At 44.3% G+C, this 490096-nt stretch overlaps 1 protein-coding gene across 2 annotated transcripts; it reads right to left on the bottom strand.

Annotated features, from left to right (window-relative positions):
• Positions 1-3546: 3546 nt before the first annotated feature.
• On the bottom strand, positions 3547-383405 carry LOC147711182 (neutral ceramidase-like). Of its 2 annotated transcripts, XM_086921970.1 has the most exons (16): positions 383245-383380; positions 286039-286185; positions 275949-276023; positions 275794-275915; positions 249757-249906; positions 232108-232284; positions 212496-212623; positions 207787-207864; positions 204868-204988; positions 166664-166789; positions 164713-164799; positions 85254-85358; positions 78418-78499; positions 18348-18463; positions 8502-8596; positions 3547-3601 (listed from the first exon to the last, which is right to left on the bottom strand). In XM_086921970.1, exons 2-16 carry the CDS (start codon positions 286166-286168, stop codon positions 3553-3555), a joined length of 1641 nt encoding a protein of 546 aa, XP_086778096.1. In that variant the 5' UTR covers positions 286169-286185; positions 383245-383380; the 3' UTR covers positions 3547-3552. The 2 variants fall into 2 exon arrangements, with proteins under 2 accessions (XP_086778096.1, XP_086778095.1); XM_086921969.1 differs by having other exon boundaries at positions 275794-276023; positions 383245-383405.
• Between the last annotated feature and the right edge of the window lie 106691 nt (positions 383406-490096).

Genomic DNA, 490096 nt, shown 5'->3' with positions numbered 1-490096 from the left:
AATGGGAAGTGCTTTTGCCCCTTCGGTGGCAGGGCTCTACGTGAGCAATTTCGAAACCAACCATGTATTGACACAAACCAACCCTTACGTTTCCAGTATACTCTACTGGAAACGTTACATTGATGACGTCCTCCTAATATGGCATAACAACCAAGATCTAAAAATATTTGTGGAATGGCTGAACACTTGTGACCCATGGCTTCGCTTCACATATACGGCTGATAAAGAAAGCATTGACTTCCTAGACCTGACTATATACTCAAAAGAGCTGAAAATAGAAACCAAATCATTCAGGAAACCAACAGCCAAGAACAGTTTATTGTCCTACAAGAGTTATCATCCTCAACCGTTAAGAGACAATTTACCATATAGTCAATTTTTACGGTTGAAAAGGAACTGCAGCCAAAAAAAGGACTACCTGGCACAATCAAAAGAACTCAGCATTAGACTGCTTCAAAGGGAGTACAAGACATCGACCATAGCAAAATGCAGAAAAAGAGCAATGAATCAGCCTAGAGACAACCTCTTAACAACTTTTGAAAAAAGTGAAACTGTGGATCTCATGACATGCGTAACCACCTTTTGCCCAGCATCATACCAGGTGAATAAACTCATCCATAAAAACTGGCATATTGTCAATACCGGAAAATTCAAATGGCCAAAACCACGTATGGCAAACAAACGCACAAAGAATTTACGGGATATGTTGGTACACACGCGCCCAAGAAAAACAATCATGGCAAAACCCACAATAAATGCCCACATGGTCCCAGTAACAGGACACTATCCATGCGGTTCCTGTTTGGCCTGCAAATCTACTACTAGTACAAAAACCTTACAATTGTCCCCTACACTCAAATGGACTCAGAAACAACACAGTAACTGCAACTCATCCCATGTGATCTATATGGTCACTTGCCCATGCGATAAAAAATACATTGGGATGACTTGCAGGAAGGTAAAACTACGTATAGGGGAACACAAAAGTAATATTCGCCTCAAAAAGAATACAACCAAACTTTGCACCCACTTCATTGAACAAAATCACAGCATTGAAGACCTGAGATGGACAGTAATAGAAAAGATATCGGAAGCGACACCCAACGCAGAAAAAATATTATATGAGAAAGAACAACGTTGGGTGGACCGTCTTAAAACCAATGAGTTTGGTTTGAATGACGAGATCTCATGGCATCACTTTGCACGCTGAACCCATAAGCACAATAGGAGTTCTGCAAAACATGAACACTAATTGCAAGCCCAACACATAAAAGAGATACACTAAACTAAAGTGAGAAACAAATAGTATGTAAACCACCCCGTTCGGCATTTTTTCGCCGATTTTTCAAAAATCCTTTAAATAATAAATCTCTTACTTTAAGTTGTGGTAATTTTAGATAAGCCATGCTAATCACCCAAAAATCATTTATTGTCAAATTAAAGGGAGCTAACTGCATTTTTATATCTCTGAAAGTGCCCCGTTTGTTACACTACAACTGTCCGCTTTCTTTCTCCATGACTGAACATGGAAAAACGCCATCGAAAGCGTGCTCCTAGCGTCCAGGAGGCAGAGCCAGCACAAGACGCGGAATACGCTTCGATAGCGGGTGAGTGTTTACACCTCCACCGCCGTGCGTTAGTTATCGGCACAAAGCTTAATCATAACCCCGGTTTGATGTTTCTGCAGCCTGAACTCTCCTGCTGAAATGCGGTTGATCTCTTTTCAAGGTAAGACCTCTTCACGAGGTACAATGCCAACACATGTATAAGAGCGACTTTGCATTTCCACCGCCCCTTTCTATCGAAGCGCTCTAAGTAAACTAACGTGTTATAAAGCCAAAAGTTAGAAGTATGAATCAACATACCATAAAGCCATTTGTGTACTGCTGTGATATCGCCGTTTCCTCCCCTATTTTAACTCACCATAGTGTCACCATTGTTGTGTGTTTCTTATAATTGCACAAATGTTTGTAGAAATCATGCAATATGCATATTGACACAATGCATGTTATAATGACCGCTTTTCTAATATTAAATTGTCAAATGGCCACAAGTTACCCCCATTTTTTTCATTATGTCATTTTTCTCAAATCCCTAGGTATTTGAAAACCTTCAAGGGTAAGACTATTAAATAATAGAGACCCTTTATGTCAAAATTGTGACATTAATTTTTACTCACTGTGTGTTTTCCTGTTTATTTGTCCTGACGAAAGCTCTTAGACCCTCGGGCCGATAGAGCAGAAACATGTCGACGTTATTTTTTTGTCTAAATGACTTATGCTAAGGATTCCTAACTATCCCCAGAGCATACCAAGTAACTTTTAACAAGTGGTCAAGTGAACTGAATAAAACCTATAATCACCTGCACACTTTTTTATCTATCACTCAGCTTCAGTGGGGTAACTCCTGTTTCTCTGGATACTGCCACGAAAAAACCAGAGATCGCCTCGGTGAGGCTGGCAAGACACTGACTGAATAAGCCCAATGACTGTTGCCATAACGCTCGCGTGGGGCGGAGAATAAGATATACCGCTTCTCGAGATACGCAGCGTTTATGAGGGCTTTTTCAAATCTCTTGGAATAAGTGGTCACAAGTGCTCATGTAATGCACTCTGAATCCTCCGGGTCTAGCCAGCGGTATATAAAACCGTAAAAAAAAAAAAAAGTCAAGGGTGACTCTAGACTGTTAGTATATACAAGAAATGGGAAGGGGGCCAGGATACAACACTGGCACACCCCTTCCGTGGAGGCAATGGGCCTGGTCTTCTCACCTCCTGGTCCAAAGCGCACATCCACAGTGTTGGATTCATGTAAATCTACAAAAGTCATAAATCTACAACGTGGAAGTAGGTGGATATCCACAGGTGAAAGTTTGTGACTTTTTGTCAAACAGGATTTATTTGTTTTACTTAACCTTACCATCTTTCCAATGCCATTAATCCATACCCTGACCTATATGCTTTATTAACTATGTCAAAGTGCATGTTGCCCAGTAGCTGGTGATTTTAGAACTATATCTGTGGTTATTGTCCTCATAGTTCTTTTACCCCTTATTCAAGAAGATGATGGGAACACCATTGCTGGCTTTTTAAAATATCATCAAGTAGGGCACACATCCTAGAGCAGCTCCTTCTACGTGTTGTGACTATAACTACACTCCCTCTACCTCTACCATTAATAATTTAGTAATCTACCCTAGTAGGGAAAGTGCATTGCTCCTTAAGTGTGTATGGTAAGGAGCATACCAGTATAGGATGGGATGGTAAGAACATAGTATAGCGTTCTGCTGGTTTTTGGCTTGGTTGGAGTTGTAGAAACACCAACTACATGAGTAAATCCATCCATACATACATTCTTTATTCACCACCACTTTGAAACAAAATACCTGTTTTGTATTTGTTTTACAAAATTAGATTTATCCTTCTTCCACATCTCCCTCAAACTGCTCACCTTGTAAATATCATGCTAATGGGATTCTTTATTGACTAACTGATTTTGGTTAAGACGTTTCTAATGTCAGAAACATAACATCAAGGATTAAATGGGTTCTGCTTACATTACCTGTTGAACAGCTTGCCTGAGCCTTCTTCCAGCCATAGTTCTGTTGGGCATAAAAATACAATATTGGGATACAAATTTGACAAAATAGATTAAGAAAAAAGCCACTGGCCAAAGGCACTTGTACTGGACAGTTTTATATCTACTTTTTGTGACAAAATGTCACGTTACTGAATATATCATGCATTTTCGTTCAGTCAGTCCTGTTCATAAACACAATTGTAAATGTAGAGTGCTACTCCTGTGGTACTTTTAAACATATATTTACATGCATTGTGGGTATAAAATTTAAATATACAGGGAATATTCATGTTCAATTAGAAAAAAAGAAAGGACTGGGTCTATGCGCTTTTACTAATGGAGATTTGGATATTTCAGGGCAAATTCACAAAAGCAAGTAAGAGTACGAAAAGCGTACTCATGTAGTGCTACTTCCCGTACTAATAAATGCTCTTGTAAAGCAGTACAATTAATTTTTTCTAGGATGCAGTGAGACTAACTACATTTTTGTCAGCTTATAACAAGATAGAATGTCATTTTGGGAGAGTGGTTGAGAATAGAGAAAAATGACTTCTGTAAATGGGGATTAATCACAAGTCAATAGAAGGGAATTAGTGATTGTACAAACAACATCAATATAGGCTAAGTTTAGTCCCTATCTAGCAAGAACCAGTACTGAATTGCCTAATCTGCTATGTCGTAAATCTACATCGAGGGCACCCAGTCCTTAATTTGAGCCAGTCCTTGCCAGTGAAGGCCACCGGCACACATTTCTGGGTCCAGCACTTATATTTCTTTGTTAGGCATTTAGCAAGAGAGAGAAATCAAAACGAAATGGAAAGACGGAGGAAGAGAAAGACAGAAAAACCCAACACAAAGGGAGAAATCAGCAACCTGCACCAGTGAGATAGAGGCAGGGAGTGCCTGGCACTGTGTTAAAGAGGCCTGAGGTGGATTTGAGTCTTCTCAGCATTGGTTTTCAGCGTGTCAATATTTAATTTCACCAGGCACGGGCTTCTGAGGAGAGCTTTTGGCACCGGCACACATTCTTTTGCAAATTAAGCACTGGGGGCACCACTATGCTAAGGAGAACTTCAGAGAAGGAAAAGACCTGTTAACATTTCACACACATAGAATGCCTGAGTAGTCTTGTGTTTATTGTATTTCAAAGAGTCAAGACATGCAAAATACGTGAATGACAGTATCATGAACAAGATGAAGTGGCACTGATGGCTGTCCAGCAGGTAGGGGAGCATTCTCTAGGAAGGAGCCAGCTTTCATAAAAGGAACCACAGAAAGTAAGAAGGGTTGAGATGGGAAACAGCCTTTACAAGGTGTCTCGAACCACACTGCACCTTTACAACAGGGTCCGAACCACAAATGCTTCTTTACAATGCATTTCTTTACCACGTAAGCCGTTACAACAACTTGCCTTAGGGAAAGCGTTGTTGGACTCATGTTGGACTTTAAGTCCAACACTTTCCCTACTTTTGCACAGACTGGAGTTTGAATAGTAAATTATACTATGCTAAAGTCCTGCGCTTTGCCTAAGGCAAGTCATTGTAAGTCACAGAATAAGCATGGGGCATGTGTCTGAGAGGTCAAGAGTGGTGGACATATTGGGGAATTTATTCAAACCACTACAATGACCCTTCTCCATCTTAGGTATTGTGCAGGTGAGACAGGGTGATCTCAGAAAGAAAGACTCAAAATCAAAATCAATGGAGCAAAGTATAAACTTAGCCGGTGAAGTCTTCCTCTAAGGAGGTGACCTACCTTCAAGACCTAGAGCATGATGGATCGAGAGGGACCACCTGCCTGTTTTCCTTCTTAATTTGAAAATAGCTGTAACCCTTGAAATTCCAAGTGATACATTAAATAAGGAGAGTTCTAGTTGCTTTTTGACAATTACAATTTTGAAATCTAAATAGATTAATTTCAGTACTGGGTCTAGCAGGTAGGACAAGAAAGCCAGGCACAACCAGTGTGCATTTGATCTGCCAGTGGAAGACCACAGATGAACAAATCTCTCTTTGGTTTCTTTAGTGCACTCATGAGAATCCAACCCATTTTTGCTTACCTTTAGCTTTTTTAAAGGGGCCTTCCAGTAAATGATGTCTCAAAACACAAGCTGGCCCAAGATGACTTCATCAAACAAAGAACCACCCTGTAATGCCTATTGTCTTTATTTGTGTTGGGATGGGAAAGTTCCTGCTAGATGTACAGACATATGCCCTAGCCCAAGGTGTAGACTGCACGTGACACTGATATCCTGACATTACACTGGTATATAATAGGTACCTTTCTTATACACAGGGTTTCATGGAGTAAAGAGGGGTTAACTCAAGCTCAGCTCCTGTTCTTTTGCTCAGTAAACAGTGATGAAGAAAGCGTGGGAGTCCTCTCCCTCGATTTCCCCATCATATGAGGTATCACACAGGGTTGTCCTCTGTCACCACTCTTCTTTATGTTTGTGAATGCGCTACTAGCACAACTCATCTGCATTGATACACAGGTCTGCAGGTGGAAATGGAGTGACAGCCAAAAAGATTGTATATCCTTACATGCAGACGATGTCCTGCTTTACATGCCAAACCCCGCAGTGACTGGCCCTTTTAGTCTCCTCCTCCTGCATTGCTTTGGGGAGCATCGGGTCTCAGGGTGTACCCCCCTTAATCATTACTGGTGACACTGGCCCCCTCTCCAGACTGCTTCGATTGGCAAGACACCATACCTTTCCATCGCCTTAGCTTAGCCTTAGCTTCAAATACTTGGCATCTGGGTTGCACTACACCCTGAACATACTTGGTTCCTTAACTTAGAACCCCTGGTACGAAAAGCTAAGGCTGACCCTGCTAAATGGCAGTCCCTCACATTTAACATAATAAGTTGCATAGCCCTATTTAAAATGATGATATCACCTTGCTTTCTTTATTCCTTTCAGAACTTGCCACTCCTCAAAGCATGGACATTGTTTCAGGCCCTGGATAGAGTAGCGGCCTCCTTCCTGTGGCATGTCTTCAGGGCCCTTATGGCAAATGCACACTGCCTAAGTGGCCCTTACAATGGTGGTCGGGGAATTGCCAATCTCTACCTCTTTTTAGCTTCACATCTCCTAGCCTTCCACAACTGGTTTAATGGGGGATGGTCGGACCCCACCCACCGCTTTGAGCTATTCCTTCTGGGATTCCCTCAGACTTTATCCATGCTCTATGGCTCCCCGATCCCTAACTCCAGCTTGTCAGTGACAAAAATAGCCCTTTAGTCTTGGAGAGTGACTTTGCAACACACTTGTTGGGATACCAAACTCAAGCAACAAACCTTTGGTAGGGTACTTGGTTGAGGGATGTGGCATTACTACAGGGATTTGGGTGCTAGGACCTTATTGGGATTTCACAACTAAGGGACATCTGGTCAGGGACACAAGTGATAATTTCAAGAACTCCAAGTCACCTACACGCTAGCCCATACACAGTTCTATAAGTACCTTCAATTGTGACAATCTCTTAAATCTCACGTCCCACACACTGACTCTCTTCCCGAGTTTAGGCCATTGAGGCCAAGCTTCTGATGGGTGATTTGGACAAACGAGGCATGTTTCAAACCTATATTACCTTGGTTGTTAATACCCCAGACACTCTAGACCATCTCAGAATCCGATGGGAGGGTTGATTAGGACCCCTCGAAGATGGTGTGGTTGATTCAAACATGTTACCTCTATACAGCCTATCTCTCCCCAGCTCGGCTCCACAAGCGGGGACTCCTCTCTGAGCCTGTCTGTCCCCCTGTGGTGGTGCTCCTGACATGGTTTGGTTGTGCCCTGTGAGTCAAAACTTCTGCGCTGTGGTAGTGACGGAACTAACTGAGTTGCTTGGATGAAAGGTCCCCCTCACCCCTTTGATGATATTGTTGGGGGTCCTTGAGGACTCTGGAGGCACAAGGGCTGACCAATTTTTCTTGGGAAGTGCTCTAATGGTTGCCACACATGGAATCGCCACACGCTGGAAGTCCCCTTTCTACTTCCACTCCTTCACACTAGCGCCGAGGGGTGGACTGGTGTGCCCAGCAAGAAAAATTGGTCTATGTGGCCAAGGGGTGTCCCCTTAAGCATGGTATAATGGTTTGGCCAATAAGCTGGTGGTTTTGACTGAAGCCAGGAGTGCTGATGTTGCTGGTGTTTTGTATCACCCTACTATATCAAATGAATGCCAGTGGCCTGAGCAATTGCATAGTAATTATCTCAAACGTGCTCATTGTGTGTCCTGCGGTCTTATTTTCATCTGCAAAAAATTCAATCAAATCGGTTTATAAACAAAAAAACACTACACCATCTTGCTGGTATCTGCCGATCCATACCCGCACTTGTCTACGCTTCTAAAGTTGCTGTTGTGTCTCCCCTGCGTAACTGGTGTAGTGAGTCTGCAAAAGTGTAGACAGCACCACCATTTATGAAGAGGATAAAGGAAAATCTTCTTGATGAAAAGGTTTCCATATGAAAAAACTGAAATCGAACAGTTAATCCCTTCACAACGCCTAAGGCCGTTGTCCTGTGTGGACAATCACCACACAAAGAAAACCCACTATCACCTTAATTGGACGAATTTAGAAAAAAAGTCACAAATATATGCAGGTTATACATGTACAACGACATTTCTGTAGATGCCCACCTATGGACGTAGCAAACATTCATGCAGACATAAGGGTCTGAGGAGCCCATTGCCCTCAGAGCTGTGTTTTCTGGGGGGTATGGAGCATTTCCTTGAATGAATTAGTTTTGTGTATAAGGTCACATCCATTCACACACACATTAAAATTAAACCTGTACACGAAGATGAAGTACTGGAAGTATGTGTCTAAAATAATACCTTTAACTTGAAACAAGAGAAATACACTTTATTACATAAGTCATTAAAAATTGAACAATGTAATAGAAAAGCACATACGTGAGTTCTCCAGGGGCAGCCAGGATTGCCAAGGATCCAAGGGTAATAATTTGAACATCAATTATTGTGGGGTGCCAAGGGTAGGGCTTCATCATCTAGGGAAAGTCCATAACAGAGTGTTACCATTCACTTCGATACTGCTAAGTGTTTCTGACAAAGACTTGGCAGCTGCGGGCACTACCAAGGCTCTGCAAACGCATTTTTGAGAGCAGATTATAGAAAAAATATGCCTATGGGGTGAGCAGAATAAATCTTGGCAAAGAATAATACCAGCAGGTGCAAAAGTAGATTCCTTTAATGATTATCCAAATTAACCTCAGCTGGAAATTGGACAGTTCGTTGATTAATGAGAAAGCACAATGGGATAGTATCTATATTTAATGTACGGTTTTGCAAGACAATCGAGATTCAGATTGGCTGCATGCATCATCAGAGCAGCCCCATCTCTGCACCTGCAGCATTTCTGTGAGCTACTACCTGCATTAACAATGTTTCAGTTATACAAAGTAAATCTGGACTCTTCAATAGCTGACCCTCCAGCTGAGTTACCTGCGCACAATTCTAATGAGTTATTTTTTTATAAATATAATACTAAACAACATAATATTGCGGCATGTAATTGCTTCATCATGTCATCTGGAGTGAAAAATGACACAGAAGCTCGTGGATTAGTAGTCTTGGATTATACGAAATTGTGGAACTAATCCTCATCACAGTGCTTTGAGATCGTTGGTAAGAACATTTCTAAGGAATACATCAACCTTCACAATGCTGATGATTATATTCGAATATGGAATATGGAAATCATTGTTTTTGTTTGAATCTGTTTTATTAGGTTTTCATAAACAGGACAGACATACATTTCTTTTGATACTGGCCATTTGGTGGCTACATTAATATTGAGTATGCATCGGATCAGAGTTAATCAGAATAGATCCAAATTACTGACAGCGGCGTACATATATTACTGCTGTGTGTACTTGTGTCCCAGATATTAATCAGTGGTGCTCATGGAAGCTCCGCAGCGTCTGAGTGTGTGATACATATCGGCTCAAACTCTCACTGTGTAGTGGTCTGTGAACTGGGGAGGCCGGAAATAATATAACAGAGAGAACTTAAAACATAAAAGGTGGTTTTGTGATAAAAATCAGAGCGTTCAGTGGTCCCCCCATCTAGTGTGTCATCTGGAATGTCGCACATGAAGGTGAGTCTGGTACGTGTCTGAGGAGCGGTATTGGGTGGCGCACATTCATGTCCACCTCCTATTATCTCGAATCTGCGCTGTTCGCAGCCACTGCCCCCCTCTTCTGATGTGGACTCCTATGCAGTGGCATTAGTCGGAGGTGGTGTCTCTGTGTTGGTGTTGTGTATGTTTTTCAACTCAGCTAACACCGTGTCCCAGCTTGCGGCAAGTGGGGTTTGCGGATACCCAGGGTGCCCTCTCGATGTAGTGTGATACTCCCAGCCTTGGCCAAGTCAGCATGGAGCATCTCCACGCTAATATGTGAGGGGGATCAGGAGTTTTCCATGTCCTGGTGATCAATCTCTTGGCTACCGCAAATCCCACATCTAGGAACCTAGAAGTCACCTTGTGTCTCCGGCTTCCTACGGTAAAGATGTGGTATGTAGCGTTTCCATTCAAATGGGAGGAAACATTCTGTCCATTGGGTAAGATTGTTTGCTACTTCCATCCAGTACCCGTGCATGTTGGGGCACCACATAACATGTGCAGAAGTTCTGCGTCAGTGAGACAGCAACTGGGACAAGTGGCATCTACACGGTCAAAGTATTGATTAATTTTTGCTGGTGTGAATTATGCTCTTTGAGTACTGTAATACTGTATTCGGTGTAGACGCACATTCCTGGGGATGCGCACAGGGGTCTCCAGTACTGAGGCCCATTCGGGGTCGATGAATAGATTGTGCAGGTCTCCCTGCCAATGTAGGTACAAAAGGGGGCGCTTTTGGCCGCCATAAGTGTGGCAGGGTATGCTCAGACGTGAGTCCCTTGCTCAGTTTGCCACTGGATTCAAGTAAGCCGGGCTGAAGACGGCTGGAATGCCAGAAACCGGTCCTCGGATGCTTGTTTCCGGTCCAGGGAAGACATGGCTTGGCAGTTCGGGCTGGACTGTTCCCATGAGGCACAGGGTCAGACTGATTTGCATATAGCCATGTCTGAACTGGGGTGGCAGAGTGGGCTAAAGAACGGTGATGGATTAAACCCAGATCTTTTGACTGGGTGTGAGTGTTTGATTGATTCAGATGCTCCGTCCATCACCACCCCCTTTTGTACCGCTTTTGGCCGCCATAAGTGTGGCAGGGTATGCTCAGACGTGAGTCCCTTGCTCACTTTGCCACTGGATTCAAGTAAGGCGGGCTGAAGACGTCTGGAATGCTAGAAACCGGTCCTCTGATGCTTGTTTCCGGTCCAGGGAAGACATGGCTTGGCAGTTCGGGCTGGACTGTTCCCATGAGGCACAGGGTCAGACTGATTTGCATATAGCCATGTCTGAACTGGGGTGGCAGAGTGGGCTAAAGAACGGTGATGGATTAAACCCAGATCTTTTGACTGAGTGTGAGTGTTTGATTGATTCAGCTGCTCGGTCCATCACCACCCCCTGTTGTACCGCTTTTGGCCGCCATAAGTGTGGCAGGGTATGCTCACACGTGAGTCCCTTGCTCACTTTGCCACTGGAGTCAAGTAAGCCGGGCTGAAGACGGCTGGAATGCCAGAAACCGGTCCTCGGATGCTTGTTTCCAGTCCAGGGAAGACATGGCTTGGCAGTTCGGGCTGGACTGTTCCCATGAGGCACAGGGTCAGACTGATTTGCATATAGCCATGTCTGAACTGGGGTGGCAGAGTGGGCTAAAGAACGGTGATGGATTAAACCCAGATCTTTTGACTGGGTGTGAGTGTTTGATTGATTCAGATGCTCCGTCCATCACCACCCCTTTTTGTACCGCTCCCTCCAAGTGTAGCCAGAGTGGTGTCAATGTAACCGCAGTGTGTTGTTTCAGTGATGCATTGCACCATCGGGTTAAATGTCCGCTTCGTCCCATTATGTATAAGTACTGAATGGTAAGATGGGTTGTGGGCTCATTGGTTAAATTTCCCCATTTGGAAGCAAGGGCAGCCAGTAGCGAGCAATGTAGTAAGAAATTACCTGGATATAACCTATCTTCTTCCACTAGTGTGTCATTTGGGATAAGGACACCCTCCCGATATAGGTCTCACATGCCCTCTAGGCATTCCCGCTAGCGGTAAAGTGGTGTGTATGGCATCACATGTCAAGTAATATATAAACTCCTGCAGTAACACCTATACGCCATGCCAAGCAGGAATGATTCTGTGGTTTTGCTTTCGCACAAGGGGCAAATAGTCTGGGCAGGACAGTTAAAGAGCAGGGTGGTCGTGTAGTCGCTGTGCCGCAAAGCTGGTGATCAGCCAGCCATCTTGCCACCCATTGCAGCTGTGCAGATAAATAATACTGTTCCAGCTTTGGTGCCACAAGCCACTGGTCCTTGGGAAAGTAGAGCTTCTTTATCGACACTCGGTGTCAAGAGCTGCCCCATATAAAGTCTTTAACCGACTTCTAGAGTGTAAGAAAAAAGGAAGGAGGGATGTATAGTGATAGGTCTGTGAAGTAGTATAGAAACTGTGGCAGGATCACCATTTTGGTGAGGGCCACTCGGCCTGTCACCAACAGTGGAATTGTTCCCGCTCTACTCAGGTTACCATCCTCGCAGGTTTGTCTGTTGCCTGTATATTCTTATACCTAGGTAGTGGAAGAGATCGACTTGCCACTTCACGCACACCCCAAAAAGGACATATGCCGGGTCTTGGCACCTCTCATGGAGGGATATAAACTTGATGTGGCAGTGTTGACATTCAGCCCTGATAAGGAGGTGCAGTCTCCTTCAATAAGTGCTAGTCTCGGAGGAATTGAGTGAATGTCTCTGATGTATACCAGGAGATCATCTGCGTACAGTGATATAATGTGTGTGCCATCCCCTAGTGGGATGACCCTGCCCGTCCAGTGCGGACAGCCTCTGCTAGTGGTTCTATGGCTAGGGAGAAGAGGAGAGGGGACCAGGGGCATCTTTGTCGAGTCCCTCTTCTCACCGAGATTCAGTCAGATAAATATGGGCCTACCCTTACCCACACCGTTGGCTCAGTGTACAACAGTCGTACCATGCATATGAATACGTTGCCAAGGCCATAACGCGCTAGTGCAGCAAATATCAGGGAGTCAAAGGCTTTCTCGAGGTCTAGTATTAGACAGCCGGAGTGCGGCTAGCGGGGCACAGAGTATGTTGCGACTCTAAAAAAGCACCTCATATTTAGGGAGGTACTTCGTGAAGGCACAAACCTATTTTGATCAGTGGGGAGCAGGGTCGAGACACAGGCGCTAGTCGGTCGGCCAGCATCTTTGCCAATAACTTAAAGTCTACATTAATGAGGGCCAGCAGTCTGTAGGAACCCAGGTCTGTGGGATCCTTATCAGGTTTAATTAATGACACATGGCTTGCCTCACGCATGGACAGCGGGAGTTTCTGCTCGGTTAAATCCTTGGTATAAAGTGTATGCAGGCGTGGAATCAATAATATGGCATACGCCTTATAGTACTCAGCCGGGAATCTGTCTGGCCCAGGAGTTTTCCCTGTTGCCAGTGCCGCTATCGCATCACGAATTGCGTTGGGGAAGATTGATGTGTTTAATGTCTCTCTTTGCTCTGAGGTGACCTTGGTAAATGCACTGAGTCTAGGAAGGCGTTTAGCCAATGTTCGTCGCATTGCCCTGAAGACTTGTATAGTATTGCGAAGTGATGTGTCATAGCTGCGTATATTTCATGATGTGGGTATAGCAAATGCCCGCCTCATGTCGCAGAGCGCATATGGGCTGACAAGATTGTTCCGGGCGCAGGAGCAATGCAAGCATATGGACTGCTCTGTCTGCCATAGTGTGTGTGAGTGCGTAGTGTGCCGTGTAATTATGACATCTAAGTCACTCTAGTAGCTCCATATGTTCAGCACGCAGCTCTTCTAAGCCCTGCTGCCATGTTATTTTCATAGTTCAGCAGTTGACGCTCTACTTTTCTAAGCGCTTCGCTTATCTGCTTGCATATGATCCAGGTGAGCCCTAAGCAATGCCCCCTTAAAGGCATCCCATTCTAAAAGTGTATCATCCGTGGAACCTTTGTTTACCTCGAAATAGTCCAAGATCGCTGTCCCCAGTGAATAACGATATGCTTGGTCTTCCAGTGCTGCTGGTTGAAGGTGCCAGGTTGGGGCAGGTGGAGGGCCTGTTTCCCATTTAAGTTGTAACAATTGGGGGTTATGATCGGAATGTCTGCATCCCAGGCATTCAGTCCGCTTGATAAGCTGTAAGAGGGCGTGTGACCCTAATATACGATCAAACGTGACATGCAATCTGTGCACTGGGGAATAGAAGGAGTAAATGCATGTGTTTGGATTGAGAGTGCGGCAAATGTCAGTCAAAGACCAGTGGGCCAGCCACTTGGTGAGTGACTGTGCATTCTACGCAGCTGTGGTTCATGTCAGGGGTAGTAACAACCTATCCAACTCCACATCTAATACAAGTTGAAATCGCCCCCTATCAACCAGGGGGTTCCACTCCATCGGACTAAGACCTCGGTTAATTGAGGAGTGTCACCAAAATCTGGAGAATTGAGAAAGCTCTGATGAACAAATTGTAAATGAAAAACAAGTCGGCCCAAATCTCAAAGTGTGTACCCCAACCATTAGATTTGGATGTGCTGTGGTTAAACCTGTGAAATTGAAAGATTATATTTGAAACTAATTGAGATGCTGTGTAGAAACTGTTCGATTTTTAGATGTTATATTACTATGCATATGGGTTATGTGTTATCAGTTGCGTTTATGGTGCATGTTACTTAATTGAATTATTTTGTTCCTATAGTATCAATTTAGTATAGGATTTTTGTGTTGGTTATCTAAAGGGGTGAGGTGTGCTGTGATGTTCTTACCATAATGTCATTATTGTTCCTCTATGGACACAGTAGTTTAGTATTTGGAGAAGGGATTCTAGAATGCAGGGAGAGCTGGTGGAGGACATAGGAATACACTTTCTCTAAATCCACTTTTGTGAGGATATTCTCTACACAACTTTTAAAATCTCAGACAAATCACAATAAAATTAGAAAGCAATTTGCACCTGTTATGTATTGCCTATCTGTACATCAGGCCTAAAAATATTTAACCCCTTCACTGCGGCGGCTATTCCGCCGCAGTGCTAAGGGGGGAGGGCAGCCGAGCGGCGGGCGTATGCTGGTGACGGAACCGCTCCGTCACCAGCGTCGGTTGCGCTGTGCTTAAGACGGAGCGGTTCCGTCATGGCCCCACCCGCTCAATAGAACGCGCCGCGCAGGCGCGAAATCAGCGCCGCGCAGGCGCGGCGGCCTGGCCATGACGGAACCGCTCCGTCATCAGCACAGCGTGACCGCGGCTGATGACGGAGCGGTTCCGTCATCAGCAGGGGAGGGGTTAAATCATTACCACTTTCATTGAAAGTTGAGTGGTTTTGAATGGTTTATTGTACTGAAAGAGTGTGTTATTGTAATGCTATACTATACAAGATTTAACATCCAGTGCTATGAGCATCACAGAGCATGCCAAAAAGCCTCCCAGGATAACCCCACCATGCAATTAAAATGTGGTGTAAATCAGATAGGTGTACATTACTAAAAATGTTGTATTTCTAGCAAGTCGATATCTACCCAGAGCATGTGTAGCTAGTATTTGATGTAAGCCTCATTACAGCCTCAACGCACATATCACTACGCTTTCTTCCCATAACAATTGCCTGCAATGACCAAAGAGTTCTAAGAAAGAACTACAACATTACCCAGCTCACTGTATATGCATATAGTGGGAAACATGCTGCTGGAGAAGACAGGTTTAGAATCATCCATTTTGACCTACACAAGACTGAATACATTATTGCCTCAGCACTCATTTACTTCAGTCTGCTCCACAGGAAATTCTTTTGCTTCTGCAGTTCTAATTCCAACAACATGGTGCAAAGAAATACTTCACTTAGTATCAATACAAAAGTTAAGCACTTGGTTATTCATTAGAACATGAGTGGTGAGAAACAGTAAAACCATTCCGATGCTCCCCTTGCCATAGGAGAAGCCTCCCATGGTGAGGGGAGCATTCCTTTCTTCTTTTAAAAAAGAAGATCCTATTTCAGTTTGTCTTTTTTTAAGTAAAAAAGAATAGTATTTGCTGCCGGGCTGCATCCTCCCAATGCAGCCATGCAGCAAACAGTATAGTGCATTGACAGGAACCGCCCCATCGGTGGTTCCTACCGATGCCTTTATAAATGCCAGCCTATTTGGCGGACATTCATAAATTAGGTGGGTGGCCTCTCAACCATGGGGAAGGAGTAATTTACTCTGTCCCCACGGCAGAATAGTGGCTTGTCACCCAAATATAAATCAGGGCCTTCGTTTCTTGTAAGAGCTTCTAGGGACACAGACCAACAGGGATCATTTTGCTGGGCGGCTAAGTTCTCTGGTCAGCCACTCTTGGGGTTTAGTTTTCTTCAGGGCTCAACTTGTGAAAAAATAAGTGCCAGACTGCTGCAGCTTGCACTGCCCATTTCCCCTGCCAGAGCTACCAGTGGCAACACCAACACATTACTAATCATCACAACCTCAAAAATGTGACAAATCCAGAACCACAAAGGTATAAAGTAGGCCAGAGTGGCAGGTGTTAGTCATTTTTATTTTTTAAACAGCTGTTGTGCTTACTTCTACATTCAACTGACAGCGCCACCGTGGGGCAGAATGTCTGTCGTTAGTGCCAATGTTGACAATTAAGTGCTGGTGCCCACCACAGGAAACCACCCGCTCAAATTAAGCACTGGTTTATATCCCTCTGGATGGTGGTACCAGTTTTGCATTTTCATGTTGACAGAAGGCCTCTACTCGCTGCTTTTGGCTCTGCAAGCATCAGAGTCGGCACAAGCAAACATCGCAGCTGGTTTACTTTCCCACCGACAACCCAAATCGGACACCTGGAAACACTGCACAGTAAAAATACTATTGGGAAGTCCTGACAAAATTATTCTAGGCAAGTGTTTGACTATTAATGTCTGCAAACACAAACTGGCAAACATTCTCCAACTTACCACCAACCAGGTCCTCTTGATATCAGGATGGATGTTCAATATATGGTCAAAAGAGTCTCACTATTAGTTAAATCTAACTTCCACCTACAGACAGTTCGAAATGTTTAAATCTGTATAAACCATTTTTCAACTGCAACCACATCCTTTTTTTCACTCCAACACATAACATTTAGTTAACAATGAATTAAACAATGTTGATACACACATCCAAAATTGTCCAATATATCTTCAAAATTAATTAATCCAGCTCTTTAAAAATAATCAAGAATAAATAACTAGGTCTTTCATTGCCAATTTCCAACAATGCTCTTTGATCCATTGGAACATATTAGAAACAGGTTTATTTTCTTCAGCTCCATGGTGAACAAGGAAAACACATCTCAAAATCTGTCCCTGTGAAATCATGTTGCTCTCTCTTCTCTCAACACCCAAGATCTAGATTGCAATATACTGACTGAAACTGTAAAACTGTGCTCCACCGGACGAAGAATGAAATCTCAAAGACAATTGGTTTTCATATTTTTCCCATAATTTTACAAAATTATGAATGGTGCGACCGCTGAACTATGTAGTAGGGTTCCTGACACATTGGAGTCAACTCCTTTTTATCATTTAGAACATTTAGTCACACGCTACCTTATATCACTTTTTAGGGCATTTTTAGTTCCTCTTATCAGCATGTCTAACACATATAAAACATGTTACCTTAAGAAAATGATTTTTCTTTTAAATTAAATGGTGTTTACCTAGGCACATATTGTGGTCACATTTACTTTCAGATAGTGTTAACATTTTGTGTCTATGGTAGATGGTCAACACTGATGAGACTTTTGATAATGACGATAATGACATAGTGTGGTCAAGCTAGCACCGTAAGAACATACCTACATGTCACTTGTGAAGGGTGGCCATTAGCTTTAAACCATTTCAGATAACCTGAAAGTTTGGACTGCCACCACATTTTATATATGTTAAGTTCCTCAACTGGTATTTGAATGATCTTATTTAACATGAATGGTTTAGGTCATAATTTTATCAATGAGGCCAACATATCAATAGGGTCTGGCTTCCACCAATGGTATGTGTGTGGCAATTAATTAATCACCATATCTTCCGATTGGTTTATGATAGGCTTTACATTCTATTCATGTTATATCATCTAATTTCAGATATCTATGTTCCAATTGGCTTCACTCCAGTAACCTGTTAATTTCCTCGATTTGCCTTTGTTTGCATCAACAACTCCCCCTTCATCTTTGATATTGTCTATGTGTTCTTTGTTGATTGATAGACAGGAACAAGTGATGCTCATATTCATTGTAGCTTTTGCATAACAGCTCTTTGTGTTAGGCTTTGATTACATATTAATTTTAGGGAAACTTCCAAATAACATTCCAGTTACCAAGCTGGCCTCATTTACATAGCAATGGCAATACATGAAACAGAAATGTTACCTTTATGATTCCTAGATTTGGAAGATGTTTTTAAATATGGTGCAAAGTAATGTCAGAATACACAAGGTAAATTGACAAAAAAAATGCTTCTGAATGGTATGGCACTGTGCATATCCTTCTGTCAATGACTGTTTTGATTTTTTTGTACTTATAAATCACAAAATGTCATCAACCCTTACACTAAAATTATGTGTATATAAAGACGGAAGGTGCATACTTCACCAGTACTGAAAAGAATTGGCTTAGGTTTGTGGCAATCTATAGTTTCATTGGATGGGGCTCCAAGGAACTGGGCGATGATATCATCCCAAAAGGGATCACCTTCAATAGCTCCTGTTGGTAGAAAATATGTCAGTTTTAATTGCCTAGGTAATAGAACATATAATTCATTGTTTTATCATCCACATAACAAACAATATTGGCTACAAAATACATTTAGAATGAAAACATTTTGTTATGTTAGCTTGTGGAGAGGAATTCAACAATGAAACAATACAAAACAATGATGCCAAGACTGTGCATGAGTGATTCATTTAAACAAGTATTCAAGATGTGCTATAATTTTGAAGGAAGAAACCATGAGATACAACAATATGCAAGCATCTCTAAAAGGACAGTGTTATTTTTGAATGTCAGTTAAGTGGTGTAAATGAAAATAAATAATTGTTTTATATGTACCTGTTCGGGTGACTGCATAATGTCCTTCTATTTGACTAGTGGAGTGAGACTATTAACTAGAATCAATTATATGATGGTCATGGATTGGCTATCCAGGTACAGTTAAATTCCAAGACATAACCTGAATTCTTTTAGATTTGATAAGAGCCAAAATTATAACGGCAAGTCCCAAAGAGAATGTGAAAGATGATGAATGTAGAGAGAGATCCCCAACTAAGGTGCTGAGTCCAAGGTTGTACATGGAATCAAACATTCAGACTAACTTTAACCTCTTGTAATACAAGATCTCCATGTATCTCCACACCAAGTTCTTTCGAAGAGAATGACCTCCAACACCAGAGTCTGAAATTGTTCATTAGTTTTCACAATTTGTATGAAATTCAGAGCAGAAATTGTTACTAGCCATGTGGATGCTAATCTGGTACTGTTAGCCAATGGTACAAGTGAAATTAAGGACATATAACTACTTAAACTTCCAAGTCTTCCACAAAGTGGAAATGTTCATCTTGGAGGGGCTAAAAGTACATGCCTCACTTCAAAGTTGGGAATACTGAACAAACTACATTTACAGTTTATTTAGAGCTTAAAAATCGCTATTTGCAATACAGGTGTTCCTATGTAATGAAGATTATTCCAATTCATACTGTTGGATACAGTCTCTGTAATGTGAAATATGTTGTGCCTCTTCGTCCTCCAGGTGGTAACTTTGCAAGGAAGTACTCTGCAGGTTCATATGTTCCTAGTCCAATGGAGTGTAGAAGATATTTTGATTAACAAATAATGTTTGCTTAGTGTCATGGGTGTTTTTCATTAAGTTTGACAACACTGCATTTTTACAATGATGTTTTCTTGCTTTTGACCAAACTGAACCCAAGCAAGGTTCCGCCTCCATCTAGAATTTCAAACGTGACCATGTTTTGCCTCTCTCACTGACTTTGCATGCAGCAAAATGTGCATTAATGCTTTGTGATGTCATGCTGTTTTTGGTGAGCCTCAGTGGAAGCGATCTTAAAAAATGCAGCAGATCAACACCTTTCCCTGCCTGCAAATTAATGGGTCCATTCATTTTATGAGTTTGTAATTGCTATGCCTAAGTCTCATGCTGTATCTTTTAATCTTTTAATCTTGTAAGTTAATCATTTACATGTTTTGAGAAAGTTACCACAGACTTTTTCTAATACATTTTTTTAAAAGGTTATTTTGGCCTTCATTTTCCCTATACAGTAGGCCACCGGCACCTGCATTCTACCTAAGGATGGGTCAGAGATTCATCCACATTCCCTTGTTTTGTTTTCTTGTTACCCCTTTCTTCTGGTGTTTTGATGAAGCTAGTCCTGTCTAACTGCTAAGAGGACTAGAAAGCAATGGGAATTGCAGCGTTTGAGCTTCTATGTTCCATCTTCAAATCATCACTCTAAAGATTTAAGTCTACACTCCTGCATAGGAGTTTCTCTTCATACATCATCAGCGGTGCCTCTAAGTCAATAGTGGCTAGCTGTGGAACAAAACTACCAGCCTCATTTACAAGCCCATTGTGCCGCAGGTGCATTACTTTTTTAGACGCACCGACGGTGAAGTATGATTGCCCATATGTAAAGAGGCCATGTAACGTCACTCTGCTTGACTTTTCATGGCCTTGTAAATATGGGCTCCTTTCACGCATTACTCTGTGGGGACCCTTTAGACCCCACCACCACATCTAGGGGTCAGGGTATTCCTACCCTGCCCCTTTCTTTATTTTAAACTTTTTTTGTGGAACTCGGCTCAAGCTGAGTCTCAAGATGGTTGCCAATAAGTCTGATTGAAGTGTTGGCAGCCAATCAGATTACTGCATGGGGACTGTCAGATCCATGGAGGATCCGTGTCCCTAGATCTACAAATTTGGATTTTGGTTAATAATTCAAAAACTACTGGACAGATTTACATCAGATCACAAAATCCGTGATCTGCTGTATAAAATCTACCTTTCTGCTATTTTGTGTAATTATGTCCAGCAGATTGGGCTGTAGTCGTATCAGAATTAAAATGGGGAAAGCACGTTTTGAGACTCCTCTTTTTCTCTGCCCCCACTTCAAGGGCCACCCTGAAACTTGCCGGACACAAGCTGAAGTAGGAGTCAATATTTTTGGAAACGTTTGTGAAGAATTGTCAACTGGCACCAAGGAGATAGGCACCTGAAAATGTTTTTTTAATAGACATAAGGTACTAACTATACCTATCTACAGGGATGTTATAGTTAGAAAATAGAATTTAGGAAAGCCTTAGAAATTCACGGAAAAATTGAAAGGTTAGATAAACGCTATAGTTAGGCTCAGATTTTACACACACAAAACCATAGAAATTCAGTAGTCATAGTTACTTGAGCTAACTATAACGTATGGTTCTTCAATACACTCCATTTGACGTCACATATTACATCACTCATGACCTCCAAACGCGCATGCCGGAAAAAGAAGATATGGCTCCACAAACGCACTCCGGACAACCACGTAGCCTACAAGGACGCCACCCGCAGACATCACCACCTCATCAGATTAGCCAAGAGATCCTCCTTCAAAGACCCCCTGGACAACAACGCACACGACAGCAAAGAGCTCTTCAGCATCGTAAAGGAACTCTCCAACCCCAGCGCCAACGCCAACGACATACCGCCCTCACAAGAACTATGTGACTCACTAACCATCTTCTTCCACCGCAAGATCGCTGACATCCATGACAGCTTCAACACCATGACCATCCCGACTACGCCAGATCCCACCTCCCCTGTGAACACCACCAGTGCCAACCGCCTGACCTCCTGGTCCAACGTCAACGACGAGACACGCAAGGTCATGAACTCCCTCCACTCAGGATCTCCGTCAGACCCGTGCCCACACCACGTATTTAACAAAGCAGACGCTGCCATCGCACCCCAACTACGGAAGGTCATCAACATCTCCTTCGAAACAGCGACATTCCTGGAAAGCTGGAAACACGCAGAAATGACCGCCCTCCTCAAGAAGCACAAGACGGACCGCAAGGACCTCAAGAACTTCCGGACCATGTCCCTGCTCCCGTTCCCGGCGAAGGTCATTGAGAAAATCGTCAACATGCAAGTGACCCGCCACCTGGAAGACAATAACATCTTAGACCCGTCCCAGTCCGGATTCAGACGCAACCACAGCACCGAGACAGCCTTCATCGCCGCCACAGATGACATCAGGCGCCAACTAGACAACCGCATAACATCAGTCCTCATCCTCCTGGACCTGTCAGCCGCCTTCGACATGGTCTGCCATCGCACTCTAAAGACACACCTCCTAGAAGCCGGAATCCAAGATAAGGCCCTTGACTGGACCATGTCCTTCCTCTCCTGCAGAACCCAGAGCGTCCGCCTCCCGGCCTTTCGATCCGAGGCCACCAACATCATCTGTGGCATCCCCGAGGACTCATCCCTCAGCCCGACGCTGTTCAACGTCTACATGGCACCCCTCGCACAAGTGGCCCGCCAGCACGACCTCAACATTATCTCCTGCACCGACGACACCCAGCTCATCCTCTCCCTCACCAAGCCCCGCACACCGCCAAAACAAACCTCCATGAGGGAACGAAGGCCGTCGCCGACTGGATGAGGAACAGCCGTCTGAAGCTGAACTCGGACAAGACGAAGGTACTCATGCTCGGACCCACCCCCTCAGCCTGGGACGACTCCTGGTGGCCGACCACACTAGGAACAGCACCGACACCCACCGACCATGCATGTAACCTGGGATTCATCCTTAACTCCTCCCTCTCCATGTCTAAATGGGTCGGTGCCGTCTCCTCCTCCTGCTACAACACCCTCTGCATGCTCCGTAGGATCTACAAGTGGATCCCGACCAAAACAAGAAGAACGGTGACACAGGCCCTCGTCAGCAGCAGACTGGACTACGGCATCGCACTCTACGCATGAATCCCAGCCAAACACCTACAACGACTGCAACGCATCCAAAACGCCTCCACCCGACTGATCATCAACGTCCCCCGCCGCAGCCACATCACCCCCCACCTGAGAGACCTACACTGGCTCCCCATCGACAAGAGGATCACCTACAAGCTCCTCACCCACGCAGAAAAAGCACTCCACAACACCGGACCAGCCTACCTTAACAGCAGACTCAGCTTCTACACCCCCACCCGCCAGCTCCGCTCCGCCAGCCCCGCCCTCACCGCTGTCCCCCGCATCCAACAAACAACCTACGGTGGCAGATCCTTCTCCTACCTTGCCGAAAAGACCTGAAACACCCTCCCTACCCACCTACAGCAGACCCAGGACCTGCTCGCCTTCAGAAGACTCCTCAAGACCTGGCTCTTCGAACAGTAGCGGCACCCCCTCCCCTCAGCGCCTTGAGACCCTCATGGGTAAGTAGCGTGCTTTACAAGTACTCTGATTGATTGATTGATTGATGACATGGTCAGAGACTTCACTCATGACATCACTGATGGCATCGCCCAGCAAAGCAAACTTAACTTTACTTCTTAAAATATAATTTACATTTTTTCAAACTAACAAGAAGATACAGCTGAGAGCCGTACAGCACAGAGCCCTCTTATCACCTATGAGACAGTTCTAAGTGGAAGTCCTGTCTCTTCTGAACCACTACTCTGAACACTAAGGACAGCACCGAGACTGCCCTCATCGCAGCCACTGACGACATCAGATCCCTGCTCGACAACGGGGAAACAGCGGCCCTCATCCTCCTGGACCTCTCTGCAGCGTTCGACACTGTCTGCCACCGCACCCTAGTACAGCGCCTCAGCAACATCGGAATCCGAGAGAAGGCACTGGAGTGGATCATCTCGTTCCTCGCCGGAAGAACCCAGAGAGTCCGCCTCCCTGTTCAGATCTGAGGCCACGAAGGCATCTGCGGTGTACCACAAGGGTCATCACTCAGCCCAACCCTCTTCAACGTCTTAATGAGCCCTCTCGCAGCGATCGCACACAAACACAACCTCAACATCATCTCCTACGCCGACGACACCCAGCTGATCCTCTCCCTTACCAACGACCCCACCACCGTCAGAACCAGCCTACACGAAGGGATAAAAGGCGTCGCCGAATGGATGAAGAACAGCCGCCTGAAACTGAACTCAGACAAGACGGAAGTCCTCATCCTGGGATCATCGCCCTCCGCCTGGGACGACTCCAGGTGGCCCCCTGCCCTGGGCACCACCCCCAAACCAACGGACCATGCACGCAACCTGGGCTTCATCCTGGACTCCTCCCTCTCGATGACCAGACAAGTCAACGGCGTCTCGTCATCATGCTTCAACACCCTGCACATGCTCCGTAACATCTTCCGATGGATCCCCACCGAAACCAGGAAGACGGTCACCCAGGCACTCCTCACCAGCCGACTGGACTACGGAAACACCCTCTATGCCGGAACCACAGCCAAACTTCAGAAAAGACTCCAGCGCATCCAGAACGCCTCTGCACGACTCATCCTAGACATCCCCTGACACAGCCACATCTCCGGCCATCTGAGAGACCTGCACTGGCTCCCCGTCAGCAAGAGGATCACGTTCAGGCTCCTCACCCACGCACACAAGGCACTCCATGACCTGGGCCCCAAGTACCTCAACAACCGCCTGACCTTCTACGCTCCCACCCGTCAGCTACGATCAACCAGCCTCGCCCTCGCCGCCGTACCACGCATCCGCAAAGCCACCGCCGGGGGAAGATCCTTCTCCTACCTGGCAGCCAAGACATGAAACTCCCTCCTGATCCACCTCCGGCTGACCCAGGATCATCTCTCCTTCAGGAAGCTCCTCAAGACCTGGCTCTTCGAGCAGTAGCGGACCCCTCCCCCCAAGCGCCTTGAGACCCTCCCGGGTGAGTAGCGCGCTATACAAATGCCCCTGATTGATTGATTAAGGACCAAAGCCCATGCCCAATAGTATCAATGAAAGAGTATCCCTGGTTGGCACTGGAAACTCCAAAATGGAAGTAAAATAAAATAGCAATGAAAAATAAATGAATGGCAAAAGCCTATCATTTATTATTCACTGCCCCTTGAAGGACTGCCCAATAATGCCCTGCAAGACCTCTTGAAACTTTCTTTCTCAGAACTTGGCGAAGTCCCAAGAAAGAGCAGGGGCACCACCAAACATTTTCTCAATTTTGCCAGGGCTGAGGAGACAGCAGCAGCATTCAAGCAAAATTTTAAAAAAAATAGTGACCATTCTGGGTAATTGTATCCATCAACCCAGGAGCACCTACAAAATTTTTCAAAAACACTTCTAGCTGGAGCTCTACGCTCTTCAGCTGAAGTGCAAGGCCTTCTTGTGGTTGTACTGATGATTGGGTTTTGTGAGCTGAAAAAAAAGAAAAACTCAGACATGTTGATTTTACTTTAAAAAAAACATATCTCTCACTCTTTCTTATAAAAATTATCAGCCCACAAACTACAAAAATAAAATCTATTTTAAAAGCAAGACTCACAGGCGTGTTTACTTTTTTAAATTTAAAAGTTATTAAACATTTCAATGATAATCACTATTTTTAAACATTGGAATGTGTGTATTATTTACATATACATTTGATTGAAAATATTAGGGATTTTTGGAAAAAGATAAAAGATTTGCTTTATACATATTGATATGCTCACTCCTTGCACAGCATGGGTTTGCGTGCTGCAAGGGGTTGGATGCAGGGCCTGGCCCACAGAATTAGAGCGCCTTTCTTTGATATAGCTACGTCATAGCCTGCCATGAAACGGGAGCTACTCTTCTTCTTGACTGCTTTGCATCAATGTTTCTTCAGGGTCTTTTCTTGCTCACTACTGAAACCATTTGGTGCACATTTGATGTACTTTCAGATGGTCGGTACAAGGCCCAAAAAAAAACACACTTGAAGGAAGTGTTTATCGACTTGGAAATGTTTGTTTTTCTATTAATCTCCCCATTATTGCTCGACACATGACAACTGTAGCTTCATTGAGTCTGCGTTTGTGACAATTAACAAATATATATGTTCTGATGTGTTTGTCTCTTATTTTTTTAGGAGCCTTCACCAAAGTTTCTGATTTCGTGTGGTCTTCACCAAAGTTTATTACTTAGTGTGAATATGACACATGAGAAAGCTTGCAGGTATTTTCTGAGGGGTTTCACAATATCTTACTTCTTTCCTTCAGAAGAAAATTCAAACAGGAGACAATAGAGAGCTATAGGTAACTGGTGAGCTAAGATCTTTTTGCGAGATCCAGCATGGTCACTCCTGTTATTGAAAGCATGACTCGTGTTATCCCACATCATTGACAGAATATCATGATCATGAATATCATGAGAAAAATATTTAATAATTGTAAGGATGTTTAAACATATATATATATATATATATATATATATATATATATATATATATATATATATATATATATATATATATATTAAACATCAGATTTGCCCAAATTGAAGAAGTCACACAAGATGAGTATCACCATTTAATCCAAGGGTACAGGCCATCACATACTCCCAGCAGAAATACGAAGCCAAACGCGTTTCGAGCGGAACAACTGCCCTTGATCACTGGCAAAATGGAGAAAGCAGTAAGTGAACCACCTGCATACGTTATAGTGTCCCGCCCCAGTGGGCGTGTACGCTGTTGCATGTTAGTTATTGCAGTCCACTCTACATTCAAACCCCTGTGGGTCCCGCTTTATCCAATGTAATGTTCAATCTTACCCCAGTGGGCATGTCAGGAGTAATCAGGCAGACCCCATTGGCACCCTTGGATCGGACTCATCCTTCTTGCAGTGTCTCTTTGTTTCCGTCACTGCGGACCCGCTCAGTACGCGGTGGGGCTTCTTCGCAGCTCGGCAGGCCGCTACACAGTAAACATCAGATTTGCCCATATATATATATATATATATATATATATATATATATATATATATATATATATATATATATATATATATATATATATATATATATATATATATATATATATACTAAATATTCTAAAACATCAACAAGAAACAAACAATGTAAAAAATATTTTAATTTGAAATACTAGCAGTAAAATAAATCCAAAATGAACAAACATATATACTACCAACAAAAATATTTAACCTAAAAAATGAGAATAATAATATAAAATTTTATTTTAATTTGTGTACTGTACACTAAAATTAGAAACAAAAACTATTTATGAAACACATATTAAAATAGTTTGCTATCTCTGCAAATTTTAAATAATAATATAAATAAAATAAAGTGAAACACTATATATATTTATATATATATACAACATTTATTAACAAAAGAAATACAGTAAAAAATACATTTAAACAACAATATAATACATATTAAAAATCCACTGTAAGCACAGTAGGGAAAAAGTTTTACTTCAGATGGTTTACATTTACTATTCCTATTCCAGTCTAAGCAACAGTAGGGAAAGAGTTGGACGTACAAGGGGTTACATTTACTATTCCCACTTCAGTATAACAACAGTCTTGAAAGCATTGGACTTTGGAGGGGTTACATTTACTATTCCCACTTCAGTATAACAACAGTCTTGAAAGCATTGGACTTTGGAGGGGTTACATTTAATATTCCCACTCCGACTTGAGCAACATTAGCAAGACATTGGATCTTCAGAGGGTTTGGATTTGCTATTCACAATCCAGTGTAAGCAAGATTAGGAAAAGCGTGGGACTTTAGCGAAGTCATTTCATGATCAAAATGTCAATATCACTTACAAATCAAAGAATTAACCCCTTCCATGCTGGTGACGAACCCCAGCCGTCACGCTCTGCGGCGCTCGTGTGCTGATGACGGCTGGGGTTCGTCACGGCCCGCCCTGTTCTTTTGTTTACCGCACAGCGGCGGAAACGGCCCAGCATGGAAGGGGTTAATAACTCAAAAACTGCATAATAATTAACAAAAAAATACAATAGTAAAATTAAGCATGATCAATTATTAATTAGTCACTTACAAAAAACATTCTTTACAATAATATCATAACTTTAATATCTTCCCACCGTATATCGGGGAGGCACTGTATTTGTGTGGCAGGAAATGGGCCAAACTATGTGGTAGGGTTGAACAAATTATGTGGCAAGTAAAGCCAAATTATGCAGCAGATTTGTTGATTGTAATACTTCATTCTTTTGTACCTTTACAGTTGTTAACACTGTCTGGGCAATGGGTGAACTGCATTAGTACCAGTTTAATACCCAAATATAGCAAAAAGTTACAGAAAGGTGACCAGTCAAACTTTGCAAATGCCCTTCCACAGCACTGCAACATGTGCAGCTGCATTTGCTACTAACTTATGAACTGTTTGAGCTGTTATCAAAATAGTTTTTTTGTTAAAATCTGCAGATTATGCAGTCGATTATGCATTATGTGGCAAATGCAGCAAATCAATAATTATGCAAAAATCACTCTGGCCGCACAATCGCATAATTCTAGTGGCTCTGCCTATACCACTTAAAACAATATGATAAATATATTTAAGTACATATAAACAAAGAGACTTCAAAGTCATAAAAAAATAAAAAATAGGTAATGCCAATAATTAATATTCACTTATATCTATCAACATTAAATAATATTATTTTAAATAATTCTAATATAATTAACTTCCCACCCTATTCCCCTACAAACCCACCACCCCAGTACTAAAATATAATATGCTATTATTAATATTTAATTTCAAATATACATTAAAATTAGATAACATCTATTCTATAACAATTACAAGTTTTAAGCAATAAAATAGTCATTTAGAATAATGAAAATACCAATACATTTAAATTAATTATAATGTATTACCTTCCACCATATTCCCCACCAAACACAACTCGATACTAAAATATAACATACTATTAATAGTAATAACATCAAAATATACATTAAAAATAACACAAGAAACTAAAAAATATAATGTAACATTCATATAATTAACATAATAAATGAAATAATGAAATAAGCATAACAAAATTAATTTACAAATAATTATAATTTAATTACCTTCCCATACTATTCCCCTACAAATCCATCAACCTACTGCTAAACTTTAAATTGCTAATTACATTTATAAATAAATCACTAAGGGCCAGATGTAGGTGGCCATTTACCGGCCGTTACCGACCGGTAAATGGGTTTTTGGGATGTAGGGGTCCAATTTTACAGAATCTGTAAATTTACCGATACGGTGAAATACTGAATCAGTATTTTTACTGATTCTGTAACTTCTAGATGTAGGTGGGACTCTTCTGAGTCCTAAAGGCCTTTCAGAATTGGTATTTTACCACCCAATCCAATTGGGTAGTAAAATACCGAAGCCAGGTGTGCATGCACATGTGTGCATGCACACCTATGCCATGTGACAGACAGACATGCCCTTAGGGCATGTCTGTGTGCCACATGGCACACATGCCTGTATTTGGGGTGCTAGAGGGTGTCAAAGTGACACCCCCTGCACCCTTGCTGGAATCGGTATTTACCAAATCGGTAAATACTGATTGGGTAATGCCCATTGATTCCTATGGGCTTCAATGACCATAGGAATCAATGGGCATTACCCAATCGGTATTTACAGAATCGGTAAATACCGAATCTCAACGATTCGGTATTTACCGATTCTGTAATACCTACATCCCCCCCTCTATTTTACCACTTCTTAAATACCGAATCAGTAAAATTCGGTATTTAAGAAGTGGTAAAATAAAATTACCTACATCTAGGCCTAATGAAGTGTAGGCCTCCGTGAAAAGAAACCCACTTTGAGCATGAGGTTTCCCATTTTTTATTACCAATGTTTAGAGCCTTAGATTTCCATTTTATTGGTTTAAAAATGGATGTTCAGAGTTCTTCATCCAAACCACTTGGCTCAGGAGGTGGATTCATTAACTCACACTTTCAAATACCAATAATTATGATAACTTTCTTAACAATAATATTAATAAAAGGCATATTGTGCTCTATACTACAATTTTGATACCAGTTTATAAGCTCTGTAAATAAGAGGTGTTACTGTGACTCAATATAGTGGTACTTAATGTTTTGACCTCAAAAGAATAGAAAGCTTGATTGGTTGTGCTTGAATTCAAACTTGTAACCTGCAGGTCACAGAGGTGATAAAAGTGATTCCATAGCTCACTGTGACATTTTGCCATGTTTAGACTTTGTAATTCCTTACATTCGGGTCTTTCTGGGTATTGGGGTAAAGGCACCCACTTGTTACAGTGAGAGCTGCAGGGAGAACCCCAAGCCCAACACAGCCCTGCCAGATCCCCTGCTATCACCCATCCGAGGTACAGCAGGAGCTGGCATTGCCCGACCCAGCTGGAGAACCATTTCTTCCTGCTCCCGCCAGGTGGGTGCAATTCTCTGTTTCTCTGCCTGCGAGAGTGCAGGCAGGGAGAAACCTTTGTCCTCCCACCTGGCAGGAGCAGCTTTATGCTCCCACAGGGGGGGGGAGCACAAGAGACTTCCCTGTCCACATCTCCCAGGCAAGGAAAGGATGGTGTCCCAGAGGATGGGGCCATAGGACACAAAGATGGAGCCAATCCTGGGAATGGGGTCCCTTTGGTCATAGCATGGCTTAGGGATGTATGCCTCACAGCCCCTATCCAATAAAGTTTAAACAGCACTGAAAGATGGGGCAATGGAGTTTCAACGAGGAGGGCCGCACACCACTCTCACCCAATTAAACAAATAGGCCCCAGGGGATGGCACCCCCAGGGCCTTATGGAGGTTAGGGTAAGGGAGGTTGCATGTCCTCCCACACAATTTTAAAATTGGAGCCTGGATGCGGTACCCTGGGTACCACAAATGCTCAGGAAGGGGGTCACATGCTCCCTCCCCTGTTATTAACATATCTGCCCCAGGGTATGGGTCCATAGCGCCTCAAGGAGGCACCTGCTCCCTCCCCTGTCAAATAAACTGCGCTTCCTCCCAGGAAGTTCTACATTTTTCTGTGGATCCTTTGTTGTGAATAAAAAAAATCAATTTTAGACCCTGCCCCCTCCCCACCAAGTCTAGGGGGTTAGGGTTCCCCTGATTTTTTTTCAGGACAGGAAACTGAGTTCCACATTCTTAAATTGCCTGCCATCAAGTTTTTGTTGATGTGGTGCCAGCCACTCAGATCTGTGTTTGTGTCAGCTTTGCAAATCCGCCACAGCGTGAAATATCTATATATTTTTTATCTTAATCTCTCGAAAACTGCTGAACAGAATTACACCAAATCAAAGCATGCTTTCTGGCCCAAGGTCTTGCTTTCCGGCAAATTTCGTGTAATTGTGGTTAATCATTTTGGCTGTAGCTGTGTCTAATTTTTCTATGGAAAATTGAATGGGGAAACCCTGTTCTTGGATCCCATTTTTCTTTGCCCCACTTGATGGATCACCCCGAAGCTTTCCAGGAAAGAGCTGAGGTGAATGAGACTTATGTTTTTTTATTTCATGAAGATTCATCAAATGTCACAAAAATTTTAAGGAAGCCAAAACATGCTTTTTCAATGGAAACGTGTTCCAAACTAAAACCACCCAGTAACGACCACAACTGTGTGTGTGTGTATGTGTGTGTGTGTGTGTGTGTGTATATATATATATATATATATATATATAGACGCGATGGTGTCCGCGTGAAAAATATCAACCCCAATTCCTAACAATACCCAGCCGGGTTAAGGAAAACAGCACTCACGGGTACAGCAGTATATCAGCAAGGGGTTTTATTTAGAACAAACACGTTTCGGGAGTAAAATCCCTTCGTCAGTATTCACATCGGAAGACAATGTGCGGCACCATTATCTATGTTTGTTAAGGTAATGAAAACAAACAATGGACTTCGCTACCAACGCAACATTGCGCGCCATCTTTAAATAGTATGTTATACTAACTTTAACCATTTGGAACTGCTAATAAGTCAGTTACACCATCAATAACGCCGTGTATCGGCACACATTACATTCTCAAGTTTAAACCACACAGAATAATTTGTCGGACAAAAATAAATCCAAACACAGTGGCCATGAGAATGAATCGTTGTAAAACACAACGCAATAACCTTACAATGATCAAATTCTTGTATGAACATATCGGGAAAATCTTGCCGTGGACCGGCAATTGCAGCCTTACATTGGCTGCTGGAATGATGGAGTAAACAAAACATAAGCAATTCCTAAAAACAAAAGTGGATTGTTATCTGGGCACAGCTTCAATCAAAAACCCGTCTTTACCAAATTGTGACATATGCATGAAAATATCATACTGTACAGTTTCACATTCTTAATACTGATATCCCTGTATCAACCCAAATGAGATGCCAGTTCTTCTCACATATTCAAACCTTTTGGCGCCTTTGTCTCTAAGTCGATAACATATTGGGATTCTAATCTCCTGAGTGTTAGCAATCTGTTACCTCCTCTTGGACTCTCACCAACATGGTCCAAGCAAAAGTATATGCAAACAATGTGGGAAGCTAAACCGTTCCTGCTAGAGAGTTATGTGTATTTGGCGTGGCCGGGGGTGTACATGTGGCACCCTTGGGCATCCATTTTGTTGGATGTATTTGCCTCACACACCCGAATGGATGTCATGCTTCATCATAGGCGTTGCTCCTCGTCGGGGGAGGCGGTGCAATCCCCGGCGGGCTCACCTCCAGGAGGGGCTCTTTGTCGGAGATCTTTTTAATCCAACTGCCTCATGGTGAAGTGCGGGTATGAGGGAAGTAAAGGTTAGATAACCTGTAGAGTGATTAAAATGTAGTAAGGAGTACCAAAAGGAACTACTTTATTCTGGGGGTCTCCCGCTACGGTTAAAAACGTGAATCCAACTTGCTAGGTACCACCTAATTAGGTATTATGGTACTATATGAAGATGGATAGTGAACGGGTCAACATGTTTCTCGCCTAGGGATTTATCCGCGATTCATCAGGACCTTCAAAGTGTGAAAATAATAAATATGCAGTCATTCAGCAGCATGCTAGTGTCATGAGTGGAATGCAAGCGATATAGGTTTAATTTACCTCTGTAGTCATGTCCTATGCTAAGGGTCAAGGATACTGTACTCCATGAGTACTCAGCGGTAAAGAATCGCATGGGGAGAGCCTTGCGAGGTTACTCTATCAGCCTGCGTTCTAGCCTGGTGACCTACCCGTCACCGCCAAGCAAAAGTATCTCAGAAGATTCCTGTCACTATTGTGCTTAATAGCAAAATGACGGGCCACCGAATATGAGAAGTCTTTATTCACGATGGCCCGCATGTGCTCCAGCACCCTTAGTTTGACAGGATTAATGGTGCTTCCGATGTACCTTAGCATGCAAGGGCACACCAGACAGTAGACCGCATGGTCAGTGTGGCATGACATAAATTTGTTAATTTTCTTGCAGCCTGTAACCTCATATGTTAGTGTTCTTTTACTGGCTGAGCAGGCTTTGCATTTCCCGCAAGGAAAAAAGCCTTTAGCATCTTTCAGGGTACCTAGTTGTTTGTCCAGCGGTTGTAGGTAACTGTGAACTATCTGGTCACGTAATGATCTCGCCTTCCTGAATGTTATTAATGGCACCTTAGGAATATCAGGCCCTACGATTTGGTCAGATTTTAAAATGTGCCAATGTTTAGACATGATAGATCTTAATTTGAAAGAATCCGCAGAGTAAGATGTTATCATGCGAAATCTCCCGTCTGTAGTTGGGCCTGGCTTTTTAACAATAAGGCTGGTAGGGGGTAGTTTCCTGACTTTACTCAAAGTGTCCTGGAGGAGGTTTAGATTGTACCCTCTCATCAGGAATCTCTCAACACTGTCGGTGGCTGCTTTTTCAAAGTCCTCGGTTCGACTACAGTTACGCTAAAGTCATAAAAATTCCCCGTAGGGGATGTTGTTAATAAGTTTACGGGGATGACTGCTTGAAGCGTGCAATACGCTATTTCCGGCAGTCGGTTTGTGATAGAGTTGTGTACAGATGTGTCCATCTCTGACACTCACTTGTAGGTCTAGATAGCTGACCCTTTCACTGTTTACTTCACCAGTGAATCTTAAGTGATACTCATTATCATTTGCATTTGTATGTATTGATTAGCTTCATCAATGGACCCGTCCCACACCAGGAACAGATCGTTTATATATCTGCTCCATGCCACCACTTTGTTGTTCCATGTGGTATTCCTGGGGGCCCAGGCTACCTGCTCCTTCCACCAGCCAACGAATAAATTCGCATAGCTGGGGGCGAAGCAGGAGCCCATAGCCGCACCTGAAAGTTGACGGTAGATGGTCTCCTGAAAGAGAAACATTTTATTATGCAAGCAGAAGGCGATTAGTTCCAATAACATCTTATTGTGCATTGCATATTTAAGTTCTCTTTTGTTTAAGAAGTATTCCACCGCACGGAGGCCTTTTTTCGTGGTCTATACAAGTGTATAAACTTGTGATGTCCATAGTGATCAATGCATACGATGGTTGCCAATCCAGGAGTTCCACCTTCTCAATAAAGTTAGTAGTGTCTCTGATATAAGACCTCAAAGACAGTACAAAACTAAACAAATGATGATCTAAGAATTTTGAGAGATTCTCAGTCAGTCCTCCTATGGAAGAAATGATGGGTCTCCCTGGGGGATCGTCAATGTTCTTATGGACCTTGGGCAGGTGATAGAAACACGGTAAAATAGGGTTACAGGTCTTTAGAAAAAGGTATTCCTCAAGATCTAACATATGCTTATCGTGCCATTTTTTGAGTAAAGCATGTAGATCGTTAATGCTTTCTAAATAGTCCTGTTTCTTTATTGGAGCATAGCAAGAAATGTCCTGTAATTGGCGCATGGCTTCTGCAACATATTTGGGCCTTGACATGATGACGATGTTGCCTCCCTTATCGGAGGGTTTACATACAATGGTTTTGTCCTCCATAATATCTTTGATGGCCAGTTTTTGTTCCTTAGTGGTATTAAAATGTTTCTTCTGATGACTCTGTTCTGTCCTCATGGTCATCAGATCCCTGGTGACCGCATCAGAGAAAATATCAATTGAATCCACGGCAATCTGGGGGACAAATTTCAATGCTAGTTTGAATTCGCTCTTGAGTGCCTCTTGATCGATATTGATATTTACCAGTCTTTGTGTAAGAGTGTTACCCACAGCATTGGTTTCCATGTCTCCTTCTCGCCTCAGATTTTGCAGAATCTCACATGCTGTCAAGTCATTAACAGTTAAGAGGTCCGTATCCTTTTTCTGTCTAAGTTGTTTAACTTCTTTCACAGTAGGTTTAGTCTTATAAAACTTGTGTAATTTGACCTTCCGAATCAATTTGTACAAGTCAATTCGTGTCTGGGTGTACTCCATATTACTATTCGGACAAAATGTGAGTCCTAACTTCAGAACGGACTCTTCCACTGATGTTAATTTTCTTTGGGACAGATTCACAATAGTTAATTGGTCGGAGGCCCTCGCCATCTGCCTCTCCTCTGACTTCTGGTGACCCTTGAGGTTGTTCTTGTTTGGCCGCTGCCTCTTCCCTTTCCAGCCGCCACGTCTGGTTTGCCTCCCTCTTCTGGGGGTTTGTTCTTGCCATCTCTGAGCCAACTCTCTTGTATGACCTTGAACTCCTGCTGAAAAGGAGTTTTGGTAGTCGGTGCCGCGGGCATGGTTGCCGTGCCCGTTGTTTCATCTCTGGATATTTCACTGGCAGTGAGATCAGAATCCGAAGTTTCCACTCTTGTTTCCACTGCAGTCTTTGGCATTTGGCTTTTTCTTGCAACTTCCTTACGTGGCTGGTCATATTTCTTAGAGAACGTCAGGACCCTCCCCATTGCGTAGTCCCATTCGTCCCGGTCAAATTTTTCTTGTTTTCTTTGTTTAATCTTAGTTTCATATTTCTGTGGTCTTTTCTTCATGTTGGCCCTAAGTTGTTCTTGTTCCTCTTTATCAGTATTTTGTGAAATTAAATCTTCCAACTCTTCAATCTCTTTCACAACTTTGTCGCGATCACTCCACGCAAATTGGATTAAGATCTCCAACATTCCTTTACCTTAATTGGCTATGTGGGCGGGCCATCGTGAATAAAGACTTCTCATAACCGGTGGCCCGTCATTTTGCTATTAAGCACAATAGTGACAGGAATCTTCTGAGATACTTTTGCTTGGACCATGTTGGTGAGAGTCCAAGAGGAGGTAACAGATTGCTAACACTCAGGAGATTAGAATCCCGATATATTATCGACTTAGAGACAAAGGCGCCAAAAGGTTTGAATATGGGAGAAGAACTGGCATCTCATTTGGGTTGATACGGGGATATCAGTATTAAGAATGTGAAACTGTACAGTATGATATTTTCATGCATATGTCACAATTTAGTAAAGACGGGTTTTTGATTGAAGCTGTGCCCAGATAACAATCCACTTTTGTTTTTAGGAATTGCTTATGTTTTGTTTACTCCATCATTTCAGCAGCCAATGTAGGGCTGCAATTGCCGATCCACCTCAAGATTTTCCCGATATGTTCATACAAGAATGTGATCATTGTAAGGTTATTGCGTTGTGTTTTACAACGATTCATTCTCATGGCCACTGTGTTTGGATTTATTTTTGTCCGACAAATTATTCTGTGTGGTTTAAACTTGAGAATGTAATGTGTGCCGATACACGACGTTATTGATGGTGTAACTGACTTATTAGCAGTTCCAAATGGTTAAAGGTAGTATAACATACTATTTAAAGATGGCGCGCAATGTTGCGTTTGTGGCGAAGTCCATTGTTTGTTTTCATTACCTTAACAAACATAGATAATGGTGCCGCACATTGTCTTCCGATGTGAATACTGACGAAGGGATTTTACTCCCGAAACGCATTTGTTCTAAATAAAACCCCTTGCTGATATACTGCTGTACCCGTGAGTGCTCTTTTCCTTAACCCGGCTGGGTATTGTTAGGAATCGGAGCTGATATATATATATATATATATATATATATATATATATATATATATATATATATATATATATATATATATATATATATATATATATATATATATATATATATATATATATATATATATATATATATATTCACAGAAAAATATATAGTTAGGAATTTGCATTTACAAAACCTTGAAAATTCAATGAAAAAACCATTGGTTTTAGGCCATATATAGTTAGGGATTTGCATTTACAAAACCTTATTTTACTCGCATAAAACCATTGAAATTCCATATATAGTTATAAGCGCTAACTATATATCGCGCACCCGCAATCCACTGCTGATGATGTCACATATTACATCATTCATGACATGGTTAGTGACATCACTGATGACATCACTGATGACATCTCAAATGACATCACTGATGACATCACTGATGACAACATCCAGTGACTGTATGTTTCTGTAAAGTTAAAATATCTCTTACATATTGAAGAATGAGTGGATATATAAGTGTCTGGATGAAGGATTTAGTAGGTGCATGACTGACTGTATGAGTGAGTGATTAAATGTGTCTCACTGAGTGCATGGGTTAGTGACTAAACTGTCTTAATTTGTGCATCATTATGTCTGTTGTTCTGTAAACTGTTGCATGTGTTGATAAGTAGCTATATGAGTAACTATATGGGTTATTGATTGGTTGCCCAAGTATTTGTATGGGATACTGAGTGTGTGTGTGGGTGGCTGGGAGGTGTGTGACTCTGTGCATAGATGTGTGAGCAGTTGATTCACTAGATGTATGGTTTCAAAAGTGCATGTGGAAACAGCTGTATGGGCGGTTGACTGTGTGCATGAGTGTATTGGTGAGTGAATGGATATCTCAGTGCTACATGTCAAAGTAAGTACATATGTAAAACACAGTACATGTGAGAGTTGACATATATAAATAACTGTGCATAAGAGCCAGTGAATGTGTGAGTGGCTGTATGGATCATTGTGAACTTGTATCAGGGATTGTATAATAGAGTAAATATGTGTTAGTATATGTTTGAATAAGTAAAGTTTGTATAACTGTATAGTTGAGGAAATGGAGGTGTGATTGATTCTTTGCATGACTGACTAGGTGTGTGAGTAACTCCATGGATGAGTGACAGTCTGTGAGTGTCTGTTTACACTGATTGTATCAAAGGTTATATTAGAGTCTGAAGAGGTTCATCGTATTATCACATGAATGATATCATCAGTGATGTTATCAGTCATGTCAAATGAGATGTTTTCAGTGATGTCATCAGTGATGTCATTTGAGATGTCATCAGTGATGTCATCAGTGATGTCACTAACCATGTCATGAATGATGTAATATGTGACATCATCAGCAGTGGATTGTGGGTGCGCGATATATAGTTAGCGCTTATAACTATATATGGAATTTCAATGGTTTTATGCGAGTAAAATAAGGTTTTGTAAATGCAAATCCCTAACTATATATGGCCTAAAACCAATGGTTTTTTCATTGAATTTTCAAGGTTTTGTAAATGCAAATTCCTAACTATATATCCACTATAACCTATGTTTTTTTCTGTGAATTTCAATGGTTTTTTAATAGCAAATATGAAAAGCTTTAAAATGTCAAGTACGTGATAGATAAAAACATTTTCGTATTTATGCACGCTGATGTGCTTTGAACGCTGCACCCCCTCCCCTCTTTTGTCTTAGTAGTACTCTCTCTTTGCAGATACTGAAGGGTAGTTAACGCAGGCCTTTACCCCCGTTGTAATCCGTCGTGCCTGCTTGTCTCTCCATTTGATTGATTGTTGTCCAAGCATTTACTGTTTTAGAATTGGTTCTCTTTGGATCATTCTCTATTTACAAACAAGCACAAAGTCGCAATACTCTGTTTAGTCTTTGCAGATAGTGAAAAATCGTGTAAAAAAATAAAAGTAATCGAGCAAAATCAGTAGGCCACTAATTGGATCTCTTTTTGACCTCGCTAAAATAGAAATATTAGGAACAACCCTTCATGAGAAATACGAAAATAGTGAGATGAACTGAGCTCCACACCATGAGGGCTACAAGACAGCTCGGCTCCATCACCCATCCCGCACAAAATAACGACAAACCCTATGCAAATATTAAAAATATAGACAACACACCAGCAAAGAAACAGGGTAAAACATTTTATTAAAAAACTATTTACATAACGTTGGTTTATAAGATGATGTCAGTAGTGGACCGATGTGTGAATAGGTCGAAAGCAGCACAAGGCTCCAAGATCCGGATGGCAACCTCCTGGATGTTGGGTGCCATAGTTCAGAGTTCTGAGTTTGAGCCTTTTTCAATGCCTGTGCTTTGTTGAATCAAAATGGCGGCTTGACACAAAGCTGACTCAAGCGTTGCTACTGATGCTATGCAGACCAAAACTGGTTTTCAGTTTGTACATTTTTCTAGATTTTTCAATCCAAGTTTGGTTGACTTTGTAGAACGATGGCTTCAAATTTTCAACATACGGTGTGGTGGCGCTGACTGGGAGGGGGCGCTTCGCTCCTGCCCCCTCCCCAAGTAAGATTTTCATACGTGAAAGTACGTTAATGGTTTTGGTCCCTGAGTTGCTTCGATGTCACTGCCATTCTCAAATGGCATAAGTTCTGGATGTTGGGTGCCATAGTTAAGAGTTCTGAGCAGTGCTTGTAACACTGTCTGAAGCTTATTTCCACCTACTGCAGCTTCACTATTCTCAAAGTAAGTGAGTGTCATTTGTGGACCTGACTGCATTAGAAAACAATGTGATATGTTACCTTCCTAAACAGCTTGACGGAGGCCCCTTAGGGGCGGTGTGATGGCCATGGACTCGGAGAAGACGCTTGGCTCCGACACCCTCCCCAAGTCTTATAGCACTGGTGTAGCCTGAGATCGCCCCCGACATAGGCGGCCGGCTCCCGGGGTCCGGCAGAACTTTTTGCCTTTTGATGACTCTTCAATTCTGAACCTTGTCCCACAATCCGTTTGACCTGAAGACACGCTGTAGTGGGGCGCCCCTTTACCGTTTCAGTTGCCATTCCGCCCGCTTTTGCTACACTGTGCCTCTTCCGCAATTCAGCTGTTTACCGCCCGCTCTTGCGACTACAGCGTCTCGCTCATCATGTAGTTGAGTTGCTCCTGCTCTTGCGGTGCAGCGATAGGCGGCTGCCACAGGACTCTCAAAATGGCGGCCGGCTCTTCGGTTTTGGGCCTGGTCCACTAAAATGGCCCTGGGACACCTTTGAACTCGGACGCTTCCCTGATAGGGCTTGGGTCCCATTCTCGAAAAGCGTCCCCTCAGCCGTGAAGATTCTACAAAAGTCTTGGGGGCCTCCGACTCCCGCAGGCTTCTGGTGGGGAGCGGTTGCCATGATTGCTCTTGGAATGGCCACGACGGAGCTACGAGATGGTAGTGGTCTCATGCTGACGCCAGCTTTAGTCTGAAACATCCAGAAACACTGTAGACTACCAATTCGATCAGTTCCGGTAGCGCCCCAACATGACCCGGAAGAGAAGAACTTGCCCTCCCCTCTTTGACTGATGGTTCTTGTTGCCTGTCCCCTCTGTTGTCATTTAACAGAACTTTTTGGACTGCTGAAAGGGGTTGTGTTCCGAACGCTGGTTGGTGGAGACATTTTGACTATATTCTTGACCTACGTTGTCGCGTAATGCGTTATATGACACGCCGCGTTAGCGCACCCGGAAGTGATCCGAGGCGCGGCGCGCAGCGCGTAACGTAAGCATAACAGGTCATGTGACTTGTTAATAAAACTTTTCATTGGTTCATTTTACTTTTGTTAATTTAATGATGAAAAGCTTGATCATATGACCTAAAAATTACGCTTTTTATTGTTTTCGAACAATATTTTTTTTTCAAACATATGTTATAATATTCCAGGCTAATGTACTTTCCCGGAAAATTTACAACTGTCTTGCAAGTAAAATATATTTCTTTTTCGAGAAAAAGGGCGTTTCTTCCTTCCATGACGGAGCCGTTGAGTAAAAGAGATTCGGCCTGCTGTCTTAGTCGCCGATACGCCTGATTATCAGATTCTTATCGATCACTTTATGTTGCAGACATGAAAAACACAACTGCCCTTGACCATTTATCTTTACTGCGTTCCTACATATTATACCTTTTATCCGTCATGTAATTGGACTGCTTTATTTCACTTGCCTTTTACTGATTCGAAAACAGTGACTAAAAGTAAAAACTTTACCAATGTAAATACTACTACCGTGTTTTGTTTTAAAAACCTTTATTGTGAAAATGTCAGTATACAAATACGGGCCTATAACCACGTGGGCCGGCCACGGAGCAAACTGAAATCGTATATGATGAGGAGACATTTACACTGTAGAAGAACGTAACGAGCGGGCCATTAGGTTGCAAGAACAAAGGTGTCTAACAGTTGCGGAATCGGTGGACGTACATTTTGTAATTAAAATACGACAGGGCCACTTACAATAACATTTTCTAGATATACATTTGCGGGCAAGGAGTTACGAGTCCCATTTATACCGGCGCCATTTTGGGCGAGGCCGGGCAGGTCCAAGATATAGTCAAAATGTCTCCACCAACCATCGGCCAGACCAGAACCCCTTTCGGCCCTTTATGCTACAAGATGGTGTCTTCCATTCAGAAAATATTGTTGGCAGCATTTTGAAAGGAAACAGAAACAGCCGTTCTCCTAGTGAGTTTCACATTGTTACATTTAGGAAGAATGTTGAAGAGTAGTATGTGGAAAATCTGAAGCCATTTTTCTACAAACTCTCAATCAGACTTGGATGGAAAAAAAAAACATGAAGAATGTACAAACTGAAAACCAATTTTTGTCTGTATAGCATCAACAGTAACGCTTGAGTCAGCTTTGTGTCAAGCCGCCATTTTCATTCAATCAATAGCGTCCCCCTACACACATTCAGGGACCTGGTCGTGTCTTCAGATGAAACGGATTGTAGGAAAAGAAGCAGAAAGGAAAAGGAAAAAAGTTCCGCCGGACCTCGGGAGCCGGCCGCCTATGTCATGTGCGACCTTTGGCCACACCAGGGCAATAGTGAAGCTGCAGCAGGTGCAAATAAGCTTCAGACAGTCTTACAAGCACTGCTCAGAACTCTCAACTGAGGCACTCAACATCCAGGACTTGCCATTCGGATCTTGGCGCCTTGTGCTGGTTCCGACCTATTCACACATCGGTCCACTACTGACATCACCTCATAAGCCAACGGGGCACCCTACACTGACTTTCGGCGCAGCATTGTAGGATGGCCACACCAGTGCGGCAACTTGCTGGACACGACCTCGGTGCCATCCGGATCTCGGCGCGTTCGAGTCACTGTACCGCAAGAGTGACCGGAACTCAGCTGAACACGCCGTCTTTCGGCGCAGCATTGTAGGATGGCCACACCAGTGCAGCAATTTGCTGGACACCACCTTGGGCAATAGTGAAGCTGCAAAAGGTGCAAATAAGCTTCAGACAGTCTTCAACTTACTCTGATTCTTATAATAAACTTCAGATAGTCTTACAAGCACTGCTCAGAACTCTCAACTATGGCACTCAACATCCAGAACTTGCCATTCGGATCTTGGCGCCTTGTGCTGGTTCCGACCTATTCACACATCGGTCCACTACTGACATCACCTCATAAGCCAACGGGGCACCCCACGCCGACTTTCGGCGCAGCATTGTAGGATGGCCACACCAGTGCGGCAACTTGCTGGACACAACATCGGGGCCATCCAGATCTCGGCGCGTTCGACTCACTGTACCGCAAGAGTGACCGCAACTCAGCTGGACACGCCATCTTTCGGCGCAGCATTGTAGGATGGCCACACCAGTGCGGCAATTTGCTGGACACCACCTCGGTGCCATCCGGATCTCGGCGCGTTCGAGTCACTGTACCGCAACAGTGACCGCAACTCAGCTGGACACGCCGTCTTTCGGCGCAGCATTGTAGGATGGCCACACCAGTGCGGCAATTTGCTGGACACCACCTCGGTGCCATCCGGATCTCGGCGCGTTCGAGTCACTGTACCGCAACAGTGACCGCAACTCAGCTGGACACGCCGTCTTTCGGCGCAGCATTGTAGGATGGCCACACCAGTGCGGCAATTTGCTGGACACCACCTCGGTGCCATCCGGATCTCGGCGCGTTGTGCTGCCTTCGGCCTATTCGCACATCGGTCCGCTACTGACGCCGCCTCACGTGCCAACGGATTTTCTACGCTTTTTGTAGCCCTATGCCGCATAACAGGTCATGTGACTTGTTTATAAAACTTTTCATTGGTTCATTTTACTTTTGGTTTCCTAAAGATGGAAGTCTTGGTCATATGACCTAAAAATAACACTTTTCATTGGTTTAGAACATTTTTTTTTCCCAAACGATGAAAGCCCCACCTTGTTTCTGGATCATTCAGACTGAAGCTGGCGTCAGCATGAGAGCACCACCATCTCGTGGCTCCGTCGTGGTCATTCCGCGAGCAATCATGGCAGCCGCTCCCCACCGGAAGCCTGCGGGAGTCGGGGGCCCCCAAGACTGTTGTAGAATCTTCACGGCTGAGGGGACGCTTTTCGAGAATGGAGCCCAAGCCCTAACAGGCAAGCGTCCGAGTTCCAAGGTGTCCCAGGGCCATTTCAGTGGACCAGGCCCAAAACCGAGGAGCCGTCCGCCATTTTAAGAGCCATGTGGCAGCCGCCTATCGCTGCACTGCAAGAGTGGGAGCATCTCAACAACATGGTGAGCGAGACGCTGTAGCCGCAAGAGCGGGCGCAACTCAGCTAGTTGGCCGCCACCTGGGGAGGCCCGTTCACGCCGCCTCCCCCACGCCCCCCCCCCCCCCCCGGGCCGCCGCACGCCAATTTTCGGAGCAGCATTGTAGGATACCAAAACCAGTGCGGCAGTTTACTGGACATCACCTGGGTGCCTGTCGTACATGTTGTGTCAGCCATGGGACACTGGACACAGTCCCATCAACATCTCAACGCGTTCTGCTGCCTTGGGACTATTCGCACAACAGACCGCTACTGACGAGGCCTCCCCCCGCACCACCCGGGACGCCCCACGCTGTTTTTCTGTGCTGCATTGTAGGATCCCAAAACCAGTGCGGCACCCAGGCGACATCACCTGGGTGCCGTCCAGAACTCTGCACGTTGTGCTGCCTTGGGACTATTCGCACAAAAGACAGCTTCTAACCATTGTTGCTTTTTGAGTTGAAAAATGTTTAAATGTTTTTAGTTTTTGTTCCGTTCATTATAGTTAAAAGTTAATAAAGTTTTATAATCTTACTTTGTTGGAGTGTTATCTATTTTTTTTTAAACGGGTGAATAGGGCCTTGAATCGGGTTATTGTCATGTGTGGGCTTTGGAAGTGTGCTGCTGCAGGATCGGACATTTCAAACTCAAATGCACGTTCTTTTTCTTACCTTTCCGAAGCATGGAGCGCAATAGCAGGCAGAGAAAGGGTGATGCACGTGTTGAACACTACCTGACCTGGCAAGTTGCTGGCAGTGCCCCCCCGCCCGCTCCTGAAAGAGGGCACACACACACCGCCGCCCCGAGTACTTCACAAATCTTTAAAAGACCATGCGCTTGTTCATGAGGCTTAAATGGTTTATCACCTCTTCTAGAACCCCTGCATCGACCCTCTGACGTTTCCTGGAAAAATTACCATGTAACACAATACCAAGCCCTGTCAGCTGAAACCCCCAAGGAATCGTGGGGCATATTATCAAGGGGGTTTATCTCCGCTTTTTTGGCTTTAAAAGCCATGAAAGCGGAGATAAAATTATCTCCCTATTACCAAGCTGTCGCTAACACCAGTTAGTGACAGCTAAAAGGAGATAGCGACCATCTTGGGCCCCGCTTTGCATGTCAGTGATACTTATCACTAATGACATGCAAAGTGGCGTGCCAAGATGTTAGCGACTGGAAACAGTCCCTAACATCGCTATCTCCTATTACCAACTTTTGGAGATATTCGCGCTAAGCGCGAATATCTCCAAAATCTAACACCTGCCCTGAGCAGTTCTTAGCCATGTTATCCAATGGGAGGTGGATAACATGGCTAAGAGCATTTGCTCGATAATACATGAATATCGCTGACTTTTCTGCGATAATAGCAAGGTTTATCTGCGATAAAAATCGCCGATGTGCGGCGATAATTTTTGTCTCTAAACAAGTTAGAGACAAAAATTATCGCTAGTTGTTCGTAATATGCCCCCGGGTTTTTGCTTGCAGAAATCGGGAGGCGGGAGACTAGCACTGAAATCAGTAGTCACACGCCTGAATCGGGAGGGTTGGCATGTCTGAATTCTCTACAGCTGGGGCCATAAACTACATCCGCAGGGGTAGGTGATAGCCTGGGACCAGCCTGGCATCTAAAATGGCTGCCGTGCACGACAAAATTGTGGCATTGGAAAAAAGGCAAGATGGCGCAGCCGCTGGAAGAGATGTATCAACATATATCAGCCTCCTCAGCCACCCTCAGGAAACATAGGGGATTAGGATACGTCTCCCGCACCCCCTTATACCTAGTAATTTAATTAACGAAGCACAAAATGGCGAATTCCCGTTTCGCTACCAGTTTGCGGCCCGTGAAGCGCTTCTACCGTGAAAAATCATTTTTTTTTTTTTTTCCCCACGGGACCCTTTAATAACCCCAACAACATTCCTAGGGGGTCAAGAGGGTGATACCTTGCCCCCTTTCATTAAATTCCCCCTTCGTTTTTCACCTCTTCTTCTCTCTCGATCCTACCGAGAGACAAGATGGCGGCCGCTCCGGACTGTCACGCAGCAAAAAAAAAAAAGCTCACGCACAGCCGCTGGAAGAGATGTATCAACATATATCAGCCTCCTCAGCCACCCTCAGGAAACATAGGGGATTAGGATACGTCTCCCGCACCCCCTTATACCTAGTAATTTAATTAACGAAGCACAAAATGGCGAATTCCCGTTTCGCTACCAGTTTGCGGCCCAGTTCGCGGCCCGTGAAGCGCTTCTACCGTGAAAAATCATTTTTTTTTTCTTTTCCCCACGGGACCCTTTAATAACCCCAACAACATTCCTAGGGGGTCAAGAGGGGGATACCTTGCCCCCTTTCATTAAATTCCCCCTTCGTTTTTCACCTCTTCTTCTCTCTCGATCCTACCGAGAGACAAGATGGCGGCCACTCCGGACTGTTTAGAATGTTGACAGACACCGGAGAGCCAATCAGCTTTCTGCGCGCAAAGTTCCGAAACGCGAAAAGTAAGCGGACCGGATCGCTGCCCGGAGCGCTGTTACAGATATATATCTTGATTTAAACGTTAATTTCTCAAAATCCACTGAAGCACATATATTGAGACCTAGCAAAGGCACATCGGGCTAACAGTCCCTACAATTTTGCCAAGTTTCGTGCAAATCCATTCAGCCGTTCGAGCTAAAAGTGAGTCCAACCGCCCTATGGAAAAATGAATGGGAAAAACGCGTTTTGGGACCCCCCTTTTTTCTCAGCCCCCCCTTGACGAAACCCCACCAAATTTTCAGGGGCTGCTCAGAAACAAAATGTGCCATTTTCCTGAGATTTTCAGCCGATTCTGTCCACAAACGCCAAAGTTATTAGACATAGAATTTTCAAAAATGCCATAGGGAAAAAATCCTAACTATATATACCTACTGGCGAACGCCAGTAGGTAATATATATATATATATATATATATATATATATATATATATATATATATATATATATATATATATACACACACATATATACACACACACACACACACATATATATATATATATATATATATATATGTATGTATTACCTACTGGCGTTCGCCAGTAGGTATATATAGTTAGGATTTTTTCCCTATGGGATTTTTGAAAATTCTATGTCTAATAACTTTGGCGTTTGTGGACGGAATCGGCTGAAATTTTCAGGAAAATGGCACATTTTGTTTCTGAGCAGCCCCTGAAAATTTGGTGGGGTTTCGTCAAGGGGGGGCTGAGAAAAAAGGGGGGTCCCAAAACGCGTTTTTCCCATTCATTTTTCTATAGGGCGGTTGGACTCACTTTTAGCTCGAACGGCTGAATGGATTTGCACGAAACTTGGCAAAATTGTAGGGACTGTTAGCCCGATGTGCCTTTGCTAGGTCTCAATATATGTGCTCCAGTAGTTTTTGAGAAATTAACGTTCAAAACAAGATATATATCTGTAACAGCGCTCCGGGCAGCGATCCGGTCCGCTTACTTTTCGCGAAACGGAACTTTGCGCGCAGAAAGCTGATTGGCTCTCCGGTGTCTGTCAACATTCTAAACAGTCCGGAGCGGCCGCCATTTTATCTCTCGGTAGGATCGAGAGAGAAGAAGAGGTGAAAAACGAAGGGGGAATTTATTGAAAGGGGGCAAGGTATACCCCTCTTGACCCCCTAGGAATGTTGTTGGGGTTATTAAAGGGTCCCGTGGGGAAAATAAAAAAAAAATGATTTTTCACGGTAGAAGCGCTTCACGGGCCGCGAACTGGGCCGCAAACTGGTAGCGAAACGAGAATCCGCCATTTTGTGCTTCGTTTTAATTGTTTAGAGACAAAAATTATCGCCGCACATCGGCCACAATGCATGAATATCGCTGAAAAGTCAGCGATATTCATGCATTATCCAGCAAATGCTCTTAGCCATGTTATCCACCTTCCATTGGATAACATGGCTAAAAACTGCTCTGTGCGTGAGCTTTTTTTTTTTTTTTTTTGCTGCGTGACGTGTGTTAACGTTCGATTCGATGGAAATCAGGAAGTGTTGACCACCATTTTGTCACTGCGAGTAAATATTTTGTTATAAATGAATCCTTATTGATAAACATTGTCTGCGCCATCTTGCGTTTTTGTTCAATGCCACAATTTTGTCGTGCACGGCAGCCATTTTAGATGCCTTGACCAGGGCCACTCTCTGCACGCCGCCGATCCTCAGCATGGCTCCCCACCCTCGCAAGCATCTCCCCCACGCACTGGTCACCCCCGCTCTTTCTCTCATGCATGGGCCATATACTTCCCCCCATCTGCGCTGCTCTTCTCTGAGAATCACACCCTGTGCCCGCCCGACACCTCCCTTTCACCCTATTCACTACCGCACCCTCTGACACTCCTCTTCCTCTGTGTCCGATTGTCCAGGCCGGACCTAGGCTATCACCTAGCCCTGCGGATGTAGTTTATGGCCCCAGCTGTAGAGTATCCAGACATGCCAACCCTCCCGATTCAGGCGTGAGACTACTGATTTCAGTGCTAGTCTCCCGCCTTCCGATTCCTGCAAGCAAAAACCCGGGGGCATATTACCAACAACTAGCGATAATTTTTGTCTCTAACTTGTTTAGAGACAAAAATTATCGCCGCACATCGGCGAATTTTATCGCACATAAACTTTGCTATTAGCAAGGTTTATCGCAAATGCGATAAAAAACGGTCGCAATGCATGAATATCGTTGAAAAGTCAGCGATATTCATGCATTATCCAGCAAATGCTCTTAGCCATGTTATCCACTTCCCATTGGATAACATGGCTATATACTTCCCCCCATCTGCGCTGCTCTTCTCTGAGAATCACACCCTGTGCCCGCCCGACACCTCCCTTTCACCCTATTCACTACCGCACCCTCTGACACTCCTCTTCCTCTGTGTCCGATTGTCCAGGCCGGACCTAGGCTATCACCTAGCCCTGCGGATGTAGTTTATGGCCCCAGCTGTAGAGTATCCAGACATGCCAACCCTCCCGATTCAGGCGTGAGACTACTGATTTCAGTGCTAGTCTCCCGCCTCCCGATTCCTGCAAGCAAAAACCCGGGGGCATATTACCAACAACTAGCGATAATTTTTGTCTCTAACTTGTTTAGAGACAAAAATTATCCCCGCACATCGGCGAATTTCATCGCACATAAACCTTGCTATTAGCAAGGTTTATCGCAAATGCGATAAAAAACGGCCGCAATGCATGAATATCGTTGAAAAGTCAGCGATATTCATGCATTATCCAGCAAATGCTCTTAGCCATGTTATCCACTTCCCATTGGATAACATGGCTAAAACTGCTTAGGGCAGGTGTTAGGTTTTGGAGATATTCGCGCTTAGCGCGAATATCTCCAAAAGTTGGTAATAGGAGATAGCGATGGTTAGGGACTGTTTCCAGTCGCTAAAATCTTGGCACGCCCACTTTGCATGTCATTAGTGATAAATATCACTGATATGCAAAGCGGGGCCCAAGATGGTCGCTATCTCCTTTTAGCTGTCACTAACTGGTGTTAGCGACAGCTTGGTAATAGGGAGATAATTTTATCTCTTTTTTTTGGGGCTTTTAAAGCCCAAAAAGCGGAAATAAACCCCCTTGATGATATGCCCCATGATTTCTCGGGGGTTTCAGCTGACAGGGCTTGGTATTGTGTTACGTGCTAATTTTTCCAGGAAACGTCAGAGGGTCGATGCAGGGGTTCTAGAAGGGGTGATAAACCATTTAAGCCTCATGAACAAGCGCATGGTCTTTTAAAGATTTGTGAAGTACTCGGGGCGGCGGTGTGTGTGTGCCCTCTTTCAGGAGCGGGCGGGGGGGGCACTGCCAGCAACTTGCCAGGCCAGGCAGTGTTCAACACGTGCATCACCCTTTCTCTGCCTGCTATTGCGCTCCATGCTTCGGAAAGGTAAGAAAAAGAACGTGCATTTGAGTTTGAAATGTCCGATCTTGTAGCAGTACACTTGCAAAGCCCACACATGACAATAACCCGATTCAAGGCCCCATTCACCCGATTTTTTAAACATATATAGCACTCCAACAAAGTTAGATTTTAAAACTTTATTAACATTTAACTATAATGAACGGAACAAAAACTGTAAAAACATTTAAACATTTTTCACCCAAAAAAGCAACAATGGTCAGAAGCTGTCTTTTGTGCGAATAGGCCCAAGGCAGCACAACGTGCAGAGTTCTGAACGGCACCCAGGTGATGTCGCCTGGGTGCCGCACTGGTTTTGGGATCCTACAATGCTGCTCCGAAAATTGGCGTGGGGCGTCCCGGGTGGTGCGGGGGGAGGCCTCGTCAGTAGCGGTCTGTTGTGCGAATAGTCCCAAGGCAGCAGAACGCGCTGAGATGTTGATGGCACCCAGGTGATGTCCAGTAAACTGCCGCACTGGTTTTGGTATCCTACAATGCTGCTCTGAAAATTGGCGTGCGGCGGCCCGGGGGGGGGGGGCGTGGGGGAGGCGGCGTGAACGGGCCTCCCCAGGTGGCGGCCATCCAGCTGAGTTGCGCCCGCTCTTGCGGCTACAGCGTCTCGCTCACCATGTTGTTGAGTTGCACCCACTCTTGCAGTGCAGCGATAGGCGGCTGCCACATGACTCTTAAAATGGCGGACGGCTCTTCGGTTTTGGGCCTGGTCCACTGAAATGGCCCTGGGACACCTTGGAACTCGGACGCTTGCCTGCTAGGGCTTGGGCTCCATTCTCGAAAAGCGTCCCCTCAGCCGTGAAGATTCTACAAAAGTCTTGGGGGCCCCCGACTCCCGCAGGCTTCCGGTGGGGAGCGGCTGCCATGATTGCTCGTGGAATGACCACGACGGAGCCACGAGATGGTGGTGCTCTCATGCTGACGCCAGCTTCAGTCTGAATGATCCAGAAACAAGGTGGGGCTTTCATCGTTTGGGAAAAAAAAATGTTCTAAACCAATGAAAAGTGTTATTTTTAGGTCATATGACCAAGCCTTCCATCTTTAGGAAACCAAAAGTAAAATGATCCAATGAAAAGTTTTATAAACAAGTCACATGACCTGTTATGCGGCATAGGGCTACAAAAAGCGTAGAAAATCCGTTGGCACGTGAGGCGGCGTCAGTAGCGGACCGATGTGCGAATAGGCCAAAGGCAGCACAACGCGCCGAGATCCGGATGGCACCGAGTTAGTGTCCAGCAAGTTGCTGCACTGGTGTGGCTATCCTACAATGCTGCGCCGAAAGACGGCGTGTCCAGCTGAGTTGCGGTCACTCTTGCGGTACAGTGACTCGAACGCGCCGAGATCCGGATGGCACCGAGGTGGTGTCCAGCAAATTGCCGCACTGGTGTGGCCATCCTACAATGCTGCGCCGAAAGACGGCGTGTCCAGCTGAGTTGCGGTCACTCTTGCGGTACAGTGAGTCGAACGTGCCGAGATCCGGATGGCACCGAGGTTGTGTCCAGCAAGTTGCCGCACTGGTGTGGCCATCCTACAATGCTGCGCCGAAAGTCAAATGAATTCAAGTGAGAGGCCTAATTTCACTTGTGTGTGTTGTCGTCGCACTTATTATAAGAATCAGACTAAGTTGAAGACTGTCTGAAGCTTATTTGCACCTGCTGCAGCTTCACTATTGCCCTGGTGTGGCCAAAGGTCGCACATGACATAGGCGGCCGGCTCCCGAGGTCCGGCGGAACTTTTTTCCTTTTCCTTTCTGCTTCTTTTCCCACAATCCGTTTGACCTGAAGACACGACCAGGTCCCTGAATGTGTGCAGGGGGACGCTATTGATTGAATGAAAATGGCGGCTTGACACAAAGCTGACTCAAGCGTTGCTGTTGATGCTATACAGACAAAAATTGGTTTTCAGTTTGTACATTCTTCAGGATTTTTTTTTCTATCCAAGTCTGATTGAGAGTTTGTAGAAAAATGGCTTCAGATTTTCCACATACTACTCTTCAACATTCTTCCTAAATGAAACAATGTGAAACTCACTAGGAGAACGGCTGTTTCTGTTTCCTTTCAAAATGCTGCCAACAATATTTTCTGAATGGAAGACACCATCTTGTAGCATAAAGGGCCGAAAGGGGTTCTGGTCTGGCCGATGGTTGGTGGAGACATTTTGACTATATCTTGGACCTGCCCGGCCTCGCCCAAAATGGCGCCGGTATAAATGGGACTCGTAACTCCTTGCCCGCAAATGTATATCTAGAAAATGTTATTGTAAGTGGCCCTGTCGTATTTTAATTACAAAATGTACGTCCACCGATTCCGCAACTGTTAGACACCTTTGTTCTTGCAACCTAATGGCCCGCTCGTTACGTTCCTCTACAGTGTAAATGTCTCCTCATCATATACGATTTCAGTTTGCTCCGTGGCCGGCACACGTGATTATAGGCCCGTATTTGTATACTGACATTTTCACAATAAAGGTTTTTAAAACAAAACACGGTAGTAGTATTTACATTGGTAAAGTTTTTACTTTTAGTCACTGTTTTCGAATCAGTAAAAGGCAAGTGAAATAAAGCAGTCCAATTACATGACGGATAAAAGGTATAATATGTAGGAACGCAGTAAAGATAAATGGTCAAGGGCAGTTGTGTTTTTCATTTCTGCAACATAAAGTGATCGATAAGAATCTGATAATCAGGCGTATCGGCGACTAAGACAGCAGGCCGAATCTCTTTTACTCAACGGCTCCGTCATGGAAGGAAGAAACGCCCTTTTTCTCGAAAAAGGAATATATTTTACTTGCACGACAGTTGTAAATTTTCCGGGAAAGTACATTAGCCTGGAATATTATAACATATGTTTAAAAAAAAATAATGTTCGAAAACAATAAAAAGCGTAATTTTTAGGTCATATGACCAAGCTTTTCATCATTAAAATAACAAAAGTAAAATGAACCAATGAAAAGTTTTATTAACAAGTCACATGACCTGTTATGCTTACGTTACGCGCTGCGCGCCGCGCCTCGGATCACTTCCGGGTGCGCTAACGCGGCGTGTCATATAACGCATTACGCGACAACGTAGGTCAAGAATATAGTCAAAATGTCTCCACCAACCAGCGTTCGGAACACAACCCCTTTCAGCAGTCCAAAAAGTTCTGTTAAATGATAACAGAGGGGACAGGCAACAAGAACCATCAGTCAAAGAGGGGAGGGCAAGTTCTTCTCTTCCGGGTCATGTTGGGGCGCTACCGGAACTGATTGAATTGGTAGTCTACAGTGTTTCTGGATGTTTCAGACTAAAGCTGGCGTCAGCATGAGAGCACTACCATCTCGTAGCTCCGTCGTGGCCATTCCACGAGCAATCATGGCAGCCGCTCCCCACCAGAAGCCTGCGGGAGTCGGAGGCCCCCAAGACTTTTGTAGAATCTTCACGGCTGAGGGGACGCTTTCGAGAATGGGACCCAAGCCCTATCAGGGAAGCGTCCGAGTTCAAAGGTGTCCCAGGGCCATTTTAGTGGACCAGGCCCAAAACCGAAGAGCCGGCCGCCATTTTGAGAGTCCTGTGGCAGCCGCCTATCGCTGCACCGCAAGAGCGGGAGCAACTCAACTACATGATGAGCGAGACGCTGCAGTCGTAAGAGCGGGCGGTAAACAGCTGAATGGCGGAAGAGGCACAGTGTAGCAAAAGCGGGCGGAATGGCAACTGAAACGGTAAAGGGGCGCCCCACTACAGCGTGTCTTCAGGTCAAACGGATTGTGGGACAAGGTCCAGAATTGAAGAGTCATCAAAAGGCAAAAAGTTCCGCCGGACCCCGGGAGCCGGCCGCCTATGTCGGGGGCGATCTCAGGCTACACCAGTGCTATAAGACTTGGGGAGGGTGTCGGAGCCAAGCGTCTTCTCCGAGTCCATGGCCATCACACCGCCCCTCAGGGGCCTCTGTCAAGCTGTTTAGGAAGGTAACATATCACATTGTTTTCTAATGCAGTCAGGTCCACAAACGACACTCACTTACTTTGAGAATAGTGAAGCTGCAGTAGGTGGAAATAAGCTTCAGACAGTGTTAGAAGCACTGCTCAGAACTCTTAACTATGGCACCCAACATCCAGAACTTATGCCATTTGAGAATGGCAGTGACATTGAAGCAACTCAGGGACCAAAACCCTTAACGTACTTTCACGTATGAAAATCTTACTTGGGGAGGGGGCAGGAGCGAAGCGCCCCCTCCCAGTCCGCGCCACCACACCGTATGTTGAAAATCTGAAGCCATTGTTCTACAAAGTGAACCAACCTTGGATTGAAAAATCTAGAAAAATGTACAAACTGAAAACCAGTTTTGGTCTGCATAGCATCAGTAGCAACGCTTGCTATCAGAGTGCATGAGTTTCATGCTCGATCGATTGAGCTAGCCGGATCGGGCAATAAAAAGTATAAAATAGTTATGTAAATAGTTATTTAATAAAATGTTTTACCCTGTTTCTTTGCTGGTGTGTTGTCTATATTTTTAATATTTGCATAGGGTTTGTCGTTATTTTGGGCGGGGTGGGTGACGGAGTCGAGCTGTCTTGCAGCCCTCATGGTGTGGAGCTCAGTTCATCTCACTATTTTCGTATTTCTCATGAAGGGTTGTTCCTAATATTTCTATTTTAGCGAGGTCAAAAAGAGATCCAATTAGTGGCCTACTGATTTTGCTCGATTACTTTTATTTTTTTACACGATTTTTCACTATCTGCAAAGACTAAACAGAGTATTGCGACTTTGTGCTTGTTTGTAAATAGAGAATGATCCAAAGAGAACCAATTCTAAAACAGTAAATGCTTGGATAACAATCAATCAAATGGAGAGACAAGCAGGCACGACGGATTACAACGGGGGCAAAGGCCTGCGTTAACTACCGTTCACTATCTGCAAAGAGAGAGTACTACTAAGAGAAAAGAGGGGAGGGGAGGTGGTGCAGCGTTCAAAGCACATCAGCGTGCATAAATACGAAAATGTTTTTATCTATCACGTACTTGACATTATAAAGCTTTTCATATTTGCTATTAAAAAACCAATGAAATTCACAGAAAAAACCATAGGTTATAGTGGATATATAGTTAGGAATTTGCATTTACAAAACCTTGAAAATTCAATGAAAAAACCATTGGTTTTAGGCCATATATAGTTAGGGATTTGCATTTACAAAACCTTATTTTACTTGCATAAAACCATTGAAATTCCATATATAGTTAGATGCGCTAACTATATATCGCGCACCCGCAATCCACTGCTGATGATGTCACATATTACATCATTCATGACATGGTCAGTGACATCACTGATGACATCACTGATGACAACTCAAATGACATCACTGATGACATCTCAAATGACATCACTGATGACATCACTGATGACAACTCAAATGACATCACTGACAACATCACAGATGACATCATTCATGTGTTAATACGATGAACCTCTACAGACTCTGATATATCCTTAGATACACTCAGTGAAAACAGACACTCACAGACTGTCACTCATCCATGGAGTTACTCATACACCTAGACAGTCATGCAAAGAATCAAACACACCTCCAATTCCTCAACTATACAGTTATACACACCTTACTTATTGAAACATATTCTAATACATATTTACTCTCTTATACAATCCTTGATACATGTTCACAATGATCCATACAGCCACTCACACATTCACTGGCTGTTATGCACAGTTATTTATATATGTTAACTCTCACATGTACTGTGTTTTACATATGTACTTACTTTGACATGTAGCACTGAGATATCCATTCACTCACCAATACACTCATGCACACAGTCAACCGCCCATATAGCTGTTTCCACATGCACTCTTGAACTGATACACCTAGTGAATCAACTGCTTACACATCTATGCACAGAATCACACACCTCCCAGCCACCCACACACATACTCAGTCTCCCATACAAATACTTGAGCAACCAATGAATAACCCATATAGTTATTTATATAGCTACTGATCAACACATGCAGCAGTTTACAGAACAACAGATATAATGATACACAAATTAATACAGTTTAATCACTAACCTATGCACTCAGTGAGACACATTTAATCACTCACTCATACAGTCAGTCATGCACCTACTAAATCCTTCATCCAGACACTTATACATCCACTCATTCTTCAATATGTAAGACATATTTTAACTTTACAGAAACATACAGTCACTGGATGTTGTGATCAGTGATGTCATTTGAGTTGTCATCAGTGATGTCATCAGTGATGTCACTGACCATGTCATGAATGATGTAATATGTGACATCATCAGCAGTGGATTGAGGGTGCGCGATATATAGTTAGCGCATCTAACTATATATGGAATTTCAATGGTTTTATGCGAGTAAAATAAGGTTTTGTAAATGCAAATCCCTAACTATATATGGCCTAAAACCAATGGTTTTTTCATTGATATATATATATATATATATATATATATATATTCACTGAAAAAAACATAGGTTTTACACACGTTATAGTTAGGAAGTAGCATTTGAAAAACCTATGAAATTCACTGAAAAAACCATAGGTTTGACACCAGTTATAGTTAGCTGGAAATTTTACTGACATAAAACCAATGAAATTCCACGTTATAGTTAGTTGGACTCACTATAACTTGCGCGTGTAATGCACTGCTGATGACATTACATATTACATCACTCATGACATGGTCAGTGACATCACTTATGACACCATCCAGTGAATGTGTGTCTTTCTAAAAAATAAATATGTTTTATATATGTATATGTAAAGGTCGAGAGAAGAATAAATGTTTAAATTATTGTCTTAATGAATGTTTTTTCAAAAAGAAATGATTGGATAACTGGCTTATTAAGTGTACCTTAGTGAATACATATATTAGCGAGTAATGTTTAAATATTTAAATATATGTATCAGTGTTTCACTTTGTGAATAAGTGGCTGCATGGGTTGATGAGTACCTACATGTGTAGGTATTTGGGTTCTTAGATGTTTTTTTAGTATCAGTATGAGTGTTTGTATGGTTTTGTGGGGGTATTACTAATCACATAGATGCATGAATGACTAACTCTCTCTTTGTATGTTTTTAGAAGACACCATATGTGCAGGACTGTATGGGTGGTTGAGTGTGTATATGTGTATGTTAGTGAATGAATGCCTGCCTCACTAGTGTCTTTATCAGTAACGAGATATGTTTTAATTTAGTATATGTGAGTATTGATATATATAAGTCAGTATATGTGAGACTAAGAGATAGAAAGAGTTCCTGTTTAAATAAGTATGTGTTTCTATAAGTGATTGTTTAAGAGAGTAAGTATGTATAAGTTTCTTTAGAAGTAACGTGGTAGTGTGTGTATAGTTTTATATGGAAATAAATGGATGTTCAATAGTTTATTTGCATGTGTGAGTATGTGTGTGAGTAACTTTTGGATGATTGTCGGTGTGTAACAGGATGTATAGGTGTATCACTACATATGATGAGTGAGTATATGTATGAGTGACTATATAGAACTGTTGGTGAATGAGAGAATGAGTATATAGATGGTGGAATTACTGAATTGGTTGTTGTAACTGGTATGGGTATCTCCATTTTTTTGAAAATGTTAATTTCTATTTTCCAATATGTGTTTTAAGGGTTACATTACACTTAAAGGAGGTCTGTCATCAGTGATGTCATAAGTGATGTCACTGACCATGTCATGAGTGATGTAATATGTAATGTCATCAGCAGTTCATTACACGCGCAAGTTATAGTGAGTCCAACTAACTATAACGTGGAATTTCATTGGTTTTATGTCAGCAAAATTTCCAGCTAACTATAACTGGTGTCAAACCTATGGTTTTTTCAGTGAATTTCATAGGTTTTTCAAATGCTACTTCCTAACTATAACGTGTGTAAAACCTATGGTTTTTTCAGTGAATTTCATAGTTTTTTTGAATGCTAGTTCCTAAGTATGTAATCACGTTCGTAACTAGATAGTGTCACCGCCTACACGTCCTGAGAAGCGCATGTAAAGTCATGTGACTTGAAAACAAGACTTCCAATTGGTTCTTAGTAGTTTCTGTTCTGGAATTTACACGAAGCACTCCACCCACTTTCCTCACAATCTTTTCTACTCTCAAGAGACAACAACATCGAGCATCTTCCGGAAAACTTTGCTGAAATGGCTGCCCTTTCGCATGCATCTTCCGAATCTGAAGGAAATGAGCGACCACCGTTAAGAAGAAAAAAGGAATCTTTCATTTGGCAATTTTTTACTTATCCTGAAGATCAAAAGAAAGTGAATGCGCCAAAAGTAACCTGCACGATATGCAATTCGGAGCTCTCAAGGGGAAATCCAAATAGAAAATATTCCTTTTCTATACACACCATGCTGCGGCATGTTAAACAAAGGCACCCTGAGCATTATGCAAAAGCATCGACAAGAGCTCTGGCCACGCTATTACCATCAGAGGTGGCCAGCACATCTTCTGCTGGACGACCTGTATCTCCATCGAGTGCTGAGATGGACTTGAGACCATATCTTGCGAAGGTGCACATGAAATGCAACGAGTGTGGAGAAATTCTTTTGTACGGAGAGCAGAGCCTCGTTCTTATTCAACTCAAAATTGAAAGTCATAAATGCCCCAAGAAAAGATAAATTTCTTTACTTCATTTTCATAGTATTACAGACTGAAAAATGTAGTAGCAACTTTAAGAAATCGAACGCATCATACGACTTGTTTCCAAAAAAAAAAAAAAAAAAAAAGTTCTTTTTAGAACTAACTATTTCTACCAAAACATGCTCCAAGAGCATCTTATGACATGTTTTTTCGCCGCTTCATTGTAGTGCGCGACCGGGTGGGTGCACCCTCCTATCGCGTACAGGACCTGACACTTGCATGTGAAGTCATGTGACTTCTAAACAACACTTCTAATTGGTTCTTGGTAGTTTCTATTCTGGAATTTACACGCAGCACTCCACCCACTTCCATCACTTTCTTTTCTACTCTCAAGAGAGAACAACGTCGAACATCTTCCCGAAGACTTCGCTACAATGGCTACCGTTCCGCATTTATCTTCCGAATCTGAAGGAAATGAGCGACCACCTTTGACAAGAAAAACAGAGGCCACGCTATTACCATCAGAAGTAAACAGCACATCTTCCGGAGAACGACCTGTATCTCCATCGAGTGCTGAAATGGACTTCAGACCATATCTTGCGAACGTGCACATAAAATGCACGAACTGTGGAGAACTTCTTGTATACGGAGAGCAAAGCTTTACTCTAATTAAACACACAATTGAGAGTCATAAATGCTCCAAGAAAAGTTAAATTTCTTCACTTTATTTGGATAGTATGACATACTGAAAAATGTCGTAGCAACTTTAAAAAATCAAAAGCATCAAAACACTTGTTTCCAAAAAAAAAAAAAAAAAGTTATTTTCAGAACTAACTCTTTCCACCAAAACATGCTCCAAGAGCATATTATAAGATGTTTTTTCGCCGCTTTATTTTAGTGCGAGACCGGGTGCGCGCACCCATCTATCGCGTACAGGACCTGACACTTCCATGTGAAGTCATGTGACTTCTAAACGAAACTTCTAATTGGTTCTTGGTAGTTTCTATTCTGGAATTTACACACAGCACTCCACCCACTTCCATCACTTTCTTTTCTACTCTCAAGAGACAACAACGTCGAACATCTTCCCGAAGACTTCGGTACAATGGCTACCGTTCCGCATTCATCTTCCGAATCTGAAGGAGATGAGCGACCACCTTTGACAAGAAAAACGGAGGCCACGCTATTACCATCAGAAGTAATCAGCACATCTCCCGGTGGACGACCTGTATCTCCATTGAGTGCTGAAATGGACTTGAAACCATGTCTGGCGAAGGTGCAGATAAAATGCAACAACTGTGGAGAACTTCTTGTATACGGAGAGCAAAGCTTTACTCTAATTAAACACAAAATTGAGAGTCATAAATGCTCCAAGAAAAGTTAAATTTCTTCACTTTATTTGGATAGTATAACATACTGAAAAATGTCGTAGCAACTTTAAGAAATCAAAAGCATCATAACACTTGTTTCCCAAAAAAAAAAAAAAAAAAAAAAGTTCTTTTCAGAACTAACTCTTTGTACCAAAACAAGCTTCAAGAGCATATTAGCTGATATTTTCTCGCCGCTTTCTTATAGTGCCCGACCGGGTGCGCGCACCCACCTATCGCGTCGAGCCACGCATGTGCAGTCATGTGACTTTAAAACAAAACTTCCAATTGGTTCTTACTAGTTTCTATTCTGCAATTTACACGGAACACTCCACCCACTTCCCTAGAAAACCAGTTTATCGAAAAACTTTTAAAGCCTCCTCTTATGAAATATTCGACATCAATCACATAGCAGAGTACTAAATAGCACCATATACACTCCGTCCCTTAATTATAATAGACCTATTGCTATGAAAAAGCAACTTTTTTTTTCACGCGATAATGTGAAATGCTGAGCCTATTACATAATTTTATTTCACATATATGTTACTATTCTCCTTCGAGTACTAACACCGTAGAAAATACCACAAATAGCGGTGATATTTTTTACACCGAGAACGGGCGCTTTCTATCCCTTACAGCCCTTACAATTATAAAGTTTTATTTCCTAAGTCTCTAATCTCCAACTGTGCAACGTAGCTCCCCTGTGTGTCGTAATAAGGTCCATAAACAAAAACTTCAGGGCCAGCATTATAAACATACACAGAACCACAAAACGACAAGAGCCACCATACTGATATATATCCTTAATATAATAAACCTCTGAGAATAAATACATATTTCCGTGGCACCCCATAACACAAATGTGGCGTCCTCTGACTCTGCTCCATTGCCAAACACCGTAACTCCCCACCCCCCTCACTTTTCACTAAACTCCGCACTCCACCCCACCCGGAACCCCTATTACAAACCCCCAACCTACCCTCCCTGCCCAAACCCACCATGAACCTCAAACCGCCCCTAGAAAACTTATAAGACACAGGATTACTAAAACTCAAAGAATACGCAACAGGCAGATAATGTAAATAGTACATAAAGGCACATATTTTTTCCAAAATACTATTTAAAAACATGTTCTATTTTTTATAAATCTATCATGCCTCTGACCCTCTAGAACTGCTTTCAAAACGTGAACTATAAACCTCTACTTTTCATTTTCAAACCATAGACTTTCATCTGACCCTCTAGAACTGCTTTCAAAACATGAACTATAAACCTCTACTTTTCATTTTCAAACCATACACTTTCAATTACATTCTTTTTTTTTCCACAATTCATGTAATGTTACACACCTTTTCTAAAATACACCAGTCCCTATCATTTATAAGGATTTATTTTCAGTCTTCATCAGTGACACTTTCTTCACATATAATAGAAATCACTATAACTTTTTAAACGACAATGCTAACGCGGTAAAAATAACCCTTCATTTGCTTTCCTTTAAGAATGCACACTATGTACCCCACGCATGCGTTTCTTAATCTTTGTATTTGGCAGCGAATACCGACCTTGAATCGGAAGACATGAACAAGACCGCCATTGTCACATTTAAAACTGAACGTTGCATCTGCTCACACACATATCTTTCACTAAGCTAACATTCACAGAAAACATCATTGATCTAAAAAAAAATTGACCTTGCTTTACAACTCCCTCAAATCACTCCCTTATTTTTTAACGCATCCTCCAGTTCAAAAAAAGCTACTTTTTTAATAACCACTAAGCAATATATAAGTGACTAGACTCCTACAAAATGTATCAAGTCATTCTGCTTCTCTCCACTGCATAGCCGGCGACCTAATTCTGTGGAGTTGCTATACAACCAGCGGTGCTGCGCCGTTTCCTTTACCATCTTGGGAAATTCAAAATGGATGTCCCTCCTGCCTTCGCAAACGAGCCGGGCCACTTAGAACTATTTCGACAGAGAATGCTTCTGTACTACGGCACCTTACCACTCTCAACTTTGAATACTTCATATCGATTATCATTTCGATATTCGTATTTCACCTGTGTGCAGCCTGTATTTCATTGCCTGAGCTGTGATTTCACGTGGGCCCTGGATTTATGTCTCTGCAATTTGGTACCTCCTGAACCGAATTACAATCACCTCATGAATCCGTTACTTGATCATGAACAGCTTTGTTACAACGGAGGGTTTATGGCCTTTGCAGCGATACAAGGAGTTCTGGGTCATTGGAATATATTTGCAGCGGCGCAAGATTTCCTAACAGAGAGCTACATCGAAAACCCACTGAGCTGCCCAATGATGGTAAAAGACGCTCCAATAATGACAGATCATGAATGCTCCTTTGATCTTCTCAATTGGATGGCTGACATGTTTTCAGATGATAACAATGATTTCATGTTAGAGGCACTTGCTGCATACTTTGCCTACACAATGGACGGTTAACTCTTTCCTAACAGCGAGCTACATCGAAAACCCACCGACCTGCACTCTGATGGTAAAAGAGGCTCCGATTATAACAGATTATCAGTACTGCTTTACTCTTTTCCATTGGATAGCTGACATACTTTCAAATGATAAAACTGATTTCCTGTTACAAGCAGAAGCTACCTATTTTGCCTAAACAATGCTTCAATACCTCTCATACAAGCCATTGACGTCCTCATTTCCTTTTGGTTTTCTATATTCTTCACGTTCTTTTCCATATTTTCTTTTGAAGAACAGACCTATTTGCTTTACTAACAATGGACATTATGATTTCGTGTTGTTTGACAGCTGATTCATAAAGTAATGATGTATAACCACTTGCATTTTCATATATCGTTCCTAAACTGAAAGGCCAGAGACCTTCTTCCATTAATTAAAATATAATATACTTCCTTATAAGAGTGTACAATGTTTTTTTCCAACTATATTCATTTTTCTTCAACTATAGCGTTTGTATTCCATGTACTACTGACAATACCAATTACTGTGTTTTTTGCAATTTCTGTAATGATTTGCCTTTAAAACAGTACATTTCTAAATAAACATTTCAAATATTCACGGTTTCTCTTTTAATCCATAATCTCAACTGAAATGATTTCATTTTGAAAAACTATTCATGGGTTCCACATAACCTTAACTGTAGACACTGAAGACCTTATTTATGAAGACCTTCCGCCACCGGGGCCTCATTTTTTAAAATGGGAAAAAGTAATGCACCGGTGGGGCAAGGCCTTCATAAATAAAGTCCTGAATGTTTTCTTTTCTTGGACTCACTTACTGATACTAGAACCTCCAAGCCAATTACGGCCCATGAACTCTTTCTTAGTAGGTCGCGCACCGTAAAGACAGTTATACCACTGTTAACTTTTTTTTTTTACTGTTACTAAGCACTGACACAGTTCCGCTTCACTCAGAGTTAATCACTGCTCCCACGCTTCTACAGGCCAGACGCTATGTCGTATTTCTCTCCTTATCACCCTTTCATCTCCACAATAACAAACAGTTCTCCGCCTGCCACCAGAGAACAGACTCAGATGCAGAGGCACCAAAGAGTGAACCCATCACCAACTGCCATCTCCGGCTGTTTCCATGGTTACACCTCATTCTGCACCTTGCTGAAGGCACAGGTCAAAAGTTCATGTCTTAACGTTCTACAACAAACTAAGAAGACTATTTTCCCTCCAGAAACTCCTGCCAATACACAGCTCTGTTACATATCTTGTTTTTTCACACCCAATAGTACTTTTCGTTTAACATAAACATTAAAATGGAACGTACTGTTCAATCTCCACTTGTTACAATCAACCAATCATTTTTATTTTTTAAACCACACCCAGCCTCTTCCTTTTTCTTTATTTAGAATTTTAACTTCTAACTCCCATTCCACTTCCAGAACCGATCGGAGGACGACTACAAATCCCTTGAAAATGAAGGTCTGGCTAATAGGACACAGTTATATTCACTGGAGTGAAAAATATGCAGAAAGCAGACGAATTTGCAACCTCAGCTTACCAAATGTACACATAACATGGATTTCCAAAAGAGGATTGAAATGTCACCAATTGATTCCATTGGTGAAAACTTTTATGCATCTCCCAGAACCAGACCTTATAATTGTGCACTGTGGTGGGAACGATCTAGGCACAATCACTGGGGTAGGTCTGGAAATGCTTCTAAAAGACACCTTTCGACAATTGATGATACTTTTTCCTCGATCTGCCTTGGTATATTCCAATATATGCCAAAGACAGAAATGGAATTGGTCCAATCAACATTGTGCACAATTTGAGAAAGCAAGGAGACATGTAAATAAATCTGTTTCCGCGTTCCTCAGAGATTATAGCATGGGTGCTATTTACCACAACAACTTGCGATACCACATGCAAGACGTCTATAGGAGAGACGGTGTTCATTTCACGAATGAGGGAAACAGAATCTTCCTCTGCAACATCAGGCTCTGCATCGGTACTTACTTATAAATGCAGAAAACACTCAATTAACACAAGGGCTCTTTTCAGAGCCACCCTATATCTAAGCACTTAAACTTGTGATTTATCTCCATTTTCACACTCTTGTGAATAGGTGTGCGCGACCGGGTGCGCGCACCCCGTATTTTTTTTCGCGGGAAAATTATATCTTTTCGCGTTTAAGGGCATTACTGCACACCCCGAGAAAAGCTACGCAGCAAAACAATCTCTAACTTCTCCCCTTTCCATGTTTCAACGCTTTCAAATGAACAATATATTTACTCGCAATGACAAAATGGCGGACAAAACTTCCTGATTTCCTTCGAATCAAACGTTAACAGACGTCACGCAGCCAAAAAAAATTCCGCTCACGCGCAGCCGCTAGGGTGCGCGCACGCGTGCGCGCCTATAGATATATAATTGACTTTAACTTTAATTTTCTCAACAACTACTGAACGGATTTACACCATTTCAAAAAAAGCGTAATCTGCGAACAAGACTCTACAGTTTTGGCAAATTTCTTATAAATCCATTCAGCCGTTCGACCTGTAGCCGAGTCTAAAGGTCCTATGGAAAATACCATGGAGAAAACACGTTTTGGGACCCCCCTTATATCTCAGCCCCCACTTGACCAATCCCCCCCAAACTTTCAGGGAAGGAGCGCAGCGGACCGAGCCATCTTCTTTGAGAAATTTGCTAAGATTCTTCAACCAGGGCTAAAGTTATTCCAAATAGAATGTTGAGGATTTCCTATGGAAACTAGGTCCTAACTATAACTACCTACTGGCGACCGCCAGTAGGTAATATATATATATATATATATATATATATATATAGACACACACACACACACACACACACACACACAGAAGGATTACAAAGCCCAAATCTGCAAACACTGGCATTTATTTCCAAACAAACTGGCAGCACTCCTTTCCTCACGCCTTTCAGCTGTCCCATGCAGCCTTGTTCGCAGGTGAGTCACATCAAAAATGCATGTAGTTGGAAAGCCTTAAATCCATACTATCACATGACCTTAAATGCTGATCTGCAAGCATACAACTCCCACAATGCACTTGTGAAACAAATACAATATCTGAGCTGCAAAAGGTCAAGTAAATCATGCTTAATAGCGTTCTAAAACCATCACAGTCCCAGTGTAAAAGGTTACGTGCAAGTGCAACAAATTGGAAATAAAAACAGTCACATGTTTTCCTTGGAGGCTTTTTTCGTTTATATAATCCTTGCAAATTAGTTTGCTGCCAGAGACTTCTGGGAGTATGGTTCACTAGTAACTTGAAATGGACCACCCATCTGGAAGCGTTAAAAATCAGGGCAACAGCCTCTATAAAGGGCTTAAAAAGGTTTAATAGCTTCTACGGAGACTTGTCAGATGGGCCGGCTATAAAGGCCTATCTGGCAATGGTCCCCGCACAATTCCTATATGGATCAGAGGTTCTCCTCCTTAGCGGGAAAAAAGGTTGGGATAAAGAGGAGGGTATGATCCTAAAAAGCTTGTTCTCGTTGCCGAAATCAGCAATGGTACAAGCAGCAAGATTGGAGATAGGAGTCACTTCCTGGGCAATTACATCCAGGATGGCACTAATACGGTTCTGGCAGCGTCTGGAGACAGGGGAACCTCCCAGAAAAATATCACAGTGGTGTAGAGAGGAAATTGCCTCCAGCGAGTTATCGTGGGCTAAAGAAACAAGACTCTCACTAAAGGAAGCCTATGGGAAGCTAGGGATAGAACTAGATACCCAGTTAGGACATACCAATATAGGCAAAAAAGAACTACGGTCATTGGGAGCGGATGTGTCCTGCATATGCGATCAAGAGTATCTCCGACAAAAAATATCGGTGTCCCATATGATCCAAGTATGGATTTCAGAAGTCCACTCCTACCCTTACTTGGATAGGTTGCCGAATCAGCACTTAAGAAGAGAGGTTTTAAAACTGAGAATGGGCATAAACCCCTGTTATGTAAATACCAGGGTTAAAAATTACATGATAAATAGTAATGGCAATTGCACATGTACGCTAGGTACCTCCTGTGATATTATTCATATTTTATTAGACTGTAGGATGACCCTTGATATACGTAAGGAGATTTTAGGCCCGCTATTCAAAACTTATAGGATTATGAATAGAAAGCAAGCTGTAGATCTCCTGGTGGGGATGGTAAATCTGGATATAGCCTGCGCCTTGGGTAAATACATGAGACGAGTCAGGGGGTTTCTCCAGAGTATAGAGGTATAGGCGTATGGTAACGAGATTGCACTTCAATGTATGTATTATGTTTGGAAGACCTGGTCACATATGTTTTCTCATGTTCACCCTTGTAATTTTCACATCCTAGGAGGATACTGATTAATAACAAAGTTACTGGGGTTTCCTCCCGGAAAGGACTGATTTGCAATTTTACAAATTTTATATATTTTGTGTTTTTATAAAATTTTATAAATGTATTGTGTATACTTTTATGGTTGTAATAACCCGAATAAAGTTTTAATGACTGACTGACTGACAGAGACTTGATATGTAAAAGCCAAATTGTCACAGAAATGGCAAGAGGAGATGCTTCTCCTCCTGTCTCCCTTTTTCACCTCAATGTCGGTATTGCCAGGAAACTTCCATGGTTGTTGCACAAGAGGCGAGCTGGACATGCTCTCCAAATAGGTTCCAATACAAGTCTCCAATTTTGCTGGGAGCCCCCATCCCTGCAGGGCGGCTTTGTTGTTGCGGGCATGGAGAGCCCAACATTTAAACACACACAGAAGAAGAGTTACAAGGCTGCATGGGACAGCCGAAACGCGTCAGGAAAGGAGTGCTGGCAGTTTGTTTCGAAATAAATGCCAGTGTTTGCAGATTTGGGCTTTGTAATCCTTCTTCTGTGTGTGTTTAAATGTCTGGCTCTACATGCCCGCAACAACAAAGCTGCCCTGCAGGGATGGTGGCTCCCAGCAAAATTGGAGACTTGCATTGGAATATATATATATATATATATATATAGATATATATATATATATATATATATATATATATATATATATATATATATATATATATATATATATATATATATATATATACATCACGCAGTTTCCGTATCGTAGAACACAGAACTACAATCCAGGTAGTCAAAAAGATACGGACACGGACCACAAATATCGTGCTTCTTCTTTATTTTAGTGCTTAAGCGTCACGACGCATTTCGGTCCCGCCTTGGACCTTGATCACATGACACAGTGCAAGAATTCACATTGGTTTAAATACTATGCAGGAAGTAATGACATGAGCACAGTACATTTTGTAAACGTGACCATAGACATGGAAGAGTTCAATTTAAACACAACCACGATTCATTAAATAACCTGACTCAATATGTCATTTAAAAGGCACATAAAACCAATGTTATTTAAAAAGGTTTTTTCGTAATTCAGTGTAGTGTTGAAAATGATTAAAAATAGATTTTTGAACAAAGTGCAAGTGCAAGTGCAAAACAAGTTACCTCTCGTAAAAGCGCAATAGTGTCTACAAGAGTAATCCCAATTTTGAGCCCAAAATTGGTCAGATGTTGTGCGCATAGATATTTTGAATAACGGTATAAATACCCAAAATGTAACATCACTTAAGATGAACATACATAAATGGACAATTGGAGCCCCAATAAAATTAATTTGACAAATCAGCTAAATATGAGGATTAAGATCTATTGTGTTATAGAAAACCCAAGAAAAGACAGAATATACATAACCACACTCATTAGACAATTTTATGGTCTTAATGTCTATGTCATGACGATAATCTCATCATCTCTTTTGCACTCTTATTTTAACCGATCTGGTTTCTAATGGTATATGGTTGTCTGCATTTATTAGCCGCATGGATATTCATCGGAGGATCTCATGCTAATATGTATAGCACTATATGACTGATAAAATTCATATATACATCCTAAAATTCATATAAATATAAATATCAATGTAAATATAAATAAAACAGGATTTAAAATTGCATACGTATTATATAGACAACCATAAACATATCATAAATACCAATCCAGATTGCTATCACATAGGTGAAATAACTATTAGAGTGCAGTCATCTGATTGAATTGACATAGTGAGGTGTTTAGATCTGATCACAAAAGAAACATTTGTAATTTTATGTGCCAGTGAATCTAACATGAGGGGGATTAGAGGCATGTAGATAAATCCTCCGTCATATTTAAACCAGTTGGTTGTTTGGTGTTGAGGTCCAGGATATATCTAGTTTCTTGTTGACGTAGTTTTTCCTCACGGTTACCTCCCCTTCTACTGGCTGGTACCGAGTCAATCACATAGAAACTGAGCTCACAGCTGTTAGATTTATGCGCAGATTTGAAATGCCTGGCTACCGGGTATGTGTTGTCCTGGTAGGATAATGCCCTGAGATGTTGCAGCATGCGTTTATGTACCTGGAGTTTGGTATTTCCCACGTACATAAGTTTACAGGGACAGGACAACACATAAACTGCAAATTTAGTTTTGCAAGTTAATAACTGTTTAATCTTATGTTCTTTGTGATCAAATGGTGAGATGTATGTTTTGGTGTTCACACCCTGTTTGCAGGCCTTGCACACTTTGCAATTGTAGAAGCCACTGTGAGTTTTTAACCAGTCTGTGGATTCTATTACCTCAGGGCTAGTTTTTATGAGTTCATCCCTCATAGAGCGGCCTCTGCTATAGGTGATAGACGGTCTCTTCAGTAAGTTACGACCAATAACCGGATCACACAGTACCAGGGGCCAATGTTTCCTAATTATAGATTCGATCTTCTTGTGTTGTTGACTGTACTGTAGTATTATTCTGAAGGGTTTGTCCTTAATGGATGTTGTACCTACAGTATTAACAGTACAATTAGGTATTCCTCGGATGCCCTTGGTGTTGCTGCCTGTCAGAAGTAGGGATGAACGTTCTTTAACCATGGATTTTCTGATGGCAGTATTGATGAGTTTATCACTATAGCCACGTTCTCGAAATCTGTTTGCGCTCTCAGTTTGAGCTTTAAGTAGATCATCATCTCTACTATGTATTCGCCTCAACCTAAGCATTTCCCCTTGGGGAAGCTGGTAATTAGGTGGCGTACATGGGAGCTTGTAGCATGTAGTGTCGAGTTCCCTGCTGTGGTTTTTCGGTGGAGATTAGTTTCTACTCTGTTATGTTCAATGTAGACCTCTGTATCAAGAAATGTTACTGACTTTGCGCTTATGTTTGCGGTGAAATGTAGATTCAAATCATTTTTGTTAATACAATCTACAAATTCAGTTGCTTTTTGTGTATCACCATTCTAAACAATAAACAAATCATCAATAAACCTAAACCAGGCTATAATGTGGTTTGACATAATCTCACGGTGTTCCACCCGGAGAACCGGCTCCTCCCACCAGCCCATGTGTAGACACGCGTAGCTGGGGGAGAAGCTGGCTCCCATGGCGACACCCCTGAGTTGTTTGAACAATAGGTTATTGAACATGAAAATATTGTTGTTCAAGCAGAATTCTACCATTTCAATAAGCATCTTCTTATGTTTCTGCATGTTACCCATTGATTATTCCAAATAATAGTCAAGTGCCTTGAGACCGTCAGTATGTACAATACTTGTGTATAGGGAACTGACATCTAGTGCCATTAGTAAGTATCCTGGTTCCCATTTCAGATCTTTTAGTTTCCTTAAAAAGTCACTAGTGTCACCAATGTATGACGGTAAGGCTTTGACATGTCTCTGTAGAAAAAAATCCACATATTGGGATACATTTTCCAGACAACTCCTTCTCGCTGAGATTATAGGACGCCCTGGAGGACTGATGGGGTCCTTATGGAGTTTGGGTAAGAAGTATATGGTAGGCACCACAGGGAAAGAGTTTTTAAGGAATTTAAACTTCTGGTTGGTAATAATGCCATCGTATTACCAGTGTAGAAGTTTTTTGTCAAATGTCTCATACATCTTTTTTAAGTCTGTAGCATTACACCTCATATAGCAATTTTTGTCATGGAGTTGATTGAATGCCTCCTTAGTGTACATTTCCTTGGTTAGTAACACAATATTGCCCCCTTTATCCGAAGGTCTGACAACAATCTTATTGTTCTTTTTCAGCTTTGACATAAGAGAAAAATATTCCATCCTTCTTTGTTGTATCTTTTTTTCTTTTTATTAATTTCCACATTTAAAGTTTTTATCTGTTCAGTGACCTGATCGTGAAAAAGATCAATTGAGTCTTTTATCATAATGGGGTTAAAAGTCGATTTTGGTCGGAATGGTGTCAGAGGACCACTGATGTTGTTAGTCTCCGTAATTGTAGACTCATTCATTTCCTTAGGGTCAAATACACTCCTTTCCGCGCCAGATAAATCATCGTCCCATAATTCCTGGATCTCACGCTGGAGGCTACTCCCAATTTGAGTGTCAGTTTGGGAATTTGAGATGTCAGTACTGGCTGAAATAGAAATGTTCAGGTCACCTTTTTTATTTAGAATGTGGTATTTTTGTAGTTTTAATTTTCTCGTACCCTTAAATATATCAAGCCGTGTTTTAGCGTAGTTGAAGTCATTCGCAGGGCAGAATGTCAGTCCCAGACTTAGTATGTTTTTTTCTTTGTCACTGAGTGGAATTTTGGAAAGGTTTACAATTGTTTTGTTGTTGCTACCAGCCACTTCAGTGGCTACTTGGCCTTCAGTCTCCAGTTTCCTCTTTTCTTGTAATTTGTTTTTGTTGCATTTTGCTTTCCGTCTTTGCTTGCGTTTCCAGTTTTCGTTTGATCGTAGTTCACTTGCTTTATGCGGGGTCTTAGTGTTGATTTTCGGGCCTCGCATAAAAAAGCCAATTCTGCATCTAAAGTGCGAACTGGATCTGTTATTTCCACATTTTCCCTTGCTTCTGGGTCGCTTTCAGCCCCTGAACTCAAGCTGGGGAGTGAAATACTCGATGACCCTGCTTCGTTTCTCTCAGGTCTTGCAGTGGCTTGATTATCTTTCATTGCTGTTTTTTTGTTTTTTCTAAGCGCCTCATATTTGCGGGAAAAAAGTGAAGATTTGGCAAGTCTCGTAATCAGTTTTGTATCAGATGAGATCATGCAGACCCAGCCCCCTCTTCACTCTTTCAAGAGAGCTAAAAATCTCAGGGACATGGTGGTACACTCATACCTAGAACCAGTAACTCAACCTACTCTCACAAGCCTCTGAAATCTACCACCAATACTAGGACACCACAGATGTGGCAACTGTACAGCATGTGAAACCACCATTCAGTTAAAGATCTTTGACTATGGTGAGCGGTCCTACAAATTAAAACATCACACCAACTGCAACTCGAGTTGTGTAATCTACATCATCCAATGCCCCTGCAGACAAGTGTACGTGGGCCAAACACAACAGAAGATTAAGTCACGCATCTCTTCCCACTCCAGCAGGTTACGCTGTAATGTGGTTGGTGCCCCTTTAGTTGACCACTGGCAAAAGAAAGGACACGCTGTCTCTGATCTAAGATGGTTTGTAATCGAAAAGGTCACTTTGGGAAGAAGAGGAGGGAATTTACCATCGGTGCTTAACACTCGTGAATCCAAATGGATGTCCCTCTTAGATTCTATCAAACATGGTTTGAATGAACAAGATAGCAGTTTAGCTCAGTTGGCAGCCCTGGGTTAATTTTATTGACTATTTTTGATCTGTTTCAAACTTATATTATTGTTCCCACTTCGGAACAAATCTGGACTATTCAAAATGTGCATGTGTAGATCGCGTGTTAATGCATCTCCCTCTTCAACCTCATGCTTGAGAGTTGCAGGGCGTATACCATTAACTGCATCCAATGAGCGTACCCCCTGCTTTCCAGCATATGAACACATCTGTAATGTTACCCATGTGTGTTTATTAGCCCTGAGTTAATGTATTGCTCATTTTTTGACCTAATTCAAACTGACATTACTGTCCCACTTTGGTACAAGTCTGGCTTATTCCAAACATGTATGCATAGAGCGCTTGTTAATGCAACTCCCCTTTCAACCTCATGCTTGAGAGTTGCAGGGCGTATACCATTAACTGTATCCAATGAGCGTACCCTCTTTTTCAGCACATGAACACTTTGCTAATGACATTCTGCATATAGTACCTATGTGTGTTTACTAAGTATCAAGACCAATGCACCCGCTTTCAACCTCTTGCTAGAGAGTTGCGCGGTAAACCTTTAACTCTAGTAGTCATAATGGTATTTAAAAGATCCACCTTCAAACCCCATTTGCAGGAGTTGCGCGTTGAAAAACATACCAATTGACTCTTATCTTATTTAATTTTTCCAACTGCTCACCACGATGCGCACAAATGCACTCTGAGCCAGTGTGCATCACCAAAAATAATTGTTTGAGTCATGACTCGCCTTGTTCCTTAAACCTTCACCGAGGAGTACCTCTCCTGTTTCCATGCTCGGCGTGTAACACCATATAGCGAGGCCCCGCCCACCCGAACTCCGCGTAGCAGTCTCTTGCGGAGTTTCGGAGTTGACAGCAGTACTAACGGTATGTTACCGCAATGCGCCAAGGTTTTTTCGGCAATTAGGTCATCTAATCGGCCCCTCCAGCCCCTTACCAGGTCTCATATTTCTTTTCCAGACTCGTGATCGAGTACGTCGCCCCGGCTAACCAGCCCCCCGGGCGCCTCACCTAGAACCCATGCACCGGGTACCTGTAACGGACCGGTCTTTCGGAAAAGGAACACATGAGAGGTATCAGATGCAGCCTAAGCGCTGTTTGTTTTCCCTAGCAGTCAGTCCGTTTTTTAATATTTCTCAATAGATTGCGCGCCACAATGACAATTTATGTGTTTTCCTTTAAGACCTTTGATTCGATCTTATTCTTGATCTTACATACAACGCTGCCTGCAACTGACAACTAATACCCAAATCTGTGGGCCACTACCTTTATGTACAGGTATGCTTCCTCCTTTTTTTATAACATGCATGACGCCCCTGCAGCTGTCGATTAATATTCTATACTGATCTCCTACCTAAATTGTTTCATACATAGGTACGCTTTTAATAATTGCATGACGATGTCGATTAATATCCAATACTGATCTCCCACCTGAATTTTTTCATACATAGGTATGTTTTTTATAATTGCATGACGCTCACCCAAATTTTCCCGACTGGGTTTGATAACCTCCATAGCGACATGTGATGCATCCTCGGGGGTCTCTTCCCCTAATACCCCTACTACGCCATTTCGATTGGTAATTGGTTTCCATCAAGTTGTTCAGTTGCACATTTAAGGCTTTCTACCGTTTACTCTCGCAGTACGGTTCCATGCGCTCCCATTTTGGTTTTTAATTTTGTGACAGAAGTATAGGACCAAGTCCCAACTGACAGGTTTTCCTGCCTTTCTTTTACTCCTCTGTAGCTCTTGGTGAGATTTACTCTCCTGGCGAGTGACTCGTGACACACCACAGCCCATCGCTGCTCTACATCGCGAGCCAAATCGGCCACGATTCCATGGTAATTCCTTTAGCATTCCTACCTCCATCATAGTCCGAATGTAATGACTATGCTGTACCTTTTTCCAAATCATCTAATTTATAGGTCTACTATTTGTTTCAAACAGGACTGCCCCACAACCCCCCCCCACCTTCTTAGTCCTGATGAAGACCCCACTTAAGGACTGAACTGAGCCTACTCATAGGGGTCGAACCGTCGACGGTGTCTTCCACTCAACTTCCGGCACTTGTCCTTTACAGTCCAGCAGTGACTCAGTGTCCGTCGAAAGTTTTGCTGTGAAAATTATTCATTATCCTATGCCTTTAATAATTATTTGGCTTTTGATGTTGTAATTGTTTTTGATCCTGCCTATATTGTGTGTACTCATCACCCACAACTGTGTTCATTCATTCCTCACCAACCCTTCCCTCAAGCCTTCCCTCTCACCTTTCCTCCCTTTCCTATCGGGGCACAATAATTTTGTGACAATTGTATGAAACTCCTTTGAAGTTGTTAATCAATGTATTGTGAATAATTGACAATACACACTTCTAAAAGTGAAGAATTTTATTTTAGTTTTTCTTTCTAAAGTGGTTTTGAACTACTTTCTGTTGGTTGTGCAACATAACCTTCTCCCAGACGGGGACCCCCCTTTACATGTACCTCGTAATCAGTTTTATCACGGAAAAACTTATACGTTTTGCGTTCCTTAATTTTTTCTTCTTCTTTTTTTAGACTTGACTTCATTTCGGATCGTAATTTGGTTGCTTCGTCAGGCTGGTTCAGGGCTTCAATTTCCTCGTTGATTTTGTCAATTTCTTCTAGTAGTTTGGCACGATCTATTTCCGCATATTCTATCAAAATCTTCATTAGACGTTTGGACGTGTCGAGGTTGCATTTCGCCCAAGCTCGCATCATTAGAGGATTCGGGTCCTCATAGATTGGCGCCAAAAGTATTCTAAGCCCCCGTGGGACTCTGTCCACATCTAGGTAGGTTTTAAGAGATCTTGCCTCCCACCATTTACTTTGCTCACTGCGGCTCTTTTTCTCCAGTAATTTAAATTTCTCTTTTACATTCACGTTAATTGCCGATTCTGTGGTCGTCGGGTTTCCCCGTTTGTTGCGCACTGCTGGCTCTTGTTTGAACATCATTAGCGCTGCCTGTTCTCTCTCATTAACTGTGTCAGACGCCATAGCACTTTCCGTTAATTAATTAGACACTTATGAAGTACAAACGGAGGCGGTTAGTAATCTCCTTTACTTCATTAGTTGCACACCTCTCACCCCTTATTCCGCTCGACAGTTCATACCTGGGTTTCCTTTGGAAGTTCCCGATTCCTCCGAATCTGGTTCCCGCCAAGTCCGCCCACTGTATTCGCTGTTGTCCGCGGTTCACACGGGGGGCTGTTGCGTTGCTCCTTCCGGAGTACAGACAGGGTTCTACATATATATATATTATATATATATATATTTTACCCAATGGTAGGCACTGCTGTGTAGTTTTACGTTGTTAGGGTTTCCGTAAGAAGAGTGTTTTTTTTTTTTTTTGCTAATTCTATGGCCCCATCTTACAAATCCTCACAAACCTTTCTAAAAAAATCTGATCCGTCTGAGTTAATGGGGGGTCCCAAAATCAATTTTCCCATTACAGTTTCCCTATAAGAATTTTGGAAAGCAATACGAAAAAATGTCTGAACAGAATTACACCAAATATGACAGAAGCTGGATCTTTACTCAGTAGCTGGCTTTTTTGATTGAAAGTAAATTGTTCAAAGGTTTTTGAAATAGTAGGTTAAAACAATTAGTGATATCTGAACATGGGCTAGCAAGATAGATGGGCTGTAACTTGTTTCACTGCTAAATTTGTCATCATTTGATGTATCTTCACAAAAGTTTACAAAGAAAAGTTAATTAACCCCATCTCCTTCCTGGATAGTTTTGGGGTAATTGGTCAAGCGGTGTCTAATCAAAAGGTGGTCCAACATGTCCATCCCATGCAATTTCCGTAAGGAATTTGAAACAGTGATTCCGAAAAAACGGCTGAACAGAATTACACCAGAAAGCAAGATATTTACTCTGAAAGCTTGCTTTTTGTGATATAGTGTAAATCCGATGAGCTGTTTTGGAGAAATTAAGGTTCAAAATGTAGTGGTATCTGGGTGTGGCTGTGCAAATTGATTGACCAAGCACCACATCAGCAGAAATGTTACATCCATCTGGCCTCCTGACCCATTTAGGGTGGACCTGCAGGTACACCCCGTGGATTTTGTTTTTGCTTTTTGCCAGACGCCACTCCAGCGCGACCCAGCGCGGCCCCCGTGTGGTCCCACAAAAGTATCACTGAGCTGGAAAAAATTGGTTTGAGTTTCCGTGGTGTTGGCAAATGAAAGGGGCTAGGGCACAGGCGATGCGATAGACCAGGTTCTGCAACCAACATTCTGCCATTCAAAGCTGAAATATACTTAGGTATGGTGTAACTCGTAACCCCACAATGCTCTTATTAGGATCTCACATATTACATCACTTATGATGTGTAAAAACACATCGTTGATGACATCAATAACGGTATCTCAAATCTGTAGGGTGCAAGTTATGCTTAGGTTATGTATGTATAAATGATGAATTTCACTGTTTTTTGCTTTTAAATGATTTTTTTATTTTACATTTTGTTTATATTGATTTTCACATAAGGTACAACATAATAGGCAGTGCAAAATTCCCAAGTTCAAATTAAGAGAGCCCCAATTCAACATTGCATGCTTACTTAAGGGAAACAACCTTTACAACGCAACTTTTACAACGCACTACCATTACAACGAAACTTTTACAACGCAACATCCATTACAACGCATGCATTTACAACGCAACCATTACAACGCATGACACTACAACACACACCACTACAACGCATGCCATTACAGCGCAGTCATTACAACGCATACCATTACAACGCATAGCATTACAACACTTAGTACCCTTACACTATCCAACACTTACCCTACTGTTGCACCCCCTGGAGTTAGAATAGTAATTTTTACCCCTACACTGTCCAACACTTACCCTACTGTTGCACCCCCTGGAGTTGGAATAGTAATTTTAATCCCTACACTATCCAGCACTTACCCTACTTTTGCACCCCCTGGAGTTAGAATAGTAATGTTTACCCCTACACTATCCAATACTTACCTTACATGCAATGTAATGTTATGCGTTGTAATGGGATGCATTGTAAATGTAGTATGCATTGTAGTGGAATGCGTTATAAAGGTAGTTTCAAAGTATTCGTTGTAATGGTATGCATTGTAATGGTATGCGTTGTAATGGATGTTGCGGTGTAAAAAATGCGTTGTAAAGGTAGGCGTTGTAAAAGTATGCGTTGTAACGGCATACATCCTTACTTAATGATGAAGAGTCTTGTATATGGCAAAATACTTGTGTCAGAAGAATGTGTTATTGGGATTAACCCTTTACATGATCCAAGCCATCATGCTTGGGTCATAGCAGAAATACCATCTATATCACCCTTGGCTGCCACATCTGTTATACAATTTTACAAACATTACACAGAAGTCACACGCCCCATCTGAGCTGGAATCCCCCTATTCCTTACATTAGTCAAGCAGGAGCACCCATGTCATAATTACCTCCACAGCCCCTTCATCAGTGCTAGAGAGGCACATGTGGCTCTTCTCCACCACCCCTCATTCCAGTAAATCTCTCAGACATAAGGATATCAGCGGTAAGCTGGCCCCCAACCAACCAATGACTACTCGCCTCCTAGCCAACAGCTGCGCGGGCTGACCAAGTCAGTATGGGCTCTAGCGCCCCATAGGTCTTGTAATTTCACCCAAGAGGCAGGCCAGTGGGGTCAAGGGGACCACTATGCCAGTAGCCTCACCCCCAGTCCTAGGAACCACTTCCCTTCAGAACCCTTGGACTCTATTGCATGCCTAGGCCAGATGCAAAAAGGTGGCCTCCCAGCTCCCCACAGTGCATGCATCTTGCCACTCTTGAAGGGTCCGTTCTGTTCAGCTGACTATGGGTCAGCACAGAGGTGTGGTGTAGGAAATTAAAGTGTAGTAACTTAAATCTATGGTTACAAGACACCGTTTGCTTTTAAATGTTAGTTTTTATTATTGCAAAACCTCTCATAACCACTTTAACCTTTGTTTTTTAGTGAATTTCGAACGTTTCTTAACATTAATTAAAATCGTAGTAGTTTATCTATGTATAACTCCACTTTTAACATTTGTTTTTCAGTGAATAGCTATATATTGTTTCATTGAAGTAAAAAAAAGGTGAAAGTGATATTAAAGTTAAGTGAAAATGTCAAACAAATTCACCAGTTACAATTTACTGTGCTAACTTGAACTTGTGCCCTATAATGCCATGTTGTTATCAATTATTTTGTTTGAGATGTTACCAGTGATGTCATCAATTATATAATTGAACACGTCATGAGTGATGCAATCTGTCAGGTCATAAATAGAGCATAGTTGGATCATATCTTAGTTAAAAGTATATCAGACTTTACAACAGCATTGCGGGATCAAGGTATGTTTTGTAAAGCCTTGTGTGGTATGATAAAGCGTTGAAAAGGTCATCGCGTTGTAATGCCCTCAGGTAAAGGCATGATATTCGTTGAACGCATGTGGAAATAAGGAATGTCTAACGCTTGCTGATGCTTTAGTGGTGAAACTTACGTTTGGGTGATATGGGCAGCATAGGTAACTGTTCTCCACAATAGAGAATACACATATGTCAAAAAATAATGTTTTTGTCTGGAAGTCTGTTTTAAACTCTTTACCATTTAATGATCTGTTTTTTGAACATGTTGCTTAAATAGAGGGTGTCTTACACAATTCTCCACTTATGCTTCGTTGACAACTTTTATTGTCTTATAACAAAAGACCCTGTTTCATGAAATAGCCACAGTTTCATCAGTATGATTGTCATAACTCAAACCCTTCTCTAAAGTAGATAGCACAAGGTTAGCATTTTAATAGTATTTAACATGCTCTGCACGTGGTGCTGTACTTTTAACTTACCCTGTGTGAAATTGAAAGCTCCAACTCCATCAATGGTTCCAGCAGCAAAGCTGTAGCCCAGGGCAGGCTTGCATGTTGTACCCTGAATACAAATGGTAATAAAAGGCAATTCATTTGATTGTGTCCTAACTTGTATTTGCAAAGTGTCTTTTACTCTAACCTACTGGATCTCATGAAATAATTTCTATCTCGCATGGTAATTTATGGTGGAAAAAATTATATATAAAAACGATTTTACTAAACTAAATTCCAATTTATAGTCTTTTTATTGTTGTACAGAAGGGCAACACATTTCAAACAAGTGAAGCAATAGTTAGCCAGTTCTTGGTGTGTGCCATATGTATGGCCCATATGCATTCTGGGATTCAGAATCTCATTATATTTCAAAGCCCTTTTACTTTAGTCACATACAGTTCAAGCAACATAATGTTGTGCAAACATGAAAAATTCCGAACTACGCCTTTTGCTGGTCCACAGCTCTTCAGGGACGCTTTAGAATGTCATGGACTATATCTCTGATGCTGCTATATAATTTATGTCGCATTATTTTCTGAACGATGCCACATATCAAACCTTTTAGGAATCCTCTACCGAAAGATGTAAACATGACACATACACTTAGGGCCTCATTACGATGTTGGGCGGAAAGCCTCTGACCAGTGGTGAGAGGCTTTCCTCCTGACATTAGAAGGTTTACACTTCGACCGCCGTATTTGGATGACAGTGGTCGGAGTTAAACCTACAGGGGCATTCCGAGGCGGTTCCGACGGGCTCACCGAGTCCGTTGGTGCATCGGAAAGACAGCATAATCCCATAATGACCCGGATCCACCGTTGGGATTATGAAGTCGGTTTCCGACAACCATTCCATGTTAGCCTTTCCGATATGGAAAGGCTGTCAGAAAGTGACATTGGGGGCACCTAAAAGGCCCCCTTCCCCCCTGGACCTCCGCAGTGGGGCCTGGGGGGCACCTTTGGTGTCCCATAAACAGTCCTGCACTGTGTGGCATGCACCGCATGGTGCCTGTCGCATGGTGCAGGGATGTTCACAGACATCCGTTTTTCAATGGAAGCTTGTGCTGTGGGCCTTTTCCGCCCGCTTCCATGTTTGCAACTACCCTATGGGCAGTCACATCATAATCATGCGGTTGGAACAGTAGATCTTCAATTTAATTAGGCCCTCTGTGTTTTACTTACACTTTTTTCCGAGTGCTCAGGCCAATGAAAGCAACAGTCTTCCATAAATAGGACAAGCAAGTGACATACAAACAAAGAATACAGTGTGTTTAAAATCCTACGTTAAGGTGTGGAATTTCAGGGTACTGTAAACTTAGCAAAGGCCACTCTTAGTCCTTCAATGTCTTCCTTAATTCCTTCCTGCACTGTGAACCCAGATTGATAATCTTCCAAATGGGTTGGGTCCAAAGCTTTCTGTATCATTCTCAGATTCTGGTTGGGGCCAAATCTAGGCACTGACTTTGACAGTGAAGTGATTTGTTTGCACATATACAGGTATACAATAGTTGAGGCTTAACTTGCGGGGCAGAACATGTGAGAAGGTTAGATCTTATTAGAAACTACTGATCATTATAATAAAATCCAATATATCATTATGAAGTGTTAGATTACGGATAGTTCATCCAGTATTGTCTCTCCTCCTCTTATTTCTCATGTCAATGCTAGCCTTGCCATTCTTCAGGGGTATTTGCTTATTGTTTATGCAAACCATTATGTTTTGAGCAAATGTGGTGTTTTAGAAATAAAAGAGATGTATTAATGTAGAAAATCCATCTGCATCCTAATGATCCAGAGGTAAATTTGCTTTCTGGACCTAATATTGACCTCAATTTAGCGTTTAGCCTTGTGCATTTGAGACAATTGCTGTGTCTTGTGGTTTTCACTTGCGATCAGTTGCCTGTTCGATTAATTACATTTCTATGAATTTCCCAATTGCAATAAACTTTTCTTCAAATTACCCCTATTTTCGCTTGTTCACTTTTTGAGTTTTCTAGTTATAAAAACGATTGTACATGTTTTATATTAACCCTTGTCTTGGTCTTAGTTTTATTTTATATTGTCAGTTCCTGTAGCCCTAACACCCTTTGACTCACCAAGATGCCAAAAGGAAGGCCAGTGTGTACCTAAAATACCCATTTAGGCTCTGCTGTGTCTTTCTATAGCTGAAAATGATTGTTGTTGAAGCTCATTTAAAGTGAACTAAGGCTTTACATGTTCTTCCAATCCTGTCCCACGAGTGGCTTTCTCAAACTTAAAATGGCCTGTATCTGGAGATAAATCGTCTTTTTTTAATAAGAGCAATATTTCTGTTGGAATGACTATACATAGAGGCTCTATTCTTCGAAAAATATTCTCTGTAGAAATTAAGGTTTGTCTTTCTTTGTATTGCTGGCTCTAAAGCATTCTACAAAGCAATGTATTTCTTAGTCTAGGTTGTCTATTATATGACCGCTTCCTACCTTTTTTTTTTATCAGATCTGAAGTGTTCTGTAACAGACGATTCAAGGTAAGTAGAACATAAGCAAATAGTTTCTCTATGAGAAACTCTGCTGAAGCATGACTCTCAAGGCCATTGTTTAGTATTTAAACTATGCATGCCCTTCACTCCAGAAGTGAAGAAATACAGAAGGTGTGGTTCTATTTTTGCAAGGATTTTTAGTACTTGGGATTGGAAAGTAGAAAGGGAGGGAATTGTGGGGCATTGTGCTTCCTCTCTTACACTCTCTCTGGTCTGCAAACAAATTGTCCTGCTTGAAGAAGTGTAGTTCACCATCTCACATACTATTCCAGTGACTGCCCTGCAATGAATTGCCACCCAATGCCTTTGTTATGGGATGTAATACTCCAATAGAACCCCCACAACCATCATCGTACCCTTTGAACACCCACTTGCATGGGCCTTTTTTCCTGTCCCTGTCTGCCACCCCTCACCTTGGCTTCTTCACACCATTGAACGGTGGAAGGCTCGAAAGGGGAGGGAGACTTGCCCAGTCATGGAAATAGGACATGACCTGACAACAAAAAGAAGGTTGCCATTTGGTCCACCTTCATTGTGTTATCCACTTTCTTTCACTGAGCAAAGGAACTGTAGAGGGCGTGGCATAATAAATATGAGGAAATAATACATGGAAAGGGAATTGCAGTGGAGGTGTGTTTTCTAAATTGATTGCAGCTCGTGTGCTATTTAGAGGCATGTACACCAGACTTAGGGCTTCATTACGAGTCTGGCGGTCCACTGCAACTGCCAGGAATCAAATATCCCTGCAGTCGCGTGGCTTTAATGAGGTTGCAATATGCTTGGCTGTACTGCTGCGGCCCCCTACGAGCATATAACGAGTTTCCTCATCGCCACACTTCTCATGGAGGTGCGAATGCCATGAAAATTGTGGCGGTGAGGAAGCAAAGGGGACCCTACTTTGTGCCTCAAGCTATGTGGATGCACACAGGGGGCTCAACATGTGCCCCACGTGTGCATGCACACCAGTACCTACATGGCATTGACTGCAGCACTCCATGCTGTGCAGGTACTGCCTTTAACGTTCCCATTGCAGTACCTATTTCATAGGCACCATCCTGGGTACACCGAAGAACTGCCTGCCAGATAGGAGAAAATTCCTAATCTGGCAGGCGGTTTGTAAATGGGTTTGTCGGTGCGGGAGCTAGGTTGGTACCGCTTTTGCACTGCCAAACTCATACAAAGGCCCTTAGTGACAAGAATGTTCACCATCTTTTTGAAGCACAATGCTCTATGTCTGACTACCAGGAGAGGTGTTAGATCTACTTGTTGTTGGTAAACGTGGCAGAAGAGACAGGGAAAGATGCAGGAAAAAAGCCCATGAGGAGAGAGAAGAGACAGTGTAAGAGAGTGAGAGTGATGCTCTTCTCCTGTGGAAACACTGCTAAAAATATTTCATTCTTTCCCAAATGTGTCTGCCAATCATTCTCATTGAGTTCTGGGGTCATTGGCTAATACAATACTACCCTCATATCGATGCCCAATTTTAGAAATTTCTTCGAGAATCAATGGAATCGATTTACAAAAATAAATAATCAATGGAATCGATCTACAAAAATAAATCTACACCCGTGGGGTTATACCCCCGCAAGGGTGCAGATTTAAGACTTGAGGGAATTCATAATGATTTTCAGAAGTATACCTGGAAACCTGCAACGTTACACATTTCCTGGTGTACTCATGGATAGGTTTGTGAATTCCACTAAAGTAAAACCCTACATCTGTGTCTCGTGATCGAACCAAGGAAGCAGATTTGCAATTGTATACGTGAATCGGGCTCTTTCTGAATGGCATTTACAGATGCAATTGTATGCACACGTTCCTTTTGTATCAGAAAATCAGGAGCAGGTGTGCAAATGCACTTTATAACTTCTTTTATTTTTTGGGCTCCACTGGGATTTTTGTTTTTTAAATTTCAGCCCTACTTGCTTTGTAGTGTGTATCCTTTTCCCCTCACCATGGAAAACAATTTACTCCTTGCCTTGAGAGAAGTAAATTTCTGATTTTTTTCTAGATCGGAAGAGGCCGGGAACACGTTTTTAATCCTCTTATGGGTGCAAAATCAGCTTTTGCGAATAGCTATTAAGAGTTTTTACACACAAAAAAACCTATTTGCAGTAACTAGTTTATTTTCCTTGGAAATGATTTGGAGAAATGTGCTACCCAGAACATTAGTCTCAAATAAATCTTTTACTTCTAGATAAATCCTACAAAAAATAATGTATTTATATGTGAGCAGAATTAAAGTGTGGAAGCACGATCTGCATTTCGACTCGTTTCGAGTTCACAAAACACCATTCGACAGCACTTTCCAAATTCAACTTGTTGATGCAGAGAGCCAACCTTGCAATGCAAGTTCAACCTACACCCAAAGAGTTAATCAGATCCTGAAACTTTACAATACGTTTCTGTTATCAATAGCTAACAAATTTGGACTGGGTCTTGGAAATAGTAAGATATATATCTCTGAATGGCAACTATGTTATTTGATAGACTTTACGTTTATCTTGAGCATGCATACAAATATTTACAATGAAATAATAAGGGCAGTTGTAAACAGATTTAGCGATGCGAATGATACTTTGGGCCAAAGTCTAATCGCAAAAAACGGCCACAAATTGTGCACCAACTTTATGCAACCAGTCTTTCATTTTGCAGTGTAATCTATTTAATATAAGCACTAATAGGTTGCATTGCAAAATTGCAAGTTGATAGGAGTTGCAGAACAACCTGCATAATGAATAATAATTAGGCAGGTTTCTGATTAGCAACTAACACAGGCATAGTGGCAGGGGCGTCTCCTCCATTTGAGTAGAGGAGCGTCGCCCCATAAGCCCCAGAGCTGAACAATAAAACGGTAATAAAGTTTTTAAATTACCATTTTATTCTTCAGCAACCCGTCCTGAACGAAGTGTTAGGACGGGCCAGGGCCAGGGCCAGCACTGCTAAGTAGCAGCAGCAGGGAGCTCTGAGCTTTAAAATGTGCATATCTCTTTGGCCAGCCATCTTGGGCCGGCCGGCCAGCCAGACAGACATGCGCATTTTAAAAGTTCTGTAGCTAGCTGTCTTAGACAGCTGGTTTAGAGAAGGCCCAGGCCTCCAGTGCTCTTAGGAGCACTGGGAGAGCCTGCTCTATCCAATTCTGGCACTGCTTTCATGCTGTGAAAGCAGCGCCAGGATTGGATAGTACAGTTTCTTGCATCGGGAGCTTTCTGGAAGACACCCAAGGGAGTAGGATATCGCGCTGCATGAAGGTAAGCGTAGTTTTTTTTTTTCTGCCTACCCATCTCCCTACCCCCGCTTCACCACCCTGGGTGCAAGCCAACTGCCACTGGATAGTGGCCTACACGGAACAGCAGACCACCATCCTTAAATTTGCATTCCCAAGCGGAAAACCTTTTTTCAAAGCAGCATGTTTTTAAATAAACCAGTGCTGCATTTCAAAATAAAAATTTTAAAATCCTTTTTGGGAAACCACCCCATGGACCACTGCCTGCTCCCCCTCAGGGCTGCAGAAACTGCAAATGTGGTGGCAAATCATTGATACATACCAGTACAACTCACAATTAGAAGGGGACATCTTTTCACATCCCCTTCTGATTGAGATTCGGAAAAGATCTCAACTCATTTTATGAGTCGGAAAGGCTTTGCCGACTTGCAAAAGAGGTTTAATACGTTTTTAAAAAGTGCCTTTTTTGTAGTAGAAAAGCCAGTGATTTTGAGAACCATAAGGTGTGCGGTTCAAAAATGGCTTTGTTCATAATAGACAGTATGTACTAACACATATTCCCATAGACACAGAATGAGCAAAACCCTTTGATACATGAGGCCCCTGGCAGTTTCTCAGGATGAGATATGGGATTAGCAGATCACCGGAAATTATTTAATAATCAAATTATTATTTTCCCTTGAAGGGCTCGAGTCAGTGGTATGCAATCTTGAAATCCACATTTACTCCAGATATACCTTTTGGCTAAGGCTGAAACCAGGACGTTTAAAGAAACTAGAAAAAAGCCTTTTTATAAACAGAAAGTGAAAGAAAAATCTGACCCAATCCTGTATAATTTAGCTTCCCGTTTTGTATCATTGCTGTTTTTTGTACAGACAGAACTGAAAACGTTAAGCAACAAACTGAAATACAGAGGCTTAATATATCGGCTGCATACATATACCTGCAAGGCTGTTGATCTCTAAGGTTGAAAACTGTTCATAAGTCAAACTCAGATGGAACATGAAACAGCCAAATGCACACACAGGAACAGGAGGGTTCGATATCAAGTCTACAAGGAAACATAAGGTCTTACTGTATGTGTGGAATTCAGCTGTACAGTGACGTTGCTCATGTCCACCCACTGGTGAGCCGAATTGAGGGGCCCAGTTACCTCCTCCGAAGCCGCCGCAAATAGCTCCTAGAAAATACAATTTACAATAATTTGCAATGAAACCAAATTAGCAAGGTTGTCCTCACATTTGATTAATACACAGCGTTACAGATAATGATGCTCTTTTAAGGCACGCTTTAGCGTTAGGCCCACTTTGTCATGTTAAGATACTATGATGGCCCTCGTGAATGCCAAAGATGTCAGTGCCTGAAGAATTAGGATAAGATGGTGCTAGCATGGGTGGCATCGTATAAGGCTACTTAATACAGCATAAAATTACATGACCTGGTATAGTATAGCATGGCAAGACATCACATAATACATAACGCCCCACAGACACAGGTGACATGGCATAGCACCACATAAATAGTGTAGTTTAGCAAAGCATAACTAAAGTTTGTAACAATCGAAAAATGAAAACTGAGAACATCCATATAATACCAGTTTCAAGGATAGACATAATAAATTGAATTAAAATATATATATATATTAAATGAAAGACAATTTTAAGGCAACACAAACTGAAAATTACATTAAAATTAAAAAGCAGGGCAACTAAACTACTGGATTTTCTTGTTTTCATGAATTAGAAAGCACAGTAAATCTGCAACCGATGTAAGTTAAAAAATCGGAAACAGAAGTGAACCCATATCAAAACCCAATTAAGAAATAAAATTTAAAAATGTTTTCAGAAATTTCACATTTTACTACAATTACAAAAATTGCATAATTTCTCATTAATGATTTTCTAATTAAATCATTTTTATATGGTAACACATATACCACTTTCTCACTAGCTCTAATATATGTAACCTACTGGCGGTCGCCAGTAGGTAGTTATAGTTAGAACCTAGTTTCGTTAGGAAAAGCATTTTTTGATTTGCTAATAACTTTGGCGTCCTTTGACGAATCTTCCTGAAATTCTCCAAAAAAAATGTCGATCCAGGTCAGCTCCTATCCTGAAAGTTTGGGGTGGTTCGTCAAGCGGGGGCTGAGAAAAAATGGGGGGTCCCAAAACGCATTTTCTCTATTTTCATTTCTAGGCAATTTTGCGACGAGCTACAGCCCGAACTGTTGAACGGAATTACCCCAAATTTGGCAAAAAGGTAGAGCTTGGTTCAGAAAGCGACTTTTTTTCTAAATGGTGTAAATCCGTTCAGTAGCTTTTGAGAAATTCAAAAAAGTAAGAGTCAAAAAATGAATTTCCCATAGGAAACTTTGGGCAAGGCTACAGCCGAAACTACTGAACGGAATTACCCCAAATTTGGCAGAAAGGTAGTGCTTGGATCAGAAAGGGACCTTCTTTTAAATGGTGTAAATCAGTTCAGTAGTTGCTGAGAAATTTGAAAAATACAAGTTTCTATAGCTGGGCGGAGCCTAAGTTCCGAGCATGAGCTTCAATGTGATTCGCTGGGAACACTCCAACCCAGGAAGTTTTGGCATCCATCTTGTGACTCGGTAGAAGCGAGTCACCAGAAAACGGAGAAACAAAGATATAAAACAAGAGAAGGGGGCAGGGTAGAAACCCCCTAACTCTCGACCAAACAACATTATTTATTTTTAAAATCGGCGCATCTAGGTGGGCAAAGTTGTCGGGCATTTCTTAAAAAATAATAAGGGGGGCTCGCTGGGGCTGCGGGGGCCTGATGTGGCCAAGCAGCCCTGGGGCTTCACTCATGTTGGGAGGGGGGGTTGTGCGGTACTCCTCCTGGAGCCTTCCATGTGCTTATAACTTTGGCGTCGTTTGATGAATCTTTAGGAAATTTTCCAAAAAGTTTCTCTTTTTTGATCAGTTGCTATCTTGAATGTTTGGGGGTGAATGGTTCTGGGGGGCTCAGAAAAAAGGGGGTCTCAAAACGTGTTTTCTCAATGCAATTTCCATTGGAAACTTTAGACAAGGCTACAGGTCAAACTGCTGAACGGAATTACGCCAAATTTGCAGGGAGAAATATCTTGGTCCAGTAACCACGCTTTTGTTTAAGTGGTGTAAATAAGTTTAGTAGTTTTTGATTAATATGAAATTTTACAGATATCGATATTTCAGAATTCTGACATCTGATTGGCTGAGGCGTTACGAGCACGAGCGTGCAGCTCATTGGCTGCGAACTGTTGAAACTAGGAAGTCTAGGCATTTTGTGACTGAGTTGAAAGGTGAATGGCAGAAAAAAAAAATAATTGTATAAGAAGGTATAGTAGGAACAGTGTGGTCTTAGTTTAAGCAGTCTATATGGTGTAGAGGCAGGAAGTTTGAATGTTGGAGAGGCAGGGAGTTTGAATGTTGCATAGGCTGTGGAAGTTAAGTTCGCAGAACAATGGTGAGCGGTATTGTGGCAAGGTTGCGTAGGCTCTGGAAATCCCATCGGGAAAACAATTCCCCGTATTGTGGCAAGCAGTGTGTAGGGTGCACACGCAAGTAGTATGAATGTGCGTTATTGCGGCAATGTTTAGTAGGCTGTGTAACGGTGCACACACAGGTAGTGTGAATCTGCGGTATTGTAGCAATGTTCAGTAGGCTGTGTAAATCATATCGGGAAAATAACAATGCACTGTATTGCAGCTTTCCTTTAATATAATGCGCAGTAATGTTTACTTATAATGCAGTGTTCACTTTTATCACGGACAGTGTCACTTTCTTAGACGAAATTTAATTTCATGTGGGAGGATGTGTTCTGTCCCTGTGCGCGGAAGAAAAATAACGTTTAATTGGCTGAGGTGTTACAACAGCGAGCTCAATGTTCATTGGCTGCAAACCATTGAAAGTAGAAGTGTTGCCAGCTATTCCCTTCCCCTCCGCGAGGTAGCAAGGACATCTCATTGGCTCACATGTTCCACGCAGGACCTTCCAGAGCTTAATGTTCATTGGCTGCGAACCATTGAAAATAGAAGTGTTGCCAGGCATTTTCTCCTCGTCCGCGGAGTAGCAGGGATATGGGATTGGGTGATGTGTTCCAAGCAAGACCTTCGCAAGCTTAATGTTCAGTGGCTGTAAATCATTGAAAGTAGAAATGTTGGCAGCCATTCACTCCCCTTCCGCAGAGCATCAGGAACATCTCATTGGGTAATGTGTTTCAAGCAGGACCTTCCCAAGCTTAATGGTTATTGGCTGTAAACCATTGAAAGTAGAAGTGTTGCCAGCCATTCCCTCTTCCTCCGCGGAGTATCTGGGACATCTGATTGGGTAACGTGTTCCAAGTAGTAGCTTCCCAACTTTAATGTTCATTGGCTGTGAAGCATTAAAAGTAGAAGTGTTGGGAGCTATTACCTCACCATCTGCGGAACACCATGGACATTTTATTGGCTAAAGTGTTTCAAGTACAAGATTGCTCCTTATTAGTTGGGAACAGTTCACTGTTGTCAGCCATTTTGTGACGCAGTTCAAAGGAGTATGTGAAACGAAAGTAGGGGAGGGTAGGAACACTATTAACTCTGTACAGTGTTCACAAGGTGGTGGATAGGGACTGTGAAGGTAAAAATTGTATATTGTGAGGGCCATTTACATAATTTGCGTGGGCCTTACAAAGCAAGGTGGAAAAATAACAAAGTGTGTTGCAGACTTATTTTTATTAAGTCTGCATGTGGGATACTTCCCAGAAGCACTATTTACTTATAATGTAATTTACTTTTCTGACGGGGAGGTGTGGTTGCGCTGCAAATATTTTAGTCTAGGTTTGAAATAGTTTTTATTAAGCAATCAAATATATACTTTCTTAGGAAAGTGAAGCTGTATATATCAGAGGGGTGACAAATAAAAACGCAATTTATAAAATATCCCATAATCGTGGCCACACCCTTCCTTTTTTTGTAGGGGATAGTTTGTAAAAGTGTTGCTCATTATTCTTGTTAGTATAAAAGGGCATCACGTTAGTTTTAGTTAGAGTAGAAAAGAAGTGCTATAGCAGCACTCCCATACTACATCATCTCAGGTCTCAACAACAGTTACCAGTAAAAAACTGTTAAACACAAATGACGTGATATTACGTAGAAATGTACGCTTCATCAAAACATTACATGAAGCACTTTGTATAAAAAAATGTAAGCAACTACTATTTTAAGAAACATGAGCTTTGTAACAAACTGTGAGGTACTAAGTTCTCCACGGAAATAACTGTAGCATGTATTGTACATTTGTGGCACAGATAGATGTCCAACCCCTTTCAAGTACTATAAACACACAATATTAGAATATACAGGGTGAGTTTATTGTATTCTACAGGAGAAGAAGAATAACGGTCACTACAAAAAACCCAAACATTTTTACACTTGTATTCTGTATATCGCGGGAAAGTTCTGTCGTAGTGCTTAGAGGTTGCTTACTGCTTTGCTGATAGATCAGGTACTCCTTAAGAATATATAGGATAATACTATAATATACACTACTATACCCATATATTCAATAAGGAGTAGGAGAATATTTTCCAGCGGTGAATATTTTGAAAGCTTCTTTTTTTCGGGACTTCGAAGATTTTTGTCATCGCGTCGACGGGTCATAAACGTCTGTGAGTTCAGTATGCATGTGAATATTAAATTATACATACTCACACTACATGATCCCGGGCGGAAACAGAGTAAGAACCAGAAGCTGTTGGGGTTATATATACATTTTTAGTCTTCGCGTTTCGGGGTCACCAACACCTTTGAGATCTGATATACTTTGATTATTACAAATGTACATGTTCACAGCATATGATCTCAAAGGATGCAGAAAAGCAACAGTGTTTTCTCTATTTAGGGTGCTTCTGGATACAACCTACTGACAATACATATAAATGGAGAAAACAAGTAGTAATACTTATTTCTAAATACAAATCTTTAAATATTGAGAAATAGCTACGTATTATAAGGATCTACTATGCCATAATCAAACAAGTTACAACACCGTAATATCTTTTGTTGTCGCAAAGGAAGAATCCGCCGCTAGATAACGGAACCTGCATCACAGAGGGACACGCGTAAATAACTCGCACAAACAAAACAAATCAATCAACGGGTGTGGTTTATATACTTTTTGGTTATTCAGTAGTCTGCCCATTTAGATGTCACGTTTTACAGTTGAGACGTTTTCAATGTGTAACTTGTGGACGTGTAGGGAAAAGTTAGAGAATGTGAAGCCGTAAAGGTTTGATTTCGATCTTCACATGGCAAACAGTGTCATTTAGTTTCTCGTGACTAAAGACATGTATTATTTGCTGTAATTCTAAATAGAAACATATGGGGAGAGCCTCATCGACTCTCCACACCCAGACGCACTGCGTTATATGGATGCCAGATCCAGTCGTTTTTTCTCCATTTTACCATTGTTCAAATTAATCCGATTTAAATCCAAATTTTTATCAAACTTTAGTCAGTTCTTCTCCTCCACGTTATGCCATATTATGTTTTAGGAAAACTTCTCATATTTTCGTATGTCCATCCGGACCTTTTCGGAAATACGATCCCAAACCAAACAAGTGTTCAAAGCAGCATTTCTTTATTTTGAAAAACCCAATGCATTTCGGGCTTATTACGAGCCCTTCGTCAGGGGTGACTGTAAGGCAACAATTTCAAAAGAATACATTATTACTGGGTTTGTTGGGTGCGTAGTTAAATCAATAATTCATTATGCGCATGCAACATTATTAAAAAACACATATATATTAGGAATAACATTTTATAACAATTAAGTTGGACGTGATATGAAATCCCTATAACCCGTAGAAAATTATTTGTCACCACCCTTTTTTTTAAAATATAAACAGTGGCAGATAATATCGAATATTTATCAGACTTTCTTTCCTTTCCCGCCCGTTTACTTCATCCTATTAAATTGTGCAATCGTGCTGTGTTGACAAACCTTTAAAGCAAAGTGCATGTTCTTTAAATTTTTTCCAAAATATAAAATGCTTCAACGCTTTCTGTTTCATACTTGCATAAAATTCAAGTATATTTAACATGCCCACATTAAACATCAAGTATATTTAACATGCCCTAATCAAAGGAAAACCCCACTGCACGCGTACCTGCTCGCTACTTTATCTCCTAGCAGTCCTCCTCCTTGCGTTATAAATATGAGCTTGCAACGTTTTAGAGTTAATGGAATACATGTTTTATTCTAAATTTGACACAATGGATTATGGGGATTGAAGTTTTTTAGTTTACACAGGTGACTAGGTAACGAATTACCTTGTAATGGGTAGAGGGTGGAGCTCCGGTAGTTTAAATGCGCGCCACAAAGAAGGCTCCGGTTTACTGGAGATGAAAGCGGTTTTTGACTGCTAGGAGATAAAGTAGCGAGCAGGTACGCGTGCAGTGGGGTTTTCCTTTGATTAGGGAATGTTAAATATACTTGATGTTTAATGTGGGCATGTTAAATATACTTGAATTTTATGCAAGTATGAAACAGAAAGCGTTGAAGCATTTTATATTTTGGAAAAAATTTAAAGAACATGCACTTTGCTTTAAAGGTTTGTCAACACAGCACGATTGCACAATTTAATAGGATGAAGTAAACGGGCGGGAAAGGAAAGAAAGTCTGATAAATATTCGATATTATCTGCCACTGTTTATATTTTAAAAAAAAGGGTGGTGACAAATAATTTTCTACGGGTTATAGGGATTTCATATCACGTCCAACTTAATTGTCATAAAATGTTATTCCTAATATATATGTGTTTTTTAATAATGTTGCATGCGCATAATGAATTATTGATTTAACTACGCACCCAACAAACCCAGTAATAATGTATTCTTTTGAAATTGTTGCCTTACAGTTACCCCTGACGAAGGGCTCGTAATAAGCCCGAAATGCATTGGGTTTTTCAAAATAAAGAAATGCTGCTTTGAACACTTGTTTGGTTTGGGATCGTATTTCCGAAAAGGTCCGGATGGACATACGAAAATATGAGAAGTTTTCCTAAAACATAATATGGCATAACGTGGAGGAGAAGAACTGACTAAAGTTTGATAAAATTTGGATTTAAATCGGATTAATTTGAACAATGGTAAAATGGAGAAAAAACGACTGGATCTGGCATCCATATAACGCAATGCGTCTGGGTGTGGAGAGTCGATGAGGCTCTCCCCATATGTTTGTATTTACTTGGTGCATTCAGGGCATAGCACAGCTCATTCAGCACGCGACAAGTTAAGTTTGTGAAAGACTGATTGAGAAAAAATAGTGAAAAACATGGTGTGCATACCACCTCATTCATTTTGTAATTCTAAATAGAACACATAAAAAAAATGTTCAGAATAGAAGAAAAATAAAATACGTGCTAATATTTGTCATCATTTTTTTTTTAATTTGGTTTTATTTTTGCATCATCGAACAAGGGTACAGAGTGGATCATTTGCTGGCGTGGCGTCAACATTCAGCCACGGTCAGCCATGCGTGCAAAATTTCTGTATATAAACGTCTGTAATTTGGTATTTCCTCCATTATACAGTACAGATCAATCAGACAAGTCTTCAGGCTGGGATACAGGGAACGTGCTCCGTAAGGGAGAAAGGAGATTAACAGTGGGCATGTGCATTCCCGCCTTGGGGGCGTTGGATCGGGGTCTGTACAGTTCGCATAGCAGTGTTACCAGGTGACTGGGGGGACAGAACTGTGGGGGGGAGCATATAGGCGTTAGCAAGAGCATGGTAGAAGATAACAGGTGTCGAGCATCGGGAGGCAAGGGGTTCCCCAGTATGCACTCACAGTGAGGTAGGGCGGTCAGAGGGTGGAGGCATCCCGTGCATGTGAGTAGTGGGACGGCAGACATGGGGGCAGGGCATTAACGAGAGAGTGTGGAGCACCGGGATTCGGTACTGGGGGGAAGGGCCGCAGTCAAGGACTATGAGTTCACTCGGGTGGGGGAGGGGGGGCGTAGGTGGGTCTTCTGTGTGTAAGGACTGCCGGAAGCTATGAAGAAGCATGGCCCATTCCATAGAGATGGGATGTTTATGCGCACCCCTGGCCTCCTCCTCCCTGAGGGCATCCTCCTCCGCCTCCGCCCACTTACAGACCGCCCCGCCAATGCCGCTATGGGGGGACCTTCCGGAGATCGCCAATGCATGACTATGAATCTTTTTGCCAGCAGCAGCGCCAAGGACACAAAGCGTCTGTGTACCGGTTCTTGTTTAGGGACGTGAAAAATGCCTAGCGCGCTGGATTCCCAGGAGGCCAGGGTTGTGAGGCCTGTGAGATCTGTCAGTGTGTCGGGCACCGTTTGCCACAGGGAGTGGAGGTCGGGACAGCTCCAAAACATGTGGTGAAAATCTGCATCAGGGGAGCGACATCTGGGCATAGGAATTGTGTTGACGGATAAAACTTCTTCAGTCGCGCCGGAGTGAGGTATGCCCTGTGCAGTATATAGTATTGAATATTTTTGAATCGGGCATTCCTAGAGATGCGTTTCGGGGCCTCGAGCGCCTTGGTCCACTCTGAATCATGTAGTGCGCGCCCGATGTCTTCCTCCGATGTGGCCCGTAGGGTCGCCAGGGGAGCGTGCGAAAGTTCCCGGATCAATTTATACAGCCAGGTGACCAAATGGCGTCCCACTCCCATGTGCAGAATAGTGTGTATTACTGGATGCGTGTCAGGTTCGCCGGCCTGGAGATTATAGTAAGGACGGAAACCCTCGAGTAGCTGTCGGTGTCTGAGGAATTGACCTGGGGGGAGTTCGAACTCCGCGACCAGCCGGTCGATCGGTTTCAGCTGACCTTCCTCAAAAAGCGACTCCATGTCCGTGATGGCACAATGTGTCCATTCAGCAAGCATTGGAGCCGAGAAATAAGAGTCCCGTCTGGGGGAGCCTACCAGTGGTAGTAGCGGGGAGTACGGGGTTCTACCGGGGGACATCCGGTGGATCCGCATCATGCATTGACGCGCTATCGCGACTTGAAGGGGGTATGTATGCCGAGGTTTGGTGCCCGGGAGGAGAAGACAGGTGAGTTCCGGGGTTGTGACTCTGCCGGTCGGGGTAGAAGTCTCCTGGGTGTAATGGTCCGCCGTCCAATACGATAGCCATTGGAGCTGCGCCGCCAGGAAATAGGACTCAAAGGAGGGAGCTCCGAGCCCGCCTTGTGTTGTGGGGAGTTGGAGGGTTTTCAAGGTCACCCTGTGTCGGCCTGCGCCCCAAATAAGGGTACCAAGGAGAGAGTCGAGGTCCCGGAAAAAGGACCTGGGCGGCACCACCGGTAGATTAGTGAAGTGATAGAGGAGCCGGGGAAGCATCACCATTTTAGCCAGGGCTATCCGCCCTATCGGGGCTAGTGAGAGCTTGTTCCAGAAGGCAACAGTCGGGCGAAGGACAGCGAGCGCTTTACAGTGATTACCTTCGAAGATGTCTGCCAGAGAGTGGTACAGGTGGACACCGAGGTACCGGGGGGCCTCCGCGGACCACGAGAGTCTATGGGTCCCCAGCCCAACGTCACGTGGTGGTAAGCCCGGGTGGAAGGGATAGATCGTGGACTTGTCCCAGTTCACTTGGAGTCCCGAGGCATCTGCCAACTCAGCAAGCGCCACCCCTATGGGGGTAAGGTCAGTCTCGATGTCCCGGACGTATATGAGGAGGTCCGTTTACGAAAGACGGCGACCGGGAAACAACGGAGGAGGGATACCGCACTACTGCGCACCGCGATTGAAAAAAACGTACCCGTTTTTCATAAGTGCCTCAACAGATGGATCCCCTCCCGGTACTGCCTTATACACACCCGTATTAAGTGCAAAAATTCTGAAAACCTGACCCACCATCCTGGGCGGAACATAACAGCGAGATCTCTTTCTTGCACCCTACCTAACTGGATGTACCATCCTACTTACTAATATATATGGACACAAACATTGAGTGAAAGCCACTACGAGTCCCAGACTATTCTCAACTCACTCGCTCGGAGTTGAACTTAAAGCCCTGAAGAGTCGTGTTGACTCACCTGTACACGACGAAACACGTGTCGGCTTACTGTGACTGTTCTTCAAAGTCTGGATACAATATATCTTCATCTTGCTGTGACAAGAAAAACACTAAAGAATCTGCTTCTGTCCACTGTATTACATTTGTCATTGTACTAAGTTTTGATACCATACTGTAGTTGCGAGAGCTCAGCTGTATTATTGTTGTTAAGTCATTGACTTGTTTAGACGGTTAAGGGTGTTTTCCGTCTGATCTTCACGCACTACCTTTCGACTCACTTACACCACACACCGTAACGTAGAAATTGAGGCAGAGCGCCCCTAGTATCTGAATTTTCTAAAAACCCCTGAACCGCTGATTTAGTATATGAGGAGGTCATTTGTGTACATAGAGACGCAATGCGTAACGTCCGCAAGCGGGATGCCGCAATGTATTCCGTCCTGGCGCAGTCTAACCGCCAGCGGTTCGCCGGCCAGGGCAAATAGAAGAGGTGACAGGGGGCACCCCTGTCTCGTGCCTCGCCGAACCTCAAATGCAGATGAAATGTGTTTCCCAATCCGTACTCGCATTGTCAGATCGGTGTACAGAAGGCGTGTGCTCGCCATGAGTGTCGGGCCAACGTTGAGACGACGTAGGACCGAGAAAAGGTACAGCCAAGTGAGGGTGTTGAACGCCTTTTCCAGATCCAAAATGAGGCAGGCAGCGCGGGGGAAATTGTTCCGTACCTGGTCCTGGACATGGAAGACTCGGCGGAGGTTCTGCGAGGTGTTCCTTCCCGGAACGAATCCACATTGGTCAGGGTGGATCAGTGGGCATATGACCTGGGCATACCTGTCAGCTAGGATCTTCCCTAGGATCTTACAGTCTGCCGACAGGAGCGTGATAGGGCGATACGATCCCATGTGAAGTGGATCCCTGTGGGGTTTGGGAAAGGTAACAATCACGGATTCCCGCAGTGAACGGGGCAGCATTCCCAGGTGGAGGGTCGCCGTGAACATCTGAGCCAATCGGGGGACCACCAGGGGAGAAAACGTCAAGTAGTATTCTAGTGGGAAGCCGTTGAGCCCCGGGGCTTTGTTTCGAGACAGGGCACGTAGTGCTTGGATGATATCTGAGGGTGCTATTTTAGTATCGAGCATACGCTTGTCAGCATCCGATATCGTGGGCAATGCCAGTGGATCGAGGAAGCGGTCCACGGATGATGGAGAGTACCGGGTCGGGGCCCCGTATACCCCTGCGTAATAGTGTTGGAACGCCAGGAGGATCTCAACTTGAGATTGCACTAGCACTCCCTCCGGGTTGATAATATCCGTGATTGGTTTGATCTCGGTGTCCTGCCTCGCCATCCAGGCAAGCAGCGCTCCCGTTTTGTCCCTGTCTTTATGGACTCTGGAGGCATAGGCCCTGAAATTATATTTTCTGAGATCAGCACAGGCGGCCTGGTATACTGACTTCACCTCGGCTGTGAGCGCGGCATGCTCCTCCGAGTCATTGGTTTGTTTAGTGAGTGTAGCTAGGCGCTGTTCTGAGGCTAGGAGTGTCTGTTCTAATGTGCGGCGAACCCCTGCAGTCTGTTTGATGCATTTCCCCCGTACCACCACCTTAAATGCATCCCATTCCATCAGCGCCGATGATGCCGTGTTCGCGTTGTGTGAAAAGTAGTCTTGTATGCTGGTTTTGTGTGTGTCTCTGAATACCGGGTCTGATAAGCAGTCTTTAGGGAGACGCCAAGTGGGGACTGGTGGGTGCGGGGGGCGCCAGGTCAGGGGATGCCCGGCGTAACCCAAATTAAGGCGCCCCGCGCAAATGCTGAGTATGTCGTGGCACAAAAGGTCCCCCGCCATTTGGTTTGTAACCGACCTAATTCAGTAGCGTTAATATGTGTCTCTTGTAAAAGAGCAATACTAGCTGATGTACGCTTAATGTAGGAGTAGACGGAATAGCGTTTGCTGGGTGTGTGAAGGCCCCGTACATTTAGTGTGAGGACATTAACATCCGACCGTGGAACCGCCATTACTAAGGTGTTGTGTATGTGATCGGGGCCCCCTTGCAGTCCCCGAGGGCAATAAGGCCATGTGTTTCGCGTGTGCTCCTGCGCGCCATGCTTCCATAAGTGCAGGGGAGGAACTGACAGGGATAACAACAAGTAGAACCAAGGGTGGGAAACAGTCCCAATACCGGGGATATGTCACCGGGGGTGGCATATCCAAACTAGTGTCCCACTAGGGGAGAAATATAACAGGATTCTGCGGGGGTGGCAGCATGTGTTACCGCCAGGCTTGTGCGCGGATCGGGCTTTTGTAGGAGAGATGTCTATCGCGCGCGAGCGCATATAGTTAACTGGTTATGCAGTCTTGGCACACAAACATCACATAGCGCATTAAGCGACCAAGAAAAGAGGATACAGCAATTGTCTTTCTGCCCATCATGAAGAGGTGCCAGGTTGTCCAGCTAGGGTAGCGTCCATTGTGTGTGTTGCAATAAGGGGGGAAGAGATTGGGCCAAACCCCGACATTGTGCCATCACTGTCTCGGTCTTTCTCAGAGGTGAACAGGTGCGGTTGGCTTTCCAGGTCCGGTGCAAGGGGACATATGTGTAGCTCTGTCACCGCTCTTAAGGCGTCTCGCCTCTCCTGCATGATTGGCATGAGGTCGGGTGAGCCCGAGGGGGAGGATGCTTGGCTTTTGGAGGGGCCTGTATGGGTACGCCTCGTGACCCGTCTTCTGGATCGTCGCGAATCGTTGTTGTGCATCCGTTGGGGTCTGGTCTTAGGGATCAGCGGACAATGGAACTCAGTCCAATCCCGTGCCTCATCCGCCGTGGTGAAGAATATGGCCTTCCCTTTGTGCAGCCCTTTGAGGCGGGCTGGGAACAACGAGGAGTATTGGAGATCATTTGCGCGGAGGCGTCTTTTAACCTCCAGAAAGGTGGACCGCTGCTGCTGGACTTCTCGGGCATAGTCCGGGAACACCATGATCTGTTGGTCCTCTACTTGCAGGGGGCCAGCTGTTCGGGACGCGCGAAGCACCGAAGTGTAGGAACTTAGCTAGCATGGGACGTGGAGGGAGACCCGGCTTGGGTTTCCGGGTGGGGACCCTGTGGGGTCTTTCAATAGAGAAGAATGCTGAGCTTTCTGACTCGGGGGTGAACGATCTGGTCCATGATTCCATGTAGGTCAGAGGGTCCGAGTTTTCAATCCCCTCCGGCAGACCCAGGACGCGGATGTTGCATTGCCTCGAGCGTCCCTCCAAATCAACCGTGCGTTCCTCGAGGGCCGCCACGCGGCGCAGGACTTCCTTGATGTCCGCTTCCTGCGTTTTCACCGCGGGTCGTAGCGTGGCCACAATCTGTTCTCCCTCCTTCACTCTGTCCGCCAGTTTACGATGGTCATCGCGAATCAGGCTAATGTCTGTCGTCAAGACGCCCAATCGTTCCTCCATTGAAAGCCGGGATAGTTCAATAGCTGCCAACACCTGGTCCAGTTTCGCCGATAATGTGGGGTCAGTATGTGGTGTGTTGGCTTGTGTCCAGGTCCTCCTGTGCGGCATTTTCTCAATGGCCGTTTCAGGGACGGCAGTCACCTGCGAGCCCTTTGGTTTCCCCATTGGCCCGAAGAAGAGGGCACCGCGCCTCTGTGGAGTCCGGGAACAGTGGCCGTCAACTGCCAGTTCGTTGGGGCAGACGACAACCCGTGGGGGTTGGTTACTCAGTCCTTCTTGGTGCCGGGGTGGTTATGGGCTCGCCACGGGGCTCCCCAGGTCCGGAGCGCGCCGGGGGTCCGCAGCGCTGGTGGTTTCAGTGGTGCAGTAGGGGGCTGCGCGGGAATCCACGGGCGGGCACCATCAGGGGGCCCCCCCACTGTCAAGGTACTCCAGGAGAAGGGGGCTTCTCGCCGTCCGCAGCGTGGCAGTGTGTGGGTGGTTGGTTCTCGCCCCCCCTCGGTGCATGGAGCAGTCTATGTGCCGGTCGCTGGGGCCGAGGGCCAAGCGGTAGGGCCCTGGGGGTCCGGGGCAGCGGTAGGTTGTCCTCAGTGTGGCGTGCCACCGCCGCAGCTCCGGGGGAGCGCCGCCGCTCCTAGAAGGGGGTTCGCGCCGAGCTCGGTGTCCGGGTCTCCGTAGGCGCCATGTTGGAGTCAGGCGCCCCGACCCGTAGAGCCGCCCGTGGTGCCAGGTGCGTCTCGGCCCTTCCGCCCAGGGGATGATGTGGCGGGTGTCCTCCGGTGGGCCCCAGAGGGAGCGGGAGGCCGTTGGGGTGCTGGCGCTGGGATCCCCGGGGGGGGACAGACACTCACCGCCTGGAGGAGGCGCCGCGGTCTTCAGGAGGTTTCGGCGCTGCGTAGGCGGTGCGTCCGCAGGCACTTCTCAATCCGCGGCGGCCGGTGCAGGAGTCGGGTTAGACACCCGGCTGGGAAGGAGCGCTGGTGGAGAGGAGCTCCGGAATGGCGGCCGCCATCTTGCGCGCCAATGCGCGTTTGCGGGAGAGAGCCCGGTTCCGATCACACTTTCGCGGGCTGGTTGCACTACACGGCCAGGATCTTCGCAGCATCCAGCTGGCTGCACCTCTCAGGGCTTCTGATCGAGGAATGGGGGCTCAGCGGTGCAGGCATCTGTGGGACGGAGCCGCGGTCGCCATTTTGTGACTCGGTACACAGCTCCGGCAGGAGATGTTTCTACAGGTGCCGCACGCCAGCAACATTCGCGGCTCACCTGGAGGGTGCCTCTAGGAGTGAGTGCACTACGGGTGCCTATTCTGAAGGCTGAGGCTCCTGGCGATCTCTGGAACCGGGCAAGATGCTAGCCCGATCGCGGAGCCTCAGCAGAACACAGCCGCCATCGTGGCTTGCTAAGCCACGCCCCCATATTTGTCATCATTATGGTTTTAACACCTTGGGTGCTAAGGTGTTTTCCCGTCCGGTGCTGCATTCTTGAGATGCCCATTGTTCATGACAAAGCCAGGTCGTCATAAGCACAGCGCAGGTAAAATACATGACGAGCTGGCTTTGTCATCAGCACTGAAGGGGTTAAATAAATAAAATGCCAGGATTTGTAAGGCATACAGCTACCTCCGGAGAGGTTATCCGGCGCGTGGGGTTGTTGGGAACATTAAGCAAGGTATTGCCTATAGTGACATAGTGGTGGGCTAACGTGCCGTCGAGGATTGAACTGTGAGCGGTGTTGTTCGATGTCAGGTATCATAGTCGGTGCGTCACGGTTTTGTCGATACTTTGGATTTTAATGAGTGCTAATTAAGTTTTAAACATTGTTATAATATAACTTATATCAGACTACTGTTACAGTTAGTTTTTCACTACAAAAAGTATGCATGTCTTTTTAAAATGTACTTAAAAACAATATAGGTTTCAGGGACATTGTAGTTAGAAATTAGCATTAATAAAACCTTTGAAATTTACTGAATAAACCATAGGTTTTACAGACGTTATAGTTAGAAATTAGCATTTAAAAATCCATTGAAATTCACTGAAAAAAATATAGGTTTCAGGCATGTTATACATAGAAATTGGCATTTAAAAAACTTTTTTAAAAAAAATACCCAAAACACTGGGGGCCAAGATGGTGGCTGAGTGAGACTTCGAGAAACTCACCTCCACATCGCTCTGAACCAAGAGTGCCACCAGAGAGATGCGCCCTAGCCCTGAGCCCTGGAATCGCTGGAACTGCTGGTGTCACTGGCTGGAAGTAGATCGGGGGTTGATCATAGAACGAGGCGGCTCTGAGATTCCTCATCACCAATATCGTAGCCCAGGTCGTAGCCGGCGCTGGGAAGCGTTAGCCCGGCTCCTATTGACAGCGATCCCCGGCTGGGGTGTAACAGACAAGAGAAGACCGTGGTTGCATAGCAACCGCGATTCAGAACAGGACGCCAACAACGCGGAAGCGTGATGGCAGCCCAAGGGGGAGCGAGGAGCAAGTCGCGCTCCTCTGTTCCAGCTCCGATGTCTGCAGTACGGATAGAGGTGAAGGACGCGAAGGATGAAAAAGCAACCATTGAACAGCGAAATTTCGGCCTGAATGCGGGTAAGAAAAAGAACACCATTAACAAGAATGTTAAGCTCATATCAGTAAGCTCAGTTAGGGCTTCAGGTCCCATAAAAGACAAAAAACAAACAGCAATTACAAGCCTCTTTCCTAGTAAAGCAAAAAGAGATCCAAATAATGACTCAATGACTACGGGGAAACCTGAGCAAAAACAGTAGGGGACTCTTGATAACTCGCCGAAAAACAAAGAGGAAAGTAATGAAAGTATTGACAGCAATGAAGCCCGGAAATCATGGGGGTCAAGCATCGAGACCACTGTTCTTATTGCAAATACTAGGACTGAGAATACACCACAAAAGGAGGAAAACGAGCAAGGGGCTATTGACCAGCAGGATAATACTCAGGAACCCTTTAGACAATATTGAGTTGGGCTACATGTCCCCAGATCACACTGAAAACTTCTTCTCTCTAAATGAAGAGTCTGGGGACTCGGAAGGTATGCATTTACATAGTGGAAGCAGTGATGAGGGGTGGGACGATACCTCAGCAAGTAACGGTGGCCAACAAGGTGGCCAAAAAATGCCAAAGATATCTAAAAGGATCTCAGAGGGGAGAAAAACTAAACAGCAGATAGATACTGAGGATGAGCCTGAACTCGGATGGGACTATTCAGACACTCAACCACTTGCCCTGTTAGGGGGGCAGGGAGCAATACCCGCTGACAAGAGGTCCCAGGAAGACACAGATGGCTATAGAGCTCCAGCGCAGACGGCTGAACCGAAACTAGCGATGATTTTACAATCCCTAAATGCATTTCAGAGCAAAGTTAAATCTGAAAATCGACTCGCTCGAGTGGCAGCGAAAAAATCACAGGGGTCAGTGCACAAAATAGGGAAGACCTGCACGGATATAGATGGAAGGATGAGCACGGTGGAGAATCGGACAGAAATACTGGAAAATACAGTGGATTCTTTGAAAACCCAGGTGACCTCACAAGGAAACACAGTAAATGATATCATTTGGAAGCTGGAAGAGGCAGAAAATCACCAACACCGGAATAGGCTGCGGATTCTGGGTATTCCCGAGAATAGCGAAGGGAGAGATATATGTGCATTTACCATCAACCTCTGCAAAAACGCATTCCCCGAGCTCACACATTGGGATTGGGACAAAGAAATACAGCGCGTACACAGATTCCCATTTTCACCTCCTAAACATCCCCTTGGGGACCAATCTCTCCCTAGAGTCATCCTGATATTCTTTTGCAATTTCCTATTAAGACAAGCAATATACGATCTTGCAAGGCCGAACAAAAAGCCGAACTGGGGAAACTTTTTATTTTTTGCTAAACCGGATTTTGCACACGCCACAGTTGAGAGACAATGGAGATTACGGCAACTGATCACACCCTTCCAGAAAGCTGGGGCCACCGCTTTTCTCCAAAACCCTGCCAAACTGAAAGTTGTATCACAGGGCCAAACTATGTTTTTCACCTCAGAAATACAGGCGGAGCAGGCCCTGAAGGAAATCATCACTGGGAAAACAGGGACCACAGGGGGAAGCTGATTAAGCTGTTGCTTTTTTTGTTGATAAGGTGGACTAGACGGACTATTGTCGCAGTAATTTAAATTACAGGTCGGACCTTTTTTTGTTTCCTCCTTTGTTTTTTCTCATTATTGATCGCTTCTCAGTTTTTTCACCATAGTAAGGATTAAGAGGAAATATGCTAATTTTTTTTAGGGCCAGACAGGAATAATTCACGGATTTGAGGGAAGGGGGGATGTGAAGAGTGGGTGAGGTTGGTCAGACGCTATCACACAGGCTCAGGATTGAGCCTGGCGGCTTGAAAAATGGCGAGGGGTGGGTTGGAGGGTGGGGAAGACCAGGGTCCTTGCTGTCCGTTGGGTGTATCCAAAAAGTATACGACGGTATCAACATGGAGAGAGAAGTGTCAGAATTTTTTTTTATGGTTTAGAAATTACTACAGAAGTCAATTGTCGTTTAAACAGATACTAATATGACTAAGTTAAAAATAGTCTCAATTAATATATGTGGCCTCAACAATATAAAGAAAATACAGAAGGTAGCTGTGGGACTTCAGCTGACAGGGGCTAATATTATATGTCTACAGGAGACGCACATAGAGGGGTCACAACAATATGTGCTCAAAACACTTGGATATCGACTTATCACAGCCTCAACACAGGGGGTGCGAGCTAGGGGAGGAGCCATATTGGCAAGAGGGAGTGGGGCTACATTTCACTCGTTCATTAGCTGACAAATTCGAACAATTCGTAATCACTAAATATTGTTATAATAATGGGGAAAGCAAAGTGACGTTGTGCACTATTTATGGTAAGATCAGTGATGATCCAGATGTATTGATTAACGTCTCTAATGAATTAGTGCATTGGCCCCTGCCTCTTATTGTATGCGGGGATTTGAATATACATTTACCAGGAGATTGGTCTGTGGGCCCAGACTTCAAATATCAAGGCAGGAAACGGAAAGTTTTTCAGGCACTAAGAGACTTATGTGTGTTACATGGGCTGATCGATGGGTGGCAACTAAAACACTCGGGGGACCCCGGCTTCACGTATCACTCTCACCCACACTCCTGACATGTACGGTTAGATTACATGCTTATCTCTAATTCTTTCAAATCTACTTGTGTAATAGAAAAACTACCAAGAGTCCTATCAAATCATAATCCACTAGAACTAAGTTTAACATGTATAAACAAATCCACTACAACGACTTGGACATTTGAAAGAGCATTACTGAGGAACAAGAGTTATTGCCAACATATGAAAAATTGGATCCCGACCTTTTTGGCGGACAATTTAGGCTCTACCGCAATTGATGTGGTCTGGGATGCTCTAAAGGCAGGTATCAGAGGAGAAACAATGCAATTCTCCTTCAGGTCTAATAAAGAAGGGAAACAAAATATGGCAATATTAGAGCAAAACTTGCGCAGAGCAGAGGAAGATCTGATTAAAGTGGTACAGGAGGGAAGGGTAACAGATAATGAACAGAGTCGAGTGAAACTCGCAAAAAACTATATCACTGAGATATTAACGGAAAAAGCAACAATCTGTAGAGAGAAAATCTGTGAAGTGAGTGAACAAGTGGGACATCAGCTAGCGGTACGGACTCAAGAGGAAACATCAATTAATCTAGTGAAAGAAATCAAAGACCCAGAACTCGGTCTGAGATCTGAATCCTCTGAAATAAGTGCCTCATTTCAGAGGTTTTATCAAAAATTATATGATGAAATGGATAATGAGCATGTGGGTCCTGAGACATATCTCGATCCAAATATAACGGTTCAATTTGAAATTGAAGATCAGGACCTGCTAGATAGCCCCCTTCACTAGGAGGAAATTCTTCTCTCCATGAGCACCCTACCTAGTGGGAAAGCAGCAGGGATAGATGGGATTCCAACTGAGTTTTATGTTAAGTTTGCAACCCAACTTAAAGTTATTATGCTGGAATTATTTAACTACATCTTTCAGGGGGGGAACCCTCCTGCATCATGGTCATCCGCTAAAATAGTGGTCTTCCCAAAAAAAAATAAAGATCCTCAAGAAATGGGATCATATCGACCTATCACATTGATAAATGGAGATTCTAAGATATATTCAAAACTGTTAGCCGCACGACTAGCCCTAACTATATACAAAATCGTCTCAGATCGACAACATGGTTTCATTCCAGGGAGATCGACAATTGATCATGTACAAAGAGTCATCTCCCTCTTCGACTATACAGAGGCGACAGGGGACCCTATGGCGCTTATTCTGCTTGATGCGGAGAAGGCGTTCGATAGGGTCTCCTGGAAATTTCTATGGGCAGCCATGTCAAATTGTGGAATTAGTGAGAGATTTATAAAAGCGATCCAAAAACTGTATATTAATCCAGGTGCCAGCTTATTGATTAAAGGGGTTCTATCTGAAAGGTTCACCATCACCAGGGGGACAAGACAAGGGTGCCACTGCTCGCCTCTCTTATTTTCAATCTATATTGACACATTTGTACGAAGGCTAGAAAATAATGTATTAATATCACCTATTCGGGTGCGTAACCACGACACTAAAACTCTAGCTTATGCTGATGACATAGCTCTTGTCACTTGTGATCCCATCAGTGCCATAAGTCTGATAGAAGAGGAAGCCCAAAGATTCGGTGCTGTCTCCTGTTATAAGTTAAATTCCAGTAAAACACAGATTGTGCTTAATGATAAAATCAGGATAAAGCTCTGGGTTATTTAAGTGCTAAAATAGAGAACATAGTTAGCAATAACGTGGAGCCACTTATCAAGCGTACCAAAAGAAAGTTGGTTCGACTGAAAAATTTACATTTAACTATAGGTAGTAGATGCAACGTAGTCAAAATGCTTTTTTTCCTAGATTTTTATACTTTTTCCGGGCAATATGCTTAGAATTTTATCCCCAGTTATTTAAAGCGATATAATCTATGCTCTCAAGGTTCATTTTGGGGTATAAGAGACCTCTTAGGGCCCTCAGATAGATCACATTACCAAAAGAAAGAGGAGGATGGGCAATGCCCAATTTTAAATTATACTATTTGGGCCACTGTATTAAGATACAGTGTGAGACTGAGAATCTAATGGCGGTAATATACCCACTCCGCAAGATCTCATTCTAAGGGAGGGCTGTGAAGGTTGTCTGTGACATCATGTTAATGATATCTATTTAAAAAAAATTAAATTCAAGACTATGTCTAGTATATATAAGGTTTGGGGCAATGTCAAGAAACTACTAGGATTGGGGCGCTACTCTTACTACACCCCGTGAGCAAAAATACGGACCTACCAGAGATCTTTCACGACACCTGTATGGAGAGATGGATTGAGGCAGTAATGCGACAGCTCAGGTGCTTTTATACAGCAACCGCACTCAAGACTTTTGACGAGTTGCGCACCGAGTATGATATCACTCACAGGGACTTTTTTTAATTCTTACAGATAAGAGATTTCTTATTAAAGAAAGGGGGGATCAGATCAAATTCCAAATCAGCCAAGCAGTAGAATGTCTCTGTAAAGAATCTACCCCTAAAATTGGGGAAATATATGAGGTGTTGAACTCTCTACTTCCAGATGACATAGATAAACAGTCGGCAGCTTGGCAGGCTAAACTAGGGGTATCCCCCCAAATTCCCCCGTATGCGTATGAATTGTCACAGTCTTGTCCGATGTCGATAATACTGCAAGCACAATTCTACAAAACTTTTTTTTCATTATACTACACCCCGTATAAAATTGCAAAATGGTGGACTGGAAAAGGAACTACGTGCCCTTGCTGTGCACTGCCTGAGGCAGATATTATCCACATGTTTGCCTCATGTAGCTTACTATCAAATCAACTAGCTGAAATCTCTGGTTTTTTATCTAACATATTGCTAAACAGATTGAATATTACAACAGAAGAGGTTATGCTGGGTGTAGCTAGTATTATTCGGCCAAAACACTTACAAGGGTTGATTTTGTGGCAATGGCCGTATTTCGGCTATGTATAGCTTCATCATGGCTGGACCCGAACCCACCGTAATTTCTGCAATGGAGGGCTAGGTTGCTTGCGACATGTAGTCTTGAGGTGGCCCTTTATAAAAACAAAGGATATAATAAACGAAGAAGGGGTCGGAGAATTTGGGCACCTCTTTTAAACTGGATTCAAAATCACAGATCGAATTTATCACAGTTTCTCTGTTGTTTTTTTCATTTTGTTTTCTCTTTTTCTTTTTAGTTATCTCTGTTTTGACTTCTGGATATAACTGAAGATTGGTGTAGAACATTAAGAAATGCTTTTTGTTTCATTTTATATTGTATCATGACAAAACACATGGTAATATGTCTTATACCTGTGATTGTAACAGAATATGGGTCCTGGTCTTTAGGGGGGAGGGGGGTAATCTGTAATCTGGTGGAAAAGATCTGAATAAAGATATTTAACAAAAAAATAAAAAACTTTCAAAATTCACTGAAAAAGCCATAGGTTTCATGGACGGTATAGTTAGTTGGACATTTCACTCATACAAAACCATAGAAATTCCACCGTTCTAGTTAGTTCAGCTAACTATAACTCGGCCTCCGCAATGCACTGCTCATGATGTCACATATTACATCATTTATGGAATGGTCGGTGGCATCACTGATGACATCACAGATGACATCTCAAATGACAAGCTTCCAGGCCAAAGGCGAGACCTATTGGCTATGCCAATGCTTGTTTTAAGTACGATATCTGAAAAAATACTGAAAAGATTTACACCAAATCATGAAAAGCACACTTTCTAGACCAACATCCAGCTTTTTGCCAAATTTGGTATAATTTTGTTCACCAGTGCGGGCTGTAGTCATGTTCAAAAAATGAAAAATAACCATATACTTAAGATTGAGAAAAAGTGTTTTGGGACCCCCTTTTTTCTCGGTCCCTGCTTGACAGATCACCTCAAAACTTTCAACACAGCAGCTAAACCAAAAAGGGGAAGGTTTGGGAAAAATTTGGGGATATTCGTCAAGCGGGCCAAAGTTATTGGCAAAACAAAAAATGATTTTCCTATGGGAACTTTGGTCCTAACTATAACTGTGTAATGTTATATACATATATAAAGTTTTTAGCAACACACAAAACACTTTTCTTATGGAAAATCTGACCTAACTATAACTTCCCAGTTGTAACTGCACCACTAGGATATATATATATATATATCATATATATATATATATATATATATATATATATATATATATATATATATATATATATAGTATATATATATATATATATATATATATATATATATATTTTCTTTTCACGAGTCCCGGTGAATCTGGAGCGCTGTCAATGGGCGGTCCGAGCCAGGGCACTGGCAATAAATCTTTATTGAAATGCACAAGAAAGGCGTCCGAGCAGTCTGTTCGTAGCGAGCTGACGTTGGAGTGTATTATTGGGGATCCTCGGTGCCCTGGCTCGGACCGCCCATTGACAGCGCTCCAGATTCCCCGGGACTCGTGAAAAGAAAATATATATATATATATATATATATTCGTTATATGGGACCAAAGTTACTGGAAACACACAAAACGCTTTTCCTATGGAACAGCTGACCTAACTATAACTACCTAGTGGCCACCACCATTGAACCTGTGGTTTTGAGCACGACAATTTGGTCCCATTTAACAAATATATATATATATATATATATATATATATATATATATATATATATATATATACATATATATATATATATATACATATATATATATATATATATATATATATATATATATATATATATATATATATGTATATGTATATATATATATATATATATATATATATATATATATATATATATATATATATATATATATATATATATATATATATATATAAATATATAAATTCGCTGAAAAACCATAGGTTTCAGGCCTTATATAGTTAGGAATTAGCTTTTAAAACACCTTTGAAATTCACTCAAAAAACTATATGTTTTAGGGGTGTCATAGTTAGCTGGACATTTCACTAATACTAAACCATTGAAATTGCTCCTATATAGTTAGTTGTACTAACTATATTTCGCACACCCGCAATCCACTGCTGAAGATGTCACATATTACATCATTCATGACATGGTCAGTGACATCACTGATGACATCTCAAATGACATCAATGATGACATCACTGATGACATCATTCAGTGAATGTGGTTTGCTTCGTTATTTAAATATGCATTATATATATAGCAATTTGCATTGAAGTATGAGTGGATATATAAAAATAAATATTTGGATGGAGGACTTTAACAATGTATAGTGTCTAACTAAATATAGTGGATATTGACTAAACTGTGTGAATATCTGTATCACTTTGTCAGTTGTTGTGTAAACTGGTTCTCCAGTTGGTTACTAGCTATGTGAAAGTCTATATTAGTTATTGATTAGTTAATTGAGTATTTGTATGGGAGAGTGAATGTGTGTGTGGTTCGGTGGAGGGTGTGTGACTGCCCAAAGATGTGTGAATAGTTTATTCAGTAGATATATGAAGTTAAAACTACATGTTCTAACAGTTGTTTGGGTGAGTGAATAACTTTATGGGTGTGGTGATGAGCAAATATATTTCTCAAGGGTACATGTCCAACAAACTAGAAAAATAAAAGGCAGTTTATGTGTCAGTTGTTTTATATAAATAAGTATACATAAGACTCAATGATTGTGTGAGTGACTGTATGGATAACTGTATACTTGTAATAATGATTTTATAATATACTAAATATGACTTACTATCTAAATGAATAGATGAAGTGGTGTTTGTATAAGTGTGTAGCTAAGTATGTATGTAAGTAGGATCCATTGTTTGCATAAGTGAGTAGGATAACTTCATAAGTGAATAGGTTGTGTGCTGGTGTGTTAAGTCGATATAGGTGTATAAGTATTTTTGATAGTGTTCTATTGTTCATTGACAGCATGTATGAGTGAATCTACAGGTAAGTGATTAGATGTGTGTATACCTCTAGGAATCAATGAGTGGGTTTTTAGATACTTGTATTGCTGTGTCAATGGATTCAAATATGATACTCTGTATTTAACAAAGAGTGATGAAAGATTTTACTAGTGTATGAAAAGGTGTATGTGATTGTCACGTGGATGATGTCATCAGTGATGTCATCATTGATGTCACTGACCATGTCATGAATGATGTAATATGTGACAACATCAGCAGTGGATTGCGGGTGCGCGAAATATAGTTAGTGCAACTAACCATATAGGAGTTTCAATGGTTTTGTATGAATGAAATGTCCAGCTAACTATAACACCCCTAAAACTTATAGTTTTTTGAGTGAATTTCAAAGGTTTTTTAAAAGCTAATTCCTAACTATATAAGGCCTGAAACCTATGTTTTTTTCAGTGAATTTGCAAGGTTTTTGAAATGCTAATTCCTAACTATATAAGGCCTGAAACCTATGGTTTTTTCAGAGAATTTACAAGGTTTTTTAAATGCAAATTCCTAACTATATAAGACCTGAAACCTATGGTTTTTTCAGTGAATTTGCAAGGTTTTTAAAATGCAAATTCCTAACTATATAAGGCCTGAAACCTACGTTTTTTTAATTGAATTTGCGAGGTTTTTTTAAATGACAATTTTTAAATGTATTAATTTGTTTTTTTTTATACTGATTTACTACATTTTTGTAGGCAGGTGTTCAGAGGGCACGCCCCCTTTTTACACCTCTCTGCAACGCAGCCCCCGGGTGTGTTTGCAGAGGGGGAACTAATTCCCCTTGCATACAGGGGGTGCCTGGGGGCCAACTAGCCCACCTGGAACCTGCAGTATGTGCCAGGGGGCTGCATTGCAGAGAGGTGTAATGAGGCCACACCCTTTTTTACACCTCTCTGCAGCGCAACCCCTGGCGTGTTTGCAGAGTAGGAACTAATTCCCCTTGTATACTGGGGGTCCCTGGGGGCCAACAAGCCCATCAGGAGCCTCCAGTATGCGCCATGGGGCTAAATTGCTTTGCCCCGGGGGTGGCGGTCCCCGGGGAAGTGTGGGGGGATTATCACTATGCCCCCGCGATTTGGTCCCTCCGGGGGGTAATTTTTTAAAAACAGACCAGGTTTTCAAAAAAAAAATGTGGTCCTTTTTTGTCCTTGTGGGACCACCTGGGCAGGCCTAGGGTGTCAGGGTGTATCTACCCTGCCCCCTTTTTGTGTTCTTCACGTTTTTTTTTGCTTTCTTTTGCCTTTGTCTATCGAGCGCAAGATGGATGCCAACACTTCCTGGTTAGAAGTGTTGACAGCCAATTAGCATGCAGCTTTCTCGGGAAGGCATACTGATTGGCTGCCACTGTCTGTCAACACTCCAAACCAGAAAGTGTTGGCAGCCATCTTGTGCCTCAGTAGAACCAAGGCATAAGAAAGCAGTGAAACAAAGGTGCAAACCACGCAAAGGGAAGCACCCTGACCCCCTAGGCCTGCTCAGGGAGTCCCACAAGGACCCCCCAGGCCCAAAAAATATCTTTTTTCTTTTTTTTAATCGTGGGGTACGCGTACCGTACAGAGTACAGTAAGCTTACTGTAATCTTACTGTACTCTGTATGGTATGGGTACCCTGTGATTAAAAAAAAAAAATTGGGGGCCTGGGGGTCCTTGTGGGACCCCCTGAGCAGGCCTAGGGGGTCAGGGTGCTTCTACCCTGCCCCCTTTTTGAGTTCTACACGTTTGTTTTTCTGCTTTCCTGTGCCTCAGTCTACTGAGGCACAAGATGGCTGCCAACACTTTCTGGTTTGGAGTGTTGACAGACAGTTGACTGCCAATTAGCATTCAGCTCGTGCTCGGAAAGGTAAACTTACAGTAAGCTTACAAGTAAGCTGCTATAGATATATATATTTTTTCTCTTTTGATTTTCTCAGGAACTACTGGAGGGATTTTCACCAAATATAGAAAAGGCGCTTCTGCATACCAGTCCCTACCATTTTGCCAAGCTTGGTGTAATTCCGTTCAGCCGTTCGGGCTGTAGCCGTGTCTAATCGTCCTATGAAAATTAACATGGGGAAAACACGTTTTGGGACCCCGCTTTTTTCTCGGCCCCTGCTTTACGAATCCCCCCAAAACGTTTAGGGAAGCAGCAGAACTGAGCTGGCCAACATTTTGGAAAATTGCATGCAATTTTCTCAATCGACGCCAAAGTTATTCCCAATAGAATGTTGCAGATTTCCTATGGTAACTAGGTCCTAACTATATATACCTACTGGCGACCCCCAGTAGGTAATATATATATATTCATATATCACAGTGGCGCAGTAGTGACCTGCTTGGGCAGCTGACAGCCACCTTAAAACAGTGAATTTGGCCCCCGGGATGGGATTCTTGGGGAAAGAAAATGGCTCGGGGGCAGCCCCCCTTTTAATTAAGTAGTGGCCTTGGGGTATGGGGTCCCTCAGGGCCTTTTGAAGACTCGGGGGCACACAGCCCCCTCCCTTAAAATATACTTTGGGCCTGAGGGAATAAAGGTCTCCTGTGCATTAAATGTCTTGGGGAGGTGGGTCATGTGGCCCTCCTCCCTTTAACGTAATTAGTGTTCCTGTGGGATGGGGTCCCTGGGCCCTCTAAGGCTCTGTCTTGGAGGAGGGACATGTGACCCTCATTTAAAAAAATACTCAGACCTGGTTGATGGGGTCCCATGGCCTAATAAGCATTCAGGAGTAGGGCCACATGGCCACCCTCTCATTTAAAATGCATATGGACCTAGGGGATGGGGTCCCCAGGGCCTAAAGAAGCTCAAGGAGGGGGACTACATGTCACCCTCCCCTTTTTTTACTGGTATGGCTCCTGAGGATAGGATCCACAAGGCCTAAAAAAGCTCAGGGAGGAGGGTCATACAACCACTCTCCCCTTTTTTATTATATATGGCCCTGGGTATGGGGGCCTGATGGCCAACCCTATGATAAGCATGGGAAAGGCTGTACACGGTGTGGAGTTGGCAGCCTGCTGGGGGCTTGGCCATAGGGCCTGGCAGCAGGCCAAGCTCTTTGATCAGCCTCTGCTGAGCATAGTTAAAGGATGTACGTAGCGTGAGGTTTGCTGACTCACGGAGTTGCAAGCAGGGCCTGGCTGCAACACAAACCATGCTGCTAACCCCATACCATGCACAAGCAAAGACCATTTGCTATATGAGGTTGGCTGCCTTTGGGTGGATTCCTGTGGGAAGTTGGATGCAGGGCCTGGCTGCAAGCGAGGCCCTGCAGCAAATCCCACGCCATGTGCGATGAAAACCCATGCACAGTGTGAGGTTGACTGCCTGCAGAAGGGTTCGCTGCCTCCAGGTGGGCTGGCCACAGGGCCCGCAGTAATGTGAACGGCCTTTGGTCGTATGCAGCATGGAATTGGCTGCCTGTGGGGGGTTTGCTGGAGGGTCTGGCCCCAGGCCAGGCCCTGTGGCCAACCCGCGCAGTTCATGGCTCAAGGCTGCATGTGGCGGGGTTGGCTTTATGGACGGTATTTAAATATTACATTATGTTAGAAAACTTTAAAAATCCATTAAAAAACACAGGTTAAAGTAAAGTTATAGTTAGGTGTATAGTATCTGTTTGTTTTTAAAATAAAAACTCCGAAATTCACAGAAAAAGCGATGGTTAAAGTAGCATTATAGTTAGGTGAATTATTCTATGACAACATTAATGTTTTGAACTCAAAAAACACAGATGTTCACCAGCTTTAGTTAGCAGTGCTTACTATAATTTTCGCCCCTGCCATGCACTGCTTATGACCTCACATATTACATCACACATTTTATGTTCCATGACATCATTTATGTCATCACCGATAACATCTTAAAGGATGACATCAGCCAATGAGTGTGGTATTTTGTTTATAGTTTACATAGTGGTGGGTAACTACCATGGAACTTTTCTACATAATTTTGCACAGCCTGTGTTCAGCCAATAGGTGTAGGTTTTTATGAAACATATTAGCTCCTAAGACATCATAGGCATGTAGAGGTATTGAACATGCTATAAATTTTTGTATTGAAGAGTGACTCTGTGTGCAAATGACAGTTGACAAACTTGTGTCCAGTATGCTCCCAACAAGCTTTTTGGTTCTGCAGAAATGGTTTCCAACAGGGCAAAGTTTCTGCGTAGTAGATACTAAGTATTATTAGCAGCGTTGATTCATTAAAACCATGTCACCATGACAATTTCTACATAACATACTAATCGATATACATGTGCTTATTTTGCTTTAGAAGATTGGCTATCTTTAAACTTCTCAACGCAGTATGAAGGCTGCAGGTAATATGATCTTTAGCACCTTCAGACCTTGGTTATTTTGAGTGAATAGTATATTTTTGACAAGTGTTGCATAAAGTACAAACTATTCTTAATAGATACTTTTTACTACTCTGTGGTGTATTTTTATTGACAGTTTCACAGTCTAGCAACCATGTGGTATACAGTAAACTCTTTACATAGAGTAAACACTGTTTACAGTACCCAATTTTTTGCTCATATCAACTTAATTTCTTAATGTAGGTTCAGTGATTGTGAGGGGTTTGATACAGATTAAAGCTGTTTGTTGTAGGGCACTAATTTTGGAAGAGACATTGAGTATATTGAGGAACTTACCTTTCTTTGAACAGTTGTATATACATTGAATAGCCTGTGCCCATATATCTGTTGTTGATTGTTAATGTAAACTAGGGTACACATGAAGTGTATGGTATAGGGTCAATGTTGCACATTATACATTATTGCTACACCAAAGGGAGTTGTATCTGTGATGGTATTATTGATGCTTCATATTATTCTAAACTATTTTACACTTAATTTCAGGCTTCCAATGCCATACTAGTTTATAGTGTAATGAATAGAAAGGAAGCTTCACGATGTTACCAGTGATGTCATCACTTATGTAATTTGAGATGTCATAAATGATGTCATAGAAAATGTCATGAGGAATGTCATATGTGAGGTCATAAGCAGTGCATGGCGATGCACAAGTTTAGGCAGCTATGCGAACTGTAACTGGTGAATTTCTGAGTTTTTTGAATTGTTGTCACTAAATTATTCACCTAACTATAACATTACTTTAACCTTTGGGTTTTTCAGTAGACAGACAGACGGATAGATAGATAGATAGATAGATAGATAGATAGATAGATAGATAGATAGATAGATAGATAGATAGATAGATAGATAGATAGATAGATAGACAGACAGACAGACAGACAGACAGACAGACAGACAGACAGACAGACAGACAGACAGACAGACAGACAGACAGACAGACAGATAGATAGATAGATAGATAGATAGATAGATAGATAGATAGATAGATAGATAGATAGATAGATAGATAGATAGATAGATAGATCATCTATGTAAACATTTACGCAAAAGCCAACAAAAAGACCTCATTTTCAAGATAAATAGCATTTAAACCTTAAAAAATAAGCATGCATGAAGCACTAGTCAAACAAATATGTAATAGGAATTTGTTTCTATGAAATGGTAAATGGCATTCCTCTTTACAAAAAATCAATGAAATCACCTACAACTTAGCACATCATACCATCCACAAATCTAAAGGACCACTGCCAATAAATGTCTGCCATCAGACAAAAGGTGGATATTGAAAATAGTAAACTAAGCAAAGAAATAATTCTGGAGAATGTTGCTGTTCCAACTTACACAAACAGAGTTTAAGTATAGCATATGTTATCAATGAAGCCTGTATAAGACCTAATCATGTCATAAGACATCCCCTGTGTCCAGATATTTTCATGTGTCTTTTGACATCCTCTTTCATCACTCACAGTTTATTCAGACAAGTAAATTACACAGAGACATTTCTTTAGGGTTAAATCTGCTGAGTCTGAGTGATAACAATGCAAACACATGCGCCAGCACATAAATCTTATTTAGTGGCATGACAGGCTGAAGAGAAAATCACAGCCTCTCCTTGTACAGTTAAGAAATGCAGAAACGGGGTTAAAGACACACGAGGCCATGATCTGCAACCTTCAAATAGAACAAGCATTTGCAATGCAATAGGTCTCGAGGTTACGCAAGTATAAGCTATTGGCATTGTAAATGGCAATGCCTTTTATTTATGTTTTTAAAACAATAAAAGGCATTGTTATTTGCAATGTCAATAGCTCAAAACTCGCGTAACTGCGAGACCTATTGCATTGCAAATGCTTGTCCTTCCCTGCAGTGGACCGATCTCACACTTGCCTCGCAGCTGCAAATCATGTTACTCTCTTAGTCTTCGGTTACCAATGCTCATGCTGGACCACACAGTTAATTTCATCCAGGTCACTAAACTGACGTATCAAGGCTCTGAGATAATTCAGATGTGGAAAGAGAACAAACCCCTGAGAATATCTCTCTGCCAGCGTGAGGTGTAAATTGGGGGTCCAGATTTCAGATATTATTTTGCAGAAGGCGGTTCTTCGATTTCTACTCATTTTCTGTACTTCCTTGCTAATCCACCCCTCGTTCAAGTTCCCTTTTGATGACTGATTGGTTCACAGACTCCTTTATTAAAGTGTGGACAGTTCCAGGTGCAGTGAAGACACTCAGGCTCTGCCAAAATTACCGGATCTACACTCAGGCTCTGCCAAAATTACCGGATCTACCCTCACACAACTGGCGCTCACTGGAAACCTAGACAGTTATTTGGGGTTAATGTACATGATACTGTAACCATATTGAAAGAATAGAGAAGGTATTAAATTATAAAGCTGAATGACTTTTGGGTGTGCACCTGATAGAATGTTTTAGAAGCTGCCCGAATACCCTAGAGTTAGGAGGTGTGCGTGCAAAGGAAACAAACAGAACTGCAGATTTGTTCGTGACTAATGTTACAGCTCACTACATTTACTTTTTAAAGCGATAAAACCGAGATGCCGTGTCTCTTTCCTTGGTTTCTCTTCCTTTCAGCAGTGTGACTTGGGTTATTAAAGCCAAAAAGTAATCAACACGCAGGGGACTGGTTTCACTTTAAAACAAGTAACCGCATGGAGAGTTACCTGTCCACTCACGCGTGGCTTTTTAAAGACAATAGCATGTTGCACTATGGGAGCTGTGAGTTCAGTGTTTGCACGGGCTGTTGACTACATACCCTGGCTAGAGGTGTCGCACCTGACGATTTTAACTAGAATACTTTAAACTTTTTACTTTAAGGAACAGCAGTGGGGGTGGGGGTGCTGCACATTTTAAAGTGTGACGGTTCTTAAAAAATCAGCAAACATAGAAGTCTGTAGCTAACTTTTGAGACAGAATAATAGAAGCACACAGAATGCACCCCTGTTGAGCCCCAGGCCGAAAGCCATATTAAGAAGAGCACATGTCCTCAGCCTCGAGTAGCTCAGAGAAACTCCAAGACTTAACACGGGCCAGGACCCATTTCTAGTACTTTCTAGTACTTTACCATGTTAATTTATTTGAAAAGTTTTATATAGCGCTGGCTAGACCCGGAGGTGTCAGAGCGCTTTACATGAGGATCAGAGCGTTACAGGTTACATAGTTAAATCAATTGCAGGCTTCAAGTAAAAACATAGGAGAAAACAACAACAAAATGTAATCACCCCCCCCCCCCCACTCTGCAGGGCCCCTCTTGGTTCTCACCAACTTCACCTTCCATGTGGGTTAAAACCCGGGACTCTCACCCAGCAGCTTGGCCTGCCGATACTATTTCTGCATAGTAGTCACACCTTTAAATCAGAGACAAGCCTTTTCTACTATACATTCATAAAAATAATCTTCGTCATCATCCCTACAAATAAATATGCCTCGTTAGCCACAGCGCTCGGAAGCCACAAATTATGGCATACAGCACTATCTTCTCAGCAAGTTACATAAAACTTGTAACATTGTTTCTGGAGATGGGCTATGTCCCACGAGGGTAAGAGAGCTCTTCGGGCTGAACGACTGCTCCAGAGCTTTCAGTGTTACCATGGCAACACATGTTCGCATGAGTCCCTCTTACTTTCATCTGTATGAGCAGAAAAAAATGAGTACTACTAACTTAGATCTTAACTACAGCTATTATTTAACCACCATGAGGCTGTACCGTCTGTAGCACGCCACGTGGGGTTTGTTTAACATCGATAACATTGTTAGTATGACATTTACAGCACCTGCTTTTCTCAAACTCTGAAACACAAAACAGTTTTGGAGAACCCTTGTAATAGTGGCATGTACTTTCGTCAACAGTAACGCATCACAGTAACGCATGCACTGTCTCGTCCTACAGTGCTGTCTGGGAGCTCCGGTGACAGTCACAAGCCACTTGCTGCCACCTTGGGTAGAGTTTAGTTTAAGTTACCCCCCCCCCCCCGCAACCGAACCAGTGTGGAGAAGCACTCCAATAAATCAGAGCAGTCCCTTCATTTAGCTATTTCAATACTGTGACGTGGAAAACAGTTCCCATGCTTCCCAAAACACTAACATGTGCCACCACCCTCCTACAGCAAGGCCCCTACACTCTTTCATGCAGATAGTTTATTTATTTATTTATTTATATGTTAAAGGAACACTGCACTGGCGTGAAAGTGAGCTCTTTTGTCATATATAAAGTTAGAATAGTAATGCATTGAGAGAAAAACTGCCCTTGTACAGCAAATGCTAAACCCACAGTGCTCCCAGAGACCCCTCTCTCTCTACCCTTTGCCAGCGGGCTCCGGGAGGAGGTGGCGTGGGAGGTCACTGCCGAGGCTCGTCTGTGCTGGAATTCCAGAGGTGGGTGGGAGACGAGGGCGAAGTGCTCAGAACAGCTCATCTGGTTCATGGCTGTACTGAATAATTTTCTTATCTGCTTGTTAACTAAACAAGCAGATCAGAAAAGTCTTCACGGCAGCCACAAAGCAGGCTACCATGTCCGGAGGGGCAGTACAAAAAGCGGACAGGGTGGCACCCAAAAACCTCCTTTTCCAGTGGGAAGCCAGCGTTTACCATAAACGCTGACGCTACCAAAAGGAAAAAAGGGGCGGGGCTTAGAGTCCCTTTTACAAATCTTGTATTTACAAGTTCTCTCTGAGAGGCGGAGCAGGGCTCTGCTCTGCCATGCCCAGCCGACACCTAAAAACTGAATTCTCAAACCAAAGCTTCAGATAAAGAGTTATAAAAATGCTTAATTCAGAGAAACAGATGTTTGTGCATGTGAGGGAACAGGCAACACAGTTTAAAATGGAATTAAACTGTTCTGATGTAGGAGTGTGCAAAAGTAGTTGTGTAGATGGGGAGAGGGAGACGGCCAATGGCGTAAAAAGGTTGGCATGGGTCCTAATGTATGCACGAAAAATAGGGCCCCAAACCATGTTTGGAGATGTTTCCATGGATGGGCAAAGTGGGAAAATGCCCACAGCATCCACCCTTCAAGGGGTCCATTAGAAAAATTGAATTTTTGTCTCTATTTCATCTTTGTCCATCTTTCTACCTCAGGGGACCCTGATACCACCCCGCCAAGCTTTGGACCACTGCACCTAATGCACTGCTGATGATTCATGGCACACTCATGGTAGAGCTTCCATTCATGATTTTGAGCGATTTTTCAACTTGTTTTCATTTTGCAAGTTTTCTAAGGTATTTGCTAAATTATCACACAGTGACATTGATCCACATTCGGTCCATCACCTGTTTTGTTTGAAATCATCACACAGGGCATAGGTGCCATGAGTATGTTTTTATTAACATTCTCTAGATGAATGACCCTAGTTTTTAACCCGTTGTTAATGTACAGTGCCATGACATGGTTGACGCGGCATCATTGGCAACCTAGGGTCAGAATGAGGAGGACCAAGTCAACATCAATTTGCACTCTTTGGAGGCACACAGAAGCATGCAGAGGCAAGTGGCATAATGAATCTTGCGGGGGCCCCCTAGCAAAGTGCATAGAGGGGCCCCCCTCCGGACTCACTCAGGGCTCTGAGGCCAGGGTACTGTGCTGAGAGCTTGGGGCCCCCCACACTACGGGGACTGCAGGTGGGCTTTGTTACGCTACTGGCATAGCCAGGACAGCCTGCCAGGCTATAGCTCCCTCTTCATCAGGTGTCCTAGGTAGGCACCAGTAGAGGAGGACAATCGGTTGACTGCCTTTGCTGACTGCAGCTATGCAGGGTTTCAGAGAGAAGCTGTATGGCTGTCATTTGGTGACCCATTCTATTCAGGGTCATATCAGTGTCTAGGGAGACAAAGAGAGGGGCACCACGCTTTAGGCCCAAGCAAAATTTACAGTGAGTTTTGTCATTTTTACATTCACACTGGGCTGCATTTACAAGGTGGCGTTAAGCCACAAAAAGTGGCTTAACACCGCTTTGGAAATATGGAGAACGGCATACCCCACCAGAATGTCACTTTTAGCGATATCCTCGTAAATATACCCCTCTGTGTTTTGGAGGCAGTTTGGGTTTAGCCTGCTCTGTTTTTTCCAGATACCACACCAGAATTGATAAGAATTAGTGCCTCCTAGCTATTCCTATAACTTCAGGGAAACTGTTTTGTCATTGAGAGAGGCTAGCAGGTGGACAGTGAGCACATGTTCCTGAGCACTTTGTGACATTCCTGGAGCAGTCTGTGTTTTTTTTCTTTTTGCTACTAATTGAGCTCAGAATTAAGATGTCATACCAGATCGCTCAAATAAATCCCTCTCAATGGCAACACCTATTAACCAGTTTAAAAATGTGCACAGAGCAGTATCTCAAGATCTCAACCACACAATCTACCTTCCCTTGTGCGTGAGACATTGGGCCACCTTGCGTGATCCTGAGTTGCTTGGTATATCTGAGGTAACACAAGGCAGCAGTGCCCTGGGAAGGTGTTCCATTATTTTGAATGTGGGTTTTCACATGAATCCATCCATGGATTTAGGGACATTCCCAGCTTTACCAAGACAGGTAAACCTGGGAATGCATCAAAATACTATGCCTTTCCAGGGGAGGTGCAAGAAGGAAAAATATCTTTACTTCTCCTTGTTGTTTCCTCTTTCTAAGGGTGCTGCCTTTTGCAGTATACCTAGAAAAAGGAAAATGTCTCTGAGGATTGTTTTTGTGCAGGAAGTATCCCTTCTAGCAAAAAACAAACCTGCCTACAATGCAGGCATCCCTGCACTATGACGCAAGGAAGCATGCAGTGGCACAAAGCAGCACATTTTGCGCCAGAATACGGAGAGGACAGGAATGCGCCATATTATGTTAAAAATTGTGCAGTCTAGCCCTCTCCCTTTCACACAGCACTGCACATGTGTTGCGTGAAAGTATGATAAAGGAACACATAACCACCTACAAAGTAAGTAAACTGTAGTTGGCCAGTGCTCCTCGGCACAAAACAGAAATGATGTATTGGGAGCACCCACCAATACGATCCCAGGAAAAAGAGCAACGCAGGAATGAACCAATGGCAAGCAGGAGGTGAGATTACACTCCGTACAGTGAAAACAGCAAGTCTTCCAGACAGCGCATGCGCGCTGCCAGGCTCAACCTATAAGAGAGGAAAATGCATTAACTTATTTGACTCCAAAATGGCCAAAATCCAGTGGAACCGGAGATTTGCAATTGTAAAGGTTTCAAGTAAGTATAGTTCCTAAAAGCCCAAAAGCACCACTCAAGGCTATCTGGTCATGCGAAACTGGCTGAAAACCACAAGTTCAGGCCGACTGCAATGGAGCACCGGCTGGATACAGGGACCAGGTTAGTCAAGCTGTAAAATGTACCTTCTAAAGTCCGGCACAAAGAGTTACATATTTTTTTCTTTATTGGCATATAGTCACAAGTAAAGCAGTAAAGCACGTTGCATTATATCATAAGGTATGACATAGTAGGCCCCATTATCTAAAACACAATTCAGTTTGTGACACAGACTGTGTCAATTTCGTACACCCACCTCCATTCTGAATACAACAAAGAAATATTTCCCAGACTTGTAGCAGATATCAATCACAATGCCATAAAGTTAACAAAAACAGTTTACAACTTAAACTGTAACCCTTCCCCCGTGTGTCCGTTCAGTCCCTTGGAGCAACATGAGTTCCACCTGCGGGTAAGCTATCCATGTAGCCTACTCTATCTGTGGGTGTGCTATCTCTTCCAATGTGTGTCTAGAGTCGATCACTGCTCCCTGATCACTGTCCCTCCATTCAGCAGATTGGGAGATCTGATCCTTGTCACCCTCAAGGTCTACAATCATAGCATTCCACGTCATTCTATCATCCTCTGCCCTGACATCTTTTCTCTTAAATTTCATTCTGACGAGCTCCGCCATTGCCCACTCCCTCATATCCCGTAGCCAGTCAGTGTGAGTAGGAAGCTGAGGTTGCATCCATCGTATAACTATCCGACGCTTTCGCAGCACCAGTGCCAGATTTACAAATCGTCTGGACTGTACCTTTTTCTTCAGTTTGGGTAGTAGGCCTAAGAGCACTTGTTTGATCTCCCGTGATATAACCCATATCACCCCCTATCCCCCCAAGCATGTCAAAACACTGTCCCAGTAGGTTTGGAGTCTGGGGCATTGCCAAATCATGTGTAAGAAGTCCGCGTCCTCAGCAGCGCATCTGGGGCAAGCATCCGTACGGTGTGGGTAGATCGCGTGGAGTGTGTACGGGGTCAGATACACCTGATGTACGACATAATAGTGCAATAATTTAAATTGTGCATTAGCATTTACCTTGTGAACTCTGGCATGCAGCTTCCCCCATTCTGTCGCTGTCAGGGGAAAGGCAACACCGAGTCCCACTTGTGTTGTAGCCTCAATGGCTCCAGCTGGACATCCTCATGCAACTCTCGATTGAGGTGTGATATAAGGTGTCGCCCCTGTGCAATATATAACATAGTCACTAGTATATTAGTGGGGGGGGGGGCTCAGAAGGAAAGTGTGGCCACAACTCCCAGGCCACTTTTGAAAATTTGGCATATTGTACAAACTGTCCCGTTCCCAGGTCAAACCCAGCTTGCGTGTCTGTTTGTGTGATAAAACGGCTATCCCTATAAAGGTCTCCCAAAAGTAGATAACCCCCCTCTCTCCAGCATCTAGTCAACATAGAGTCGGCAATGGCAGCAAAGGGCCGAATTTCCCCTAGAGGCATGTCCGGTGCGTATGGGGCATGACGGACCACTCAACGAACAGCTCTCTCCCAGAGATTAGTTACATGTCGTATTATGTAGGGTAGTTTTCAGGAACCGCTCCTCCCATCATTAGCAGACCGGCAAGTGTATGCCCTCCGTACGTCCCCTCTAAAAGTGATTTTTCCCAATTAACAGCATCATCTAGCCAATGTACTGCGAACTGGAGCTGGGATACCATATAGTAGAGTTCTAACTGTGGAACCTCTAGCCCCCTTCCCCCAAGTCCTCTGCAATATCCATATGCCCACAAGTCTATGTTTTTTGCCCCACAATAGGGTGCTAAATAGGACCTCCAAGGTGTCAAACAAGAATCGCAGAATCACGAAAAAGGAGTGCTGCAACAAATAAGGGAAGCACGGTAGTGCAATCATTTTAGTGAGCGCAATGTGCCTCATTCGCCCAAAATCGGATGGAGCCCCTCTGACCCACCACCACTCAGTCAATGTTCAGTCTATGGAAGGAGTCAGTAGAGACCGCCAAATATATACCTCAGTATCTCGACCCCTCTTCCGTCCACGGGATATTCAGGGTGGTCCTCGAATCTGGGGGAGCCACCACCAACCTACCCATCGGTATTCATTTAGATTTGGCAGGATTGATCTGCAATCCAGAGACCTTGCCAAATTCGACCATTTCTGCCTCTAGGAGTGGAACTGAGTGCTCTGGCTGTGTCAGATAAACCAAGGTGTTGTCAGCATAGAGCAAGATCACATGATTAGTTGCTCCTAACCATATACCCCAGGAATCAATAACCGTCCTCATCCCTGCAGTCATGGGCTCCATAGAGAGGGCAAATAGTAACGGCACTAGAGGACATCCATGACAGGTCCCTTGCCTTAGTAGAATGGGTCTCGACACCGTTTTGCCCACCCGCACTCTGGCCTTAGGGGCGAGTAGAGTAATTGGGTCCACCGTAGATATTGTGCACCCACTCCCATCGTTTTCAAAACGTGCCACATATACGACCATTCCACCGAGTCGAACGCCTGCGCTATATCTAATGATGCAATGCCGGCATGCACCTCCAGAAGGGCAGGGGCATGCCACACATTAGCAAGGCGTCATAGATTATAAGTTGTGTTCCGTCCTGGAATAAACCCCGCCTGGTCATGGTGAATCAGGCGTCTCATCAAGGGACGGAGGCGTTCTGCGAGAATGCCACTCAGTATTTTAACATCAATGTTGTGTAATGATATTGTCCAGTAGGAGCCAGGGATGTCAGGATCTTTATCCGATGTCAGGATCATAATGGCAATTGCTTCACTCAGGGCAGGCAGGAGTACAGTTCTGTCCAATGCCTCATTGTAGACCTCTAATAGTTTGTCCACCAAAAGTGGTCCAAAGCACCTGTAAAACTCTGCAGGTAAGCCATCAGAGCCTGAGCTCTTGGCCATTTTAAATCAGCCAATAGCGCTTTGTATCTCTTCCTCAGTCACCGGAGCTTCCAGAGCTTCCTGCTCATCTCTAGTAAGATGGGGGAGCCCCAGCGCAGCCAGGTACCCTCCCACCATCCCAGGCGACCGGACAATTACTATATACTCGCTCCAAATGAGTGGCCAGCGCCTCTATAATCGCCTACTGTGAATATACCAAGCCCCCAGTCTCATCCCTGATTTGTAATATACGTGCAGCAGACGTTTCATGTTTGACCAATCGTGCCAGGAGCATCCCAGTTCAGTCTCCCTCCTGATAAAGCTGTCTATAAGTGGTGTATGTGTTTTTTTCCAACCTGCAGACGTCTATCAGAAGTGTTTCCTTAGACTCAGTCCACTCCGCCAATTTGTGTGGAGCTGTACTAATCTCTGCCTCCAGCTTCCCCAGTTTAACCTCGCACTGAGCGACATCTCTTTCCAACTGCGCTCGGACACCAAATGTAGTCTTTATGCAGATACCCCGGACCACCACTTTCATGGCCTCCCACTCGATAGCCCGGCTCGAGGCCGAACCCCAATTTTCCTGTAAATAGTGACCCATCTGTGAGGAAATTGTGTTGACAAAATGTGGGTCTGTGATTGCATCAGTATTAGAAGAAGGTGGTAGGTGGTGCACTGCGTAGGTGAACTAAGCTTCTTGGAAGTTTTATAAAGTTCTGGGTGCTCTCGAGGGTGGTGTTTTCCGTCAAAACACCCAAGAATCATAGAATAGGTGGTGTACGCAGAGACTGCAAATACATCCCCTAGTGAGGCACTCCATGGGTGATCAACAGCATGATTCACCAAGTCGTAATTCAACAAGTTGTGTTGGTTTATTCAATGTTGTTCATGAAATGTCTTTCAAAATGATATTAACAGCATATCAATCAAAGCATCATTTTTCCATTGGACGGGAATATGAACTTCTCCTAGGAGTGCCTCTAGGGGATGTATTTGCAGTCTCTGCGTACACCACCTATTCTATGCATCAGTATTAGGTCACCAAAGGGGTATATCAGGTCTCGTTCTACTAATCCCAACCTCCAGCAAAACTGGGGCGTGATCGGACAGGTATCTCTTCTGATATGTTATCCCTCCCACAGTACAACCTAAGTCTGGAGACAGGAACCAATAATCTAGACGCTGGAAGTGTGCGTAGCTGGTGTGTAACATGGGAAATGTCTAACAGTGGGGTGCCGCTCCCCCCACACATCATGTAGCTGTAGCCCCTGTATCATCCCCTGGAGCGACGTGGTCCATCGCTTCTTTAAATATTTCACAGAATCCCCCAAAACATGTATCTCCTGGAGGTATGCCACTGCCACCCTATATCTTTTCAAATATGTGCCTGCGTTTTTCAAGTGTAGCAATACCTTGCACATTCCACATTAGCCACTTACTAATGGTGGTTGCCCCAGCACTGTTCTGACGACTCTCCATCGTACCTCATGTAGTCTGTCACAAAGAAAGATGGTCCCAGCGCGAACTGATGGTGAACAAACAATTCAACCCCAACTTCCCCCCACCTCCTGGGCAATACCACATTCCCCCGTGCCATGTGTATCCTGGTGTAGGTATGTAGGTGTCACTCCAATTCCCTGTTTAACTGATCAATGAAGAACTTTATGAAAATACAAATCAAGAAGATGTCAATGTAACCCCTTCCCACCCGTCCCTAATGAGATAAGTGGACGGAGGTGTGAGAACATGCTTCCAACTCCAGCGACAGGCACCAGCCTCTAAGAAAAGTAAAGAGGGGGAGCCTGAGCCCCCGCCATCCTGTGTTAAACAGTGACAAACTCCACAAAATGAATGAGTCTCTATCCCTGTCCACAATATTTCAGTCTTACCAATTACATAGCACATATATGCCTTAGATTTTCAGGCAGTTCAGGTACCCTAGTAGTGTCCTCTTTCAGATATCTGTGTCTTCACTCGCATTGGCACTGAACTGGTGCCCCGGTGATAATGGATGTGAATCCGGTACAATAGCAGAGGCCTGTAGTGTGCCATCGGAACAAATCCGGATCCTAGCGGGCCTCCAAGTCCCAGCTGCATTCAGTGACCGACCTCTTCGATGACGCCCCCTAGACTGGCTACGGGATCTGGACTTTTTGAGCATCTTCGTGGAGGGGACCAGACAGGCCCCTGGAGAGCCCCTCGCATCCAGTCAGTCTGTCATCTCTCCTGCCTTCCGCTCGGCCTAGAGCTATGGGTACCGACGGATAGAGCGGGGCCTCAATTTCCCGAGCGGTTGCCGGGCGAGGTGAGGCTTTTCACCCACACAAAGCTGGGAAGAAGATCTCCTTTCTGTCTCCAGTGGACATTGAGGTTCCAAGTTCTGGGGAGATATATGACTTCCTTAAGTACATTGCACGTATTCTATTAATTTTCTTCTGTATTTGTACACCTAACACACTCTGTTGCAGTAGCCTATCATCTATAAGGTCCTGACGAAAGCTGGAGCAATACTCCATCAAGCTGAAACTAGTTGACCACCCTGCACAGCGCCATAATGTAGTCTCACTCATCTACTACTAGGCGTGTTTTTAATCTTGACACCTACACTAATCTCTATAGGCACTCCCCTTAGTCTAGGTAGTCAATTTTAGTAAGCACTCTTTCTAGAGCACTGCACTCATCTTGTAATTTTCTTTTTCTTTGAGCATGACTGTGGCTCAGCGCGCCGCTCTCCACTTTCACACCGCCACGTGAAGATAAGGGCGGTGCATGGAGCGATTGCCGATTCCCATATGATGAAATGCTGCCACAAGGGTGGTCTGATGGGAATTTCTCAGCCCAGTATGACTCAACACACTCTTCCACACATGCACCTGTGTAATTCTCGTTCACCATTCAGGGCAGCACACCACCTTGAACCTGGTCTTCTCTTTCTATGTATTTACTTTGCACATTTAGTCCACCATCACATAAGTCACAGTGCCACTAGGCGCTTGTAAAAAAAAAAAATAGATCATAAAAACATTATGAAAGGCAACTTACACTACTACGTTAAATCATTTTATCCAGATAGTTGACTAAATTAGGGCCTTGAACTTTACATGAGTATCCCACATCACCTGAATTACGAGATAACCTGGTGCCCAAATAACTACATGGTGCCTTAAACTGGTAACAGCAGTGCTTCCATGCTGCTCTCTCAAAGTATGTGATAAGTAACTCCAGCCATCGCTGGATCAACACCTCCATTTAAGGATTTCTTCCCGCCGGCCGTGGGGCCAACAATGTCCCCAACTGAATGTGGGGATCCTCACTTCTAAGTTCCAGTAAGGGAGGCCTCCATCAAGGACTCTCCCTGGAATGCCCCTCAGGAAGCCAAGTGCCCCCAAAGTAAAGAGGGAGCCACCCCAGGCATATATCACGGGGCTGTCTGCACTGTTCTCATGCAATCATCTTTGTGAGAGGTAGTCAAGCCCTCTGTCCATATGCCACTGTAGTGCTGTGCGGCCAAATCTTACCAGGAATGCCCCCTCCTTAAGACTTTGCTCAGAAGTTGCTCTTAAATGGCTGGAAAACTTTCTCAGCCACAGGAAGCAAGTTACGATACTAGGAAGCCATTGCTCAGATGAAAAAGCATTAAAAACAGGGGTACCACAGGGCTCCAGTCTAAGCACAATACTGTTTAACCTTTATATGACCCCTTTGATAGAGCTCATTACATCTTTCCACATCAGCACGATATCCTATGCTGATGATACTCAGCTCATCCTCGTTCTGGACAACAACACAACAAGGGCAGAGGAAAATCTGAGAGACTGTCTTGCCGCAACATTTGAATGGATGAGAAATCACCATCCCAAATGCAACTCGGGCAAGACGGAAATCCTCCCATTTGGACAACAAAATCTCTTTTCCCCCATATCATGGTGGCCTCGAGATGCAGAAGTCCCCCCAAACACCATCACAACGGCCCGTAACCTCGGGATTCGGTTCGACGAGGCTCTGTCTTTTAGACAACAAGCAGGCACTGTGGCGGGGTCCTGTTTTAACATAATCAAGGGCCTCAGAAGGTTCTTCGACCTCCTTCCCCTGACAGCCAGAAAGACGGTAGCGGTGGCCCTTATCACTTCTCGTTTGGACTACTGCAACAGTCTTTATGCAGGCTCCAGCAAAGCCGCACTGCACAAACTGCAGATGGTCCAAAATGCCACCGCCCGCCTTGTGCTAAGATGGCCCAGGAAGTCGTCTGCATCTGCAGCACTCAAGATCTTGCACTGGCTGCCCATCCACAAGAGGGTGCTATTCAAAATCCTACTAATCACTTAAAGGGCCTACCACCAGTTGGGCCCCACCTACCTGTCTAAAAGGTTTGTAAGATACGCACCCTCCCGCTCACTCAGATCCTCCAACCTGAACCTACTGGTGACCCCCAAATTTAGACTAGCCACGAAAGGAAGAAAATCCCTTGGAGTGCTAGGAGCCAGAGCCTGGAATAAACTCCCACTCCAACTGCGTCAGATCCCATCAGAAAACCTCTTTCGGAAGGCTCTAAAAACATGGATTTTTAAAATCACAGACACTGCCTGTCTAGCACTAGTCTAAAACCCCACCCCCAGAGATACTAGACATCTTTCCCACTGAGTCCCCACTGGCCCACTGGTCTTAGACCTCTTGGACACGAGTGACTAGCGCCAAGATGCTCCGTGGAGTGTAAGTCGCGCTTTATAAAAATAAAATTACATTACATTACATTACAGACGGGGAGGTGCGAGGTGCCGATGCTGCACTGGTGCGTGTCATCCTGATGCGGGAAGGGCGGGCTCCTCTTGGCGGTCCCTGGCGCTTGAGTGTCCTGCTCAGCCTTTCTCTGGAGACTTCGCTGGGTGGGGCTGGTGGCCTCTGTGATGCCGTGTCCTTTCTTAGCCACGGGGGATGTTGCTGGGCAACACCAGGAACTCCAGTCGGCCGTGCCGGTGGCCCAGCTACACATCAAACTCTCCTGCGGGGTTTCTGCTAACAAGGGACCACACTGAAAGTGTGTCAAACTTCCCCAACATCAGGCTCTGCAGGCAAAGGGGTTGGGGGCTCAGCCCAAATCTCTAAGCCAACGTTACCGCTCCCTGGGGGCTCAAGGAGCGCAACGTAGGAGGCTCTCCCAGCTAGGCCATAGCAGGTGGGTGCTCAGCCCCGAACTCTGCCTGGCCGAGTAATCAAGAGAGCACAGAAAGGCGTCCTAGCAAGAGGAGCCTGGGGTGGTTTCTTAAGCAGAAGAAGCACCCACCAGCTACCAGAGGTATGTACAATCTCTTCCCCAGCGCTGGGGAATTCAAAATAGCACAAGGAATTCCCAATAAAGTGAAAACACGAGGGAGGAAGAACACAGTGCTCACCATGCGCTGCTTGGCCACTTTATAAAAGAACAGTCCAGTCCTTTCTCCTGGCAGCACTTCTACTTTGGAGCAGTCTGTAGTACCAATCGTAGCTGGCTACATATCTACCCAGTCTTCGTGGGGTCACAGCCCCTGTACTTATAGTCAGAATGTCTTTGTTCTCGGGGGGCACTTCAATCACTATATAGAAGTGCACAATACCTCCATTCACAGCCCAGGCCCTGGCCGCAGACACACCACAAGGGAGCGGAGACAGCATTGTAGAAGGCAGGCACATCCTTATTCAGGTCCCTTTCCTCCCACCACTCTAAATGCAGACCAGGCCTTTTCAGGTGCAAGGGAACCTCCTCCTGCTATTGTAAATGCAGCCAAGGTCTATTCAGCTTAGCGCTAAATCACTCAGGAAAGGCAGAACACACCCCAACACACCTTGTGACTGTCAGGAGTGAATGCACATCCCCTCTCTCCTGTCAGTCAAAACCAGACAGTGAAAACACATCCAGACAGGGGACAAAGACACATAAGCACACAGAAATGCCCACTTCTAAAAGTAAAAAGAAGAATTGATGGACAGAATGCAGAACAATGTCATACATTCACCCCAGTACAGAGATCTGGGCCTAAGTCCATCGTTGTTTTGCTCACCATGCCATTCCAGTTTGGGCCCAGCCATATGCAAATCAGTCTTGACCCTGCGCTTAGTGGGAACAGTCCAGCCCGAACTGCCAGACTAGGTCCTCCCTTGCATATGGCTAGGTCCAAACTGGGTTGGCATAGTGGGCAAAAGAACAATGCATTTAACCCAGATCTCTTGACTGGTGGAGAATGTTTGAATCATTCAGCAGTCCGTCCATCATTTATTGCAGTTAAACTTTTCACCCTAAGTGGGATGGGTATGCCCAGACGTGGGTCCCTTGCTCACTGTGCCACTCTGTTCAACATAGCCTGGCTGATGAAGGGTAACATACCCTGAAACCAGTCCCAGGATGCTTATTTCTGGTCCAGGGAGGACCTGGCTTGGTAGTTCGGTCTGGACTGTTCCCATGAGGCACAAGGTCAAGACTGATTTGCATATGGCTGGGTCCAAACTGGGGTGGCGTAGTGGACAAAAGAACAATGGATTTAACTGAGATCTTTTGACTGGGGAGAATGTTGAATCATTCAGCATTACGTCCATCATTTGTTGCAGTTACACTTCTACAAGTGGCATTTCTTAAATAATAATGACAAATCCGCTTTCACCAATAAGCAGGATTTATCACTACTATTCCAAACATGGTCATGCTACCCCTCTCATATCGGAAATTACCACTGAAGTACATATCAGGGAATCAATAATGCAAACCTATGAGAGGGCAGCCTCACATATGAGAGGGCAGCCCCAAATAGGCTGTTTGTCACTGCCAGGGCATGCCACACAGTTAAGGCACATTTACTACCTTTTACCTATAGAGCAACCTGCCCATAGGAATTGCTAGGTCCTACCTTAGGGGTGAGTTATATGTAGTAAAAGGGGAGTTTCAGATGTGGCAACCACTTTACATGCCACGTCACTGCAGCAGCAAACTGCATGCACAGGCCCTTCAGCGGCAGAGGCCTGAGACAGGTTTGAAAGGCTACTTTGGTGGATGGTGCAAGCAGCGCTGCAAGCCCAATAGTAGCATTTAATTTACAAGCCCTAGGTATATGGGTTACCACTGTACAAGGGACTTACAAGTAAGTTAAATATACCGAACTGGTGTCGACTAATCTTACCAAGTTTACAAGAGAGAGCACATGCACTTTAGCACTGATCAGCAGTGGTAAAATGCCCAGAGTCATAAAACCAACAAAAACAGGTCAGACAAAATACAGGATGGAGTTAAAAAGTTCTGAGATGACCCTGCAAAAAGGGTCAAGTCCAACATGTTCCTTGTGCCAAACCAACCTTTTTCATTACATGTGTCTTTGCATTTGCCATTCAATTGCATCCTGGTAATTATACAAATGGTTAAATAGCAGAATTGTAGTACTTTATTCTAGGCCTATGATTGCATCTTGGCAAAGTTCCCAGTTTGTTTCCTGAAAGCATAATTATTGTAGGAGCAGAAGATGTGTTCTAAAACATCAGAATTTGAGAACACTCTCAAAAGTCCTTCAATCCGGCCTTTCCAAATTCCTCTAGATAAATATGATACTCAATATGTGTGTGGTGGGCCTATCACACTGGACATGCAATGGTGGGCTTTGCAACTCTACCTGATGTATTAAACAAGAATAACAATAGTTTGAAAAACCCTTGTGGGACAGCTGCAATATTTGGCGTCAGAATCACCTTGTACCCAAGAATTCTATCAATCTCAGATATTTCTGAAAACTAGACACTAAGTGGAATACAAGTTGATGAGGGGGGCATGTATAAGACTACTTTTTCTTAGCCAGAATGTCCTGCAAATACTAGACAATGGTGAAAAAATATTATGTGAAGGAAAACTCCTGAATGCTATACCTTCATGAGCAAATATCCTACCATCCTCCAACCCTACACTTCCCCAAACCCCAAACATCCTAACAAAATTGCATGATACATGTAAGATCCACGACTGCAACAAAAATAAGAGACCCTGAGATGCTGATATATAACTTCCCTGGTGATATTGTGCATTTATACTGCTTAAAACTTTGCGGCTATAAAGTCTGATTCTACTACGTGAGCATGGAAAAGGTCTTCTGCAGCCATGCTCAGCTACAGCTTCCAGCTGCCCTGCTTAACAATTTCAACCTCCAGCAATTTCCAAGAATGAAAATAAAGGTATTTACCAGGATAAAGTACCAACTCTTCCCAGTTTGAGTTCCATTGCAGACCAGCCACCAAGGGTGCCAAGGGGCTGGTCCACCATAACTTTGATGTTTGTTAACAATCTGCTTTAATTTTAAGTTCAAGAAAGTTTTATTTGACATTGAAATGGTAAAAGCAAGGTGTCAATACAAAGTACAGTGAAATATGAAACATCGAGAATTATGATCAATAAGCTAAACATAAAGTTGTAAATAGTGACTTTTAAACTGACTTTTAAACTGTGACCAATTCTGTACTATCTGCTGACTTACTTGCTGCCTTTAGCCCACTGCAGCCGACTAAACGCTGCGTGGGTTCGACTAGGTCCCTCGGCGCCCGCCATATTAGGGGGGAAATTCAGCGAGCGGTCTAGTGCTCGGCCCCTCGCGCATTAATTACTATAAAAAGCCACAAATCCACTCACGCCACTGACTGAGAGTGTGTGAGTCTTGTCCTGAGACGGAAGCCGGGACTGCTGTGTCAATTGCATTTTCGCCGCTATTTTAACTACCTGCACGTATTTTGTTATAATTTGCACTTGAAGCTGACTTTTAAACTGTGACCAATTCTGTACTATCTGCTGACTTACTTGCTGCCTTTAGCCCACTGCAGCCGACTAAACGCTGCGTGGGTTCGACTAGGTCCCTCGGCGCCCGCCATCTTAGGGGGGAAATTCAGCGAGCGGTCTAGTGCTCGGCCCCTCGCGCATTAATTACTATAAAAAGCCACAAATCCACTCACGCCACTGACTGAGAGTGTGTGAGTCTTGTCCTGAGGCGGAAGCCGGGACTGCTGTGTCAATTGCATTTTCGCCGCTATTTTAACTACCTGCACGTATTTTGTTATAATTTTCACTTGAAGCTGACTTTTAAACTGTGACCAATTCTGTACTATCTGCTGACTTACTTGCTGCCTTTAGCCCACTGCAGCCGACTAAACGCTGCGTGGGTTCGACTAGGTCCCTCGGCGCCCGCCATCTTAGGGGGGAAATTCAGCGAGCGGTCTAGTGCTCGGCCCCTCGCGCATTAATTACTATAAAAAGCCACAAATCCACTCACGCCACTGACTGAGAGTGTGTGAGTCTTGTCCTGAGGCGGAAGCCGGGACTGCTGTGTCAATTGCATTTTCGCCGCTATTTTAACTACCTGCACGTATTTTGTTATAATTTGCACTTGAAGCTGACTTTTAAACTGTGACCAATTCTGTACTATCTGCTGACTTACTTGCTGCCTTTAGCCCACTGCAGCCGACTAAACGCTGCGTGGGTTCGACTAGGTCCCTCGCCGCCCGCCATCTTAGGGGGGAAATTCAGCGAGCGGTCTAGTGCTCGGCCCCTCGCGTCTAACACTACAAAATGGCCCCCCATCACAGGGAGCGCAGCGGACGGGCGCAGCGGGCACGCCGTCAGCGCGCTGAAGGCGCGCCTAAGGCAAGCCCGTCTGCGCCCGTCCGCGCCAGTACGGGACATGGGGCACCTCACTCTGCACATCCTTTGCAATATACAGCCGCTGACTTGTGTCATCTACACAAAGCCTCGCAATTACTCGACTCTACCATTAGGCATCGTCTTGATAGACTTGGTCTTCATCAGCAAAGGGATAGATTCCCGGAAATACGTGGTATTCTAAGGAACAACAAGGTAAATACTCTACATAATCACTTGAACTTTCGTGTTTCCTACTTAAACACTCGCTCCTTAATTAAACATCAACTGGAGATATTCACCCTACTTTCCTCTGACCTACCTGATATACTGTTTCTCACGGAAACATGGATAACTCCGGACTCGGCTCCTGACATACTGGCCGCCATCCCCTCTGACTACTACATCCTCCACTCCGACCGCCCAGCAGGAAAAGCTGGTGGTGGAGTGGCCGCCATTATCCGCCGCCAACACCAATTCACATCGATTGATCCCCTCAATCTAGCCGCTGCAGATAATTTAGTGATCAAACTTGATTCAGATCACACATCCTTGATTTGTGTGGTCGTATATAGACCCCCTCAGCCCATGCCACTTTTCCCTATCACCTTGAGTGAACAGATAGCTAACTTAGCAATCAAATACGCTAATATTCTGCTTATCGGCGATTTCAACTACTGGTATGGCGACCAAGCTGGCGGCCCCCATTCACTCGAATTCACCAATCTTTTATCTAATTTCAATTTTACACAACACATCTCCTCACCTACTCACAATAAAGGCCACATACTGGACCATGTCTGGACAACAACCCCGATCATCTCCGCATTACAGGTAGCCCCATGTATATGGTCCGATCACTGTCTAGTTACATTCCACCTCACTCTGGCTATCAAGACTAAATCCCCCCTGGTCGAGGGTGGAACGGCTAGATGTTGGAAATCCATTGATCTATCTGATTTTAAAAACTTTCTGGTTGGCTCGACACCTAATCCGGACCAGAACGTGGACTTATTGGACGCTCAAATCTCCAGCTGGTTAAAAACAGCAAGTGACCAGTTTGCCCCTCTCAAAAAAATTAAGATAAATCGGAAGGCAGATGCCCATAAATGGTTCTCCCCCGAATTAAAGGAGATTAAACTATTACTCCGCCAAAAGGAAAGGAGATGGAGAGCTCGCTATGACCCTGGAGACAAGCTTATCTATAAATCAGAGCAGGCAAAATATAATATAGCAATCAAATCAGCCAAGATAGATTACTTCTCCTCTAAGATTCTAACGTCCACAAACAAATCAAGAGAAATTTTCTCAATAGTGGATGAACTATCCAACCCTGATAGAGTGACGTCTAAACCTATTCCTACACAGGAATTATGTGATAAATTAAATACATTCTTTATAGAAAAGATCATTACAATCAAAGCCAGTATTGTATGCTCCTCATCAGCTGCAATCTCATCCGACTCCTTCATGAACAATCATACTCTGGACAGTTTTCCAACGATCGATCACGAATCTCTTATTTCCTTGATGTCTAAGGTCAAATCGGGTTCTCCCAGAGACTGCTGTCCCCCTCATATATTGAGGGAAGTCTTCTCCATCATCCCCCAACCCGCCCTTTCTTTATTAAATTCATCACTTACCCAAGGCCGCGTCCCCAAATCATTCAAGGACGCTACAGTGGTCCCTCTGATCAAAAAGGTCGGTACCAATTTAGCTGACCCGTCTAATTATCGCCCCATCTCCCTGCTCCCATTCCTAGCCAAGGTCTTGGAGGCACATGTTGCTAAATCCATGTCCACCTTCATAGAAGAGTCTGGACACTTGGATCCCCACCAGGCAGGCTTCCGTCCAGGTCATTCAACTGAGATGGTTATCTTGGCAGTGCTGGATGAGCTCCGTAGGGAGGCTGACACTGGAACCCCTCAGGCCTTAGTCCTTTTAGATCTATCGGCCGCGTTCGACACGGTGGACCATAAGATCTTGGTGGACCGTGTCGGACGGGCAGGCTTGCAGGGCAAGGCCTTAAGATGGGTTACCTCATTTCTGGAAGATCGCTCACAGGCGGTTCGCCTGGCTAACTTCACAGCTCCTGAGTTAAGCTCAACATGTGGGGTCCCCCAGGGTTCTTCCCTGTCCCCACATCTATTTAACATCTACCTACTCCCCCTGATCAAAGCCTTGAAACAGAGGAAAGTAAAAACATTCAACTATGCAGATGATCTGCAGCTCTCCTTCACAATAGATAATTCTATCGAATCTATTACCAACTATCAGGATACTATGGTGTTCATCCGTCACTGGATGGACTATAACCATTTGAAGCTAAACCCTGGAAAGACGGAAGTACTGCTGATAGGAGACAGTCGCATTTCGTGGGGCCCTCACTATTGGCCGTCCGAATTGGGGCCTTTTCCTAAACCTTCCTCCTCCGTAAAAAGCTTAGGGGTGATTATTGATGGAGACCTGTCCCTTAACACCCAGGTGGGAGCAGTTGTTTCTAAATGTTTCTTCCAACTACGTAAAATCCAGAAGATACATCACTTGCTCACCCGGGCAGCATTGATACAAGCTGTGATTGGCCTAGTCCTGTCGCATTTAGATTATGCAAACTCAATCTATTTAGGCCTTCCCTCTTTTCAGATCAAGAGACTCCAGCTTGTGCAGAACCAGGCGGCACGATTGATATACCAACAACCTAAGTGGCAATCGGCCAGACCCCTGATAAAAAAGCTCCACTGGCTCCCACTTCTCCAACGTGCCACCTTCAAAACTGCCTGTCTCACATTTAAGTCCCTAAACTGTTACAGTCCTATGTTTATCAACAGCTTAATCGTGAGATACATTCCCTCCCGTGACCTTCGCTCTAAACATCAAAACTTGCTGGTCAGCACAAAGTTTAAACGCAAACGGCACGGCGGAAGCCGCTTTGGCTACCTGGCGCCACAACTTTGGAACTCACTCCCATGGGTGATCCGTTCTTGTCCCCATCTGCTCCAATTCAGAAAACAACTTAAGACATGGCTGTTTACACAGGCACACGAGTAATCCTATCCCACTGCTACCATTCAGAACTGGCTACTCAGTACATTCTCAACAGCGCCATGAAACCTTGGTCTAAGTGCGCTTTATAAATTGGTTAAACATAAACATAAACAAACATAAACATAGTATCAAGGAAGAAAATCCGGGCAATTAAGTGAAAGAAGGAAAAGGCATATAAACATTATCCATAAAAGCGAGAAAGAACCTGAAAAAGAAAATATGAAAATGATACAATGAGGAAAAGAAAAAAAAATGGAATGCAGTGAGCGTTTAAGGAGGTTTGGGGACTTCTTGTTGCGAGGGCAATGGACGAAAAGAGCGGTTAGCACAAGTGTCCAAATAAAGTGTGATAGGTAGCCATAAGTCCAAACGTTTTGCAGCCATGTGAGCAGGAAAAACAAAAGCAGTGTCAAGCCTGTGGTTGTGGCAAACATTAAACGACCACGCTTTAAAGGAAATATTGGCAGAATTTTTCCAATTTATCGATATCTGCTGGAAAGCAGCGGCCAGTAGCAAGTCAATAATCTGAGGCTTTAATTCAACATTATCCCAACAGGGGGAAAGGCTGCCCAATAAAATGTGTATGTGAGAAAAAGGGATGCACGTGTGAAAAATCAAATTAATTTGAGCCCAAACCTGTAACCAAAAAGCATGAACAGAGGTACATAAAAACAACATATGACACAAAGTTGCTTGCGGGGAGGAGCAAGACCAACACATATGAGGGATGTTTGGGAAGCTCTTATGGAGGTCAGAAGGTGTATAAAGGAGTCTGTTGTAAATAAAAAACAGGGACTGTGTTAGGGTTGCTGCTCTTGAGGATTTGCGGATCTTAATCCAGACTTTGTCCCATAATGAAGTTGGCCAAGACGTGGAGAGGTCATGTTCCCAGTATTGCTCTACTTTGGATTTAGGCCTAGGAGATTCAGTAGTTTGAAGGTATTTGTAAATGGAGGAGGCTTTTGGAGTCTTGCGCAAAAATGAGTGAAGTAGAGAAACAGGGGTGGAAGAGGCAGGAGACGGATGTGACTGTGAGAGCTGATTGTAAGTTGTTAGTGTAGCCTCCCTAAGTAAATGATAGTTACGAGTGAAGGAGGTAGGTAGTTTATAGAGGGAACGAAGAGTGGCGAAAGACAGGAAGGAGGATTGAGAAAAGAGTTGAGAGATCCATATCAGCCCCCTGTGATGCCATGCTTTCCAAAGGAAGGGTTTGTTACGAATAAGTAGGGTGGTGTTATGCCAAATGGTGGAGGAAAGGAAATCAGCAATGGTCGTGGGAGGGGAATGGGAAGAAGATAGGAGCAGTTTAGTAGTAAATTTATGAATGGGGGTGGAAATGGAAGAGGGTTTTCGGGAGAAAGAAAGATATTCAGCGAAGCAAAAAGGAGATAGAAGAAGGCGTTCAAATTTAGCCCACAGAGGACAAGGGGTGCTGGGATCTTGCAGCCAGAAAGAAGCTTGTCGTAATAGGAACGCTTTATGGTAAGCAGGGAAATTTGGAAAGTTAACTCCACCTTCCATCTTAGGACGAGTCAATCGGGCAAGAGACATTCTAGGCTTTTTCTTATTCCATAAAAAGGACATCAGAATAGAGTTAATTTTTAAAATAAATTTGGAAGGAATGGACACAGGAATATTAGAAATAGTATAGAGGACTATGGGAGACAACATCATTTTAATAGTATCAAGGCGACCCCACCAGGACAAGTAAAGAGGGTCCCACTTGGACGTTAAGTCCACTAATTTTTGTGTGAATTTGGATAAACAGAGGGAGACAGTATCTGGAATAGTAGGAGTAATATGTAAGCCAAGGTATTTAATATGGGAGGATTTCCATGTGAAGTTGGAGGCAATAAAATCGGGTTTAAATGTGAATTTCATCAACGGTAGGATCTCACATTTATCATTATTGAGTTTATAGCCAGATATTTGGGAGTATTCATGCACTTCAGCAAGGAAGGCGGGAATCGAATCAGTGGGATTAGAGATGAAGAGAAGGATGTCATTGGCGTATGCAGCTAGCTTGACTTGGGAATCTGACATTTGAAAGCCTTGAATGGTAGGATTCTGACGAAGTTTAGATAGAAAGGGTTCTAAGGCCAAATTTAAAAGAAAAGGAGATAGGGGACACCCTTGACGAACACCTCTTCCCAAATCAAAAAAGGAGGAGATTTGACCATTAGCGCAGACAGCTGCACGTGGATTGGAGTAAAGTAAGGAGATCAAGGAAAATCTGCTTTAATTTGATTTCCCTATATCGCCGTTCAGCCACAGATTGCCTAGATCCTTTTTTGCTGCAATCCAATCATAGAACAGCGTTGAGGTCTTATTGTTTCTTATGGAATATTTTTCGTTTTTGCAAAATCTCATGATCACTACATTTAATTATTTAAATGTTTGTGTTATTCTGTCATTTTTTTACTAATGTGGTTAGAAAAGTTTACCCCATTTATTTCTCAGCTGTATATTTATTCTGGTGATGCTGCATATTTTTCCCCCGAGAAACGCTTTAATGTTTGTGCCACGCTACCAAGGCTCAGACAGGAATTCCTCACAGAAAGAATTTTACACAACGGGAATTAAATAACTTTGGACCTGTGTGGCCTCAGCTGTGCTCACATCAAGACAGTGCCCTCTCTCCTGATATTTCTGCAATCCAAGTTACCTGCACCCTGACGTATGTAAGCCTGCAGTCTTGGACTGAGAAATTTCAAGAAAATGGCGTCAACAGGTATTTCACAGCCTCAGTCATAGGCAAATACCCACTGCAGAGTAAGGATGATAAAACCTTCTGTGGCTGGTCTGGGTGCATGTGATTCAAACAACTGTAGATCTTTCTGTCAACCGTCCATCTTAAGTGCATGTAGTGCAGGGTTATATTTTATTTATTTATTTAGTGCGATTTTATATAGCGCAAACTTTACCGGAAGGTGTCAGAGCGCTTTACATAAGAACCAGTTGCAAAACAAATGGATTTAGGATTACATGGGTTAAAAAAAAGATACAATCAGAAAAAAAATTGCAAATGTACAAGATATAAAGTCACACAAGGAAGAGATACAAACAGAAAGAAAAATTGCAAATGTACAAGTAGTAAAGTCACTCAAGGAAGAGATACAAATGGATATACTCTAAGAGTCACATAGGAATGGTAGAGAGTACAAAGATCTACTGCATATACTAGTGATTAGAGTTATCTCTCTCTCTCTCTCTCTCTCTATATATATATATATATATATATCCAAACTTTGCAGAACCCACGTTGGAAATACAGGCCACACGAAGGATCATAAAAAAGCCCACTTTATTCGGTGCAACAGCCTGCCAGCAGGGTTGATCATAGAAGCTTGAAGTTTCACAGATTGCTCGCCAGACGCGTTTCAGGGAATAGTCCTTTCTTCAGTGGCGTTTTGAGCGAGTGTTGGCAGCTGGCGCTTAAAGAAGAGCACTCGGTTAAACATCCTCCCTTTAGGTAGGTGTGGCCTCACTAGGCCTTCTGGGTGATGCAGTCCTCTTCACAGTATTTCCACAATGGGCGCGCCTGCACGCCAGCACAAAGTAACGGCAGAATTGATAAAAGTAAAGTCTCTAAGGCATCCCCTGCCTTGCTTTGATGCTGTAAACCAGGACTTTGAGAACGGAGTCCTTCTGCATAACTCCGGCACATCCTTCGTTCCGTAGTTGGATGCACCAGCCAGGTGCCTCCATGGATCCGCAGCAGCGGCGGGCTCATTTCCGCGACCGGGACGGCCGCTAAAATCCAAACTTTGCAGAACTCACGTTGGAAATACAGGCCACACGAAGGATCATAAAAAAGCCCACTTTATTCGGTGCAACAGCCTGCCAGCAGGGTTGATCATAGAAGCTTGAAGTTTCACAGATTGCTCGCCAGACGCGTTTCAGGGAATAGTCCTTTCTTCAGTGGCGTTTTGAGCGAGTGTTGGCAGCTGGCGCTTAAAGAAGAGCACTCGGTTAAACATCCTCCCTTCAGGTAGGTGTGGCCTCACTAGGCCTTCTGGGTGATGCAGTCCTCTTCACAGTATTTCCACAATGGGCGCGCCTGCACGCCAGCACAAAGTAACGGCAGAATTGATAAAAGTAAAGTCTCTAAGGCATCCCCTGCCTTGCTTTGATGCTGTAAACCAGGACTTTGAGAACGGAGTCCTTCTGCATAACTCCGGCTCATCCTTCGTTCCGTAGTTGGATGCACCAGCCAGGTGCCTCCATGGATCCGCATTATATATATATATATTACCTACTGGCGGTCGCCAGTAGGTATATATAGTTAGGATTTTTTTGAATAGGGATTTCTGAAAATTCTATGTTGAATAACTTTGGCGTTGATGGACGGAATTGGCTGAAATTGTCAGGAAAATGGCACATTTTGTGTCTGAGCGTCCCCTGAAAGTGTGGGGGGGTTTCGTCAAGCGGGGGCCGAGAAAAAAGGGGGGTCCCAAAACGTGTTTTTAACATTGAGTTTTCCATAGGGCGGTTGGACTCACTTTTAGCTCGAACGGCTGAATGGATTTCTATGAAACTTGGCAAAATTGTAGAGACTGTTTGCCCAATGTGCCTTTGCTAGGTCTCAAGATATGTGCTCCAGTGGATTTTGAGAAATTAACTTTCAAAAAAATATATATATCTGTGACAGCGTCCCGGTTAGCGCCCCGGTTCGCGTACCGGACGCGTAACGGAACTTCGCGAGGAGAAGCGGATTGGCTCTCCGGTGACTCTCAACATTCTAAATAGTCCGGAGCGGCCGCCATCTTGTCTCTCGGTAGGATCGAGAGACAAGAGGGGGAAATAAACGAAGGGGGAAATGAATGAAAAGGGCAAGGTAGACCCCTCCTGACCCCCTAGGATTGATGTGGGGGCTATTAAAAGGCCCCGCGGGGCAAAAAAATAAAATACATTTTTTTTCGATTTTTCGCGGTGGAAGCGCTACCCGGTACGCGAACCCGGTAGCTCACCGGTAGCGTAACGGGAGTCCGCCATCTTGTGTTTCGGACGAATTTAGTCACAAGATGGAGGAGAAACAATGTTGGGAATGGGTATAAGGGGGCACGGGAGACATATCCTGACCCCCTAGGTTTTCTGAGGGTGGCTGAGGAGGCCCATATATGTAAAAAAAAAAACCTTTTTTTTTAAAATTTCGGACGGTTAGCGCCCGGTCCGCGCACCGGGTAGCGTTCCGGAAAGTGTAACAAGGGGAAACCCAAGGGAAATAGTAAAATAATATTTTAGAGTGCTTTGAGGTAGGGTAGCTCTGAATAGAGCTGTTGTGTTGTGTGGGTGATGTAAGTACCAACATGTTGGTACCAATGAAGAGTCTAAAATTCAATGTACACCATCTCCTCTGTAGATATTTTGTATGTTCTAATATGGGTTATTTAAATGTAAATGTGTGGAAAAGCACTTCATGCTTTAACGCAATTGTATTTTTGAACTGATTGTTCTTTCCTCTTACTCCTCCTCTTTGTTTTTTTTCCCCCACACTCTTCTTCAGCATGATAGTTGATAAATTCGTTCCCTCAAAAAATTTATATACATAAAAAAATTATATTAAATACATAAAAAATATATTTTTCCTTTAAAAGAAGAATATATTTTACAGCTTTTGATATTTGCTATTAAAAAACCATTGAAATTCACTGAAAAAACCATAGGTTATAGACCATATATAGTTAGGAATTAGCATTTACAAAACCTTGAAAAGTCACTGAAAAAACCATAGGTTATAGACCATATATAGTTAGGAATTAGCATTTACAAAACCTTATTTTACTCACACAAAACCATTGAAATTAGCATATATAGTTAGTTGCACTAACTATATATCGCACACCCGCAATCCACTGCTGATCATGTCACATATTACATCATTCATGGTCAGTGACATCACTGATGACATCTCAAATGACATCACTGATGACATCACTGATGACAACATCCAGTGACGGGATGTTTCTGTAAAGTTAAAATATGTCTTACATATTGAAGAATGAGTGGATGTATAAGTGTCTGGATGAAGGATTTAGTAGGTGCATGACTGACTGTATAAGTGAGTGATTAAATGTGTCTCACTGAGTGCATGGGTTAGTGACTAAACTGTCTTAATTTGTGCATCATTATGTCTGTTGTTCTGTAAACTGCTGCATGTGTTGATCAGTAGCTATATGAGTAACTATATGGGTTATTGATTGGTTGCCCAAGTATTTGTATGGGAGACTGAGTGTGTGTGGGGGTGGCTGGGAGGTGTATGACTCTGTGCATAGATGTGTGAGCAGTTGATTCACTAGATGTATGGGTTCAAAAGTGCATGTGGAAACAGCTGTATGGGCGGTTGACTGTGTGCATGAGTGTATTGGTGAGTGAATGGATATCTCAGTGCTACATGTCAAAGTAAGTACATATGTAAAACACAGTACATGTGAGAGTTGACATATATAAATAACTGTGCATAAGAGCCAGTGAATGTGTGAGTGGCTGTATGGATCATTGTGAACTTGTATAAGGGATTGTATAAGAGAGTAAATATGTATTAGTATATGTTTGAATAAGTAAGGTGTGTATAACTGTATAGTTGAGGAAATGGAGGTGTGATTGATTCTTTGCATGACTGACTAGGTGTGTGAGTAACTCCATGGATGAGTGACAGTCTGTGAGTGTCTGTTTACACTGAGTGTATCTAAGGTTATATTAGAGTCTGAAGAGGTTCATCGTATTATCACATGATTGATGTCATCAGTGATGTGATCAGTAATGTCAAATGAGATGTCATCAGTGATGTCATTTGAGATGTCATCAGTGATGTCATCAGTGATGTCATTTGAGATGTCATCAGTGATGTCATCAGTGATGTCATTTGAGATGTCATCAGTGATGTCATCAGTGATGTCACTGATCATGTCATGAATGATGTAATATGTGACATGATCAGCAGTGGATTGCGGGTGCGCGATATATAGTTAGTGCAACTAACTATATATGCGAATTTCAATGGTTTTGTGTGAGTAAAATAAGGTTTTGTAAATGCTAATTCCTAACTATATATGGTCTATAACCTACGTTTTTTTCAGTGGATATATATATATATATGTACACATAGTAGATTTTCTCAGGTGAAGACCCCCCCCAAAAAAACAGGAGAGCAGAGTTCCATTAAGTGGGGTCGGAGGGGGGACGGAGTCACAGCACCAATGGAGGGTGGGAGGGATACAAGGGTATGGAGACAAGGCAAAACAGAAAAGGGAAGAAACATTTGATGATCGTCAAGGGGGAAACGAGGGAAAATTGTAAAGGACGAGGCACTGGACAAGATGGCGGGTCAGGGTCAAGAGAAAAGCAGCCGAGAACAGCAGCAAAATGGCGGCCAGGACAAAAGAAAAAGTAAAGAGGTCCATGAGAGTCCGTGGTGGGACAGGCCGCTCTTGGTTACTTGGCTACTTGGTGCCGTCTCCCCCCATCTGGACGCTGAGGGTGAAGTGTCCATTGGGGCTCAGCCTGTAGGTCGGAAGGGCTACTGTACATGGTTCTTGTTAGAACTGGCTATTTCTGGTAGGCTAAGGCTGACGCCAAAGCCAGGCAGAAACCACCATTCTAGTCAGGGCAAGGAAGTCACACGCCAAGATAACCCCTGCTCACCCCCTTGGTAGCTTGGCACAAGCAGTAAGGCTAAACTCGGAGGCAATGTGTAAAGCATTTGCGCCAGCACACAACAGCAACAACACACTAGGCACACCACAAAAGAAACTCCACACAAGGTTATTATAAAATAACTTTTGTATTGTAAAAACACATCAGATAGGATCACACAAAATACATTGTGCCAACTGGCACGGGGAATATTCATAAGGGATTATTTACAAGACAGGGCCACATGGGCCACTGTCAGAATCAGCACTTAGTAGAAATGAAATACTGTCAGAAATTAGAATAAAAGAATATAAAATCACTGTAGCACAAAGTAACAGTTATAAATCACATCCAGTAATTACTGGGAACAGGTACCAGGACCTCACTAGGACCACCTGTCCTAAAAAGAACAACCACCTAAGTATCACACAGCATTTAGGGGTCTAGGAAAGAACACATTTACCCATGATGCATAAATGTACATTCAGAGGAGTAGTCAAGAGAAACACATGATGCATAAACCTACACATTCAGTGGTGTTAAGAATAAAGCACATGATGCAATAAAATACATTCAGGGGTGCAGCGCAAGAAGACACATGATACCTAAAACATTCAGAGGTGCAGCGCAGGGAAAGAAAGACACAAGATGCAATAAAATACATTCAGAGGTGCAAGACAAGGGAAACACATGATGCATAAACCTACGCATTCAGCGGTGTTAAGAATAAAGCACATGATGCAATAAATTACATTCAGAGGTGCAGCGCAAGAAGACACATGATGCCTAAAACATTCAGAGGTGCAGGAATAACACATGATGCAAGCAAACACATTCAGAGGTGCAGTAACCATACAATTGTGCAAAAACTCACATCAGCCACTACCTGTGGCAGTCCCTAGGCCAACTGGCCTTGCTGGGGCTAAGACGCCCTGAGTCTTAATGTCAGGGTGCGCTGCCATGCAGCGCCAGTCTAATCACAAGCCTAACTGTAGCAGGTGCCCACTACTTGCTGGGCACCTGGGAACATCACAAGGGCCTAAACGCTGCAGCTGGCACTAAGTGCTGCGCAGCTGTGACTGGCCGGGCACCTCTGTGCCATCTCTGTCCCTCTCAGGGACTCACTCTCCATCTTGCGCCTAAACGGTGCAGCTGCCCACTAATTGCTGGGCAGCTGGAGACAAACTGCTACAGGGCCCTCACTGGCCCTTGGCACCAACTGCGCCCACTGCTGGAGCCACACAGGCTCTGGGCATATGACATGCCCCAAACGTTGGAGCCTCACAGGGCTCTAAATTGCAAATGCCCTTGGGGAGCCTCGTGGGGCTCTGGACTGCGTTGGGGCAACCCGCTGCCAACTGGGGCCGCCCTGATTGCACCACACTATAGGATGCTCCTCCGGTGGAGTCCCCCTCTCTGAGGACTCGAACTATGATGGTGCCACGAGCCTCTCAGGCTCTTAAAACAGATATGGCCATGTACGCTGGAGTCCCTCTTGGTCCCATGAACTCAGAAATGCCCCCGGAGCCCTCTCAGGACTCATGTACACTGATGTGGGCATTGGAGCCTCAGGCTCCGCTGAAACGTTGGGGCCGCCCTACCTCTGATCTTGCCCCATGTGCCACTCTCCGGCACCAACAGCAGCCGCACCGAGCCCCCCCCCCAGCCCTTCCGACTCACCTGGCTGTCTCCTGGGCGGGGCTCCTTCGGGCGGCGGCCTCTCTGCGGGGCAGCGACTCTCCTTCATTCTCGGGGCTCCCTCAGCACACGGGAGCCCCGCAAGCACCACCAGCCTTCTTCCTTCGTGATGCGGCCAGCCTCTCCGGTCTCCTCGACGTGCGGTTGGGGCGGGCTCCGGCAATGTGCCCCGTGCCCCCTCCGCTACTCCTCAGTTCCTCCGGGGCTCCCTCAGCACAGGGGAGCCCCGCGACAGCCCGCACCGGCCGCCATCTCCCGGGCGCCTTCCTCCTCTCTTCCCGGGCTGCGGGGTGGGACTTCCGGCTGGTCGCTCTGGGATTGGCCGGCGGGCCAACCACTTCCGGGTCACTGCGGGCAGCGCAGCGGCCCCGCTTAGGCAGGCAGGCGGGGAGTCATTATCCGAGGGGTGGGCTCCCTCGAGATAAATAAATATAAAAATAAAAGCGCTTATTAAGTGCGTGGGGCAAAGTACAGCGCTCCTAGCGCTGTAAGCACACATAAAGCGCTCTCAAGCGCTTGGGGGCAATACAGCGCTCCAAAGCGCTAGAATAGCAAGTCAAGCGCTACAACAGAAAAATAAAGCACTCCTAGCGCTAAAAGGCAACCAAAGGTCACCAGTCCAACAAAAAGCACAATCCAAGCGCTCCTCAGGCGCCAGGGTCCCAAAAGTCCTCCATAAAGTCCTTTAGGAAGGTGAAGCAAAGGGGACCCAGCAAAAGGGTCTCTAGAGTCCAGGAGAACAGCAGGAATCCAAGGCAAAGCCACGTCCGCCCATCAGCCCAGGCAGGGCAGAGGGGTCCCCCAGAAGTCCTCCAGGCATCCAGGGGATGAACAGCGCCCGCCCATGGTAGATTCAAGTCAGAAACAAGAACATTTTGGAAGGGGACACTGCCCCTTCTTATACACAGAAAAGTCTTTGAAGTCTTTGTGTAGGCAGTGTGAGAACCAGCTAGAACTGGTTATAGGGAAGTCCCTTCAGTATCAGGGACAGAGGTGACAGTCGCCCAGCGGGGGGTGGAGCCAGCATTGTGGTTTGGCAGGCACAGCCCTTCACTATCAGGTGCCATCTCCTCCCACTTCCCTGGCAGCAGATGCTGCCTTTCATCCATGGGCTGACTCAGACAACCTCCTGGGCTCTCCAGCCCCTGTCACCCTCAAACCAGACAGTCAATCCACAAACAGGCCCAGGTACTCCTGACCCAGGCTCACCAGCCAATCACACGCCAGACACAAATTACGCAAATATGCCAACTTCTAAAAGTGGCACTTCTAGACTAGACACACTCATACCGCATATACAATTTCACAGCATTCAGTCTCACGAGTTCTCTCATACCAAACTCGCCCCTGCACTCCCCACACATCAAGAACTACCATGGGCATACATATTCCCCATTCATTCCTAAGGGAGGGCAGGTCACTCACCATACATACACAGAGAGCTCAAGCACTTTACACTGTACCACAGTGAAAACGTGCGCAGAGGCCTAAAATCACCAACACCAGGTCACAGAAACAGGCTAGGAAAAAGCAAAAAGTCTCGGGGTGAACCTGCCTAAAGGGCCGGGTCCAACAGTTCTATGCCATTAAAAATGCTTTTTATGTAATTATGGAATGTATGTATTTTGTATGACATTCAAGTGATAGAAGGACCATACCGTTCCCTTGAACTACCCATTTTTGAAGGTTAACTGTGAGTAAGGGCCAGAAGAGCTGGACTCACAAAAAGGGCTGGAAATTGCACACCAACGTTCCGTATGGAGTGAGTCCTGAGCCAACCTACATCATGAATGTTAATGCGGTAGGTCACAAATTACAGCTTACTCTGAGCGGATGTCAACACAACGATGGAGGCCTTCTGAGGGCACCAGACACCCATGTCTCTGATCGTATTGAAATGAAGTAAACTTTATTTAAATGCAGCCCGTTTTCCTTATAGTAAACTGAGCTGCATTTTAAAGAGCAAAGTATTCTTTTGTTGAGAAAACACTGGATCACTGCCTAAAACCAACAAACGTTTCCTAACATATCCGTTTCTGAAACAGCAACCACCTCCTTTGACGGAGTGTGCAGCTTTTTAATTATTTGCGAACAAAATAGCAACGGCAAAGCATCGATACACTGCACTGCAGATTGTAGGGATGTCCTAAACACGCTGCTTTCCAATTTTTGATTTGTTATGTATTTCTAAACCCATGTTGTGATATGGTAACCATTTACCAAACAGCAAACTGGGGTTAGTACGTAGTAAAAAGCCAATAAGCGTTGCCAACTCTTTGATTTAGCAAATTGCAGGGTAAGCAACCACTTGGGCCCGATGTATCAAAGCAATTTTTAGTTGCAAACGCTGAGATTCGCAAAAAAGCAGCGTTTGCAACAAAAAATTCGCTAAACGGTATGTATGAAGGAAATTGCATAGCAAAATTAAGGAATCGTGATTCCTTAATTTTGCGTAAGCATTTAAGGAATTGCAAATTGCGATTCCTTAAATGCTATGCATCAAGCATTCAATTATTGCGATTTCTCCTTAAGAAATCGCAAATTACCACCAACTTCAAGTTGGTGGTAATTTGCGATTTCTTTCACAAATGCACTTTTTGGCATTTGTGAATGTGCCATATGGTGCACATACATGCCCTTAGGGCATGTATGTGCGCCATATGCGCACACATGTAAATTTCAGGGGTGCATCAGGGTGTCCTTATGACACCCTTGCACCCTTGAAATTATTCTCAATTTGCGATTCTAAAATTGCGAATCGCAAATTGAGAATAACTTCACATTCATTCCTATGGGCCTCCTGACCGATAGAAATGAAAGTGAAATAATTCCTTAATTGCGCTTAGCAATTTGTAAATTGATACTTGTATAGCGCACTACTCAAGGTGCTTGTACGAATACCGCTGTGGAACCCATCCTGGCTTTCCCTGTGAGGTGTCCACTCCTGGGCACCCCCAAGGTGGAGGCCAGGCACCCTTAGCGTTGTGGGGGCCGTTTTGGAGATTAAGCAAGCTATTGCCCAGAGTTGCAGAGTGGGGCCCCATGATTGGAATAGGCACCGAGGCGAGAATTATCAAGTCCGTGGAATTTTGATCCCAAGACCCGCCGAGGCGGGGAATTGAACCCTGTTCCCGGGCTAGACCTCTGCATCAGGGTCTGCCGCTCTAACCATTGAGCCACACTTCTCCACACTTTTTGCTAATCGCAATTAAGGAATTTTAAGAAATCGCTAAAAAATTGCGATTTTTTAATATACATACCTTTTTGCAATTCTCAAATAGCGATTCTCAAAAAATCGCTATTTGAGAATCGCAAATAGCTATTTTGATACATCTGTCCCTAAGTAGCAAGGAACTTCTGGTCATAACTCTTTTGTGCTGCACTGTGTGTTTTTCTGCCTCAGCGTGCACTTTGTGTGACTTGCATGACTGTTCAGCTTTCTATTTTCTCAATCGCTTACTTGACATTTCATATTAAGCAACTTTGCTTTTTGCATTTGTGTATCATGCACCATGTTTGCACAAGACTTCGAGTGATTTTTATTGCAGAGCATATATTCTCATATCATATGGATGAATTAACTGATGTTTAATGTTGGGATTTCCTGACGGCTCAAAACTTAATTTGACTGATTGGTGATAGCGGCTGGATTATGGAACTCCCTTCCTGTCCATATCCGTGCCCTTAACAGCCTGACTCTCTTTAGACGTGCGATCAAAACCCATTTGTTCACCTCTGTTGACTGATCTCCTCTCTCTTCAGCGGCGATTTGTTGTGTTGTGGTACTTGATCAGGCGCCAGGACGCCCCTTCGCTGGGGCAGCTGTGCGCCGAATAAAAGTTATTAACATAACATAACATAACATAGTTATTGAAGCAACAAGGTTTTGGCAACTAAACAAATTTTCTATGTCTAACCACAAACAAGGGGTGTCAATTTTATTTTGCCCCTTTTCTTTCTGAAATATCTTGGAATTTATCGGAAAATAATTGCCAAATCTTGATATTATTTGCTCTGTTAAGTAACTTCTTTTTCCTTGGGTTCTCCTGGGATTCTTTGCTCCTTCTCATTCTGTTCTTTTATGGGGTTCTTCTGAACCTTGATTAATTCCATAAAAAGACGTTGCTAATTATTTAAGGGTCTATTCGCACCCATTGTTTCTGTTTATCTTTTTACTAGGTTCATCTCGAACCCAAAGCCCTGATTTATTTTCATTGTCTTTGAGGGAGCAGTTTTTCTAAAGGAGAGCACAGTGTTTCTCTGACTGCAGTATGTGGTTTATTAGAATCAACACTCATGAGAACACAACAAAATGTTCCTGAGAAATTCCATATTCGAGAATGTGCACAAACTACAAAAACATAGTGGACCTGGTATCAAATCAAGGTCCAGAGGATGATAAATACTTATTAAAAAAGACACAAAAACGTCCAACAATTTCACAAAAAGAGGGAATTGGAAAGATTTAGTTTTAAAATGAAAATAATAATATTAACAGTTTAAACTTGCACTAGTGTTTTTTTCTAAAACAAAGTTAAACACGGAGCACTGATGGCAGACATTAAAATGGACAACAGACAAAGAGACGATTCATGGTGCCATGGGCCATGGAAAAGGGTTGCCAGGGGAAGACCAAAAAGGAAGCGGGGGATAATCCAGATTGGGATAAGTGCTCCCTTTAGGTAAAAATACAGGATCTAGGTAAAAGAGATTTGGAGTAAAAGCTGCAGGAAAAAGCAAGTAAAACATGATGACAGAAGGTTGGCATAAAGCTGTTTGGCAGTGCACCTCTCAAACAAAGGCAAAAAGAAAAAAACCAAAGGTGACAGAAAAGCAGGCGGCGGAGGTTAGAGCGGTGAGAGAGGATGAAGGGGCGAGAGGGAGGAGTAAAAAAGCAGGAAGTGCAGGTCCAGAGGGTCACACTCCACCCTTCATTGAAGAGAGAATAACAATGATGTATATTAGTGCACTGAGTAAGTGGGTAAATTATGCATTGATCCTTGAAGAAAAGCAAAGGTGTACAATTCGATTAGTAGATGAAAGGTATTCACTGAATTGATTCAAGCATTTTGTGAGTGTCCTTTTTATTTGGAATTTCACAGTAAACTGGTTAAGTGAAACTGATTCTCAAAATAGTGTTTTACTCGTTTGCTTTGCCAGAGAGCACAAACTATCACCTTTCCCTTTCCAGAGGTGTGTCTCCCCTTTGGGGCCTGAGTCTCAATACCCATTATCATAAAGATCCTCTCCGAGACATTGTTTAGTTCCTACAGCAGCTATCAGCGGGACGAGGGGCGTAATACAGGCCCTTGCATAACCTTGTGGTGCAGGGGAGGGGGCAACAATCAAGGGGGCCCCAACCCTTCAAGGACACCGCATTAAGATGATGGCCAATTAATATCCAAGGTATAGACGACTCAGGAGCCCCTCATCACATTCTACAGGGAGGGGCGTAATTTTGTGTTACACCGCTGTGCAGGACCAAAGGAAAGGTGTTACCCTAATGCAAATGTAGCTCACATATCTGAATGATAAGATGTGGCCCTAAATCTACTTGCTTTTACAGCGTGATTTTGCATTTTAAGAGCCCTTGCTTAAATGTATCCAAGTCATTGGGTTATCTGGGGTTGCTTTTTGTGCACGGTTTAGTATCTCTGCTCCCATGTACTGATTTATTTAAAAGAGAATTTGCTGTACTGTAGAGTAACAAGGTGTAGATGTCCTCCCCATTGAATACCAAGAGACAGTCGAAAGTTGAAGTGGTTTCATATGCCGAACCACAACCCTCGGTAGCATCAGGAACAACTGCCAACAAATAGAACCTTCACAACAGGCATTCTAAGTTCTGTGCAGGAATGTTAATATGTCATACCATGAAGATATTGCCACAACACCTCCCTTCTTCATAATAAATACAAAATATGTATAAGCAAAATATATACAAAACTGTAAGTATTATTCATAATTGACATCACCAACTATTAAAATTGAAACTAATTCTAAACAAATCTGAGAAATAATACACAGACTATACATGTCACATCCCGGTATCGCAATGGTTTCTTAATGGACCTAACAATACCCCACTCTTTATCCACTTCATGAGACTGTTTCATGGTGCTGTGGTTTGGAGAAATATCCTGACACCAAGGTTAATTCGGATCATGATCAACTTCCACTACTCTCTCCATGTTACACCATTCATTCCCTTTGACACAGACCTCATTCCCAGACACAGCTTTCACTTGAACCAGTGCCCTGAACTTAGACATGCCTTTCATAACACAGGTAGGATCTTTGATTCACACCTAGTATTCTACTTTTACCCTAGGAAGAGAATTTTTACCCTTGTGTCTGTCATAAAACCAACTTTTTCTTTTAATTTGGGAAGCTTCACATTTTTGTTGGTTTGGTACGGTCAACCTGTTTCTCATGACTAGTTTTGGATTCAACAGTTATGTTTTTTTCGTGCACTCCCAATTGCCTTGTTTATCCATAGTTCTCTTGGTTAATTGTGTGCTACTCCATCTGTTACACTGTGTCTAACTGTGCCTCAGAATCATAACAAACTGTGTGGGATGGACGCCGCCAGTCCCTTAGATGTGTGCATATTTATTTGAAACAATGTGTTTCTTCTCTCAATTCTCAAATTTCCAAATCAAAAACTTCTAAACTTGATTGTTGAATTGTCACATGCATTTATTTATTCATTTTTCAATTATTTAATTTGTTCGTAAATTCACCATAACTTGATCAAAACGCAGTGCTTTTGACCAAAACCCAATGCATTTCGGGTCCTTCTCGACCCTTCTTCAGGGGTCTAAGGGATAAATACAGGGAAAACCAAATCACAATCATCTTTCATTATCAGTGATGCCATTGCATAATATAAACAATTCAATGATGATGTAAAAATGTGCTGGTCTCAACAATGTCCTATACTGTTTAGGTAGCCATATTCAATATTGTCCCACATAAAGCTACTGCCGAGCGGTCTCTTGTTTCTATTGTCTAGTCACATTATACTGACAGCATTTTCAAACGGTGTTGTAGAAACTGTGTTAAAAATATTAGCGTGCCTATAAACCTGCTTTTCGGCCCCCAAGATCTTATCCTAGGCACTTGCTTGCACAGCATCTCTATTAACATGCGTCGCGTGTAAATTGATGTTAGCTGCTGTCTTCGCTGTTTTCGAAAGTTTGCGCCTGTCACTAATTAGGCGTTAATCGTGGCTTCCGCCTTCATCACGTGATTCTGAACTAACCTATGCCTGCACAGCAAGTTCACCCTCTGCACGTGACTCACAATGAGGTTTCAGCCTTTACCACATGATAAAAACTACCCACTACCAATTCTCTCTACACGTCAGTCGCTAAGCAACTAGGACCCCTTCTATCGACATCGTTATGTGCTTACTTCGATGTTAACGCGATGTCATTCGCGTCCTAATTTTTTATTATAACAACCTTGTAAAAATGTGATTAATCCAGTGCATGAGTCATCATAAAGGCGTACATTACTCGACAATGAATTATGCTTGTATGTGATCAATACTAAGATCATAAGAACTGTAGTAATGCAACGACATTCTAACATCGTAAAGAGATGCTTCCACCTCTTATTAAGGACCATCATGTATTTTGGTTGGTTGTAGAGGAATGGGAATAGTCTTCAAAACTTTATCACTAATGAAACAAATGACCCAACCTTTAACCATCTCAGTTATGGCATTATCCATACTTGACCACCAATAATTCACTCTGACTTTTCGTTTGGTAATGGTCTGACCTAAATGCCTTTCATTGGCACTCATAATTTCTTCCGTTTCATTCCACATGGAGGTATGAATTTTTCTCCCCGCATCAACATGCCATCACTTTCGATAGACAATTTATCTGATTCTGCTACTTTAGAAAATGGCTGAATATTTACAGGTAAATGCTTCTCTCTGGGCCACCCTCCTGTGACAAAGCTGGAAACCATCTTTAGAAATTCATCTTCAGCAAAAGTTACATTACACACATCAATTGTGCTTATTATACATTCCTCATCATCATCATCATCATTTCCACCAGAAACATTGCTATCACCAGGATCAGGAGATTGTGACAAGTATTCGTCTCTGATGGTCTTCCCACCAAAAACATGTTAGATTTGAACATTATACTGCAATCATTTCAAGTTCAATCTGGCTACTCTGGCGGTGTGATCTTTCATAACATTATCACTCAAAATTTTAAAAATAATGGCTTATAATCTGTTTTCAGTGTAAATTTCTTCCCACAGACATAGCACTTAAAGCGTTCAACAGCCCAACAGCATGCCAAATGTCCTTTCTCTCTGACAGAAAATATTTTCTCTTTGTCTCTCTAAGTCTGTGAACTGAAACCAACACTATTCTTAAGACCATCCCTTATCTGAGCAGGAGTAGCACCCAACCCTATATTGCTTGCACCTACCATGATGATACACTCCAGGGAAGATCAAAAGGCACCAGCAAATGAGGAGAGACAATATAATTCTTCTATAACATACATTTATTCTGACAATTCTCGCCCCACAGATATGTCTTCCCTTTTTTCAACAACTCACACAGATTGATCATTTTAGTAGCAGAATTCTTGATAACATTTGTGTAAAATTCACACACCCCTGGAAACAATGCAACCTAATCACTCGTATCTGGAGTAGGAGTCTTAATTATAGCCTCAACCAAACTTGGTAATGGCTGAACTCCTTTCTTCAAAATGACACAAGCCAGATACTCTATGCTGTCCTTCTGAAACTTACACGTGTTCATGTCTGCCACAATCCCTGTCTCCTGCAGTTTTTCAACACTTCATTCATGGCTCTATCATGTTATTCAGTATTTTTACCAGCGACTCAAATTCATCTTGAAAAGTGACAACCCCTTTCAAAACTTTCTCCCAAACCCGTTGAAAGACATATGCTGCGGACGCCACTTCAAACTTCAAATGGCATCCTCCATCATTGGAAGGTACCCACAGGTGAATCAAAAGCAGTGAGGTCCAGAAGAAGGGTTCCGCTCCACTTGGTGCTAGGCAGATGCCACGGAAACCTCCGCTGGCACAATAACACCATCTTCATACATTTTTTAAGCACATCTGCTAGATCTTCTCCACACTAAACTGTACATTCCATAGCTTTCGTTTGACTGGGCTAGCATCCTTGAACACACATTTTGTGCTTGAACACTTTTTTGTGCCCAGTTTTCCACTAAAAACAGACTAATATAACTTAACCCAAATGTTGTCCTTCACTAATACAAGATGAGTAGACTCCTCTGCAACCACTGACACCTGTATTTTCTTTCCTGGCCTTAGAGTTATCCCAAAGAGGCCCTGCTGATACCTGTTGTACGTGGCCCTTTTTGCAGGGTCATCCCTGAACTTTTTGCCTTTCTCCTGTATTTTGTCTGACCTGTTTTTGTTGGTTTTATGACTCTGGGCACTTTACCACTGCTGAAGTTGGTTTTAACATTCTGTGTTTAAAAATACCACTTTTTAGAAAGTAGGTATTTTCTTGTCAAACTTTCCAAGCCTGCCTCTGCTAGGTTGTGTGTTTCTTGTCTGGAGTTTGTGAGTGACAGGGCTGGGGAATTCCAGGAGACAAAATGAGTCAGCCCAGTGGTGAATAGGGAGATCTGCATCTAGATGGGAGGGAGGAGTTGCACCTAGGACCAGAATAGGACTATGCCTGCCCCCCCCACAGTGCTGGCTCCACCCCCTGTAGTCCGTCTGATGTCTCTGCCCTGCACTGTGAAAGGAGAGATGGAATCGTGTCAACAGAGTGCTCCAGGGCTGTGTCTTTTCTCCACAATGCTGGCTCCACCTCCTGTGGGGTGTCTGATGTTTATGCCCTGCACTGTGAAAGGAAAGAAGGAGTCATGTAAACAGAGTGCTCCAGAAGTGGTTTAGACTAGGCATAGGCCCCTCTGTCCTCAGAGGACAAAGGATTTTGGGGTATAAATATTGGGACCCTGATCCCAAGAATTTAGATAACTTTTGGACTACAAGAAGAAACCTTTGCTGAGTAGAGGAACCTGAAGAAACTATCCCTGAGCTGAAGTGCTGCTTGGGGGATTGGCCTGCAGTGGTTGCCTGACTGCCAAAGAAAGGAGAAAGAACTTTGTACGCTTTATTTTCAAATTGTGCAGGATCTCCAATGTCTTGGAACAGAGCTTGCCTCCTGCTGAAGTCTCAGGGACAACAGACTTCAAACCCCAGCTCCCCAGAGTTCTTTGGAAGTGTCTGCTGCTGTTTTGGTGCCTTCTGAGGAACTGCGTGTCGCAAGGAGATGGAAGCGCGACTCAAGAGGAAGAAGCGTGTCGCAGTTGCAGCCGCTGCCGTCGCAACTCCGAAGGAGGGTGTCGCCGATGTAGCTGATGCATTGCACCGCATCGAGAGAAGTGTCTCGCAACGAAGAGGAAGCGTGTCGCCGTCGCTGCTGTTGCCGTCGCATCTTGGATGTCGCCGCTCTAGCTGTCGTTTTGCACCGCATTGAGAGGTGTGTCTCGCAATGAGGAAGAAGCATGTCGCCGTCGCTGCTGCTGCTGTCGCATCGTGGATGTCGCCGCTGTAGCTGTCGTATTGCACTGCATCAAGAAAAGCGCCTCACATCCACGGAGAAGCGCACCGCCATCGGAGCTGCTGCCGTCGCATCTTGGATGTCGCCTCTGTAGTTGTCGCATTGTGCGGAAGCCTCTCGCAACGTCGGAGAAGAGTGTCGCAGCCGAGGCTGTTGCCGTTGCATCCCTGAACCAGAGTATCGCTGCTGCAGCTGACTAATCGAATTGAGACTTCTCGCATCATCGAAGAAGCGTGCCGCATCTGGAAGATCTTCGCGTCTTTATTTCTTTGCACCAGAAGTTTGCTGCATTTCAATTGCTGCAACACTTTTGTTGTGGAAGCATCACGCATCGTAAGGTACATTGACTTAAATTGGCACTTTTTAAGAACTGAACAGAACTAAGCTAAAACTACCATTTTAAGTACAGTATTGTGTTTTTTTTCATTGTGGTCTTGTTTTAAATCTATATAAAGAATACTTATTTTTAATATACAACTGTGTGGTGTCCATCTGTAGTGTTTGCACTGGGTTACTGTATGTGGTCACAAATGCTTTACACACTGCCTCTGAGATAAGCCTGTCTGCTCGTGCCAAGATACTAAGGGGGTGAGCAGAGGTTATTTTAGGAGTGCACCCCCTTACCCTGACTAGAGTCAAGGGTCCCTATTTGTCACCTACCTGTGCCAACTAGAGACCCTCAAATCTAACAATACGGCTCAAGTATGTTGAGCCCTTTTTTGTCACATATACCTTGCAATGAAGTCTCCTCCCTCTGAACTCCAGAAACGTTTCAAAATACCCTCTTAACTCGATCTTCTGCCCATCATAAGATACAGGATTCTTGTCAGGAAAACACAACTCTTTATCTGGTTATTTCTCTCTGTACAACTCGTCCATAATCATGGTCATTCTTGCCCCTGAATCAATCAATACGTTTAGCACTTTCCCATCAACGATGTTCTCGTAAGGATCAACACATTTTGACTCACCCCCTTGAACCACCGAAACTACATCCCTTCCAAAACATTACTCTTCCGCTGACCCTTCACTAATCTCTCTCTCTGACACCGAATTGACATTTTTGTTATTGGACTAACACACCTTAACAAGATGTCCACGCTGTTCTGAGCTTGGCATTCCATGACTCTTTCCGCAAAACAGCACCACATTGCTCTTGGCTTGTTAATTCATGACATGACTTCTGTGACAACTCAAGGCTTTTTACTATGTTGATAGTCTCAGAAAGTGTGAAATTTGTCAACCATTCATTTTTTACTTTTAACTTTCTTAACCCAGCACCTCACAACAATCTGGTCCTGTATCAACTGTGTAGCAAAAATCTCAAACTCCCAATCAGCTGCAAGTATACATAATGCCACTATTTAGCAGTCAATAGACTCATCCTGAGACTGTGTTCTCGTGAATATTTTATGGTGGTTGACTTTAAGACTAGGTTGAACAGTAAAATGTGTTTCTAACTTACTTACTGCTAACTTGTATTCATTAAGGGCTTCTTGATCTTCACCTAAATCAAGGGGCGGCAAACATTCAAAAATGGATGGCCCTTTAAATCCCAAATTATGCTCCAAAAGGAATCTCTTCCTCTCAGGACAATACATGTTGCCTCCCATAGATCCAACTTACTTTGTGAATGTCTTTCAAAGAATGGAAGGATCTCCAGGTGTTTTTCAAGAAATAGAGGTAATGCGCTTATACCTTGTATGTTGGAGTGAGTAATGGTGAACAATAAACTGTGTGCATGTCACAGAACACAGACACACTGAGTATGGGTATAACCATTGAAATACAGTAAAACAGTAGCATCCAACACCAACTTTGTGCGTGTCACAAAACACACACACGGTGAGTGTGTGTTTCACTGTTGGAAGTATAGTAAACCCCATAGTATCCAACTTGACAAGCTGAATATCAAATTGTGTGCGCATGACAGTTGATACTCAAAACATATGACACACAGAATGTGTGCATGCATTTGCTGAATAACTTCAAATGTCCATTCGCTGCCCAATAATTGTCCTCAAGCTCATGTGATACTTTTAAAATTTACGTAACACAACTCATATTTGACTTGCAGTATGTGCGCATGTCACAGCTGAGTAACCACAAATGGCTGTGCTATGACAAATAACTATTCTCAAAAGTCAAAATCATGGAAAGCTCAAATACTCGAACAAAATTGGGGTTTCACTATTGGAGATATGTGTTGCTAAGACACATCCAGCCAGGAGAGAAATCAGGGAGTGTTCACTTTAAGTAGAAGCTGCTAACGCCGGCTTGGATGCATTGCCTAGCAACCTTCTCATCTCATGTAAGCGTGTAGCTGAAAGCATCTGGCGCATGTGTTCCCTTGCTTCCTATCTTTTATAATGGCGCCAATCTCGGTGCGTTGTGAGCTTTAAAATGCTTGTGCCAGGATTGTGCCTCGCCTCAGAGCTCGTAACTGCTCCCAATGCGCCATTGACGCCGCTAGGTTTCTGCTTGCACTGCCAGAACCTACGGTATATTGAACTCCCCCCGAGTCCGTGGAACCTGGGGATTAACAAACCAAGTAAGTGGTAGCCTAAATCAAATACGCTGGGCACTGGCCTTAAATCTGTATGAGGTGTGCCTGACAGGTCCTGTGTGAAGTTTTCTTCCCTCTGAAGATTCAAGATTCCATCATGGGTTCTAGGGTTGTGGTGATGAAATTGTCGCCAACATTATAGTAGTCTCTCCCACATGAATACCAAGAAACAGTTGAAAGGTGAAGAGGTATAATACGTAGAACGACAACCCTCAGTAGTGTCAGAAGCAACAGCCAACCAATAGAACCTTCACAACAACCTCCCTAAACATTCTACTTTCTGTGCAGGGATGTTGATATGTCATACCATGACTTACCCATACAATGTTTTGAAGCACCTGATTTTAGGATGGAATAAGAATGAAAGCGTTTGATCAGACCAACAACAGTTTAAGTGTCGAACCAGAAGACAAGGATCAACTGGATAATTAGAGGTCACTATTGCTAGAAGAGATTGTTGCAGATGGAGTAACCACACAGTATTTTCTTTCAAATAATTAGCGTTTGCTAGCATTGACCATACACTCTACCTCTCATGAATTTAGTGATGTAAGATATTTATGAATCGCTAATCAGGGAAGTCTTCTTACTTTATACCAATTCAGTCTTGTGTTTAAGCATCTGATTTGCCTTTTTGGCCCTGCAGAAACCAGCATGACTGCCTCAGAATGGGGAGCCTACTGTCTTTTCTCTGAACCTGAGAAGGGAAGCCACAGAATTCTAAACGCCCTGCATATTCTGAGTTTGAAATGTAGTGTGTTTTCCTTATAGAGTAGAGGGCTGGCCGAAAATGGCTGCTGTAAACTCTGGAACATTGACCGATTGATGTGAATGAGGCTGTAATATCTATGTTCCAGAGATGAATCTAAATACACCAAAGTTTGAAGAGAATATTGGATTTATCTTTCACTGCATTGTGGGGACATCAACTGATATGTCCAGATTGTTGACCTTATTGACAAATGTGACATGCTAGTCCATGATTGAATGGGGAACAATTTGTCCGAGATATAAAATGGCCATTGTGTTAACTATCAACCTGATTCATGAAAACCGGAATCTGCGATTCTCAATTAGCGATTAACTGCGAATCGCAATTGAGAAATCGCAGAACGGTATACATGATGATTAGCGAGAAACAAAAGCGAATCGCACGCGGCCCCAAAAACCGTTTGTGATTATCGAAAATCGCAGAAAATAGCGATATTGCTAATTGCGAGATCGCAAAAAGCGAGATCGCAAAATCGCGAGATCGGGAAAACGGGGAGTCGCATTTCGAGCACAGTGATGACATCACAACCAGGAAACAGCCAGTTCCCACCCCTATTCACCACAGTGAGGCAGACCTCGAGGCAGCCACAGAGACAGCTCCTGCAATTCACCTTGGATTACCACTTCCAACTACACTGCAGCTATGTCTGAGGAGGCAGTACCTGGGCCCAGCAACACCACCGGGCGCAAGAGAAAGCTAAAGTTCTCCGAGCAGGAGTTGGAGCACTTAATTGAAGGGGTGGTGGAGAACCACTCCAAACTGTTCGGGAGGGAGTCACGGAGGGTGCCCGAGCAGGAGAAGCGCAGGATCTGGGTGGGGATAGCGGCCGCTGTGAACTCTGTGGGTGTGGCCGACAGGTCACTCGATGAACTGAAGAAACGGTGGTACGACCTCTGAGGTCGTGCCAAGGAGAAGGTAGCCGAGAGGCTTGGAGAGTCCCTGGCCACTGGAGGGGGAGGACCTGCAGTCCCTCCAAACACCCCCATGGAGGATCGAGTAGAAGACACGCTGGAGGCTGAGGCGTGCATCGGAGTCACCCGATTGGACTCATCCAGCCCCACCCAAGAGATCCAAGGTAAGTGGCATGCGACTGCGACCCTGTCCCCTATGAATGGCCATGACCATATAGCCTCCCATAATGTTCCATAGTCATGCCATCGGTACACATCAGGTAATGCCCTAAAGCATTGTGGGACATGTAGCGTGGCCACAATGTAGAAGTACCCCAATGCAGCCAGACAGGTTCAAAAGTACGCAAAGCCATAGGCAGTCAGGGAATGTCACCCAGCATGCATGTAGCAACTGCACGTGTGACAGGTACATGCAACTAATGAACGTCCACTTCCCCTCACAGGTGGCGCAGACAGCAGCGACAGCGAGAGGCTGCACATAGATGAGGAAGCACAGGATGACGAGGAGGTGCCGTTACAAACACAGCCTCCTGCGTCTGCCGCAGCAACAACCCCTGCAGCGCGGCCCACTACCAGTGTGATTCCAGCCCCTGCCGCAGCAACAACCCCTGCAGCCCGGGCCACTACCAGTGTGCCTCCAGCCCCTGCCGCAGCAACAACCCCTGCAGCCCGGTCCACTACCAGTGTGCCTCCAGCCTCTGCCGCAGCAACAACCCCTGCAGCCAGGCCCACTACCACTGTGCCTCCAGCCTCTGCCGCACCAGCAATGCCTAGCTTGACTCCACCAGCAGCTGGCGCATCAACATCAGGTCCTGCGACAGCAGCGACACAGCGGCCACCCACTGTGTCAGGCCAGCAGAGCAGGCGTGGCAGGGCTCGCCTGCAGACCAATGCTCCCAGCACCAGGAGGGGGAATGGACAGCGGCTGCCGAGCATGAGTGTCGAACGACGAATGCTCCGGATTCACCAGCTGCAGGCACGCCGGCAAGGGGCCATACAGCTGCAGCTTTATAACATTGGCCGCAATGTGGCAGGTGTGGGGGACCGGATGGACCGCATGACGGCAGCCATGGCAGGTGTGGGGGAGGGGATGGCCCGCATGACTGCAGCCATGGAGGCCAACACAGCTGCAATGATTTCGCAGCGCAACACAGCCCGCCGCCACCACCGTCAGCTACTGACCCGGCTGACGGCTTACACCCGGTCAAACTATGTTATTGGCAATGCCACCTCGCAGCTATCGCGCCGGTCCCTGGCGCAGCAGCTCATTCAGTGCTGCGAGGATGTGGCCAGGGTACTTGAGCACCTGACCACTGCCGTGACGGCACTTCACCCTGCTCTACCTGCCACTGTTGGGGGTGATGATGCCAGTGAGGGGACATCAAGTGTGAGCAGCCACTCTGCCTCACACCGTAGGGGCGCTGAGACGCAGCACCAGGCCCACTGCAGGGACACGTGCGTTGGCTGAGGAGGAGCCGGAGAGGCGCTTGGGTGCTTCGCGCCGGAGGCGCACCTGACTGAATTGTACTTGTACAGGCACAGGCTGAACATAAGCCTGCCCTGTGTATTGGACGCAGCAGTATGCTGAAATACTGTTTGCAATGGAAGGATGGAAACTGGAACCATTATTGTGATTCAAACAATAATATTTAATTTAGCATCACACATTGGCGTTGTGTCATTATTAGATTTTGCATGCAATTGTGATTTGTGGGGTGAGGGGAGAGGGTGCACTAGAAACTGTTCATTGTGATGTGGTTGCGACGTCTGTGGCCTTCAGCTGGGTTCTCCCCGCGTGCATGGCGCGCATGTGCAGGTGGCTGGTCGTCCCCTTCCGATTCACTGCCAGAGATGTCGACAGGTATCCGGCGCTTGGTAGCAATGTTGTGTAGTATAGCACACACAGCCACAATGCGGCAGCACACTTCAGGAGTGTAGTACATGGCCCCACCTGTCTTGTGAAGTATGCGGAATCTGCTCTTCAGTAGCCCAAAAGTTCTCTCAATGCAATTCCTTGTGCGTATGTGTGCTACGTTGTAACGCTGTTGCTGTGGTGTAGCAGGGTTGAGGTATGGGGTGAGGAGGTATTCACGCAGGGCGTAGCCACTGTCACCTGAATGAGAGGAGCAGAGGGTGAGTGCCTGTGCAGCGCAGCTACTTCATCGCACTGTGACATTGTGGGCAAAGTGTACTTACCAAGCAGGTGTCCTTCCCCAAAGTCTCCACTGGCCAGTCGTGTGTGGAGGCCGCTGTGCCGGAATATGAATGAGTCATGTGTACTCCCCGGGTACTGTGCCACTATGTCCATGATGTATGTCTTTGCATTACAGACCATCTGGATGTTGAGGGAGTGGTAGGACTTGCGATTGCGGTACATGTACTCCGTTGCAGCTGGTGGGCAGATGTGGATGTGGGTACAGTCAATGCATCCTATCACGTGTGGGAAATGCGCAACATTGTAGAATTGAAGCTTGGTCTCATCCAATTCCTGTTGGCTTGTTGGAAATTTGATGTGGTGGTGTAGCTGGGTCAGCATTGCGTCAAGGAAACTCCCTAGGCAGCGGGACCTGGTGGGCTTGGATATCCTCCCAGCAGCCGCAACTATCCCCTGGAAGCTCCCGGAGGCCAGGAGGTGCAGGCTACACAATACCTGGACATGTGTTGGCACGGCATTGGTCCGCCTTGTTGGGTGCTGCATCAGGGGGTCAAGGTCCTGAATTAGCTTGATGATCATTGCCCCATTCAGGCGTTACTTTGCGTAAATTTGCTCTCTGGTTTGGCCCAGCAGGGTAACCCGCTGGCGGAAGATCCTGGCCTGGATTCTGCGTCTCCTCCGTGCTGCTCGCTGTAGCCTTCGCCACCTGACCACCATGTACATTTCTGGCATTGTGACGCTCCTTATGCTGATGCTGCTTCTCCTTAAGTGTGTTTGGGCAGGCCAGCACCAGTTGCTGATAGGCCAACGGTTTTTCAAAAAAATTTTTACTATGGGTTTGATGGTTACCACCTGCTTTGGGTTGTCCTTAAATTGCGCCTCGCAAAATGCGATTTTTGGGTTTTTCGCTAATTGCGATTTGTCATGAATCCCGATTGCGAGGAATTTGCGATTTCGCTATTATTTTCGCAGAATCCGTGATTTCTCGCTATTTCCGATTCGCAAATGGTCTACTGCCGGGATTCTGCGAATCTTTTAGCGATTTCGCAATTCTGTGTTAGCGAATTCGCATTTTTTATGGTAAATTCCGATTATGGGAATTGCGCCCGCGATAGCATTTTCGCTATTGCGAGCGCAATTTAGCTTCATGAATCAGGCTGTTAAAGTCTTAAAAACGTTAAGAATGAATGCTTAAGGTTTTCATGTTATTGTGAACTACTGTAATTTATGTGAACATTTGTACTGTGAATATGTGATTTTATCTGCTTTTGTCGATGGATTTAATCCGATGTGGCAATAAAGTGAAATGAAGATTGTATACTATACAGTTTTTGTCCACTGATGCTTCAGCCTATTAGACTTGAGAATAATGTGCATTTAGTTAAAAAAATGAAGTTTCCAGGTATCAAATGCTTTAAAATTTGTAAAAGGTAGATAGATACATTTTAAAATATGAAAAACTAGTAGTTTACCTTTGCTTTTGAATAGACGTTGTGTCCTATTATCTTAGTGCTGTCAAACATGTCCTTTCCGGGCCCCATAGTGATGCACACCTGATTCTATAAATGAAATGGATAAAACATAACACAATTGAAGCAATGTAAAAGTAGTGAAGGAATATTATTTATCTTGTTGCCTCTCTCTCTCACCCCTTTGTCTCTCTCTATATATCCACTGAAAAATGTAATAATATGGTTCCGATTTTCAGTTTCAAAATCACTGAAATTCATCATTTGTTCTGAACCACAACTTGTTCTCCCATTCATGGCCGTACACATGATGCACAGAGGACATCACAAATCACATCAATGACATGTCTGGTGACATCAACTATCACAATATATGGATGACCAGGGGTGGTGCTATTTACCAACACAATAAAACATTTATACAAGACAGCATTTCATGGCACATTGATTTAAAATTGACCAGCGTCTACACTGAAGCTGACACAGTTATAAAACGTGAAATCATATTGTTGTATCGAATTGACTAAGAATGCAAAGACTGCCTTTCATCCAGTTGTCAGAGTAGGGAATGTTATGTGTGGGGATATGGTCCCACCCCACATGAGGAGGACTGGATGAATGGCATGACGAAAGGCAAACTGTTTGTGGCTAAAGGTCATGCTGCGGTTATGTCCGTCTATACAACGTATGGGAATAAGCATTGTGTTAAACTGCCACTGCGCACAGCCAAAGGCCTGCTTTAGGTTATGTACACATAGGGAATAAGTGCTCAAACCACACTGCATCAGGTCTTTGGCCATGCTCCGTAAGTTATGGCTGTAAAGGGGCTCATCCAGGCGCGCAACGCCCATTGGGCTCAAAGGACTTCAGCCCCACCCCCCCATCATGTGTTTCAGCCCGGCTATGACAACTTCCCAGGCACACACACAGCCGCACCCGTGCACTTCACAGGTCTTTAAAAGAACATTTACTTGCTAACGAGGCCTTGTTGCTTTTCACCCCTTCTTAGAGCCCCTGCATCCCCACTCTGCATATTGCTGGAAGAATCAGCCCCCGCCGAAATACTTAGTAGCCCCCCTCAAATTTGGATCTAGTTGCGCCTCTGGGCTCATCACAGGATCTGGATTGAGTACTCCCTTCACACGATCAAAGGTCATGCGTACAGGTTATGTTCATATAGAGGATGGCGCAACCCTTGTCGCCCCTGACTAAAGACCATGTGCAGTGTGCTCTGCCAATATGGGGAGTGGATCCATCGCTTGGCCGAAGATGAGGTGATATTTCATAACAATCAATGAATGTCCATCACAGGTCAACATCCGAAAATACAAACAGTAGGGAGAAAACAACTGCATATCCGTGGCGATACCATTGATGATGCTTATAATGAGGTCAAATGCGATATCATCAGTAATGCCATTAAGGTCATACTCAACCCAGCTGTTTTCTATGTCAAACTGTATGACATAACTGTATGAAAGCATATATATATATATATATATATATATATATATATATATATATATATATATATATATATATATATATATATATATATATATATATATATTAATTTTTATTTTTTATTTTTACATGAATAAAACCACTCTGATGTAATATATATATTTATATATATATATATATATATATATATATATATACATATGTATATATATATATATATATATATATAGTTATGTTAATAACTTTGCATTATATATATATATATATCTAACACAGTCATTCATCTTATCACTCGGTTGCAAATCATTATTCAATGTTCTGTTCTCACGCAAGTTTTTTCATGAACAAGGAAGGACACTGTTATGCAGTACATGAGGTTAGGTCAAGGATTTGTCACGCATAAACAAACCAAAGGTCTGTGCTTTCACAACCACTAATCACTGAAGAGATTCCTTTAGATGCTGAGATAAAACCCCGTGACGTTACTTACCCCACCAATGGGGCACGTGCTGGTGGGGTTATCGCACGAGTCTCCGGTGTTGATGCAGTGCGGGCCATTAGTATTCGGCGACACATCTCCAAGATTTGACGAGGCAAACGCTGCTACGAAGGGACCCTACAATGTTTAGAAAACAGAGAAATGAATTCCGCGTAAAATAATTAGACTTGAATTCTAAGAATGAGAAATGAATAGTCTCAGGGAATAAATGTTTCCTGTTTTCATTCCACCAACACTGTGTACATGTTCACGAACAGGCCTGGAAAACAGATACAATCTAGGAGGAACAAGTTGAGGGGATATTTTGTGACCTCTGATTCGAAAAATGTTCTCAGTCCTGTATAGGCTGCATGCAGGTGTTTTGCACAGATTAAAGAAACAGCGAAAACAGACAGAAATAGAACAGACCAGAACAGAAATAGAGCAAAACCATTACAGTGCTTAGTACTTAGTAGAGTTCTGCTATGGTTTAAAAGGTGGACTAACGTGGTGGTAACCAAGCAGACTGCAAGAAAATCTTGCATTTCTCAAATCAAAACACTAGGGGGCTTATTATGACTTTGGTGGTCAGACTGTCGGACCGCCGAAGCCGCGTATGCCACAAGACCGCAATGCCACCGATCTTAAGACCGCCACATTACGACTGGACTGCCAGGCTGGCGGGGTGCCGGCTGCGGTCTCACACTGTCAGCATGCTTCAGCTCACTGAGTGACCCTGAAGCCAATGCAGCAGCCCAGCAGCACCGGCACTGTCATGCAAGCACTGCTGGCATGTATCATGTTGTGCATGCCACACAGTGCACGCACAACAGTGCAGACGTAGGGTGGCACAACATGAACCCCCAGTCACATACCCGAATGGGCAACGATGCCCGGGGGTCCTGCTTGGGGCCCCCTCCTTGCCTTTCTGCCAGCTTTTTCATGGCGGTTCCTCCGCCATGAAAAGGTCTGTGGAAGGGCAAGTCATACTATGTAGCACCAGCACCGCGAGATTCAGGTGTTGCAGCTGGTGGCTGTCCGACCACTAGACTTGTAATCAGGCAGTCCGACCGCTTAGTTTACGGCGGTCGGGCCGCCACCACATGTATGTTGGCCACAAGACCGCCATTCTCGTAATAAGCCCCTAAAACCTGCCCATAGCTTCCCTAACGTGTGCTCCATTGGCAGGTTTTACTCTACTAATAAATGGCAAGTAACAGGAACTTGTACTGGACAAGCACAGACAACCCATGAACACAAACAGGTAAAGCTGTATGTATCACTACATCAAACACATCAATCCTGTGGACGCTGAAGGTTACAGACTGAAGTCTTATTTGAGTCCTCGCAGCAGAGTTCTTTACCCCTTGATGGGAAAGAACTTCCCTGCCCTTACCTCTGTCTCCATCTCTCATGTCTAGCCAGCGCTATATAAAACTCTTCAAATAAAAATAAAAAATAAAAAAATCTCTCTCCCCACCCCATTTCCTTCCCAGCCATCTTGGTATCTAACCACTAAGCTTCAGTAACACCCTTTGCCCCTATCTCCACCTCCCATCCTGCTCTTACAAATGCAGCACAACTGGAGCTCATTGTCTCTCTCCCTCCTCTTCTGCCTCACATCCCCTCCAAACCTCCACCCACTTCCTACCATGTGACACTACTTGGGCAATGCTTGTAGAGGTGTGGTGCAAGCGCTGGCAAAGCCCAGTCACCTTGATCTTTTATATTGTATACTTCCAGGCTGGTCTCATGCTGTGAGACACAACATGATACCTTCTTGGAAGTATACAAAATAACATCCCAAGATGACTGCCTGCCACTACTGGTTCAGCCAATGCTTGCACCACTATTCTAGAAGCATTGACAAAGCAAACACCAACAGCCAACTATTATTGGCAAAGCAAGACTGATTGACCTTGCCAATGCTTGATCAAAATGTTCCATATGCATTAGCTCCTGTGCTCATAACCATACACCAAGTAAGGTAGAATATCAGCCAAGAGCTAAGGCTGACCTATCATTCTAGTAGCTGCTAGAATAAATTCCACCTGTTCGCTCTTGTCTAGCTTTTCCAAAGTCAAGTCTCGGTTCATTCAGTTACTTTGATCCATGAGTGCTCTTATAGAAAATGATAAAAGCACTATACTACAGGCATCAGAAATCTAACTGCACAGCCTAGTTTACGAACAAGCCAAGTTTGCTTAGAAGGTAGCCTTCTTGTTGACCAACAGTTTATATTTAGGTTGTATTCACATTTACGTTTTTTCCTTTCTTTTCCTCCACACATATCGCCTCTTTGACTCAGCACTGTATTGTGCTCTACAACCCTTATTGCATGATAACTTTGTGTCCAAAGAAACATGCCTTTTATTATTGCTTCCGTCACTCTCATCTGCTAATGAATAAAATGATGCCAAGCTATCCTGGCTGATGACGGCTGAGAGCCAGAAACCGGTCCTAGGATGCTTGATTCCGGTCCAGGGAAGACATGGCTTGGCAGTTCGGGCTGGACTGTTCCCATGAGGCGCGGGGTCAAGGCTGATTTGCATATGGCTATGTCTGAACTGGGGTGGTATGGAGTGCAAAAAAAAGATGGATTTAGGCCCAGATCTCTGTACTGGGGTGAATGTATGACATTGTTCTGCATTCTGTCCATCAGCTGTTGTTTTTGCATGAATAAAATGATTCACTTCTTTAATGATTGTCTTCTACAGATATCTTCTCCTGTTTCCCTTCTCTTAGATGCATACTGTCCTTTGTTTGTTGTCTGCCAGGCTGTTTTGTACATTTATAAATGTGATTCTGTACCTGTAGTGATCCTTGGGTACATTCATTTCTGTTTAAAAGTTCGCTATTTTCTGTACAACACGTTAAAGCCATCTGGCAAAGACCGTGTTCTAGAAACATTATAAAAAGAAATAATTCATGTTAGAAAATGCACAATACCCACAAACAAAACTGCTGTTGAATAAAGAAATGAACAGAGACATCCATGTTAACTTGCCTAAAGGACAACAAAGAGTTCTGCTGTGTTTTGCAATCTTTGCAATTTTTATTTGTTCAGTGGAGTTTACACATTCATATGTTCAATTCTGTTTAATTAGAACTGGCTACAGGCAAAGTTTTGTTGTCTCATGGATCCTTTCCCCTAAAACTGTATAATAAACTTACATTTAGGGTACTTGCTCAATTTGAAGAAATACCTCAATGAGTAATGTTTCTCCTCTAAGGAAGAAAAGAAGGAGCAATTATGAATCAAATTCCAACTTTATTTGTAGATTCTTTTGGTCTTAGGACTCTGTGCATTTACCACTGTTAACCAGGGCTAAAGAGCTTGGTAAAATTGGTTTATTTCTGATTGGCGTATATAATTTACTTATAAATCCCTGGAAAAGTGATATACCATATACCCGGGCTGTTAAATTGAATACTACTATTGGGATTGTGGCACCTAATGTGCCACACCCTTAAGTAGCCCCTTTTATAACATGCCACAGGCCTGCCATTGCAGTCTAGGTGCAGTTTTAAACTGCCAATTAGACTTGGAAAAATAAACCTTTTGCCAAACCCAAAGATCTATTTTACAATACATTTACGTCACCCCTAGGGTAGGCCCTAAATGGCCCAAAGAGCATGGTGCATTGTGTTTAAAAAGTTGGACATGTACTTTGAAGTTTTTCATGTCCTGGTATTGAAAAGCTAACAAATAATGTTTCACTACTTTGAGGCCTGCCTCTCCCGTAGTATGACATTTGGTTACCTTATTACATTTATTAAGTAAGAACTTTTGTTTAGAACAGGTAGAACTGTCATGTTTGGTGTCTAAGGAATTCTAATTTAAAATCTCATTGTAAAGTCGGATTTTAAGTCACAACTCTGAAAATGCAATTTTTAGAACGTTACAAAAAGAACAGTTGATGAGCAGAATGGTGAACAATGTCCAGCATTCAACCCAGTACAGAGATCTGGCCGCAAACCATAATGCTATTGTTCCCCATGCCATTCCAGTTTAAACCCAGTCATATGCAAATCAGTCTTTACCCTGCTCCCAATGGGAACAGTCCAGCCCAAACTGCCAGGGCAGGTCTTCCCTGGACTGGAAACAAGCATCCTGGGACCAGTTTCTGGGTTTCACACCTCATCAGCCAGGTTAGCTTGACTCCAGGGGTATACCCGTCCCACTCGGGGTGACAAATTCCCTTTTTGCCCTATGTGGGATGGGAATGCCCAGACATGGGCCTCTTGCTAGGTGTGCCACTGGATTCAAGGTCATTTGTATATGCCTGGCCAAACTGGGGAGGCATAGTGGGCAAAAGAGCAATGGATTTAACATAGATCTCAGAATCTGACTAGAAGTAGTTGGCCTTTTTGTATTCCTCCCAGACTGTCACACAAAGGGGGGCTGGGTGTTGGCAGGATGGTCCATCCTGACAGAAAGGGAGGGCAGAGGTGTGAACACTCACCCTTACACTTCAAAGAAACTGCCTCAGTCCACACACAAAACATTTAACACTAGCAGTTTGTGCTCCCAGACATCCTAGGACCAGGGCAAGGAGGAAGGAAAGTCCAACATCATCTATGGGAAAACTCTAGAAGCTCCACCCCTTTAAAGCTGGCACCAGGCAAAACATAAGGATCCCCAGACCCACTCTTCAGTTAACAGCTGGGCCTGTGGAGGACTCTCAGAGGACTGCCTTTCTGCCTGTGGCCTTCTGTGTACTTCAGAGGACTGCCCTGCTGCACCAAGAAGACAGCCCTGCTGCCTGAAGTCTGCCTTGAGCCCTCATAGGACTGCCTGGTGCTGCTTGAGACATGCTTTCCTGCTTGATCCAAGGACCATCAGAGGGACTCCAAGGGCTAGTAGGATGGCTTCCTGATCAGAGCCACAGGAATAGAAAAGGCTTGAAGTATCTTGAACCCGCACCTGCACCCAGCCTGAGTGAGTCCTGATCCTCCAAGTGGTGCCCCTTAGTCCTGGACCCTTGGAAGTTGTGCTAAAGGTACCCAGGTAACCCAAATCCAAAACCTAGGACTTGGTAACTTTTCAGCCAAAAAGTGCTCTGAGAACCGAGAGGAAACTGGGACCTATCTGCTCGCCAATCAACCCAAGGTGCATCTCCAGTCGACCTTACTTTGTGGTAGCTCCCACTACGTGTCTTCTCCAAGGCAGCAAATCCTGTTCAACGGCTTCTTGCAGAAGGAGTGTTCGGCCTCGTAGAGCCCTTGTCAGCTACATCCTGCAGCTCCGTCTGGCTGCAGATTCCCAAAAAAAAGTGACCAAGTCCGAACATAGAAATCTTTACGGTGACTTTATACAGTGATTCCCCAACAACGATGTCTTTTCCTCAGACTTTGACAGCTGCCTTGCCCCACTGAAATGGACCTTCTCAGACTTTTTTTCTACAGAAATTCTTCCAAGTCCTAAGGTAATCAAAGACCAGTTGCAATCCACTTTGTGTGCCAGAACCACACTCCATCGCGGTTAGCCATATCTTTTTACTTTGACACGTTCTTACACAACTAAATGTCTACTGTTTTTTTGGTTTAATATTTCACTTTAAGCTTTAAAAAACTACAACTCCTATTCTACTGAATAGATTCTTGTTGTTTTTTTTTTGTTAAATCTGTTTATTGTTATTTGTAAATTCAACAATACAATAGGCACATCTTTACAATCAAAATAGCTCTTCAATTATTCACGGGTGGTATTACATCAACACTGCGATTCATCGAGGGCGCTATGACAGTACATGTAATTAGTTTGTGGACAGGATACAAGCGCCCAGGTGTGCCTTCTGATTGGTAAACAGGAGTTAACACGCTTCATCCCTCTAGAAGGGAGGGGACAAGCTTGGCATATTCATCCCAACCCCAAATGATAAGCATGTGCAATAGAGCAGGAACAACTAACTGCAACACTGTCAACAAATTACATTACCGTTTGCCCCAATTCTCGGCCCCTCCAGCCCAAACTCCAAAGCTCCCACTCATTTGACTCGCATGGCTCCTCATCAGGTGTTGCCTCGCCGCTGCTTCGCGTAGTGCACCGAAGTATGTGTCTGGTGTGGCGTTCTCTGTGCACCGCCCCTCTCGCCTGCGGTGTCAGCCTAGTGCCCCGCCGCCACCTCTTCCATAGCGTCCCCTGTCTCCTGCAGATTGTTTAGCGTATGTTCCCATATCTCTGCCATAGGCTCCTTACGGAGTCCCATAGTTTCCTCCCTCCGGATAGCTGTCCACTCTGCACGAGCCCATGACGAGAGCGACAGAATCCACGCCCTTGTACTAGGCGAGTCCCTCGCCTTCTATCTCATAGTGAGGAGTCGTACTACCGTCACCATCCCCAGGTCGAGGAATCGAGATGACGCTTTGTCCTTAGGTGGCCTTTTGAAATGGTGTAGGAGATACTCGGGCCAATTACAAGGGATGATGCGTCCGATGCTCCGTTTAAGTAGTGTATGAATGTCCCTCCAATAGGTGCAGAGGCTCGGACAGTGCCACAGGATATGAAGGAGATCTGCGTTCACTTCTCCGCATCTGGGGCAAGACGCGTCTGCTCTGTGAAAGTATTTATTTATTAAGTCGGGGGTTAGATAGTCCCTGTGCACTATGTATACTTGAATTTGGCAGAACCTCATATTTCTGGGGATGCGTACCGGGCTTTTTAGGATCTTTTCCCATTCTCTGTCTGCCAACGCTCACCCCATGTCTCTCTCCCATTTCACCCGTAGCGGGGTTAAGTCCTGTTCCGTATGCGTCCGTAGGCATGCAGCAAACCACTTGACTAAGTGCCTGCCTCTGCCCATAACGTGTAGGTACTGTACCGTCAAATGCTAGCCGGCTCTTCTGCAACATCACCCCATTTAGCCGTCATATGTGCCGTTAGGGATCTGTGCATTAGGAAGCCCCCTGGGGGGAGCCCAGCGTCCGCGACTAGCGTCTCATAGGGTATCAATACTCCATCCTGGTACAGGTCGCCCAGCGTCTGGACATCCACCTCGTGCCATTGCTCAAGCATGGAGTGCGTGAGTAGATTCTTGTTGTTTTGATGCAACATAATCTATGACATTAATCTCTATTCTTCTGATTGCTGTGTTTTCATTTTATTAGTTTAAGGGCTGCATAATTACTTTAAACATTGTCTTTAAGTTAAGCCTGGCTCTTTTTGTGTCATGGTATGCTTTCAGAGGGTTAAGCACAGGTCAATTTGGTATCTTTGAGTGGTTCATCCTGACAAGCAGTGTGGCTGTTTGAGAAGGGCTCAAAACCCCTCAACCAACAACCACATTTCTCACATTTGTACTCAGTGGTCGGATCCAGTACATCTGTTTATGCAGTACCATACAGTGATTAGTGTAACACCAAAATCCCAGATAGATAATTTATCACCATATGTGACCTATTTCCAAATTCTCCTTATTTTTTGATAGATTTTTTTCCTTTTTTCAAATTTACATTCACCTCAACTCCTTTTTCCTACAATAGAGAGGGAGCTGATTAAGGTAGACGGCCTCAGCAAGGCTGAGTTGCAGAGGATCTGTAAGGAGAGGGGGATGAATGCAGGAAAGAAGGCCATAAAGGTGAACCTCCAGATAGCCCTATGTGCCAATGAGGAGGTCAAGAGAATGCAGTCCACCCACCACAGAGAAGGCGAAGCTTGACACCCTTGAGGAGGAGAAAGTGGACCTAGAGGAAGCGGAGGATCAGAGGAAGAGAAGGACAACTTCCCTACAGGAGAGGAGCCCCTAGACAGGGCAGGGAGCAGTGTATCCACCTTCAACCTGTCCCCTGAGGAACTGGCAAACAGGAAGGCTGAGAGGGCGTTCAGGCTGCATAGGGCCAAGTTGAAACTGAAGGCAGCAAAGAAGGAGGCTGCTGCCAAGAGGGCACCTAAAGAGAAGAAGCTGGATCTGGAGGAGCAGAGAATGGCTCATGATAGGAACCTGAAGGAGCAGGACCTTCAAGCCAAGTAAGCAGAATCCAGCAACAATAGTGGTATCATGCATTCAGTGTCCACTGGGGAGGTGAGAGTTCAAATACCTCAAGGCCCGGTGCCCAGCTATGTTGTGGGAGATGACAGAGACACATTGATTTCTGCCTGTTAAGTAGCAGTCAGATCCACAGGGTCTCAGATGGGGGTTGGTAGCAAGTTTGTGAAAACACATGCCGACAGTGGGGAGAAACACATTTCTGACTTGAGCTGAGGGACCCTAGGACTTGAGCTGAGATCCTATGAAAACCATGGTATTTGCCAAGTTTGAGACAACCCCTGAGAGGTACTGCTTCTGGTTCAGGGATAGCCATGAACTACCAAACCCATCTTGGGAAGCAAAGTTTAAGATTCTACTGGGCTGTGCAGTCTAATTTTGAGAGGACACATGCTCAATACGTGTTTTTCAGAGCTGCTCCTACAACTAGTTAACAGAAAGCCCAATGACTCCAGGGAGCTTTCTAAGGAGGTTGACCAGAGTGTACAAAATGGCATTTGGGGGACATTACCAAAATGTTGGCCAGGGTCCCCACCATAAGAAAGAGGGGAGGAAAAATAAAAACAAGGAGTTCTTTCAAGACCCCCAAAAGAGTTCATATGGGAACGGAACACAGCCCGAATCTGACCAAAATAACAATGCTTCTTTGATAAGAAACAGGTGAGTTTATCCTCAAGTGCCAGGGGTGCTACACGGATGGGCATGTGAAAAGGGATGGCAGGTGTTCCAAGATCCTTCAACAAAAAGAGAGGTAGGGAGAGTAGATTGACACTCTTATTCCCTGGTTATGATCAATAAACAAGTAAAGAGTGTCCTATGGTTACACTCCTTGTATTATTGTTTGTCTGACCTCTGAGGCGGAAAGCCGGAGGATTGTATTTTGCTCTGTTTATTTTAAAACTTTCTTATCTCACTTGCACTGTTTTTAAACAACAAACCCGAGCTCACCTGAACTCAGCAGTGCTTGCCAACGCGCCGAGCAGCCCTCCTGACTTCCCCTGATACAGCGTAGCCTAGCGGTGACACAGGGAGAACACCCAAACCGCCATCGCGGCTCGAAGGCGTAGCCACGCCCACCACGAGGCCACGCCCACCTGAAATAGTACAAATACGCTGATATACAAGCGCCTAGTATTATTGTTTGTCTGACCTCTGAGGCGGAAAGCCGGAGGATTGTATTTTGCTCTGTTTATTTTAAAACTTTCTTATCTCACTTGCACTGTTTTTAAACAACAAATCCGAGCTCACCTGAACTCAGCAGCGCTTGCCAACGCGCCGAGCAGCCCTCCTGACTTCCCCTGATACAGCGTAGCCTAGCGCTGACACAGGGAGAACACCCAAACCGCCAGCGCGGCTCAAAGGCGTAGCCACGCCCACCACGAGGCCACGCCCACCTGAAATAGTACAAATATGCTGATATACAAGCGCCTAGTATTATTGTTTGTCTGACCTCTGAGGCGGAAAGCCGGAGGATTGTATTTTGCGCTGTTTATTTTAAAACTTTCTTATCTCACTTGCACTGTTTTTAAACAACAAACCCAAGCTCACCTGAACTCAGCAGCGCTTGCCAACGCGCCGAGCAGCCCTCCTGACTTCCCCTGATACAGCATAGCCTAGCGCTGACACAGGGAGAACACCCAAACCGCCATCGCGGCTCGAAGGCGTAGCCACGCCCACCACAAGGCCACGCCCACCTGAAATAGTACAAATACGCTGATATACAAGCGCCTAGTATTATTGTTTGTCTGACCTCTGAGGCGGAAAGCCGGAGGATTGTATTTTGCTCTGTTTATTTTAAAACTTTCTTATCTCACTTGCACTGTTTTTAAACAACAAACCCGAGCTCACCTGAACTCAGCAGCGCTTGCCAACGCGCCGAGCAGCCCTCCTGACTTCCCCTGATACAGCGTAGCCTAGCGCTGACACAGGGAGAACACCCAAACCGCCATCGCGGGTCGAAGGCGTAGCCACGCCCACCACGAGGCCACACCCACTCCCCTCAACATCAAATGTGTCGGCCATACCAGCGGACGAGCGCAGCGGGAGCGCCTAAGGCAAGCCCGTCTGCGCCCGTCCGCGTACGGCCGGGCCCTGGGCCAGAACCCCTGTCGGACCAAGCTGCCCCTAAGGTAAGCTACTCACGCCGGGACCTTTTAAGTCTCAGATCCACTATTGATACCTCATGTAACTATGTACATGATCTGGAAGGACCATTTACCAGTTGCACCCTCTGCCGTCCAGTTCAGCTCAAACTCCCTAGCCGACCCGCCATGCCCTCAGCCCTTAAACTGGCCACTTTGAATTGTCGTTCACTCCCTAAACACGCACTGTTAATTAACCATCTAATAGAAGACCACGAGATCGACGTTCTGTTCCTGACGGAAACGTGGCTCTCCGATCACTCGGACTCAGATGTGGTCCTAGCTACCCCCCCCCCCCCCGGGCTTTCTTATTCAGTCCCAACCTCGTCCTTCCGGTAGGGGAGGTGGTGTGGCCATCATCCATCGGGACCATCTCCCCTGTAAAGCCAATGATGCGCATGTCCTTGATTCGGAAAGCCTTCATTTTACTATCCAGTTGGCTCCGACTAACTCGTTATCAGGCCTCCTAGTTTATTGCCCTCCTGGTCATCCGGGCCCTTTTTCCAGTGCTCTCCTGGATGTTGTAGCGTCTCAGGCCCACTCCACTACCAACTTCACGTGACTAGGGGACCTGAACATTCATTTCGATGACCCTCTAGATACTGGGGCAGCCGACTTGATTGCAGAATTGGCGGCTTACGACCTCCACCTCTTAAACTCCGGAGCTACACATAACAAAGGTCACTTGCTTGACCCGGTGTTCACAAACATCTCTACCATGCAAGCCATAGAGTTCCTCACCCTCCCATGGACGGACCATTTCTTAGTCCCTCTCCGTCTGCCAGGAGCTTTTAAGAAACCTCACAAATCTCACACGTATACCAGGGACAGGGCATGGTCCAAGCTCTCCACAGAGGACTGGGCCAGAACCCTGAAGTCAACTACCCCCACTTACTCGGAAGATCCGGCCATCGCAGACAGTAAATTCAGGGAGTGGATCGTCACATCACTGGACTCCATCCTCCCTATTAGAACCCGGGAGGATAAAAACGGGAAACCAGGATCCGCCCCATGGTATACCCCGGAACTCCGGACACTCCGCAAAAACTGCAAGAAAGCAGAGCGGCTATGGAGGAAAGACTGGCAGCATGCCAGCAAGGAAACCTACCAGAAATCGGTGAGAATATACAAATCAACTCTGAAGCTCACCAAAGCTTCCCATTACGATACGAGGATAAACAACTCCACCAACTCAGCAAGGGAATCCTTCCTTATTGTAAAAGAGCTATTGAAAATACCAGCTCCATCTTCCTCCAATACCCCCCGGTAGACCGAAGTAACGAACTGGCTACCTACTTCAACGATAAAATTGCCCGCATTCTAGTCTCCCTTCCCCCTCCCTGCCTATCGTACCATATGGACAATGAAACATCCACCATTCAGACAGGAAGCAGCCTGCGCCCTCAACTGTCTGCTTTTAGGGCAGTAACATGGAACGAGGTAGATACAACCATGGCCAAAATGAAAAGCGGTTCACCTTTGGATCCCGCACCTATTAGATTTCTTAAAACTGTAGCCCCTGTCATCGTGCCTACGATCACGGAGCTTATAAACAGCTCGCTCGCCCAAGGCTCGGTCCCCTCCAGCTGGAAGAGTGCAGTAGTTAAGGCACTCCTAAAAAAAAACCAGCTGGACCCAGCCGATATGGCGAACTACCGGCCAATTTCACTCCTTCCTTGCATCAGCAAATTGGCCGAGAAACTGGTCAATGGGCAACTGTCACAGTTTCTAGAAGTAAATAACATATTACGGCAGTCCCAAACTGGGTTTCGCCCGGGCCATGGCACAGACACCGCCCTTCTTGCCGTCATCGAGGAGGCAAGGCGCATTTTGGATTCAGGAGGGTCAGTGGCAGTGATCCTCCTGGATCTTAGTGCAGCCTTCGACACAGTTAACCATCGTGTCCTACTCCATCGGCTGGCTGCAGCAGGGCTCGCAGGTTCGGCGCTCAGGTGGATAGAGTCCTTCCTTGCAGGGCGCTCGTTCCAGGTATGGGATGGCAATTACCACTCTACCACCCTCCCCCTCACGAGCGGGGTCCCCCAGGGGTCGTCACTAAGCCCCACGCTATTTAATGCTTATATGGCCCCTCTCAAAGATGTGGTTACCCCGTTCGGGATTAAAATAGTGAGCTACGCTGACGATACGCAGCTGGTCGTCTCACTATCCCAACTGGACGACCGCCCGGACAATCTGTCAAACTGCCTCACGGAAATTCACAATTGGATGTGTGAGTCATCACTTAAATTAAACGGGTCAAAGACCGAAGTCATGCTTATGGGCAAGCAATGGGCTACCATCCCCCCATCGGTCTGGCCAGATGTGTTCGGGGAAATTCCCACCCCGAAACAAGAAATTAAGACCTTAGGAGTCTGGCTGGAACCCGAGCTTTCGATGAAAACCCAAGCATCCAAAACAGCAGGCACCTGTTTCGGGCTTATGCGCACCACCCGCAGGATCCTCCCATTACTCCTGCCCCTATCTAGGAAACTCCTAGTCCAAGGTCTAATCCTTGCGCGGTTGGATTACAGCAACATGGTATATCTGGGAGCTCCAGAGGCTACCATGGCGAAACTCCAACGCACACAGAATGCAGCCGCCCGACTACTCATGAACCTCCCCTCTAGAGTATCAGCCAAACCAGCAATTAAGGCCCTACACTGGCTTCCAGTGCGTCAAAGGGTCGAATTTAAGGCCCTGTGTACTGCACATAAACTGCTGAATGGCGTTGGCCCTGCGATCCTTAGTGACCTGGTCACTCCTTACAAGGCACCTAGATCCCTTCGCTCGGAGAATGAGCGTCTGGCCAACATCCCCAGATACAGGAAGACACGGACCGGCGGCCGACGCTTCTCGGTGAAGGCATCCGCCGGGTGGAACTCACTTCCCTGCACCCTTAGGCTGGAACCCAGTTATCTGATCTTCAGGAAAAAACTGAAAACGCTCTTATTTCCAAAATAAAGCCCCCTCCTCTTTCCCTATTCTCTCCTCTGGTTCCCACAAACGACATAGCGCGGGGATGCCTTCGGGTCACCAGGCGCTCTACAAATCGTTATTAAATAAAAATAAATAAAATAAACCACATATACGGAGCAAAAAAGAGAGTATTTTAAACGGCCTGATTTAGGATGTTTAAAGAAAGCCCTCACTCACCACCTGGTGATGACATGCTTCATCATTGGGCTCCACCAAAGAGACCGAATGTCTCTTTGGTGTGCTACAACGCCGGATCTACTGCGGAGCAGGTTGGTGAGAATTAGGGCGTGTTTTGTGCAAAACTAAGCTAATGAGTGGTGAGGGAATTAAAAGTAGTCTGTAGTGTATCAACTGGAACTTTATTCTAAGATCACTAAAGACAGTATTTAAAATCAATGTGTATGGAAGCAGTCCACATTTAGTTGAGTGGTTGTTTCCTAAATATCAGTCGACATGTTTCTTGCCACGAAACGGTGTGAATTTACCGGGCAATTCTTCAGGACTAGAAAAGTGTGTTTAAACCCTGGTGGTATGGACGCCATATCGTTATCACCACCTTAGCCCCTAGGTTTTAAGCTACTATTCAGAGGGAAGTGCTACGTGCTATTTTGTGGTACGAGCTATGTATGTAGGTTAGTTAAAAACCGGAAGGTTCCGATTTGCGATCAAATTAATGGTACAGGCAGATCGCGTCAATTAAAAATATATGGTTAAAATGTCTCACTTTGTTGGTGCTTCGGATGAACACCATGGGTCACAGGAGGGGGGTGGGAACGTAATTGGCACACCCTGCGCGTTTGTCAGAAAAAGGGGAAGGAAAGCATAGAGTGAGTCATTGGCAATATACTCGGTACTTAGCTTAGTGGTGAGGCGATCGTTGAATCGTAGGTCCTACTCACGCCCTCGACAGTCGGCACCCTCAGTGTACCTGCATCACCCTCTACCGGACCCCGACGATGTGGAAGCGGGGCCCCTATGCCGTATATATATCATCAGCAGCGAGGTAAGGATCATTTCCGGGATGGGTGTGGTCAAAGGAGGGGCCAGGGGTGGCGCCATAAGGTGAGCCAATAGCCGGTAAATGACGGTTTCGGTACGTGGTAGGCATCTAGTCGCTTAGCAACCCAGAGCGTCTGGGTTGTTTTCCAGCTTGTGGTTTTTGAGAGACGCTAAAGTTGGAGAACAGACGACTGTGAGTGGCACAGCCCTCTCTACTTCAAGGTGTGGTGGACAGGGTCATCACTTGGCCCCCCTGGACTACATCCTGCTATTATTACAGCGGCAGCTCTTTTGGCACCTGGCGAGTCTGTACTGTGTCTACTGGTGGATTTGTACGGAGGTGTACACTCTGCGACCCACTTTTGACATTGTTTACGAGGCATCCCCTGCTGTGTGTGTCGCTGTGTTGACCGTGGCCTTACTTACGAGATTCAACCCTCAGGCCTCCCTGCTTACGACATTGGTGCGTGTGTTGTGTGCACCACCATGGGCAAACCTGATAATAAGCAACCTAAGCTCTCCTTTGACTCGGCGACTTCCAGAAGGGGCACCCGCCTGGTACAGGAGGCTGGTACCTCGCGATCTCCTCCTCCGACTGCCGCTGATGCTGTTTTGCAACCGTCCACCCCTGACTTCCAGCAGATGATGCAGGAGATGCGGCAAGGCTTCGCCACCATTGTGGATAAGGTGGACAAACTATCCTCCCGCATGGACGCGGTGGTACAGAAACTTGATGTCCATGAGGAGCGCCTGACCACGGCGGAACAGCGTATCTCCGATCACGACGACACTGCGGCCACTCATACCACTCAGTTGGCGCGGATGGACAATATCCTACGTGTAATAGCCGCTAAGAACGAGGAGTTGGAGGCGAGAAGTCGGCGCAACAACATTCGCGTAGTAGGTGTGCCGGAGTCTACAAATGTTGGAAAGATGGAAACGTATGTGGAGAGGCTCTTGGTTGGGGCAGTTGGGGCGGGATCCTTTTCGGCCCAGTTTATTGTAGAACGGGCGCACCGCTCGCTTGGACCGCGACCGGCCCCCGGTGCGGCCCCACGCCCTATCATTGCTCGCCTCCTGAACTATCGGGATCGTGATGCGGCTCTTCATGCGGCCCGCACTTCCCGCTCGCTCTCCTTCGAGGGTGTCAATTTCACGATATACCCTGACTTCACTCCGATGGTGCAGGAACAACGGCGAAAATTCTTGGCGGTTAAGAAGAAGCTTCGGGACCTCCAGGTGGACTACGCTTTGCTCTACCCTGCGAAATTAAGGGTCACTCATCAGGCGAAGCAGACTTTCTTCACGAATCCGCAGCAGGCGGAAGACTTTGTGAAGCGGCTGCAGAGGGAACGTGCTGCTGCTGACCGCCAGGATGGGATGGGACAGAACGATCGTCAATCGGCGGGGGAGGAGGAAGACCCCTGATCAGGTTTTTGATGGCATGATGACTGTGTTGAACGCTTCCTATTGACATTGTTTCACCTGCCGCTGCCTGCTGCCTCTCCGAAGCGTGTGATATTGTGGGCTGATGGGTGGTCCTCTGTGTTTTTTCTGTGAGGCTGCATGGTGTGACTGTTGGGTTGGCGTTGGCTGAGGTTGTGTTCCTATTCTTGCTCCGGGCACCCACCCTACCACTGTGCCTGCCTTGTATCTTTGCCTCATCGGCTGGGAGGGCGGCATAGTGTGAGGGGGTGGTGAAGTGCACCTCTGGTGGGCACCCCCAACGGGAATTCCCCTACTATGTTCACACTTTACTTTGTTGTGCGGATGGTGTTTTGGATGTGTGGATGGATGCCTGGGGTGTGGGGAGGGGGGGTGGTAGGGGGTCCTGACAGGTTGGGGTTGGTCAGGTGGGCGGTGGGAGGTAGGGACTTTTTGGACCCTGTACACTCACTTGTTGGATGCGATGCGCTCTGGATGTTCCCGTATGGAGCTGCGCGCCTGTTGCACGGTTGTGCGTTGACCGGTTTTGGGGGGGGGGGTTTGGTTCTGGGGATGGAAGACGACATGGTTGATTGTGCTTTTCTTGTTACTGGGTGGGGTAATGGTGTGGCGGCTACGGCCTCCTATCGTGGCTCGTATGGTGTGCCTGATGCGGGTGCGCGGGGCTCTTTGACACGTATACCCTATGAGTGATGGCGATCGCAGTGTTGGATAAGATTTCGATTCTTTCTTGGAATGTGCGTGGGCTCAATGATGCCAGGAAATGCCGAAATGTGTTGCAGTATCTAGACCGACATGCCGTACAGGTGGCACTTTTACAGGAAACACATCTGGGCCGGTCACCGACATGTGCGTTTGGTGGGAGGTGGGCCACTGTGAGGAAGTTCTCTTCGTACTCCTCTTATGCAAGGGGGGTTGCAATATTGATTAAAAAATCACTTGCCTTCCAGGAGTTGGGATCACACTTGGACTCTGATGGGAGATATGTACTGTTGTGGGGAAGGATTGGACAGCTCACTGTGCTTTTTGTGAATTGTTATGCACCGAATGTTGATAGCCCAGCTTTTTTTCTTACACTGTGGGGACATGTGCTTGCTGTTGCTGCTTCTCATATTGTGTGGGGGGGGGATTTTAATTTGGCAATGGTGGCTCTTGAGGACAGATCGGAGGGGAGTCATCAGTACAATATACAAGCCAGAGATGTTTTGCGGGGCATTGTGGTAGAGGCAGGGCTGGTGGACAGCTGGCGATATGTACACCCCACTGTTAAGGAGGGCACTCATTTCACGACACAGGCCCGTACCTGGGCGAGGCTGGATTATATCTTCCTTTCCAGGGGGCTAGTGGCAGGATTGCATGGGGTGACGCACCTCCCCAGGACCTTCTCTGATCACTGTCCGGTTCGGGTTGTGGTGTCGGTACCTGGACTACACCGACCGCGTCCGCCTTGGAGGCTATTCCCTTCGGCCCTGCTGGACCCCATTTTTAAGGCGGAATTGGGTGAGGAGATAGAGGCTTTCTTTCCGAGGAATAAGGGGTCTGTGAACAGTGTGGAGGTAATATGGGAGGCATTCAAGGTTACGATTCGGGGGCTCACTATCTCCAAGAGCTGTGGGGTACTTAGGACCATTGTCCGTACACTTGCTGATTTAGATGCCGACCTAAAACGACTAGAGAATGGTCTACTTGCTGGCCCTGACCCTGATCTTATGCACCAGTTTAGGGTTAAACTATCGGAATACGAGGAAGAAGCGGCCAGGGAAGCGAAGCATAGGGGGAAATACTGGGTAGCTAGACGGTATTGTGAGGGTGAGAGACCGGGGAAGGTCCTGGCGGCTCTTACGAGACACCAGAGACACAGCTCAGATGTCTTGGAACTGGTCTTGGCTGATGGCACTCGCTGCACGGACTCAGAGACTATACGGGACACATTTCTGCAACACTATACACACTTATACACTTCCCAGCACTCCGGAGATGTGAGATATGGGGGATTTTTGGATGAGCTGTCGCTTTGCTGGCTCTCTGATGATCACAGGGCTTTTCTGGGTAGGCCCCTGGAGGTCGATGAGGTCAGGAGTGCCATCATGTCGCTTAATAATGGCAAGGCTACAGGCCTAGATGGCCTCCCCGCTGAATTTTATAAGTGTTACGTAGATATTATGGCTCCGGTGTTGCGGGAGGTTTTCGAGGAATCCCTTGAAGTGGGGCGCCTGCCAGGGTCTATGAGGGAAGTTGCTATCATCTCTTTACTCAAACCCGGAAAGGATCCTCTTGATGTGGGCTCCTATAGGCCTCTTTCATTGCTTAACTGCGATGTTAAAATTCTGGCCAAGGTGTTGGCGGTGCGTCTCTCTGAACTCATGCCCATTATAGTACTACCTGACCAGTCAGGTTTTGTGCCTGGACGGGCGACCTCCCATAACCTTCGCACATTATTCTCCTTGATCCCGACCATCTCCCCGGAGCTCCCGGTGGCTGCTGTTTTTCTAGACGCGACAAAGGCGTTCGACTCGGTAGAATGGGGTTATTTAATTGACGTCCTGTGCAGAATGGGCTTCCCCAGGATATTTATCTCGTGGGTTAAACTACTCTACACTGACCCTATGGCCAGAGTGGTTGTAAATGGGGTGTTGTCCTCCCCTTTCCCGATCACGAGAGGTACCAGGCAGGGGTGTCCACTCTCCCCCCTCTTGTTCGCCATTGCTATAGAGCCTCTTGCATGTAGGATACGGCAACTGCATCAACAGAGTGCGTTTAATTGCCTTCAGCGGCAGATTGGCATATCCATGTACGCTGATGATGTTACCCTCTATGTGAAAGACCCACAGTCGAATCTTAATGCGTTATTACGGGAGTTTGTAGCCTTTGGTGGTGTATCTGGGGTTCATATCAATTGGCAGAAATCCCAATTCTTTCCACTCACTGCGGCGGTCCACCGTTTCCCACTTGACTACCCCTTGGAGTGGTGTGACTCCGACCTGCGATATTTGGGTATTGTTGTGTCACTGCTCAAGGAGGAGACACTACGGCTTAATTACGGTGTGGCTATAACTAACTTGGCAGACAGCATCACGAGGTGGAGTTCTTTGCCATTATCTATGGCGGGCAGGGCATCTCTCATCAAGATGGTGGTGTTACCTCGCTTTCTGTATTTGTTTCAAAACATTCCGTATTATCCTGGGGCTTATTTTTTCTCACGTCTCCGCTCAGAGTTGCTTCGGTTGTTTTGGGGGGGTAAACAGCCACGAGTGGCGTGGTCTACGCTGATGCTGCCTTACGTCGATGGGGGCTTTGACGTCCCTGAGTTTGAACTTTATTATGTTAGCGCTCAAGCGCACTTCGCCTACCACTGGATGCGCCCCACGCCGTTCATGCCTCAGGTGGCCGCCGAACAGTGGGTCGCTCATCCTCTCCCGTTGGAGGGCATGGTCCTGGGTCGTGTTGAGGACATTGACACACACCAAACGACGGTCACCTGCACTGTAGATGCCTGGAAGCGCATCGCAAAGGTGCTGGATGTTGCTTTTCTTTACTCGCCTGCGTTGCCTTTGATGTATCACCCTGCCCTGTCTCTTCTGCAGGAAGCTGGTTTCCGACGCCTGTGCAGTCGTCTTGCGATTCACACCTGGGGTGACCTGTTTCGTGAGGGCACCTTCCGTACCCTGGAGCAATTCTTCGGGGATGGGGCGTACTCCCCACTTGATATGTTTTACTATGTCCGGCTGCGCCAGGGCCTGAGATCACTGTTGCCTGAGTTCCCCCGTGAGCCGGGGGTGACCCTGCCACTCCATGAGTTGTTGCTTTCTGATGGACGTCACTTGGTGTCTCGATTGTATAGTGCCATCAGGAGACAACGTGCTGTCTCACCTGGGCGAGCGCGGACCCAGTGGGATGCTGAGCTAGGCATTTCCATTTCTGATGACCAATGGAAGTATTGTTGTGGTGTGACCGCTAACATCTCCTCTAGTTGCCGCCTAAAGATCATACACTACAAATTCATACAGCGCTTTTACTACACCCCAGCTAGGAAGCTCAGGTTCCGACTAGCGGAGGATGACAGGTGCACTCGTTGTCAAGCGACGGGTGCTGATTTTCTCCATTTGGCGTGGGAGTGTGGGGTGATTTTGGAGTACTGGGTGCGGGTCCATGATGCTCTTCAGGCTATGACCGACAATGGAGTGCCATTTGACCCTCTGGTCCTGGTGTTGGGTTATACCAGGGCGGTGCCAGCAATGTATCGTAGGTTTGTGGATGTCACTCTGCTGCTGGCAAAGAGGCGTGTGGCCTGCTGCTGGGGAAGGGGCAGGATACCGCGGTTCGATGACTGGCTGAGAGATGTCATTTATTGTCAGGACCAACATAATGTTTACGCGGAATTGATGCCTATGCGCTGCAGGCCCAGAGACTTTTGGAGTCCACTGCAGGTGTACCTTCTTACCAGGGCTGTGCAGGATTCTGATTCGGACAGTGCTGATCGGGTTGGGGTGGGTTAATGTGGATTAATTTGTTGGGATTGTACGTTTTTCTGCCACTTGCCCAGTCCACGTGCTGTGAGGGTCCCTATGTGTGCACTGCGGCCTCTCTCGATGTGAGGAGTATGTTATTACCTTTGATGGGGGAACGGGGTTTTACTGCCCTCTCTCTTGGGATGCAGCTTATGATGCCTTACCTTGGGGGCCACTACGCTGTGCGTATGTGCTCGCGGCCCTGCCACTGCTCTCCCCTTTGGACCGTTATTTGCTTGCTGTCCGTATTATTGGTGTGTTTATATGCTCTGTAATGGTGTGTCGCGTCCCAGGCCCCTACTGTTGCCGTGACCTTATTTCTGCCCACTGGACTTCTCCCTCTGGATATGTCACCTGAACATTTTTTTGTATGCCGCTGCACTTCATCACACCTGTATCGTTATATGCTTTGTATGTATGTCATTGCTGATCTCATGCTTGTCTTCCACCACTTGTTACGAATAAAGGTTTAAAAAAAAAAAAAAAAAAGTTGGAGAACAGATGCTGTTGATGCCAATGGGGGAATAGAAAGGGCGCCGTTAAGGCACTGAAGGTGTAATTCTAATTGCCGGTTGCCGGCTCTAAGGAAGGAAATTGGCCCGTAGTCAAGCCCAGTTGCATGTTTGAGAATTTATTTTGTAATTTATTTTGTAATTTTGTAATTTACACGTTTTTGAGTATTGGTAAACTTTTTCAAATTCGAATTTTTTTTAAATCCTTTTGGAACTTGGTGACTTTGGCTTGCATAAGGTTATCTTTATACTTGTTTAATTCTTTGTTTATTTCATCTAGTTTTTTCTTGTAACCAGTGATAGTTGTTTTGAATTGAGACTCGGTGTCTTGAATCTCAATAAGAAGGGTCTCAGAAAGTCTTAAGGCTGTCTGTTAAAAGGAACAGAGGTGGGTCTACAGGCTTGGGACCCATCTCATCGGTCTGAATGATGATATACCTTGGAATGCTGTGATGAAATAGACATTTTGTGAGTCAGACACTGGTTCAGTAAAATCGGTACTTGCTGCCCTTGTAGCCACGTCACTGAGCGCATAAAATTCAAAAACGTGTAAATTACAAAATAGATTCTCAAACACGCAACTGGGCTTGACTACGGGCCAATTTCCTTCCTTAGAGCTGGCAACCGGCAATTAGAATTACACCTTCAATGCCTTAACGGCACCCTTTCTATTCCCCCATTGGCATCAACAGCATCTGTTCTCCAACTTTAGCGTCTCTCAAAAACCACAAGCTGAAAAACAACCCAGACGCTCCGGGTTGCTAAGCGACTAGATGCCTACCACGTACCGAAACCGTCATTTGCCGGCTATTGGCTCACGTTATGGCGCCACCCCTGGCCCCTCCTTTGACCACACCCATCCCGGAAATGATCCTTACCTCGCTGACGATGATATATATACGGCATAGGGGCCCCGCTTCCACATCGTCGGGGTCCGGTAGAGGGTGATGCAGGTACACTGAGGGTGCCGAGCGTCGAGGGCGTGAGTAGGACCTACGATTCAACGATCGCCTCGCCACTAAGCTAAGTACCGAGTATATTGCCAATGACTCACTCTATGTTTTCCTTCCTCTTTTTCTGACAAACGCGCAGGGTGTGCCAATTACGTTCCCACCCCCCTCCTGTGACCCATGGTGTTCATCCGAAACACCAACAAAGTGAGACATTTTAACTATAATTTTTTATTGACGCGATCTGCCTGTACCATTAATTTGATCGCAAATCGGAACCTTCCGGTTTTTAACCAACCTACATACCTAGCTCGTACCACATAATAGCACGTAGCACTTCCCTCTGAATAGTAGCTAAAAACCCAGGGGCTAAGGTGGTGATAACAATATGGTTATGTCGCACCACTACGGTCTCTGAACCACATTTGGAGCACCATAGACTTACGGTAATCATCAGAACAAATATTAAATATATGTCTTGTTCTACATGTATGTCTTGGTCCTTTTATTTTCAGATGCAGAAACCGCAAAGTCGAAGCCTCCAAAACCTGGAGTAACTTAGGAGACTTACCTGTCTTCCTAATATTTTTTGCACTTTTTCACTGTTTTTCATTATTTTCACTTTCACGTCCGTAGGTAAGGGTGGGCCTTAGCGCGTCCATACCACCAGGGTTTAAACACACTTTTCTAGTCCTGAAGAATTGCCCGGTAAATTCACACTGTTTCGTGGCAAGAAACATGTCGACTGATATTTAGGAAACAACCACTCAACTAAATGTGGACTGCTTCCATACACATTGATTTTAAATACTGTCTTTAGTGATCATAGAATAAAGTTCCAGTTGATACACTACAGACTACTTTTAATTCCCTCACCACTCATTAGCTTAGCTTTGCACAAAACACGCCCTAATTCTCACCAACCTGCTCCGCAGTAGATCTGGCGTTGTAGCACACCAAAGAGACATTCGGTCTCTTTGGTGGAGCCCAGTGACGAAGCATGTCATCACCAGGTGGTGAGTGAGGGCTTTCTTTAAACATTCTAAATCAGGCCGTTTAAAATACTCTCTTTTTTGCTCCGTATATGTGGTTAAGTGTAACCATAGGACACTCTTTACTTGTTTATTGAGGTGTTCCAAGATGGCGAAGCACCCCGCTGGTGGGCAGACCCACGGGTTGGCCAGTGTAAGGTTCCCATAGAGTCCCTGGATGACAGGGAGATGGTGTCAAAAGCCCACTGCATTCCAATACTTCCAATTACAGGCATTGGGTCACCATCAATGGGCAGAGGCTGGAAGCTCTGAGGGTAACAGGAGCCAGTATGACTTCTGTAAAGTGTCATCTGGTGTCCGCAGAGCAGTTAGCAAAATAGATTCCACCAGGATGCAGTGGGAGGTGATAGGTTCAATAAAGGTAGCCGGAAGCTCTACCATGCCTGTAGATTGTCTGTTAGGCAATGATCAGGAGCACACTATCCGAAAAGAAGTGGAGCTTAGATCTCATCTGGTGATATTAGGTTTGCCTGAGAAGGTGTATTTAACCACAGGGCCCATGTTTGCCGAAGAGGGTAGTCAAGGAAGCATGTAGCCTGGAAACGTGGCCCAGGCAGCTGCCAAGACAGGGAAAGGCAGGGGCCATGGGAAACCAGCCTCTGAAACTCTCATGGTCCAGGTTGAAAGGGTGCTCAAGGAGGCCGCCCTGGAGCTGACATGGGGGGACACTGCTGACCTTGGACACCTGCCTAAGCTTTCTGGATGCCAAGTTGAGGGTGGACTCACCAGGGAGGAATTCTGTAAAGCACAGAAGGAGGGCCCAACTCTGTAGAGCCCTAGGTGGCAAGCTGAGGCTCAGGAAACTGGTGACACCTCTGGAGATCATGTGATCTATTGGGAGAATGATGTCTGCTATAGTGAGCCTAAGGTTCCTGAGCAAGTGGAACCCGGGTATTGGTGGTCCGTCAGTTCTACAGAGCCTACCTACCGGCTCTGGCTCATGTCATACCAGTGGCAGGACATCTGGGGCACGATGAGACCTTTGCATGGCTTGTAACCCACTTCTATTGGCCCTGGATGAAGACGGCCTCAGATGAATTCTGCAGGTCATGTCCCACCTGCCAGGCCAGTGGCAAAACAAGGAAAAAGCTTAAGGCTCCCCTGGTTCACTTACCTGTTATTGGCGCCCCCTTTGAAACTGTGGGCCCCTGGACCCCAAAGCTGCCTTAGGCAACGGGTTTATCCTATTTTTTATACATCATGCCACCAATCAATCAATAAATCAGGGGTTTATAAAGCGCGGCTACTCACCAGTGAGGGTCTGCAGGCACTGGGCTGGGTGCTGATCCGTCTTGGTGTGGAGGTTCAGTCGAAGAGCCAGGTCTTGAGATCTTTCCTCAATTGAGTCAGCAACGGGGATTATCTGAGGTGGAGAGGCATGGTGTTCTAGGTCTTGCCAGTGAGGTAGAAGAAGGATCTTCTTCCGGTTCTGGTCTTGTGGATCCATGGGACGGTGTCCAAGCCCAGTTGGGTGGAGTGGAGAGGTATTGGGGGTACGTGGAATGTGAGGCGATGGTTCAGATATGCTGCTCTTGCATTGTGGAGGGCTTTGTAAGCATATGTGAGAAGCTTGAAAGTGATTATTTTGTTGGCTGGGAGACAGTGGAGTTCTTGAAGTTGTTTGGTGATGTGACTGCGGTTGGGAGGTTTCAAGGAGCAAGATGGATCAATGAAGGGTTTTAATCTCTTCCATACCCTGACCCCGGAGCTACAGAGGGACTATCACCAGTTGTTGGGGTGGTTTGTCTCTATGTTCTCCCTCACTGCTGGGCGGACACACTTTTGTACCTATGACATAGATACTGGAGACAGCTTGCCTGTGAACAATAAAATGTACAGGATGTCACACAAGGTGAGGGCTAGCATAAAGGATGAAATCTCCAAAATGCTTAACTTAGCAGTGGTGATTTAGTCCCTGTTCAGCCCAGTAGAGCTGGTACTCAAAGCCACCTCATTGAGAACTGACCCAGAACTCAGGTTTTGTGTGGAATACTGGACGCTCAACTCAGTTACCAAGACTGAAGCTCCTCCAATTCCCCAGGCTAATGAGTTCATTGACAGGCTGGGAGTTGCCAAGTTCCCGAGTAATTTTGGTCTTAGAGTGCTGGCAGATTGCACCGACTGAGGAGGCAAAAGAGAGGTCAGCATTCTCTAACCCAGAAGGTCACCTCCAATTCAGGTTGATGCCTTTGGATTAAAAAATGCCCCGGCCATCTTCCAGAGGTTGGTACACAGGGTCATGGCAGGGATGAAGTCCTTCAGTACTGCCTACCTGGATGATACTACAGTAGCAGGAGAAGTGTGTCTCAATGGTTAGAGCGGCAGACCCTGATGCAGAGGTCTAGCCCGGGACCAAGGTGCAATTCCCCATCTCGGTGGGTCTTGGGCTAAAAAACAATTCCACGGACCTGATAATTCTCGCCTCGGTGCCTATTCCAATCATGGAGTCCCACTCTGCAACTCTGGGCAATAGCTTGCTTAATCTCCACAACGGACCCCACAACGCTAAGGATGCCTGGCCTCCACCTTGGGAGTGCCCAGGAGTGGGCGCCTCACAGGGAAAGCCAGGATGGGTTCCACAGCGGTATTCGTACAAGCGCCTTGAGACCCTTGCGGGTGAGTAGTGCGCTATACAAGTATCAATTTACAATTTTTTATTTAGCAGCTGGAAGGACCACCTGTACCACCTTCAGGAGGTACAACAGGCAGTCCTGACTAACAAGGCCAGAAAGTGACAGATAGGGCAGGGATCTATGGGTTATCTGGGACACCTGATGGGCAGGGGCAGGGTGCAACCCCTCTAGGACAAGATTGAGACTATCCTGGCTTGGGAACTGTAGTGAGGCCCTCGTGTACCGACTTTGGTTCTCCATTTTAGTTTTAAATGTTAGATGTTTTAGCAGAATTTGTTTAGTTATATTGTTTTACAATGTTTTATTTCCGAGAAGACCCTGTACTTGCTGCTTGTTACTAGACAGTCTTTCCTGCTACATAATCTGTACACTTCGCTCAAGGCTTAGAACAGAACAGATATCCTAGTGCTTCCGTTGTCCACTCGGAGACAGCTTCTAACATCTAGACATATCACGGCATCAGAGATGTACCTCTAACACAGAAGTTTTATTATATAAGCGGTGTACTGTCTGTTTATGGGTCAAAGGGGCACTCCAGCCACAACGGTCATTAAACGAAGGCTGTGTTTGACACACAGCTCTACTAATGCTAGTCTTCCATCCTGATACTGCAGAGAGGGATTGCCAATCTTACTCCAGGTAATCCAGGTATGGGGTCTCAGGCTGACCTAAGAGATCAGGCAAAGGGTACACCTGCTAGGCCCTCAGAGTAAGGGTAGTGATAGAGATATATGGAAATTAGACTGCCATGGTTGAACTCTATATTCTTTTCACCATGTTCATAATCCCAGTTACATTGCTTTGTTTTATCTGCCTAATAATCGCAGCTCACTCTTCCTATGTAAGATTACAAGTATTTAAAATAAATGTATTGAACACCTTGTTCGTATCTTTCTTATGTTTACCATGGGCATGCATGAGTAAACACTAAAAAGGGATAATATCTGTTTCCACATCTTCCTTGAGGATCAAAGTGTAATGTTCGAGGTGGCTGAAATTACCTGTCACACCAGGAAGGTTAGGGGGTTCAGGTGCAGCACTGTGAGGTAGCTAGGAATTGAGACAGCAGTCTTTGATGGTGTAGATGGATTTATTCCCTGCATTTTGACATCCTGTTATCTCAACATGCAGTCCTAACTTTTCTAGTGGGAACTATTTAACAGAGCCATCAAAACTCAGAAAGAAGTGATGCACATAATGGACCTCATTGGATATTATAGGAGGTTTGTCAAGGGGTATGGCACCATAGTTGCCCCATTGACTGAGCTGACTTCCAGGAAGCAGCCCGAATAGGTGATCTGGACAGCCTTGTGTACAGCACCTGTACACAAGGCCTCTGATGTGTTCCAGGTATGTTTAGTGCAGACTGGTGCTTTAGAGCATGGCATAGGGGCATAGTTAGATGAGCATGTTCTAGACTAATCTGTAGCCTTCATCAGTATTAGGTTACCTCCCAGGGAACAGAGGTGGAGTGCTATTGCGAGAGAAGTTTTTGCTGTGATCTGGGCACTAAAGGAGCTGAGACCATACCTGTTTTGGGCTCACTTCTGAGCTCAAACAGACCACAGGACCCTCAGATGGCTCATGCAAATAAGAGGTGAGATTCCCAAACTGTTCAGGTGGTCCATCTCCCTACAGGGAATTAACTTCACAGTTGAACACCACCCTAGGTCAGACCACATGAATGATGATCTGTCTGTCAAGGTACTACCGCCTTAGTGATGAGAACTCCCAGGGTTTGAGATGTTCTACCCACATTCAACTGTGGGGCACATGTTAAACTTGTCAGCCTTAGGGTGATCTTCCTCCAGGCTTTTTGCCTTCTCCCCTCCTGTATTGCTCAATTAGTTTTTGTTGCTCTTAGGACTCGGTGTACTTTACGACTGCTAACCATTGCTAAGTGCTTGTGCTCACTACCTAAAACAAGGTAAAATTGGCATACACCTTTTAGGGTTTTAAACCATCACCTGGAAAACGTTTGTGAATTGCCAAAATGAGAAAATCACAAATAGTAGATCCTAAATCTTGAGATGCTGATTTCATAATTTCTTTGTGAATCAGGACCAAAATCACTTCTGAATCTGGTTTCTAATACTTTATTGTGGACAGGAACATGCTACATGCGGACAGATTGCAGAAGAACCAATCTACAACCATCCCTTTCTCTGTTTAGGCAGGCCCTCTCTAATTTTTATATTTACCACTGTTAGAGGAAACACAAAGCAATACAGCTGCAAGGAAGACTCTTCTCATGACAGAGGTAGACTGAGTGCTCCAAGGCTGCAATGACTCTATAAAACGCTACCACTGCTTGTTCTTCCCTCCATCAAACAATACCACCACTCACCTCTATTCACAGCAGTGACCACAGACAGGGATGTTGGGTCAACTAGTATTCAACCAGCCTTCACAGCCCCTTAAATACTAATATAATCAGTGCTGCCACCTACCTTCCCATACTTGATTTACAAAACAATTGAAGTAGCCTGTAAAATTTTAGGAAAAGCTTGAAAATGCCACCCCTCTGCTGCACACATTTAATATGTCTATATTTTATATTCCCCGCACAAAATATTTTGTATTGTACTTATATTGTAATGTTTAGAAATGCACTGATCCATAAGACCTCTCAATTATATTTAACAAACATAACGCTTGCGGGTGTATGGCAAGAAAATATATTTTGTATTCTTCAGATATCTCTAAATAATTTTGGTAGATGTTTATTATATGATTTCATTCAATTTCTGATAACCTGATCAACAAAGCTGGAGTGAAATAATATTAAATATCTCCCAAAAATATGATACTTAAATCACAGAGCAGCTAGTCTTACATGACCTCTGGTCTGTCTCTTTTGAAGTAGTTGCCACAGTACGGCCATATCTGGTTTGGGCTAACATGTAGATGGTAAATAACACCCACTCAAACTGTGCTTTCTTTTGTGTTCCTTCCATAACAAATCACAGCTGACATCTTTATCTGCTAGACATAATAGATTCCACCAAATTTGGATGAAGAGGTCGTCAAGAATTATTAGCATTAATATAAACAATGAGTACTAAATAACTTCTTCTAGTACCATCTGGAGAAAGAGTAATCATGTAATAATGTATTCATTTTTAGCAGAAGTACTGGCATGTTTTCTATCACATTCCTTTCCACTATCATGATTTATATGGTCTACACCAGAAATTCCATTACAGAATTCTCCAACATCAAATCAGCTGTTAACATCATGAATCCTCACACCACCTATTTCAGAGATTTCAGTCCCTCAGCATTTCCCAACAACAAAGCAGGGAAGACCCCTTCACAAACAGCATTGACTCACTGCCGTAACCTCACACATAACTGCCCCCACATATTCCAGAGCTAACACACTTGACCAAGTCATGTCAGAACTGACCTCCCAAACATACCAAGATCCACTTGCAAAAGTTGTGCAAGCTATCATGCCACCATCTTCCAAATAAACACATGTAATGGACATCTCTAACAACAATGCACTCATAGACTGTCTTTCCATTTGACACACTACAACAGTAACTCATAAATGTACATACAGGACATCCACAGAAATCCTTGATATATTAAAGTAAATTTACCAAAACACTCAAAGTAACACACAGTGTTGCCCATAGAAAAAATAAAAACCAGAGCAGTTAGCATGTGTTATATTCAAGAGCGTAATACCAAGAAAAGACAAAGTCACAAAGTAGCAACCCTATATGCAAATCCCAAAAATTGCAAAACCACAATTTGCAAGACACAGCCCAGTAGAGCACACAAACATAAGTGAGCAAAGACACACTACTACCAACAAACCATATTTGAGTCGAATGTTGAAAGCAAAACATTACTACTGAGGGAAGCTAGACGATATATCAATTCTTCCCTTTAGCACAGATCCACCAGTTAGGCCAAAGAAATTCACCAATGTTAACCAGTACTTTATTACCCGAGTTAAAATAATAAGACACAAATCTTTTCCGGATGAAACACAACTGAAAAAGCCCTTTATTTGACCCTAAACCTCTGAGTACATTGCTCCATTTGCATGTGTTAAAGCCTTGCAGTGTCAGGTCCCTTTCAAACTATGTTCTATTTTGGAAGCACCCTATCCTAAATCTTCTGTAACCTGACTTTCATCCGTCCATCGCACTGTGATTGACATCATCCTCTATTTCATTGACTTCAACATTGACATATTGCTGTTTATGTTACTTATTCAGAGCTATGGACACCATAAGCCATAGCATTGTACTGAGAGCTGAATTGTGTGGCATGTGTCTCCACTTACTGAGTGGCGGCCGGTAGGATACTCACCTTATCTTGCCACGTCTATCTTCTGTCTCTCCCACGGCGTGTTTCTTCCAGGAAGCACCCAGGCTCCCCACAGCCAATCACAATGCTGCAATGTGGTGTTGTGATTGGTAAGCATCCAGGCTCCCCTGAGCAAATCATTTTCATTTCATTTCCATAACTTTATTTCGATTTCACAAAGAAATCATAAAAGTATACATCAATATAAAACACCAGCTACAATAAAACCACTGTACATATTTACATAATTCTGATTTTCATAAACATTCAATATCGACTTCTAATCACAAGAGCTGATCTAATAAAACTCAGTACAGCATTACAGATGTTTGCAGTTGACAAAGATAACAGATATTCATATCCTTCTTTATAATAGCACGACCCAAAGGATAATAGTAATGGTCTAATAAAAGTGTTTCTTGGGACCTTATACAAAGTACAAAAAAGAATAAGGTGCAGGGTGTTTTGCAAGACCTTATTATTACAGGGGCAACAAGGTAGCTTCTCACTCCACCCCACCCTGCTTTGGAAAGGCAAAAAGGAAGTGTAGAGTACTAAGGCGAAACCTTGTCAATTAGAAACGCCATTGCGTATTCATAATATATGATAAATAAAAGGGTCGCACTCGTTTGCCCCGGACACGTGATACATATCCACTGTTCCTTAAGGAGCCCAATTTAGAACTATAGGCGTTTTTGATAGTTAACTTAGCATCCTTATTGATCATGCCAGGGTTTATAAACATGTTGCCTAACTCAATCTTATAAAGGGTATCTCTGAAGTATCGAAGCCATGGAATTTCCCTATAGTACTCAAGTTTAAGGCAATCTTGTAGGATGTCTTTTGTCAATTTCAGTTCCTCAGACTGCCAAACTTTAGACCATAATACTAATGGAGCTACGTTTATAATGTCACTTGCAAACTCAATACCAACCTCCCCATGGCAGAAAATGTTTGATGTGCTCGATGGGACAGATAGGAGACGTTTTATAAATTTATTCTCCATAATCTGTAGCTTTTCACAATTTTGTGTCCCCCAGACACCAGCACCATAAGTCATAGCAGAGACACATTTAGCTTTATACAAAGATATTATTTCTGCTATACGCCGTTGTCCTAATTTACTAGCAAAACGAAAAAGAGCTTCAATTGATTGTGTAACCTTTTGAACCCGGGCTGATATCAGAGGTTCCCAGTTCAATTTTTTATTAAAAATGTTTCCCAAGTAATTAAAGTTATCAACTTTCTCTATATTTGAATCCCTCACCATGTACTTGCGGATTTTAACACTTTTCGGACCGCAAATCATGGCAAAAGATTTAGTAAAATTGACCCCAAGATCTAAGTTTCCCATAAACATATCAAAGGCATTCAGGCAGATCTGCATGCTATTGGGAGTGAATCTATGACAGAATTTCGACAGACAGAATTTCGACCTACACAAATATCGGCGTAATTATATCGATAGCAAAAATATCGACGCCCTATGTACAACATGGTAAGTACCAAAATATCGAAAAAATAATATCGATGTTAAAAATATCGTTGTCAAATATATCGATATTTTTTGGATTTAAAATAACATAAAAAATACTGTAAATAATACTTATTAATTACTTAAACATATTTAAATATATGTAATAATGGTAAAAAAAATTAATAATACATATTTAATAAAAAAAAAAGTAAAATTCATATATAATATATACTTACTTAAAAATAATTACTATTCCCACTCCAGTGGGTGCAACAGTAGGGAAAACTGACCCTGAACCCTAAGAATACCCCTTTACCCAAAAACCTAAAACTGACCCTGAACCCTAAAAATACCCCTTTACCCAAAAACTGAAAACTGACCCTGAACTCAAAAAATACCCCTTTACCCAAGAACTGAAAACTGACCCTGAACCTAAAAAATACCCCTTTACCCAAAAACTGAAAACTGACCCTGAACCCTAAAAATACCCCTTTACCCAAAATCTGAAAACTGACCCTGAACCCTAAAAATACCCCTTTACCCAAAAACTGAAAACTGACCCTGAACCCTAAAAATACCCCTTTACCCAAAAACTAAAAACTGACCCTGAACCCTAAAAATACCCCTTTACCCAAAAAATGAAAACTGACCCTGAACCCTAAGAAATACCCCTTTACCCAAAAACTGAAAACTGACCCTGAACCCTAAAAATACCCCTTTACCCAAAAACCGGTAACTGACCCGAAACCCTAAAAATACCCCTTTACCCAAAAACTGAAAACTGACCCTGAACCCTAAAAATACCCCTTTACCCAAAATTAATTAATATTACAAATAAATTACTTCCCACCCTATTCCCCTATAAACCCACAACCCGCTCCAGTAGTAAAACATATAATTTAGTTAAAAATATACATAAATTATCAATTAATTATTCAATTAATCAATTAAAATAATTCATTGCCAATTAATATTTAATAGCAAAATAAATTAATCATTAAAAAATAATTATTTAATTACAAATAAATTACTTCCCACCCTATTCCCCTATAAACCCACAACCCGCTCCAGTAGTAAAACATATAATTTACTTAAAAATATACATAAATTATCAATTAATTAATCAATTAATCAATTAAAATAATTCATTGCCAATTAATATTTAATTGCAAAATAAATTAATCATTAAAAAATAATTATTTAATTACAAATAAATTACTTCCCACCCTATTCCCCAATAAACCCACAACCCGCTCCAGTAGTAAAACATATAATTTACTTAAAAATATACATAAGTTATCAATTAATTAATCAATTAATCAATTAAAATAATTCATTGCCAATTAATATGTAATTGCAAAATAAATTATTCATTAAAAAATAATTATTTAATTACAAATAAATTACTTCCCACCCTATTCCCCTAAAAACCCACAACCCGCTCTGGTAGTAAAACATATTATTTACTTTTATATATTTTTTATTTATAGAAACATATTAAACACATATTATAACAATTAATTTAAATACTTAACTAAAATTTCTAACACATATTAGTAAATCGAAATTACTTACATCGATATATATGCTATCGATATAAGTAATTTCGATATTACTTACCTTAGGGTCGATATTCTGGCCATCGATATTCTGGACATCGATATTCTGTCCCATCGATATTAGCAACTCGATATAAGTGTAAGTCGAAATTAAAAATTCGATATTTTGACTGTGAACCATTGGGGGTAAGGGTCATTAGGACAGTGTCATCTGCATATGACAACATTGGAATTCTTTTGCCATTGATCTGAGGAAAATCAGCACCAGTTTCTAGCAAGAAACTTTCTAGTCCGTTCGTATAAACCAGAAATAAAAAGGGGGCTAGAATACATCCCTGGCGGACACCTTCGGTAGATAATATAGGTCTAGTTTTCTCTCCCCCAGGGCCATATCTAATTCTCACCGTTGTGGCAGCGTGAAGCCTGCGGAGCAGAGTAACCAAAGGCTCCTCAAACCCCATAGACTCCATCATCCACCACAATTTGCCCCTACATACCGTGTCGAAAGCACTGGACAAGTCCATGAATGCCAAATGGATAGAACTATTCTTGGCACCCATGTACTTGCCTATGATCAGTGCTAGATTCAAACACTGCTCAGTGGTTCCTTTCCCTCTTCTAAAACCATATTGGGATTCTACAATAACCCCCGCTGACTCTGCCCATGTTTCAAGGCGAGCCAATATCACCCTACCCATTAACTTACATGACGCGTCTATTAGTGATATTGGCCTATAGCAGCGTGGGTCAGACTTATCACCCTTCTTAAAAATAGGTACCACAACTGCCTCTTTCCAAGAGGTCGGAATGGACCCCAGCGTTATTGCCTTAAAAACATTCAAAAGTAATGGGGACCAGACCTCCAAATTATGTTTAAAAAGATCCAAGGGTACTGCATCAGGGCCTGGGGCCTTTAGAGCAGCCCCCTTGGTCAAAGCTAACTTTACCTCTGAAAGCGTTAATGAATCACTAAGTGACTTTGCTGACTCTATATTAAAATTATAATCACCCTCACCCGTGGTAGCAGTCAGAAATTTCTCATTTGGGTTAAAGATTTTACTATAGTGAGCTACCCAGGAGTCTTCAGGTATGTGCACTCGAATAGTATTATCTTCCCCTGATTTAAAAAAAGGCCTGTTTATTACCTCCCAAAAGAGCCTATTATCCCTTACATCAACCGCTTTTTCCAAGTCTTCCCATGCTTTGGTCTGTAAATCATTTTTCCTCTTGCTGAGTGCCTCATTATATCTTTTCCTAGCTGATCTAACCAGTTCTCTATCACGTGGGTCTCGGCGTATTGCCTTTGTTAAATGTGTTTGGGCAGAAGAACATTCCGCATCAAACCATTTCAGCCCACGGTCTTGTTTCCTCCCCCCGTCTTTACAAGGTGTGAAGCAACGTTTCCCAGTAACAATTCAAAATTCTTAATTATGTGGTTTGGATCAGATATAGGTGTCAGACAAATTTCTATCTTATCCTTATTATCCTTAAAAACATCCACTTCCAGTTGCCTCACATGTACTTTGTCCCACCTTAATGTAACGCCCTGATTTTGGCTATATACTATGGGTTGTTCCACAAACTGGTTCTTCTCGAGAGCCAGGTTAAAACTCAAGGTTAGGGGGTTATGGTCACTAGCTGGGTTTGCCTCAATTTTAAAGTCTTTCAGAAAATGAGAGAAACCCTTAGATACCATGTCAAAATCCATTACACTCATTCTGCCCCCTGTACCTTGGAAAGTGGGTATATTCAATGCACCAGATAAGCTAGACATATCCAAGATACATAGATCATTATTCATGACAATACTATTTAGAGCCTCCCCTTGTTTGGAATGAGTAAAATGAGCCATAGGTTGGTCGGTTAAATCCATCAGACCACATACCCTAGATCCAGTGAACTTACATAGCTCACAATTAAAATCACCTAACCATATAATAAAAAGAGGGAAGACCCTGTTTGTCACCTTAACAATCTCTTCCTGTAAGTTATCAATAACTACGGTTACATGGGGATCAAATATATTATAATACCAATTTATAAGAAGAAGGGTTACCGGAAATAAGTCCTTGATCATAAGTAATTGGTACCAAGGTGATTCCACCACTCGGCTCACATGACTTAAGTTATGCTTTACAGAGATAGCTGTCATAAGCCCACCCTTGGCTCTCCCTGCTTGCGATGGTGTTGCACAAACATTAAACATTTGAAACCCATCCAAACTCTGATCCACAGTACTCCATGTCTCCTGGAAGCAGGCAATATCAAAAGATTCAATATAGTCTAACCAGACAGTCTTCGCCCAAGGTCGGCTATATTCCAAGAAATTAAACGAAAACAGCTAACCTCCACCCGATTACCTTCATTTCCCTGCAGTGGTTTCTCTATAAGATGAGCTAAATCACACCCATTTACTCTATTTTCTATACCATTTGTTACCACATCAACATCGAGAGTATTTATATCTCTGAATGTACAAGGGTTGTCTCCACACCACTGATCTAAGTCAAGATTAAGATTTAATTTATACATGGATCCCGTATTCCCTTGAATGAAATCCTCTCCATCCCTACCATAAACTACAGAATCATTATGTTGTTCACAGCGGTTTTGGAGTATATCACTAGCCCAAGGGTCCTCTACATCATTTATGATATTATTAGTTGTTGTCATCATATCATCCCACAGGGTAGAATCATGGTGGGACACTGGCGCAGGCATAACACCCTCAACCAAAGAAGAAGATGTAAACATTTTGTCCCGAGCTGATATTTTTTGTTGGAGGGTTAGATTCAGTCAGTCATTTAAATCCATAGGAGTTAACGGATGGAACATATTTGATAGAGGGATATTCCAAAAATCCTTAGGATTTATAGGGAAGTGGTTATTTGAATTAGAGTACATATTAGGGTGATTTTGCGGAGGGAAAAAGTTAACATTTCTGTTAAGATGGGTGGGGATAGGCTGGTTCATAAATTGTTTCCGATGATAGGGGAAATCTAAGCCATGTATCCTCCGAGGTTTAATCGAGGAGAACATCATTTTTTCCGGGTAAAAGTATGTCAGATTTCGAGTTGACACTCCTCCATCACTATTACCCAGAAACCAGTCACTAATATAAGTGACCACCCTATGATCCCGAAAGTTAACAATGATCAAATCACCCTCTATGTCTTTAAGGCGTATGCCCACCCAATAACACCTTCTAACTGAGACAATGTCTCCATTCAAGTGTAAAGGTAATGGTCTATTCAAACATAACCAATGAATGACTTTATTTTTTAGACTAATATTTGATTCCACATTTCCCTCTGGGACAACAGGAACGCCTGTTAAAATAATAACAAAATTGGATGAGTCCGGGGGCAAATCTACTGTGTTTTTATAATTAGATTTACCTCTATTAGAGGAATTTACTTGGGTAGAGGGTAATCTATTGGTATGAACGGGCTTCGGAACCACTGGACGAGTCTTTTCTTTACTTGTGGTTTTCATAACTGTTGTAGCTGATGTGCCTACTAGTGTGATAGGATTCTTATTAGCAGGCACGTTATTCGGTTTCACAGTGGGAGTATGTTGCCTACATTGATTGCTTTCAGATTGTTTACTTATAGTATTATTTTCAATTGGAATAGCTGGAGTAATTGGATTTGAGTTCTCTGGTGTAATGAACTCTGGTAAAAGGCGATCCAGTTTTTTATCCAGCCTTTTAAGCCTTTCAACTAGAGGGAAAATAAGAGCCTTTAGAAGACTTTCAACAGCCTCAAGAAGCCCATCATTAAGAGTAGATTTATGATCCATAACAAGTTTCTCTGTTATTATTTCTTTCCCCACTATTAGCTCTTTCCCTGCTACATCTGATGGAGTTTCTTTGGGGACAGCTACCCGTGGTGGCTTCCACTGATTGCCAGGCCCACTTTTATTTTTCCCTCCCTTCCTCCTTCTTTTCCTAACTGGAGAGCATACCGCTCCTCTGCTCTCTTGGCTCATTTGATTGTCACGCGCTCTGCTTGGTTTAGTAGTAGATTGAGGATCAAGCAGCGTGCCTACCTCAGTTTGGATCTTCAGGGGTGGAGGTAAGATGTTACTAATAGGATGGGGAAGAGCATCCAAAGGTGAAGGGGTATTAAGATCTATAACATTATTGGATGCGACCGTGGGCAAGTTACTTTGACCCTCCACAGCTGCATCCAAGTCTTCCAATAATGGCGGGCTATCTTGAAAAATTAAGGGAATGTTATCTGTGTTAAACAATTCCGCATCAGCCTCAACATACGTGCTATCAAGTACCGAAGTGCTTATAGCAACCTTCTCGTGATTAGGAGGAGCCTGTCTCTTAAGGAGCTCAATTGAGAGGCGACGCTCGGCCCTCCTTTCAGCTAGAGCTAGCTCTCTATCAATATCTTTAGTAGCTCTAGTAAAAATTGTATCAAGAGGGCCGAGGATGGATACACTCACACAATTAGGAAGAGAGTTGGGAATCGGGCTAGACATTCTTAAATAATAATACGATAATAAGTAATGCCTAAGGAGAAAAGGGGGTGCTAAACAGGAGGTGGGCAAGTTAAATTAGCCTATAAACAATTAAAAAAAACACTATTTCATGAGTTACTATCAAATGAACTCAAGGGGTAGATGGGAGTACAAGCCTAATAATAATAAATAAACTAAAACAGAGCTTATCAGAGAGGGGGGCCCAGCCCAGCCTCTTTCATAATCACAGGGAGCCAAATCACAACTCTTCAATGCAGCGTTGTGATTGGTCAGAGCCCTGTGTTTTGGCCCTCAGACTGGGGCTGGGCATGTTCTCAACCCAGGCTGTAATGCAGCCTGGGAGGAGAACATGCAAAGTGCATATGACACTTTGGCCAGCCCAAGCCGGCCAGCCAAAGCGTCATGCACACTTTAGAGTGCAGCAACCACTCCTCCTCCCCAACGTCAGGGGAGTCAAGCCACGCCCCACCTGTGAGGATACTAAAAATAAAATAAGAACTTCAGCTATTATAATTTTCTTATTTTCTTTTACACTGCTCCGTGAACAGTGGGGCAATGCTCCTCCACCTTAGCTAAGAAGCCGCCACTGCACTTACTTCTTGCACTGTTTCACCTCTTCGTGGGCATCAAATGTATTCAGGTTTTGTCAATACACCTTGTTTGTCAAATCACTGCCCACTCTTATCCTATGTGGGCATAAAATACCTATTCTCAACTCTGCACTCCTTAAACTTTTCCTGCGAGACATGCTTTGGAGCTCAGGCATCATTTTCCATGGAATAATATCCACAGCCAACTATAATTTGTCCTCATTGAAACAGTTCCTTCAGCTATCTCATCTCTACTCCACTCCATTCTTGGACTCTTGATAAACCAAAGCATGCTATCCTTGAATTGAGCAAGGACACTTTGTGTCTTTGACACAGCCACAATGCTCATGTTTTTGACCACAGCATTTTTACTAGCAGTAAACTCAAGAGTCTTGAAGTTGACCCCCACCTCTTTCTCTTCTTCTGATTCAAGATTATCACCATCACATTCGCTCCTACTTCACCATTGCGTATGTGTGGCTTGGGGGGGGGGGGGGTTAAAAGGGATAGGAATGGGTGTTGCATGCTGTTCTTATCCCCTGAAATGCTGACATTTGTCTCTTACCTGTCCCGGTAGAAATCCTTTGTTCTGTTCTTGCTCAAAAAGGTAAGATGCATATCCCATGTTGTCACTGTTCACAAGGTGGTTTGTGTTGTTCATGCTTACAGGGTGGACTGCAAACCAGCTGATATTAGGAAACAAGAATGAAACGAGGTTTATTCAACATGGCACATTTCTATTTTTACAACGTTTTGATCTCAATCAAATAGTTTTCGTAGATTCGAGGAAATTGGTTTATTTTTCCATGCCACAATGTGAGCTAGCATAGACAAGCAGATCTCTGATGAAACTTTTGGTTCTTCTTTGCCTTTTGACATCACTATTCTTAAAAAACATATTTTCTCCATGATCAGGAATAATCCTAACAGGATCCTAGAAAAAAAGAGGAGCGGTTTGATGGTCATGATGAAATGATTCATATAATATCTCCTCCGATGATTAAGATCCATCTGAACTTTTGAAGAGCTCCTCCTAATTATCCAAGTCTCCTGTCTCAAGAGTAGGGAAAATTGTGATATGAGGCGTGTTTCATTCTATCATACTATTCGGTGTAGTGCTTTATATTATCTTCCACCTTCTTCTCAGGAACATATTTACCTAAATCAAACTAGTGCCAGTAATAATACCCTTCTAGCATATTTTGAGATCTGATCTAGACACAGCTTTCTTTTGTTTTGATAGCCTAAAGTTTTCCTGTAAATTCACAGTAAAAATCTATACATACACATATACATACAGAGGCTTTTGGTAAGCGTTCTTCATTCATTGGTCTGTTCAAATGTCCTTTACATTTTGCATCCACCTGCCACAGTCGACAGCACAGGGCAACAAATGAGCGTGCTTCAGCAATTGGTTCTCTTCTGTGTGAGCAACAGCATCTTCTTATGCACATGTGCACATCCACATAAATAGTAGTGCCAGGGGTTGTAGGCCTATTTCTGCTTTAATTTCTGCCTTAATTCCATTTTTCTTCTTTTTTTTTTGAAGAGTCAATCTTTTTACATTCTTTGCAAGCATATGCATATTTAACAAAATACTGTTTTTTTTTACTTTTTATTAATTTTGCACGTTTATGTCTATTGCATCTGTCTGCAAAATAAAATTTCTGCAGTAAATATATAAAAACTTTGCATGCTGGTCAAGAACAGGCCTGCCGGCTTTTCCAATATTTCTTCTGATAGCAATTACGCCTGCGGTATTTGACTTGAAACCGCTGTTTATGGTGTAGTATTTCTCATGTCCCATTAGACCAAATGTATTTCCCAGTGAGGGATTCTGACGTATATTATTTCTAGAGTGGTGTTTTTTTTTGGTGTGCAGTTTATGATGGCCAACATTCCTCCTGGCACAGTACTCTGATGTGCATATGCCCATTGTATGATTTATGTACATGACTGAATGTTACACCTTGGGTGTGAAAATGGCCTTCTTGATTGATACAGTGTCTTTCAACCCTTGGTGGGTGGTGGGGGGTATGTTTGCATAAACATGGCTGTGAGGCACCTCTCCCAGAGCGGAACATTTAGATAATGTAATGTTAGGGTAAGAGCTGCCGAATGTGGAACTATGGAAATAGGTTTGAGTCCCAGCCTCACCTCAACATCCTGTGATTCTGGGCAAAGGGCTTACTTGTGCAAGGCCTAAAATAAAAATGAATTTGATCTTCTGTAATGTAACTGGTGCTCATATAATTGCGCCCTTTGGCCGAGTTTACGCTATATAAAACTACAGTAAAAAAACATAACCTTCTGTTAGCTAATTTTTCAAGAATCTGCAAAAGCTGGAACTTAATAAAGGGAGAGGATTCTTTTTCAATAATAAAAAGTCTGTATTCCTTCTTAACATGGCTTTTCTTTATTTGTTTAGTTTTATCTTTCAGTCACAGATCATAGAAGAAGCTTTAGACCACATTTTAAACTGCTTTTTTACGTTTACTGTTCTAATTTAAAGTACATGTCGATCAGAGGAGAAAATACCAGCTTTAGGTGTTTTTCTTCATTTTCGTACTGGCAAGGGCACTGAAATTCCGGCGGCAAACAAGGGCCACTTTATTTCACTTCACCTACCCTGCCAAAATGTAGTGCTTCTAGTTTTCACCAATGTGTCTGGCTCTATGAGCTTTAAAATACATAATTTATCAAACATTTCTCTCCAATAAGCCCGATAAGGCTACCCAAATGTTGTTTCGTGAACAGGTGTGATCCAGGAATGTGGGCCACTTTTTGGGGAGTGCCCGGACCGAATTGTGGTCACAATCCACCCTGGCTCTGAGCAAGTCCTAACTAGTGCCAAACGTATAACCATCTACAACGAGATGAAGTCCAGGGTATATAGGGTGACTACACGCTCACTGACAAGGGACTTTATCAAGCAAATACATTGGTTATGGCATCCTATTTACCAGTCCATCTGAAAGTATATATTTGAATGCTGAGAGACTCCACATGACTTAGTTTAGAAATAGTTAAATACACATATCTTTCTTTATTAGAACATTTCGTCATTGCGTATCCGTGAATAATGCAGCGTGTGTAACCATTCTATGCACACATTGCAGAAAGTCACACGAATTTGTTTGATATGACATTCACGATCATTGACTCTGGGTTCAGTATTCTGAAAAGTTATAGCTTAGGTGACTAATGTCCCTCCACAGACGTCTGTTTGCAGTCTGGTGGTCACAGGTTCTGTTTCCAGTACTGTGAACTCAGCCTTTCATCGCTTTTTCAATTATACATAAACATTTCTACACAGGATAATAACACCTTTTATCCAAGGCACTTCAAAGCAAAAAAAACAGATATATCAAGCACTTTAAACAAGTAGTTGAGAATATTTTCAGTCATTATGATTGTGTTTTCAGGTTTTATTGTTAGTTCGCCTGAAAATGCAATGAAATGACTAAACCTTAAAATAAAGTACCTGATGATTCCTAGGCTATTGTTTTTCAAATCCACCATCTTCAAAAGCACCATCTCCTTATCAGTGTTGGCGTTGTATCTGTGAAATTAAAGGGAAGCAAATCAGCTTTCACATAAATGCATGATGTACAAATGGTGCTCTAAGTACAATAAGTCATACCTGGTATAAGGTAGACTTCAAACCAGTGGCGGCTCCTCCGCTAAGGCGGAGGAGCGCCGCCCCACTGATTGAACTGCAAGCTGAATACAAAAAACAAAATGATAATACATTTGTTGTTATCATTTTGTTCTCTGTATTCAGCTGGCAGCTAGAGCCAGGTGGGTGGGCTGGGATCCCCGTGTCACAGTGGGAGGTGTGTTGGCAGCACCTAAAGTGCATGATGGTTTTGGGCTGGCCAAATCTTCATGCGCACTCTGCATGTTCTCCACCCAGGCTATATTACAGCCTGGGTAGAGAACATGCACAACCTGGCAGCCCCTGTCTGCGTTCCGAACCACTGGAGGCTGTGTGCTTTCTTAGAAGGAGGACGGAGGAAGAAGAGGCGGCGGTCAGCGGTATAGGTAAGTGCCTTTTAAAAAATATTTGTATTTTCTCCCACCCCTCTCTCCATTTCAACCCCCCCGCCCCACCACACCTGTTCGATGGCAGCGCTACTGCTTCAAACTATTTATTGAGCCCTCTTTTAGTAAAAGAGAAGAAAATGTGTGCAGCCCAAACCCTAGGTGATGTAGGTTTCTTAAATAGGTAATGGCAAACCTTGAGTTCTGCAGACATAGGGACGCAGTTGCGAGGGAGTCTCTGCACTCAGAGCGGAATCTCTGCAATAAGAATTCTCATTGTGGTGATTCCGCCCCAAATACGGAGACACCCCCCATGACTGTGGCGCCTCTGCCACGAGAATGAAGGCACTTTATGAATCAGGCCCATAGTGCTGTAGAGTTATTCATCCATGTTTGCTAATATATACAGATGTAAACATAATGTTTTATGACACAATCCTCTGCATAATAGTGCAAAAAAGCACAGGCAGTAATAGCAACTGTGCAACCTTTCCTCGTGCACTGATCATACACAGCACAGTCATTGGTACTGGTACAGTGCAGGTATAGTGCAGAGGGCAGAAATACAAGCCTAGAGGCTTGCCTTCGGGGTCCTCCTGACCCAATAATATTACATTGGTCTGCGTTAGGCACCGTGGACTGCTCTGAGCACTTCAGCTCTAATTGTGCCTGGCAGAGGGAGGATGGAAACGGGGTCTCCCAGCGAGATTCTCAGGTCCCCTACAGTGTAAGTAGGTGGAAGGCAGCTATTTGATGCTTGAGACTCCTTTATTCCCCAGAACTTCCCACACTCCCACAGCCTGTCCTTACTGAACTTCAGGTGACCCTTAAAGATCCCAAACCTGTGCCCAGGTAATCCTAGTCTTCAGCCATCATTAGAAACTCTCTGCCTTTCCACAGACACCCTCAGTCAGTCATCGAGCAGTCCTCAGAGAACGCCAGATCTTATAATTGTCTTCAATCACCAGCACCTGTCCCTTAGACCCATTCTTTCAATACTCAGCTACCTTTGCTGGCACACACTCTGTCAAATCTCCATTATTGGCCATTACCTTCACACAGACAACCACATCTTGCCATCAGCCCACCATGAATCACCCTACATTGACCGGGCAGCCCTGCAGACTCTCAGCCTCACCCAAGTAGCCACCAGACTTAAATTCCCTCTGTGGACTCTTAAATGTTCAGCAATCAATCGAAGCCCTCCACTAATCCCTGAAAACATTCAGATGCCTTATGCTGATTGTCAAAGCCCATCAACTGGCCCACAGAAACCTTAAAACATCCTCTCCTGGCCCCTAGAGCCTCCTTACCCAGCTCTCTAAGACCATCAGCTGGTTTTATAGCCTCAGAGAATCCATCTGCTGCCGCTCAGAGGTAACTGACAGTCCAGTCCAGAAAGGACCTCAGCCGACCGTTACCCTCTCTGTGGAAACCCTCAACAATCCTCAAAGCCTTACTGCTAGCCATTTTATCCACACTTTTTGAGATCCTTACATTGAAGCTCTTGGATGCTTTTAGTCTTACTTCACTAGTCCCTAGAGTCACTTGCCTGGCCCACACAGCCCATCTTCTATCAGCTACTGCCCCCACTGGGTTTTTGCGACCTGCATTTACTGTGCAGCAAGCAACTTTAATCTTTAGCAAATCTTAGGGTTACAACCTTTGCTTCAAGCTAAATACAAAGTTGATGCTCACCCACCTAAAAGTGACAGCGCTCTTTTCATCAACCTAATCATAGACATTGTTAATTGTTTTCTTTTGCATGTCACTTGTTACTACAGTCTTCCAGTTTAGTAGCAATGTCAATAGGACCATCATGCCACAATGTGTGTTACCTGGAGATCACGAATCTTTTAGGATATTTCAGATACTCCCACCACTGTAGGCATTGTGTGGTCGCCTTTCCTGGCATCTGGTGCCCTCACCACATAAGGTGACCCTCCTTTGCATATTATGGCCATTCCTGTCATTATGGTGGCACTGTTGTAAAGTGGTTCTCCTAGGATATTGTTTGCTTTCTAGTCAATATGCCATCTCTCGAGGTGGCCCTGGTGTAAAGACTCAGCTTTGGAATACAGTGGGCATTCTAGGCTTTATAGTTCCTCTGACATAAAGTAGTTGCCCCTTGTTTATACATTACAATGCCCCTGATATGAAGAAGTTATGCCTGGCATATTAATTTCCTTTTAAGCATTATAGGTAAGTAAGTAATATTTTTGGGGGGTTAATTAAAACCTTTACAATTTTCATATAAAAAAAGTAAAAGCAGCAAAATTCATTTTCAAGAACCGTTTAAAAAAAAAACATATAAAAACGTTCATAAATAATATTAGAATGCACACAGCAGTTGCGATTAAATGTTTACACAGGCCATCAGGTAAGAAAAAGCGAGGCTCAGTTTATATAAGCATTATAGAGACACAGGCTCTTCTTAATGTATTCTGGGCATGACTGACAATTTGGCTACCATTTCACAAAGCGGTCATGCTTGTCAAGTCTTGGGCATGAGAAGCATTCCAGTTTGTTTCATAGCATATAATTTCCGCTCTATTGGTAGAAGGGTGCGTATGTGTGTGATTTCTAGCATAAGTTTTGTATAGGAAGAGTACCCTTGCTTTACAAAATACTGTGCATAGACATAGTTTGAAAATGTTAGAAACTAAAACATTTCTCCTATTTGGTGCTGCCCTCAAAGAGGAATTATTTTCTGGTGCAAACCCTGCTCACCATTTTTAATAGAGATAGCTTTGCGTCGGAACCCATGGATGGCTGCATGGAAACACCCCTTGATGCAAAGCAATAAACAGCTGGGTTAGCGCTACTTTGCCTTACTTTGGGGTTACATTCCAGCGCAAATAAAGTTTTGCGCTAGAAAGTAAAGCCCAGAACAACAGTTTATGCAGGTTTCCATCACTTTTGTGACTAAAACCCAGAACAAATTTTTTATAAATATTCACCCAAATGTTTGAGAATAAATCACATTTTATGTGGATATTTAAGTGATAATTCATAGTGAATTGTGGAATAATTGTTGCAGATGTTATTTCTTTGGTGTCAGAGGTATTTTCTATTATGACGTGGTACATTTCAAGATCATCACTGGTGATGAAGCTTTTTATGACATTATCATCACTACTGGGGTCTGAGACTACAACCCATAAGAATGGGATAACCTCTTACAGATAGGTCTCCATTCTAAACCTGCAACCTGAACGGAAGCTCTAGTGTCTTGGTCTGTGAGTTCAATCTAACCTGAGGGACAGAGACTCTATTTACTGACTGAAATTATGAAATTTGGGTAGCTTCTTTTTTACCACCCAGTCTTCTCCAAGTAGATATTTTTAGTCATATTATGAGACAAATCATTTCCTTTTAAAGGTACAGGATGGGAATGAAAGAAGACATAAGGTTAATGTTAAGAAGTGTGCTATATAACATTTTCAGTAAGATGGGAGATTATGTCAAATTGCATCTAAGCAATGACGATTTAGACAATTTATATGGAAATCACATAGCATGCTCCAATGTTTCCATCTGTAGTACCAATTTTTCTCGGGTGATGACTCTCCACCGTTAAAGTGTGAAATACGGCCTATATATTCAATATTTTCACTAGGGTGAAATCCCAGCCTAAATCAAATTTACTGCACACATGGTCAAATGTGAAGCGTCTATTTACATTTGATCGCTTTAAAAGATCACCAGCTCCCACTGAGAAGACTCACTTGATTAGCATGCCTTGAAACATGTTGAAATATTTGTTTCATATGCCTTAAAACACGCTTCTGCAATAGTTACCCTTTGCGAGTATCGTTGGACCGTTCTACTGTTGGGTCCCACCTTGTCCAAACATTTCTTAAGGAGGAAAACTCCCCCAGCCCCCATGAATGGCTTGAAGTTTACGTCTACTTTGTACAAGGAGGGATGTTTCAAGTCCTAAGTTCAAAACTGAAAAAGCCAATCTCCTTTTCATAGTACAGATGCCCATGAAAGTGGTTAGTGAGTGTCATGTACACCCCTCCAAATAATAACACTTTTGGGGGAAAAATATTTTCTGAATTGTACTTCTTTCAGGCCACCTCATGTACAATTGCATAAATGCTGTCAAACCTCATCTTGGCCAATGTACTTGGTTTTCTTCCTTACTTGTCTCTCTCCTCCTGTGGATTTTCCAAATAGGAAAAGGGACTTCTGTTGAGCTGGCTATTTTCCACTTGTCCTTTGCTGATAAGTATTTTTCCTGCTTTCATATTCTGGTGTGCTCGATCAATACTCTAAAAACCAAAGGTAGCACATGAAATACTTCAACAAAAGACTAATGAAAGCAACATGTTTTATCAATGAAGACAACCCTTCTACAAAGGCTCTAAATGCACAATACACATTAACTTAACACTGTAGCCATATTTAACAACATTTGAATTACACATTAACAACACAATTCAATTAAATTCAATACATTTATTACGAATGTGGATGTCCAATGAGGTCTACATAAAGAATACACACAATTATTGCATAATAAGCATATTAACAAGCACAGTTCATTTCCACAGTAGATAGGAAAAAATACAAAAGAAGACAATATGATAATTTATAGTAAAATACCTTCAGTCAGTTAAAAAAGGAATGATTCATTGTAAAAAAGCAGTTGTAACTATATCACAACAACAGTTTATGTACTAGTCAGTCCATCCTAGAGGTATCGAAATCCTTCAAAACCAGTTCCAAGATCTCCCTTAGGTAGCAAAGAAGAATTTCTGCACGAAGAAGGCAAGCAATGGCACAGAATAAGCAAAGTGTAGGTAAGAATGTTCATCATTATAACGAAATACAGAATTCCAAAAACCTTTACAGCAACAAGTAAATCAAGTTAAATACATATACAATTTGGAAAAATACCGTACAATAGCAACTTTCATCGGGATCGTATTTTAAATAAAGTGCATCATGTGGCAGCAAAAGGTTATAGACCAAAAGAAATTCTAAGGAGAATTAACACATGTATAACTTTGACATCACTGATGTTCTAGGTTTTGGCTCAATATATAGTGTTTCTTCTGACTGCAGCATGAATATATATATATAGATGGCTGTTTGTTTCTTAAGCCACTCTTCGCTGATCAAGGCTTGATGTTATTGCCTGCTGAAGGCCGCCATTTTAAAATTCAAATTGGAAAGAGTGTGGAACTTTAAAAGTAAGCAGGCAAATCTGTATAAATAACGCGTAAAGGTACTGATATTTGCAGCACATTGCATGTATAGAATAACAGTCCGTAATTAAAGTTAAGAGGACCCTTTAAGGTTATGATGACATTTGCTAATATAAAGAGAAGTAGTGTTCGCATATATAATGCGGGTACATCCCAAGGAGGCACTCCGGGGTGGTTCATAAACAATGATTCCACTATTTCCAGATTAATTGTTTTATTTCCATTTAGATTATGTTTTTTTGTCTTTTCATGATATTGTATTCATATCAATAAAGTTTCATTTGTAATCCAAAGCAATCACTGGTTTTAGCACGTAGCTCCGATGCATTTCGGGCTAAACGCCCTTTTTCAAGGAGCGCTGAAAGAAGAAGAAGAAAACGAGTGTTGGAAACGTAGTATAGGGCTCGCGAGTAAAGAGTGAACGGTGAGCATTCGCATGCACTGGAGGTGTGTTAGGGAAAATAGGGAGTTATTAGTATACGGGACCACGGTGTGTGAAAAGATGATAGTAGATACACCATAGGGGTAGTGAACAAAATTATATCGGTACGGTGTTTAAATAATGTGACAGGATTCTAAATGAGAGGTGATTAAGAAATCGTGACTGACGTGAAAGGAAAGTTAAATCAGGACATACGGCTGCGGTAGCGTGCACAGTAACATTAAGGACATCGACGCCAAGAGAGCTGGCGTGGGCAGTTATTACTTACTTCATGCTGAGGACGGCATGCGTCTCGGGTGTGTTGGTTCTGGTGATGTGGGGTGAATGGGCTAAACCAGAGTTTGTATCTAAACGGAAGGTGGCAGTAAACATAGAAGAGGGGTAGGTGCGTGACGGTGGTGGCCATCTTGGAAAGGGGAAAGTAAAGATAAAGGATAAAACAGGGGTGAAGTAAAAGAATAGGAACAACAAATGCGAGATATCATAGTAAGGCAATAATATACATTCACAGGTAACAACTATATTCGACTCGATCGTTAAGTCCATTGGGTTTAAGACTCTGAAGTCGATAAATCCATTCAAGTTCTCTTTTGAGGAGAAATTCACGAATGTCTATTCCCTCTTTTTTAGAAACAGTTTCTAGTACGATGAACTGTAACTGAGCGATGGTGTAGCGGAGTTCGTTGAAATGTACAGCTACATTAGACTTTTCATTTTTAGTGCGAATGTTGGACTTATGTTCATTCATGCGTGTTTTCACTTTTCTTTCGGTTTTGCTTACGTATAGTTGACCGCATGGGCATTTTATAGCATAGATTAAGTTCATAGAATCACAGGTAGCATTGACTTGTAATTTGATGGGGTGGCCTTTCATGGGATGCGGTATGCTATTTCCCCTGATGATACAATTGCAGTTGTTGCAATTCTTGCACGGTAATGTTCCTTTGTATTCAATGTGAATATCAGTGGTTTTGGAAAGGATTTCTTTCAAGTTGCTGCCACGGGTGTAGGCAAAAAGTGGTGGGTCTTGAAAACAATCCCTGAAATCAGGTTCCAACTGGAGAATAGGCCAATGTCGAAGAATGATTTTTTTGAAGGTGGTGCTGGTGGTGGAATATTTGGATACTAGTACCATGCGTGAGTTGGTGTTTGTAGGTTTCTTAGAAAAGCTTTCCTGTCTGCTGATGGCTGTGACACGTGTGAATGCTTCATTGAGAATGGTTTGGGGATAGCCTCTTTCAGCAAATCGGTTTTGCATTTCTTTCAGTCTAATATCACATGTGTGTTTTTCTGAGACAATTCGTTTTACCCGTAACATTTAGGAGAAAGGTAAGAGTTTTTTGAGGGATCCTTGGTGGAAGCTTGAATAATGTAATGAATTGTTACGGTCTGTGTTTTTGCGGTGTAGGTCTGTCGTGATCTTTTTGTTAGATATTTTTGTGTTAACATCCAAAAATTAAATTTCAGTGTCGCTCATTTGCCATGTTAGTTTGATTCGTTCATCTTTGGTATTTACTTCGTTGAGGGCTATGTTAAGGGACTCTTTGGTGTCTGTCCACATAAAGAACAGGTCATCAATGTACTGAACATACATCTTGATTTTGTCATAAAAGTTGGTGTTGCCATAGATGTATAGCTGTTCAAAGTTCTGCATATACATATTTGCGTACGTGGGAGCCGCACAGTTTCCCATAGCCATTCCCGATAGCTGTAGGTACCATTTGTTGTCATGTTGGAAGTAACTGTGGTATAAAGTGTATACCATAAGTTTCATTAAGAACGACTGCATAGATGGTTCAATGTCACGGTGTAGTAGAGCCTGTTCAATGGCTTCAATTCCCCCTTGGTGGGGTATGGAGGTGTATAATGCACTAACATCTGCAGTGCAAAGTATGAACGATTCAGGGGTGTTAGTGTCCACTTGTTCCAGTTTCATGAGGAATTCGGTAGTGTCCCTGATGTAACTAATCATGTTGGTAACTAGAGGTTGCAAGTATCTGTCGATGAATTTACCCACTGGTTCATGTAGTGATCCTTTCGTAGAGACTATTGGTCGAAACGGTGGATCTAGTAGATTTTTGTGTATCTTCGGTGACATGTGTATGACAGGGCTTTTTGGGTAGTTCCAAAGCAAGTAGTTTTTGGTGCGATCTTCAATGGTTCCAGCTTCGTGGGCTTTTGTAACTAGATTTAAAAGAATAGTTTGGAATTCCCGGGTAGGGTTGTAATCCACTTGTAAGTAGGTGTTTTCATCCTGGATATGTTCTAGTAGGCGTTTATTGTACTATGATATCTCGTATTTGTTCCTATTCTTTTACTTCACCCCTATTTTATCCTTATCTTTACTTTCCCCTTTCCAAGATGGCCGCCACCGTCACGCACCTACCCCTCTTCTATGTTTACTGCCACCTTCCGCTTAGATACAAACTCCGGTTTAGCCCATTCACCCCACATCACCAGAACCAACACACCCGAGACGCATGCCGTCCTCAGCATGAAGTAAGTAATAACTGCCCACGCCAGCTCTCTTGGCGTCGATGTCCTTAATGTTACTGTTCACGCTACCGCAACCGTATGTCCTGATTTAACTTTCCTTTCACGTCAGTCACGATTTTTTAATCACCTCTCATTTAGAATCCCGTCACATTATTTAAACACCGTACCGATATAATTTTGTTCACTACCCCTTTGGTGTATCTACTATCATCTTTTCACACACCGTGGTCCCGTATACTAATCACTCCCTATTTTCCCTAACACACCTCCAGTGCATGCGAATGCTCACCGTTCACTCTTTACTCGCGAGCCCTATACTACGTTTCCAACACTCGTTTTCTCCTTCTTCTTTCAGCGCTCCTTGAAAAAGGGCGTTTAGCCCGAAATGCATTGGAGCTACGTGCTAAAACCAGTGATTGCTTTGGATTACAAATGAAAGTTTATTGATATGAATACAATATCATGAAAAGACAAACAAATATAATCTAAATGGAAATAAAATAATTAATCTTGAAATAGTGGAATCATTGTTTATGAACCACCCCGGGGTGCCTCCTTGGGATGTACCCGCATTATATATGCGAACACTACTTCTCTAGATCACGAAAAGCGTTTGGACGGAAACGCATCCAAGAAGTGCACCCTACTCATTAGCCTAGCCTGAACTTTCTTCTACCTACTGCTGTGCACCCTCCACCTTCTCTTTTTGTCAGTTACTCTACCCGCCACGATAGAGGGTAGCACGCCGCAATCATGCAGTTCGACGAAATCAGCAAATCCACCGACGCAAAAGCTCACACCCTTGCATATAATGAAGAAGAATGCAAACCAATTTACTCTTTGATTGAAGAAGACATCAGCCCTAGTACAGCGTCGCGAACCAAGGAACAATGCCTGAAACAACTATTATATCTTTCCAAAAGGCATATCAACCAGAAGCTCCACGCGAGCGCACTACTGAAGTACCACAGAGCCCACAGGATCCCACGAGGACTTAGAATCTCCCTTAAACCCTCACCGTGTAAAAATTCCAAAACATTCAAAGAGAAATGGGAAGGTATATTAAACAAATGCAGCCTTGACCTTATTCTACTCATAGTAGAAGAACTCTCAAGCATCCTCAAAGACCTCGAGAAAGAGATTTCCGAAACAGACTCCGAATTGAAAAACCTACTAACCCCAGAAGAACTCAATACCACCTTGGAAGACATTAAAGACATCCTCGACAAACATACTAAAGAGATTAATGACCGTAAAGTAAGAAAATACAGAAGAGATACTTTAGACTACAAGCTAGACGAAGTATACACTTGGGCCGAGGTATACGCCCAACGACGCCGAAATCGACCCCCTAACACCCAAACCGACACATCATCCTCAGGCAGTGACTCAACATATCGCCCAATACAAAGAACCATTCCAAGTACCGGTACAAAAGAAAGTTCATCCAACAACCAAGCCAGTACATCCACCACCGACATACAACCTCCATCCCAGGTTCATTTTTTAGCATCAGGCCCAGAGGTCACCGAAGACTCAGGAGGAGCAAGAAGAAAGGAAATAGAGAAAAGTCCACCCTTAGCCAGAAGCACAGTCACCAAAAAGGATTCCAAACTGAAAAAAGTCACCTAGTCATCAACATTTCCGATACTAACCTCACCAAACATCAAATCAACCTTTTAGAAAAAGGCACATCTTTTATTCCGGTAACCCACACCAACCTACTTGAACTTGAAGTGTCACTTTCAAATTAACTCGCAAACTTCGATTGCGACACTTTTTTGACAATATTCATACCATGGATTCAAACCCCAAAGCAGATCAACTAAGAGGCTTACGATAATCCAGCACATACCAGGCTCCCAATAGCCACAAATGCATCGACCTTTTTGAAAACTTGGTTCGTCAAGATTTGTCTAAAATAAATTTCAAAAGAACACCCAAATACATCAACCTCACACAAAAGGATAAAGACATCTTGAGGAACTTAGCCAACAACACACAAATAAAATGTGTGAAAGCCGACAAGGGAGGAGCACTTGTGATCTTGAACACCAGCATGTACAATAAACGCCTACTAGAACATATCCAGGATGAAAACACCTACTTACAAGTGGATTACAACCCTACCCGGGAATTCCAAACTATTCTTTTAAATCTAGTTACAAAAGCCCACGAAGCTGGAACCATTGAAGATCGCACCAAAAACTACTTGCTTTGGAACTACCCAAAAAGCCCTGTCATACACATGTCACCGGAGATACACAAAAATCTACTAGATCCACCGTTTCGACCAATAGTCTCTACGAAAGGATCACTACATGAACCAGTCGGTAAATTCATCGACAGATACTTGCAACCTCTAGTTACCAACATGATTAGTTACATCAGGGACACTACCGAATTCCTCATGAAACTGGAACAAGTGGACACTAACACCCCTGAATCTTTCATACTTTGCACTGCAGATGTTAGTGCTTTATACACCTCCATACCCCACCAAGGGGGAATTGAAGTCATTGAACAGGCTCTACTACACAGTGACATTGAACCATCTATGCAGTCGTTCTTAATGGAACTTATGGTATACACTTTATACCACAGTTACTTCCAACATGACAACAAATGGTACCTACAGCTATCTGGAATGGCTATGGGAAACTGTGCGGCTCCCACGTATGCATATGTGTATATGCAGAACTTTGAACAGCTATACATCTATGGCAACACCAACTTTTATGACAAAATCAAGATGTACGTTCGGTACATTGATGACCTGTTCTTTATGTGGATAGACACCAAAGAGTCCCTTAACATAGCCCTCAACGAACTAAATACCAAAGATGAACGAATCAAACTAACATGGCAAATGAGGGACACTGAAAAAGATCACGACAGACCTACACCGCAAAAACCTAGACCGTAACAATTCATTACATTATTCAAGCTTCCACCAAGGATCCCTCAAAAAACACTTACCTTTCTCCCAAATGTTACGGGTAAAATGAATTGTCTCAGAAAAACACACATGTGATATCAGACTGAAAGAAATGCAAAACCGACTTGCTGAAAGAGGCTATCCCCAAACCGTTCTCAATTAAGCATTCACACGTGTCACAGCCATCAGCAGACAGGAAAGCCTTTCTAAGAAACCTGCAAACACCAACTCACGCATGGTACTAGTATCCAAATATTCCACCACCAGCACCACCTTCAAAAAAATCATTCTTCGACATTGGCCTATTCTCCAGATGGAACCTGATTTCAGAGATTGTTTTCAAGACCCACCATTTTTTGCCTACACCCGTAGCAGCGACTTGAAAGAAATCCTTTCCAAAAACACTGATATTCACATTGAATACAAAGGAACATTACCGTGCAAGAATTGCAACAACTGCAATTGTATCATCAGGGGAAATAGCATACCGCATCCCATGAACGGCCACCCCATCAAATTACAAGTCAATGCTACCTGGTTCTATGAACTTAATCTATGCTATTAAATGCCCATGCGGTCAACTATACGTAGGCAAAACCGAAAGAAAAGTGAAAACACGCATGAATGAACATAAGTCCAACATTCGCACTAAAAATGAAAAGTCTAATGTAGCTGTACATTTCAACGAACTCCGCAACACCATCGCTCAGTTACAGTTCATCGTACTAGAAACTGATTCTAAAAAAGAGGGAATAGACATTCGTAAATTTCTCCTCAAAAGAGAACTTGAATGGATTTATCGACTTCAGACTCTTAAACCCAACGGACTTAACGATCAAGTCGAATATAGTTGTTACCTGTGAATGTATATTATTGCCTTACTATGATATCTCGCATTAGTTCCTATTCTTTTACTTCACCCCTATTTTATCCTTATCTTTACTTTCCCCTTTCCAAGATGGCCGCCACCGTCACACACCTACCCCTCTTCTATGTTTACTGCCACCTTCCGTTTAGATACAAACTCCGGTTTAGCCCATTCACCCCACATCACCAGAACCAAAACACCCGAGACGCATGCCGTCCCCAGCATGAAGTAAGTAATAACTGCCCACGCCAGCTCTCTTGGTGTCGATGTCCTTAATGTTACTGTGCACGCTACCGCAGCCATATGTCCTGATTTAACTTTCCTTTCACGTCAGTCACTATTTTTTAATCACCTCTCATTTAGAATCCTGTCACATTATTTAAACACTGTACCGATATAATTTTGTTCACTACCCCTTTGGTGTATCTACTATCATCTTTTCACACAATGTGGTCCCGTATACTAATCACTCCCTATTTTCCCTAACACACCTCCAGTGCATGCGAATGCTCACCGTTCACTCTTTACTCGCGAGCCCTATACTACGTTTCCAACACTCGTTTTCTTCTTCTTCTTTCAGCGCTCCTTGAAAAAGGGCGTTTAGCCCGAAATGCATCGGAGCTACGTGCTAAAACCAGTAATTGCTTTGGATTACAAATAAAACTTTATTGATATGAATACAATATCATGAAAAGACAAAAAACATAATCTAAAGGGAAATAAAACAATTAATCTTGAAATAGTGGAATCATTGTTTATGAACCACCCCGGAGTGCCTCCTTGGGATGTACCTGCATTATATATGATAAACACTACTTCTCTAGATCACGATAAGCGTTTGGACGGAAACGCATCCAAGAAGTGCACCCTACTCATTAGCCTAGCCTGAACTTTCTTCTCCCTACTGCTGTGCACCCTCCACCTTCTCTATTTGCTAATATAAAACAACCAACACATTCTACCCTGTTCATCTGACAAAGTTCAGGACACTGCCCCATCAGAAGGTTATCAGAAGGTTAGACCAGTCTCCATCTTGTATATTATCTTCGTAAACAGAGAGCAGCATAGAACAGATCAAGAGAATCACTTTCATCCACACTCATGTCTGTGCCTTTGATAAAAACAGGAAAAGGACACACGCAGCTAATACGCAAAGAAGTTCAGCTATATTAAAACGAGGGATAGTGTGCAAAGTTTGTAAACTCTGCCCTCTATGAGAGTAGAAACGTTTTGCAACCCTGTGTAAAACTTAATCTGGGGCAATCAGTCTTGCAATTGTAGGTTTTTAAGGGATTCATCTTTCTGCAAAATGAATTTGGTGAGGGAATTCTCTGGGTGAAAGGGATTTCTAACCGAGGTGTTATTGACACTTTAGCTGGACGTGTCCTCACATTTAAACTAGAATACGATCTTTAGGAAAGTAGGACCTCTACCTGATGCAGACAGAAACTGAAGAAAGATACAATATCCTTGGATCCGATTGCTCACCGGCTCCATCATTTGAAATTGCATAAAATCCGCAGACGATTCAAAGATTCGAGGAGAGTCCTTCAAAAATGTAGACTCCTTGACCAGGTTCTACAAGTGATCATGATCAGCTGATATGTTTGTAAAACTTGATTGTTTGACCTTAAAAGTTCTGCAAACAGAATTTATTCAGACGTTTTTAAGGTCCCTGTAAAGTAGCTGATAGTACTTTTCATTAAAAATTATTTTTCAATTCTGCACACATGAGGACCAGAGGCCTGTTTCTACCTACATCAGACTACACAAACCTGGTGCATTAGGCCACAGCATATCCACCCGCCCACACACAGTGGGTGGGTCAAAAGGAAATGCGGGTGTGGCTTTTGGTTGGAACAGTCTGAACTACACAAAACCCCACATGGTAAAGGTTATTTTTCAAAATGTTAACAGAAACAGTCAAGGTTGCTGCTAGGAAAGAGGAAGATCAACAAAAAAAGGTTATCTTTGGTTCCTCACATCCTATGGAAAATACAAAAAAGAAACACAGTGGAGCCCCATATGGCCTGGATACCCGTCACCCCCTCCCAACACAATCCCCAAGAATGGGAAGACGGATACAGTTCTTGAGCTTTTGGAAGGCGGGAGGGAGTTACCCTCCCGGCCGTATTTATTAAAATATGAAACAAAATTAAAACATTAAAATAACAGTTTCATATCATGTACAATTTCATTTATACATTACGATGTTTATTGGCTAACCTTAACATATCTCTAATACAAAGGTTCTCCTAGCCGATTCTAAAAACATCCTGTAAATGCATTTCTCAAAATTCAAATTGTACATCCTAACATTACGGGCCAACGGCAAGGTCGTAACCGGTGTCAGATCCCTAAACCAGACTCCCCCCCTTACTTGTGAGGGGCGGGTGCACAGAGGACTGTACCTCTGTGCCAAATTCCAATTTCCCTTGTCTTAACGGGGCCCATACTTACTCGACGCCATCTTGGTGGTCGTCCGAGGACTCGTGTGAGGTGTCTAGAAGGTAGCGTAGACCCCCCTCCCACCGCACACTGCTTACCACATCCGCCGTCGCGAATGTCCTGGCCCTGGGAAATTCCAAGGAGGGGACCCGTAGCCCCTCCTCCCCAGGGAGGGGTCTTGACCGCCTTCCCTTTCGGCGGTCCCATCCTTAGAAGGGTACCGCCTCCCCGTGTGAGGGGCCAATGGCCGCCTCCCCCCGGGCGCTCCCATCCATAATGGGTGGCGCCCCACCTCTAGGGATCTTCCAATTACTGCTCACCGATCATGACCTTACCGCCCGACCAAAAATAAATACGACATTGTTTAATCTACTAAGAACGACATATACAGTTATACTAGCTCTTCAAGTATAAACTTTATCTCTACAATACACTTCTTTCATCATAGCTGCGATACTCGCCTGAGTTCGTGCTAAAAGAGCAACCATTTATTGTATATCAAAACATCAAACTTTATTAGAAACAACCTGAAAAAGAGACATCGTACTTTATTAGAAAACGACCTGAAAAAGAGATCATATCATCATCAATCGATTTTATTGCAATACAAAACGCTGTCATCAGGGGCTGGTGGGTGGGTCAAAATTGGCTCTTGTTCCGTCAAGGGCTCACGTGCAACGAGGAGGTGCAGCTTCCAAGCACAGGAACAAGAGGATGCTTCCTTGGATTGCTGCTCCATTTATTCTTCTCCGGGAGGGCGTGGACCCTCCTCCGACCGCCTACAGGGCGTGGCCAACGGTGTAGGTGTCCAGGACAGCCTCCTCTTGGGCGGGAAAAGGCGCGCCCCGGCTACGCCGCTTCGGGCATACCAGCCGTGACACGCCTCCCGCCCAAAATGGCTTCCCGGGGGGATCGAGGCACCCAACCATACGTTCGGGGGGACCGAGTGGTCGCCCCTTTCCATATGGCCTGGATACCCGTCACCCCCTCCCAACACAATCCCCAAGAATGGGAAAACGGATACAGTTCTTGAGCTTTTGGAAGGCGGGAGGGAGTTACCCTCCCGGCCGTATTTATTAAAATATGAAACAAAATTAAAACATTAAAATAACAGTTTCATATCATGTACAATTTCATTTATACATTACGATGTTTATTGGCTAACCTTAACATATCTCTAATACAAAGGTTCTCCTAGCCGATTCTAAAAACATCCTGTAAATGCATTTCTCAAAATTCAAATTGTACATCCTAACATTACGGGCCAACGGCAAGGTCGTAACCGGTGTCAGATCCCTAAACCAGACTCCCCCCCTTACTTGTGAGGGGCGGGTGCACAGAGGACTGTACCTCTGTGCCAAATTCCAATTTCCCTTGTCTTAACGGGGGCCCATACTTACTCGACGCCATCTTGGTGGTCGTCCGAGGACTCGTGTGAGGTGTCTAGAAGGTAGCGTAGACCCCCCTCCCACCCCACACTGCTTACCACATCCGCCGTCGCGGATGTCCTGGCCCCGGGAAATTCCAAGGAGGGGACCCGTAGCCTCTCCTCCCCAGGGAGGGGTCTTGACCGCCTTCCTTTTCGGCGGTCCCATCCTTAGAAGGGTACCGCCTCCCCGTGTGAGGGGCCAATGGCCGCCTCCCCCCGGGCGCTCCCATCCATAATGGGTGGCGCCCCACCTCTAGGGATCTTCCAATTACTGCTCACCGATCATGACCTTACCGCCACAGGCCGGATAGTTGACCGGCTATCCAGACCCCCCACAAAAGCTCCTACGAAAGGTCATGGCTACGTAAACTCTTTAACCAAGCTATGAAGTCTCCTATGAGTAAGACATTACCCTCCCGGGACAAATGGACCCCATCCTCCAAATACATATGGTCCCCCCGGATACATCCGTGTGGAATACAATGCAATTTACCTGTACGAAACAACCTACTCATTTTGTTGTTAACCTTCTTTACCGACTGGTTCAAAGCCGACACTGAGAGGGCCCCCCGCCACACCTTCCTAGGAATCATGTGTGACCATGCAATTGTGGACCCTGGAACCCTTCTCGCCAACCAACTCACTGCGGACAAAATTGACTCGAGGAGTACTCGTCGACCAATGGTCACCAAATCATTGCCCCCAAGATGCACTATAATTACACATGGCGGTGACCTCGTCCGCCCTAACAGTCCCTCAATAAAATCTTGAAACTGGTCAATACAGGGCCCGCCCCTTCCGTGGAAGGTCACCCTGTACCCGTATCCCCCAGCCACGTGAATCATGTCACCTGCTTTGAATACGTCCGAGGCACGCCTCACGTATGAGTGGCCAACGACCCACACCACTCTTTCCTCAGCCGGTGATCTTTGACCGCTGGTCCCCAGGTGTCGGGTCAACTGCACAGTCCGCCCCGCAAAGCCTGCTCGCGAAACTGTAAACCAAACAGAAAACAAGAAGCGTGAGTTCATGACAAAGGCTTCACAACATGTGCAACCGCACATACCTTTTATAACAGTTCCAGGACCAACTCCCCAACTGTTTCACCTTTTCAACACTCAGACCCCTGGCTGTAGCCTCTGTCGCAGCCCCTATCCGGAAGGAATGGGTCCCAAAATCGCTCGGGTTCAAGCCCGCTGCCGCGATTGCCATTGTTAACACCCGCTGAAATTGAAACCTAGTCAGTGGGGTGGCGTTGGTGTGCCTCAGCAAGCTTCCCCCCCATGATGCCGCCCTCTGCGCTAAATACTCCTCTACGCATTTTACCGGGCACATGGGAGATCCCGGAAGCCGCTGGACTACCACACTGTCACCGATCGCTCCCTGATCGGTCTTGGACCTGGCTATAGAGACTACCATTGTCTCCCCCTGTATCCGAATGTGTTCTCGACACAGACCTCCCCCCGTATCCTGCTTGTTCCTCGCTACCAGTTCGCTTACCCGCATAGCCCCATGGAATGCTAATGCAAAAGCGGCCCGGAATAGCACCGTCTCAGATTGAGATGAACATGTCGCAGGGAGTACGGACAGTAACAAGGACAACCTTTCTAAACCTATCGGGTGCCTCTCATCCACTCTACGACCCTCAATGCGTTGCCACCCACGCAGGGCCTTTTGCACCAGAAAGGACGATGTGGGGTCCTGGATGCCATGAGCCCGTGCCATGAAAGAAATGGCGGCCCGGTGCCTATTGGCCGTAGCCACTGATTTGCCTGCCTGATGTAAAGATACCAGAAATTTCAGGACATACTCCTCCTGCCCCCATTGCTCTCCCCTAGCTGACCCTAAAAAGGACCAATAAGAACGGAACGCCCCTTCATATGCCTTCCTTGTCCTGGGTGCTAGACTCTCTCCCACGAGGTTTTGTAATCCGGGGCACCGAGAGACCAGAGAGCTTCGGGAAATGGTGCCGCCACCGAGTCCGCTGTGGGCAGAAAACCCCGAAAGGCCTGCATATGGGAACGAGAGAGCGCATCAGCTGCCTGGTTTAGTACCCCTGGCACGTGTCTTGCCCTAAAGTGGACGTTTAGTCTCATACATAGCAGGACAATTTCCTTCAGCAATCTCAAAATCCATTTGCAGCGTGCTGCCTGACTATTGATACACTCAACAACGGTCATATTATCAGACCAGAATACCACAGAGCGATCCCGAAACCCCTCTGGCCAAGTTTCTAAGGCTACCAGAATAGGGAACAGCTCCAGAAACCCAATGTTAGCAGTGAGTCCATTATCGTGTCACCACTCAGGCCAGGTTCGTGCCGACCATTGATTGCCGAATATGGCGCCAAAACCTATACTCCCAGCCGAGTCGGTCCACAACCCCAGTTCTTCCAAAGAAACTGGGGAGTCGGTCCACACGACACGACCATTGAAATCCGCCAGAAATGCCAGCCATATGCGCATATCCTGGCGAACCTCTGCTGACAGTCTTGTGCGGTGGTGCCCTTCCTTGAGGCCCACCATGGCTTGTGCGATAGAACGGGAAAAGGGGCGAGCCATCGGTATTACTCTCAGGGCAAAGTTAAGCTGACCCACAGCCTGTTGTAACTGATGGAGAGTTACTTTTCTCTCGCCGAGACATATTTTGAGCGAGGCCCTGAATTTCATCACCTTCTCTTTAGGCAAGCGGAAGCATCCCTCTACAGAATCGAGCTCAATTCCGAGAAACTCGAGTGTAGTAGATGGCCCTACCGTCTTACCTGGTGCCAGTGGCACACCAAATACCTTCATAAGATTACAGAATTCCCTCAAGGCCTGTGCACATTCCATCTCCCCGGCTGCCCCCAGAAACAGAAAATCATCAAGATAATGCATAACATGTGTAAAACCCGTGGCTCTTGTGAAAGCCCATTGCAAAAAGCTACTGAATTTCTCAAAATACGCACAAGAGATGGAGCAACCCATTGGCATACATTTATCCATGTAATATCGTCCTTGAAAGCTAAAACCTAGGAGACGCTGATCGTCTGGGTGTACCGGGAGCAACCGGAACGCTGACTCGATATCTGATTTAGCCATCAGCGCTCCGGGCCCCAGGCGATTCAAAATGGCGATGGCCTCATCAAAAGATGCGTACCGCACCGAACAAACTCCCGGGTCAATCGCATCGTTCACCGAAAGACCCCTAGGAGCCGACAAATTGTGTATTAACCTGAACTCCCCCGGGTCCTTTTTGGGAACCACTCCCAAAGGTGAACAAACAAAATCGCCAACTGGTGGTGTGTCATATGGTCCAGCAACCCGACCTCGGGCCACTTCTTTCCCAATCTTTGCCTGAACCACCGCCGTATTCTGCTGAACCGATAGTTGGTTCTTACATTGTGCTTCCCCCCGAAAATCCCCCGCCGGGATGCGGAAACCATATGAGAAACCGCCTCGCAACACCCAGGCGGAGATATGGTCAGGGTATTCTTTCAGCCAAGGGATCAGTGCCATGATATCAACAGGGGTAGGTAATGGCGCCCCTCGGTCCATTTCAGACCTGTTTGGCGCCTCCCCTACCTCCCGTATCACCAGTCTTGGCTCTGCACGTACTCTCGGGGTGCGAAGACTGTCCACACCCTGCGCACTCATGCCTGAACTTGCAGGCTCCCTGTGGCCTAGAACACTTGCCTCCGTTAAAGCTCCAGCAGACCCCTTTCTTACCCGGGTTGCCATTATTCTTTGTGTTCTGATCACTGTTTGTACCCGCCCGAAAGGGCGCCCCCAATGAAGGGCGGGAAGGCTCAACCCCGTTCCCGCCTAAAGATGGTAACTTCGCCGTGCTCGACCTCTCAATTTTTTGCCAGGAAATGGAGTCGAAACAATCCCACGTCAGAGATGAGTCGTGCTCCTTGGACTTACGAAATATGCTATCATAACAACACCATTGATTACCCCCGTACGTTTCATAAAATTCCATGATACGTGTCTGATAAACAGGCAATTCCACCAATAATTCAGGCCTACGTTCCCCCATAATTGCAGTGAACATTCCAAACGCTCTGGCCCAATTGGCGATCGTTTCATCTACTCTGAAACCCGCCATCTTTGCGCGCCATACACTAGGATGCAAAAACTCTTTCTGGTTTTTTACATGCTCAATCTCATAGTGATCGGTCAACAAGGAAAACATGTTCACATATTTATCCGCCCAAATCCTTTCTTTCACCTCAATCGGGATATGTTGAACGACTTTTTCCCTCCTTGAGGGGACCGATCCCTCCCCCGCCATCGGCAGTGGTTGCTTACCTGAACTGATAGCTTTGACCGTAGTTGCTGCCGAACCCACGCCTGATACTGGTTGTTCCACGGGAACCTGCGGGGGAACAAGAGGACACGGTGCTTTCGCGGCATCCTTCGATTGCCGCAACTGCTTCATTATCGACCTGGCTTCATCCGCCGTGGCCCCCTCATTCTCTCTGCCCAATCATGCCGCCAACTGGGCAGCCAACTCAGGAGGCATATCTTCCCCATTCACAGGAGTGACTACCACAGGGATCGGCTGTCCCGCGTTCGGGACCGGAACTGGGGCCTCGGTCGGGGTGACCGGGTGCGCTGGAGGTGATTCGGGAACCGGGGCCTCCCCACCCGATGCCCCCTTCTTGGCTCTTCTACCTCTCCCGTTAGGGACTACTCCCGGCAATGCTGGTCCGATGACTCTCTTTGGTCCACCCGCACCATTCATTGCCGCCATCTGCTTCTTCATGTCCGCCATGTCTTTCATCAGCATACGAAGCATCTGGTCGGTTCCAACCCTCTTTCCGACCTTCTTGCCCGGCATCTTCTAGGTCCGAAAGCTTCGACTCGCTGAAAGAAGAAACACAAAAATTAAATTCTTCAAAATTGGCTCTTGTTCCGTCAAGGGCTCACGTGCAACGAGGAGGTGCAGCTTCCAAGCACAGGAACAAGAGGATGCTTCCTTGGATTGCTGCTCCATTTATTCTTCTCAGGGAGGGCGTGGACCCTCCTCCGACCGCCTACAGGGCGTGGCCAACGGTGTAGGTGTCTAGGACAGCCTCCTCTTGGGCGGGAAAAGGCGCGCCCCGGCTACGCCGCTTCGGGCATACCAGCCGTGACACGCCTCCCGCCCAAAATGGCTTCCCGGGGGGATCGAGGCACCCGACCATACGTTCGGGGGGACCGAGTGGTCGCCCCTTTCCATTAGGAGTGGGGAGGATGAGTGTACTGGGTGGTGTTACCACTCCGTGGATGACAGGATTTACCAGGTGCAGCAAGGCTCTGTGAAGGCAACACCTGACACAGACACTGGATACAAGTTTACAAGGATGCTTTATTGGTTTTACACACTAACTTTTAATTCAAATTCGAAGCAAAATCACATTTTCTAAGAAATCAGTCTGATATGAAGAATCTTCGGATTTTATGATGTTTTGGGTGAACAGGCCCGCTCCCTAAATACATATTTTTTGTGTTACCATGGAATTGGCTTAACGCTTTGGCATGGCACTAGGATGGCTTAGGAATGTGTTAAATATTAATAACAAGAACATTATAAAATGACTGTAGTCACAACATCTTCACATTGTGCTATTTGGCAAACTGGGTTCTTAAACTATTGTCGATAAATTACTTTATGCGGGCTGGCGTAAGCCATTGAGAAACATTTTGAATATTTATAGATTTGTGGTTTGATTGTTAAACTTTGAAATCAGAACTGAAATATGATCAAAACAGTGCTTACATTAAGTTAGTGAGTGAATAACGTTTTAATTTGCTTAATTCCACACTGGCTTGAAAAGTTAAACATCAAGGAAAAATAACCAGTTTCACTAACTTACTAATCACTATACGTAGAGGGTTCCTGAAGCAGCCTCCCCTCAGAGCCGGGGAATGTTAGAAGTCTGTGGAATGAGTGTGATGCCTAGTGAGAGGGTTTACTATGAAAGAGAGACATCTGCCAAATGGATATGGGCAAAATGTAGTCCCTGGAATTTCCTTGCCAAGCATTTAGCCTCACGCATTTGCTTACCTCATTGTGTACTAAATGGTAGAGTGGAAAACATAAGAGACAACTAGATATTGGTTTTGGGTACCAAAAATGACACCCTCCTCTCTTTCCTTTGTAAAATCAAGCTGGACTCAAAAACCTCGAGTGCTGCCTGGGATGAGGGAAGAAGATACCTTCTTCATTGGAACAGGAAATACAAGGAGCGCAATCTTCGACTCTGCTTGAATATCTGCCAGCGTGCGGAATTAGTGCCACAACTAAGGTTCCCAGTCAGCCATGAGTTCTTGGGGGTGTGGAGGGTGTCCTCTGAGATGGACTGCTGAAAGGTCTTTATTGTGTCATCATGAGGACACTAGGACCCTACAAGACACAACTCCCCAGGACACTAGACATCACTTCCCGCCCCATCAACTGGACAGGAAGTTTGGTGAAGGATCAGGGCAATTGGCTTTCAATGTAGGACATTGCAGGGACAGCATGGGTTGAGTTAACCTCCCTTACTAGCAGAGGAAATGTAATAGTGAGATCGACTGTAGTAAAGCTTAACTTAGTACTATACTTTTGTCCTTGTGATCTGCTACCCAGTACTCAGAGTATTAAAGTGTGTACAACTTGCTGGAAGGAATTCCAGCTGTATGCTTTACTGGAGGACTGGGAGACATTTTCAACCATTTAATAGGGAAGTAATCTTGCCTCAGAAAACTTAAATTGTAGTTAATCTATTGGTGGTCTACAATTTGGCCTTCCATAAGGAAATATTTGGAAGCAGGTAAGGTTGATCCCACCGATCATGAAGGGCTTTACAGGGAAATAATAAATAATAATAATAATAATCGCAGTCAAAGACAGGATGTTAGCGGAAGACATCGGTCCCGTCTTCAGTCTAGGCATCAGTGGTCTTTGTGCAGCTTTAACTTTACACCATGCGCCAGCGCTAACACATAATGCCCCAACATTTTGCAAGGAGCTTTGGGCATCTGTAAAGGAATCAAAGTGGTGAGTGCGCTGCCAGTTAGAGATGTCTGGTGCACACTCAAAGTCTTTGAAGGAGGCCCCTGCTAGGTGTGGCCGAACACATAATGTAACACATGGCATTAGATTGTGCTGGCCTGTATTTGGATTACTTATATTAATCTACTTATTTCAATGTGTGCCCTTATTTACATTGTAAAAGACACACAATTGATGGACGGTATGCAGAAAAAATCAAAACATTCACCCCAGTCAAGAGATCTGGGTTTAATCCATCATTCTTTTGCTCACCATGCCACCCCAACTTAGACCTGGCCATATGCAAATCATTCTTGACCCTGTGCCTCATGGGAACCGTCCAGCCTGAACTGCCAAGCCAGGTCCTCCCTGAACCGGAAACAAGCATCCTAGGACCGGGTTCGGGTTTCACCCCTCATCAGCCAGGATAGCTTGAAACCAGTGGCACAGTGGGCCCGGGTACGACGTCTGGGCATACCCGGCACACTTAGGGCGAGAAAGAAAAAGACACACAATTGATGGACGGAATGTAGAACAAAACAAAACATTCACCTCAGTCAAGAGATCTGGGTTAAAGCCATCATTCTTTTGCTTTGCTCGCCAAGCCACCCCAGTTTAGACCTGGCCATATGCAAATCAGTCTTGACCCTGTGCCTCATGGGAACAGTCCAGCCCGAACTGCCAAGTCAGGTCCTCCCTGGACCGGAAACAAGCATCCTAGGACCGGCTTTGGGGTCACTTTCTGACAGGTAGGAATATGTTGCAAGTTTTACATACAATCTCTGTCCATATGTTTATACACATGTTATCATGCCATGGTTTTGCATACCAGCTCCTTCATTGAAGGTTAAGCATCTTCTTTACTACTTGAAAAAACAAAATGGTGAAAAATATAAAGGAAATGTAATTGGATTGCTCTTACCTTCACAATTCCATCAGTAATAGCATCGATCGAGGGTTTGATGTATCCCTTACTTGTGATTATGAACAAAGTGTACTGAAAGTAGCCAGCCGGACCCGAATGAGTGTGGGTGCCGCTCAGTATAACGTTGTCCTGCCTGTAGAGCGTGCCATATTTAGCTTCCAATTTCTTCATTACCTTGAAAAAATAAATTTTACTTTATCTCTTTTTGTACTTTATATACAGCGAGAACTTGGCACAAGGCATTACAGCTTTTTACAAAAGTACCAGATTGTGTTACAAAATATCAGATTCTTGTTTTTTTAGGCATGAGAAGATTAAGGCCCAGATGCATCAAGCTGAAAACGGCTCGCAAAGGGGCAGATTCTCAGAATCTGCCCCTTTGCGACCGGTATTTTTGCATTTGGGATGCATCATCCCAAATGCAAAAATCGCATTTTAAGAAATCGCTATTGCATTTAAGGAATCTCAAATTGAGATTCCTTAAATGCAATGCATTAAAGTAAAATAATTAGCGATTTCGCTAATAGGGGGAGCAAATTACTATGAAGTTGAACTTCATGGTAATTTGCAAAAACTTTGAAAAATGCACTAAAGTGCATTTTTCACAGTTCCATTTTACACACAAACATGCCCTTAGGGCAGAGGTCTTCAAACTTTTGGATGCCGAGACCCCCCTGTCAACATTTTGAGGCGTAAAGACCCCCTCCTGACAAAAATTTCTAAACCTGTAGGCAGGGCTACTAGAATAATGAGGCAGGTGAGGACCAAATTACGCGACAGGCTTGACTAAATTGTGTGGGAAGAAAATGTAAGTGATGGTATGTGATGCTGCGTATTTTGGGAAGCATTACTTCATTATTTTGACATTTTTACACACAGTAACACTGAGGAAATATTTCACCCCATCAGTACCCGTTTATAACCAAAATACAGCAATTAACATCAGAAAGATTTCTAGTCAACCTTTGAGAAGGGCCTTCCACTCCGCAGGAATAGGTGCTGCCACATTAGAAGCTCACCTGACCCTGGCCAGGAGAAGCAGGGGTCCCTAAAAAACAGACAGTTTTGTGCAGCGTTAAGCAGTTTACCCATGCAGCTTTCCTCTCAGCCCTCCCTTCCATTCCTCTTTCCTCTCCTAATCCTAGATCCCTCTCTCACTTTGCAGGCCATTTTCTTTCACCCCTTTTTACAACTTCTGACCTCTCCCCATTCAACCTCTCACTTTACCTTTAATCACCTCTTGCCATTCTGTCTTTTCACTGTCCTCATCTCTAACAGTCTCTCACATTTATCTCATGGCCTCACTGGTCCCGTCACCTCCCATGCCCCTCAGCACTTCTCATTCACCTCGTCTCTCCATTCAAATTTCTGTCTATTTGTATCTTACACCTCTCCAGTCAACTTTCACATCTCCCCTTTGTTCTAACAGAAGCCCTCACCTTTGGCTCACACTCACTTCTTGCGTGTCCACACTTCTCTTCGGCAATTCACATTTCTCCTCATCCCTGACCTCTTCAATCGAATTCTCTCACTCCCTTGCTGTCCTCTCTCATCATCTCATCTCTCCTCACCAAGCATACGGGTCGGACTCATATGCTCCTTTCGGCCTGTGCCACTCTGCTTATTGTTGTCTGTCTCGCTGTTTTGGTGCAGGCCGCGCAGTTATGGAAATTGCACCCTCCTTTGCTTCACTCCACCAAAAATCTCTTATCCTTTAGGAAGATATAAAAACCTTTCTCTATGCTCTGTAGGTTACCCCATTCGGCTGGTTCTCCTTCTCCTTCTGTGTGTTTCTCATTTGCCTACAGGCAGCAGATGGTTATTAGCCCCAGGACATCTTTTGGTAACAGTAGCGGACTACAAATGTAAATAATAATAATAGCCAGAAATTCAGAGGGGGCTAACACTCACAGCCAGGGCTGCTCCTAACACAGGTCGCACACAGTGCAACAGTCTTTTTTGGTGCCCCACCCCGGTTTCCCCCTTCTCCATGAATTCCTATACTGCCACTCACCAACAATGCACCTCATCTCTCTATAACACCTTTCTGACAAACATTTCATTTTTTTATAGCAATACTCATAGTTTACTCACACTCAGTTCTGTGATCTGCATGGTACACTTTCTTTGTAGCAGGCACATTAACCCTCTGCACACTGTGTGGGTGGCAAGAGTGCCCATGTGAGTGCACGGTGAGCGATGCAACAGTGCGAGAGAAGGGTAAGAGGAGTGACTGCAGGGTGACTGAGGTGGCGTATGAATTTGGGTGTGGATGCAAGTTCAGAATGGGACGAATGAATGTATGATTACTGATGGACTTGTTTGAGTGAGTTGCATATTGAGCAGTGAGGGGGACAGGTAAGTGAAGTGTCACATGAGTGCAGGATGCGTAGTTTACTCGTGTGACTGCAGAGTGAGGTATGGGGTGAACAGTGCAAGTGCATTGTGAGTGCAGAGTGATCACTGTGAGTGCAGGGTGGGCGGGTAAATGGTGTGAGTGCATGGTGTTCAGTGTGAGTGCATTGTGATCACTGTGAGTGCAGGGTGAATGGTTTGAGTGCAGGGTGATCAGTGTGAGTGCAGGGTGAGCGTGAAAGGGAAGGGCGAGAATGAGGAGCGAGTTGTCTTGACACGTGAAGTAACTCAGCATGTTATTGACGGCAGCGTAGGGTTTAAGATCTAAGTTAAACTATTGCAGCATTAATCGGGTATCGAGGGTGGAGGAAATAAATAATGTGCTGATCCTGCAACAAACTTACAGTCCTATGGTTAGGGTTGCCAGCTGATTATTTTGATGGGCCAGTCGGTACAAAAATAGGCAGTCACCTAAAGCTGTATTTTCAGCACTTATCTGTGCATACTTCCAACAGCAAATATAAATAAAAAGTACTTTTAATAGTGTTCTAGGGCTGCCTCAATGATCCACGACTGACAAAGAGCAAAAATACAGAAAAGTCACATAACAAATGCATACATACTTTTGTATTTAAAAGTCTATTAAGTGTCAAGAGGAGGTCTTTGCATTCTCTTTAAACAAAACAGGCAGGCATTTTTCTTTTGGCAACCCTACTTTATATTCCTTTTCATTAAATGCATTCTCACTCTACAGCAGTAATTGTAAAATACAAATGTAAGGAGCAGGCAGAGTGGAGGCCCAGGGGGTACTGGACCCAGGAAAAAAACTAAGCCTCTGTAACCAGTTTACAAAGGCATGTAAATATGCAAATGGTCTTTAACGACCTGTGAAAAACTCGGGCGGCTGGAGTTGACTCCAGACACTGCCCAGCAGAGCCCACAGCTCGAGTTACACTGCAGCAGCAGCCTGCTGAGAGACACAAGAGGGAGGAGGGAGGCTGTAGCCCTTGGGCCTGGGCAGAAGTATGACTGTGAAGGCGTGACCCCCTTTGCATCGCTCCACGGCCCCCCGTGGGTCACGCCCCAAAGTTTGAAGACCCCTGCCTTAGGGCATATGTGTGTGCAAGATGTACCCATATGCAGATTTCAGGGGTGCAACAGGGTGTCCTTCTGACACCCTGGAACCCTTGAAATTGCAATCTCAATCTGCGATCCTCATATTGAGAATCGCAAATTGAGATTGTCTTCCCATTCATTCCTATGGGCCTCTAGGCCCTTAGGAATGAATGGGGAGGTATTCCTTAGTTGCGATTCGCAATTTGCGAGTCGCAATTAAGGAATTTTAAGAAATCGCTATTCTTTAAGCGAGTTCTTCATGCATTGCATTTTGCTATTCCTTATTAGCGAATCCTTATTATTCACTAATAAGGAATCACAAAATGGATGTTTGATGAATCTATGGGTAAGTGATCCATCCAATTCATTTACATTTATTTTAATTAGTGCCTTTTAATATTGTTCCATTTTTTTTAAAAACAAAATAACAATTGTATACTGAAATTTATCATGCTCCTTTTATGATCCATTTTTATGTGATCGAATAAAGTTAAATTGAATTTAATTGAATTACAGTGATCGACCCAGAATCACAGTACTTTGAGCAAACGCCAGGAGTCGAACCTGGCTCAAGAGCTCTGGCCATTAGACCATATCTCTACCCCACTTTTAAGTGATTTCCCTATGTTAATGTTTTTAAATGTCTTAAATTTCAATACAGGCCTTTGCCACTATTTTATTGGCTGCATTGTCAGCAAACCATCATATACAGTAAGTATATAAATGCTCTACATCATGTGCTGTGTTATTCTTTTAAGAAATGTTTTGATGTGAACAAAAATGATGCAATAAAAATGCATAAAAGGATTATCTTTTAAAAATAATGCCTATCAAATATATAACAGCATTTTGAGACTTTTCTTGATGAGATGTCTCATTACTTTACTCAGTGTGTTCCTTCATTGCCGAACTTTTAGATCTTCTTGTTTCTTTTCAGTTTGGGCTGGCTTTGTTTTCTGTCTATTGTGTGTGTTATTGTGGTCCTTCTACGTGGTGGCAGATCTTAAAATTACTAGGTTTAATTTGTGCATGAATAGAGCTAGCATGTGCATGCATGGTGCAATGTTCATGCGGGGGGGCTCCATCCTTTCCAATCAAGCTCAATGTGCCCCACAAGCGCACTCCCCCCTTTTTTTCTAAGTGTCCAGGAATTAATTAATTTTTCATATGATGTGATGTATGTGAGATTTTAAAATCAAGTCATGATTGGTAAGATTGTAAAATTGATAATACTGTTATATATTGATCCAATTTGGCATTTTAAAATGCCTTTCAATGTTTCATGGAAAATCTAGAAGAGTTTAAGAAGGTGATTGTGTCTGAAATGGTACAATACAGGACAGTTGATGCACTAATTACTAACTAAGGGATTCATTCTAGTTTGGGTACAACCTCCCATTTGCACCAGAAAATGGAATTCCAAGTTGGCCGTTATTGCACCATATGCTGGTTGTCCTCTGTTCCTAACATATCTGGTGGTCATTTCTGGTGTTTTAGAACTATTCACGGCAGGGTTGTGGCAACAATCGATAAAGCACTGGCCCTGGTTTGTTGTTGCTAATCATAGGAATTTTTTGAGCTATGGAAAGAAGAAAGAGAAGGCACACCAGTGGGTTACGCCCTCTCTGCAAAGATCTGAGTGCAACCACAAAGTAAACAAAACAAGAGAGGAGTACCATCAGAAATAGCTTAGATAAAGCGGTCTGAATGGAATGAATGAGAAAAAAGAGAAGAGAGTCCTTCCTTTTTTGAGAAACCCCTCACTCACCGACCTAGTCGGTGACATGCTTTATCATCGAGGTCCACCCTGACAGCCGAGTGCCATCAGGGTGTGCTGCGACACCTGGACTACAGTGGAGCGGGTATTTTGTGTGTGAAGTGAAAAAAATGTTAAAAATTGTCCTGGTATACTTGTGTAGAAGGTTTATTCTCAAGAACTGGACAATATTAAAAGTAAGTGTGTGGATACGTTTAGGTGTTATGACCGTGTGTATCTCTTATGTGTGAGGTCTACATGTTTCAACCCGTTTGATGGAAAAGTGCCGGGTTTTCGTCAGGACCAAAAAGGAAAATGGGTGGTCAGGACACACTAACGCCCTGCCGGTCCCTATTTTCCTGTGCACAACTGACAAAATAGGTCAGAGTGAAAAAGCTCAGATTGGGAAAAACTAACTGAAATGAAGAGGAACAGAATCAGAACTATACTTCATGGTACCATCCTGAAGGAATACGTGACCAATAACATGGCCCCCAAGGGTCTCCTTGTGACCAATGCCCCACGCATTTTTCTAGAAGATGCCACCTTCAGAAAAGACTGGGCCCTAATAGCGTGGCACTGCACGCATGACTGCATTATGCTTATCCTGAAGACAGCTTTAAGACTATCAGAAGTCATTCTAATTGACATCCAGAAAACAGAAACTCACATAAAAACCAACATCACTGGATACAAAAAGAAGTTAGATGAAATTAATAAAGAAATGAATGAGTATAGAGAAAACCTAACACAACAAAAGGTAACCAAGTTCCAAAAAGACTTGAAGCGTTTCTCTTTTGTCAAAACTTATCCATACTCTGACCCAGACTTTGTACCAACAACAAAATCCGCTTCTGAATCAGATGCATCCAGCATTTCATCTAACAGTAGTAATGGCTCAAATACCAGCACTCCGAAACAAAAAACGAGGGGAGGTTACAGAGGTCAGAATCAGTGGAAACCATTTAATCCACCTATGTTTCATGATCCGTATAACCATCCACCACAGTTTCCCATGTACGGTTGGCAACCACCATTCCAACCGCACTTCCAACCACCTCCATTCCAACAAAATCTTTACCGCCCTCCTTTTTTAGGCAGAGGCAGGCGGGGAAAGGGAAGAAGAAAACAAACCAACCAGGTACACTGGGAGGAGGACGAACCAGTGAGCGGGCAGACCAGGAGCAAAGCAGGACCAAGCAACACGAGGACCTAGTTACCAACTTATCCTCCAGAACACTTTCAGAAACAGAAATGTGTGTACTTAACAATGGCTTAGGTTTTGTCCCGACCGCACGCCTGGATAAATTTCAATTGCATTGTGAACTAGCTAGCTTCTTCAGAAAGCTAAGACTTAAAGCCTTCTTTGAGAAACAAGAACCGAATGTGGCAAGTGACAACCAGAATGAGAGTGGACTGAAAAAGAAATCTACCTTTACACCTCCAACCCATGCAGTTCCTGTTGAAGTAATCACGTTCGAACAGGCTGTCTACAATGATGTAGAAAAAATGAGCAATGATTCACAGTTCCAAAATCTAAGCCGAACTGAATGCAATGCCCTACGAGACCTCCGAAACTGTGACACCATAACAATAAAACCCGCCGACAAGGGGGGCGGACTTGTAGTTATGGATACCAGCGCATATCGTGAGGAGTGCCTACGCCTATTAGGTGACACAAAGAACTACCAGATCCTCTCATTAGATCCCACAGCTGAACTGCAATCTGAAATAAAAAGCTTAGTTGAAACCGCGAAAGCATTGGGTAAAATCTCTAAACAAGAGGCAGAATACTTATGTGACACCGAAGGCAAGATACCATATTTCTATACTCTGCCTAAAATGCACAAAGGAAAACTACCACCACCAGGCCGCCCTATTGTCTCTGGCATCGGGTCACTACTGGAACCATTGTCCAGATTCTGTGACTTTTTCCTAAAAACTATTGTACAACAAACAGCTACTTACCTACAGGACACAAAAAGTCTCCTAAATCTTCTACAAGAAATCACTGTGGATAACGAGACCATCTTGCTAAGCTTTGATATAGAGAGTCTATACACAAGCATACCGCAAGATGACACGCTGAGAGTATTGGAGAAAACACTAGGCAACATAAACTGGGAGTACAACACACCAAGGGCCTTCATCATTGAATGTGCCAGGCTAGCACTCAAATGCAATTATTTTGAATTCGAGGAGACCCTATTCCTCCAAACTGGGGGTACCTCTATGGGCAGTGTTTTTGCCCCTAGTGTGGCCGGGCTCTACGTCTATGACTTTGAACTCAAGTTCATTCTTAGTAATCACAACTCCTTTAGAGACAACCTAAAATTCTGGAAACGCTACATTGACGACGTCCTTGCCATCTGGCAAGGACCCTTGGACCAACTTATGGAGTTCATTACCTGGATCAATACATGCGACCAAAACCTGAAATTCATTCACTGTTTCAGCGAAAAAGAAATAGTTTTTCTTGATGTAGTGATTTCCAAGGAGAATGACCATCTAAAAACCCGAACATTCTACAAACCCACTGCTAAAAATAACTTACTCAAGTTTGAAAGCTTCCACCCGCGTCCTCTCAAAGAGAACCTTTTTTGAGACTTAGGCGCAACTGTAGCAAGCTCACTGAGTACAAAAAACAAGCCTCTGACCTTACGGAAAAACTTCGAGCACGTGGGTACCCAACTAAAATCATAAACACCTGGCAAAAAAGAGCCAGAAATCAACCAAGAGAGGCTCTCCTTGAACCTAAAACAGCCACAGCTAATGATATACCACTTACCTGTGTTACCACTTTTAACAGTGTTTCCAACCAAGTGTCAAAAAGTATTAAAAAACATTGGTCCATTCTCAGCACTGGTAGCCTTCACTGGGAAAAGCCCCTCTTTTCCTACAAACAATCAGCAAGTTTGAAGGACACACTGGTTTATACTAGACCTAAGGCAAAAGAACTTCCTGACAATCAATCAATCACAAGAACTTGGGGTTTACCTGATGTCACAGGGCACTTTCGCTGTGGAAACTGTTGTGTTTGTCACTTAACAAGCAACACAAAAACTCTGAACATTGAAACTGGAAAAACCTGGCGACAGCTATCACACACAAATTGTAATAGCTGCAATGTAGTCTATCTGATTGTATGCACATGCAACAAACGCTATGTGGGAATGACGACAAGGAAAGTAAAGCAAAGAATATGCGAGCATCGCAGCACCATTCGCTGCAGAAAGAATGCCACAAAATTGACAGATCACTTTCTTGAATATAACTACACACCCAATGACATGTGGTGGACTGCCATCGAACAGATCAAGGCTGGACCTAACATGCAGAAACGGCTGTTCGAGAAAGAACAAAGATGGATACATAGATTATCCACACATGTCTCAGGACTGAACGATAACATTCCTTGGGCCAATATTAACTAATCCCACCACAGACAGCATGAATCCCAATCTGACTGGGTGGAGCCACTACACTTCTGGCGGCTACTTTACGCTGTATATACCACCGAGGTCTGTCAATTCGCAGCTCTGTCCCAATCCTGAACTTTTGCCCCTTTAGTTTTGGTAATAACTCCCCTTGTCAGATACTAATCAGCAATGCCCGGGACACCCCCGCCCCGTTCTGATCTCCATCTTCTGTTTTGTTTTTCCGTGGAGTCAGTTTGCACTCCTTCGAAAAAGACTATAAAATCCCGAGAGTTGTGATTTATGCCTGACTTGGTTCGTTCACAGCTCTGTTCCTTTATATAATAACCCCCCTTTTAGTATTGCTCCTATGTAAACAACCCTCTCCGGCATTGCTTAGCAACGCCCGGGACGCACTCGTCCCGTTCTCTATTTCCACTTCTGACACGCCATTGCGTCATCACGCATTGACGCGGCCACGCCCCTCCCGGAAGCACAGTCGCCGCTATATCCACCCCGGCGGCTTCTGTATCACTTACGGGGAGGCACGGAGAGGCGAGTAGGTACCAAGAACTCTGTAACCAACTGAACTGTAAGTAATACTCTGAGCCCGATACTGACAACTTTGATTCAGTATCCTGAAACCTAATCCGTGACAGCTATCTCAACATTCCCCCTTTGCAGAATATGGCAGCGTGGTTTTTTACCTTCCCTCCACCCCGTGAAGCCTAAAAGATCCTAAATAGGAGTAAGCCTTACTTCCCCTTTGTGCGCCCGTGCGTGTGAGTTGTTTGTGTGTTTGCAGAGTGTGAGTGTATGTGTGATGGGACAAATCATTTACGTCGATCATTGCTCACTTTAACTCATACGTGAGCAGATATGTCGTGCACTCGGAAGTGCTGAGTGCAACCCACTTTGTATGAAAATTAATCGTACAACCACCCAACCACTTAGCACACCGACATCACCGGAGTGTGCAAGCCTGAGTCAAATGTGAAACACATAGAATTCACTTCGTTGTTCCCTCACGCTAATGGCACTGTGAGCATTGTTTCCACGCACTACTCAGTGCTATATATGACTGACTGCCTATATTGAGTATTTAGTGATCACCGAGCACAACACCAATGATAGAGTGTGCCAGCTTTAGTGATAGCCAGTCACTACCGATCACTATAAACCTTGAATGGAATGTACGACACAGCAGAAGACACGTGAGAACCAGTATGGCACTTCGTAACAGGCTTGTATTAATTATACTTATGACCTTTTACATTTCTTCTCCTACAGGTCTTTTTGCTTTTCAGCTCAACCATTGTTGTTTCTGAGCTTTTTCACTCTGACCTATTTTGTCAGTTGTGCACAGGAAAATAGGGACCGGCAGGGCGTTAGTGTGTCCTGACCACCCATTTTCCTTTTTGGTCCTGACGAAAACCCGGCACTTTTCCATCAAACGGGTTGAAACATGTAGACCTCACACATAAGAGATACACACGGTCATAACACCTAAACGTATCCACACACTTACTTTTAATATTGTCCAGTTCTTGAGAATAAACCTTCTACACAAGTATACCAGGACAATTTTTAACATTTTTTTCACTTCACACACAAAATACCCGCTCCACTGTAGTCCAGGTGTCGCAGCACACCCTGATGGCACTCCGCTGTCAGGGTGGACCCCGATGATGAAGCATGTCACCGACTAGGTCGGTGAGTGAGGGGTTTCTCAAAAAAATAAAAAATAAAAAATAAAAAAAAGGAAGGACTCTCTTCTCTTTTTTCTCATTCATTCCATTCAGACCGCTTTATCTAAGCTATTTCTGATGGTACTCCTCTCTTGTTTTGTTTATTACTGATACCTAGGGGATCAGGACCACTCTCCATTCACCTTTGTGAATAAATTCCCTCACTCTCTCCTTTGGTTTATTGTGTCTAGGCAGCGTACAGCTGTGAGAGTTGTCCTTCTCCACTCAACACCACACTTAGCTCACACATTTTTTCTCGCACATTGGACACACGATGTCGGAAAACAAAGGCCTCTCCTATTCCACGGAGGAAATTGATGCTATCATGGAAGATATCTCCAGGTTTGCTGATGCGAGCATCTCACAAACAATCTCCCAGACGGGGGATTGGGAAAAACTAACTGAAATGAAGAGGAACAGAATCAGAACTATACTTCATGGTACCATCCTGAAGGAATACGTGATCAATAACATGGCCCCCAAGGGTCTCCTTGTGACCAATTCCCCACGCATTTTTCTAGAAGATGCCACCTTCAGAAAAGACTGGGCCCTAATAGCGTGGCACTGCACGCATGACTGGATTATGCTTATCCTGAAGACAGCTTTAAGACTATCAGAAGTCATTCTAATTGACATCCAGAAAACAGAAACTCACATAAAAACCAACATCACTGGATAAAAAAAGAAGTTAGATGAAATTAATAAAGAAATGAATGAGTATAGAGAAAACCTAACACAACAAAAGGTAACCAAGTTCCAAAAAGACTTGAAGCGTTTCTCTTTTGTCAAAACTTATCCATGCTCTGACCCAGACTTTGTACCAACAACAAAATCCGCTTCTGAATCAGATGCATCCAGCATTTCATCTAACAGTAGTAATGGCTCAAATACCAGCACTCCGAAACAAAAAACGAGGGGAGGTTACAGAGGTCAGAATCAGTGGAAACCATTTAATCCACCTATGTTTCATGATCCGTATAACCATCCACCACAGTTTCCCATGTACGGTTGGCAACCACCATTCCAACCGCACTTCCAACCACCTCCATTCCAACAAAATCTTTACCGCCCTCCTTTTTTAGGCAGAGGCAGGCGGGGAAAGGGAAGAAGAAAACAAACCAACCAGGTACACTGGGAGGAGGACGAACCAGTGAGCGGGCAGACCAGGAGCAAAGCAGGACCAAGCAACACGAGGACCTAGTTACCAACTTATCCCCCAGAACACTTTCAGAAACAGAAATGTGTGTACTTAACAAAGGCTTGGGTTTTGTCCCGACCGCACGCCTGGATAAATTTCAATTGCATTGTGAACTAGCTAGCTTCTTCAGAAAGCTAAGACTTAAAGCCTTCTTTGAGAAACAAGAACCGAATGTGGCAAGTGACAACCAGAATGAGAGTGGACTGAAAAAGAAATCTACCTTTACACCTCCAACCCATGCAGTTCCTGTTGAAGTAATCACGTTCGAACAGGCTGTCTACAATGATGTAGAAAAAATGAGCAATGACTCACAGTTCCAAAATCTAAGCCGAACTGAATGCAATGCCCTACGAGACCTCCAAAACTGTGACACCATAACAATAAAACCCGCCGACAAGGGGGGCGGACTTGTAGTTATGGATACCAGCGCATATCGTGAGGAGTGCCTACGCCTATTAGGTGACACAAAGAACTACCAGATCCTCTCATTAGATCCCACAGCTGAACTGCAATCTGAAATAAAAAGCTTAGTTGAAACCGCGGAAGCATTGGGTAAAATCTCTAAACAGGAGGCAGAATACTTATGTGACACCGAAGGCAAGATACCATATTTCTATACTCTGCCTAAAATGCACAAAGGAAAACTACCACCACCAGGCCGCCCTATTGTCTCTGGCATCGGGTCACTACTGGAACCATTGTCCAGATTCTGTGACTTTTTCCTAAAAACTATTGTACAACAAACAGCTACTTACCTACAGGACACAAAAAGTCTCCTAAATCTTCTACAAGAAATCACCGTGGATAACGAGACCATCTTGCTAAGCTTTAATATAGAGAGTCTATACACAAGCATACCGCAAGATGACACGCTGAGAGTATTGGAGAAAACACTAGGCAACATAAACTGGGAGTACAACACACCAAGGGCCTTCTTCATTGAATGTGCCAGGCTAGCACTCAAACGCAATTATTTTGAATTTGAGGGGACCCTATTCCTCCAAACTGGGGGTACCTCTATGGGCAGTGTTTTTGCCCCTAGTGTGGCCGGGCTCTACGTCTATGACTTTGAACTCAAGTTCATTCTTAGTAATCACTACCCCTTTAGAGACAACCTAAAATTCTGGAAACGCTACATTGACGACGTCCTTGCCATCTGGCAAGGACCCTTGGACCAACTTATGGAGTTCATTACCTGGATCAATACATGCGACCAGAACCTGAAATTCACTCACTGTTTCAGCGAAAAAGAAATAGTTTTTCTTGATGTAGTGATATCCAAGGAGAATGACCATCTAGAAACCCGAACATTCTACAAACCCACTGCTAAAAATAACTTACTCAAGTTTGAAAGCTTCCACCCGCGTCCTCTCAAAGAGAACCTTCCTTATGGTCAATTTTTGAGACTTAGGCGCAACTGTAGCAAGCTCACTGAGTACAAAAAACAAGCCTCTGACCTTACGGAAAAACTTCGAGCACGTGGGTACCCAACTAAAATCATAAACACCTGCCAAAAAAGAGCCAGAAATCAACCAAGAGAGGCTCTCCTTGAACCTAAAACAGCCACAGCTAATGATATACCACTTACCTGTGTTACCACTTTTAACAGTGTTTCCAACCAAGTGTCAAAAAGTATTAAAAAACATTGGTCCATTCTCAGCACTGGTAGCCTTCACTGGGAAAAGCCCCTCTTTTCCTACAAACAATCAGCAAGTTTGAAGGACACACTGGTTAATACTAGACCTAAGGCAAAAGAACTTCCTGACAATCAATCAATCACAAGAACTTGGGGTTTACCTGATGTCACAGGGCACTTTCGCTGTGGAAACTGTTGTGTTTGTCACTTAACAAGCAACACAAAAACTCTGAACATTGAAACTGGAAAAACCTGGCGACAGCTATCACACACAAATTGTAATAGCTGCAATGTAGTCTATCTGATTGTATGCACATGCAACAAACGCTATGTGAGAATGACGACAAGGAAAGTAAAGCAAAGAATATGCGAGCATCGCAGCACCATTCGCTGCAGAAAGAATGCCACAAAATTGACAGATCACTTTCTTGAATATAACCACACACCCAATGACATGTGGTGGACTGTCATCGAACAGATCAAGGCTGGACCTAACATGCAGAAACGGCTGTTCGAGAAAGAACAAAGATGGATATATAGATTATCCACACATGTCTCAGGACTGAACGATAACATTCCTTGGGCCAATATTAACTAATCCCACCACAGACAGCATGATTCCCAATCTGACTGGGTGGAGCCACTACACTTCTGGCGGCTACTTTACGCTGTATATACCACCGAGGTCTGTCAATTCGCAGCTCTGTCCCAATCCTGAACTTTTGCCCCTTTAGTTCTGGTAATAACTCCCCTTGTCAGATACTAATCAGCAATGCCCGGGACACCCCCGCCCCGTTCTGATCTCCATCTTCTGTTTTGTTTTTCCGTGGAGTCAGTTTGCACTCCTTCGAAAAAGACTATAAAATCCCGAGAGTTGTGATTTATGCCTGACTTGGTTCGTTCACAGCTCTGTTCCTTTATATAATAACCCCCCTTTTAGTATTGCTCCTATGTAAACAACCCTCTCCGGCATTGCTTAGCAATGCCCGGGACGCACTCGCCCCGTTCTCTATTTCCACTTCTGACACGTCATTGCGTCATCACGCATTGACGCGGCCACGCCCCTCCCGGAAGCACAGTCGCCGCTATATCCACCCCGGCGGCTTCTGTATCACTTACGGGGAGGCACGGAGAGGCGAGTAGGTACCAAGAACTCTGTAACCAACTGAACTGTAAGTAATACTCTGAGCCCGATACTGACAACTTTGATTCAGTATCCTGAAACCTAATCCGTGACAGCTATCTCAACATTCCCCCTTTGCAGAATATGGCAGCGTGGTTTTTTACCTTCCCTCCACCCCGTGAAGCCTAAAAGATCCTAAATAGGAGTAAGCCTTACTTCCCCTTTGTGCGCCCGTGTGTGTGAGTTGTTTGTGTGTTTGCAGAGTGTGAGTGTATGTGTGATGGGACAAATCATTTACGTCGATCATTGCTCACTTTAACTCATACGTGAGCAGATATGTCGTGCACTCGGAAGTGCTGAGTGCAACCCACTTTGTATGAAAATTAATCGTACAACCACCCAACCACTTAGCACACCGACATCACCGGAGTGTGCAAGCCTGAGTCAAATGTGAAACACATAGAATTCACTTCGTTGTTCCCTCACGCTAATGGCACTGTGAGCATTGTTTCCACGCACTACTCAGTGCTATATATGACTGAATGCCTATATTGAGTATTTAGTGATCACCGAGCACAACACCAATGATAGAGTGTGCCAGCTTTAGTGATAGCCAGTCACTACCGATCACTATAAACCTTGAATGGAATGTACGACACAGCAGAAGACACGTGAGAACCAGTATGGCACTTCGTAACAGGCTTGTATTAATTATACTTATGACCTTTTACATTTCTTCTCCTACAGGTCTTTTTGCTTTTCAGCTCAACCATTGTTGTTTCTGAGCTTTTTCACTCTGACCTATTTTGTCAGTTGTGCACAGGAAAATAGGGACCGGCAGGGCGTTAGTGTGTCCTGACCACCCATTTTCCTTTTTGGTCCTGACGAAAACCCGGCACTTTTCCATCAAACGGGTTGAAACATGTAGACCTCACACATAAGAGATACACACGGTCATAACACCTAAACGTATCCACACACTTACTTTTAATATTGTCCAGTTCTTGAGAATAAACCTTCTACACAAGTATACCAGGACAATTTTTAACATTTTTTTCACTTCACACACAAAATACCCGCTCCACTGCAGTCCAGGTGTCGCAGCACACCCTGATGGCACTCGGCTGTCAGGGTGGACCCCGATGATGAAGCATGTCACCGACTAGGTCGGTGAGTGAGGGGTTTCTCAAAAAAGGAAGGACTCTCTTCTCTTTTTTCTCATTCATTCCATTCAGACCGCTTTATCTAAGCTATTTCTGATGGTACTCCTCTCTTGTTTTGTTTATTACTGATACCTAGGGGATCAGGAGTACTCTCCATTCACCTTTGTGAATAAATTCCCTCACTCTCTCCTTTGGTTTATTGTGCAACCACAAAGTCTCATGGAAATTCTGACAGGTCACATCAGATTTTCATAAATAGGGATCAATAAAACGGGTCCCATTCAGTTCAGTAAGCAGCAACAGGTGCTACATAGCCTATGAAGGTCAATATATGGTATAAAGGCACTTCAATGATATTTCAACTCTAAAAAGACTCCTATAAGCTCAGGGTGACTGGTGTTTTTTCTACACTGTGCTTTTTGCCTTCAGGCTAATTTTGACATTTGGTACAATCTCAGCTTGGAAACGAAGGTGAACCACCACCAGAGCCCTTAGGACCCTTTCAACCTCCTCTCATTTCCCTTCAAGAGCAATGCATGAACAAGATCAGGGCCCTACATGCGTGCATGCAGAGAAATATTAACTATTTCAAATGTTTTCTATTATTTATTACCCCGATTGATGTTTCCATAAAATTCTGCTGTGAGGAAAACCTGCCTGGGGACTGAAAGAAGGTTTGAAAGGATTTTGCAGCTGAGTGTGGTTGTATTATATAAAGTGTGAAGTTGGGAGGTAAAGGGTCACATGGTGAGACTGCCGACCTATTTTCCACCTCCTTGTTCAGTGTTTGCACCAAAACGGAGGGGGAGTGGGTTCACTGGCAAACAACCCCTACCCCTTATGAGCCTCACTGCTGGAGAGGTTCAGGAGTGTCATAAACTGATAAGATAGATAAATTGATTCTGGTATTCTGCAAAATATTATTATTAACTTTAAAAATTATTTGTTTTTTTCTATAGCGATTGACAAGACAGGGGCTCATTCGCGGCACTTGCATGTTAGTGATAATTCTTGCCATTTCTGGATCATCCATAGCAGGATGGCACACTTATCGGGCAAAAAGGCATGTTCAAGCATATTAGTGGTAATTCTGAGCACTGGTGGGCCACCCGTGGCACATTGATGATACCCACTTTAAGGCCATTCATTAAAAGATGGTGAACTCTGGGGGACAAACAACCGGCCCTACTGTATTGATGGACATTTAAGGCCTGTTTTTCGTGTCATCCATAGCATAATGGTTCTCGGTGTTGGCTCTGGTATACTTCAGGCCCTATCATAATAAGCTTCAGTCTTGGGGGCATAAATGTGGCATCCATGGCTTGAGACAGTTATATATGGGCATGAAAGGTAGTGTTTTTCAATGCGTGGCAAAAGTACACGTAAGAAGCTGATGGAAGTGATAAAGTAATGACAGAGCAAAAATATTTTTCAGGAAACTAATCAGCTATTGTTTTGGTGGCAATAGAGTTTATTGTTCCCCAAGCATAAAATGTTTGGTTTCCAAAGGATGAGGATGAAGAGAGTGGTGAAATTCATGGGTTTTGCCTTCCGGGTTGTCTTTAGTTTATATGACAGGAAGGACCATAGATTAATGCCAAATGAATTTAGAGAAGTGCTGCACATATCGAAAGTGGGAGGCATTGAAGTGGGGTTGTGGATGTGTGGTGAAATGGGAATACAAAGAGCATAACATTGGAAATCTAGGGGCGTGGTAAATTGGCTGAGGATTTACACTGGTTTTGGGGTGCTGGGCTTTTTATCGGCATCACCAATGAAATTGCTTATGGGACTTTGTTTTCAGCTAAAGTCTGTTTGCTAGATGCAAGCCAATCATGCTCTATTGCATAGACATCTTCCAAGTAACTAATGCCCTGCGAACCCCAAACAGGGCACATCCTGCCTTGTTATGTCCATCCTTTCTTAAGAGCGCATTTAGGCACTGTGTTATGCACAGGACACAACAACAAAAACATGTGAATGATGTAATACAATATTTTAAATACCAGCATAATCCACTTCAGAATTACCATAGAACACTACCACAGAAAATAAATACAACACAATCAACTAGTCGCTTTACAACTACTGAAAGTATCTTTAGAAAAGAAAAATGTATTTTTTCATTCACTTACCTCCAACCTTAACCTTTGAGAGACCATTCCTATGTCGGCGCTTACAAAGACAACTCTTTTGGAATCATCGGGCTCTGCCACAATAAAAGCCCGGCTGAACAAGCGCGTGTGCAGGCCACCACCAACCTGGTCTGGGTTAGCGTAGCCCATCTATAGCCAAAATAAAAGAATGCCATGTTATGCCTTTTTAACATGTAAGATTATACATGAAATGCAAATTTTATGGACCCAGTCCATGACGTATGTATACATGGTATTGTAAATGACAATTTCAAATATTATATTGTATTGTACCATTTATATATCACTTCATACCTCATTACAGGGCAATGAATTTCATTAGCGAATGGTGGCTAGGACACTGCGCAGTGGGGGAATCAGTATTTGGCAGAGTATTTATTTGATCCTTTGTGGGAAGCTTTTTGGTGCCAGGCATGATTGACCAGAGAGGCAAGTGGAAAAAAATTGTAATTTGAAAAATAATGCTTAATATAGATTTGGGTTTACAAAATAATGGGTATGACCCTGAGACGTCACTAGGACCTAGGTAAAGCACGGTACAAGAAGGGGGTGGTCCCAGAGGAAGCAAACTATAACATGGATTTCAGCATCGCCTGTTACATTAATTACAAACAATACTTTGCATGTTAAACACATTTAATCATCTTGAGCATATGTTTACATGTTCAAAACACAGCACATGTGTTCATAAGATATTCAGAGGTGCCCCAAAAGGGGAGAGGGCGGGATTCATGCAACAATAAGCGAAAGTGATTGTAAGTGCGAAATAGAGGGCAGTGACCAATATATACATCAAAACATGAATGGCCTATCCAGCCTTAACCAAGGCTAAAACTATTTACAAAACCATAATGTTAGAATTGACTTAGAGAAGCTATCACTGTCGTCCACACTTGGCGTACAGAGTGGAGCTGTCAACATTTCGACCCAATGGTAGCGTAGGAAAATCTCATCCGTACAGGAGGGTCTTCATCAGGACTGTGAGGGGACCTAAGGGAATTAAAAGGGACATTTAGTGTATTCAGGCGATGGATACAAAATGGTTGAAACATAATATACTACAAGGTAATGGGTATGAAAATTACTCTGTGTCCACCAATGTATGCGGTGGAAAACTGAAAACGCAAGGCCTGTGGGCTCCTGAGTCAGACAGGGATTCTTATGGAAGGCTGAAGAAACAAATATCAAAACATCAGCATTTATGAAAGAAGTATAGGGTGTATAAGGTAGACACTTATCATTAGTAGCGTCCTCAGGTAAAGTGAAAAAGCACTTACTCAGCTGATTGACTTATTTCATTCTTTATGTGGTTAGGGCTTGGCTAAATCAAGATTCTCCATGTATCTAGTGATAAAAGTAAAATTTGGAAAATAATTAGCCTCTCCACCAACATGGATGTTGACTGAAGTCTATTGTTAAATTGGTGTCTAGGAGCGGAGGGAAGAAACACTCCTCGAGGTGAAAACACTTCAGTTCGCTGGCTTGCAAATGGAACACTGAGCATGTTTAGATTGAATACCAGCTGTCAGGGCCGGGAACGTGCACGTGTTATGTTCGGAGGACAGCCACTAAGTGCTGTTCTCGCCTAACTAGACATGGTAATGGACCCAGTGGGGGAGCCAAGCGCTCACCGGATCAGAGAAGCCGCCTTTGGGGTGTGGTTCGGCCCTAAGGAGTACTTGGGGAGTATGTCAATGACACTGCATAAACATTTCAAATAACTTAAGAATGAATATCTCCTAATCCTATGTCAAGAGAATACATTCATACAGGACCTCATAGCGGGTTCATTGTGGCTCTAGACCTCGACCCCATGACGACATTACAAAATCACATTGCGTAAAAATGAATGTTGTCTTGTTCCGGTGATAAGACAATACATTTGCATAAGACTTTCATGAGTAATAAAGGCCGTAGCCTAAATCGAGATGTACAGAGTGTCAATAAGGCTGCATGTAACATTTCAAATCGTGTAAGAGTGAATATCTAGCTGTAAGTGGGTGTGCGCCAGGCAATGAAGTCCAAGACACTCTAGTTGAATGAAATGTCTTTATTTCTAATTAGTATTTCCCATTTGTTAATAGAACATTCAGCTCAACCAAAGCGTTTCGTTCTCTCAAGGAGAACTACATCAGGGTTTACGTAAAGCGAGGCGAAAGGTCACCACAATCATGAAGAACAGTCCAAAGTAAATGCTCCAGTGTATTGCGCTAGACGTTAAAGGGAATTCCCAGGGCTAAGTCATGCCCAGAAGCGAAGATCCGTGTTGAATGTTATAAAGAATCGAGGGATTTGGTTGAACATTCGACACAGATCTTCGCTTTCGGGCATGACTTAGCCCTGGGAATTCCCTTGTTCCAGTATGGATTCAGAAGGGGTATAGGGACAGTAGAGCAGTGCGTCAACCTTGAACTATTGATACAGAATTATACCCTTGCCAAAGAAGGTCAACTACATCTTTGTTTTGTAGATCTCACAAGCGCATTTAATCTAGTTAACCACGTAAAATTATGGCAAACGTTGCAAGGAATGGGAGCCCCACTTGATATTATTACTTATCACAAATTTATGCTCAACTAACTTCAAGAGTTCGATGCAACCCCAAAGGTCAATGCAATTTTTATTTTAGAGTTACCCGCGGCATTGTACCTTACACCTCTTTTATTTTCTCTTTATATTACCAATGTTGACATATCCCTGCAGAGCCTAAATGCTGATGCCCCTAGAGTCGGCATGCGTGTAACGCCAGTACTTTTATATGCAGACGAAGCAGTCCTGTTATCAAGGACCCCAAATGGGCTCCAATGTTTAATCGAAAACTGCACACAATTTATGACAGGAAAAGACCGAATACTGAATCTTAGTAAAACCTTTGTAATGACTTGCGGAAAAAGTAAAACAAAGAGCAGGGACCATCATGTGGATGGTGCACATATTGAAATAATAACCTCATTTTCATACTTAGGAATACTTTTTAATGGGAATGGAACTTAGGGTGCAGACATTGATTTATGTAAGTTGAAATGTATACTATCGAGTGAGGGTATTTTTAGATTTTCAAACAAAATTGGGAATAAGCCAATATGGGAAATCCTGACACTATATAGGAGTAAGTGCATCACAGGTATATGTTACGGAGCTGCGCAATGGGGGAGGGCAAATACTACCTTACTGCAAATACATGAAAACAAGTTCCTAAGAAGGCTCTTGGCAGTCCCTAACTCAACCCCCTCATACATAGTTCACAAAGAGCTGTCCGTATCTTATATCAGTGATTACATCAGTACAGCAGCCCTTATTTTCTGGCACAGGATTTGTACTAATTAGGAGACCAAATTTACTAAGGAAATAGTAATGGATTGTCTAGCCCTTGATTAAAGCAAAAACAATTTCTAGGCTACAGTATATTTATAAACTTTTAACAGAGTATAAGGTGGATGTGGATTTTTATGATCCAAAGCTTACTCGGGCTTATAGCAAAGGGGATCTAAAAATGAGGTTAGCAAATTCAAGGGAATGTGCAAGAGATGTAGGAATAAGCTCAAAATCGACTGTTAGAAACATTTTGTGAAGGTCCGCTTTTGTCTGGCACCCAACCATACCTCATCCTGCACTGTATTTATTTAACTAGTTTACATAATTACTGTGACTAATAATGGAGACATTTTTAGAATGCTTTAATGGTTGTATATTATATACTGAATAAAGCTTGATTGAATTGAATATCTATTAGTACCTGTGACAAGAAATTACATTTCTATAGAAAATTCATGAATGAATTTAGTAGCGTTCCGGTGAAAAGACAATACATTGCATAAAAGCTTCCTGATGGGTTCAATATGGCTATCGATTTCGTCCTTATGGGTCGATAATATAACCCAAGCCAGATTTTGTATGTAACATTTCGCATAAACCATTCCACAACAATAAATATTTATGTGCACTGGTGACATGGGAATACATTACATATAAACATTGTGTTGAATTCATTGTAGCTTCAGGCTCAGTGTATGCTTCATGGGTAAATATTAGAGCTCTTCAGCAAGTTACATTGGCTTACGGTCAGATGAACCAAGGTTTCATTCAATGTACATTGATTGTAATGTAAGAACCCAGGTATGGCGGTATCCTGAAATGTGACATGATCAATGTACGGTTAACTGACTCATTTATTCGTTAGTGAGGCATGATAGTTGGACACTGCTTGTATCCAGCTCATTCAACCCACTATGGATAGTGTCTAGGGAGTGCATCCATCTGCAGTCACTTGTGTTTAAACTTTCGTTTTGTGGTCAACAATTGCTTGCGCCACTGGATGGTGCTGGGAGTTGAAACAGCCATAGAAGAGGTTGTGAAACTCCTCGAGGAGACTGCTGAACTCAAACATGAGATTGCTGGGAACTCAGCACTTACCAATGCCAAGGAGGCCCTTGAACGTCTTGAAAAACCAATAAAGGACTTTGACATCAATACCCAGGCAAAGAAATTAGATAAATTAGCAAAAGATATCTGCTACTACGATAAGACGGTAACCTATCCGTACCTACAGGAGGACTATTACAAGTAGTGCAACCAGGGCCGGTACTCCAATAGGGGCAGAGGAGGTTACAGAAGCCGCAGAAAGTTCACAACTTTCTCAGAATCATCAGGATCTAACAGCACCAGGAGTGATACGGAACCACCCGGCACAAGCATAGAATACCACTACCAGGATAGTTAATACCTACCACAAGGGCTGTCTTTTTTAGGAGAGGCCCAATGGAGACCCCCAAGGTGCAGAGGCTACAACCAGAACTAAGGCCAACAACGAGGCCAAGAACAGAAGAGCCATAACTGGGACAGAGGCCTGACAAGAGGACAGAAAAAAGTCTGATTTCCACAGGAGAATCACAGAGAAATCGAGACCAGACGACAAGTGTGCAGATGGTGAACAGACAGGGCAGACCGATCATCAACCTATCCTCTAATGAGCTCAGGAAAGAGAAGTAAAGGTCCTCAACCAAGGAATGCTACAAAATTCATTTTTTGCTTAATGTGATTTCGCAATGTCTCATGCGTGGGAAGTCAAGTGCCACAATAAACCTACCATGAGGTTCTTTATAAAACATATTTTCTTGTCGTAGGAATTAATAGATATTCACTCTTACGCAATTTGAAATGTTACATGCAGCCTTATTGACACTCTGTACAAAGCGATTTAGGCTACGGCCTTTATTACTCATGAAAGTTTTATGAAGATGTATTGTCTTATCACCGGAACGCGACAACATTCATTTTTTGCGCAATGTGATTTTATAATTTTGTCATGCGGTCAAAGTCTAGAGCCACAATGAACCCACAATGAGGTCCTGTATATATTCTCTTGACACAGGATTAAGAGATATTCACTATTATTGCACGTGTCCTAAACTTTAGGGACAGGGATGCTATCCTGCAATACACCCGGTCAGCACCCCCCCCCTGCGCTACGAGAATGCCACCCTTTCCTTCTTTCCTGATTTTACACAACTGGTACAAAGGCAGGGTAGGACGTTTCTAGCCGTCAAGAAAAAACTCAGAGACAAAGGCCTTAAATATGCCATGATGTTTCCAGCTCATCTCCGTGTCGAGGTTGAGGGAAGGGCATGGTTTTTCGACAATCCAGAGGTGGCTTCGAATTGGCTGGACAGTCAACCCGCCAGTGGGCCCGGGGGAGGAAATCGGGGCGAAGATCAAGCGCCACAGGAACAAGAGTGAGAACTGACAAATGCACTTGCGGCCTGCACAAACGCAATCAGGTACAGGGGTCCTTGGACCCCACCGTTGGACATAAGCTCTCATTGATCTATAGCAATACAGCAAAGCACACCATGACCTGATGGGGACACTTTATCTGTGAAGTCTGGGTTGGGGGGATGGGGGGACGAGGTGTTGCCCTTCCTCCTCTTTACTACCTTTAGTTGTTTTCTAGTATTAGTGTATTGGGTGACAGGCACTCTGCCAGTTTGTGATGGCCAGTTCTTAGTCCAGAGGGCAGGGAAGCGGGGAGAGGGGTTGTTGGCAAAGGGATTTGTGTGGGGGGGGGTGTTTTACTGTTATTTTCAACCATCGACACATGACAATGGGCATCGCGGAGGCACAAAAGACTATCTATGGTTCTAATGCATACACATTGGGGAAAAAGAATTAAAATATTGAGCTGGAATGTCAACGGGCTGGGAGATAAGATTAAGCGGAGGGTAGTTCTGCAGTATATCAGGAAGCAGGGACCAGATATTGTGTTCCTTCATGAGACCCACCTTATAGGTCACTCCTGTAAAGCAATGAACCGGTACAGTTATAAGTTAGTGGCGCATGCAGGCTTCACGACGGGCTCCAGATGGGTTGGAGTCATGGTCAGGAACGCATTCCCTTTTAGCATAGAATCCACTTGGACAGACGAAAGGGGTCTCTACGTGGGCATATCTGGCTCTTGGGAGGGGTGGGTCCTTACACTGTTTTCTGTCTATAACCCACCTGGTCTCCAATCGACTACATTCCAGGATCTTCGCACTACTACTCTTTCACTACCGGAGGATCTTTTAGTGGTGGGGGGTGACTTTAACTCAGTGTGTTCCGGGACGCTCGACCGACAAGCCCCTCGTGAATTAGGGCCTTCCTCCCGTGGACTGCCTGACCTCCTGGAGGCCATGGGACTTACTGATACATGCCGCACTTTCAACCCCGAACAAAGCAGTGCACATTCCACTCTGGAGCTCGCCACAGTTTCTCCCGCCTCGATTATATCCTGGTACCTAGCTCTCAATTGTCACACATCCAGGAGGTCCATCATTTAGCTAGAGGGATTTCTGATCACTTTCCGATATGGGCTCACTTTCTCCTAGACCACACGTGAGTGGCCGAATCGCCCCCATAAACCCTTGGCACCTCCGTCATCCTACAATACGCAAAGACATTTTGACCGCCACAGATAGCTATTTCGCAGACAATGTGGGCACTGTAGCCTCTAGTCAAATGCTTTGGGAGGCCATAAACGAGAACAGCAAAAAGCTGTATCTGATCTAGAAACTGAAATCCTCCGGCTGGAGGGAGAACTGGTAGAACAAGACTCTCCGGAATCACTCCATCTCCTGCGGCTTAAACAATCTGAATATAAAGCTCCTCTTGCAGACACAGCTCGCACCCTTGGGCAGGGAAAACTTGGACGACTTTATGACTTGGGAGACAAGGCGGGAAAATTGATAGCCTGGTTGGATAAGCGAGAATGGGCAAATAGATTGGTCACATTGCTCCGGGACTCCTCTGGGGCGGACATAATAGAACCCCAGGACATAGCTTCTCAATTTGCCACACACTTCGGAGCAGTTTACAGGGCTGACGAAACTGAAGCTGACTCCGCTGACCTATTACAAGACATAACCCTGCCCACCCTCACCTCGACAGATAAACAGCTACTGGATAGCTCTCTTACCACAGACGAAATTGCCCTGGCCATTAGATCGCTTCAATCTGGAAAAGCATCAGGCCCTAACGGGATACCTAATGAGCTATATAAACTTTGCCCAGATAAAATATCAACCCACCTTAAGACCATGTTTGAGGAGAGTAGGGAGATCGGGGAACTTCCACTGGACCAACGCATAGCTAACATCGTTATTATCCATAAAAAAGACAAGCCAAGAACCAGCTGTGCCTCATATCGGCCTATCTCTCTTCTCAATGCTGAACTGAAAATCCTAGTGAAGGTTCTTGCCAATCGCCTGGTTAAGGTCATTTCCACTCTTATACACCCAGATCAATCGGGCTTCATCCCACACCGGAACACAGCATTAAATCGTCACAGTGTCCACGGGGTACTTGGGAGAGCACTCCCAATACGCGAACCAGCGGTTCTGGTCTCTCTAGACACTACTATGGCGTTTGATAGGGTAGAATGGCCATATCTCTTTGCCGTGCTCCAGAGACTAGGGTTCGGTCCAGACTTTATTGACTGGATCCGCCTTTTATATGCTGCACCGCTTGCAAAGCCAGTTGTCAACAATAAACAATCGGACACTTTCACTCTGAGTCGGGCACTTGTCAGGGCTGCCCGCTTTCCCCACTCTTATTTGCCCTGGCGCTGGAGCCATTGGCAGCCTGGATCCGACTGGATCTGCTGATCCGGGGATTCCGCTGGTCAGTGGACTAGGAAGATTGGATATTTCTTTATGCAGACAATATCTTACTCTATCTTACCAACCCTCAGAGATCTTTCATTGTATTAATGGAAATTTTGGTGGTATTGGGAAAATACTCCGGATTCAAAATTAATTGGGCTAAATCCCATCTGTATCCACTTTATGGGGGGGTGCCGGCTTTTCCCTCCAACTGTCCAATCTAAATTATTGCATCCAGGTTCAAATATTTAGGGATCTTTGTGTCCTTAAATCCTTCACTTCGGTATAAAAATAATTTCCTTCCCCCTCTTCACCGTATACAGAGGGATATCGCTGGTTGGAAGACTCTCCCGTTGTCGCTATTGGGGAGGGCCACCCTTTCTAAAATGATGTCCCTCCCCCGCTTCCTCTATGCCCTTCAAAAATTATTAGATGTGGTTCCCCCACCTACTTTAAAGAAATCGAACGTCTCGAGAAGGAGCATTTGTGGAACAGGCCACCAGGAATAGCACTCAGTAAACTGACCCTAAAGTGCTATGATGGAGGGATCACACTTCCTGATATCAAGAAATATTATTGGGCCGCCCACCTGGCCGCCATCAACCATGGCACTTATGGAAACCCCGATGACCCTGGATATTGAATGGATAGATGGCTGCTCCTGGGTGGGAACCACAATAGAAACCTATACTCCAAACCGGTTAGACCTGCACTAACTGGACCAAGTGGGCATTCAATAGGCATTTTGCGCACTGCCTCCAGATCCCTAGGCTTGGAGGGCAAATTGACACTGGCTACTACCCTATGGGAATCTGCTGAGTTGGGAAGCCTGTGGCAGACAAAGGGTTTCAACAAGTGGGCTATGATAGGCATCTCTCGTGTCCAGGATATGTGGGAAAAGGGAGACATAAAAACGTTCGCTTCTCTACAAACGCAACACGACCTTGCCGACTCAGAACACTTTCGCTATAGACAAATACGACATGCCCTGCACGCAGCCATCCCCAGGGGCTCCCCCTTCCCCGAGTCCTCTCCACTGGAAAGTAGGGTATTAGATGGCCACCTCCCTGAGAAGTCTATCTCCTTAATTTACAATTAACTAATTAATAATATGGAGGACCCCCTCATACAGCTCTGGCAAAAATGGGTAGCAGACGGGATTGTATTAGATGACGAGGACTTGCAGGAGGCAGTATCATCTCCCAAAATGGTGGGTATCCCCGCGCGACTGCGACTGGTCCAACTTAAAATCCTGCATAGAATATACATGACTGGACCTAGACTGGTTTTGATGGGAAGGGCGTCAACGGGCGACTGTCGCAGGCAATGTGGCCAGCTGGGCATGTTCCTGCATATAATATGGGAATGCTCACTTGTCCTGTCCTATTGGAGGGAAATTCATTCAGTGATAAGGACGGTCCTGGGTATCCCCTGCTTCCACAGGCGCGTAGGAGCTTGCTTAATGTGTGGGAACCCACTGTCTTGAACACACACCAAACTCAATGGGCCACGTTAGGCTTTATAGTAGCTAATAGGAATATCGCCCAGGCCTGGGGGGCAATCGCCCCTCCAACACTAAAGGACTGGAAAACCAACTTGGACAGGTGTATGTTCTGTGAGAAGACTGTCTATGTGGCCCGGGGCTGCCCTGGGAAGTGGTCCATATATATATGGGGGCCTTGGAACCGCTATAGGGGTGGTATCTGTGATTCACCGCTGCAACCAGCCTCAGATGACATGCTCTCGCCTTGAATTATCCCACTGTGTGTATTGTACTGTATCGCTGCCAATTTGTATGTACCCAAGTGAATTCCCCACCTGATTGTAATGTGATCTATTTTCTAAATGAAGTAGATGTTTACCAACAAAAAGTTAAAAAAAAAAAGAGATATTCACTCTTACACGATTTGAAATGCTATATGCGGTCTCAGTGACGTACTCCCAAAGTACTCCTTATGACCGAACCGCACTCCACAGATGGCTTCTCTGATCCGGAGTGAGCTCGGCTCCCCCACTGCGTCCATTACCATGCATACTTAGGAGAGAACAGCACTTAGAGGCTGTCTGCCGAACGTAGCACGTGCACGTTTTAGGCCCTGACAGCCAATATTTATTCTGAACGTGCTCAGTGTTCTATTTGCAAGCCAGCGAATGGACGTGTTTTCACCTCGAAGTATGTTTCTTCCCTCCTCTCTTAGACACCACTTTAACAAAGACTTCAGTCAACATCCATGTTGGTGGAGAAGCTAATTATTTTTACAATTTTACTTTTAGCACTAGATAATAATAATAAACAAATTTATAAAGCACATGGCTACAGTAACTAGTGATTCCGCGTGCTGCGCAGTGGGGCATACATGGAGCATCTTGATTTATCCAAGCCCAAACCACATAAAGAATGAAATAAGTCAATCAGATGAGCAAGTACTTTTTCACTTTAACTGTGGACGCTACTAATGATAAGTGTCTACTCTATACGCCCTATACTTCTTTTCTAAACGCTGATGTTTTGATATACGTTTTTTCAGCCTTACATAAGAATCCCTCTCTGACTCTGGAGCCCACTGGCCTTGCGTTTTCAGTTTTCCACTGCATACATTGGTGGACACAGGGTAATTTTCAAACCCATTACCATGTAGTAAATTATTTTTCAACCATTTTGTATCCATCGCCCGAATACACTAAAGGACCCTTTTAATTACCCTCAGGTGCCCCTCACAGTCCTTATAAAGACCCAACTGTAAGGATTAGATTTTGCTACACTACCATTGGGTCGAAATGTTGACAGCTCCACTCTGTGCGCCAAGTGTGGACGACAGTGATAGCTTTACTGAGCCTATTCTAAATAGGTTTTGTAAATAGTTTTAGCCTCGGTTAAAGCTGGATAGGCCATTCATGTTTTGATGTATATATTTGTCACTGCCCTCCCTTTCTCATTTACCCTCACTTTCGCACATTGCTGCACGAATCCTGCCCTCTCCCCTTTTGGGGCACCTCTGCACAATCTTATCGACATGTGCTGTGTTTTGAACATGTAAACACATGTTCAACATGATTAAATGTGTTTAACATTAAAGTATTGTCGGTAATTAATTTAACAGGTGATGTTGAAATCCATGTTATCGTTTGCTTCCTCTGGGAGCACCCTCTTCTTGTACCGTAATATAGATTTGGTTCGTTGAGCCTAACCATGCTGCACTAGGCCACATTACAGAAAGAGCATGTTTAAATGGAGTGCACAACCATTTGTTTTCATTTGCTTTTCACAAAAACATGGAACCCCAGCTGCAGACATGGTCTGTCAATGAATGTTGAAAAGTATAATTTCTCTAGCTTCCTCCAAATGCGGAGGCCGCTCGCTCTCCTACAACCTAGCCAGGATCTGGAACTCCCTCCCCTTCCACATCAGGTCTGAACCCAACCTTCTCACCTTCCGGAAGATTCTTAAAACCTGGCTATTCAGCAAAACTTTGGTTTAAAACTTCACCAAGCCCCCCCTATTCCAGCCTCTCCAGCTCAGCTCAAGCTCTTTACAGCGCTGGGACGCCCCTGGGTAGCCAACGTGCTTTACAAATCCTCATTCCATTCCATTCCTTAGCCAAAGAGATTTGAAACAGTTTTAAGATTAAACTAATTCACCTTTGTTGCTATGTTCTGTTGTTAAGAATATGCAGAACAGTCCATGATATTAAACATGCATTTCTCATGCTTTTGTCCAATGAAAATCAATTGATAGTAGGTGTTTTGGAAGTTTAACAGTCTAATTGGCTTACTGGGAAAGTAACATTGGCAGACAGGATATCCATCACAATGGTGACCGATATCCCGTCCACCAAAATATAAATCCCCTGCTGCTTGTTATTTTAGAGAGGCAATGCCCTTTTTATTCAGTTTTGGCATTAGACATTTTCCCCGATTTCTCTCTTGCTTACTCACATGGCCCTTTTGTATTTAGGGATTATTATTAAATGATTATTTGCTAATGTCTGAGAATAATTAGTTTACCAATGGCACCGGGCATTTTTCTAACTTTATTATTTTTTTAATTTGAACTAAAATTTGCTTTCTGTAATGATCACTTTGAGATTTGAATAAATATCCAAAATTGAGAACTGAAGAAGCCTAGTTGTGCACATTTTTCTTTTATGGTTTTGGATGAGTCGTATAACAGCTTTAGTGGATTCTCCCTTTCCTCTAATTGACCCTTCTTAATGTTAATTGGACTGGAGCATCAACAGCCAGAGACACTTAGGGCCCGATGTAGGTAGGGCGTTACCGATCGGTAACGGCCGAAAACACCGATTTTTGGCCCTTACCGATCGGTAAACAGCCATCGAGATGTAGGGAACCAAAAACATAAAGAATCGGATAGAAAACCGAATCGGAATGAGTACCGAATGGGAAAGAATCCGATACGTACATACCGAAAATCGGATATGTAACGAATCGGAAAAACACCGATTCGGATGCAAAGACCGAATCGGTCCATGTACCGATTCGTTAGTGACACCGAATCGGAAAGTCACCGAATCGGTCCATGTACCGAATCGGTACAAAGACCGAATCGGAAAATCACCGAATCGGTCCATGTACCGATTCGTTAGTGACACCGAATCGGAAAATCACCGAATCGGTCCATGTACCGAATCGGTACAAAGACCGATTCGGACATGCGCCGAATCGGAAAACATGCCGATTCGTATGAATCGACGATCGGGAAATTCCCCGATTCCGACAGTTGGGGAGATGAAGGGAGGCACAGAAACACCGAAATCGGCTCAAAATCGGTAGAATTCACTCGGTATTTACCATGGATTGCAATCAGGTGGTAACCAACTCCAACCCATATAAACAGTCCCAAAATGCATTGCAACTTGCAGGATGGCAGCTTTCTATGTCATTGCGAGGCGGCTACGGCTACAGCAGGAAGGACAGAGGGAATGGCTAAGAAATGAACAGGTCTACAGACAGAGGATAACCCTGTTCATGCTGACAGAGGCAGAGATACTACAGAGATACAGGCTGGACTCTGACACCATACTTGAGCTCATCAGGGATCTCAAGCCATTCTTGGACCACCACACCCCAAGGGCACACGCCATCCCTGCGCACGTCCTGGTGCTATGCAGCCTACACCTGCTAGCGTCTGGCAGCTATCAAAGTGGAGTAGCAGCAGCAGGAGGGGTGAGCCAGAGCAGCCTGTCAAGGTTCTTCCACACATTCCTTGACGCCATGATAGACAGGATGGACCAATACATCTCTTTCCCTGCAACCCACGCAGAACTGCTACAAACTAAAGCTGACTTCTACCAGATGGCACAATTTCCCCAAATCATCGGTTGCATAGATGGCACGCACATTCCGATTTGCCCACCAGCGGACACCGAATACATATACCGCAATCGGAAATCTACACACACCATCAACGTGCAGGTGATCTGCAATGCAAAGTGCACCATCACAGACCTGGTAGCAAAATTTCCAGGGAGTACCCATGACTCCTATATATTCCAACAGAGCGGCATATATGCATGGCTGATGGCTGGCGAATTTGGAGAAGGATACCTCCTAGGTGAGACACATCATCAGACCCCCATAACACATAGTAGGTAGGTGGAATACATGTATGCATGTGTCTAATGTGACCCCTTTCTCTTCCAGGCGACAGTGCATATGCCCTCCGCTCATTCATACTCACCCCCTACCTCAACCCCTCCACACCCAGCCAAAGGAGGTATAACCGGGCCCACATACGCACAAGGAATGTTGTTGAACGGACCTTTGGCATCTGGAAAAGTAGATTCAGATGCCTGCACAAGAGTGGAGGTGCAAGGCAGTATACCCCCATCACCTGCTGCAAGATCATAGCTGTATGTGCAATGTTACACAACCTTGCGGTGAAGAAGGGCACTGAGGTGGAGTTGTCTGACTACGAGGACCATGACGACGACGAAGCTGTGCCACTGACACAGCCAGCTGGGGTGTGTACGCCAAGTGATGGCAGATACAGACGTGAGGAGATCACTGAGAACTATTTCTGACTGAGTACAGATGCAAAGACAGCTAAATGTTGCTTGGAAAAAACAAATTTTAATAGTGTTGCACCACAGTTACAGCACTGATGTGCATCAAAAAATGGAGTATGGTAAATAAAATAAAGTCCAGGGTTCTGGTAGCATCACCCGCCCTTGCCAGGCTATTTTTTTGCCCGCTTGCCAGACCCACTGGGGTGTCCCTCAGCCCCCTCTGAATGCCCAGCAGCATCAGCGGAGCGCCTGGTGCTCCTCCGTGGCTCAGACGCAGCGCTGGCCGGGCTGCTGCGGCTGCTGCTGTCTCCAGCATCACCCAGGTCCAGGGCAGGATTGGAGGCGGTGTTTGAAATAATCATGGCCTCCATAGCCGTGGTGATCCTGGCCATCCCCCTAGTGAGCTCAGCCGTATGCTGACTAAGGACAGATTCCTGGTTGGCGCTGCGATGGCACAGTTGTGCCGTCGCCGCTGCAAGGCGGCCCATGGCCCGGTTCAGCACCCGGGCATCCCGCCTGCGCACCAGCTCATGCTCCTCCTGTCTGGCAGATGAGTGGGTGATGGCAGTGGTCAGCCTGCCTAACCCTGCTGCCACCTCCTTGTTGGATTCCACGACGGCCTGGAATCCCTTGACCAACTCTCCCATCTGCATGTTGTGCTGCAGGAGCTGGCGTTGGCAGGCCATGGTGGATCTTGCCTGTTGCCTCTGGATTTTAACCATCTGTCCCTCCAGGCCCAGGAATACACTGCCCTCCCGTGCTGGTGCAGCAGTGGTGGTGATGGTACGGTGCCGGGCACTGCTGCTTCCGGCCTGCTGAGTGGGCTGGGGTGCCACTGGTGGGGGGGTGATGCTGGGCGGTCCCTGAGCCCCTGCTCCCGGGACAGGTTGAACAGGTGGCAAGGCCACGGTTGTGGCAGGAGCTGGGGCAGGCGGAATGGTGTCCCTTGTAGGGGAGTTCTCTGGGGAGAACTGCAAGGGGGGTGTGCTGGGCATTACTGGGGAGTGCAGTGCATCGAAGTCAATGACCAGGACTCCCTCCATTCCTAGCCCTGGGGTGTCTCCTTCCTCCTCCTCCTCCTGGCCTGCCTGGCTGGTGCTCGGCCCTGCGACTGCAGTGTCGGACGGTGCTGCTCCCTCTGATGCCACTGTTGTTCCGCCTGATGGGGCCCCTAGGTACAAAGAAGCATTTGTAAACTGAGTGTCGATGTATTACAGTCAGTACAATTATAGCATTCCACATGTCCTTGCATCTTCTTACACTTGTCACACTGTTTCCTGTCTTGTGATTCTGCACTGCCATATTTAGCTAACTTCTGCTGACTACATGTACCATGATGCTTGTCTCTTGTATGTTGGTGACAGTACTGTGCTGGGGTTTGCCTATGCATTGTGTCTAATGGGGAGGTGTCTGGTAGGGTGTGTCATGATGCGCATGTTTCTTACCTGTAGCTGTGGCTCTCGCAGAGCTGTCCAGGGTCCCGATTCCGCTGACACTCTCCCTCTCAATGGTGCTGGAGACCAGTTCCTCCAGCTCGGTGAGGGGTGGCGCCGGGTTCCTGCCTCCTCCAGTGCCTCCAGCCTGCCTCTGTATCTCAGCCATCTTCCTCTTAGTGAGGCTGCGGATGTCATAGAACCTCTTTTTTAGTTCTTCTACAGACCTGGGGGTGACACCCGCAGCATTCACCTTCTGGGCGATGTCGGCCCAGATTCTCCTCTTGGTGCTGTCTGGCACGTTGAGGGACAGCTTGCCAAACAGCTGGCGGTGCACCCTCACCACCTCCTCGACCAGCACCTGAAGTTCGGTGTTGGTGAACTTCGGCTTCCTCTTCTGGGAGGACTTCTGGCTTTCTGACTGCTCTGCCATGTTCTCCAGTTCAGTTGGCAACCTCCTACTCCCACTGCTGCAAACTGTGAGTGTTGAGCTCAGGCTGGCTCTCCAGAAACTTCTTAATTAGCTGCACCTGCCAGTGTTGCCACTCCCTGTTTTGGTGGGGGAGGGGGAGCCACCTCATTGGCTGAATCGGCTTTTGACGAATCGGATTTTACCGAATCGGTAAAATCCGAATCGGTGTTATCCGATTCGGTATTATCCGATTCGGTAAATGCCGATTCGGTTCCTTCAATGCATTCCTATGGGCTTTTTTCCCCATGGGTGTGTTTTCATGGCTACGAATCTATGATTGCCGAATCGGATTTTACCGAATCGGCTTTTACCGATTCGGTATTCGCCGATTCGGGGCTTTCCGATTCGGTGGTAGCCGATTCGGTAATTTCCGAATCGTTGTTAGCCGATTCGGTACTTTCCGATTCGGGCCGAGCCCAATCGGAACGTACCGATTCTCATTACCGATGCCGCCCGATTCGGTATTCATTCGGTTTTTTTTCCCTACATCTCGTTTTCCGATTTCACAATACCGATTCGGCCCGCCTCGGTATTTTGAAATCGGAAAATCGCGTTTACCTACATCGGGCCCTAAAAGTGCAAAGAAGGAGGAGGTGTGAGAGATATTTGCTCAAATTGTAGCTATAAATAGATGGTAGTCAAATTAAATCAAAATAAACTTTATTAGGTTATACAAAGATAACCATAAAAGATACATAGCGACAATACATGAAAAAGATCAGGCATATATAAAAATACATAAAATACAATAAAAAGGCTAAAGGGCATAATCAATATAATTTAAAAGAGACAAGACCAGCTTGCAAGGTGCGCTAAGATTTCATAGCTCATCCCATCATAAATATTCCAAGATTTCATCAGGCCCCACGTCAGTTGTCCATACATTGTCTTGATTTCATTATTGACTTTAGATGGCAGTCATAATTTAATCTGCAGGTTGCTGTTATATTTCATAGCTTATATTATGTGAGGTGTTTATATTTTTGAGCAGTTGGGTCAACTGTCTATAAAGTTTTGTGAGTCTTAGAGGAGGACAGATGGCGAGAAAATCACTGCAGATTAAATTTTAACCTGCAGTGGTTTTTAAGCATGTAGAGACTGCCCCCTCTTCTGGCCTTGTATAAAAATCAATATACAGAAAAGCAGTGTATACCCCTAGCCGCCCTTATATCTGCAGTGATTATGCACGGCAGAGTGATATGCAGTGGTTTCTAAAGTTTAGAAACTACTGCATACCCCTTGGCGGCGGCGCCCATACATACTCTGCAGTAGTCACTGCAGACTATGTAAGGGTGCTGCGTGTTGTTTGGGTGTACTTTTTTCTTAGCGCTAAATGTATCCTTGCATCCATTTGCAGACGCGAGGATGCATTTTGCTCTAAGAAAGTCGTGCTTAATGCCCACTCCACCCCATCGTGGAATTCCGCAGAATCTCACAGAGTTTTAACGTCATTCCGCAGAATCAAATTCAGCCAATTCTACCCATCTCTAGTTTGCACCTCAAGCTCCTCTCTTGCTCCCTAATGCTCTCAAAGCTGGATGTGTCCCATTGGGATGAGCCCTAGTCAGGTCATGGTTTAAACCCTAGCTAGACTGGCACCCTGCACATGCAAGAGTGAGGGGTAAAGCATTTGGTAGGCAACTGCCCTGGCAGCACACATCAGTCTGCCCATGCAAGCCCAGTACTTGGATTTACATCTTAGAGAACCCAGCTCTGTTTACATGTGGAAGCATCCTCCTACACTTCAAGAATAAGAATTCCCTCGCAAACAACTTCCAAATTCAATATTAGTAGTGAATGACATTCAACTAATTTACCCTGCTTCCATTATTTCCTACTCGACAGCAACTTGCATTACAGCAAAATACGCTACTTTTGTACAAGTGACACTGTGCAATAAACTGAATGTTGATGTCAAGTAAAAATAGTGAAGAGAGTGGTAATGTCAATGGGTCAAATAAAAAAGAAAATGTTGCTGGAAGTACATGTGACTCCCTCTTGTAATACAACTTTCCAAGAGTAAGCCGGGAGTACAAAAAGAAAAACTAGGGAGTAGATGTACAGAACAGGGAACCATATGTGGTCTAGATTTGAAGTAGTCAGTGCAACATCTCACCAGACCTAAAATCCCTGAATTGGCTACCGCTGGAAGCCAGAATTAATTTGAAAATAGCGTGTATGACGCATAAAGCCATGCATCATGAAGCGCCCAGCTCTGGCGCAGAAACTAACTATCTCGGGTAGGATCAGATCTTCAAGAAGTGCGGAAAACCTACTCCTAAAACTGCAAAAATTCAACAAGAAGAAAACATGTAACAGATCCTTCCCAGGGATGGCACCCAGAATTTGGCATGCCTTACCCCCAGAACCCAGACTTAACTCCTCCACTGCCTCTTTCAAAAAGGAAGTAAAATCGATTCTCATGGCCAAATTCACTTGAGTATGGTCTAAAGAAATCTCGAGATCAAATGTATCCTTATTACATACCCTTTTTATAACAAGGGACCACCTAGGCAACCTAGGGGCATATTATCAAGCCTGTGCGCTAAAATTATCGCCGCTTTATCGGCCGAAAACGGCCGATAAAGCGGTGATTATGGGCTTGATAATATGCTCTGTGGAATTCCAATCGAAGCCCATGTTAGATGTCTTCACATCTAACATGTGCTTCGATTGGAATTCCATAGAGCATATTATCAAGCCCATTATCGCCGCTTTATCGGTGTTTTCGGCCGATAAAGCGGCGATAATTTTAGCGCACAGGCTTGATAATATGCCCCTAGTCTTTATATCTTCCCTTTAATTAACACTATGTGATAGTTTTATGTTGTACCTTTACTATGCTGCCTTTACATGATGTGATATATTCGTGCTCTGACCTGCCTTCAATTGATGTATAAAGAACTTTATTTACTGTAAAGCGCTCTGATATCCGCAAGGATCTTGTTCGCGCTCTATAAAACGTTCAAAATAAATAAATAAACCTGATTAAAAACATTGGTGGGCAGAATGTGTGAGGATTCCATTTAAAATGCCCTGTATTCCTTAGAAAACTGGCTTTTTTAGGTCAAGCCTACCAGACAGTGCAGCCATCTAGTTGCCAAAGACCTATTGTTGGCTTACTGTGAAGTTACTGAACTTATAGCCTGCCAATTTTCTTATCATTGGTTGGCTTTATTGTTACTCTGATTTGTTTGCTTCTTATTGGATGATTTTCCATTTTGCAGTTTGTCAATCTTTTGTTTGTCCCACCCCTAGAGCTTAGTTCCTTTACCACGTCTCAGTTCCATTGAAAAATTTAAAAAAAGAAACCCTTTTGCTTTGCTTTTTTATTTACTGATCCATCTGGGATTAAAAAATAAAACAAATGACGCTGCAACCACATCATCACGCTTCTTCCTGTTTTTCTTTTATCTATTGGCTTCGCCAGTGCCTCTTCTCTGTGAAGGAAATATGTGTTCCAAATCAAGTACAAATGCTATTCCAGGTTACGAGGGAAGGAGCTGATAACTGGTAGAAAAAATGTTTTTTGCTGCATTATGGCTCTTTTGTGTGTAGTTGTCTGGGCTTCCTGCAGAAAGCTCTGCAATTTCCCCACTTTCCGTATGGAAAGGAAAATGTGAGCGGAAACATACATTTTATTAATAATTTAAGAGAAAGCAATACTTGACTGGTTTCTTCATGATTTCTTATTCAGGGAAAGTGTTGCTTCTACCGCTTATCAGTCAGAATTCATCACAAAATAGGGTCTTATCACGCGAGCATCATAATTTACGTGGAAAATGCATATGATGGAAATTACCCTGTTGGGATCGGAGCCTGAAATATTTGAACATGCGAGATGTGCTTCTAGTAGCGGCTGCTACAGGGCAGTAGTGGTGAGGCTGGGAGGGGGGAATTTAAAAAAAGAAAAATTTTAAAAACTAAAATCAAATTACCTGCTGGCTGCTGCCTCTCCTCCGTTCTCTTCAGCCGACAAAGGAAGCACACAGGGTCCCAGACTCCCCTAAGCCAATCACAACACTGCTGTCACCAGGATGACAGCAGCAACGTGATTTGTTTGAGCAGCCTGGTTTCGCGCTCAGACAGGGAGTGGGAGACTGTGCATGTTCTCCACCCGGCTGTGTAATACAGCCGCATGGAGAAAGGCTAAGCGCGCATGCCTGTTTGGCCAGCCAAAAGACAGCCGGCCAAACCATCATGCGCACTTAGAAAGTGCCCACCAGTCCTCCCTCTGCTCTGTGTGCAGCCCAGACTCGCCCGGCACCTAAACAGAGCCAGTACAGAAAAATGATGATAACATGGTTTTATTATCATTTCGTTTTCCTGTTGGTCGACACTCCTCTGCCTTAGTGGAGGAGCCACCGATATGTGCTTCTTGGACTGCTCCGCTGAAGTAATTGTGCAACATTTGTGCACTTCTGTACCAATGAACTCCTCTTGCAGCATAACACCTTGTAAACTCCTCTCTTTGTGAAGTATGTACAGTCCTAGTTGGCATGCGATAACCCTCATGTTTAGCACATTTTGCTTTAATTCACTCTCAGTGACTGCGTCATGAAGAGGGAAACTATGGACTAAGATTTACCAGCTAGAAAGCAAAATCTACTGTGGGTGTGGCCTAAATAAGGCTGCACCTATGGAGTAGATATGGGTGAGGGGCAAATCATGAAAAAGTTATATTCATGCCTGGCTCCAATGAAACGTGTGTCATGTCACTAGCAGAATTCTTACTAAACTCACAAACATTAAATATTGTCTCTTGTTCAAGGACATTAAATTTCTTCTCTTCCACTTAAGAACATTAGTTATCTGTCCTCTATCTCAGGAATATTGGTAATCCCTCTCTCCCACATGATTAGATAGCCCCCTTTACTCTCAGTTTTCTACAGTACACGATGGTGGTGTGATACAACTTCCACAGCACTGGACATTGAAATCAAATCATTTAGTAAAAACATGAAATAAGTAGCCTCGGGGATTAAGAAACAATGCTCAGTCTTGGGCCATGTTACATACAGTTTGAGAAAAAAATATTCATAATGTAGCTTCATTTCTCGCCTCCATTTTGTGCTATGCTAAACCCGGGACATCCAAAGGGATCCCACATTGCTCTATTAACTAACCTGTCAGTCAAACTTTAACGATTAATATCAGAAGACATTTGCTCCAGCATTAACAGAATCTCCTTTTCGATGTTTGAATTATTTCGCCTGTATATTTCTTCACACTGCTAAGGTAATGATTTTACTGCTTCCTTTGAGCATAGAGGAAAGCTCTCAATATATTCCTTGATATGCATTCAGCCATTACTTTATTCTTTCAAAATTTCTGATGAATAGCTGTCATTGCTGAAACGGTGGTTTAGGGATAGTCTAGCAGCACGTAGACTGTATGGCTATTTTAGTGCCTACCAAATTACCTAAAGTAGCACTGACTCAAATGTACATAGGGACGTTTTTTATTTAATGGTTTTGCATCCCCATCTTGCATGCTACCTCAAAAATCTTTTCTAATTACCCTCTCCTTACTTTCCTTCCACTGCATGTCTCCTCTTCCTGAGTGCAACCTACTTTAAGTCACATCCTTGCTTGACAATCTTTATTATTGTATTTCTGGAAATTGCCCTAATTTATTCCAAAATGTAAAAAAAATCCCAATCTCTCCTTCTCAGAAAGTCATACCTGCAACCCAACAAAACCTAGAATCCTCAATCTCATTTATTAATCCCACTGTCCATTTGCATCAAATCACATGCCTCCCCCACTAATGACCATCCTTAACCCCTATTAATTTAATTCACACAAAGAAACTGGAGTAAATGCATGGAATTTTTTTGGAGAGCGCATAGCTAACGTCAATAACTAAAACCCGCAGGATTAACCACTCACCTTGGGTTCCAAGAAGATTGCTGCCCAGTTTAAGTCATTTCAAAGCCTCGTCAGGGGTAGTAAGCACTATGCAATGACATTGCAATGCAATACAATACAATCTCCTTGTGCGTCTGATATCATAGCCGCAAAAAAGCTGGAGGCACAGATATGATTCCCTCTAACCCGGGCCAGGTCTGTGTTATGTTGGCTCTCAGGCTAGTAGTAACTCACATTATGGACCAATTGTCAGCATTGGTGCAGCAGAGGTATAAGCCAGTGAAATAACTCAGTTTCATTCCTAATTGGGCTGGATCAGCTCATCTTCTTTCACAGATTGGCAAAACGAACACATTGAGTTGATGAAGGACAACTCCGAAAGGGAGTTTAATTTGGGGCGGTGCTATTCATATGGTGTAAATTATTATAATAAAGGTACAAGACAATAAGATAGTTCTGTGAGTTAATGCACTTGCTACAGAGATTTCAGAATAACCTCTAAATTGTTAGTTTTAAGTCTGGCATGGTCAGCTTAGGTGTTCTCCTTAGGTTGGGTTTAACAGTCAGCGCCAGCTGTCTGGTTGCAAAACACCTTTTGTCAGCATACGAAGCTCTTACAGTGGTCTTCAGTGAACCTCTCCATTGCTTGCCATTTGCTGTTTCTCTCACACTCTCCTTTGATAGCTCGTTATTCAAGGGCTTGTCTTGTCCATCTTATTTATGTACCTCCCCTGAAGCATAGCTTCTTTACTTGTGTCCTTCCACTGCTCGCTTTTAGAGGACCACTTATGTGTTTTTCCAGTTCTCTGACTCTTCTCTCCCATCCACCTGTTGCTGTCTGTCTCTTTTTGTTACCCATCCAGGTGCAGTCTACCATCTTGGATCAGTTAATACAACATTAAAGCAACTGGCACCAGCTTCATTCCACTGCATGTGCATGTATTCTGACAGTGGAATATCACACCTGCTGCGCCTTTTTTTACATGACTTTATTTTGCCAACGCTGCAGCGACACGACGCTATACTACACCGCCAAAAGCAGTTGGCATAGCCAATCAGTCCCAAAGGGGAGACCTATTAGCTTCACCAGGGCTTTAAGTGGGATGAAAAAAAACTGGGGGGTCTCTCAAAGGGGCGTGGCCAATGTAATTAAGGGCGAGGCTTAAAAACACTTAAGCTCAAAATCTGTGCTTGGCGTAGTGTGCCACCCCGACTTGTATTTTGCTGTTTGTCATTGCATCAAGATATATAATACATCAAGTAACATCATACCTATGACAAGTCAGGACTATAGGCTTTGCCAATGGTTGTTAGTTGCATAAGATAAATAGGCAGCAACTATGGCTTGCATTTAATATTGAAAAAGCTTCCACTTAAAGTTCTGGTGACACCACAACAATGTTGCTGCTACTGAGTTTCAAAAAGAGAAGGGAAATCCTGACAGAAAATTATTCTTTAAAGGATTTCCTTTTCCCTACAACGATCACCCCGCAGGGTTCCTCCTTATCCCCTCTCCTTTTTAATTTGTACCTGGCCCCGTTAATCCGTTCCCTCCGTCGATTCAATGTCTCCGCGTTCAACTACGCGGATGACATCCAACTGGTTTTTACCATTGACTCCAGTGACCACTCCATCTCCACTTTTCAAAACACCCTCTGCTTCATCAGTGATTGGATGGGCACAAACCATCTGAAACTCAACCCCGACAAGACTGAGCTGGTCCTTGTCGGGGGGCCCTCCAATCCCTGGCACTCTTCCTTTTGGCCTGCCAGTCTTGGCAACCCCCCTTGCCCCGTCAACTCAGCAAAAAGTCTGGGAGTTGTCATAAGCAACGATCTATCTATGACACCCCAGATCAGCGCTGTAGTCTCCTCTAGCCATTTCCAGCTCAGGAAAATTCGCAAAATCTCCCGCCTACTGACCACTGATGCCCTCATCTTGGCCTTGCTTGCGTTAGTCATGTCTAGGCTTGACTACGCAAATGCACTATACGTAGGCATTCCTGCATACCAACTTAGGAGACTCCAGCTGATCCAAAATCAAGCTGCTCGCTTGATTTACCATCAACCTAGGGATCAGCACGTTCAACCTCTCCTAAAGAGTCTCCATTGGCTTCCGGTCTCTGCCCGCTGTAAATTTAAGCTTGGTTGCATCATCTTTAAATCCCTCACTGGTCATGGTCCCTCCTTCATTTCCTCTTTGCTCCATCCTTATGTCCCTTCTCGCACCCTTCGGTCATCCCAACTGGCTTTACTCTCTGTCCCCAGATTCAAGCGGAAAAAACACGGTGGCCTTAGGTTTTCTTTCCTAGCTCCGTCTTTTTGGAATTCCCTACCTCTCCCTCTTAGGTTATCCTCCCCCTACCCCACGTTCAGATCTTCCCTCAAAACGCACCTGTTTACTATAGCTTACCACTAGTTGTTCTTCCTCAGTCTGGTTTTCCTTCTGTCTCTCCTCCCTGCTCCCTCTGTACAGCGCCAAGAAACCTAATGGTGTTAGCGCGCTCAATAAATTGATTTAACATAACATAACATAACATAACATAACATGACGTCATGCTGTAACTGCTCCACTTGTGAGAAGTGAGCAGTGTGAACACGCGCACACCCATGCCCCTGCTGTCACTGCAGTCCAGAAAAAATCGGACCGGGGCACGAAACAGAGCTCGATAGAGACCCGTTTTGAGGCCCCCTTTAAAAAACAGCCTGTGCTAAGCACTGGTGAGACCCGGCCCACTTAAAGCCCTGAGCTTCACCAAAGCTTGCTTAGTAGGGAGGGTGGAAGGGCTTCTCTTGTAGATGATATTCCAGCCTATGGGGCCATTTCATGAAAAAACGTTGTTATTCATCTTGGGTCTATGTTGGCTATCCATATAGAATCAATGAATGTATGAATACATTTGTTATCCACCGTATCAGTGTTATCCCCCATAATCAGATGGAGAAGGGAAGTACCTAATTGGAGCCGGTGGTTTCCAGTGCTGGGCACCAGCACTTAATTGTCAACACCAGTGCTTGTGATAGTCTGCCGCATGGTGGCGCTGTCTGGCTAACTTAGAAATGATCACAACAGAAGTTAATTATTCATTCAATGTAGATTGAAAATTACTATTACTTGCTTGCCAAGCCAATCTTATAGCTTTAGGGGCCTGGAATACTATTCCAGGCCCCTAAAGCTATAAGATTGGCTTGGCAAGCAAGTAATAGTAATTTTCAATCTACATTGAATGAATAATAGTCCAAATTGTCACACCTGTAGGAGTGTGATTGTTAGTAGTTGTGTCATTACTATCAATGGCAGGGCAGACAGGGGCAATGTCTGGTGCTAGCTGCAGCGGCCTCCTGACAAGAGCCCTAGGGCCTTATTTATGAAGGCCTTGCGCCGCCGGTGCGTCACTTTTAACATGGGAAAAAGTGACGCACCGGCGGCGCAAGGCCTTCATAAATAAGGCCCCTGGCACTTATGTTTTTTAGAAGTTAAACGCTGAGATGGGGATATCCCAGACCCCGAGCCAGTGACGAATGGATGGCCTTTATGAGCGTTTGGGTCAGCCGCAGTCATTGAGTTTGAGGTGGCCTCACATGGGTAAAGATAAATACCTGTCCAGCTCCTCGGCCAGGAGATTGTGTTTCTGGCCGCTTGCCGCGCCGCTAATGAACCGGTGACGGCTCCATAAAAGCAACATGCTCGACGGTTCTTATAAACCCATTAGTGCCCGCGAGCTCTGCTCGTTTAGTGGCGCAGCTCGTCTGCCAAGCTTTGTTAGATGTTTTCCAAAATGTAACGACGTTTATAGCATTTTGTAGACGGAGGGCGAATGGTAAATAAGGTATTATAGGATATAAAAATGATATGTGCGGACACATGCCCTCCAGAGAAGGAGAGTGCTTCCCTTGCCTCCGATGAATTATTTAGCAGTTTCAGTTGGCTCGCATCTGTTTATGACAGAGCCCGCCGGCATCTCCTGTAATCATGCGCGTGGCTGTGAGATTATGGCAAAGCTCGTAAAACGTAAAAGGTTTGCACAGACAAAAGCAGAAAGTAGAGAGAGCCAATAAACCAGGGTTGTTTCAGGCGTACCAAGGGGATGTCTGCCAAGGGGCCCGTGCAGTCAGCGCGGCCTACACCAATCAGGAAGTGCGTGGCATCGGAAATTGTTGATGATGGTGTGGTGGGCTTCGATGGTGTGGTGGGCTTCGATGTGGTGGGCTTCGATGGTGTGGTGGGCTTCGATGGTGTGGTGGGCTTCGATGGTGTGGGCTTCGATGGTGTGGTGGGCTTCGGGGGTGTTGCCGGAACATCTGTAACTACTGCAAACAAGCAGAAACAAAGTGTGTTTACTTAAGTAACATAGAAAACAAAACAAAAACACCCACAGTCAGACAGGCCTTCATGCAAATCAAGACGTTGCCCAGACCAGCTGTCGCCTCCTAAAAGCTGATGGAGGATGCGTATTTGTGTTGTGGTTACTTGTTGCACAGCCCCTTCAAGTACATGTGTGCAGCTCATGTCAGGAATGTTCACAGTCTCCATGGAAGTAAGGTTCCACTGAATGTCAGTTGGAGACAGGGAGCTGGCTGGCAAACTGCATTGTTGGCGGTGCAAAGGGTTTTGAAGCAAGATGTGACTCTGCGGTTTTTTTTATTTCACAAGTTTTTATTAAGAAAAAACATTTACAGTATTACCTAGGAGACTATTTATTGTTTTTCGGGGTTTATATTTTGTGCGACAATTAATATGACTTTTCACATTCGATTCTGCATATGTAGGCTGAAATCATATGACTGGAGTCTAAACACATTTTATATGATTATTAGAAGTGTGTTTATTAATGTGTTATGAATATGCCACATTTTCTGTTAAACGCCATCTTGGACAAGATGGATGCTATCTCTCTCACTCACTCCTGTCCTCCTCGCCCCCAATGTGCAACTTCTTCCCAAAGGCTCCATAGAGTACAGACAGACTGACGTGGATTGGTTTAAATCCATTGTTGTGATTACATTGTTTTCAATTAACTTTCTCCTGTTCCCTGTGATTTGAAACATTATCAAGGTCTATTCTCCTGCTTTCTGCTGTGAATACTAGTCCATTCATTCACTGTAAGTTCCATTGTTTAAATGTATATTAGCTAGGAAATCATTAGATGGTATTAACATAGAGGGTGTGAAATACGTTTATGGGAATGGGATGGTGCTTATATGTTAAGGTAGGGAGGAATATATGAGCTTTTTCACTCAGAACATAATTAATTTTCAGTCTTATTAATTTGTTATACAAGAATTATGTATAAGAACCTCTGGATTTTGGGGGAGAGCCAGAAGATTTTTCTATTATTTTAGGAATCCAATCCGATTCATTTTTTATTTCACTGCTCATTTGGGAGTTAGAGAAATTCTGATTTTGCATACTTTATATAACTCTGCATGTGATAGCCTTTATGGCATTATTTCTGTATTGTTTTTTTTAAATTTTGTAATGAAACCCTTTAATATTTTATTACTCTAATTTTTGATTGGGCCAATTACTTATTTGAACTGTTTTACTCTGCTAATTGATAATTAAGGGTGGCTTAACGTGCAATTTAACCTGTGGGAGAACCTGATGAAGTGCAATTTTGGGTTGTCCAAATTTTGGAGTACGGTTTTCCTCCCACACAGGCAAATCTAACATATGAATGAAACTGCTCCAGTAGTTGGGGTGGGTGACAGTGATTGAGTGAGTGAGAGTGTGTGGATGAAAGAGAGGTGGGTGGCTATGTGGGTTGTCTCAATGAGTTTGAGTGAGTGGTATTATGCGCAAAAGACTGATTAGGTGGGTTGACGAATAGGTTGCCCATGGATCAGGTGAGTGTGTGAGTGTATGGTTCGGTAGGTACATTGATGTGAGGTGGTTGGTTATGCTTGTTGACTTAATAAATTGGAAAGGGTATATTGTACGTATGAGACTGAATGGGTCCATGAATGAGCAGGCTGTCTGTGAGTGAGAGAGAGAGTGATTTGGTATGTAGATAAAAGTGAGGTGGGTGGCTATGTACTTTGGCTTATTTAGTTTAAGTGAGGTCATGGTGTAATTGAAACTGAATGGATTGTGAGTGAGTGAATAAGTGAGTGAGATTTGAAGTCAGATTTTGTTGTATTGAGTGAAGGGAATGTTTTGAGTCGGTCATCAGTGAGTGAGTAGGTTTATGGCAGCTGAGTGGGACCTTGAGCATATTGTCTTACTGGATGTGTGTGTGTGTGTGTGTGTGTGTGTGGGTGTGTGTGTGTGTGTGTGTGTCTGTGTGAAAGTACATTTATCAATCAAAGTCACTTCAAGATACCAGAAAACAGTACAACACATCTATTAACTGATACATTGAGCATGGTTCAAGAAAAAATCAGAGGGGCATGTGGCAGCAAAAGTAGGTTAAAATTAGCAATAACTGAAAAAGTAGAGAATGTAACACTTTGTATATTTTTAAGGTGTCTCTCAAGCTTCATTAGCACACACAACTAGGTACAGTGTGGCAGCAGCAGCACAATATTCATTTACATGCACACACACAGAAACTGTCATCAACTACATCAAGGGTAGCAACAGAACAAACTTTGTTACACACACTGGAGAGGTTCAATGGTGACAACAGCTGCCCAAGGATTTGCTCGCATGCAAAATATTTTCTGTAGGTCAGTAGTTCTGGGCCTGTGGTCCAGGGACCCCTGGTAGTCCCCCAAAATCGTATAAGGAAGTATGTGAGTGTTTAGAAAATTAAATAATAATAAAATATTTATAAAGTGTTTACTAATAAAAAAGCACAATATAAAAAAATAAAAACTTTATATAAATGTGAAGGAATTTGGAATTGGAGGCTAAACATTAGTATTCTCAAATTAATTTCTGAAAATGGTGCAAATGCTCACACAATACATAAAACGGAATATAGTATGGATGAGGAATGGTCTCAACTAAATTTAGAAAACTCCAACCTTCCCATTAAAATTATTAATGAATGCTTTGGATGATATTAACTTAGACGGTGCGAAATACATTTTTGGATATGGTGCTTATGTGTTAAGGTAGGGAGGAATATATGAGGTTTTTCACTCAGAACATAATTAATTTACAGTCTTATTCATACAGTCCAATTAACTGGGACAGCATCATCATTGAGTCAAAACATCAGTTGTTGCTGTTAGACCTGTCAGCCATAGGGTGGTCTTCCCGCCAAACGTTTTGCCTCTCCTCCTCCACCTTGCTGAACCTATTATTGCAGTACTTAGGACTCTGTGCACTTTACACCGTCTAACCAGGGCTAAAGGGCTTGCGCTCCCACCCCCAAAACATGGTTAAATTGGGTTATACCTAATTGCCATATTTAATTTACTTTTACGTTCATTGTAGAAGGGCATACCACATACCCAGGGCATGTAAATTAAATGCTACCAGTGGGCCTGGAGCACCTATTGTGCCACCTACTTAGGTGGGTCTGTAAAACATGTCCCAGTCCTCCCATTGCAGCCTGAATGCAGTTTTAACCTGCCATTTCGACTTGGCAAGTAACACTTTTGCCAGGAGCCAACCTTCCTTTTTAATACATATAAGTCAGCCCTAGGGTAGGCCCTGGACAGCCTAGAAGGAAGAGTGCAATGTATTTAAAAATAAGGACATGTACTTTCAAGTTTTGGTAGTGAAAAACTCGTAAATTTATTTTTTACTACTGCAAGGCCTGCTCTCCCATAGAATAACATTGGAGTTGTCTTTTTGGATTTTATAAATGTAATTTCCAAATGGGAAGAGATAACCAGTACATGTTTAGTGTCTTTGGAACTGGAGTGGAAAGCTCTATTTTGTGGTGAATCTGGGTTTTTGATCACAGCTTTAAAAATAGCACTTTGCCATTTTTCTGCCCTTAGCCCTTTTGGCCTTGGTCACATGACCGGATGTAACTGACCGTCGGACTTTGCCACACAATAAAGGGATTAGATATGCCTGGGTGGCCCATCGCTAGCAGAATGGGGAAGAGCTGAGCACAGCCCACTTACACCTGAATATCCTGTGCTTTGCCTTCACAGAAAGGGCCTACCAACCCTGCATTGTCACTTCAACCAGATTGGAGCCAGGGCAGGGGAGACAGGAAATTCCATGCACTTTAAAGCAAGTCTCTAGAAGCGTCTCCCACTTTCCAGAAACAGGCCATCAGGGTATGAAAGAAAGACCTCAGACACCAACTCTTCAGTACACTTCTGGACCTGTGTACACACTACCAGGAAGCAGGACTACTGTACCACTACAAAGCCTGCCAGACTGTTGAACTGCTGCCCTTCTGTGCTGACCTGCTGCCCTCTTGCCTGGGGAAGAACTGGACCTGCAATTCATCTTGAACCTAGGACCCCAGAGTGATTCCAAAGGTTAGTCTGCTGGCCTCCTGATCTGAGCCTCAGGGACAATAAAGGCTCCCAACCCACTCCTGAACCCAGCTGCAGCGTGTTTCTGACCCCCGAGTAGCCCTTCAAGTCCTATACCCTTTGTGTGGCTCACGGGCTCTTAAAATCAAGGTTTTGAGCTCTTTATAACCACAAACGGGGCCATTCACAACCAGACAGTGCCGTTCGCACCAAAATTCAGCGCAAGCCACTGCTAGCCCATATCTTTATACAGCAAGCATTGATCTACTGTGGAAACCTATGAATGCGCAGCACCAGCATGTCCATCCACAGTGCCTGGCCTGCTCTTCGTGCCAAGCCGTCCACTGCCTGCAACAGTCTCCTAGCTCCCTGCGACCCTCTCCAATGCGGTTAGGACTCTTGCCACAAAAGGTGAAAAGGTAAAACTTCAGTGGGACTGGTCTGGGACTGTACTCGACCTGCATTCCAAACTGTCACATTGAAGTTTTTGACTTTGACCCGGTCCATCGTGACCAGATAGCTGCTGCTTGCGCTTAGTACTTTATTTGCTATTTTCCACTTAATTCTTTAAAAATTCATAACTCCAGTTCTACTGATTGGATTCTTGTCATTTTGGGCTTGTTTTATTTATTAAATTCAGATATATTTTTCAAGCCCGGTGTGGGATTTTTTTGAGTGATGTTTTCACTCTTTTATTGTTTCGAGTGTTGGACAAATATTTTATACATTGCCTCTAAGTTAAGCTTGGCTGCTTTGTGCCAAGCTACCTGGCAGTTGAGCACAGGTTAATTTGGTGTTTACTTGTACCTTGCCCGACTAGGAATGCAGTTGCTGCTTGACCAGGACTCATTCCCCTGTCAACAAGTAACCCAATTTCTAACAGCTGCTATGCTGAGTGCAGGACAGCAATACTGCTTATTTTAGGTTTTTATTCATAACTGTTGGTCTCAGGCCCACACTTGAACCACACTCCCTTGACTGTATCCAAACCTTTTGCAATAGCTTTAAAGCTACAGGACCCAACTATCTCAACACTATATTCAAACATTATACTCCCCTCAGGTCCCTTAGATCCTCCCATGCTAATCTCCTCAAGCCCCGTCCATTCAGATAAAAAAACGGTGGTGGTAAATCCTTTTCAGTAGTAGGATCCAAGGAGTGAAATCTATTGCCTAGCTACTTGTGTTTTACAGAACCGGAAGCCCTCTGAAAAAAGATACTGAAGGCCTGACACTACCAGGCCCGAATGCACTCTGCTACTCCCCTATTCAATGACGGCTCTCCTTGCCTCTTCTTCCTTTCTTGAGTTTTAGCAGCTGCAACTCTAAAACCAGGATGCTCTGATGGGAGCGACAGAGCGCGTTACAAGTGCTTTTCAGTCATTCAATAGCACATTATTCTGTCATTGGGACAATAATGAATTACCACATGCAGATGCCTATATAGATACAGAGTCCCCTGTGGCCAGCGGTACAGTCTTGAGATGCCATACCAGAGCACCACTAAACAAGAGGAGCGATACTCAAAGGCAGCTTAAGGATGAGAGACAGCTATCCGGGCTCAGTCCTGACCATCAAAAACAAGGAACCAACAATGAGACATGGTGTGCTTATTTATTGAAGACCAAGCATCACAGTCTTGTATCCACAAGGTGGCATTTATTGCTCAAATAGTACTACCTAAGACAATATCCCTAGTGTGGGAGCAGGAGCAACAACTCATGTTACATTATCGCTCATGATCTGAAAGAATAGGCAGCTGCTGTCGTTTTCATTATATCCACAGGGTTTTCTGTTTTATTTTATGCATTAGGTTATAGTGGCCCTGGATCTCTTCCGTGCATACCCAGCATATTCTTTTGTAGCTAGTGTAGTAGTTCAGGTCATTTTACAGGTTAGCTAGGAAGCCATGTCGCCCTAAGTGGGAAGGGTATGCCCAGATGGGAATCCAATGCTCACTGCGCCACTGGAGTCAATCTAGCATGGCTGAAGAGGGGTGAAGCCCCAAAACCGGTCCCAGGATGCTTGTTTCCAGTCCAGGGAAGACCTGGCTGGGTAGTTCGGGCTGGACTGTTCCCATGAGGAACAGGGTCAAGACTGATTTGCATATGGCTGGGTCAAAACTGGGGTGGCATGGTGAGCAAAAAAACGAAGGATTAAACCCAGATCTTTGTGACTGGGGGTGAATGTTTGCATTATTCAGCATTCTGTCCATCATTTGTTTTTTTTTTTGCATTAAAGCCAACATCTCAAAGAATCTTAACGTTAACTTTTAAAGGGGCCATTAAGTAAAGACATCACAAAATGTCTCAAAGCCTGAGTGGACATCATCAAGCAAAGGAACATTCTAGAATGCTTATTGTAAGTGATTGTTAGTGAGAAAGCACTGGGTAAGGAAAGCTATTTAATACGGCATAATCACAGTATAAACATGGGATTCTGTAATCCCTGTATAAACACCAGTATCTAATTTTCTTATAACACATGGTATTCTGTAAACCATGTATAAACTGCAGCCACAAATTTCTTTATAATCAGCTTGTTATAGTTGAGTTCTGATGTCACAATGCCTGCTGCCAGCGCCGAGGTGAAAGGCAGATCAGCCCTCAAGACTTTTCTGTTTCAGCAAGCCTTCAGCCCATAGTTCCCTTCTTTCTCCACAGTTTGAAATCCTACATCGCCAAGAAACTGCCCAGTGAATGTGCGCTCTACAAATAGCTCAAAATTCAAATTCAAATTCTTTTATTTTTTTTTTTTTTTATTTTTTATTGAACATAGCAATGGATAATCAATGGTACAATGCATCTTTACCGTTTTAAATAAATAAGTAAAGAAGAAAGACATCTATATACATATATATATCAGACATGAGAATTAGGAAAAGGGGAAGAGATTCATCGGGCACAGCAAAAAAGGAATATAAATAACGATTTAATCTAGAAGGGTCTGTGCAAAATCCGCAATTTATAAAGTGTTGTTGCAAAAAAGTGCAAAAACCTACAATAAAGTGCTACTGCATGTGTAAAAAACTATGATACAGCGATATCCAAAAGAAGTGCTAGTGCTTTTAATTGTATTAACCCTTTCTTTATCTTTATCCTTCTTTTGCTGCTCATCCCTCCTTCAGTTGTTCCAAATCCCCAAAATATTTCCAATTCCTTTCAAATCTCTTAATAGAACCTACTCTGCCCGCATATGCTTTTTCAAAAAGACAGGTTCTCCTCATCTTATTAAACCATTTTATAAGTGATGGAATTTCCCTTGATTTCCAGTTTTGTAATATTAAAGAGCGAGCAATCGCACATGATATAAATATAAATACCTCCTCCGATTTGTTGATATTGCTTCTATCCTTGCTTATGCCAAACAAGGCTACTTCTACCGTAGGCGGAAATGGTTTTCCAATGGCCAATTCAATTTGCGCAAATATCTCTTTCCAGAAGGACTCCAACATCGGGCAGGCAAAAAAAATATGATACCATCCCCCCTGGCCATGTGCTAAGCATCTAAAACACTTATTTTCTGTTCCAGGAAACATTTTTTCCATAGCCTCTGGCGTATAATAGCCTAGCCAACGAGACAGAAAGGCCATCCTCTTATAGTTGGCAGCACGCAAGGATTTGTTTCCCAGTAAACAGAGAGCCTCCCAATCTTTGAAGGAAAAAAAGCACTGGGTCGAGAGACTTACTTTATTCAGATGTTTAACAATGTGTGGGGATTGTCCAGAGCAATGGAGCAACTTATACCACTGCCCTATCCCGCTGCTCTTCCTACCATAAAGGTTATTTAGTAAATTATTAGGGGTATTCAACAAACCACTTCCTTCCTTTTTAATAAAATGAGTGATCTGAAGATATTCAAAAAAGGACAGTCGCCTTAAAATGTTGGATCTAGTTATCACCTCTTGCCAACTAATAACCCTGTTTTGGACTAGCAAGTCTCTCAATTCCCGAAACCCACACAATTCCCATTTTTTAATCTTCGAGAAACTTAACGGAAGTCCTATTTTACTACATTCAAACAAGCTTAGATATTGGGAACCATCAGAACCATGTTTTTTAAAAAGCAGCAATAAGCGCGTAGTATATTCTTTCAGCGTCTTATACCTCGATTTTTTGGGGAGTTTTGCGGTCTTTAAAAAAATTGGGATTTGAGAGCCTGCTTCTTGAACCATCTTCTCCAAAAAAAAATTGTCTCTTGTCTGATACACCCTCAAAAGACCTGCCACTATATCAAAGAATGCAGCTTCGTAGTATGTTTTTAGGTGGGGTAACGCTAACCCTCCTTGATCTATTGTGAGTTGCACCACCGGGAGTTTAACTCTAGGAGTTTTATTACCCCAAATAAATCCTCTTAACATTGTTTCTAATTCTTTAAAGAAAGACAAATTAATTTTTAACGGTACATTAGTAAACAAAAATATAAGTAGAGGCAGAACTGACATTTTAACCATTGACACCCTACCAATCACTGTCAGAGGTAGCAAGAGCCATTTATCTAGCATATGCTTGATTTTGTTTTTCATTCTCACGTAATTTAGTTCTAAAAGCATATCATATTCTGCAGTTACAAAAATACCCAGAAATCTTATTGGGTCTCTTTTTGCAGCTTGGGCTTGCAAGAAATTAGGGAGAAATCCTGTATCTGTATTTAAAGCAAGAACTTCAGTTTTTTTTAGCATTTATCTTATATCCCCCAATCTTTTCATAGGCTTTAAACTCTTTCAATAAGTTCTCAACCACCTCCTTTTCAGGAGCAAGATAAAGAATAATCTCGTCAGCAAAAAGTTTTAGTTTAGACATGCCGACGATGGGGGGCGTGATAGCTGCATTATCCCTAATCCTTGCCACCAAGGGCTCAATAAAAAAAGTAAAAAGCAGGGGAGATAAAGGGCAGCCCTGCCTAGTGCCCCTGGCTACATTGATCCTGCCGGCCTGTTGTGCATTAATTATTACCTGAGCAGCGGCTCCAGAATATATATTATGTAACATCTTAATTATCTGAGCCGGGAATCCAAATTGACCAAGGGAATAAAATAGGGCGTCCCAATTTACCAAGTCGAATGCCTTTTCGGCATCGACCATTAAAATACAAGCTGGCAGTGAATTGGTGTTCAGATAGTCCAATGCCTGAATTAGGTATTCCGTATTAGTGGCCATATAACGTCCTGCAATAAACCCGGTCTGGTCATAATGGATTACTTCCTGAGCTGCCAGGACAAATCTTTCTGCCCATATTTTCATAAATATTTTATAATCGGAATTCAAACGGCTAATTGGCCTATATGAATTTACATCGTCCTTTTTTTTATCTTCAAATTCAAATTCAAATTCAAATTCAAATACAGAGCATAATTGAAGCCACTGTTTGGCAACAAAGAAGGAAGGGTTGCTTTTCTTTCTTCTGTTCTATTTTTTAGATTACAAGAAGAGAAAATATGTTTATTTTTTGCACTCCTTAGATAGAAAAAATCTAGAATCTTTCTGAATGTTTCTACTCATTCTGAGCTAGTGCATGTTTTTTAATAAAAAACTGACCTCAATTGAACTGTTTCTACTATTTGTTTGCCACAAATAACTTTTGATGTGTTTAATTTTGCACTAGAGGCTTAATTTTTATTCTGTTTGTAAGCATGCTCACTCAAATGAAAGAGCTATACACCAAGGTTTTAAAAGGTTTGTGTGAAAGGTGATGGTGTGACCATGCATTATATGTGATTAAAATACCCAATGGTGTACATAATTAGGATGTTGCAAGTCACCTTGGCGTTCCATAACATTAAGAAGAAACTCAGCCTTTTGACTTGTTCCTCCATATGGCTATGGAACTCCTCTGAGACTTGCAATATCCTTATAATGTTCAGTAGGAGGTACTTTATCCTTTATATAATCATTATACTTTGCATATTCGGTTGAACATAATCAAATGCAAGAACTTGCCTATCTTGTCTTGATTTGTTTCATTCAGGTTGACAAAAATGACTGTAATGAGGCCGATAGTCACGCATGTCATCAGCACAAACAGCACGATCAGCACAATCTCCAGGGTACTTAAGACCTTTTTCGCCATTGCAACTGGAGCAAATCCTACAAAAAAGGTCAATAGGAACATTAAAAAACATTGAATGGGAAAAATAAAAGCAAGATCAATGGAGATACCAATTTCAAAAAACAACATTTTTAGTATCATAATAATCGATTTGGCAACCATTATTCTCATATTATTTCATGTATGCTCTGAAAGGAAATTGAATGTCACCTCTTGCATTAGAGAGCTGAGAATACTGTAAAAGAAAGTGTTTCAAGTTGTGCCTACGTCGCCAAACGACTTGTGTCTCTAGCCAAGACTCTGCAGTGCATGACACTAAGGGCAGTTTCTGAAGGCTAAGACATTCTAGCTGCTTCTCTTCAGTAAGCACCATAAGTCCTGCAAGCAGAAGTGCACAGCACACGCTGCTGGGAACCAGGCAACCCGGGGATCTTCCCTTTCAATTCTTACCATTACCACCAGGTTATTGGAAAATTATTTTTAATGTCATTTTTCGTTGTGAGTTGGATATGTAACATTGTGCACAACATTTGGGGGATGTAATTTGAAAGAATCAAAATTCGAGTGAAATAATAAAGGAGAGATATTAAACAATACAATCTAGAAAAAAATAAAATTCATATTCAGTGACATGTGTTTACATTCTACCTCAGCTGCCATCCATCTTGCTTCGTACCACATCACATCTATTTAGACTTGTCTTCAGTCATATCTTTTCAAAGTCAGATCAGGTGTAATTCATAGACATAGCAGTTGACATGTATTAGCATTCAGGTGGGACTCGCTCAGATTCTTCCTGCTGCATCATAACTGGGTAGTCTAATCTCCATTCTTATTCTAGCAACCCTCTTATTCAGAATCCTGGCCCAGTGGTTCCAGCCCTAAAGTCCATGTTATGACATAAGTGGCACCAGCTTTCAGTCATTGGTGGTTCCACAAGTGTCTTCTGCCAGGTATTCTCTCATCATGCTTCCATTCGCTTTTTTAGAACAAGTGTCTCATGCTCTTAGACTGTCTGATTGTGCCCTAAGTGTCTCCTGCTGTTGCGATATGTGTTTAGCCATCCGTTTCTCCTACTGTCAAACCCTATAGGCATTTTCCAAGTGTCTACTGTTTTCATACTCTATGACAATGCTACAAATGCCTCTTGCAGTCCTAGTCTATGGGTTGCCCCAAGTGTTTCTGGCTCTAACAAATTAAGGTCATATGCCAAGTGTCTACTCTATGACCATGGTGCAGGTTTCCCCTGCAGTTATATGCTATGGACTCCTGCATGTTTTTCCAGCTCTCACACTCGGTGGTCATGTCTCCATGGGTTCCTCCTGTCACACTCTATGGCCATGCCTCAAGTGTCTGATGTTTTGATATTCCCTGGCAACATCATGTCTCCAGATCTTCTACATTCCCAGATACTGAACCTTCTGCTTCTCTGGATCATGTATATGTGTAACTGCATCCAACATCATTCTCCACACTTAAGTCTACAGCAACACTGCACAATGTGCCAACATATGAAATAATGCTTGGAGAGTAGAGCTACTGCCAAGTAGGCTAACTATTTGGCAGTGAATGACACTGATCCTGCGCCAAACCATTTACCCAGAGCCAAGAAAGCAACAGATTGTTGAAGTAGGTCTGAGGGCTTTCTGAGCACTGAGGTTACTTGATAATAGTTAGTCTATTTCACTTTTCAGTGGGAGGTGTGTTGTTTCTTCATTTGGAGCAAAAGGTGACGCTACATTCTCCAGATGTATTCAGAGAAGACAGTGAAAAGAGAGGCTTGCTAATCTTTGCAGTCCACTCTGCTGGCAAACTACAGCTAACTCCAAGTCACTTCTGATTATGCTCACATCAGTTGCCTTCCACCTTCTTGTTCTTTTGCCTCGTTCATGTGCAAGGAAATACCACCTGTGCCGTTTAACTTGATTTTAATAAGCATTTTAAAAGGGAATATTTCTGAAACTAATGCCATCCGTTCACAAATCATAGGCTTATAATATTGATTATTGTCTATGGGTTTATTTTATAGACTTTTTAGCAAGCCAGTTGGTCCCATTTGTCATTAATGTCATTCCAAGCATATAGACCATCAGAGCAACTCCAAGGACAGAGCACTCCATGAGACCTATGACAAGATTTGTCCACCTATGCAAGAACCTACAGACAATGACATACTGATCAACCCATTCCTTGACCTCAAACAACCACATCACCACCAATGGTTAGGAGCGGCACTGGCATAAATTTCTGTCAACATGATGCTCTCATGGTCGTCGATATCCAGGACCAATAGTGCGTACGGTTTTGGTATTCCCATAGAATATGCAAGATATCAGTCCTTTTGTCCACATCTCCTTCATTTCCAGTCTGGGCTCATTTGTGCTAGACAAAAGTCTCATCTACATGGGTACGGGAAAAGCCACAAGAACAACCCCTATTTGACAACTTGCACTGCGATAATCCAAAATGTATGTGAAAAACTCCTAGGCATCAACGATTTGGAAAACAACCAGTATGAAATGACAGCAAAAGCAAACTAAAATTAAAATGTCAAGTTTAATAAATACATTAAAAAATCATACAATTTTTGGTACGATATATACTCTATGGCAATGAAAAATTTAAATCATAATCCATACATAAAAATACAACCAGTATTATCAGCTTATACACATTTAATAGTTTCAAACTTAGAAACCAAACAGTGAGTGGCGGATGTGGCACACAACTAAGACTAGACAGAAAACTCTTGAACATGGGCAATAATAACAAACCCCTCTGTGAGATTCCCAGACAAGTTCAAGGAACACAATCACTCTTCGAAAGATTTCACAAAAGTAGGCCTTAGACCTTTACAGCATGGAATACAAACCATGTAGATATTTTAATTTTGTGAAAGGTTGAAAGGTAAGACCCTGGTAAGAACAACTTTCACAGGGAGAATCCACTAAGAGACAATTTCAAACAAAAATCTCATGAATAGGCTACATAAATGTTGTACGTACTGCGACTCAACCTTGTTATTATGACACAACTGATCGGACTGATGACAGAGTTTTGTATATATCACTGGTTTACGAAACCGTCAGAAGAGCTGGAAATAGAATACATGTTCTAGACTCTATGATGAGAAGGGCAGAGAGGAGCAAGGATGCACTCTGGCCTGGTAGATACCCACAGATATAAAGGATTGTGAAGGAGTGGTGGGGCAAAATACTACAGGATGAAGCTGGGAGGGTGGAGATGAGAAGGCTGATGGACATTTACTCTTCAGGAGTGGTGAAGCAGCTAATTGATTGCACAGTGATGTAAGGAAATGTATCTTTTTGCATGATCACCCCAGGTTTTTGGACTGATGCTTCTGGGTTTTCGACTCTGAAGATGAACATAATTCTGCTAAACAGACCTCAGTGTCAATGCTCTATCCCTTAAAACGTTTATGTCTGATGTCATAGGTTAACTCATCAGTGTCTAGCATATGGTACTAAGCATGGGTGGAAAATCCGTTCCGCTCGCGGATTTCGCGGATTTTTGGTAAATTAGGAATTCGCGAGATTCGCGATTTTCCCGCAAAATCCGCGAACGGAAGGGATTGGGTCAAAAGTTCAAGCTGACTTTTGTAACTCTTTTAGAATGGCGCCGGCAAGCTGCCAGAGCCATTCTAAAATAGTTACAAAAGTCAGCTTCAACAGGAAGCTCTAATAGATAAAGTAAAGCAGGTGCTGCTCAAATTCAGTCACACAATCATTAATCACCCCAAACTTGGGGTGATTAATGATTGTGTAACTTAATTTGACCTTAATTTGACCTTCAACTGGAGCACCTGCTTTACTTTATCTATTAGTGCTTCCTGTTGAAGCTATTTCTAGCTATTTTAGAATGGCGCTGACAGCTTGCCGGCGCCATTCTAAGTGGGGCTGAGGGCAGAAGGGCACGAAAGTGGGACAGAGGGCAGAAGGGGACAAAAAATGAGTGGGGCAGAGGGCAGAAGGGCACAGAAACAAGTGGTACAGAGGGCAGATGGGCATAAAAAATGAAAGGGTGGCAGTGATTAAGCAGGCAAAAAACAAAACCCCGCAAAATTGCAAAGCGCCCCGCGAACTCCCGCGAACACGCAAAGCCCCTCGCGAACACCCGCAAACACGCAAAAATAAAAAAATCCGCAAATTCGAGTGAATTCACGAATTTTGCGGATTGCCAATTCGCAAATCCGCAAATTCGCGAATTGCCAATTCGCAAAATTCGCCCATGCTTATATGGTACCATGGTTACCCAGGGCCTGTGCGTTATGCTGTTTCTCATGACAGAATCGTGCATTCTGGGCTAGGTAGAGGCCACACTTTACAGGAATTTTTATAACATACAAATTGCCAGCCCCACATTTGTTTTTTTAGCTTGAAAATCCAAACAACAAATCATTCTTATTGCTCCTTTTCTAATAGCTTATGGGCCAGCAAATGTTTAGTCTTTGCGTGGTGCCTTTTTCTAGACAACATTAGCTATATGTTATGTCATTGAAGGACAAAGTATCAACAAGAGATAAAATATTGAACTCAAAGCAATAGATTAGTTGAATTCGCAATTAATACTGCAAGTAATCGCCTACTATAAAGGAGGCGATTAATACTGCAATTAATCGCCTCCTATTAATTGCAGTATTAATTGCAAATTCAACTAATCTATTGCTTTGAGTTCAATTTTTTTACCTTCTTGTTGATACTTTGTCCTTCAATGACATGACATATAGCTTAGACATAGAAACTTACCTTAAAGATATTTCTGTCCTCGATATTCTTGACACAGTGTTTTGGTCCATGATATTTCTGTTTCCGATAGTCTGTCTAAATACCCTCAAAAGATGCACCAGAGTCTACAGGACCCCAGCGCGTCGTCACAGTGCAGTTTGGTTGCCCCTCAAGTAAGTTATCTCCAGTTAAAGAGAACCACTGGCAAAAAAAAACAATAGATTGCTCCCACCTGGAGGCCCAAGCAGTGTGTGCATGGTTTGTGTAGGAAGGGGGAGGCTCTAGTTGGCGCAGTGTAGCACTAGCGACAAGCAGGGGCTCTCTCTTCCTCGTCAGGGCTGAGGGTTACCTTCCAGACAACCTCTGCTTACCCTCTAGGTAGTGTGGCTTAAGCAGTCTTAGGCTAATCTTTGGGGGACATAGGGTTAAACATTTGCAATCTCACACCATCACAACCAACCCACCACACAATGACACCAAACGGTATTCGTAAAAATATATATCTTTATATAGATTTCAAGCAGGCTTGTAAATACAGTTATCAAACTTTCAATATCGGTTCCAGGTTACTTGAGTTCAGGTTGCCACAGTTCTCTTTTAGCAATATGCAGTCTGTTGGGCCTTCTGCCCAGGTTCGACAAGGTTCAGTGTCTCGTAGCGCCTCAATGCGCTCTCCACGTGGGCCCCGGGGGCCGGGCGCCGTGCGAGCCTCGGTTTCAGGGTAGGCTCTTGTTGGGAGTAGATAGCGCGGTGCGAGCTCGGGTTGCAGGACGCTCGCACCGTGAGGATACAACACAGTACCTTTCGATTCTTTTGGAGCGGTCGGCTTCCAGGGGAGCTGTCCCACGTCGCGTTGCTTTTCCGGGGTCACTGTTCGCTGCGGCTCTCAGCCGGGCAGGTCACGGGTCATCCGGGGCGGCGGTGTTCTGTGGCGGCAGGGTCCTTCCTTCGACGTTCGCTCCGACCCTGGAGTCGGCGGCTGTGTGGTGGCGGCAAGTGGCAGTACGGTCCCCAAGTGCAGGACGTACCCAGCCAAGTGCCGGTTGCAGCGGTGCGCTCACCGCTGAGCTGTCGGGCAGGATACCGACCAGAGGGGGGTTATCATAGGCAGCTGTCCGTCTTTGCAGGTGGCTTGACGCAGTCAATCCGGGAGCTTGGACCGGACGGGTCCTCCTTTACTTTGCTCTCGGGCTCCCAGTGCAGGTGCAGTCACGGTGTTCGGGCCAGCGGCGGCTGGACCTCACGTTGCTCTTGCTGTTGCTTTGGGCCCCGGTCACGGTGCTTGGGGGGATGTCGATGCCTTGGATACGGGGAGCGTGGCAGGCTTGCCCAGCGCTCCCAGACCCTTCTGTCAGTACTGCAGCGATAAGCAGCGCACACAGTCGCTTTCTTCAGGATGTAGCGCCCACTGGTCCTGGGGCGCTGGTCAGGGGGCAAGTTCAGCAGCAAGCCCTTGGAAATCTCTTCAGCAGAGTTTGGCACAAAGTTTCACAAAGCAAAAGTCTCTTGTAGTCTTTCCTTTTCCTCTCCTTCTGCAGCAAGGCACCAGACACAGGCAAGAGTCAGCACTCTTCCTTGTCCTTCCAGGTCCTTCTCGTCGGGCAGAGTTCCTTCTGTAGCACAAACAGGATCTAATTCACAAGGAGCAGGGCTCCTTCTTTTATACTGCATTTCTTTTGTTCTCGCAGGCCAGGGGGGCCTTTGCATAGCCACTTTCAGTCCTTGAGTACTCTGGTGGGTGTACTCCGGCTTCTGCTTTCAGTGTGAGGGGCAGGCGCATCAGACGCCCCACAGGAGGTGGAGCCACCATTGTGTGGACAGGGGCAGCCAGAAGTACCTTGTTGATGGGGCTTCGCCCGTCCTGGGCCAGGTGTCGGCTGAGTCATCAGTCGCTCCCCAGGAGGGTGGAGCCAGCATTGTGGTGGCAGAGCACAGCAAGATTCCGAGTCAAGAGCCACTCCTACCTCCCACTAAGGTGCAATCTACGCATTCACCACCTGTCATCCCCCAGCCCTGTCACTCACACATCCCAGACAGTCAGATACACATACCAGTAGAGGCGGGCTGAAATGGATAAGCAAGCAAATGCTTACTTTCTAAAAGTAGCATTTGCAAACACAGGATATTAAAATAAACTTTACTAAAAGAAATATTTTATTATTCTGAGTTCAGGCATACTAAACACGACTCTCTACCGTGCCCCCTGAGCCGGCTGGGATTATAGGGTGTAATAATTCCAGCCGCTCGTTCTGGCCTAAAGGAAGCAGGTAGCCTTCAATAGTGAATTACGAGTTTGGTTGTAATTCACTACTAGGACAGGCCACACACATCAGGGCTTGTCCTACCTTACACTTACAATGCACCCTGCCCTCGGGCCTACCATAGGGGTGACTAACATGAAGTTAAGGGAAGGTTTGGCGGCTGGCAAGTGGGTGCACTTGCCCAGCCAGCGTGACAGTACGCGACTGCGCGCGGGGTCTGCAATGGCGGACCCCAGACACATCTTACGGCTGCTTCGGTGGGTGGCGCAACCAGCGCTGCAGGCCCACCAGTAGTATTGGCATCTACAAGCCCTGGCACTCCTAGTGCACTTTACTAGGGACTAACAGTAAATCCAAAGAACCAATCATGGACATCAATCACATGTACAGTTTACATAGGGAGAGCATATGCACTTTAGCACTGGTCAGCAGTGGTAAAGTGCCCAGAGTCATTAAACCAACAAAAACAGGTCAGAGAGAGTATTGGAGGAAGGCAAAAAGTTTAGGGATGACCCTGCCAAGAGGTCCAGGTCCAACACAACCCCCTTCCAGCCAAAACGCAGGGTAGACCAATCACCACTGTGATGGGCTTCCCTGCTTGGGGCGATAGAACATGGACCTGGCCCGCAACAGCAGGGGCACATTCCAGTTCTACGCCAATCAGAACCTATTTTAAATCCTCTGTACATACTCTCAGGGTCCACCCAGCTACTCCATGGGGCACCCTTCTCTTCCTCTGTGGACACCACCTTGGCAGCGCCTAGTCTTAATTCGCTCCCAGGCGTGTCCCAACAGACAGTCATCAAATCACAGTGGCCACTGACAGTAGTCAGGGCTGAGACCCAGGCCTCATGCCTCTCAGGGCTCCCAAACCTCTGTGGCCTCAGAGAGTGGGGGGCAGTAGCCCCAGGTGCTTGGCACCCTTTGTCCACTCTCCCTCCTGTCAGGTCAGGTATGTCATCCTGGCACTGACCCACCAGCTCCAGGCCTGTACCTGGCAGCTGAACCAAAAACTGGGGTGGGCTCTCCCACACCCGGTCTTCCTCCTTGGGGCTCTGTACCCTCCCACCTGGAGTGGTACCCCCTTCCAGAATTGTCAGGGCACCTGTGGCAGTTGACCTGCACAATTCGCCCACCAGTTCAGGGGTGCTATCCTGCAACTGGGGGACCAGGTCAGGGGGGACACCCTGCACCTGGCCCTTAAACCTAGGGTCTAGACCCTCTAGTTGAACCGGGGTCAGAGGCGATGACTTCCTCCCTCTGCACCCCCTTCCAGAGTACTGCCCACTCCCAACTGGAGTGGTACCCCTAGAAGTGACATGGGTCAGGACACTGATTACAGTGGCCCCCCCTCCAGGTCAGACAACACCTGAACCTGGCTCTCCAACTCAGGGACCCAACCCTGCAGTTGAACACTTGCCTGGCGCACCAGGACTTCCCAGGGAGCACGCATGCCCCCCCTGAGGGTGGCACATAGCTCATGTGCCGTGCGACAGTCTGCCTGGCGCAGATCTCCCAACCCCTGTCCATCTGACAGTGCGGGAAGATCCCCCAGGACAGAAGTGGTGTCCCCATGGTCATTCACTGGGGGCGCAGCCCTGCTGCCTGGCCCCTGACCCACTGGTTCTTCCACTGGGGACTCTTTCCCCCTCTCGCCCCTCCTTCTGGACTTCTGCACCCTCCCAACTGGAGTGGTACTGCCAGATACCAGAACTACTGGAGCTCTGTTTACAGAGCCTCCACGTTCTCTAGCCACTGGGGGATCCCCCTCAGTGGGTGACTCATCCGGACAGCCTAGGCTCCCCACCTGGTGTTCCCTTAAAGAACCATCCAGGCTCTGAGACTGAGGTTGGGCCCTACCGGGACAAAACCCATTCTCACTCCTTCCCCTCAAGGACAGGACGTGAGGCCCCACACCCCTCTCACTACCACAGGACCTAGCTGGGCTACTCTGCGCCACTTCCACCACTCTGGGCTGGAAGATACCTGAGCCACCCCCCACAGGATCACACCCCAATGCCTCTCCAGACCCTCTGGAATCCACCACAAGGTCTGCCTCCAATGTGAGCTCCCTGGGGCCAGAGAACTCACTCTCAAACAGGTGTTGGCATAGCTCTGGAAAACTGGGACTTAAAGTATGCTCTCCCACAATTGGATTACACAGCCCCCTAGCAGGGTTAACCAAACTATCCTTCACCTCACCATCCAGCGCCTCACACACATACTCCACACCATCCTTCTGAGACTGGCCAGACAGTAGCGGACTGTCTCTGTCACACAACCCACACTCTTCTGGGCGGTCTTTACACTCCCCCACCAGGACCTCAACCATGGGGGAATCCCTCCCACCACTAGGACCATGAACTCCTACGCCAGCCACCCTATTCCCTTCAGGGACGCTGCGCACTACTGGAGCTACCTCATGCCCTTGAACCTCCTGATGTAAGTTAACCCCCTCCAAGTCAGGTGCCATATCTCTAGGTGTGCGCACTATGCTGTCAGCACTGGATACCTTAATGTTGCTGCCACCATCTGAGCTGGACTCCACCTCCAACTCAGCAAAGCTCAATCTCTGAGCTACACACCTTTCTTGTTGCTGGGCTGAAGCCCTCCTGGCCTCAAGCCCCTCGAGCTCCAAGTCAAGTTTCCTCATTCTTAAGTCATGCGCAAGCTCCATTTTCATTTCTTCCAGGGCTAACTTCCTAGATTCTAGCTCCAGTTGGCAATTCAGCTCCGCCAACTTCATTTCATGTTCTCGGGTGGCCTGTCTGTCCGCCAGCTCCTCTGGTGACAGACCTCGGCCAGAAACACTGCTACCCAATGGGGAGGTTGCACCCCTCCACTCTGGAGTCAGGGGTCCCTCCAGCTGCTGTTCTGCATCCTCAAATTCAAAATCCTTTCCAGGGGCATTCCTTGCCTTGACCCAGGCCCTCAGCGCCTTTTGGAACTGCTCCCTTCTGGAGAGTCCGGTCATGGAAATGTTCAAATTTTTGCAGAAGCTCTTGAGCTGTTTCCCGGTACAGTTTTCTAGTTTCTCCCAATCACAGTCAATAGAAGAAATGGATGGTGCCTTTTCCATTTTCACTGACACAGGCATGACTTCAAAAACACATGGGATCTCTTCTAGCAAATCATAGATCCCAAAAGTCTGTGGCTAAGTTACTGGACTGAAATCACTGTGCAATGGTCAGAAGTTAAGGTATAGACACTGCAAATGTAAATTCGAAAATCCTCACCGCTGCGTCCAATGTAGGAAGGGGGAGGCTCTAGTTGGCGCAGTGTAGCACTAGCGACAAGCAGGGGCTCTCTCTTCCTCGTCAGGGCTGAGGGTTACCTTCCAGACAACCTCTGCTTACCCTCTAGGTAGTGTGGCTTAAGCAGTCTTAGGCTAATCTTTGGGGCACATAGGGTTAAACATTTGCAATCTCACACCATCACAACCAACCCACCACACAATGACACCAAACTGTATTCGTAAAAATATATATCTTTATATAGATTTCAAGCAGGCTTGTAAATACAGTTATCAAACTTTCAATATCGGTTCCAGGTTACTTGAGTTCAGGTTGCCACAGTTCTCTTTTAGCAATATGCAGTCTGTTGGGCCTTCTGCCCAGGTTCGACAAGGTTCAGTGTCTCGTAGCGCCTCAATGCGCTCTCCACGTGGGCCCCGGGGGCCGGGCGCCGTGCGAGCCTCGGTTTCAGGGTAGGCTCGTGTTGGGAGTAGATAGCGCGGTGCGAGCTCGGGTTGCAGGACGCTCGCACCGTGAGGATACAACACAGTACCTTTCGATTCTTTTGGAGCGGTCGGCTTCCAGGGGAGCTGTCCCACGTCGCGTTGCTTTTCCGGGGTCACTGTTCACTGCGGCTCTCAGCCGGGCAGGTCACGGGTCATCCGGGGGGGCGGTGTTCTGTGGCGGCAGGGTCCTTCCTTCGACTTTCGCTCCGACCCTGGAGTCGGCGGCTGTGTGGTGGCGGCAAGTGGCAGTACGGTCCCCAAGTGCAGGACGTACCCAGCCAAGTGCCGGTTGCAGCGGTGCGCTCACCGCTGAGCTGTCGGGCAGGATACCGACCAGAGGGGGGTTATCATAGGCAGCTGTCCGTCTTTGCAGGTGGCTTGACGCAGTCAATCCGGGAGCTTGGACCGGACGGGTCCTCCTTTACTTTGCTCTCGGGCTCCCAGTGCAGGTGCAGTCACGGTGTTCGGGCCAGCGGCGGCTGGACCTCACGTTGCTCTTGCTGTTGCTTTGGGCCCCGGTCACGGTGCTTGGGGGGATGTCGATGCCTTGGATACGGGGAGCGTGGCAGGCTTGCCCAGCGCTCCCAGACCCTTCTGTCAGTACTGCAGCAATAAGCAGCGCACACAGTCGCTTTCTTCAGGATGTAGCGCCCACTGGTCCTGGGGCGCTGGTCAGGGGGCAAGTTCAGCAGCAAGCCCTTGGAGATCTCTTCAGCAGAGTTTGGCACAAAGTTTCACAAAGCAAAAGTCTCTTGTAGTCTTTCCTTTTCCTCTCCTTCTGCAGCAAGGCACCAGACACAGGCAAGAGTCAGCACTCTTCCTTGTCCTTCCAGGTCCTTCTCGTCGGGCAGAGTTCCTTCTGTAGCACAAACAGGATCTAATTCACAAGGAGCAGGGCTCCTTCTTTTATACTGCATTTCTTTTGTTCTCGCAGGCCTTGAGTACTCTGGTGGGTGTACTCCGGCTTCTGCTTTCAGTGTGAGGGGCAGGCGCATCAGACGCCCCACAGGAGGTGGAGCCACCATTGTGTGGACAGGGGCAGCCAGAAGTACCTTGTTGATGGGGCTTCGCCCGTCCTGGGCCAGGTGTCGGCTGAGTCATCAGTCGCTCCCCAGGAGGGTGGAGCCAGCATTGTGGTGGCAGAGCACAGCAAGATTCCGAGTCAAGAGCCACTCCTACCTCCCACTAAGGTGCAATCTACGCATTCACCACCTGTCATCCCCCAGCCCTGTCACTCACACATCCCAGACAGTCAGATACACATACCAGCAGAGGCGGGCTGAAATGGTTAAGCAAGCAAATGCTTACTTTCTAAAAGTAGCATTTGCAAACACAGGATATTAAAATAAACTTTACTAAAAGAAATATTTTATTATTCTGAGTTCAGGCATACTAAACACGACTCTCTACCGTGCCCCCTGAGCCGGCTGGGATTATAGGGTGTAATAATTCCAGCCGCTCGTTCTGGCCTAAAGGAAGCAGGTAGCCTTCAATAGTGAAATACGAATTTGGTTGTAATTCACTACTAGGACAGGCCACACACATCAGGGCTTGTCCTACCTTACACTTACAATGCACCCTGCCCTCGGGCCTACCATAGGGGTGACTAACATGAAGTTAAGGGAAGGTTTGGCGGCTGGCAAGTGGGTGCACTTGCCCAGCCAGCGTGACAGTACGCGACTGCACGCGGGGTCTGCAATGGCGGACCCCAGACACATCTTACGGCTGCTTCGGTGGGTGGCGCAACCAGCGCTGCAGGCCCACCAGCAGTATTGGCATCTACAAGCCCTGGCACTCCTAGTGCACTTTACTAGGGACTAACAGTAAATCCAAAGAACCAATCATGGACATCAATCACATGTACAGTTTACATAGGGAGAGCATATGCACTTTAGCACTGGTCAGCAGTGGTAAAGTGCCCAGAGTCATTAAACCAACAAAAACAGGCCAGAGAGAGTATTGGAGGAAGGCAAAAAGTTTAGGGATGACCCTGCCAAGAGGTCCAGGTCCAACAGTTTGTGACCTGAGTGGCACTGAGGCACCAACCTCTTATAAACACAGTCCCCAGGTTACCTCCTCGTTAAAAAAATTAAAATTAAATGTAGCTCTGGAGGATGGGTCCCGTGAGCCTCAGGGAGGGGGCTGGCTGTCGTCCGCCATGACAAAGTGCTAATGGATACATTAAAGATACATTGTATATGTACAGATAAAGTTTTGATTACCATGTTCAAGCAATTTAAGTATGCACCATTACCTGTACATATACAATGTACCTATTAGCATCCGGCTGACAGCCCCTTGAAGTTCCTCCTATGCATGAGCCCTTTGTTTGTGTTGTTATTTAGATGACGTGTAGTCTTTATTTTAGCCAAAACTTGAAAAGCAGCCCCACCCGTGACCAACATGACTTGATCGTCAAAACGCGTTGGGAGTTTGTGCTTTACCGACATCACCGATGGAATAAAAAACTTTACATGCATGCAATGCTGAAGTGTGAGTTTTTTTTCCAGGAGCCAGGAAAGGGTAATCATTGATATATTTTTCCGCATATAGGTGCAAAAACCAAAGGTTAAAGATTAGTTATGGGTAGGAAAACCTCATTTATTATTTCTTACAAAACAAACTTAAGCTACACAAAGAGCAGGAAGTCCAAAGTTATACTTGAAACTTAAAGTTATAATTTACGACCCAGCCAAAACTTACTATAACTCGAGGATCTCTGTACACAGTGACTACATTAACTATAACTCAAACCTTCTCATTCATATTACATCACTTATGCTGCGTTAAATGATACCATTCATAGCATCACTCGTGCCATTCTGAAGTAACATGATTTATGATAACAGTGTGGTACAGTTTTGAGTTATATTTCATGAGGTCTGGCAAGAATTTACAATGCTCTGTAAGGTGGTCTGTGAGTTATAGTAAGTTTTGGCCGGGGCGTAAATTATAACTTTACGTTATAACTATAACTTTTGAATTTCTAATAATTGTGTAGTTAAAGTTTACTTAGTATAGAAATAATAAATTAAGCTTTCCTAACTATAACTAATATTTAACCCTTGGTTTTTTCATTGACTTTCAATTTTATTTAATAACAATGTGTTTCAGATCATAGAGTGGAGTGTCGTTCAGTGGAGTGTGGTAGGGTGGAGTGTCGTAGAGTGCAGTGTGGTAGAGTGGAATGTCATAGAGTGAAGTAGACTGGAATGACAGAGTGGAGTGCCTTAGAGTGGAGTGTCATAGAGTATTGTGTTGTATAGTGTCATGTTGTAGAGTGTTGTGACACAGAGTGTACTGGCGCAGTGTGTTGAGGCACAGATTGTCATGGCATACAATGGCAAGGAGTGGAGTGGTATAGAATTGAGTGCCGTGGAGTGGCGTAGAGTACAGTGGACTGTCTTCGAGTAGAGTGTAGTGGCGTAAAGTGTAGCAGCGTGTCATAGAGTAGAGTGAAGAACCGGGTAATAGAGTGAAGGGGTGTAAAGTGGAGTGCTGTAGGTTGGAGTGGCATGTCATAGAGTAGAGTGGCATGTTGTGGAGTGGCATGTTATAGAGTGGAGTGGTGTGTCATAGAGTGGAGTGGTGTGTCATAGTGTGGACTTGCTTTGCACGTCATACAGTAGTGTGGAATGTCATACACTGGAGTGTCATAGGGTGGAGCGGTGTGAAATGTCATAGAGTATCATATAGTGGAGTACAGTGGCGTAGAGTGGAGTGGCAGATATTTGAGTACATTGTTGTAAAGTCAAATGGTGTAAAGTGGAGTGGCATGCCGAAGAGTAGAGTGGAGCGGCGAGTCATAAAATGCCATGTCATACAGTGTGTTAAAGTGTAGAGGCCTACAGTAGAGTGGCATTGAGTGGACTGGACTGGCAACAAGTGGAGGGGCATAGAGTGGAGTAGAATATTGTAGAAGGGAGTGGAGTGTCCTGTCGTAAAGCAGAGTCGAGTGGTGTGCCATAGAGTGGCTTGTCGTAGAGTGGCATTGTGTGGGGTTTAGTGGAGTGGCAAGTTGTGGAGGGGCATGTCGCACAGTGGAGTGACATCTCGTAGTATGGAGTGGATTCTTGTAGAGTGCAGTTGGGTGTTGTAGATCGGATTGGGGTGTTGTAAAGTTGAATGACATGTCGAGTTGAGTGATATGTTAAAGAGTGATGTGTTGCTGAGTGGAGTGGAGTGGCATTTTGTAGAGAGTCGTAGAGTGGTGTAACATAACATAACGTGTATTTGTAAAGTGCACGTTCACCCAAGAGTATCTTGGTTCTGAATAACAGAGGTTTATGTTACCCAACTCAATGGTACTCAATTTATCGACCTCAAAATGATGAAAGGCTGAGTGGACCCACCGGAATTCGAACCTGTGACCATGAGGTCGAACATAGGCCCCTAGAGTGGATGCATTAGTCCACTAGCCCGGCTACAGAGTGGAGTACAGCGTTGTAGAGGGAATGGCATACAGTAGAGTGGCATGTTGTACAGTGGAATGCATGTCATATAGTGGCATTGTGTGTCAAATAGTGGAGAGGTGTGTCATAGAGTGCAGTGGTGTATCATAGGGTGGAATGGCATTGAGTGACATAGAATGGAGTGGTGTGACATAGAATGGAGTGGTGTGTTGGAAAGTGAACTGGCATGTTGTAGAGTGAAGTGGTGCATCTTAAAGTAGAGTGGAGTGGAATTTCACCAAGTGTCTTTTATGATCATTTATTTGTTTATTTGTAACTTCAATAGGTACTGTGGTACATCCTAGGTCGTTTCAAGGAAGTACTGTTGTACTCTGTTAACTTAGAAAAATATATATACAACAGTACAAATACTTTTCCCTAACTATTCAGACTTTGTAAAAGTACGTCACTTATTCCTACAGCTTATAAAAAAGCTATAAGCTATATCTCTGCCAGAAAAAAACACACAGCCAAAGTGAGATTTAAACAATAAGGCTGTCTTTATATTTTGTAAGGGCTGTCATTAGCCAATAAATTGTGTTCTGTCATCCCCATGTACCACTGTGCACCGCAAAATTACAGCAGTATACTGCGGACCAAGATATACCGCTAACTTTTCTCTCTTATAACTTTAAAACTACTCAACCAGTTCACATCACTTAACATAAAGGACCCTTTTCCATCCCTTAATCTATATTCCTGACAAATGTCAGGTAAATCTATTCAGCCATTTGCCACTACCTCTGTTTAAAAAGTCTACGAAATATGCATTAGTGGAAAAACTTGTTTTGGGATCTCCATTTTTACTTTTTACCTTGTTAACTAATCACCACAAAACTTTGTATTATGAGACAATGTAGAAAAAAGGAAAAGATCTGGAAAGTTAAAACATCAGAGGAATTCCCATCTCCCCGAATCCTCCACTCTCTCTATCTCTTTCTCTCTCTCTCTCTCATATATATAGCGCTGGAGAAAATGTAGGACGTTACATCGACTACTTTTTGCAAGTCCTGGTCACCAAGTTGCCCAGCTACGTGCCTGACACTAGTGACTTTGTTCTAAAAATCATGGATTTAGAATGGCAAGAAGACATGCTACTCATCACGCTGGACGTAGAGTCCCTTTATACGAGTATTGGACACAAAGAGGGACTAAGGGCTACCGAGCACTTTTTGGGCAAAAGATCTGCTAACTTATATGAGCACAACAAAGTTATTCTTGAATTGATGAATTGGTGTCTAAACAACAATTATTTTGCTTTTAGTAAAGAACTGTGGAGACAGCTTCAAGGCGTGGCAATGGGATCCTGCTTCTCCCCCAGCTACGCGTGCTTGCAAGTAGGCTGGTGGGAGGAACAGGTCCTCAGCGTCACACATGAGGTGTGGGTTAGAGAGAAGATCGTCAAGTATCTACGATACATTGACGACATATTCATTCTATGGCAAGGGAGTGAAGATGAGGCACAACTATTTATAGATGAAATTAATGTGAATTCCCTCAATCTTTGTTTCACATCTCACATCAGTCCTAAACAAATCGAATTTTTGAACGTTAAAATCTATGTGAGTGCCAATAGATTAGAATCTACTTTACATCGTAAACCCACATCAGGCAACACTACACTACATGCCTCCAGTCTTCACCCAAGACACACAATATGCAGCATCCCTTACGGAGAAATCCTAAGGATTAAACGAATCTGCAGTTCTCCAGCTGATTTTGAGGATTGTATCATTGACCTTAGGGCCCGTCTCAAGGAATGTGGCTACTCAGACAAAATCTTTAACCAAGCTTTGGCTAAAGCAAGGTTAAGAAGTAGAGACAGTCTATTGATTAAGCAAAGCTCAAATTCGGACATTATTGATTCCCTTGCTGGTCCAGACATGGAAAGCAGCACTTGCCCTAGATTTATCACTGCTTATAGCAGTGAAGAAAACGCCATTAAAAAAAGAATTCAAAAAAATTGGCCGATAGTTCTCACAGACAACATCCTTAACTGCACTCTGCCCCCCAAGCCCATGGTTACCTTCCGTAGGGCTAGAAATATGGGGGCCTCTCTGGATGTCAGCAGCCCAGAGCTGAAACAAAAGGGCACGTGGTTGAAATCTAAGTCTGGATTTCGCAAATGTACACACTGTAGGGCGTGCAAATTCGGTATAAACAAAACACATTACCGCACCCCCTTTGACACAACTGACATTCCCATCAAGGGCAACCATGATTGCAAGACCGACTTCGCAGTCTACGTTCTGACGTGCACCTGTGGACTACATTACATAGGCAGTGCAAAAGGCCAAGTGCAAGTCAGAATTTTACAGCACCTCAGGGCAATATTACATAATGATCCCGCCTATCCTGTGGCACGACATTTTGCGTTAAAGCACAACAAAGATCTAGAGTGCCTCAAATATTTTGTGGTGGGATCAGTTCCGCCCTGCCGTAGAGGAGGTAATATGGAGCTGCTATTGAGGCAGCTGGAGACACGGTTCATCTTGGAGTTTGACAGCAAATGGCCTAACGGCCTCAACAATACGGAAGATATCCACAACTTCCTATAGCTAAGACTTTACTCTGAAGCGTGTTTTCCCATCCCAGTACTTCCGAAGAAGGTGTGCCTGTTTCACTATATTAGCACCCATTTAGATATCAGCTAGGGACTCAAACAGTATTATAGTACAAACTAGTTGTATTAGGATGGAGCTATGCTTAAATGGGTAGTCAGGTTCCCTGTTGCCCATCTGCTTTTTTTCGAACATTGAAGAAGGGTTTAACTAGTACTATTTATGATATATAATAGATAGTCAGGGTCCCTGTTATCTATTGGGTTTCACTTTTCTCCCCTTTTTTCTTCCACTTGTCTCTGTCCTCCGGCCACCTTACATCCGTAGCAATCTTTTTTCCTCCCTACTCATTATTTAGTTTCATTACCATATAATTGGTCACTGCACTTATTTTTTCACTTTTAAAATCATGATGAATTACTGTTTTTAGAATAGCATTTTTTTACTTACCCTGATCAAATAATATGGCTTTGTCCTTATTTTAATACAGGTAATGTTTTATATGTGCATTCTTTTTAACCAGTAAGATGTATATCATGTATTTTATTACTAGCTTTTAGATGTGAATTTATGCACTTTATATTAAGCCTCGTTGCACACTAGGCAGGGTTGTCCTAGCTTGTGGTTGTCGACACTATAGCACTTTTTTGCCCATTTGCACACCGAGCCTCTCTATTCCCCTGTCCCATGAGGCAGAGGCTAAGACAATATCATCAGCACAGTCACCTTATGTAAACAAGTATAGTTGGTCTGTACTGTGACATAATGGATTTATCCAGTTATTTTGCCAAGCTAAAATTTTACTCTGTTACGCTGACCAAGTGACTATAAAATTACAAAATGGTGTTTTAAGTTTATCATGCATTTATGCAGAGTATATATTGTGCAATAATTTCAGATTGTTTTACATAATTGCTTATTTATTTTTTAGCAATCTGTACATATGAAAATGACTATATTTTGTGACACTGAACTCAGGCAAATATAGTCTGTTGTTTATGTCTGTGGGTCACATGACCTTTGAGGAGGCGGGTGGCAGGCGGGCCAAATGCACTTTAAATTTCATTGAATCTAGCTACGCCTTGCATGTGAACAAGGGCTGCATAGCCCGAAACGTGTCATGGTTGGTTGTACCACGGAGACCTGCAATTAAAAAACCAGTTACCTGAAAGCTTGTGGTTAGTCTCCTGCTTCTATATATATATATATATATATATATATACATATATACATATATATATATATATATATATATATATATATATATATATATATATATATATATATATATATATATATATATATATATATATATAAAACAGCAATCTCCTTTCAAATGAAAAGAAGCAGAAACCTCAGCGGGGGTGAATGGCAGCTCCATTTAATAACAATTCAAAGGCGAATGCATTTCGGCCGGTGTGGCCTTCGTCAGCGCCTGCATTAAATGTTTGAAGAGCCCCACGTTACTGCAGATTAAATGAGTCCAACCGCACTACGATAGGTGCAAATGTCAGCTCCGCCCCTAAGCTTCAATTATCTCAGTTCAGCTAGTCAGTGCAAGTCAAAGACTCAAAAGCAACAGTGGCTCCCAGGTGAGTGGTGCTCAGGGTCGTTCTAGGTGGAATCCGAGAGAATAGCTGGAGGTTGGGCACAATGCAAGAACGTTCAGGGACCCCACAATTGATGGTGCTGCCTCGGGTCCCCGTGACCTCTTCAGTCAACAATCCGGATTTGGAAGTAAGCAGGGGCGGGAGGGCAATGCAACCCGTCCTGGTTGAGGCGATGCCTCGATGAGCCTCTCCAAATTAGTCCGGACCGCTGGCGAGCCCGGAGAATTTCCTTGACAAGAAAAAAAACAAAACTGCCGTAGCAGGGTCCAGAGTCTCCAAGCCACTTTCGAAGAGGGGGTTTCTGAAACGCGCTTCTTGGCAACGCGTGAAATTGATAAAACAGCAATCTCCTTTCAAATGAAAAGAAGCAGAAACCTCAGCGGGGGTGAAAGGCAGCTCCATTTAATAACAATTCAAAGGCGAATGCATATATATATCACAAAAGACAACTCCGCTTTGCTGGGGGCTGTCGGTCCTGCAGGGCGAGGTCAGACCAGGAACGAAGATCCTGGAAAAACTGTGCGTTCATCCACGAACAAGAACAGAGCTCCACAGTGTCTAATGATGCAGCTGACATTTATTCGTCACATCCTGTGCAAACAAAGCTCATTTCCTAACTCGTTTCGACGTCCCTGATGTCTTGATCACAGGTGAGCATTAATTAAAACCTCAGTGGTCACGTGCCTGCTCCACATACTTCAGGCCCCAGAATGCATCGCCATAGTCATTTAGGGACATGAAAGTTATTTCAATTGATGCTTAATAGCGTTATTTTCAAAATTACAGTGCTGTCCCCAGTTGATGCCATTCATGTAACGTTGCATAATATAGCTTGGAATGCTATAGTATCAGTACATTGTCTTATTTGCAATCAATAATGTCCTTGTTTATCAAGAAACCCTTTATTTGTTTTTTTTATCCACTAAAGATTTACTGTACTATACCGGTCACCTACATTGAACCTCTAGCCTTAAAGTATGTTTCGACATGCGCATTTTACTACAACTTCACAGAGGTTAACATTGCCATAACGAATGTGTGACACTACCGTGATGCTCTTCCTTAAGGTTTCAGTTGATGCATCTTTTTGTTGGTCTTTTATCCTATATAGGACAATAGTGCTAATAAATCCCTGTGCCCCTATATACTGAAAGACAAACGTAATATAGGGAGTTATTTACGCTGTAACCTAACCTTAAAATTAAAGTGTGAACTAGCTGAAAACATTTGTAGTCTAAAGAGTCTGATTTTGGGGAATGACTTATCTTAACATGGAGAAATAAAGCAACATACATTGGACACCAAAATGTAGACCATTAGTTGCACCTTCTAATTGGCACGACACTGGTGTTGAAATAGCTTATAGGAGACCAGTAGTGTTTCCAGAAGGTTCCTGGCCCTGTTTCAGGTTTTTTGGTGCCTTAGATGAGGTTTAAATGTTCTCCCTTTCACATGGCAATGGGACAAAATGTTATGCTTCTGGTATATTGCTGTTCCCATATCTTGTCACACCCCCTGGCAACCATCTTCTATTGCTGTGCTGTAGCACTGACCCTGAAGACTCAAAACACAAAATTGCTGCCAGCACAAGCCAGACACTAGAGGCACTTTTTTGTACTTGACAGTCTGCCACATCTGAGCTGACCGCGATGGACGCAGGCAATGAGTCAGCGTTAGACAGAATCAATTTTCTCTTACCGCTAAGTGCTGAAACATCGATCGCCTAGAGAGGGTTCCCCTGGATGGAAGCCCATAGAATTATAGTGATAAGGTGAAGTGTGGAAATGCTGCAGCTTCAGAGGTCATGGCGTGGCTGTATCGAGAGTAATCCCGCACACCAAGAATGAGGTGATGGATAGAGGCTCTCTAGAGGAATGAGAGGAAACCATTCAAGTGTCATCAGAAAATTATTATGGCTCTGTGCTATCACCTGCAGGGGGAATTTACTCTACACTTCACATTTTAAACATATATATCACAACTGTCTTATGGGAAGAAAGGGGGATAGGGCTTGACTTTGAATGTCAAGTATGTGTCAAGATGTGTTCCTTATCATCAAACAACCCCCCTAAAAGATCATTTTGGGGAATGAAACTATGGCTCCATAGTTTGACCATAGGTGACCATTACAATAAGAATGTACCTTGATCACTGGTGGATAGAGCATCCATTTAGACAAAGGTATTTTCTAGAATGTCTGGTGCCTACATATATATGTGCCGTTCAAGTCAGTACCAGAGATGGACCATACTAAGGGCCATATGTATCAAGCCAAATTGACTTTGCAAACTCCAAAATTCGCCGAATTTCGGCGTTTGTGAATGCAATTTGGCCTAATGGTATGTATCAAGGAAATCTGCTTGCAAAATAAGGAATCGCAAAGTTTGCGATTCCTTATTTTGCGATTGCATTTAAGGAATCACAAATTTTGCTATTCCTTAAATGCAATGTAAGAAGCCAAAAAAATTTGCAAATTGGCCTTAAGGAATTGCAAATTACCACCAACTTCTAGTTGGTGGTAAGTTGCGAATTCCTTGAAAAATGCATATTTTTGCATTTTTCAAAGTGCCATGTGATGCACATACATGCCCTTAGGGCATGTATGTGCGCCACATGTGCACCCATGCATATTTCAGGGGTGCAACAGGGTGTCCTTTGGACACCCCTGCACCCTTGAAAATATTCACAATTTGCGATTAGCAAATTGTGAATCGCAAATTTCCCATTCATTCCTATGGGCCTACTGGCCCATAGAAATGAATGGGAAAGTATTCCTTAATTGCGAATTCGCAATTTGCGAATTCGCAATTAAGGAATATCAAGAAATCGCTAAAAAGTTGCGAATTTCTTGATACATAGCAATTAGCGATTCTGAGATAGCGATTTCTTAAAAATCGCTAATAAAGAATCGCTAATTGGTGCCTTCATACATATGGCACTAAGGGCCCGATGTAGGTAAATTCCATTTACCGATTTCGAAATTCCGAATCCTACCGATTCGGTATTTCAAAATCGGTAAATGGTATGTAGGTCCCAACATCTGGATTCGTTACCGAATCCTTAGCAATTCTTTAATTACCGATTCGGTAAATACCGAATCGGTAATGCCCATTCATTCCTATGGGCTTTGAAGCCCATAGGAATGATTAGGCATTACCGATTCGGTATTTACCGAATCGGTAATTAAAGAATTCACAAGGGTGCAGGGGGTGTCACTTTGACACCCTCTGGCACCCCCAAAACAGGCACAGGTGCCATGTGGCAGGCATACCTGCCCTAAGGGCAGGTCTGCCTGTCACATGACATAGGTGTGCATGCACACATGTGCATGCACACCGGAATCGGTATTTTACCATGGATTTGTATTCCATGGTAAAATACCGATTCTGTAAGCCATGTGCAGAAGGTACATTGCCTACCTACATAGCATTTTCGGTAATTTTACCGAATCGGTAAATATTACCGAATCGGTAATTATTTTACCGATTCGGTACATATTACCGAATCGGTAAATTTACCGATTCGGTAATGATACCGATTCGGTAAAATTACCGAAAATGTGCCCCTACATCTCGGTAGCCCTTTACCGATCGGAAACGGCCGAAAATCGGTATTATCGGCCGTTTCGGATCGGTAAAGGGCTACCTACATCGGGCCCTAAGAGTCCTGCTAGAGAGATCCCCAGTATGAAGCTGGACACTATAAAATACTCTTTGCTGTTTTGCAGTATTGCTGCAGACAGCTGTCACTTTCAGCTGTCTTTCGTAGACGGTGTTGCATGCAATACTACAGCCAGTGGGCCTTGCTTATGATTAGATGGCTTTCTTGTCTAGCTCACTTCCCTGCTCTAAGACAGGTCTCTCCTCCCTATTCTGTGTTAGTCCCACGACTGGAGCACTGCTTGTTAGAACTGTAACGAGTAGTTCAGTGAGGTGCTGGTCATTTTCTTAAAGTGATAAATAGCCATATTCATGTGACAAGAGGCGCAAAGATAGTCCAACTGCGGATGCAAAGTTGCAAGTGAATCTACCCTGCAAAGGAAGAGCTTTTGATTTGAATATTCATTAAATTCACATGAGTCTTTCACACAGGGGAAAGGTAAGAGTGGCAGTATTGCTTTGTTTCGACATTGAGTCTCAGTGAAACTAATACTTTTATCTTATTAATGTCACAGTCAAGGCCGCCATTCTACAATCTGAATTAAAGGAGGCCGCTGAAATGTTTAGTGTAAATGTTTACTCGCATCACTCCCACTGAACTCCCACAATAAGGAAACCTTCAGCCATGTAAGAAAATAGTAACCCAGGCCGGATCCAAACACTACTGGAGTAGGGCATCAAGGCAGTTAGGTTTCCAGATTGGCAATGGGGTATGTGCTCTGTAACATACAGGACTTCTATTTTTAAATAGGAGTTAAGCAAAGAAGCATCGAAAAATGGCGAAACTGCAGCAGACTGGAACTCTCCCTGTCGCAACCCTCTCTTGCGGCCCCTGCGCACAGGGCTCCTGACCCCTCATGACCTATTTTAGGGCTTATATTCCTTTACCCCATGGCACCCTATGCCTACTATGATATCAAGACCGATGTTTCCCCAACACCCCCATGACTGATGCGCCCCCAGATTCCCTCATAAATGATGTTCCACCAGCACCCTCAGGACTGATGCTTCCCCAGCACCCTCATGACCAATGCTTCCCTAGAACCTGTAATTATTTTGCGCTTGCACCCCTGAAAGCATTCCCCACATCCTGTGAGCCAATAGATTAACTACTCTTACTGTACCTTGGGCTATGGTGTTGTTTGCCATTAAATCCCTGCAAGCTTCGGTACAGGAATAGGTCAGATCCCGCCTATGCAGTCAAGCGCTGGCTCATAGGCACCCAACCGCTGCACTCCGTCTTGTATGCAAGTACTGTCCAGAAGGCATTGCTACCGGCAACTGCCACGGTCTTTAGTCTCTGGAAGCGCACTCTCCTGCATCTATGGTGGTGGGGCAGAGTAACAAAGAAGCTCCCCTCATGCCACAACTGTCCGATCTTCCCGGCTTTTCGGGATGGGATAAAATAGGTATCTCTACCATCGGAGATGTCCTTCATGGACAGACTCTAAAGTCCTTTCAGGAGTTGCAACAAGAGTATGGGATGCCTAGGTCGCAGTTCTATAAATAGTTGAAGTTCCGTCATGTCCTTGGGCCTTATCTAACATTACAGGAGTCCATACCCGAATTTAGTCCCATTGAGGCTAAGGTGTTCATGGGGGAATTGGGGGAACACAACATTGCAAAAATCTATCGCACGATTGTCACCAATAGTCACACAACACTTTCCCACACAACGGAGATCTGGCAGGCTGACCTGAGCCCACTGGATGATGAAGATGGACTGAGGCGCTTTCATCCCCGGCCGGTGCAGCCATTGCAGCGCGACTCAGGTACATACAGTTCAAATACTTACACAGGGTGTACTACACAAGCCATCACCTTTGGCGGGCTGGACTAATTGCCTCTCCGCTCTGCTTGAGGTGCAGTGCAGTTGACTTTACTTTCCGCCACACTGTTTGGTCATGTACATCCCTCTCAAAATTTTGGCACAAAGTTATTTCCTGTTTGTCACAGGTACTGGGGTGGGATCAGGGGTGGCCTTAGGCATGTGCAAGCTGTGCACCTGCACAGGGCCACCAAACCCCAGGGGCCTCCACGCCAATATATATACTTAATATAATAATCCTCTGAGGATGGATACATATTTGCGTGGCGGCCCCTGGCAGGGATTTGGCAGCCTCCAACTCTGTTCCACTTCCTAACACCCTGACCCCCCTCCTCCTGAGCTCTGGGGGCACCGCCCCGCCCGGACCCCCTCTTCTGGGGCCCCCTACCTACGCTTCCTGCCCAGGGCCGCCATGAGCCTAGAGCCGCCCCTGGTGGGATGTCCCTAATGCGCCCAGATTGACCCTCCTACATATTACAGATGACATGGGGGAAACATGTACAAACAACACCTATTGTTACTGGGTCCCACACTTGCAAAGCGCGACATTGCAAAACACTGGAAAGACGTTTTTCCAGAGCCCTGCTTAGGGCTCTGGAAAAATGGTGTAGATTTCTGCATGGGGCTTGAGATACCTATCTTTGCTGCTCAGGCTGCCCTCGGAAACATCCCACGATATAGAAAAGATGGTCGGATTATCGGGGGATTTACCTGGAGCCCATTCCTGCTCCACCAACAGAGTGACTTGAACATGGTTGCTATGTGGGGATTTATAGATGGTCGTGATGTACACCTATCCGTATTAGATGGACCTTCTATGCTTTATATTGATTGTAGATGGATGACCCTGTTTCTATTTGTTATTATGACAAGTTGTTATGTACAGAATTCTTCATTATGTAACTTGCTGCAAAATGTCAACATCAATATCCGTGATATGTACCTAATGCTGTTTTTGTACAATGCCCTGTCGGTGTCTTTTGGCTGTTGACAATAAAATTTTGTTGTGAAAAAAAAATCCCTGCAAGCTTCCTTCAGAATTCTGTGAGCCAAAAGCAGCCTTGCTGTCGCTGTTAGTGTTCTCTTTGAGTTGTTTTCCACAATGTACGTTTGAGCGAAAACAATACATTTGGTTCCAGTCAACAAGTTGCACCTGCCCATTCTGTAGGGTCATAGATAGTGTACTAGCAGGTGTTCTTCTCCAAGGTTCGAGAACGTTCCAGACGGCCAGGTGCCCCACGTGCCACAGGTGATCTAGCTACATCCATTGAGCCTTCAAGAGGGAATATAAATCCTACCCAAACCCAAATTGTGGCTTGGCCACGCTCCCTGCAGAAAACGCTTCACCCGTCTCACTCATCTGATGAATCCTGCCAGAACCAAGAAGCGCTCCATTCACCTTCAAGTCTATCTGAACTAGTGGTTCACATGGCACCAGCTCCCTCAATGTCTTCCTCCTCGCTCCCTCCTGCACAACTACTCTGGACCCCCTGAGTCAAGGCTTTGAGAGCTTCTTCCAACTTCAGACAAGTTGAAGAGCTAAGCTTAGTACTTGATATCACTAAACCTCCTATAGTAGTAAAACGGGAACGAGTATCCCCGCCTTCAAAGACCACAGAATTTTCATCCTTGTTCTCTTTGTGAAACACTCCAGCGCTTCTTACGTATTTATCCTCTGGACCTTCCCTACAACCTTAATGCTAGAACTGTCACTGCACCAAAATTAAATACTTGAGTTATTTGTTTCTCTGATAAACAGTAGTGGCAATAGAAAGCACTTCAGAGTCTTTGATATATATTTCAACCTTGTACCCCACCCTGTGTTCCGATTGTATCCCCAGGTGTACAAATAACTCCAACCTTTTTCTCCAAGTGTATCCGTAGGAGTGCAAGTAACTCCAACCTTTGCTCTGCGTGTATCCCTAGGAGTGCAAGTAAATCCAACCTTTGCTCCGAGTGTATCCATAAGGGGCAAGTAACTCTAACCTTTGCTCTGAGTGTATCCGTAGGTGTGCAAGTAACTCCAACCTAAGTATCGAGTTTATCCCTGGGAGTGCCAATAATTCCAATCTGTATTTCAAGTTATTTCCAAGGAGTACCGCACGCCAAGCTATGATTTTGGCATTTCTGCTCTCATGACGAGCTTCTGATGCAACTTGCACTTTTGTGTTACTAAACTTAATGGATGTTCATTTTACGTAAAGACCTGTTATTGTACTGATGGCAACTGCCTCCTTTTATTTCCTGTGCATTGTGTCATCGCAAAGTCAGATCTTCTGGTCCAGTACACGTCTCCCTTACAAAAGTAGAAGGTCTCAGAAGTGACAACTCCTATTACTCAGTGTCACACTGCCACTGAGCAGATCCAATACCGCAAGTCTCTCTTTTCATATTTTATCCCAAACCCCCTTTCTTCGCAGGAAGACAGTGTGGATACTCAGGTTTTGGTTCTTGCATCTGCATTGTCCTCAGATAGGTAACGAGGGACAGCATTGGCTCAAGTGTCGTCTCCGTGGTTTGAACCAGGTAAGAGCATGAAAATAAAGAACTGGGACTTCAGGTGAAACACAGTGAAGCTGAACAGCATCTGGTCTATTGAACTTACTAAATGAGTTAGTAAAAGCACCGAAGTATCAGTCTACAAAACTGGAACTACAAATTGATTTGTTACAAATAATAACCACAGCTATTGCAACTATTGATAGGAAGGTTGAATTATTAAATCCCTCCCTTAACAACTTTAAGGAGACAAATATAAATCTTGAAGGGAAACAATCAGACACGAGGGAATAATTGGGAAGCTAGCAGATCTCCCTGAAATCTTACGAATAAAAAAAACATCAAAAAGACACATGCTAAACCTACATCTTACCCAGAAGTAAGATTTTCACCTAAGTTGACCAGCAGAAATATTTATTTGGCTCAACTACATAAGGAGGAGGTCACAGAGAGATCCAGATTGAAGTTTTACCAACTTTGAGAAACTCAAGTAAAGTCAAGTCAAATAAGCTTTATTCGAAATTACATAGTGAGTCATAAAGGCTACAGAATTACAACATTGTCTAAGTTTAAAAGTTTAAAAGCAGTTAAAGAATACTTAAGAAAAAGTAGATAAAAACGGAGAGAAATATCCTCCTATTGTCAGTAAAAGGTCTACAACGGCTTCCTACATCTAATAACAGCCAGTAAAAACCGTGACAATACTGCACATATATGCAAACTCAGGAGGGCTTACAGCTAGATAAAAGCTGGCAGGCATTGCACAAAAACAGGCAGTTTTAACAGGGGCTTAATGAAGCGAATTCTCAAATCTGAGTAATATTTGCAGAAAATGATAATATGTATGGTACTCTGCATAGATACTTTATCACATGGGCATTTCACTGGTTCATACACCAAGTTGTTGGGCATAGGGAAACTGGTTTAATAATGGAAGATGTCCAGCCGATACGGCGACAATACAAATCTATGACGCGGATTATATACATTAACTAGATACGGTTGCATATTGTAGCTGGTCAGGAGCAACTGATTCTTCGAAAAAGAGGGCGTATTAATCTCAGAGGATAACCTCAATTCCTCGAGTAACGAGTTGTATTTCAATTTTATAGCTTTCCTTGGGATACTAATCAGAAGCTAAGGGTGGTCAAAATACTCTGAATGGCCGATTTCTGCACGAAAGTCACACATAAATTTGAGCCAAGGAATTTTGAATGCAGATTTAGACCTGAGGCAATCCTTTACAATTGAACGGTTAATATCAGTATAGTCAGAAGTCCATATTTTATGCCAGAGCAAAACTGGCTGGATCTTATTCAGATATGCTAAATGAGGGGCTCCCAGCTCAGAGAGGCAAACAAAGTTTGAACAACTTTTTGGGAGGGCAAGAAGATTCCTTAAGAATGCATTTGCCACTAGCTGAAGTAAGTCACACTGTTTCACTTTCCTTCTTTATTAAATAAAATACCTAAGAATGAAATGTGGGTGTAAACATAATACTGGTACCGTCAATAAAAATATCACAGCACTTAGTTGCTCATTTTCCAAGTTTCATTACAAAGCTTTTGCTAATGTTAATTTTCAGACCATGATTCTGCATGAACTGTACAAATTAATCGAGTAATCGATGTAAGCCCAGAGGAGTGCGGGCTATTAATACAGCGTCATCAGCATATAAAGGTGCTGAGATAGGTCGATGCCCGACTTGGGGTAGATCAGAGCATTTGGTTGCAAGGGTTTTACCTAGGCTGTTAATGTAAAGATTGAACAAAAATGGAGCAAGTACACATCCTTGATGGACTCATATTTCTATATTAAATGGCAGAGTACATTCACCATTTAGTCCATAACGTACTCTACCCCGTCCTGATGAGTACAGATGTCTGAGAAAGTTCACAATTGTGTAATCTACAACCATAGTGAGCATGATTGACCATTATTTTGGCATGCACAACAAAGTTGAAAGAAGAGGATAGATCTACGAATGCTAAAAACAGGTTGCCGCCTTTAATATGCACGTATGTTCCTATGAGTAGGTTTAAATTGATTCCCTGCTCAACTCTCCCTACACCTGGGAGAACCCATACTGCAGATTAGAAATAATGCTATTGGATTCAGCCCAGACCTGCAATCTGTTTAAAAGAATATGTCCGACCACCTTGATTAAAGAGTCGAATAGAGAGATAGGTCTGTATTGCGTAGGTCTATTGCGATCTCCCTTCTTATATATAGGAACTATGAGGGACTCTGGCCAGGTACTTAAAAAAACTTCACTCTGGCAGGCTCTTAAAAGAAGTGGTAAAAGGGGTTCCCAAAGGTCGGTATTGGATTTAAACAAATCTATGGAAATACTATCAGGACCCGGTGCTTTACCTTCTTTACTTCAGAGCCAAAACAACCTCATCTAAAGTGAAATCAGGATAAATCCAGTCAGTCAGGAGGGTTGTTGTTGCAGAATCCCTCACATGTCCCAACGTAAGAAGTGCAGTGGCATTAACCTCCTGATTTGAGTAGAGATTATAAAAATGGGTTAGCCTTTCAGACTCTGTAATAGCGATCTCAATGTGGGGATTGTCTGCTGATCTTAAGAACGGGGAATTAATAATGCGCCATAAGGTAGTGCTGTCCTTCAGACTTATTTTTCTTGTATGCATGTCTACACTCCGGAACTTTATGGGTGGATCTAGGTTGCTTACATAGAGCTGCTTTTAAACTCCTAAGGGCCCGAGTGCAGGCAGAGTCAAACCAGCAGCAAATCTCCAAACTGGCTATGTTCTGATCAGCAGTAAACCCTACTTTAATATCTTTTTTGATTATTTTAAATGCCTCAATGATTTTGTGTGCCTATGCAAGTTCATCTAGACAGGTGTCAATGACCACACTCTGGGTTGAAATTTGATTGGGTTAATCATAGACCATCTCAGGGAGTACCCGTTAAAATGGGAGATTTTGATATTCTCCACGACTGATACGCTTTGATTAACCACCTGTTGAAAGAAGAGATTGATATTCAAAGTGACACTCTGAGAGAAGTGATCACTGATTGCAGTGTCACGGATAGCAAAGTGTAAGATCAATTCTGAGTAACGCGTGTGGAACAGCAGGTAGTCTCTGATACTGTTCTCCACTGTCCCATGAAAAGTATTCTTAACTTCAACTAGGGGCTAATTAGTTCATTACAAAAACTCAGATTGTAGTAAAAAAGTAATCATTAACAAGTCCCTATAACCTGTATGTAAAGAGTGAGTAATATCACCTTTATCTAGGGCATCAAACCAACAGACCTTGTTGGATGGCTGAGGACATAATCAAATATTAAAATCGCCACACCATAGAATGATTGAGTCCCTACAGCCAGTGGGAAATAGTGACTCACGGTCAGCATCTAATTGATGGAGGGCAGAAGTAATATCCCGCACACAGGCATTGTTATAAAAATGTACTAAAGCCAAAGTAATGTACGATGTAATCTGGATAGAAATGATTTGATAGTATACTTTAGTCGAGATCACTGCAATATTCAAGGGTGCCATTTATTTGACACATAAATACATAAGACTCTTTGGGTGTCCCACAAATAGAGGAAATTGCTGGGGAGTGAAATGTTTTAAAACCATTAAGATTAATTGGGTCCACAGACCATGTTTCTTGTAAGCATAAAATATGAAACTTAGACACAAAGTCTAACCGCTCCATCATAGTACTCTTGTGGTGCAGCCAAGTAACATTCCAGAATAAAACAGTGTTAGCTAAAACAAGGGGGTTAATTTGGGATCAGTCCATCATAGTGCCTATTGTGTCTCTATAAGGACTAGCCTGAGCGGAAGGAGAATCACATTCAGCTGTTATATCTGGACAGGTGCCAGGATTGAGCTTGGGGAAGGTAAGGTTTCCTACTGAAAGACCCTCACTGGATATAGTAGAAGCCTTCAGTCAATCCACTCCATTAAGTGTAGACAGTCTGTCGAACCTGTTATGAGTTGCAATTGGAAATGAGGAAACATAAGACTGCACCCGGTGAAAATGGGCTGGCTGATGGAAAATTTGGTGGGGAGGCTGGTAGAAAAAATCAAGTGGTAAAACTACAATTTGTTGTGCGGTCAGGGATATAGAGCTCGCTCTCTCTAGTACAGTTTCGAATAGTTTGGGGGATTTGAAAGATAACACCACACAATCACCCTGGAGGGATTTATGCCCCAAACAAACCCATTTGACTCTCCTAATCATCTTAATGTCTGCAAAACGTGCTCGGCCGAGCCCCACCCTCACATTTATGCAATTTAAAGATGTATTCCTCAGTAAAACCCAGGATTCATGAACTGGAGTAGAGAGGGAGGGGACATTAGCTAAAAATACCACATAAGGTGTTGCTGCAGCTGGAAGTTCCAAACGCTCAGATTTAGGAATAGGTTGAAAACACTGTAACTCGTTATTGGCTAAAGATGAGCTTGAAAAGGTGTCACATATCGTGGAGAGTTGATTGACAGGGTCGGAGCAGACCTGTTGAAATAAGAAGGTAGGGTTGGATCGACGGCCAGTCAGGTTATTAGGTAGGGGTGCAGTAGGAGTACCGGCTAAAACTGGAGGCTCACATTGGGCTAGGCAAAGTTTGTTAGGCCCTGCTAGGTGCTGAGGGGGTACTGCATTCTCCCTCGCTGGGGACAGGCAATTAGATGGCACATGAACATTCCCCAGCAGATCCATACATGTTGAGACATTATTCTCAATAGTTTTTAATCTCTCAGAGAGGGCACTAAATGAGACCCTCACCATGTCCGTTGGAGCTTGTACTGAGGCTGTCAACGAGGAAAGATCCTCAGTTAAATAAGACAAGCTGTTATTACTACTTTGTTGGACTTCTTAGATGTTGTTCGGAGCTGGGGAATGATTTTCTTTGGGCGCAGCTCCCCCAAAGATCTAAAGTAGGCTGAGTCAATTGGCTAGATGGAGTTTTAAGGAGTTTTCCTGGGGGTTAAGTGACTAGCAGACATGAGGCGGGAGATTTCACGGCATTCTCATCTAGTTCTGTACCATCCAACTGCACCCTACTAGTTGAGCTACTATGATTAGGGATGCCATCATTAATTGGCACCATTCCAGAACTGTCAACAATGCAACTAGTTAAGGTTTCCTCAAAGGTGATGATCTTCTTTTCAATCATTCCCATGGTACCAGTGATATAGTTCAAAATTGAGGAAGAGGTTCATTATTTTTGGGAGATTTAGCCACCGTCACACCTGGGTGTTTCCTTTTCACCATGATCAAAACCTTGCTATTTTGAACCTAATATAAACATAAACAATGACCAAGAACAGTCAACAAGAGATCAAGGTAGTATTCCGAGCCTGATCCCTGGGAATGTTTAATTTTGCAGGATGGCAGTTTCCACACAGATGGCAGTTTCCAAACAGTTCGTAACTGTGACCAATTCTAAGCACTAGACCAAAGACCAAGGGCCGTGGAAATAAAACATAAGCACAGACCTCAGGTGAGAGATCCAGATTTCTGTCCCAGTAAACCAAGGAGGGTGGCCCTGCCCTGCCTCTTCCTGTCACTGACGGGCACAGGATGGGCCCTCCCTTGGTCCAGGCTTTGCCCAGGCAAGGCCCACACGTGTCTCGCAATGCTGGAGTGATGGAGCGCTTTTAAGCATGCAGGCAGCCCAAGCACCTCCTTCTGGGGCGGTTAATCCTGGGACCGAGAGTCCAGTGAAGCTGGCAACTGCCGCCAAGTACAGCGTCTTGCGGTGCAGGAGTGATGAAGCGCTTTAGAGCATGCAGGCAGACCAAGCCCCTCAATCTGGGAAAGTGAATCTTGGGACTGAGAATCCTGTGAAGTTGGCAACTGCTGGCAAGTATGGCGTCCCATGGCATTCCTTCCTTCTGGGGTGGGGAATCCTGGGACAGAGAGTCCAGTGAAGCTGGCAACTGCTGGCAAGTACAGCGAGAAACTCAGTAAGGCTAAGCTGTAACCTCCCTGAAATAGAAACTTCCCCACAAAGTAACAATTTATTTATTTATTTGAAAAGGTTTTATATTGCGCAAACATGACCACAGGGAGTATCAGAGTGCTTTACATTTCAGCAATCATGAAAGATATAGGAGGAAGTAACAGAAAACCAACAGAACAACATACAATCATCACAGTTTCATAGAAACTAACGTGTCCTTGAGAGCATTGGAAGCTAGGGTTCTAAGGCAGAAGTTTCTTCATCAATATCGCTTTAACTTTCTGTTTGAAAAAGGCAATAGAGGGATTCAGTCTATATTGCGAACATAACCACAGGGGGTATCAGAGCGCTTTACAATATAGCAATCACAAAAGGTATAGGAGGAAGTAAAAGAATACCAACAGAGCAACATACAATCTTCACAGTTTCATAGAAACTAGTGTAGTGTGGTTTATGGGCCTCTTTCTGCGTGCAAGTTAAGTTAGCATGGCTTATTAGAAGTTTAAACACCATTTTTCCTTTTTGCTGCTTTTTGCACACAACACTGCTTAGCTGTTTTTACAGAGTTAGCTTTCACGAAGGTCTATACATTAGAAAAGGGTTGTTTTTCGGCATCTCTAGACATTCATCGTGTCCCCAGTCTGTACAGTGAGTGCTGAGCCGCCAAGGTTATCATAACGTGCGAGCCTGTTTATCGGCGTGTCCGTGTAACACATTCTAGACACAACAATTTGGCAGCGGCAAACCGAGTAGGATTCTTGCGCCTTTATCATAGCACACTTGCCTAATTGAACACACTTGGAAGATTCCAGCCATGCAGAGAGACTAACTGATCCTGATGTAATTTACACTTACTGAGCGGACAGGTAAATGAAACCTCAAGAGACCTTCTATAGTTTTATAATACATAGTTCCTAGATAGGGAGGGTGCTTTAACTAGGCGCTTTTATCACCTATTTGCACTATCATTGTAATATGATTCCTCCTTTTGTATTTTATGGAATTGTAACCATGCTGTCCGTATTATTATTATCCATATGTATGCTGATATTGATTAAAATACTGCGATGAGATCACGTTGTTAAAATAAATATTTTAACCTTACCGTGTCTCTATTTTACTCCTGTTGTGGACTGGCATGAACGTATAACAAAAGAGTGTTCTCACTTCCTACCTTTTCTGAGATGGTTCTAAGTCGCATGTTCTAGGTTGTCTAATCATTGGTTTCTTTGTTATAGGACGAAGAGCTAATGTGACACTGATTGCTAGTCTGGCAGGGGATTTTGGGCACTCAGGTGAGTTTTGGCACACCCTAATTCACTGAGGTCCTAAGTCTCTGTGCACAGTTCTGTGTTTGCGCAGAATCCCTGTTACATGCCAACGAGCGTGGTCTTATCCGTGAGACACTTGAGTAGTGCTTATATCAGTCTACAACCCCCTCACTATCGTTTCCGGCTGACGGTAGTGATGGATAAAAACCTACCTATATTTACATAGGTTGATTCAAGCTTGATACTTCTCAAGGGTTGCCTCTTTGAATTACTACCCAGTTGTGCGTTATAGTATTGTATTGTACTTCTCTATTACTGTTTCGATATGGTTGCGATTGATATCCCGGCACACAGTCGTGTAGCTATGCGTAATCATTTGCAGGAATACCTTGTTTCTCTAGAGGGATAGGCGGTGGTTTTTGTAGTCTCTGCTGACGTGGCGTACCTGTTTGAGTTGTACTTCTCATGAGTCACGTTTCCCGCAGTGGATGCTAATTCTGGTGTTTTTCACACTTACACCCCTGCTGATGCTCCTGCAGTGTAAACTCCATATCAGACAGTAGAAATTCCGATTTCTGTTTGGCAGCATGCCGTTTGGTTTAATGGCGCCCTCCCACATGTTGTTACAGCAGTCAGACAAGGACCGTTGTCCATTGCAGGCGCTACTTGGCCTGTGTTGGCTGCTTACACTCCGCATCCTCAGGCGGGTGCTTTGACAGCCCAACAACTGCGACCCCTACATGCCTCTTCGGTAGCAGTTATTAGGGGTCTGGTTCACTACATTACTCGCAACCTCCCGGGTGGGGCCCCGGGTGGTGCAGCGCATCCAGTTGGCGGTGGCGGACTGAAACTTAGTCCCGTCAAGGTTAATATGGTCATGGGCAAGCGTCCCCAAGATAAGAAAGAAATGGCTTTTTGGCTTGCCGAAAAATTTGACCAACTGGAAGCAGTGTTCCCAAAAACTAATCCTGTTGAGAAACACAGGATTTTCACCATGAGTTTGCAGAAAGACTTAGTGCCTGACGTAACTGAGTGTACAACTTGGAGGGTGATTTTTGCGGCGCGGCCATACTAGGTGCTTTGGCACCCCGTCAATGACTGTCTTGCCCACTGTGATCAAGCGTGTTCAGTATGAGCACGGATCAGAGGCAGCAGTGGAGATGGGGATGCGCCTCGTGGGAGCGTTCGATATGGTACATGATCTCGTCCTTGCTAATGTCAAGGGGGATGCTGTAAGTTTCCAAGTCGCTAATGCACTTCGCGAGGTCCCTGACGCTGACAAACCTGGTCAGTTGCCGAAAATTATTACAGAGGCTTATAAGACCGTGGGCCGTAATAGTTTAGGTGTTAAGCCTTTTGCGAAAAAAGAAAAGCAACAGCAAACTCAGCAAGGGTCGTCCGATAAAGATGACCGCCAGAAGGAAACTTGTCGTACGTGTGCGGTGCAGAATACTCACAGCTCTGCTCTAGTGGATAGTCTTGTGCGTAAAAGGTTCAAAACCACGCTTGACATTTCCAAAGGCTTTTTTTCCCTTAACTTGTCCCCACTTAGTAGCCAGTGGATGAGTTTTACCTGTGGCGGCAAACAACGCCAATTTCTTTGTTGGGCCATGGTCTACAAGAACAGTCCAGGCGTTTTTGCCACCCGAATAGTCGCTCTGCTTGAGAGGCTCGACGCAGATGTATGTTCGTATGTGGATGACATTTATCTCACAGATGACGAATTATGGCCGCATCTGTGCAGTGTTGACCGCATAATTTGCAGTTTTGCGGACTTTGGCTATAAATTCAACTCTGCAAAATCACACATTGCAGAATACACAGTGTTGTTCCCGGGCTACGAGCTCAATAATGAAGGTAGAGGCTTGGCTCCTCTCTTCTTGGAGAAATGCGCACTTTTGCGTGCTCCAACTGTTGTAATTGGCCCGGCCGCGTTAGCGATTAGCTGAACCTACACGTTGTCCTCCTTAACTTGACTGTATTTGAAAACCGCCATTTTGAATGTTCCAGTGGCCATCTTAGATCATGAGCGGCCTCGTGGCCGACGTGCCCTTTAGTCCGTTGTCCGTTCCGCTGACCACTCCTTTCTGCCCAGCAACAGGCTATTTTTAGTACTGGTCAAACCGCACATGCGCAGTTCCCACTGACCCGTAACCCTCCTGGAATGTGCACCAAACTGACCAGCGGAGTTGTGCCCCCTCCAATGAGCTGGCAGTATTCCAAAACATGACCATATATGTCCTTAAATGTGTCTTAAACTTGTGCCGCCTATCTTTTATTACCCCAAAACTGTATATAAACGGGGTCACACCGGTGTTCGGTGTGATACCTCTAGCATTACCGAAGGGTGCTGTTTGAGTGTACCACCACCCCATGGGGTCTTAATAAACTTGTTCTTTGCCTTTTACAGCTTCCGTGCCAACAGTTCTTGAATGTAAGTGGGTTATCTTTGGAGTGTGTAGGCCTTGGGAACCCCGAATTACTTCAATTGGCGACCACGAAGGGACTCATCGGCGACTCGGATGCCCGAAGGAGAGGTCGTGACGAAGGCTTGGAAACCCGCCATGGGCGCGCGCTGCCACGAGTGACCCGAGTCTTGGCTGCCACGGTGTTTTTCCTTTCCTTCCGATCTGACCTTCCAGGTGGCGCCGGTCTCCGACTGAGTTCCGAAGTGTCTGCATCGCTGAGAAAGTGCCGTTTGGCTGATTTGGCTTACAAGACCTTGGCAGTTGGAATCTGGACATTTGGGAACTTGGGTAAGCTTCGTGATCGGTAAGGTAGTCTTCGGACGCTTACTGAAAATCTGTGCTTTGTGACCGGTAAGGTAGTCCCCGGACGCTTGCCGAAGTCCTATGATCTTTGATTTGAGTTAGCTAACATTGTGAATTTGTGATCTTTGAACTTATATGTGTAGTGCACTTCACATAGGCAGGCATGTAGAGATGTTTCTCTAACTTTGTTTTTCCTTTGAGCGGCACAATCGTGTGGAGAACTGTAAGTGCCATTTTGTCCGGTGTCACGCTTTCGTGATACTTTTTGAACATGCCTGTTTTCAGCACACTCCGAGGAATGTGTTGTCTTGGTGAAGGTACCTCAATTAGGTTAGCGGAATCACAGCCGGCTCCCCCAGAGGGAACTCCAAATAGGGACATGTATATAAAATTTGGCCTTCCCCCTATTATGTACAGTAAATTATGGCATAAATACACCAAGGCCGATCCTGAATTGCAATGGCCTCTACACGGGTCGTATGATTTGAGTAAAATACAATTTGTAGAGCAATGTATGTTTCAACGCAGGTCTAGACAAAACATGTTTGATTGTGTGCGAATGTGGGAGAAAGCGGCGCGTGAGCGAATGAAGCGTGAGGTTGCCTTGGCGGACAAAGAGCAGCGCAAGGCTGCTCGGGATAAGGCTTTACAGCTTGAGGAAAAGGAGGCTCAGGAGAAGAAAGAAAGGGAGGAACGGGAACGTAATTTGCAAACGACTGGTCAATTTCCTATTCGTCGACCACTCTATCCTGTCCTTAATAATGATATAGATGATTTTTCTTTGCTAGAACGGTCACCGCCTCCGTATGTTTTGCCGACGGCTCCGAAGGAGGATTCAGGGGACGACGGACGGGATAAGTCGGAAAAGAAGGGTATATCCGCTCTTAGGTTCACTGCGGAGAGGTCCGCTCATCTGCGCAGTTGGGCTCGTAAAGTGAATAAGCGTAGTATTACTCAGGAGCAATTGTTAACAGAAAAGAAAGGGTGGTCGGATCTTGAATTGATGTACTTTTTGTCTAGTCTGGCGGATGAAGTTGTAGGCGCATATCGTGATCTTTCTGATACGTTTGAACCAAAAGCATTGTCCGTGTATCGTGAAAATTTGACCAAAGGTGATTTTGATCTTTCAGATGTTGATGACCTGTTTGCACAATTGATCAAGCTGCGGGATGAGACAACCCGATTGCGGGAGGAGCGGAAAAAGAGGCAAAAGGAGTCCGAATTGGAGACTAATGGGCAGGCCAAAGAGTGTTCTCTCCGTGGTTCAGATAAGAGTTCTGCGTTGCATGTTATGCCTATGCGTGAAGCCGCACCTTTGTATGTTCCGCCAAAAGGGGAAGGTACGGATGATGATAAATTGTCGAAGGATGCGAAAGGGTATTTCTTGTATAATTGGGTATATACGCCGTGGAATAGAGCGGATGTCATGGCATTGAAAAATTCTTTACCTGATCTTCGAAAGAATCCGGCGGCATTTTATGAAGGGGTTGAGGGGGCTATATCGTCTTGTGTGATGACTCTCGTAGACATAGATTTGTTTTTTGGGCTAATATTACCACCTGATATGTGGAGGCAGATTCGTAAAAATAATGACGAAACGATATTGGGAGGAACATGGAAGGAAATAAATGCTGCAGATTTAGACAGAGAACCAGCCTGTAAGCCTTGCCAGTTAATTCTAGATCTGCCGGCAGCTATCTTGAATAAATTAAAAACGCTTGTTCCCTCCAAAAAGATTGATTGGACTATGCTAACATCGTGCAAGCAGAAACCCGATGAAACGGTTTCAGATTTCTTTACACGGTTCGAGGAAGCTTTTCATGATTACAGTGGTCAATCTTTAACAGATGATACGGGTCGGCATTTGTTTGTAGATAAGTATGTAGCTAATCTCCTTCCAGAGATTGCAAAGCGATTGAAGTCAAGTGAAAGTTCCTGGGCCACGGTGACCCCTGCGTCTTTGTTAACTATGGCTCAGTATTATGAGCGGCAGGAAGTGGAGGCTAAAGAAAGTGTAGAGAAAAAGGCGAAGGAATTGAAAACGAAGGTGATGTTGGCGCAAGTTCGGGGAACACAGGGTAGAGGGAATGATAGAGGTAGACGAGGTGGAGGAAACGCATCGTATGGTCGTACGGATATTGCGGAGGATCAGTGTGCTTATTGTAAGGAGTTTGGGCATTGGGCCGAAGATTGTCCGGTACTTCGTGAACAGCGTAGTCAGCGTGGTCGAGGAAGCGGAAGGTCGAGAGGAGGTTATACTGGAGCGAGGGGTAGCGGAGGTGATCGTAGACAGGTTGAGGAGAGGGGCCGTGGCCAGGACGAACGAAATACGTTTGATAGACGGAATCAATATCAGATTTTGGAAGGAGCGAATGTGGAGCACCAGGATTATGTGCATGCATAGGATTGCGTAGGATGGGGTAAGGAATCAGTTGAAGTGCCGGTAGATCAGCAAGGTCCATATGTAACAGCGGGTATTTTGGGTTCTACTGATCAATTTCTAGTCGACACAGGAGCTACTCGTAGCGCTCTGTCGAAAAACTTGGTTCCGAGGGCTCCCCTGTCTGGCGAAATGATTACGTGTGTAGGGTTTGATGGCACACCCTCCCCCAGCCCATTGTCCAAGCCCCTTGCACTATGCATTGACAAATACTTTAGCTTTGGTCAATTTTTGTTATCACCCCATACCCCAGACAATATCCTGGGGATTGATTTGCTTAAATATTTTCGAGCAACAATACGCTGCGCTCCAGAGGGAGTGCGGGTTATTCTGAACGACAATTACCCTGACCCTGATGATTGCCCTGACCCTGACAGATTTTATGCCATTTTAGACATCCCTGCTCTGGCTTCCCTGCCGCACACGTTGTGGGCGACCTCAGATACGGATGTGGGAGAGATGCGCATTCCACCAATACACATTACTGTTAAGGAGGGGGCTCCTCTACCACGAGTGCCACAGTATAAGATTTCGAGAGAAGGTGAAATTGCACTGACTCATATTGTTCAGGATTTGATTTCTGCGGGGGTGGTGGAGGAGGTCCCTTATAATGTTTGTAACAGCCCTATTCTACCGATTCTTAAGAGAGACACTGATGGCAAGATCTATCGATTTATTATCGATTTGCGAGAGATTAACAAAATTGTCATTCCCCAATATCCGGTGGTGTCTGATATTACGACCTTGCTCACCTTAGTTCCACCGACAGCCACCACCTTTAGCGTTATTGATTTAAAGAATGCGTTCTTTTCCATCCCTGTTCATCCTGATAGCAGATATCTGTTTGGTTTTACGCTCAATAATAAATCGTATAGATTTTGCCGTGTTCCCCAAGGATATACCGAAAGTCCTAGCATCTATAGCCAGGCTTTGAAAAGGCAGCTAGATTCGTTTAAATTGCAGTCCGGCGTAGCGCTCATCCAGTATGTGGACGACCTTCTGCTTGCCGCTGACTCCTATGCACAATGTGAACAGAGTACACTTGCGTTGCTTTCCTTTTTGGCGCAAAACAATCACAAGGTTTCGAAGAAGAAGCTCCAATACTGTAGACCCCAGGTGACGTACCTCGGTCATCTGTTGTCTAAGGAGGGGCGTGCATTAACATCTGATCGAATTCAAGCAATTCTAGACACACCAGTCCCCCGCACCCAGAGAGATGTACGTGCCTTTATAGGGTTGACATCTTTTTGTAGGCAATGGATCATGGGTTTTTCGCATATCATAAAACCATTGCTAGCATTACTGTCCAAAGCCACACCAATGCCTCTTGAGTGGACAGAAGAATGTCAGAAAGCTTTTGAGCAGTTGAGGCAGGCCCTTTGCTCCGCACCCGTGCTAGGTACACCAGACTATACGAAACTTTTCACATTGTACGTGCACGAGAATGATGGGTGCGCGTTGTCAGTGTTAGTGCAATTGCATGGGGATAAGCAGAGACCATGTGCATACTTCTCTGCAATTTTGGATCCTGTAGCACGAGGGTTGCCAGGGTGTTTTCGAGCGGTAGCAGCAACTGCAGTAGCCATACGACAGAGTGAGGGAATAGTGTTATCACACAAATTGTTGGTATTAGTTCCTCACGCAGTAGATGCCCTGTTAAACCAAACTAAGACCCAATATCTCACGAGTGCACGGCTAACAGGATACGAGCTGACACTCTTGGCGCCACATATTACATTGAAAAGATGCGCTACTTTGAACCCTGCCACTTTATTGCCCTATCCGGCCGAGGAGGGTCAGGAAGAAAAACATCATGACTGTGTTTTCCTGACCGAGGAACAGACAAAGGGTCGTGTTGACTTACAGGATGTGCCACTTCCAGATGTGGATGGGGAACTGTGGGTTGATGGATCGTGCCTAAGGCTGCCAGATGGCACGACTTCCGCAGCATATGCGATCACGACACTTAAGACAGTGGTAGAAACAGCTAGGATACCACAAAAATCAGCTCAGGCAGCAGAGCTGATAGCTTTAACAAGAGCCTGTGAATTGAGTGCCGGATTATGTGTGAACATATACACGGACAGCCGGTATGCCTTTGGAGTGGCCCACGACTTCGGGCTTCTTTGGAGAGAACGCGGGTTTCTGACATCACACGGAGAGCACATTATGCACGGAGAGCTAGTGCGTGATCTCCTAAATGCGTTGCTTGGCCCTAAGAAAGTAGCGATAGTAAAGTGCAGTGCCCATAAAAAGATTACGGATAGAGTGGGTCAAGGAAATGCCTTTGCAGACAGTATAGCAAGGCAAACGGCTATGTCCCGAACTAGCTCCCCCATGTACGTGGTACAATCACAGGCTGAGCGATGGAATGATGCTAGAGCAGAGATACGGGATATCCAAAAATCAGCCACAGAATCTGAAGTTGCGGCTTGGGCAGCAGATGGGGTACTAGATGACGAGGGTTGTTGGAGAAGCAAAGACATGGAGAAGTGGAAATTGCCTGCGGCTTACTTACAGGCGATGGTCCAGATGACACATGGACTGGCTCATGTCGGAGCTCTTGCAATAACTCGGCTTTTAACACGAGTTTGGGAACATCCCGAGATTGCTAATACTGCAACGAGAGTAGTGCAGACCTGCCTGGTGTGTTTGCAACACAATCCTGGAAAGGGGACCCATACTCCGAAAGGAGGTTTCGTTCCACCTTCGGCACCATTTGAAGTGCTTCAAATGGACTACATCCAGCTCGAGCGCTGCAACAACCTGAAGTACGTCTTAGTGGTGGTGTGTGCTTTTAGCAAATGGGTTGAGGCCTACCCCACGAAAGACAATACAGCTTTGACAACAGCTAAGGTGTTGCTTAAGGAATTCTTTCCTCGCTTTGGAGTTTGTACATTTTTGTGGAGCGATAATGGGCCCCATTTTGTTGGAAAGATTGTGGAATATGTACTGAAGGGGTTAGGGATTCAGCAGAAGTTCCACGCTGTATTCCACCCTCAGTCAGCAGGTTTGGTCGAGCGGTATAATGCCACGTTGAAGCTCAAGCTGGCCAAAATGGTGGCGTCTACATCATTGAAGTGGCCAGATGCGTTGCCGCTAGCACTACTATCTCTTAGATCAGTACCCCACTCACGAACCGGCCTTACGCCCTATGAGGTGGTGTTTGGTCGCCCTATGAATATTTGGGGGGTGCCCAAGCCGCGATTAATACATGATGTGCCTTGTGTTATGATGAATGATTATTTGGCACGATTAACAAATGATTTGCTCTCTATTCATCAACAGGTTCGAGAAGCGCTCCCTGACAACTCTACTGGAGAAGGCCATGATCTTCGTCCTGGTGATCACGTAATGGTTCGTTCGTTTGAGAGAGCAAGCAGTTTGGAGCCCAGGTGGAAGGGTCCCGAGCAGGTCCTCTTGGCGACCCGCACCGCAGTACGAGTGACAAACAGGAAGCGGTGGGTGCATTCGACACATTGTCGCCGTGTCTCTCCGGATCTGGTGACTCCTGCTGTGTTGACTGATTACAAGGAGATTTTGGAGAAAGAAAAGAGCCCAGCTGTGACGTCGGCCGAAGTGGAGGGAGCCTTCCCGGACCAAACTGCGATTGGGAGAGAGCGCTACAACCTACGCCCACGATAAGAAGATTTTTGTGTCCTTTTTAAATGACTGGTTGGTTACCGCTCCAGGTTTGTGAAACGGAAACCGGGAATTCCAAGGGGGGGGGATCAGTTCTGCCAGAGTAGCGACACCCGTCTTGGCCCGGAGAAGAAAACAACGGCTACCTCGGAGTTCAGCACCGCATTTTTTCTTTTTTTAGGTATACACGTACGTGTATCTGAGACAATTTGTGAACAATTTACGCCACTTGTGACTTTGCACTAACTTTCTTGAACTATGGCATCAACGGCATCTCGTGCTAAGAAAATATTGGGTGCCTTTCTCTTTGTCTTGACTATTGTGGTGATAGCTGTTATAGCCTGGGTAGTCGAACTTGTGGTGCCTGTACGTGAACATTTGCTGCCGACTACCCCGGCACCGTCTGAACATTTTCATTTTACATTGCCATTTCATGAAGAGCGCCATCGCCAAACGTATTTGAATAACAGCTTCATTCAGATTCTTCACCGCACGCATAATATGACCAATACCTCTAATTGTTGGGTGTGTGGAATGTTGCCTGGGCACCAGAAAAGAGGGGGCACCCCACTTATTCCACTCCCGTTTTCACACAATGGGTCATGCAACGCCTGGTACACCCTCCTTTTTACTTTAAGATGGCCAACTAAAGGAGGGGTGCTTTTCCGTTTGAATAAAGTATGTTTCCATGACAAAGATGGGTTTCCCCGGGCTGAGGGCACACGTTTTGAATGGGAAGAGTACAGGCCTGACAATGTATCTGCCCCACGTGTATATAGCAATCAGCGAAACGTGAATGTATCTAGTGCTCATGTCATAAATGTTATTGCTACCAAAGCCGATTTATGTATTAGAAACAAGGGCACGATTGCAGTGGGGAAGAGTGAATGTAACATTACTCTCACGTTTGATAGCCCGAATGGCATTTCATTTGTTGCATCTCGAAACACATACTTTATCTGTGGAACGAAGGGGTACCATCAGCTTCCAGTGGGGTGGTTGGGCACGTGCTACGTATCGTTTGTGCTACCTCCTGTATTCATTGCCCCTCCGATGTACCACAACGATTACACATTGTATCACGATTTTGTTTTGAACAGGGTTAAACGAACTGTTGCTCTAGAGGACATTGATCAAACTGACACTGCATTACAACAGTATGTGGACTTTAATCTGGGACTATTCTCCTTTGTGGGGGCTGCATTGAACAGCCGGAAAATCAGACGACTGGCACGCGTTGTCGAGGCTGTTGCGAATGACACTGCCGTTGCCCTGGGGAATATTACCGAGGAACTACAGATTTCCAGAATTGTCACCCTCCAAAATAGAATGGTGTTGGATGTTGTTTTGGCTGATCGTGGGGGGGCATGTAGGATTATCGGAAGCAGCTGTTGCGTATATGTCCCGGACAATTCTCCATCTGTGTATGATGCTATTTCCAAGCTTCATAAAATAGCTGCTGAAATACACCCGGACAATGGAACTTGGACACTTTCAGGATGGTTCTGGTCTACGATTGCAACTTGGGGCTGGAAACTGTTGACAATTCTCTGTATACTTGTGGGAGCAATGTTTTCCATATGTTTATGTATTCAATGTGGTCCAGCTTTATGTTCAATGTGCTTATCAGCTTGTATACCATCAAGACGAGCTCTTGCCCATGACAAAATGATGCTTCACAAGGAGGTAACACAAATAATGTTAATAGACATCGAGGACGAACATTCTGACTATGTTCACTATGAGGTAGATTCAGCTAACCGCTAAAAGGGTCGTCTGTTGTAATTGGCCCGGCCGCGTTAGCGATTAGCTGAACCTACACGTTGTCCTCCTTAACTTGACTGTATTTGAAAACCGCCATTTTGAATGTTCCAGCGGCCATCTTAGATCATGAGCGGCCTCGTGGCCGACGTGCCCTTTAGTCCGTTGTCTGTTCCGCTGACCACTCCTTTCTGCCCAGCAACAGGCTATTTTTAGTACTGGTCAAACCGCACATGCGCAGTTCCCACTGACCCGTAACCCTCCTGGAATGTGCACCAAACTGACCAGCGGAGTTGTGCCCCCTCCAATGAGCTGGCAGTATTCCAAAACATGACCATATATGTCCTTAAATGTGTCTTAAACTTGTGCCGCCTATCTTTTATTACCCCAAAACTGTATATAAACGGGGTCACACCGGTGTTCGGTGTGATACCTCTAGCATTACCGAAGGGTGCTGTTTGAGTGTACCACCACCCCATGGGGTCTTAATAAACTTGTTCTTTGCCTTTTACAGCTTCCGTGCCAACAGTTCTTGAATGTAAGTGGGTTATCTTTGGAGTGTGTAGGCCTTGGCAACCCCGAATTACTTCAATACAACGCTGAAAAAGTTACAATCCTTACTGGGCTTTTTAAATTTTGGACGTACATACATTCCGGAATATGCCTAGCGTATCAAGCCGCTCTATGCATTGATACAACCAACTTTTTCCAAATCGTGCTGGCTGCCAGAACATTCAGCCATCGTGCAATCTTTGCAGGCTGACCTACTTAAATCTATGTTTTTGTTGACTCATGATAACCACACAAACCTGATGATAAGAATCGTACCAGTGGCGGTCACTTTTAATGAGGGAGACACAGTTCCTATTGCTTACAAGTCACACCTGTACACTTCGGCCGAGTTGCAGTTTTCCACTGTGGAAAAAGTTTTGACAGCAGTGAAAATGGCGATTCTTAAGGAACGTGCACTGTCGCAGGGAAACGATTGTGGTTGTTACTCTGTATCCTGCCTTGGAGGCAGTGACAAAGGCCAGTGTACCAAATTCCAAGGCTTTGCAACCTCGGTGGATACAATGGGCAACATCCTTGACATTCTCGATTCCTCTTTGCAGACTCGAGTTTTTGCAGTATGAGTTTGTTCATCCTGCTCCTCTGACTATGCGCCCACTTGAGGATTTTTGTTGTATTATTTACACTGATGATAGTGCGCAAGCGGCTACGGGTTCTAGACACGCGTATTCCGCGGCCAGTGCAATTGTGGTTGGTACGATGGTGGTTGGTGAATTCAAGTCGGAAGTCATGCATACACAGACATTAGGTGACTGTACCGCCCAATTAGCAGAACTACGTGCTCTGATGCTTGCATTGGAGTACGCGGACCCCAGTGTGACTACTCTTATTGTGAGTGATTCTTACTACTGTGTTAATCTTAAAAAGAAGAGAGTATCCCAGAAAACCAGAAAGGACTGGGTAAACAAACTGTAACTAGACAAGATTCCTTTCTGTGCTATTATTCTTTAGGTTTGTGACCAATTGGTCTTACTCACAGGTTTTAAATTCCTTGTGTACAGATATGCAATATAGGCATTTATTATTACACAACTCAAAAAGTGAATTATTTCTCTCAACTTTTTATTTTTATAAAGTTAAAAACAATCATATAAAATTCATCACAAAGCTCTTACTTTTCAACATATAATTTTTCGAGCATGCCCTAATCTAATACAAAGCACAATCCTAATCTTTTTAATGCTCGAAAAAATAAATTAAAACATTTCCATCACACATTAAAACATTGGAAATAGCGAATATATACTATTGCGGGTAGTCCCTTGTCGACGCGTTTCGGTGCGTAGAGGTCTTTTGGGCACCTTCTTCAGGACAAATTTTACAGTATGCTACTATATATTCTTCTTTATAAAAAGTAAAATAAGAACAATTATTATCTAACTAGGTTGAGGGTTTCTTATTCTATACAGAGTTGAGCTTTCATTATGCCTTATATTGTTCTGACATGAAAAGACTATTTTACTTGGGTTGCTTTTGCGTCATTCGTTCCCACTTTATATTAAGTTTAATCAGTCTCAGACTTCATTATTTGTCAGTTTTCTAAAATATAGAGAGTACAGAATAATATTAATCATATATTCTCTTTTCTGGTTGAGAGATTCCCCTTATTTGTAACGTTACTTACTTAAAACCAGGAGAATATTATTCATCGTGTCAATGATGTCTGGTTGCGTCTTTCAAATTTGCGCACGTGGTCCAATGGGTGGATTTTTTATTTATCCGCCTATGAACAACATAACTATATTAATATATTGCCCATTAGTGTTGTTATTTAAGATCTTATAGTGATATTCAGTGCACTTGATTGCTTACATACCAGACACAATGTGGCTAGTCATCTGCGTTTTAATTTATATGCAGGTCTTCCTTTGAAAATAATTGCCACTGGATGCCGATGTGTTTAGAAATCTTCTCTTTTGGTGCCTAATGATATAGAAAGATATATACATTTTAGTGCTATTTGATAATATGTATAGAGCTCGTTTCTTGCTTATTCAGTTCTTTCTAATTCATGCTATATTTCTCTCTTTTGTTTTGCATAGAAGGCTGAGTTATTCTCAAGGCCTCTGGTATGTTTTTGTAGCTTAAGTGAGAAAAGCTTGCTGTGTTAAGCACATCAGCAGAATCATTCAGTATTAGGATCCTATCTCCCGTGTTTACTACAGAACACGGACTTGCAATAAAATGCGGCCACTTAACTTTGCCGGCTCCACCATTTACTGGGACGAGCTGTGATAACGTCCATTCCAATTTTGCAAGCACCCTCTTTAATATTCGTGCCATTTTCCATTTGCGTTTGAAATCGCTCCGCCGCCGCCGCTTTTTAAATATAAATATAAATATAAATAGTATCATCCTTGTAAATTCACAGGGATACCTCTTAAATTCCAGCGATACCGGTAAGAGCGCCCTCCCGTTCTGAATCGCTTACCTAAGTGGTTTGGCACAACACCGTCGACACGTTCTCTCTCCTGTAGGCTGGTACATGGAGAGGTGACTGTTTGCGGTTTATATATTGATGGCGAGCGAGTTGTGTAATAATAAATGCCTATATTGCATATCTGTACACAAGGAATTTAAAACCTGTGAGTAAGACCAAATGGTCACAAACCTAAAGCATAATAGCACAGAAAGGAATCTTGTCTAGTTACAATTCTTACTACTGTGTACAGTCTATCAATGACAATCTACCCTTTTGGACTAAAAATGATTATCGTGACTCCAAAGGTCGCACAATAAAACATAAAATGATCTGGGTTCGAGTGGCGGAACCTAAAGAACATCTCCCACTCATTTTTGTAATTCATACTCTGGGTCATCAGCGCATGGGAGTTCACGCCGTTGGCAACTATCTCGCGGATGAGGCTGCGAAGACAGCAGTAGCAACATTTGCAGTGGCAGCGGTTACATGTTCCAAAAGTAAGATTAATGATGATATCTAGGCAGCTATTGCCAAAACTGAGGAGGGAGGTAATTATCCTAAGGGTTTCCCTTTGAAGTACTCATATCACTTAAGTCCCAATAAAGTTCCTTATGTGAGAATTAACAACGTTAGTGACAGACTGATTCCCAACGCGGACCGCAGACAGGCTTTTATTACAGCAGCGCATGCCGGGTGGATTTGGCGCATGCCAGCGTGTCAGCTACTGTTTCTCTCCTTCAACAATGATACTGGTGGCGGGGTTTGTATAAACAGACATGTGATTTTGCCCTTCAATGTGGCATTTGTCAGCAAATTAAGCCTTCTTCTGCTGGACGGCTGCCACAAACTCAGTTGTACATTTCTAATAAGCCACTTGCGTGTGTTTATTTAGATCACTGCTGTCCTTTATCCTCTGATACTGCATATAAGTACATCTTAGTAGCAGTTGACTCTTGCACATGCTTTGTGTGAGTGTGGCCTCAAATGAGCGCTGATGCCAGATCTGTCATAAGAGATTTGCGTGTCTTTGTGGGAATTTTTGCATGTGGCACCTTCCATTCGGGTCAGGGTACAGTGTTCGCCTCTAAGATGTACAAGGATGCCATGGGTTCATTGGGGGTCCAAGTAAACTTTTCGTCTCCATACAGGCCTGAAGGCAAAATTGTTGTGGAGCGAATGAACCATGATTTAAAGCAATCTTTGACAGCTAAGGTGTTAGGTGCTGACAGAGAATGCCTCACCCACTTGAATAGCATACAAAGGGCACTTAATAATCTCTTTAGAAGGTCTCTGGGGGGCGAACCCCATTCGAAATGCTCTTTGGCATCAAGATGCTTTTCCCGGACCTTGACGGTCTAGACATGGTGGCGGGAGCCGCATCCTTTGACGTAGATGAACATTCTAATGTTTTGCAGAACCTACAAAATACCAGAGACAGTCTTGCAAAGGAAAACTTGCCCTCCACGTCTGAAACTGCATTGCAAACTCCGGTAGTCGGCAGGCTACCCCGGGATGGAGAACTGATCTGAGAGAAGATCGACAACAAGAAAGAATTTGGTCCTTCCTATCGAGCTCTAGTTGCCGTGCTTGGTGTGCAGCGTACAAGAACAGTCATTTTACCTCCTCTTCCTGGGCGAAAGGGGAACAGGTACATTTCGATTGACCATGTCAAACCACACAGGGTGGCCGATACTGTATAGTATGACGCCTGCGGTTTCGTGTCCAGCAGTGGTGCAACACTCTGTTTTGGCCCCAGATCTTGCCATCAGGCCTGATGTCGCTATTAAAATGAGTCCACTTACTTATCCTATATTGAATCTAACTGCTGGTGATCCTCTTAATGACACTGAATATACATACCCAGCTGATTTATCTATGCCTGATTTGGAGACCCGTGTGGCTAATCAATGCCGTTTTTCATTTGACACTGGCTCATCCGCATCAAAGACCCCTTCAAAAGTTTCAATTTTTGTCACCTGGTTTAAAATACATTTTTTGATCCCACATTAGATTTACATTTGGCTGGTGCTAATTGCAATTTTTTTGTTCATGTCCATAGGATTTGTGGTTTATTTTTTTCGTTTTATCAATGGACACTATGTTGAAGAAAGAACGTCAATTTGAGTGATTGATGGAACTTTGGCTCCCCACTCCTCTTCGCACACCATGAAGAGGGACAAGACTTTTGTTAATATAATTGCTTGGCCCGTTTTAGATGGGATTATAAGGGATGCTGTAAAGTTCCAGATTCATGGTCCCACAAAGGTTATTAATGTTCCCAATGTACTCCGTGTTTCTATGGGGGATGTGGTTAAACAAAATATTCGCTCTGATGATTGGGATGTAAAAGCGGTTGAAGCTTTATTTACTGATTTGAAATATTATGCTGCCTTTGATGCTGAAGATTTATATTTGGAGTCTGCAAATTATGGTGATTTGTACTTGTTGTAAATACACGTCCTTGAGCCAGGTGTATAATAAGGTTACTTTTATTCAAGTTGAGTTGCAAGCCAAGTTATTAAGATGGAAATACAAAACCCCACCAGGAGTGACCTCCCTGTCACTCAGCCTGCCTGGTACAACTGCCAGTTGAGACACAGACCAAGCCCCCAAAATTCCACAATGTCACCAAGCATTCTAGCAGTGACACCATGTGAGCCACAGGGAAATCCCAGCCAGGGAAAAGAGACATAGATTAAATATAACAGCACTGTTACCAACATTTTGGCAATCACTTTCGGCATAAGACTAGCTCATTCAGGAACAAGGTTAATTTCACACAGTGGGAACATTTTCCCGCACTGGTGGAAGGCAGCTCCAAAACGTTTCTGAAAAAGTTTTCCTATTTTACGGATTTTGATCAATCTAACCCTAATGCATTTTATTTTAATTTGACTGGAGAGTCATTCTCCAAGGTTAGACTTACCCACACCAAATTACTTTATTCGAAGTCCTTTATAGACCAGTTAGCTGTTGGGGGCTATGAACTGTGGAGAGATACTATTGATCTTAAATCTGTTTGGGGTTCTAAAAGTTGACAGGTGCAAGGCACTGAGGCTTTGCATCATGCATGTTTCATCCCAAATCATATGTTGTTTCTGAATGCTACTATTTCACAAACCACATGCTTTGGATTGGCAACTTCTAAAAAATTAAATGCTCTTTCATTTCCAGATTTGGGTGAATTCCCCCATTGGAATAATTTTACCAGTACACCCCTGAGTGAGATTCAGGCACTGTTTAGTAATTCCTCTTTTAATGTTTCCAGCATTAATCCCGAAGGCTGGTTGCTATGGTAAAAAAGTGCAGATTCCTGCCAGCACCGCTTTCTGGGTCTGACCCCTGGCAACACGGCGGTTAGAGTTGATCCCCGTTTTCAGACTCACCATTCAGTCACCACCTATTCTGTAGGCAAGTTGTGCCAGAGTTGGGTCAGACATTCATCCTTAGCGTCTTTTAAGTCGCATTTGTCCAAACTCTCTAACACTGTTGATTTAAATGATTTTGTGAAAGGCCCTGCGGGTGGCAGATCGAAAAGATGGATATATGCTGCTTACAATGAAGTTTGTAAACTGTTTCAAATTGAAGCTGCTTCCACGCTTAGAGCTATAGAATAAGCTAATTTAGAAAAAGTGCTTGCTGTTGTAGATAATAGCATTAACACCCTTTCTTCCCGAATTTACACTTTAGATAATATTGTGTCATCTGTGGTTGATATTGTACAAGAAGATGTTGCAGTTTTATATCATGGGCAAAATCAATTGTGTTCTGTTATGCAGTTTGCCTGGACTTTGCAGACACTTAAGAATGGTCACGTTCCATGGGGTTACATGAACACAAGCTTGTTATTTCTGCCTTTTAATTTGACTTTGAAACAGCAATTCATGTCAATGAAAGATGCCATATTTTCCCTGCTGCATATTGAAAAATTAGAACCATTGCCTTTTTCTATAGCAGAGGCAAATTTGGCTGTTTGGCTTATCCACGGGTTAATAACCTTACCATTCTCTCTTTTCAAATTCGACAATTGCATGAAACACAGATTTGAGGCCCTGGGTGGAGCATATCTTCATGAAGTTTGTAACATCTCATTCACTTACAGATGTTTGAGGGATGGTAAAGAAGTGTTTTTGAAGGGTGAAGATTGCGTCTCTACACCAGATCATTCATTAACATGCAGAAATCTTCAGTTGCACGGCTCGTGTAATGTACTTGCACCAAATTTAGCGTGTGTTTTGAAAGGCACTCCAGTCCCGGCCATTACACCTCCATTCAAACTGCTTGCTAATGGTAGTTATTTATTATTAAAAAATGAAGAGTGTTGTGGGATGCACGCCGGTATTGCTTACATTGTTACCGTTTCCCAGCGTGTTACTTGTTGCAAGAATGTGTTGTTCCCTCCTCCACATGGCAGGCTTGATGCTTCCATCTGGCCCTCGATTCCGACCTTGAAAGCAGAGTTCAACAAGATGAGCAGAATAAGAGCTCTTTTGTCCCAGAAGGAATTTCCCCTTACATCTGCGCGTGAGACATTCGTCCTTCACGTTGCAAACACTCGTACGGAAGTAAATGCCTTATTAAACACGGACCTGCCCTTGCACTTCAGTGCTTTGATCCACACAATTTTGAATGCCTCGTCGACTACTGGCTTGGCTCATTTATTTGAAGTAGTATGCTCTGGCCTTGTTACCTTGTTTCGGACTATATTCAGTGTGATCCCTGCATTTTTTCATTTGATTTTTTTGAGTGTCTTTGGAGGTTTCCCCTTGCTTCTGGCTTTGGATGCCGGCATTCTGCTTTTATTTTGTTTATTGCAAAATGGATGCACAATATGTGCCCCTCGATGTACAGTCCTGGCTGCTCCACCTGCGTGACCGGATGCTAGGAATACCACGGTGCGCTGCCTTTGGCGACTCTAAGTGTGGCATATGGTTTATCCTTCTGGTTCTCTTTCTTTACTTGCATGCAGCCTGTTTTCCATTGCCTGGATTGTGAATTCGAATGGGCCCTGGATTTGTGTCTCTGCAACATGGTGTCTCCTGATCTGGAGTTTGATCTACTAATGAGTCCCTTAGTTGCTCACGAAATAGACTGTTCTAGTTCCGGGATTATGGCCTGCGCAGCGGCACATGGGGTTCTAGGCAATTGGAACATTTGGACTGCGGCCAATGACTTACTGGATCGCAGTTATCTTGAAGTAAGCCCAAGTTGTCCTCTGATGATGCTAGAGGCTCCGGCAATCGAGGAACATGTCTGTTCTTTCCCTTTGCTTAATTGGATGGCTGAAATGTTCATGGATGGCAAAAACGACTTCTTGTTGGAAGCAGTTGCAACGTTTGGTGCTTACACGTTGTTGGACTGAAGTATTAATTCTTTTTTTGCTTCATAGACACGTGCTGAACTCGTGAATATTTTTAATTTTTGTCTTGCTTTTTCATTACATATCTGAGGTATTTTCACACATCATAACCACGTGTGTTTGTATTCACTGATTAGAATTTTTTTTTACTTTTCAATCCTAAATTTCAAGTTCGGCAAACTTTCTAAACTTGGTTCTATCTCCCTCGATCTTGAACTCTGCGTTCTATAATGTTTGCCCTGAGTACTTTGTGTTCCCCGAACATGGGGGGGTGTAGTGTGGTTTATGGGCCTCTTTCTGCATGCATGTTAAGTTAGCATGGCTTATTAGAAGTTTAAACGTAATTTTTACTTTTTGCTGCTTTTTGCACACAACACTGCTTAGCTGTTTTTGCTGAGTTAGCTTTCACGAAGGTCTATACATGAGAAAAGGGTTGTTTTTCGACATCTCTAGACATACATCGTGTCCCCAGTCTGTACAGTGAGTGCTGAGCTTCCAAGGTTATCATAACGTGCAAGCCTGTTTATTGGCGTGTCCGTGTAACACATTCTAGACACAACAATTTGGCAGCTGCAAGCCAAGTCGGATTCTGGCGCCTTTATCATAGCACACTTGCCAGAATTGAACACACTTGGAAGATTCCAGGCATGCAGAGAGACTAACTGATCCTGATGTAATTTACACTTACTGAGCGGACATGTAAATGGGGTCCCCCTAAGAAAACTCCAGAGACCTTCTATAGTTTTACAATACATAATTCCTAGATAGGGAGGGTGCTTTAATTAGGCGCTTTTATCACCTGTTTGCACTATCATTGTAATATGATTCATCCTTTTGTATTTTATGCAATTGTAACCATGCTGTCCGTATTATTATTATCCATATGTATGCTGATGTTGATTAAAATACTGCGCTTGAGATCACGTCTAATCATTGGTTTATTTGCTATAGGACAAAGAACTAATGTGACACTGATTGCTAGTCTGGTAGGGGATTTTGGGTACTAAGGGGAGTTTTAGCACACCCTAATTCACTGAGGTCCTAAGTCTCTGTGCAAAGTTCTGTGCTTGCGCAGAATCCCTGTTACACTAGAGTGTCCTCGAGAGCCTTGGAAGCTAGGGTTCTAAGGCAGAAGTATCTTCATCAATATCACTTTAACTTCCTTTTTGAAAAATACTTGCAGTGATGCTTCATAAGTTGGAGGTCCTCAGTGTACCAGTTGGCCTGGGTCTTGAAGCAAAGTGTGACAGTGGCTGTCAGAGGAGCCAGGGAGCCCATGCAGGATGTGATCCACATGTTGAGGTTCGCAATAGCACATGTTAGGTTGGCGTGGTAAGGGGGGGTGTCAAGCAGGAGCTCAGAAAACCATCTATGCTCATAGATTTTGTTGCAGTGGATCTGGCAGTCTGAGATTCTGGACTGTATGGGCAGGTGTATGCAGGAGCGAAATAGGGGGTGGTCTAGCCAGGGGAGAGCGGAACATTTGTCTACCATGATGTTGTAAAAGTTGAAGAAGATGCGGTCAAAGAGATGTCTGGCCATGTGGGTGGGGGTCGTTCACTCACTGGATGAGTCTCAAGATCCTGAGGTCTTCCAAGGGAGCGGTGGAGTTTGGGTCAGTCTTGTTCTCTAGATGAAAATTGCAATGTTGAGCAGGATAATGGAGTTTGATGCATAGTGGGGGATGAGGTCTACAAAGGCAGAGTTGAACTTGGATCTAGGTCTGGTGGCGGGGGTCTGGGATGAAGTTGGATCTGGGTCCTAGAGTTGAAGTGAGCGAAGTGTTGATTTTGAAAGCCATGTAATCCAGCCTGTTGCTGGTTTATGTCAAGGTGATAGAGCAGTCGATTTCCTGGCAATAGGTGATGACTGCTTCTGGGTTTGTTGGTTCTGTCTTGTCTCATGATTTTGTAGTCAGGAGTGATGGCCACAGCAATGACTGGGGCATATGCTGGCATCAGCCAGGTTTCTATGAGGAATAGTGGGTCTGTGAAGGGGTTGTGCAGGAGGTCCCAAACTTGGCTTGGCGAAGGAGCAGGTATTGAGGGGCAGGCAGTTAAGGGTGGAATGTGTGTTGTGCGAGGTGGCAAAGGGGTTTGTGTGACTGTATGTACCAAGGTTGGAGTTGGCTGTGGTGTTAGGGGTTTTGCAAGAGAATATGCCTTCCATCTGGGTGAGGAAGTCACGTGTGCAGTGCCGGGAATGGGCATCCGGAGTTGAGGAAATTGATGCTTTTGTCAGAGCAGTGACTAAGGCTGCGATGGCTGACTAATGGACTAGTGGTCTTGGCAATAGGCATGGAAGAGCACAGACGGGCTAGCCAGTGGCATACCAGCAGCGCCTCAGAGGTGCAGCCGCAATTAAGAAGGATTCAGGCGGGTGGAGGAGAGGGCAGTTGACCTTATGAGCATAGGGGGTCAAAATGGTGGGAATGAAGCAGGACAAAGAGAGGGGAAAATGCGCACAAAAACAAAGCAAAACAGCAAAATGGACAAAAAGAGAAACAATAAAAACCAAGAGGCAGAAAAAGAGAGAACAGTAAAAAGCAAAAGAGGCACAACATGAGAGAGGAAAAAGCCAAAGAGGGTAGACAGACCAGAGAGATGTAGGTTCTTCTCCTAGGGCTCTGGGGGAACTGATTGCATCACAGATAAACTACGCATAAGCATCTGTTTGTAGATTTTTTCATGACTGGGCCATGCATCCATGAATAATTACAATCTAAGATTATCATATTGTTGTGTGATGGTTACTTTGATATCCAAAGAGATCAACAGAGCTTCAGTTTCATATGATCCTTAGGGCAGGTGGAAATATTTTAGAAAACACTCGTATTTTTCAATTTTTTTTTAAATGTAAGATATTTGCGTTAACCCAAGGAGAAAGTGGTATCACATGCTTTAAACAAAGGTTCATCTGCATTACACCCCTGAACTGAGGTTTTTCTTTTTTTGCAGTTTTACAAAGCACAAACTCTAACCGTAGGCATTGGGGCACTTTACATGAGCACCAGTTTTATTACACACCATCACATTCATTTTTTTGGTTTCACAGAGATTTGTCTAGCATCACAGGATGTTAAGCCAACGCAGAGACTTGCACCTGCTTCCCCAGTTCCAAAGTCGGCAGCTCTGGTGGTTGTGCCACAGCTTCTCCCCAAGAGAATGAGTGAGTGGTTGTTGGTAAATTTAAAGCCAAGTTTTAATAATTCATGACCCATGGTAGAGTGCCAGAAAGCTTGACTTCACACTTCTGCACTGCCCCCTACTCAAGCAATAGTGACCTCTGTTTTGTGTGTTTTTGAGTAGGCTGCAAACGCAGGGCTTACTTTGACCTGGTGGTTTCCGGTGCTTGGCATCTGGACCTAATTGTCAACACTGGCGCTTAAGACACCTTGCCACAGCTTTTTATTAATTCAACATGCATTAAAAATTACTAATACCTGCCACCCAAGCCATTCTTATAGCTTTGGGGGATGGAATATTCTGAATTTACAATAGTAGAAAGATGACAAAAACGTGGCCACTTTGGGTCACTTGGGGTGAGAGAAGCTTTAGATTGAAATAATTCAAAATGTTCCTCGCATAAATCAACAAATGTAGAAGTTGCACATGTAAGCGTTGTGGGATAAGTTGCTCTCTAAATAATCCAAAGAGTGTTTTTTTGGCTTGCTCGACACAAAGGCAATTAGGCTAAAGTAAGCGGAGTCCTGGCTTACTGAGCAAAGACTGTGAAAACCCCTGTGTCATTGCTAGATGGCAAGGAATTCAGAAAAGCATTCAATAGGCAGACTTGAATTAAAGAATAGTCAACTAGATAATGTGCAATAACTATATGGGGACAAAGGGCATTGTAAAAGTTTACAGTTTATATTGCTTGTGGGTTCAAGGACACAAGACATTCAGGCAAAAACATGGTCACATTGCTTATGAAAGAAGGAAGATAATTTAATGAACAAAGGGCATTAAACTGACATGCGTCAATGAGGTTATTAGGGAAATATGTTCCCAGTATTTACCACTTTTACGTGCAACTTATTGTGAGGGGGTAGAATGGAACACCTACTAACATGTTGAGGTCTTAATTTTCTTCTGTTATATATGCCATCTATTGATCATTCGTGTGGACACCAGTGGTCACACATCAACTCCGATGCTATTGATTTACAGCAAACAAAGCAAACACAAAGAGAAGCTGGTTGGGGCTCTGAAACTTTTCAGACACTCACCCCAAGTCATAGATCTGGGTGGAATTCTTCATTGTTCTTTAGCTCACTTCGCCATCCAAGTTCAGACACAGATATATGCAAATCAGCCTTGACCCTGTGCCTTATGGTAACAGTCCAGCCTGAACTGCCAAGGCATATCTTCCCTGGACCGGAAATGAGCATCCTGGGACCAGTTCCGGAGTAACACCCCTCATCAGCAAGGCTAGCTTGAATCCAATGGCAAAGTGTGCAAGGGTCCCATGTCTAGGCATACCCTGCCAACTTAAGGCAAACAGAGCAAACACAAAGAGATGTTGAACGGAGCGCTGAAACTGTTCAGACGCTCACCCCCAGTCACAGATCTTGGTTGAATCCATCATCGTTCTTTACCTCACTTCGCCACCCCAGTTCAGACACAGCTATATGCAAATTAGTCTTTACCCTGTGCCTCATGGCAAAAGTCCAGCCGAACTGCCAAGCCATGTCTTCCCTGGACCGGAAACAAGCATCCTGGGACCGGTTTTGGGGTAACACCCCTCATCAGCCAGGTTAGCTTGAATCCAGTGGCAAAGTGAATAAGGGACCCACGTCTGGACATACCCTGCCAACTTAGGGTGAACAAAGCAAACACAAAGAGATGATGGATGGAGCGCTGAAACTTTTCAGACACTCACCCCCAGTCACAGATCTGGGTTGAATCCATCATCGTTATTTAGCTCACTTCGCCACCCTAGTTCAGACACAGCTATATGCAAATCACTCTTGACACTGTGCCTCAAGGGAACAAACCAGCCTGAACTGCCAAGCCATGTCTTCCCTGGACCCTCCATCAATTGTGTGCCTTTTGCTATTGATTTAGGGGAATATTTATGAAAGAGTTGTGTCAAACTTTTACCAAGCAATAGGGGGCAAGAATGACGCAACTCTTAAGTTTGATTTATCAAGCCACGTAAGGCCACGTCTTGATAAACCAAGAGTAACGCAACACAGTGCAAATCTCTGCATTGTGTTACTCTGCCCCAGGGAGGCATTCCACGGGAGGAGCGTGGGTGTTTCCATACATCTAACAATGGATATTGGCCTATTCCCAGATTTATCTTTACCGGTAGAGCTTCCTGCACAGAAACAAACCTGCTTAAGTGCAGACTACCATCCACCATGCTGCAAGGGTGAGTGCATTGGCACTAGGAAGCACATTGTGCTGCAGCGCTGGGAAATTAGAGGAATGTGTAGTATATTGTTAATTACGGTGCATTCCTGCCCTTTCCCTGTCACACAGCGCAACAAGGGAACTTACTGAGATACGCTGTGTGATTGTTTGTTAAATATGCCCCCTAGGTCATACGAACACATACTGTTTGTGCAGTGATATCTACAGCGATTGTGTTGTGCTCCCTGCTACACAAGGGAGAAGACACTGAGGGGCAGATTTACAAACAAATTTACAATGTGCAATGTTAGAAATTGGATTTTTTGCAGGCTAGGGTTACACTCCTAAAATAACCCCTGCTCACCCCCTTGGTAGCTTGGCACGAGCAGTCCGGCTTATCTTAGAGGCAGTGCACATAACCAACAGTTATACAGTGTAAGCACTACAAAAGAACACCACACCCATTTAGAAAAATATCCAATATTTGTATATACTTAAGACAAGACTAAAAACGATAAAAATCCACAATACAGTACTTAAAAACCCACAGTTATCAAAATACGCTTAAACAGCAGTTCCTTGATGTTGATAGCTCTGTCCTTGGCTATCACGGCGTCGTGAGCAAACATTTCTGGCTGACCGCGGCGTAGCGGGCCAGCTAGGGTGTCGGGAAGACCCGCAAACAGTACCTTTTAGAAATGCAGGTCGTCTGTGACCTCTCGTTGAGCTTCTGAAAACACGGCATCCGCACGCATCAGTTCCTTGGGTCGGTGCAGGAGTCGTCAGGGCCCTCGAAGTCACACGTGTTGCAGGTTGATCTCCTCTCTGATGGAGTCAGGAGCACTGGCGTTGGCAGGGGTCGTGTGCTGCAGAGCGAAGTGCAGCAGCGCGGCGTGCTGTGTCCTCAGGTTGCGATGCAAGCAGTGGCTCAGTAGCAGTGTCAGATGGCGTCATCAGTGAGACCAGGGTCACGTGTGGGAGGAAATCAGTGCTCTTCACGGTGCTGGCAGGTCACGGTGCAAGCAGCGGCATCATAGATGCTGAAGCAATATCGTTGGCTGACGAACTGGAGTCGATGGTGATTGCGTAAGTAGGCCAAGGCTGAGGTGCAGGATGAGGGCAGAGCGTTGTTTATCTTTACGAGCGGTGCCCTCAAACCACGGTGCAAGCAGCGGCGTCGATTTTGGAATGGAGCAGCATCGCCGGGGATACCAAGGCATCATCGTGAAGTGAGGTGGTGTGGAGTGCGGAGCCCACAGGTTGCAATGCGAGCAGCGGCTCAGTGGCGGCATCAACAAGCATCGTCAATGAGACCTGGATCGCGGTGCAGCCTTGCGGCGGTGCCCTCGGTGCTCCATCAGGATTCAAGCAAGCCGGGCCGAAGAAGGCTGAAATGCCAGAAACCGGTCCCCGGTAGCTTGTCTCCTTTCTGGTGAAGAATTGGCTTGGTAGTTTAGTCTGCCCTGTTCCCATGAAGCACTGGGCCAGGGACAGACTGATTTGCATATAGCCAGGTTCTGAGCTGGGATGGTGCAGTGAGATAAATAACGGTGATGGATCAAGCCCTGATCTTTGGACTGGGTAAGAGTGGTCTGCTTAATTCAGACACTCTGTTCATCACCACCCCCTTTTCTGAATCCTCGGTGGTACCAAGGCGTTGTTGCGAAAATGTGTGTAGTGTGGTGCCCAAAGATCGCGGTGCGGTGCCCACAGGTCGTGGTGCAAGCAGCGGCTCGCTGGTGGCATCAGCATGCGTAGACATGAGACCAGGGTTGCGGTACCATGTTGTGGCAGTGCCCTCTGCTGTGCCTTTAGGACACGGAGTCGGCAGCAGCATCGTAGACGTCGTCAAGTTGCTTTTATTCTGTTGCAGCACAAAACTCACAGTCACCAGTGCTTAGGGCTGAAGAGCTTAAAGTATTTGCTGTTCCTGAGACTCCTTGAACAGGGGGAAACCTCTACCTCAAGCCCTTGGAAAAACTCACAAAAGTAGATTGCAGAAAGTTCAGTCCAGTCCTTTCACTGCCCAAGACAGAAGCAGCCACTGCAGGCCAACACCGCAAAGCATACAGCAAAGTGGTAGTTCCTCCCCACAGCTTCTCTAGCTCTTCTTATTGGCAGTCTTCTTGATCCAGAAGAGTTCTAAAGTTCAGGGGTCTAGGCCCTAATATGTATACCCAAAATCCTTTGATCTCTTAGGCAGAGAGTGTCTGTGCCTAGCCACAACCAGTTCTGCCTTCTCTGGTGTGATTTCCTGGCAGGAGGGGGAGACAGCATTGTGAGAGGCAGACCAGGCCCTTTGAGATGCAAGGAAATCTCCTCCCCTATCCCCATTGCAGCCGAGGTCTATTCAGCCCTTTCCTGACCCTATCTAGACTATCTGGAGCCACTCCTGCTCCCCAGCCTTCTGTCATCCAAAACCCAGACAGGCAATCCACATTCCAGCAGAGGCACACGGGATGACTGGGCAAAAAAATAACCACTTTCTAAAAGTGGTATTTTCAAACACAGAATGTAAAAGTCACCTTCACTAAAAGATGTATCTTTAGATTCTGAGTTCAGGCATACTAAACTTTATTTTCCCACCTAGTTCCCAGGGTCAGTTATGTTTATAAGATGTTATAAACAAAGTTTCCATTCTGTCCTATGGGGAACAGGTAGCCTTGCAATAGTGAAAAACGAAATGGGCTGTAATTCACTATCAGGACATGCCACACACACCAGGGCATGTCCTACCTTTAACATACACTGCACCCTGCCCACAGAGGTACCTTGGGCCTATGTTAGGGGTGAGTGGCATGTAGAAAAGGCAAGGTTTAGGGCCTGACAAGTGGGTGCCCTTCCCGAGTCGACATGGCAGTTAGAAACTACGCGCAGACTCTGCAATGACAGGTCTGAGTTACCTTTTTAGGGCTACTCACGTGGGTGGCACAATCAGTGCTGCAGGCCCACTAGTAGCATTTGGTTTACAGGTCCTAACAGACTCAGTGCACTTTACTAGGGACTAACAAGTAAATCAAATACCCAATCATGGAGACACCAATCCATAACACAATTTAAAAAGAGAGCATATGCACTTTAGCACTGATTAGAAGTGATAAAGTGCTCAGAGTCCTCAAACCAACACAGACAATTCAGGAATAAATAGGAGGAAGAAGCAAAAAGGTTGGGGATAACCCTGCAAAAAGGGCCATTTCCAACATGCAATCTAGTCAAGTCAAGTCAAGTCAAGAGGATTTATATAGCGCGCTACATACCCATAGGGTCTCAAGGCGCTTGAGGAAGGGTGGGGAGTTACTTGTCAAATAACCACGTTTTGAGTTGCTTTCTGAATGCTAGGTGGTTCTGAGTAAGGCGAAGGTGAGTGGGAAGTGAGTTCCAGGTTTTAGCTGCCAGGTAGGAGAAGGATCTACCTCCCATGGTGGTTTTGTTGATGCGAGGTACAGTGGCAAGGGCTTGGTTGGAGGATCGTAGCTGGCGGGAGGGGGTGTAGAAGGAAAGTCGTGTGTTGAGGCATTCGGGTCCGATTTCGTAGAGTGCTTTGTGTGCGTGGGTTAGGAGCCGGAAAGTAATCCTCTTATTGATGGGGAGCCAGTGGAGGTTTTTCAGGTGACCAGAGATGTGTTCTTTACGCGGGATGTCTAATATGAGCCTGGCTGAGGCGTTCTGGATGCGTTGGAGTTTATTCTGGAGTTTTGCGGTGGTACCGGCGTAGAGGGTGTTTCCGTAGTCCAGTCGGCTCGTGACCAAAGCGTGGGTGACTGTTTTTCTAGTTTCGGTGGGGATCCAGCGAAATGTTTTTTTGAGTATGCGAAGGATGTTGAAGCAAGATGAAGAAACGGCGTTGACTTGTCTGTTCATCGAGAGTGAGTAATCCAGGATGACGCCCAGGTTCCGTGCGTGGTCCGTCGGAATGGGTGCTTTTCCGAGGGCCTCTGGCCACCAAGAGTCATCCCAGGCGGAGGGGGAGGTGCCTAGGATGAGGACTTCTGTTTTGTCTGAGTTCAGTTTCAGACGGCTGTGCTTCATCCATTCGGCTACTTCTTTCATTCCTTCATGCAGGTTGGTTTTGGCAGTGTTAGGGTCTCTGGTGAGTGATAGGATCGGTTGAGTGTCGTCGGCGTATGAGATGATGTTGAGGTTGTGTTGGCGTGCGATGACCGCGAGGGGGCTCATGTATACGTTGAAGAGGGTGGGGCTGAGTGAAGATCCTTGTGGTACGCCGCAGATGACTTCAGTGGCTTCTGACTTGAATGGTGGAAGGCGGACTCTCTGGGTTCTTCCGGTGAGGAACGAGGTGATCCATTCCAGTGCTTTTCCTTGGATTCCGACGTTTCTGAGGCGTTGTAAAAGGGTGCTATGACAGACCGTGTCGAAGGCTGCGGAGAGGTCGAGGAGGATGAGGGCGACTGTGTCTCCATTGTCCAGTAGAGTACGAATGTCGTCTGTTGCTGCGATGAGGGCGGTTTCAGTGCTGTGCTTGGCTCGGAAGCCGGATTGTGAGGAGTCGAGGGATTTGTTGGTTTTGAGGAATGCGGCGAGCTGGATATTGATCGCTTTCTCGATGACTTTGGCCGGGAATGGAAGGAGTGAGATAGGGCGGTAGTTTTTTAGTTCGGTGGGGTCAGCTGTGGGTTTCTTCAGGAGGGCGCTGAGTTCGGCATGTTTCCAGCTTTCCGGGAAGATTGCGGAATTGAGGGAACAGTTGATGACGTCTCGGAGGTGCGGTGCAATAATGGAGTCTGCTTTGTTAAAGATGTGGTGAGGGCATGGGTCTGTGGGGGATCCTGAGTGGATGGAGTTCATCAGACGGATGGTGTCCTCAGTGGAGATTGGCTTCCAGTCATTGAGGATGTTCAGGGGGGTGGGGGTCCTGCAGGGGGTTGGGAGGGTTGGTCTTCGGGTCGGTAGTCGAAGCTGTTGTGGATGTCTGCAATTTTGTTGTGGAAGAATGAGGCTAGGGAGTCGCAGAGGGCTTGAGAGGGGGTGATGTCGTTGGAGTTGGCTGAAGGGTTGGTAAATTCCTTGACGATGTTGAATAATTCCTTGCTGTTGTGGGCGTTGTTATCCAGTCTGTCCTTGAAAGCGGCTTTCTTGGCATTCCGAATTAGTTGGTGGTGTATGCGGGTGGCGTTTTTGAAGGCGTCCTTGGTGCTGGTGGTTGGGTCTTTTTTCCAGGCCTTCTCAAGGGAGCGACAGAGTTTCTTGGATTTCTTAAGATCATCGTTGAACCAGGAGGCCTTCTTGCTGCTTACTTTGATTTGTCGTTTTTTCAGTGGTGCTAGGATGTCGGCGCTGTTGGATAGCCATTGGGTGAAGTTGGTGGCTGCTTGGTCTGGGTTTGAGGAGTGGGCTGGGGGGTTTTGAAGAAGCGATGAGGAGATCTGGTCGATGGTGATTTTGTTCCAGTTTCTTTGCAGAGTAGGTTGAGGATGGTTGTTGGATGTGGGCTTGTTGTAGGTAAAGTGAACACAGCTGTGGTCAGTCCAAAGGAGAGCTGTGGTGTGGCTGAATCTAAGCATTACACTAGAGGGAGAGAGCAGAGCAGAGTATTATTTTCAAAAAATATCCTGCTGCTGCTCCCTTCCCCTGTGCTGGTGCAAAAACAGGCTGGCTGGCTCCAATCACACCTTTGCACTGTAGTGCAAAGGTGTGTTCATGCTCTCTAGTAAAGGGTTTGTATTGGATAGGTACCTTTCCAATAAAAAAATACTATTCCTAGACATACTTTAACACAGTACAAACATTGTATGTGTGCTGTACAGTGCAGCGCACATTCAATGTGTGAAATGTTTGGAGGAATAGAAAGTTAAAATGCCTAACATGGAGCTGAGATACAACATTCCCAAATCATTTTACTCAAATAGGTACTGCAAAGAAATCTGTCTAATATGTTAAACGTGGTGCCAAAATACATATACATGTGCTAGTGATGAAAATACATATATGAGATGTGGATAAGCTCTTTATAACATCTGTACCAGAAAAACATCACAGAGCCAAGCCTGAAGACTCCTTCCCTCAGGTATAAGTAACATTTCTCAAGCTCACAACTTAATCTTATGGAGCTACCAGACAGCGTGCAAGAATCTACTTCCTCAGAAATCCATACAGTTATAAGAATAAAGAATGTCAGTATTTAATGCTTTGAGGTAACCACAAAAAGACACTTAGTGCAGTCTAAAACTAAAAAAAAAACAATGAATACATGATATCCAAACCGAGGGCCATATTTATGGCAAAGTCATGCAGCGCAGCAAGTCACCTTGCTGTGCTGCGTGACAGGGGAAGGGCTGGAATGCGCCATATTTGAAAGAATATGGCACACTGCTGACTTTGGCTGACTAGCGCTGTTAATATCGGAAAATAAGATATCAACTCACGTCATGATATATGTACGTATAATAACAAACTTGCATCAGTGTTGTTGAGTTCACTGATATCACCTCCCCCTCAACGTACATAATCAGGCAGGCCCTGTGACCTAGTTCTGAAGCAACTGATGGACAGATCACAAGTGAGGTGACACGTAACCCTTGGACAAGCTTGCGAACAGGAAAACCCATATCGATCCCATAGATAGGCAGTGGCACCACACTGGTTTTAGGAGATTGGCCCCAATAAAACATGTTTTGCCAGGGGGGAACGCGTTCTCAAAACAAAATAAAGTCAGATGCCACACTAAGTTTGGAACACTCAGTCGATCAGAACTCACACCACACGTAGTGATTACTCGCTCCCCAGGCCAGACATCTGGACATGTACCCCCTTGTCTCACATTGTGTGCACACAAGGTCAAGACCCACCTCCGCTTCTGATCAAATGACTAGATTTATTGGCCCGTGACTATGTCCAGGTTTCTATCTCCAAAAGAATGTGCAAATTACTTTATGACGCTTCATATAATGTATAAAATGATGTCCGAAACCAATGTGCTTTGAGACAGTCTTCAGAGCCACACTCTGTTGCCTGCCTTCCCTACTGCTGTGTTTCATTAAACCAACCCTTCCTGTTTTGCCAAATGCCTCTTGTCTTTTATTATTCAAGGTAAATTCACATTTTTGCAAGGGTGCCTGCGTTGTAAGGAGAATTGTTTTTGTGCAGGAAGGGGCGATTTTCCACACAAAAACAATCACATGAGGCAGTATCTTCATTCTATGTGTTCTGCAGAATGCAGCACCCATGAAAAAAGGGAGTAACAAGCAGAAATAAAGAAATTTCTACTTGTTATGCCTCACCTGGGAAAGTACTTCTACTTTCCTTAAGCTGACCCATACCCCACCCCCCATAACTGGTGTTTAAGATATCCAAAGTAAAAAAAAACTTGGTTTTATATAACCAAGGGTCTCATGTGCATATCTTTTTTGTAGGTCTCAGAGGGCCCAATTCACAGAACAGGGACATTTGTTACTGCAAAAAAGCATTTTGAAATGTACATAGACAAATGGCAATTCAGTAACTTTTTACCGAATTACAATTTGGAATTGCGATTTGGTATTTGGAATGGGTATGTCAAAGAGGTGTCTGGCCATGTGGGTGGGGATCGTTCACTCACTGGATGAGTCTCAAGATCCTGAGGTCTTCCAAGGAGCGGTGGAGTTTTGGTCAGTCTTGTTCTCTAGATGAAAATTGCAATGTTGAGCAGGATAATGGAGTTTGATGCATAGTGGAGGATGAGGTCTACAAAGGCAGAGTTAAACTTGGATCTAAGTCTGGTGGCGGGGGTCTGGGATGAAGTTGGATCTGGGTCCTAGAGTTGAAGTGAGCGAAGTGTTGATTTTGAAAGCCATGTATTCCAGCCTGTTGCTGGTTTATGCCGAGGTGATAGAGCAGTCGATTTCCTGGCAGTAGGTGATGACTCCTTCCGGGTTTGTTGGCTCTGTCTTGTCTCATGATTTTGTAGTCAGGAGTGATGGACACATCAATGACTGGGGCATATGCTGGCATCAGCCAGGTTTCTATGAGGAATAGGAGGTCTGTGAGGGGGTTGTGCAGGAGGTCCCAAACCACTGTGGCGTGCTTGACGAAGGAGCAGGTTTTGAGGAGCAGGCAGTTAAGGGTGGATTGTGTGTGATGGGAGGTGGCAAACGGGTTTGTGTGACTGTATGTACCGAGGTTGGAGTTAGCGGTGGTGTTAGGGGTTTTGCAAGAGAATATGCCTTCCATCTGGGTGAGGAAGTCACAGGTGCAGTGCAGGGAATGGGCGTCCAGAGTTGAGGAAATGGATGCTTTTGTCAGAGCAGTGACTAAGGCTGCAATGGCTGACTAATGGACTACTGGTCTTGGCAATAGGCATGGAAGAGCACAGACGGGCTAGCCAGTGGCATACCAGCAGCGCCTCAGTGGGGCAGCCGCAATTAAGAAGGATTGAGGCGGGTGGATGAGAGGGCAGTTGGCCTTGTGAGTGCTGCTCATGAGGAGCGCATAGGGGGTCGAAATGTTGGGAATGAAGCAGGACAAAGAGAGGGGGAAATGTGCACAAAAAGAAAACAAAACAGCAACATGGACAAAAAGACACAAAAAGAGAAACAATAAAAACCAAGAGGCAGAAAAAGAGAGAACAGTAAAAAGCAAAAGAGGCACAAAATGAGAGAGGAAAAAGCCAAAGAGGGTAGACAGACCATAGAGATGTAGGTTCTTCTCCTAGGGCTCTGGGGGAACTGATTGCATCACAGATAAACTACGTATTAGCATCTGTTTGTAGGTTTTTTTCATGACTGGGCCATGCATCCATGAATAATTACAATCTAAGATGATCATATTGTTGTGTGATGGTTACTTAGATATCCAAAGAGATCAACAGAGCTTCAGTTTCACATGATCCTTAGGGCAGGTGGAAATATTTTAGAAAACAGTCGTATTTTTTTTTTTTTTAAATGTAAGATATTTGTGTTAACCCAAGGAGAAAGTGGTATCACATGCCTTAAACAAAGGTTCATCTGCATTACACCCCTGAACTGAGGTTTTTCTTTTTTGCAGTTTTATATAGCACAAACTCGAACAGTAGGTATTGGGGCACTTTACATGAGCACCAGTTTTATAATTCATGACCCATGGTAGAGTGTCAGTAAACTTGACTTCACACTTCTGCACTGACCCCTTCTCAAGCAATAGTGGCCTCTGTTTTGTGTGTTTTTGAGTAGGCTGCAAAAAACGCAGGGCTTAATTTGACCCGGTGGTTTCGGGTGCTTGGCATCCGCACCTAATTGTCAACACTGGCGCTTAAGACACCCTGCCACATGGTGGCAGTTTGTATAATTTAGAAATGAGCACAACAGCTGTTTATTAATTCAACATGCAATAAAAATTACTAATACCTGCCGCCCAAGTCATTCTTATAGCTTTGGGGGACTGGAATATTCTGAATTTACAATAGTAGAAAGATGACACAAAATTGGCCACTTTGGGTCAATTGGGGTGAGAGAAGCTTTACATTGAAATAATTCAAAATGTTCCTTGCATAAATCAACAAATGTAGAAGTTGCACATGTAAGCGTTGTGGGATAAATTGCTCTCTAAATAATCCAAAGAGTGTTTTTTTGGCTTGCTCGACACAGAGGCAATTAGGCTAAAGTAAGCGGAGTTCTGGCTTACTGAGCAAAGACTGTGAAAACCCCTGTGTCATTGCTAGATGGCAAGGAATTCAGAAAAGCATTCAATAGACAGACTTGAACTAAAGAATAGTCAACTAGATAATGTGCAATAACTATATGGGGACAAAGGCAGCCAGGGCCCGTGGAGGGAGTTTTGGTGGGGCGGAGAGGCGGGGCGGGGGAGGGTGCTAAAAACTGGAGTATGGATAATTGAAGGTAAGTAAACAATTTAATTAATAAAACGAATTTCGCAGTGCGCCCTGCATCGCAAAATGCGATGCAGGGTGCGCTACGAAATTCGTTGTATTTATTGAATTGTTTGCTGAGATACAACATTCCCAAATCATTTTACTCAAATAGGTACTACAAATAAATCTGTCTAATATGTTAAACGTGGTGCCAAAATACATATATGTGCTAGGGGTCAAAACACATATATGAGCTGTGGATAAGCTCTTTATAACATCTGTACCAGGAAAACATCACAGAGCCAAGCCTGAAGACTCCTTCTCTCGGGTATAAGTAACATTTCACAAGCTCAAGACTTATTCTTATGGAGATACCAGACAGCGTGCAAGAATCTACTTCCTCAAAAATCCATATAGTTATAAGAATAAACAATGTCAGTATTTACTGCTTTGAGGTAACCACAAAAAGACACTTAGTGTAGTCTAAAACACAAAATAAACCAATGAATACATGATATCCAAACAGAGGGCCATATTTATATTTATGGCAGTGATTCAGCGCAGCAAGTCACCTTGCTGTGCTGTGTGACAGGGGAAGGACTGGAATGTGCCATATTTAAAAGAATATGGCACACTGCTGACTTTGGCCGACTAGCGCTGTTAATATTGGAAAATACGATATCAATGCACGTCATGATATATGTACGTATAATAACAAACTTGCATCACTGTTGTTGAGTTCACTGATATCACCTCCCCCTCACCGTACGTGGTCAGGCAGGCACTGTGACCTAGTCCTGAAGCAACTAATGGACAGATCACAAGTGAGGTGACACGTAACCCTTGGATAAGCTTGCCAACAGGAAAACCCTTATCGATCCTACAGATAGGCAGTGGCACCACACTGGTTTTAGGAGATTGGCCCCAATAAAACATGTTTTGCCAGTAGGGAACGCGTTCTCAAAACAAAATAAAGTCAGATGCCACACTAAGTTAGGAACACTCAGTCAATCAAAACTCAGAATGCACACTACACGCAGTGATCACTCGCTCCCCAGGCCGGACATCTGGACATGTACCTCCTTGTCTCACATTGTGTGCACACAAGGTCAAGACCCACCTCCGCTTCTTATCAAATGACTAGATTTATTGCCTCGTGACTATGTCCTGGTTTCTATCTCCTAAGGAATGTGCAAATTACTTTATGACGCTTCATATAATGTATAAAATGATGTCCGAAACCAATGTGATTTGAGACAGTCTTCAGAGCCAGACTCTGTTGCCTGCCTTCCCTACTGCTGTGTTTAATTAAACCAACCCTTCCTGTTTTGCCAAATGCCTCTTGTCTTTTATTTTTTCAAGGTAAATTCACATTTTTGCAAGGGTGCCTGCGTTGTAAGGAGAATTGTTTTTGTGCAGGAAGGGGCGATTTTCCACACAAAAACAATCACATGAGGTAGTATCTCCATTCTATGTGTTCTACAGAATGCAGCACCCATGGAAAAAGGGAATAACAAGCAGAAATAAAGAGATTTCTACTTGTTATGCCTCACCTGGGAAAGTACTTCTACTTTCCTTAAGCTGACCCATACCCCCCCCATAACTGGTGTTTAAGATATCCAAAGTCAAAAAAATTTGGTTTTATATAACCAAGGGTCTCATGTGCATATCTTTTTTGTAGGTCTCAGAGGGCCCATTTCACAGAACAGGGACATTTGTTACTGCAAAAAAGCATTTTGAAATGTACAAAGACAAATGGCAATTCAGTAACTTGTTACCGAATTACAATTTGGAATGTGATTTGGTATTTGAAATGGGCATGTCAAAGAGGTGTCTGGCCATGTGGGTGGGGGTCGTTCACTCACTGGATGAGTCTCAAGATCCTGAGGTCTTCCAAGGGAGCGGTGGAGTTTGGGTCAGTCTTGTTCTCTAGATGAAAATTGCAATGTTGAGCAGGATAATGGAGTGTGATGCATAGTGGGGGATGAGGTCTACAAAGGCAGAGTTAAACTTGGATCTAAGTCTGGTGGCGGGGGTCTGGGATGAAGTTGGATCTGGGTCCTAGAGTTGAAGTGAGCGAAGTGTTGATTTTGAAAGCCATGTATTCCAGCCTGTTGCTGGTTTATGCCGAGGTGATAGAGCAGTCGATTTCCTGGCAGTAGGTGATGACTCCTTCCGGGTTTGTTGGCTCTGTCTTGTCTCATGATTTTGTAGTCAGGAGTGATGGGCACAGCAATGACTGGGGCATATGCTGGCATCAGCCAGGTTTCTATGAGGAATAGGAGGTCTGTGAGGGGGTTGTGCAGGAGGTCCCAAACTACTGTGGCGTGCTTGACGAAGGAGCAGGTTTTGAGGAGCAGGCAGTTAAGGGTGGATTGTGTGTTATGGGAGGTGGCAAAGGGGTTTGTGTGACTGTATGTACCGAGGTTGGAGTTAGCGGTGGTGTTAGGGGTTTTGCAAGAGAATATGCCTTCCATCTGGGTGAGGAAGTCACAGGTCCAGTGCAGGGAATGGGCGTCCAGAGTTGAGGAAATGGATTCTTTTGTCAGAGCAGTGACTAAGGCTGCAATGGCTGACTAATGGACTACTGGTCTTGGCAATAGGCATGGAAGAGCACAGACGGGCTAGCCAGTGGCATACCAGCAGCGCCTCAGTGGGGCAGCCGCAATTAAGAAGGATTCAGGCGGGTGGATGAGAGGGCAGTTGGCCTTGTTACTGGTGCTCATGAGGAGCGCATAGGGGGTCGAAATGTTGGGAATGAAGCAGGACAAAGAGAGGGGGAAATGTGCACAAAAAGAAAACAAAACAGCAACATGGACAAAAAGACACAAAAAGAGAAACAATAAAAACCAAGAGGCAGAAAAAGAGAGAACAGTAAAAAGCAAAAGAGGCACAAAATGAGAGAGGAAAAAGCCAAAGAGGGTAGACAGACCATAGAGATGTAGGTTCTTCTCCTAGGGCTCTGGGGGAACTGATTGCATCACAGATAAACTACGTATTAGCATCTGTTTGCAGGTTTTTTTCATGACTGGGCCATGCATCCATGAATAATTACAATCTAAGATGATCATATTGTTGTGTGATGGTTACTTAGATATCCAAAGAGATCAACAGAGCTTCAGTTTCACATGATCCTTAGGGCAGGTGGAAATATTTTAGAAAACAGTCGTATTTTTTTTTTTTAAATGTAAGATATTTGTGTTAACCCAAGGAGAAAGTGGTATCACATGCCTTAAACAAAGGTTCATCTGCATTACACCCCTGAACTGAGGTTTTTCTTTTTTGCAGTTTTATATAGCACAAACTCGAACAGTAGGTATTGGGGCACTTTACATGAGCACCAGTTTTATAATTCCTGACCCATGGTAGAGTGTCAGTAAACTTGACTTCACACTTCTGCACTGACCCCTTCTCAAGCAATAGTGGCCTCTGTTTTGTGTGTTTTTGAGTAGGCTGCAAAAAACGCAGGGCTTAATTTGACCCGGTGGTTTCGGGTGCTTGGCATCCGCACCTAATTGTCAACACTGGCGCTTAAGACACCCTGCCACATGGTGGCAGTTTGTATAATTTAGAAATGAGCACAACAGCTGTTTATTAATTCAACATGCATTAAAAATTACTAATACCTGCCGCCCAAGTCATTCTTATAGCTTTGGGGGACTGGAATATTCTGAATTTACAATAGTAGAAAGATGACACAAAATTGGCCACTTTGGGTCAATTGGGGTGAGAGAAGCTTTACATTGAAATAATTCAAAATGTTCCTCGCATAAATCAACAAATGTAGAAGTTGCACATGTAAGCGTTGTGGGATAAGTTGCTCTCTAAATAATCCAAAGAGTGTTTTTTTGGCTTGCTCGACACAGAGGCAATTAGGCTAAAGTAAGCGGAGTTCTGGCTTACTGAGCAAAGACTGTGAAAACCCCTGTGTCATTGCTAGATGGCAAGGAATTCAGAAAAGCATTCAATAGACAGACTTGAACTAAAGAATAGTCAACTAGATAATGTGCAATAACTATATGGGGACAAAGGCAGCCAGGGCCCGTGGAGGGAGTTTTGGTGGGGCGGAGAGGCGGGGCGGGGGAGGGTGCTAAAAACTGGAGTATGGATAATTGAAGGTAAGTAAACAATTTAATTAATAAAACGAATTTCGCAGTGCGCCCTGCATCGCAAAATGCGATGCAGGGTGCGCTACGAAATTCGTTGTATTTATTGAATTGTTTGCTGAGATACAACATTCCCAAATCATTTTACTCAAATAGGTACTACAAATACATCTGTCTAATATGTTAAACGTGGTGCCAAAATACATATATGTGCTAGGGGTCAAAACACATATATGAGCTGTGGATAAGCTCTTTATAACATCTGTACCAGGAAAACATCACAGAGCCAAGCCTGAAGACTCCTTCTCTCGGGTATAAGTAACATTTCACAAGCTCAAGACTTATTCTTATGGAGATACCAGACAGCGTGCAAGAATCTACTTCATCAAAAATCTATATAGTTATAAGAATAAACAATGTCAGTATTTACTGCTTTGAGGTAACCACAAAAAGACACTTAGTGCAGTCTAAAACACAAAATAAACCAATGAATACATGATATCCAAACAGAGGGCCATATTTATATTTATGGCAGTCATTCAGCGCAGCAAGTCACCTTGCTGTGCTGTGTGACAGGGGAAGGACTGGAATGCGCCATATTTGAAAGAATATGGCACACTTCTGACTTTGGCCGACTAGCGCTGTTAATATTGGAAAATACGATATCAATGCACGTCATGATATATGTACGTATAATAACAAACTTGCATCACTGTTGTTGAGTTCACTGATATCACCTCCCCCTCACCGTACGTGGTCAGGCAGGCACTGTGACCTAGTCCCGAAGCAACTAATGGACAGATCACAAGTGAGGTGACACGTAACCCTTGGATAAGCTTGCCATCAGGAAAACCCTTATCGATCCCACAGATAGGCAGTGGCACCCCACTGGTTTTAGGAGATTGGCCCCAATAAAACATGTTTTGCCAGTAGGGAACGCGTTCTCAAAACAAAATAAAGTTAGATGCCACACTAAGTTAGGAACACTCAGTCAATCAAAACTCAGAATGCACACTACACGCAGTGATCACTCGCTCCCCAGGCCGGACATCTGGACATGTACCTCCTTGTCTCACATTGTGTGCACACAAGGTCAAGACCCACCTCCGCTTCTTATCAAATGACTAGATTTATTGCCCCGTGACTATGTCCAGGTTTCTATCTCCTAAGGAATGTGCAAATTACTTTATGACGCTTCATATAATGTATAAAATGATGTCCGAAACCAATGTGATTTGAGACAGTCTTCAGAGCCAGACTCTGTTGCCTGCCTTCCCTACTGCTGTGTTTAATTAAACCAACCCTTCCTGTTTTGCCAAATGCCTCTTGTCTTTTATTTTTTCAAGGTAAATTCACATTTTTGCAAGGGTGCCTGCGTTGTAAGGAGAATTGTTTTTGTGCAGGAAGGGGCGATTTTCCACACAAAAACAATCACATGAGGTAGTATCTCCATTCTATGTGTTCTACAGAATGCAGCACCCATGGAAAAAGGGAATAACAAGCAGACATAAAGAGATTTCTACTTGTTATGCCTCACCTGGGAAAGTACTTCTACTTTCCTTAAGCTGACCCATACCCCCCCCCATAACTGGTGTTTAAGATATCCAAAGTCAAAAAAATTTGGTTTTATATAACCAAGGGTCTCATGTGCATATCTTTTTTGTAGGTCTCAGAGGGCCCATTTCACAGAACAGGGACAATTGTTACTGCAAAAAAGCATTTTGAAATGTACAAAGACAAATGGCAATTCAGTAACTTGTTACCGAATTACAATTTGGAATGTGATTTGGTATTTGAAATGGGCATGTCAAAGAGGTGTCTGGCCATGTGGGTGGGGGTCGTTCACTCACTGGATGAGTCTCAAGATCCTGAGGTCTTCCAAGGGAGCGGTGGAGTTTGGGTCAGTCTTGTTCTCTAGATGAAAATTGCAATGTTGAGCAGGATAATGGAGTTTGATGCATAGTGGGGGATGAGGTCTACAAAGGCAGAGTTAAACTTGGATCTAAGTCTGGTGGCGGGGGTCTGGGATGAAGTTGGATCTGGGTCCTAGAGTTGAAGTGAGCGAAGTGTTGATTTTGAAAGCCATGTATTCCAGTCTGTTGCTGGTTTATGCCGAGGTGATAGAGCAGTCGATTTCCTGGCAGTAGGTAATGACTGCTTCCGGGTTTGTTGATCCTGTCTTGTCTCATGATTTTGTAGTCAGGAGTGATGGCCACAGCAATGACTGGGGCATATGCTGGCATCAGCCAGGTTTCAATGAGAAATAGGAGGTCTGTGAAGGGGTTGTGCAGGAGGTCCCAAACTACTGTGGCATGCTTGACGAAGGAGCAGGTTTTGAGGAGCAGGCAGTTAAGGGTGGATTGTGTGTTGTGCGAGGTGGCAAAGGGGTTTGTGTGACTGTATGTACCGAGGTTGGAGTTTGCGGTGGTGTTAGGGGTTTTGCAAGAGAATATGCCTTCCATCTGGGTGAGGAAGTCACAGGTGCAGTGCAGGGAATGGGCGTCCAGAGTTGAGGAAATGGATGCTTTTGTCAGAGCAGTGACTAAGGCTGCAATGGCTGACTAATGGACTACTGGTCTTGGCAATAGGCATGGAAGAGCACAGACGGGCTAGCCAGTGGCATACCAGCAGCGCCTCAGTGGGACAGCCGCAATTAAGAAGGATTCAGGCGGGTGGATGAGAGGGCAGTTGGCCTTGTGAGTGGTGCTCATGAGGAGCGCATAGGGGGTCGAAATGGTGGGAATGAAGCAGGACAAAGAGAGGGGGAAATGTGCACAAAAAGAAAATAAAACAGCATAATGGACAAAAAGACACAAAAAGAGAAAAAATAAAAACCAAGAGGCAGAAAAAGAGAGAACAGTAAAAAGCAAAAGAGGCACAAAATGAGAGAGGAAAAGGCCAAAGAGGGTAGACAGACCAGAGAGATGTAGGTTCCTCTCCTAGGGCTCTGGGGGAACTGATTGAATCACAGATAAACTACGTATTAGCATCTGTTTGTAGGTTTTTTTCATGACTGGGCCATGCATCCATGAATAATTACAATCTAAGATGATGATCATATTGTTGTGTGATGGTTACTTAGATATCAAAAGAGATCAACAGAGCTTCAATTTCACATGATCCTTAGGGCAGGTGGAAATATTTTAGAAAACAGTTGTATTTTTCATTTTTTTTTTAAATGTAAGATATTTGCGTTAACCCAAGGAGAAAGTGGTATCACATGCCTTAAACAAAGGTTCATCTGCATTACACCCCTGAACTGAGGTTTTTCTTTTTTACAGTTTTATATAGCACAAACTCGACCAGTAGGTATTGGGGCACTTTACATGAGCACCAGTTTTATAATTCATGACCCATGGTAGAGTGTCAGTAAACTTGACCTCACACTTCTGCACTGACCCCTATTCAAGCAATAGTGGCCTCTGTTTTGTGTGTTTTTGAGTAGGCTGCAAACTCAGGGCTTAATTTGACACAGTGGTTTTGGGTGCTTGGCATCCACACCTAATTGTCAACACTGGCGCTTAAGACACCCTGCCACATGGTGGCAGTTTGTATAATTTAGAAATTAGCACAACAGCTGTTTATTAATTCAACATGCATTAAAAATTACTAATACCTGCCGCCCAAGTCATTCTTATAGCTTTGGGGGACTGGAATATTCTGAATTTACAATAGTAGAAAGATGACACAAAATTGGCCACTTTGGGTCACTTGGGGTGAGAGAAGCTCTACATTGAAATAATTCAAAATGTTCCACGCATAAATCAACAAATGTAGAAGTTGCACATGTAAGCGTTGTGGGATAAGTTGCTCTCTAAATAATCCAAAGAGTGTTTTTTTGGCTTGCTCGACACAGAGGCAAGTAGGCTAAAGTAAGCGGAGTTCTGGCTTACTGAGCAAAGACTGTGAAAACCCCTGTGTCATTGCTAGATGGCAAGGAATTCAGAAAAGCATTCAATAGACAGACTTGAACTAAAGAATAGTCAACTAGATAATGTGCAATAACTATATGGGGACAAAGGCAGCCACGGCCCGTGGAGGGAGTTTCGGTGGGGCGGAGAGGCGGGCGGGGGAGGAGCAGGGTGGAAGTTGCTAAAAACTGGAGTATGGATAATTGAAGGTAAGTAAACAATTTAATTAATAAAACTAATTTCGCAGCGTGCCCTGCATCGCAAAATACGATGCAGGGTGCGCTACGAAATTCGTTGTATTTAATAAAATGTTTACTTACCTTCAATTCAGCCCTTTCCTGACCCTACCTAGACTATCTGGAGCCACTCCTGCTCCCCAGCCTTCTGTCATCCAAAACCCAGACAGGCAATCCACATTCCAGCAGAGGCACACTGGATGACTAAGCAAAAAAATAACCACTTTCTAAAAGTGGTATTTTCAAACAAAGAATGTTAAAATCACCTTCACTAAAATATGTATCTTTAGATTCTGAGTTCAGGCATACTAAACTTTATTTTCCCACCTAGTTCCCAGGGCCAGTTATGTTTATAAGATGTTATAAACAAACTTTCCATTCTGTCCTATTGGGAACAGGTAACCTTGCAATAGTGAAAACGAAATAGGCTGTAATGAGAATTTGCCTAGCTTTAGTGCTGGTAAGTTCCAATTCTATTAAGGATTCGGAGGCGAGGATTATGACTTACTTTCTTCACTTTATTTTTACAGCAGCAAGAAAAACGTATAATAATAATAATAATAATAATAATAAAGACATTTATAAAGCGCTATGGTTACTCCATCCCGGCGTGTCCCCGCGCTTAAAGAGAGAAGAAAAGCTTGCCAGGGGAGAGGACAGTGCAAGGCCAAAGACACTAGGGAAGACTTACAAGGAGAACATATGGGTTTTCAATTGACGGCGGAATTTAGTTTCTGATGGCTCCAGGCGGAGGCTGGTGGGAAGTTTGTTCCAGCCTATCGCCGCCGCCACTCTAAAGGACCGACCTCCCATTTTTTCTCTCCTATATCGTTGGATCAACAGCGTGCCCATTCCTCCCGACCTGAGCAGTCTGCGAGGCTCATACCAGGTAGCCAGACCCGCCAGATAGCTAGGAGCTTTATGCCAAAGAATCCGATGACATATTAGGAGGGCTTTGTACATTATTCTCTTTTTTACTGGGAGCCAGTGGAGGGCCTCCAGGGCGGCTCTGGAATTGGCTCTTCTTGGGAGTCTGAGAACTAGGCGAGCTGCAGCATTTTGTAGTATCTGGAGTCGACCCATATATAAATTAAAAAGAGTAGGACTTAAAGCTGAGCCTTGTGGCACCCCCTGTTCCAATACCATCTCCTCAGACTGAAACGAGCCCCGCTGGACCTGAAAGCTTCTGCCCGTCAGAAACGATTTTAGCCAGCCGAGTGCTCTATCAGTCACACCTCCTCTGTTCAGACACTGTAGCAAGGTGATATGTGCTACAGTGTCGAACGCTGCACTAAGGTCTAGCATGATCAGTGCCATGGTTAGGCCTGCGTCAGCCCCTTGACGTAAAGTTTCGGTGGCTCGTAGTAAGGCTGTCTCAGTTGAGAAACCCCTTCGGAACGCCGATTGGGAGGAGTGCAGGAGATTAGACTTCTCAGCAAATGCCATCAATTGCACATTTGCAATTTTCTTTGCAATTTTCGCAGTATAGGGTAGCAGAGAAATGGGTCGTAAGTTCTCCAGGACATCGTGGCTTACAGTAGGTTTTTTCCTAATAGGTAACACAATGGCCTTTTTCCAGCTTATCGGAAGGGTCTGAGAGTCAAAGGAAGTTACAAGGACATGGCGGATGTAAGGTTCAAAAGCCACTATGCTTGCACCCAGGACCCCCGGGGCGGGATCACGAGGAGAACCCGATTTTATACTAGTGCAGATGGCTTCAAGTTCTTTACTGGGCGGTACGGTAAAACACTCTAACCTCAGTTCAGAATTCGGTAATGCCACTTCCTTCAGTTCTACGAAGGTTTCACCCTCAGCAGGACAACTGGAGAAGGAGCTCTAGATTTTTTTAACCTTGTTGGCAAAATATTCTGCCACCTTATTGCATTCCAGGACAGAGTCAGTCTCTGGAACATTGGAATTTGAGACGGCTGAGATTTCTTTATAAATTTTGAACAGTTCTCTAGACGAACAGTCCGCCTCACTAATTTTGTTTCCATAAAATATGGCTTTAGCAGCTCTAACCTGCTTTTGGTAACTTCTCTGGGCTGTCCTATACTGAAGTTTGCTGGTTTCATTCATATTCCTGCGCCAAAGTCTTTCCAGCTTTTTACATTCTGATCTGATAGACTGCAGATCTGTCGTGTACCATAGGGCCGATCTCCTAACTCTGTTCCCCTGTTTGGCCTTGGATAAAGGGGCTACCCTGTTCAAGGCATCAAGGATCCGGGTTTCTAAGTTTCTCTCTTCCCATGAACACTTGGGAAAGAAACAGGAAACTGAACGATAAGTCCTTTGTTAGTCTCTGTACTCCGGCAGCACCCATCATGCCTTGCAGCTGCTTCCTCTTCCTCTTTCTTTGCGCGAAGCCCATGTTCCGGCAGTCTCACGTATCCTGTTTTGGACCATCATTCCCTGCAAGAAACCTCACAATCAGACACCGATCGCCTTGAGGATAACAAGGTACGTAACATCGAATGCATACAGAGTAACAGTATTCCAACACCTTGAATTCCGTAAACAGGTTACTTACATTCCATACGGGAAGGGTCCACTTCGAGGAAGTCCTAGGGGGGGATAATCCTCGCCTCCGAGTCCTTAATAGAATTGGAACTTACCAGCACTAAAGCTAGGCAAATTCTCATTCTATGGCAGGACCGGAGGCTTCGGATTATGCCAGTTCAAAGCTTATCGACGACTAGCCGAGCCACTTCTGATACTGGCTTGAAATAGAACCTCTTAAACGTGGCGTCCGCGGACCAATCTGCGGCCCTCATCAAGTCCTCTAACCGAGCCTCTAGGGTAAAAGCTTTCGAGGCCATAGCTCCTCTTGCTGAATGAGCACCAAACTTCTTTGTATCAATCCCCGCCTCCTGCATTACCCAACGCACCCATCTGGCGATTGTTGGGGATGAAACAGCCTTGTACGGTTTCCGTAGGGCAATAAGAAGTTGTCTCTCACCCAGAGGGCGAGTATCATCAGTCATTTCCTCATATGCACGGAGGCACTGCACTACACACAGTTTGGGGGAATCCGGGAAGGCTGGATATGAAATAACCCTTGTAAGGGTCTTAGTTCTCCTGCTCACTGTAAAGGATACCCCTTCCGGGGAAAACACCCTGGCCGTAACATCCAGCGCTCGTACATCCGAGACTCGCCTGCAGGAAATCAGGCACAATAGCGTTGCTAACTTAGCCGTAAGCTCTTTCCGAGACAGAAACCTGTTCGGCTGCCAGGATAGAAACAAATTCAGAACCCTGTTCATGTCCCAGAGGACGGAATACTGCGGTTCGGGAGTTAGCGAGAGGCGAATCCCTTTTAAAAGCCTGCAAACCAATGGATGCTCTCCAATCCGGGAACCCTGCACCAGGTCATGTCCCACCGAGATGGCCGAGCAGAAGGTATTTATCGACCGATAGGCCAAGCCGTCCTCAGCCAAGGAGGCCAGGAAGTTGAGGACATGGACTACATCCGCCCCCACGGGATTGAAACCCCGTCGCACACACCAGCGACGCCATCTGTGCCACGCTGAACGGTATCTCTGGGTGGTGCTATCCGCCCAGGCCTTGGAGAGCAGGTCCTCTGCCTTTCCCGAAAGGCCTGGGAGAGACCAGCGACGCCGGAGATCCTCCATGCCATCAGTCTCAACGAGCCCTCCTGTACCAACCGGTGGGGATTCCCGTCCGGATTCAGGAGAATGTGAGGAGAGTGGGGGAGTAGGATTGTAAAATCCCAGGAAAGTTCCAGAAGAACGGGAAACTAAACTTGAGACCTCCACCATGGCGTGATCATCACCACTTGCGCCGATTGGCAGCGCAGCATCGCTGATACCCGCGTTATCATTGAAAATGGTGGAAACGCATACCCCTGCTCGCCCGACCAGTCCTGGAGGAACGCATCCGTTGCCTCCGCCGACGGGTCCGGGCGCCAACTGAAGTACCTCGGTAACTGGTGGTCCAGGCGGGAGGCGAACAGGTCCACTGAAAACGGACCCCAACGGTCCATCAGTTGGGAGAACACTAGCGGATCCAGCTTCCATACGCTGGCATCCAGGAGGTGCCGGGAGTGCCAGTTGGCCATCTCGTTCTGACGGCCCGGCAAATACTCCGCCGTGACTGAAACCTGACGGTCCAGGCAGAAGTGCCAAAAATCCTTCGCGAGATCCGCCAGCATCTTGGATCTGGTGCCGCCCAGATGGTTGATGTAGCGGACCGCGGATACGTTGTCCATCCGTAGAAGGACACACGACTGGACACGATCCTTGGTCCAACACTGGACCGCAAAGGAACCCACCAGCAACTCCAAGCAGTTGATATGTAACGACTGCTCGTGGGCAGACCAGGCGCCGCCCGTGGAGAACTCTCCGCACCTGGCTCCCCAACCCGAACGACTGGCGTCCGACTCTATCACGATGTCTGGGGCCGAGCCAAATATCGCACGGCCATTCCAGGCCTCAATGTGCGTCAGCCACCAACGCATCTCGTCCCTCACTTCTTCCGACAGCGGGATCAACTGAGAGTACGTCAGACCTTTCCTGAGATGATGCGCTTTCAAGCGTTGCATGGCTCGGTAGTGTAGCGGGCCTGGGAAGATGGCCTGTATCGAGGACGATAACAGGCCCACCAATCTCGCCAGATGACGCAGTGATATCAGCGGTTTCGCCAGGGTTTGGCGCAACTCGTGCCGAATTTTCGACATCTTCCTGGCTGGGAGACTTAAAGAGGCCGACACTGAGTCAATGCTGAACCCGAGAAAGGTTGCGCACTGAGTCGGGCGTAAGAGAGACTTCTTCTCGTTGATAACGAATCCCAGACCCTGCAGCAGGTTCACCGCGAACTGCAGTTGGGATGCTAGGCGCTTTGGACACTGGTCCATAAAGAGCATGTCGTCCAAGTATACTATCATCCTGACACCACACGCGCGCAAAGCCTCCACGGCCGGGCGCGACACCTTTGTGAAACACCACTGCGCAGAGGAGAGCCCGAAGGGCAGCGTGGTGAACTCGTAAACTTGCCCGTCCCACCTGTTGCTGACCTCGATGTCCCCCACGGCCTCGGAACTTCTGACCTCGCGTGGGATAGAAATTGTTGAAGCGGGAGGTGTCCTGTCCATGCCCGCGGCCGGAGTCTTGTCCTCTGTCTGAGGGGTTGCCTCGACCGAACAAGCGGCCCCTGCCTCGTCCGGCCCCTTCAAAAACCTGAGGGGCAAAAACTTTTTTAATATTAGATTGGGCCCTGTCCAAGGACGTGAACGTCGCCACAAATTTACCGAGCTCCTTAATAAAAGGATCCCCGAATAAACCACCTTGCGCCACCACGCCAGCCTCCGAAGAGGCGAGGTCACCCAATTTAGGGTCAATTTTTATCAGCAATGACCTCCTTCTCTCCATGGAGAGGGCACAGTTGGCGTTGCCTAGGAAGATAATGGCGCGCTGCGCCCAGTTAGACAAAACTTCCGGAGAAATCAGGTCCCCCGACACCTTGGCCTCCTCCGCCATGTCGAGGATTTTGGTCATGGGACCCACTGCGTCCAGAAGCTTGTCCTGGCAGGTGCGCCAGGACCGATCTATACCCTTTCGGGGATCTTTAACAAACTTAGCCAGGAAAGTGGCCATTTTTGGGTCTATATCCGGGGTCATCGCCACCTTCCCTTCCAGGGAGGGGCGGGGGCATTCCGCCCTAAGGCGGCTACGCGCGTCCTTGTCCACCGGTCTTCGGAGACGGTTCGCCACATAGAGGGCCACCTTATCTCCCGGCACCCATTCAGAGGAACGGGAGTGTACAATGTCATCCGGGTCCAACATGTCCGAAGGACCCGCAGAGGTGGGTGGCTAGGACAGGAGCCTCGACCTATACGAGCAGGCCTCCTCCTCCGAATCTGGGGAGTCGTCATCCTGCTGTGGCTCCGGGGACATAGTGCGGGGAGTAGGAGGGGGAACTCCTCCGGGAAGGGATGGATCGGGTAAGGGTTCTTCAATCGCCTTAAAGGCGTGCCTAACCTTATCAAAGGCCACCGGGTCAATCCCCTCAACACATGTTTTTTTAGGTGGGGGAGGAACCGTTGACGGGGAAGGATCCGAGGCCGGGGCAGGCGCGGGAATGAGGGCCGCGATTTTCGCGTACGCCTCCTCCTAACGCGCCGAGAGGCGTTGCTCCAGAGGCGCTATCGCCTGATCCACTGCCTTGTAGATGGAATCATCCACCGCCTGGTAGAAATTGTCATCGCAGGAGGCATAATTCAGAGGGTCCTCCTCTGTGTACTGGCTTGACTCCCTCTGCATTCTGAGGTAAATTGGGCTCTACAGGAAGGGAGGTACAGCACAGCCGCTTTCAAACCCCAAGGGGCACACTGTGGGACTAGGGTAACCCAGAGGATATGGTGGCACAAAGGCACAGATATCGGGGCTAGCCCAGGGGACGCAGCAGCCCTCTATGTACTAGGGCACCACCCAGTCAAGCGTCCCCTCGCGCCACACCAGCGCTAATTTCGACCCACTTCGGGGTGTTCACCATGAATACAACCCACTCTGGGCGTCCACAATACTGGAAAAACCTAAATTACGACCTCGCAGGGTGTCAATACCGGGTGGCCAGGGCCAGTGTGCAAAACTGCGCAAACGCGGTAAAAAACGTGTTTAAAGCGCGAGTTCTAGCGCATTTACTGCCAGAGAGAACACTGCCCTCTTGGGGCGCCAGAGGCACACCGCACTCTACCTGGTCAAAAAATCACGTCAGGATCACCAAAGCGTCCCGCGATTATCAGGGGAACCTGCAGGGGTATAAAATCACCAGCGCTAAAGCACAACGCAAAACGCTACCCACAGACACCCCAAAACCACAGGAGAGAGTGAAAAAAGCACTTAACTTGCTGCTGAGCAGCGAAGAAAGAGGAAGCAGCTGCAAGGCATGATGGGTGCTGCCGGAGTACAGAGACTAACAAAGGACTTATCGTTCAGTTTCCTGTTTCTTTCCTAAGTGTTCATGGGAAGAGTAGTTTTATACGTTTTTCTTGCTGCTGTAAAAATAAAGTGAAGAAAGTAAGGCATAATCCGAAGCCTCCAGTCCTGCCATAGAATTCACTATCAGGACATGCAACACACACCAGGGCATGTCCTACCTTTCACATACACTGCACCCTGCCCACAGAGGTACCTTGGGCCTACGTTAGGGGTGAGGGGCATGTAGAAAAGGCAAGGTTTAGGGCCTGGCAAGTGGGTGCTCTTCCCGAGTCGACATTGTAGTTACAAACTGCGCGCAGACTCTGCAATGGCAGGTCAGAGTTACCTTTTTAGGGCTACTCACGTGGGTGGCACAATCAGTGCTGCAGGCCCACTAGCAGCATTTGGTTTACAGGTCCTAGCCCACTCAGTGCACATTACTAGGGACTAACAAGTAAATCAAATACCCAATAATGGAAACACCAATCCATAACACAATTTACACAGAGAGCATATGCACTTTAGCACGGATTAGCAGTGGTAAAGTGCTCAGGGCCCGATTCACAGAATGAACTTAAGACTCAATCCTAAACTTACTACTATCTTGGCATTCACAGAATGCACTTACTACTTTTGGCATTCACAGAATGAACTTACTACTTTTGGTATTCACAGAAGTTAGGATTTTGTCTTAAGTTTGTCTTAAGACAAACTTAAGACAGACTTAAGACAGACTTAAGTTAGGATTTTGTCTTAAGTCTGTCTTAAGTCTGTCTTAAGTTTGTATTAAGTCTGTCTTAAGTCTGTCTTAAGTTTGTCTTAAGACAAACTTAAGACAAAATCCTAACTTCTGTGAATACCAAAAGTAGTAAGTTCATTCTGTTAATACCAAAATAGTAGTAAGTTTAGGATTGAGTCCTAAATTCATTCTGTGAATCGGGCCCTCAGAGTCCTAAAACCAACTCAGACAAGTCAAGAAAAAATAGGAGGAAGAAGCAAAAAGTTTGGGGATAACCCTGCAAAAAGGGCCATTTCCAAGATGCAATCTAAGCATTACACTAGAGGGAGAGAGCAGAGCAGAGTATTATTTTCAAAAAATATCCTGCTGCTGCTCCCTTCCCCTGTGCTGGTGCAAACACAGGCTGGCTGGCTCCAATCACACCTTTGCACTGTAGTGCAAAGGTGTGTTCATGCTCTCTACTAAAGTGTTTGTATTGGATAGGTACCTTTCCAATGCAAAATACTATTCCTAGACATACTTTACCACAGTACAAACATTGGATGTGTGCTGTACAGTGCAGAACACATTCAATGTGTGAAATGTTAGGAGGAATAGAAAGTTAAAATGCCTAACATGGAGCTGAGATACAACATTCCCAAATCATTTTACTCAAATCGGTACTGCAAAAAAATCTGTCTAAAATGTTAAACGTGGTGCCAAAATACATATATATGTGCTAGTGGTCAAAACACATATATGAGCTGTGGATAAGCTCTTTATAACATCTGTACCAGGAAAACATCACAGAGCCAAGCCTGAAGACTCCTTCTCTCGGGTATAAGTAACATTTCTCAAGCTCAAGACTTATTCTTATGGAGCTACCAGACAGCGTGCAAGAATCTACTTCCTCAAAAATCCATACAGTTATAAAAATAAAGGATGTCAGTATTTAATGTTTTGAGCTAACCACAAAAAGACACTTAGTGCAGTTTAAAACTCAAAATAAACCAATGAATACATGATATCCAAACCGAGGGCCATATTTATGGCAAAGTCATTCAGCGCAGCAAGTCACCTTGCTGTGGTGTGTGACAGGGGAAGGACTGGAATGCGCCATATTTGAAAGAATATGGCACACTGCTGACTTTGGCCGACTAGCGCTGTTAATATTGGAAAATACGATATCAATGCACGTCATGATATATGTACGTATAATAACAAACTTGCATCACTGTTGTTGAGTTCACTGATATCACCTCCCCCTCAACACACGTGGTCAGGCAGGCACTGTGACCTTGTCCTGAAGCAACTGATGGACAGTTCACAAGTGAGGTGACACGTAACCCTTGGATAAGCTTGCGAACAGGAAAACCCTTATCGATCCCACAGATAGGCAGTGGCACCACCCTGGTTTTAGGAGATTGGCCCCAATAAAACATGTTTTGCCAGAGGGGAACGCGTTCTCAAAACAAAATAAAGTCAGATGCCACATTAAGTTAGGAACACTCAGTCAATCAGAACTCAGAATGCCCACCACACGTAGTGATCACTCGCTCCCCAGGCCGGACATCTGGACATGTACCTCCTTGTCCCACATTGTTTGCACATAAGTTCAAAACCCACCGCCGCTTCTGATCAAATGACTACATTTATTGCCCCGTGACTATGTCCAGGTTTCTATCTCCAAAGGAATGTGCAAATTACTTTATAACGCGTCATATAATGTATAAAATGATGTCCGAAACCAATGTGCTTTGAGACAGTCTTCAGAGCCAGACTCTGTTGCCTGCCTTCCCTACCGCTGTGTTTAATTAAACCAACCGTTCCTGTTTTGCCAAATGCCTCTTGTCTTTTATTTTTTCAAGGCAAATTCACATTTGTGCAAGGGTGCCTGCGTTGTAAGGAGAATTGTTTTTGTGCAGGAAGGGGCAATTTGCCACACAAAAACAATCACATGAGGCAGTATCTTCATTCTATGTGTTCGGCAGAATGCAGCACCCATGGAAAAAGGGAGTAACAAGCAGAAATAAAGAGATTTCTACTTGTTATGCTTCACCTGGGAAAGTACTTCTACTTTCCTTAAGCTGACCCATACCCCCCTATAACTGGTGTTTAAGATGTCCAAAGTCAAAGAAGTGTGGTTTTAAATAAACAAGGGCCTCATGTACATATCTTTTTTGTTGGTCTCAGAGGGCCCATTTCACAGAACAGGGACATTTGTTACTGCAAAAAAGCATTTTGAAATGTACAAAGATAAATTGAAATTCAGTAACTTGTTACCGAATTGCGAGGCGCCACCCCCCTTAAGGGCGTGGCGCCGTTAGTGGCAGCCAAAGGGCGGACCATCAAGGAGTCGCTTCTGGGGCATTCGACCCGGAAGTGAAAGTAATGGGGGACCAAAGGAAGTGCGCCATAGTAACGCCCCGGAAGCAGCCATGGGGCGCGAGGCTTAAAAGCCCGCGACCATCTTAGAGACCCCCTCTTTGTCTGCTGACCGCCCAGGAGTCGGACGTAGCTGGAAGAAGTCATCGTAGAACCGTTGCGTGGATCGTGGTTTAGCGAGGGTCAATCCGACTCGGGAATACGGTTAGCGGGCCTTACAGTGTGATGCGTGTTATTAGTAGTATTAAGCAGGCGATATTGCGTGCGAGTGGTTTTCCTGTAGTGCAAGCGTGTGGGGCAAGGGGTTTTTTGGTGATAGAGCATCAATATCCCTTGGGCACAGCGGTAATTACAGAGTGCGCAGGAGCAGGGAGCTCCCGGGATCGAATTTTAGCGTAAGGGATGGGAGGATACTCCGAATGCATGTAGCTATTAAGCGGTACTAATGCTTTTTTTTTAAAGTGCAGAATGCCGCCGAAAAGGGTACAGAAGGGCAAAGAGCCCCCAGCCAAGAGAGATGATTACCTCGCTCTTACAGAGCTTCTGGAGTTCACAAAAGAGAGAGGCGTGGATTGGGCGCTAAAGACTATGCGAGAAGGAGCTAGAGCCGACGCGAACCCACAAGAAGAAAGAGGGAGAGGCAAGAGAACGCGGCGTACGCCGGAAAAGCTTAAAGAGGCGGCGAAGGACAAGCGGCCCAGGGTGGCCGAGCCCCAACCAGCATCACCAGGTGAGGAGGAGATGCTAGAGACAATTGACTTGAGAGCGGTTACAGATAAAGACAAGGTCGCCCTTGAGGGACAGATTGTTACTGCTAAGACAGCACAAATAGGGGGGGCTCTCGTCGCTAATGCGGAGGCGCCCTGCTCCCAGATTACTTTACCGCCGGTAATAGCGCAACCGGGTAGCGGAGTATCGCAAGTCTGGGTACAATCCGGAGGAGTGGCGCAGTTACTGGGGATGCAGTTATATGGTTCACATGGTCAGGCAATCGGTAATGGTCCAGTAAACACGATGATCCCCACCACGACGTACCCGGCAAGTGGGGGGCCGGTAATGTTGAGCGCCTACCCGAGTTTAGGGTGTCCACCACAGGCCCCAACAGCTAACACCGCAGTTGATTTGTCTGTGTTGCCTAATATCCAGATACAAGGGGGGGCTGGGGTGCAGTCGGCAGGTCATCCAATGTTAGCATATAGCCCGTTAATGTTCGGTTCAACCTCAATGACATTGTCGCCATCTACGGGATCACCTGGCACGTACCCGCGGATATAAAAGAGAAGATACTTAGGGGTGAATATGTGGATGTGTTCGACCTCATCAATGCAGGGGTGGCCTCAGGGAAAGCCAGGGGTGGGAAAGAAGGCGAATACACTCAGAAAAAGGCGTGGGTTGATTGGTCCATGAAGAATTGGATCACGGGATTTGCCATTTATGCTGCAGTCATGCTGGAAAAATACCCCGGGCTGGGCCCTCAAATGATGAGTTACATATCCTTGATACATGGGGCGGCAGCTGAGTTCCCAGGTCAGGGATGGTTGAAATACGATAACAAGTTCAGACAAATGAAGGCAGTCCACCCAAGGATAGCATGGGATCAACGAGAAATCAATCTATGGCACACAGTGTTTTATTATTCCCCTTCAACGTCTAAGACTAGTCCCCCTGCTCAGAGTCAGTCCTTTCGGAGCGACAGAGGGGTCGGTGATAAGAAACAGACATGCTGGCAGTTTAACAAAAATGAGTGTACCAGGGGGATCTCGTGTAGGTACAAGCACTGCTGTTCGTACTGTGGGGGAACGTCTCACCCAGAAGTCAGATGTTTCAAGAAAACAGGAAACACTAATGAACAGACCGTTCATACCACCACTGCAAAAGGGAAGCCACCTAAAACATCTGACAAGGCTCCCAACTCCCATTAAACTTCATGTCTTGACACACCTTCTTAGTAAGTACGATAAACTAGAGGAGGCTCAGTTCCTGATTAATGGCTTTACATTTGGTTTCCGCATCCCGTCCACAGCTTCCCCTACTAAGGTCCCGCCTCGCAATCAAAGTTCAGTGCTCCAGAATATGGAGGCAGCGCAAAACAAGATCATGAAAGAAGTTGCTTTGGGGCGGGTCACGGGTCCTTTTAAAACTCCCCCTAATCCTGATCTGGTCTGCTCACCCCTGGGTTTAGTTCCTAAAAAAGAGGGGGGTAAATTCCGGCTTATACATAATCTATCAAGCCCCCCAGGGTTATCGGTCAATGATAAGCTGGATCCAGAACTGTGCACGGTGCGCTATACAACCTTCGACTCAGCAATTGAAAAACTACAGGCCTTGGTTGAAGGAGCCTTGATGGCCAAGGCCGATATTGAATCAGCGTTTAGGCTACTTCCGGTCCACCCAGATGACACCAAGCTCTTGGGTTTCACCTTCAATGACAATTATTTCATAGATCTGTGCATGCCCATGGGATGCTCTATTTCTTGTGCAGTTTTTGAGACTTTTGCCAGGTTCCTTGAATGGGCGGTGGACCAATTCCTGACCTCAGACAGATCCCACGCTGTGGTGCATTACTTAGACGACTTTCTATTCATGGGCCCTAAGCGTTCTCTGTCATGCAGGAAGGCCCTGCTGGGCTTCCAGCACCTGGCCACAGCGCTGGGGGTGCCATTGGTACTGGAAAAAACAGAAGGTCCCACTACATGTCTGACATTTTTGGGCATTGAAGTCGATACCGGAGCAGGCATGTGCAGGTTGCCAAGAACAAAGGTAGATGCCTTCAAGGCCGCAATTGATAGCTGCTTAGAAGCAAAGAAGGTTACTTTACATCAGTTACAGGTCCTGTTAGGGCAACTGAACTTCGCTTTGAGGGTCATACCGATGGGCAGGGCTTTCTCCGGGGGTATAGCGAGGGCTATGTCTGGGCTTCGTGCAAAGCACCACAGAGTAAGACTCTCAGCTGACGTGAGGAGGGACTTGTTGATTTGGAAGTGTTTCTTGCAGGAATTCAATGGCACGGTGTTGTGGCGGGCAGCCAGCACCGCAAATACCGACCTCGAGCTGTTCACTGATGCAGCAGGGAGTATTGGTTTTGGAGCAATTCTGGGGCCTAAGTGGCAGTATGCCAACCACAACTCAAGTTACCTGTTCAAGTTTTGGCCTTTTTTCAGAAGCCGAGGTAGGCAAAGTCATGCTCGAAGTTAAGTCAGGATCCTCACTAGATCCATGTCCGCACCACATTTTTTCTCAGCTAACCCCTGTAATTTGCCCTGCCGTAACGAAAGCACTCAATCTTTCCTTATGCTCTGCTAAATTTCCAGGATCTTGGAAGCAGGCCCTAGTCACCCCACTAGTAAAAAAAGCAGGATTAGATGTAAACAACCCTGCCAACTATCGACCAATATCCCAGTTACCTTACCTCTCAAAAGTGCTGGAGAAACTGGTCAATAGACGGCTATCCACTTATTTGGAAGCCAATGAACTGTTGGATGTCTCTCAGACAGGTTTCAGGGCGAACAACAGTACTGAAACAACACTTTTGGCGGTGACGGATAATATCAGGGCCCAGGTGGATCAGGGTAAGACAGTCGTCCTGATACTCTTGGATTTATCGGCGGCTTTTGATACCGTACCACACGACCAACTACTAAAAGCCCTGGAAGGGAAAGGTATTCGAGACCAGGCATTGGGATGGCTACAATCCTTTTTGGCGGATCGAACACAATCAGTGTGTCTGGGTGATTTCATTTCTCCCCAGCGAAACATTAAATATGGGGTTCCTCAGGGGGCTTCATTAAGCCCAACCCTGTTTAATGTATTTGTTTCCTCATTGGCAGCCATTGGAAGAAAGTGGGGTGTTGAAATGTGTTCTTATGCTGACGACACCCAGCTGATGGTCACCATTGATGAGAAAGATGATCCTAAAACTCGACTACTAAAATGCCTGACTGAGCTGGCCAATTGGATGCAAGAGCACTGTCTGAGATTAAATGCAGACAAGTCAGAAATCCTCCTGTTTGGCAAAAATCCCCAGCTCTGGGACAACAGCTGGTGGCCAAGTAACCTGGGCTTGCCCCCAAATCCTACCATAAAAGCGAAAAACTTGGGTGTGGTATTGGACAGTGCTCTGTCCATGAAATCACATGTCTCCACTGTCTGTGGCAGAGGCTTTGCATTATTGAAAATGCTCAGACGAGTCTTCCCCTGGATTCCGACTGAGTGTAGGAAGACCCTGGTCCAGTCGCTGCTGATGAGCAGACTGGACTACGGCAACTCTCTGTTTGTTGGAATGGCAGACTATCTTTTCTCTAAACTGCAGATAGTGCAAAATGCCGCTGCAAAGGCTGTATGCAATAAGAAGAGATATGATTCGGCCAAAAGTTGCATGCGAGAACTACATTGGCTCCCAATGCGACAAAGAGCCAACTTCAAATTACTGTGTATCACACACAAGGTACTTTACAATACAGGCCCTACCATTCTACACAATAAAGTCAAATTCCATAGACCATCAAGGAACCTTCGATCCAGAACTGCAGGAAGAGCAAACACTACCCACGTGAAGACTGTCAGGATGGGAGAGCGGGCTTTCTCTCATCTAGCTGCAACCAAGTGGAATGAACTACCTCCCAATCTCAGACTGACAGAATGTCTCTTATCATTTAGGAAACAATTAAAGACACTACTCTTCCCTAAACCAGAATAATCAGTAATCAATGCGGTTACCGTACCCCTCAGCACCAAACCTCAGCGCCGTGATATCCTACCTAGGATGATTGTTAGCGCTTTATAAATAAATTAAATACAAATACAAATACAAATGCAGCATTGGCCAGAAGAATGGATAGAACAAGATTTGACCCGTAACGTCACTTTCCTAGAACTGTTCCCTATAGTAGTGGCGTTGAATTTGTTGGGGGATATGCTCGCAAACAGACACATTGTTTTCTGGTCAGATAGCATGTCGGTAGTTATGGTGATCAATAACCAGAGAGCAACCTGCACATGGGTGCTCCGTCTTCTAAAGGAGCTAATATTGCAATGTTTACGTTACAATGTACATTTCACTGCGAGGCATGTCCCTGGGGTTGAGAACCAGGCGGCTGATGCGTTATCTCGTTTTAAGTTGACAGAGTTCCGTGCGCACTGGCCGCAAGCAGAGAAGACAATGACAACTTTCCCAGCGGAGCTATGGAAGTTTGGTGCCCCACAGCCTCCGAGTTGATAGCGGCATCCTTGGCCCCCAAGACTAAGTGTATGTATCAGAAGTCTTGGGAATGTTATAAGATATACTTAAGGGGTCCGGGCCTAGTAGATGCTTTCATATCTCAGAGTGTGTTAGGATTTCTAGTACAGCAAAAGCAGTCAGGGAAATCAGTGGCTTTTATGAAAAGACAATTATCAGCATTAGCATTTTATGCAGGGTTAAAAGATGTTACCGACCCAACGAAAGACCAGAGGGTGAGAAGAGCCGTTAAGGGGTGGGAACGTTTAACGCCAGGTGCGAAGGACTCCAGGAGGCCCATAGACGTAGGGAAGTTGGTAAAGATCTTAGAGACGTTACAGCTCGTTTGTTTTTCCCCGTACGAGACTCAATTATTTAGGGTGGCATACATGTTAGCCTTTTGTGGAGCGTTACGGATCTCAGAGTTACTCCCGGCCTCTAAGACAGATAGGGAGGGAGGTTTAAGGCTCACGGACATTATAGAGTCTGCAGATGTCCTGAGACTCAGAGTTCGGAAGTCGAAAACGGATCCTTAAGGGAAAGGGACTTGGCTACAACTCGGAAGAGTGGAGGGAGAGTCTTACTGCCCAGTTAGGCTGATGAGAGAGTACATGCAAGCCAGGCCTCGAATAGACGACGATAGGGTGTTGGTTCACAAGAATGGTTTGCCCCTCACCGGGTTCCAGTTCACAAGGGTAGTAAAAATGACCTTAGAAAAGATCGGTGTTTGGAATTGTGATTTGGTATTTGGAAAGGGCATGTTTAGGGGGCACATTCCAAATACTGAATCTCAGTGGTATGTATAATTGTTTTGTGACTGAATTCCAGTTGCAAAACATATATTTTTGTATTGACTACTGAAAGGCAGTTGTAACGATTGGCAAATGGGGACCCCTTCCCCTTTAAGAATGTTTAAAAAAATAGTTTTTAAGAACAAGGAACACTGCCTAATCTTAGAAATTGAAACTTAAATGTTTCATGTTTAGTTTTTGAAATGCATCTATTTCCCTTTAACAAAAACGGAAGGCAATTTAAAAAAAATGCTTTATTAAAAAGCAAACACAGACAGGTTGGTCTGCTGACTCCAGCAATCCACAATCCCTGTGAAGGCTACCATTCCAAATAGGTCGCAAACTGCAATCTACCTCATTAATATAGGTCACCATAGGATGACTTGCGACCCACTAGAAATCGCAAATTGTGATTTCCTAATCGCGACTCGGTATGAATCGCAATTCCTAATTTTTGTACATCTCGCACTAAATCACATATGCTAATTCTTTTAAATCTAAAATATTAGTGACCTCTGCATTCTCACAAAGCTCTCTATCTTTTTCTCACCTCCTCCTCTTCTTCAAATAAAACGGCACTGGTGATTGTTCCCACTTGTTGGATCAATTCATCTAAAGCTGTCTCTATTCAGTGTGCTGCTATCTAAGGGGCTGTATAATAGAGTTGGCTGGCTGAATTAAAGTTACAGTTTTATAAAAACAGCTCACTTCAGATTCACTAGTTTGATCAAATGTTACGTACTCATTTGAATGTATATATAAATACATGCACATTTGAAAGTGTATGTACCTGTAAGTATGGATTACCACAATGGGGATGAGCAGTAATACATATATTTTATTCTTGCTACAGAGGCAATGGATTCATGGCTTTTTCGCATAAGAGTGCCCGGTGTGCTGGAGATGCCCAGTAAAATATATTTGACATACCCTTGTATAGACCAAGAACTCTGAGTGTTTTCAGTCCTTGCTCGCGTTTTTAGTTCGGGTATCTTGCATGAAAAAACGTCAATTTGCCCCTCTTCCCTGCAGATGTGCATGTATTTGAGAGCCATGCAAACGCAGAATGACACATCTCAATAATAACGTTACATTTGATCTTAAAATTCCAGAAAACATGGCGCTATTTTTATCCTAAATGGGGAGCCCTGCATAAAAAGCCAAATATTTGAAGCCGGTGTTTCAATAATGAAATAAGTCCAGGGAATAAAGGCAACACGTTCTTATTAATTTTGCTTAAGAAATCCTGGATAATGTGTGAATGTTTCCATTTTTCTCATGTTCATATCTGAAAATGAGTGTAATTCCATTTAATAGCCACTGTTATAAACGCCTGTAGCACACTATACTTCTGCCGGGTAAAACAGCAACTCGGTACACCATTCAAGCAGTTTCTCGTAGACCAAGGAATCAGGAAAAGCAAAAGCTGCAGGCAGGCAATTGTGAGTAGGACCTAAACAGTAAAAATATCATGGAGAGTTCAGAACACGGTGACTTTTTCTTCCCCCAAGGTTTTCCCATCTAATGTGTGTTTGGAAAAGGTTTAAATTGCCAACCAACTATTCAGAATAACAGACATCACCGCACGCCTACTTGAACCAACTACTATACACGTTTTATGCCTGCCTTCGTACCCTGATAACTGACAATAAAAATCATGGCCAGGGTCCTGTGCAGAGTGAGCAATCATGAAAGAACAGCACACGCTACAGACAAGTGTGGCGACGCGTGTTGCATGAACGTAAGCAAAATTAATCCCTCACTTAAACTTGATTACCATAAGGAAGAGAGGAGAGGAGGTCTGTAAAGCAGTACATTGCAGAGAGCTCTGTCTGCAAACAAAACCATCAAACCTATACTGTGAAAATCTATGACTTTGAGGAGAAGATCTTTTAAAGCAAAGAATCCACTCTGCCTCCACCCACCCTCTACCCCAAGTGGCCAATAGTCAAGGGTGGACCATGTAGTTTGGAACAGAATGGGATACATTATGCAATCCAGATCCAAAATCATACATTCTCTGAGGCTTGGAGCAACCAGCCAGATTCAGGCGATGAAGGATGGACAAAGAACAAGAGATAAAACATTGATACATACAGCAATACTACACACCACATCTCCTTCCATAAAAACTTTGAAAAAGTGAAAAGTGACACCCCTAACCAATTATATATAATTATTATTATTATTAGGGGAAGCAGACGTGTTCTGGTGTTGCTCCTGTTGTTATTATTGTAGATGTGTATATATTTTAGCTGATATGATATTCCTTCTTAGGACCAAACTTAATCCTTGACAATTGACGGATCTTCAATGAACAACCATCATCATTCTACTCTAACACTGCTTCTTCCGGGAATTTATATTCTTTAAAATTGCCCTCGATAGCTTAGTAAGAGTGCATTCTAGTCTTGATGAGGCCTTCCAAGTACCATTTGACTCCAAGCCTCTAAGTGAAGAGTAAAGTAGATGTTTTGGAATGAAGCATCAGCTTGTGACTGCAGTAACACGCCTCTAGGGAAAATTCTGCATGGCTCATGCCAGATTTTTTGGATATCCCCATTGAGATACATGTAGTTATTTTAAAAATCTGGCATGGATCCGGCCCTCCAGGACCGGTTTGGGGACCCCTGCAATTAAGGTTTATGAGCCATGTAGGATTTTCCCGAGAGGCGTGTTACTGCAGGCACAAGCTGATGCTTCATTCTAAAACATCTACTTTACTCTTCACTTAGAGGCTTGGAGTCAAATGCCACACTTTTTTCATTCCCCTTGCAACCTTGTCCCTAAACCTTCACAACTAGCATTTACTGTAAGTACACAGTTTGCAATTTGTGAGCAATGACAGAGTACAAAGGTAGTCAAAATACATTTCTTAGTGGAATTCAATGCAGCCTAATATTCACCAGCCCATAACATTTTGTTACCTACTGTATATGTTATTCTTGTACAAAAAAAATCTATAATACTCATATATAATGCCTTATAAGAAAAACACAAATTTTGGTTCTAGTGCAAAAACTTTCCTGTAGTATGAAATGAAGCAGAAACTCTTTGACTTATTCGGTACTACACAAGCAGCAAAATGGTGCAAATATATTTCCCTAAATTCTACGCAGAATATGTTGCAAAGTACAATCTATATTCTTATTTCTACACCATAAATTCCACATCTATTTTACAAATCGACTAAGCATAAGCTCTCTTGAACCTTATGGAACAAAAGACCAATGACCCGAATTCAGGGAGTCATTAACGGTAAATTTACCAAATAAAAGTTACTTAAGAGAAAATAAATCATGAGCAGGTGGCAGAATCTTCTCACGAAAAAAAACGTGGGAGGTCCTCGAAAATAATCATGGAAGACACAAACACTACCACTCCCTTCTCAAAACCAAGCTTCGTGCTGCCAATCCTCAAAACGAGGCTACGCTTACCGAATGATGCAGAAAAGGGGCAGTTGTACAACATTAAATAAAATACCTTCTTTGCACAGGAAATACATGAAACTTAATAGGCATACTAGAACCTATGTGCTATTTAGGTTAATGTAAAAACGACATTGCCATTCAGTAATAATATGTATCAGTACAAGTTAAAGTATGCATCGGCATTTAAATGTTTGCAATGCAAGTAAGTGTTTGAGGCAAAGGTACAAACAATTCTAATTGCTTATAATGTACCACTCTCCTTTTTAGATATATCTTCAGTGACCACTTCTGTGGCCAGAAATTCTGCCACTAGACATAGATTTATGTGAATCCTATGACGTTTCAATATCCTCCAATATCATGTGAGGTTGTTGGAGAGTACTTTATTTCAGACGCCAAATTCAAGAAGAGTCCCCCTCACAAAAATAGGGATGTAGAAAATATGACATTCAATTCTTTTTATTTGCAACTATTCATAAATCAGCGGTCAAATTCACTGCCCATTCTGGTCATCTCCATGAACAAAAAGACGTAGACAAGGTTTCTAACTTTCATAAATCGTAGAAAAAAGTCCCACTTCCGTGCCCTGTGGCAGTACATACAGACATGAAAGACCGAAAATCGACCAGACTGAACCTTTATATAAATATGTTTCGTAATCAGGCAAACATCTAAGTGTGAAAGGATCTTACCTTAAATGACTTTTGAAGTAAGTTCAGGCTCGTGTTACTCCTTTAAAATTGAAAATTCTTTTACATTTTCATAGATTTATAAGGCAAGCATCGTGTTGCATGCTGTTCTTCCTCCACGCTCAGCGCAAAGAGCTCCGAGAAGCACCTTAAAGTCTGTGACCAACTTATCTTTATTGCTTTCACAATATTAGTCAACCTCTGTAAGCAGGGGACAGTACTTGATAAGAGCTCTGTAGCGTGACACAATATAGACTGTAAAACAAATGTTTTTGACAAATGTTGTTTTAGTCCAAGAGGTCAAATACTAACTGGAAACCTGAGAACTGAAAAGCTCGCCTAAAGTAAGAAAGCATTTATTTTTACTTCATGAACAACTCATTAATTATTTTAAACCATGTGAAAAGTGATTACTAATTGGTTGGAGAAGAAAGTGAGCACCAGGAAGCTACGACCAGGGTTGCCACCTGTGCTGACTTTGGAAGAGCAGACGCTTCCATTTTTGTGTTAAGATTCCATTGACTATACTATCACCGTTTGCATTCATTAGATATTAGAACTGTCCCTCAATCTCTTTCCTTACACCTCATACAGTGGAATGCACCTTTAAAAAGGCTGGATCCAGGGGAAACTCTAGGCTCATGGCGGCTCTGCTGGGCAGGGATCATAGGTAGGGGGCCCCGGAAGAGGAGGTCCAGGCGGGGAGGAGCCCCCCCCCGAAGCTCAGGAAGGTGGAACAGAGACGGAGGTCGCCAAATCCCTACCAGGGGCACCAACGCAAATGTGTATCCATCCTCAGAGGATTATTATATTAAGGATATATATTGGCGTGGCGGCCCCTGGGGTTTGGCGGCCCTGTGCAGGTGCACAGCTTGCACATGCCTAAGGCCGCCCATGCTGGATCAGTCCAGCACTCCTCTCGAGACAGATGCAGTAACCTGAGGATACTGTATTGAGTAAGACGCTCCAGCACTGAACGTTCCTACCGCCTTCTTTAGACTCATTTCTGCCCCTCTCTCCTCACCACCTGGTCGCCCTTCCTTTCCACTCTATGTGGCACCTTTATCCTTTAAAAGTTCAGTAAAATTTGACTTCTTTTTTACTTATCACTTCATAGCAATGAAGGTTTTATCTAGATGGTAGGAGCGTGTGTGGAGATCAACTGCATACTGTCTTTCACACCACAGTGGTGTTGTGGCACAGAGAATCTACTGCAACAGCATGATACTCTGTATGCCTCAGTAGACCATTGCCCAGCACCTTTCCTTTCAGTTGTACACTCCAGGGTAGATGTTCCAAGCAGGGCTGGCTTTAGCGCTGGTGGTGCCCGGTGCGACAATTGTTTTCGTTGCACCCTATTACCTCCTTCTCCGTGGATTCCCTCACTATCACCCTCCATCAGAACCCCACATCTCTCCATAGTCCCTCTTTCACACATACATTTATTTTCGTTTTCAAGCATTGTTTGGGGTTGACTTCACTAATAAGAATGTATTTGCACCCAGACTAACCCTTTTCAGCAACTTTAGGACTAGATAGAGAAGCAATACCTAAAAATCACATAACGTTCTAATGAATGCTATGCAGTTTGCATGCAACACTTTCATGACAGTTCATAAGTCACTAGGATATATTTGGCTTGTAACTTATGAATTGCAAGTAATAAAATCATTTATGTGACAAAAGCATTAACCCACTGAGCTATCCACATAATATACAGTTCTGTGATCTGCATAGTAGGCGTTATTTCTCCTCTACTTTATGATCAGTCAAACTGCCACTAAACAACATTCTGATCTCTCTCCAGCTGGAACATTAATCACCAGCTATCTTGGCATTTCTTGTTATTGTTCCCTGAAATCTGCAGGATACACAGGAAACTCTGCTGCAAGTGCTTGTAAACCCATAGCTATTTCTAAACACAGCGCCCCCCAAGGTCATCGCCAGTTGTGGATGCACTGGTCTTACCACCTAAAGCCAGCCCAGGCTCCTGCCCTCAGCTACAGCATTTCTTGTTAGCATCTTGTGTTGTTAACCCACTGGAATGACTCCTAACATACAGCTAATCTGTTTTTATCTGTGAACAGTGAGCACTCACTCCCACATATTCCATGGCATTGTAGTCAAATTGTGGGACAGTGCATAGGATTACGCACAATTATAAAATTCGTAATTTCATAACATTTCTTGAAAATTATGTGATTACCTAAAATTATGTGAATGTTGTAAAATGGCATTCGCCAATATCTCTATAAATAATTTTTGTGTAAAAGCATACCTTACCAAAATAAGCCACACAAGATACTTGGAGGAGACTGGTGCGAGCTGAAACTGCTTCTTGGCATAATTGTGTAATGCCAAATTTTGCAACGTTTGTGTAATAAAAGCTCGAACAATTTGTGAATTTGTTTTAACATAATTTAGATTTTGAAAATCCACAGACTCACCGTGCCTTAGTGTGCTTTGAGTAAAGTGCATGTGAGGATATCCAGTGTTTTGGTGCTGTAGTTTGTAGGAGTACAGTCATGTTGTCCGCCATTTACTGGTGCAATATGAATTATAGTCGAGGCAGACATCCAATAGCACGTGTGGATCAAAGATTACATTTGGCAAAAAAGTAAAATATTCAAAGTGACTGACAAAATTGAGGTGGGAGGACTTAGGACCTATTATGTGCTAAAAGAGTGCTTCGTGCTTTGGATAGTCTGAGATTGTTTATATTAAACACCACTGTGGTGTGAAAGACTAGATCCAATGGGCGCAATGGACTCTTTCACCTCTCAATGCAACTACCACTGATCACACACAATTTAACATGTTCAAAAATAGTACAAATGGAGAAAGAGAAATGGGAAAAGAGAGAAAACAGAGAAACTGGATCGGAATGGTGTCTACAGATTGCAATGGGGTTTAAACACAATAAAACACATCTTAATAATCTGACATGACTGTTCAGATCACTAGCAGAATATCATGATCAAAAATATTGAGTGACAGAAATATTGTGCCCAAAAACTCTTTAGCGAAAATGTTCTAAAGAAACACATTAAAATACATTGTATTTATTTATACTGTACACTAAATATAGAAACAAAAACTATGTAAAATAAGAGAATAGTTTAATATTTTACACATTTTCCAAAATTATAATAAATATTAAATAAAACACATTGAGGTTTATTACGATGTAGGTCAAGGTTGCCTCTGACCGGCGCCATCTCGGTCTCGGGACCGTCCGACCTCCGGTCGGCAGTTCCAACCACCTGATTACGATGCAACCGAACACTGTTCAGATGGATACTCGCATTTCTCTATGGGAGCTTGTGTAACAACCATAAGCCAGTCATAATACAGGCTACCATAAAGAAATGGGGGTATGTGTAAAGCCCTGCATCCTGTGCATGAATCTTCTGGGGGGCACCCTAGGAACCTCCTCAGCCAACAACCATAGGCGGTGGAGGTAAGGGGACCCTCAACGTGGCTTTCTGAAAGCCTTTCCGTGTCGGACAGGCCAGCATGGAAAGGCTGTGTGAAACCAGCATCGCAATCTCGAAGGTGGAAACACCGTCCATAGGGGATTACGGTGCGGCTCTGAACGGCCGGAAGGCTCCAAGAGCCGGTCGGAACTGCGTCGGAATGACCAATCAGTTCACGCTCCGACTGCCGACATCCTAATTCGGCGGTTGGACTGCAAACGGACTGTGTCAGTCAGAAAGCCTCCAACCACGGTCGGAAAGCTTCTGACTAGCAGTCGGAGGCTTTCCGACCGACATCGTAATTGGCCCCTGTATATAAAACATTTATTAAGCAAAGACATTTACTAAATAAACATTTTATACAAATAACATACAAAATGCCTAAACATAAAATGTTTAAAAGAAAATAACAATAACAAAAATGTAATACATATTAAAGCTCCACTCTAAGCAACTGTAGAGAAAAAGTTGGACTTCAGAGGTTTTCCCACTCTAGTCTAAGCAACAGTAGTTAAAGCATTGGATTTTGAAGTGGGAATAGTAAATCTAGCCACCTCCAGTCTAACAAGAGTAGGGAAAGTGTTGGACTTTGAAAGAATTATATATAACTATAAAGTTCAAATTATTTATTAGAATTATTGTAATACACAATAAAATATAATCATCTCTAGTGCATTGGAAAATAATACTACAATAATAAAAAATAGAAACACATTTAAAATCTAATTTAAAAATGTAAAAAACAAACAAATAAAATTACCTACAATTACAATGGCTTACTTAATTACAAAGAAATTACAATAATTTAAAATAAATGAAAACGTATTTAACGTAAATGAATACTGATAAAAACAAAAATAACATGTCAAAATCACAAACAAATGAAATAATTAATAAAAACTGCACAATAATTAACAGAAAATTAAAAATAATTAATAAATCAATTAATCAATCACATATAAAACACTTCTTTAACATAATATGCCAGCATTAACATCTTCCCATCCTGTACCCCTTAGAAAAGAAATTACAAAAATATCCATAATAAATATATTAAAATATACATAAAAATGAAAACTTCAAAAAGTACCAAAAAAAGTAATTTATTAATATTCAATGTAATATTTCATTGACATACAAGTCGCTGCCACTCACCTGAATGGCAGGCCGCCTGCAGGGGAGATGAATGTTCCCTCGACCTCCCAGAACACCTCTTGACACTACTGGATTCTCACAGGAGCTTTGGAGGGTTTCCTAAAAGGGAAGAGGAATTGGAAGACAGAGAAACATAAAACACTGCTACACTTTGACGCTTGGTCCAGCCGGTCACACAGTCTTTGAGAGTGCAATGAGTTAGTGCACCATCAATCAGTGTTCTGAGAAGGAGCACAATATGGCAGTGCTCAGTAAATCTGTATTTGACTGGTGAATAAAAGGTGCATACATTAGTAATGTGCTTACATGACAAAATCAAGGTAGACTAGATATGTGGTGACATTAGAAATATAGTGATCACCTTAAACTGCGGGGACATATGCTCATAAAAAACACCTTTCTTTGTATGCTCAGATATGAAATCATGAAGTCACTCGGATGATTCACTCTCTCTCACTCAATTCAGTAGTCCATCAAAGAAGTTCCAAGCACGTAAGGCCCTCTCTGGACTCGTAGCAGGAAGTGCAATCGTATAAGTACCACATGCACTGTTAGTGCTTTTGAGCTGTCAATATTGTCACATTTACATAAAACAATCACAACTGGAAAAAACTAGTGTCTGTGCCACTACATGCAGAAAGTGGCACAAAAGTACATTGTGCTAGCGCGTTTAGCGGGTCTAACTCTCTCCGATAGTTCTGCTTTGTTGGAGTCACACAAACTAACGTGCAATGCACTTAGCTGGTGGTTCTGTTTCCTCAAGGGCTAGGCTCCACAGACCTTTGTGAAGTCTGATGCCCTATAACAGTCGAATCATCTGGAACAGAAGAGCGTGGAGGCATCGATCAAAGAAGCTAATATGCTGAGGCGCAGTGAGAAGATGCGGCCCCTTTGGGAGCAGGAGAACAAAGTCAAGCAAGGCGGTGGCCTGGGGTCTGGCTATTTATAGCCACTCAAGGACAGCTGTAATCGAGGCACATGACCCACATTGAGCACGTTTGGCCGCGTTTGTAAACACATGTGAAAGTAGAGCCAGTCTCACCACAGCAACCATCGCACAAGGTGATACCGGCGATGTCATGCCATGAGAGCCAGAAGTCCTGAGGTGTGACTGTGAATGCACAGAAATCATACACAAGCATTGGCAACACACACTCTAATATACATGGGGCAAGTTATGACGTCATATGGGTGACTAGGGCTCCGTAGTGTACTGGCGAACAGACCATGACAGCGATATGATTATGATTAACAAGGGCTCTATGTGAATGTTGACAGATAATGCAGGATACACTGGGAGGATTCCTGGCAATAAAAAAATGTATATTCATTTTTAAATAAATTCTAATTTAATTAACTCACTACCATATTCTCCTACAAATCCAACAACCAATGACTAAAATATATGCTATTACTAGTTATAAAAGTAAAATGTAATTTAAAAATAAAAAAAATGTAATGTAACGATTAAACAATTAATTTAATTACTATTTAATTAAATACTTAATTTACAAATCAAAAATGCTTACGATTACAATTAAATACTTTAATTTATTTATCATTCAGGTGTAGCAGGGGCAGCAGTTCTTGATAGGTATAACATCAAAGGGAGCCAGAGCAAATCTCTTTTAATCAATAAGGTTATTGTAGTAGCATTGGCTCTGTCTAACCTGTGAGGATGACACAGTAAATTCCACCAGGCAAAAAAGGTGATTTTGGGGGTGTCTTTCGAATTGGATGTGATAATTTGAAAAGCGAGGGCTATCGTCAAATCATTACATTTCTCAATTGTCTTGCGAGAAAGCTATAAAGGAGACGCGCCACCCAAAAACAGATGAACAGTGTTAAATGTGTAATCAGTGAACAATATGTTATTAAGCTTATCCCATATTTCCAACGAAAAACTATGAACTCGGGACAATCGAAAAACATATGCAATAACTTGCAATCTTCTTAGGCATAAGACCAACATTTGGTGTCATTAGTTAAATGAAACTGATGTAAATGAGTGGGAGGATAATATAGTCTATTATACAAATAAAATAAAGTTTGGGTTGTGGCGGCTGAGCAGGAAGTAGTATGTATCTTATCCCAAATTGTTTTCCAAGTGTATCGAGAAAATTCTTGATTAAAGTCCAGTTCCCAACCCAATTCAATTTTTGATTTTGGTCTGTTCTCGGGTGGATGACATAAAATGTAAGCTTTCACCTTTGAGGAAAAATCAATGCGAGGGAAGGGAGACAGTGGAGGACATGATAAAGAGGAGGTTTGAGAAAAAAGCTGAAGATTAGTGGGTCTTATACGTTCATATTGAACTGCGTAAAAGGATGAAAGATCATATTTAAGTTGAATGTCCCTAAATTCTAACACTACATCATCAGAAGTGAAATGGCCAAATACTAATATTCCTTTATTTATCCATTCCTTCTAATAGATGGCCCGATTGTTTAGCTTAATATGCTTACTATACCATATTGGAGTTTGTAGACGACTCTCTAGTAGAGAATTAGTCTTAATTAGTAAAGGTTTGACAACTGAGAAAGAATGTGTAAGTAACAATGCCGGACCAGCATACCTCAATGAACGACTGTCCTTCTACACCCCGAACCGCCAGCTTCGCTCCGCCAACCTCGCACTTGCCACCGTCCCACGCATCCGCCGAACGACCATCGGCGGAAGATCATTCTTCCACCTCGCCACCAAGACATGGAACACCTCCCAAACAACCTCCATCAGACTCAGGACCTGCTAACCTTCAAGAGATGTCTCAAGACCTGACTGTTCGACCAGTAGCTGCTCCCCCCCTCCCCTCAGCGCCTTCAGACCCTCAAGGGTGAGTAGTGCGCTCTACAAATGTTTGATTGATTGATTAAGGGTGAAAGAAAAGTCCTAGGAGCCCGAGAAATGTAGGCCTTCCCCATGAGTGAAAAAGGGGCAATACGAGCTTGCTCCAATTGGCCCCAGACCTTGCGTGCATCCATAGAGGGAACTGAAAGAAAGAACCAGATTTGTTTGAGAGAAAAAGCAGAGTGATAACGGCTGATCACAGGAAAATTGACCCCTCCATTATTCCTGGCCTGTTGAAGCCTTAAAGATATTTATGCTTGTGCCATAAAAAATATAAAAGTAGACGATTGACTGACTTGAAAAAGCTTAGAGTGAGTTTGACAGGAAACATGGACTAATAAAAATTAATAATTGGTAACATCATCATTTTAATCGTAGCTTTTCCACCCACTAAGATAAGAAAAGCGGGGACCAGCGGGCAACATGTTAGAGATCTTTAACTTTACTTGTTCTAAATTAATTTGAATGGTTTCTTTAATTGTATTAGAATATAGAATGCCTAAACAATTAATGGGTTTAGAAGTCCATGCAAAACCAGTATCTTTAAACATATAATTTATTTAAAGGCAATATCTCTGATTTTTCTATATTGAGTTTATATCCAGATACCAGGGAATACTCAATAAATAATCGGAAAAAGGCAGGAAGCATATTTAGGGGATTAGATACATATAGTAATCCATTTTCAGCATAAGCAGTGAATTTGATTTTCAATTGCTTATATTTAAATCAAGAAAAAGTCGGAGATCTACGAATTTTCTCTACTAAGGGTTCTAAAGAAAGAATTAAAAGAAGAGGAGACAGAGGAAAACCTTGTCTAGTACCACAGAAACGAGGGAAATATGAGGATTGAATGCCATTAACAAAAATTGAAGTGAAAGACTGAGAATATAGAAGACGAATATATCTAAGAACATGAGTGCTGAAACCATGCCATTTTAGTGCATCAAACATAAATTCCCAATTTTCACGATCAAAGGCTTTTTCAGCATCTAAAGTTATAGCCGCATGCAGTATTTCAGATTTAGAGGCCATATGGATTATATTAAGGAAAGTTCAAGAGTTGTCTGAAATAAAATGTCCTGTCACAAATCCTGATTGATGAATTTGTATGAACTCTGGAATGGCCTGTTTGATGCGTATTGCAAGGGCCTTAACGAAAAGTTTGCAGTCCGTCTTAGTAAGAGAAATAGCCCTATAATTCCCACACTTGCATAAATCCTTATTTTTCTTGTGAAGTAGGCAAAGCATCGCCTGTTAAAAAGTTCCTTGTGTGCATTCTTTTTTGTTTTAAATTAAAAGAATTATTGAGAAAAAACATATAGCAGCAATAGAACAGTATACGAGTCCACAATATACATAGGCATGTTTCACTGTGGCGGGTGCATCCTAATTCCCCCCACGGGAAACCCCGTCCTTATGGGGGCGGTCCCGTTATCCGATAGGATGGCGGGCGGACAAAGCCCCATAGACTAGAAAACGCTGGACATACCTGCCACGAGATGAGAAGCTTGATATTGATACAACGTACAAGAAAACATAAAGACTGGAGTTGGGAAGACGACAATAACCATCACAGCACGATCAAACAGACCAAGGGAACACAGAACATGTACAAAACAACAACAAGAGACTGTATGAAAACCAGGAATCAAATCAATTTTATTTGATTTGAAAACCAGGAAAAGGAGTTGCATAAATCAAGTTTTACTCAGTTCCATTTCTTCCCCTTTGTGTTCATATTTGAGGTCCTTTGGGTCTTGAAAGGTGTTTGTCTTGTCATTGTAGGTGACCTTGAAGAAGCATGGGTGAAAAAGCCCATACCACGCATACATGGATCTCAGAACTGGTCTCCAATCCAAAAACTCTCCTTTTCTCCTCGCTGCCATGACCTTGCCTACATTCTGACTGAAAAATACTTTGTGCCCTAACCAGAGCATCTGCTTACTTTGTTTGGCCATCGTAAGGACTTCCAAAAGATCTGAATATTGTAAACATTAAGCAATAATCCCTCTCGGTCTATTATAAGATGCCGAAGGGGAAGGACCAACTCTATTAGCTCTTTGAATGTTCATTTCAATGAGGGTTTCAGCCCAACAATTTTGGAGATATAGTAACGAAATGTAATCAAATTGTACCTTCTGATCCCTCCGGGATACCATAAATTTGTAGGTTATTGCGATGGGTACGATTTTCCAAATCTGCAGCCAGTCTTTTGAGTTGTGTTACCTCCTTGGTTAGATGGGAACCCTTGGCTGTAACATCTTGAGCGTCACTAACCCGTTGTTCCACCGCAGTGAGCCTTGAATCCAGAACTGACCACTTGTCTTCAATTCGTTGTAAAGTCGCACTAGTCTCCACCCATGAACGGCTTCATATTTTTTAATTCATCCATAATACCCTCCAGAGTCAAGGGTAATGGAGATTTCGTAGGTGAGGAAGGATCTTTCTTTGTTTTTTTATTTGCAACGCCTCCAGACTCCTTGAGAGCGCCGGTGACAGAAGAAGACACACGCTGAATCCATGATGGGTCAGCTAACAATTTGCGACCAATACTAGAGGCGACCGACAATAATGGCCAGGCAGTCAGAGATTCGCAGAGAATAAGAGATCAGGATATCTCTCAGGAAAAAACATAAAAATAGAAAAATATGCCACTTAGCAGAGAGATACAAAAGTAGTCTTTATAAGCAGAAAAAGCTATTGTGATATCTGAGGCAGGCTGAGGAACATCCAAAAAAAAATGACTGCTATATTCCTGACAGGACAGGAGCGGCAGATAAAGCCTCTGAAAATGCTTATTTAATACGCTTTAATGCTTACCAGACCGCTATCTGCCATTTCCGACAACTAATGGTGCCACCAATACGGTAATTAGCGCAGAAGCAGCCAACAATAAAGCGGGGATTCTTCGACACCGACTGACGAAAGTCTGTGGGCGGCCATCTTGGTTGCTGCCGGTGCACGCTCCCTAAACCCACCACTTCATGATAAATTCAATGGAGTTTCTTAAAGTTTGTGACAGATGGGTAGCCATACAGCCATTACCCAAATGAGGAGTCTTCCAAAACCTTTCTACAAACTCCAGGAGAAAAAAAACAGTGACAGCAACGGTTAGAAAATACATGGAAATTAAAGGTGCATTTTAGTTCAAGGCTACCCACAAAAAACATTGTCAGAAAACAGTGTAATCCCGGAAATCCAGTTAGTGTTCCAGTATGTACTCATTAAGCAGTATTAGGAAGCATTCCATTGTCATGGAACTGTACCAATACTGTGGGGTCTCCAAGAAAGACCACCACAGATGCTTTTTTCACTCACTTTACCTTCTGAAGCTGGTTGGAAAATGATGTGCCAAAGTTCTCGTAAAGTTTCCTACGTTTAATTTTCAGTTTCACTTGATTGCTTGATGAACGTGGCATAATTCCACAAACAAAGGCATATTATCAAAGTTTCTTGAACTTTCATATTACGCACATTGCTGCTGCCCTTCTCAATGGTGAAAAGTCCATCATAGGGTATGGTACAAGTTTCTTCAGAAAGCATTAAACAAGTTAAAGAAGATATAGGTCAGTCCCAAAGGGGGTGTTCATGTATCACGTTTTCTAGTTTTGCATGAGCCTTGACAATTATTAGGTCAGAATGAGTGAGAAGATTGCAAAATCCATGCATTTGTCTTGCCAGTGCATGGATACAATTGGTCTTACTGTTAATGGAAATTTTCAAACGTGTTTATGTAAACTCAATCATCCTTCTTTCAATAAATTCAGATTAAAAACATTTTGGCCAATATCCACGTTTGGCATGACATTTCAAGTGAGGTTAGGCTCCCCAGAAGATCTAGTTATGCTGCTATTTCATCGAAATAGAATCTCATCTTGAATTGTGCAAATAATATTGGCTGCAAGCATGAAATATGTGTAATATGGAATTATGGGAATTTTCTCACACTTAATTCTGTGACAATCATTTAAGAAATCAAGGGCCTCATTTACGAGGTTTTGCCGTAGGCCTGCTGCGCTTCCCTTCTGTAAAAGAAAAGGGCAGGAATATGCCATATCTATAAGATACAGCCCATTCCTGTCCTTTTTCCCTGCACCAGCGCACAATGGGCTGCCCTGCGCCAGTACAGGCACCTTTGCACCATGGTGCAAGGGGGCCTGCATTGCAGGGATGATTATTTTTGTACAGGAAAGGAAACCTTTCTGTACAAAAATAATCACAAGAGGCTTTTTCCTCTTTCTACGTGTGCTTGAAAAAGGAAATACGAGGAGAAATAAAGATATTTCCCCTCGTTGTACCTTCCTTACGCCTCCCCTGGTGAAGCGGAAGCTTTGGCCGCTGCCTCAGATTTGCGATTTCTCGTACATCTGGGGCAGTGTCAAAAGTCAATTGATGTTGCTGGAAACGCCCCAGGCAACACCCATTGCACGCCCCTTTAACGCAGAACACTGTGTTAAAGGGACTGATATTTATCAGGCAGAATTAAGCCCAAAAAAGTGGCTTAGTGCTGCCTGATAAATATCACGCAGGCTTCTGCGCAATGGAACATCACAAAAAGTCACGTTCCAGACGCGCAAGGAGTCTCATAAATGAGGCCCCAAGGATCTAGTACGACTTCCGTTGACCCATTTGCTCAAGAATTTACAGGTTTGAGCTCACATTTATGCTGTTCTCGGCTGGACTGCATTTTGAGGCACACTTCTTGAATAAACATTCATAAAATAAACACTTTGTTCAACAACTTCCGAACTCCTGTCTGGAATCAGGCCTCAAATTATATTTATTGTGTCTGTATGTGATCAGTTACCTAGAGACTTAGGACTTACTAAAGAGTATTCCTTACAATAGGCTGGTTGTTAATAGTAATTTAAGACAGTTGGCCACCTTGATTACTACAGTCCCACATGAGAAGAGAAGGCTAGTTACCATAGTTCTTATTGTAGTTTCCTATCCTGACTCAGTGTACAACAGGGGCTCCTAGGGGTACTTTGATGACCACAAACCTCCCAGTCAATGTGTGCTAAGAATGTTACTCCCTTGGTTATGTTTGGCTAACAGGCCATGTCATCAAACCATTGCAGAGATCATTGGGCCTGAATGTGCTGTGATTTACTGGTGGTTTAATGTCAGGAAGCAGGTTGGGCTATATTCTCTGTAGCAGTGTAAACATTCAGGGCATTATTTACGAGGCCGTTCACCTCAGTTGCGTCACTTTTTGTGATACTGCTATGGCGTAAAAAATGTCTAACACCGCGCCATATTTAAAATGAGACTCATCTAGGCAGATGCGTCATTTTGTAAACCCCTGCGCTACATTATAACTGCAACAGGTATAATGTATGCAGTGTGGGGGGTTTTGGCACAGAAAAGGCTCATAAAAGTGTTGCAGTGAAATCTATGAGATTTCACAGAGCTACGTCTGCAGCCTCACTGCGTCAAATCCTTACACCTGCTTTAGGCAGGCATAAGGGGTGATCTAGGCCTTTTCACATGGGGCTTTCCCCATGTGAAATGACACATTGGTGGAGTGGCATCTGTTTCCAGACACACTCCAGCATGGCAACATTTTTGCGCTGACAGATACGTCAGGATTCCTGACATATCTATCAATCCTTGCGACATGGAGCGCCGTACAGTAAATAAGGTGCATCCATGGTGTCGCAAGTAGGGCGCACTGAAAAGTGCTACATCGCTGTGTTACCGTAGCGATGCAAATGAGGCCCTCAGTTGATGTCCATCAATTTACAATTCACTAGTGCAGGGTCCCAGCGCTGAGCACAAAGAACATGGTTGGTGAAGGGTCAGGCAGGAAGAGGGAGAAATACGACTCTGATCCTCTTATCTTGCCAATTTTAGAGGGTGACCTTAACAGGTAACATGCACAATGATTAGCAAACCTCATGTAAATATTGGCAAGATCTACAACAAGTAGCTTTGCTCTTGCAAAAATTCACAGTACGCATTTAGTTAATGATAAATGACAACTAAAACTAGGTGCCTCTGAGGAGAGCCTAACAGATTTTATAGTTTTCTCGTGGGCCTTTTAATTATTACAGGACTTTGTAAGACAACACTTAGCCTATCAATTCTAGCCGCCAAATCTGATCTGCACATCTATGATTAAACAGATAATGCATGCATATGTTCCTCATGCCCAGTTATGGAGGAAGGCAAGAAGCTATGCAACAGAAGTGACTGGAGATGCTGTCAGTGACTGCCTGCTCCTACTGGGGTTCCCAAGATGAACCCATATAGACCCTTCACGCACCCCAAAGACATTTAGGGCAGATTCACAAACACATGTTAAGAGTACATAAAACAGTTTTTCCAAATTACTATTTAATGAATTCTTACTGGCTTTTGTGAATTAACCACAAAACATCTAAAGTGGGAATTTTCATATACAATTAGTACAAATTGAAAGAAAGGACACCTCTTTGCACTGTTACCAAAACTGAGTTGGTCATTTCGGGGCACAAAGTCTAGTACCTGCTCAGTAAACACCACGCTTGCCTTCCTGTTGCCAGGTGCTAAACAATTGTCTTCAAAGAGAAATGTCAATAACAACCAACCATGGTTACTGGATTCTCTGGAGCAGGCCTTGTGGCAAAATAATTCTAAACTACTTTACTCTCAGTCAGCAAAAGGTACACTTTTCTAAAGGTACTTTTCCACTAAAGTTATCAAATATCAACTTTCATCAGTGAATTAGATTTTATTTTTTTAAATAAGTGCAAAATAGCTCTGAACAATTGTGTGGAAGGTGGGTCAATAAGTAATTCACCTATGTTTGTTTGAATTGTATCAGCACTGCTTTATTTCTAGAGACGGATTAATTAGGGTAGGACAGTTTGTTTAGTAATTAATGTATAGTCAATTTAGTCCTTTTTGTAATCTATTCTCTTTTCTTTTGTTTCAGGTATTGGTAATTCTTCTCCTCTCCTGTGGCATTCTTTGAAAAGAAAAGAAAATGGTGCCAGATGAGTATCAAAGTCAAATAAATGTTGTTTTTATGTCAGTCATTCTGTTTTTTAACCGCAATTAAGCTATATGAGGAAAGCCACAATAACTCCTAGTGAGTAAAGGAAAAAATGAGCAATAGGGCAATACAGTGAGTTATCACTGGTACTTTTAAACTTAATACGTATGATATGAGCAACCCTCCTTGGTATGTCTCTTCGGATCTCTTTCATCTTTTTTTTGCCCTGCTATAACTCCAGAGGCTTTAACGCCTTGTTCTAAGAAGGATACATTTCTAGGGCTTATAATTCTCCTTCCCCGGCAATAAGGGGGAGTCAGCCCTTAATCCATAATTGCCTTTTCCCAATTCCGTGGTTAGATTGGCAATAAGCTTCGTAGACCATTAAACAATGATAGTGGGTTAGTAAAAATGTGTCACTTCACTCCCCATCACCCATCTGGATTGGCCACAGTCTTCCAGGACTCTGGCAGGCTCATCATTTTCATTGGACCTGGAAGGCGACTACCATTCCTCAGACCATTTGTCTAATTCCTCAGTGGCATCCTTCCAATCGCCATCTGCCTCCTAACTCCCTGGATGTTCCTAATATCTCTCTCAATGTCCTTGTCTCCTACACTCTCTTCAACGATCGTACCTCCCACTGTTCCCATCTTCTATGCTGCTTCAGCGTTTTCCCAATCGGCCCAGTGAAAATCTCCTTTGTTAGTCCTTCCGTATTTTGCATCTTCGCCCATGCTCTCCAACTGTCTTTCAATCTTTCTTCTCTTTCTTTCCTGTTCACACCCTGCTGCCCTTTCTATATCTCCAGGACACTCATGTCACAGGGCCCTTTTATCCGATATGTATCACCCACTTTAAGACAATCTTAGCCTTTTCCCAGGCCAAGATGCAAGAAAGGGGCTTTTATTCATGCTATATCAGTCTATGGGAAATGTAGATTTAACAACACAGTGGCAAACAGGGCAGGCTTTAGGGCAGTGTGACTGGGTGGCCACACAGGGCACTGACCTGTGGTGGGGGTGCTGACCTCGGGGGGGGGGGATCTGTGTTAAGCAATAACTTATGATTGGTGAGATGAGGGGCACTTTTACCCAGTGGTTGTGAGAGAATCTGACGAGGCGGTCATGGGGTGTGGGGGCGCGAAAAATTATTGCCGCACCGAGCGCCACCAACGCTAAAGCTGGCCCTGGTGGCAAACAGCTGTTAGCAGTTGTTCGCTGTGGGGGCATCATGTTCCTATCATCTACAATGCCCTATTTTTTTATAGATATAGATGAACCGCTCAACTCTATTGCACTACAAGACACACTTAGAGGTGACTTACCTAATATAGAGGTAGTATTTTCTGCATGGCAATCCCTTTTCCATGCCAAGTGCACCGCAGTGCTTTTAACTGTCAGTGTGCCCAGAGCACAATGGTGCTTGCTGGAGCCACACATATTTGTCATGTATGTGTGTCATGTAACTACACCGTGCAGCCCATATATAACATTCAGAATCATGCCACTAGTGCAATGTCTGTACCAACACACAATGGACTTGCTGTAAAGTTACATTACCTAAATGGGTGGAACCAATTTTGCAGTACTATTTAAGCACAGAACAGACACATTGTGGCCCTAAATGGCATTATCTTACTTGCACAAATAGAGACCACAAAAAAGAGACCGTACAGAAAAGGTGGATTTCCAACTACAGTTGACTCTGTTCACCCAGTATAACATGCTGTCACCGGGATTTTAAATGGACGGCTGATTAGGATACTTCCACTTGAGCAGAGTCAGGTTCAGGAACCAAGATCAATTGAAGGGAGTACATATTTCTGGGACAAGGCCCTTCAGCCAGAACTGCAGTGGATGGTTGAATGGTTTCCTTGCATCTCCTTAAACTGAGAAGCTGGGATGTAGGGAATCACTCAAAAAGGATAAGAAGGGATTCGACCATCTACGAGATTTGAACATAAGAGCAACGAGCATTGCATAAGCTCTTCAGGGGTATAAGGTAGCATTACCTTTTACATATGCCTAAAGCTAATATTAGCTGCCTGATGTGTTCCTACTTTCTTAATAATAGGATATTAGTGAAGGTGTGTGAAAATTGATCTACATTTGTTGAAAATTCACAGATCACTTTAGAGGTAGAGAGAAGTGTAGAGACGCACTAATATGACGGAACAAACACCATGGAGACAGTGCTTAATTTGCAAAATATGAAGTGCAGGTGCTCACAGTCTTTAACGAGGCCACACCCACTTCCCTAGCCCTGCCCACTCCCTCCAGTGGCCCCATCCACATCCCTTTATTGGCTCCATCCAAATCCACAGGCCTCAACACATCGGAGTCACCTCCTTCCTTATTGAGATCCACAAGAAGATGAAGGGCTGGCTCTTCACAAAAGAAACTCAGGCACCTCATACATACACACCTTCCCAAATCCCTGGATACCCTCCTGGGTGATTAGTGCACTATACAAATCAATATAACATAATATAACATATTGGAAGCCTATGACAAAAACTTAAAAGAGAACTCAAATTAGAGAAAGGTCATTTGAGGAATTGAGGCAGCTTTGCAAACAAAAGAAAATGTGCTTGCACTGCACTGTTTAAAAGAAAGAAAAGAATGAAGGAAGGAATACATTAAAGAAAGCAGTAACAAATGCAGGCAGGAAGAGGAGCACTGGAGTAAGGAAACAAATAAGTAATGGATGAAAGAAGGACGAAATAAGAAAATAATGTGAAAGGAAGAAATTAAGAGATAGAGGGAGAAACACACCATGTATGTTTGTAAAGTACATATTCACTAGAGGAGGCCTTGACACCAAATTAAAAATGTTGTTATCCAGCTCAATTGCACTAATTTTATCTAAAGGTGAAAGACTGAGTGGCGACACCTAGATTTTATTTCATGACCCTGAGATAGAACACAGATTCCTGGAGTAGATATAAACATATGTGCTAGAAGGAGAACATTAAAAGGGAGAGTGAGAGAGAAGGAGAGGTCTAAAGGCAAATATGGATGCAGTAGACAATGTGAAGAGAAATGTGGAAAGCAGAGATTGGGATTGCCAGATTGGAGTGGAACATGATGAGAAGGAAAAGTGAAAAGAGGAGAAAGGCAAGAGAAGAAAAGCGGACAGTGGGGAGTGTGTGAGAGTAGAGTGGAAGGGAAAGTTGGAAAGGTGAACAATGAAAAGCATTTATTGAGGGGAGGTGGCGATTAAGAGAAAACGCAGATGTAGGGCAGAAAGTGAAGTAAGATTGGAGAGAAGTGAAGGAGTGAGGTGTAAAGGGGAGGAAGAAAAGCAGATACTGAGATAGAGCAAACAAAGAGTACACCTCTGCTTTATTAAATATACAGTCATTAATTATGTAAAGTTGAGAGGTGACAGGAGTGTATCCTTCTTGGCCTGTCTCATCAATACACAGCAGTGTTGTCCAAGACACACAAAAGCGATTCTTTAACTGTGTTAATTTTTATGCCGTAAAAAGATGTTTTGTTATGTCACAATAGTAATTCCTGATAAAACATAATAAAGTGTCAGTTATACCATTTGGATTACGCCTTGATGGAAAACCACAATCTCATGCTTCAAACAAATAGTTCTATTACATGATCAGACTATAAGTCGCAAAACCCCACTGCCACCTATTTTCAAATGAAGTCAGACATTCAATTCCATTCAGACAGGCTTCCACACATACTTTTTAACTAATAAAGCACACAATTCAACTGAGACTGCCACCTGTGCTATATTAGGATTGTAGTTTATGATCAGTGAGTAGCAAAAGGACGTCTGTGACAAAAAACATAAACCCACTGAGCTATCCACATAAATATAGTTCTGTCATCTGCATGGTACATGTTCTACATTACCCCTCTGTGCTACAGTCAAAACTTCAACTAGACAAAACTCTGATCTCTCTCCAACAGGGACATAAGGCTGTAAGTATGCAGCAGGGGTTTACGGGACAAGGGTGTTTGGAGGTGAAGAGAAGGTGTGGGGTGATAGATCTCAGCAGACTTGTGGGGGGTGGAGGGGAGGTACAGAGCACCCAACACAGCCTAGCCCCTCTGATAGCACGTTTTGAATCAATGCTATTTTTCTCCAGGTCAAAGCTGAGAAATTCCCTGTGTATCCTCTCTCTGGTTAGGGGGTAATTGGAAAAGCCTCCTTGTTCGAGTGGCCAAGACTGAGAAGGGCTTCGCAGTCTCACATGCGAACTCAAAGTATAGATACTCAGAGCCCAAAGCATGCTTTATTACAGCGATGGTGGGGAGGAGTGCTCTGAGAGTGAGGGAGGGAGCAAAGGGGTACTGTAACAGGAGTGAGTGAGTGTTGTTGCAGGGAGGGGCATTGTGATACAGAGGGGAAGGGGACGGTAAGCAGAGGGGCACTGAGATACAGGTGAGAAAGGCACTGTGGAGAGAGGAGCACTGGGATAGTGGGAAAAGGCCACTGTGGAGAGAGGGGCACTGTCGGCGGTAGCGGTGGGGCACAGTCACAATGGCAGGGATGGGAGGTGTTCTTCAAGGTGCCTGTGGCTGCAATGATGCCCATTGCAGAAGGTAGAGGATGTGATAGAGACGAGATGGTACTGGGACAGGTAGGAGCGTTGTACTAATACACTGACTGGCAAGAAGAAATGTTTTCACTTTCGGACCTCAGCTGCTTCCCGTATTTTGTTATTACGCTGCAAGGCCTTGTCTGGGCTCCTGAGGCAGGCAGCTAGTGGGCAGTTTCCTGCAGGTGCCACTGTGCAGGGATTTATCGATGGTGTCCCACGGCCAAGCACTATTCTGCCACCTGTAGGGTAACAGTTGTCTGTAAAATAACACACTCACAACTCACCTAACCTTGCAGCTTTGGCTACACTGGAAAGCGCAGACTGCTGGCTAGCGCAGCTGACATTATGCTCCCAGTTTCTCGTTCGTGCAGTTTGTACTGCGCATGACACAACACACCTGCCCTTCCCTCACTCTGAAGCCCAGGCGCGCCTCAAAGCATGCACCAAATCTAAACGTACAGCTGCACAAGCCTTGCTCGAGGCTGGGGCTTTTTAATGGCCTGTGCTCAGTGCTGGCTATGCATGGGAGAAAACTTCAATAGACCCGGCCCTGAGAAGTAGTTGCTGGTGCTCAGCACCTGAAAGCACCTGCACAAATTAAGCACTGGAGACACCTGCGTTATAAAGGGTATGCAACTTTATTCCTTAAGCGAAGGTGCATTCAGTACATCAGTCCAAGTAGGGAATGGCAACTAACATTCCCTGCTCCCTCTTAAGCCCTCCCCACATTCCATCCTACACTCCCGCCATTTTGAATACATCCTCCCTCTTTTAAAGGAAAACGTTTATTATTATTTCTATCTATTATTTTTCCACAGAAGACATAAGGACTCAAACTACTTCAACACATGGTCATGGAACTTAGTGGGCACTTTGCATATCCAACCACTCCTCCCTTGCTCCAAACATCCACTCTTACAGGAAGATGCACAGGTAGGATCAAAACTCGCGCTAGTGGCAGGAAATTAGTTCCAGACTGTGCCTCCTCTATAGTAATTCTCACCCATATCCAGAAACATATTGCTTCTGTCTTCCATATTGCCACACCAGAGAACTCCTCCCTTGAACAACAAAGACTGGTTAAAGTTCCACACCCTCCCTCCTCCCACATGTACTGCTTTCCTGAATACTTCAGTGACATGTATGGGATGTGAGCAACACGCTAAACCCTTGCTCACATTCCCCCCTTTTTGAGATGTAGAAAATCACTAATATTGATGCCTTGCTTACTACGGGCACCTTTCTTTTTATCTAATGTGCTTTTCATTTTACATTTGTACTCATCCACAATTCTCCTGATTTCCTTGAAATCTACTTCAGCCGATTCAGCACCTCCAACCTCTTATTAATCAAGGCTAATCCTCCAGAGGCTCCAAACTCACCCAATAACAATGCACATAACGAGGCAAGTAGCTGTGTTGAATTAACCCTTTCATATCCCACATATGTGTAGTTTGATGCAATGCACGCCATGGAACGCAAATTTATCTGGGCCGGTAGGACCCCCAGAGTGGCTTGGGGGAAATGTACTCACACGGAGTATGACAGAGGCTGATGGAATGCAGGCCATGGGATGCAAATTTATTTTGGCTGGTAGGACCCCCAGAGTGGCTTGGGGGGAATATACTTGTGCAGCATATGACAGGGGCTGGCAATGGCGGGCATGCCTCTGTATTACTGGGCATCACAACTTCTTCCCATTAATGGGTTGCTGCTCAGTGGTTGAGATGACCCAGTCTACAGGGTCGAGCTGGCTGTGCTGGGCCTAGATTGGGTAGTGGGCTTTATGTCTGGAAACCCTGTCCCTTCCTCTGCCCCCGAGGTAACCCAAATAGCTTTCCAAGCAACGAGAGAGGCACTTCATTGGACAGGGTGGAATTTCAAATTCGAAACTCCTTTAAGGGAGGGGAGGTGTTTGGCCCAAGTATTGTCCCTGAAGGGATACTCTATAGGCATCTCAAGATAAGGTGATGTCTGGGAGAAGGTGTCCTTCCAAAATCTTAACTCCCAGGTCCAGATGCCAACCTCACAGTTCTTTTGATACCTCCAGCTTCATCACGCCCTTTCCCACTACCAGGTAGAATTAGGAAACATCCCTGAGTATAGCCCACTTTAATGCCGGATAGTGATGGGACACCTGGGAGCAGGTAGGATATCTCAAATCTAGAAGTCTCTGATCATTCACTCCCCTACAACACTAGATGATCTAAAGGTTAAATGGGAGGGCTGTGTCGGGGAGCTTGATGAAGCCGACTGAAGAGACACAAGTGTGTCCCGTCGGATCTTGGCTATCTCCTCCAGACTCCTTTTCATACAATGGCAATACCGCCACCTATCCTACTTATCACCCATCTCTTATAAAGGGCTGGTCTTCGTGATTTCCGTGCCTGCCCCAGATGTAAAGATCAGATGGGTGACTATCATATGGTTTCCCAGTGATTCACACCTACTGGGAAACCATTCTTGGTGTCCTGTCTGCGGTGGTAGTTGTTCCCAGCGATTCAAATTCACGCATTACAATGTTGGGAATCTTGGAGGGTTTGGGGGACCCGGGGGGGATCGTACTCTGATTGGTCTTGGCACACTCATAGCAGAACAAGACATCCATCTCTGGACATCATCTGGAGGCCCCGGCTGTGGAAGCCTGGACGAGAGGCATGGACCGGTGTGGCAAGTTGGAGGAAGTGACGCATGAAGGGAGATGCTGTCCGCAGAAGTATAACAAGATATGGAGGAAATGGTGAGACTACCATGGCTTGGTACCATGGCTTGGACAGTTAATGTAGTTACTGGGAACCTTGCTGTTTGCTCATGGTTTGTGGAGTCAGTTGGCAATGGACTATTGATAATGTACTAAATTGTGATTTCTCTATGTGTAAGCTGGACAGAGTCAATGTTTGTATTGCCTTATTATGAAAAGAAGATTTAAAAAAATATATAAATAATAATAATAACGTTGTCCCTAAATTATTTACTCATCAAGACATCTAATTCTGAAAACAGATATATAACCATCTGAAATGTAAAGAGGTGGGTGTTCGGCTTAAAATGCATTGAGGACAGAATACTTAATGAAAGACATTTATGTTTGAATTGAAACTTAGATATCAATTACTAAGAGATCAAAAAGATGTCATGGGAAAAGTAAGTATTTCAACAGTTTGGTTGCAACTCTGTCTAAATCTGCATTGAATATGTGGAGGAACTTCTTCAAGACACAAGTAGCTCATTTGAAAACTAGAAATCGACAAAAAATATTACTACGCCCTTTACAGATATCTAGGCTGCAGGAAGTGAGCTGAGCCTAATATGAGGATGAGTCTTTTGATACAAATGGGTTTAGACAAGTACTCAAAAGGAGTGCAATAATGACATGGTCTTCAGCGGAAAAGTTCTTAATAGAAAAATTGGTCTCCTTTGTGGAGAAAAACAAACTGTAAGATAACACACAGTTTGGCTTCCAGATAGGCCACAGCGCAGAGACAGCATTGCTCAAAGCAACCAAAGAGATCAGGCAGGTATTTGATCAGAGAAAAGGAGCTGCCCTGATCCTGCTTGATCTCTCGGCGGCCTTTGACACTGTCAACCACCAACTACTCCTAAACCGTCTAAAGACGTATGGAATCACTGGTCAGGCATGGAGCCTGATGAAATCATATTTGGCTGATCGAGAACAAGTAGTGAAATTAGAAAACTTCACTTCTCACTCCTTCTCTTGTGGAGTCCCTATGGGATCTACACTGAGCCCTACCCTTTTTAGGTCTTGTCTAGGCAGCGCAGAAGCGCTGCTTAGGAGATGACCTCTTGGAATCACTCAGTACTTTTTCGGAAACTCGTGCATGTACTGCACTGTTTCCAATGAGCACTTGTGCATGTTTGGCATTTACCTTGTGGGAGCAAGCAGCTGCGCTGTTTGTTTCCAATTATCGCGTCAGCGCTTAATTGGGAACAGATGGCGGTCGCGTTCACTTTTGCGGCTGCTTGTTTTCTTTTCCGCCTTTCTAATCAGGAATCTGACTTATTAATGGTGCGATGTTTACTATTATTGGCATATTGTTTGTTGTTTTGAACACTGATTCCAGTTAATTCTCTATTTTATTTCTTGCTGTGCATTTCAATAAAAACTTTTTTTAAAGGAATTATTTAAGAACTATCCAGCCTGAAAAACAATCTAACTTCAAAAGGCACCGCAATTAAGATGTGTGTGTGTAGCCAAATTCATCTCCGCAGAGTTTTTCTCTATGACTTAAATTAGAAATAGGACATCAGCAAAAGGGGATGCAATCAGGGAAGCAGCAAAATGTCCAGGTATTCTTAAGTCCCTACGAGCATTCAGCACCGCATTGGCGACTGCACACTATGATGTACAGGTGAATTAAGTCTTCTGACCTTCTTGACTTTACCAACAGAGGTTGTCTCCTTTTATGCTAAGCGATGATATGTTGACCATATACTGTGTAAATCAGCCTCAAGCATTCCATCCTTCACTTTTTTGCCATCTGTAATCGTATTATGTATGCAGCATATTTTCTATGTTTACGCCATGACACATCTCTCAAAAGGTGCGCTGGGCACAAATAGGGACCATGCACCATATTATAAGGAATGCACTGCCTAGGGCAACCACGGACTGGTGCTGCCCTGAATGCAGAGAATTCAAGTGAAATACAGAGCTGCTGCTTCAAAGCCACTCTGTGTTTCACAGTGCAGACAGCATGCAGTTAGCACTTTGAAGGGTATAAAAAGATCCCTCGGGAGATGAGTGCACTGAGTGACTGCACCCACCAGTAAAGGGATGTCTGGAGGTCCATGGGACACCCATTCTCCCATCCACAGGGCAGGTATTAGGAGGTGCCCTGAAAGTATGCCTCCTCAGGGCATGTTTGCCTCAGCGCCCTTGTCCATAATACGGCGCACAGATGCAAAGCGATTACGTCATTTATGCAGGGCCAGGCTGTCATGCAAATGAGGGAACACCCTCTCATGATAGCGCCGGCACTAAATATGCGCCAGCATTACAGGTATTACAAAAGTGGGCGTACAAGCATCTGCAGCCCCTTCTGTAACGTCATTGTGACCCGGGGTTCTAAGTGGGTGCACATGCCCATTGCTCCCACAGGGCACCATGGAACTAGGGCCCCAAATCTCTTAAGTAGGAGGAGAGAGAGTCCAGTTTTGAGTGCAAAGCTCACTGTGTCAAAGAACTCAACTGTACTTCACTGATAAGTGAAATGCAAAGGGACACTCCAGCTTGATGTGTTTCAGGTCTTAAGCGACATGACCTAACTCTTGAGGTAGAACGGTTCCTTCGGCTATGGGAAATTACTGATTTGCATACTGCCAGTGCCTGTTTCAAAGGCATAGAGAAGCTCAAAAAACAATTATATGGAATGTGGCCAGAGTAATTACCAGTGGTTGAGATGCAAGTATTTTATCCATTACTTTTTGTGCTATACGTTCTATTTTAATGTAGTTTGCAGAATACAATTCCGCACATAAAGGCCTCTTGCCATGACAAATAGCCATGGAAAGTGATCCGAAAGACATCCATGTTCAGAGTCTGAGGAAAAGCAAGACCATAAGCTTTTAAAGGAAGGAGATCAGAAGATTGAGAAAGGGATGGAAAGAGGTAAAAAGGGAGCTCAAACGACACAAAGCAAAAACAAAGAATGTTCTGTACTGATACCAGGTTGAGTGAACTGGGGTATTGAGCTAGGAAACAGATCAGGATGTGAAGGGTAGAACTTGGGACCAAAGAAGGTAGGCAGGAAAAAGTTTTGATCATAAAAGCCAATAAGGGAGAACACAGCATTCTGAACTGCACTCACAGGCCGACTGCACTATAGAAGGGAGGGAAGACTCCCAAGGGATGAGTTTCCTGGAGTTGGCCCCAAAGTTAATCTCACAGTAGTAGAGTTGAATGAGTTTTTTTGAGCCATCAGCAAAAGTCAATATGATAAATTCAAACATAAAGCAAGGAACTCAAAACAACCACCTCACCACAAAACCTTTATACCAAAGAAAAGGCATACTTCTCAATTCTAATTCATACAACGTGCACTTAAGATTTCATTTTTGGGACTGAAAATTCATGTTCTGATGATAAATTGTTGAAAAAAGTGACAGATTTCACTCTGTCCTGGGACGGTGAAGGATTACTCAATAGGACCACATGGATAGCAACAGTACTGGGGTGTCACAAGTGTCTACGTCCCTGTGGTACTAAATTCAGAAAAAACACTCCTGAGTAAGCAGGTTAAAAATGTATGGGCCTGATTTAAAGGAGTGTCCATCAAGAGGGTGAAGGACATTACCTACACTATCCTAGGGGAACTCAACCTGCCAAATTCAGAGATGACTCCCAGCCGTGGGGCCATTCAAATATTTCCAATTTCAGCCTTAAGTTGAGGTTACATAAATCATAAACAAGAGTTTATACACCAATGCTGTAATAACAGTACTGCAATCAGAGTTGTAGATTTTAGCTTTTTAACCCATAAATGGAAGGTAGATTGTGGAAAAATTGTGAACACGTTTTCACATGTATGCACAAGTATTTGTCACCATCGTTTGCTAGTGGAACCTTTCACAATTTTCCAGTGTTCTTATGCAAAGGGTCATTACTACATTCCTGTGTCATGATAAGGCTGCCTAAGTCTAACTCAGCAGGGCAGGATAAATGTGTGGTAAATCTATTGCTCAGTATGTTTGCAACTTTTGTCATACTCTGAAAGGTCTTTGTCAAAGAGGACCCCCAGGTAGGGGAAATAATCCACCACCTCTATTCTTTTGGCATCCGCGTGCAGATAAGGAATTTTGTCTTTGTTTTCCCCCCCACTGTTATTACAAAGGACTTGGTTTGGTTTACTTTCAGTTGAAGTGAATCCATGAAGGAGACATATGCATTTATCAATCTTTGTGAGCCAATTCCTGTTCTGGCGATTAACACAGCGTCATCCGCGTAAGCCAGTATTGGTAATGGTTGGGAGTCAAAAACAGGTACATCTTGGGAGGCCATAGTGAGTGCTTTCTTGACTCCATTAGTATATAGGGAAAAGAGGAGTGGGGCAAGGACACAGCCCTGCCTTACTCCTCTAGCAATTTTAAAGGGACGTGTGCAGTCTCCGTCCTTGGTATAACGGACTGTTGCCACAGCATTTAGATACGATTGTCTAATGAAGTCTAGTATTGGTTGGTTGAAATCCATCACCTCCATTATATTCCATAGCTTAGCATGGACCACACAATCGAATGCGGCCGTCAGGTCCATGAAAGCCATATAAATTCCTTCCCCCTTCATTCTAGTATATTTTTCAATGGTCAGTGCTAAATTTAAACACTGATCCACGGTACTCCTTCCATGCTGAAATCCATACTGGGCCTGGATCAAGATGTTATTTTCCTTAGCCCACCCCTCTAGTCTAGCAAAAGGTCTTAAAACGCTAGGGCATAGTGACATATAAGGGTTTCAGTGGATAAGCATGGAAGCTTGGTGGAAAACTCCACACCACAAGTAAAAAACAAAAGGGCAGTGTAATGCAAGGAGAATTTGGCCGGCATAATAGTCACCCAAGGCGGAAGCCTCTGTGGTGGTCCTGATGTTCTTTTAATTAATTTTACAGTGTCACCTGCACACGAGTGTCACGTCACCTACGTTTTTTTACTTTCCTTTCACACCTCCTTATTGCAATTTTCTTCTCCTACTTTTCTTTCCTTTTCTGCCGTTTTAATATTTGCTTTTGTTAAAATGACCATGTTCTCAACGTGGCTTGCCCTATATGCTTACACCACCTAATATAGGGTCTCCACTGGATTTTTATATTTCTATTTTAGCACTACAGTCACATCTGTCATGCCCACCGTTTCTAACACCCTTATCCATTATTCCTTTATCCCTCTCCTTCCCAGCCCTGATGAGTCACCACCCGTACACGGTGTGACGAAACACGTGTCGGCTTTTGTGCTCGTGTGTACTGATTTTCTATGCAGAACAATTAAAACCTTTTCTTCTAAAAAAAAACATTCTGTGGAAGTACTTTACTCCTCTCAAAGAAACAACTCTTCCCAGTTCTAACCTGAGAACGACGTACCTCTTTTCGTGTGCACAGGATACTTGCTAGATTGTACTTGACCAGAGATCCTCATCTCTGTCTACCCAGGGGATATTTTCAGCTGGTTTTGTTCCCCTGACCTGTCTTGCACCGACCAAAACTATCTAACAACCTCTAACCCTCTGGGAACACGCAGAGCGCCAGACTTCCTGACACCCATCAAAACCATTCCCTTGGTTCACACCCCTCTAGCCTAGAGAGGAGGAGGTGACCCATCAATTTAGATGTTGTATCCAGTAAGCAAATCAGTCTATAATTCTTTGGATTATCCCTGTTTCCTTTTTTATGGATTGGTGCAATCACACCCGATGACCATGATGGGGGGGGGGGGCCTACCAGAACTATACTATTCATTACATTTATCAGGAGCGGTGCCCATAGATCTAGGTTTTCTTGGAAAAAATCGATTGGGACGCCATCCGGACCTAGAGCCTTTCCCTTACTGCAGGATTCAAGTCCGACTTTGACTTCGTTGAGTGAAAATACGAGGGGGGGGCATAAGACTTTTGATCTACAGTAATGGAAGGGATTGGAGAGTTAGCTTTTAAAGCAAAGATGTTTTCAAAATGGGAGACCCATGTTTCCTCATCCACATTTGTGTCTTATATGGGGTTGCTATCATTTTTAAAATAAAGTACATTTACCAATCTCTAAAAATCTTGGCTATTGTCTGTGCTAGCCGACTTGTCAAGATCTGCCCATAAGTCCTCCTTAATGGCCCTTTCTCTATTTTGCCGTACCAGTTTGTACGAGGCCCGCAATGTTTTTATCTCTTCCGTAACTCTGGGCCTAGTTTTCAAAGCTAGGGTCAGTGCCTTCCTTGCTTTAGAGCATGGTAAATCAAACCAACCCCTGAACTTTTCTTTATTCAACTTTTTGTGCAAGTAAGGGCCTGTTTTACATTCTCTAGTATATCACAGAAAGCCAGCAACACTCCCCTGCATTAGCCTCTGGATCTAGGCACAGTAATATGCTCTCTTGTGTATTTGATATAACATCTGAAGTCATCTTTAGTCTATCATTCTTCCTTGCCACTATTGGAGTTCCAACTTGCTTGTGGTTATATCTGTCTCATATAGATACTTTCATCTCCATAGATAAAATAGAATAATCACTAAAAGTTGTAAAACTGTTTCCTACCGTGGAAACCCTTAATCTATGGGGGTTTGTTAAGAGTATATAATCAATCATTGACTCCTTTCCATTTTGGTGATAAGTTCCCCCTCAGTTTTCTATGGCAAGATCTGTATCGCAGACTACTTGCAAATTTAGGGAGGCTAATAAACTGTTTAGGGAGTTACCATGCTCATTATGAGTAAAAATGACATATAGGGTTACCCCCCATATCCTCTAGTCCACAAATGGGGAGTGCATTGTAACTGCATGGGTGAATGTTAAAATCACCCATCCAAATAATATTGGCATTCATACCCTTAAGATTTTGTACAATGTTTTCCATTGCCGTAAAAACCCCTCCCGCAATTAGGTCCATGTTTGGGCCAAATCTGTTATTGTAAAAATGTACTTGTAGCCATATCCCTTCCTGTTGTATCTCCAACATTTGTACAATCACACTTTTTAGTTTGATCTTTAGACCATTTCCGATTAGTGTCAAAATGCCTCCCTTTGCCCTCCCTGAAATTGATGGTGTGGCTTTAGTCTGGAAGGAGCGGTAGTCATTGAGGTGCACTGGCCCCACAGCCCACGTTTCCTGAAAACATACCATTTCGTACTCTTGCCATACACTTAGCCAGTTATTATAGCTCAATTTGGAAACAATACCAGCTACGTTCCATGAAGCAAGTTCTAAGTCCTCTTTTTGTTTCCCCTGTTGTCTTGTTGGTGTCTGTAGTATATCGCCGGTACTGGGGGCGAGGATGGGCTGGCTCTCCCTACTCTCTATGTGACTCAGTTTCACTGACTGTAGTCAGTCGCAGGCTTCTAGATCAGAGAGGGATGCAAATCTATTTTCAAGTTTCAAATCTGTTAGCCTGGGGATCCCCCACAAGGCCCTTGTGTCTATCTCTCCATATGTTGGAGGCAGCTCCCTGTTACTTGTTGGGAGAGTGGTCTATAAAAAAGGCCAATGGTAACACAGTAATAGTGGAGTGGCTTTAGACATTAGTTGAGATGTTCATTCTACCTGGCCCTCCCGCAGTGGTGGCACATTTCCCAATACCACCACCAGGGGAGCAGCCGCTGGGGGCAAAAGTAAAGTCTGAGTAGCAGCCGTAAATGATCCACGGGCTGGTCTTTCATTCTTCTTGTTGGCTCCTGGACTGCCCTTCCGTAGAGGTAATCTGCTTTGCCCGGTTTTTGCACCATTAAGTTTATCCGTTAATGTATTGGTATTATCAGCCACTTTATTCAATTCTTTGGCGCAAGGTGGGCTAAGGTAGCTTTGGGCAAATTCACTGCATATGTCAGCTGTCAGGATGTTAGTCTCATTAGTGCTAATGCAGAGTTAGTGGCTATAGGGGGCGCCAAGCATTCGGGTGCAGTCATCATCCTTATAGATTTTTAGGGTTTTGTAATTAGGGCTTTTTTACTTGCTTCTTTGGTAACTTGGGTAGTTTGGGATTCTCAATCTGAAGTTGACCTTTTCCTTACAAATAATGCCTCTAAAGCACGAAAGTTATTCTTAGTCAGGGATTCCAGGCCATTTATTTTTCTTTCAATCTGGCGGTGCCAAACCCCCCAAAGAGGATCTTTTGGGGGCAAAAAGCTCTAAAGATAGACGTCGCTCCATTATTTCAATCTTGTGCGGAAGTACCGAGGTTGCACTAGTTAGAAATTGGTCGTGACCCCACAATGCTTCCACCTAATTGCACACCCTTTCCCTCTCGCTTACTCATCTCGTTAGTAGCTGCCTACACAGCAGGAGTTGACTTGCGAGAGTTCAATGCCAATGCCCCAGTGGGGTTGCAGTTAGTAATAGGAACCGTCCACTGTACCTTCTGTTAACGCAGATCTCGGGGGGCCCAGCCCAGTCTTCTCCAGGCTCAGACGGGTGTGGGAGGGTCCACCCTGCCTTGGCCCGGGCTTTGCCCAGCCATGTCCCCGCGCGCCTCCATTCTGCGCGCCGGCGTGCTGGTTAAATAGTACGTCCGCGCGCTAGTGCTGCAGGTACTTGTTGTCCTTTGGCGAGGGAAACTGCGGGCAAAACAGTGGAGTGTAATGTTTAGGATATTTATACCTTCCGTCATAAATATCCTAAACATTTAGTTGCTACCGTGTCAAAAAAGACAGTCCCAATCGCCTCCTACGAGTCCGTTCTGCAGCCGAATAAATCACATTTTTAGATCAGCAACGTGTAATGCTTTACTCTTGCTTCCTCGTAGCTATTAGTAAGGAGAGCAACACTGCAATATCCTGATGTTACAGGCTTCCGTATTATTAAATGACGACGACAATAAACATCAAATGAAGGCCCGGGTTATTACATTAAAAAAGATTTTACATCAGCAGACCGGGAAGAAGACCAACAAATTGGATTGACTACATTACAATCCCAATAGATCACGTCACATCCACCGGGCCTCCCGGAACAGAAGCAACCTTTCTGGCATTTTACTAGGTTTTATGTAGAGAAGTGGCTAGCTCTGATTGCCATTCAAGCCCTGTTTGTGAATAAATAAACACCACGCCAACGTCATCAGGATTCAGTAAGGTAAAAAAACTAAGGGGATGAGGAAATGTCTCCCAGTGCTGCTGGGGTTTAGGCTGCTGTGAGCTGTCTGCCCTGTATTCCCATAAGGAAGGCAGCTCTCTGCAGTATTTGTTACACGAAACTTCATTATAAAGCAGCGGCTGCCTCAATTCCTCATTGACCAGATCACACAGGGCATCATTATTCATAAGATCAAGGATGTATTTATAGCATTGTAATGTTCCTTATTAATTCTGTGAAATGAGTATATCTAGTCTCTGACATTACAGAGACTCGGTGCTTTCAAAGACAATAGTGCCGCCAGAGGAGAATATAACCAAATGAGCAAAGATTCTTAATTACTAGGGGGAAGCGGAGAGCGTTTTTCACATCGACATGAAAGTACATCTTGGTATCAGTGAGAGAAGGGGAAATGAAATGCCCGAGCAAGTTAATGGAAACGAAAAGTACCGGAAAATGTGTTAAGGAGAGGTATATGGATTTTTTTGACCAGTTTATAAAAAAAGGAAATTAAATCCAAAATGAGTTAATGACGCAACAGGGCAGCATTTTTAACAAGCATTGGCAAAGTCAATGGGTCAGATCCTGGCTTCCAGCCTTTACACTTTGTCAAAGCGTGTTTTGCTTTGTCATTATTTTTGAAGTATTGGTTGTTGTGGAGGCTGGTGCACCCTCAACAATCTTTTTATTGTATTTCCTTTTTAGGTATTAAATGACAACAGACAATATTCCCCGTCCAACAGTACAAATGCACAGCATATTTCACAATGTGTTTCCCAAAGGTGGGTTAGGGCGGTCAAAAGACATGTAAACGTTTTCAAACAATGTCTTTGATACTGCTGAGACAATCAATTCTCTCATCACTGGAGAAGTTGACAACTAGATCTGTTTTCTCGTGGTCTGATCCATCCAATATGCATGTCATTCCCCAACAGTGATCACTCAGAGATCTTCTGCCCCACCCCTCACACACATTGTCAAATTTGCCAGGGCATTCCTCGGCTTCATACGCAACTCTCTCAGTTTCCATACAATAGCTCATGCCCATTATCCACGTGTCTTGGTACCATTTGGTTCCACCCATCGTCTTGTTATATTTCTCTTTGCCAGAGCAAACCCCAGCATGCAAAACAGTAATTGTTTCCTGGGCAGATCTGCATTTCCTAGTAATCCCAAGTTAGCAAACTGTGGGATAGCTGGGACTGACACCCCAGAATCGCTGAGAGTTCATCATCTATCTCCTGCGAGTCCTTCTCGATAGGAGGACATTCCCAGATTCGATTGAAAAAATTATGTTCAAATTTATCACATCTAAGGCAATTAGGAGGAATGTGCTCTCGCCATCTTAAGTAATTTACTTCCCTTGTAGTACACCCTGTGCAATATTTTCAACTGGATTAGCGTCAGATCCGCTTTAATTAAGGTGGGTGCATTAGTGCTGCCTCCCAGTGTATAGCATTAAATTGGCCTTATTTTGTCACCCATCAGACCCTGAGGTTTAATAGATTATGTGACCTATTATTGATAAGCATTCGGTATATGCGTAAGACTGCCTTTTTGGTAATTTCTTTGGATGGTATTCTTTTCTTGATAGGGTTGCTATCTTCCAAGACTGCCCACTCTATTGATTCCATCTTTAGGGTGTGCTTTGCTTGGAGGTAGTGAAACTCCTGCAAGGGGTCCAAATCGTACTCTCCCTGTAGGTTCCAAAATGTCATAATCTCCTCCCCTCTAACTAAATCACCCGATGAGGAAACTGCCTGTATAGTGCCACTTGTGCATCTTGTAAGATTCAGCTCTTCCTTCAGTCTGTTGACTTTCCATAGAGGAGTGGCCGAAGACAGCCTATTTTGTCATCCCACATATTTTGTGGCATTGCGACACGTGACCATCAACAATCTTTAAACACCCTACATTGGCTGAAGGTAAACTTTTTGGGGTCTCACAAAGTACACAGTGCCATTGTAGTCCCTGGCACCGAAGAGTACTACATTGTCTGTGGATGAGCTCCTTGTAAAAAGAGTGCCGTCATTCACAGTAAATTTAGCCAGTGGCTGAAATAGCTGATCGGTGGCCCATGTTGTATGCTGCATTTAGTAGAAGAAAAATGTGAATGGCACAATAAAAAACCAGTGGAAAAGGAGGGCTGACTGAAGCCCTCTATTAGTAAATAATTACTACATACATTTGTCATAGGTGAGCATCAGAGCAGGTTGTAGTACTGAAAGTGTTCTCACAGCAATACTTTATGAGTTGAGAAAGGTAGGTGATCTAAATAGATCAGCTGCACTGGTTCTATTAGATTTATCAGCTGCATTTGATACCATGGACCATGAAATACTTTTAGAAAAAAGGCAGACGCTTAAGATCAGTGGCACAATGTTAAAATGATTTCATAGTTTTCTCAGGTCGTACCATGCGAGTGGAACTAGACAGTTGTCTATCACATTTCAAACAATTAACATGTGGTGGCTCCAATGGATCAGTAATTTCCCCACCTTTATTTAATATTTATATACTACCCCTGTATATGTTGATCCAAGCATCTGATTTTTCCCTGGTTCAGTATTCAAATTTTCTTCAAAACTGAAAGTGAATTAAACCAATTAGCTGACAAATTGAAATCCTGTCTAATGAATGTTCAAAGCTTGATGGCTCACAATAGGCTAAAATTAAATGGTGATAAAATGGAGATGTTATTACCTTTCAGAAAAACTCTAATATGGGAGTACAATTTTTGGCCACCGGCAATTGGAGCAACACCTGTTCCAGTCAAACAGGTAAAAAGTCTAGGCTTTATTCTGGATTCAAAACTTTTGTTGGACTCACAAATGGGAGATACCTGCACACCTTAATGAAAATTATTTTTCTGTTTAATCATCCCAAAAAATCCCAATGCATACATCTCTGCTAGATTGGACTTTTGGAACGTGGTATACTTGGGTCTTCCACAAAAATTGCTTAGGGAATTGTAAGTATTCCGGAATGCCACAGTCAGGCTGATTTGAAATTGGAAAGGTCTGCCTTGGCTGTGGCAGGGTCTGTGGCTGCCAGCAGCCGAAATAGTTCAATTCAAGACGCTTTGACTTGATCATAAAATAGTTTATGGCAGCAAAACAAGGCCAGTACAAGATCGCATTGTTAAAAATCACCCACAGAGAATGTTATGATTGGCTGGACAAGCCCAATTGCTGTTGCCACTTGCCACGTTTAAACGTGCTACCCAAGGAGACAGATAATTTTCAGTCCTGCAACTAAACTGTAGAACTTACTTCCATTGGAACTTAGGAAAGAAACTAAGGGGCTTATTAACAAGCCCTTTGCGCTGCCAGTACATCACTTTTTGCCATATTAGAAGTGGTGCACTGGTGTCGTAAGGGGCTTGTAAATATGCCTTTAAGATGTTAACATTCAGAAAGGTTATGAAAATCAGACTATTCAGGTCAGTGGAGTAGATATCTTGCAGTTGGTGTCCATGTACGATTCTTTGGTGAGATCTTCACAGTAAGATGTGGACCAGTGCTTTAACAATAGATACATGTTAGTAAAATCAAAAGGTACTGGCTAACATCAGATGTAAAAATGGGCTTTGTGGGTTGGGAGATCAGTTGGAGCCCCACACTCCTCTCATAGCTCGCAGGTGGTGCTGCCTTGGTTGGCAAATGCTGAAGTTAGTGAATACCAAGGATGCCCAATCTTGATTCCACCTCATGCCTCTTTCTTCTACCAGCCTTCGCTTTCTTCCATTTAATTCACTCTTACAGGTTCTATTCATCCCTTCTTTATTCCTCTGTCAATGTTTTATTATCTTTTTATTCTGTCTTCAGTCTCCCTTTTCTTCCATCTCTCTCTTGCTCTGGGTCTAAGTCTGATGAAGAAAAATAAGTTCCAGTCCCCAAAAATGAGTGCCTAGGCCCACCACCTGCAATCACTAGCAAAACATAAGCCCTGAATGGGACTTAGTCAGTCTTCCCTTTCCCCAAACAAGCTATGGCCGAATGGAGTAGCTGCTTGGTGACTGTGGTCTCTCTAGAATGGAAGTCACAATGATAATAAAATAAGAAGAGTTGAAGTGACTATTTCCTGGGCTCCCTCTGATTGCAAGGTCAAGGATAAATTGCATTCCTTGTGCAAAGGTTTACACTTGGATTCAGAATTCAGTAGACAGGATGGCTTGCAGTTCTGGTGAGTTATTTACGAATGTGCAATGAAATGACAAAACCCCTGTTCAGAACAGCATGCGACAGTGTGCATTTAGATATACGTATTTAATAAAAATGATATTTAATAACAATTAAATTAATTGATATTGAGAGTGATTTCTTTTCATATCAATTAGCAAATTCTATTTTTTTTGCAGTTTATAATTAAGTGTATTTGTTATAAATTGTTACGTATATAGTTGTTGAAATACAATTGTGTCCAAAATGGATTTTAAATATTATTTTACAACTTAAAGCCTGTATCTTATATCTTTATTTAAACAAGTAATTTATTTATGTTCATATCGAAAATTTTATAATTTTCTAATTATCTTTTGAAATAATAAACCTTTTATTTAAAGTTTAGATACAAGGTTTTTCTATACTTCATTTTATTTTTTTATATACCGTATTTTTGGAGTAGCTACTTTTGTTAAATTTAATGTTGTTTTTTTCAAAATACTGTATTTTTGTAGCAGATAGTTTTGTAGTTGATATTTTTATGCATACTCCATATTTTCCTGTCAATGATTTTGTAGTCAGTATTTTTTACTTTACATTAGAGGTAGGTAAAGTAGATATTTTTGTTATTGATATTTTGACATTGATATTGTTGTTTGCGATATTCAACAATTATATTTTTGTACTATGATATATTTGTTGGCGCTATTCTAGCCCACAACTAGTAGCAAACATTACCTGACTTTGTGCAGACCACCTATTTCTCATCCTAGCTCAGCTAAACATTCACTTACATTTCCGTGAAGCCTGCTATATCCATATTAATGGACGACTTCTCACTTGTCTGTGCTCAGGCAGGCTACCCGGTTGTGAAATCTGACATACTAACCAACCCTGTGGCATTTGTTGAACACCTTATTTGCAGACTATATTGGCAGACTCCATTTTGGGTAAATGTGGCCTATTTGACACTCACCTGCAGCTATCTATGCTATCGCCTCACCAACACTAAATACTGGAGAACTCTGTGCAGTGTTGTTGCCTCCCCTTCTCATGGAGAATATCCTTGCATTACACAGGTAGCCCAACTAGCCTTCATTGCAGCCTGCCCACAATCGCAAAATGTTTCAGTATTGCAGATAAAGCTTTTTGTTTTGCTACATGCAGTCTTGTATATTCCATTCTACCTAGCTCATCTCTTTCCATTTTGCAATGTGTCGTTGTTATGTGTTGTCTATTATTTTTGAGCCCTCAATGGATCTGAGATAACCACAAAAAAAAATAGGGGCATATTAGTAAGGGCCAGATCGCCGCTTTGGCCGCACTTTTTGCCGATAAAGCTGTGATTTTTTTATCGCCCAATTACCAAACTGTCGCTAACAGCAGTTAGCGACAGCTTCCAGGCGATAGCGACCGGTTTGGGGACCGTTTTGCATGTCAGCGATATTTATCGCTAATGACATGCAAAGTGGGCGTACCCAAACTGGTATCGACTGAAAGCAGTCGCTAACACAGCTATCGCCTATTAGCAATTCCGGTGACGCGATAAAAAATGCGCGCTAACTGCGATTAGCACCAGGATTTTACACCTGGTAAAAACCTGATTTAGCCATAATAGTCAATGGGAGGTGGACTCTAAGGCTAAGTCCCCACCTGCCTATTAGCAAGATTTTCCTTAGCGATAGGATTTTTATCACTGGAAATCTCACGTTAAAGATGGGATTCGCCGCTATCGCTGGATGTTTTCTCGCTGTGAAGATAAACGTTGGTAATACTGCGTTATCTCCATGATAAAATCCAGCGATAGGAGGCGATAAAAAAATAGCGATAAGCACGGTTTGCGATAATTATCGCATGTTGTTGCTAATATGCCCCTCATTTATTTAATCTGCAAATGAAACGAAACTAATCTATTTGCTGATTTTTTTTTAGATCTTCATGCTTTCTTAATTTTTGGTGCACATTTTACTAATAATTAGCATCTATGAATTCTTTAATTAAACTAGAAGTAGAACAGAGTTGTAACATGGGTTCCCCTATTATCACAAAACAATGAGAATGTTACAGGTATGATGATTAAGCATGTTGTAGTAGGTAAGATAGGGGTGAAAGGAATCATGAATGAAAGGCAGAATCATAGCAGATTCTCTATAATTAAGGATATAGGTAATTGAACATACACCACACAACTTTATGGGCTTTTCCATTTTCTTTAAGTAGCTCTTATTTACCATAACAAGGATCAACAGAGCAATGTTTTCTAATGATAAGTCTACATTCCTTGAAAGAAATTAGAACATAAGAGCTGAGCATGGGCAGGTAATGTTAATGTAGGGACATGCAGATCGTATTCAACTCTACCAAACAACCGAGATAGTAGAAGACTATGCTAAAGGACGCAGGGCCGGACTGGCCGTAGCGGGCACTGGGGGTTTTCCTGGTGAAGGGTGGGGGCCAGTTTATTGCTCAGGCCAGCTTTTGCAGCAGTGCTGCAATATTGGCCCCCTGTAACAAAAGCAGCAGCAGTGCTTCTCACTAACACTTCCCAAGCCCCTCCACACCTGTGCCGGTCCAACTGAATTGCCTGGGCTGGTTTGTATTCCCGGTTCGGCCCTGAAAGGACCCAAATTTGGAAACTAACAGGCCCATGGAAGGGGCTGCGCCCAACTAACAGCGAGTTTTTGTTTTATTTTCCTATGCGCGTCCTCCATTCTAGGGTAGACATAGTCTTACATTGTGACCCATTTGATAGGACCAATAGCACAAGTGGAATTAATAATATGTACTCCTTTCAACACTGCCTCTTATTGATATTCTTAATAAGGGGTCGACTGATGACGTGCATTGTGTCATGAAGATTGCAGGCAAACTCTCTACTAGTTACTACCTACAAAAGCAATATAAGTGGCTACATTACATAGTATTTCCATGCAAATGAATGCGAAACTGACAACATACGGACAAAATGAGAAGACTTCAATGTCCACAAATGAGAGATGTGTATTTAAACCAAAAGTGAATCAAATCAACCCTTAACAGAGAGAGATTCATACATTGGCGGGAGATTTAAGGACCCTTGAAGTAAATGCAGTGACAGAGACAAGTGCAGTGGAAAACCCTGCATATTCAATCTGATTATGGAGCTTCAATAGAAGGCTTGCATTCTGTTTGACTATTAGGAATATATAGCTAGTTAGAACGTGGAAAGGCATGAAGTGGAACACCTTCCAGTGTAGTTGGTGAGAGATGTGGACAAACATACCCCAATATCGACACACAATGCATCCAGCTGCTTCGTTGTTAGTTCCCGACACAAAATAAGTTAAGAATTATGTGTTTATTGAAAAAAATAACACTCTAAACCAACCAAATGCTCTAAAAGGGCTTAAACAGAAAAGTGTGCTCTGTAGGGCTGAAAAGTGTATCCACAATACAATCAAAAGAGTTAGATGCTCCTTTTACTCTATCAGGCAATATAAGATTCACTGTCAGGCAAACACCTGGGTGCAATGGACTTGTTAATTAATTCTAAGCAATCTGTGGTGTATTACTAGCCCCAAAGGTGATCGTTATAGAAGTATGTGATCGAAGTCCTCTAATGCCGGCAAGTAAGGATTTCATAGTATTGACCCAGCCCAAACCCCAACAAAATCAATTAGAGCTTTCCTCATACCATCCACTGTAAACCTAGCCTGAAAATTCTTGTATAAAATAATTGCAACCGGATAGCTCACCTTTTTTGCTTGAATTGGTTCATCCGGACTAGCTGTGCATTGATCTTCAAGCTTTTTTCAATTCGTGAGTAGATTCCCATCAGATCCAAGACTCCCAGCGGTGGCATCTATAGACATGGAAAAAGCATTTGGCACCCTTTAGTGGGAATATTTGTAAACAGAGACTGAGAAGATGGGCTTTGGTATTGAAATAATTGATGGCTTTCTTTACGGTACTCTAACCTAACATCTAGATAGAAAATGGATAGAATTATGTCAGAATCCTGGCCTACACACTGAGGTCCTAACCAGGGATGCCCTTACCTTCCCTCTTGTCCTCCTGGATATAGGGGTCATGTCAGCAATGTTTTGCTGCAAGTGTACACATAAAGGAATAGAGGTGGGAGACTGTACACATGCTATCTCCCCCTGCGGAGTTGACATCATAGTATATTTTAGAGACGCAGACGGAAATCCAGCCCATGCACTGACTACAGTTGAGCAATTCAGAAGCCTATGAGGCTTAAAGGTAAACAGAGTGAAATCATTCTGTTCTGTAAACACACAAAGACATATTTTGCAACTGAAACACCATAATATTGTTTACCCAGTTTCACAAAGGTGGTAAGATAAGCTTATGAAAAGAGCAGGCCTCCCTGTGATGGGAGATTTACGAAACAGTGGCGCATTACAAACATTCTGGAATCTGAAACAAAGATATCAGATACCACAAGGACAATGTTTTGAATCTGGAGCACCGACCAGGCTTTAAAAAGAAAAATTGGAACAGAGAATTCGAACGGCAAAGCAGCGCAGCACAAACAAATGCAGTGGGAAATAGTCGGAAAGCTGTGTTACAATTATATTTGACATCATTAAATATGACTGAGAGCAGGGGCGGCCTTAGGCATGTACAAGGTGTGCACCTGCACAGGGCCACCAAACCCTAGGGGCCATAACATCAATATATATCCTTAATATAATAATCCTCTGAGGATGGATACATATTTGCGTAGCAGCCCCTGGCAGGGATTTGGTGGCCTCTGGCTCTGTTCCACTTACAAACACCCTGACAACCCCCTCTTCACTGGCCTCCGCGCTCTGCCCCGCCCGGACCCCCTCTTCTGGGGCCCCCTACCTACGCTCCCTGCCCAGGGCAGCCATAAGCCTAGAGCCGCCCCTGCTGAGAGTGACATGGAAACACCTCTGGAGGTTTGGCCTGATGATCTATGGGAAGGAATATATAAGGCAGATTGGCAGAAAGTAGCTGGATATCTGCACTTGAGGCATATGTACAAGCCCTTGTCGCCACAGGAACGTCACTTTTTGTGAGGTTCCTGTGGCAACAGAGGCATTGCCTTATCTACAATTTTTGATTTAAGAATGGAAGATATATATATAAGTAATATTATGAGCTATATTGCAATTTTAAGTGTGACGCCCAAGACACCCCAGTGGTCAGTTGTAAATGAGCACACTCAAGGCACTGTGTACCTAAACTTGATGTTGGTGATGAATGTGATTAATTCCTACAATATCGACTAAGCCAGGTTGAAAACATAGTTCAAAGACTGTAATACAAAGCAAATAATGCACCAAACATGCCATGCTATATTATATGTTTTAAATATGATACAGTCAATTAAAAACATTTTTAAATGTTTCATAAGAGCTGCCGAGACAGCCATTATTTTTCTTTTGTATTTCTGTATAGTTTTTAATGGTATTTGCTGTTTGTAACTTGCCTGTTGCCCGTTATTCTCATTTTAGAAGTTTTGCAGCCAATTCACAAAGACATGTAAGAGTATGTTTAAGAGTACTACAAGAGTACCATTTTATACACTCCTTAAAGCTTTAATATTATGTCCCCTTGATTAAAATTGAAAAACAAGAATGCTTTGGCAAATCTAATAGGCCTGGCCTTGGAAAGCCTGAAATTTTTTTGTGCAAGTAGATGAGATGCAATAGACAGTAAAAGTTTTGAAGTAACAAAACATAAAAAAACTCGCTAAAAAATAGTAAGGAAGGATGAGAGAGAAGACGACAACAATATGACTCTCAGAATATGTACAATAACTCTATCTAGCTAGACTCTATGGGTTTAGTCGAACCAATCAGTTCCCGCACATAGCTCCCATTCAAATTTTCCCCAAGCCCCTTGTCTTCTTTTCGACTCCAGTGTCTGATTTTTTCGCTCTCTAGAATGCCTTTCTCAGCATTGGTGTATGTAGAAGCATAGGTTTGCCCCTCACATTGCACTCAGGTTTTATTGGCCATGAAAAGGAAGCACAGCAGCACATGTCCAATAGTTCTTTCTTTGCTACCTGTCGCCCTGTCCTCATGTTTAGTATAGGACTGCCCATATCAGGGAAGATCAGCACTCTGCTCCCCTTATATGAGCCTTAATTTTTTAGTCTATAGCTATGTGCTCCTGCCTCTTTTGAGTCCTAGTTTTGGAAGTGATTACTCTTTTCCACTTGGGAAAAAACAAGCACGCTGGGAACCACCACAAGGCCTCACCATCAACCATCAACACTTCTGATCTCAGAAAATGTCCTACCACCTCCTTGATGCTTTACTTTTACTCCAGATGAGGGAACCCCAAAACTCTTAAATGTTAGGCACATATTGAGTCTTCCAGTACCTCAACCTATCTATTCAGTCAGATCATAGAAGAGAAAAGGCATTTTTTAAACTCTCCATTATTTCCACATACCCATTGATGGTATTCTCTGGTCTTGACAAATACTGTCCCAATCCACCCAGTTACACTTCATTTCAGCCGACTCTCCCCTGAAGTCATCCAAACTACCCTCAATTGCAGTAACCTTCTAGTCAATACTCCCAGCATTGTCCTACTCCCAGGATTGTCCTTCAAATTCTTCTGCACATCATGGATTACTGTCTCTCTTAGAGACAAGCTGGTAGCAATGGCATTCTCTGGTTCACCCTCTGTTCGCTCAGTTTGAGATGTTGAGACATGGCACTTAGCAAAAAAGTATTTTACCTTCTGTGGTGCTCTTAGCTTTAAGCACATTTGCCAGCAAGACCACTGTCACTGAATACCTCCTTTTCAATGATGTCATTGAACATGTTGTGACTGATGTAAGATGTGAGGTCATAATTAGTGTCATTTTAAGGATTTTTGGGCTGCTGGGCAAGAAACATTGTGGAGCGCCCTGTTTGGACCCATTTTTAATTATATTTGCATATACAGGCCCTTGGTTGCCTATCAATAGTGGATTATATATTAAAGGTTAACAAAAATACACAGACGTGATTTAGGGAGAAAGTTAAGTTTTGCAGGGGACCCCGGGGAAGGTGGGTCCCTAGGCAATTGCCCCTGCCTTAAAACATCCCAGGTCAGAAGCAGTTTATGGCAGGGGCACAGGTTATAGTTCGCCCACTGACCTATAACTAGCGAATTTCAGTGTTTTATTTTTGTTTTTAAGCATTAGATTTTAACTCATTTCAACACCTAACTATAATATCACTTTGACCATTGATATCTTTCCGTATCTTTCTGGGGGTTTTCTTAATGTCAGAGAAGACATATTACCAAACCCGACTATAACGTCTATTTAACCTTTCTTTTTATTTTCATGAACAGCCTTTGGGCGTTCGCAGCAGGAATTTGCACAGTCCTACCCCTTGCTGGTGGCCAACCCACCACAGCCTGCACTCTGTGGTCAGCTTGCTGCCCCTGCTCCCACCCGCTCGCCTTCCATTCTCCGTCTCAAACCCCACCTGCCTGTCCTCTATACTCCATCTGCCTGCCACAGCCCCTCTCTCTTGCCCTCTGTAGTCAGCTTCCTGCCCTCCATTCTCAGTATTCATGATCCGGACCCAATCACCAGCCACCCATGGTCCATTGAGCACCCATACCCACACTGGCCTTGCCTCTGTGGCCACCTTGCTAACCTGCTCCTGACCCCTTACGCTGTCTTCCGTTCTCCATGTGCATGCCCCTGCCCCTCCCTCCTGCCCTCCATGGTCCATTATGCCATCCTTGCCCTTGCTGGCCTGCTGGCAGGGGGAGATTGCTGCCCCTGCTCCCCTTCTGCCTGCCCACTGTTTACCGTCTGTGTGACCTTGTCCCATCCCACCTGCCCTTATTGGACAGCTTGCTGCCTCTGCCATTTTGGCCTGCCCTACATGGACAGTTTATTGTCCCTATCCCCTTCTCCGTGCCATCCATTATCTTAGTCCATGCCCCTGCTCACTCACTCGAGCCCTGCATGGTCCTTTATGATGCTTCTGCCCCTCCTGTCTGTCCTGTGTGGATAGTTTGCAGCCCCTACCCTGTTCCCCTCTGCCCTACTTTATCTGTGTACATGCGCCTGCTCCCTCCCTCTTGCCATCTATAGTAAATTCAGCTGGCACAGCCCTACTACATGCCCTGCTTTATCCAATGTGCTGCCACTGCCCCTCATGCCTGCCTGCCCCTCAGCTTGCTACCCCTTTTCCTACCCCCTCTCCTCTGCCTTCACCCACCTGAATCCTTGCCCCTACCACATCCCTCCTGCCCATGATGGCCCATTGCATTGCCACGGCCTCTCCTGACTGAACTGTGTGGTCTCTTGTGTGCCATTGCAACTCATGTCTGTGGTTCATGCTTGCTGCCCCTGATCGCCCCCCTTCCCTCTGATGTCTGAGTCTAGCCCCTCCCTTCTGCCCCTGTGGTCCTTTATGCATGCCCCTTCCCCTCCGAGTTACCCACCTCAGTCTGTTGTGCTGCAACTATTCCTCCTGCCTGCCATACATGGTAGTTGTGCTACCCTGCTTGGTCAGCTTGCTGCCCCTCTCCCCCTCCCACCTTCTCTCCATTGTCCCCTCCCTACAGCCCTCCATTGTGCTTCCCTAGGCCCCTCCCACTGCCCTTCGTTGTCCATGTGCGTGCCCCTGCCTCTTCCCTCCTGGCCTCTGTGGTCTCTTGTACTGCCACTACCCCGTCCTGCCTGCCCTGTGTGGTCAGCTTGCTGTCTTTGCCCACCCTCCTGCTCTTCATGGACTGTGTTGCTGCCACTACCCCTTCCACCTGCCCTGCAAAGTTTTTTGTGTGCACACTGCCCCACCCACCTGCCCTGTGTGGTAAGGTTGATGCCCCCTACCACCCCCTGTACTCCATTCATGTTCGCAACACTTTTGTCATAAATAAGAACGCTAGCACTCTAGGTGTTTATTAGAACACAGAGGGAGGCTGCATAAAACACAAGGGAATCAACTGACAGGCTGCATCTTCTGATGAATGTACATGTTTCACTAAGAATATTAGACTTTGTTCTCACATGGCTGAGGAAGATAATTTGAACTCACATAAATATGCTCTAATTTTAGCTTCTGGAGCACCTTCCGAAACCTCAGTGCAAAAATCATGAGAGAAAATAGTTTTCTCTGAAGAATGGTTCATCAAATACCAGCTGAGGATCACAGGGTAAAATCACCTTAGAATACTCCACTATTCCCAAAAATAGTATGGAACTCCCAACAAATGATTTATATTGTGACTAAACTCTGTTATCACCCTTCATATGTACTCCTTTTGTGATCCTCAAAACAGGCTTGTTCTGCAATGCATTTTAACGGGGACCATGTCCCAGTGTCCTGTAATGGCTTTCACATCATGTTCATGTTGTAGGCAGTTTATCAAGTGGGGGTCCCTTTGTGACCACCCCACCTGCCCTTTTGGAGGTGTGCAGTAAGCAATGACTTGCAGTTGTGGAAAAATATTTTGCAATTCAAGAGAGGATAATAAGGGAAATCATTTTTGCATTATATTTTTGTAGTTGGGAGCTTACGGATGTTAGTCAACCACAACTGGGATTCTGGTACTTTTACTTCTGCTGCTGGTATTCCAAGTAAGTGTTTCCCTGGGTAACTGTGAAGACTTGTCAATTTGTTGCTGTATGATATGAAGAGGATAGCCCCAAATTAATCACTGCTTACCACAGACCTCCCAATTTACCATCTGTTGTTGTGAGAGCTGAACTCAGGCAAGCTGTAACAGATGCAGAGGTTGATTACTTTGATTCTAAAAGGTGCATCACGAGTGAATGCCTTTTACAAACATCATCAGTACGAAGGTCTGTTATGAGAAGAACATATGGAATAAGACAGCATCTTTATATATGTGATTCGGTGCCAAGGTGTACAAAAACGAAATGTGGGCCAAATAGTGAATGGTCTCTGTACACGATTCAGGAACTACAAATCAGCAATAATTAATAAGAACTTAAACAGCCTGTAGCCAATAATTTTAGCCTTGTGGACCAGTTGCTATCAGATCCGAAGATTTTCCCTGTGGAACATGTTGTAAAGGAAGAACTAGTGGGCTCCAGAGAAAACTTCTGGATGTACTGTTTAAAACCATTCCATCCAGATGCATAGAACAACACTTACAACATCACCAAAATACTGCATATGTCAAGAGATGTCAGGACTGCATTCCAAATGGAATAGTCAGTCTAGATGCTTTTTGAAAATCCAGCAGTGTCAGCTGTGAAGCCACTGAGCAAACAATATTGTACCACCTGAGGAAAGCAGAAACCAAAACGCTGTCGTGGAATGTGTGCTTCTGTGGTGAGTCCATCTGAGTAACTTCTTTCTTGGATATTTTGTTTCTTTGTAACTCATTGTATCCTTTGGGATCCGAATTTTGCCCTGGCTGGCTGTTCTTTTCTTGTGATTCATGGCCTGCAACATTCACTTGACTAGTAGATTTATGTATCCCTGGTCTGCAGATGTTCATAGGTGTTAATGTCAAAGGAAGCGGCGTTCAGTGTAATTATGTACAGTGTGTACCTCACAGAGTCAAAAATCAAAACCTCCATCATTCACAAAGTGCACACTCTATTGCAGCATCTTTTGATGTGCAGACCCATCAACTATGACTTAATGTTATGTGCATTTGATTGATACACACAATACAGTATTTATGCTTTTGCACTATTAGCACACCTTTGTGCATACATTGAAACACGGGGCATCAGTGCATCAGACTAAATAAATGGCATATTGCAGTGCTGTGTGTGTAGCAGACAGGAACTAATAATATGTTTATATACCACTTAATACCACACTTTGCTATTCTAGGCACTGTATTTAAGAGTGTTGCCATTTATCAGATATAAAAAAACTCAATATTAATCTTTGAAGGATGAGAGACTGAATTAGCCTTCTCAGAGTTAAAACTTATGAGTTGTGACCTGCATGGCCCACATATGCCCTTAGGACACACTTAAATCACTGCAGTATCTTGATTGCTGCATACTAATACTATTTTATCACTTTTTATTTTTCACTAGCCATTTGTGAAATTGCATACAGATACATTAGACATGGTTGGCAGACAAGCATAGCCAATAGCTTTCAGTAGATGACCATGTTCATTCATTGGTGTTGGTCACAGAGTAAATTGGCCTATGCTCATGCACTATGCAAGCATATTTTTGATGCATGCATTACAAGACTTGTGGCTGTACAATTTTCAGGCATCAGCCTGGAAATCATACTGTACATCCCATGGACATGCTTAATTGGTACATTTTTGTGGTACACAATGTATCACTGTGTTGCACAATGTGCATGTCCTATTGTGGTATACTGTGTGAATCACACAAATTCACCAAATACGGGTTTGACCTTTGGCTCCAGACCATGTCCTATGCATTTACTTAGTACACACAACCTTCCGCCGTGCACTGTTTGTGTATAATTTTGCTATGCATGGTGTACCAATAGGTGACAATCATTGAAAGAGTTATGGCTCTGTAATTTGAATCACACTCTGGTGCACCACACATCAACTACAGCCATCAGATGTGCATGGTGTCTTGTGCAATTGTAAAGTGCATTTCTGCAGTACAACCAGTACACGGCTTGTTCTTGGGCAGAGTTGGTACCACACACATATGATAAACACAAAATTCGCTTAATTTGCGTAATATATTTCAGGAGCGGCCGCTGCAGGTAGGAGCGGTGGGGCCGGCTGGGGGGGATTTCGAGAGACGACCACAAGGGAAAATTAATTATTTATTTAATTTTCGGGCCGGCCGCACCGCTCTTAACTGGCTGATATATTTCCATACTAATCTAACATTTCCGGAAAAAAAGTAGATTTCCACTTAATTACGTATGATGCAAAAACAGAATTTAGCACCTAAGTGTGGACTTAAGTATGCGTCTGGCACTGAAAAATAGTGCAATAAAACGCAAGCACCACAAATAACCACTTGCATATTGGTTCTTTGCTTTGTTCCTGTGTGCTTGCACTTAATGTTTGCAGCTAACAGCGTGTAATTATGTGACGTGGCATAATAGTGTAAATTGGAAATTTTTGCATAATAAAAACTGTTTCATTACAAACTACTTTCTTGTTTAATTTCGTAGGTGAAAATATCTTATGATAAGCACTTTATAATACGCATGGGACATAGCCTAAACAGTATACAGTGCACGCGTTCCTGTATGTTGATTATTTGGGTCACGTTGGTATGGCGATCCAGGTAGTATTTATAACATTTTAAGAAACTATCATTTTGCTGGTTTGTTCTCAGGCTTATTCGTAACATGCAAAACCTGCAAAAAACCTATAATGCAATACAAGCATTAGTATTGCACTGGCAAAGCCCGCTTTGTTCGATTTTTTAAAACAGCATCTGAAAACAGAAGAATCATTTTGTTTTCATATGAATGGGAGCGATGTCACCCCTAAAAAAAATATGCTAAAATGTGATTAATATTTTCATGCTAAAACAACTCAATCTATATTCTTAAGACTATTTTGTATGAAGGCATTTGTTAAACTACTCATATAACTCTTAGGCCATGGCACGACAATTATCTCTGAAATGCTGTAAACATTTATTATATCTAGGCTCAGCAGAAATGCTTATCTTTGCTGGTGGTGCCATGGTTTAACTACAGGATTTATCACTGCCTCTGTAACCATGGTGAACCTCTGAGGTAGCATCTTTTAAGATAGGACCTTGTCCAAAGATCACCCTCTATCTGATGAGAGATGTACTTGTTGGTACTCTTTATCAAGAAAGGAAGACCTCTAGCAGGCGTGGATACACGCGGAGAACGTAAAGCTACCCTGGCTGGAGTTTGAAGAACACAGGTCATATGACATAAAGAAGTGCTGTCTTAGGAAAGGTCCAATGCTTAATTTGTAAAATAATAAGTGCTGTGGCCCTTCTCGGAAGGCCACTGCAGCCTGCAACACGTATTGCCCCTGCCAGCATGGGCAAGGACAGTACCAAATTAGCACCATCAAACTCCTACAACGGTGACATTCAGACTATTCCAGGCCACACAAAGCTATAATAATGGTGTGAGAGGCTATTAATATTAATTTCCAATGCTGTTTGACTTAATAAACATGGTTGTTGTGCTTATCTCAAAATTAAACTGACAATTAAGTGCAGGTGCTGAGCACCGCAAACCCCGGCTCAAATTAAGCACTGGGATCGCTTAATTTGTAAAAGAATGAGTGCCAGTGCCCACTGTCTTTTCTCCAACACCCATCGCCATCACTGCAGAATATTGAGGTGGCCCGGTACGAAGGCTGTCTAGCAGTGGTGGCTGGTGGATTTTTGAAGCCCAAAAGCACTCTCCAGCATTTAGCTTCAGGCCTTGCCAACCCCTGGGCCATATACCTTTACAGGCTCAAATAGCACGCACACGCACATACACTTAAAGACGAGCTTAGGCATGCAAGCAAACATACAAATACACGCAGTTGTAGGCATGCACACAACAGTCTCACAGACATACACATGCACTTCCCAGGACACAGACAAACTACTCAGGTTGCACACACAAAAGGCCCACAATTTCCGACTCCCCAGTCTGCCTGCAGCATATTAGAAGCATGCAAAAAACAACAGTTGATGGACAGAATGCAGAACAATGTCATACATTCACCCCAGTACAGAGATCGGAGCCTAAATCTATAGTTTTTTTGTTCACCATGCCAATCCAGTTTGAACCCATCCACATGCACATCAGTCTTGACCATGTGCCTCATGGAAACAGTCCAGCCCGAACTGCCAAGTCAGGTCCTCCCTGCGCTGGAAACAAGCATACTAGGACCGTTTTGGGCTTTCAGCCCTCATCATGTGTGAGTGGGAATCACAAACCCTTCCCCTTGCTGAATGGTATGACACACATGGCTAGCACACAGGCTAACACACATGTTCCCCAATACCACATCTTAACCTGAAACGAGAGGGGTAAAGCCATGCTCTTGAAGGGTTATGCTTCAAGAAACACATCTCTCTGCCACCGAACTTCACAAACTCTGTGTTAAGAGGAGGGGCAAGGTGCACAGTACTGTGGTCTCCTCCATTGCCCGTGGTGTCCTAATAGGGATTGCACCAGGAGTACCATATGTTGCGACCACTCAGAAGGTGTACGCAGCGGGCAGATATGTGGTAATGGAAGGTCAATTAGATGGCTTCCCCCTAGCACTGGCTACGATATATGCTGACCCCAGCACTCTTTAGCAATCTGTCCTCCCCTGCTCTCTGGGACAGAGACTTCAACTGTGTTCTGACGTGGTTCTTGACCGATCCACTCCCGCCTCTACAAACAGCTGCTTCCGAGCGCCGCTCAACATCTTAGCCAATGGGTGACCCACACGCAACTTTAGGATGCATGGCGGCTCACACATCCAACAGGCCGTGAATATTCCTTCTATTCTCCCGTACACAACTACCACATTAGAATTGATCTCCTACTCCCCACGCCTCACTTCGGTGCCCAGTTGGCTGGAGTGGAATTTCTGGCACGCGCCTTGTCTGACAATTGCAAATTATTACTCACCGTTCGATGGGTCGCACACATACCCTCATACCCACTTGCCATCTACAAGCAGAGGCATTGTCCGACCCCCCCTTTTGGCCAGAACTTGCCCAATGCATGGAGCGCTACTTTATGCTTAACACTGGCCCTCCAACCTCTCATAATGTTCAATGGGATGTTCACAAGGAGGTAGTTTATGGCCATTGTCTATCAACCTCCTGGGGGATACGCAAGAGGTTATTAGAGGACATTCTGACTATTGAGTGCAACCTTCACTCCTTGGAGATACAGGCGGTCAATCAGGCGACCACAACTGAACAACTCCAACGCCTACGCAAGCAGCATAATGAAGTGGAACAAGCATTGAGTAAGCACGACTACAGGCGGCGCTCATCCCAGCAACATGCTGAAGGGGACCGCATGAGGAAATTGCTAGTGTGGCTAGTACGCGATGACCAAAAATGCATCCCCATAGGTGCGATATGCTCACTCGTTGGTGAGCTGCTGACTACACAATCAGAAATTAATGGAACCTTCCAGGATAACTACTGCAAGTTTTACTCTGCTCAGGCAGGAACTCTAAGACGCCCGACACCTGATGCATCTGAATGCTTTACAACAGGCTGAGCTGGATGAACCATTGCAACTTGAAGAAGTGTCTATGGCCATATCTCAGATTATTTGAGAAACTCGCATGTACAGCGCTAGGTGAGGGATTGGTTCTAATGTTCCAAGATATTTTTGTATATCATGAGGAGAAGAAGACAAACTAAGGCGGAATGTAGTAGTTCAGGCTGATTGTCATGCAGGTATTGTTAATGCATCCAGTTACAGCACAACGTTTTAAAGTGGTAAAAACTGTTTATTGATATCGTGCCAAACAATTATAATTGAGTTAAACTGCAAATGTCATACTGAAATGAAGAACATAATCAGTGATTGTGATCATTTGTTATTTATTCACAGTAACCCCCGAAGAAGGGCGTTGAGCCCGAAATGCATTGGGTATTTTTAAATAAATGCTGTCTGAAATGAATTTATGCGTCAGTCCTGTTCACACTGAAGGTCTGGATGGACATGGTGGGAGCAGTAACAAATCGTAAATGGCATATACACTGAGCGTGCGCACTCGCATTTAAGTTGATGAAAAAATATGAGAAGTTGACAAGATTATGGAATACATGGATTAAAGTGATATAAAATAACTTACAATTACGCAATTGGCACATTTAGCAGTGCGATTGTCTGGGGCGAGACGTAGCCCCACTACAGTGACATATCTCAGATGGCCCATGGCAAGACCCTAGGCACTGATAGCCTTTCCATTGTGTACTATGCCACCTTCCATACCCAGACCTCCCAAGTCTCCTTGACTTCTTCAATGAGGCCAGGGAGCGGGGTTGCATGCCAGACTCGCTCCTCGAGATCTTCATAACAGTCTTACCCAAATCCGGTAGGGATCCCCTGAACATCTGTTCCTATCAACCTCTAAACCTGCTCAACCTGGTTTGCAAAATCCTGAGCAGGATCCTGGCAAACCGTCTCCTTCCCATAATACAGTCACTGGTCCACCCTGACCAATCTGGGTTGATCCTGGGCCGCAGCACATTCCTGAATGTGTACACTTCTTGCGCCTCCTGCACGGTACTGCGTTGGATGCTCGAGTTGCAGTGTCTAGACATAGAGAGAGCATTGTAACGCCCTGGGCTGGGATTATTTATTCTCAGCCCTCACTAACATGGGGCTCGGACCTGGATTCCTGAGTTGGGCACGCACCCTCTACTCTGACCCTGAGGTGCGTGTCAAAATGGGACAGGTGATTTTGGATAATTCCCTATTCGCAGAGGCACAAGACAGGGTTGCCCCTTGTCCCCCCTCATCTTTGCCCTCACCATGGCAGCCCTGGCCGATCAGCTCCACCAGCGAGTAGTACACTGGGGCATAGGCGAACGGGACATGTATTATCCTATTTCACTATATGCTGACAATGCCTTGATCTTCCTGCGGGACGTGGGATCATCCCTCCCTTACTTAATGCAGATCCTGGATGACTTCGGCCCAGTCTCCGGCTGGCTAAACAAGCCTAAGCTGTGCATGTTCCCCTTGGTGCACGTACTGATCCACAACTGGCTGGCACTTCCAGAATTGCGCAAGAATTAGTGCTGACACCTTCAAATACCTCGGCATACAGATATATCACTCTCAATGAGGGCAATCTGGATAGGGCATAGGATCCATTTGCCGCTCGCTTCCATACTAGCGTTCGCTTCATTATCCCCACTCGGTCGGGTCGCAATCTCCAAAATGCTCGCACTCCCCGGTCTGCTATATTTATTCACAGCCCTACCCATCGTACTCCCTGGGAGCTTTTTCTGTGACCTCCATGGGTTGTTGCTAGAACTGATCTTGAGCATGGGTCGCCGCCAGGTAGCATTTCCCGTTTTGCAGCGCTCACTCACTCAGGGCGAACTGGGGGCACCCAATTTTGAGCTTTATTTCACAGCGGCACAACTACAGTGGCCTATGGCCGGGCTGAGCAATCCGAACCACCCTGAATTATCACTTGTACACACAACATTACAGGGAATGAACATTTACACCTGGTTATCTGACCCTACCATCCGCCCTGCTCTTGAATTCCAACAAATGGTGGTAGTCTACTACTGTTGGCATAGGTATCTGCACCCCAAGGGCCCAATCCTTCCCTGCTCTCCCTTGATCCCCATTTGGGACTTGCCATTGCTCCGGTAGATACTAAAGCACATTAACTCAGCCCCATGGAATGATGTTGCAATTACACAGGCAGGTGATCTCTACAACAAGGGCACACTTATGCCATTCCAAGAAGTGGTCGAGACGTACAGACTATATGCTGGTCAGTTTTTTTCCATATTGCATCGTACTACGGGTGGTCCACAAGGCCTGGGATACTGGGGAGGACGTACCACCAATGTCACAGGCTTTAAATACATTGTTGATGGCTAAGAGCACACAACATGCCATAAACATTCTTGTATTCTGCCCTCAATATCACCTCACCCGATCATGCAAGGAGGGCACGTGCCAAGTGGAACACAGTGTTACAGCAACCACTTACTGATGCAGCATGGGCTCATGCCCTACAGATGACTAAGAAAGTCTACTGCAACCCCAGGTTCCACCTCACTCAGTTCAATTACCTTAATCACACGTATCTCTCCCTTGACCGTATTCAGCACATGTTTTCAACGCTATGCCCAGAATGTCCCCAACGTAAATTCAAGAATGCAGATTTCATGCACATGGTATGGACATGCACGCCATTATCACTGCTGTGGAAAGAAGCCACTTCAACAGTGGTGGAGCAGTCTACACACCCTTTCACCCCCATTCCAGAATCCTGCCTATTGGGACTATGACCCTGGGGAAAGGGAGGTAAACACCTGCACCGCTTCATTGACCTGGCCTTTGTTCTATTTAAGTGGAACACAGACATGGCTTGGAAGTCCCCTGCTCCTCCAGAGATTTGTGGATGGCTTTGCGTACTACTGACATGGACCGAAGCTGAGGCGCACACTTTTTGACTACTTCACATGATGGCAGATTCCGGCATAGGGGTGAAGATAATAATAATAATAATACAGCCATTTCTATAGCGCGAACAGCTACCTCCAAAGATGTGTCCCGGCGCTGGATTGGGAGACATATTTGATTGCAGTTGAAGCCAAACCCGATGAACAACCACCCTGAACACCCTGCGCAATGCACACACTCACCCGTGACACCATGATGACCATATCGTCATTCCTCTCTACACACAATGCTCCTTAACTCTCCCTCCACTCTCACGGATCCCCTGCAACGACTCCTACTATGCATGATCGCCCAATAATGCAGTCCTTCTTCACCGACCCAGACATCCCTCCACTCTCTTCCCTGTGGCATGTTTGGTGACTACCAAACCTGCATATCTTACGTCACCAAGTAGTGGCAAACACTCTCGCTGCCATGTGGTACTGGTCACCGCCGTACATGAGTAGTAAGTGTGAGCGGACTCAGCATTTTATGATCTGTATCTCACGGACCTCAGAGCTCTCAAACTGTTGAACTTTTGTACTCCTCTTCTCCTTCTTTCTCTCCCCCCATTTGTCTCCCCCTTCCCTATCTTTGCACACAGTAGGAGGCCACACAGTACATCCTGTATTCTTTACTACGACCTGTACAATGTACTTGAAATACCAATGCTAAATATGTACCCTGATGCTTTAATATGCATGTACGTTTTCTGCTGAGAGCTCCACTGACATTTATTGCAATAAAAACATTTTTTTTTAAAGTTAAACTCACTCAATAAAGCATTCAATAGCCAGCCTTGGGGTGAGTATTCAAAATGATCTCCCGGTAATATCATGCAACCCTGATCACCCCCCCACGCTGGGATCATAAGTGGGCATTGAAATTTCCTGCCACCATGATATTCCCTGCTAGAGTTTTAGGGCCCTGCAAATTCTTTAGTAGCAATCCCAAGGCCTTAATTTTACTAGCCTCATTGATTGATTGCAATAGAGCATTATAGAAATTCAGCAATGTTAGTTTGGAATGACCACCAGAGACAAATGATAAACCCTGGACGGTGGATACCCCGTCTGTAAATCACAATTAAACTTCTACTTATCGCCAAAGAAACTAAAATATTCCAGCCCCCCTTTGCCCTTCCAGACCGAGATTCCATCGCTGGGATAAAAAAGGCCTTATATCCTTCAATAAAAAGTTATTAGATAGCTCCCAAGTTTCCTGTATATAGATCACACTAAATCCCCTGATAAAGTCCTGCCACTTTGGATCCTTAAATTTGCCCACCAGTCCCGCAATATTCCACCTAATAAAGTTAAGTCTTCTCTTCGGGGCCAAATGTAATCTCTCCCACTATGTTTGTTGTCACTACAGGAACAAGGACCCTTCGCCACAAGCAGACCCTTCAAGTGAATCACAGCCATCAAGGCCAGCCAAGGGGGCAAATATGTTAGCCATACCAACACATGTGGGACTGATAGATGGTTACACTGGGCTGGGTGTTGGCGTGGTATGGTATGCTACTGATTCGACTCCTGAACACCACCCCCAGACTCGGGCTGTAGAAAAACCCCAAAGGGAGAGCCATAATAGAGTCTGTAGCTGGATGCATGGCGGAGGCAAGAATTCTTCCAGCAATCAGGAGGGTATTATAGTTTATGGTGACACAGTAACCCTAACCCTCCAAAGATTTCCTTCCTTTACCAATCCACTCGACCCTCAGTACCATATTAATGCAACGCCCCGACGATGACCCTAAGGTAAAGTGTGAATCCAGCCAACAAGTTACCTTGTTTTTCAATTGGCTGAAAGTCTCTGTAAGCCCATGTTGTAGGGAAGGTACCTTGGCCAAAACAACAATGTAGGGCGTAGTTTCCGAAGGCAAATTAGGATTGGCTGCTGCATCATAACATACCACCTCCTTGCGGGTAAAGGGAATGGCTCGATCTCCTGCTCGCTGGTTTTGCACCGGGCCACGAGGGCCCTTTGCTTCCCCTCCTGTCCCCCACTGCCCTCTCTCGGGTCACTAGGTCAGAAATAATTACCTTTGCACCTTGATTAAGGCAGGGTTATGTACTCGTGCACACCGTAGACGCCGAGATGCCAGATGAAAAATCACCCTGCGCATGACTACCTGATGGTTTGCCTTCTCCTGTTGAACATTGGATGGGCTTCTGACAGAAGGCAATGGAAAGAGGAGGAGCAGGAGTAGTGAGTGATACGCTCATCCAGAGCCTGAACTATCTGATTTTGCTCGATGATCTCCAGCCCCTATGCTGCTGTCCTATCTTGAATCGGGGTCAAGTTCTCATCAAAGGCAGAAATCAGGGTATTCAAAAATGAGCCTCATAGAATTTCAAGCTCCCACTTGCCCTTGGATGATGAATCCCTCATTCATGGGCGACATGACCGTATTAACCCTAACACTTTTTCATTGTTTGGCCAAATCATGTTTTTTTTCTTTTGCCGGGATCTTCCCTCTCCATGCTGGTTATAATCAGGACCCACGGGACCTAAGGGAATAGATGTGACCAAAGGGGAGGCTGCTGCAGCCATCAAGGGCTGATCATCTTAGCTACTCTCTAAGCCGGTTGGCAATGCGACCTCCAAGCCACTAGCAACAGATCCTGGCCGCCCCTACAACCAAGGGACCAGGGAGGGGAGAGGTAGAAGAGGACAAAGAAAGGCATCGCTCCGCCAGCTGGCTCTTCCTATCAAGGCAGCCCACTGCGCGTGACAAGAAGGCGTTCATTGTAGTATTGGCCTGCGGCTGGGCATTCGCAGCATGCATGGGTGCTTTCCATTTCCCCATCAAATTAAGTGCAAAATATGAGAGGGACAAATGAAGCTCCGGCAACTGTGCCTGTGTCATAGACAGACCCCCGCACAGCTCAAGCTGCTCAAAATAATCCAGGTTTCTACAAGAAGAAATGTACACTTAAGCCGGTCACTGGGGGTCAAAACAAGGTCCTGGTAGAGACGTCCACTGTTACAGCCAGAGAGCAATCCCACTGAGACGCAAGTGCTGGAACACCTCTCGAGGCAAGCTGTGTCACAGATAAAATGTGGAGCAAATTTCCAAATCAGGGAAACAAGAGGGGGGCCCGGCCTCTTCTGGACTCTGATGGGCATGGATGAGCCCTTCTGTGGCCCAGGCTTTGCTGGTCACTGGCCCCTCCTTGCAGCAGGCTTGTGGGACCGACGACCAAGAGTCCTGGAAGGCACAACAAGAACTACCAACAATGACAGAAGTCCCGCCTGAGATAATTTGTTTTCATATAAAAGCTGTAACATGCTAAGCAATAGTGGCTGAGCGAGGCAGTGGGTCCACGCCTTGGGATCCCCTAGGTGAAGCTGCCACTGATCGCTAATCTTGATTCCACCTCATGTCTCTCTAATCCAATTCCCTACTCTCCCATCCCCTTTATCTCACTCTTATAAGTTCTTCTTCATCCTTTCTTTCTTTCTTTCTTTCTTTCTGTTTCCTTTATTTCCTCCTTCTTTTTGTCTTTTTCTCCCATGCTTCAGGTCAAAGTCCTAAGATAAAAAAATAATCCATCTGGACCCGACCTGCAACCACCGAGTCAAATTAAGCACCTGGCATCTGTCACAAGATGCAACTGATATTGGATGGATGCACAGCGGTATTTTTGATCAGAGTTAAATTTGGGTTGAGAAGCGTTTTTTTGGTTATTTTTTGGTGCTCCGCAAGGAGGCGTCGAGGGCCCACCGACGTCGGACTGAATGTTTGAAAATGTGAGGCTAGAGGACCTCTAGTCTCATCCCTTCGCAGGCAGTGCCTGCGAAGGGATGAGACTAGAGGTCCTCTAGCCTCACATTTTCAAACATCTGTCACAAGATGCAATATTGAATAGGGATTCCTGACAACTCATGAGGCATAAAGTCAGGAGAATATAGAAGATCATCAGTGTGTACATTCCATCCCTATAGGTTGCCCACTAATTTGTCATCTGTATAGATAATGTTCAATCTAATTTCCTCTACTCTTGCCCACTCACCTATACCGACCAGCGACCATATAATTGAGGGTGGCTCATGGCGAACCTTCTTTTGATCCCTATGGGGTGATTACTTGCCTTTATCATCATTTACGCATTAGTTCATTTTCATGAGAGTGATGCCCAGTAACTATGGGCTAGATGTAGGTAATTCCCATTTACAGACTCTTAAATACCGAATTTTACCGATTCGGTATTTAAGAGTCTGTAAATGGGAAGGGGGCAGATGTAGGTAATTTCAAAATCTGAATTACCAAATCTGTAAAATTCGGTATTTACCGATTCTGTAAATACAGAATCGGTATTTCCCATTGATACCTATGGGCTTTGAAGCCCATAGGAATCAATGGAAAATACCGATTCTGTATTTACAGAATCGGTAAATACCGAATCCTGCAAGGGTGCAGGGGGTGTCACTTTGACACCCTCTAGCACCCCAAGTAAAGGCTTGTGTGCAATGTGGCACACATACATGCCCTAAGGGCATGTCTGTGTGTCACATTGCACAGGTGTGCAGGCACAGATGTGCATGCACACCTGAATTCGGTATTTTACCACACAATAGGATTGTGTGGTAAAATACCGACTCTTAAGGGCATGTGGCACTGTAAACTGTGCCACCTACATTTGTAATTACAGAATCAGTATATTTACCGATTCGGTAATTTTACCGAATCGGTAAATATACTGATTCTGTATTTTTCAGCCCCCTACATCTGAAAATCCTAATACCGGTATTAGGGCTCCTACATCTGGCCCTATGTTTTTTAGGTAACCATAAGCTGATTCCTACAAAAACATCTGTATGGCAGGACATAACCATACTTTGCGTTTGAATGTGGCCTTCGCCGCTGCATACTTTTGGCATGCATTGACATCCCTGCGTCTATCCCCTGTTACACTGCAGAAGGACACATGGGAGACGGAATTTAAGTTTTAATGGTCTTGTTTGATGAGTGCATGATATTTCAAATTACGAACTGGATGTTTATAGTTTTATCTAGGTGCCTTAAAAATTAACTAATTTTCATCAAATGCACTCAGTTGAATGTCACTGAAATAATCCAAAAGCAGATGTGAATCTTATGGTTAGAAACGTTTTGATTGTACTCCCCTATGAAAACCTACTACTCACTTAAGGTTCTATTTATATTCATTTACAACCTCGGTGGCATCAGTGCAGAGCATATAATGGCCTGATTTTGATTACAGCTCTAATTATCTTTATGTAAGGACTTTGGAGGAAATTATTTATATCACTTCTATCCCCATTTACAGCAGTTGTTTTAAATTATGTTTATATTTAATAAACACATATTAACAACCATGTACCATATGTTACAGAGAATTATTTGAGAATTATTCCTAGTTTTGAAAAGTCATGGCCTTAAACACTCAAACAAGACTGAAGTCCTCATCCTGGGCCCTACCCCCTCTGCCTGGGAAGGCGCCTGGTGGCCTGCAGCGCTTGCAACCCCTACATCCCCCACACCCACAGACCACAAATGAAAACTTGGCATCATCCTGAACTCCTTTCTCTTAATGAAGCACCAGATCAACGCTGTCTCATCCTCCTGCTTCCACATGCTCCGCCTGTTCCGAAAAAATCTTCAAACCATTCCCCACCAAATCCAGGAAAATGGTCAGAAATCATTGCAAAGCAGGTATACAAATGCTCCTTATTTTTTTGCCCTGTGTGTGGTCACTGGAAAATAGTCACTTTTTGAAAACTCACTTCTAGATGCTAAATGCGATTATCATTCTTAATAAAAAAAAAACCTAGCAACTGTAACCACCCAAATTATATTTCACCCCTACACATTTGGTTGAAAAGTTTAAGTAGGACCAGTAACTTAATTTCAGAGAAGATGGTCTTCAATACCTTTGAGAAAAGCTAAGTGCTATGCATCAGGCAAATATATGTGGAAAGAGGTGCCAGGTGTGCTGCTTTGGAACTCGTAGGTTGGCTCAATCATAGTGCAGTGGCTGGTCCTTTCCCTGTCGGATGAGATATGTTTACTTGTAAAGAGCTATGGAGTTTGCACACATCTTATCGAATCAGAGCTTAATGTGTAAAAGAATAAGGGCTGGTGCCTAAAGCTCTGCTCAGAAGCCTGCAGCCAATGCAATTAAATGTCGGATCGACAACTCCAACCCAGGACTCTTTAATAAAATGCCAGTCACTCCGTACCCCTTTATCTCACTCTGGCAGGTTCTTGCTTTCTCTCTTTGGTATGTTTCTCCGCCTTTCTCTTCCTCCATCTTTCTCCTTTGTGTGCTTTTCCCTCTCTTGCTCTTGGGAAATGGCCAATTAGGTCAAATGAATGCTGGTCCCCAAAAATGAGTGCTGGTGGCTCCCACCGGCAACCAACAGCTCAAATTAGGCACTGTGTCAAATGCATTACAGTTAATGATCCTAGTTAAGTGTGTAATACTTATGTTAAATACATTTTTGTTTTTTGTTTGACTGTGTGAGAGCATGCGAGCATCTGGATAAGTATGGCTGATGGGGTGCGCTTAGGCATTTTCACCTTGTGTGCCAAAAGCTCTTGGACTGGCCTTCCTTTCACACTGGCTCTTGATGTTTTCCCCAGAGACATATTCATTAACACAAAATCATGCTTATCTATATTTACTTCTGTTCTTTGTCAGTTACTTGCATTTTTTTCTTTTAAGGGTGTTAAGCATTTACTGGTTATGCTTCGCTTTCTTTTCACAGTGCAAGAGAATTTTCTCTTTCCATGGCTGTGAACATTCTCAAATGTACCTCAGTTAGCTTTGAATACTTCGTGATCCACTCTGTGACACAGATTGCTGAACTTATTCCAAAGATTAAAGCAGGATCCCCCTATGACCCATGCTCCCCTAAGATTGTTCACCTAGTCCCAGAACTCATAGCACATCATCTTTCTGTTATCCTCTCCACCATGTTTAACACAGGGATTTTCCCTACTTCCTGGAAATCAACTTCTAAACCAGCAGAAGAAATTGTGAGCCTCCATTCTCCTCTTTTGTTGAGGCTAATCATCTATTAAATGATATGCAGTTCGGTTTTAAAGAAAATCATAGTTTTGAAACTACTCTGATCACAGCCACAGCGGAAATCAGAACATCCCCGGAAGGAGGAGGTAATGCGATCGTGCTGGATCTCTCAGCGGCGTTTGATACGGTCAGCCATGAGATACTGGTTGACCACTTGCAGGGGTCGGGAATTGGAAACTCGGCTCTGGCCTTACTGAATTCCTTCCTCTCGGAACGCCGAAAAGTGGTATCACATGCAGAATTTAACTCAGACACATACTTCTTGCCTTGTGGGATTGCTCAGGGCTCCTCCCAGTCCCCTACTTTGTTTCATTTTATGTTACACCGCTTGCCTCTTTGATTGAATCCTTTGGCCTATCCTTGGCGTCATACGCTGATGACACACAAATAATAGTTTCACTGGCGAACTGTGAAAATTATTCTGGTAGTTCGATCAATAAATGTATGAATGCAGTGAGTAGATGGATGGATAGTAACTGCTTGAAGCTTAATTCTACAAAAACAGAGGTCATTCAGTTTGGCAACAATTCCTCCGTCTGGTCCCTAAACTGGTGGCCCTCGGATCTGGGCAAGGTACCAATGCCAATGTCCAAAATAAAAATCTTGGGGTTCTTGTTAGCTAAGGAGTTAAATTACAAAGATAAAGTCAACATGGTTACTTCCTCCTCCTTCCATTGGCTTAGAATCATCAAATACATTGAAAAAGTACTCCCAGTTTATTTGCTGAAGGCGGTAGTCATTGCCTTAGTTTTATCATGACTGGACTATTGCAATAGTCTTTATGTCAGCCATCCAAAAGGTCAACTTAAGAAGCTGCAGATCATTTAAAATGCGGCAGCACGATTCCTTTGAAAAATTACTAATTCACAATCAGTTAGGTCAACCATTAGACAATTTCACTTTCTTCCGGTTAGCCATCTTATCATCTTTCAGGCACTCTGCTTAGCCTATAAAACACTCCACGGGAAATCCCCAACCAATTTTAAGAAAAACCTGGTGTGGTACGTACCAAGCAGAACTTTGCATTCCTGTTTTACTAGACTCTTAAGGGTTGCTTCCTTCAAACTCGCCACCCGGGGGGAAGGAGCTTTTTCAGAAACACAGCTCTTCCCTGGAACCACATGCCACTTTATACTGAAATCAGCTACCTCACTCCATGTTTTTAGGAAGCAACTCAAAACCTGACTATTTAACCAGTGATCTCTTTTAATTCAGTTCAGGTCATCCCCAGCTCTTTTCTGCTCTGTATAGCGCCAAAACGCCTTCTGGCATTCATGCGCTTTATAAGTTGCATAATTAATTAATTCATTCAATACAGGCCCAACAGTTTGATTTTCTATGGAAAATAGCATACATTTTAAAACAGTATATTTGCTATTGTGATTACATACCTATTCTCCTTAGATAACTTAAACATGATGATTTTGAAATCCTGTATTTCTTATGAACACTCACATATTAATTTGATTCATTGATTTTTAAGTTACAAAAGAGTCATAAAACAACTGCATTGTGTTCATTTTGTTTCAGTGAAATTGTAACCTTTCATTTACTCACATGTTAAGACATGTATTTTCCATCATGCAAAGCATAATGAGGCATGGGAAACCTCAGGGATCCCCCGCAATCAACCATGAAGAAATATTTTATTTGGTCACGTGATAATCTGTGTCAGTGTACAGAGCCTCCTCTTAATAAGCATATGCAAACAAATCTCAGCTAACACTGAACCATGTGGTGCACAATCAGTAAAATCAAGCATCCAACTTAGCCCCTACATAGAACCTCTAGGGAGCTCATTACACCTTTCCAAAACTGACATTCCCGTGCACCCGTAAACAGAGGACACACAAGATATTTCTTTAGTGTCAGTCAGTCATATACTTTATTCGATAACTTAATATCATAAAAAGGCACAGATACATATTCAACACATTAATACCATATCGTAATCAGAACCTTAAAAAAACATTTTTTTTAAAAGTTTCTTAAAATCTATTATGTTTAAAAATCATTTCATAGGACTACAATCAAGAAACAGTACTAACACTCAAATATTTCCCTACGTGGGTAAGCATTAAAAAGACATTAAAAAGTTATTCAAAATACTAAAAAATAAAATTAACAAGCAGTACCATAAACAAATGACTAAAAGACAAACCACATCTTCCTTCATTATCGAACTCAAACTACAGCTCCCATAAGACCTAATCTTTTCTTTGTCCCTTTAATACGTACCGCTGCCACTAGAAAGTTCGCAACATGAAAAGTGGTTCTAATACTTCCCAGAAGCTGCAGAAAAAGGAGTGCCGGCCTAACCTGTGCAAACCCCGCTCCCCTTAACACTGGTACCAGATACTTTTTCCTGATGTCTGCATAATACTCGCAGAACATTATAAAATGCATGGTATCGTGTAAAGAAAAATTGTCGCACTTACAAGGTTCAGCATCCTCCGGTATTCCCCATTTAGGGAAATCACCCAGTGTAAGGTGGATTATATTGAGTCGGAATCTGGTTAGTAAATGCTGATGAAAAGGGCGTGTCACTAATGTCAGATAAGGCTCGATTCCCGGTGAGGTCACCAGACCATAATTCGCTCTTACCATAGGTTTTTTCAGCTCTACATCCTCCCTTTCAGAAGAAAGATTGTTTGCCATGGCATTTTTAATCAGATTAACATCTTCTTTCTTAATGGTGTCCGGTGCTAAAAAAAGCCCATGATGACCAAGTTTTTTAAGGGTGGATTCAATGTATACTAGCCATGGTATTTTTTTAACCTTATCTAGAGCTAGGCAGTCTTTTAAAATCATATGGTTCAGGGAGATCTCCTGATTGAGCCAGGTTTTAAGCCAGCATATTATCGGGGCTATTTTCAATTAGTCAGTTACATAACTCAGCCCTAATTCTGCATGAATGGAAAAAGTGGGGGTGGACTGAGGTACCGACAGCAGAGATCTTAAAAATGTATTTTCAACTACTTGTATTGGGTGGTATTGTGTACTATACCCCCTAATGTCGAAGCCATATGTAGCCTGTGCTAGGCACTTGCTCCTATAAACTTTCACAATGGCTTCAATAGGTCTGGCCCCAAGACGTTTTTGAAAATCCCATAAGGGCTGAAGTCGATCTGGCAAATACATTCCTTTTATATTTCATTTGAAGGCCCCAGGCCCCTTTTTCATCAAACAAGATCCCTAGATAGGTGAACACAGGGACCCTTTTGACCTCATCAGTACCAAAGAAAAAAGATATCGTTCTTTGTTTTTTCCTACTGTGGTCCCCCACAATCATAACATGGGATTTTTTAGCGTTTATTTTCAGTTCTAAAGACTCCATGAATTTGCCGAAGGTGTCCAGCAGTTTATTTAGACCCACACCAGTGCGCGCCAACAAAACGGCGTCATCTGCGTAGAGGAGAACCGGTATAACGGTTTCTCCTACACGGGGTACGTCAAATGTAGCTCCCTTCAGGGCGGGTTCTAGAGCATTTATATAGAGCGTAAAAAGTAGGGGGGCCAAAATGCACATCTGCCTAACCCCACGTTCTGAATTAAAATACCTTGTACATCTCCCTTCCTGAGTGACACGAATAGAGGCTGACAAGCCACAATGAAGGTCCGCCAGGAATTGACCTAAAGAATAGTCAATGCCAATGTTAAGTAAAATTTGCCACAGCTTCGACCTGTTTACCAGGTCGAACGCCATTGAGAGGTCCATAAACCCCATGTAGAGGGAGCCCTCTTTCGCTATGGTATATTTGCTAATAAGGAGCTGGAGATTCAGACATTGATTTAATGTGCTCCTTTTACTTCTAAAGCCATACTGAGCATTAGACAAGATCCCTCTCCCTTTAAGACAATCTGTCAACCTCGCTAGGATAACTCTCCCTAAAATTTTCACTGTCGAATCTATCAGGGAGATAGGCCTATAACATGATGGGTCATTTCTTTGACCCTTTTTAAAAACCGGAATAATGGTGGATTTGGACCAGGATACAGGGGAAGAATTCACCTCCGAGACATTAAAGACATTTGTCAGAACCTTGGTCCAAAAACTCGGGAAACTTTTAAATAGGTCCGCTGGAACCCCATCCGGGCCTGGCGCCTTGTTTTTCCTAGTCTTCTCGATAGCTCTTGCCACTTCTGTCTCCTGAAAAACCACTCCGGGGGCTAATTCTGAATTCAAAGGCACCTCTTGGGAGCTCTCTGCTGTCTGTATCCCATAAATCTTCTCAAAATGAGCAATCCATTTATCGTCAGGGATGATACAGTCAAGTGGAGAATTCTCGTCCTCCGAGAAAAAGGGCTCATTAATGTTGGACCAGAATTTCCCACTATCACTCAGTACCTCCGGGGATAGAAGTTTCTCTCAAGCCTCTTTTTTTATCTGGTTTTTCCTGTCCCTGATGGCCTGATTATATGCCTTCCATTCCCATGCACCCGTAAACAGAGGACACACAAGATATTTCTTTAGTGTATTTCAGTCTCCTGACCCTAAGCCAAGCTAGCCCAGATTGTAACAGACTTTCTACCTTCACACCCTGTCCGCTATATAGGCGTATCTTCAGGGTCATGCCGGTGCTCGGAGGGGTCCACCTCTCGACAGCCCCAAGTCCGGATTATTGTTATAGCACAGACTTTTGGGATGGTCAAGCGGGGGAAGGAAAGGTTGGGAACTGCAGGGTGGGAGATCTGTGAATGGAGAGAAAGACTTGTAAAATACTGTTAAACGTGATAGCAACTATAAAAACCAGCATGTGAGGTTAGAGACACTTATTAATTACCTGTAAAAGAAAATAACCAACCCAGTAATTGGGGAGGTGAGATGGTGTATTCAAGTTTCCAACATGGGTGCTGCAAAGGGTGAAAAAAGAGCTATAAATAAACACCTCCTTCCATAAATAAGGCCTGTATACTCAAGAGACGATACAAAACACTTTGACAACACACCTACACTCATTAGCAGGTCGGGATGAACCACGGAGGACATGAGCATCAGGCTTCCAATCACCCACTACTGACCCCCCTGTTAGATGAACAAAAATAAACAAATGCCACTGCTCATTAAATACGTTCTTAGTGTAGCTCCATAAGAAACAAGACAACAGAGTATTATGAACAGGTGAGGATGACTGGGCTCCGAGGCGGTAACTTTCACCACCTCCAATAATGAGCACATTTCCAAATATCCATTTCAGACAGTATTTCCTGAATGTCATCCCTGAGAAAAACTACGGGCCATATTATCAAGAAAGGGCGATACATTATCGCCGATTTTATCGGCCGGAAACTGCTGCTAAAGCGGCGGTAATGGGCTTGATAATATGCCCTTGGGAATTCCCATAGAAGCCCAGGTTAACATCAGAACCTGGGCTTCTATAGGAATTCACAAGGGCATATTATCAAGCCCATTATCGCCGCTTTAGTGGCAGTTTCCTGCCGATAAAAGCGGCAAAAATGTATCACCCTTTCTTGATAATATGGCCCTACATCTCTTATGCAGCGGCATAGTAGGAGTTCCTTCACTCCCTTTACATCCAGAAACGTTAGGTCATAGGTAATCTCCTCCGCAGGAGTCGGAAACATAGACTCGCCAACGGAAGAGATGAGAAAGAACATTCACGCTCTTTTCTAGGGGAGAGAGGGATTGTGTAGAAGCTTCCGCTTCTCATGCCTTGTGGCTGTTAATTTTTTCCCCACATGAGTCCTCCTTTCAGACGGTCTCGTCAACGGGTAGGAGAGCTTGTTCAGGCACAAACAGAGCGGCAAATTAAGGGAGATCTGTTTAAAGATAGAACCTCTTTTTGGAACCAAAGTTTTGATGCTACAAGCACCCTTACCGGACCCCATCTTTTGATGCAGAATCTTCTCGCCGGTAAACAGATTGAATAATCGGCTGCCCAGCGAAATCACTTCCCGGCTATGTCACGGTTTCCCGACACACACAACGCAGGGTGCTACATCAGGAACGCGAGTCCTGCTGGGCAGTAGAGTTCCCGATTCAGAAGAGTGACTCACTTCTTGTCCGACTCACGCTGCACTGCCTGTCAGTGTTCGCGAGAACGATGCGACCTGACCCACCCATTATATATGAGATAAAGAACCCCCGCCATAAATTATTAGCATATTGCAAGTTACCAAGAAGTTCCATTACCATATAAAGGAATAACTATTAAAATAGTTGTTTCATTATTTTTCTAGCTGGTCCTATTCCTGAGAAACATTATTTGCATTTTAATCTGCACTCTGGTTTTCTACATAGGACAGTTAGGCCTGCCACAGATGAAATAGCTTTTAGGCCCATGTCACTGTAGGGACACGGTAACATACATTTTCTACCTGTCACACTTTTAAAAAACCACACATCCTGCCTTGTGGGCTGAAAGGCATACATATTAGTGATTTACTCATTTTTAAAAGGGAGGTTTTTACATATCAAAAGGGATTATTTTAGTAGGTCGCAGTGCATGTTTTCTACTCTTAAAGTCTGGTTACAGTGTTGGGCATGAAGCCATGTTTCATTGCCACTATAGTGGATGGCACAATTGATGCTGCCGTCCACTGGTGGCATTTCATTTTCAGGCTTTGGGTACATTTTGTACCATATACTAGAGACTTCTAGGCAAGTTAAATATACCAATTAAGAATATGCTAATTAGACCATGTTTAAAGGAGGAGAACAGGTATATTTACTACTTGTTAGCTGGGTTGAAGTGCCCAAGTTCTAAAGGCAGCAAAAATACAAGGCAAAAATGTGGGAAGACATCACCCAAAAGATGGTCATTTCTTACACGCTGTCACAAACATGACTGATATCGCGTCCACCTTATTACAAGTGCATTCGAATTTTATGCACTTACAATAAGGTGGATGGAATATCAGTCACATTTGTGAGTGTGTGCTCATCCTCTAAACTCTAAACTAGGTCATTGCTCCTACCTTTAGAGGAAAAACGTAATGAACTCACCTAGGACTTTCACATTTCCTGCTTTTCAATGTTTAATATGTTTTAATAAAAGAACCACTAACTCGCCAAACGCTCTGTGGAAAGGGGTAATCCATAATGTGCAAAAGTGTAGTCCATTGTTCAAAAGGAGAACCATGAGAGTAAATCCAATTCAATTGAGTTTATTTCTTACAACACTCCAGCCACAGCTCCAGCCACACAGGTTACTGACCATCTGCTTTCTATTTGTGTCTTCTAAATACATTCCATATTCTTCTCCCCCTTACATCATGACAGAACTGTAAGTCAATAGTAATTCCATTGCCCTGATTACCAGACCTTCCTGCTCCCATTATTTATAAAATTGTCATCATATATTGCAACTATGTACCATGCAAGAGATGACACAAGTACCAACAATTCTTAGCTTGGAATACTCAACCTGAATAATCTCTCTCAGTATTCTTACACATAAAGGGACTGCAAACATTGAAATCCACTCATGGGCACTGACAAGAAATGCCCTGATTTGAAACTTTAATAAGACACAAACATCCACGAGGAAGAAACAAATGTAGTTCTCTCTAGACAGTGTTCCTAACAGAAGCATCTGACTGTCCACCAATCCTTGATTTACGAACCCCTTATTTCATGCTAAACTAGTTAGGGTTTGCGCTCCCATGAAGTAAGTCAATTGTCTTAGTCTTTTTGTCTCAAAAAAGCAAATCTCAAAACTGTTGTTCTGTATTATAAGTATGTATGTCATGAGTTCTAGCAGCACAACATCACAAACATGGAACACCCCTCATGTGCAATGTGGCAAACTGATATACATTGATTCAATATTTCTTGAGATGCTGGGGCAATGGTCCTACTTGGATCATATACAAGTCTCTCAAGTACTTTATGTGGAAAAATTAATTGAACAAAGACTTGTATATAATCCTAGTATGACCATGCCCCCAAAATCTCAAAACATATTACATCATGTATATTAATTTAACCTTTGCTAATTGCTATATTCCAATGAGGTGGTTATCTATTTCTAATATATTGGTAATTCTTATTAGTTTTTTACCTACGCAAAGCTCACTCGGGTTCAGGCAATCACAAATAGAAACCCAAATAAAATAAAAGAAATACCAAAGCTGCAATACTAATATTTTAACAATACTTAATACTAAACTTATTTCATTTGTTGTAGTTGTTGTTTGGGGGTTGAGGAAAAGTTGCCTGACTTAAAGCTTTTGCACAATATACTATTTGAAAGTTTAATGTAGAATCCGTGTAATTTTCAGAGTGTGCAACTATTATCAGTGATCATTTCCTTGTCAGTAAAACATGCCTTACATGTAAAAAGACTGGATCATTGGAATTAAAGAAGTACAATTCCACACCAATACAAGATAACTGAGTTAAATGCTGTCATATTGGGATCTCCTCTGTCCTGTTTTTGTTCCACTAGACTTAATAAGGCTATCATTCTAGTGCTCAATTTCATCTTACAAGAGATAATATAATTTGCAATGCTCAAGATGTCTCTCCCGGGTTTTGTTTTACGAGATCAATCTACTTGAAATGGAAACAAACATTAGCAAACCTTCTATTAAAGCAGGGATTCTAAGACTATTCCTGACCCTCGAACCAAGAGGTCGTTCATGTAGCTATCTTTATTAATCTTTGTGTTATGATTTTAAGTGCGTTAATTGAGTGGTGCATTGACAAGTTATATACATATCCCCAACTGAAGACTTTACACAAAAAAATAGATTTACAAGTACACATAAACAAAACAAAAGTTCATTGGACACACGACGTTTACAGACCTCATAATGAAGACTTCATAAAAAACAATGAAAACCGGAGAGATTATAATGAAAAATGTACTGGGATAAGGATATAGTGAACATTTTTGGTACCCACAGTGGGTATTGGAGGGTCCAATTCAGAGAAGGCTTTTAAGAAAACCACTGCCAATTTTAAATTAGAGTAGCATCCATAGCTTTACCTTATCTTATTTTTAAGCACATGAAAATGTTTTTTACATCGACTTTTACCTTCTCAGAGACGCTGGAAAATTGTTGGTAATTATAATTTATTCACCTATGTACTTTACCTATTTAAAAAAAGGTATTTTACAATTATATTTCTAAACTGTCCAAATTATACTTTTTGATTCCTTTTACCTCATTGAGCAAAAAGATGTTTCATTTTTGATGTACAAGGATTTAAAAACTGAGATATTGTGTTTTCAAAAGTATACTTTACATTGAAATGTACAAGCTAGAGTCTTTTTTACCCGTTAGAAATATTCGACCTAAATATTCAAGGTACTATCATGAAAATTGAAACTGAGGCCTAAACAAGGACGCCCAGATTTACTAACATCTGGCTAAGTAGTTACACCGCTTTTGGGCGCAACCTCGATGCAAAAAGCTAGTCGAGATTTACAAAGCCATGCAAAGGCCGATTTGCGTCACCTTGCGTGGCTCTGTACAAATAAAGTAACGAAGTGCAGCTGTTTGCACTGTAATGGGTTACACTATGTCGAGTAGGTGGTACATGGGTGGAGTATGAGTGATGCCATGAATCCATCTATATATTTGACTAAAGACCCAGATTTACTAAAGGTAGTAAACCTGGGTTTGCACCAAAATGGTGCACCTACCCAAGAGAGACGTAGCAAGGACAAATATCTTCATTTCTCCTCATTACTTCCTCTTCCCATGTGTCTTGAATTCTGCAGCACACGTATAAAGATGAATATACCACTAAGGATTGTTTATGTGCAGGAAGGGATGGCTTTTCCTGCACTAAAACAGTATCCTTGCACCACTGCACAAGGGTACCTGCATTGGAGCTAGATTACCTGAAGTGCCCCAGCAAGCACTATCGGAGAGCCGAAATGACGCATTTCTCCTTTCTATCTTTCATGCAACGCAGCACAGCAAGTTGCCTTGTTACATTTCATTGTGTGAACAGTTAGTAATTCCAAGAGGCAGTAGGAATTATCGAGATACAATGCCATGTCATTTTATTATTTACCCTGCACAGTGGATGAAACCACTGTCTATTTTAAGGCAGTTGGAGTTTGAGTTGTAAGCCCATCACAGAGGGGCAGAGAAAACAGTTTAACACAGAAGTATGCAGAGAGCATTTTTCCATGAAAGAAGAGAAAAGCTTTCACTTGCTTATTCTGTGCATTCATTAACTTGTCAGTGCTTTACTTCTGCCCCACATAAAAATGTATAAGCATCAAGAATGAGCTTGATAATCACCAGCTGGCAGAATCTTTAGATGTTGGTAAGGACAGAAAAGAAACACAGGAAGGAAGGGCACATTTTATGTTTTCATTGAAAATCCAAAGTGATTCATATGGAAATAAGTCAAAGACACACAACTTTTTAATAGTAATTGAAGGAAGTGTAAAAGTATGAATGCATGAAAAATATATAATTAACAGCCACATAAGGTAAGCCAAAGTTGTCAGTGTACCTTAAGAAACACTGAAGTTTAGAAATACTTTGCTAACTTTATTTGAAATCCCATAGTATAACTAGACGGATGCTGCCAGAACATGTAATTTAGAGCCTACGTGGTTTACACAACCAAGTAGTCATCTAGTTATTTAAAAGACAGAATTATTTACATGTTTATATATATGTTTTTGCGTAGATTATACAGACTTGGTATTTATTGACCACCTTCCTAGGAATACTCACACCCCTATGTGTATGTGTCTAAAGTCTTTTAACAATTGTAGTAGAAGTTTTTAAAATTAAATATGCTATTTTAAGTTAAATTCCTTGATACCTAATGCACTTTGAAAGTGGATGTTCAGTTTTCTTTATATTTATTTTATTTTGAAACTTACATATGCAATGATTATTTTAATGTATGCACAGCTGCTTATATTTCTGTTGGATTGTTTCTGAGGTCGCCATATTTCAGTAGTAACTTTAGAGGATTAAGTATAAACATTAGCCATTGTAATACTACAGAATGTTTCTTTATATTTGTGTATACTTGGGGCAACAGAAGTATTGGAATATCTGTACATGTAAAGCAGTGCTTGTATGAGGGAATTATTATTAGATGGTCCCACTGAATCATATCTCTAAATGTTTTAGTGTGGCAGCACGCCCCTAGGTACATATTCAGGGCTCTACGTTTCAACAATCCTTGGCCAATACACCTTGCTAATGAAAGAGCTATTGGCTTTGTCAATGTGTTTTAGACATGTGGTACACCAACATGGCTGCTGTTCAGCCTGGCTAAATGTTTGTGTCGTGGTGTGGAGTGGAAGGGCATAGAGTAGTGTACCACAGAGTGGAGTAACGTGTCATAGAGTGGAGTGGAGCAAAATGTTGCAGAGTTGAGTTGAGTGGCATAGAGTGTAGTAGAGTGGCATGGCATAGAGTGGAGTGTCAGAGTAGAGTGTGGTAGTGTCTCATTGAATGTTATGATGGGTCGCAGAGTGTCATGGAGTGGCACAGAGTAGAGTACAGGGGCATCGAGTGGAGCTATGTGGAGTGAAGTGGAGTAGAGAGTTGTAGAGTGGTGCAGAGTGACAGAGTTGAGGGTCATAGAGTGGAGTGTTGTGGAGTGGTGTGGTGTGGTGTGGTGTGGTGGGTGTAGAGTGGAATAGAGTGGAGTAGAGTGATGTAGAGTGGAGTAGAGTGTCATAGAGTAGTATGACATAGAGTGGAAGGGTGTAGAGTAGCTGATCATAGAGTGGAGTAAAATTTCATGGAGTGCCATAGAGTAGTGTTGTAGAGTGAAGTGGCGTGAAGTGGCATCGAGTGGCATAGAATTTCTTAGAGCGGTGTAGGAAGAGTGGCGTGGAGTGTAGTAGAGTGGAATGTCATAGAGTAGACTGCCTTAGAGTGTTGTATAGTGTCATGGGGTTGAGTAGAGTGGAGTAAAGTGGAATAGAGTATCGAAGCGTAGGGGGCGTGGCTTGGGCGCCGATGGCGATGGTCGCCTGAGAGCTCGGCTCCGGGACTAAGCCCGAAATTATCCTGAACATCGGTGGCTGAGGGGCACCCCAGACCCCGAATTCGGTTGAGCGAGGCGACGACACCCTGCCGAGGGCCCTGGTGGAGTTTGGACGGGGATGGCTTTGAAGAAATGCCGAAGTTTGCGGAGTGGCGGAGGACGACCCAATATGGCGCCCGGACCCCTTTGTCCCCTTGAACGGACCTACGGAGTTGAGGAGGTCTCGCGGATGTCGCCCGGCACCCGGCTTCACCAGCCTCAGTGGCTTTAGACATTGGACATTGGTTGGTTCGGACCCTCCACAGCGGGACCATACTCGATTGGACGACCGGGCGGGTGCCCACGCGTTAGAGGGCGCCGGGCACGGGTGCCCTCGGGTCCAGGCGGTGGTCTGCACCGCGACTCCGCAACTAGCTGCGAGTTCCTGGCCACCCCGACTACATGGATGGCGCGACACTCGGGCGCCTCAGGACAACCGGGGGAGTTGATGGCCCTTACCCCAGAGCTGTAGTGGGTGAACGGGCCTGCCCGACTCGGAGACGGGTGTCTCCGCCCCCTTATCGGTGCCCTCGGACGCCGTGGCGGTGGCGTGAGCCGAAACGGCGGAGTCTCCACAGGCTCTGGAGAAGGAGGTCGCCCATTCCGGACTGGAGGGCGAAATCCCGGGAAAGTCGTGCTGGACACTTGCACACGGAGACGCCAACTCCGGGACCTTTGCGGAGAGCCCCTGGCAGCATGGGGAAACCTAAAGGAGCCAAGGGATCCAGCCAGGCCACCTCGGACTCTGAGGCCCAGGACAAGGAAGAGCATGGAGATCCTAAACGACCTGGTGGCGCACCACTCCAGCAACAATTCGACCGTGTACTGGAAGCCATAGAGGCAACTCGGTCGGCTTTACAACAGGACATTGCCCAGGTGGCGACTGGCCTGGGCCTCCTTAGGGCAGACCATGGTAAACTCTCAGACCGGGTCAAGGAGGTGGAGAGCACGGTGAAGACTATCGAACCGGCGCAGAGGACCCTGGCTGCGACGATCAAGGATGCCATGTCCCGAATCGAGACCCTCGAACGGAGGGCGGAGGATGCGGAAGGCCGAAACAGGAGGAATAACATTCGGGTAGTGGGCCTGCCGGAAAAGATCGAGGAAGGCGATATGGTGCGCTACTTGGAGACCTGGCTCCGAGACACGGTGGTCCCGGAGGGCCTGTCCTCCTTTTACACTCTAGAACGGGCCCACAGAGTTCCAACGCGGCCCCCACAGCTGGGACGAGCCCCGAGGCCGGTGGTGGCGCGATTGCTCCATTTCCGGGACAGAGATCTGATCCTAAACGCCGCCAGACACAATGGCCCGTTCCAGGTTGCAAACAGTCAGGTGAATATCTTCCCTGACTATACTTACGAGACGCAGCGCAAGCGGTTCTCCTTCCTGGCGGTTAAGCGTGAACTCAGGAGTGAGGGCATCCAATATTCACTCCTATTTCCCGCGAGGCTCCGAGTCATTGTCGACGACAAAACCCAGTTCTTCGACACCCCGGAGGAGGTCTGTGACTGGCTCGAACTGTACCGAACGGGGAAGGATGGTTATAATGCCTCGACCCATCAGGCGGAGAAGCCGGAACAAAGGAGGCGCTCTAAAAGGGTCAGGAACCGCCGCGGCCGCACGGGAGGGCCCTCGACAGCGGAGACATCATCTGAGCGGAGGGGAGTGTTGGAAGTTCTGTCGGAACTGTCGGGAGCGAGGGGCGAAGACATCGAAGAGGAGGAAGACAACCCGGGTGCTCAGGGGGCACCATCGGACTCGGAAGACTCAGTGGCAGACAGTACCCACACACCGGTGATCACACCGAAATCGGTGGAGGACCTTTTGGACGGACAAGGGTAATGGGATAGGTTGCCTTGTTTTGGGTGGGGGCCCGGCAGGGGGGAGGCGGCTGCCGTTCTTTATTGCTGACAATGGGAGAGGGAGGGTTGGGAGGCTTCTGCTCTTGCCCCGAAAGATTTTGACACAGGGGGGGGCTTATTATAGTCCTGGTGGCCTGGGCGACGAGGGCCCACTGCCTCCGCTCAGCCCGCACCTGGCCCATAAGGCCTTCCTACGGTGGCGACCGTGGGACTAGTGGGGTTTTTGGGGTTGTTCTTCATAGAAGTTTGGATGGGATCTAGATGGCGCAGTTTGGGTCCTGTTCTGGGGTGGTTGGGAGGGGGTTTTGTTGGTTTTTGGGGGGTTTGGATCTGGTTGGGGAAAATGGCCGCCGTCAGCGCTAGGAGAATTGATGTCCTTTTTTTGTGGGGACCCGGACGGGGAGACTGTGCAAGAACACTCTGGGACAATGGCTGATGTTGCAAACTTGAAATGTATTACTTGGAACGTGAGGGGGCTTCACACTATGTCCAGGCGTCACAGGGTCCACGCTTATTTAGTGCGTAGGGGAGTGCAAATGGCGCTGCTGCAGGAGACGCATCTGAACAAGGCGGAAGGGGCGGCGCTTCAGCGTAGGTGGCGAGGGCAGGTCTTTTCCACGGCGTACTCTGCTTATGCCAGGGGGGCGCTAATATGGATCAGGGCAGGAGTCCCCTTCCAGGTCACGAGGACAGTGTTGGACCCAGAGGGGCGTTTCGTGGCCATATCAGGCACGCTGGGAGGGAGGGACTTGAATGTTTGTTGTGTGTATGCCCCTAATGTGGACCAGACTGCCTTCCTTTCCAGGTTATCGGGCTCGTTGGCTCACTTTTTCGCTGGTCCCCTCCTGCTGGGGGGAGACTTTAACTCCGTGGTAGATGTAGACATAGACCGCTCGCATCCCCCGCTCCCCGATTCCCCGGTCCGGCGGACGGCTAAGGGCCGTCAAGATTGGCAGACCCGCTGGGGTTTGACGGACATCTGGAGGGCGCATCACCCCGCGTCTAGAGATTATTCGTACTTTTCGAGCCTTCATGAGCTGCATGTCAGACTGGATGGCTTTCTTGGTTCGTCCGAATTAGTCTCGGCAGCGGCCCGATCGGAGTATTTATCGCGGACCATCTCGGACCATAACCCCCTCCTGCTGGACATTCGCTGGTTCCCTGGGACGCCGGCGGTACCCACCTGGAAGATGCGCCCCGAGATCCTCGAGGACAGTGTCTTCAAGGCAGACCTAGGGGAGAGAATCACGGATTATTTTGCATCCAACGGCGGCTCCGCGAGTACTAGGGCGTTCGAATGGGACGCTTTCAAGGTGGTGGTGAGGGGGTACTGTATCTCTAAGAAGGTGGGCATGCGGCGAGTTATCCTGGCTGATCTAGACGCAGCGGACCGAACGCTCCGCGAGCTCGAAATTAGCCGACCCGGACACCCGGAATTACAAACACAAACGGTAGAGGCGAGGGAGAAGGTGGCGGTGGAGGTCGAACGGCTCCGCTGTTTCGATTATAAGGCCTACACGGTCCGATCTATAGCGGAGGGCGACAGATCGAGCGCGTTACTGGCGTGGTTGGCCAACCCTGCGCGCCGGTCCCAAACGACGACTGGGATGCGTAGGGCGGATGGGACTGAGGTGTGCACCCAACCGGAGATTCTTAATTGCTTCCGGCATTATTACGAATGCTTATACCGCAGTCGCTCCGCGCGTGACCCAGACCGGCTTGATAACTATCTTAGCCCGCTGGAACTCCGCACAGTGGAACAAGAAGTGGCAGACACCCTGGGATCTGACATCGGCTTGGGGGAGATCCGCGGGGCCATCAAACGGATGGCGAGGAACAAGACCCCGGGCCTAGATGGCCTGCCGGTGGAGTTCTATGCAGCTTATGCTGACCTCCTGGCCCCTCGTTTACTGGTGGTCTACAGGGAGGCGAAGAGGCTGGGTCGCCTCCCCGGCTCGATGTGTGAGGCGTTGGTGGTTCCTCTCCTCAAGCCAGGCCGAGACTCGTCTGACCCGGGGTCCTACCGTCCCCTCTCAATGCTGATGGTGGACTACAAAATATTGAGCAGCATCTTGGCCTCGAGGCTGTTAGGACATATGAGCTCCCTAGTACACGAGGACCAGGCCGGTTTCATCCCACGGCGAAATACGACCATGAACATCCGAAGGTTGTTTCGCTTGCTTGGGGAACCATTCGTGGATGCCCCGTCCCCGGTAGTTTTGTCGGTGGACCTGGAGAAGGCTTTTGATAGCCTGGAGTGGGACTACTTAAGCGCGGTATTGCGGAAATTCGGCCTCGGGGAAGGATTTATCAAATGGACAGCAGTTCTCTACGCTTCCGCTTCAGCCAGGGTTAGATCGGGCCCTTTGATTTCATCGCGATATCCGGTGGAGCGTGGCACGCGGCAAGGGTGCTCCTTATCCCCGCTTCTCTTTGCACTAGCGGTGGAGCCACTAGCAGTGCATCTTCGCTCGGGAGCCCACTATACGGGCTTACGGACAGCGGCGGGCCCGCATTACGTCTCGCTCTATGCGGACGACCTGTTGCTCTTCCTGGAGGATCCGGTCGACGCATTACGGGGAGCGGAATCAGCGCTTACGGAGTTCGGAGACGTCTCAGGCCTACGTGTGAACTGGTCTAAGACCTGCCTCTTCCCGATGCGTAGGGGTGTCCTCACTCCGGCGCTAAGTAAGGAGATCAGATGGGAACCCGACTGCTTTAAATACCTTGGGGTATTTGTGTACCACGACCAGCCCGACCTCCTAGACGGAAACATTGCCCGTTGCATACGAGCACTCCGAGGCAGCATGGACTTCTGGGCCACGCTGCCGCTCTCCGTGGCAGGACGCGTCGCCCTGCTCAAAATGGTGGCGCTCCCCCGATTATTGTATTACTTTCGGACTTTGCCGATCTGGGTCCCGCCGGCTACTTTTCGCCGCTTGCGTTCCATGGTGGTCGGGTTCCTTTGGGGCACGGGCCGGCGGCGGGTGGCCCTCAATACCCTGATGAGGCCGAAGGACGAGGGGGGGCTCGCTGTGCCGGACTTCGAGAAGTATTACCAAGCGGCGCAGCTCCAGACATACACCCAGGAGATAGCCAGGGAGTTCAGAGGCCCGGAGGACGGTAGAGGGACGGGTATGGCCAGGCACATCCTCTCCTTTATCGCGCTGCGACAGCGTTTGGTCCTTCGGGACCTGTCGATGGAGGAGCGGACTATCCGACTCTGTTGGAATCGGGCTCATAACAGAGGTCACCTGCGGACCCCATATGCACCTGAAATTCCATTGGGGATGCTGACGGCCCTCCCCCACGGAGGAGACTGGTCACGACTGGCGGACTGGGAGGATTCAGGTTTACAGCTCGTCGGGGACCTGTATGAGGACGGAGTGCTCCTGTCCTTTCAGGATCTCATCGACCGTTTTGGGATCTCCCGGGGCGACTTTTTGCTGCACTCGGCCATTGTGCGAGTGATCCAGGCGCACTGGCAAAACGGACTAGAGGAACCTCAATTGTCCCAGGTGTGCCAGTATGTAATGATGTCGGCGGGCACAGTGAAGGCGGTCACTTGCCTCTACGGCAGGCTGATTACCGAGGGGTTGGTCCCTCTCGCCACACTGAAGTCCCGCTGGGAAGAGGACATCGGTAGGGAGATCCCGGAGACGACCTGGTCCCAGCTGGTGAGGCGAGCATGGAAGGGTACACGTAGCGCCCGTTTCCAACTGGTCCACTATTACGTTCTCCATAGGGCGTACCTGACCCCGGTTAAGATCAGGCGTTATTTTGCCACGGCTTCGGCGGAATGCCCTAGGTGCCCGGCTCAGGAGGCGGACCTCCTACACATGTTATGGGCCTGTCCAGGATTGACGTCCTACTGGCAGGAGGTGGCGACGACTTTGGAAGAGGTGACGGGGAGGCACTTATCGTTCGATGCGGCGGTGGGGCTATTGCACTGGTTCCCCCATACCCCCCGGAATAAAATCACCAGTAAATTTATCGACCTGGGGCTCCTACTTGCTAAACGAGAGGTGACCAGAAACTGGAAGGCACGTACTGGTCCTGCGGGCGGCAGATGGCACGGTGAACTTTTGAAATGGGCGGCGGGGGAGAGCGCGCTGCGATATCAGTTGGCTTGGAGGCAAAGCAATGAGAAGGCGCAGGAGGCCGCGTTAGAATGGGAAACGCTGGTGCAGGCCCTCAGGGATTATTGTGCCCCCAGCGACTCCGAAAGCGAAGAAGCAACTAGACCCGAGTCCCGTTAGACACTAGCATTAACAGCACTATTACCTTCCCCGAGGGTCAAGCAGTGGATCCTAAAGTGATAAGCTCCCTGGCGCTGATGGTGGGGGGGGGGGGGAGGGGGGAGTTTCACAATGACTGGAAGTTTGAGGGGGGGGTACCTTTTGGGGGTTGGGGTTTGTTTAGAAAAGCAGAGGACGGACAGTGTATTATCCGGACCAGCTCCCGCATCCTACTGACCCCAGCTACATTCGCCGCCCAACCCCAGGGATATGGGCTGCTTGGCTGTATAGCAATGCTATGGAAGGGGGTCGGTGGGCTATACCTGGTAAAAGTTGGCTATAATATGATGCTGGTCGTTACTGTATTGTTGTACTGATTCCTGCAATAAAAATATATTTAAAAAAAAAAAAAAAAATAGAGTATCGAAGCGTAGAGTGACATAGAGTGGGAGGCATCGAGTGGAGTGTCATTGAGTGCAGTGTCGTAGAGTGGAGTTCCTTAGAGTGAAGTTGCAAAGTGTGTCATAGAGTGGAGTGATGTGGGATGGAGTAAAGTGTCAATTCAATTCAATTACTTTATTTGGATAAAAACATATCCATAAAAGAACAGTTCAAACTGCAGCACATAAAAATACACAAGTTCATATTAATCATAAAATCATTGTATAAAACCAGTACTATAAAATATCTTTCATACAGTGCACATCGTGCGCCAGGCGCGAACAGCAGTTTTCAGGAATGCGCCCACAAGAAATACCAATTCATCCTCTTCCAAATTAAGGATAGTCCTATAAGCGGCTTCAAAATGAACAGGTGAATGTTTTTTTAAAAAGGTGTTAAAAACCATTTGGTGTAATGTATATACAACTTGCAAAAGAATACAAAATGTTGTGTGGTTTGCCCAGTTTGGCTGTCACATGGATATGGCATAGAATCAAGATTAGCATGGAAGCCAAGAGGAAAACATATTAAATATTTCACTGTGCCAGCACTTACACGGAAAAGAAGGCCCCTCTCCTAATGGCCCATAGGTTTAGGAAGATAACTGACTAATTGATAATTAGTGTTCTTAAAAGACAAAAAAGTGGCTACAGTTGATTCCCTGGATTCCCTATCAAGTCTATCCTTGCTGTCATACATATAAAGTACCAACAAAAGATCTTTTTTACTTACGGTATCTGTCTCATGTGGGCTTTCAAAGATGTGTTCATAATCAACCATGCTTAAACTCGATCTCACCTCAGCCCGCCACGCAATGTCCATTTCCTCTTCACACTTGAGGCAATCTCTTATAATGTCTCTTGTGAGAGATGCCGCTGGGATTTTCCAAATGGCTAGCCAAAATAAAGCAGGGCGAGCCTTTATATAGACTTCAATGTTGTATAGATTTAAATTTACTATGACAAACATTTTGAAATGTAGAGATAGGGGCTCCCAGGAGTTTCCAACCAAACATATTCTCCTCATATTGGATGTTACAGTTCTTTGAGAAGCCCCATACCTCAGCGCCATAGGTTGCCGTTGGTATATACTGAGATTTTAAGATTTTTAAAATAGCTAGGATAGCCCCCGGTCTCCTAGGTAGGGGGAGATTAAGAATCAAATTAATGGCTTCGGAAATCGTATTCCTGCAGTATACCATATGATCAGACCATGAACCATTAGAAGCAAAAATCATTCCTGGGTAGGGAAAAGTACTAGTGCATACTAAACTTTGGTTACCCACAGAAATTACATTTAAGGTGCGCTTCCTCGGCCCACAAGCCATTATAAAAGATGTGTTTAAAATTGGTGCATAGGTCTAGAGAGGCCATAAAATCAACAAACCCTGTACTAAAAGGCACAGGGCATTAGGTGTGCGACCCATTAATACCACATCATCAGGGTATAACAAGGCTGGGAGTATATGGCCGTTAACTCTAGGGACATCATTAGTAAGCGCTGTCAGGTATGTGTGTAGGTTGTTAATATATAAGATAACTCTGATGTCATTAGAGACCTCCCCATCTGTGTTGATACTGACCCGAGTCTTCCTATCCCTATGCAGATATCCTAAAAAGTGTACTAAAACCTCACCCAGCCCATATTCCAATAAAATGGACAATAGTCAAGACCGGTTAACATAATCAAAGGCTGAAGTCAAGTCCATGAAAGCAAAATATATTGGTGACTTCTGTGCAATAGTACAGTTCCCGATTAATAGGTTATGGTTTAGGCATTGTTCAATAGTTCCAACCTTACTCCTAAAACCAAGTTGACTGGGTTGTAGGATAGAGTTCTCTTAAGTCCAGATTTTAATCTTATTATATCAAACTCTCCCTAAGATTTTCAGGGTGGTATCAATCAGGGAATTGGGTCTGTAACACCCTTCAATAAAAAGTCCTCTAGACTGGGGGAGATCAAAATATAATCAATAGTAGTAGCAATGCCCCTGCCTCTAAATGTTGATTCAAATAGAATATTATTATTGGTAAGGCCAGCGATGTCCATAACATTACTCAAACCATGAGTTGGCAAATGCTCCATCAACTCCATATTCCTGTGACAAGTTTGACCTCTGCTGCTGGGTCTGGGGATAGCAGTATCATCGTTGGGCTGCTTAGCATTAAAATCACCACACAGACAGATGCCAGCTGTTTTATCAAAATCATTCAAATCCTTTAGGCTGGTGACAAAGTCAAAGAAATTAATAACATTTGCGTTAGGGGAGTTATGAAAATTGTTGTTATAAAAATTAAACAAATAAAAAGATACCCCCCCCCCTTTTTGTATTGTAGAACTTGGAATTTATCACTTTGGGTATGTAGAACCTTAACACTACCCCCAATGCAATGTTCACCCAAATTGAAAGGCCACCAGACAGATGACCAGATTTGGGAGATGGAGCTAGAACATTAAAACATTTGAACCCTTCCAGATATATGTCTTTAGTGGCCCAGCTTTCTTGGAACATGAGGATGTCCTGCTGCCTGACTAGCTCTAGCCAATCTGCTAGATCTATTTTAGATTGCAGACCAGCAACGTTCCAAATAAGTATGTTCAGATCTTGATTACCACAAGCCTTAGGGGTGTCATAGCAACTTGATTGTGTTTCTTGGTTATATGTGTAGGGCATATAGGTGTTTGATCGACCCCATCGGTCAGAGGGGGCAGCAGAAGTCAATCCTGAGTATCTAAATCAGACAAGGCTGTGAAATTATTCTGAATGGTTAAGAGGGCAGGGTCGTTAAAAAGACATCTGGGGGTTGGTTTGTAAAAGTAGCCCAATGGTGGAGACCAAATTTAAGATGGATTGGAGGTGGGGATCTCCTGTTTTCGCAATAGTGTCCTTACCATTGACGGTTTTCCAAAATTAATGACAATGCAATCCCATTCTATGTTCTTAGGTGAGTCGCCTACCCACCTCACCCATTCGTACCATGATTACTTCTTTCGCATTTAAACATTAAACCTCTTATTCTTAGACAACCAGTCCTCACTTTCTTGCATAATTGATCCCAGGTTTCCCTCTGCTCCTTTTTAAGGGTGGGCACCCATGCCAGCACCAAAACGTAGGGGCAGGCTGCCGGTGGCAGTCCCAACACATCTGGATTAGCCCTAAGATGAGTCCTACTCGGTAGGTCAGATGTAATACCACTAAATGGGCCCAAATTCGGTCGGTCACCGTTATATCTCAGAGTGGGTTCAAGTATAAGAACAGGGGAAACAGGTGAATCAACCCCAGCCGAGGTTAGTGGACCATTGTTAGGAGGAAGAGGTTTTGGTGCCATATTAACCTTGGGAGGGAGGCACTCCCTTAATTGGGTGCATGTTTTACAGGAGTATACAACTAAAGGATGAACAGGTTGGTGCTTGGCGGTATAAGACGGGCTGTCTTTAAGTAGAACATTAGATGAAACAGTAGACACACCCACAGTGTCAACATTAAAATGGACTGTTTCCCCCAAATGACTGAGTTTATTCATTACAGTGTCCAAATAGTCCAAATACTTCCATAAAGGTGTGAGTTGTGTGTCTATAAGGTCACTTATCCGAGAGCATACAATGTTGATAAAAGCTTCCCCAAGATCTAATACCACGGGTGTGAATTCCGTCTGAGTACAAATAGAGTGGTTAGTCTTTCCACTCAGCAATGGTCCCGAAGGACTGGCGCTAGATGATGATTGCATCCACAAGGACAGACTACTGCGGGATGTGCTGGTGCATGGGGACTGTTTCCTTTTAGTACAAACAGGGCTTTCCTGCCATGCTTTTGCCTGTGGTTGCCAAGGCTGGTGCAGTTGTCGAAACACCCTTAAATGGCTGTGTGTCGGGCAGGTCATGCCCTGGAGCACATGGGGAGCTCCCACTAGGAATAGACACATTGTTAGAGACGACCACCAGATGCAAGAGGTCACAAGGTGCGATAGTAGGTGCGGCGTCAGCTAATACCCCTCCAAATGCAGAACCAGTCTGTACTACCTCACTTCCCAAAGACAGTCTACGCTCTGTTAACTCGATCTCATTGGACACGATGTAAACCACCCTCTCCAACATGCTGTCAAGAGTAACAGAGGGTTGCGCAGGTGCTGGGCCACTGCATTTCCCCATGGCAGCTTACCAATTCAGACAGCACTGCTGTGTCACTTGAAAGAGAGTAGGCCCAGCCCAGCCTCTGTCGGCAGCTGACGGGTGCAGACGGCAGATGGGCCACTCTTGGCCTGGTCTTGGCTCCGGGCACACCCCGTGCAGTGGGGGCCCAACCAACAGAAGTACGTGCCTCCAGCACAAGGTGTGGGAGTGCTGAGGCAGCGACCGCCGCTATGTAGGCTGGGGTTTGTGGTCCTGGTCTCGCCTCTGCAAGAACAGTCTCCTGCGCTGCGGGGGCCCAACCGACAGAAGTACGCACCTCTGGGCGCAAGGAGCGGGCGTGCTGAGGTTATGACGGCCACTAGGTAGGCTGGGGCTTGTGGTCCTGGTCTCCACTCTTCAAGAATAGGCTCAAGCGCAGCGGGTGCCCAGCCGACAAAAGTACGTGCCTCCTGGCGCAAGGAGCGGGCATGGCGAAGCCATGATGGCTGCTTGGTAGGCTGGGGCTTATGGTACTCATCTCCCCTCTGCAAGAACGGCCTCCCCTGCAGCGGGGGCCCAGCCGACAGAAGTAGGTGACTCCGGGCGCAAGGAGCGGGCGTGCTGAGGCCGTGACGGATGCTAGGTAGGCTGGGGCTTGTGGTCCTGGTCTCCCTCTCTGCAAGAACTAGCTAGAGTGTCATAGAGTGGAGTAACATCGAGTGGAGTATCATGGATTTGAGTGGAGTAGGGTGGAGTGGCATTGAGTGAAGCAGAGTATTGTGAAATATCATGGTGTATTTTAGAGTGACATAGAGTGTCGTAGAGTGGAGTGTCATGGATTAGAGTGAAATGTTGTGGAGTAGAGGGGTGTAGATTGGAGTGGTGTAGACTGGAGTGACACAAAGTGACACAGAGTGAAGGGGTGAATAGAGTGGAGGGGCATACGTAGTATACCATACAGTGGAATAAAGTGTCGTAGCGTGGTGTAACAGAGAGTGGTGTGGCCTGGATTGTCATAGAGTGGAGTGGCGGAGAGTGGCATGACGTAGAGTGGAGTGTCATAGAGTGGAGTGTCGTAGAGTAGAATGTCAGAGTGTCACAGAGAGTCATAGAGTAGAGTGGCAAAGAGTGAAAAAGAGCGAAGTACAGTGGCATAGAGTGTTGTAGAGTCGAGTGTTGTAGAATGGTGTAGAGTGACCTAGAGTGGAGTGGTGTGTAGGTACATAGAGTGTAGTACAGTGCAAAAGAGTGAAGTAGAGTGGAGTGGCATAGAGTGGCTTAGAGTGGAGTGGCATGGGGTGGCTTAGAGGGGAGTGGCGTAGAGTGGAGGGGTGCAGAGTGATGTGGCATAGAATGGAGCAAGATTTCTTAGGCTGGAGTAGAGTGGAGTGCTTTAGAGTTGATTGGAATGCCGTAGAGTGAAGTGAAGTGCCTTAGAGTGTCACAGAGTGTTGTATGGCGGAGTGGCATAGTGTGTCATGGAGTGTAGTAGAGTGGAGTAGAGTGGAGTGTCATAGAGTAAACTGCCATAGAGCAGAGTCTCACAGAGTCTCATAGAATGTCATGGAGTGTCGTAGAGTGGAGGATCATAAGGTTAGAGTGAGGCTGTGTAGAGTGGAGAATAGTGGCCTAAATTGAAGAGGCGTGAAGTGTCGTAATGTGGAATGACGTGGAGTGGAGTGGATTAGAGTGGAGTGGAGTGGAGTGGAGCTTTGTACAGTGGAGCATTATACAGTGGAGTTGAATGTGTAGGGTGGAGTGATGCAGAGTGGAGTGGCGTAGGATGGCCTAGAGTAAATTGGCATAGAGTGGAATAGATTGTCAGAGGGGCTTAAAGTAGAGTAGCACAGATTGGAGTGGAGTGCCGTAGAGTAGAGCGGAGTGTAGTGGATTGAAGTAGAGTCTTGTGACATGGCATAAAGTGGACAGGCATATATTGGAGTGGTGGTATAGAGTGGAGTGGAATTCCATAGAGTGGTATAGAGTGGAGTGGAGTGACTACGAGTGGAGTAGAGTGTTGTGTCATAAACTGGAGGGGCGTGGAGTGCCATGGAGTGGAGTAATTGTATTTGCTTTTATATAGCGTTTACTACCCCCGATGAGGCGTCAAAGCTATTTTTGGTCAGTAGCACGCTACTCTGGAACCCAAAGAGGGTTAGTGATTAATTAGTATAGGGAGATATGAAATTAATTTGAGCAGTGGACATGTGAATTTTTTATTTGGATTGAAAAAGGATAGTGGAAGATGGAAGAGTTTGTATCTATATAGCGCTCCCTATCCCAGGTGAGGCACCAAAGGAGTGGAGTGAAGTGGAGTGTTGCAGAGTGTCAGAGTGGAGTGGTGTAGAGTGGAGTGATGCAGAGTTGAGTGGCATAGTATAGATTGGTGTAAAGTGTCGGGGAGTGTTGAAGAGTGGAGTAAAGTGGCATAGAGTGTCATAGAGTGGAGTGTCACAGAGTGGAGTGGCTTAGAGTGGGTGGTGTAGAGTTTTGTGGAGTGTCATCGAGTGAAGAGTCAGAGTGGAGTGTCATAAAGTGAAGTTGCATAGAGTTGAGTTGCATAGAGTTGAGTTGCATAGACTACAGTGGCATAGAGTGGAATAGAGAGTGGTAGAGTAGAGTATCATGGAGTGGAGTATGGTAGGGTGGAGTGGAATAGGTGGATGGGAGTGTATTGGAATGTTGAGGAGTGTCTTAGAGTAGCATAGAGTGTCATAGAGTGGAGTGTCATAGAGTAGAATGTCTTAGAGTGGAGTGTTGGGGATTACAGTAGAGTGTTGTGAAGTAGAGGGTGTAGAGTGGTGTAGGTGGAATGATGTAGAGTAGCATAGAGTGGCCAGAGTGGAGGGGTGTAGAGTGGAGGGGTATAGATTTGAGGGGCATAGAGTTGAGTGTTGTAGAGTGTCAGAGTGGAAGGGCATAGAGTAGCATACCATTGAGTAGAGTAAAGTGTTGTAAAGTTGAGTAGAGTGGGGTAAAGTGTTGCAGAGTGGAGTAGAGTATTGTTGAGTGGAGTAGCATTTGAGTACCAGAGAGTGTCATACAGTGGAGTACAGTGGTGAAGAGTGAAGTGTTATAGAGTGGAGTGTTGTAGAGTAGAGTGTTAAAGAGTGTTGTAGAGTGTTGTGGAGGGTCATAGAGTGGAGGGTTATGGAATGTCGTGGAGTGGAGTGACAGAGTGGCATAGAGTACAGTGGTGTAGAGTGTATTGTTGTACAGTGAAGTGGAGTAGAGTGTTGGTGAGTGGTGAAGATTGGCATAGAGTGGCATAGAGTGATGTAGAGGGGAGGGGTGCAGAGTGACATAGCATATAGTGGAGTAAAGTGGAGAGCTCAAGAGTGGAGTGGAGGAGTGCTATAGAGTTGAGTGGAGTGCCACAGAGTAAAGTAGAGTGCCATTTATTGTGAAGTGGAGTAGAGTGGAATAGTGTGTCGTAGAGTGGAGTGTCATAGTGTAGACTGTGTTATAGTGGAGCAGAGTGTCGTAAAGGGTCATAGAGTGTTGTGGAGTGTCATAGAGTGTAGTGGTGTAGAGTGGAGTGGTTTGGAGTGGAGGGATTTGGAGTAGAGTGTTGTGGAGTAGAGTTGTGTAGAGTGGAGTACAGTGGCCTAGAGTGAAGAGGCGTAGAGTGGACTAGAGTGGAACTGAGTAGAGTGGAGTGTCTTGGAGTGGAGTGTCAGAGAGTGGAGTGGAGTGTTGTAAAGGGGAGTGGCATAGAGTGGCCTAGAGTGAAGTGGCAAAGAGCGGTGTAGATAGTCGTAGAGTGGTGTAGAGTAGAGTGGCACAGAGAGGAGTAGAGTGCCCTAGAGAAAAGTGAAGTGAAGTAGAGTGTTGTGGAGTGGCATAGAATGGAGTGGAGTGCCATAGAGTAGAATAGAGTGCAATAGAGTGCCATGTCATTGAATGGCAGATGTAGAGTGTCATGGAGTGGCGTAGAGTAGGCTGCAGTAGAGTGGCATGTTGCGGAGTGTCATAGAGTAGAGTTCAGTCTTATATAGTGGAGTGACATAGAATGGAGGGCCTTAGAGTGGCGTAACATAGACTGGAGTAAAGTATCGTAGAGTGGAGTGCCATGGAGTGGTGTAGAGTGGGGTGCCATGAAGTGATGTAGAGTTGAGTGCCGTGGAATGGCATAGAATGGATTGAAGTTGAATGCAGTGGAGAACAGTGCAGTGGAGTGACATAGCTTATAGTGGAGTAAAGTGTCATGGAGTGTCATAGAGTGAAGCTGACGGTCATAGAGTGGAATGGTGTAGAGTGTCATAGAGTGTCATAGAGTGAAATGTCATAGAGTGGAGTGTCGTAGAGTGAAGTTTCACAGAGTGGAGTGAAATAATGTGGATGGCATAGAGTGTCATCAGTGGAGTGCCATACAGAGGAGTGTTGTAGACTGAAGTTGCATAGAGTGAAGTTCTGTAAAGTGGCGTAGAGTGGAGCAGAATGGAGTAGAGTGCCATAGAGTGGAGTATGATGGAGTGGAGTGGCATGTTGTAGAGTGGAGTGTCTTACATTGGCCCTAGAATTAAATGATAAAGAGTGGTGTGGAGTGGCACAAAATACAGTGGAGTGTCCTGGAGTAGAGTGTCATAGACTGGAGTAACGTAGAATGAAGTGGCATAGGGTGGAGTAGCGTAGAGTGGAGTAACGTAAACTGAAGTGGTGTACAGTGGCATAGAGTAGAGTGGCGTAGCGTGGAAGGTAGTAGAGTGTCATAGTGTGTCGTGGAGTAGAGTGTTGTAGAGTGGACAGGCGTAGTGTGGAGTACGCATGGTGTGGTAGCCCACTGCCATTACAGACAACACATTTTCAATTGAAATAACCATTACATTTGCACAGACATACAGTTTTCCTAATAAAATTATACAGCAAACAAACAATGTGTGGAAATGACATCAGCAAGTGTATTGATTGGTTGTGATCATGTTAAAATATTTGTTCCCGTTACATTTTAGAATTTTAAAAAAATGTGCTATAATAGTGCTTTCCAAATTCTAATGAATTCTGAAATATTTTGACAGTACATTTATAGATGTTGAAATGTTGTTGTCTGCTAGGAAAAATAATATCCTATAGACTTTCCTCTCACATAGATGCCCACATAAATCCTTTCACTTTGAAGTTAGAGGAAGAAAAGTAAACACCAAGCTCCCTCGGAGCACAGAGCCCAACATTTGATCTTTGTCTTTCAATGCACAGCAAATGTGACAAGATGAGAACAAAATTTAAAGGCCTGTTCAAATAAAGTGAGCACTCATGCAAGGCTACAGGTAGCAATGGTAAGGTGACGCTGCACGGGGAGGACAATGAGATGCTGGACAGCCTAAAACAAATAAAGACAGCAATTACAAAAAAAAGCAAATGTGAGTTACAGACCACAAAGCCAATGGTAAAAAATGGGCGGAAAGCATTCCCAGGGAAGCTTTCAGAATGTCCCAGAGATAACTTTGCAAACCCGGCTTCAACCTAAAAAATGTGTGCACCTTCTGTTTTTTCAACAGTCCCCAAGCTAGAGTTCAGGAGTAAATTAAGCTTAGCGAAACCACTGTTGCAAATATATGATGGATGGGAAGAAGTGCTGCATTAGTTCAACCTCGATGAATTGTATGTAAGTTAATCACATGTGCATTTCCTGAAAATTTGGCAAGGATCTAACACTCCTGGACAGGGCATTGCTGCTATAGAGACAGGCTGAGAATGGAAATTAAGCTTGGTATCTGTTATGAAGATTAAAAAAGCTCTTACTATTCCAAATATCAAAAGTTTTTACACCAGATTATGCTGTTTTCAGAATTACTAAAGAATCTTCACTAGAAACCTACAACTGCCATTTTGGTATCTATGATTTTGCAATTCAGTCGGGGACCTCAAGGCATTATCTCTCTTCTGATCAGATATCGCACTAGTTAGCCTCTAATTCTGCCCTTCATACTACAGAAACAGTAAACCCTGGGTTTATCATCCTCACTCCCATCCTACCAGAGGAACATCGCCTGGGCCTAGAAAGGTTGCCAGTAGTGAAAGCATCACAGTCGATTAATCAATGGATTTTCTCCAGTGGACATTAGGAGACAGGGCTGTGGCCTTCTCACGGACGGCACAATGATTCAAGAGTACAGACTGCCTGATGTAAACCGAGGGACTGATACTGTGGGCAAAAAAAACGAAAAGTATTTCATAATAAGGAGTGTTAGCATGCAAATTGTTGCCTTATCACCTGGAAGGTACTGAATTATTAGGAAACTGTTATGGTGTTCAAACAAGAATATTACATTTTACAGGAACGCCCAGGGGTGGGTTCTAATATTTAAACACGACTAACACTCTAAATCCTACTTTGCAGATCAGTTGTTAGAGTCTAAATGTGGGAAATGTGAGATGATTTACCTCCCCTAAAAAAAAACACACACATATATATCATGTGTATTCAAAATGTAGGCTGGGCAGGCTTATTAAATCGAAAGCAGGAAATACAAGGGAACATAGGTGGAACTGTTATCCTAATCACAGAAGTATTTTTGACTGTAACCCCAGGTTTCTGGTCGACAATACCTTCCTTAGGCATGGCAGGTTTTTATAACAGAATTCCTGTGGGTGTAAATGAATGTACGTTTACATTTGTGGGCATTCTAAAACTTCTTTCTAAACCCTTTATACACTGAAAAATGGTAATGATAAATCCCCTTACATGACGGAAATAGAAACAGATTGCCCCCAGATTTTCTGGCAATTTAAAGCAAGGGCTTTCTCCACAGGGTAATGTATGTTACTGTTGAGAAACAATTTCCATAGTGGCTGTATTCCCTCTGCATGGACTTTTACATTATGGGCAGTGGAAACAGGAGTCTGTCTGTAGGAATAGTCGTATGAAATTCCCACTAGTAAATAGTAACAAGCATTGGCATAGCCGATAGGTCTCGCCTATGGCTTCGTCAATATGTTTTAGCCATGTTGTACTCTACTGTGGCTGCCATCCACTATGGCTAAAAGTTATTGCTGAAAAGGGGCATGGAGCGAAGTGTTCTAAAGTTGAGTAGAGTGTAGTGTTATGGAGTGGCGTGGAGTAGAGTGGTATGGCGTGGCATAGAGTGTAGTGGCATGGGGTAGAGTGGATTGATTGGAGTGATGTTGGGTAGAGTGGAGTAGTTGTATTGAATAGAGTGGAGTGGTGTTGCATGAAGTAGAGTGGAGTGGCATAGAGTGGAGTGGTGTTGAGGAGAGTGGAGTGGCATAGAGTGGCATTAGGTAGAGTGTAGTGGTGTTACGTAGAGTGGAGTGGCACTGCATGGAGCAGAGTGGCAATGCATAGCGCAGAGTAGAATGGAGTGGCATTGCGAGGAGTGGCATATCATTGTGTGGCGCTACAAGGAGTGGCATTGTGTAAAGTGGAATGGCTTGGCGTAGAGTGAAGTGCAGTTGGGTAGAGTGGATTGCCTTTGTGTAGAGTGGAGTGGCATTGTGTATAGTGGAGTGCAGTTGCATGGAGTGGCGTAGCGTGGTGTTGCGTGGAGTAGCGTTACATGGAGTGACGTGGAGTAGAATTGAGTGCAGTTGCGTGGATTGGTTTGCACAGACCGGAGTGGCATTGCATGGAACGGAGTGGCGTTGCATGTAGTGGAGAGAGGGGAGTGGCGTTGAGCGGAGTGGCGCTGCATAGAGTGCAGTGGAGTTGCGGGAAAGTGGTGTTGCATAGATTGGAGTGGCGTGGCATTAAGGAGAGTTGAGTGGCATGGCGTAGAGTGGAGTGCAGTTGTGTAGAATGGAGTGGTGTTACACAGAGTGGAGTGGCATTGCATAGAGTAGTGTTGAGCAGAGTGGGGTGGTGTTGAATGGAGTGGCATAGTGTTGCATGGAGTGGTGTTTCTTAGAGCAGAGTAGTGTTGGGTGAAGCGGAGTGGCATTGCATGGAGAGGAGTGCTATTGCGTAGCATAGAGTGGAGCGGCATTGCGTGGAGTCGGGTTGCACTGAGTTGAACTGCATGGAGTGGCGTTGTATAGAGTGGAACAGCATGCCATAGAGTGGCGTGGAGTGCTGTGGCACGCCGTAGAGTGAAGTGCAGCTACGTGAAGTGCATTTGAATAGAGTGGGTTGCATCGAGTGGAGTGCAGTTGCGTAGAGTGGTGCAGCATGGAGTGGCATTGAGGTGCTTGGAGTTATGTGGCATAGAGTGGCATGGCATACAGTGGAGTACAGTTGCATGGAGTGGCATTGTGTAGAGGGTTGTGGCACTGCCTGGAGCAGAGTGGCGTTGAGTGGAGTGGTGTGGTGTCGTGTCGTGTAGAGTGGCGTTGCGTAGAGTGCAGTGGCATTCCGTAGAGTGGAGTGCTGTGATGTAGAGTGGCATTGTATGGAGTGGAATTGAGTGGAGTAAAGCAGCATTGCATAATGTGGAGTGGCATGGCACAGAGTGGAGTGGCACGGCACAGAGTGGAGTGGCACAGCACAAAGGAGAGTGGCACGGCACAGAGTAGAGTGCAGTTGCGTTAAGTGGCATGGAGCTGCATAAAGCAGAGTGGTGTTGCATTGTATGGAGCAGAGTGGTGTTGTGTGGAGCAGAGTGTCATTGCATAGAGTGTAGTGGCATAAAGTGGAGTGGCGTGACAATGAGTGGTGTGATGTGGCGTTGCTTAGAGGGGTGTGGCGTTGTGTGGAGTCGCATTGCGTGGAGTGGCATTGCATACAGTGGAGTGGTATGGCGTATGGTGGCATTGCATGGAGTGGTGTTGCGTGGGTTGGCATTGTATGGAGTGACGTTGCATGGAAAGATGCTGCATGAAATGGCATTGCATGGAGTGGTGTACCGTGCAGTGAAGTAGTGTTGCGTGGAGTGGCATAGTGTGGCGTGGTGTAGAGTGGAATGCAGTTGCATGGAGTGCAGTTGTGGAGAGTGGAGTGGCATTGCATAGAGTGCTTTAGAGTGGAGTGCAGTTGCATGGAGTGTAGTGAAATTGCCTGGAGTGGAGTGCAGTTGCATGGAGTGGCGCTGTTTGGATTGGCATGGCGCAGAGTGGAATGGAGTGGCATTGAGTGGCAGCGGTGGTGCTGCGTAGAGTGTAGTTGTGGGAAGTAGTGTTGTGTACAGCGGAGCAGTGTTGCATGGAGTGGGGAACGAGTCTGTGCGCTGACTTAGGGACTGATAGAGCGCTTACAGCACTCTAAATTGTATGGGTGAATTATTCTCATGGTTCAAACGCACTTACATATATTTTTGTAGTTTGCAGTGCTTCATGATTATTAAAATGCATTTATTCAAGTCACATAAGCATTTGTAATGCTGTATGCACATTTAAGTAGGACTTTGTATGTATTAGAAAAGTTTATTATTCCTGTATGTATAATGTGCAGGATGAAATTATACTCGTACAATGTAACTATGTGTAGTTTAAGTTGCCTGCATTGTAGGCCCAAACTGCAGGTTGTTTTGAGTTTCGTTTCTCCTTGGTTGCTTAAGAAAAAATTAAATGAATCCTTTTTGGATTGGAAGACAGTATGTTTTCATCCTACTGCAGGTGCGGGAATTCGACCTTGTTATACATAGATTTAAGGAGATACCCGGAATGACTTTGAAGAAGACTGGGAGGCGAAAAGGGAGGACGCCTTTCGTGTCTGGGCTATCTGGGAACCAAGGCCACTGGAGATGAGCTGAACAATTAAGGATCCTGTGGAAACTTACTGAAAATGTTGCAAATGAAAAAGTTCATCATGTGACGTATTGTAGGTTGAACATTGTCTTTTTGTAAGATGCGCAGGGACAGATTTGAGAGACTTCTGCTTTTTCGAAGGAGAAGGAGCATCTTATAGCGAACTCCAAAGCCTTAAGCTATCAGACCCATTTGACGTGAGTACTTATTAGGAAGTCAACACGTGTTGACACCTTTGGGGTATGATATAAAGGAGATAGGCAGGATTCTCATTTAGACCAGTGTAGGGAAAGATACTTTTCGTTTACTACTCAATGAAAAGAGAATTGGACTTGGCTTCTATTTTATGTTGCATTTAGATTTTGGAGTTCATCACATTATGCCTTTTGTGCCGAATGAATTATATCCGTGGACTCGGCTCTGTATTGATTTTTATGTACCTATATATTCTGATATTGAGGTGTGTTTATATTCAATTATTGTTGGCCTTATAATAAATCCATCAAATCGAAGTCCAGAGTCTGTGGTCCTTTAAAGCATGACAAATTTGTAAGTATAATCTTGAATTGTTTTGCTCCCCTCTACTACTTTTAGCAGGCAAATAAAAGACCATCTGTTTTGAATTCAGTAGGGAAGGCAAGGAGTAAATTTAGCACAATCAGGCCTGATTGCGACTTTTGGCACAGCAGGAGTGGGTGGTACGCCACCGCCACACTCCCGCTACTCCAAAGGCATGGTGATGCTGCCTGCCAGATTAGAAGTTTTCTCCTGTCTGGTAGGCAGTTTTTTTGGCTTTCCCACGGTGGTGCCTCTACAAACGGGAATGGCAATGGGAATGCCAAAACCAGTTCCTGCACATCATGGACTGATAAGTCCATGCTGGGCAGGAACTGGTGTTGTGTGCATCCACATCACATGAGGCAGCAGGGGGCCATGTAGGGCATTTTTGTTTCCTTTCTGCCATGGTTTTTTATGGGGGTGGAACCGCCATGACAACTGTGGCTGATAGGAAGCTCATTCATACATGCCAACATTTTAGGACAGGGACGTGGGAGATTTTAAATAAAAAATCGGGAGAATGAAAATTCCCCATTTGACTTCTATTGTATTGGGTCTATTGGCATGTATGCTCATAATGTGCTTGGCGAGACCACCGCGGTCCCACCAAGCATACTGCAGCCTCAGGAACCCTGCGCTACTGCCAGGGAAGTCTTAATGAGGCGGTCGGACCGCCACCACGAGCCTGGCAGCCCTTGGACCACCAGACTCTTAATCTGGTCCTTAGTCATAACATTTTAATATGAAACAGAGATAGTTGTAGCTAATCTCTGAAGAGAGTGAGACCACACCCCTTCTTTTTGAATCAAAGGGCGAGAGGGAAGTTCTTTCCATTACTTAAAAGCACCTTGTATCTGATGTTTAGGTTTACAACATCAATATAAAATCGCTAACTATTTGATACCTGCCAATTGCTCCATAAGCTTTATGACAAAATTAGTGTGTTTCTCTTCTTTCCAAGCGAGGCTCACCTAATCAAGGTTTTTTCTCAGTTGTTTATTCTCTCTATGGGGCATTCTTTAAAAAGGTTAGGAATCACTGTCAAATAACTATAAAATAATAATGAAATCCTGTTTTGTCCGCTGGCGTTAATAAGAGCCTGCTCAATCATGGACACTGAATCATTGTGTGGATCTCATTTTGTTCTCGATTTTATGGCACACAAACCAGCTGGGCCTATAGTTTTTGTTTGGGAACATGAAATGTTTTTTACAGGCCTTCCCTGAGAAAGGGGGGGTTGTAAAAGGTGGAATGTCATGGGAGCAATTAGGGGCATACTCCCAGCTAGGGGGGAGGGATTCAAAGGCTGAGGAGAGAAGCAGAAACTCTCCACCTCCCACAGACCAGAAATCCATTTAAAGCATGGAGGCCAAGACTACCTATCAATGCTGCCAGGGATCATTAACTCTTTCGGTGCTTAGGATAGAGCACGCCATGCGCCTCCGTGTTATGGTGGGTGGAGCTGGATGGAGCAATTACAAAAGTCTTACTGCTCACCAGATCCAAATGTAAAATACATGTATCTTCTGACGTAGGCTACTAAACGAATCCCCTGTTTTTCCAATCGTGCTGTGAAGTGAACTTTGACTTCTGCCACACTGCATAAGAAAAGGAATAGACTATTTTTTACTTCAGAATGTTTTCTTTATCATATTTATTTTTATTGTGCAAACTTCGCCTAAGGACATTTTAATATTTTGCAGCATCTAATTCATCTGATGTCTCCTCGTTTAAAACAGCTCTGTCATTGCTGATTGATAAGTAAATGCTAGTGCTCACCTTCTCAGTGAAATGGTGTGTGTCACTTAATACCTTAAGACAGTTTTGGCTTTTAACCAACCACAGATTGCGTCATGGGGCTTTTAGATTTGATTGAAGCTTCCAATGTCTGTGCCTGGTAAGCTCATCGTGTTATGGTGTTTACTTTGCATTCTGGGATTTGTAGTCCTTTTTATGCCATAACAAACTCAGGACTAAGGGGCCGATTACGATGGTGGGTGGTCAGCCACCGCCGGCCCGGCGGTGGCGGACCGCCCGCCATCAACCTGAATATTCCCACTGCCAAATTAGGATGGCGGTGGGAATGGGAATGGTACCGTGGCGGACGGAAAGACTGTCCGCCATGGTCCCGCAGGGTGGTCCTTTCCCACCCTCCTTGCGGGACACGGTACAATGGGGCAATGGCAGCAGTGCCGTGCAGGCACCGCCGTGGGCATTATGATGCCTGTCTTTTTTGGCTTAGAACCTGCCGCAAAAAGACAGGCGGAGAATGCCTTAGGGGGCCCGTTGCGGGCCCGAGAGGGTGGGGGGGTGGGGTGCTTGTGGGGGGTACCTATGGTACCCCCCTGCATTGGATGTACAAGGCAGCAGGCACCCCACGGTGCCTGTCACGTTGTACATTCGAATGCACAACATGTATTTTTACATTGTGGTGGGTGCTGACGCCCGCCGCAATGTAAACATACAGGATGCGCCCACCAGTGTTGCGGGCGCATCCTAATTCATATAGCGGGACGTTTGCACTAGGGGGGCGCTAGGTGGCGCCAGACCAAGATGGCCGCACTGATGTGAGGCTCCCGAACGACCGAGCGCTTCAACCCATCCTACAGTGATCCTGTTGTCTCTCCTCCGCTGCTACTCAGTCCCTTCGCCTGCCTTTCGCTGTGCTGATTCCGGCGATACCTAATTTGCCCTGACTAACTGCACCTGGACGTGATTGGCTGCCTGTTTCTGCTTGGGCGGCCCATAGTGCTACTGTGGCTGCCCTCCAGGTCGGCTTCCCTCTGACAGGACAGCCCGGTGCTTTGCGGCCTGGTCGGCGAGGCCTAGGATCCGTCCCGCGGCGGAGCTCTAGCCCGCGGGACAAATTGGACTGCTTCCGAGGCCCAGGGGGGCTCCAATCTTGCAGGTGAGAGCTGCCCGCTGCCTTCGGGCTTCGCCTGTCATTGCCCGCCCGGCCCCCTTCCCCCCCCCCCCCCGCTGCCTCTGCTGGACTCTGCAGCGTTGTGCTGCTTTTTTGGCGCCTGGACCCCCGCCATCTTGGTCCATCTCCTGCGGGGTTGGGGCGGCCCGGGACGGTCGCGCTGCAACAGCGGCATCTTCGTTCTCCCCCCCTGTGGCACAGACTGACTGCACCTGCGGATTTCCAAATTGCCCCACTTACCTACACCTGGGCGGGATCGGCTGCCTGTTTCTGCCTGGGCGGCCCGTGGTGCTGCTGCAGCGGTCCTCCGGATCGGCTCTCCTCTGCCAGGACAGTCTGGTGCATTGCAGCCTGGCTGGTGTGGCCTTGGGATCCTCCCCGCGGCGGAGCTCTGGCCCGCGGGACAATTGAGACTGCCTCTGACGCCCGGGGGGGCTGCAATCCAGCGGGTGAGAGCCGCCAGCTACCTTGGGCTTCGCCCGCCGCTGCCTGCCCAGCCCCCCCCCTGCCGTTTCTACTGGGCCCTACGGCGTTGTGCTGTGTTTTTGGCGCTCGGACCCCCGCCATCTTGGACCATCTCCTGCGGGGTTGTGGAGGCCTGGGGTGGTCGCGCTGTGGTGGCGGCCTCTTCGTTCTCCTCCCCACCTCCCCTGTGGCACTGACAGACTGCACCTGCTGCCTATTGCACTCTTCTTAAGGCCGGATTACCCACACTGCCTGTGCAACCGTTACCTGCTCCTGGGCTGTGACCGTACTGCTCCGAACCCAGCTGCTGTGATAACGCTGGGCAGCCCTAGACTCTCCTGCACTATATATTCGTCCCTCGGGCGGCTCCCCCCTCCCCTCCCCCCCTCCTTACCTGGCTTGCCACACCTGCTGCTCTCCAGAGGGGCCAACGGAACCCGCAGCTCCATCCACACCCCGGTGTTCTGCCACGGGTGAAGGGCTGCCCTCTTCTCCTAGCCTCCACCCCCCCCTCCCTCCTGCCATTGCTGCACTATCTATTGCCTGACTGCCTACGTCTCCACCTCTGGAGCCAGCACACTGGATTGACTTATTGTGTGGCCTGCCGAGGCGGTGGCACTGCGTGGGACGTCGGTCCACGGTGCCGCCAATCCATCGGTGCTGAATTCCTTGCCGCCTCCCTGCGGCGGGATCACTTGGCGGACTTCCTGGGGCCTCCTCGCAAGACACCTCTTCTCTGCCTGCGTGCGTTCGGCCGGAGGGGCACTCTCTTCGCTTTTGCCCCGGACCTCTTTGCGACCTGGCGTCCGCTTCCCCTTCATCATCGCGGACGCCCAGAGGAGTCATGGGTCGCAACGACGCCAGGCAGTCCAAGATACATTTTGAATCCAAAAAGACTCCCAAACCGACGCCGGAGCCTGATGGAGGTCCGACCTCCCAGGTGCCTCCGGATGAAGACTGGAAGACGCTGTTGCTGGGTCTGAAGCAAAGCCTCTCCACGATCGACGCCAAGATAGACAACATTAACACTCGTATGGACAGCGTTGTCTCCAAGCTTGAGCAGCATGACACCCGCATCAAGGAAACGGAGGATAGAATCTCTGTCCTGGAGGATGGCGCCACCTCAACAAGCAAACAGGTCACTCAAATGGATAGGCTGCTCAAGCTCATCGCTGATAAGAACGAGGACTTGGAAGCGCGGTCTGGGCGCAATAATGTCCGTGTCCTAGGCCTTGCGGAAACCACCAACACTGGTAAAATGGAGACCTTCGTGGAGAACATGCTTGTCGAACTATTCGGGAGAGAATCCTTCTCGTCACACTTCATTGTTGAGCGGGCCCACAGATCCCTGGCGGCCCGCCCGCCTCCTGGAGCACAACCGCGCCCCATTATTGTGCGCTTCCTGAATTATAGAGACAGAGACTCGGTGTTGAGACGGGCGAGGGAGGTGGGAACTGTAAACTACTGTAATACCACCCTGTCCTCTTCCCTGATTTCACCTCCGCCGTTCAAGAAGCCAGACGTAAATTCACCACTGTTAAAAAGAAGCTTCAGGCGCAGGATATTCCCTATGCTATGCTCTACCCTGCCAGATTGAAAGTGACTTTCCGGGGTAAACATCATCTCTTTCAAAATCCCCATCAGGTAGAGGACTTCCTTAAGAGCTGCAGGAGGGAGCGGGATGGTGATGGTGCTGCTTTGCGCAGATCCAGGTCGCAATCACCACTGTCGCAACAGGACTGAGAGACATTGAGATGGTATGGTCCTCCTTTTATTTCGTGACCTGGGCGCGGTATATTGATTTGGACACACCTGGTTTTGTGTGCTTTTGTTCTGGACGCTTGCTCTACGTGGGGCCAGACTGACTGAGACTCCCATATGCGCTCGGTCACCCACCTCCGTCCCACGCCAGACGACAGGTCTTCCTGTGGTCAGTGGGTTTAAGTAAGGAGGTGGTTCGGTACGTCTGGGGCCCCTAGTTCCGGTCCCCCCAATGGGCGAACCCCTGAGAACCTCCTCCCTCCTGGGAGGTGGTATTTGTGTTCTACTCTGTTTAGGGTGTAATTGGTATGGGTTTTGGGAAGCTGGGTGGGGGCTGAATTCCCGGCCATTTGGGGTTGCCGGTGTGGGTGGGAAAGGGTTTTGTTCCATTACTGATGACCTAGACAATTTGGTTTTGTTGTCCCTGGGTGGTCCGAGGGGGGGTTATCTGCGAGGCAATTGTGCTATGTTCAAAGTTGAGTATGCTTTGGTCCTAAACTGTGTGATTTCATGCTACAAGATGCTACATCTGTATGGATGGGTGACGTAGAGACTGAGCCGCCTGCGCTCCAATTCCAGCTGGTATCATGGAATGTCAGGGGGCTGAATAGCCCCAGAAAGAAGAGACAAATCTTGGGGTATCTGGACAGGCAGGGTATTTCAATTGCTATGCTCCAGGAAACACATCTATTGTCCAATAACACCTCTCATTTTGCATCTTGTTGGGCTTCATGCAGGGTTTTTTCCTCCTACTCTAATTACGCCATAGGTGTTACGATCTTGGTTAGGCGGGGCTTGAGGTTTGTACCTGCGGGGACGGAGGCGGACCCGGGGGGAAGATACTGCATGGTCTGGGGGACACTACACTCCCATTCGGTCCTTTTCGCCTGCTACTATGGCCCCAACGTTGATGACACCTCATCGCTGCTCACATTATGGGGTAAAATCCAGACCCTGGGTATAGGCCATGTGATACTAGGCGGCGACTTCAATGCTGTTGTTATGCCGTGCATGGACCGCTCTCACCCGCAGACAGTGCACTACTCTCATACTCAGCGCGTCCTCTCTTCCTTGCTTACCGAACACTCCCTCATTGATTATCAAAGAAAGAACAGGCATTGATCAGGCACCCTCACAGGATATGTAATTATCCAAGTAATTATCCAAAGTTTATAAAAAACAGTTCATTGCTAGGAGAAAGGCTTCCAAAACACGGATCCAGAGCCAGGTGTTAGACTTCAAATCTTTTATTTCTTAATCATTAAAAATTGTTTCCAGCTTGTCCTGCCGACACGTGTTTCGTCTCTTTGGAGACTTTTTCAAGGCTGGAAGTATAGAAAGACTAAAATCAATATTTACAAAATATACATTATACATATACAATATCAGAAAAGAATCTGTACATAGAAGTCTAACCTAAACATGTATTATCTAAGGGTGAGAATCACCTTAAGAAGAAACCACAAAAACAAGAATAGAAACCAGTAAGCATAATAACAACCAAACATGACAGTATCCTACGGCATAGTGGAGACAAATGATGTTCCTAATTATTATCCTGTATTCTCTTATTTACTCATGGCATTGGGTCTAAGAACAGCATCTGCTCATAATATGCAAGATGTATAAACCATAGAATTCCCTGTTCAAGCCTGGATTCCAGGAAATGCTTATTAAGTGGCATGCTCATGTTACAAATAGTTTCTAAGGCATTGAGTCTAGGGGTACCTAAAGTAACGGCATCCTGTCCCTATACTATTTGATTCTAGATAAGAATTAAAAAAATAAACATAAGCATACCCAAGAAGACAGAAATAAAGCACTGGTGTTGAACACCGCAAATCTCATTGTAAAAAGCAGATGAAGCCAAGTTCTATGGTCACACCAGAAGTATCAGTCCTAGGACTTTTTTTTCTTGGGTATGCTTATGTTTATTTGGCTCCGTACTGGTGAGACGCTCGATTGACTTCTCTTCGTCAAAAGACTAGGCGGTGCAGGATTGATGACTGCGTACCTATTTGCCTATCTCAACTAAATCCCGGTGTTTGACAGGATTGCATCCATACCGGACGACCCTTGCCTTGCTAAATACCTGTGCTCTACAAGTGAAGAATCGACCTCATACCAAAACTTCATACTATATCCGAAGATATTTGTTCGATAATGAATAGTCATGATTTAAAGACATTGTGATTCATAATACTACTCTTCCTTGTGTGGAAGTGGCAGCATCTTTACAAACAGATTACAATATTTCTATACAGATCCAAAATAACAGTCTTGATGATGGTTTCAGCAATTAACTATTAAGAAACCGAAACGTCGACAGCACATCTCATCCCCCTCTTTTGTTTGATTCAATGTATTTTGGGATAGGTGTTTTTTAGGTTCTGTTGAGTCACTTAATAATTTATTTATATGTGTACCTACAGTCCTAAATTCTATTTGTTTATTTATCTGTATATGAAGTTGGTTTCTTTTAATGAACTACTTGATATAAAAAATTCTTTTCGTATACACCTTGTGTCTTTGTTTATATGTTATATGTTGGTTTTGTATAAATACAATAGATTGTTGATTAGTTCACTTCAAGGACGATTGATTAGTCCTTCTTTAAAACAATTCAAATAAATAAATATAAACTAAATTAAGTCCCTTGAAGGCACCTTACCCTTCTACTTTTACTACCCAAGCCCTCAAGGGTATTCCGGGTCGCTCACTTTCTTGATAATGACCTTGAACAAGGCATTCAAGACTTTTTCGACCGGAATGTAGGGTCGGTATCTGACCTCACTGTGGTGTGGGAGGCCTTCAAGGTCACTGTCCACGGGTGGTGTATCTCTAAAGCGGGCGGTGTTCTCAAATCCTTGCGGGGGGAAATTCGCAAACTCGAATCCGAACTGCGGTAGCTGGAGCGCACTAGTGCGCGCGAGCCCCGGGGCCATTCTTCTAATGCTCTCCTTCGTGAAAAACTGAACGAATATACTGAGGCGGCGTATAGGGAGTGCAAATTCCTCGGTAAGCAACATACAGCGCGGGTCTTTGGCGAGGGGGATAGGCCCGGCAGGGCGCTTGCCTCTGCTGTACGCCCCCCTAGGTACAATGGCTATGTCACCACTCTGTTGGATGAGCACCAAACTCCACAACAGGATTTGCCTGAGCAACTCCGTATTCTTACCAAACATTATTCCACTCTGTACCCCTCCCACAGATCGGTTCCTATTGACCTAAGTCCCTACCTAGATGACACAGCTATAGCCTGGCTTGGCCCTTCCCAACAAAAATTTCTCCACCACATACTTGAAGTGGATGAAATTAAGGACGCCATCATGTCCATGAAGTCGGGCAAATCACTTGGTTCTGATGGCCTGCCGGTGGATTTCTACAAAGCGTACGTTCATATCCTTGCCCCTATTCTCCAGCAGGTTTACTATGCCTCCCTTGAGGGTGGCCTCTTGCCCGCGTCCATGCGTGAGGCACTCATCACGTCCCTCCCTATTGGAGCCAGGCAAGCCACCGGAACACTGCGACTCCTATAGACCCCTCTCGCTACTTAATACGGATGTCAAAATCCTAGCGAAGGTACTGTCGTCCCGCCTCAACCTGCTAATGGAGCGTCTGGTCCTCCCCGACCAGGCGGGCTTCGTCCCTAATAGGGCAACCTCCCATAACTTACGCACCCTTCAGGCCGTCCTACAAGATATTAATCCCAGATGCGAGGCTGCGGCTGTGTTTCTTGACGCCACCAAGGCGTTCGATTCTCTTGAGTGGGATTACCTATTTGCCCTCCTTGAACGCATGGGGATCCCTTACAGCTTCCTAGACTGGATCAAGTTGCTTTATGGTGAGCCGTGTGCTTCCGTCCTCCTAAATGGAGCACTGTCTGCCCCCTTTCCCATCCACAGAGGTACCAGACAAGGTTGCCCCCTCTCCCCTGTCCTTTTCGCGATAGCCATTGAGCCGCTTGCTGCCAAACTCCGACAGCATCATAACCACCGCTCTCTAATATACCCGGAACGGCAGCTCCTAGTGGCATTATATGCCAACGATATAACTCTCTATGTCGACAAGCCACGAGACAACCTTAACCCCCTTCTACGGGAAATTACTAAATTTGGTGCTATCTCGGGAGTTCAGATTAATTGGGCGAAGTCTGCCCTCTTCCCCTTAACAGATAGGACCGTACAATTTCCTCTGGACTATCCTCTGATATGGGAATCCGAGGAAATCAAGTACCTAGGCGTGGTGGTCTCCCGTAATCACGAGGCCCTCATCAGGGCTAATTATGGCACCGTTATGGACAAACTCACTGACAACATTACCAAATGGATCCATCTCCCACTTTCGATGGCAGGGCGCATTTCCCTTATAAAAATGGTTGTCTTTCCCAAGTTGCTCTACCTATTCACCAACATACCTTATAGCCTGGGCTCCCACTTCTTTCATGCCCTCAATTCCCAACTGTCGAGACTGATATGGGGTGGCAAACAGGCTAGGATCAGTTTAAAGACGCTGATGTTACCCTATCACCAAGGCGGGTTTGATGTCCCTGACTTTCAGCGATACAATGACTGTGCCCAGGCTCATTTTGTGGCGTACTGGCTACACCTCCCTCCCTTTATGGCCCATCTGGCGGTAGAGGATGGTTATATGCGTCCCGTTCAGCCATCGGGTTATCTTTATACCGAATCGAGAGCGGCGGACCGTGACCCCACTACAGTGGACTGCACTGTCCAGGCCTGGCGTCGTATTGCGGCTCATATGGAGGTCACTTTTCTGTACTCACCATGCATGCCCTTAGCATACGACCCCAGATTGAGTATAGCCTGTGAGGAGATAGGGCGCAAGTTCCTCAAGAAGCTAGCGATTCATACCTGGGGTATCTTTTCCTCCAGGGGCAGTTCCGTTCCTCGGCACATTTTTCTGGGGAGACCCCCCCCCCCCATGGTCATGGACACGTTCCTTTATGTCCGCTTAAGACAGAATGTCAGAGCAGTCCTCCCGAACTTTCCTGATGAGCCGGACACCCTTGCCCCCTTGCATTCGCTCTTACAAACTGAAACCCCTAAGCACGTGGTATCCATGCTTTATAAACATGCCCAGCCTGCCCCATCGCCTCCCCCGCTCAAGGCCCGTAGCGAATGGGACGGTGACCTTGATACACCACTCTCTGACGACCGATGGGAGGAAAGCTGCTCGCACACCACCGCAGTGACCGGTAATACCCGCTTACGGTTAATTCACTTTAAATTCTTGCACCGCACTTACTTCACTCCTTCCAAACTGTTCCGTCTTGGCCTCCGAGAAAATGACCGTTGCCTCCGTTGCGGGGCGGGAGGGGCTAACTTCTTCCATCTGGCTTGGACCTGCCCTGCAGTAGCGGAATATTGGCATGCCATTTTTAGAGCTTTATCTGATATGGTTGGGATCGGTATGGATCCCTGTCCTAAAACTGCCTTGCGAGGGCATGCGGTCCCGGCACTGAAAGCACACAAAAACTTTTTTGCGTTGGGCCTTCTGTTGGCCAAACGCCATGTTGCATGTAGATGGGGCAGAGGACGAGCTCCCAAATTCAAGGTCTGGCTCAATACGATGTCTACCTGGCAAGATCACCTCCACAACTATTCTGAACTTTTACCGCACAAATCACGTCCCAAGGATATATGGGGGCCCCTCACTGCCTATCTGCTCCGACACCAGAGCGAAGACCAGTCTGATACCTGAAGCGCTCTTCCCTTTTCCTCTGTCCCTGGCCTGCTCCTTGCCCTGACCGTCCTCTTCCCACACCGCCCTCTTCCCTTCTTCCCTCCCTCCTTGGTGTGCTTTCCGGAGGTCAAGCCTGCCTGTACTCAGAGCCCTTTGCCCCCCCCCCCCCTGTCCTACGGTGCTCCTCTGCCTCCTCTTCATAGATGGTCCTACTATACTCATTGCCCAGCCCCGCTGCCTGGCCTTTACCAATACGGCGCCCTGATACTCGCGGCACCACCATGTTACGCGTAGCATTACTCACATGACCTTGGCACTCTACTGAACTCGCAGACTTAGAGATGTGATGTCCCCCCCTCTCTTCCCCTCCTATCCTGTGTTAGCCAGTAGCATTTCCTAGGTGCGGACCACACTTATTCTGGCTGAGACCACCCCTGTATTTCTTTTGCGGTACTCTGAGGTGCATCACCCCCAAATCCTTTGATCCACATACTAGATATGGTGGTACATAATGGGTGGGATTGTTCACAGTTCTGTGTTTTGGGCAAAAATGATAAAAGAAGCCTCATTTGCATTCTTCTTGTATACTGTCTGCCTTCTCCTACTGCTATGATGTATGCTTTACCTGACTGTGCTTCATTTCTAACGGGGCCGGCCCTAAAGGGTTGTAGGCGACATGCTGTGTCTAATCATCCTACCATGTTGTGTCAAGTATGTGCCTACCTTTGCCTCCCCCCCCCCTTTTTTATGGCTGCCGGCCTGACGTCTCAGGTTGTGGGCGAAAGCTGTGTGCAGTTTATACCGCTTTGACATTTAATAAAGGCTTCAAAAAAAAAAAAAAAAAAAAATGACGTTTGCACTTAAAATAAAATAACCAAATGTTCTAAAAGAAACATTTTGCTTTTTTAAAGCAACTCTCCATACATTACATAGTGTATAATTGGCACTACATAATTTTTATTATACACAAAATATTTTGTTGAATACATTAACAAGAAGCAAGATTTTGGTCATACCTGGGCCATGTGGAGGAGTGGAAGATGGTTTGGGAAGATCAAAGCGCTGCTCGGGTGAACCTGCAGGAGCGTCTACATGCTATAGGCAGGATTGTTGTGATTAAGGAAAGGGATGTGCATTGTTTATTAAGAAGACGGGGAAGGGGCTGCATCGGTGCACCTCTGTGGTCGCTGGCTCTTTGCATAGGGGTCGGATGTAAAATAAAAGAATGCTGTCTGCATATTGTGGAACATTACTGATGTATGGCTACATTTTGACTCACAGAGTGTGCACCCAGGGACTTGCAGGATGTCTTAAGCAAGCAAATGCCTCGGCTGAAAGGCGCAGTTAAGCCACAACAACGGGTGCTTCGGTTGTCCCCGGGTGGAATGTGGGGGCAGCGCCTACACACCAAGCAGCAGCAAGATGACGCACTGCTAGAGACTGGGAGCAGCTTGGAACACTATCCTGGGTTTATATAAGAACAACAGAGGGCGAAACTGGAATTTAACCCCTCCAACGGCAAGAAGAGGGTGGAAGAAATACAGGAAAAGTTGTCACAGGAGGACGCAACGGAGCTACAAATACAGTTATTCCTGTGCTGTGCAACAACTCAAATTAATTATATAGAGATTCACAGTGCCTTTAAGCTGCCACGAGGACCCCCAAAAAAGGGAAGCTTCAACAAAGACGAGCAGGAAAGAAAGAAAAATATAGTCCCAGACATGAACAGATAAGCACCAAAGTGGAAAGATACCAGTAGTTAGGCACTGCTCTTTGAGACGAAACAAATGACAACAAGGAGGGACAAAGAGGAAGGATTAACCACCAGCAAGAAAGCCTTTTTAAAGGACAATCTAACTCACAAATAAAAAGTGATGGGTGGACTGTAATCTCACAAAGAGTATACAATATGTCTTGTAAAAGACAGCGCAACTGCTGCCTAGGCTCAACCTAAAAACTTGTAAAAGCTCATTCAAGGGGAGATGTAAATCTCCACCTGGATTTAATTCTGCGACTACATTTGTTTGTGTATAGGGCCCAAAGTGTCAAAGTTTGTCTATAGAAACAGATAGAGTGTGCTTAAATTGCTGTTTTCAAATTTCGCTTACATTTTGTGTGCCAAACTAAGAATCAATGATAACTGCATGTGGAAACGTACAGGCTAATGTAGAAAAGGCAAATGTTCTGCACTTGAATGGAAAACCTTAGACTATTCATACTGAATTCATCATTGTATGCAAATGGATACAAATGTAGGGAAAATGCAGGGACATTCAATGCAAAATACCAGGAGTTTTAGTACAAGATGACAAAATGTTTTAATTGAATATCTGCAAGTATGCAAATAATAGCAAGAAACAATGAGGAACTGAATACCCTTTGATCTATTTTATCAGCCTCCATTTTTTTTGGTGACCCAAATTCCCACTTTTAAAAGTATATCATCAGTGTAAGCCATAAATCTCTAATGAGATAAACGGATTTTGGTTGATATAGTGGTGAAAAGGATTTTAGTTGATATAGTGGTGGAGCAAGGTGGAATCAAGCAACCTTGTTAAGCATATGGTATTGTCACTTGTCTAATTTGCAAGTTCCTGGAGGGTTGTGAAATTAGCAAAAGTTGAACTTAACAAGATCCTTGAAGTTGCACAGTAACCTTAGCAGACAAACATATTTGCCCTAAAAATCAACATGATTCTGTGAGAATGCTGGATGAGCCAGGTTTACTAAGAATCGATTCTGTAAAAGTGGTCACAAATTGTACACCAACTTTTACCAAATAATTTCTGATTTTGCAAGCCGATCAATGTACTGATAGGTCGATTCACAAAATCATCATTGGTACTGGGTGCTGACCTATCTCATTAATATCCATGAGGTAGGGTTCATGCTGGCTTGTAGTACAAGGCATAATCTCTGGTGGTTAACACATACACTACACAAGACAGCTGGCAGGAACCAAGATATGGCACTGGTGTTGATCAACCTAGAGAAGGCTTTTGATACTGTCGTCTGGAGCGATCTCTTGACGGTACTCCAGGAGGTGGACTTTGGCCCAGTGTT

The sequence above is a fragment of the Lissotriton vulgaris genome, chromosome 5 (assembly GCF_964263255.1).
Source record: "Lissotriton vulgaris chromosome 5, aLisVul1.2, whole genome shotgun sequence".
NCBI lineage: Eukaryota > Metazoa > Chordata > Amphibia > Caudata > Salamandridae > Lissotriton > Lissotriton vulgaris.
The sequence above is the reverse complement of the archived record's forward strand: the minus strand, read 5'-3'. Positions and strand labels throughout refer to the sequence as shown.

What these genes read in the sequence shown, in the direction of transcription:
- LOC147711182 (XM_086921969.1), bottom strand. Translation starts at nt 286,168, where the DNA reads ATGGCGAAAAAGGTCTTAAGTACCCTGGAGATTGTGCTGATCGTGCTG. An exon ending in AGCTGAATTCCACACATACA is followed by an intron (nt 78,500 to 85,253) that starts GTAAGACCTTAT and finishes ATTTGTATTCAG; the next exon opens with GGTACAACATGCAAGCCTGC. An exon ending in AGCTTTCAATTTCACACAGG is followed by an intron (nt 18,464 to 78,417) that starts GTAAGTTAAAAG and finishes TTCTACCAACAG; the next exon opens with GAGCTATTGAAGGTGATCCC.